General features: G+C 40.5%; 3 protein-coding genes and 2 long non-coding RNA genes across 9 annotated transcripts; 4 read left to right on the forward strand and 1 right to left on the reverse strand.

The window, feature by feature from the left end:
- Window positions 1-26,898: 26,898 nt before the first annotated feature.
- On the forward strand, window positions 26,899-53,895 carry NREP (neuronal regeneration related protein). 3 transcript variants are annotated; one of them, XM_073233000.1, is made up of 6 exons: window positions 26,900-27,148; window positions 27,341-27,382; window positions 28,423-28,498; window positions 28,706-28,768; window positions 49,031-49,105; window positions 52,157-53,895. In XM_073233000.1, exons 4-6 carry the CDS (start codon window positions 28,766-28,768, stop codon window positions 52,280-52,282), a joined length of 204 nt encoding a protein of 67 aa, XP_073089101.1. In that variant the 5' UTR covers window positions 26,900-27,148; window positions 27,341-27,382; window positions 28,423-28,498; window positions 28,706-28,765; the 3' UTR covers window positions 52,283-53,895. The 3 variants fall into 3 exon arrangements, with proteins under 3 accessions (XP_073089100.1, XP_073089101.1, XP_073089097.1); XM_073232999.1 differs by lacking the exon at window positions 28,423-28,498 and having other exon boundaries at window positions 26,899-26,985; XM_073232996.1 differs by lacking the exon at window positions 28,423-28,498 and having other exon boundaries at window positions 26,901-27,148.
- A 91,526-nt stretch (window positions 53,896-145,421) lies between these two features.
- On the forward strand, window positions 145,422-151,846 carry LOC140848792 (uncharacterized). Its single transcript, XR_012129923.1, has 3 exons — window positions 145,422-145,556; window positions 149,443-149,658; window positions 151,448-151,846. It is a non-coding gene; the product is annotated as an uncharacterized lncRNA (long non-coding RNA).
- A 29,295-nt stretch (window positions 151,847-181,141) lies between these two features.
- On the forward strand, window positions 181,142-199,980 carry STARD4 (StAR related lipid transfer domain containing 4). Its single transcript, XM_017649922.3, has 6 exons — window positions 181,142-181,294; window positions 188,630-188,744; window positions 189,704-189,753; window positions 193,602-193,728; window positions 194,592-194,706; window positions 195,580-199,980. Exons 2-6 carry the CDS (start codon window positions 188,640-188,642, stop codon window positions 195,807-195,809), a joined length of 627 nt encoding a protein of 208 aa, XP_017505411.1. The 5' UTR covers window positions 181,142-181,294; window positions 188,630-188,639; the 3' UTR covers window positions 195,810-199,980.
- A 2,554-nt stretch (window positions 199,981-202,534) lies between these two features.
- On the reverse strand, window positions 202,535-426,515 carry CAMK4 (calcium/calmodulin dependent protein kinase IV). Of its 3 annotated transcripts, none has more exons than XM_036995069.2 (11): window positions 426,054-426,489; window positions 322,710-322,788; window positions 296,358-296,420; window positions 294,298-294,380; window positions 281,803-281,875; window positions 239,522-239,612; window positions 237,434-237,508; window positions 222,252-222,327; window positions 218,025-218,151; window positions 214,056-214,208; window positions 202,535-213,045 (listed from the first exon to the last, which is right to left on the reverse strand). In XM_036995069.2, exons 1-11 carry the CDS (start codon window positions 426,338-426,340, stop codon window positions 212,605-212,607), a joined length of 1,548 nt encoding a protein of 515 aa, XP_036850964.1. In that variant the 5' UTR covers window positions 426,341-426,489; the 3' UTR covers window positions 202,535-212,604. The 3 variants fall into 3 exon arrangements, with proteins under 3 accessions (XP_036850964.1, XP_073089119.1, XP_073089108.1); XM_073233018.1 differs by lacking the exon at window positions 426,054-426,489 and adding an exon at window positions 425,088-425,525; XM_073233007.1 differs by lacking the exon at window positions 237,434-237,508 and having other exon boundaries at window positions 426,054-426,515.
- Window positions 426,516-449,230: 22,715 nt separating this feature from the next.
- Window positions 449,231-470,539, forward strand: LOC140848314 (uncharacterized). Its single transcript, XR_012128951.1, has 3 exons — window positions 449,231-449,370; window positions 468,391-468,534; window positions 470,427-470,539. It is a non-coding gene; the product is annotated as an uncharacterized lncRNA (long non-coding RNA).
- The last annotated feature ends 106,177 nt before the right edge of the window (window positions 470,540-576,716 follow it).

Here is a 576,716-nt window from a genome sequence, read left to right on the forward strand (position 1 = left end):
GATTTTTATTTCATTAATTTACTTACTACTTTCTGGGCATATAAGCTATAAGTCATGAAGAATGAATTTCAATAGAGTTTCAATAAAGGATGTCTTATGTTCCTCCCTGATATTTTAGGACCATTAAAAGGGTAAAACATACTTGAAATACTGAACAAAATGTCACTGTAAACTTATCTTACGTAATCAAAGAACTTTATCAAGAAATGGTATGATATTGAAGAATCTTTTAAGGTATGTTGCATGTGTTAACCCTGAAATAGTTTATATTATTTAAGAGGGCTCCATACTAGGGCTTTGCAAGATGCTGAAGAATATGCTGCTTGTCAATATTTTAAAGAAATCTCTGTCTGCTTCTTAGAGTGAATGTCACAGCAAAACAAATACACAAATAAAAACAAAAATGTAAAGCATTTCTTAAGCCAGGTGGAGAGAGACAAGTACCAAATGATTTCACTCATATGTGGAGTATAAGAACAAAGAAAAACTGAAGGAACAAAACAGCAGCACAATCACAGAAGCCATGAATGGACTAACAGTTACCAAAGGGAAAGGGACTGTGGAGGATGGGTGGGAAGGGAGGGATAAGGGTGGGGAAAAAGAAAGGCATTACGATTAGCATCTATAATGTGGGGGAAAGGGGAGGGCTGTACAACACAGAGACAGTAGTGATTCTACAGCATCTTTTACTCTGCTGATGGACAGTGACTGTAATGGGGTGTAGGGGGGGACTTGGTGAAGGGGGGAGCCTAGTAAACATAATGTTCTGCATGTAATTATAGATTAATGATACCAAAATTAAAAAAAATGTAAAACATTTCTGAGAAATGTGTGCCCTTTTCAAGAAATGGGGTCAAATGCATAAGCAAATGAAGAAACGTAATGGATTGTGGGAAAAGCCTAAATCACAATTAAATAACCTCTGTGTGAAGTTGGACTCTGTGTGAAGTTGTACGTGTAATTCTTTACTTAAGGAATTCCTACCAGTGACTGACAATGGGCTGTGTGACGTCCAAACAGGACAAGGCACAGAGGACAGGAAGTGGGCCCCCTAGTCACTATCAAGCAAGCTACTTAAATTTATTGAGCCTGTGTCCTCATTTATATAACATGAGGATAAGACCATGTTTTACTGCAGTGGGGGTTGTAAGGGTTTAACAACACAGTGCACACAACACATTGCCCTTGTGTTGATGTGCTCAATAAATCTCACAGCACTGGTTGTCTAGTAGTTGTTATATTCACTACTACAAATGTATCTGGAATTTCTGGTGCAATCTTCCCGATATATGAAGAGCCTGATGTACTGGCTAGAGACTGGCATGTAATTTGCATCTGCTCACCAAGACCAGCCCCATTTCTGCAGTCTGTTTGCTGCCATGTGCGTGCGTGTGTTACACTGGTCTGTGCTGGATTCTGCGGTCACTGCCATCAGGCCTCAGTTTCTTTGGCTTTCTTTAGCTTTACTCACCTTTACTCACTGGCAAGACAGGAAGCTGTTGTGCCATTTTGCTGTCTAACCTTTAGAATTCCAGTGAAACAATCAGATTCCCAGACCTTCCCTCCCCTGTTTATCTTCATCATTAACCTATTTCACGTGAGCCAACACACAGGCAAGCAGCTGACAGTTGGACTAGGTGGGGAAAAGTGACCCGACCTGCTAGTAAAATATTATTGGAACCTTGCCATGCTTATGCCCCTGACTAATTACCTTTTCCTCCTCACATACAACTTCTGGAACTTTGACAGTATTAAATCATGTACCTTTGCCCTCAAAAATTGTGTTTTGTCTTTCTTAGATTACTCAGAGTAGTATAAACATCATTTTGGACTTAAAAATTGAGCTCAGAACATTTTTCTTGCTAGATACCACTAGCATATGTATCTTGGCTAACATGCAACCCATACTGAAGCATCGCTGCCTTTAGTCCCAAGTGTCTCACCTCTCTTACACTCCCACCTTAACTCCTAAGTGTCACTCCCACCATCTCAGTGACAAATTTGTGCATATTTACATGTACATAGTACACAATTCAAATTGTACAATTGGTCATACAGTTAAAAGTGAGCTACCCAGGTCCCTCTCCAAAGACAACCACTGTTAGTTTCTTATAATAAATACATATTTTTAAAAACAACACAAAATGTAGCCTACATAAACATTCTCAGATAGGGTTCCTTGAGAGAATTAAACTCCCATAACCTAAGGCATCCATGGTATATAACCAAGGAACTTCTCTTTTAGGCATCAGAAATGGTATTATGTATCATCCTTGGGAGATTTGAGGAAATAGTTGAGAATAATTGTGTGTTGTGGGTCAGATGAGGAACTCTAGTTGAGAAATGCTTTCACTTGCAGATTATATACAAGGGTACATATATATTCTTTCTCCTGCTCCTCACCCTTTTCTTTGTTCTTCCTCTTTTACTTCTTTATTGAGGTGTAACAGAAATGAGAAAATATGTAAGTGCATCAATCTTAAGAGCATAGCATGAGAAATTATATATCAGTATATACCCATGTGACTGCCATTCAGATCATGACCTAGAACATTTCCTTCACTTAAAAGGGCCCCTTGTGCTCCCAGAGGAAATCTGTAATCTAACTTCTATCGCTGTAATTACTTTTGCCTGTTTTGAAACTTCATAGAAATGAAACTATGTTTGTATCTCTCTTCTTACCGTCAATATACAAGAGATTTTCCATGTTTGTATTGATACATACACTATATGAACAGATCACTATTTACTTATCATTCTCCTGTTGATGGATATCTGGATTGTTTCCAGGTGGGGGGCTATTTTGAATAAAGCCACTATGGAAAGATTTGTACATGTCTTTTAGTAAATACAGGGACTCACTACTCTCTGGTATATACTTAGGAACAGACTGGGTCATGAGATAGGCATATATTTAGCTTTAATAAACATTTCCAAACAATTTTCCAAAATGGTTGTTCCCATTTTGCTCATCCTTTTTAACATCCTTTTTAGTATTATATGGATTTTTCCATGATTTATTTAAACTGGCCCACTATTATTAGAATGTAAGTTGTTTCCAAACTTTTGGTATTATAAAATATGTTCCAAATACTATACTTTTATGTGAATCATTGCACAAATACAAGTATAAGAATGGATTTGCTGGACCCAAGGATATGTGCACTTTTTATTTTAATGAACAAATTATTTCTCCAAAGTGTTTCAACTAGCACATACACCTTCTCGCAATATTAAACACTTTTTACTTCGTACTCATTTCCACAGTAAGTCATCAAAATCTTTTGAACTGGTCTGTCCAGCAAGTATAAGTCATGTTTCTTTGTAGTTTTAATTAAAAGTCTATTAAAAATGATGTTGAGTATCTTTTCCTAAGTTTGAAAGAATTTCTATTTCCTTTTTGTGCCTTCTCTTTTAATAAACTTTACCCATTATCTATTGAGTTGTTCATCCTTTATTTGCTTAGTAGAGCTCTTTTTATAGTAAAGAAATTAGTCCTTTCTCTGTAGTATAAGTTACAAATAATTTCCTCCAGACTGTTGCTTTTCTTCTGTGTCTCTTAATAACTGAGAGAATAATTTGAAATATTTCCTTCACATGAGGTTTCCAATGCATATTTTACAAAGCCCAAGCCTACCCTTTCTTCTACCACCCACAAGATGTGTCTTGATCACTATTAATGAAAAAAAAATTTATGCTCTAAGCACACTCTCTGGATTATAAAAAATCTTGCCCCAATGCATACTCCAGAAAATTGAAAGGAAGCCTGAAAATAAAAAAGACACACAGAAAATGAGAGTAGGCGCTATTGCAACAATTCAAGACAGCAAAAGGCAAGTTGCGTTCTTAGTAAGATTCTGTGATAGTAAGATTCAAACAGCTTTGAAAAGCATATGTGGTAATCGGATGCCTCCCATTACCCTGCGGCAGCTCACAAGTCACAGAGAGATTGGCAGTTGCTACACCCTTCTCCCAAATACGTGCTCAGCTTAGAGGCTCTCATCTAATGCCCTCAAACTGAGGACTGGTATAGAGAAGGACCTCAGGCATATTCTAATTGGTGATGTCTCTGAGAGACTTAAAACTGTTAGTCTCATTCTTCAGGAAAACTTCTCCTTACCCACTAACGACTCCCATTAAAATCAGTGTTACACCCTGACATTCACTTGCTTCTCCTCCATTAGATTCTTCTCAGCTAGAGACCATTTATACGGGTATCAGTTGCTGTCATAACAAATTTAGCAGTTAAAACAGCACCCATTTTTCATCTCATAGTGCTACAGGTTAGAGGTCAGGTCACCAGGCCTAGCTGGGTCCTCTGCCTAGAGTCTCTCAAGTCGGAAATCAGGGTGTCAGGCTCCTTTCAGGAGTCTCTGGGGGGGATCCATCTCCAAGTTCATTCAGCTTGTTGGCAGAATTCAGTTCCTTGAGACTGTAGAACCGAGGTCCCCCTTTCCTTGCCGCCTGTCGGCCAGGTGCATCTCAGCCTCTTAAGGCCACTGCATTCCTGCCTTTGTGTCGCTTCCACCTTCACACTCCCAACAGAGCCCTGACTCGGCCTCACATTTTGAATCTCTCCGATTCCCCCTTCTGTGGCATCTCTCCTTATTGCAGCCAGAAGAGGTTCTCTGCATGTAAAGGCCCATATGATTAGGTGGGCACAACTGAACAAACCAGGGTATCTTCCTCCTCTAGGGTCTGTAGCTTTAATTATGTCTGCCAAGTCCCTTTTACTGTGTGAGGTCACAGACTCAGAGCTTGTGAGGACAGGATGCAGATATCTTGGGAGGGCTATTCATCTGCCTCTCATGTTTTTCCTTTCCTTCCCCCTTCCCCGCTCTCTTTATCTGCAGCATCTAGCACAATGCTGGGCAAGTAATGAAAAGTGAACTATGAATACTGGTTAATTGAATGATATTTTTAGGGTTCTTCTCTTAAGGCCTCAGTCTAAATTTGGGGACTATATATTGAGTCAAAAATATGTCAGATGGTTCATAAACTCCCAGCATATCAGAGAAGTAAAACTACAGGGGCTTTCTGTCTCCTTCCCCTACAGCCTGTGGTGAAGGGTCTGCCTGGCCCAGGAATGTGGTCTGTGTCTCTCAGTTTAAGCCCACCTTTCCGGTTGCCCTAGGTGCCTTGAGGCTGCTGTGCCGTGCAGGGCTCTGGCCCCGGAACAGATAGCCTCTGTAATGACACAAGCCAACTTTGGACTTGCCAGAATTTTTAGAAAAGCAGAAAAGAATATTAGGCACTCTACAAAAAGCAAAATATTTCTGAACAAAGAAATAACTACCCCATTGTGGTAGAGGAAGAGCATTAGATCATTTGAAACCTTATCTTTGGTTCTGGGTTGTCTTGGTAGGAGCAAAAAGCCATCTTTGCATGAGAATTGTGATCACAGTCTACTCAGATGCAAATTCTTATTGATCTTTGTTGGACAATTGAAAAAGACAGATTCTCACTCTTTCCCAACAAGTTTCACTAAAGGTAAATCCTCATTGTTAAATAGTTTCAGCAGGAAAAATAATCTCCAAATTTCTTGAGCAAAGAGATTTTGCTAATACTTTAACTCCCACTTCTTGATTTTAGTAAAATAAAAGCACTTCATCATTACTATTTTGTTTTTTTGCAATGGTCAAGGAGTAATTAGCAACCTCCAAATACTGTTTATTATATTTCTTTTTTGAGAATTAGATATTTACTGCAGTTTTTATGTGTGTTTATAATTCTGTCTCAACCTTATACTGCACCTTCCTTGAGCAAAGGATTTTCTTCATGTTTAAGTCAAGAACATAATACAGTACTGGGTATATAGTAACTCCTTAAAAATATTTTTTAAATAAATAAAGGCTAACAGAATCAAATGAAAGTTATATGTACTGTAACTCGCACTCTCCTGTCTTTGTAACCTGCACTCAGAGACATATAGATGATGTATGAGCATACTTAATAATTAAAAGTGTGTTTGTATAGAGTGAGATTCTGGAATTATCAATACCACATTGACTTCAGTTTAATACAGCTGAATGTGGAACCTAAAATACATCATTTGAATATCATCGTTCTGCTGTTTAAGAGAAACTAAGAAGCAGTAACCATTAGTAACAAGAGAACATTACCTAATCCAAAACTATCATGCTATGAAACTCAGCACCATTTACATTAAGTCTCTGTGATTAATAATATGTAATAAGGAAGATTTCAGGAAAATAAAACTTTCAGGTACTGAGTCTAAAGCGATTCCAATTATGTTCTTCTTGGGAAACAGACAGCCTCCTTGGTCAGAGGCTCTGATTATCGTTCCCATAAAGAGCCAAAGGCACCCATGACAATGTGTTTGGTGAGAAGCTGCGGGAGATGATGTGACTGTGCGGCTCTGAGGCTGTACACCTTTCCCTCTATTTGGGGCTGGACTACATATGCTCACCAAGTGTAGAAAGAAGTTCGACCAGATCAAATGGTGATTTGGTTATTGCAGCTGAACTTCCAGACTTTCAGATACCAGAATATTTCTTAGGTAGAAATGTAATTGCCCTTTTAAAAAAGCTTTGCATATGAATGGTGGAAACTTTAATCGTTTCCAAGATTTAGTGAAACAAGCATTAACAAAAATGACAAAGGAATTATATTTCAAAACTACCAAGGGTGTTTTTTTTTTAAATATCCTGTCACCTCTGAATGTTTATCAAAAGTACAAAAGAGAGACCCTTGACCAAGTGGAGTGTGATTGAGATAATTCTGTAAGTCATTGGAGTTTGACAGCAGTTGAAGAAATGCATTTAAGCAGTAGGCCCCACTTGTAAATTTTCCTATAAAGAATCCTGTTCCAAGCTTTAAAGTCACAGGATCTTAGAATGTTAAAACTGAAAGGGAGTTGGAGAATCTTCTAGTCCAATTCCCTGTCTGTAGACTATGGAATTCTTAATAATTCTACTTCCTCTAAAAGTTTTCCTAATGACAGTATTTTACAGTGGCATTTATAACAACCTGTCAGCTAAGCTATTTTAACAGCAGATATATTTTTTAAACCATTCTTTAATCACAGTTTTTTCCCCTTCAATTTTTTTTAGCTAAAACTGAAGTCATGCAGAATATTCTTAGAGACTTTGGTACAATTTTTGATTGGCATTGGAGAGACAGGGAAATACTAAATTTTAACAGCACAATAAAATCCTGCCTCTAAAATTTTCATTGGCATGTATATACATATATACATGATATAGAAAGAACATGTATATTTAATTGTTTTACATACAGAAATATGTATATATATTTTACATACACATGTAAAAGCATATGAAGCCTCTGGTCAGACAGTCCTTTCAAATCTTGTGTGTGTGTGTGTGTGTGTGTGTGTGTGTGTGTGTGTGTGTGTGTGTGTGTGTGTGTGTGATCTTAGGCAAATTATTTACTCAATAATCCCAGATCTGTTAAAATGAGTTAAAAATGTCTAACTCAAAGAGTTCTAAGAGATCTAAGGGAGATTACACAGGCAAATATGCTTAATACAGTGCCTCTCAAAGCATATCAGCTCAATAACTGTTCTTCTTATTCCTTTCTTCTACACTCATGTGTGTTTACCTGCTGCTTAAATGCATTCTGCATCATTGCACTGTTTCTAAGTGAAGTACTAATGCTATTCTCCTAACAGCTATAGGACAAGTATTTAAAAACACTAAAATGGATGAGAAAAATAACTGAACACTTTTGTTCTTCATGTAAAACCAAAATTTTCTATATTCAATGTTTCTCACCTGGGAGAAAGAAAGGTTGCGTACATGAGCTTTGGAAAATACTTTTAATGAATTCATTCAAATCAAGCTAGGGTGCTTTGTTCTCTTGCTTGCCCAAGGAGAGGGGATGGGAATAACTCATTATCTTTTCTTCCTGACGTCTTGTTGAATGGCATCAACTTAATTTCAACTTTGGTACTAAATCAAATTTGAGCTTGGTTGGTTAAGGATTAAGAAAAGTAATTCTAATAACATCTTGAATGAATTCTGAAGTTGAGAACTGCCTTCACAGCCTAAAGAAAGTATAGTGTGCTTTTATAATTCTCCACAAATTCTGTGCATCTTTAAAATCAAATATTGATGACGTACTAAACATTTACTGAAACTTCATTATCTTGAACAGATTAGACACTTTGAACTCTGTTTAGAGGAAAAACATGCGTTCTACATGTATTTATACACTAAACAGGGATTATTTTACCTACTCAATGCCAGGTTCTGTATCAGACATAGGGATCTAAAAATCGAAAGTAACAATAGCCCAAAGTTTGGTGATAAGACAAACATATACAATGAAAGCCTTAATAAAACAATATGACATGTGCTAAACTAGAAGAGTGCCTACTTTTCTGATTTCATCTTCATTACTCTTTTCTCTGGCCCACTACACTCTGGTCACATTGTCTCAATCATACTCTTCCCATCTCTTGGACTCTTACATATTGATTCATGCCTCAGTACCTTTGCACTCACTTTTCTCACCTCTGATAATAATGCTCATCTCCCATATTTTTTTTCATGACTTTTTAAAAATTAAAGTATCATTATTATACAATCTTATATATTCACATGTACATCTTACACACCTTATTTATTTTTATGTAATATATACATATTATATATTATGTATCTTACATATATATATACATATATATTTCAAATGTACATCACAGTGGCTCAACAGTCCCCATTATCATCTTATATTGTGATTGCCAATTAATGTTTCGCTTTATCCTCCTTCCCATCCCTCCCACACCTGCCCCAACCCCTCTCCCTTGGTAACCATTAGTCACTTCTTAGTGTCTGAGTTACTGCTATTGTGTTCCTTCTGTTTTGCTTTGTTTTTATATTCCACAAATAATTGAAATTATATGGTAATTGTCTTTCTCCACCTGGCTTATTTTACTGAGCCTAATACACTTTAGATCTATCCATGTTGTTGCAAATGGCAGAATTTCTTTTCTTTTTGTGACTGAATAATATTCATCTATTGATGGACCCTTAGGTTACTTCCATATCTTGACTATTGCAAATAATGTGGTGATGATATAGGGGTGCATCTATCTTTTCAAATCAGGGATTTTGTTTTCTTTGGGAAAATTCCTAGGAGTGAAATTACTGGGTCAAATGGTATTCTTATTTTTAGTTTTTGAGGGCTCTTCATACTGCTTTCCACAGTGATTGCAACAATTTACATTTCCACCAACAATGTAGGAGGGTTCCTATTTCTTTCCATCCTTGGCCGCATTTGTTGTTTCTTGTCTTTTGGGTAGTGGCCATTCTAACTGGTGTAAGGTGATATCTCATTTTGATTTTAATTTTCATTTCCCTGATGATTAGTGATGTGGAGCATCTTTTCATGTGCCTATTGGTAATTTGTATTTCTTCATTGGAGAAGTGTCTGTTCAGGACCTCTGTCTATTTTTTAATAGGGTTATTTGCATTTTGGGTGTTGAGGCGTTTGAGTTCTTTATATTAACCCCTTATCAGATGAATCATTTATGAATATATTCTCCAATATTGTAGGATGCCTTTTTGTTCTGCTAATGGTATCCTTTGCTGTATAGAAGCTTTTTAGTTTGATGTAGTCCCACTTGTTCATTTCTTATTTTGTTTCCCTTGCGCAAGGAAATCTGTCCAGGAAAAAATTGCTCATGCTTATATTCAAGAGATTTTTTGCCTATGTTTTTTTCTAAGAGTTTCATGGTTTCATGACTTACATTCAGGTCTTTGATCCATCTTGAGTTTAGTTTTGTGTATGGAGTTAGACAATAACCCAATTTCATTCTCTTCCATGTGGCTGTCCAGTTTTGCCAACACCTATTGTTGATGAGGCTATCTTTTCCCCATTGTATATTCATAGCTCCTTTATCAGATATTAATTGACCATATGTGCTTGGGTTTATATCTGGGCTCTCTATCTGTTCCATTGATCTATGGGTCTGTTCTTGTGCCAGTACCCGATTGTCTTGATTACTGAGGCTTTGTAGTAAAGCTTGAAGTCAGGGAGCATAATCCCCCAGCTTTGTTCTTCTTTCTCAGGATTGCTTTAGCTATTGGGGTCTTTTGTGGTTCCATGTGAATTTTAGAACTATTTGTTCTAGTTCACTAAGAATGCTGTTGGTGTTTTGATAGGAATTGCATTGAAACTGTAAATTGTTTTGGGCAGGATGGCCATTTTGACAATATTAATTTTTCCTATCATGAACATAGGATAGATTTCCATTTATTGGTGTCTTTTTAAATTTCTCTCATGAATGTCTTATAGTTTTCATAGTATAGGTCTTTTACCTCCTTGGTTAGATTATTCCTAGGTACTTCTTTCTTTTTGATGCAATTCTAACTGGCGTTGTTTTCCTCATTTCTCTTTCTGCTAGTTCATTTTAGTGTATAAGAGTACAACAGATTTCTGTGTATTAGTTTTGTATCCTGCAATTTTGATGAATTCAGTTACTAGTTCTAATAGCTTTTTGGTGGATTCTTTAGGGTTTCCATGTATAATATCATGTCATATGCAAATACTGACAGTTTAACTTCTTTGTTACCAATTTGGATGTCTTCTATCTCTTTGTGTTGTCTGATGGCTGTGGCTAGGATGTCCAGTACTATGTTAAATAAAAGGGGTAAGAATGAGCATCCTTGTGATGAACCCACAGACAACATCATACTTAACAGTGAGAAGCTCAAAGCTTTTCCTTTAAGATCAGGAATAAGACAAGCATGCCCACTCTACCCACTTTTATTCAACATAGTTCTGGAGGTCCTAGTCACAGCAATCAGACAACACAAAGAATAAAAGACATCCAGATTGGCAAGGAATAAGTTAAACTGCCCCTGTTTACAGATGACATGATATTGTACATAAAAACCATAAAGGATCCACTCCAAAACTACTAGATCTAATATCTGAATTCAGCAAAGTTGCAAGATAAAAAATTGATACACAGAAATCTGTGGCATTCCTATACACTAATGATGAACTAGCAGAAAGAGAAATCAGGAAAACAGTTTCAGTACAATTGCATCAGAAAGAATAAAATACCTAGAAGTAAACCTAATCAAGGAAGTGAAAGACCTATACCCTGAAAACTACAAGACACTCATGAGAGAAATTAAAGAAGATATCAATAAATGGAAACACATTCTGTGCTCATGGATAGGAAGAATTAATATTGTCAAAATGGCCATCTTGCCCAAAGCAATCTACAGATTCAATGCAATCCCTATCAAAATACCAACAGCATTCTTCAACAAACTAGAGAAAATTGTTCTAAAATTCATGTGGAAACAGAAAAGAACACGAATACCCAAAGCAATCTAGAGAAGGAAGAATAAAATGGGGGCATTATGCTCCCCGACTTCAAGCTCCAACACAAAGCCATGGTAATCAAGACAATTTGGTACTGGCACAAGAACAGACCCATAAGACCAATGGAACAGACTCGAGAGCCCTGATATAAACCCAAGCATATATGGTTAATTAATATATGGTAAAGGAGCCATGGATCTACAATGGGGAAATGACAGCCTCCTCAACAACTGGTATTGGCAAAACTGGACAGCTACATGTAAGAGAATTAAACTGGATTATTGTCTAACCCCATGCACAAAAGTAAACCCAAAATGGATTAAAGACCTGAATGTAAGTCACAAAACCATAAAACTGTTAGAATAAAACATATGCAAAAATCCCTTGAATATAAACATGAGCAACTTTTTTCTGAACGCATCTCCTCAGGCAAGGGAAACAAAATAAAAAATTAACAAATGGGACTACATCATGCTAAAAAGCTTCTGTACAGCAAAGGACACCATCAGCAGAACAAAAAGGCATTCTACAGTATGGGAGAATATATTTGAAAATGACATATACGACAAGGGGTTAACATCCAAAATATATAAAGAACTCACACACCTCAACACCCAAAGAACAAATAACCCTATTAAAAAATGTGCAGAGGATATGAACAGAGACTTCTCCAAAGAAGTAATTCACATGGCCAACAGGCACATGAAAAGATGCTTCACATCACTAATTATCAGGGAAATACAAATTAAAACCACAAAGAGATATCACCTCAGACCACTTAGGATGGCCAGCATTGAAAAGACTAGGAACAACAAATGGTGGCGAAGATGCGTTGAAAAGGGAACCCTCCTACACTGCTGGTGGGAATGTAAACTAGTTCAGCCATTGAGGAAAACAATATGAAGGTTCCTCAAAAAACTAAAAATAGAAATACCATTTGACCCATGAATTACACTCCTAGGAATTTACCCAAAGAAAGCAACTTCTCAGATTCAAAAGACATATGCAACCCTATGTTTATCGCAGCACTATTTACAATAGCCAAGATATGGAAGCAACCTAAGTGTCCATCAGTAGATGAATGGATAAAGAACAGGTGGTACATATACCCAATGGAATACTATTCAGCCATAAGAAATAAACAAATCTTACCATTTGCAATAATATGGATGGAGCTAGAGGGTATTATGCTCAGTGAAATAAGTCAGGCAGAGAAAGACAAATACCAAATGATTTTCCTCATTTGTTGAATATAACAATGAAGCAAAACTGAAGGAACAAAATAGCAGCAGACTCACAGACTTCAAGGGACTAGTGGTTACCAAAGGGGAAGGGAGGGGAGGGGGAGGGTGGGTGGGGAGGGAGGGAGAAAGGGATTGTGGGGTATTGTGATTGGTGCACATGGTGTATGGGGGGTCATGGGAAATACAGTGTAGCTCAGAGAAGACAAAAAGGGACTCTGTGGCATCTTACTACACTGGTGGACAGTGACTGCAATGGCATATGGGGGGAAACTCGATAATAAGGGTGAATGTAATAACCATATTTTTTTTCTTGTGAAACCTTCATAAGAGTGTATATCAATGATACCTTAATAATAATTTTTAAAAAAAGAATAGGCATCCTTGTCTTGTTCCTGATCTTAGAAGGAAAGCTTTCAGCTTTTCACTATTAAGTATGATGTTGGCTGTGGTTTTGTCATCTATGGCCTTTATTATGTTGGGGTACTTGCCCTCTATACCCATTTTGTTGAGAGTTTTTATCATGAATGGGTGTTGAATTTTGTCAAATACTTTTTCAGCATCTATTTGAGATGATCATGTGGTTTTTGTCCTTTTTGTTGATTTGGTGGATGATGTTGATGGATTTATGAATATTGTACCACCCTTGCTTCCCTGGTATAAATCCACTTGGTCATGGTGGATTATCTTCTTGATTACTTTTTAATTCAGTTTGCTAATACTTTGTTGAGGATTTCTGCATCTGTGTTCCTCAGGGATGTTCATCTATAATTTTCTTTTTTTGTGGTGTCAATATCTGGTTTTGTATTAGAATGATTTTGGCCTCAAAATGAGTTTGGAAGTATTCCCTCCTCTGCTACTTTTTGGAATTCTTTAAACAGGATGGGTATTATCTCTTCTTTAAATGTTTGGTATATTTGCCTGTGAAGCTATCTGGACATGCACTTTTGTTTGCTGGGAGTTTTTTGATTACCAGTTTGATTTCATTGCAGGTAATTGGTCTGTTCAGATTTTCTGTTTCTTCCTGGGTCAGTCTTGGAAGGTTATATTTTTCTAAGAAGTTTTCCATTTCTTCTATGTTGTCCAATTTATTGACATGATTTTCCATATTATTCTCTAATAATTATTTGTATTTCTGTGGAATCTGTTGTGGTTATTCCTTCTTCATTTCTGATTCTGCTTATGTGTGTACTTTCTCCTTTTTTCTTGATATGTCTGGCAAGGGGTTTATCTATTTTGTTTATTTTCTCAAAGAACAAGCTCCTGGTTTCATTGATTTTTTTCCTATTGTTTTATTCTTCTTTTTTTTTAATCCTCTGTTCTTTTTTATGTCTCTCCTTCTACTACCTTTGGGCTTCATTTATTCTTCTTTTTCTTTTCTTTAATTGTGATTTTAGATTGCTTATTTAGGATTGTTCTTGTTTCTTGACATAAGCCTGTATTGCTGTGTACTTTCTTCTTATAACTGCTTTTGCCATGTCCCACACATTTTGGGCTACTGTGTTTTTGTTTTCATTTGTCTCCATGTATTGCTTGATTTCTGTTTTAATTTGTTGACTGAGCCATTGATAATTTAAAAGCATGTTGTTTAGCCTCCATGTGTTTGCAAGCTTTTTTGTATTCTTTGTGTAATTTATTTCTAGTTTCATATGATACAATTTCAATCTTTTTGAATTTATTGAAGCTGTTCTTGTGACCTAGTATGTGATCTATTCTGGAGAACATTCAAATACACTTGAGAAAAATGTGTACCTGTTGTTTTGGGGTGGAGTGTTCTGTAGATATCTGTTAAGTCCATTTGATCTAATATATTGTTCAGTGCCTCTGTTTCCTTATTTATTTTCTGTCTGGTTAATCTCTCTATTGATGTGAGTGGTTAAAGTCTCCTGCAATGAACATGTAGCAATCTGTTTCCCCTTTTAATTCTGTTAGTATTTGTTTTACATATTTAGGTGCTCCTCTGTTGGGAGCATAGACATTTATAATGGTTATATCCTCTTGTTGGACTGACTCCTTTATCATTATGTAATGTCCTTCTTTGTCTTATATTACTTTCTTTGTTCAGAAATCAATTTTGTTTTATATAAGTACTGCTAATCCTGCTTTTTTTGTCTCTATTTTGCATGGAATGTCTTTTTTATCCCTCCACTTTTACTCTGTGTATGTCTTTGGGTCTGAATTAGTCTCTTCTAGGCATCATATAGATGGGTCTTGTTTCTTCATGCATTTCGCCAGTCTGTCTTTTGACTGGTGCACTCAGTCCATGTACATTTAAGGTGATTATTGATATACAGTGATGCCATTTTATTAATTGTTTTCTGGCTGTTTCTTATAGCTCCTCTCCATTCCTTTCTTTCTCTCTTACATTCTTCTCTTGTTATTGATGGTTTTCTTTAGTGCTGTAATTGGACTTCTTATTTATTTGTTTATTGTTTGTTTGTTGGTTGGTTGGTGTGTATTTATTTCTTGTAGGCTTTAGTTTTACCAAAGGTGCAAGGCTGGCTTCCTTGCTATATAATAGTCTGTCTTAAATTGCTGATTACTTTATTTCAAACACAATCTATAAGTACTTTTTTTCCTCCTTCTTTGTCCTCAACATTTTTCATATTAGATGTCATAATCTGCACTATTTGTGTATCTGTTGAATGATTTTGTGTACAGTGGGTTTTGCTTCTTTTGTTTTAATTTCACACTTGCTTGATAATTACTACCTTTTCTATGGGTTTATTTTCACTGGTGCAAACTATTTAGCCTTATTTCCATATACATCTGTTTCTTTAATGTATCCTGTAAGGCTGGCTGGCTTAGTAGTGGTGAACTTCTTCTACTTTTGTTTATTTGGAAATTGTTTAATGCCTGCTTCAAATTTAAGTGATGATATTGCCAGGTAGAAGATTCTTGGTTGAAGGTCCTTCTGTTTCAGTACATTGAATATATCATGCCACTCCATTCTGGCCTGTAGAGTTTCTGCTTAGAAGTCTGTTAATAGCCTGATCAGATTTCCTTTATACTTAGTTTTTTTTTGTCTCTCTGTCTCCTTTCAGTACTCTCTCCTTATCCTTGCTCTTTGCCATTTTAGTTATTATACATCTTGTTCTTGTCTTCCTTGGCTTCCTTTTGTTGGGGGATTTCTGTGCTTCCATGAGCTGGGTACCTGTTTCCTTCTGCAGATTGGGGAAGTTCTCAACAATTATTTCCTTAAAGAGACTTTCTATCCCATTGTCTTTCTCGTCTCCTTCTGGTATTCCTACTATGTGAGCATTGTTTTGTTTGGATTGGTCACATAGCTCTTTTATTATTCTTTCATTTCTAGAGATCCTTTCTCTCTGTTCCTCAACTTCTTGTTTTCCTGTTCTCTAATTTCCATCTATTTACTGTCTCCTCTACCTGCACTAATCTACTCTTAAATCAATCCATTGTGTGTTTCTTCAGCTCTGAGTGGCTCTTTTTCAGGTCTTTTCTCTCTTTGTTGTAGTGTTCCCTCAGATCTTGAATACTTTTCTGTAAATCTGTGAGCATGTTTATGACTTTTACTTTGAAATTTTTATCAAGAAGATTGGTGGTGTCTTTCATTTAGCCCTCTTTCTGGGGTCCTGTCTTGTAGTTTTGTTTGCATCATATTCCTCTGCCTCCTCATTTTGTCAGGGTTTCTGTGTTTCTTCCTTTGTATTAGATGGCTCTGCTATGCTTCCTGGCCCATTGAGCTTTATGAAGAAGGCATCCTATGGTGCTCAAAAGCTCAAGATTCTTTACTCTCTGATGTTTGGTTCTATTTTGCAGGGGCCTCAGTGGGTGGGGCATCTTTCTGTCTGTGCTGGCAGTTTGCTTTGGCAGCTGCCTTTGTGATCAGCTCAGGAGTCTCTGTTGAGCTCGCTGTGGGTAGGCCACTTTCTGCCTGGCTTGCAGCAATGGTGGGGCTGCAGGAATAATGGAGTGGGTAGGCTAATGTGCAGCCCTGCCCAGGCCAGATGAGCAGCTTTGAGTTTTGACACCCATGGGAAGGAAGGAGCTCTTGGGGCTGGCTTCTGCAGACACCTGCCTGCCCAGGAGGGCAGAAAGAGAGCCAAGGAAGCTGGGAGAGTCTTCCTCTGCCTGACAGGCAGCAAAGTCTGATGCTGCTGCTCGGCCAAGTGGGTTGGGTCCCAGCAGCACACACAAGGAGGAGCCTCAGGGTTACATTCTCAGCAAGGTGGGTGGACCGTGTGGGGCTCCCAAGAGTTTCCAATATGTTGGGCTGTAGAAGGTCTGGGGAGGTATCCTCCACCTGCCCTTTCTCCTGAGGAGAGAGTTCCATCCAACCCTTACCCCTCTGGCAACACTTCCATTGCTGGCAAGTCTTTAAAACTGCTGCCTCTGCTTTGGGTCTCAGGACTGGTGGAGTGCACTTGTCCTCCACAATGGCTAGAGTCTCAGCCTCCCAGAGTGCTCCACTTGTCCCTCGTGTCCAGCCCTGCTAATCACCAGAATCCAATGTAATGAGGCTTATGTTCCCAGAACAGATCTCCAGGGCAAGGTGTGCAGTGCTCCTGGGCTCCTACCGCCTCCTCACTTCAGTCCTCTTCCTCCCACCTGTAGGCTGGGGTGGAGGGAGGGCTTGGTCCCACTTGATCTTGGCTCTGCTACTTTACCCCTTTCTGTGGGGTCTTCTTCCTCAGGAGTAGGTGATCTATTCTGCAGTCTTCAGGTGGTTTTCAGGTTTGGTTGTATTTGCTGTATTTTCTTCTTTAATGTGTTTTCTGGAGGTTTCTGCCTTGCCTTTCTGCTCCACCATCTTCTTCCAGAAGTTAATCTCCCATATTTTTCAATTCTTGGCTCCATCTTATCATTTATGTCTTAGCTCAGGTGTCAACTCAAAGAAGCTTTCCCTGGATACCCCTTCCCTTAACCTGCCTTCACCATTCTTTGCCACATCTTTTTTAAAAACAGTTTTTGATTATCTGAAAATGCCTTGTTTATTAATTTGTTTACTTGTCTCTAGAATTTGTGATTGTAATAGTAGAATTGAATTCCACTAGGACAGTGCACAGTCTATCTTGTTCACTCTTCACTGTTCTATCTCCAGTGCCTAGCACTTTGCCTTGCACATAGTAAGTAGATGCTCAATAAATATTTACTGAGTAGAATGAACAGTGACATTAGGAGTAACTGGCCATCAGGGAAGCATCACACAGGAGAGTGCTTGACCTGTGGCTTAAAGGACCCTGTTTGAGGTAGAGAATTAACACCAACTGGGGACAGACTAGAAGAGGGAGTTGAAGAAGGTTTCCACCTGATGTGTTTCCACATGTGTGGAAGTGTGGCCATTTGAATAAACAGAAGCAGAAGATATTCCTAGACTTCCAAGGAGATAATTCAGTTTGGGATAGGGTGATTTTTAAGATGCCTGTGGGCCATTTAGGTAGGGATATGCCATAGACAGTTAGAGGGAAATATCTCTGTGTTGAAGACAAGAGATTTGTGCTACTTTTTACTTTGTAAAGCCACTAGGAAAGTTGGCAGTCCTAAGCATGGGTTCTGTAGGGACTCCTTTAATAAATAAGGTTTTTTTTGTTTTTTTTGTTTTTGTAATTTGTAGCACATTGTGAAATTGTGTTAAAGCTAGACTTTAAAACATAAAGTAGACTTTTTAAAACCTAAATCTTGCTTATCTTACTAATTTGTCTCATAAAAGCTTCTCTCATATATGTTGCAAAAATACAGTTCCAACTAACCTCAAGTTAGCCTAACTCAAGTTGCAGTAACAAAATTCTTGACTGCTTGGATTCCCAAGAAGTGATTTATATATCACCAATTGAGGCTTTGTTCACATGTGTCCTTAAATCCCTGTGGTGGCAGTATTAAAATAAATTGCAACTTATGAGAAGTAGACAAAGAGGACTCAGGACGTTCAAAACTGCAAAACTGTAAATTTGTTGACAGAGGAATGAAGAAGTTTCTGAGCTTATCAACCATTAAAGAATCACCACTCATAGGATTTATGACAGATTTTCTCCCCTTGTCAGGCTCCTCCATCTCTTCCTGGGCCCTTGGCCCTTCTGTAGCACCAGAACTGGAAGGACACCCAACTCAATGGAGGAGAAATCAATGCACTGCTAATCTGAACTTGAGTTCATGAGAAATCAATGCACTGCTAATCTGAACTTGAGTTCATGAGGTGGAAACAACAGAACTCTGGGGAGATGAAAGAAGGAAGAGAGGAAAAAGTAAAGGGCTGAAAAGGCCACCAGGCAGTGGGGAGGGGACCCGAGAAAAGAGGTTTTCCGATGTCCATCCCGGGTGGACTCCGTATGTGATGCAGGATGCAGCTTGAGTTCAGTGACAGTGAACTACTTTATGCCACTTGTGTTCTTGATTGTCTAATCCAACTACTCTAATGAGCAGTTTAGGTGTTTTACACTTTCAGCTCTTCAGAGCAAAGTAAAGGGATTACAGTTGGATGTTTAAGCATCGACCTTTTGGTGCAAAATGATGCAAATCCATGCAAATTAAAATCGGGCAATTTTTCTTGGAACTGTCCTGATTTCAGCTTCCTAAAGTGCATTTTCTCAGAATCTCAGGGAAATCCCATGGGTCTTCCCAATCACAGACTCAAATTCTCACTGTTTTATTATTGATACCTTTGAGGATCAACAAAAATAAAACTTTACCCTGTTTTTAAAAAATGATCAGGACACATTTTTCAACTCCAGCAAGGTGTTTAATTTAGAATGAAAGGGCTACCTACAACCAGAACCAAAATGAACCTGAAATTATGAAATCTATGTCCTTCTAGAAGAAACTGGAATGATGGATATGTAAATGAGTATGTGCATGTGGAGTCGGGGAGAGAACCTTGGTTTTGTTTTCTAACAATATGTCATTACCAGGTTTTGGTGGGGTAACTGGCACATGGTGTCACTCAAAACCATTTGTGAAATAAATTAATCATCTCAAAGAATCACATGCTGTTTTAGGGACAGTTTAGGTGCCATTTTCACAAATTGTGCTGCCTGCAGAACTATCTCATTTCCATAAATTGCCAGAATTATGGGTAGAAGAAGGAAGAGGAGTATCTGAAAAAGTCAAAGAAGAAGTCAGAGAATAAGGCCAAGAGGTTAAGGGGAAGCCAAAGAGTGAAGACCTATCCAGTGTCCCAAGGAGCTGAGCATTTCTAGGTCCCAGGGCACAGCAGGGGAGGAACAGAGCGTGATGGTTAAGAGGCCTCATTCTGGAGTCTGACTTCCTGGGTTTAAGCTCTACCTCCACTGTGTGCATTGTGTTAGGTGACGGCCTGCTCAGACTCTCTCCACTGCAGTGTTTCATCTGTGAGGTGAAGATGCTGATGTCACAGAATTAATCTAAGGATTGTGTGAACTAACTGCCTGCACACAGGGAATGCTTGTTTCCAATGCTGTTTTCTGGTAAACTGAGGGCTTTGGGTGAAAAGTAATGAAATCTGGTCATGAGGTAGGTAGTCCAGTCAGTACTGTTAAAAAGGGCTGTGATCCTGTGTGCGTCGCTTCATTTTTTGTTTGTTTGTTTCCTTATCTGTTAAATAGGAATAATAAAATCTGTTTCTTATGGCCTATGAGACATAAACTGAAAGATTTCTGCAAATTAAAACAGAAAGTACAGCAAACATGTGAAATTATTATTGTTAAACCCAAACACCTTCATTATTATTTACATGTATATTTACTTGGATTCCAGGGACCACACCATGTGATGTTAAGTTTCTGGTAAGGGCTTACTTCTTGGTATGTCCACAAAGAGAAGAGGTAAATTACCCCAACTTTTGAAAAGAAGAACCTCATTCTAAGGCAAAGAGTCTTGTGTCTCACAGTGAGCTGTTTCTCTCTGTGGTCAGCCTCCTTCTCCCATCTCCACTCTCCACTGAGTGGTCAGGTGAGAAAGGTGGTCAGATGGGGAAGGTGCGTAAATGAAGGTCCCCAAATTATACTCCCAGATATCTTAGGCTCTGTTGAATTCTAGAGTCTGAGGATGGCAAAACCTACTGCAGGGAGACAGAACCTTGCTAACTGTCAAAGTGCTTGAGTTAATTTCAAGGTGAGATTTAGTATGTATGGAATTTTGTTTTAACAACAGCATAGTATGAAAGAATGTTTAAATCTAGGGACACTTTTTGTGATTCCACGTCTTAAACAGTAAGACAAGCACTACCTCCATATAATGTAACAGTATATGTTTTGTCAGCTTAGAGCACATTTCTGCATCTCCCAAGTGTTACGGAGAATAGCCATTGATTACTTTAATCATATTTGAAATTCAGAATATCCCATGGGCAAAAACATTGTTCTTTGTTAAAGTTAATTAGCTCTCTCTCACACACACACATGTACACATGCACACATGCACACACACACACTGGGATTTTAAAATAATTTCCTTTTACTTGTTTTGGAACAGCATTAGCCACCAGTATTATTTTTAAAGTTTTGCACCACCATTCAGATAAAAGTTTTAAGGCAAGCAGAAGGCTAATTTTTAAATGTGTTTCATATGGTCTGTTGTGCGTGGTAGGATAATCTGAATAAATCTTCCTTTGAGACATTCCTTCCATTTATCTCTTTGTTTCTGCAACAGCCAGCTTGTCCTTTACCTCCAGGAGGGGTGACTTGACTTTTCCAGGGATTTTCAGTTATTTCCAGATGTTGGACAAAATACAAGATTGAGGGCACATGATTTTCAAAAGTTCCTCACCTCTTACATTTGTTCCTTATCTTTGAAATGTTATGTTCATCATTACACTTTATAGCGTAACATAGGTTATGAATCATCTCATACTCACTTTTGCATTCAGATTTCACATTTTGCTAAATTTACCTATTTTTCCAACTTTCGTTGCCCACATCCCCAAAGTCAATGGCTCAGTTCTTAATGCTTTGTGTTCCTTCCTGAGATTTACTGAATTCTCAGATATGAAGGTACTTTTCTGGACTCATTCTCAGTGTCAGTTTCTTAATGGTAAAGTGGAGAATCTTTCTCATCTGTGCTGCCCTCAGCAGCTGTGCAAATACAGCTGGAAACTTGCAAGTGGACGGGGTCGATTGTGAACAGCCTTCCGTGTGTGTTTTGGCATGCTCTCTGAGAACCATGAGCCCTGAATTTCAGATGCGCCTCTGTGACTGCAGCTTTCGTATGCATATTTAATGCAATTTTCTGGGTTTGGACAAAGACTTGTCCCTGATGGACATATTTCCTCTTTAGCTCTAGCCTCTTTCTTGGACTTTCCTTATTCCAGTATCCTAAAACTCGTAACAAAAAGAAGTATTACAAATTCTTTACTCCCCTGAATGTTTGGTGCAAGGAAAGTGTATTCAATAGTTCGCTAAGGCTGCCATAACAACATACCACAACTGAGTGGCTTAAACAACAGAAATTAATTTTCTCCCAATTCTGGAGATCAAAGAGTCAGCAGAGCTGGTTTCTTCTGAGGCCTGTCTCCTTGAATAGTAGATGGCCATCTTCTCCGGGTATCTTCACATCATCTTCCCTCTGTATATGTCTGTGTCCCTCCTCTTCTTACATGACACCAGTCACATTGGATTGGGAGCCACCCTCATGACTTCAGTTTACCTTAAATACCTCTTCAAAGACCCAACTCCAAATACAGTCATCTTCTAAGGTACTGGGGGTTAGGGCTTCAACGTATGAATTTTGGGAAGGGACACAATTCAGCCCATTATAAGAAGGATGCAGGAGGAAAAGACAGATGGTGATAAGAAAAAATTCAACGTTTGCTGTTGGAACATTGATTATGTGGATTCTATACTCAAAAGGTATAAAAATGAACTCCTTGTCAGTCACTTCTCCCACATCCACTCTTCCTCCTGTATTTTGCTTTAGGAAGGCCCATCATCATCTAAACAACCACAGAGCCAGAAACCTGGGATCATCTAAGACTCTTCTCTAGCTACCCTCCAATACTCTCTCCAGTCTTAGTAGTACTGAAACTCTACCCCCATAATGCAACTTGACTGTTTCTCTCTCATCCTTTCCCATGGTCTCCACCTTAATTTGAGCCATTCATAGTTAATCACCTGCATTACTATAATAGTCTCTTAATCGATCTTTCTTTTTCAATTCTTCCCCTTTTCCCTACTCTAATCCATCCTTCAAATTACTTCAAATTAGAGTAATCTTCCTAGGAAGAAAAATCTGTTCATGTCACTTTTAGATTAAATTTTGTCAGGAGTTAGTTCTCTATTCCTTTAAGCATGGAATTCAGATTTCTTAGCTCAAGCATGCAATAGAATTATTTATCTTTCAGTCTGATTGGTGGAACATAGGTCACATGCTCATCTCTAGCCCATTACCAGATCCAAAGGATTCAATACACTGATTGGCCAAAATAATTAGGATCTACTCCTCAGTACCACCTTTCCTGGAACTTGTGGGCTGTAGGGGGAAGGACAGAGACCAGGACACAATCCAGGTATCATTAAGAAAGAGGAGGAGGAAAGAGGCAATGGGTATTAGGCACGTAACCAATAATGTTTGCTATAGTCTGTTCCTTTATGGAATTCACAGTCTAATGGCGAAGACAGAAAAATAAAGCCAAAGTTACACTGCAGTGTGATAAGGACATTTGTAGAGCTATGCCCCAAGTGCACTGTGAGCCCAAAGACACCTTTCTAAGTCAGACCAGGGGTTCAAAGGAAGCTTCCTAAAATGGATGATATACACCCTGGGTTTAAGAAGAATGAGCAGGAGCTAATACATTGAAGATGGCGGAAAGGGATATTCTGGTGGCAGGAACAGTGGGTAGAAAGGCCCAGGGGTCGTGCAACAGAGCACCTCACTGGGGAGTTGTTCCTCATTCAGACTGACCAAAGAGGAACAGGAGATGAGGCCAGAAGGAGAGGCAGGGGCAGATCATGATTTAGTGTCATATAAGTTTTATTCTATAAAGCTACCTATAATATCTGTTGCTACCATATATGTGACACTAACTAAATAACAAACACTGTCTGCAGTTTCACGTAACATAGCACCTGAGTATTAACAGGGTACAAACCCTGATGGAAAGATGAGGAAATGGAGACTAAAAGGATAAATAACTTCTCTGGGGTCCCACAGAGCTTGCTCTAACCATGTTTATACACAGCCCTTTGCCTGGAACACAAATTCATGGAACTTGTCACCCCAAGCAATAACACAGACTAAAAATAAAATTGCAGGAACATATGTTTAAGATACATTTGAATATATGAACATACATTTGAGAATGAAATACCTAAGGGAGACTGAAGGAAAACCTAGTATCTAAAGTACATCCTCCTTTTGACCAAATCCTCTGAGGGACTATTCTTTGACATACATGTCAGGGACAGAACACAAGGGTCAGATTCTACCCAGGGTTCTTCTTTTCTTTTATTACCTGGCTGTCACCGGTCATTGATCAAATTTCTTAGCTCATGATCTGCCCCCTGCCTCTACCCAAATGTCCCTTTCCCCTTCTTCCATTTGCTTTTATTTATTCTTCACAATTTCAGTTAAAGCATCGCCTCCTTTAGAAAACTTCCTTTGAACCCCTGGTTTGATGTAAAAAGGAGGCTTTGTGCCCCAGCGCACCCTGGGCAGAGCCCTCCAGGTGGCCTTATCCCACAGCACTGTAACTTCGGCTTTGACTGTCTCTCCACCCCTTCAGCCCAGACAGTAAAGTCCATGAAGATAAGAACATTGCCTACTTCTTTTTTCCTCTTTCCTAAGAATGCTTTGCTTTTGTTTAGGTCTGTCCCTCCTGCATACAGTCCACATGACTGACTCAGGGAAAGCCACCTCTTTCCCAGTGGATCTGATTGTTTAAGCCAGTGGTTCTCAACCAGAGGCAAGTTTGCCCCTCCAAGGAATATTTGGCAAAGTCCAGACACATATTTGGTTGTCAGAACCAGGGTTTACTGCTGGCATCCCACTGGTAGAAGCCAGAGACATGCTAAACCTCCTGCAGTGAAAAGGCCAGCTCCCTCTCCTTCTCCCCACCCCTCGGCTCCATCAAGGCATTATTCAGCCCCAACGGTCAGTAGTGCTGAGGTGAGACGCTCTGGTTTAACTCAGAGTTTGTGTGACTTTTCTTCCTGTACAGTCTAGGGATAAATATATGCCCTAAGTAACCCGACTGAAGTGAAGGACTGATATTCCATGACTGGGAAAGAGATGGATGATAAAGTTAGAAAGTTAGATTGTGGGCACATTGTGGTGAGTTTTGAGTGGAAGGCTAAGTATGGTCTTTATCCTTACATGGAGCAGGGAGGTACCATGATTAGAAAGGTATTTCAGGAGAATGGGTCTATCATGCAACCTACAGGATAGATGGGAGGGGGCACAAAATAATAGCCAGGAGCACTGAGACAGCTGTCACTGCATTTCCTGAGTGAGACGGGTGGTATGAGTTCCCCTAGGTCCCTAGTGGGTAGCATAGTCTCCTGCACCCAGAAGGACTTACAGTTTCTTAGATAGTTGTATCATAATCGTTTTCTGGAACACAGTAAACAGATTATGATTCTGACCCAGTGTTCTTATGTCTTAAAACCTCTATGTCATCTGTATGTTTATGGTTACAATGAAGAAAAATTAATAAATAAATCCCAAATTTCCCTGTGTTTTAGGACATCCTAAGTAAGTTTTACATAAACACTGAAGTCAGTGTGCATGTATGTGTGTGTGTGTTTTTTCTTTTAGAAGTAACTTTGAACATACCATCTTGGGATGGATTTTTGGTGGGTGTGGCAGTGTCCTCTTGGATTTCTTTTTGAGCCTGACCCTGAGGTGAATGCCAAAGATCTCAGTGCTGAGGTGCCCTTGCCCAGTAGGCTGGGGCTTGGGATGAGCAGAAGCAGCGGCCCCCACCCTACCCCAGGCCTCTGCCCCCTCTTACCCTCCTGCTTACTCCCCAAACCTTCCTTCCTGTCATTTCCTTGGCAAGTGAGCACGGGCCTTGAAGGCGTTAGGGAAGTTTGTTGAGTTTTGTTTTTTCCCTTTGTTCCCAGAGATGGCTGCAAGCTAAGTTTTTTTAGGGAAAATGACGGCTGTGCTTTAGATTAATTCAGAGAAGCTCCTAGCAGGACCCTTAAACATCACACCCACTGGCAGCCTCCTAAGTGTTTACTGCTGCAGTGGCTTTTGGAGTGTGAAAGGCCATCTATAGTCCTGACAACAAGCTTATAGAGAATTTACTGCTTACAATTAAGAGAGGGTAAAATATTGCTTTATAAGGTGTGCTATTTCTGTACCAAAAATACTTAAATGTAAAAAATAAAATATTCTATAAACATGTTTTTGCATATTCTCCCTCCTCCCCCGCACACCCCTCTCTCTTTTATCTGTTGTAATGGAAAACATTGCTTCCAGTGAATAGAAGTAAAATGTGGATGGCAAATGTAGAAGCCATTATGATCCCTTATATCTTTTTTTCTCTTGGCAAAGCAATTTAATTAGGAAATAATTTTCCCGCTAACATCTGACACCATAAAAGATAATCCTTTTGTTGGCAACAAAAGCTGTTTGTAGCAAATTTTCAGCTATTACATTACTATGAAGAGAGGTTTTATATACGAAATACAAATTTTTAAAAAAATCAGAAATGCATAGCTTTTTTTTAAAAAAAAAAAGCATCTCCAATTTTAAAAAGTACAATTTCAGTGGGGCAGGGAGCGGGGAACACGCTAAACCCTTCAGGGGAGGAGAAAGGAGCACGAGGGGAGTGTGTCTTGGGCGGATCACACCAGGTCGCAGCTCCTGCTGTCACTGCACGCCTGCCTGTGTGTGCACGCGTGTGTGCCCGGGTTCCGCGCGTGCGCGCGCAGCACGGGGCTCAGCCCTCGGGGAGCCGGGGCCCCGGGCTTCCTCGCGGCGCCCTTTCCCGGCGGGGACGGGGGGGCAGACCCTGATCGCTTGCAAGCGTTCGCGGTGCTGGCTGAGCGCGCGCGCGCGTCTGTGTGTGTGTGTGTGTGTGTGTGTGCGCGCGCGCGCGCCCGTGCAGCGGGCACCATTTTCTGCTGCGCTCGGGACAGGCACATAAAAGGGAAGGCGGCTGCCGCCCGCCGCCGTCCTCTTTCCCTCAGATGCCCTCTGCCGCAGGTTTATTATTACAGTACGGGCCGCGCCGCCTCTGTCCGGCCCTGGCGGCCCGCCGGGCTGTGCAGCTCCCTGGCCGCCTTCGCGCCTGGCGCGCCCCCAAACCGCCTCCTCCGCCTCCTTATTTGTCTGAAAAGCGGCGCACGTCGAGGCGGAGAAGCCCGCCGGGGGCGGGAGGGGCAGGGCCGCGGTGTGCGCGCCGGGCTCCGGGGGCGGGGCCGGGGCGGCGCGGCGCGCTGCGGGCCCTTTGTCCCCCGGGCTCGACGGGCGCGGTGGGGGCGGCGGGGCGCGGGGCGCGCGCTGGCCGCCGGCCGCTGGGCCCCGAGTCGCGGATTCCTGCCGAGTAAGCAGTCTGGCCCCGGCGCGGCCGCACCGAGGCAGCGAGGCTGGGCGCTGGCGCCGCGCCAGCCCCGTCAGAATTAGCTCATTGTTCACCAGCACACTAGCGGCCGCGGGAGAGGGAGACTCTTAGAGAAAGACACACACACTCCTGGAGAGAGCGCGAGGCAGGGAGACCTTCCCCTCCTTCTTTCTAAAGGCTGCACTTCTTGGAAGTGGAGCCGGTTTGGGTTTTGTTTCCCCTCCCCCTCCCTCCTCTTCCTCCACCCCTGTCTCCTCCCCCTCCCCCTCTCCCCTCACCCCCTCCCCCAGCTGTCTTTCTAGCATGATGCCCTTTTTCATCCACATTTGTGTTTCAGGTGTAGAGAGGAGAGAGTGAGCAGGGAGCGGGGCTTTTGTCTGTAAGTATATGCTATTCCCATCCGCGGCCGGGAGCGCCGCTTTCTCTTTTGTGTCGATTTCTTGCCTTTGCTCTTAACTGGACCCTTCAACCCTGCAGAGTTCATGCTTCTTCCCTCTAAATTTTGAAGAGCTGAAAGCATGTACCTTGGAGAAATTCTGGCATTTTGGTCCTGCTGCATTAAGGCTGGAATTGAACTTGGGCTTTTTTTAATGCACAAGTTAAGAGGTAGAATTCTTTGGGGAAGGGGTGGGGTTTTTTTTTTTTTTTTTTTTGCTTGTTGGTGTGGTTAATTTTTGTTTTTCTTGCTCATAAAGCATTGTTAGGAACTGTTTGTTTTGTTTCTTTGCATTAGATGCACTTTGGTGCATGCGACCGCCACCCCCACCCCCCCATCCCTTTTACTAAATGATTTTGTGCCCTTCCATCCTTACACTTTATTACTTCTTCAACGCTGTTGAGGCTGCCAAGGATCTTTTCGGACATTCGATCTTGCAGCACTTTTTTCTGCATTTTCTTATGAAGCAGTTTAACTTTGGGGGAGGGAGGGCTTAAAAACAAATGACTGATTTTTGACTTGATGATGATGATAATCTGATTTGCATTTTTCTGTGTCTATAATAACATTACAGGAAAACTCTTAAGAGCTTATGATACCCTGTTGGAGAACTTTTAGTTTCTCCATTCATCTTAATTTTTGCCATAACTTATGTTAACAAAAGAACTGTGTTCTGATGACAGAAAGGTTGAGAGGAAAATCACTGCAGCATGTAGATTAATGTTTATTTTGGTTTAGGGAGAAGGGCATAATGGTGTGTATTTCTGACTTTTTTCCCCCAGTGTAGTTTTTTTTTTTAAACATGGAAGGTTATGTAATGCAGTGCCATTTCCAAAAATATCTGCTCTGAGGCATTACACTCCACCGTGGAAGGCTGATTCCTATTCTGCTGTCTTGATTGCAAATATACTGCCAGTAGTATGTCTGGGAACAAAGAGCAGCCAGAAAACAATCTATTTTTATCACTTGGTTTTACTTTTAAGTTGCTAAACCATTTGAACTCCTGCAATTTAAAGATGAACCAAACACTAAGAATAGCCCAGGACTCTGCAAAGCCAGGTATGAGGAATTCCTTTGTCCCCTATTTAAGCCCGTACACTGGGACAGCTTGGAAAGCTCTTTCAGAAGCACCAGTGGTTACAGTAATTTGCTATGTAACTTATCTTAACCACAAAAAATGGTTGTCCATAACCTCTAAACAGGCATTATTCATTTGCTAACCTGTGGTGAGGTGATTTGTCTACTGTATTTAAACATATTTTGCAGGTTGGTCTCCCTGGACTGAGGAGAAGGAGGTGCAAGGCCAAGACTGTTAAGACTCTCAAAATGGTAAGAATTGGTCATCAGAGAAGATTCTCAGTAGCTTCTTATCATTCTTTATTCTGTGTAAATGTCAACCACCCACCTTCATCCCAGCCTCAACCCCTCATTGTTCCTACCCCATCTGACCTTTAAAAGGGTCCCTCTCTAGCGTGTGGGAGCTTTCCAGTACAGCGATTTATATGAATTGGATCTGGTGAATGAGATCTTTTGATTTTTCAATCATTTTGAATAGAAAACTGAAATTCCTCTTTCAGAAGTACAGATTTATTTAACTTGAACAACAGAAACTGTTCTGTTTGTTCTTTAGGAAGAGTGATGTGTTGTGACATGCATGGAAGAGGTAGCACCAGTAGGGCTCAGACAAAGCAATGGATCTTAATTAGAGAAAGCCAGAACTTACCTGCAAAGTAGGCACCTATGTCCAGCTTATCAAACAGCTACAGTTTCTACTGTCTTTAAGAGCAGTATATTTGAAGAGCATGGACTTTTAATGTACTCTATTGTGCTCAAATATAATGTTATTTTCTATTGATTTATAACTTCACTTATGAGAGACATCTGCTCAGTTTTAGCATAAAGCCAGTTATCTGACAAATGAAAGTTAACAATTTCTGATGAGTATGATCCACAGAGAAGGCAGTTTAATATTTGAGGACTGATTAAAGAACAAGATGGAATACACATTAAGCAGATAAGTATATTATTAGTCTTCGATGAAAAACTTCCTCTTTGGAAATAAGGTTGAACTGAAAAAAATTGTAGAGATGTCATGAAAACTTTTCAGTCAAGCACAGCATGGCCTCTTGCAGATGTTTATGCTCTTTAAAACACCTCTTTGCCCTTAGAATGTGTGATTTCCAAATTTAGTTTTAATTTTTTCTTTTAAACTGAGGGTGGAATTTAATGAATCAAAATAGAATCTGATACACTTAATGTTTTCTTTGAGAACAACCCAAGCATAAGCTTCCAAGGAGAAAAATGAATCAGAAGCAATTAAATGAATTCAGTTTGAATCCTATTAACACAAGTAAGCTCTTTATTTTTTGTGTATGCCTCACCTGTTATCTCAACAGGTGGGTGTCAAAGCACCAAATAAAATAGCTCTTGCTACATCTTAGACTGATAACGACCAAATTAGGGAACTCAAGATAGAAGGGCCAAAGAGGTGAACAGAAAACTAAGCTAATCATTGGGTTTTGTGCAAATGATTCCTAACTTGATACTAAATTCCTAATTTGCCATTGTGATAGAGTACTAGGGTGGTAATAAAATGAACTACTGCCAGGTATTTTTGTTCATTTAATTAACTTTTACTGTGACTTGTCTCACCTTGTCTTCTAGCTCTTTATCCCAGACCCTTACCCTCTATGTCACCGTAGGTAGACCCTGAAGGTTCATGTATGTTGTAATAAGTCAGGTGACCAGTTTGGTTAAACATAAATTTGACCACTGACCCTGCCAAAACTAGCCCTATAGATCACGCTCAAAGAGAAAATATCATGTTTCTGTAGTAGTGAATGGAATGAGCTTTGTGGAAGGCAAGCATGTGTGCCAAATCCGAGAGTGAAAGTTGGAACGATTTGAATGCAGAAGAACAAATTCAAATTATTATTCCATGTTGTGAATTTCTTACAGTTGTTGTGTATGTGGGGTGGCAGCATGAGAATTCACAATTTGCTGCTCTTGGAAGGATTTTTGCTCAAGGAAAAATTCTCACAACTTTTTGGTGATCCTTTCATCAAGATGTCAGTCCCTTTTGGCACAAGCCCATTGCCTGAAATGAAACCACCGACAGTTATTGTCTGTGGGTGATTCCAAGTAACTTTCTAGCAATTCTCTTATTCCCAGAGGTCTGAGTTCTTAAAAGTCTTTGCACAAATTAATGTAAAAAATGTTTCCATTATGTTTTTTTCAAAAACTGGTATTAGAGATGTCTTGCACCATCTTTTCTCCTTTTTGGCAAAATGGAGTTATTTTCTTTCCTTGATTAAAACTGGAATTACTTTGCTGCTCTCTGTAACTGTCTTACTTAGAGTAAATCTTAGTCCACATACAGTGGAAGGTATTGCTAGGGAAGCAGTAGATTTATCACCTGGGCACCTCTAGGAAATACATAAACATGACTTTTATGTTAATCATGTATTTTTATTTATATAATTCAAAACACTAAAGAGGATCTAATTCCATTGTTCTTAGTCTGTTTAGTAAAGGGTTTATTCCAAGAAACAAATTTATAATAAGCTCATTCCAGTGTTACAAATTAACTGTAGACTCCAGAATTCAAAACAGATTCATTATTTAGACATCTTACATATCCTAAAATGATAATGTTGCACAATGATAATTTGAAGACACTCAAGAATCCTAGAGTGCCTTTTGCTAGTTGTTATTATCAAAAAAATAACAACCACTTTGTTGATTCTGTGAGCCACTAATCTCATTCTATTTTGTGTATGGGACCCCTTGTGCACAACTCCAGGGGGCGCCATTTACATATATTACAGTGCACTTGAGGTTGTGCAACTCAGAGGAGTACTGTTAAAAGTTTTAATTTTGAGTGTAGTTTCCTATATCTTAGTTAACCAGAATATTCTTTTCAAAACCTTATTCCCCAACTTTTAAAGTGTTCGAGTAAACATGTCCTTCTCCAGTTGCCTTTTTTATTTTTATTTTTTATTTTATTTTATTTTTTTGCAATTAAGATATTGTGTCTGAAGAGATCTTCAGTATTTTTTAAATTCATATTTGGCTTTTTGCTAAATTTTAATTTCAAGGATTATATTTTATATGGGTCCTTTATATTTACTTCAGTGTTTTATTTTAAAGGTACTTGCTTCAGATACATCAATAAGAAGATACTTAAGAGTGAGCAGATGGTCTTATTAAATAGTCCGAAAAAATAAATTATTTAATCCAAAGTCAATGTTCAGTCCTGAGTTTCAACATGACTGCCCTCCACGCAGTAAACCTGCCTCTGAGCATGTGTGGGCCAGGGGCTCACAGTGGCATACCCATGGGCTCATTATGTTTTAACAGAAACCTAGGAATTGGGATAATTTAAGTTCTCTCTAAGGCTGATGCTGAGCTTTTCAACAAGATGAGTTGACTCCATTGTACTGTTCATAGAGCTCTGCTTTCTGAATAGTTAGTGAAGTGGCATTCATAGGCTACAAGGAGACTCTTTCAATAATCTCTTCATTAACAGAAGGTTTTCTTGTTTAAAGAAAAAGACAAAAATTGAAGAGGGATGAGGTCCTATCGGTAACTGTGCCCACTGGGCTTTTGGATGTAAATTTGCAAATTGCTCAGTGACTCTTGATTGGGAGATAGCACAGCCTGTCTAGGAGGGGAACTGTGAGTGGTACTGTCTTCTCTTGCCCAAGGCCTTCCAGCACAACTGGAGGGGAGGAGTGGGGAATTGTTTGGGGAACTAGGACAGCAGGGATGATCCCCCTGGGTTTAGCCCGTGGTCCAGCCTCCTCTTGAGCTGTATAAATATTGCAGGCAGGATATGGTATTTGGGCAGTCTTGGAATAAGCAGCCATTTAAACTATCATTCTATTTTAACCTGATAAAAAATTTCTTAAAAACTTGTATGCAAATTTGATCATCATAAATACACTAAAAGAATTCACTGTAAGTCCTAAGATGACTGCTTCTAAAATAGGAAAATACACTTTTAAAATACGAATACTCTACTACTAAACCAAATGAGTAACCTCCAGATTAAAGTTTTATTCATTAAGTATTCCTCTATAGTGGGCTGACCAGGAGCCTTACAGTGAATTTCCGTGGCTTCCTTGGTCTTGCACATACTTTTGCTAGTGCTGTTCCTGGCTGGAAAGCCTTTTAAGGCCTTATCCTCACAGCCAAAGTGAAATGGAAGGTTTAGAAAATTATCTGAATAATTATGGTTAAAACAAAATCAAAAACAAATGTTTATGCCAACTGATTCACCTTGTTTATTCAAAGTGTTGGTGGAATAATGTAGGAGTAGAAACCATTTGCCTGAATTATCTGTATTAATTCCTTTGTTATTCAGGTTAAGACTAAGATTAAGGAAATCTTATCAGCAAATCCAATCTGAATACATCAGAGGAAAATGCACCAAATGTCCCTGGACTATGGCATCTTGGTTGATCAAGATACATTAAAAGACTCCAATTTCAAATTGCTCCTTTGCTTTGAATTGGAAAACTAGTTAACATAAATCTCAGCCCACATCTGTAGAAATTATAGTTGCTAAAAGTATCATTTTTTGGGTCTAAATTTATCTGAAATGGATATTTCTAAACATATTTTACACCTTCAAGAATTTCTCATCTCAGTAGTTTAAAGAATAGCAGTGATCCTGAAATTGATCCACTAGTGCATGAGGAGTATTAGCAGCTCTAATTGTTTGGGATCCAAACCTTAGCATGACTCTTGACTAAATTCGAAATAGCAATTCAGTTACTGTAGCAACGGCATAGTATTAACCCAGTAGAGCAGTAGATTAATCTCTTGCATTATTCGTTTGTTGGATCATATGCATTTCTTTCATTAACCAACTAAATTATCAGTTTCCAGAAGGTTATAAACTTCATATACAGTGTTTAATAAAGTATTAAATATATGTTAGAAGCTCAATAAATATTTGATCTATGCATGCTAATATCTGTTAAGTTGAACTTTAAAAAAAATTAATCCTTAATGACTTAATCATCTTTAGTTTTGGTGAGCTGGAAGACATTTGTATTCTTACCTTCTAAAAGGCTAGGAAGTTGAAATGAATGTAATTTTAGTTTTCACAGCATATTATTTTCCATTATTTATTAAAAGAAGAAAAAAAAGTTGTGGTTAAGCCGAAAGCCACTTGCCAAGAAGAGTGGCTTGCAATTGCTCGCTCTTATCAGCTTTTAGACTCCAACTCTGAGCAACATGATGAGCTGCTAGCTCTGTAAGTCTGATCCAGCTGTGGTACTCAAGGCACACAGCAACTTTTCCTGCAGCTGTATAAGTGCCCTCCAGGATCTAGAAGGAATTTTACTCTCAGTATTGGAACTTTAAAGCCCCTGCATATTTCCAGTATAATCTGATTCTGTGATACTATGAAAGTAAACCCCAAACACAAAGGTGCCATGTCTGAAAAGTATTGAAGACAATGGGAAGAGTTAGGAGGGTTATGCATCAATTCCCATGTCTATTGAACAAGTTTTTCTTGAGCATTTTATTCGTGCTCAGTTCTTTGCATTATGGAACATGCACACTAGGCTTATGCCCTCAGTGGGTTTATATTTTAGTGGTGAAAGGGAGACCTACATGCATGGCAAATTTAACATTGTAAAGCAATGTAATCTAGTGCTAAATTGTAAGATGCCAAAGAGCGATAAGTTATTGAGGACTGGGGACTGGGAATTGTAGGGGAAAACTTTTCTTAAGGAGGTAGAAATTAAGCTAGGTACAGAGATGGCAAATATATAGCATGCATGCCACCACTAACTCCTGCTACCCCTGTGGCAGACATTGCTAATCAACCTTGACACTTATTATTATTCGTCCTGAATATGATTTCAAAATTCTCTATATAGTGTTCCATTAATAATTGGTTGGAGTTGGCACAAAATTTGAAACCTAGAAGTGGACTGTTTGTTCCTTTAGAGCAGGTACTCTGCCTTCTGAAGCCTTTTTTCCCTTGGGCTTAGCACCAGTACTTAGTAAATATTGAGTGAATAAAGAATTAAGAATATTTGGGTAGGTTTAGATAAGAGAGAAGCATATTTCAGATAAAAGGAATACATTAGAAAGGTATGCCTGCAAGAGTGAGCATAATGCATTTTACTACAGGCACTAAGGTCCTCCTGCCTGTTTGGGGCCTCTGTGCTGTCTAGGACAAACCTCACAAAACCTGTCAAGGACTTGAGGTGCCAAGCCATAGGAGCCACTGAGCAGGCGTCTTACAAGGCAGCTGGAGGCTCTCACTCAGGTTCCGTGCCTGGTGACTGCACCACGGCAGAGCGCGCACACACTCACCCACATAGCCCTCCGGGTTAGCTGTAAGCTTACTTTCTTGCTGCCTCTCTCCTGGGGCTGAGGTGCAGTGGAGAGAAGGAAGGTCCCTAGTTAGAAGGAATTGGGAAGGACGAAGGGATCATGCTTTACCTCTTTTTCCTGAGAAACTGGAAAAAGGCAGCACTTCCCCTGGCATATTCCAGCAGGTTCATCAGTGTCCACTTGGCCAGAGAGGGCGTGGCTGCTGTGCCGCTGCCCAAAAGGAGGCACCACGCTTCCCTCTGTGAGGCCAACTGGGTGTAGCCATTTGCTAATCAGTTGCATCCACATGCACCCAGCTGGTTCTCACTCCCCAGTGCCTCCTGATGAGCCAGACATACTTACTGAAAACTCAAGCCAACACTTACATCATCATCATAAAATTGTTTACAGTTTGAGGCCTACCGGCTGTTACCAATTTAATCAATAATCCAGTGACCATCTAAAGAAAATCTCATCACGTACACAAGTTGGGGAAAGCCAAAGCCAAGAAGGAGTTTTCTGGAATTTCTTCTGGATACAGCACAGACTCCTTCCAACCTTAGAATACAATAGCTGCAAGATTTTCAGCATGAAGTGATCTCACTTCCTCTTTTAGCCTCTTCAGATGAGGTTGGACTTGCCTCTGATTCTCTCAATGAAAGTGACATAGGTAAGCATTGATCCTGAATCCTTCATGCTTACTCCCAACTCCTACTTTCAAATCATGTTTATTTCAGCTTCGGCATTTACACCTTCAGAAATTTAATTTCTGTGGCTTGGCAGCCACTCCAAGAACTATGGGTACTAATCTTTTGTTTATAGCCTTGATGGAGTATTTTTTCTTAGAAGGGTCAGGCCATTGTTATCTAAAGCGGCTCTAGGACTCCCTCCTGTGCCTTTCTTTACTCACTCAGTCCTAGGAAGGATGCTTCTCCTGACAAGATAAAGCCGTTCTTCTGGACTGAATTTAAATACCAACTCCTATAGAACTCACCCCAGCACAGCCAGCAGGAATAATCTCATGCCCTGTACATTTAGCACACAACATTCTATTTCTAGCTGGCTTATTTCTTAGTTTTTCTACCCCAACAATTGTAAACTTGAAACAAGAGCATTGACCCCTAGTAAGTGAGTATCATTCCTTTCCTTTTGCTAGAAATTGAGGCTGTAATGCCTCATTGTTTTCCTTTTCCTCTATCAGCAGGACGGTGAAATCAGATGTGAAAAAAATTTATCATTGAGAGGGAACTGTAGAAGATCTAGTGAGTTGATTGGCATTCTCTTTCCACAAAGTGGGATACCCTAACCTTCATTGACATGCTGTAATGGGGACTTGCACACGCCCCACATCTGTGAACCAGTCTGATGGCTGCTCCAATACCTATCCAGGATCTGGCATATCCTTAGTGATCAATAAATGTCTGCAGAGTACATGCATGGGTCAGTGGTCATGGATTCGTGGAGATCTGTTATTTCTGGGCAGAACCAGGTGGCTTTCCTTGAGATTGACAACTAGCAACAGCCCAACACTTTGCAGAGCTGTGATAGCTCAGATTATGAGATTTATGGCCCAGGAAATGAGATGACCACACACAGATTATGAATTTACTATGGAAGAGCCCCTCTCACTGAACATTGAAGAAGGCTTAATGCTAGGGTGGTAAGAAGGGAAAGTTAAGTGAAATAAAAGCACATTACAAAGACAACTCCTAAATTCTATGCTCCCTTCTTTCACACTTTGGATCAAGGAGGTTGTGAGAGAGTTCAGAAAGTTAGTTTAGAATAGTCAGCTGAAAGAGGACCCTTTCAGAGTAGAGACACACACCTCATCCAGAATGTTGGCTGCGGGCGCAGTGCACACAGGTGGTTAGTGGTGTTTTTCCAGCACTGGTGCGGTTTGTCCCTGCATCGGATTGAGGCTGCTGTGATGGTGGAGTATAACCTGCTTTGGTGTCACAAGGTAATGAAACCTTCCTAAATAGAATTATTGCCTGTTATTATCTGAGAATGGTTTCCATTCTAAGCTTTCTGCCTTAAAGTGTTATGATTATCTAGCTGGAGATATTTTTAAACCCTTGATTTGAGACTGTGCTCATTCAGTGTTCATTCTTATAGTTTTGTAAGGTACAAATATAACTCATGTTGGAAAAGGAAAAGGTGCATAAGAGAATGTGGCCAATGAAAGGAAAGTCTGTTTGCCCTTTTTCAGTTGAAGTTGGGAACCCAGAGCCGTTGATTGGAAAGAAAGAATAGCCGAAGTCATTGCCAGTAAAAATACAAGGCTAAGACCTGTACCAATAAGTAGTTAAAACAAGAGGCAGATTCACAGGGTGCACACGGGCTTTGGCACGGCTGCCCAGCCCCAGCTCTCCTTCCTTCTCCACCCCAGCTTGCGCTCAGATCACCATCACACACCACTGTCCTTTGATTACTGGGGCAGGTAACAGCCTTCCTGTCTGAATTGTGTTTGATACAATTCCAGTAGGGAAAAGTACTTCAGTTCAGTGGCTGAACAGGGAGAAATGCCCAAAAGTAGTTGTGTTTCAAATGGGTCCAGGCCTCCTGAGGACACTTTTATTGGGTAAAGTCAGTGTCAGTTATAGAACCTGTTTTGGGGCTGGAAAGTGTAGAAATTAGAAGATATAGCATCTTTGGCAGCCAGTATTGCGAACTGTCAAGGAAAACCTAGAGTCTGTAGTTAGATGGATAAAACTTAACTAAGATACTTATAAACATGACCCAAGTAGGGGATTGTTATTAAAGATTTTTCCAAGAAGTACTGTTTCATGGCCTTCGTTAAGTCACTGTAGTGAAAGTCACCCCAAAGGCTCACTGGTACCATGGGCTGGAAGTCTGTTCTTGTGCACATTTGCTGGGTACTGGCCGAATCTCAGTGTTTCAGTACCTGTGGGCTTGGCAGCACGTGGTGGGTATTTAGCCCAGTGCCTGTTGCACTGTGGGGACTCAGTTAATACCAGCTGAAAAGAATGAAGTGTGCAGGGAATGGACCCAATCTGAAACGTGCAACAGTGGGCCTTCCAGTTGTTTGTTGTACAGTTAAGAGAATTAGAATTTCGAAAGACAGATTAATTAACTGGCCCACTCCTTCCCTGGATAGATGTCTCAGAAATTGGTGACTTAGTGCTAAAAACTTTGTGAAAAAGGTGTTTGCTACTTTGGCACGTTTAGCCAAAACTAATGGGACGTACTCTTTGATAAGATGTAGGATTGAAAGCTATCTACTGAATATGCAGTACTTCACAGAAAGTAAGTACTTGGTAAATACCTCTTGATTAATTGATTGGGTAATTGAAATTACATACCCAACCTACTTCTGACAATACAGCACCAACTATTCTGCCCATGTCTTCTCTGTGTCCTTCTCATCTTCATAATCTTGATCCTCAGTTACCCGGGTTTGACTGTTTCCGGAGCCCTGCTGCTCTGGACTGTAACCGAGTCTCCGTTTCATGCTGCCCTGTGGACTGCTGGATATTTGGCTCACTTCTTGATAATAGAATCTTAAGCTGTTCTGATCTTGTCATCAAGGTCTGGAAGCCAGGTCTCCACATATTTTCATTTCATCTTCATTAAGCCTATTCTTTCTCTTTTTTTTTTTTTTATGGGGACTACTTTTTAAACTTTATCATATGAGGCTGATCTCTGAACACTGGACACAATCAGTTTAATCAGAAATTCAATTAAATTTGATTTTTGGCATACAAACAATTCATCTGATAATTAATGTGAATTTTTACTAAATTGATCAGCTGTTCTTACACTGTTTAGACAAAGCCAGAGGGACACCATATTTGTGTGATTGAGTATATACTCTACATGTAATCTGAGGATCTAATACTACTTACCCTGTTATTTGTTATTTGGTTCCTTCATGATGGTAACAGCTAACAATCAGCTTGCTACCCCATTTCCATTTTACCATTTTTCTGTCTTTAGAACTGTCTGCATTTCTACTACATTAAAATGTCCAAGTGGAGTCAGGTTAAATTTGTTTTTCTTTCTGAATTACCATCCCTGTTACTTTTTGCATTGCCTTTCTGGTCTAATAAGTGTTTATTTTCTTCCTCCTCAATTAGGATCACTTTATATTTTCATGTAGCATAAGGTTTGTATATCTACGGATAATTGACAAAGATAAGATTTTAATTCCCCTGTAGCTAAGCAGTTTGTTTTTAAATTGACTGAAATGCTGAAAAGCAAAGTTAGAGTGAACATGACTGCAACTGCATTAGGTGAAAGAAAGCTGTTCTGAAGTAGATTGTTCATTCCTAGGCCGTCTTGAGTTGTTCGAGATCTTTTACTGAGGCCATGTCAAAATGATTTGGTTTCTCAGCAAATGCCCTTTGTACTTAGCTGTAGTGATTGCTAGATATTTGTATTGTGCTGATCATTTCCTCCCAGGAAAAACTGAAAAATGGCAAGACTGTGATGATCAGTGTTGCTTGGGTTTAATTAGATCCCGTCTAAAGGCAGCCAAGCCAGAATTGCTGCTCTAGGAGGAGTCTTTCCTCAGCGACTGCACAACACATGGACTTTACAACACTGGCGAACAAACCCTTTGTGCTCTCAAGCAGTGCTAACTGGCTTCTAGGTAAGTTATTTTTGAAGGACAACTATTTATTAGAAACACAGATGCCAGAGCAACAGATGTTTTAAGAAAATTTTTTCTATTAGTAGGTGTCAAATCCATCTAATTTCATCCTAAGGGCACTAAGTGCAACGGTCCGTTCCTACTTGGGGAATTCAAAGTGGACCCCAGCTGTCAGGGGGCCTCGTGGTGGCACTCCAGGTGGCTCTGGGGAAACGGCAGAGAGGATGGATGCTGGCCGCCTGCGTTCTCTGAAAGGCGGAGCTGGACTGGCATCCTGCCTTCTCCATGCTTGGTCCTGTGACTTTGGGCAGCCTCCCTGACTGCTGTCCCTCAGCGTTCTCGGAGTACGGTGGTGAGGATGAGGACAATGGCGGCCAACCTAGGGCCACTTATGAGCCCGACCCTGTTGCCAGCGCCACACACATTGATGCATTTCATCCTTGCAACAGCAACAACTGAAGAGTAAATGAGAGCACTTGGAAAGCGCACCCCAAATTAAAAAGCTAAAAGTTACAATGAACCCTAGCATGCATTTCCACAGAAAACTGTGGGTCCCTGCACTTACATCCTCTGCCTGGAAGCTTCCCACAACTCCCTTGTATTGCTCGTAGTTCTCTTCCTTTGGAGAAGTGTAGTTTTAATAATTGGCTTACAACAGAAGACTGAGGGCGAGGAAGACCAAAAAGGTGTGGTGGAAGTACACTCTTCTTGGCGAATGAAGGTCTGAGTTTCCAACACTGTCTTTTTCATGTCTATCAGAATGTAAGTGATCCCATTTCCAGGGAACGTAGCCTCCGCACCTGCATCCCTTTCACAGTTATCTTCACAACCCTTGAGGTATTTGTCTCCACGCTGACTCCCAGCCCCGAAACACCTCATCAGTCTGGGTTGGCGGCTGTTTTCAGGTCTTCTCTGCTCCCACAGTTTGCCTGACGGACCCTCACCAGCCATCTCCTGAATTGGACCATGTGCTACCTAGAGGGGTTGAAACTCCAGGCGGGTGTACAAGGGCGCATCTGTCTTCATCTTACTCTGTTCTTGTACTTGCAGTTTTTTGCCTGTTTTCATGAAGGACATGTTGTTGGAAACACCTTTGTGACCTGAGAACTTGTAACATGTGGGTACAGATCTGTCTGTATTTTTCCATTTTTTTTTTTTAAAGTCAAACTTCTTACAGGATCATCAACTAGCCTCTGACTTAAACTGATTTTTAATTACATCCACTTTCCCTCCAAATTTGGTGATCTGTTATAATGCTCTTTGCTGTTGAAGAGATATCAGTCTTTAAATGGCCAAGGCAGTGCCAGACAAGCACTGAAATGCGAAATGACTTTTGCTAAATGCTGAGAGGTTTGCAGCTGTCAGCAGAAGAGGTTGCATTGATGGAAAGAGTGACTAGTTTCTTTGGAATGAGCACTTTGGGAGAAAATGCACATTTTCTGGAAAGCTCAAGCTTGCACATGTCAGTAAGAGGAATGCTTTGAAATGTCCACAAACCTCAATAGCAACTGGCTATCTCATTATCCACCCTGACCAAGAAAAATCCAAAATCCTTCTGTCTGGATAAATAAATACTTCTCTCACAAGCCTTTGACTGAGGGCTTTAACAAAAGAAATGGGATTGTTGAGGACTTACTCATCCATGTTGCTGAAAATTTTCGTATGATTTTAATGGATAGCACAGTAATTTTAGGACAAGTGGAAAGAAAAAGCATTCTTGGTGAGTAGAAATCAGACTTCTTATAGTTACTTGAAGGTGAGACCCAGCATACCTAAAATTATTTAAACCAGCTAATAAAAGTAAGTCTAGATGTTTCGTATTAATCTTAGAATGTGCTTGGAAAAAGCCCTGCTAACTCCAGATGTCTGGTATTGGAAAGCTTATCAACAGCATTACTTTCATTTGTGGCAGATAATACTGTTCAAAAATGCACAAGTACAGTTCAGTATATGGGGCGACAGTAGTTTTCTTTTTTTTTTTCTGTCTCTGTCCCTCCTTCCCTTCCTTCCCTTTTTCCTTTCCTTTCTTTGCCCTTAAGAGTAGAAGAAGCATCGCAAGATGAAGTGTTTCTAATGTCTTGATTACAAATGAAAACTAATTTATATAATGGAATAAGGTGGTCCAGACTTAGAACTCAGATGTGTTAAGTAAATATTTACTCTGGTTCCACTCCAGGGAGGTAAAAGATTTTATAACATATTTGTAGGGGTCATGGGGGCAAGGAAAAGCTTATGCTGTGCTTAAAAGCCTGAGGAGCCTTTTTTGCTGCCAGTTAACAAAGTCCAGTATTTTTTCCTGCTGAAAAGAGCAAACACCTTGTTTTGTGGCCTTTACTTTCTTATTGTTCATTCACAGAGTGCTTCATCTCAACCAGAGCTTTAAAAAGCTCCTTTATTTTTTCTCCTTAGTTTGGAAAATCTCTTCTTAGATACCCCAAAGGAGATTTACTTCCAAGCTTTATTCTTGTACCCTTCCTCCTGGATTGCTTTGGGCTGTTATCAGCAGTTTGTACTTTATTTTGTCTTCATCACTGAAAAGAAAAATCACCCATTAAAAGTCAATATTTGAAGTGTTGAACTTAATTCCTTGAGTCTAGTGCACAGTTTGGCTCTGATTACTGTACCAGGCTGACCTCCAGCCCGGGGGAGGGTGCCTTGGCAGAAATCTGAGAATTCCTCGATCAGTAACTCCCTTTTTTGGATTTATGGAGTCTTTACGTGAACTGCGTTGTGTTGAGCATGTTCTTGCTGGAAAGGAATGAGGCTGAGATGAGAGGAGGAGTTCTCACAAAGTAAACGTTTAGAGCTGACCTTAATGTTCACCACGCTCCAAGCAGCCAGCTGCTGCTCCCTGCAGTGAGCCACGCCATCCAGGCCCCAAAAATGCCACAAACAGTTTGAAACAGTGGTGAAAGAGCAAAGCTGTATAATGCTGTTAACGTTTTGTGCCTGGCTCCTGACTTGATTCGTTGCTCCTCTTGAAAATCTTTGCTATTATTCTTAGAAATCAAACTTTAAAAGACTCAGCAGCTAAACAAGCAGAGCAGTGTATTTGGGGCAGAGCTACTGTGAAAGCTCTTTGTGCCGACGATTAATTTCACATGTAAACACTTTCATTTTGTTGCCAGTGAGGGGGTTTCCTTTTCCTTTCTCTGTCTAGTTGAAATCTAGAAATAAAATCCCACAGCTGTCAGGTTCCCACATATTCATCAGCGGCTTCTCAAGACGGCTCTGCAACAGGCAGAGTGAATTCAGAGGATTCCACTGTTGAAATCTACAGAGCTTATTTCAGACACCCGAGCTCACAAAGTAAAGAATTATAAATCTTTTGCCTGCCTGACATGTAACATAATCTGCTGCATAGAATGTTAAGGAAACGTGGGCATTTTCTGTGCCCATAGTGGAGACGTATGCATTCCAAGCGAGCTAATGCCAATGAGCTTAACCAGTTTCTGAGTTCTCATCCTCTTCCCCATTGAACCACAGTGGCCTCCCTCACCCCCGTTTCTGTAAGGTAAGAACTTGTCAGTCCACGGGAGAGCCAAGAGTGTCAGCAGATGTTGTAATACAGCAGTGTCCTAAAAGGCCATCCTTTCCTTTCTAGCAGGCGAGTGTTTATGGCTGAGTGTAATGGTCTGGTGTTTGTAATGCTTTCCCGGTAATTATCCATTGTTCCCCACAGCGTGTGTGTGTGTGTGTGTGTGTGTGTGTGTGTGTGTGTGTGTGTGTGTGTGTGTGTGTGTGTGTGTGTGTGTGTATTTAAGTCAGGTCGTTGCATGTTTCTCTTAGTTCCCACACCAGAATGTTTGCCAACTCGGGCGCTGACACTTTGATTCCACTTTCCGGAATGTGCAGAAGTTACATATATTAGCTGAAGGGCCCAGTGTGCTGCACGCTGGGTTTTTTGTCCTGGGTTGCGTACATTTCCTCCACTGTGTGCCTCATCTCCAGGCGGCAGCATCAGAAGCGTTAGGCAGAGCTCTAAGACAAGGTCTCTGGAGAGACAGCTCAGTGCATCATCTTTTGGCACCATCTAATCTTTGATGTAATGTTGTTCAGAGAAAATGATCCTTGTAACTCATTTATGGTTTCAGTTTACATTCTGCCCTCTCACATGACTACAACACCTGGGAGCAGAACGGTTTTTGAGGGAGATTCTTTATAGCGTCACTTCAAAGAGTGTTCACAGAAATAAAGTACATGTATTTGCACATAAATTCTCCTTGTGTTAAAGTAGTCAGTTTCAGCACTTCCCAGCCAATTAGGCAGAATAGAACATATACACATGCAGACATACACACACATGCAGGCACACACACTGTTTAATTGGCAGAGAGATTATGAAATATACTCCTTTGCTGCTCCAAGAATTAATTATGCAGGTTGGACACCTGCTGCCCTAGTCAGCTTTCCTAATTGCAAGGGGTGGGCACCTATCTTTGTTAAATCATAAAAGAGCCATGTGTGTGCATTCTTTAAGCACACAGAATTCCACCAAGGATGAAAATAATATAATTATGGTCATTAACAACCAAGCCATACAACATCTCCATAGCAGATTTCTGATGTTAACCAATTAAGTAAGCAGCATATAATGTATATGGTATATTTAGGCTCTCAATAAAGTCAGGACTCTGCCTTTGAAGATCATTCCCATATAAGAGTCTCCCTCAAGAAATATTGCTAAAGGCAGCAAGTATACAGAGGAACATACAAATTTGGAAACAGGCAATAAGTAGATATAATTCAAATTTTACATGCAGTGTAGTAGAAGTGATGAGAAACGTAGTGATTAGACTGGTTCTATGTGTGGGCTATGCTATTGGAAAAGAAATAACAAGTTTTGAAATGAAAAGCTTAAAAGAGGTTAAAAAAGATTTGAAGTGATAATGTAGTTTGCATTTTTTTTAGGACCTTGCAGGAAGGGTCTCTGATGTTCCTACATTTCATTTTTCCAATTTGATTACCAAGTAATAGTCACTGGCAGTCTAATTACCCTACAGACTTAAAAAATGAAGTTACTTTTCATGATGCATTATCCAGAGGGTAAAGTGAGCCTTGAAAGAAAGACTAGGAGGATTTAAAAAGGCAAAAACCATGAACATTTTATTTTCAACTCATATGCCATGATAGACAATTGAAACTTAAATACCCAACAACCAAATACATTTAAGAGAATCAGTAAAAATAGTATGCTTTCATTATTATTCTGTATTTAAATATATAATGGGTTTAAATATAGTAAATATACTTAAAACAAGAAATTGGTTGTACCTAAGAGTTGCTTATGGATACCTAAGTACACATCTATCATGAGGAGTGTATTTAAACCAGTGTAGTTCTTCATGTCTGTTTTGTTGTTTTTAAACCTAGTCATCAGTGAGATAAAGAAGCATTAATATATTCACTGACAAGTGTAAATACTTACCTTTTCCAGAATTCAAGCACATTCTCCAATTTAAAACAATGAAATTTTCCTTCCCTTCGGTATTTTCACAAACACAATTCACAGAATGTTTTCTTAACTGTTGAGGGTGTAGCTGGCTCCTCAGATTCCTGACTTCTGAAAGAACAGTGTTCTAGAGGGTTTTGAGGATTTTATTTGAGCAAGAAAAGCAGTTGTTTATTTTAAATATGAAAGACAGTTGTTTAAAAACCATATACTTCTCTTGTGAAGATTAAGGCAAACTTGGGTGTACTTTAATAAAAGAATACTTTTGAGGTATCCTCACGTGTAGTAGCTAGAATGCTTCAATTCCAGAGATGTCCTCCACCACCACCAAGAGAGCAAGAACTCAGTGAAAGTTAAAAAAGAAAAAAATGTAACTGGTCTTCACGTAAAACACAAACTTAAATCCTGAAAACTGAATGAATGTGCCCACTTTTGGCACATCAGTTGACTGGTACCAAGAAGGGTGAACAGATTTAGGGTCCAGAAAAACAGAGGGACTCCAGAAGCACAGATCAACTAGTCAGTTCTCTGACCTGCTTATTAGCAGCACTCAGCAGCCTCAGTCACAGGCCACTGTCACTTGGTAATATTCTGAACTAAGTAAAACTTGAGGACACAGCAGCCTGCAGGGGTTGAATTTGTGTCTTTACTGCTGTGGCCCTGTGAGCTGCAGCTGGTGGGCACTTTCCCACATGCCCACTACACCCACCCCCTTGCCCTTCTGTCTCCTTGGCTTGCATCTGGCACATCAGATGCCCTCAGTTCTGCTCACTGCACTGCACTGCCCCTGTTGGCAACACTATTGGATGTTTTGCCAAATGGTGGTTTTGTTTGACAGTTTTTTAGTCTGTTGATATGTTCCAACAGCTGTTACATTTGACATAACCTATGCATTTTTTTTTATTGCACTTCAAGCACACTGTAGTAGTTTGCTAGGGCTGTCAAAACCAAGTACCACAGGCAAGATGGCTTAAACAAAAGAAATGTATTTTCTCACAATTCTGGAGTCTAGAAATCTGAGGTCAGGTGGCAGCAGGGTTAGTTTCTGCTGCGGCCCATCTCCTTAGCTTGTAGGTGGTCTTCTCTCTGTGTCTTCACATGGTGGACCCTCTCTGTGCTTCGGTGTTCCACCTTCCTCCTCTTATAAGAACACCAGTCATCCTGGATTCGGGCCCGTCCTGATGACCTCATTTTAGCTTAACTACCTTTTTAAAGACCCTATCTCTTTTTGAGTCACGGTCTGAGGTACTGGTTAGGATTTCAACATAGGAATTGGGGGGATGGGGAGGTTGGGGAGTTTGGGGTACAGTTCAACCCATAGCACACACTTGTAAATTGATTTTTTAGGAGGTCTGTTACCCTGCTGGCCCCCTCCCTAAATTTGAGCTCCTAGAAGGCAGGAACTCTATGTCTTTTCTTGCAATGCCCAGAACGTCAACAGAGTCCAGCACATTGCAGGGCTCTCACAAACTCATGGTGAATGAATGCGTGGACAAAGGTATTCTGAGTTATTTGAGAGCAAGATGATGATTGTCATGCATCTTTTCTCCTGAGTCCTTCATTTTGGAGTCTCAACACACCACAGGCATAAGAGAAAATAGAGCTGTAATGTAGGTAGCATATATTTCCAGAACTTCTACCACCTTTTTCCAAAGCCAAAAATAAGTTTAAATAACCCCTTTAGATTCTACGTCCAGGAATATGCTGTGTTCTTAGAGACCAGCAGAAGAGGTTTTAAGAATGCAACAGAGTCCTCTATCCCTGTCATTTTTGGCTTAATGACTCTGAAGGAGAAGGGAAGACTTTACCACAAGGGAAAGTGACATTTATTTTTCCTAAAGTATACAGTAATCACTTCATGATTCAAGCACTAAAAAATGCTAAACATTAGAAATGTCCTTGGTCAATTTGTGGCTAAATTAATATGTTTCAAAAGAATGAATTTGAGGCAGGGGAGGAAGTTTCCTTAGGTGTGGGCTTTGCTGTCAGTTACTCATGTTCTTGCGGTCTTTTGCAAAAAAAAAAAAATCATTGATTCTTTTTCTTAAAAAAAAGAGAAGTTCTTGGAAAAACAAATTGTAAAAATAATAATTGCTGAAGCAAGCTAATTTTCCCTACTAATTAGATTTGGGTGGCTGTATTGATGCTTTGAACCTAAAAGTTAAATACTAAAGCAGTGTCATTTTCTTAAGGTAGAACATCACAGAAAAGTACAAGAACACAGACATACATTATTTGACTTTGCATTTCATTGCATCCCTGTGCCCATTAAGTTTTTGCATGTACTTTTATCATTTTTGGTGTATAATGGAACTTATTTCTCACTAATGTGTATTATTTTTAGTTGTACTGAAAGCATGCTTTTAAAATAGTAATGTAGAAATGTAGTCATTTTATATAAATGTATATATTAAGTGAACTTACAGTTTGATCCCATTTTGGGGTCTCCAAAATGAAGCCCAAATTGGGATTTTGTGTGCTGTGACTGTTTTAAGCCTTATGAAAGCTTGCATATTTTATATCACAATTTTGTGTTCTTCACCCATTCCTTGTTAAAGGAAATGTCGGGGTGGCTTGGTGTCCCCAGCTAGGCAGATGGTTGAATTCTCTCCATGGGAGCCAGGGAAAGCTGGGCAAGAAGAAAGAGTTTGGGACTGTGGGAACCACTTGGCCCAGAAAGCAGGCACAGTCCAAAACCAGAAAATAGGTCCAGGTCTTGCAGGAGGAGCTTGCATTTAAAACCTGAATGTGTGTGGTGACTGTGGACTGGTGTAATCTTTAAAGAGAGATGGTGGGCAGTTTGCTTTCTAGGATAAGTGAGGGTGTCAGGATAGTAGGAAGAAGTTTAGAATCTGGAAGCCTGATCTTACCTTACACTGACTGGACTTCGGGCAAGTCAGGTGATGCCTTTGAGTCTCTCTTTGTTCGTATCTGTGATGATAAGGCCTATTCACAATCTTGTCAGGATAAATTAGGTAATAATTTATGATGTGCCATTAATGTCACTGGAGTCAAGGAAAGGTAGTGACTATTAGACTGTCCCAAAGAATCAACACAGCTGTCCACATGTTCTACCTCAGACCCCTCAACCGAGTGGACTGATTGGGACATTGAAAACATGAGCACAGGGAGGAGGCTACAACACCTAGTGCTTCCAAAAACAAGAGCACCATGTAATCTGTTGCTAGCCTATTAATGTGGTGTGATTCTTAATATTATTTATTAAATGTGAGGCTTATTTACAGCATTTGGAGAATCAGAGCTGGAGGGAATTTTATCTAATTTCCTCCCCTCGCTTTAAGCAGGGCAATATCAAATGAGAATTAGCCTGAGCAGATGGTTATTAGATTCTGTTTCTAAATCTCTCAAAGAAGGTATCACTGTTTTCCTCTCTAAATTCTTTTAGTATTTTGACACTTCTTTTGCCAAGTTTTCCTTATAGCTGACCCAAACCTGCAGTTACAAGTTAAGCCCTAACCCCTACTTCTGTCCTTCCAGAGATGGAGTACAGCTGGTCAGCAACTTTCTTGTGATTATAACCCTTTGTATATTTAAGGAAAAGTTACTCTGTTCCACTCACTGGCTCCGCCTCTTCCCACCCCGCTTTCTCTGAATCATTCACAGCGATGCTGCTCCCATCTCTCTGCCCTCCCATCAGCCGCTTTACTACTTCCAGGCAGCTGGGCAGCTGTCAGTGACCAAATGAGCCTGAGGAGAATGCCAGCTGCCTCTTGCCTTCCTCTGTATACTTTGTGCATCCCAAGCCTTCTAATAAACAATCAAGATAATCTCTAACAGCGTTTGACGTGTGCGTGGCACATTTCTCTCATACGTGTGGACTTTGCCAGGATACTTACCATAGGTTGCCCTGAAAGTTAGGCCCCCTTGGTGCTTGCTTTGCTCAGCCAGTTGTGCCATGAGGCTGCCACTTTGTTTGCTAGAGATTGCTTTGATTGATATCTGACCCCTATTGGACTTCATCTTGGAAGACATTGAGCAGAAACCCTCCTGAGTGCAGTGTACAGTCAGAAGCACACCAGGCTAACGGACGTGATGGGCTTCCCCTGCACGCCAAGCCACAGTCAGGAAGTCAGTGAGGCTGAGGGGAATTGAGCTCGTTAAGTTCATCCCATGTGGTTTCAGAGTGGAGCCTGTTTTTAATCTGAATGTGTGTGCTTTTATGTCTCTGTAGGTTTATTACCCAGAGCTCTCTGTCTGGGTCAGTCAACCATTTCCAAACAAGGAAATGGAGGGAAGACTTCCCAAGGTAAGATTTCTAGCTGTGATTTTGTGAATTTTGTTTCAATTTAGTAGCCTTTTTTTACAAATTAGTTATTTATTTTTCATGTTAATATCCATTATAGTTTAATAAGCCATTAACCCAATACTATTATGACTTATATCCTAAGTCCCATGACTCTTAAAATTCACATTATCTTCCTTTTGACAAGCTCAAAGTCCAAAGTAAATTTTCTTTTAAGATGGAATCAATTTATCAGATGCATATTTTACAGATTTTTAATTTGTTCTATTCCTGAATGAATAAACTAAAATATGATGATCAATCTTAAACATATAAGATGATGACCATTTTGCCTGGTAATAGGGCCTGACTGTCTAATAAGGTTACCCATGAAATGAAACAGAAAGAACATAAAAAATTGTTATAGTTCATTCTTCTAATTTTTAGGCCTCTAGATATTTTCTATAAGCATGCTTTCATTGTTCTGACATTGTTGGTGTAACAATGCTCTGCCTTAAGAAAACTCATAAAATTTTAGATTTTGGCACCATTTTAGAAGAAATAACCCAACAAAAGCATTTACCAGTTTTTACTGTAGATACCTTTGGACTTTGCCTGTTAGGGTAAATATCAGTTTGACCTTAAGCAAGAGGACTGTACTTTTTACCACTGACCTTCTGATTTTGCAATTAATAAAGAAAAATAGAGTTCATGGAAGAAAGAATTTCCGTTTAAAAGTTTCCTAAGTGTAATTGGCCAGTGATGAGGCCTTCCCAGGTATAACCAATATTTCAGCAATTCCCTGTTTTACAGACAGGCAGAATTTGAAGAGATTGTATCAACTGGCAGTTGGCACCAAAAGGAAACAGTTCTAAATCATTCTTAATCTTTCAGAGAATTTCTGAAGGTCAGGGTTGAAATCTTTGGCAGGAAAGTAGGTGAACAAAATGATTTTTACCCTTCCTGAGCTCGACTTGTGCTGATCTTGTGGAGTTGGAGTGGAAGTGAGCTAAAATGCTGGAGCTTCGCTTAAACATACCCATGCCGCACCCCCACCCCGCACACCATCCCCCTGGCAGTGGCACTATGACTAGACCTTCTGCACCGGGCCAGCTCGGGGCATGATTCCCCTGAGCAGTTGAGGGTGAGGTGTGATAAGGGAAGGGGCAACAGAGAGTAGAGTGTTTTAATTAATCCTGGCCCCCTTCAGGAATCTGCGGTCTTCTCTTTGATGATGGTGACATCAGCTAGAGGGGCAAGACTAGGCAAGTTCCTCACAGAGGACAACAGGGCCGCCCTTCCCTCTTGGAAGGCTAGTCCAGGTCTTGCCTACACTGAGACATGCTCCAGAGGGTTGGCACAATGGGTCCTGAGATTCAGGGCTTTTGTTATTTTAAGTTCTTCCTCTCCAAATATGTGAATAATATTTTAAGTGTAATATATTTGTCCTTTTTCCAACAGCTTCCTTCTGGAAAAGCACATCTTTGTATAATCATAAGAAAGATAGCACTGACTTATTTGGTCCAAGACACATGACTGAGTAACTGGGGGATTCTTATACTTAGTCTTCAGCAGAGGGAGTTGTCCAGCTGGTGGGGGATCAGTTCTGGGGGCACCCGGGAGAACCAATCTCTGGGAGCCACTGGTCTCACCTGTCCCCCTCCTCCTCTAGCCTTTAGTTATGCACATTCCTCAGTCCTGTAGGGACTGTTGTGTATTAGATGATGGAGGGAGATATAATTATTTTTGCCTGAATTCTCCTAAGGCCTGACTTGTGGAGAAGTAAGACATCATTGTGTCCCCTCTTCCAAATACCTCCTCTGTGAGCTGTAGAAGCCTGACATTCCTTCTGTGCCAGTAGAAAGACTGTTCTTTTTCATGGGCATTTGGGCCTCAAAAGAGAAAAAATAGTAAAAATGGTAAACTCAAATCTGAAATAATCTCCTCACACTTTTTTTCTGGAAACACCTCTCTCCAAATCACCCAGATCCCACCCAGCAGTTCATTTCATTTTGTTGTGTATTTACCATGAAGGTGTAAAAGATAAGTAAGACTGAGAGTTATATAGAGACAGACTAATGTTCTATATACTCACTTCTCAACAGAGTCAGTCTAAACTGAAGTAAGCAATTTTAAGGGCAGCCATATACAAAATAGAGTTGTTGAGTGAAATGATGTTTATGTTTTCCTTCCTGGCCTGTGACAATTAGCAGCCACTGAATTCTTCGTTTGTCCAAAACCTAAGCTTGTGCTAAAACAGGTTGATGGGGGAGGAGGAATGAGCCTTATTTTAAAGGCACCAGGGTTACAGTGGATTTCTTTTTTTAAGTTTTCTTCCCAAGGGCATCAGTTACCTTGTGGCTGGATTACTGTAGTCAGAAGCCTGAAACCTCACTCGGGACTGTAAGGAGAGACTTAGACTAGCCCCCATCAGTCCAAATGAGCTGAATCTGGCATGTGGCCTTGGTTTGGCTCTGACCCCACCCCCACCCCCAACCAACTCCACACCATTTCCGTCCCAGACATGCCCACCTTTGTTACCACTTCTGGATTCTCATCCTAAGGCCTGCATGGACTGTGCAAGTTACTTACAGAGTAAGCCATACATAAGTTACATTTGTGATATGCTTTTAAATATTTGTATTACATATTAGAAAACAGGCAGGTGCCCTCCTTCAACCAAAGCCACTGAGCCCTTAAAAAATACGTCTCTTAACACTGCCACAAGCACTTCCTATGCAGCCTCATGTCAGGCCCTCTTGATACTAGAAACTCCTCAGAAACCCAGCTCTGGGGAATGCTACCTCCCACGTGGCCGGGTGTAGCCATCAGAGAAGCACTTGATGCTACTGTGGCCAAGGAGGCTAGTGTTTAATTACCTCATGCCCCCACAGACCTAATATTTACATTCAGGTGAACTGTGTTTAATATGTAAACTCTGTTTGCAAAACTTTGGAGTTCAAGGATAAAAGGCAGGAGGGAGAAACAAAAATGGTCAAATGGTTTCAGAAGCATGACTAAGTATGTCTTGTTTTTGTGTCTGTCTGCCTGTCTGTGGGCCCTTCTGCTTTTCAGGGAAGACTTCCTGTCCCGAAGGAAGTGAACCGCAAGAAGAATGAGGAGACTGAGGCTGCCTCCCTGACTCCGCTTGGCAGCAAAGAACTCCACTCCCCAAGAATCAGTTACCTCCACTCTTTTTAATCGTTAACACCTCCATTTGTATTACATATGGTGTATGGGTATTGATGAGGTCATGGTATCATATATGGGATTTTTTTCTGTGTAAATCATCAACTATAAGAAGAAACTATGGGACTCTGAGCCTTGCTTTAGAGAACTTCCAGTGGACAAATAGGTGTCATCAAACCAGTTTTTAATCATTCTGACTCAAGTGAAAACGCTCAGAATTTCACACTGTGAATCCACGTTTACAACCTTTACAGGTGGGCCTTCAGGCCTGGTTCGCTACGACAATGTCTTCCACAACTCAAACTCTCACAGCTCTCACACAACCGGTCCACTCCTGCCTTTTCACTCACATAGCTCCCGACTGCTTCTTGCAGAGGCTGAGAGTCCCCATTTTTTTTTTCATTTAGATGTAACAAGCCTAGTAGTTTATGTTCATCAATTGTCTGTATATCTCTATATTTTATCCATGTACTCTTTTGATGTATAGAAGTAGTTCGAAACTCATTGTTTCCTTGTGGTAAGTGACCGAGATGCTGCCACAGGACCTGAGACACTGATGAATGGTGCTATTTTGGACTTTCAACATGCTCCTTGGCGAGGTAGCTCTGATGGAGTTATTTTTTATTTCCATGTTCTAAGAAGGTGTTGGTACTCTGTTTCCCTGAATGTCGTTCTCTAGACTGGATTGACCTGTTTTCCTCGTGTCTTCCGTGTGGCTTTCTTCTTAAGCGTTGCAGGTTGAGCGAATGCTACCAGAGAGCGCGAGGGGCCCACATGTCATTGGCTGGCCCTCGCGGACGCAAGTCGCTAGGGCGGGAGCAATCACAAAACTGTAATTTACTTACCAAATCTCTTCCTTTTGGTAGCCTCGCCTGCCTGACTTAGAGAAAGAAAAGCAATAATTTGACAGGTGTTCTTAGGTGTCTTTTGGTTCTTTCTGTTGGAAGGGGGTATTTGGGGAAGAGAGGGCAAACTCTTTTTTAATGTGCCCTCTGAAAAAAATCCAAAAATCAGGCACCTGAGTAGAAATCTGAAAATGACACCCTCCCCAAAAATTACGTAGGAAAACAATGTTTTTACAAAATAAGAAAATAGAAAAAGGCAGAGCACTCTTTTTCGGCAGTTGTAACAAGCAAGGTGTAGATTTTACATTTTTGTCCTTGCTCCCAGTGAAATGGATAAACAAAAAAAATCAGACAATACCATCTACTCATGGAATGTCGTTGTTAGCCAGTCTGAAAGCCCGCCTTAATTTTTATATAACCGTCTTTCAGCTCTTCCTTTGGCAGGGCAGGCGCTGTTCTGAGCTCTTCTGCTTCTGACTGTTGAACACCGACGACGCATGCGCTGCATTTCTTCATTCTCTTCTCACTCCCCCATTGGCCTGAGTTGCTCGTGCATCCCTTCCCTCCCTCCTTTGTTAGAGTAGGTATACCAGCTGTGTAAATAGAGCAAGAAAACAGTATTCTGCATCTGTGGCATTTCTGTAGAGTTGCAGTTGTGTACTGCTGAAAACGCAGGCTTTTGTAACAATGTGATCTTTACTGATGCACTCAAGACAAGTACCCAACGTATTTTAGCTATTTTAGTAGTATTTGTTCAATAAATATGCAAGCTGTAAGGTACCTGGCTTGGCTCGTCATTGGAAAGGCCTGCTTCTGAATGCTCTCACCGGCTCGTGTTCATTCATGTGTTCTCAGGGCCCCGGAAGTAGACCCAGGGGCAAATGTCAAGAGAGAGAAGCAGCTCTGCCTTGCAGGCCTTTTCCCTTTTGAAGGTCTTGGAGATCAGGGCCAGGCAGGGGCTCATTAGGATGGCATTTGCAGAGCTGCCTCTGGACACAGAGGAGAGTTGAACCAAGCCTTTTCATTTCTACAGTTTTTCCCCTTTCAGGGCACTCCCTCACACCTCAAAACTTCCTTTTTAATTCTTACCATCAAGACCTGTGGTATTCTCCATCCATGCTGAAAGACACCTCACCTCACTTCTTCACAGAACATTTGCATTTAACACACAGATGAAAGGCCTACACTTGTTAGAGGATAAAAATTTGAGATAGATGTTAAGTCATTAATTCATATGTACACAGCTACCTGAAATCTAGCAGGTGGTAAGATGGCATCACCAGAATCTTCCGTGGCCTCCTGTGATCCTGAAACCCAGCAAGTCGGGATTCGTGCTCTCCGGTGCCTGCTGCTCTCTTCTCATCCATTATGAGAGTGAAATGTCAGCTGGCCTGACACACAAACTGCTAAATGGCTGGTTGGGTTCAGATATTTGAGTCTCACCCGAACAGAGGCTGAGGAACAGACCCCTAAGAGCCAGAGAGAGAAGGGATGGGAGCAAAAGATAGCGAAGCCCCAAGCTGGGAGCTCATGCTCTGAAGAGGGGATCAGCTGTTCTCCGAGAAATGTTGGGTCTTGACATGTGTGCCAGGAGGGACTTCTAGATTGAAGAGTTGCTTTTGAAATCTGCAATCTTAGATTCTGGTTACGTTTCCTATTTACCCTCAATTTTCAGTCTTATTGAGAGAAAGGAGGAGTAGTAGGGGAGAACTAAATCCCAACTGCCTACCAGATAACCTGAGTTTGTTCAGTCTGAAAGAAAATTCTTAAAATGGAGCCACCACCTCTTTTGGAATCCCATCCAGAGGTTCATACTTGTGAATGTAAGAGAAGTCCTCCTTACACTGAATCACCTTTTGTCTTATAAACAATTGCCGCCTTCCTCATCCACCAGACTCCCATCGCCGGTTTGCTGTCCCTTGTGTGGAGGGACCCGTTTTGCCTTCTTCCTCTTGCTGAGTGAAGATCAGAGAAAGGCGGTGAGGTCGGGCCACACTGGTGATGTGGCCTGGCTGCTTCACTCCCACCTGTATTAGTTACCTATTGCCGTATAACACATCAAAGCCATAATTTGCATCTTGAAGAAAGAAGCTTTTCTTACCTCACAGATTCTGTTGGTCAGGATTTTAGGGGCCATTCAGCTGGTGGTTCTGACTCAGCACCTCTCAGGAGTCTGCAGTCAGACATCTAAAGGCTTGACCAGGGCTGAGAACCTGCTCCCAGTGTGGGTGGCTCACATGGCAGTTGGCAGGAGAACTCCGTTTTCCCACTCTTGGTCTTCTCCCTAGGGCTACTTAAGTGTCCTCGTGACCTCTGGCTTCCCTCAGAGCAAGTAATTCAAGAGGGAGTTGGGAGCCAGCCACAGTGTCTGTGACGTATTCTCAGAAGTCACATCATCCGTCATATTCTGCTCATTAGAAGCAGCTCACTAAGTAGACCCCACACTCACAGGGAGGGAATTAAGCTCCACCTCCTGCAGGGAGGGGTGTCAAAGAATTGATGGACCCTTTTTAAAACCAGCTCATCTGAAGTGAAAGCACACAGGCAATTGCAGGCCAAGGGCTGGAAGTCAGGAGGGCTGGAACCAGACTTCTAGCTGCTGCTTTCATTGAGGTTTTCACAGTCCTTGGAACTCCAGAGATAGAAGGCATAGGAGGAGGGCATCCAGGAACTATGACCTTGGGGCTGCGTAGCCTCCATTTACTAATCCAAGTGTTATTAGCCCTGAAGGGAATATTTACAGAAAGTTGTTGGGAGCTGTAAAAAATGATGTCTAAAGCTCCGTCCAAGTGAATGGACCTTGGTTTGCTAATGAGACCCTTGGCTTCCAGGAAGCTTGAAATATCAGATGACTGACCCTGCACTTCACTCTAAACGGCAGGACCCGCATGTGAGGACCAGCTATGGACTTGTGAAAGATGAATAACTGCTGGGGCAGAGCTAAGAAATTGGAGGCTAGCTGGAGTCAGAGCAGAGACCCAGACTATGACTAGAGACTATTCTCTCTCTGGAGGCAAAAAATGCCACCATGCTGCCTCTGGGCAGAGATGGTTAATCAACAACTGTGGGTCAGCTCTGACCTGTAGATTTGTTTTATTTGCCTGTTATGTGTTTTATAAAAACATTGATACAATCGCCAACATGTACAAATTGTAAGATTTCACATGCAAATGCAGGTTTGTGGCTTCCCTTAAAAAATAGAAGCTTTAGCAATAGTTGGGTTGTTGCTGAGCAACCTCGGCCACCTTTGGTGAGGCACGCCCCCTCCAAGATCCAATCTTTTCCCCTCTGGTTTCCTTACACCCTGTCTGGATCATTCATTTATATCACTGGCCTGCCTCTGTTGGCCTGTGAGCTTGCAACACTAATCTAATCCTCTGGTTTCAGGGCATGGTGATATCAGCGCTTATTTACCAACAATGGGCCAGGGACCTCCTCAAATCTTTTTTGTCTGATAGCTGGAACACATGCAGGTCTTGAAACACCAGACTGGAAACAAGGCTCCTCATCTCTGTTCCCGAAATGTTCTGCGGCAGTTCCATCTGCACCTCTGGGCCCTCTTTTAAACTCTTCAATTACCCTCCCTGAGCAACTGAGATCCCCAGCGTCAGGTTAGGCTATACCGGGTCTGATAGCCTCATGATTTTCAAACTAGGGTATGTGCACCTCAAGGTGTGTCCAAGGAGGACATGTTCATGGATAGGTTTAAGGGAGTTTCCAGATCCTCTAGACATACTGTACTCTTTCCTAAAACTGATCTGCTGAGAATGAGTCATATTTATAATTATCTTTTCCCCATAAAAGAAGGATATAGGTAGGTCTCACTGATTCCCAATCTTAATATGACACATTGCCCTTATGTGACACAAAAACCCAAGATGTGACAAAGAAAAAGTTTCCTTTAACAATTAACCATAAATCCATAGAACTTTGGGCTTTCCTTTCTTATACACACATTAAGAGTGATATGAGGTATTTGGACTCATGGATATTCAGAATTCAGATAAGTAATAAAGTATAATGATGGAAATAATGACAACTTCTTTTTAATGGCTTTTCCTCTTCTACTTCCTGGCTCTTGTCAGAAAAGGCCTTGCTCTTAAGGAAAAGTCCTGAGATGGTAAAGCGAAAAGAAAATCAGCACATACAGAATACCAAAAATTAGCTTCTTTGTAATTGTAAGCATTTATTTTCCATAATTCTCCATACTTATCCCTGGGATATATCTTATCTGGAAAGAAAAGTAACTTATAACAGCTCAAGCAATATAGGTTTGCAATGCTGATTATTTTAAATGTAATTAGAATGCCTTTTGGGAAATACCACATTTTTAGGAGATGAAGTGCATAAAGCCCAAGGATAAACTTTCATGTGGGTTTTTTCAACTGTGATGTTCATTAGTTAATGAAGTTGTTAAAACCTGGTGTATCAAACAATAGCAAAATGTACTTTTTTCAATTGTAGTCAATTCTCATCACATTCTCTTTTACAAAATGTTTAATATCTTTTTCCTAATTACAGCAACAAAAAATAATGTGCTCCTAGACTGATTAGAAGCCTAGAACCTGTTTATTCTTGGTGATGTTTCTGATTTGTGTACTAGTTCTTATTTATTCTCCAAAGCCAATAGCCTCACACAGTTTTACCAGAGATACAAATGCCTTTTATCATTCTTACTCCATATGAGAAAGTGTGTATCAGTCATCTTGTTCTTACTACTTACTTAAACATAGAATAATTAATTAAATATATATCATCTTAATTTTGGTTGTTTTTAGTGATCCAGTTTCACAGGTTGTTCATTTAATTCTCACATTTTAGTGATCAATTTCACAAGATAAGCTGTTAATTCTCATTGAGCTTTATATTAATTCTCAAAATAGCTATTTGACTTGAAAAATGAAGTAAAGTTTTTTTTCAGACATAAAGTCTATTTAATTTGGTTAATTTATTTGACAATGAAGATTGGCTCTGCCAATGATGTTTGTGATAGACATTTTCCATAAGTGAGCTACATTTGAAGCTCCAAAGTAATGGTAATATATTTAAAGGAAGAAATAAGGTCAAAACAATTTATCAAAAAGCATCATTTTGCCAAAAGTGTAATGAAATTAATAATATATCTGGTTTTCCTATCATTTCTGAAGACACAGGATTTTAAGAGGTGAGTGTAAGTGGAAGTGTTACAGCATAATTAACAGCAGTTCAGTGAATCTCAGGGGAGCTCTTCCGGTATACTTCCCAGAAATTGAGAAAGTGAATTATTCTAGTGGCAAGAGCAAATCTCTTTGCCAGTGATATGCTTTCCAATTCACTGTTTTACAAGAAAAATGAAGAAGCACCCAATCAAGTTGTCAGGTGACAGGAGATTAAAAATTTTTTTTGATAATAGATTTTTATATGAATATTGGCATATGACATAGAAAGTTCAAAGAAGTGGATTACATGACTATACTAAAACACTTTCAATTCCTACAGTTTACATCTAGAAACAAAAATTAGAATGCCTGCCAATCCCTGTCTCATTCTAATAATATTCATGTGCAGATATATGAACAACTGAAAATATTCATCGCCTCATTAAGAGATGCACATGCAGTACAATGTCACTTCTCATATGTAATGAGCAGTATGATAGATTCGTGTTGTTTTAATAATCTATTGTTAATGATAGTGTGTTAATTAGTGTATTGTTAATAATGATAATTCAATCAATCACAGTTTTTTTTAATGCTTAGAGTTTATGGTCACAGAAAATGAAAGTTTAAAAATATAGATATATTTTTCTTAGAGATAAATGTGATAAGGTAAGTGAAGTCTTTTCAAGCAAAAATTATATTACATTAAGGTAAAATTCTTTGGGGAAAATAGAATGAAATTTTAAGTTCAAAGAGAAAAAGGAAAAAAGCTAAATTTCTGCAAATTAAAAAAGTGTTGGTTTTTAAAAATGGAATTGTGGACTATCAATTGCCATTGTATTTAGATTTGATTGTTCACATTTACAAAAGAAATTCAACTGTCATTTTAAAATGGAAATATTTACAATATGCTCCAAATTACACCCTTTGAGAGTATTTAAACATACAATGAAAAACTTTATTAACTTAAAAATCGCATGATAATATGTATTTTATCAGGATTCTTTTAACGGGTGTAAGAACCAAAAAGTGTGAAAATGAGTTGGAAAGACTCCTGTGCAGTGTGTTTTGGTGAACTCATTCGACCAGAAATACTTCCCACTCTGCCACAATGCCTGAATTTCTCCCATTATTTCTCTGACTGAAGCCTTGAAGGTTGCTAGCTGTAGTCTTATGGCTCAGCAGGGGATGAGACCCTGAGGAAACAGCACCAGTGAATTCTGATGGGAAGCAAACAAAAGATGCAGATGACCTGAAGAGGATGGTCTACTGAGGCGCAGACCTCTGAGACCTCTGCGGCACAACGGGAGGAAAATCCCCGAGATGGGCCTTCCTGGGCTGCAAATTCAGGGAGTCTGTCAAACATGGGCAAGTCTTCTTGGAAGCTTTATTTCATCCCCTTACAAGGTCAAATCTCTTTAGTGCTAATATCCTTTCCTCCAGGTTCTTCCAAACACTTTATTATCTCATCCAGTATATCCAAAAGGGCAGGGTTGGCGGTCCCAGGAGAAGGCGTCCTGGGTCAGGTCGGTGAGAGAAGTGGGCTTATGCAGCAGGCTCCCAATCCTCAGTCCTGGAGCCCCTGGGGAAAAGCCCCTAGAGCAGCAAGCAGCTGGAGAATCAGGGCAGAAAAGGGGGGTCATCTTTTCTTCCCTTGCATGTGTCTGTTAGGCTTACTCTGAGCCTAACTCCATGGAAGCAATATGAAATCAATCTAGTCCCCCCAATGCACAGCGCTATTAACACACAGTTTAGCTGTTTCACTGAGAGACCCATGTGGCTCTGTGAAAGCCTCTTGGAATAGAGAATTTTAAGAATGCATGAAATTGCTGATTCTTCAAGCTAGTCAGCTTTAATTTTAGTTGGAACCTTTCTGAGCCCAGGACTTCTATTACTTTCCACCCACCCTGGTCCTATATGAGTTCTGAGAGCTGCACAGACAGCGGGCTCTTTCTTTCAGACAACAGCCTTTCACATCCTGCTTGCCTTGCCTTTTTCTCCCCCCGGCCGAACTGCCTCGTCTCCTTTAGCCTGTTTCCCTGTGACCTGTTTTCTGGAGCTTTGACCATCCCTATTGCCCTTTTACACGAACCCTGGTTTGTGGCTGACTCAGCTACTTTTCAAAAATCATAGCTGAGGTCTGGAAAGGATTCACAGCAGAGGCTTCCACGAGGGACACGCTGTATGGTTTGTGAGCTATGAGGGTGTCCAACAAAGTTGATTAGGTGTTACTGTCTAAACAGCTACTGAGAGCCACATGCCCTCTGCTCCCCCTGACCCTTTGGCCACCCCCAGTCTCCAGTGAAGTCCCCACTCTGCTCCTCATCATAGCGCTGCTCCCATGGCCCCTAGGAAGGAGGGCAACAGTCACTGCTTTTCTCAGAGGCCCTGGATCTCCTGTTCTCTCCTTTTCCTGGGATGTTTATGCCAAAGGTGCCAGATATGTGGGAGAGGGGAATGAGCAAGGTTTGCCTCCTGAGGCCTCTTCAGGGACCATCTCCCTGCTGGCTCACTGCTCAAAATCCCAAGGCTAGTTTCAGAAAAGCAAATGTCCCCTGCACTGCTTTCTAGGAGAGAGGGGTGACTGGAAGGCTCTAATTTGTCCTTAATAGCCAGGCTCTGCTCTGTCAGATGTGATAATGAGAGAGTGTTTGATGTGAGTCCTTGTGGAAGAGGAGGATTAGCTCAGAGAGACATGAAGTATGGTAGCAGGCCCTCAGAAGGGTGTGAAAAATAGCTGCTTGCTTGCTTCTTTATGTGTAGGACACTTGAGGGGTTGTCACATATCACTTCGCATATGGTCCCTGTGCAACACTGTGTGTTCAGAATCATTAGTTCAGCTGAGGGATAATGAACTGCCCCGAGTGAAATACCTTGTCTAAGATGGCAGAGACCTTTCCTTAAAGCCTTTCCTGTACACACATTGCTGGTTGGAATGTAAAGTGGTCAACAGCTTGGGAAAACAGTTTGGGAGTTCCATAGAAAATTAAACATAAAGTTAGCATGTGAATCGGCAATTCCACTCCTAGGTACACACCCAAAGGATTGAATATAGGTGCACCAAAAAACTTGTATACAAATGTACCTAGCAGCGGTATTAAAACTGGCCCCAAACTAGAGACTATGCAAATGTTCATCAGATGATGATGAACAAAATGCTGTCTGTCCACACAATGTGATCTTCTGCAGCCATGAAAAGGAATCAAGCACTGCCACATGCTACAATATGGATGAATCTTGAAAGCATTATGCCAAGTAAAAGAAGTGAGCCACAAAAGGCTACATATTGTATGACTTCATGTATATGCAATGTCCAGGATTGGCAAATCTATAGAAACAGAAGTTGCCAGGGGCTAAGGAGAGATTGGAGAATGATTAGTAATGGATATGGGCTTTCCTTTGGGGGTGCTTAACACGGTCTGGAATTATGTAAAAGGTGATAGTTTCACAACTTTTGAATAAACTAAAAACTATGGAATTGTACCCCTTAAAAGGATGAATTTTATCTTATATCAATATCTCAATTTTTACAAATTCAACAGTAAACAATCCAACTAGAAAATGGCAGTACATGAGAAGAGACTTGTCAATGTAGAGAGCGTAGAAGTGACAGACAGACATTCAACACCATTAGCCACTAGGGAAATGCAAATGAAAACCACATGAGCTGTCACTACACACTTATCCAAATAACTGAAAAAAAAAATAGTGACAACACTAAGCACTGCTGAAGATGTGGGAAAACTGGATCACTCATAGATTGCTGGGAATGTAAAAAGGTACAACCCATCTAGAATACAGAAAAAATGAAGGGTGCAGCCGACAGATGACCGAGCAATTGCATTCCTGGTGTTTATTCCAGAGAGACAGAGTTATGTTCACATAAAAGCCTGTGTGAATGTTTATGGCAGCTTGATTCATAATAAACCCAAACTGAAAACAACTTAGATGTCTTTCAAAGGGCTGTCTAAACAAACTGTGTCCCTCCATATCATGAAATACTATCCAGCAATAAAAAGTAATAAATTGCTGATACATGCAACCCACTAGATGGAACTCCAGAGAATTATGCAGAGTGAAAAACAGCCAATTTGAAAAGCTTGCATACTGTATGATTCCATTCACATACTTTTTTTGAAATGACAGACATGTACACATAGAGAACAAATAAGTGGTGGTCGGGGCAGGACGGAGTGTCTACGAGCACAACACACAAAGGATTCTCGTAGTGATAGAAATGTGCTGCACCCTGACTGTATCAACGTCAATATCCTGGTTGTGATATTGTGCTGCAGTTTTACAAGATGTCATTGCTGGAAAAACAGGGCAAAGAGTAAATGGGATCCCTCTGTATTATTTCTTAGAATGGCATGTGAATCTGCAATTATCTCAAAATGAGAGTTTAATTTAAAAAATAAAGAAAAAAACATACTGAATGCCTGCAAACTATTCTATTGTAGCGAATGTTCTGATCTATACTTAAATTGAACATTTGTTTCTTATTGTTTACAAGCTAAATAATGCCGTGATGAATCTCTATGACTTGAAAGCTTTGTATGTAACTGTCATGTTTCCTTTTATATTTTGCCAAACTGCCATCCCAACAGTTTGCACCAAGTTAACGCCCTTATCCGCAGGGTAGGCACGGATGCCTGTCTGTCCTAGGGCACCCTCACCAGGCTTGCAGTGCACACCTGGTTTCCCATCTCTGCTAATTTTATAGGGGAAAAATAGTACCTCCTTGCTCTCTGCATTTTTGTGTTAGTGAGGTGAACATTTAAAAATGTTTGTAAATCATTTATATCATTTTATGATTAGTCTATTCATTAAGGACCAAGGGATTCCTCTGACTTGTCATGCATGAAGCAATGGACACAGGAAAACTTGTGAGCCAGTTAAAATTTTATTATTTGTTAAACGTTACAGTAAAAGTAACAGACAAGTTTGGGTGTAGGGGAACCCTGAGATGAAATATAACCAAGAAATGCAGAGGATGAGCAATCATAAGTAGATGAGGTCAGAGGTAGAGTTTAGATAGGACATGATTTCAGTCTGGGGGAAGTCAGGAAAGGATTTCTGCTCAGACAGCGATATTACAGCAGAGACCTCATGAATAAGAGCTGGGTATAGCCCTTCCCTGATGGAAAAAGGAGCTGGATGGCAGGTAAAGATGTATACACAAACTGTACAAGAAACAAATAAACTCTATTTGTTTAAAAATACAAATGGCAGAAAGCTGCAAGGTAGCCCAGGGCACAATTTTAGTCCCAGAAAAGAGGTCCTATTGCTTCAGGAAGAGACTAATCCTTTAAAACAAATAAGGGGCCAGACTGTTGGGAGACGTATGTGACTGTAGCTGTAGGTCAAGGGGTGGGAAATGATGGGTCGGTGAAGGTGCGCACAGCTGGGAGCCGTGTGAAAGCAGGTAGTTCCACACAGAGCCTGGGACACGCATAGGATGCCGCAGAAGAGCTTTTGACTGTTTTTTAGGAAAACAGCATAGAGTTAGAGATGAAGGAAACGTGATCTCTGTAGACCCACATTCCCAATGTGTAAAGCTACTTAGAGAACCTTCCTGTGACTACACGCAGATAATCACATCCACATTATACCTACGAGGGGCGAAGGTGGGCAAGATGACAGAGCCTGTGTGCTGGAGAAAAGTAGAGAGACCTCTCCACACCTAACCTACCCTCAGCATGAATCTCCTCTGAAACCTTAGAAAAATCGCTGGTAAGACCTTAGACAGTTTCTTCTTGGATTCTGCCCTTGACAGGAATTTATTTCAACAAAGATCATCTATTTTTATAAAACTGAAGTTGCCAGAAAATTCTTTCTTTGAAATGACTCACTATTTTCCTATTTCTGATTCTTATCCACAAGTCCTAGCGCCCCCTCTGGAACCACACAAAACAATGACGATCATAGTTTACATTCACTGAGTGCTGACAGCTGGACACTATGTATATTATATGCATTACTTCTTTTAGTTCCCACAACCTTAGAAACATGTTGTTTCTATTATCCTGCCTTACGGATGAAGAAATGGAAGGCAAAAGAGATTATGTAACATTTCCAAGTATGGGGACAGCCAATATTTGAACCCAGGTGTGTCTGTGTCTCAGGCTTTTTTCTCTTAAGTACTTTTTTAGGTTCTTCTAAGCTGCCTGGCAAGTCTAAGCCTGTGCCCTCGTGAGAGTCCTGTAGGGTTGGAAGCCAGTTCCTCTGCAGATTTCTGCCCCTAAACTATTATCACATCTGCCTTTAGCGACTTCTCCATGAAAAGTATGGTCAGATTACGTAAAAGGACAGAGAGCTGACATTTCAAATTGTATGAATGATTTTGTGTCTACTTATTAATAGACATTTGTTCAATAAACATCTGGTAGATGTATGGCAGGCTTTGGTTAGAGACATACTTCCACCCTAACTTGGTAGCGATTTTGTGGGGAGGTCAGTAATCCCACCATTTCGGATTGTCATCTACCAAAATATCTTGACTTTCTCCACTGAACAAACAAACACACTGGGAACTGTAGAGTCAGTGAAGGATCAAACTGGCCCAGGAAAGTTAGCAGTTCAATAACAAAGAGGCATTTTCCCTCAGTCCTCACCCTGGGAATTTTGGGAGACTGCCCTAAGTTCATTGTGAAGTTACAGAAGCACCTGAAGAGTCAGGTATAGACAGTAGTGGAACCTTGACATCCTAATTGAGAAACATTCTTATGAGACTGCTGTCATTTTCCTTGGAAAAGAAACTAAATGTAAAGCAATTGATTTCAATAAGGTTGCCTTTCAGTTTCCTGTGAAAGAAGAATGTCCTGTCTTTTGGCCCCTTACCAAATACCTATTATTGACCTCTTTTGTTTCTAGATTTCACATGGCATCTGTTGCTATTTTTCAGAAATAGATTTCTTTCCTTTTCCAACTGTAAAAGCACAACATAGCTGTAAAATCAGGTTCAAATGTTCAAAGGAGGTTTAAAGGTTCCAAAATCACATACCTGAGAGAACATCTTTATTATCCAGATCTTTCCACTTATATATATAACTTATTATACATATATTATGATTTTATTTCCAAGAGCCAAATTGGGTTAGATGTACTGTGTGCAACTTGATTTTTTTTTAACTTAACAACATGTTGTGAACATTTCCCATGCCAGTTTCATGCATCTCTGTCTTGTTTTGAATGTCTGCTTAGTATTCTGTTCTTTTTAACTAAGGCATAATTTAAAAACTAGTACTGTATTGGCAGTTTTAAGCTGCTTCTAGTTATTATTACTATAGACATTTCTGGAATGAACATACTTGGGAAATTATCTCTGTGCCGATGTGTGGGCATTGCAGTGGGGGAGGGAGGCTAGAATATTCCTAGAAAGGAAATTGTGAGAAAAAGGACATGAGTAATTATGGTTTTCAAATCTTTGGTTGAACTAACCTCTGGAAAAATTGCACTAATTTATATACCTACCAACAGCAAATATGAGGATTCAGGTATATTTCATTAGGTTTCCTACAAGTAGCTGCATTGTGTTAAGCCATTGATTATGGTAAGAGACTATGTCACGGCTATACAATCCCATATGGAGCCATCTCCTGGCCCCACAGAGTTCACACGGCTTCAAGTACAGCCTGGCTGTTCTGAACACAAGTTGACTGGCTGCAAAGAAGGCAAATATTTCCATGGTCTGGCTTTCAAGTCAGTGAGGTGCTTCTCAGTAGTAGGACTTTACTGGCTGAGCTAGGGGTTTTGACTCACAGCCTCTGGGCCCATTTAGAAGGTGCTAATGAAATCCAAAGCCTGAATCTAAGGAAGCAGTTGTTCCTATGGTGGAAGGAGGCCAGGATGGAAAAGGATGTTTGCCTAGGTAAACCAGAAGCTTGTATTCGAGTCCTAGTCCCTTCGTTGGTGAGCCTTACTGAGGAGGAACAAAGACGCGATATATCCTCATTAGCTTGCCAACTTCAAACACTTTGATTTACACACACGTCTCACACACACATACACAGGCACACATGGACTATGAAGCACACTCATTCATTCGCTAATTCCCATGCATCTGGCAAACGCTCTCTAAGCTGCTGTGTGTGGCTAGATGAAGCAGGGTGGGGATGGGGGACACTGGGAAGAAGGCTTGTGGCCACACTGCCTGCAGTGAGCCCATCTCTCATGCTGACCAAGCTTGTGGATTACCCAGAACCGTTTTTCTCCACCTACTCCTTTTACATGTCTGTCTGAAGGGTATATAACCTCCCAGAATCATCTCTGAAGATGTAGGATGAGGCAGAGAAAATTCCTGTTAGTAATTCAGCAATCATAGATGGAAATTGCTTCGTTCAAGGTGTTAGGCTTAATATTGTAGGAATATAAGGCCAAGTAAGATCCTGTCTGTGCTCTCAAAGAATTTACTCAGCCTGTAGAGCAGCATACAGGTTCAGGACAGTGTCTGATGAACCCTGAATTATAGATTCTCAAACACAATGTTATGAGGTAAGAGAAATGAAAGAGATATATTCTTTATTAGGGGAAGTCTGCAAACCTGTGAATATATCACTTTACGTGGTAAAAGGAACTTTGCAAATGTGATGAAGTAAAGGATCTTGAGGTGCATGGGAGAGTTTCATGGCATATCTGCGTGGGCCCAGTGTAATCACAGGAGTCTTTATAAGAGGAAGGCAGGGGGCTCAGAGAGAAGGCAATGACAGAAGCAGAGAGATTTAAAGATGCTACACTGCTGGCTTTAAAGGTGGGAGAAGCCAAGGAATGCAGGCAGCCTCTAGGAGATGGAAAAGGAATGTAAATGAATTCTCCTCTAGAGCCTCCAGAAGAAGCCCAAACCTGTGATACTCTGACCACAGCCCAGTGAAAGCCGTTTCAGGCATCCAGAATCATGATATAACATGCCTGGGTTGTTTTAAGCTATGCAGTTTGTGGTAATTTGTTACAGCATCATCAGGATACAGAGGACCAGAGAAAGTGCAAAGGAGGGTAGTATTTGAGCTGCACTGTGATGCATGGGTGGGATCTTAAAAGGCCAAAATGAGAACTGGAATTCCAAGCAAGAGAACAGCATGGGCAAAGGCACAGAGGTGAGAAAGTGCAGGTGAGATAGTAAAAGCATGGGAGTCCTTTGGAAAGGAGAAACCTGAACACGTGCACAGAAGGGAAGACCAGACAGTACGTCCTCGGTGTACAGGCAGAGCTCAGAGGACTTCAGAAAGGAGGTGGGGGATCCCTCCTGAGCAAGGCCTTGGGAAAATAATTTGGGTCTTTGAGGGGCTAAAACAGGGTAAGAAAGAGGGCAGGAGGGGCACTTTGGCCAAGGGGAAGGGGGTCCTGGGGGGTGAGGATATGACAATGGTGAGGACAGACAGGTAAGGGCAGCTGGGGAGAAAGAAGCGGAGAGGTTCAGGGCAGCCTAAGGCATGCCCCTAATACTGAGCTGAGGAACGAACTTCTGTAGGGAAACACTGAAGGAATTTGAGGAGGCTGATAGTATGATTTGTTATTTGTGTTCCTCTGTTCTCCAGAAAGAGTGTGCAAAGCCCCCATTGTTCCATTTAGCTGCTTCAGGGGCAGGCTGGTGAGGGAAATGGACAATTCTTGAGGTGGGGAGAGGGGAGTCCCCTCAGGCTTTTGGCTGCACAGCTCATGTACTCAGGCCTGTTATTTTTTTTGGCATGCAGAGAGCTGACTTGTATGGTTTTGAGGCTAGGGTGACATTTGTGGGATGGGTGGCATGGTGAAGAAGCCCCTGAGAGCCACACAGTATAAGGTCATGAACCCTGAGGTGGAATCAGGGGACCGGAGTTACAGGCACAACTTTCTAGCAATGAGCCCCATGACCTCGGGCAAAAAACCATATGTCTCTGGGACTCAGTTTCCTCACGCATGACATAAGGTTCTGAGCTGGGCTGTGCGTGACAGTGGTGAAAGCTGCGGCTCAACTAGGCCGATGACTCCTGATGTCTTTCCACTTTGACTCTTTGCCCAGAAGCCCAGAGCTTTTAACATGCCACACTGTACAGCCCAAGTCCTTCCTTGGCCACTTGTCACTAAGGAACCATGTGCCTGGATTTCTTTTCAGCCAACAGCAGGTCACTGGGCAAATCTCACTTCCTATTTGGCCAATAGCATGAGCCGGGAGTCCAGAGCAGGGACTGTCTGAGACCGTTGCTGAGTTGCCAGATGGGAGGCAGAGGGCACTGTTGGGCGGGTGGCGGATCTTTGGCTCAAGCCTGAAAGAAAGCAGAATGGGAGGCCACAGAAAAAGAGGGAATACAGCAAAGTACACTTTGCTCATCTATGCAGAGGCACAGCAAAGTGATAAGCAAATAGCCTGCAAGAAACAACCAGCCAGATTTCTGACATATTATAAGAAAAATAACTGGGCTTCAAAAACATTACAGAGTGTTCCCTCTGAAAATTCACGTTTATGACCAGCATTAATCTCCAGATTTCAAGGGGTTGAGCATATGAGTCATCCATCCAGTAAGCAAGACTTTTTGAATCAGTCATAGGCTAAGGGCTCTTCAAACCGTGTCTGTTACTAATACTGGAAACCAAGATGCTAAGGGTCACCCAGGGTCACTGTGTTGAGCTCAGTTTTTGTATTTTGTTGGAAAATGTTGGACTACCAGGCCTTTTCCTGAGACTGGACATTAGGCAGAGGATTTAGTAAGATTTCAAGTTAATTCAAGTTCAGACACCAGCAGGGCAGTGACTTTGACATAGGAAAGCCTTTCTGACAGCAAAATACGCAGGAAACACTGCCTTTCTGTCCTGGGAAACTTGGATGATTTTGTTGCATTGACGTTTTCCTAGATTTTGCTGAACAATTTCTTGTGGTCCTGTCTAGCTTCATGACTTGATGAATCAAACAGGTCTCCTTCAATGTCATCTTCAGTCATGGAAACTAAAGAGAACCCGGGGCACTTCCCAGTAATGTTGGTGCAGGCGCACCATGGCTGAGAGATATAACTCAGGACCTGTTCCTTTTCACACTTTGTGGTGGCTGTTGTCACTGTTGAATCGTGAATTGGAGAAAAACGTCTGTGCCCACTAAACTCATTACTCCACTGTGGCCATTTATTGTTAATTGCTAAAAGACAGATTGCTTCTGACCTGAAAATCCAGAGCTTGTTTACAATACCATTAAAAATAACTGCAAGGGCATATTCGTTGCTTAGGCAGTAATGCTTGTTCTAGAAAACAAAATTCAGAAACTCTGATGGGACTTTGAAGTAAACTTTGGGGCAAGGAGCACACCTATATCTGGATACTTGTGTAACTTTCTTTGTCACCAGAAACAAGAATGAAGTCCTGGAAACCTGCCAGAGACATGTTCAGCATGCGCTCGAAGGATCGGATGCCCCAGAGGTAGCTGGGAAGGCGAGCAAGCGCAGAAAGCAGATCTTCATGCCGCACAATTTGCTGTCTCCTAGCCAAGCTCTTACAGCTCAGCCTGCTTTTTGGGATTTTAGCCTTGCAGTCCCTTCCATCTCACCTTTCCACTGAGGCCTGATGGAGATCTCCCTGCTAAAACCATCTAGAAAGTTAGCAGCTAGAAGACTGTCTAGAGTTCTCAGAAAGGCAATCAGTTAAAAATAATGCCGTTGGGCAGATGAGAGGATCAAAATAAAGAGGAAAACACCTCTCACTCTAACATTGATGTCACCTGCATCTCCTTTTATTTTTCTAGACTCTAGGGCCTAGATTTTCCTGCATTTTGACATCTGTATTAACCCTTGAATTGCGTCCCTCCCAAATTTGTAAGTTGAAAACCTAGCTCCCAGTACCTCAGAATGTGAACATATTTGAAGGATAAGGCCCTCAAAGAGGTGATTATAAAGTCATTACATTGGTCATTAGTCGTAATCCAATAGGTCTGGTGTGCTTATAAGAAGAAGGAGAGACACCAAGGATGTGGGTGCACAGAGAAAAGGCCCTATGAGGACACGGGGAGAAGGTGGCCGTCTGCCAGAGGGGAAGAGGCTTCCTGGGAAACCAGTCCTGCCTACCCCTTGATCTCAGATTTCCAGCCTCCAGACCAGGAAAAAATAAGTTTCTGTTGTTTAAGCCACCCAGCCTGTTGTATTTTGCTGCGGCAGCGCTAGCACACTAATACAGCCCCAATATTGACAAACTCCTGAGCTTAGGTGAAATTCTTCCTTTTAATCCAAACAATAGTGTAAACAAGCGTGCACACTAGCCCAGAATCCTATTCGCTGCCATGTAGAGATCTGGTCTTACCAGTTTCTTCGCTAACCTCCCCCCACCCCCAGTAAAGTTGTGAGAATCCACGTGGGAATGCCTTCATGCACCACCTGCAGCCTTCACTGGCTTTCCTGCTCTGCTTGCTACTCCTCGTTTACCAGACATTCATCTTTGTGCATCTTATAACTTGCTTCCTCCCTAAGAGTGGGCATTGGGCTCTCTCATATGGACAGTGGGAATCCCTCCAAGTGCCCGCTGAGACTATGCAGCAATGTGGAACAAAGGATTATTGAAGCATTGGGTGTAATAATAATACAAAAAGAAAAAACTGGGGTCTAAATAGGATGTCTCCTAGAATCTCCTCCCAGGGGCATCCATGGGGCTTTTCCACAGGCTGTCTCGGTCCTTAGCCCCCACACGCTGCCTTATTTCTGTGAACAGGAGGACTGACCTTGTTCTCCTTTAGCCAGAATTGAGGCCTCCAATCTCATCTCAGTCCCAAGAAAAGGGAAGAGTCCTCCTTTATGAAGATGGGATCAAGGTGTAGCTTATTTTCTGTCCCAGATGTGTGGTTGACAGAGGGAAATCCCCCTCTCCAGAGGGCATCCCACACCCACTCCCAGGGTGTGGACTCACCCACAGAAGGGCAATCCCACAATTTCATGTTGCATTTCTCCATGGTGGGTACACAGTCATGTAGCTGAGGGAAATAGTTACACAGGAGATTGTTCATTAGATTCATTAATTAAAATTAATTTTTAAAAATGACAAAATGTCTTTGGTATGCAAAAGACTCCACTCCTTGATTTAGTAGAGACTGCCTCAAGTGATTACTTTCCCAAAGATGGCCTTCATGTCATTGGGAGTTGTGAACTACTAATAAAAAGCCTTTCCCCATGAAAGAACATTTAAGCATAAAGAGATACATTACTCAAGGGTACATGCTTTTCTCATATTCTTTCCCAGCTGAAATCTTCTAACACCCCCCTACAGTGATGACAGCTATACAATAGATTTCCAGACCTAGGTCGATAGCTGTGCTTCACTGTAAAAATAGCAACAGGAACAATAATAACACATAGATACGATCTATTTGGGTCTTAAAAAACAAGCATTAGCTTCACTAGTCTGCATTGTGACCTACTCTGAAGTGGGTACTATGACTCCTACTTTCTAGATTAGAAAGTGAAGCAATTTCCCCATTACTCTCACTTCTCAGAAAACTTTCTCTTTTTTTAAGTTTGCTCTTGCTTTTTTCTTCCTAAGTTGATTCTAGGGATATCCTTTTGCCTAAGAGAATATTATGTTTATGGTATTTTATTTAGTTGGATGCTAGCATTCCTCTTCACCAGTGTCATAAATAATGAGTTTGCTTTTCCCAGGAAAACCTAATATTCTGAATTGGGTTTGGAAGCATCAGGTGGTTTTAGAGTCAGCTTCTTTTACATTGGTAACTTAATTCATTTGGACTAGGATTCAGTGAGAGGCAAAGAAGGCCACTCTGTACACACTGGCCATGGGGACACCGAGTTGAACAAGACACTGTCCCGTCAAGGATACTGCATTAGTATTGTCACCTACAGCCTCTTCTTCAGGGACAGCTTCCATGGTACCTGCTTTCCATAAAATGTTTCAGGGATGATGCTCTGAAGTGCTAAGATTATCCTTTGTGCATTGAGACTAGGAATTGGATTCAGCAATGTGATTCATTTAAAATTCATCTGGAAACAAATAATTAAGGACCAGCAATCCTGGGAATAGGTGGCCAAATGTTTGTGGAGAAGAAAACCCAGTCTTTTCTAACCACAAATGAAAATACAGTAATCATTAGCCTGATTCCTTAAATGGTCTTTCAGGGAAGGGTCCAAGTGGCAATCTACTCAGGTCATCAGGTAGTTGGGAGGCATATACCCCGTGGCAGTCACTGGCCTAAGTAATACCCAACTTGCCAGCAAAACAGAGAAAAGGGGTTAGCAGATTGCGCAGTGATCAATCGTCAACAGCCAAAAGTTGAAGCTACTAAGATTTCTTTGGTTAGAAAACAATGTGAAAGACTTTGGTATTGTACAGCAGCATCTTATTTGAAAAGAAAAAAAATTGTCTTACACCATTCAGAGAAACTAATAAATCCTAGTGGATACTTCTGTGGGCAGTATCTGTATGGTGGGCACAACACTATTATTTCTGTGTATTTTTCTTAATGTTCATAACCCTATGAGGCCTCTTTCAAGGTACAGGTACAGAGACAGTAGAATACTAGGTGGCATCATTCCAGGTCAGAGTCCTGTGGGATCATTCCAATCAGGGCTGCACTACAATTATCATCATCCTTGGCTGCTTTTGCCTGTGTGGACCCCTCTCCATTTAGAAAAAAAATTGTATTTTTTAACTGCATTGATGTAGAGACAAATGCAATTCAGACTGGAATCATTATTATATACTAATATTCATTACTATATATATTTTTTTCTTCTGATTTTTAAAAAAAGTAAAATTTAGACATTTTCATAGGCTCCTGAAAGTATAGTGGGCTTTAAAGGAAGAGTTGGCCATGTGCCCAGCTAAAAATCCTCTTTACCAGACTCTCTTGCAGCTAAGAGTAGCCTTGTGACATTGGGTCAAGTTTCATAGAAATCCTGGAAAAGGTGATGCTTCCTTCTTCCTTTTTCTTTCTGCGTAGAATTAAGGCCACAAAATACATAGATGCAGCAGCCATCTTGCAACAGTGAAGCACTGTCTTCTTAATAAAGACAATAGAGCAGAAAATAGGAGAAGCCTCGCTCCCAATGGTGTCTTGAGTTGCAGCATTAGCCAAAAGCCTTGTTAGATGAGGGCAAATAAACCCCACTGGTCTAAGCCAATGAGAACTGGGTCCCCATCATGAGCAGCTGGCTCTTGTCCTAATTCCTGTGTTGCTGCAGGGCCTCAGAACGGTTCTTTGGATTATGCTCAATGTTAGGACTTTCCCCAAACCTGCTCTAAAACACCTGCAAGCAGCCTAGGGACCTGGAAACTTAGGTAGTACCTACCAAACCAGAGACTGATTGTAAGACTTTCTAGCACTCTAAGAATAAATGCAGTGTGAAGAAACTCTCCTTTTCAGATGTGACTGTGAGGCCATTGGACTGTATGAAACCATGCTCATGTCACAAACCCCCAGGAGAGGTCACGATCGTGAGACACAGGACCTTGAGGTCTGGCCTTCAGCTGCCTGTACTCGGCTGATTCCACTACTTTTGCTGCTCCTGAGAGTCTGGAAGGGAAGAGTTAGACAGGAAAGAGAACTGATCCTCTCTTCTCAGACGTATTTGGCGCCTGGGTAGGGCCCCTCCACGACCGGTGAAAGGCCACCTGTAATGCTCCAGGTGCTGTGCAGGGGAAGGCCAGAGCTCCTTGGGGGAGAGGGTCCACTCACAAGCTTGGGGTGGCCCCTGCTCCTGCTTCTCTGAAAATTCAGAAGCCAGCAAACATGTGTCCATGGATCCCAGGGTTGAGCTGGATTCCTTAATAAGCCCAAAGCAGCAAGTGAAAAATCTCCTGAGTGAAATAGAACCTGTATCAGAGAAGCTTTCTGACAGAATTCAAATGGAAAAAGGTTCAGAAATTTTCACATGTGAAGAGCAGTAGTTTCTATAAGTTTATTATAAGAAAGACAAATTATTTTAGCTCAAGGCCTTTTTGGGAGACCCTACTTTACTGGGGGCAGGTGACCTGGGGGCAGGTGACCTGAGTAATACCTTGTACAAATTCATTTCCATTTTTATTTTTGTCATTTGTTTATTTATTCAACAAATACTTATTGACCACGAGAGTGTGTGAAATAACCACAAATGTGTGAGGAAAACAAAGACCCCATTCCTGCCTCCAGGGGGTTAGTGACTTGGAGGGCAGATCAGACAAAAGCAAAGACAGATAAGCAACGAACTGCTAACAGCCCCAATGAAAATAGAGTATAAGCAGGGGAGGTGCCTTGAGCATTCAGAGCAATGGTTCCAAAACCTGCTTGTGCATTAGACTCACTGGGGGATCTTCTAAGCCTCAAAGCCCAGCCAGGACCTCACATCATCCACAGTCTCTGGGATGGGACACAGGCTCCCGAGATTTGACGCTCCCCAGGTGATTCCAATGTGCACTCGAGTTTGGGAACCACTGCTGTGGGGCAGGGGTGGGGGTGGGGAGTGGGGGGTGAGGTTTTCCCTCCAAAAAAAATTAGGGGTATTCTGAGTTGAGCTTTACAATCATGCTTCTCAAGGTGGGGTCCTCAAGAGCTTGTTAGAAAAGCAAAACCTGGGGATCCACCCCAGACCTACTGAATCAGGCTGTGCATTTGACAAGATCCTTGGGTGGCTGTAGACAGCAAATTCTGGGAAGTACCACAGAGAGTCATTCTCAAAGTGTGATTCCCAGGTAAGTGTCACTTGTGAATGTGTTAGTAATGTAAATTCTCATTCTCACTCCAGACCTATGGAACCAGAAACTCTGGGGGTGGGGCTCTGCCATCTGTGGCTTAACAAATCAGAGTCCAGGTGCACACTGATGTTTGACAACCACTGGCTCAAACTGTGATTAGGTTTTCTACAGATGAGGAGGAACGGTACATCAAGGGCACAAATTCAGGAAAACTCACGCAGCTGTAGGGAACTCGAAATGACAAGAGTGTGCAGTACATGTAGGCAGCAGGTGGGGAAAAGGATGGGAGATGTGCTCTGGGCAGCAAATTGAAGGCCTTCCACACTCTTCCAGAATGTCCCTCGAAGATGACTTGATTATAATAATGTTTCCAGATCGAACACTTACGATCCCTCTCTATATGCTATACTTCAAAGACAGTCAAAGAACCAAACTTGTCCTTTTTCAGCCTGGATTCTGGGACCCCACACAGGTCATTCCCCTTATCCAATTTGCTTGCTGGATATTTAACCATTTTCAGAATTCTATGCACTCCTAAAGAGCAGAGATTTACTGCAACTAGAAATATTCAGAGAAATGTACTGAGGGCTTTAAACAATCTGAAAGATATTTTCAGCAGTATTGGAATTTATAGTCTCACTTGGTAATTATTAGGAAATGGATAGCATTCACCTGTATATCAAGACACCGGGATGTGTAATCAAAAGCCAGCTTAAATAGGTGACCTTGTCCCTTAGCCAAGACAAATTTTGCCACTTCCTGGTGAAAGGATGCATTCCAGTTCAATATGGTTAATTGTTCTGAAAGGAATTATTTAAAAAGGGCTTTGGTCTTTGTATATTATGCAAATATAAGTGTGAATATGCATGTTTTTATGTGCACATGTATGTCAACAATTCAGAAACATGAACATGTTAGTCTTCTCTGGTTGGTAGATAAAAATTTAGATAACTTTTCCTTTTATTCAAGCATGTCTATATTTTCTACAATAAGCATGTATAACTTTCATAACCAAAAAATTTTTTTGAAGAAGAAAAAGATGCTGAGAAAAACAGAATAAAATTCTGTTCTACATGATGAAAACAATACCTACAGAGGCCCTGAGCAAGAAGCTACCAGCACTGGAGGAGCTCTAGTGGCCCCCACCCTACCGCAGGGCTGCCAGTCTCATCAAAGTTCACTCCTTTCATATCTACTTTATATATTGAGATTCTTTATAAGTGTAAAAAAGAAAAATAAACTTGATAAATCGTTTGAAAACCTCTGACCTGAGCAATGGGTAGATGAGTCCCTGAACTACCCTGAAATGTCAGTTTTCTGAACTGCCAGAAGGTCAGGACAGGGTGAGCTGCTGTGCAATGAAGCCATGCTGGGTTTTGGAGTGAGGTGAGACCATTTGTTATCCTTGTCACATCGAGAGGCAGTGATGTGGACATTTAGGAAAATCCTGTGGACATCCGCTGTTTTAGTTAGGGTTCTCCAGATAAATAGAATTAATAGGATGTATACACATATAGGTAGAACGAGTTACAGTATAGGGAATTGGCTCATGCGACTGTGGAGGCTGATAAGAACCAAGATCTGCAGGCAGCAAGCTGGAGATGCAGCTGGGCTGATGGTGTCATTCCAGTGCAAAGGCCACGTGCAGGAAAAGTCTTACTCAGTGTTTCACATTGAGTCTGAAGGCAGAAAAAAATGGATTTTCCAGCTTGAAGGCTCTGAGGCAGGAGGAAGCCCCTCTCTCTTAGGGCAGCATCAGCCTTTTGCTCCGTTCAGTCTTCATCTGATTGGCTGAAGACCACCCACCTTAGGGAAGCCAATTTGCTTTACTCAGTCTGTTGATTTAAATATTACTCTCATCCAAAACACCTCCCAGATATACCCAGAAGAATGTTTGGCCCCTGGGAACCCCGTGGCCCAGTCAGGCTGACGCATGAAACTAACCATCATCTCCACGCAGAAAAATCTGACCTAGAAGGAGGCTAGACCACCTCGTAGGACCTGAGCCTGTCCGGGATTACTTTTTGTTCCTAACACCTTGTCTTCCGTGTTGTTCACCTGAGCCCATCTGACTCAGAGTCTGAGGAACTTGAGGCCAATCTGAAGACACTTGGGGGATCATCACCATCTACTGCTGTCTGGGGCTCTGGTATCTGGCACCATGCAGGGGCCAAGAAAGGCAGGCATTCACTTCCACCTGGCAGCACCCTCCCTGGGCTCCCCCTCCATGGCTGGCCTGTTGCCTTGAGAAACAGGTACCGCAGCGTGCAGACAGAAGATGAGTGAGTCTGGAATAAAGGGGGTTAAACTCTACTTCTGCCCCTTATTCCATTTGTTTCTTTAGACAAGTAACTTTTTAGCTTATTTTTTCCATCTGTGAAATGGAAATACCCACAGCCCTCATAAGATTTTGTCACTCTTAAATTAGCACAAATCAAGTACTATACAAATGGCAATTTCTTTTATTAGTTTTTAGTAACGAGAAAAAAAGCATGTAAGAGAATCATCAACTTATCACTATTATTAAATTAATAAAGACTGTTTGGGACTGTAAACTTCTGCAGGGCAGAAACCAGACCATATAGTTTATAGCAGCTAATCAGGCATTCACAGATATGTGCTTAGTATAAACTTAACTGATGATAAAAGAATGGTTTTCTAATTTTTTCCATTTGGCTTAAATTTGATTTATTGTATACTAAATATATCTTCCAGAAATAGGGTTGCCAAATAAAACTTAAGATGCCCAGTTAAATTTGAATTTTAGATAAACAATGAATACTTTTTTAATATAAGTATGCCCCATGCAAATCATTTGCTATTTATCTGAAATTCAAATTTAACTATGCATTCTGTATTTTTATTTGTTAAATCTGGCAACCCTATCCAGAAAGAAAGTTGGCAAAATTTTATGTTAAAATTGAACATTAAAATTTTCTTAGATGATGAATATTTAAAATATACCATGCAAAAGAAAATCATATTTGAGAGCTTCTAATGGTTCATACAGTTGTTTGGCATTTAAAAAAGATTTACTTAAAAAGCCAATGGACCTAAGTATATGTTTTAGCCTTATTAGTTTCATCTGCAAGAAGAAGCTGATATTTAATGTACAGGGCTGTTAGAAGTTTCCCTGAGATTACAGGTGAGAAACCTCTTTGCAAATAGACCCAAAAAGAAGAGTCTTAGTGGAGTGTGGACTCTGCTGTCTGACCCCTCTCCAGGGGAGCCCCAGTGTTGCCATTTACTGCTGTGTGGTCTTAGAGAAGTGACTTAACCTCTCCATGCCTCATTTTCTCATCTGTAATATGAGGCTAATAATAAAACTGATCCCATAGGATTTTTGTGAGAAGGAGAAGATAAAAATGCATATATAATGTGTAGCTCATAATAAACTACTTCATAAATGTCAGGTTTTAGTGTCCCTTTCTAGAAAACCACTAATGTATGCTAATAGGAAAGTATGGGCCTAACTCTAAGTATAAACTCTTCCTCCATCTGAATGTCCCTTAAATGAGGACTATTTTGCGTCTGTGCCATCAGGTGCTCATCCGTGTGGTAGAAGGAACAGACAGAGGGGCGAGACTCTTACGACCAGGCCTCTTCCTAAATATGAATATTCCAAATCCGTTATTACAGGCTTTCATACAAATGCAACAAGCTCTGATGGTTTCAGTCAGTTCAGATCATTCTTGTTTTAACTTCATAAAGAACATTAACGTCATCAGGAAAAATACAGCAAGTTTTAAAATTGCTTTCGTCTTAGAAATCAACCTGGTGGAGCAGTAACGGCGGATATGCAGCCATGCTCCTCCTGACCCGGGTCTGTGGTGTGCTCCTTCTGCAGGAGGCAATCTCAGGCAATCATTATGCATGACAAGTTCAACTATTAGGTCAGGGTCTCAGGCCAATAGGCTGAGCTCAGTGAGGCATTAGGGACTTTAATAGGCTTGCCCATCTCCAAGCGGGTTGAAGGATCAGATTTAAGAGCAAAGGCTACAAGGTGAAAGACCCATCCTTTTTCGCTGGAGCAGAACAGCCTATTTTGTTGCTCTTACTGTGTTGTAAGGTTCTAGGTTCCTCAGTGGCTGATAAGTATTTATATTAAAGGCACGGCCAATGAACATATGCTCTCCAATATTCTCTGGAATTATTCAGGTTTTCCTGGTGCTTCATGAGGACAGGGAGTGACTGGATCACAGTCCACCTATTTTTAACCCAAGGTTCAAGTTTATTTGATTAACTAGATGATCAGTGGCCATTTGTCCCCAGTAATTGTGATGTCTCTTGTTAACCCTGTAATCTTAAATCTCTTTAAATAATTTTGAAAAGCAAATTTCAGTAGTTAGGTATACAGGCATACTTTATTGGCTGACTTGCCAAGTTTTTTAAATGGACCTTTTTCAAACAAACAAAAAAGATTAAATTGATAGAGTTAAGACAAAAAATGGAATTCTACTCTCTAACTCCTATATGGCCAGCTCTGCTGAGGATGGCAAGGTGCCTTTTCACACCCCATCATCCCTGCCCACTCACATTTCTCTGGACAGCTGTGCCAAGACTTTGTACAGGGAAGGCTTTATGCCACACAGCCCTTACAGACGTCACATGTAAATCATCTTGGTTAGCCTCGAAAACTTGGATCCCCAGCAGGGCTCCTGGCATCCCCGTCAGTGGAAGCCCTGTGTGTGAGCTTGGGGCCCAGAGCCACAGAAGCAGCCGCACCCTCCTGTTGAAATGCGTTTTCAGCAGCTTGTGCACCACTGAGCTGCTGCTTCTCTACTGCTTTTAGCAAAAGGAAACTTCAAAATATTTTGGGCATATGAGATTTGCAATGTATGTTAAACAGAGGGAATTATGCATCATTTAAAAGTTTTCTTGGGCTTTTAGAGACACATGGTGGTGTAGCTCCAGGGGTGGGTGGTTTGCAGGGGAGGTGGGGGGTATTCCTGGCCTGGGGTGAATCCTCTATGAAACAGGTGAAACTGAAATAAGTCAAGGAAAAGGGTAAGTTGGGAGAGAATGTTTTTGTTGCTCACAGCTTGCTCAAATTCGCTAGCTTCTCCCGGCTCTGTTCATCTCCCCCGGCCACCACTAAGGTGCCTCTCTTCTTCCTGCCTGTGCCTTCTGGGAAGAACTCCATTGGTGGGTCCTTGGTGACTGGCAGACACCAGACCGATTATGTACCAGGAATGGAGGGGAGGAGAGAATGGCCATTATCTCTTCACCCTCCTCCCGGAGGCTGTAGTGGTCAACACCTATTGATATGTAAATAGATGAAGGCCAGGTGGGAGATTCTGGAAATTCTGCATTTGCCCTACAGGTGGTCATGTTTTCTAATGTAAATATCTGAACTTTTGACTGTATTTATTGTCATAAAGGGACAGAGTATTAGAAATCAGGATTATCTCAGAAAAGCCTCTACATATGGCCAGCATGGCTTTTAGGAGTTAGTAGACCAATGATCTTTTTTGCTTCTGGATCAGCTAGGAAGTCAGTCTTCTCTGGTCTTCCCCAGGACTCTCAGTTTTTCTAGTCTCTCTTTGGTGTTTTATTTTGATAGAGTTTCTTTTTTTCCTGAAATATCTGACAATCACCCAGGTCTCATGAAGAAACATCAAGATATCAGCATCCTTCATGCTACTAGGTACCCCACTAGTTGACATGAGTGTACACACATGTCAGATTTCATCAAACTGTACACTAAGATTTATGTATTTTATTGTATGTACCTCAATAAATTTTTTTTAAAAAGCTCGTTTCCTAAACATAAATCTGGCTAATTTAAGCAGACTCCATAGTCCATGAGAAGCGCTGTCTAGCTCTAGAACCAGCTATCTGCTCCTCACTCAGTGCTGATTCCACTTGAATCCTAAATGTGATCCTTCTTCACAGTGACAACAATTGTAATAATAACAACAACTGACATTTAGCCAGGGCTTTGGGACTTATTAACTCATTTAAATCTTCACATAGCTTCCTTTACACTCTTCTTTGGAGTTTTAAGAGCTTCCCTGAAGATAAGACTAAAAAATTTAGAGTAAAACTTCATTTTATTATTAGAAACAATACTTAGGATAACAGGAGAAAAAAATCATAAACTATGGATAACCAACACAAAAAGAAGTTAACCAGCCCACAGTCTTTTGCTCAGCAGTGTTCACTGGAAGGGCCCGCCGGGAAGGAGGGTTCCTCTAGGGCGGAAGTTATGAGGAGGCACCCTCCCCACCCCCAAAGCCCTGCAGTGGGACCGATCAGCTCTCTGCTTCCCAGGCTTGCTCACTGAAGCCTGGAATCCTAATCCTTGAGCTTAAACCTCTGTCCCTTGCTCTCCTCCTGCCCCCAGAAATATCTGGAAAAGTGAGAGGGGGGTGGGGTCCAAGATGTCTCCATAGGAGGATTTGAGCAGGTCAGGCTGAACTGTGGCACAGTGGGCTGCTGGGGACTGTGTCTTGAAGGTATGTTTGCATAGCAGGCAGATGCGTTTACTCAGCAGGCTTAAGAAATGCACATAACTGACGTAGGATGCTGACAGACACTGGTGGGGCAAAAATTCTCTTACGATAACTCTTGACATTGGCTTGGGGTTGACCCCACACAAGAGAGTTATTTTACTGCCCATTGTGCCCTAGTGCCCTGAGCCAGAGAAAAAGGGCAGCGTTGGGGGGCAGGAAAGGGGCCTGAGACAATGGCTCTTATGTCACCTGCTGGCCCAGGGCTGGTTCCCTCAGGACCCAAGCAGCAGTAAACTCAGCTTGCTTTCTTTGTCCTCATTGAATTAGAAGGAAGTTAAGGAAGTCAAGGAAGCCTGGAAGTCAGGAAAATGGGAGTGACTTTAAAAAACTTGCAGCATCAAACTTTCCCATTGGAGTGGAGCCAACCCAGGGCAGTTGTATTAAAACGTCTGCTTTCGGCTGCCTTGCCCCCTCACTCCAGGAAGGGGAGAGCATGGAGGGGGTGCAGGAAGATGAGAGCATAGTCAGGAATGTTTCCTTCAGGCCCAGGATGGGAGACCTACAGGTAAATGGATCCCCCGTATGGCCATAACAGTCTAGGAAAACAAAAGCAAAAACAGAAACCAACAGCTCTCTGCATAGGGATGAGAAAGGAAGGAGGGGAACTTAGTGGAAAGTCAGGGCTGCCGAGAGGCAGAACAAATAACCACAGGCTGGAAAAGTACAGTGGAGGGGGAATGTGGGCCAGGCAGATTCCTCCCAGGGCAGAGGGCCATTTTCCTTGGCATTCTATCAATTATGTTACTGTGGCCTCTTTGAATTTCATCATCTCATGCTCTAAGTAAGCACACTCTCCATCTTTTCACAAACCTGGAGTGGGAAGAACCTTCTAAGGCTAACAGGAGGCCCAGAAACCATAAAGGAAAATGTTGACAGATTGGAATGATTAAGAAGTCAAAACTTCTACTTGGCAAAATCTACCCTCATGAACAAATTTAAAAGTCAAATGAGGGCTGTGGGAAAATATTTGCAACACACAAAGACAAAGAGTTAACATCCATCATAGCTAAATGCTCCTACAAAACAATATAAAAAAGATCAAAGGGGGAAAAAAAGGGCAAATAAATGATAAGAAGAGGATTTTAGAGAAGAAAATTACAAATGGTCATTAGCACTTGAAAACTGTTCAAGCTCACAGTGATAGTAATTCAAATTAAAACAAAATAATTCATTTCTTTGGGTTAAGTTGGCAAAATTTAATGCAATTTTGCTGACAAATAGTGTTTATAAGAGGATAAGAAGATAAACTACTTTAAATTCTGTTAATGGGTGTGTAAATTGGTATGATGTTTTTGAAAAAAAATTTGGCAGAATTTATCAAGTTTAAATAAAACACATTTTCCAACCAAGCAGTCCCACTTATAAGATTCTATTTCAGGAAAGCTCTGACTCTAGAGGGAAAGCTGTATTGTGCATGTGTGTGTGTGTGTATACTGTAACATTATTATAACAACAAAGACAGTAAAAAAGACTACTCGCATACCATTAATAGGGAAGTAGAAAATAAATCATACAACATAGATAGCAAGGTATATTACGGGGCCACCAAAAGTTGCAATGCATCTACAACATACCGACATAGTAATATGTTAAAGGAAAAATGACTCACAAACATACACATACACTCATATAGTATATATATATATATGTGCATATATAATACAATCCCTTTTCCAGGAAAAGAAGGCAAATATCTATTTATCTATGTTTGCATATACACTAAAAAAAGCATGTACATAGAAAACACACATATACACTCCAAATAGATAAAAGTGGTTAAATATAAGTGGCTGAGGCACTTAACAGAAAATTGGTTTTCCTTTGTTATATTTCAGTGTTGTTCAAATTTGTTGCTACAATATCTATTACTCTTATAGTTAAAAAGCACAATGAGAAGATGTAAACAGATACACACATTCATTCATATTACTCTCCTATCATAAGTACCAAGGTAATCATAGCAAAAGAGTGTGGTGTACAGAACAAAACCCTGTCCTGCTCTGTCAAGATAACTGACTGGCGGTAATGGGTGATTTTAGAGACAGCTCTAAACTGAGAACAAAAGGAATTGGACGCCCTCCCTTCCCGGGGATTTTCAGACAAGGCATTTTAGCAGTATCTGTGAAGCAGACCACATTCTCACCTCAACGTCTATAAAGAACAACAAAGTCACCTTCTTTAGAATCTCTACCTCACTAGAGTGTTTGTGAGGATGCAGTGAGGTAATATGTAGAGTGTTAGAAAAGTGGCTGGCTCACAGTAGGGAATATGTATGTTTTACTAGGATTGAAGCAGAAAGTATCCCTTTCTATCTCACCTCCCAAAGAGGAAGGAGGTGTAATTCCACTGTGGCTGCTTTCCCAAACACGGAGGTCTGAGACTTTCTAGTGAAATGTGGGCAGGTGGCATAAAGGGGAGACAGGCATCTCCTTCCCCCACTGGTTGCAGGTGGTGTTTCTAGATGATGGAGAAGAGGGAAAGCACCTTGATGTAAGAGCATTCTTAGGTTGAAATTATAAACTAGAATTTTTATAACTGAATTGGACTGAAAAAATGCCACTGTATGGACTAAATTTCAACTGGAATGAGAAGACAAGGAATTTGTTCCAGGCAGATTTTACAATGTGTGTCTCTGCTTGGTAAGAGGAGGGCTCAAAGAAAAGAATGGTCCGAGGTTTGAGACTAAGAAAGGTATATGTAGTTAGGAGAATAAGGCAGGCATTATGCTAGTACAAAATTCCCTTCTTATCTGTCACACTCTTTATTCTGTTTCTTGGCTCCTGAGGAAGCATTTCCCTCCCCCTTTCATGGAGTCATAAAGATTGATGAGGCCCGGGAGAAAGAAATCAGCTCATCTTCATGGTAGAAAGAATCAGGAAGGTTTTTTGTTATTGCTGTTGGTTTGTTTAAAAATACTATACTTTTGAAACAATATACTGGAAAGGGCACTGAAAATGGAATTCAGGAGGTCTAAGAGATGTGGAACAAATACCTTAACCTCTTTTGAGCTGAGTTTCCTCATCCATAAAGTCTGGCATTTGGTAGCATTAGATGGCCTCTAAGATCTCCTCCTGTACTTATTATGATTTCTGCTTTACTTCATAGACTAAAAGGTCCTTGGCTGGCATCTAGTCCCAAACCCCCACCCTGTGTAAGAATGTTCTATGGGACAACCCAAGAGATGTATTGAGCTTTATGAATGAATGTTTTTATGCCTTAGTATTCATTGGTAATTTACTTGAAATATAAATTATCTAGATCAAAACAGTGGTTTCCTCCACCCATGCTCCCTAAAATTCATGTTACCCATCCTTTTTGTGTGTAACTACAGCATTTATCCAACAAAGGATTCTGAGCTGGGGCCACAGGCTGTGTTTCCTGAAAGTTCCCTGAGAAAGAGTTTAATCGGTGTGGAGCAGGGACACACCTTTGCAGAGCCTGAAGATGCTCAAGGATAAATACTACTAGGGTTAAGTTACACCGGTGGTAGCAACAGACTCATCCCCAAGTCTCAGAGGCTCAACAGCCACAAGAGGTTACTCCTTGCTCATGTGAAGTCTGTGGGCCAGCAGGGCTCGCGGCCATCCAGTGACTCAGGTCCAGGATCTCTCTGCCTTGAGCTGCCAGCCTCCCAACACACGACTCCAAGCTGGCCCTTCGTGGGCAGGGATGCGTGGGGAAGCCACACCAACAGGAAGAACCCAGGACCGGAAGGCAGCGTCCCTGCTGCTCTCATTTCCATCTGCCAGAACTCAGTCATGAGGCCCCTACCCAACTGAAAGGGCTCGGGGACATGTGGGAGAGCACGTGACCACTCAGCGTGCCCTCGCCATCCCTGGATGAGGGGACAACACCATCAGGAACGGAAAGTCACCAAGCAAGGCCCTGTCCCTGTCTAGCGTGTTTGCAGTGGGTCACCAAAAGCCCTGGTATTTAATCTGTGGCTTCTTTTAACGACTATTCTTCTCAAAAACTAATTTTAGCTTGGGAAAGCTGAGGAAACCTGCTGGAAAGTAGGTCTTTCTCAAATCTACTGCATCTCATCCAGAGATGAGGTTGCCTCTAAGTGGCTACATCTCACTGTTGATTCATAGTGACTCGAGCCAGCTAAAATCCTCATATGAATGCTCAGAGGAGCTGCTGCCAAGCCAGGCCTTCACATCCTCCAGTTGTGCTCTTCGCTTTAGACCTAAATGCAAGACTTCATATTTGGTCTCTTAAGCGTCATCCTGTTATTTTCAGACATTTGCTTCAGCATTCTGAATTTTCTTATTCTGTCATTTCTTGTAATAGCTGTTTCTTCAGAATTTGCATCCTACACCAATTTGATGAGTATGCCTTCTGTGTCTCCATCCAAGTTCTTGAAAAAATAGGCCAAGGGTAGAGCCCTCCTGAGGAGCACCAGAGGCCTCCCTGGAGAGGCATCACGACTCATTTATAAACTCAGTGGCTTCATTTGTTCCACTAGCTTCAGATCCTCCCTAACACACTGTCAAACAGTCCGCATTGCTCCAGTGTCTCAAGAATTTCTTAATATTTCATAACATGTCTGGATGAAAAATGAACTAATTTTCTTTCTTCTTCAACCCACTCCTCTTCCTCAACAGTCTACTACTGAAGTTGATGGCTCAGCCATGCAGCCCACTGCACCAGAATCCCCTCCGTCACCTCCGGCAGGAGCAAACTGGACTAAAGGTCTAATTGGTGCAAAGCCATCAGGTGCCGCCATCGCGACCTGGGCCCTCCTCTTCTGGGCCTGCACAACTGCCTGGAAGCCTCTCTCCAGGTCTCTGGACTTTTCTCTTCCAGTGTGTCCTCTTCATCCGCACTGGAGGCCTTTCAAAACTGCAGGTCACATCATGTGACACTCCTGAATAAAACCCACCCCAACTCTCCAGTGTGAGAGCAGGCCAGTAGGGTGACTCTAGACAGGAAGCAAGGCCCCCTGGGTTCTCAGGTCCCGCATATGTGCTCAGGAGGCACCACCCCACACCCTTCATCCCTGTGCAGGGGGGCCAGTAGCCCCACAGGAGCATCCCACCAGTGGTCTTCTCTCCATCTTTTCAAAGCTCCTTCTCCAGCTCAGAAAAGGCCTGTCTCCTCTGTGGCAGGAAAGCTGCTCCCCACCCCCATGCGTGCTGCAACCCTCCCTGGTGTCTGGGCGAAACTGGGTAGTCTTGCAGGCTTTACTGAGTCGGAGGCAAAGTTTTAAAATACAAAAATAAATAAATAAATACAGCAAATGCTAGCCCCCAACTTTTCCCCTATCCCAGATGCCAGGCTCTCAGAAATAAGAGTTTTTAAAGCTTTCTTTTTATATTCTCAGCCAGAAACTGGACTCTGCTCTGGCTGCAATCTTCTGCATCTTTCCGTCACTGGGGCAATCAGCTTCAGTCCCTCCATCTGGTCAAATGGAGAAAGAGCCACCACCCAGGAAGAAAGATTTTCTGAGAAAGAAAAGAACCTCTCATAGTAGTATTGCAAAATGTTACCCCAGTTCTTCATTGATCCATCCACCAACCCTACTAAATTCAGTGCCATGTGGGCAGGGACTAATGTTTGATTAACCTCTGTTTTCGCAGTGCCCGGAAATATTAGATGCTCATTAAATGCTGATTGACTGAATAATTAAGCCAATGAACAAAGACAGACCATGTCAGTGGCATTTTGCTAACCCACTACTATGCTAATTTTATAAAGGAAATGGAATGATTTGACTTAGTTCTTCTGTTGTTGCTTGGCTCAAATTGCCAGAGTAGGAAAATGTATTGCTTCCTTTGAACAGGATTTCAGAAACCGCAGGAATTTCAAGACCACATCTGTGGCAATCAATTTTTGTAGGGACTAAAAGGATGTGTGCATAAAGAAAGAGAAAATTTAATGACATATTTGCAGATAATGGCTAATTCCTGTATGCTGGGGATGCATAATTCTTCAAATAGAAAAGACCCATCTTGTTTTCATCTCACCTTGATGGATGTTTTCTCCCTTTATCATTTATTTAATGCAACTTTATAAAAATAAATCAATGGTTTTGTCTGGATCCTTCTTTTCAAAGCCTGTCCAGCTTATTGGACTCCCCACCCTAAAACTGGGCCTCAGTAATGGGTATTTAACATAAGAAAAAGTGGAATTACTTTTCCCAGTGCTAAGTATTAGACCCTCTTCATTGTTTGTTCCTAAAAGGACTTTTTCTCCTTCATGTGATCCTGTTCTTCCTGTGGGACATTTCAAAGTCAGTTATCATTGACCTTGTGTGGTGGTTAGCAGCTTTTAGTAGTGCCACCGGTGAGTGTCCGCGGCTGGGGCCCCATCTGAGGGGTGCAGGAGAAAGTGGTCATTGTGACCATAGAGGCAGTATAAGGAAGAGGAGGCGGGTAGGTGAGCTCTGGGTCCGGGGAACCTGGGTGGCTTGCTGCTTTACAGCTTACTCTCAGGGAATTACTTAACGCTCAGAATATGACTGGAATGTCTTATAATATCAATGAAGATTATACCAATTCTACTGATTAAGCCAGTGAGCACTACCTGGCTCCCTTTGATCTCACTGAAACGAGCTGAGTGAGAAAGCAGATGTGAGATTAGCCCAGGGCACACTCGCTGTCGTGATGGCCAGGGCCGACCCAGCCCACCCGGCCTGCCTGGCCAGCGTCCTCCACCCTCCCTTCACTCTGTGTGCCATTCTCAAGAAGGCACAACCTTTGCAGGCAAGTCCCTGAGTGGGCATGCTTCCCACTGAGATGGGCGCATAGGCTCTTAAGATTTGTCCGTGGGTCCTGAAGCTTTTTGTGCCCCAGGCTCCAGGTACTGATTCATCACAAACCAGACACATTATGAAAGTACAGGAGGAGGAGATTTTCTTAATGCATCACATGGCTACTATATTAACTGTGTGCGTGTGTGTGTGTGAACAACTAAATATAGTGGGTTTTCTTTATCTCCTGATTCCACTTTTATACCCAGTTCTTGAAAAGACATTTTACTCATTCTTAGTTCAGAAAAAATTAGGCCCACTTTGCAGTTCAGCTGTTTTCAGTCATGTCACTCCACCCACTCCACGCTTTTCTGGGCACTCACTCACCCACTGGAGGATCTACAAGGCAGCCGCCTGGCCTTCCTCAGCCGCTGCGGTCACTGCCTCCACACACCTGATCTGTTCCCCAGCGAGCTTGCTGGTTCTGAATCAGAGACTGTGCCACGTAGAATTTGAGAGTCCCTCTTCCTTCCCGCCTCCAGTCCCCAAACATTTGTGGGCCCATCAATATCAGCCCACGGATGCTATGTTGCAAGAATCATTACCGTTCTTCCTATCTTTAAGTCAACTTAAATCTGCCCTGAGTGCCCCTCCCTCCAGCCGAGAGGGAATTTCAGTCGTTACTGGGACTCCCACCCTGGGGTCTGTGCAGAGGAAAGCACACTTTGCCAGAGCAACAGGTAGGCCTCCTGCGGCACAGGCTGTGGGCCTTGCTGGTTCCTGCTGAGCTGCCTGCTGTCGCCCCATCGGCCCCAGCAGCTGTCCTCAGGGCTCCAGATTGCAGGCGAGGCTGTGCCCCCCGTATCGAGGGCCAGCTTTCCCAGGTGCCCCCGTGGCTGCCCTTGGAGTCCCTCTTCTTCCTCAGCTTCTCTCAGGGAGCCGTGTGTGAGCCCTGATATCAGAGGGCCTCTCTGACCGGCATCTCTTTACACCATCTCTGGAAATCTCTCCCCCTCTTCTAAGTCACCACCTTATTCTCTCTTTCCTCTCTGTGACGTCCCACATAATTTCTCTAGAGGGTTTAAGCTTTCATGAAAGGCAGAAAAAGCCCTTGACATCAAGTTTTCTGTTATGCAAAATTCCTGAATGCTTGAAATGAGAGGATGGAAAAATGCCAAGAGTAAATTATTCAGTCAACTATTATCCTTTGCTTTTTTAAATGAGTAAATTTTAGTTAAGAGAAGCCCTTGGGGAGGTCTGGAAGGGAGAAGAAAGACAGGTGGGACAGGAAGCCGGCTGGAGAGGGGCCTGAGGGAGAAGGGTGGCAGAGCAGCGGACCGAGAAGGTAGTTGCTGTAGTGTGTGTGTGACTGCCCATAGTTCTCCCTTAGGGAATGCCCCCTATGGGCTATTTGGACCCTAATTCTATTCTGCTTCACTAGCATTTCTTCATTTGTAACTTTCCTGTCATGTCTCGTTTTTAGTCATTGTATTTTTTTTTTCTTTTTCTTTCCTCAACATAATTTCAGGTTGTGCTCATGGGTCCAACATGACTACCACAGAGTTTGATATGCTTTGTCAAGGTACCCAGATACCATGAAGGCCTGGTTGCTGGGTGGTTAGTCACCCGGCCAGCTTAATAAGGAAAATAGCCCACAATCCAGCCATTGTAATATTCGGATGACCGGATCAGATCGACTGGGATTGGAAGGTTGAGCAATCCCCTCGCGAATGTTGAAGCCGGTTTAATGCATGCCTGTCTCTAGTATGGAGTCGAAAGCAACATTAGCTTCTTCCTACAACCCCAGCTGCTCATACTTTTTGCATGATTGCCATCTTGTTGCCTTCTTTCAACTTGCAGCAAATATGAACTTCTGGACCACTATTTCCCATTTCACTTATTTTACATATTTATGTCTGTTAAATATTTATACATATTTAAGCTTGTGAAAGCTGTTTATTGTATTTCTATTACCCACCTTTGTTATAGAACATCTGCTTTCCTTCATATACTCAATAGAAAACAAGTTTTTGAGTTAAACAAATGTATCATAAGCTTATACAATTTTGCAGTACATGATTTCCTGCATCCTTTTTCCCTCCCAAATTGCCTTTCACTTCTTCTTTCTACATATGTTTATTCCATAGAGCTGAGCTCAGCACACTACTTCCCATGGGCCAAATCCAGGCCACTGCTGTGTTTTGTAAACGGTGTTGTGTTGGAACACAGCCATGCCCGTTCTGGTAAGTATTGTCCATGGCTGCTTTCACACTCCCACGTCAGACTGAGTAGTTACGATGAAGACGGAATGACATGCAAAGCCTAAAATACTACTACCTCGACCTTTACAGAAAATATTTCCTGCCCCTAGCCGTGGAACAACCAAAACTCCTTACTGTCACAGAATCCTAGAGTTTCAGAGCTGGAAAGGCTGTTAGTCCCAGAATTTCACTTCACAGAGGGTAAAACAGTCCCATGCACGAGTCAGCCTTTACCCATGCTCAGTATGTGCCAAGTGCTGTGAGCAAGCATTACCATGTTTAGTGCCCACAACAAGCGCCATTATTTCTGTTTCTTACAGACAAGTAAATCAGGGTGCAAAAGCTTAAATATCTCTCCCAAGATCACATAGCTATTATAATAAGTGGAGATGGTGGGACTGGACTCAGAGAGTGGGAATTCAGAGTCTAAGAATGGGATCATTGCACCATTCAGCCTCTAAGTGCTAGAATTGTCTGTAAGATCTATACACAGTAAGTGTCAGAATTAGGGCTAGTGCCTGGTCTCCTATTCTCCTATGACATTTATTAAAGTAAAGATTTTTTTCTAGGACCAGAATATGGACCTTTGCATGCCTTTCTGGGGTCTTCACTGAAAATATGCTGGCCACTGCTGTGGGGTGGGACAGCTGCCTGGCACCAGGTCTTTACTGGACGAGTCGCACAGCTATGGCTCTGTTTCCTGGGAACTTGCTTGGGGCTTGACTTAACTCCTTAAAAGTCTGTGTAACATGGAAGCGGCCCCCCGTTAGAGGTTCTTCTGTTCCAAAGAGGAAATGGGACACTCCCCCTCAGATCAAGCCGTTGTGGCTTAGCCTTCCCTGTGTTCCCAGAGTAGAACAGAAACTAGTATTTGAAGTCACAAAATTCTTAACTAACATTTCCAATAGGAACAACCTGGGCCAATAGGCTCTAAGAATTACTGGTTCAGCATAAAATCCAGCTTTTGTTGATCACACTAATATTTTCAGTTTCATGATTGTTGGGGCTCCATCTGGTCAGGGACCCCAGGGTCTCAACACCTATGACCTGGCCCCCACTGCCTTAGAAACATACACTTTTTACTTTCAGTCAATCTTCATGTTTTAACTTCTTCATCTTTCATAATTTGGTTCTATCCTTAAATTTCTGATATTGTCCTTCTGAAATATTTTCTCCTGAAATGTAGGCCTTCTCAGTGTCTGAGCCCAGGCTAGGACACCACTGCAGGGAATCCCATGACTGGCCAGACTGCTGTCCTCGTAAAAGCAGGGCCGTCACCTTCAGCTGGGGCCTTGAGATGGAACAGCCTGGCAATCTGCTGTTTCCCTAGTCACTTCATATTTCCATTTCCACCCCAAAGTTCCCCCCAAACTTCTGACTCCCTCACTTACTTCATCAAACTGGACTCTCCAAATCTCTACACCAACCCGCCGGCACGCCCCTGTCCTGCTTCACTCCTTCCTCTGGACAAGGAGCCCTTCTTCCTGTGAGAGGGCAGATTTTCACAATTTTTCACACCCATAATCTGTCAGCATCCCAGGAACTTGCACTGATGATTTCCCCATCTTCAGATCTGGTTGCCTGAGCAGCTGCTTAGCATGTCAAATCGTAAGAGGTGAGAAAGACGTTCCTGGAATAAGTTACTACACAACCAGTTAATATAGCTCTTCATATATAACCATAAAATATGAAATGGTCCCCCTCCTACTGAGTAGACATTAAAATCAAACAAAATCAAACACTGACAGGCAAATTCCAGCCAATCTGATGTATCACAAATGAGCTTCATGTGCTCCCACGTTGTGAGATGTGACTCCAGCGTCCCCAGTAACTCTGAAGTTGGCCAGTAGTAGACAATTGCTAGAAATCAGCTGAAATCCTCAAACCCAATACAGTGGATAAGTATAAATGCACATTTGACTTATATGAAATCAATGACAGGTAAGCCACTAGAGAGAGAGCAAGAACAAAAGAGATAGTTCAGCAAATAACAATTTAAATATTATGAACAGTTCAGTCTGCCAGTCTCCTCACTGCTCATATGACCTGCAATAGTGCTATCAGGGAGGAGGAAAACGTATCTCTGGAGTGTGCGCAACGCCCATCTTCGCTATCTGATTCTCCATCACACAGACACGGAGCTCATCGTCACTGGCAGCATCAGTCATCACGGTGAGTCACCATTACCACCATCAGAGCCAGGCAAAAATATCCGGGATGCATGGTGAGTATTTAGCATCATTGTTTTTCTTTGCTTTTTTTTTTTGATGCTTTTATTCTCCTTATCTTGCTTTCTAATAATGACAAATATGAAAATAATGAAAAAATGTAGTTATATCTGCATGCATACTTTATTATGTCCTCTATATTACTATATATATTTTTTACACATGTGTATACATATTGCCATAGAGAAGCTTATATACCAAACCACGTCTATGCTATATTCAATTTAAGGTCTTCTAAAGGATCACTTTGACACATGGTCATGCCTTTGCTCTCTGACCTTACAATCCAACCTCTACATAAGCTACAACCAACTACAACATGGAGAATAATGCTGTTTTCTTGGAGAGAGTGACTTATTTTATTACCTAATGAATGCACTTAAAGATGTTCTCTGATTTAAAAAGTCAGAGTAGAAAGCAAGAACAAGAGAATAACTGGGAAACTTGTTGCCAACGTAAAATCCAGGAAAAAGCCCTTAAAATGTATTTTGAACAAAACCTGTGTTTAAGTTACTTCCATCCTTAGTTAGAATGACCAAATAAGTAGTTTTGAGTAAGAGAATTCTGAAATGTCAGACAATTTCAAATAAGTTGAATGCTATATAATGTTTAGTGCCTAAAATAGGTCCCTTATTTTGAACTAGACTTTTATGAAAATGAAGTATGCCATTTCTTTTTCATTAAAGGTCAGTTTTCCTCTGTCCCCACTAAGTAAATATTCTCCACATATTTACAGAATATCACCTCGTTGGGAATTCAAATTATTAGCCTAAATCAATTTGGGTTTGTCTCTTCCTTTCATGTATCTTCAGGCATTTATTCTTAATTAGTTGTTGCCATCATTCCCAAGCCTTTCTTGTGGTCAAACCAAACACTAATAAAAAACCTCTTTTGGCCCCATGTCCTCTCCAGACAGTGTCATATCATCTTACTTTTCTAGCCAAACTTCTTAAAGTTGTTTGCAATTCTAAAGGTTGACTTAACTCAGCCTTCTAAACGGTCTCCTTGATTTCACTCTTATTCCAATCCATTCTCCAAACCATAAGGAGAATAACTTTCCTAAAATACAGATCTTACATGACCCTTTCAATCTTGAAATCCTTGTATTGCTCTCTATTCCTCTTAGGACACCTCAGTACCCGCAGCACGGTTTGTGTGGTTCTCTTCACCTGGCGGACCTGCCTCCCCACTCCCAGCTGCGCTCACTTAGCGCTGAGAGTCTAGCTCAGCAACCTTTCCCTGTTCAATTCCTCGGTCGTCCCCTGCTTTCTCTCACCTTGAAGTAACCCAGGATGTTTCCTGTCTGGAAGGCTCTTCTTCCCTGATTTCTCAAGGCTAACTCTTACCCTTCATCGTTCACCTTAGATGTCTCTTCTGTGTGGTGGTCTTTATTGCATAGCCCTCTCACAATAACTGATTTAATACCTGTACCTAAATTTCAGGAAGGTGAAGACCATGTCTGCCTGTCTTCACTACCCCTTTAAATCCAGGACCTAGTACAGTGCCTGGCGGGTGGAATGCACTAAATAAATATTTGTGAAACAAAGACATAATATTATGATCTAATAATATAAAGATTCCCTTTTGGAATCTTACAGGTAAACATTACAAGTTCTTGATCACTCCTTTACTCCAGGATTATTTCAGTTGTCTTAATCTTTCTAGAGGAAAAATGTTTTATAATCCTAGCACGTGGAATGTTTATAACAAAGTCAGACTCTGCTGTGAATGGAGAATGTATGTTCAATAGTCAATCAACAACAAGAATCAGTGTTCCTCCTAATTTTAAAGATAGAGGTATAGGAAAAAAAGATTTTGAGGTTAACTTTGTTATATATATATATACATATACCCTAAATGATGTATTAAAAATTTAGCTCAAAAAATAAAATACTAAAAATATAAAAAATCATTTGAGACTTTACATACTGCCTAAGTGTTAGAAGGACATTTATATACCTTTTGCCATATCTAAAAGCCATGAAAGAAAACATAGATAAATTTGATTATACAAACATTTTAAATCCTGCATGGAAAGAGGTACCATAAATAAACAACATGGAAGTCATGGTCTTTTGTAATCTAATCACAGAAGTAACATTCATCACTTTTGCTTTAGAAGCAAGTCACTAGGTCTAACTGTGGGTAAAATTGCAGTATTTCCAGAATCTCTCACCTGGCCTTAGTGCATCTCCATATGAATAGGTGTTTCCAAGGGATGGAGAAAAGTAGGCCATCTCCATATCAGTAAGTAATGATAAGGGCAAGGGAGGGCATATCTGGACCAGACAGGTTGGGTGGGGCCTCTTCTTCTGCAGCCAGGTCATAGAGGACACGGACGACCATTTGTAAGAAATAAATGGGTTTCTCCTACTTTATTTCTCCCTTTGACTGATTGCGGTTTCAAAGGTACTTTACTCCAGGATTTCCCCCCCCCTCCGAGTTACACTGACCCACACTCAGAGGAGGGGATTACCCAAGGGCATGACTACCAGGATGTGAGGTCACTGGGGACCATCTTGTAAGGCTTCCTCCCACAGTAATAGACAAATTGCTTTACAAATGGGTTAGAGAAAGATAACCCAATATAAATTGAGCAAAGGATAGGAGGGCAATTCACCTAAGAGCAAATCTAAATGATCACTTTACAGATGGAGATATTCTCATCCTCTACAGTAGTCATGGAAATGCAAACTCAAGTGGCAAAGAGAGGGTCATCTTAGCTCTCAGATAAGACTCAGATTCACTTATAAAGATGAGGAGACAGCACTCTCTACGTCTATTGTTAATAGGAGAATGAATTCTACGCCCTTTTTCCTAAAGCAATTTGTTAATGTCAATTAAAATTAGAAATACATTCCCTTTGACTAAGAAACCTAACCCATCAAATTAAAATCAAGAATTCACACACATTTATACACACATCTTACCATAGAAATCTCTGTGCAAAATAACTTCGAAACCAAATGGATAATCATCAACAGGTGTAATATGCAGCCATTAAAAAGCATGAATGAATTAGTGGAAGAGAATGCAGGCCAAAAAAAAAGGAAGAGGTAAAAAGAAGAAAGAAAAGGGGTAAAAGAAAAGTTACAAAAAGGTGTAACTGAGAACAAACATGCATTTATATGAAATTATATTTATTTGTTATTTATATATTATTTATTATGTATATTTATAAACTATATATCATATATAATTTATTTTATTATTATGATTATATTTATGTGAACAAAAAATAGATTAAATAATGTTTAATGATGGGTTAACTTGATATTAAATGGCTTGGAAGAATTTCCATAATATACTTATAATATGATCTATTTTGAAAATCAATCAATAACATAAAGTATACACATGATTATGTGTGCATTAAGGAAGATATGGGAAAAAATGCAGCAAGTTTTGCACATTGATTACCTGGGATGAGTTTGTTAGGGATAATGGTAGGAGAGGATGAGGGGGGAGCTCTACAATAAAAAAAACAAAACCCAAACTTTTATTTGTACTTGTATGTAAAACTGAATATGATAAAAAAAAGAAGATGTAATTGTAGCCCATTTATATAACAAAATAAATATATATGTATATTCACACATAGAGAAGTACAACAGACACCAAAATGTTCATAGTGGTTGTCTCAAGATTGGGAGTCCAAGGAATTTTTATGTTTTTCTTACAGTTTTATATATGGAGTTAATTTTTAAAATACAGTATATAACTATATACTATATTTTTAATATGGTATATAACTATATACTGTTTATATATATTAATGCATATCCATATATTGACATACATATGGGTACATACAACATAAATGTTACATATAAATGTGTGTGCATACAATCTATTATAAGCTATGACTGCCGAATGGCTTGAAACGGTAGGCAAGATTTCTCTTAGGCAAGAGAGGAGAAAGGCATTTTATGGAAAGACACAGTATAAAGAGAGATGCTGAGTCAGAAAAGTAACACGTCACATGGAGGAAAAACATGATGCCTGACTGGTTGGCTCATAGGGAATGAATAAGAGAGCAGTAATATTCTAAATGTAGAGCAGAACCAGATTGTGAAGGACTTTAAAAACAGCTCAGAATTTATCTTGTAAGCAGTGGGGAAACAACGTTTGCGTTTAAGATGACGTAATACGAAACTGTTGGAATGAGTCTGGTCCTGGCGTTCTGGACAGAATGGTGAAGAGGAGCCCGGACACAGGCAGAGCAGTACTGAGGCTAATTATACAGACCAGGTGTGAGGCGGTCGGGCTGGAAGTGGGTGGTGTGGCGGGTGGGGGGAATGGGGAAGAAAGGCGCACACTGAGTATTGCAAAAGAGTAAGTAAGTAAGGCTTACTGATGGGGTTCCTGGCATGGAGATTCTGAGGAATAAAGCACCTACTAACACCAGTCACACCAACACACCGCCTTTGTCCTCATGAGTGTGTAACAGAAGATGTGCTAACGTATTTGAAATAACTAAGAGCAGCACATTGTGTATATATAGACCTTTACCGTTTATCTAGCACTGATGCATTTATCATCTAGCTCTTATCTTTACAACAATCTGGTGAGAGGTAGAAGTGGTGTGTCCCTTTTTCAGATGAGGATGAAAGCTTCAAAGAGTTAAAACTTTCTAACATAATACAACCAAACGTCAACCTGAACATTTGACCAAAATCTGCACTAAGCTGGGCTTCAGCCTTAGCCTTTGGAAGGCCTTCATGTTTTTTAGCATTGCTGAAAATATTTATGACCAATGAGCATATGAACCACCAGGGCATGATCAGATCTAATCAGTGTCATGACAGTAAAACAAGGCAGACTGGTTGAGTTTATTATTAGTAACTGAATATTCACTTTCAACTATAGGGAAGCATTGCAGACATAAAGTACAAATCTACTTATGTGTTTTGCATGTTGAAATTCCAACAATTAGTAAAATTCTGCAGTACCTCATGAGGATTGTGGAAACTTAATTTTATGTGGAGCAACTTAAAGTCAGTTTCTAAAAATACTCAGAAAGCATTTTCTTAAAGCAGTGCACAAAGCTGGTTTGTGGCATTGTTTCAATAAAATTATGACTTCTAGTTGGTGATAAGAGAAGATAAGTCTTTACCTTAATAAATGACAAGAGAGAAAAGAACATTGCACATCTGGATGACAACATCACTCTCAGCAGTATGAAACAGAGCCGAGCAGAGCTGTCCCCCCCAAAATGTGTTGTCCCTCAAATTAACTTAAATAGAAAGGGAGTGACTATTTGATGTTGCAAATTTACAGTGTCATGATCACAGAAGCATTCCAGTTGCCCACAACACCAAGCAATGACTGTTCCTGTTAAGATACTGTCACATTTTTAAAACTTTGTCAACTAAAAACTTTAATAACAAAATAATCATAATAATTAAATTGTTGGACTAGAAATTCATTCTGTGATGAACTGAAATTTAGATTGGCCTTGGCTTTGTTGAAATTTATATGAACACTTGTCCACTGAACACTTTGTGTCCCACTGAACTATCTAATATAATTAGCCAGTAATTGTGAGAGCCAGGTTTGAACCCAGTCACTGGCTTCCAGCCTTGTTCTTTAACTCTAACATACCTGTTTCCATCAGCCAGGAAAGAGAGGGACACAGAGAAACCCTTAACTTTACAAATTATTTGCATAGTACTGTTTCTTTTATATATCAACCAGAGTCTTCTTGAAGCCTCTGAATTAGAAGTGAGATCATGGCCAGTTCAAGTCACCCAGAAATACAGTTTGCATTTCCACCTAGAACCTCAGTAGCCTTCCTTCCCCTAGCAAAAAAAGCCCATGTGTTTTGTCAGCATTAATTGACTTGGGTCTGGAAGGGGAGCTGATCCTGACTTAGATTCTTACACAATAATAAACACGGTACTATCCAGAATAAACTTGGACAGATCTAAACTAATTTCTTGGAAAGTGTTCTAGGTATTTTCCAAAAAAGACTAGAGAAATATAGGAAGTTAGCCAGCTTGGCATTGTTTATCCGAAAAACCTGCCAAAAGTCTGGTCCTATTTGCCAGTGTCAATACTCTGGAGTGCAAATATATTCCTGTGCAAAGGACTTTGTGTAAGCTAGAAATTAATCTTAATTAGTCAGTCATTGTCCAAGCACGGATACTGCAGAAGAAAGCCCAAGTGGTTTCAGAATCTATGTACTTCGGTCTCTCGTGCAGCTACCCTTAACTGCCTTTTCAGTAAGGGAGGAAGCTCTTGGAGAGCTTGTCTGCAGCTGTTCAGGGTGGGTGGGGTGGGGGTCTGCTGGTGGAACCAAGTGGGGTCCCACTGCCTTCTTCATATCTTTTTCCAAAGCTCTAGAACTAAGGATGTGATCAAAAACCTTTTGCATCAGCCAGTGTGGGTTTTATTTTGGTTACCCTCTTTGAATATCCTTTGGTTACCTGCTGCATTGCAGCAGCCATGGCTAGAGTGTAAGTCAACCTGAAAAACTTTATTAAGCAAAAAAAAACTTCTTCATCTCTAGGACCTGATAATTTGAAATGTTTTACGGTTCACAAGTAGCAGTATGGATGTAAGGACAACACTCTCTTATTAAGTCATGTCAGGACTTTTAACATGACACATTTAACATGATGTCAATCATGACATATCAATGTGTTAATGTGACAAGTTTAGGGATCATAATTTCTCAGTACTGTCAGTTATGGAACAGTAGAATTGAATCTTCCATTTTCAGTGGGAATTTAGGCAAGTCACTCTGACATTGGCTCTGCTGACCAACCATCAGGTCAAGGTGGGTGGGTGGGGGCAGTCACAAACCCTAAGGTTTTGTGTGGATCGCTGAACAAGAGTTTATCTAGCTAGCTTCCTTTGTTGAAAAAGGCCCTTACAGTGCTAATCAATGCTGCATCTGCCCCTTCCTAACCACTGCCTTCCTTCAGGGATTAAACTAAATTTATTCCATCTCTCTTTATAGCTCACACTCAAAACTCGGAGACCAGAGAAGAGAAATGAGAAAAGATGGGAAAATATCTTCCTAAGGTCATGGCCTCATTTACTGCTGGCCTGGCTCCTTGCCTTTGAGTTCCAAAGAATGTGAGCAAATGTTTATGTTTGTGATTGATTAATAGGAATAAAAAAGAAGGGGAGGTTCAGGTTCCTTTTGTCAGTTCAGAGATCAGTCTCCAATTCTGTGTCTCTACATTCTCCAACATACTTGGCCTGCCCACAAGAGAAGAGAGCAGAGAAACCTGAATGGGAGATCACATCCTCTGTTAAGCCAAGACCACCCAGTGGGCTAATGGAAGAACAGGCCAGGCAGAGCCACAGGATATGTTTTGAAAAGAATATCTACTTAGACATAAGAAGTGCTGCTGCCAGCGTCTCGTTTCTCCAAATGCTCTTCTCTCTCATGTAACCAGAAACTCTCTTCCCTCTATTTGTTCTTCTGAAACTGATCACTTGTTCCTTTTCAGTTTTACATCTTGTTATGGGTTATTTTTCTAACACTATAGATGCTAAAACTTACAGAATCTGCCAGAAACTGATCCATAAATTTCATTAGTATTAAAAGTGTAAAACCTCATGGAATTTGGGCAAAACACAAAACTACTTGTCAGGATGTTTGAAATCCTATGAAAATGAAGATAAAGACTTTAAATAGATAGCATAGTGACTAAAATAAATCAGTTATAGTAGTAACTGGCATTTATTGAGTACCTACTATGTACTTAAAGGCACAGATGACCAACTTTCATTAGAACAGCAACTATTAAAAGATAAGAGGTATTCTTCAAAGTAAAAGGCTGACTCTTTTCACAGTGGCTTCTAGAAGATATCTAAGGAACTTGGGAGCTTGTTTTCTCTGTGACCTCTGACCCTGGCACTAGAGATGGAATCGTGGGGGCTTTAAATCTTTCAAAAAGTGGTGGTGGGGGCTGGCTGAGAGGAAGCCATGGTGACCATCGCCAAATAGCAGTGTGAAGGGGCTGAGAGAGGGAAGAGTCGGCCCAGTTCTGCCACTATGACCCTGTGGGTTTTCATGGCCCTTAACTCTACAGTGGGAGTTGGACTCAAGAGTCCAGAGTCAGCTCAGACAGGCAATAGGTGATTGTACAATAACAGGCTTGAGCTCCAAAGAGGGCTGGCAAGGTGCCTACACAATTGCCATTTTCCCTCCCAACACTTCTGGAACAATTTTAAATAATACCTAGCATATATCCAGTGTTTGTTCTGTTTCAAGCTTCATTTTAAATAATTCACATGTAATATGTCACTTAATGAAATAACTTACGAGATAGCTAATATTATCATTTTCTGTTTACAGATATGAAAACTGATGTTCAGACTGGTTTCGGAACTTGCCCAAAGTTACAGAGCTAGTCAGTGGTGAATCTTCAAGATCTGACTGCTCGTCACTTTGATATATCCCTTCTAGAACAATTCCTTTCTTGCACTACCACCTTTCAAACTGTTTTTCCTACATGCAGCACTATTTCTTGTGCAATTTCCTACTCTCTCAAATTACCAAGTACTATTACAATTTTTGGAGATTGTATCCCATTCAGGAAGACCAGACAGATCACTTGAATCTGTTCAAGTGGAGATGCCCCTCCTCTCAGGGTGAGGGCACAGAAAGTGTAAACTCTTTCCTATGATCAGGCCAATCCACAATATTTGTGAGAGCAAGAAACCTAAGTTACCCACAATCAACTAGAGAGCTCAGCTGTAATAAGCACACTGACACACACGACAGGCTATAACTATGGCAAGAGGTACTGAGAGATCCAAAACTACTTCCTAAATGATCAGTCTTGCTATTTATCTGGGCACAAATAATATACATGTTTTTAATATAGTTCTGGTTCCAGCCACATGGTACACTGAGCTAACTAATGTATGATGTTCTCCTAACTCAATTACACAGAAATGCTGAACACAGTACAAAACCATTTAAATTTAAATCATATCAGAACTCAGAAAAGGAAAATGGCCATGTGCCAGAGATGCAGAGTGAAGCCACAGTCGGAGCTCTGAGCCGCTGACTGGCAGGCTGCAACTCCCCAGACCTCGAGGCGGGGGCCCAGCCTCTCTCTGCCTTCCGGCTCCACTATCTCCATTATGCTATTCCCAGGGTCACTGTCCTTCTTTCCATCAAGCTGATGAAGAACAAGACAGCACATAAGATGGCCTTTTGGAAAGTTTTATGGGTCAGCCTAGAAATGGCCTGTACTACTTCCACTAATACTGTTCAGCGTCCTCTACAGCATCTCAGAATGCAGCCCAGCACGGTGCCGGGAGGAGAAGGAACCGTGTTTGGAGATGGGATGTCTGCTTTAGTGTGAGCAAAATGACCTTGCCTCCAAACCTTCTAGATAAATGGGGGCTGCAGAGAGAGGTAGGAACTCTTCAAGTGTCCAGTGGGTACATTTTCAGGAAGAGTAGATTAGGAACTTTTAAGTGGATTAGTTGTTAAGTCTTTGTCTGTGGGTACATTCTCTTTTCACCTTACTCTCATACGGGTAGGTAGATTCCATGTCTCCATAGTTCCCGTTCATCAGGGTGAAAATCTAATTTTATAGTGAAGGAGGAAGCTTTCCTATTCCACTAATGAGTTTTTATATGCCTAATATAGTTATAATAATATTAATTATAATATTGATATAATAATATCATTATTTATATGCCTAATATAATTATTTTTTAATCCAGGGAAACATATTTTCCTATGTGCTCTCTTGTTCTTCGTCATCTTGAAGAAAAGAAGGACAGTGGCCCTGGGAATAACATAACGGAGATGGTGGGGTCGGAACAGAGAGACTGGGCCCCCGCCTCCAGGCCTGGGAGGAGCAGCCTGCCAGCGGCTCAGAGCTCCGACTGCGGCTTCATGCTGCGTCTCTCGCTAGAGATGTCAGATCAGAAGCTAAGGAGACAAGAAGAGGGTATGCGTTTAGTTTTCTTCCCCCTATCTGCACGCTTCTGTAAACCTCTCTTTATCCACGGTATGTGGAAGTCCTCAAGGTGACAGCCCTGCCAGCCCCCTCAGTCTCCCTTAGGGTGGCTCCCTGATGCTGCGCTCCAGAATCCCTGTTTCCTCTTCCCTCCTCCCCTCCTTCCTTTCTGCTTTCTTTCAAGTTGAGATAGAATTGACATACCTTATGTATTAACTTCAGGTACAGCATAAGGATTTGATAGATGCATATATTGAGAAATAATTACCACAATATGTTTAGTTAATAACCATTGCCACACTGTTAAAATTTTTTTTCTTGTGATGAGAACTTTTAAGATTTACTCTCTTAGCACTTTCAAATATACAATAAAATACTGTTAACTGTAGTCACACGCTATACATTTGATCCCCAGGCCCAACTTATCTTATTACTGGAAGTTTGTACCTTTTTACCCCCCTCACCCATTTCACCCACCCCTACTCCCAGCATCTGGCAACCACTAGTCTGTTCTCTGTATCTATGAGTTTGCTTTTTTAAAGATTACACCTATAAGTGAGATCATATGCTATTTGTATCTGTCTGACTTACTTTACTTAACATAATGCCCTTGAGGTCCATTGATGTCGTCACAAATGGCAAGATTTCCTTCTTTTTGATGGCTGAATAATCTTCCACTGCATACAGATACTGCATTTTTCTTATCACTAATTCCTTCCTCTTCCTTGGCACCATCCCCATGCTTTTCTCTCCTCAGGAACACCATATCTGTTAAGTAATTCCCATTTAACCTTCAGATATTAACTTAAACTTCATTTCACAACCACACAACCACAGGGAAATCTTTTCTGAAATATATAGGCTGGCTCAGTGCCCTTATAATATACTCTATAAAACCGGGTACTTCATTATAGCAATTTAGCACACCTGCAATTAAATAATTACTTATAATTTGATTGCTTAAAATTTGTTTCCCACATAATAATGTGCGCTCTATGATGGGAGAGACCCTTATCTTGCTCACCAGGTATCCCTAGTGGCTAGTTTAGTGCCTGGTTAAGATGGGCATCAGTAAGTGTTAATTGAATAAATGAATGTTATGATTACCCATGAACAGTCTGAAGACCCTTGCCTGTCTCCCTTTTATGGATCTCTGTGGCTTTTCACTGAGTAGAAGGATAGAAGAATAAACCTTCACAGACCTTCATGGCTGAGAACATCCCTGTTCACTCATCTCTCTGTTGGAGCTTTCTGGTGGCTCCCATCTACTTGTAAGTGTTTCAAGCACAGCATGGTGGAATATGAAGGAGAAATAAGAACATGGGAAGATACTGTCTTTGACCAGCCACATAGAGGCAGTTTAAAATATGTGGTACATTCAGCTTCTTTAATTGTGCTTGGCCATAGTATTAGATGAAAACAAAGCCTATGAAACCAGAAACTTTTTTGAACAGGTCTGAAATCTGGAGGTAGAGTTGGGGGTTCTGCTTCCTGTAATACTGTTAATAATATACCTGGTCCAAACTTCAAGAATGTTTACTTTGTACAAAGGGGAGCAGTGCTGCTGGGTTAGACCCCAGGTGGCTCAGCTGTGAGGACAGGTGCTGACTACTCATTCTCCCCATCTGGCTTCCACCCGGCCATCTGAGGGGATTTTGGCATCTCAGACCAGGGAACTTTCCTGATTCTTTCATGATTCCATTTCTGTCCTCACCAGAGGGCTTATAGAGGATTTTCTCAAGGCCACAGCTGCTAGGGGTTGTCTCAGGTCAGTGAGAAAGACTAATCCATCCCTTGGAGTGAGACTAAATAAAACTGTAAAGTCAATGGGTTATACTTTTCACAGGGATCTCTGAGAAGACGCAGGTCATCCAGGGCCACAGGGCCACAGTCAGCCGTGGTATAGACCTGACCTGGGGCTCCTCACAGCTGGAGTAGAGAACAGCAGACCCCCAAAAGCATGTTATTTCTGCGATCTGCTAGTGGCTGTCTGTGTTTCTGTTTAAAATGTCATTATTTGGCTTTTATGGGCTGATAGGCATGACTTTAATCCTTGCTTTAACTATTTTTGGAGCAACGGGTGAATAAATTGCACATTTGTTTTTCTTCCAAAACCTGAGAGACATTTGAAACCAACCTGTGAGGAGAGAAGGAACTGGCAGCCCCTCAGCCGGCAGAAATCCTCCTCTTGGCTTTTTGCTGGAATCTCCCCACTAGACCCTTATACTCCACTTCACAGGTCTTTCCTCTTGAATCCTACCTTCACCTATGCTTCTACTTGCACCTCTTTAGCATTCATTGCATCACTTTTATCATAATATTCTGCACAGTTGCTTTTTGCAGGTGTTTTTCTAAGTATAAGCTTTCTGTCAAGCCATTTAGGAAATAAGTTTTTTTCATCAACTAAGCATCAGTTATAGAATCATCTATTTTGTTGTGATAATGAGGATGGGTCTCCCTACCATCTATGTTCACCTTTTCCTTGCACAAACACTGGCCATTTGTTTGTAGAGGAACGTGAATGTGGTTGTATGGCACAATGCCCCCAGTATCAGGGCATGTAACTTTCTGAGTGTCAGCGACGGCTGGTCTGGAAAGAGTAAGAAATCTAACATCCTGACTTAATTTTCTTATGTCCTTTACCTTTTGTGATGTAAGTTTTTTTAAGTCCTGCATTATTCATACACAAATTTTATATAACTGATTAACCTGCTAACCATATACTACATGTATTGCATTGCCTGCAGAAACAGGATCATCAAAGGTTAGGCATTATTTCACAGAATCTTTTCAACTTTACCAAAGGCCTCCCAAGTGAGTCTACTGCAGTAGTCCATGCCCAGCGCTAGCTGTTCCCCAATATTGATGTTCTGCTTTTGGGCCATAGGAAACCAAATTTTTATCTTAGTACATTATTGCCTAGCTACAGGCACATCTCTCAGCCTTTTCTGCAGCCAGCTTTGGCTACATCCTTAAGTTTTAGCCAATGAGATGTAAATGGAATTGTTTGATGGAGTCCGGGGAAGAAATTCTTTGAAAGAGAGCCTCTTTCATTTGCTGTCAGGCCCATAGATGTAATTAGAAAAATTGTTGGGGTTTTGAAGGACCACAGTCTAGGGATGACGATACAGGCACCTGGAAGGATCATGGGCTCCTGAGGACTCTGTAGAGTCACCTTTCCAGCCCTGGACTGCCTGTGTACTCCTTTCATGTGAGAGAGAGTAAGACACATCTACCTTGTTTAAACCTCTGTCATTTTGAGTTTTTCGGTTATATGTTGCTGATTCTAATACTAACTCATGCAACCACCTCCATCCACTTAATACCATTGACTCAGAGATCCATGGATGAATATAATAAGTATTTTCAATCTGTGGCTTTAAGGATAAAATGGCAAAAGTGAGTGTAATGACTCCAATTTCAAGAACTAAAGTAATTGCTAAAATTCAGGAAGAAATAGAGCTCAGAATCATCAACCTTATTTTCTTTCTTGCCCTTTCTGTCAAGTGTAAGATTATTAAAGTCATTACCCCATTATGCATGAAAAAAGTCCACTGCTGTATAAAGTCTATAGCTTCACGTCCCTCATGTCCACCCTTCACTCTCCCACTTCTCTTCTTAGTACACACAAAATGAAATCGTTTGCTGCACAGTCAAGATCAGAGCTCTTTTGCAAATGAAGCTTGGTTCTTGGGCTAGAACTAAAGAAATGAATTAGAGTTTATGTGCATAATTACTAGTTTCTAGAAAAGAATGTTGATTCAAATAAAAAATCAGTTCGGGAAACAAAATGCCAAAGGTGATGATTATTATACGCATGACATCAGAGCCCTTCATTTTTTTCCAACCAGACACAACAAATATTAAACTTTGTTTTTAATGGTGGTGGTCTGAATAGTGAATACTAAAGTCATCAAGATGTCAGAAAGGAAAAGGCAGAGAACAGAGGCTAGTTCACCTTTAGAGAAAGAGGTGAGTGAATAAAGAAGGAGGCATATGTTCTGTAAGTATGCTATGCTACTTTAACATTCCCAACTCAGTTCTCCTTTTCTACTCACATAGAGTTGAAATAATAAATATTCATAGATCAGTAGATCTATTTCAAAAACATAAAGAGAAAATACTGGGGAAGGGATGTCTGACTCCCTCTTGGTAATATTGATAGGCATTGAAACATGTTAATTCTCTTGAATCGTTTTGTCCCCAAATGGTGTTTCTCTCATTTTATGGATATGATGGTGCTATATGATTGGCAAAGATGATCTTCTTAGATTCAGAAATCTATAAAGAACTAAGCAAGTATGGAAGGAGCTTGGAATATCTTTTTTCTAGAGTGAACTGTATCTGTGAATTACAATAGCATCTAGTTTCACAACCATTTACTTATAATCCAATTCCCAATACCTCTGAAAGAATCAGCAGAACACATCACCTTTACATCCCAGCTGCTTAATTGATCTTTATAAAATTAAACTCAGTCAACTCCTTTCGAGATGACTTAACTGTGGTTAAGGACTTTCCCACCCAAGCTGTGATCTTTTTAGTCCAGCCAATGTCAAGAGTCATCATTGCTCAGCCAGTGACCAGTCATGACCCCTAGTCAGATACCTACTTCTCACCCCTACTAGGGCTCACAAGTTATTCTATACTAACATTATGTAACAATGGCAGCCATTATCCTAGGTAACACAGAGTGATGATACTTAATAGTACCTAATAGTAACACTCAGTAGGCATTCGCTCAAAGTATATATGTGTATTAGCTCATTCATTCTTTACAACAACTCCCTGAGATTCTACTATAGCTCTGTTTTAGAGATAAATTAACTGAGACAAGAGATTAAATAATTTGCTCAACATCATCCAGCTGCTAAATGATCCATCACAGCCAGTCTGACTTCAGATCTCGTCATCCTAACCACTCACACACTGTCTCTCCAGTAGAGCAAATGTACCAGGGAAAGGATGTTGGAGAATCTCTGAATAAAACTCAGTCTCCTCCTGCATGGAGCCTGTCTCTTCTCAATGTGCAGAGATGTTAGCATCTGATTAACTGTTGCCTTCAGGCGATAATTCTAAAAAGAATACTAACAACCTCTTTGGCCATATAGTCGCCTAAGGAACTTTGCATTAAGGAAACAAATATGAGTCATGCATTTAGGATTCTGTCATCCTCAGATGAGTCTCTCTCTCTCCCCTCAACTCCAAGTTCAGCCTTCTGAAAGACTGCTAGAATCTAGCATTCTCTGGAAACACTCTAGTGCTCTCCGAGTATTGCTGTGTGGACGTGCCAAATGCATTTGTTTGGTCTTTAAATGCATTCCCCATACACTGTACACTAACTCAAAGAAATAGTCTATCATCTTTCTCAAATAAAAAAAAGTTTTTGCCTTTAGTATTTTCAATTCCTTGTTCTTTCTTATTTTGACATCCTTATAAATTATTAAAATCCAACCTTTTCCCCAGGTAGGCTAAATTAATAAAATTTGGCATGTTTGGTTTTGTACGGATCAGAACCTGAAGCTAGCCTGACTTGAGTGTCATACATTAAACACAGTTTCTGAAAACCCTGTCTCTGAAGAAACAAAACACTTTATAAATGTTGCATCTAATTCTTTCCTTTGCTTCATAGATTGTTCAGGGACCTTCCATGACACAAAATCTATGTTAATCTTTTCATTTCCAAATGAATATTGTAGAGCCCAAGAAGATTGAGTGACTTGTCTAAGGTCATACACTTGCTGGCAAAGCCAGAACTCAGCCTCTGTCCTTTAGCTTTCTTCCTGTGATCTTGCCATTTCAGTATGTTGTCCCTTGGGATTGGTCTGGGGACATAGATGAGGCCTTTTGAAATTTGCAAGGGGTGTTTAGGGTGAGATGAAGGATAAGAAAATGTCATGTGCTCTGGCTCAGGGATCTCAAGCCCAATTTTCAGGAGCTAAGACAGGCATTTACTATCATTCTCCAAAGAACAGCTGTAGGGTCTAATATTTGTACCTTTTCTAGAATTCCAGGAAGAAAGGTTATAGGGGCGGAGGAATGCAAAGCACGCTACTATGCACCACGGCTCCACCGCAGAGACACAGTGTTTAAAGATGTTACCTTTTCTCTGCAAGTCTGTTGTTCTACCTTTTCATTTGCTGTTTTTGTTCTAGCTCAACTGTAGTTCCTCTCAAAGCATCCTAGCTCCTGACCCTTAGAATTCCCCCAGATCCTCAGACTCATCCTCCTTCTTACCATTGCATATTGTAAGCCCTAAGGCCCACAACCATCCCTCACGTTGTAAGTCCTTTATCCTGAATTCTGTCTTCAGTCTTTATAGCTACTCTATTTATTAACATCATTCCTTCCAAACCAATAGCTAGCTCTCTGAACAAGGCCTAAGAAGCCCTTTTTATTCGTACAGTCCCTGACATCCTCCAACAGACCTCTCTAGACCCTTACGGACTTCAGGCTGTGGGTGAAACCCCAACCTCTCTAATAAAAGAAAATTAGAAATTCCTCCGTGTTCGTAGAAGTCAGGCTCAAACTCCCTTTCGTCTCCTTCTCCATTTCTCTCTCCTTAGTAGAGCAGAGGGAAAACACTGCATTTGGAATCAAAACTGGGTCATGGTTCCAATGCTGTGACCTAGGAGCCTTGAGTCCTGGATGAAAGTATTTACTCTTTCTGAGACTCGATTTCCTCATTTATGAAATGAGAATGGATGACAAAAGCCCTAAATACTTCCGTGAAATGACAGATTTCTTTGTTCATCACAAATTCAACAAATATCCAGGGCCAGGATGTGACTGTGGCTGACCAGAGTCACACCGTCTCAGACGTGGAAACAGTCTGTAAGCTGGCAAGCACCGCACTGTTATTACTCTACACAAATTCCACCTTCTGGAGTTTGCTTGCCGCTTCAATCTTATTGATTAAAATCCCAGGTTCCAAAGCAGGCTTAACTGAAACACTCCAGTACACCCCTCAGGTCCCAAGACATGTTTTGGCAGAGGAATGAAGATACAGGAACCCTGAAGAAGAGAACTTACAGAGGGTGCCATCCCTAAATCTACTCTGGGAACCCTGAGACTTCCCAAAAGTGCTTGCAAATGTTAATGGAGTGGGGCGGGCTGACGTAGACATGCAAGCAGCCATCTGCCTTCGCACCTCAACCAGCCCGGTCTAGGCTTTGTACCCTGTTCCTTGGATTTTACCTTGCTTCATGTTTCAGCTAGGATTCGGGGGTGAGGGAGGCTGCAGCAGCCATCCAAACTACCTCAGTCTGTTTTCCAGATATGCCTTTTTCTTTTATTGGTTTATCTTAGAATACATCAGAGAGTGTCTCTCTCTCTCAATTTCCAGCACTTCCAGAAAGATTTTGATTTGGAAGTATGAGCATAAGAGTAGAGCTCTCATCTACCAGACCCCAAACAGCAAACAACAGACAGAAACAACTCAGCAGTCTGTCTACACCTCGTGTTCTCCTAGATTTTTAAAAAATCAATGCCAATTTTCTTGCTGGTAATATGTTCTCTATAAATGTAGACATTGTACGTTGAAGATTCTTCCAAATATAATATTAAAGATTTTCACTGATTTTCTTTAGCCCCATTCACAGTGAACCAAACTATGTCAGCAATTCTGGGGACTGACAGTAAGAACTCAGACTTTGAGAGACATCTTAGCATGAGACTCATTATACATGAGTCCAGAACATGTTAAATTGACTAAGTATTCTTTCCTCATCCTCCCAGTTTTCTTTAGTGCCAGGAGATTCTGGAATAAGCACTTAACTTGCAGCTGAATTTGAAGAGGAGACATCATGCATTCAGGGTTTTGCCATGAGGAAATCTTTATTGTTCCTTCTTACCAATAAATCCTATACTTACATAATCATCTGAGGTCATTCTTGGAGCCCATGCAGACAGCAGTGACAACTGCTGGTGAAAAAAAGCCTTCTTAAAAAGTGGGGGGGAAAATGTGAGAGTTGTATCAAAAGTCCTTGTGTGTTATAGACTGGTAGTGAAGAATCTGGTAGCACAAAATGTCAGTAAATGCAGGCACATTTCATGTCTCAAGAAATCCAGGATCTTTCTGAGTCTTAAAAAAAAAGAGGGGAATTGTCACTGTGCACCCCGGCAGTGGCCTTGCATTGTCTGTCACATTCTCCAACAGAATGTACCACCTGTGCCAAGAACGAAATTCATCTTGTTGACAGATTGTCAGTAAACCTAAGGATGTGGGACAGGGACCTCCAGACATGGGATAGATTCTGGATGAAATCTGAAGTATTCTTTTCAAAATGTTGCTGGCCTTTAGCCACCATAACTCAGGTGTGGAACCTTAGGAAAAAGAAGCAGACAACATTTAAATGACAAAGCCATATGTTGTGTCCATCCATCATGCAACCTCGTGGGGGCTGTGTCTCAATATGTGGCAGTATTTTGAGGATGGCACAAGGTAGCAGCATCCACGCTGTGACACATGTTTTTGTAGCAGGGAAGATTATCCAAATTCTTCATATTCAGAGTCAGTAAGATATGTCAGAGAAAGGCAAATTGTTTATTGACCTTACTTAAGCATTTCATACCAGTGTGTCTGGCAGCTTTGGGAGCTATTGTGTAAGTGGGGTTGCCCAGAAGTGATTGCCAACATTCTGAGAATATTTTATGATCAAGGCATTTTTGGCAAATTCAGTGTGAGTGGCATTGCCTCAGCCCCTCCTTTTTTAAACCCAGATTTCAGCTCTGAAACAGACTTGGGATAATTATCTCTTTTGAAAATGTAGCCCTGCTTGGTAACCCAAGCAATGTACGTCAATCCGAGGACTCCTTTCCAGTCCTCTGATCAGCTCAACCTTCCCACAAACTGCCAACTCTCACTGATACCTTTGAGAAGAGTAAATCTGGGCTGCTGACAGAACATTCTTTGCATACAAAGGAAAAACTGCACAATCAACTAGCTGTATGGGCTTAGGAAAGTGTCACAGGTTGAAAATTAGGCTGAAGAGTGAGTATCAAGTCTCAAACCCTTTTGGGAAAACCCTAGACCTAGCCAAGATCCCTCCGCAAGAGCTCAAGGCAGAGAGCCTGGGGCTTGGGCTGCTGAGAGGCTGATTGATGCTTAATTCTTTGAATAGACAAAGAATTCAAATCCAATCAACAGACACGTCTGCAGACAGACAGAGAGCAAGTTAATGTCTAGCAAGGCAGGCTGACTCACGGCAGGTTTTAGGCAGGGTACTTAGAAGATTGTGACCGAAATCATCTGAAACAGGATTGCTGGCCTCCACCACCATGGAAGAGATTTGGGCTTCAGAGGACAGGAGGACAGACTCTGGCATCTTGGCCTTGGCACAAACTAGCTGGGTGACCTTGGGCAAGTTACTTAGCCTCTGAACCACCTGGGTATACCAGTAAGAATGCCATCATAGGGTTATTATGAGAATAGTAAAGATTGTTTGTTAAACATCAACAGAGCCTCAAACATAGGATAGGACAGGCTCGAAAAAGGGGAGCTAGAATAATCAGAGGCCTAAATTAATGAACTTCAAAGTGTCTCTTTAAGGCAGGATAAGTAAAATTCAAGGTCTAGAGACAGATAGTTGATTTATGCAGTGCAATAGGTGTAGGCTTTTTCATAAATGCTTCTAAGACAACTGAGTATCCAAATAGAAAAACAAAATGTTGAATCTGTGCTTCATCCCATGCACAAGAATTTGTTCAGGGCTCATTATAAACTGGAAAGTAAAAGGAAAAATTATGAAGCTTTTAGAAGGATCTAAGAGATCTTCCTGAGCTTGGGAAAGGGAGTGTGGTGGTGAGGAGGCAGACCACTGAGGGGTCGTCTAGGTGCCCGTCAGGTTCAGCTCTTTGCTCTGAGAGGTAGCTTTGTGTCATGCATTTTATAATTATTCTTTAAGGTATACATTCATGCATACATACTCCTCTATATACAGTCTCCATATTGCCCTATATGCCTTTTCAGTTCATCCCATGGTCAGGCCATTTGGAGGACTATTTTTAATAGAAAAAGAAATAAAGTATAATAAATATTCAAATACAGCAAAATACAAATATTGTATTTATATGGTAGCATAGAAGACAAGTTACAAATACACAGTGACATTGACACAGTTCACAGTTTGATATAGTCAAGTACACAGAAGATGTTAGCACTCTCTCTCTCTCTCTGTATATATATATATATATATATATATATATTTTTTTTTTTAATTTCTTCAGCTACTTGTGCTCACATTCCGCCCAAACCATCTATCCTGCTACAGTTCTCAGGCCTCTGCTGCTTGTGCTGTTTCCCCTAAATCACTAATTCTTTCCTGCTTTGAGTCTTTCTAGCTAAGTTGCAACTTCCAGTTGGCAGATAAATTTCTAACCACTCTGCTTTATGATGCAGTCTCTCAATATGCTTCCTCTTCTTTCTTCAAGTTTGGCCCTTTTTCTAGGTTATAGCGCAAAATATTGATCTAGGGACTACATTCCCATCTTGGGGCCTTTTCTTTTCCTCATATACCTATCCAGTTTAAAGCAGCAGATCTAAAATCCATATTTGCCTATTTACCAGAGTACTGTTGGGTCTACATTAAGAAAGATTAAAATTGAATTCCCAGAAAAACTGGTAAAAGGATAGCTCATTATATTATCAATGTTAAACACAAAGCATATGCTTAAGAAACACTTAAAATAAGAATTTAGGAAATTCAATATTAGATTAAGCATTTAAAGCAAGTTAATGTTCAAACAGAGAAAGATATTACCAGCTGGGACCTAGGAGTACTAAATTGGTCTGCCTATTACACTCATTGGAAACAGTGTTTTGTATGAAAGTTCTTATTTTAAACAAAGTGTTTATTTTCTAATGGAAACATTTAAGTTATTGGATAGACTTTCTATTCTCTTTGTTACTTCTCCCCTGACTTGGGTAAACCTCAGTTACCAGTCCCACCACACCCATACTACTATCCATTTTGTAGGAAAAATTCTAGAAGGAAATCATCTCTCGGCACCTAAAAGACAGTGAAGGGACAGGAGGTGGCACCTCGGCCCTTGTGACTCCCCCCCATATGACATCTGCAGCACGTCTGTCCTGACATTCTTCCTCCCACATCAGCGTCCGATCTTCTCTGCAGTTCTGCCCCTACCCACAGTCACCTGCTCTTGGCTCCTCCATGGTCAGATTTTCAACCTACTCTTGTCCCCGTCTCCTTCTTCAGGGGGTGCCGGCACTGGATTCACCCTGAAGGGGTGGGCGAGCATGGTCCCCAAGATGCCCTGCTTCCCCTACCCTGGGCCAGGAAGCAGGCAGGGACAAGGTGAGGGACAAAACCAAATGTGTTCACAGGGGTGAGCTCAGGCAGTGCAGAGAGGTCTGGCAGAAGGAATGAGGTCATTTACCACGGAAGTCAGCATTGTGATCATCATAATTCAGGCAATATGATTGCCCTTGTGGTTTTTTCTAATCCCTACAGTTTAGCTGCTATGTGTCTTTTTTTAGAAAAACGTATCCGGATAAGGTAGCATTCCAAAGGGAAGAGTAGATCCCAGAGCCATTCAGTCACTCACTTATTCATTCACTTATCCACTCAGCATCTACTGTGCTCATATTAGACAAAGAGTATAAAAGGAGTGTAAACTGTGGTCTAATAACATGAGAACCACAAGAACTACCACAGACATTTAAAACAAGAAGCAGTTTAGAGGGCCAGAATGGTCCAAAAATGCCTTGTGTAGAGGTGGAACCTAAACTGGAATTTAAAACTAAAGATTATTGAGGAAAGAAGAGAAGAAAAGGCATTTCAGACATAGGAAAACACATAAGCAAAACTTGGATGCAGGGATGTGACTTGAATGTCTGGGAACAGTAAAGAGACCAAGCAAGTTCATGATCATAGAAGGAGCAAAACAGGAAGTAAAGCTGGGTTTGGAGGTGGTCTGCCAGGTAGAGGCGTGTGGGACTTTTTCTGTGGGTAAGTGGAATCTTGGAAAGTTTGATCAGACAGTACAGCACAGCCAGATTCAAGAGGGGAGACAGAGAGAGTGGTGAGAATGCTGTGCAGAGTCCAGGAGAAAGAAGGCGCAGAGGAACGGAGAGGGCTCTGGGAGAACGGTATCACCCATTGCCTATCCATAACATTTTAGACTAGAAAGTCTAAATGGATACCAGAGGCAGTGGTAGTGAAACAGGAGGAGCAGGCCCTGCCTTGTGAGGTGGCAGCACTTTGCAGGACTGCACAGATAAACCCTTCGGGTCCTGCTTGGTGCCAGAGGGCAGCTTGCTCTCCTTTTGACCACAGGTGGCTCTGCAGAGTCACTGTTTTCCTCAAATGCAAGTGCCCAGGTAACTGCCTCACTCTAAGATAAGTCATACGTATATCATTAACGAAAATCCTCGCGTTTAGTATATATTGTCTTTTGATGGCTTTGTGATATCATTTTAAGATGGATGATATCATGAAGCTATTCAAAATTAGTAAGAAATTTTCAAATAGTATTTATTTTACCTTTTTCTCTTATTTTTATTTCAATTTTATGTTTTATCATGTATGAAACATATTAGAACATTGGTTTGCAAGGGTGCAATTTTATGAATATGTAAGTATGTATTTGTTGCAGTCAGGAACAGCGAAAATGAGAAACCGAGTCAGAATGACGTTTTTTTTAAGCAGAGGGCTTAGACTTTCTCGGGAGACTAAGCGCCAAGTCAGCGCTCCCCTGAGCTTTTATTAAGTTACAGCAAGCAAAAGACAGGCATGGATTAATGATTATAGGATGAGTTTTTTCATCAAGCTAAACAGTTGCAAGCTAATCACCTCTTAAAGTTTCTCTTATGTTTCGTCAAGTCACCCGGCCACGTGAGTGAGTCTCACGGTGTGCTCCTTATGTGGGTTTGCCTCAGAAAGGATCCGAGAACTGTCTGCAGTCCTGTCACCCTGCTCGTAACTCACACCAGATTCCAAGATGCAGCAGCACCTATTGTTCTTTTCTCTTAGATTAGTTTTGGCTATAGATTAAGCTTAAGCAGGAACTAAATTACAGCAAGGTTAACTGCTGGGGTATCTACACGTATTGTATCTGGAATGCTCACTCATATTTTTTTTAACTTATAAGGGTGTGTGATTAAAAAGCTTGGAGACAGCTAATGTGAAACAACCCTTAGTTCACACCCGCATGAGTTATAACCCATATCTAAAATGTAGAGAACATGAGAAGGCGAGTCTCGTCCCTGAAAAGAACAGAGCCGGGAAGGATTCCCTCCTGAGCTCGGGACAGAGGATTGCCGAGGAGCCTCCAGGCTGAAGCGGGGCCCTCACCAACGGCAACGCCAGGGCCAAAGAGAATGCAGGCCCATCCTCGACCAGGGAGGCACCAGTCTGGGACCAACTGTGACAATCTCTGGTGGGGGAAACATTAGTTTCCACTTGATACAAGTCATTTTTTAAATATGCTTTTCACTTTTCTTGGGAAATTTTTATGAGACACTTAACATTTTTTTTATGATGAAATTGTTCATACATATATCTCATAGTAGAGAGTTTAATGAATCCCTATTTACCCATTGCCTGGATTCAATGAATATCAACAATGTGCTATACTTGCATCATTGAGCTCTTCTTCTTTACCTTTTTGTTTTCATAAATTGCTCACGTAAAGCAAATCCTTGACACCATGTTACCTTGTGCAAATTTTTCCAGATGGGAATAAAATAAAGACAAAGACATTTCTTATATAATAGGATGCATTACCCAAAGAAAATTATCAATAATTCTTTATCATCTGTGTCTGTCTTTTAATATTTCTCTGATTGTCTAAAAAATGTTTTTTTATGACCAGATTTTGTTTTGTATTAGGATCTAAATAGGGACCACACATCTGGTGATAATATATTTTACTCTCCAAATCCCCTCTTTTAAATTGAGGCATAATTTATACATAAGGAAAAGCACAACTCTTAAGTGTACAGTTCAATTAATCTTTGACAAATGTATACCCTTGTGTGACTCATACCCTTATCAAGATATAGAACATTGCTGTTACTCCAGAGAGTTTTCTTAAGTCCCTTCCCAGTCACTTCCTATTCCCTAGAGGCAGGCACTATTCATAGTTTGCCTTTGACTGGCTGTTCTAGCTCATATGAATGTTACTATAGAATATATATATATATATCCCTTTTGTCTCTGGTTTTTCCTTGCTAGGCTTAATGTTTTGGGGACTCATCCATGTTTTTGCTTCCACTGGTTATATACTACTTATTGTGAAGCATTATTCTATTGTATGGAAAGAACATGATTTGTTTATCTATTCACCTATTGATTAGGTTTCCAGTTTGAGGCTATTATGAATTAAGGTGCTATCAGCATGTTCTTTTAAGTCTTTTTGTGGATGTAAGCTTTCATTTTTCTAGGGCAAATACCTGGAATTGAAGTTGCTGGTTCATAATATGGCAAAATGTATGTAAACATGTATTATAGGAAACTACTGAAGACTTTTCCCAAGTGGTTGTACCAAGTGGGTTTATACTCCCACCAGCAGTGTATGAGAGTTTTGGTTGAATCATATCCTTACCACCATTTTGCATTTTCAGTGTTTTTAACTTTAGCTATTCAAGTGGCTATATAGAGGTTGTCTCTCTTTTAATCGAGGTCAGTTCACATTCTAGTTCTTTTAAAAAAAATTTTGTTTGCTTTGTTTCTTAAATAAATTAAATGAGGAGGTCTGAAAAATGTCCCTGTATTCTGCATTTGGCTGATTCTTTCTTCATGGTATAGTTTAACTTGTTCCTCTATCCCCTGTATTTCCTATAAACTTTTCTGGTGCTTTTTATTCCTTCATGTAGGTCTATTGTTTTATCTTTTAACTTCTGCACAGAAGAGACTCATTTGTCTATTTCTTATAGGGAAGATCTATTGGTGATTAATTAATTCAGCTTTTGCATGCATGAAAGTCTGTATTTTGCTTTTTCCTTTGTCTTTCTTTCAGTACTTTAAAGATGTTTCTCCAGTATCTTCTAGCTTGTATGGTTTCAAACGAGAAATCTGCTATCACCTTTGTCGTTGTTCCTCAGTGTGCATCTATGGGCCTGTTTGCTCTGGTTGCATTTCTTTATCACTGGTTTTAAGAAACTTGATTGTGACTTGCCATAGTGTAGTTTTCTTTGTGTTTCTTGTGCTTGAATTATTGAAGTTCTCAGATCTGTGGGTTACATTTTCATCAAATTTTAGAAATTCTCAGCCATTATTACTTCAACTTTTTTTCTGTCCCCTTCCCTACTTTCTCCTTCAGAGATTCCAGTTATACTTATCCTTGGCTACTTCAAGTTGTCCCTCAGTTCACTGATGATCTGTTTGTTTTTAAGTCATTTTCCTTTGTTTCATTTTAGTTTATATTGCTCTATCTGTAAACTCATTAGCCTTTTCTTCTGCAATGGTAAATGTAACCGATCCCATTTAGTATACTTTTCACATTAGACATGATTTTCATCTCTAGAAATTTATTTTTATGTCTACTACATTTCTCTTGCATGATCAATCTTTCCTCTAGTTGGTTGAGCATATGGAATAGTGTTATAGTAACTCTTTTAATGTTCTTAACTACTAATTCCATCATTTGTATCATTTCTGAGTTAGTTTCCATGGACTTATTTTTCTCCTCATTATGGGTTGTGTTTCCTGACCATCAAGATGACTGGTAACATTGGATTGGATGCCAGATATTATTAATTTTACCTTAGGTGGAGGATATTTGTGTGTTCCTAAAAATACTCATGAGCTTTTGTTCTAGGACACAATTACATTACCTGGTAACAGTTTGATTGTTTAAATCTTGCCTTCAAGCTCTTTCAGTGGAACCAGAGCAGCTTCTGGTCAAGGGCTAATTAAGCCTCACTGCTGGGATAAGACCCTCACTACTTGTGTATCCAATGCTCCATGAACCATGTGGTTTTCCATTCTGGCTGAAGGCAGTGAACACTATTGCCAGCCCTGTATGAGCCTTGGACATTGGAGTGGTTCTGATCCTTTTAGTGTTTTTTTCCCTGGTCTCAGTAGTTTTCTCACATAGGTGCTTTGATCAGTACTCAACTGAATACTCAAGGGGGCCTCTCAAGATCTTCCAGGTTCTTTCTCTGTACCTCTTGGTCGTTTTTGACACTCCACCTTGTGAACTCCAGCTTCACTGGCTTCTTCAACACACAGATCCAACCTCTCAACTCAGGGAGGCCTCTGATCTCTGTCTGGGTTCACCCTGCCTGAACTGCAGCTGGTGGCCTTCACCAGGCAGCAATCTGGGCAGTTGTAGAGCTTACTTCATTTGTTTTCATTTCTCAGTGATCACTGATTTTATTGCCTGATAGTTAATGTCCTAAGGCTCATTTTTTCCACATATCTTATCTATTTAAAAAATTTTTCAGACAGGAAGATAAATCTATACCTTATTATACCATATTAGTCAGAAGCATAAGCCTCTGTACAAATTTGTCCTAAGTCAGCTTTATGGGGGAAGCTGCTGAGGCACAGAGAGGTCAAAGGGCAAACCTAAAACCCACTGATGGGGAAAACTGTAAGACAGGACTCCTAACCAGAAAAATGGCCTCGTACACTTTCTCCTGGACATTGTGGACTTGGGAATATTTTCACATAGTTCACTCAAGTCTTCTGTCAGGAGAATCTAAAGAAGACATGGAAATAAGGATGTAATGGATGGATGGAACACTAAGGAAGAGAAAGGACAAGAGTAAGTCAAAGGCATAGGCCTCCGGCCTTGGGTCATGCAATTTGTATCGTCTTCCTGTCCTTCCTACTTCCACAGCCTCTGGAAACTTACCTTGACTTCTTTACCTGCTAGCAACACAGTGCCTTAGACCATCTTGGTGTGATCTTTCTATAAAGTCAGTGTTCGACCTGCAGCACAGAACACACGTACAGGAGCCCGTAAAGGTGTGGTTCTCAGACCAGGTTGTGGAATGACTTGCAGGTTGCACTGAGAGGCAAACAGCAATTGCTGAATTAATACTTCATCACCTGAGCCATCTGTTTTCAGCACTGACTGCAAAAATCTTCTTCATATAAATGTTACATGAACAAATCTTGTTCATATGAATCTTCCTAAAACATCTTTTGGATCAAGTCACTCTCTAGTTCAAGATTTTACAGTGGTTCTTGTGCTTATCAAGTAAAGGCTAAGTCATTCTTCTTCACTTTTAAAGTCTGGTTTTCATAGACTAATTTCATAGAAATTAATTTCATAGAAATTAGTAGTTCATATTTTTCACTATGCCCCAAGAGAAGGAAAACAGCAAATTTTATTGAAAACCTACTATATGCAAAACATTGTTTGACATTTACAAGCAAGTTTTAATCTAATTATCCTCATTTTAAAGATTTATAAATTCAGATGAAGCCTCAGAAAGCCTGAGTGACTGGCCTACAGTCACAGGGCCAGCAAGAAAAAGCAAGGATTACAGGAGCCAAGTTCGCTTGATTCCAAAGCTCAGGCTCTTTAATTGTATCTCACAGTTTATGCTCCATACTTTTTTCTTTTAACATATAAATAATAAATAAGTACAGCTCATTATAAAATGTTCAAGAAATTGATTATTAGGTACAGAAACATGCGGAAGTCCCCACTCACCCAGATCCAGCTCTCAGATGCCTCCCACATGCAAACATTGCTAACAAAAATTTGGTGTGAGTCTTTCTAGTTTTATCTTCTCATTTATAAATATGTATGTATAAATACACCTGGGATATTTTTATGTAAATGAAAATGTTCTCAAACTTACTTCTTTTACCTTCTATCTTTTTGTGGTAATATTTCTCTGAAGCATTTATAAATATAACCCAATATATTAAATGCTATGTAGTATTTCATAGTTTGGATGTTTAACCTCTATTTAGCCACCGAGGGGCATTGAGGAATTCCAAATAAGCATGTTCGTAAACATGTTTGGATGTTTTAGGACAGACAGAGGTAAAATGCTGGCAAAAGGTACGTACATTTTCGTGTCTTCAGCAGCACCTGCTAGTACTAGTTAGCCTGTGGTCTGGTTTCACCTTGCTGATTATTAGTGAAGCTGGTTATCTTCTTAAATTTATTCATCGTTTGTACTTGTGCTGGGAGTTGCTTGTTGCTAAGTTAGGCTCATTGGAAAGGGGGGCCGACTTCTTGTCATGTTCTTGTTGGTCTGTAAATCCTCCCTTCTGATTATGGACATCATTCTTTGTCATGTGGGCTCCAGATATCTTATGTTGTTTCCTGTCTCTTAATATTATTTTGATGTCCTTTGTCAAGTGACTTTAAAATTGTAATTGTAAATGTGTAATGAGTTTCATTTAAATTTAAATAAATGTATATTCAAATGTGGTCAAGCTTCTTAATCTTTTTTCTTTATAACATCTAGGTTTTGTGCTTTGCTTGAAAAAAATCCTCCTTCTTTCATCTTAACCACCACCTTTTGCCAAGGTCATGACGTAAAATTTCTTCATTTTTTTCCCTTAATTCTATGTCTCATTAGAATTTATGTTTATGTATGATATTTCAAGGCACTGACTTATTTTTTCCCAAAAATTGAGGGTTCCAGAGCCTCTATTTCTAGGAATGGCAGACTACATAACTTAGACCTACCTTTCTAAGCCATTTGAGGATAACAAAAAGCTCATGGAAAAGGTAAAAAAGAGTCTTCAAAGCACCAAACAACTAACTAATGGATAGAGGAGAATATAATCTCCTAAGTGACTTGCTTACAGAGGAAGGGAAACGGAGTGATAACGTGACATGAGTTACCATTCATTATACACTCTTGAAATTGATTTATTAATACCTTACTTAGGAGTTTTGCATCTTTGTTCAAAGGTGAGATTGGCTTACATCTTCCTTTTTCCAGGCCAGTATTTCCTGCTTTGGGTAGAAGAGTTATGTTAGCCTTAGCCTGAGTTTGGAAACCTTCCTTTTTTTCCCTATCTTTGCAATAGTTTATGAAACAGAAATTTGTGTTTTTGAAAAGTTTGGCAGCTATATTCTTAGAGGATCAGGAACTGTTACCTTTATGATAAAGACCTTCGGGTGTCTTTTTTATTCTTCTATCGGTTTGTACATTTCTTCCTACTCTTCTTTAACCAGTTTGGGTACTGATTTCCTACAAAATTTTCATTTCATATAAATTTTTTCATTTAACATTCTCTCATAATTTAAAAAATTTTATCCACAACTAGAATAATGTCTTCTTTCTCATAGCAGCTTTGATATTCTAGTATCCAATGTGTCAGTGGACCATCTTATGCTGAGTTGATTCTCCTTCCTTTGAGGTAACTCTAGCTCTAACACCAAGAAACTTTTAAGGTTTTCCTCACACTTTTAAGATTGTCTATTTTTAGTATTTTACATTTTGCCAAAATGTATAAAAGCAAGAGACTCTCCCCATTCATCCTGCTCACACTTTAATATAAAGATCCTTTTTTTTCCCGTTAAGTTATCTGTGGCTCCCATCCCCACCTTGACTTTAATATTCTCTCTTTTGGGATAGATACAGGAACTTTTAGTCTATCCTTTACACCATTGAAATTTTCTCTCATACTTCCCAAATTTTTGCCATTTGAAGAGTTTTCAGGGAGAATCTTTACTCATTCTCTTTACCTACGTGCATTCATCTCTTTTTTTATGATCACATTTTTTAAAATTTCCATGCTTCCTTGAGGTAATAAGTTCTTGTTTTCTGGATGAAATACCATCTCTTAAACTTTTGAAGATGTTAATTATACTTATTGTGAGGTATTCTTGCTCTGGTAACTCTCTGTCTATGGGTTATTTCCTCTTCTACATATCCTTATTTTTTGTACTTAATTTACTTCAAATGGTTTGTGATTATTTGATTATTAGTAACATTTTCATCTTTCTGTTTGAGACCATTGTTCTATGGAAGCTGCTTCTGTTTGCTGTAACTTGTGTTTGGTGAGAGAGGAGAATGTGGCGACGGGAGGGTATGCCATGGTTTCATTTTTGGTTCTAGGTCTGGGACTCCTTTCCTTCTCAGAGCTAAATAAGTTTCTAGACCAAAAAGTTGGTTGGCAAACATTTTCTGTGCAAGGGCAGATAGTAAATATGTCAGCTTTGTGGGCCGCAAGGACTCTGTCTCCACCATATATCTCTGGGGTTGTAACACAAAAGCAAGTGCGGACACTGTAAACCAGTGAGCATGACTATGTGCCAATAAAACTTTATTTACAAAACTAGGAAGGCTGCTTACATGTTTGTCAGCCCCTGACTTTGACCATTACTTCAAAGGTGGCAGTGATGGGGCTTCTCTTATCCAGGCCTGAATGTGATAGTTGCTGAGAAGCAGTGGCAGGCAATTTTAGCTAGAGAAGCTCCAGCATGGTTGGGCATTGCTTCGAGCTGTGTAACCTACATTTAACTCTACCCTTCTTTCTCCATTTAAGGTAATGTTCCTTAATAAATTTCTTTTCTGCTTACACTACACAGAGTGAATTCTGTTATTCAAAACTTAAAAGTCTTATTTATATACCCTCCTGCTTACATTATAGTAACTCCTCTAAATTTTTGTTCAATAAGGGTGCTTGTTTTCTTATACCAGTATAAATTACTTGGAGCTTTAAAATTGTTTTCTGTCATCTTCTCCAATGTACTTAGTCTGTCTACTTGCTTCACTGTATCTCAGTTGGTTTGGGAGGAGTTTTGAACAGTGAGTGTTCACTTGCTTCACCTGTTGCCTGAGCTTGCAGCTTTGGCTCTTGTAGAATGTGCTCCTCAGCCTCCTCCTAATGCGCAACGTCAAACTCATTCATGTCTGTGATGTGGCTGGTGTTAGTCCCTCACCTGTAAAGTCCAAGCTGTGTACAAAACTCAGCTCAAGTTGTCACTAACTTCATGAAGCCAACTTTGATTTCTCCAGCCTTTATCAATATGCCTATGTTCTAGGTTCTCAACATGGATGATATTATATTAATTAGTCCTGAATTAACCTAATTGTTTAAGGTAGTTAATATAATAACAAGATCTAGCATTTACTGAGCCCTTACTATAGCCTATACATTGCTCAAAACACCTCAAAATATTAGTTCATTTAACCCTTATGACTCCCTGAGTCAGACACCACTATTATCATCCTAATTTTACAGATGAGATAACGGAAGTATCTTCGTTAAGAAAATTAAGAAAATTGTCCATGGTCTTTTAGCTCGTAAGAACCATAATCAGGATTCAAATCCAGAAGGTCTGGCTCCAGAGCCTTAGCTTTATTCTCTATACTGTCCCACCTGCTATGTTTTAGTTTTCTTTTCTTATTAAATCATAAATCTTCTTGTTTTTCTCTAGGAACCAACTGAGGGTGATAGATCAGAATGGGTATAATTTGGTTCTTGCCGATTAATTATATCACCATGTGATGGACATGTAGTCACAATGATATTATATCAAAGTTACTTTGACCTACCTGGTTTCTCCAAGCCTAAGAACAAAAAATAGTCACTATCTTCCAGGGAAGTTCCTAAGGTTTACGTGGGGTCCACAGGCATCCAGCAGTTGGTTATTGGTCCCAGGTGAGAGACACACAGTTCAGCTTTGACAATTTCATGTTCTAACTAGTTAGGTCACAATAATCATCAGATTACCCTGTGTCTGCTCATTTTCAAAAGACCAAGACTATGAGTAACTTGAAGCCAGAGAATGTAGCATTCATTTGTATTTCTTTCAACTTGTCATTTTCTCCTGAAAAAATAACACATAGTAAGTATTCAATAAATATTGAAAGAATTGAAAATAATCTCACTTTACCTCAATGACAACAGGAAGATGCCTAGCAGATGGCTTGAAGAACCAGCAAATGCCGTGTGTGGCAGGGTGGCAGCTGCAGACCAGAGGGTTTTGATTCCTGGGGTTGCTGGATGTAATAGGCATCATCTCTAAGCAAACAAATACAGACAGAGGGATTTCTGTCAGGAAACAGGATTGCTCCCATTTGCAGCCATTTCATGCAAGGTTGTTTGACACCTTGTGAATCATAAATACTAGAAACAAAGGACCAGCTCTTCCTTTGCCTTATTTGGGAAGTGATTAAATTCTTTGCTGCTACTCATCACCAGACTGCATTTGTTGGCAAGTTGAGGGGTGTGTGGGGAATAGTGGGGGCCAGGGAGGAGGCTGGGGAAAGGAGTGCACTAGGGAAGGGAGCAGAGCAGAGATTTCTGACAGATTTTGTATTGTCTCTTTCTAAACTGTCTTTTACATTTCTAAATTTGCCTCTTTTTTGTAAATATTTCACTTTAAAGCCACCATGATGTTTCTCCTTTAATTTCTTTTTATCTTGCATTTACTTGGTACATGTTTATTCCTCTTTCTAGTTTTTTCTGTCTCCATTGATTCCTCTTTGCTTTCCCTGAGGTTTTAGAAGGGAAGGACCTGGTGATGGGGCAGCGGTCCAACAGCGTGGAGTCAGCATAGACACTTCTGGCCTGAGGAACGGAGGACGATGTGTGATTCTTAGCCATTGAGGCCAAGCCTAGACCTTAAGAAGAGTGATTCTTCCAGGCTGCAAAATTAGAAGTTTCATAGGTGCGATTCTGAGCATGGGTTTCTAATAAACATAACTTTGGAATTATCTTCCACATTCAAGAAAAAACATCCACCTTTTTGTCTCATCTAAAGGGAGGTCTTCAGAAGGAGCACAAGCTACCTCATAAAGGCCCAGGTGTGTGCACACATCAGTGAGTCCAGCTGCCCTGAAATCCATAGGGGTGGAATGTTTGCATTGTTTTCAAGATGGAAAACTGCTGTTAATCTTGAACTCTGAGTGAAAAAGAGAAACAGGAAGCCATCGGGAACAAAAAATAACATGCTGAACTCAGAAACTCATACAGGAAAACTCACTGCCTGACTTGCCCTCTGAAAGAAGTTTTCATAGTTACTTGAAGAAAACAAATAGAATCTATTTGTGAAAGATTTACTAAGTCATATATGTTTCCTCACAATGTTTATTGAAAGTCTGAATTTATAGAAGTTCACTCAGGTCAGAGGGTTTGGTAACAAAAAGACATTTCAAATGTCACTTCTTGCTTTCCCTTCTCTTCCATGTTCTTTGTACTCTTTCATTCCAAGATCTATGGTAATGTCTTCTAACATCTCATTTAAGTGTTCCCATAACTAAGAAACACGACATTAACTCATGTCATGTCTGTCAGTTCCAGGGGCTTCTCAGACCTTTTCCATTAGCACAGTGTGGTAGAAAGAACACTGGAGTCTAATACTTAGCCTTCATTTTAGCTCTACCAGGACTGATTTTGAACAAGTCAAGTAATCCTTCTGTTCTACAGCTTTGTTTGTTTTTTTAAAAGACAGGGGTGGACTTCAGAAAATATAAAGTCCCTTTCAAATGATCTTGACCCCAAAGCTCAAGCTTGTTTATTCTTAAATTGTATAACCTTTAGAATATAAACCATGACTGTGGGGTCTCAGTCTTTTTGCTCCCTTGTCCCCAGAACCCAGAACAGTGCCTGGCCCTCAATAACTATTTGTTGAATGAGTGATGAATGAACAGAAGGCACTGGTTCATAAAGAGCTGTGATCCAAGAAGAATTACTATTGAACATGGAGCAGGAAGATTCAGTTTCCTCATCCCCACGGGAAGGGAGCTGAGAATTTAAGACAAGGTTCAGTGGTGAGGGCGAGGAAAGGGCCCTTCACCTAGCCACTAAAAAATATGTGTGGGTGCTGTGGAGACAGAATGAAGAAATAAGTAAGAGGCAAGGTAGGCAAGAAAGAATGCCTCAATTTCTGGGGCCAGATGAGCATCAGATCCAAGCATTGGCATGTACAGTGACATGTATAAATATTGAAAACTGCAGACAGAGGAGAGGCATCAAGCCAATTTACACAAATATGACAGAAAAAGACCTGAGGGTCAAAGTGACTAAGAAAGCAATATGTGTTGTTACTATAAAAGCAATCTTTATGTAGTTACTGGCATTGGTGAGATCTTTTTTAGGGTGATGGATTTTGATTTCTGTATTTTAAATGAAGAAGGAGTCCAAAGGAGTATGAGAAAAGTAGAAAAAGAAATTATTTAGATGAAAGAATATAGCTAAAGAATTCACTATTGCTTTATTTGGAGGAAACTAAGGGATAATGCTTTCAGCATTACTTCCAAATACGGAAAATACGTCTTTTGATTCATCATGAAGAAAAACTTCCTGGTCAGGGAGATAACTTAGGAAATGTGCAAACAGGGAGCAGGGTAAAATATTTTGTATTGTGCATATACTATTTTCAAAAGTAGATAGTCATATGGAAAACAGTCTGGCAGTTCCTCAAATAATTACTGTATGATCCAGCAATTCCACTCCTAGGTATGTACCCAAGAGAAATAGCATATTTGTGGAATATATGCCCACAAAAACTTGTATATGTATGTTCATAGCAGCAATATTCATAATAGTTAAGAAGTAGAAATCAAAGAAACAACCTAAATATCTATCAACTGATGAATGGATCAACAAAACATGGTATATCCACACAACAGAATATACTTCATCAATAAGAAGAAATGAAGTGCCAACACATGTTACAACACGGATCAACCTTGAAAATGTTGTGCAGAGTGAAAAAAGCTAGTCACCTACGGTCACAAATTTTATGATTGAATTTTTATAAAATGTACAGACTAAGCAGATTATGAAAACAGAAAGTAGGTTAGTGGTTGCCTAGTTGGGGGGGCATGGTAAGGGGAATGGAGAGTGACTGCTAATGGGTACTTGATTCTTATTAGAATAGTGAAAAATACTCTAAAATTAGATGGTGGTAATGGTTGCACAACTCTGAATATACCAAAAATCACTGACTTCTATACTTTGAACAGATAAGTTTTGTGGGATATAAATTACATCTCAATAAATGTGTTAAAACTTTTTAAAAGAGCAAATGTTCCTCTGAACTGAGAAGGCCTTAGTGAGCCAGGCAGAGGCAAAGAAGAAACCATATGACCTTCTAACCATCTGTATAATACTGTTATTCTGTGACTTGGATTCGTAAAGATACCAGACTTAAACGTGATCCAAAACTAAATAGATCGGATGTTTAAAAAGGGCGACCAAAACCTCTTCATATAGACCATGAGGGAAGGCGCTGTGCCCTGAATGCATGTGCACACCGGTGCTGCTGAAAACCAGTTAAGACTTCACTTTACTGTCCAGCAGTGGAAAGTCCTATATGTAGAGGCTAAGCCGCATACTTTCTTTCCTAAGTGATTGGCTTTTACTCCAATCAAAGTTCTTCCTACTGCCATGCTTGCAGTCCTCTCCTTAAAGCAGACAAGGTGATCTTTTAAAATGTAAATGAAAACATGCCTTTCTTCCTACTGTGCCCAACATGAAATCCAAATACTCCCCCTCTCCTACAAGTCTCCTGTGAGCTGACCCGTGCTTCCCTCCTCACTCTCACTTCTGTCCACAGGCTCCAGCCACACTGGCCTTTTTCTGGTTTCCTGGGGTACAAAACCTGCTTCCACCTTAGAGTCTCAGCATTCATTAGCTGTGCCCTCGGCCTGGAAGGCTCTCCCTGGTAATCTTATGGGGCTGGATGCCTCCTTCTCCTTACTCAAGTCTCAGCTTCTCATTAGCATATCAACTGCATAAGAACATACTGCTTTATCCTTGGTGCTTATCATATAATGGACATTCGATAGTGTTTGTGGAAAGAATGAATCACTGACCTCTTCCTTTTTAGGATCTATGATATTTACCTCCTGTAACAACCCTACAGGGGCCCCATTTTATAAATGAGGAACTAGAGACATGGCTTGTAAGAAGCTACATGCTATGTAGAGGTGGATTTTGTTCTGGGGAGGATGATTTATTGGGAGGGAGCCTAGTGGTTCTCCTTGTATTTTCTCCTCTCCAAGTAGGTTGGCAGGCTCTGCATTTCCTCATCTCAGGGATTGCTGCTGGGTCATTTGAGGGCAGTGGCTCTTCCTGTATTTGTGTATCTTTCCTGTATTTCTTTCAGTTGAAGAGCTGATGCTAGCATCCTGGAGGGGTAAGGGAGGAGGGGAATGCCTTTGAAAGGAACCAGTCTGAAAAGGAAAATTCCAGCAGACTGAGGGTTCCAGCTCCAGAGACCTGGAGCCACAAAGAAGCGGGTCCAGTTCACTGCAATGACCCAGTAGAAAAGCATGTCCCTTCAAAGGGTCCTGGACCTCAGTATGACTCAGATGGCCGCTGCATCCCTGCCCCAGCAGTTTCGGATTACAGGGGTAGAAAGCTGGATATTTAGGGATTACTAAGTTTAGACCATGATGACATCAGTGTGACTGTGATGTATGGTGATAAGAAAGCCATAACCCTTAGCCCTACACTAGGTCCCCTCCCCTATGAGGTAGTAAAAATGAAAATCCTGTTTCCTTGAAAAAGCATCAGAAACCTGGGTAAATATTTGCCCAGGCCAGTATGTCCATTCGGAATCTATTCATACCACCCAAGGCAAGGTAAACTCCTGCTCCAGGCCTGAAGGAGAAAAAGAGGGCTGAGGGGCCAGGGCCACCTACGGCGCCGCGCCCTGAGGGAGGACAGACAGCTGGGTATTTTAAATAGGAGGGTAATTTGGTCTTCCTTGCTATTGGGTCAGAGGTGCTAAAGATACATTGTTGCCACTTTCAAAAGTATACCTGGAGGGAGTGGGCAAGTAAGTCGCCCCCGTCCAGTGCAGAGCAGCCCTGGGAGTGCAGTCCGTTTGGCGAGGTTCACTGGGTAACCGACAGGCTTGCCTCAACGGTTTTGTCCTCCTCTGGCGTCTGAGGACGGCCTAGGGAGGCAGCTCCTTCCCCTCGGTCACTAAAGCAGGGGCCATGCTGGCCTCACCCAGGAACGGAGAGAAGTTTTCTACTCACACCACCTGCTCTCTGGAGGAGGCAACTAATCTCCTTCACCATATGGTGGGAAAACAGGACTCTGCCAATATTTAACTGGTGAAACTGCCTAAGTGAAATCCTAACTAGGGCTCCATGAAAGCGGTAAGTGTTTAAGCAAGGTTTATGAGGCAGCACATTCCTGAGCCGTCAGGGTCGCCACCACAGTCCAGTTATCAGGGGACTTAAAGCTACAGTCTGCCTCAATCCCTCGACCCATGAAACTGGAATTTCTATAAAACAGTGTTTTCTTGTCATCAGAAATCCTAATAAATCCCAAACTTTCTGACCAACATCCACTTCCTTTGCTGGGTTGATCACCTCTGCGCTCCCACTCAGCTCCTCCCGGGACCCCCACCTCAGATGTCGCCCAGCACACCCAGCCCCAAAGGGGCTGCCTCTCAGGTGGAACGCCCACCTGACCCCTTCCTGAAGCAAGCTGGACACCCAGCCTGCCTGAGCATTAGACTGCAGTAATAAGCAAGCGGGCGCACGAGACTCCTGCCCGTCCGGCAAGCCCGCTTCACAGGCTTCTGCCAGGAGCCTGCAAAAAGAGGCAGCCCCTCTCTGCCATTTCTCCTGAAACCCCCAGATGGATGTTTGGTAGACATGCCAAATGGACTCTTGCCAAAAACTGGGTGCCTGTTCTTCTCCAAAAGTGTCCCCTGTACTGGCACCCACTTTTTTTTTTAGCACTCACATTTCAATTTCCTATCTAAAAACTGTCAAGTCACCTAACTCTTCTTTAACTTTCATTTCCAAAATTAATTCTACTGTATCTTAGAGGTTCCCATTTGTGGCCTTCTTTCAAACTGTCACTCTGTCCTCATACTCCCCTATCCAAGTGCCTAGGCTTCTACTGCAGTCTCTTGGGTGGGTCTTTTGCCTACAGAATCTACCACCTTCCTGCCAAGCCCATTACTATCTTTTCCTCATCTATTTACTGTTGTTTATTCATTCACACAACAAATATGTATTAAGTTCCTACTATGTGCTGGGTACTATTCTAGGCACTGAATATAAATACCCCCCCACCCAAATAAATGACTTAGTCACTACCACAACCATAATCACTGCCATTTTGGAGCTTACATTTCTAGGGGAGGGAGCACAAAAAAACCCAAATAAGTATATAACAAATCAGATGGTGGAGAATGCTGTAGGGGAAAAGAAAGTCTTTAGTAAGAGGAATAGAGACTGCTGGGAGGAAGTACTATCTTATAATGGGTCATTAGGAATGCCCTGCTGGGAGGGAGATGATTCTAGCAGAGACCTGCAGGAAATGAATGAGTGTGTGTGAGTCCTGGGACCTTCTGGGAAAAGAGCAGTCTGTGTAGAGAGAACTGTGCAGTGCTGAAGTCCTGAGGCAGAGGCAGGCTTAGTGTGATTAAGGACCAGTGAGGAGGCTGGCTCCGCTGGAACAGAGCATGCATGTGAAAGAGCAGTAGGAATGAGAAAAGGGAGGGAGCAGAGGGCCAAGGCCAGGCGGTGCAGGGGCTCATGGGCTGTGTAAGGACTCCAACTTTTATTGAGTGAGATTCAGAGTTACTGGGGTATTTTAAGCAGAAGTCTCATTAGAATATTAAAAGGACCACATCCTAGCTCCTTTACTGAGAATAAGGGGCAAATGGTGAAATGAGGGAGCCCAGTCAGGAACCTATGAGACTAATCCTGGTTGAGAGATGATGGCGTCCTGAACTCAGGCTCAGTGAGAGGGGTAGAAGTAGTTGGATTCTGGAAATACCTTGAAGTTACAGCGCTAGGATTTGCCAGTGGGTTGGTTGTAGGGTGTGAGAGAAAGCGGGGTCCAAGCTCTTTATTTAATCCAAGCAATTGGAAGGCTGGATATTCTTTTATTGAGATCAGGAAGACTGGAGAAAGAGGAGGTCGGTTGCGGGGGAGAGTGAAGACCAGGAGTTCGATCCGGGACATGTGAAGTTCGAGACGCTCTTTAGATACCTGGGTGGCAAAGTCAAGTCGGCAGTTGGGTTGCGGTGTGGCAGTCCAAGAGGTGGGGTCTGCTATGTGCATTTGCCAGTTACCAGCACACTGTTGGCGCTGATGGGACTGGATGAATCACCAAGAGAGTGCAGGCGCATCATGTAGGGTGTGCAAAAGCCCTAGGGACTTCCACTGTCTCTGGAGAACACAAGCCCTTTGCTCTTTAGATTGCTCTCCAAGGCTGGCTGTGACCCAGACTGACCCTGGCCATTCAAAAGCCCAGTGTTCCCTTTTGTGAACCCTCTAGATGAGTAATTACTGTCATCTGCTCCTCACGGAGCCCCAGGCATACATTGTACTTTTTTTTTAAAATTCTCAGCCTTAAATGCTACCTATCTTAAAAGATCCAAACCCTACTTTCATTCACTCATTCACTCCCCAAATACTTCTTGAAAATCAGCAGTGTTGGGTCCCAGAGATACAGCAATAACACAGTCTCTTTCTAGAAAGCCTTTCCTGACACCCTGCCTTACTGCGCTTCTCTGATCTATAGCAAACAAACCTAGAAATTCTAATTAGCATTGACTATGGGACAAGCTCCATGGTAGGCACTGAGACAAAATTAGAAATAAGACTGCTCACAGTCTACTGAAAGCAGGCAAGTAAATGCAAAATTACAAAAAAGCATGTCCCTTGCCATGGTAGGAGAATGTACTGTGGCAGGCAGAAAAATGCCTTTCCCCCACCAAAGATGTCCATGTCCTAATGCCTAGAACCTGTGAATATGTGACTTTGTGAAGATGGCAAAAGGGGAATTAAAATTGCAGATGAAATTAAGTTTGCTAATCCCCTGGCCTTAAGGAAGGGAGATCATCATGGGCTATCCAAGTGGGCCCAGTGTAATAGCCGAGGTTCTTAAAAGTAGAAGAAGGCTGCAGAAGAGAGGAGCCAGGGAGACATATGTGACAGAGCAAGTAATGTTGGCTTTGAAGATGGAGAAGGGGAGCCACAAACCCCAAAGGTGAATCACCTCTAGAAGCTGGAAAAGGTGAGGGAATGGAGCCCCCTATGAAGCCTCCAGGAGGAATGCAGCCCCGCAACATCCTGACTGCAGCCCCGTGAGTCCCGGGCCGGACCTCCAACCTCAGAGCTGTCACAATAAATTTGTCTTGTTTTAGCCATTGAGGTCACAGTAACCTGTTACGGCAGCAGTAGAAAGCTAACACAGCCCTCTGTGGTCACTTAACTCTTCCCTAGGGGCATGTGCTCTCCCCAGTATAAATGACCAGTTTCTAAAGATCAGAGACAATGAAAAAATGTCTTTTAAAATTCCCTCTGTTAATGTTCAGATTAGTCAGGGTTCTTTTGATTACAAGTAACAGAAAATTTAGCGACATTTTTCTTAAGCTAGAAAACTGGCTTGATAAATGAAAAGCTGTGGGATAGTTCTGTCAAGTGCAGCAGAAGAGAGATGCTCAAGTGACTTTGATGACGTCAGAAATCCATCTCTCCTCTGTGCTTTCCCCTCTGCTCACTTTATCCCCAGGTGGGCTGTTCTTACAAGGTGGCAAAGAGGTCCACTGACAGCTCCAGGCTTATATTCCACAGCTGTAGCAGCTCCAGAAGAAAGAGGGTACATTTTCCTCAACTCTAGGGATTGATATTCATGGGATTTCTCTTGTCATCTGGCTGCCTTGATTGAATCACGGTGGCCAAAGGGGTACCCCAGTGTCATGGCCAGGCCTGGGTCACGTGTCCATCCCTGCAGATGGAAAGCATGGTCAGCACACTTTACCCCCAATGTGTGGACAGAGAGAGGGAGAGTCCAAAGTGATCTCCCTGTCCCTGAATGCCAGAGCAGGGAGAGCTGCCAGCAGCAGGTCATCAGCAAAGTGAATGGACTTTAAAGTCAGATAGAAGCAGGGTTAAATTCTATCTCTGTCCTTTACTGACTGGATGTCTTATCAGGAATCCTATAACCTTTCTGATCCTGTTTCCTCATAAGCCAAGTTATGTGATAGTGTCTGTCTCATCGAGTGGTTCTTACAGCAGAGCATCTGCCTAAGAAGTGCCTCCCACTATGCGGGGAACGGACAAGGTACTCAGGAACGTGGGTCCCCTTCCCTCCTCCCACGCAGTGAAAGCGAGTGCCCTGCGGCCGGGCAGCCTTCTGTGGGGCACCTCTACGCTGGCTCATCCACTCATCCCAGAAAGCCTTATTCTTCCCTACCTCATGCCAGTGTGAGTTTACCAGCTGCTCAGGGGAGTCCTGGGCCTCTCAGAATCTTTGGCGCTTCTCTGGCTGAAAGAGATGCCCTTCAGTTACTTTTTTAGAAGCAGTGACTCCCTGCACACCCACAAGATGCACCCTGCACAGGATACCCCTGCCGGGGCCTTAACCTGCAGTGAAAGGCAAATGCAAGAGCTAATGGGCACATGTTGCTGCTCTCACTTCCCCCCAACTGAAAGCTTCCCCTTGCCCTGGAGACAGAGGCTGCTGTGTGTACTCCACAGTGCAGCAATCAAAGCAGAGGGTGGCTACAGAATTTTCTAAATGTTCAGAAAATCAAGAGCAATGCTGGAAGTGGATATTTAGAACTAAATGGAAACAAATTCGGGTGGTTCTCAAAGTTATCAGCTGAGGGAAAAACAAATCTCTCTGGCACCGTATCCAGAAACCATACCCATTCATTGTCTCACATCTACCTCAAGGTATCACTGCCCACGTCAAGTGCTCAAACAGGGTTGGCAGCACCCTGCACAGAATTTCACCCAGTGCTGGCTCTTTTCTGTGATGACTCAATACAGAAAACTAGGAAGAGGTAAAGTAATTATCTCTCAAGTCCTGAGACCATCATTATTAGTTCCATACTTCCTCGGTGCTTTTTTGTCTGGCCTTATTTTATATACTGGCTTAGGCGCCCTTAACTCCAGACCTCAACCATTCCTGTAAGTATATAGTACTCTCTGAGCCTTGGCGGAGAGAGTTTCCCTCATCACCCACATGCCGCCAGAAGACAGAAAAACTTCTAAAAATTCCATTCCACTAGAACCCAAGTGGAAAATCACATTGCAGTCCTGTTTCCAAGCCAATAAAGATGAACAGCCCAATCATGAGGAGGACAGGATATGAGCCGGGCAAGTCTGAGAGAGAATGAATAGAGGGAAAATGAAAAGAAAACCCTAAAGCTATCTTCAAATGTCAGGGGACAAAATGAGATTAAGTTGCCCAGATGCGCAGATTGTAAGCATTTAGTCATTCCTCAAAATCTTGAAGCATAAATAATAAGCTCCACATTAGCCTAACCAAACTAGGTACAAATCCCACTGGCAATTCTATATTTAAAAAACAACAACAGAATCCTTGCAAACATCATTAACTCACCTTAAATCATTAAGCCATTGGAAAATGTCACGTAATTAAATGATATCAATAGGAAGGCGTGGGTCACAAACCAGGGAAAGCTGTAGTGTTGATAGCATCCCTGGGGTCTGCAAGGCTTTACAGGAGACTATGAAAATGGCTGATTTTGCTCTTACAGAGATGAATACTCAGTTTGCTTACTATGCCAGTCTTCATTTTCTGCATTTTCCTCCTGAGGCGGCAGGAGAATTTGTGACGTCTTATTTTGCATACTTATCTTCACAGAAGGAAAGCAATATGGTGTACTATTGGAAGGAAAAATGATAGTAGTTTAAACATTTAAGGCAAAAATCAAATCAAAGTATTGCCAGGCTAAACTTCCTTCAAAAACTGAGTGAGATTCACATTCAGACTGGGTGATAGTTTGGCAGGGAGGGTCACAGACTCATTTCCTTCTTTCTGAGCCAAGGAAGATTTCACGGCAGCTCTTGGAACAACCTCCTTCAGGGACATTCTTTTCTCTGGGCTTTGCAAAACCACACTGTCCTGGTGTTTTCCCTTGTACCTCTTTAGATGTGTCTTCTTGATCTCATATGAGGATGACTCTTCTTCTTGCTGCTCCCCCAGGGTTCGGTTCAGGCTGCTCCTCCTTACAGTGCTCACCCTCCTGGGTGTTCTGCTCTGCTCTCGTAGCCTCAGTTGCCCCCTGTGCTCAGGGCTGTCTTCCCTTCTGAGCTCCAGATCTATGGAACAGCTGCTTCATTGGACATCTCCACTTTGGCTCCTCAATGCAGTGTCCTTCAAATTTTATAACATACCTTCCAAAACTGCTGTGTTCTAATACTCCTGCCTAAGTGAATGGCCCAACTGTACTAACAAAAAACACCTTCTGGTCCATTCCCTACTTTCACTCAATCCTCAGGTCCTATCTAGCCTACCTTCTAAATATTTATTGAACCAATTCACCTCACCATATCCATTCTGCCTCTACCCTCACCTCAGCTATGATGTTAGGAGGCAGTGTAGAGCAGCGGTTAAGAGAATTGTCCCTAGAGCCAGGCTGTGAATTCCAGCTTGACCTCATACTACCCTTGGACAAGTCATTTAATCTGTTTTTGCTTCAGTTTTCTCACCTGTAAACAGGGACCATAATACAAACCATAGAATTGTTGTAAAAATTAAGGACAATACATGAGAAAGGCTTAGAAGGCTGCCTGGATCATCGTTAGCTCAAGAAAGTGTTAGTTGTGGTTACGGTGATTAGTATTACCCTTGTGACTGTTACTATTGCCCATGTTAATAATGGAATCTCTCACCGATGTAATCCACTAATACTTCTGCCCAGTTCTTTCTGCACATCACAGCAAGAGTGATGGCCCTAAAGGGAAATCCTGTGATGGCACCACCTTGCTTATTCAGTTTCCCTCAGGATAAGGTCTAAATCCCTTAACAAAACTTAAGAGGCTCTTCAGTACCTGGCCCTTCCTTGCCTCTCTTGCAACTAGTCCTTTCTGATGTCTCTGGCCCTTTTCCTGGCACACCCTTCCCCTTCTTCACACAGATAACCTCTGTTCTCCCATGAATTCTTCACTGCGTACCCCTTGTCTGTGTTGGGGAAATGGAACTGGAAACAAAATATCCTAGTCCACAAAACCTCCCCACAAAGGTAGTAGAGACAGGAAACAGTTTTGTTATTGAATAAGCATTAAACCAGAATATGATGCACATCACAGGCAATCTACTAAAAGGCTGCAAAGACAGAAAGAAATCTCACCTTTTATACAGTCCAACAGACATAACCCAACAATAACTAGTCCTCAAATAAGAGAACTTGACAGTGACATGTGTCACACATAGTCCATCCTAAATGCACCTGGTAATTGGGGTGATTGTCTGGTCAGCCTACTGACTTTATTCAGAAGAAAGGCTAATTTCTCATACCTCTATGACAGGAGGCAGTTTTGCAACTAGGAATAAAGTGCCCACCAAAGTTAGGCCACTGTCCCCCCCCCAGATGCTGGGAAGTAAGGGTTCTATCTCTCTTGATGTTTACCTTTCAAAGAGATGGCTCCCAGGTCCTTGAGAAAGACATTCCTGGTCATAAAGTTGACAAAAGGCCTATTTGGTTTTCAAAAGGATATGTATACATTCAAAGAGAGGAGGCAGAACTTAGAATAACAAGTTTTCTGAAGTAAATGCTATTAGAAAAAAAATCAGAAATCTCTTTCCTATTTCAACAGGGAGAATTAAGTCCCTTAGTTTTGATTTGTATTTGTCCTTATACTTGCACCCAAATAGGTCATGAGCCTACCATGTCTGCCTGAAGTGTACTCTTTTTTTCCCCTATATTACACTTCTCAGAAATGGCTCAGAAAGAAGCAGCCATTTAATGTTTCATTTATTCAATACTTAATGAGTACCTATGAGGTGCTGGATGTACTGTGCTTAACAGACTGACATGGTCTTATCTGAATGAAGCTCAAGGTGAATGAGGGAGATAGACATGTAATTAAACAAATAAATAACTGTATAATTAAAAATGTGGTATGTATAAAACAAACCTGCTTTTAAGAGAGAAAAATTTTGCTCAAGAGCCAATTAATTATTGAATAAATACCTTTCCAGAGCTCTGTAATTTAGAGAAGAGATATTTCTTGGACAAATAAAAAGAAAAAATTAAGAATGGAATTGGTCTCTAGCCCACACAGTGGTCTCTAGCCTTTCGTGTGGGCACAATGGGTTGAGAGTAAGGAAATCAGTCATGCTACTCGTTCTTATGAAGATGAAATATCAATATGATGCAAGTCGAGGCGGTCAAGTTGTTTGGCTCCAAAGCCAGTGTTCTCGTTCCTAGGTCATTAATTCAGAGAAATATTCAACTCCATGTATGTTGGCTAACTGGTAACCTCAACTTAGACTATATATTTCTCTTAGGCTTTTGAGAAAGGGTTGGAAATCAGAGATTTATATGAGAGAAAGAAAGAGGCAACCCCATTGCCAATTCCAGGGCAGCCTACCTCCAAGGGCCCTACCCACAGGGCCAATATCTATGTCTGATTTCACCCCGCCCTACATCCCAGCAGGAGGAACACCCACTGCTATCCAAGGGAAAGTCCATATTACATTCTGTGCCCTAACCTAATATTTTTTTAAAGTGTTAACTCGGACCCAGCCAACAAGGCTTCCTCCTTGGAAGATGTAGGAATGGCATACATACTTCTTTGAAGCTGATGTTTATTGTCTGGGGGAACATCTGTAAAGATGAACACCAGGGGTATCGTGCTCTGAAACCACAGTAGTGACCTCTAGTTCCTCTTTGGTAGGCTTGCACGGAAGAATTCAAGGAGAGGCACTCATTTAGTGGGGGTCAGAATCATCTCTAGGCACTAGAGGTTCTAATTCAGCAGGAGCCTGCAAATTTGCATTTCTAACAATTTCCCCAATGATGCTGATGCTACCAATCTAGAGATCAAACTTTGACCTAGAGACCAAACTTTGGAAGCAGCTATTTGATGTTAATAGTTGCTAATCTTGACTACACATTCGAATTATCTGGAGTGCTTTTGAAGAGTACTGATACTGGAGTAACTGCATCAGACTAATAAAATCAGCCACGTGTATCCTGTAAAGTGCCAAAGAGAAACCAGGGTTGGAAACAACTAGTTTAGAGAAAGCTCTGGAGAAGGAAAGCAAAGGAATGAGCGGAGGCGAGAAAGAGAAGTTTGTGGACATCAGTGAACACCCTCTCTAAACATGTGGGAAAGGATAGGGTGAAACCATAGCATGATGGATGATGGTTTGATGGATGACGGTTACATGGTCTGAGCCTCTCCTATTAAGGACGGACCAGAGAAGGGGAGTGATTTGTCCAAGATTTCACAGCAGATAAGTAGCTAATTTATACTTGACCCCAAGTTCTCATGATTTATGGTCCAGTGATTTTTTTCTCCCCAACTAAAAACTTAGATTTCAATTCTGATGGTCCTCAAAACACTTATAAGAAATTCATCCTTGGGCACAGGCAATAAATAGACATAAGAATACAGTGTGATACATTCCATGATGTGGGGATATGAACACAAAGGTAGGTCATTTAGTTCAGTCTGTAGGGTTAAGTAATGAGTCAGCACTAGCCAGTGAAGCGCCAAAGGCAGTTTAGAGAAAGAGGATAAAGTACAAACCAAGTCACAGAGTTTGGGTTCTGAAGGATTTGCAAACCTTTCAGAAGAGCTGCAGCATAAAGGGGTTGGGAGGAAGGTAGGGCTCAGATCTTAAAGGATCAAAATCTTACAGGTAATGTGGGAGACACTGATGCATCTTAAGAAGTGGGGTGTGGAATAACAGAATAAGATTTGCATGTTAGGTAGATCACTTTGTCAGTGGTGAAGTTTGATTTGAGGAAAGCTAGTCTGAGGGCAGGGGGACACTTAGGGGGCTGTTGAAACAGTTCAGGGGGATATATTAGGGGTTCAACTTAGGGCAAAGGTATAGGGGTTCAGAGGGAGCAATGGATTTGTGGATGATGGTTATATGGTAACCACAGACTTGGTGATTGACTTGAATTGGCGAATGGGAGAGGGGGGTGGATCAAGGATAATGCCCATTGCTCACTGGCCTGAGCAACGGGGAGCAGCTGCAATAGGAACACTGGAGGAAAAGCATGTGTGGACGTGTGAGCACCATCTGGAGACCACTGAGTACTGAGGTGGTCAGCGTGGAGATGTTTAATACATGTTGGGCAAGAGAAAAGCTTGTTCATGATTTCCATTCAGAGAGAGAGTTTAAACCACAGGAGTAGCTGATAAAAACCAGCAGGCAGTGCAATCATGGTGTGGATAAAATGAGAGTTCCTGTGGCCAGGATTCTCACCTGGCCCTGACTGACTAGCTCACTGCACACCTGTGGGCAATACATGGCTGTTGACTCTATATAAAGAGCTCTGCCCAGTGTTCTGGGCGCAACACTGTGGCAGGGCTGCAAGGCTGCAGGAGAGCAGAGCAGAGACAGAAGTGGTGGCAGTGCCGAGGACAGAGGCCCAGAGGATGGGTGTGTGGGACGGCTGTGCGGACAGAGGGTCCCAGAGGCAGAGAGTGGCTTGCTGCATGCAGACTCACTCTGAGTCAACGGGATTTTAGTGACTGACCTGCCACCTGGAAATAAAGTTGGGTATAACCCTTTCACCCCAAGAACGTTTTGCTGTCAATTTGTTTGGTCACACTGAATCCATAGCGAACTTGCCCGGGGCTGAAACCCATCGGCAAGACACATGGAAACCTGGGGGAGATGCCAACATTACAGGGGAAGGCAAAGCCAGAGGGGCCAATTACAGAGAATGAGCCTCTAGTGGAAAAAAAAGCATTTTACGTGTGAGTCATCACCCTGCCATGTCGGTCTCCCTCCACTCCTCCCCCATGCTTTGAAAGAAACCTGTATGTGGCCCCTCAAGCAAAAGGCAGGTCTATCTACACACTAAGGAGATGGATGGAAGAAGAGTGGGGAGAAGGAAGAAAAGGGGGCTCACAGCTGGAGCCTAGGAGAGAACTCGGAGATGGTGGTGTGAGAGGCTCTGGCCCAGCTGCGGGGCTTTAAGAAAGCTTGTGAGCGTTACAGGAGTCGTTGGTAAGTGTGGATGAATTAGACTCCCTTTAATATTCTTTGAGGAATATGAGGCTAACTTGCTTATAGCTGTTGCTCTAGACATCTTTGAGAACGTCTCTGAGTAGAGGCTGAGCAACGTGACGCGACAGACTTACCAGGGTCGCAAGAAGCCATCATCGGGGAGATGAGAAGCGCCGCGAAGGAAGTGGGGACGGGAGGGGGACGCCCAGGGCGCGGCTCTGCTGAGACGCCAGGGAAGCTAAGTCCCCGTTTGCCGGTGCAGTTTCAGAAGACGTGGAAGTCAGAAGTCAATGGGCAGAGAATAAACGGGAGGTTAGGAAGTGGGACAGCCAGTTCGACCGCCTCTAACAAAAAGCTTGACCGATAAAGGGAAGAATCAGGAGCAGCTAATGGGAAGTAAGGCTCTTTGAAGCGAGACACCAGTTCATGCACGCGCGAGGTGCCGGAGCTGGGCAGGCCTTTTCGGCTCCAACACTGATTCTCGCTCACTCACCGGCCAAAGGCCAGCTCCTCTCCCCTGATGAAATGATCGCAGGTCACCTACCTCATCTGTGTCGGGCGACTGCTCATCACTCTCACGGAGCACCGCTGAGGACGGGGTAGCAAATAAAAAGGAGTTTGGCTGTTATCGGAGGTTATGTGGGAGAGGACGTCCTGTCCTTTCCTGTGTGCTTAGTAGACCTATTCCTTTGTTTGATTTTTGTCTTTTTTAGTTTAGAAAGTTCCCTCACAAAAAATTATTATCAAAAAATGTTAAAAAATGAAATCATCTGAGTTCAATTCTCTTTTAATTAAAACATTTTTAGTATCATATATTTTTAACTGTAAAAATGGCATCTTTCCACAGGTAGCCTTTGTATACACTGAAAACGAAATGTCTCACAACTTGCTCTGAATGGAGCAGTAGACTCTTCAGAGAGAAAGATTTACTTAGTAGGAGGAAAGTTAAGCCCATGACCGTCTTACATTCTTACTTGCAAATTCAAAACTCTCTTCTTTGATGATTTCTAGTCAAGATCAGACTGCCTCGATATCAGGCTTGGCAACAGTGGACTAAGCAAGTTGAAAATATATGTTTAAATTATTGTAATAGAGCTGATACTCTGCTATAAGACATCCATTCCTTGGGGCTTAGTATTGGACCAGCACTACACAAAGTGTGAGCTGTAGAGTGAGTAGAGGTAACACTAGTAATGTGTTAGAAATGCTCGTTTCCTACCTCAGTCTAGATCTACTGAATCAGAATTGCTGGGGAGTAGAGCCCAGGAATCTATCCTGTGGAGCCTGATTGACAGAAGGCACTAAAGGAGGTGGACGTGAGAAGAGTGGGGTGGAGATACTTATTTCTTCCCAGTGCCCTTCCTGCAAGGCACCAAGGGCTGATACTTCCTTCATGATGGTTGCAGCTTTCAGCTGGCCCCCTCCACCCAGCTCTCCCTGACTCAGTTCCACCCCTCTCAGCCCTTCTTGTTTAGTGGTGGTAATGCCTCCCCACCACTGCTGTTAATAGCGACAGGAAATTGCATTAACCCTTGTCCTTTCCCTGTGATTGAGCTCCACTCAACTGATAAATTAGTAAATAGTCACTTTCTGATACTGTCTTTAAATCCCCTTACTTAAGTATGGCATCCATTTCCTTTTAGGACTATAAAAACCCATGCATTCTTACTACCTAACATAATGGTTAATAAATATTTACAGAAGGAATACATGAAGGAAAATAAATATGGAAAGCAGTAACCCTCCTCATGGGTATCAGTCAGTAGTAGTTAGAGACGTTTAAGCATTTTGAAATACCATCCAATAGGCTATTTGAAAATAGGATATGGATTTTGACATGCATGAAGTCCAGAGCACTGGCTTTGAGAAGTACCAGCCCAAACAACTCTAGTGCATTGGTGGGAGGTGACTGATCCCCAGATCCATCAAAATTAACTGACCTCATCTTTTTTAGCTTCAGTAGTAAAATAGGCGAACACCATTACGCTGGAGGTCAAGACATGGTAGACAGTTCAAAACAATGAAGAAACCTTCAGGAATTAGCAAGAATGTTTGATGGAAAAGACAACCTTACACCTATAAATTAAATCCTGGTTCTTATAGGTGGCAAAGCATATTCAACTGGCTAGTGCTTGAGATGGTGACAATATTAAAAGGACAAAGTTCTAGTGCTTGGAATGGTGCCATGACTGTATTATTGCTTAGCAGGCATTTTAAAGAATGACTATTTCCTTTCATCACAGAGGAGATCTACAAATATCAGTGTCACATATCTTAACAGAATCTGCTCATTACTCTTATGAAAGGACCTGTGGTGTACTCTGTAGCCTCCGCTAGCATTGGAAACCACGATGACTATGAATCAAAAGGACTTGGAAGAGTTGGCAATTTGGAACCTGGTACACAACCCCACCCCACACTCCATCATCTTATTTTATTTCCCCCTACTCAAGCTTCCAGGGCCATCTGTAAGCACTTACCACTGTGTCAAAATGCACAAAGAGATGGACAATGCACACTGTTTGTTTGGAGTTATGGTACCTGGCTGTATGTCCTACATATTTTGAAAATTATTTTCTATGAGCAACTGAATTAACCAATCAACTTCTCAAAACCGGCAATCCTATGAATTTGTTTTTCAAAAGTTTCCATCTGTAGCATAACATTGTATATTCAGGCCTGTTCTTTTCATCACTTCTTTCTCCCAAAGTTCCCTCAACACATCTCCAGTCAACTCTTCAGATTTCTATTCTGGCTCACCACATGTCAAATCTTGCTAAGCAAATGGAAAAACAACACTCAGCATATCTCTCCCTGTCAACGGCAACATCTGTGTTCGAGTCATTGAAGACTGGAACCTGCATTTCATCTCCCTATTACTCTCCTATCAAACTCTGCAAGGAATGCATATAAGAACTTCCCTTTGCTATTATGCTTTGAGGTATGCAACGGCTCAGAATCAGTGCTCTTATGTTTAATATCCTGTGTCTTGATTACTAATTAAAGTAGCTAATTTCCAATGAATTCTTCAATCACATGATATAGGTCTTGCCTGAGAGAATGCAAACTTAGCTACTGGGCCAGACACAGTATTCCTTCTATTGAAGATGGGGAAATCATAATCACCAGCATGAAATGTCATCTGGTTAACTCATTTTAACCCCAGAATAGTAGTTTCTGTACCTAAGTTTTTGTCCTTGAGTCTTTGCAAGGATTATTTCTACTTGAGGACACTGAATGCTAGTAGATCTTAAATTTTCAAAGCAGAAGACACTTACTGAAGCCAAAATATTCATTCACTGTGTCCAGGAACTGACACCTAATCCAGGAAGAAATGAAAATGTTTGGGTAGCTAATAATTTGTAATATTTTAAAAACTTATCTGAATAAATTGTGAATGAGGGCATCATTCACCTAATCGTTCACCCTATCCATCTAAAGAGTTTGGTAGAACAGCTGCTTTATATATGTTTGAAAGTAATCCAGTGGGTTTTAAAAATTCAGTAAGGTCGAAATATTGGCAATAATTAATTGTGATGTTCATCTACCCCTACTCACAGTACACTAAGTGACGGTTATGTCAGTTTGTCAATCTCACATCATGTGTCTCCTGTGGAAATCCCATGGTCACTGCAAACTCAGCAAGTCAAAAACGGATCCGATCACTCTTCTCCTGACTTGGTTATCTCAGTGAACGGTAACTTAATTACCCAGATGTCCAGAGCAAACCTCTAGGTGACATTCCTATCTACAACCAATCACCAAGTGTGCTTTGTTCTATTTATATGAGGTATCTCAAATCCTTCCCTTTTTATTCTTCTTAACTGTCAATATCTTTCTTAACTGTCAATTTTTTCCTCAAAATTTCTTTCCTGAATGAGTGAAATTTCCTTCTAATTAGTCTCTCTGACTTGAGACTATTTGCCTTTTAATTAATTCTCCATAGATAAGCCAAACTGGTTTTCTGAAAATGCAAATATGGTCTTTGGCTTAAGTATCTTTCAGTAGCTCCTCAGACCTTCAAATTTTTTTAAAAATCCAGACTTCTTATTATGTCACACAAACTGCTTCATAATCTGGCCCCAGCCTATACCATCAGCCTATTTCTTACTACTGTTCATCTTTCACTTATTCTCAAACTGTAACAAAACACTTGTAGCTTTTCAGAAGAAGGCCTGGTCTCTATAGCCTTCACACACTAGCTTGGATCTCAAGTGGGATGTGTGTGTCCCCCAAAACAGAGTTGGCAATGTCTGCAGATATTTTTAATGGTCCAGACAAAGACGGGTGCTACCAAAATAGACAGGACAGTCTCTCACAACAATTATCCAGCCCAAAATGTCAATAATTCCAAGGGTTGAGAACCCTCACCCTGGTCCCTCTTCTCTTGTGTGGCAGAGACTAAATTTGAATCTATCTGGATATGCGTATTATTGAATTATTGTTAATGTTTAGGTGTGATCATGGTATTATGATTGTAGTTTTTCATGTAATTATTCATGATCTCCATTCTTCATCTTTGTTTAATGATCATACTTCCCAAGTATTAGCTGGGCACACAGTCACTTAGCTGGACTACATACCCCAGCTTCCATTGCAGCCAAAGGTAGGTATTTGTGCAGTAAAAGAGCATAGCAGGCCTGAGACTGCTGTCCTCAGAAAGGCCTGCCTGCAGTGCTGGCCCTTGGTTAACATCTGGGAACTCGGATCTCAGGAGGGTTCCCACAGTCTCTGATAAGAATGGATCATGCCCAAATTGTGTAAAAATACATACTTTATACTGAACACTTGTTTTACCTGTAATAAACCTTGGTCATGAACAAGACTGCCTGTTGGGCCCTGTGACTACTTCTAGTGAATCACTGAAACTGGGAGAAGTCTGGGGACTCCTGACAAAACCTGTAAGTAAGTTCTGGCCAGTGAGAAATGAACGGAAGTCAACCTCTGGGTCACTTCTTTTAAACAAATGGTTTGGCTCTTCTTGTTCTCCCCTCCTCCTCCAGGTCAGATGGTGGTGCTCACCAGTCATCTTCAGTCAGGCGGGGGAAGGCCGTACCCTACAGCAGAAGCCGAGGAACCTTTTCTGTAAAGAAACCATACAACCTCTGTTAACAACTCATCTCTGCCACTGTAACACTAGAGCAGCCATAGGCATTACAGAAATGAATGCAGCTGTGTGCTGATAACGCTTTATTCACAAAAACAAAAGGTGGGTCAGATTTTGCCTGTGGGTCATACTTGCCAGTGCCTGCACTGGAGCACAGAGGTAGAAGACCATGTCTTTTTCTGGGGCAAAAGTCAGGTGGGCTTCCTATTGTTTATAAAAGATTTGGTTTCCTAAGTATGGTGCTCCTCTCTTGTAAAGTAACCCTGTGCGGGGGCAGGTGTCCCCAGCCCCTCTCGGCGTGCCCTGCAAGGTATGGGGCTCGGGTAATCAGAGCAAATGCCGAGACTCTAGCTGCTGCTATTGCCGTGAGGAATACAGTCTTTGGTCTGTGGCTCAGGAGCCTTGTATCTGCTTCCACCCATGAAACTATGCATGTTAAATTGGTATCTTACAAGTAGAATAGAATCTCGAGCTTTTCATCGCCCTTCACATAGGACCCTGGGACCCTGGGTGACCTAATGGGGTACTGCTACTTGCACTGCTGTACTGCCTTCCTATGCTGGGGTTTTCACATCAAAAAAATAAATTTGTAAATTGCTTGAGGCACTGGAGAGCAGTTTAGCCCTATACCTTAATACCCCTCAACTAATTCCAAATCATCCTTCACTTCCCAAGTTAGGAGTCATTCCTACCAAGTAGGAAATCTCTTAGGGTGTGATGTGGCCACCCCCACACACCATCCATACAAATTCCAGGACAGCCCCTGCCTAGGGTTTCCATTTCACCACGTGCATCTCTATGAAAACATGCACTTCTCTGAGTTGCTGTCTATCTCCTCCATTAATCTGTAAGCACTTGAGAGCAAGGATCATTCATTCTCATATCTTTAATACCGACCACTGTGCCTACAACTAGTAGGACTCAAAACAAATGTGTTGATGTGGTTAATAACTTTGCTTATACTCATTTCATGGTGCCCTTGGCAGTCATGAATGACGGCAGTGTTACGTATCCAGTCAGAACTCTACACTGGAACATTCTCCCAAAGCCTCCCAATCTCTAAGCCATATCTCAGTGGGAGACTCATTTTAGGAATACATGTCTCACATTAAGAATGCATTTGTTCTAGACCTTATATAACATTTAATGCACTAGAAAAGGATATACACTGAGAGGATGTTTAAATCTGCCATCCACAGTTCAAGCCTTCATGACATGTATTATTAAATATTCCTTTATAAGAATTATTTTTATCATTTCCCCTTGGTGATAAGCTTCTTGAGGTTAGAAGCCTTCACTGAAGCAGTTAGTGTAGCACAGCTGTGTGGGAGTTACTCAGTAAACTGTTGATTGTAAAAGTAAAGAAAAACAAAAACAATGAACACCATGACACAACAGACATGAAGAGTGTAAAAACCAACCGTTTGTGTGGTAGTCAAGGCCCACCCCCCGGGGAGTTTCAGTCCTCCTCAAGAAGGTCCCGGGATGCAGGCCTGGAGAGCCCCAGGACAGGAATTCTCTGGTTTGTTCTTTCATTGTGTTCTGAAGTCCGGTATAAAGTCATATTCAAAGGCCCCAAATTCACTGTCCAGAAAGAAAATCCCAATTTGTACTCTTTGACAGGTCACCTTAGAGGGCAGGCCCGACAGATGTCTTTGGTGACCCAAGCTGGGGTAGGATATTTCCCGGGAGTTCCTGGGTCCCAGCATAAGGCCACGCAGGGTGAGTCACGTGGGACCTGAGAAAAACAGATGCTCGGGAAAGAAAGGGAGATACTGAAATACTGTACGGTCTAGACTGAATGCTTCAGCGGCCTCGAGATAAACAAAGTAGGCCAAGGGTGAAGTGGGTGAGCTCGGTCAGCTTTACCCACAAGAATTCCAGCTCCTATCTTCAGGAAACAGCTAAGGCTTGCCTGTGTGACCACAGCAAACTGTGGCATGAACTTGACTCACTTTCTTTCAGCTAGATTGGTGTACTTCATTTTATAGGACAGCACATTCCCATTGCAACAATTCCCCAGATTCTAGAGCCTGATCTTAGGATGTATGGAAAGGAACTCCCCGCAGGTGTTTCCTTCCTGCAGAAGGTGGAAACTGAGGTGCCCCCCAATGCCTAGGAAGGACACACTGGCATGCGTTGTTTGCTCTCCTGAGATATTACCTGGGGCAGAGCAGTGCTGATGCTGCTCAGCACACTGGACAGGGACAGATTTGCAAAGGTTGAGGGAGGACTGGCAGGTTCCAGGAGAGGCATGGGCCTCGTGCTCTGCATGCTTATCCAGGTGGTATCGGTGAATGTCACCATTCACGCAGACATGAGAGGCCATGAGCACAAATGTCTCATGTGACCAACTAGCAAAACAGTGCTCCAAAACTGATGCTTGCAAAATTGTCTCTCAATACTCTTCCCTTCCCATCAGAGTATGAGGATCCACCAGGCTCTGGTTCTGTCACGACAAGAGTTCTGTCCGGCTGGCTCCCCAACCCACGCAGAAGACACTGCCAGAGAGGGCCCTGTCTCTGCATCCCCAGGGCGAGTGCCTGAGTTGGTCTGGCTTCTGATCATCCTGCTTCTGACCCTCACTTTGATCCTTTGGCTCATGTCCCATGGAGCTCCTCCAGCCTGATGAACTTTTTTGATTTATTATTCTTACGAGTTGACTTTACTGGCCTTTTAATTATCTGCCTTCCTCCTGATAGGCCTATGCAAGCCCCTGTGGGCACGCTCCCAGGACCACCTCCCACACTTGCAGACTCCTTGCCAGGACAGCCCTGATCAGACATGTGCTAACTCCCCGGGCCCACGCTCATCACGGCTTTGCCTGGGAAGCCTGCAGGAAGCAGCTTGGCAGAAGCGGATGTCTAATCAAGTTACGTTAGAGAGCCAGAGTCTTAATACTTAAAAGACCCCAATTCTCTGTCAGTAGTTAGACTATCATGAAATTTAATAGTCTGGAAAGTCAAATGAATGAGGAAACCACCAAACCATTTGACGACCACAGGTAGCAAGTTTCAAAAAAGGCACCTACAACTGACCTCAAAAGGAAGTGAACTTTTAACTCCCTGAAGAATATCCAGGCTTGAGATTCCAGGCTTATAAATGGAATTCAAAATCAAGTTGTGATCTATTAACATGGTGGTAGCATACAGAAGTAATTTTAAAAATGAAGAAATTCAAGTCTTCTGAGGAAAATTGGGAGAAAGTATATCCACATGAGCATAATTTAAGTAAATACTCTGAGCACTAATGCAATGCTTTTCAGATTGTCAGCTTTCCAGGCAGCCTTATTCAAACACCTGAGTCTGCATTCCCAAGATAAATTCAGTTCTTCATGTCTCTCAGCCCTAATATGGGAAGTTAAGGACTGTAAGTAGCAGTGAGGTTTTTCTTTTGTTTTGAGTTAATATTTATTGGTTGATTCTGCCCAGCATTGCCTCTGTAATACCTCAGTCTGCTCAATGAAGAATGAAGAATGAAGCACCTTACAATTTCCTCCTGTGGATTTATGGTTCCATTGTGCCTTCTGTCCAGAAGTTTCCTCTCCATCTGTTTTTCCAAATTCAGCCACCCTTTGAAGGACAGTTAAGTCCTGACTCTTCCTTGAAGCCTCCATGACTGTACAAGCCAACCATGTTTTGTTTTATCTTTTGAACTCCTAAGGCTCACTGTCCTTCCCATTCTTCTAGCATTACTTGATTATATGAACGAAATGCTGAGGCTCACAAAAATTTACCTGGGGATACAGATTAACACACACCTCATCTAGCATTGCTTTCTATCAAAACATAGTTCTTAGTAATTTGGATTTATTTTAATATCTTAGTTCTAGGATTAACGATGACTTCCTTTAAAATGGGTTGCAAACTGGAAGCTGGTGGATCACATTCAAGTGTCTTTTTTTGCCTTACACAGTGTTGGGTATGCTCCATATTTTTAAATTGGGAAATATCATAAAAAAATATATGTATTTCTAATGTTTCTTCAGCTGTCTGAAGATTTGGCAGTACTGGAACCTCCTGGTCACCTGTAGAAGAAAGCACCCACTTTAGATAAGGGTCGACACTCCAGATCGCTCTGCTGTCACTCATGTTTCTACACCACTGACACGGAGTGTCCACTGCCTTCTTCCATGATCTTCCAGTCATCTCGACTCATTCATTTGCCTCATCTGTCTTGTCCTGAAAGCATCTGAATTTGCAAGGTACCTCCTGACTAAATTGTTTTCAACTGCAGTTTAACTCTTTCTTGCTTTCTTCCAACAAATTTAGTAGCAATTTTAAATTTTCTCTTGTTTTCACTTTAGGTATCAGCATTCTTCTACTTATGTCACACTGGCTGCTGAGAATCTTCAGAACTTCCAATCAACTTAATTTCAAAAGCTCTTAGCCACATACAGTTAGTTGACTCTTAAACAACACAGGTTTTAACTGCACAGGTGCACTTATACATGGATTGTTTTCAATAAATACACTGGAAAAATTTTTAGGGATTTGCTAAAATTTGAAAAGATATTTTCTTTTCCCTGGCCTACTTTATTGCAGTAATAAAGTATGTGATACATATAACATACAAAATGTGTGTTAATTGACTGTTTATATTATTGTCTAGTTTCTATTATTGACCTAGTTAACAGTAGGTTAGTAATAGTTAAGTCTTTGGGGAGTCAAAAGCTATACATGGATTTTCTAATGTGCAGGTAACTGGAGTCCCTAACCCCCACATTGGTCAAAGGTCAACTGTATTTTAAAATAATCTGTCTTCTTAACCCTCTTAATTATTGAAACACTTCTAACTCATCATTCTCTCACTAACTTTTTGAAGAGAAACTGACTTCTGATCGGTATTGTCTGCTCCATGCAGTCAGCATAAGACAGAGCAAGATGGCAGCATCGGCCGCAGCCAGGTCCCTAAGTTTTCAGTAAAAGTGAGAGGAGTCTTCCACAAGTCTGGGAGTCACACTGGCATTATGCTAAGTCAGCTCTAGGAAGCAACAATTGATCCCTACATGGACTAGACAATTGTCATGATCTTCTCTTTGAATGAGACCCAAGGAACCAGCCTGGCACTCATGCAAGCTAAGCCTGGAGACAGACTGTGCAGCTCAGCTCCCCGATTGGGTCCGTAAATATGCAGTCAAATCTCGTGACACTACGAGCTAATGGAGTTCAGCTACTAGAAGGTCTTTGGAGGGCAATCAGGTGCTATTAAAAATATGCTAATAGTAGCTTGTGATCTAGCAGCAGGACCCCAGGATTTGGGGTTGGCATGGCAACTGCCAGCAGATAGTTCATGCAGAACAGGAACAACGGAAAGAATTAGAATGAGCTGCTTAAATGCAAGTGTTAATGAAAAATGTGGAACACAATTGAGGATCAGAGAGAATGTTAGGAACCTCAGCGGGAAAAACAAAAACATGCACACAAAACCCAAAGCCTGGAAGGGAAATTAATGCTTCCCATTCTGCTCTGGCAGTAGAAGAAAAGCCAGCCATTGGGAAGAATTTAGTATTTAGTCTGATGATTTTATAGGGGGCCTATGATTCTGTTGAAATCTGTGTTTCATATGTGGATGACAGAAGTGTCATGTGTATGTGTCTCCCTGCCAAGGCTGAAAGAAGAGGTCTGACAGGGAACAGCTTTTAGCAATCTACTGTATCAAAGGCAGTACAGATGGCTGTTTTTGCTTTTAGCTAACTTAATGTCAAAGAAGAAAAGAGCTCCCTCACAAGTACATATTAAACATGTTAGAAAGAGGTTAAAACTGGGGCTTGAACCCAGGTGCATATCAATTTCTGGGCCAACCTAATGTATGTAGAAGTGCACATATGAGTAAACACATGTGCACATATATTCCTTCCTGTATTTTAGATCTTTGCCCTAAACACCTCTTTCCCCTCTTGGCCCGAAGTGTGAAGCTTCATCGAAAATCAGGCTGACACTGTGGACTTGTGACCACAAAGAACATGATACTTTCCTGCTTTTCCATTGCAGAGAGTAAATGCCACTGGAAATGATTTCTCATGGCAGGGATGGACAAGAAAGCCTGCTAAGTTCACTGTCTCCATTAGCCTTGCTAGCTGATGTGGCTGAGTGGAATGACACAGAATAAAAGAATGTGGACCCGAGCTGTCTGAGACAGGTGTGGTGGCAACGACTCCAGGACAGCAGAGGTAATGGATCTGCATCCAGCACGGACTCTCATATGCTAAAGATGGAGATGAAGCCAGTAGTGCAGAAAGCAACATTCACATCTCTGGGAGCTGAGGAAAAGGGAAACAGAGAGGCAGATGGACTGTGAATTAAGTGAGCTTGGGAATGTATTTTTACTGGGAAACTTTCACTAGGAAAAATTGTGAAAGCTCAAAGAGCAACGTGTATGAGAAGAAGACAGGCAGAGCGAGGGAGGAATTCAACCCCTCGAGGATGTGTGTTTCAATCCACACTGTCCTTAGCCTTGCCTGAAAGCCCTACTTTGGGAAAAAGTCTGTCCCTTGAAAAATACACTTTTAAAATGACTTAGGCATAACTTCCTTTTCTTAGTCACTTCCTTCCTTCTCTTTGATACAATAGTCCTTAAAGAAAAACCAGGGGAGAAAAGCTGGTGGAAATGCGCACAATTTGAAACAATTGCTATTGTCCTAGACACGTTCAATCTAGCAGGGGCTGACAGGTGTTCTGCTGCTGAAGGAGGGACCTCAAAATGGCTTTAAATAAATAATATTGGGGAATCAAGGTTTTTGGGGACAGCTTGAAGTTTGGATTTGGGAATCCTCATTTAAGAAAAAAATACAGAATTACAATACAAAATTGGTAGGACCTTTCTAGAATCTTGGAAAGGGCCTGGGCAAGTGAGGGTCCATTTTAGGTAAAACTGATTATCTACCACATGCTACTATGTCAACACCTGTGGGGTTCAGGGGAGCATCTTTCCAATAAGAGGTCCTCAGGCAAGGAAAAATAGGGCCCATTTATTCTTTTTAATTTAAGCAGTTGTCCAGACATAGCCTGGGGTTAAAACACCCACAACTGTTGTCTGCTCATTAGACTAAATTCTGCATCCTGTACTGCTAATAGCACTTCCTGAGGAAATGGGCTGAAATTCCAAGATAGATATCACTAAGAAACCAAGTGACTTGAAGGAGCCAGGCATAGTTCCAGGGAGGCCTGAATGACTGTAGTATTTCTCCTAAAATAACACACAGTCTTTGGCCTTGTAGCAGATCTAAGGGTGGCACATCTGGTGTAGAAATGGAAGAACCCAAAGGGTTCACCTGAATCCTTCTAGATGCCAAAGACAGGCAGCTCATGCTTGCAAGATAAGTACAAATTTAATCAGAGCTATTGTAACAGTGTAAGGCTCCTAAAGAATATGACATGAGAAAAGAGAGTGCTAAGGTTATAAAAGAAGTCTTTTGTTTTGGAATCATAAGAACACCACGATTCAGTTCCATAGGAACTTAGGTGGGCCACTGCTCCTACTGTCATCATCAGGGGATGTCTTCCTGCTGGGGCTGCTCTGGGGGCCCCCGATTACTCTGAGGTTGCTCCCATTGGGCCCAAAGACTGTGAAGGATGAGTGCGGACTTTCTTCTGCAAGGGTGCACCCTCATGAGTACCTCATTAATTACCTTGCAAGGGAAAGGGCCACACACTCACCCTGTTGTCTTGCACAAGGCACGGTTGTGAAGATTCACAATGTTTCCCAAAGAGCTGCAACCACTGGTTTCATCCAGACATGATTTCTCCTCTCTGTTCACTTTTCAACTGGCTTATTTCTTGATTCTATTATTTCCTTCTGTAACTGGTCACCCCACACATCCCTGTCAGGCAAAGAGTGTCCAGAGCACAGACTGCTGACACTCTGCTCGGACTTTCCCACGAGTCCTCCTAAATGCACAAGGCCCTGGATTCATCTGTCCCTTACCTGCCACTTCCCTTTCCTTCAGCCTTCATTCCCTCAAAGTTTCTCAACTCCCTTCAATCTCCAGGATCTCTCAATTTTCTTCAGCTGAACCATGCTTTCTCATAAGCCTCTCCAAACTCGGCCATCCTTCTGGTCTCACTCAGCCTAAGGATCTGTGGAGGCCTGCTTTCCTCCAAGCATGGAGTTGGTGCATCTCCTACATGCTACAGCCCTCTTTTGTCCCGTAACATAGCTCTTAGTGGTCACAAAGAAAAATTCTGAGATGTCCTACAAGTAAGAGATATAAGGCCAGAAAAGGGGGAGAGAGACAGGGAAGGTCATCACTCAATAGCCATGGGCCATAGCTAACCAGACTCCACATTCTTGAATGAAGTCATTTCAACAATTAGCTAGAAGGCCACCAGAACCTGCATCCCTCATTCAAGCGAGCAGCCCCTGAGCATCATCCAATAAGCAATCCACAAGCCTTCTCTACGGATTAACCACCTATCCCAGACTTTCCCCCTTTCATGTTAGGAAGTGGCAGGTAAGGGACTGTCTTGCCTGAGGGTTTCATCCTTGGGCATATTCACTATGAATCAGTGAGACCAAGAAATGACAATGGAATGTTCTTGGGTAAAAGAGTTTATACCCACCTTTATTCTCATGGGGGGGAGGGGAGTAGGTTGAGCACTAGAATCATGTCTACATCCAGCAGTCTGCAGGTCTGTAAGCCACCTCTATCTCTGCCTCTGCCCAGAGCACTGGGCAGAGCTCTTTATACAGGGACTCAGTCAATAACAGCTGATTGCCTAGGGGTGTGGAAGCAGTAGCCTTGCAGTAGGCCAATTACATCATCAAGTAGTTTAGGGTCAGGTGAGGATCTTGGCCATAGAACTTCCATTTTCCCCACATCTGCCTTCCTTATCTATAGCCAAGGTCAATTTAATGAATTTGCTTTCTTTGAGACCCCTTCTAAATGTTCCCTGTTTTTTAGTATGGAGGGCAAGTTGTTTCTGTTATCTGGCCTTGCTGCTAGTGAAGCAGAAATTTCCTGTCTCAGGACTTTGTCATTTTTCTGGCTAGCATCTGTAACAGTTCAATAAACCCTTTTATTTCAGAGACCTCTCCATTTCTAGAGTTTTTGATTTGTCAGTGGGCTCTATTTCGATTACCTTTTTACTTATCAGCATTTCCCACTAGAACAGCCTCCTCCGAGGCAGAAATTCTGTTTCTTCCTATTTTGTTCTTGGTTGTGAGGTCTGTGCCCAGTCTGCTGTCTGTCACTTAATAGGAGATAAATAGGTTTGGGTGATGAATAAAGGAGAGTGTACATAACCAGACACTGTTCTCCAACACTGCATACAACCTTAACCATGAACGCATGCAAACACAGTACATTTCCTAGGAAGAATTTGATCACCACCAGTTTGTTTATAAACAATTACCCAGCACCTACTATGTGTCAAACACAGAACTTGGCACAGAAATTAAAAATCAACAGAGAAATTAGAGAGGGAGGACAATAAAACAGAAAATAATGGGATCTACAATGCCCAAGGGAGGAGAGGTTTCCCACAGGAGAGGACTCAGGGGCTTAAAGCTTCACCTGCTGAGAGGCAAAGTTCTCAAAGGCTTACCACTTAGGCGGTCACTGTGAGAAGCATTATTACAAGCAATTTCAGTTAAGTGGTGAAAAGGACTGGCTTGCTACTTTTAATCACATTTCAAGGTTTCCATGAAGCCTAAGGAAGAAGTAGGCACTTCTGTGTCTATTGCAAGAAAGGTCTCTAAGCAGGTGTTAGTTTCCATTGAATCTTGGCCTTTGCGTGGCCCCAGGAGAGGCTTGGATTTGGCCAGCCCTCCAGTCAGACGCCCTGTGGAGCGTCACCTCCCCCACTTTCCCCTCCTCCTTCCAGAATATTTCATTTAGTCTCTTTGGCTTCGGCTTTCTCATCGGCTGGAGGAATCATCTAAGCTGGTGAGTGTGCACTTTGGAGAAGGGTAATTGCTGTGAATAACTAAAGAAAGCCTCCCAGCACTAAAGTGTTACCATGAGCTCTAAAACCTGCAAATCATATGATAATTATTCCTGAAGCGCCTTGGCAGCCCTTAAGTATAATTATCATGTAATCGGCAAGGCATGTAATGTTTTCAAAACAAGCATGAATGGAAAAGAAAGCTAATGAGCCCCTCCTCTTATTAACTCAGCCCTGCTCCTAAATGAAAGGGACTGAGGAATAGGCAGCAACAGATATGCTGGAGAGCGCCTCCTTCTGGTGGGAGGCCCTGCCACCTTGTGATCTATGGAGGCAGCCTGGTTTGCTGGTTGGCTCCCAACAATGATTCTGTGCTGTTTCCTCTTTCAGACACTGCAGGTAGTGGCCTCCATTTCCTATGTGAAATATTCAAGTGAGTCCTAAGGATTATAAGATGAACTCAGAGCAAATTAACTTTGTCAGGCATGGTGGATAGAGGATTTTCAGTTTTGCTTAGATCACCATACAGGAAGGTGGAAATCGGGATAAGTAAGTCCATAAAGCCTGTCCGTTCTGCTTGTGATCCACGAGGAGGACTTCATCTGTCCTCCTGGAGAACCTATGGTAATTACCTCTCCTCTGGTACCATCAGTGCCCTGGTGTGAAATAGAGCAACTCTGTTTAGGAAACAAAGCACAACACAATTTTACAGCTCAGGGCAGGAGACCAAGAAAGGCGAATCATGTGGCTATTTGGGGAGAAATTAAGTGAAAGGTGATTTTGAAAACTGCAGCCCATTTCCAGCAGAGAGAAGCTTATTTAGCTACAGCAGTGACAAGTGACTTGCCTGTGTTGGATGGTGGATGGAATCATCGCCTTGTGAGGAACCTGCAGGTAGGTCCTCTATCCTGTGTCCTAGTACAGAGGCTGTGCATTAGTCCTCTTGCTGCTACAGGACATAGATTCTGACAAACAGAGCAACCTTAATGGTGACAATGAATATGATTCATACAAAGAGCCAGACCGATTCCAGAGTTTTGGGCTTGTAGCAAATTAAGGCAGTGGATAGGAAAGAGAAATAAGAATAGAGTTTCTAAGTGTACAGGCTGCAATCACTGTCCCCATGTGTCACTAAATGCACTCTGCTCTCAGCATCCCCCCACCTTACGTAGCCCCAGCTCTGGGGCAACTCCATCAGGGCAGGAGGATCTTTCTCTTCAAACTTCTATCCCCGGGAGCTGGCCAACCCTCCAGGAGAGCAGTCAGATTCAGTACAGGGCAGTGCTTGGTCTTATACCAGACACGAAGTGTTGACAGCGGATTTTTAAAAATAAAATTTAGCTTGGTTTTAGTTTATTTCATAAACCTATTAAAAGAAAATCAGGGAAATATAAAAGAGCAGAAAGAATTGGAAAGTTATACCCAGAAACACTATAGTTTACTTTGCTAACACTTTTAGCATATTTCCTTCTTCTCTCTTTTCTAAGCAGTGTTTTTTTTTTTCTGTAATTGTAGGTATATGGCAAATATCATTTGTATCTTACTTTAACTTAAGTCACAGTTGTATCCTTGTGATATTATATACTGCTCATAAATATTTTTAATGGCCATAGAATGACAGGGTCATAATTTATGTACCCATTGCTCTATGGTGACATCATGATACTATCTCCAGATTTTCACCATTCATCAATAGTACCATGAAGAATGTCCTCATGCACACAGCATTTTTTTTCTTGAAAATTATTTTCTTAGGGAAAATTTTCATGACCTAGGTTAAGCAAAGAGTTCTTAAGAATGACACCAAAATAGTATCTGTGAGGGAGGAAAAAGGTACTTTGGACCTCATCAAATAAAAAACTTGGCTCTGCTTAAGAAACTGCCAAGAGAATGAAGAGACAAGCTATAGACTTGGAGAAAATATTTGCAAATCATGTATCTGACAAAGGCTATGTATCAAGAATACAGTTTTTTAAATCTACCAAAACTAGACAATAAGAAAATAAGCAATCCAATTTTAAAATGGGCAAAAGCATTGAACAGAATCTTTACCAAAGAGGTTATAGAGATCTTGTTCAGCATCATTAGCCATTAGACAAATGCAAATATAAAATCACAATTAGATATTACTACACACCTATCAGAATGGCTAAAATAAAAAATACTAATAATCCCAAGTGCTGATAGGAACTGAAACTGTCATATATTGCTGGTAGGAGTGCAAACTAGGATAGACATTCTGGAAAACAGTTCTGTAGTTTTGTACAAAGTTAAGCATGTCCTTTCTACTGACCCTGCGACCTCACTCCTGGGTATTTACCCTAAAGAAATGAAACTTACGCTCACACAAAAGCCTGTACATGTGTGTTCATAGATTTGTTTGTAATAGCTAATCCCTGGAAATTACCCAGTGTCTTTCAATAAGCAAAGGCATAAACAAACTGTGGTTTATCCATACAAAGAATCAGTACTAACTAGTAAAAAGGAACATACAATTGATATACTAAACAACTTGGATAAATTTCAAAAGCGCTATGCTAAGTAAGAAGCCAATCTCAAAAGGTTATAGATTTTATGATTCCACTTTTTTGACACTCTTGAAAAGATAAAATCATAGTGATAGGAAGCAGATCAGCGGTTGCCCAGTGCTGGGAGAAAGGAGTGTGACGCAGAGGGACAACTCAAGGAAGTTTTTTCAATGAAGGGACAGTATAGTTTCCTGATTGTGATGGTTCCAAGAATCTATACATGTGTTAAATTTCATAGAATTCTACTTCAGAAGAAAAAAAGTCAAGTTTGCTGTATAACCATTTTTGGAAATTACATTGTAAAATAAGGTTTCTGTTTGTTTGTTTTCTTAGGGCAAATCATCAAAATTTGAGTAAATGGGGCAGTCAGTCACAGGATGAAGGGACCATGAGGAGCTTCATTAACTATTCAGCTCAATCATGTAGAAACTGAGCTGGGAGATTTGCCCAAGGTCATTGGCAAGCCTGGGATAAGAGGGAAAAGTTACACCCACCTCCTTCAGCGCTGTTTCAGTGAGTGACTGAGTCTCTTCAACTGAAAGATGTGCTGTGCAGAATTATGGGGTAATTTTCTTCTCACAAGTCCAGTCCAGAGAGGGTGTGGTAGGGCTAGGGGCACAGGGAAATTCTGTCACTACACCTTGGAAAATTAGCCTCATTCTCAGAAAATTTTGTTCTAATCAGTCTGTGACCCTGTGTTCTCCTGACCAGGGAGTAAACAGCTACCGCTACAGGATTTCGGATCCTATCTCTGTGTCAGAAGGAAAAGAAATTTAGAAAGCTGGTCTTTGGTTAGCTGATGAAGGCGTTCAGATATAGAGGGAAAACTAACAAATTGTAACAAAAAAGGTAAGACCTGAAAACCTCTGATAATTGTGTGATTGTTCTCCAAGTGAAGATAACAGAAGAAATTCAGTTTTCCATAAAAGTGAATTATTTGGTTATGTGAAAATTCATACACTTAAATATAGAGATTCTTAAGGGAAATTTATTTTTTACCCCCTGGTATGTTATATCATGACTGTTAAGTGTTCCATTCAAGACTAGAGAATGTGTAATATACTTTTCCATCTGTTTTTTTAACAATGATAAATTACCATAATTGATAAGATGTAAAGTTTTAATTCAACTATCACGTATATTTACAAGTGTTTGTTTCATTTCTTATGTTTTCTCTAGCTTTACTTATAGTCTTAAGTCAGACTTCAGGCTAATAAAACAGGTAGATAAGGTAGTAAATAAAACAATGACAATTCTAACTAAATCAACAGAGAAATAAATTTGTGAATGCATTACCAATTTCTTGTAAATTGCAATAATGAATCATGCAGAAAAAATTGAAATATTAATAATAAAATGACTACATATCTGTTGGTTTGTAAACTGACCCTTGTACAAGAAGGCAAGGAGAGATGGGAGAGGCAGGCCCCTCCAGATTGGTGGGTGGCAGGTTTAATAAGCAAGGGAATTTACAAGGTTTGTGCAAGAGCTGTAGGACGAGTAAATCTCTGCACCCTTTGGCTGAAATCTTAAAGTTTATACGGAGGCCTTACCTGGGTACAGTCAGAATGGTTTCAACACCAACTTACTCTCTCAAGTCTGCATCCTTGAAAATGGCTCCCGCGGTGGGAATGGTGGACGGAAGGTACATGCCAGGTCAGGGGAGGCGGAGCGAGGAGCCTCTGATTGCCCGGATCCAGCTCCGATTGCCCAAGTCAACCAGCCGTCGTGTCCTCACCATGATCTTCTCCAACAATATCTAGTTTGAATCTGTGTTAAGATATCTGTTCTAAGACACTAGCAATCTAAAAAGGCCTTAATAAGCTTTGTCATGCCTTGGAATATTGAAATTACTCTGTATTTTTTCTAACTGTATTTGACTTTATTCAAATAAAGAGTTGAAACTATAGAGTTTTAAAGCTTCGAGGGATTTGAAAGATCTTTATTACCACCCTCACAGATGAGGCCATCGAGGCAGAAAGAATCCCACAGCTTGTGCAGTATTGGTGTCTGTCAGTCACTGTCTCCCATCTCTTCCCTCTGCTCCTGAGTGGTTCGCTTCCCCAGACCCTTAAAAGTGTAGAATTTTTCCTGACAGGTGGGGGGAACTTCTGATCAGAGAGTCTTCTGGTAACACTGCCTGAAAACAGACAGGGCATATGCTTGTTAAATTTCCAGAGCGCTGAGTTTTGGGGGGCAAGTAAAATTATAACAATTTTGTTCATTTTACTTTTTATTGTGTGTATACCGAGCTAGAGAAAATCTCTAAGGGAAAGGATAGGAATTGTTTTGTTTGACTACAATCCTCTGGATATGCCTATATTAACTCAGTTTTTTGCTTGGGGAAATAACAGGAAAATGTGATGATAACTCAATTGCAAAATCAGCTTGGAAGTTTTTCGGGAAAGGCAATTAGACCTGGTGTAGGCAAAGAGGTTTTCCTACAAAGATGAGGATGAGGGTCTTGTTTTGGAAGAAAACAATTAGAGTTGAGTTGTGTGTATCTCAAACTTGGCTTGTGAGTGGGGTCTACTTGTATGAATTTCAGCTGGTAACTGGCAATAAATGTTCAATGAATGAATGAATGACACTCCTGCCCCATAAAACATTGCCTATGTCTACAAAAATTTAAGGAAATATTTATATATTTCCTTAATATGAAAAATAGTTTTTTCAAATTAATTTGCTCAAAAAGAAGAGAGAACTTATTTTTTTAAAAAACATAAAGAATGGATTACTTTGTAGAATATTTACTTTCCTATCCCATGTACAAGCAGAGGCCAGAAAACTGCTGATAAAAATCTAGTAGAAGGCACAAATGTACAAAATCTAAGAGTCTTACCAATGCTCGGATTTTTGTGGTAAATATGTTACCCCACATTCAAAATTATTTAGTGTTATTCTCTTATCCACATCTTTTCTTACTTCAATTTCTGTCTTACATCAAAAGATTTAGTACAAATATTGGTGAAATTTTATATATTTATGCTATATGAATATATTCTATCTATCTATATCTGTATCTATCTTTCTATATATATCCACACTAAGGCATATTTCATATACATAGCACATATAGTCATATATTCCTATAGAGTAAATGATTAAAAAATTCCAAGACCTTAGTTATATAATTGATTTATTTGGATATCACTTAATTTCTTCTATCAGTCATGAATGTCAAGCACCAAAGAGTGATAGCTGGTCATTTAAGATCAGCAAAATGTCCTAATTGACTATTTCTATTCTATTTACCACCAAAATAGATTATTTATCTGACAATTCTATCTACAACTTGGTGATTCCATATACCATGCAAATATGCATCTATAAGTCTCAAGTGGGAGTTCATATATGAAATTTTTCTCACATTAATCTTTTTCTCAATGAAATAATAATGATATATGATAAATATTTATTCAGGAGTTTATAGTTTGTAAAGCAATTCCACATATTCATTTGATATAGTGCTTTTTACATCTTATTATAGCTTCACAACAATCCTGCTATTATTACCATTTTATCAGTAAGAACACTTAAGCTCAAAGCAGTTGAGTAACCTGTCCAAAGTTACCCAAATAGCAAGTGATTGAGTTGAGACTGAAAATCCAGTTTTCCAGTTCCTGATCCCACATTCCTTCCCCATTATACTAATAATTGATAAATGTTCTCAGCAGTTTCTTCAAAAAGGTAATTGAGTTAATAATAGAGTTCTTTGATTTCTACTTGAATGCTCTTCAGTGTAAAATGTAAGAATGTGGTAAATATAAATACTAGAGAAATAAGCCCTACAGAAACAGACTGACTTATAGAATTTTTTCAAAGTCCCTTTAAGAATTATAATAATGACATATGACTTTTTAATCGATATAATTAGGACCCAAAGGTTTGCAAGATTTGCTACTATATAATGAAATGACAAATCAAACTGTAGTACAATCCCAAATAGGAATATAGTATGACTGTACATATATGACTTCAAAATAGCTGTTTTTCATTCTTAATTTGCTATTACAGAATGTAATTATTTAATAAATCTTTCCAATTTTAGTCATATTTTTTACATAGCAGAGGTAAGTCCTCTATCTAAAGAAATGTAAATACCCAAATGAAAATTGAAGAATCCAGTCCAATTTATCTGGTTTTACTTATATGAATCTTTTGCCAGTAAATTTTTATATTTGACTTCTGGCTCTACTTTTAGATCTTAAGCTGCCTGAGGATTGAAACTATATCTAGGTTTTATTTTTCCCCAATACACTATTAGGAACAGAGGAGAGGTCTAATAAATGTGTTGAATTGATGGGAACATCAAACAGATGAGTTTCCACAATGTCCTACTCTATGATCTTTGGTAATTTTCCACAGCGGTTTAAGTTACTCAACAAAACGAGAACCATTCCTTTCAAACTGGATGACTACCCGTTCTTTCCTACAATCACCCCCGCCCCTCGTAAGGCGTGAGAACACTTCTCTCCCGGTTCCCAGCTCCCCGTCTTGCTCTGCTTTTCCCTTTAATGTGAGTAGTTCCCAGGGTCCTCTTTTCTACTTCTTATGTCCCTTCCACATGATCCCTGGGTGTCTTCATATACTCATCTTCCCCAAATCTGTACCTGCGGCCTCTGGCTTCCCGCTGAGCTCCACTCCTACATGTCTAGCTGCCCACCGGTAACTTCACGTCTTCACTGAAATATGACGCGAACACCTCACATCGAACTCACTCTCTTTCAACCGGCTCCTGTTAGGTCCATCCCTCACTCAGTCTTCCCAGCCAGAAACCCGCGTCCTTGACTCCCTCTGTCCCCCTTTTCCCACTTCCTGTGAGCCCCTGTAACCTGGTGAATCTGCCTTCTTAATATCTCCCCATATTGGTCTCGTTTCTCCAACCCTATCACAACAGCTTTTACAGAGGCTCTTATAATTTTTCCCAAGTGATCTGACCTCCTAAACTATTCTCAGTGCTCTAACCTGACTCTTACTATACAGTGGAAATATGATCAGATCCCTCCTGACTTAAATGGTGTATCACTGGCTCATCCTTGTCCTCAGGATGAAATCCAGCCTCCTAGCAGCACCTTACGGCCTCCCATGATCTGAAGCCTTCTCCTCCTCTACCTGCTCTGGCTCCAGCACCGGCCATATTAATGTACTTTCATTTCCTACCTCTGCTGTGCATGCTTACACTTATATACCACTGCAGATATCTCATACTTTCAGGCATAAATGAAGGAGACAGATGGGGGGTCCATAACCTCACCCTAGCAGATTGGAAAGAACAAGACGTGAGGGACAACATGGGTAGTGTGGTCACCAAGAGGAGAGGAAAGCAGGCTGGGACCTAGAGCTCTGTGGCTGATAAGGAAGGAAGGGTGGGTTTGAGAAATTGGAACACCTTTATGGGTCTCCACAAGAAGAGGAAAAGCAAGGGAAATGTCTGGAGAAGAAAGAGGAAATGTCATTACCTAGAGTCAACCTGAGAAAGAGAACCATGAATCCTTCTTGATTTCCTAATTCCCATAGTTCTCCAGTAGGCATTGGGTAGTGACATTTTGCCTATCTTCTCATGCCCTCTTCTTCCCTAATTAATAATGAAAGTAATAATGGATATTTACGGAGGATTTAATGTGCACCAATCATTTTTCTTGTGCTTTATATGATGTCTTAATTAAATCCACAAAGAGATATCACCTCATGCCAGTTAGGATGGCCAATATAGAAAAGAATAGGAACAACAAATGCTGGCAAGGATGCGGAGAAAGGGGAACCCTCCTACGCTGCTGGTGGGAATGTAAACTAGTTCAACCATTGTAGAAAGCAGTATGGAGGTTCCTGAAAAAACTTAAAATAGAAATACCATTTGACCCAGGAATTCCATTCCTAGAAATTTACCCAGAGAAAACAAGTTTCCAGATTCAAAAAGACATGTGCACCCCTATGCTTATCACAGCACTACTTACAATAGTCAAGATATGGAAGCAACCTAGGTGTCCATCAGTAGATGAATGGATAAAGAAGATGTGGTACATATACACAATGGAGTATTACTCAGCCTGAAGAAGAAAATAAATCCTACCATTTGCAACAACATGGATGGAGCTAAAGGGTATTATGCTCAGTGAAATAAGCCAGGCAGAGAAAGACAAGTAACAAATGATTTCACTCATCTGTGGAGTATAAGAACAAAGCAAAAACTGAAGTAACAAAACAGCAGCAGACTCACAGATCCCATGAATGGACTAACAGTTGCTAAAGGGAAAGGGACTGGGGTGGGGAGGGTGAGAAGGGAGGGAGAAGGCGAATAAGGGGCATTATGATCAGCACACATAATGTAGGGGGGGCATAGGGAAGACAGTGCAGCACAGAGAAGACAAGTAGTGACTCTATAGCATCTTACTAAGCTGATGGACAGTGACTGTATTGGGGTATATGGTGGGGAGTTGATAATGAGAGGAATCTAGTAACCACCATGTTGCTCATGTAATTGTATATTAATGATACCAAAAAAATTTATATGATGTCTTATTAAAGTCTCACAACAACCTTATAAGGTAGGTGGTTTATTCCCATTTTGCCTATGAGGACACTGATGAACATGGATCAAAGAACCTGAAATAAATCTTCCTTAATATTACAACTAGAAAGATGCATGGTGTGTGCATGTATCTGTCCGGAATTAGACTTGAAAAAAATTGACATCTCTTATCCAGCCTAGCCTCTCTTATCTGTGGGTAAGGGCTTTGTTTTATTTTTTACCATAAAACAATTATTTTATGATTGATACTCAATGTATTAAATTTTGTCTCTTTAATGATCACCATGTGCATACCATGAATATCCTCCTTGAAAAAAATGAGTGTGACGATCATCTTTCTTAATTATTCTTTTCTCCTTTACAGCAGCAGATACATGGATTGAGAAATGGTTAATGGTGGTGATTTGAGCTCTCTTAACTGGATTGAATGTAATGCAAAGCTAATTCAATCCATTGATTCAATGGTCTGGTAGAGACATGACCTCGGTCATGACAGAACTGGAGATACAATTTATTAATGACATCATTCCAAACCTCTATGTGTATAAATAGGAGTCTTAAACGTGAAAGACACCCAAAGATATGTGACACCATGAACTAGACTTAGTGGAATGTATTAGCGGCAATGCTTTACTGTTATCAGAGCCCAGTGTGACACCAAATTAATACGATGTCAGCTGCATAAGAACAGAGGGGTTTTTAGCATCTAAACACATACCTTTCTGTCTTTTCCTATACCAAAGATGTTTAGGAGGAAATATTTTTAAAACCAATGTAAACAACAAGTCTCTCATGAACATGACACCAGAGTCTCAGATTTAAAAGTGCTGAATATTCTTCCCTTGAGAGTCCATCTTCTCATATATTTCTCACACAACTGACTTTTAATCTATCATAAATATAACACCAATTTCCCTGTGAACAAGTCATATTGTTACATCAAAAATACACTGTACTTGAAAGAAATGAGGCAGTGGAGGAATGGAAGGATAGGAGGGAGAGATATTTGCAAAACTGTGGCCCATATTTTATGAAATATGGTTTATTTTGAAAGTCTCATCCTTTGTGTTTTCCAAAATAATTCATATGCTTCACCCAGATTTGGATGCAGTTTATCATTCAACTTGTATACGTGATGTTATTTCTTTGTCATCTGGTGATCTGGGTGGAAATGACTTCCTGAGAATTGGCAACTAAGAATTTTTACAAACACATTAAGTCTTTCATGTGAATGGGATCCGTATAGTCACCTACTGGTGCTGTGTACAGCATGCTATTCTAGTGATCAGCACGAACTGTTAGTCCGCAAATGCCTAAATTAAGTCTCAGGAGTAGGATAAAGCCTTTGGCTGGTGTAAAAACAACAGCCATATAATGTTCTCTATTTTTGTGTGTGTGTGTGAGCCAACTGAAATCCAAGATCATAGTCAGGCTGTGTCTATACCACAATAACAAAAAGGGCATTGACATGGCATTTTTAGCCATCTGGATGGCTAAATAGAATTACTGCTGAGAGCTGTCTGGAACTGTCTAGTGGGTTTAATCAAAACAGACACTAGTCCTGGATGATTCAGACCAAAGAATGATGTTTTCTCCTAGAGGGTCATTTGAAGAGGCAATTTGTGATCAATGCAAACCATGTCTTCAAGGCTTCCCTTCCCTGTGTGAAGACAAAGTCTTGGTCTGTGCATAAATCACTGATGGAACTATTTGAGGGGCACTGTCCACTCAGTCTCTTCCATCTGCTTGATGAGAGAGTCCTAAAAGGGCTCCTTGTGTAGTTCTACCACTTATAAAAGGAAACAAAGGCTCAGAGAACTTCAGCACAAACCTAAATGTGTGGAGCTGGGCTGTTACAGTCTGGATTAGAGCCCATAGCTCCTGCGTGTCTTATTTCGTGCTCACCCCCTCTGAACTGCACCCTGAGGGTCTATGGGCAACTGCCTAGATAACCCTAGGTTTCAGATTCCTTATTTGCAAACTGGAGTGACAGTAACTACTTCCGAGGGCTATTGTGAAGAGAAATAATATGCATAAGCCCTTGATGCAGTCGACAGTTTGCATTTTATACACACTGGATTCCAGCCAGTTCTCTTCTTTCCTTTCTCTGCCATAGCATTTATCACACTATCCTGTTACCATTTATTTATGTCCTTGGAAATGGTTTAAAAGTAACCCCCTGAGGTTACTTTTATGGTAATGGGGAGGTTTGGTTTATTGTATATACATTTTCTGTTTGAGATGATGAAAACTTACGGAAACAGGTGGTGATGGCGGCACAATTTGCAAATATACTTAATGCCACTGACTTGTGTACTTGAAAATGGTAAAAATGGTAGACTTTATGTTTTGTATGCTTTACTACAATAATAGTAATAATGTAGTCCTCCTGAGAGCAGTCTAGGGTGTTGACAAAGGTTGGAGGCCATGTTTAGATGTGTTGGAGGCCCGACCTCAGTCTGCAAGTTACTCTTCCTTCCCTAACTCTAACAAAAGGAGATGGAATGGGGTGCTCCCCGCAGCTCCACACCTGTGACAGGCAGAGGCAGCAGAAGGAGCCACAGAGAGAGGCTGTTCCTCAGCAAGAAATCACCGGTGGCAGTCATTGTGGGGAGAATATATTCAAGAACTTTAGATACAGTGGACAACCCCGTATTTTAAATTAAATGTTGAGGACCTACAGATATGAACATTTTGTATTTACAAATTAGAGCACTGACCCCCTAGGTACTCAGGGCTGACCTTGAACTTGCACAGGCTGCTCAGGTGAGTGGCTGATAACCTTGCCACTATTAAACCTCACCTCTGCCTCCACCTTCCTGTGGGCTGCCTGTGCCCTATCACGTCAGAGTCCAGCGCTGCTGTTACCCACGGAACAGTTAGCTGGAGGGAGGCTGGAGTTAAAGAGCTTTTCCTTATTGTTAGGTAGCAATGGTGTGGCAAAATCTAGATTCTCCACACCCGGGTTAGGCAAGTAGAGCCTCTGACAGAACACAGCCTTAGCCAGGCTTCTTGTCTGGGTGTGCAGCCCCACTAGGGAGGCCCCTGAAATACTGCCTCCTCTGACCAGGACCCTCCCTGAATAGAAAGAGTTCTGACTCTCGGTTCCCTTTCTCTCCTTACATCTTATATGAGGAGGGAGACATTAGAAATTATGCAAGTAAATGTGAAATATATGAAACATTGTTTTTGTATTAGGAAAGTTTCTGGGAGATTTTTTAAAAAGAGTTAGTGTTTTATCGCCACCTCGTGGCAGAATGTGAGTATTGCAGTTAGAAATTTTCAAGCATTAGCTCTAAATTCTAACTCTATTTGCTGTCTACTGCTTAGAGAGAGATAGCATATAAGAAATTTTAGATTAACTAAGAAGACTAACTATGGGAAATACGAGAGTTGTTTCAAGATGTTTTCTAAACCCTTAAATTTCTGGGTTTACCAAAGGACACCTATGACTGAGACTTGGTTCTGAGGCTGTAGGGATAATAATGATCATTATAATAATATTGCTAGCACTATTGGGTGCTTACTATGTTTCAGACAATATTCTGGTGCTTTTAACTTCTCCTCATTCTGCAATAATTCCATGTGGTAAGTTCTCTGGTGCCCAATTTTTAAAAAAGAAAAATGAGATAAGGAGTAGTGAACAATTTGCCCCAAGACCAACCACCTATTAACTGGCTAAGTCAAGATTTAAAACCCAACAGTTAGCTCCAGAACCTTAGGTCTATTTAGCATTTGATAAAAATGTTCATTAGGACAATGGAATCAAAAACTCTCCCCAAATCTAAAGTTTGTTAATCCTTTAACTGGAATGCGGTTAAGTTTCAAACGTATGGGAAATACTGAAGCGCCATAGGAACTCTTGATCAAGACATTTCTCAGAGAAATTTCAGAGACAGCAGCAACTTGACTTCAAATGTTGGTGTGAAGCGGAAAGGTCCAACAGGGAAATATGGCCCTAGTAAGAAAGGACAGCTAGATGAGAGGCAGTGATGCAGTGGAGGAAGTCAGGGAGGGTGGGGGCAGCGAGCAGAGCCATGTGCATGAAATGAGTATCAGGGGAGTCAGAAAGCTCAGTTTGGGCCACACTGTTCATCTCACCCTCAGAGGATGCTAAAGTCAGAAGTTCGATCTTTGGTCAGGTAGTTACAGAGAATTACCGAAAGTTTAAAAAAAAAAAATAACACTTACTGCTTTTGTAGTGCATCAAAAGCAAGATTTGCCCAATATGGAAAATTTGGAAACCCATTAAGACAAAAGCTAAGAAATTATTTGGAACTCTACTTCGCTTTGTAATATCTGGAATATACCACCCAGTATTTATACTACACGCACACACATTTTTTCCAAAAAGTAATATTATTGAACTTTATGTAATAATTATACAGTATTTCAACATTTTGGTTTTGTCCTTTATTACAGTATATGTCTATTATAAATAAATAAAAGCATAGACATTAAAAGCAAAATTTAAATTATAAGTAATTCCAGGCTCCTACTATTAATAATCATTTTTATTGCATATGTTTGTCTGTAAGTATATGTATGTGTATCCCTTTGAAAAAAACATAGATCCCATTCAAAAACAGAATAACTTATAAATTGTTTTTGACCCTGAAGTTTTCTCTTGATATATCATGAATACCTTGCTATATCAACACATATATTTTTACAGCAAAATTTAATGGCTGCACCCTTTACCAAAGAATTTACCTGATTAATCTCATGTTTTTTGAAATGCCTTTGCATCTTTGTTGAAAATCAATTAACCATATATATGTGGTTATACTGCTAGACCCTATTCTGTTCTATTGATCTATTTATATTTCTTAATTCTGATATCACAATCTTGATCAATGTAACTTTATACTAAGACAAACTCAGGTGATAAGTTGGTCAACTTGGTTGTTTTTCAGAATTGTTTTGGCTTTTCTGTGTGCTCTGCATTTCCACATGCTTTTCAGAATTAGTTGTCAATGTCTACAAATAAACCTGCTGGGATTGTGTTACATCTATAGATCAAACTGGGGAGAGTTGATATTTTATCCATGTTTACACACAAACATGGCATTTATCGCTATTTAGTTTCTTACTTTTTCCAGTATATTTTGCAGTTGCTGTGTACCAGGCCATACACATTTTTTTCTTCATATTTACCTCCAGGAAATTTATATTTTTATGCTGTCACAAATGGAATTATAATTTTAATCTCATTTGCCAATTGTTTATTGCTAGTATATTGATCTCACATCCTCCACCCTTGCTAACCTGACTTGCTAGCTCTAGCAAACACATAGTTAGATAGATTCTATAGGATTTTCTATATAGATGATCTTGCCATCTGTGAATAAAGACAACTTTTCTTCTTCATCTCCAGTCTGGGTGTCTTTTATTTTTCTTTCTTTCTTGGATGGATCTGCAAAACCCTCCAGTACAATGTTGAAGAGAGGCAGTGAGAGCCGTCCTCCTGGCCTGTTCCCTCCCATTAGGGGAAAGAATTTCGTGGCTCATCATTAAGGAAGATGTTCAGTGCCGGATCGGGAGTTGCCCTTCATTGGGTTGAGGATATTCCTTCTATTCCAAGTTTGCTCAGTGTTTTTTTAGGATTGCATGTTGGGTATTTGTCAAATGCTTTTTCTTCATCTATTAATATGATGGCATCGTTTTTCAGTCCATTAATACAGTGAATTCCAGTGACTGGTTTTTGAGTATTAAAGTAACTTTGCATTCCTGAGATAAACCCCACTCAGTCATGATGTATTATCCTTTTAATATAGTGTTAGATTTGGTTTGTTAAAATTTGGTAAGAAGGTGTTGTTTATTTGTTCAAGAGAGAGAGTGTTATGTACTTTTCTTATATCTGTTTCTGGTTTTAGTATCAGAGTAATGTTGGCCTTGTAGAATGAGATAGGAAGTCTTCAATTTTCTGGAAGAATTTGTGTTGAAATATTATTTCTTCTTAAATGTTTGGTAGGATTTACCAGTGAGGGCGTCTGACAATGGAATTTTCCTTGTGAGAAGGGTTAAAACTCCAAATTCAATGTCATTAATAGATATAGGGCTCTTGGCATTATCTATTTCTTCTTGAATAAATCTGGTGGTTTGTTTCTTTAGAGGAATTTGAAACTTTTCTTGTTTCTTAAGGTGGAAGCTAATGTCATTGAGTAGAGATCTGTTTTTAATGTAGGTGTTTAGAGCAAAAAGCATTCCTTCTAATTACTGCTTTAGCTTACACCATAAATTTCATACGCTATGTTGTCATTTTTATTCAGTTAAAACTTTTCTTAATTTCCCTTTCAATTTTGTTTTTTGACCTATGGGTCATTTAAAAGTATGTAATTTAATTTCCAGATATTTGGGGTTTGTCCAGATAAATTTGTTACTGATTTCTAATTTAGATCCACTGTGGTCAGAGAACGTATCTTGTATGTCTTTCATTACTCCATCTTGCTCGCAAACAGAAATTCAATCCCACATTCTTGGACTTGCAAGGTGTTTCTATCTTTTGTGCTATGAAAAACAGTACTGGGGTAAAGATGAACTTGGAATCTTGGTACCCATTCTTCAGTATTTTCTTAGACAAATTCCTATAAGCAAAAACTTTGAGTCAAAGAGCATTCATTTCCTTTTATAGAATTTGTACATACTGCTAAGTGGCTATTACACCCTACTCTTTATACTAAATAGTATGGCACTATTGTCTTCCGATTAATAATTGTGTTCTATAACATGTACTCAATGACTGAGTAATATTTTATTGATACACCAAATTATATTTTATAATCCTTATTGTTGGACCTCTAAGTTCTTTCTAATTTGGGACAAACTTCTATAGTGCTTTAATAAATCACACTGTGGATCATTAGTTTGTGGAAGAGGACTGGCCTCATAAAAGCAGTGATTTAGGAAAATTATTCAAGAGCTAGTACAGAAGAAAATTTTGGGCTGAAAGGTCTGAAAGTAGGGAAATGTGCTCCATACTAATAGCACTCTAACGTAACACCACAGATAAAGGCTGTGGTGGTGACAGAGGACATGTCAGATGGCTGGGAGGAATACAGAAAAAAAAAAATCTGTCACACATAGTGGCTGATTGTGTGGGAATTAAAATCAGTCTCTTTAAAGCAGTGGCATTCTTAGACAAAACTGTATGTTCACATTTATCTTTAAAATATCTCTTTACTTAGCATTTATTCTTACTTGTCAAGCAGTAATGTTTTCTAATTATTCAGTAAGGGTTTCTTCATAGGTGACAGAAGGAAACCAGGGAAATGCTTTCTGAAGCAATTATATCTGAGGAAGAACAGGATTCATGCACGTCTACATTACTTTATAAAGAATTCTCTAGTCTCAGAATGTTTTGCTCTTTTGAATACGTCCTTTCCATATAAAGAAATAGTGAATTAGAGCACTATCTTCAGTGTTGTTTTACTTTTATGTTATCTTGCAGTGTTTAAAAGCAAAACCTATTTGGTCACTTGACATGGAGAAGGGGAACTTTCCTGCCAGTAACTCCCTGAGGAGACAGCCCATCCCTGGCTCCTGCAGAGGCTCTAAGTGTCTGAGCGAGGCAGGGGCCTGGTGGCCTGTTCAGTGAATAGATGGGGCATATGTCTAAACCTTCCAGTCACTTATTTGTTCATCTTCAACTTTTCCTGTTTTCCTCTGTACTTCTCTTTCCTACCTCTCTCATCTCATGATTTTTGAATGCTGAGATATGTGAAATGTTCCTCCTTGTGGGCACTGGCAAAATTCATCTCTTATTTTAGCAGATTATTTAGCTCTTGGCCCAAAATTCTAAAAATAAGGCCTGTCATCTCATTATAAAGTACCTTCTGAGCACTTCCCTAAAGGCTTTGCCCTGGCTACGTCCGGACACCCACAGGAAGAGAAGCATAAATGCCTGGCTGTCTTATTCTCAGGAGGCGGTGAAATAGCCAGGTCCAGCTCATTAGACGAAGCACCAAATATCCTCACAAACCCCCAGAAAAATAGAAGGCACACTATCAGTTTCTTTATGTGAAAAAGGTCATTTAATGTAAAAAAGCAAAACTATGGTAATCTAAAGTATCTTGAAGAAAGGCAGTTTCCCTTCATTTTTTGGTCTTTGGTTATTTTTTGGGTCCACTGCATACTACCTCAACCACAAACTCAATTCCATAGGGGTCAAGAAGCAGCAACTTTTAATTTATCAATTTATAAATCATTTCCCTCACTCCTTAAGTCCCACGCACAACTTCGAAGGTCTGAAGCTGTTTAAATCCCTATTACGCCATGTGCATATAATGATATTGGTAATGATCCCCCATTCAAATCCTAGCTAAAGCTTTAAAAATACTATCAACTTCTCCAGTACTGTCTTAGCACTAATAACTAAGTCTCTGAAGTGAAGGCATTGAAGGCATTTATACCTTGTATCATAAATTTCTGTTTACTGTTTTGTTGGCAGCCCAAAACTCTTCATAAAGTATAATGGTTTTTCAGGCAGAATAAATATTCTCTTTTCAATCTTTTTATTGAATTATTACTCACTTGGTACCTTGGGAAAGTTACTTAAATTCTCTAAGCAGTGGTGTGTAGAAGCAGGAGCCAGCTTGGGAGAGTCAACCGTTAAATTTTCAGGAGTTTTGCCTACAAGTTTTTAAACCTTTGGAGACTTGTAATCAGCCATGGTAGGAGTATTTACCATTGATAGTGGCAAATGCTACAAGTGCAGGCAATTTTCCTCACAGAAAGCTGATTTACCAGCTCACTACTGTCTCTAAACCTAGTTTCTTCATCCATAAAATGAGAAAAAATTAGTAAACAGAATCTCTCTGCTAGTTTAAATACAAAAGGAATTTGCTAGAGTTTTAAATGCCCTATAGGATTGTAGGGAAGACTGATAAGACAGATTATCATTTGAGTTTCTCAAAAACAAATCTGAGAGTCACATGGTAAAACTGGGCCACCAAGGGACTTACAGCCTCGGCTGTGTTCAGGAAGCTTCCTGCTCACTTGGGAAGCTGCTGCTACAGTTACTAGTTCTAAAACTACTTTGCCTCCACCAAGATCGGAAAGCCTCCTTGATCAAGAAGACACTACAGGGAAACCTCTTCAGGCCCCCACACTGCCTCTACCTGCCTTTCACTTTTTGAGTATTTCAGGAGAGCATCTGATCGGCAGAAACTCACTCATAACCAGAACTATAGCTGTGTGGCAGGCTCAGAAAGATAGTCTTTATTTGGAGTGGTCTCTGTGTCTAAATTAAAAAAAAAATTCAGACGGTCAATGAACAGTTATTTGTGGACATCTTGTGACCTGCCATGGACAAGCCATTTCCATCTCTGAGATCTCTGAGTGAGCACTTTTTTTTTTCCTCAAACAGAGAACAATTCATACCCTACCTAAGAAAATTATATCCAAAAAGCAATTCCTGACCTCCAAGCCCCATGCAGACTCAGCCCACCTCAAAAACCAGGATATCTGAGTGACACAAAGTCTTCTCCATCAAGTCCAGACGTGGCTACCTGTAGACAGGTGATTCAGGAAGTCACAGGTAATTTTTTTTTTGGTCTCATTAATATACAATTACATGAGCAACATTGTGGTTACTAGATTCCCCCCATTATCAAGTCCCCACCACATATCCCATGCCCAACACACACACACACACACACAAGTCAATGGTGGAGTAGGAACAAGATAACTCTAATAGTTTTCTTTGTAAAACATGTTGTGCTGGCCAGGACTTTCAGGGAGCTCTGCCCTGACAGTAGATGGCTATAATTTTCTGGGCCAGCACATCTGACAGCCTCCGGGTCCTTTCTCACCTCCAGGATTGCTGGCTTTGTTTCCTCGGAGGACCCTCCTTGGCCACCAGCCTGCTTGGCCACAGCTGAATGGGGCTTCGGAGAGCCTGCCCTTCCAGGGGCTGCAGACCTTTCCTGATCTGCTTTTTGCTGGTGCAGATTTGGGAAGGTAAGTGTACCTTGTGCCCAGAAGGTGAGCCATTGGCAGGCCAGGTTCATGGTTTCTCTGGTAATGAATTTCTTTGTAAATTTCTTAGGCATCTAATCTTTCTTCTGGTTCCAGTGTGAGAAGAGTACCCAAAGAACTCAGAGACAGTATATATATATATATATTTAAGTCTGAATATCTGGTGTGAATTATTAGGGGCTAGGCTCTGCATTACCTCTTTTCAACCCTAATGGTGATATTTATGGGTTGACTTTTGTCCCTCCCACCCTAAAATGTGTATCTGATTCTCAACCTCCAGTACTTCTCAGTGACCTTATTTGGCACACATCTTCATAGAGGTGATCAAGTTAAAATGAGGGCCTTAGGGTGGGCCCTAATCCAGGATGACTGGTGTCCTTACAAAAAGGGGAAGTTTAGACACAGACATGCCCATGTGGAGAACACCAGAGGTGGTGCATCCACAAGCCAAGGCTTGCCAAAGGTTGCCAGGAAGCCACCTGAGAGCCGTGCAACAGATTTCCCCTCCGAGCCCTCAGGAGAACCAATGCTGATGACACCTTGATCTCAAACTTCTAGCCTCCAGGACTATACGATGATAAATTTCTGTGGTTTAAACCACCCAGTTTGAGGTACTTTGTCACAGCAGCCCTAGCAGACTACTGGAGGCGGCTGCCATGAGGCCCTAAAGCGAGGTCTTGAACAGTAGGGCAACGCCTTTCATCTGATCTGTGCTGCCGGGCTGACTCTCTGGCCCAGAAAGCTTTGGAGACATGCTTGCCGACAGTTCTCCTTCATAGCAAACTCAGTGTTGCTTCAGTGTGGAAGTACAAGCACAACTGACTTTTTCAACACTGTGAGAAACCAAATTATTAGTTCCACAAATACTTCAGAGTCTCTGCCGCAGGCTGAGATTCTCTGCTATAGCTTCCATTCTCAGTCTCTTTCCTAGCAGAGATATACTCCTCTCACATCCCATACAGACTGGAGAGATCTAGCACTGAATTTATCTTTCTCCTGCAAAACTTTACTGAAACAGCAGAAGTGACCAACCTTCACTAATACGAATTTTCCCCACGATTTAACCTACAGCTACAGGCATGATCAGCATGTGATCTCCCTTTCTAGGTATTTGAGGCAACCGTTTATCCAATATTTTGCCACTGGAGCCACCGATGCAGATGTTCCTATAGCAACTGGGGAGCCACTAAGATCATCATATGCACTGGAACGAGGGCAGAGGGGCTTGAAACAGGAACCTGTGTCAGCACTGCAGAGGCAGGAAGAGCGTGACTTCCACCAGGAACCCTCTCATGAGCATGTCTCATTAGCAGGACCGAAGTCAGTTCAGAGCTCCAGCAATCAGGGGTCTGGGAAATGTTTGTTGTTTGGGACTATGATGTGCCAGCTAGAAATCAAGGGCTCTATTTCTCTTTGAGAAAAGGAGAAAGGAGATAAGAACTTGAAGTAGTCCAATTGTGAATGTTAACGTTTTAGGATTATTTCTGACACAGAGCAGGCCCTTAATAACTGACAAGCTTACAGAAACATAATACAAGCTCCCTCTTTGAGAGAGAAAAAGTAAAATCAGAAATACGAGGTCAGTTTTGTAAGAGGCAAAGTTTCACAATCACCTTGCATTTTTGCTGATTCAAGTGCAATATTCAAGTGTTCTCTGAGCTGGAATATTTACAAATTCAAGTGTTCTCCGAGTTGGAATATTTACAAATGTAACCTGGTTAACAAAATTTTTTTCTCTGGTGGAGTAAGTGACCTGATAAGTCAAAAGTCCGGGTCCAGCTGAGTCTGTTATGCTTCGTCCTTTGCCAAGTGGTTTCATCTCCCCACATCTTCTGATACATGAGATGCAAGGAAAAAAGGGCTCTCAGATGTTTATTGAGGCTGATTTGATCTCTTTAAAACTTTACATCTTAAACCTAGATTTATGAAATATGTTTCAGAGATCAGCAAAATTTTTCTAGAAAGGGTCAGAGAATAATATTTTTGGCTCTGAGGGTCCTGGAGTGCCTGCTGCAGTTTCTCAATCAAGACATTGCCATGTGAAAGCAGTCAGAGGAAGGACACAGATTAACTAGTGTGCCTCCATTCCAACAAAACTTTATTTACAAAGAGGTGGGGGAACCTAATTTGGCTCATGGGCTGTCATTGGCTGACCCTTATGTTAGATAATTGCATGAATCATTATTATGTTTTAATTCATCAGAGCTAGCTTGCTGGTCACCTTTGAGCTGTGGGCTCAAGATGGCCCATCTCTTCTCCCTGCCTGTGCAGAGTCTTCTTTCTCACACTGCAAACTCTGAACCTAATTTCCAGAGTTTCAGAGAGCAGTTCCTTCTGCTTGGTTTCACTGTATGGTCACGTATTAATGTTCTTCTGCCCTTTGGGAACTTAAACATGGCATGGAATTGCTTTAACTTCAATGACCACCTTCATCACAGAGACAGCTAGTTGCAGCCACGCCTGAAGCAGCCTGCGTGTTTTTCCGTCAGCCTCAACTGCGGGCTGGCTGCACCTACAGGCTTTTTAGATGCCACGAGCCCTGTGACCTCACCTGGCTTCCCACACTCAGACGGAAATCCTTTTTCTGTCCTGCCTGGCAGGGCATCAGCGTTTGTGCTGAAAGGACATTAGAACAGTAATTAAGAGCACTGGGTTCACCTCTGACCTCTGCCACTCACTAGCTGTGAAGCCTTAGGATTACTACCTAACCTTTCCGAGCGTCAGGTTCCTCATATGCAAGATGCAGATCATGATAATACCTACTTAGAGCAGTGGCTGGACTGTATCAAATGTCCCATAGATACTTCCTGCAGTGGAGAATCTGGTACCTGCTATTTATATACTTTACAATGATTATAATACTTTAACTGGCCTTCATTCTCATCTGAATATTTTATGTATGAATCACAGGTAAAATGAGTTTTGTTTGCTTGTTTTCATTTGTTTTACTTATGGTTTCCCAACACTAATATTTTTTATACCTTGGTGAAGTTTGTTCACTATTCAGTTGCCCTAAATTTTCGTAAAAGTGCAGTTATTTTTTTGAAAAACAAATGAACATAAGCTTTAAACAATACAGCAGACAGCACAAAAGAATAAAGCATAAAAACTAAGTAACAAATGAAAACTATGGACAGTTCAGTACTTTGCCCACTGATTCTTAGCAGCTACCTGTTGCTCTGGCCTGCTTTCTCTTCAAAGATGAGCCTCGCTTTCTATTCTTTTCTGGTTGTTCTTAAACATAAGTCAGACTGGTCTTAGATTAGCCCTGTGACATCATCCGGCAGGGGTTTTTAGAGATCATGCTCCTAGATCCTGATTGAGTAGTTTCAGGATAGGGTTTGAAATCGGTACTTTTAATATGCCTCCTGTGATACAGATGCACAGGATATTTGGGGGACCTCTGGTCATGCTCTCACCCCCATGTTCCTCCCAGATCCTGCTACCATTTTCCATGCGTGTCCACACAGTGCCAAAAAACATGCCAGCCTCTGCAGCCCCCTCACGAACATTTATAAAAGCCCTAAAAGAAGATATTCTTAATCACATATTACAGGCGAGGAAACTAAGGGTTAGTTACGTTTAGTAATTTGTCCAGTCTTCTGCCACTTTCCTTGACAAGAGCATATAGTTAACACCAGAGTCGATACTAGTTTATTTGTTCAGGCGTGTAAAAAATCCCATGGAGAGGATGGGCCAAGTGTTGTCCTTCTGTGAGAGTCCGGGATTAATTACAAGGGACAGAAACCCATTTGAAAGATGGGAAGAAGGGTTATAGAAAGGATATGGAAGAACTTGAATGTAGAAAAATGGAATCTGAATGTAGAAAAAACAACTTGGTCTTAAGAAAACTGGGTTAAACACAACATTAGATATTTGAGTACTTGTAACAACACAGAAAATAGATAATTCTCATATATGTATCCTCCTGACATATGTATAAATGGCTTACACCACAACAGTTGCTCTAGCCAGTGCAGGAGCTGCCCAGGAAGGCAGGAACTACCCTTTGTTTCCCTACAGCCATAGGTGAAAATTTTCAGGTCCCTCCTCCCTGTATAACTGCCACCAGAAGGTTCCTCCCAACACCCCACCTCCTCCCTATTTCAAGCCTGGCTCCTGGCCATAGCTGGATGAAACCGGCATAAAGTGTTGCAAGGGCAAGGGGGCCCTCTGTTCCCTTGAGGCTCTTTCATCCTAAGTGAAAGTCAACCCAAATTGACTTAAGAAGAAAAAGAAGAGAAGAGGAGAGGAGAGGAAAGGAAAAGAATAGAAAAGAAAAGAAATCTATTGTACTATATAAATAAAATGTTCAGAATTAAATTCAGCTCTAAAATTGGCTGAGGGTCACTTATAAACTGCTCTAGCTTCAGTAGGTTTCCTATGCACTTAATAAATATTTGTTGAATTGAATTAAGGCTGAGTTTTCCTGAGTCAAATTCTTTAAGTATAGAATTTGTTGTATTCCCCGGTTTTGATATAGAGGGATTTTATTTTTATTTATGTTAACATTTTTTCATATTAATACTTTAAATATTTTTATTAATGTTCTTCAGTATGTCATATTTGATTTTCTTTTTGATCTAAGAGTTTGGGAAATCCAATCTTCTTTTAAATTTTCAATTAGTTGGAGATATTTGTGTATGTGCATTTTAATTTTGTTTTTTATTTCTAGATTTATTGTCTCCTGGTTAGAAGTTGTGGATACATTGTTTTTGTGTTTTGGATTTTTTTTCTGTTTTTCTTCTTGGAAATTCTTTATGTATATTAATACATTCAGTTTGATTATAGTCAGGGCATGGGAGGGAATGTGTTTTTGTCTCTTTAGGCTGACTTTCTGTATAGATGGTGAAATACATTATGTCTCCTTTATTCTTGAACTCTAGACAGAAAGTTTATTTTCGTTTTCAAACTTATTGGAGGGGGTACTTGTTTGTGGCCCTATATACTACAGTTCCCTCATGAGTACAATAACAGTGCGTACCTTATGGGTACTAACAGGATTAAATGAGTTAACACATGTAAAATGCTACCTCTGTGCTTGGTCCATAGTAAACTCTAAATAATAGCTCCAGATGATATTATTTTCTTTTTTCTGAATTGGCACTTATTTTTTTAGTAGTAGCATTCCACTTTGATAGACATAGGGTGGTTTTAATCACCCCAACTTCCTTCTAATCAAGAGAAACATGGCAACAGATAAAGAACAAAGTCAAAGAAACAAAAACCTCCTTACTGGGTATGAGTGTGATGTAATGAGCTTATGTAGCATCCCTTCTGAAAAGAAAAAAAGCCGAATTAATTTTGTTTTAAGCATGCTTTAGCAGGTTCTGTGAGAGAATATGCAGAGCTGCTGAACAATATACTGAAACCTGAAACCTAATAAGGACAGACACGAATTCTCTACTTCTCTGAAATGGTTCTGAGGACTTGTTCCTCTGAGATCTTCCATTTCTGGTCTCCCCTGCTGTGCACAGGGGCCTGACAGCTGAGAAACACATTGCAAGTTTTGTTGGAGTTAAGAGCCCCAGTTTTAATGTCCCAGACCTCTATCAAATTCCAGTTCAGCTACTCAGTAATGGTAATCTGCTTTAAGATCTATGCCTGGGGCTAAATTCATTTATTATTGTCACCCTTGTTTGTAGATAGATAGATAGATAGATAGATAGATAGATAGATAGATAGATAGATAGATAGATAAATTTGAGATGGTTGTGAAAAAGTGCTTTGTATAAACTTTTACATTATATCTCATAGAATCCACTTAGCTGCTCCTCCGATGTAGGTGTGTTTTATAGATGATTACCTGTGATATGTAATGGAAAAGTAATCACCAAACAAAAAACTCTTCCTTTTATGTGTATACACTGAGGTAGGATTTTAAAATTTTGCCCAAAATAACTAGCAAGTGGTGTTTGGTGATTCTTTTAGTGACGTTAATTTAAAATGTTTTCAAATATTTTTTTTGCAAACATGACTAATGGTGTAGCACTGCATTCCTTCTTACTCTTAGTTTTACAAACTATACACCCTAATAAATAAGAGTTTGTAAACACTTTATTTTTAGTATTCCAATTTGTCAACATCCTATCAGATGGGGGACTTCACAGCCACTGGAAGAAAAGTTACTTAAACATCAGAACACTTTACGAAGCTAGAAAACCAACGGCCACACCCCTTTTCTTTGTTTTCAAGGGAGGAGAAAGATCAGTTCACACTGTGGCAATAACTTTGTAAATATGCGTTCTCATATAACGCTCCAACTTTTAAGTCAGGGAGGAGGATGGTTGAAGGCCCCGTCATCCTCCGCATGGGCGCATTTTGGCTTTAGGTCCTGGGACCGGCAGTGCAGCTGCGAGATACTAGGTCTTCACAGCAGTAGACAATTTAGACCACCCTTACTGCTCACTGTCATCCCTCGCTTCCTTGATGTGTCCGTGTTTCTCCCAGTTGGATTTACTGCCTTGCAAAACCCTTTCATCATGAATTGGCTACGGCGAAATCCCGCGTGGAGCTGAACCCACCCGCAACCCCACAAATACCGGGAAACCTGGCCGGCTCGGGCAGCCCACACTCACGTGGAATCGGTCCATTTCCCGGCGACCAATCAGCGCTCCACACGCCGCCGCGCCAGCCAATCCAAGCAAACACACACTGCTCGGGCCAACTTCTGCTGCTTGCTTTCCGAGGCCCTCGGGTGGGTTCCCCGGACACGCCAGGAAGGTTCGGCCCGCCTTCCCTAAGAGCTTGATGTCTTCCAATTGGCTGCGATCCCCAGTGGCTTGACGCTGATTGGTTGGTGTCGCCCGCGGCCGCAGGCAGAGAAACTGAGCGCTCCAACACGGCAGTGTCGCGGAGAGCGGCGAGTCTGTGGCTCCCGGCGCACCCGAGCTCCGCAGGCTGCTCGCTGCGTCTCAGGTAGCCGAGGGTAGAGGCCCGGAGTCGCGGTGAAGCGAGGCGGCTGGAGGGAGGGCGGCGGCGGCGTCCGGGGCGTTTTCCCGGAGCCGATCCGGGAGAGGGGTGCGGGAGGTCTCGGGGCAAGTTCGGGAAGGCGGACCCCGGCGTCCGGGAGGGTGTGGACCTCACAGGTACGAGACACTGAGGCCCGGGGCCGCACCGTACCGATCCCAGGGCTCGCACCGAGCCTCCCTACACTGCTCGCCATCCTAAGGTCTCGGACGCGGCTTAGGCTTCCGTTTTTTATCTGTGAATGGGGAAGGGGCGGTACTAACCTCGCTTCTAAGGCGTGGTGAAGGTCCATTGAGGTAACTGAGAAAAATTACCTGAGCTATTTTGGGATCAGGAACCAAGACAGAATATGACACATTCATGTATGATGTCACACGTTTTATGTAAATTCTCATCCAGCCACTGATCAGCTTCCAGCGTTTTACAGAACAGGCCTTTAGGCTCCGTAGGCAGAAGCCTTCGATTGGAATTCTGGTCCCATCACATATTAGCGGTGTAGTCGCGATAAGTGACTTAATTTCCCGGTTTCTGTTTCAACTTTACGTAAAGTAGGGATACTAGCATCGGCTCTTAAGATTGTTTATGCGGATTAAATGAAAGAATACAATTTAAAATGGCCAGAAAGACTGATCCCATAGTAAATGATCAATAAATGTTAGGTGTTATTATTATTTTAAAAAGATTAGGCTCTTGAACATTAACCTGGACTCAGACTTAACGCTATGATATCATTAGAATTATTGTGTTGTAAAAAGTCTCAACACTGTACTCACACTAAAGCCAGTGTGCACTGAAAACAGCAGCGTTAATCACATTTGCAGAAGTAGGTTTCCCTGTTGCGTTTCTGCTACAGCCAGTTTCAACAACAAAAAAACCCACTGTACCCGAGTTGGAAAAGCGAAATTACCAATTCAAGATTCATTGGGAATCAAGCATATGCTGAAATTTTTATGTTAGGTAGAAAATATAATTTATAAGGACTTGGTTTGCACATCTTGGGGAAAATCTATGGCATGTTAAATTGGAGCTGTTCACATAAGTGAAACATATCAATCAGGTAATGTAAGGTTGAATAGTTCTGATATGAGCTTCTTTAATAAGTGAGTTCTGACTTAATCATACTATGTAAGTACAGACAGACATTTGTGGCACTTTTTATTAGAGGTTAAAATGTCTTAATAGTTAAAATAGAACTTCTATGGCCACTTCACTGTTAAATATTTGTTAGAAATTGGAGTTGTATTGGTCAGTGACTGTGGTGCTGATAAGTGGTCTCAAAATTTTTAACTTGGGAGGGCTGCCCACTCTATGATGGCAGCCACTGTCTACATTAGTGATGGCTTCAAAAACGTGGGCATAGAAAATGAACAAAAAAGTGAAAGTAAGGGGAAAAATGAATTTGAGTAACTGCCAAAACACATACTACATTTTACAGGGAGCTGTTAGATTCTGATACAGTTAAATGGTATTTGTCCTCTCTGATATGTGATGGAGAGGTTCTTGATATAAGGAAAAGCCGTAAAAGAAAATTAATAAGAGGGAGTTCAGAGTGGTATTTAAAACAATTCCCTGACAGTCTCCACAGACGGAGATTGCAGAGGGCGTCCTGTGTACTCCTTTCAGTTGCTGTGAGTGCCCTGCTGTGTGAGGAGAGTGCCAAGACCTTGCTAACCCTCATACCGCCCCCACCCACCTTCTGGAATATATTTGAAAGATGCTCTTATGCCTGCCCACAGACATACAGTTTAGACAGTAATCATTATTCCCTTTTGGACTCAATGTTGATGAAGAAAAATTCACGTAAGAATTAACTGCCTGGTTAAACACCATGTTGGGCTAAAAGCTGTCTGAGTTTTATGTTTTGTTCTCTTCCTTTCCTACCTCCTATGCCACCACCCATAAAGAGGCTCATTAGTAGGAATTTTTAATGCTTTAGATTTTGTTGTTTGTGGTTGCAGATCAAAGTTTATTTAAAGGTGGAAAAAGTCAGTTTGAGCAAAAACTGGATTACATCCATTTCTGTAGTTTTAGGACCTGCTGTGTACTAACTAGATGGTAAATAGTAGACCACCTTGAGAAACTGTGCTTCATTATGGCAGTGAATGTTGTGGTCATTCAGAAGCTCAAGGATGCTTGGTATAAACGGGTCAGCCTTAGATGTCGTGACATCTTTCATACTAGTAGCGTATTGTCTACCCGTTGTCCCCTTTTTTATTCACTGTGTTCTACTGTATGCTAGACATAAGGAATATAACATTGAACAGGCCACATATCCTGCCTCAGAAGATTTACAGTTAAATGGGAGAAGATGACAAATGAATAATTACAGTACACAGTTGCTCTGAGAGAACACTGGAGGGGGTGCTAATCTAGTCTTTCAGGAAGTCCAGGGAAGAAGAGGAGAAATTAGGCAGTGATCTGCCAGATCATAAAAAGGCCCATAAGCCATATTAAGGAGTTTGGAATTTTTACTGCTCAGTAGGAGTGAATAGTTCCTAAGGTAAGCACCTTAAACATTCAGATTCTAATCTTTATAGGTAGTTTTATTGCTTACTTTTTGTGTGCTGGATTTGCACAAAGATAATGTCTATGATAGTAGTAGCTTTCCATTTCATCTTTGATTTCCATCAAAAAGTTTTGAAAAGCATTCTTACCAGCTAACCATAACTGCAAGCTTTTGAGTTTAAAAAATATTGTGTAATCATAATAATCCCAGTTATAGGTAAATGAAGTTTTTTTTTTCAAGTCCTCTCTAAGAATTTGGGCTTGTATAACATACCCTTGAATAGGTCATTGTACTGGCTATCAAGTTGGCAGTCTTTTGAGGGGAAATGGGGTACATTCCTGACTGGCAGAGCTAATCCACTTTTAGTCTGTGTGTAGGATCTATACTTATTATATAGTTTGCATGACTTAAACAGATCCTAAATTCTCTATTAATTGAATTTTCTATATATGCTTTCCCTTGTTTCTGAAGGGATATGTCACCCCAAAATATGCCACTCTTGGCTAGGAATTATTTTGAGCTAAAGGCAATTAAAAAGGAGCAAATGTAGAAAGCAACCCCTTCCACTACCTGCCTAACAGGACATGAATTTCCTTTTGTGGAGTTCTTCCCTCCCTCCTCTCCTGTATCAGGAGAACAACTCTTCTTACTGGAGACATTTGGTGCAGAGATGGTCTGCACAAATAAGCTTTATTAAAATAACACTTATCTTTCATTAGTTTCCTCCCATATCTTTACCTTCCCATAATTTACCACCTCTACAAGTCTAAACCCCTTTTCCTATTTCTTGTCATTTTTACACAATTTATGATTCTTTGTTTAACTGGTGTATAAACTCCTGGGTCTAAGTGCTTCTTTGGGTCTCCACTTCTTTTCTATGAAGGCCTCTGTATATATAAAAACTAAAATATTAACACCAAATAAAATTTGTATGCCTTTCCTCTTGTTAATCTGTCTTTTGTCCATTTCATTTACAGGTCCAGAGACAGCAATTACTAGACTAGAGGGAAGGCTTTTTCCCTCTCATACAGTTCTGTATTATTTTAGTGTTTATTATTTTTCATGGTGTCTATGTGGTGTTCTGTGCTATTTAAATCCTGATCACAATGTCGTCTTGGTTCTGTCATCTTTAGTTTTTAGATCAGTGGTTCTTAACCCTGGCCAGAAAGCAGAATGATCAGTGAGACTTTTTAAAGGACCTAGATTTCTGGAGACTACCCCAGAACAGACCCACTGAAACAGACTATCTGGCAGTGGGCCCTGAAATCTAACATCTAATAACAGTGTCAGAGACAGACAGAAGTTACAGCAGCAAATCTTGTTCAAGAACTATTGCAATAGGGGGAAAGAAACCTCAGTATCATTCTGGGCTCCTTTCTCAATACAAGGACAGGTGGGGGGATTCAAAGCCAAGAGACTCAGAAGTGTCAGTGGGTAGGAAATTACTAAGAGGAAACATTAGGTGTGAGGAGGATTCTGGCTAAACTGACTTGATAAGATTCTTGCTGAAGGCAGGCTAGGTGATAAGATCCTGGGTGGGATGAGGAATTTTTGAGGGTGGGAGATTTTCACTAAGCTGACTCAGCAGGATTCTTTATAAAAGTGGACTAAGGAGGCCGAAGACAAACCCAAGAGTTAGGGCTTATCAGACAGAGGACTCTGAGGAGCAGGGGGAGCAGTCTTTGTCCTGTCAGCGGCAATAATCACTACAAGACGCAACAAGCGTGATTCCGATGTATGTATGTGCAGTTGGGAACTACAGCCTTATTCTCATAGAGGTTTGAGGCTTGATATTTCATTTAAATCTTCCTTGATGTCTTTTTTATTAGAAATGTTGTCAGGCAGCTGTGTCCGGGGGGTGAGGGGTCTCTCCTTGCACACTAGGTGAAACCTCAGTTTGGGCAGGGGAGGATTCTTGACTCTAATTAAGAAAGAATTGGTTAATTAATTCTTCCTGGTAAAGAAAGAATTCATTAAGGCAAGAGTCATCGTGACTGGCAGCAGCCATGCAGGGAGCAGAGAACAAGGACAGAGGGAGGAAAGGAAAGTTCATTAGACTCCTGATCAGCACAGGGCAAACCCCTTGCCAACTCGTAGAGCCAGGGTCACCTGGCATCCAGTGTCCGCTTGAATCTGCACAGCATGGGAACTAAGCCCCTACCACCCCAGGATTTGGGGGAGCCGGAGAGCATTGGATAGAGTGAGATTATATTCTGGAACTTCCCCAAAGCAAAGAAAGAATATTTTGGGGCAGGCTACTAAAGATCATGATTGTGCGGTTGAAGTCCCTTCTGGCTCACCCAGGCAACAAGAACATGAAGCCCAAATCAGAGATCTCGGCAGCCCTTCCCTACTTGTCTGAAGTAGAACAGTCAGAGTGAAGACTTGTGCTTAAGTCTAGACAACTGAATGAAATAGCAAAATAAGAAAGATGCTTACCACTGGGAAAAAGGGTCTCTTACTAAAAGGGGTCCCAACAGGCTTGGAAGAGCATGGAGACAAAACTCCATCGTAAGCTGAGCAGCAAGAAGGCTTTAAGGCATAGTACACACTTGAAGAAAGGGGAGTGCAGACAGCCTCAGAGAGGTGTGCTTAAAGGCTTAGGATTCATGTCTTTTAAGGATTTCAAGAATGGGGTAAAGGGCCAAGGGAGTGTCGGCTTGACTTGTGTGCTCATCGTGTCTGTCTCTGGTGATAGTCATTATGTCGTCATTCATTTTCAGTCCTCCAAATACTCTGTAAGATAAACTTAGCACAAGGAATTTATTGATCCTGTTCTCCAAAATAGTTGTTACCCTCAACCAGTGGGAACATGTGACTTAGGACTGCCCACCCTGCCGTAAGATAGGGCTGCTTGTTGGCTGGTAACTCTTACCTCTTTACTCCCTGGTTTTTGAATTGGAATCTTAGCCTGAAGATGGGGTCCCTCCTGAACTTACTGTACTATTTATATCTTAGCATTTTTCATCATAGGCAGGAAAAATTAATCATGATGCTTGTCCTATGTCCCTGGTCTACCTCAATAACTTGATGGTTCTGTAAATGGGCAGTTTTTCCCCAAAAGCCTTTTCTCCTTTAGCCTTTTACTGGAGTGTAGCATGGCACCAAAAGGAGATAAAGTTAAGACCAAATAATTTCTGTTTTGAAACAAACACGCTTCGACAAATATTAAGGGCCTTTTGTGTTCCAGGCAATGTTCTAGTTGGTGTGGATATAGTGGTAAATAAGGCAGGGAAGGGCCCTTGCACTATTAGTCAGAGATGTGTTGGTCAAAGAACAGAATACAGTACTCCAATAAATAAAGTTGATTTTAGATAGTGATAAGCACTATGAAAGAAAGTAAAAGGAGAATATAATAGTCACTTGAAGAAGGCTTTATTAAAGAGGACAGGAGGCTTAAGCCAAACTTTTCATTATGAGTTGTTATTAGTCGTGCTCAGATTTGTGATCTAGTAATCCAGGCAGAGAAATGGCAGGTACAAAGGCCTGAAGTCAGTAATAATCTTGGCCTATTTGAGGGACAGAAAGAAAACCATTAGGGTAAGACCACTGTAGGCAGTGTGATGTGGTGGTGGGACTAGGAATCCCTTAATACCTATTAAGGATAATTCCAAGGCTTTGACTTTCACAGGCTCAATTACCATTTTAATAGTAATTTGCTAAAATTGGGAAGACTGGCAAATTGAGGGAAGCCCAGGGAAGCAACAGACGCCTATTAGGGATAAAACTATCTAAGTAGGCTTCTTCTGATTTGGGACTTGGGAGCTGTGTCTCTCTCTCCTTCTTCCCCTGGTTCTTTCCATGTGTCAGCGATAGCCAGATTTTTTGTGTGCTTGCATGTTGATCGAAGGTTTCCAGAGCAGTTACTCTAAAATAAACCTGCAGAATCTGCATGGACTTTTCTAACCCAGCCTAGGAAGTCATGCAGAATCACAGATGGGAAGTGTGTCAAAGAATTTACAGCAGTATTTTAAAACCGTCACATTACAGAATCCCTCATTATATGAAGTTTATTAGCTTTCAAGGTTAGTAATCATTTCCCATTAAAAATATTGTTGAGCAGTAGTTTATCTTGAAATTATTAGTGAGTGCTTTTCTTCTTCATGTAAACTTATAGCCTTAAAATTATAAACCATTTATTTATTGCAATAGTGGTTCTAAAAGCCTTCACATGACCTTCTTCCTTACACAGATACCTGAATCCTATAACACTTCATCAAATGAAATAAAATATTGAAAATACAGCTTTTCAAAATAATGAAATTGTTCAGTTCTGTAGCCCTATCCTTAAAGGATATGAGAAGATGTTTCCAGTTGCAGTTGTCATTTGTCTTCTAGAATGAGTCCTAAATCTATTGGAATGTAAAGTAAACCATTTCAGTGGTTGAAGCCCTAAAGACTTTTTAGAGTTTTGCCTTGTCTATTACTCTTGTGTTTTGGAAACAGCAATATTTTTTTCTTTAAGTTATTTGGGATTTTATAGTTTATTCCTTTTTATTAGGTTCTATTAGAAAGGGAAAATAGGATTATATTTATAATTTACAATGCATGATTCTTATCCCTGACTTTGTGTTATTCACTTGGGAACTTTCTGAAAAATCCTATGCCCAGGTCCTCCTCTTCCAGATTCTGATCAGTTGATTTGAAGTGGGGTTAGGATAAGGCATCTTGTAGCTCCCCATCTTGTAGTGATTCTATTATGAAGCTAGATTTGAGAACCACTGTGTATTGAATCGAACTGTGATATTTGCTGATGCTAACTTTTATCTCTGTAACAGGAAAACAGAAATGGAAGGCCTGCCTGATACTGCTGCTTTTGCAACTAGACTTAAAAACACTCTCATCCAGTACCATAGCATTGAAGATGATAAGTGGCGAGTTGCAAAGAAAATGGTAAATTGGCTAAATTATTTTTATTTGGGGGTATATCTTCTATGTAATCAATTTGTTGATGACTTTCAAATGGTATGGAAAAATATGGAGCCTACTTGGATATGCAGGATGGATGATTATGCTAGTAAAGCCAGTGGTTTAACATCTCACAAAGGAAGCAACAGTGATCTTGCACAGCTTTCATTCGTTCTTTAGATATTGGACATGAGAGGAGACTTAGGGCAACAAAAGCCTAAAGAATAGCCTCTGAAGTTAACAAATCAAATATATTATCGTCAGTTTAAGGAAGGAGAGTAATTGATCGTTTGGCATAGTTTCAGATATTTCAACAAGCCTGTGAGGGTTTTTTCACCAGTGTGACTTGCCCAGACTATTACATGGTTGAGTGTGGCAGAGCCCACCCTAGGGCCTCCTCCAGTCGGTGGCCTAGCTTTTCTGATAGTCAAAATTTCCTAGGAAATGAGCAGGGGGAAAAAAAGGGAGAGGTTAATTAAGGATTGTGCTATCAGAATAGGTGTGGATTGTTTAATTTTTTAACAAAAGATATGAGCAATTACAGAATGAAATACTCAGCATTTCTAATATCTTAGTGTAAATGTATCATTAATAGTAAATAGGTAAGATTGGAATGAGGCAGATAATCTTGACCAGTGTGATAGTGCCATTACTGAGTCTTAACAGTATTTGGGTCTCATTAAGCTGCTGAAAAAAATCTTTTCTAGTGGTCTGTAATTTAAGTAAAATGTGAAGAACTTAACATTTTACTTCCTTAAATTTGAACAAAAGAAGTTCAAATATGGATCATTTGGTGGTATCAGTGACTTTTATATATCTCTTTGAATAGTCCCTTGAGTTTTATTTTACTACAAAGATAGTGCTCCAGACTAACGACATTGTCAGTTTTATGTCCAGGGTTCCACCTATGTAATTATCACCATATACTGTTTTTAATTTTTTAGAAAGATGTAACAATTTGGAGAAAACCTTCAGAAGAATTTAATGGTTACCTGTAAGTAAATTTTTATAGTTTTATATAGCTCTTAAGGCATTGCTGACCTTCATATACATGTGTGTATATATATATATATACACACACACATATATATATATATATATAAATAAAATAATCACTAAATGATCATTGTCAATAAAATTTAGCTTTTGCTTCTAAGATTTTAAACTTTCTGAGAAGCAAATAACCTTATGAATTCAAAGCCTTTAAAGTATCCATATCCCTTGCAGATTGAACTGGTGGTAAGGGAATCATAAATAATGATATCAAATGGCTGGTAAGATCTGAATTTCTTATTCTTAGCATGGTATATATGACCCTTCTAATATTATTCTGATGTATTCAGTGCTGTAGCATACTTTATTTTAAGAATTTATCTTGAAGAAAATCATAATTAGATAATGGTTAAGTACTTATCTCTTCCATCACAGCATTACTTATAATATTAAAAACTTAATAAATAACTTAAAAATCAAGTTGTTGATTTGCAGTGAATGATCCATTTATAAATGGCAGATAATGATTAAATTATAAAATGTATTTTAAGCAAAATAGCAGTAGACTCATAGACACTGAGAAGTGACTCCTGATTACCATGGGGGAGGGCTTGGGGTGGGTGGGCGGATGGGATGAGGGGGATAAAGAGACACAAAAATTCTCAATCATAATATAGGTTGGTCACAGGGATGGTAGTACAGCATGGAGAACATAGCCATTGATTCTGTAACATCTTTCTGTGTTGACAGATAGTAACTGCACTAGTGGGAGTGAGGATTGAATATGGGCAAATGTTGAGCCACTGTGTTACATATTTGAAACCAATGAAAGACTGTATATCAACAATACTTCAGTTAAAAGTTGATATTTTGTGGTCTTAAAAAAACTACCTTTCCAAATACTATTTAAAAACCTAAGAAAATGCTCATATAATGTAAAGTGAATAAAGAAGAATACTAAATTGCATGTAGCACAATCATGTATTGACTTTGTATATTTTTATATGTTATATTTTCATTTAGCACCAAATATACACCTCTAGATGGTGATTTTATGGCTGATTTTTATTTTCATTTTTTGGTATTTGCATATAGTTGAATATGACTTAGGCTTTAACCAGAAAAACATTACTGTTTTTTAAAGCCAGTGGGGACAATTGCTATGTGTAATTGGAGTGAAATGTTCATATCCTTGGGTCTCAGCCCTTTCTAAAATGAAACTGCTGGCCCCTCTGACTGTTGCACAGTGTTTTGAAGTGTCATACCAAGGATAGCATTTCCAGAAAGATGAATTGTACATTACTTATGACAAGGACAAGGGACACTGGAGTTGGAATAAGCATTGTAAGCAAGCATGGAAGTCAATCCTTTTAGATCAGTAATTCCCAATGGGGATTGAAAAGTGTAAAAAGTGCCAAGGGAGCAATTATACTTGGCAATTTGAAAGGACTTCACAAAGAAGCTAATACTTGAACTGAGCCTTTCAGGAGAGTAGTTACATCTTAGAGAATGAAGGACTAGTTTCAGGCAGAGGGAATTGCATCTACTATATAAACACAGTTGGGAAACACTTTAAGGAGTTTGTTTAGGGAAGCAGAGTTTGTGTTTGTATGGTTGAAACATGAAGTATGGGGTAGGGAGAGCATCTGTCTGAAAGATTTTTGAATTCTAAACTAAGGAATTCAGTATCCCACTTACCCTCTGCTTAACTCTCATCCCCACCTCCTAGGTCCTCAAAGGATTTTGAATATACTGTAATAACACTGTGACAGATGGAAATGAACATGGAGAGTTTAGAGAATAGGTTTTACCCTGGAAGTACATGATTAGATTCTTGAAGTTCTCCTAGGACTTTGTTCAAATTTTTGAGAAAAAGTCAATATATATATTCTTGAGATCTGTGATGAGAAGAGCTAGAAACTGAGATGAAGTTGAGCTGGACACAGAGTACCCAAACTAAGGATGTATGTGGGGGTTGAGAAGGGCAAATGAACATGAAAAAGATTTAATGATAGTAGTTGTGGTGGTGGTGGTGGTGATAGTTATTTTGGTGATGATAACTAACATGTTGAGAACCAGATACTGTTCTAAGCACTTTACATTTACTAAATCATCTTGATAAAACATGAGACTTGTTTGTTCTGATTATTGGAATGGGTTTAAGAGAAAAAGAAGAGTCAAAGCTGAATCCTAGATTTCTAATTTGGGCAACTGGATTAATTTGTGTCACCCTCCTCCCCAAGTTAGAAAACACAGGGCAGAAGAACAGATTTAGGATGGGGGAGATAATGTAAGTTTGAACTTGAGATATTTACAAAATGATAAAACAGCTTCAAATGATTCAAAAAGACAAAGAACCCAAAAATGTTACCGACAGAGTTAAAGCCAATCTCTCATTTCTTCTCTCCTCAGAAGTAACTACTGTCGAGATGTGTGTATTATTCCTGTCTCATATTTGGACTATGTGTGTATATGTGTGTGTGTGTGTGTATGTTTCCTTTAGTAATTTGCTTTTAACTTTTTCCATTCAATATTATGTTTTCAAGATATAGCCATGTTTCTTTCACTTTTATGTGAATATACCACACTGTGTTTATCTGTGCTTGCAAATTTGCCCACTGATAAATTTTTTCGGCTGCTGTCAGTTCTTCCCTGTGAAGTACAGTGCTGTAGTAGACATCTTGGTACATGTCTCCTTCTACACACATGTGTGATTATCTCTGGGTGTGTACCTGGGTCGTAGGAATGTACATCATCTAACTTTGCTAGATATTGCCAGACTGCTCTCTAAAGTGAAGGTAGCAGTTTGAGAGTTCTCTTTCTCTTCCATTCAATACTTGTCATTAGGTTTTTAATCTCTGCCAGTCTTTGGCGTATGAGATGGTATTTTGTTTACTTGATTACTACTGAAGTTCAGCATCTTCTCCAAGTTTACTGATATTTCAGACCAGTCTTAACATGTCCTTGGCCCACCTTTTCTTTGGATTGTCTGTCTTTTCTCATTGGTTTATAGGAATTATATCTTCTATAATATCTGTATGTCTGTTTTATATGTGTTGCACATATATTCTTCTAGTCTGTGGCTGGTTTTTAAAGAAATTATTTGTTTTGTCATTTGCGATATGCAAGTTTTTAACTTCAGCCATCTAATTTGTGTTCTTGTGTGTTTGTGTATTCAAGAAATCCCTCTGTATCCTGAGGTCTCAAAGATGGTCACTTGCTTTCCTTAAAGTTTTAAATTTTATATAGTAGTCTTTAAGACGTCTTCTGAAATTGTTTTGAATGGTGTGAAGTAGGGATTCATTTTTTATTTTCTCCATTAGAATAACTATTGAATGCAGTCACCAATTACAGAATAGTACATCCTTCCCACACTGATAGGCAAGGCCACCTTTGAAATAGGTTGAGTTCTGATATTATTCATGAGTCAGACCTGTTCTATTCCTGGGTGACCTATTTTTCTATTCCTAGTGGAAAGTCTTTGAGTAGGAAAAATATGTGTATACTAATAACATATTAAAGCGTAGCAGAGAAAAGAATAGCGTACAAAACAAATGGAAGCATGACAGTGTGTTCTATAGACTATTTTTGGCTATGCTACAGCATGAAGGTACTTTTCTGTGTTCATGGTAATGCATAATAGAGCCTTCAGAACTCTCACCAGATTTGAGGACAAAGTACATTCTGATACAGTAATTGGTAGAACTTAATTTATTGGAAAAGTTGTTGAGATTTCTCTGTCTTGAAAAAGTCTACATTAACTTTTACTTGTTTGAAGTTAGCTCTGAACCATGAGGGCATGCTGAAATTTTTCATTCTCATAGCATTCGACTTTAATATTTTCTCCAGCTTCAAAGCCCAAGGTGTTATAGATGACATTGTCAACAGTGTAATAGACCATATACGCCCAGGTCCCTGTCGCTTGGATTGGGACAGCTTAATGACTTCAATGGATATTGTGGAGCACCTTGAAGAGGTATTTGTTTAGAAACATAACTTCAGATTTGGTGTTTGTGTGTGTGTGTGTGAAAGAAGGAGAGAGCAAGTGAACATGTGAGCTTGGGCGTGTGTACACACTTGCATTCATTGTATTCACTGCTTTGAGGATAAGCAGTCATGGCAAAGATCTCACAGGGGAGTCCTTGCTGCCTTTTTTAAAAGCTTGAGTTTCCTCATATTGACTAATGAGTGTTCATCAGAACTGAGTGTTTTCCACAGTAGCTCTACCCTTGGTGCTTAAGGACACTGTCGGCATGTTTCACTGTAAAACTTCAGTTGAGATTCTGAAATTTAAAATGATGAAAACACCACTATCATATTCTGGTCTCTAGGTAATTATATGTAGGTTTTCTATTAATATTAAACCAAAATCAAAAACTGAAGATAAAAATGCTACCATAGGCATTAAAGAATTATATAATCAATGTGGCTTGCTTTCTTTTTCCATTTTTACTAATTGATTTCCTGCCATGTTTTAATTTCATTGCTGAAACATTTGGTGTTTTAGTCAAAGTGTTTGGATTTTATGTTAAACACCTACAGTCAACACCACTGACTTCCATGTCCAGTGTCATGTAGGATACAGAGCTACTGTGTTAAATTAGAAATTGGATACTGGGTAATTTAACTCTATTTTGATTATATATCTTCTTCATGTCCATACGTTGCAGTGAGATTTAGCATAGAAATCTAAGCCTGTCAGAATCACTGTAAGAATTGTTATTAATAATAATTATAGCACATTTTAAATAAGTATTTGTTTTTTTACTGAAGATTAGCTTATTGTATGAGTCTCTTTGTTTCTTACAGTAGTAGCACCTGTTACCTGTTCTCTTTCAGAACTGCTGTGTGATGCGTTACACCACTGCTGGTCAGCTTTGGAATATAATCTCCCCAAGAGAGTTTGTTGATTTCTCCTACACTGTGCGCTATAAAGATGGGCTTTTATCGTGTGGTACTGTTCAAAACCTTATACTTTCTTCTAATTTGTTCAAATATTTGCATTTCCTAGGTTAGATATTTCTCTTTGACAGATATATTTTCAACCTTCATACTTATTTTATAATTTCTAAGCTTTGTTTACAAATGCTAAACCCTAGGAATTATAATAACAACATTAAGAGGGGTTTTGAAATCTTTCTGGTAAGTTTTTATTCCTGGCTACATGGCATTGTCCAGGTCCTAGCTGACAAATGTGGATCATATGACCGCCTCTAAGAAAGGGATTCAGCAAATAGATTTCCTCTTATGTCACTGTCAGGAGACAGCTTGGTATGTGTTAGAATATTTTTTTTTCCTCGAGCTGTGTAATATTTTTCTTTTTGAAATTAAAAATACTTCTGTTAGAAGATTCCTGCTTTCTAAAATAATATCTATAGGTAAATTCTTATTTTTTTTTTTTTGGTATAGTACATGCTTGAGATGGTGGTGGTAGGTAAACCTGTACTTATTTATTCTTAACCAGCCAGTACAAACGCTGGATAGGGTCTTGCCCGTGGGGAGTCGTGGTGGTACCGTAGGTTTGGCTACTGGCACCTTGAGGCCTGGATGCTGCCGCTGAGAGCTGTAGTTTCCAAGGAGTTACCAAGATACATGATGTCATCCATTCTCAAGGGATTAGGACTTTCCCCGTTACCTGCCTGCCAGTGTACTGTCAGAACTCCACCTGGGAATTACCTTTTTCATTCCTCTATGGGCACTCCTGGGGCTTAATTTTCATCTATATGAATAAGAGGAAAAATAAATAAGAAATCCTGTAACTTCTTAAATGACTTTTTGACTACTCAGTCATTGCCATTAATAGTGCTATTTTTAAATTGCCTTGTAGGGCTAAGTCTTGACTGGAATGAAAAGAGACCAGAATTTGTTCGTGGATATAACCATCCCTGTGGTTGGTTTTGTGTTCCACTTAAAGACAATCCAAACCAGAGTCTTTTGACTGGCTATATTCAGACGGATCTTCGTGGGATGATTCCTCAGTCTGCAGTAGATACAGCCATGGCAAGCACTTTAATCAACTTCTACGGTGATTTACGAAAAGCCTTACAAAACGCATGATATGCAAAACTTGCAGTACTGTGGTTCCCTGAATCAACTCTCTTTTTCAGCTGCATGGCCTCTAAAAACCATTCTTTTCTCTCTTCTGCGTGCCTGTAGAAAATTTGAGATGTTTTTGATTTATTTTATTCCTAAGGTAAATGGCTATATAAGAGAACATTTTAGTCTTCTCAGTTATTTGCACATTGTCTGGTATGGCAGTGTATCTAGGAATGGAGAATATGACAGAAATCCACCAAAAAGTAGATACAGTTCTTTGATCCAGACTCTTAAGAAATTGAACAGTGCCTCAGTATGAATATTTTGGCTGCTTGGAAGTTAGAGAAAGCACAAGCTTTATGCTTTTTAGGTTAAAATAATCTTATTTTAGAGCTTTATGAACATATTGTAAAAGTTGTAATGATTTTGGAAGTTAAATATTAGTGCTTTTCTTTTGATATGCTCTGTGAGTTTGCCAGTATCTTGACCTAAAGAAAAAGCTCTTTATATTTTATAAAGATGAACTTCATTGTCAACTTGTACTACTTTAAGTATTAGAAAGATCAGAAGAAAAAAATAGATATAGTAACTGTAGGTATAATACAAATGCAATTCAATTTTGATACCTACATAATATTATTTTGTGGGTCTATTAAGAATATATTTGTATCTTTATGTACATTTATTATGGTAGTATTAAAAAGCATTGATGTATCAATAAGACAGTACAAAAAACTGCCCAGTATGTGCTGGGGACACCCCATGTATTGGGCAGTAGTCTGGGTTGAGTGAAATAACTAATGGTATTCTGTATTCACCCCTATTAATCATCATCTCCCTAGAAAGTCAAATTCAGTGTTCTATACATGTTTCAGTTTTAAATGTATCCCTCACCTCATAAAGTATTGCTGACTAAATCATCAACATTCACAATTGTGATGTAACTTCAGTCGGGAACTATAACAAATGCACTCATAGAGTTATCCAAATGCTGAGATGAGTCATTTTTATAACTAGAACGGACTATATAATAGGTTCCTTGATTCTATGGCTGCCTTAAATGAACATTCCTAAGTGATGTTAACATTCCAGATGATTCTTTAGCTCTTGAACTATCCTTTAACTTTACTTCTTAAATGAGAACTTGAGGCAACTCAGTGTGTCTGTGCAGACTTTTGTATGTGTTTATGTTTGTGTACATGCACACATCTTGAAGCCTTTTTCAGTGTTCGGTGTGATTCAGCCTGAGTCCTTGATGTGTTCCTGTTCCTACTGTTTCATTTCTTCTTTCTCTTCTTCTTGGTTACCCTGGGGTTAAGTGAGCTCTGGAAACACTGACGTTGTACACAGGCCACACAGCACCAAAGCATATAATTGTTCAAGTGCAGAGAATGCTTATGTTTTATTGCAGTGTGCTTTCCTGAGTGCAGAGAAAGTGTAAGTCACAGTTCTTCAGACTTATTTTGATAGAATGAAAAAAGTAGAGCTGATCTTGTTCTTATTTTTTTTGTTTTGCTCTTGGAGGTAATGAGGTTCAAAAAATACCAAAGGTGGCACCACAATATCCATAGCGAGTAACACAGTTTTTTCGGTTGAAAATAATTCGTTTCAGGATTTGACAAGAAGCAATGCACAAAAGGTGCTATATTCTTAACTTCAAGTTTATTAGTCACCAACATCCTTTTCTAAATGACTCTAACTGCTGAGTTGCTGGATTTCTCTCCTCCTGTTTTTCTTCTTGCAATAGAGAAAGAAAACTCAGCAGTTCAGCTTCTTTCAGTTTCCCATAGACATGTTAAATGTTAATTTTTACTTCATCTGTTCTTTCATTTGGATTTGCTAGTGTAGAGTAGGAGATTTCTTACATTCCAGTGGTCTGTCTAGGATGGCAAAATACCAGCAGATGTCCAGTCACAAGGGCCAGTTTGGGGAAGGGGTTTGTGACAAGATTGTATATTCCCATAAGGGCTATTATTGCCAGAGCTGGGACCTCTAAAGGCAAGTAAACTGTCCACTTTCCGCTACTGTAATGTTCCCTTTCTCCTTTTCAACTTATACTTTCAGCTGGTGATTATGTAATCCACTGCTGAATGTGGACCCACTGCAGGTAAAGGGACCCTCATGGGAAGTTTTCATTACAATAATGAGTCATATGATGGATTGAAAAATTGTATTTGAATTACCTGAAATTTATATGCAGCTCCTAGATGGATGGCACATTGGATCTGCTGGGGTCTAGCTATGTACTTCAAAGAAAAAAAAAAGCTATGAAATTTCCATTCTATACAATTACCAGCTGTAGGTATACAGTGCAGTGGTTTTTGAGCTGTGCAGCCATCATCACAATCCAATTTGAGAACATTTCAATCATGCGAAAAGGTCCCTTTTGCCCGTTTGCAGATTCTTACCTAACCAAAGTTCAGCACAATTGACAATATACTGAAGATAATGAAAAGGATTAGAATAGGTTGTGTTTGTGTTTATTTTTAAGAGCAGAGGTATGTTTGAGTCCAAGCTCAGGAATCTTGTGATAATGTATTAAATATGTTATCCACATATCATTACAAAAATTCAATGACATGGGCTGGGATCGGTGTTGTCATATGACTGAGTCTGCTGTTTCAGCAGTGTTGTAGGATAGAAAAAATGATGGGGGCCATAGAGGTAGTTTTCAATTTTCTAGCAATACAGTAAAAAAAACAAAAACAGCTGAAGATAATGTTAATAATATAGTTCATTTAATTCAATAGATCCAAAGTATTAGCATTTAAACAAGTAAAAAAAAATCGTTAAGATAGCTTACATTCTTCTTTTGCACTAATTATTTGAAATCTGTATGCATTTCACTAATTTGTGCTAACTGCATCTTAAGGGCTCATTATTCACTTGAGGCCAGTGGCCTGTCCTGAATAGCACAGTCCTGTAGTAAATGTATTAATTTATCTTTTTATAATATAAAGGACAGAATTTCATAGAATTACTCTCTTAAATATTGTCCTGATCTCTGGAACCTGCAGCATTTGCTAAATGGGGACCTCTGAATGTAGAAATAAATCAGTTAGTAGGTGTCAATAAAATAAAATTATAGCTAAAGAGTTCTTTAAAGGTAACTAACTTTTCAAATGACAGTTATTGAAATGAAAAATAAAATCTGCTTTGATGTTACGTGGTTGATTATTTTCTCTAACTTATAGCTAGTTTGTATTAGAAATGTGTGTATATGCAGGAAATACTTGGCACAGTACTGCCTTCATAAGTACCTATTTTTTTAAGGTCATTAGTTTCATACAAGAAAAAATTTATCATAACTGACATGTTTGCATGAAATATTAGTTTGTCTTGATAATTCTTGGTTAAATTTAACATAATACTCAGCAAAATAATTATGGGAATTTAGTGTTCTGCAGTTATGTTTGATATAAGCTGCTAGAGCATTAAAGAGAGATTGTAAATGTTAAAAATCTCTTAATTTCACTCTTCACTGAGGTTGGATGTATTTGAAATTGTAGATTTTTATGTGTAAAATTTTCTCTGAGTTAAAAAACTTTTTCTCTCTTCCTCTTTCACATTTTATCACTCAGGTTGAATTAAATTAACATCTCAAGCTAAAAATCATGTAATCGAGGTTGCCTCTGGAGAAGAGAAAAAAATACTGCACAGTTTAGATCCTTAATTGTCTATTAAGCTTTTAGATATGAATAATTCTCTTTGATGTAGATAAAAGCTTTATCTGTTACTGAGGAGCACACTAGCATCCTTCGAATCAGTTGTTAAAAAAATCCAATTTTTAAAAATTAAGTGAATACTGTTGCTATTCCAACTCCATGGGTATATCAGTGTAATTCAGAGAAGTTAAGGGACTTGACTAGTTTTCCATTAGAAGGTGTCTCATGTAATTATTTGTCTGATGTATCTCCTATGCCTTTCAGCTTCCAGAATTAGGGTATTGTAGGATCTGAGCATAGAAACATTTGATTAATCCCAGAGCACAGGAATTTGGGATTATAATTTTTCATTATTTTATTGTTTCCAAAGATTTTACATGTATAGGTAAATAAAAATTCATCTGCAATTCAATAAAAGGTCTACTAAATATGGATTTTATTTTTAAGAAGTTTATAATTCTTTTATGGGCCAGTATGTAAAACCAGAACCTTTATTAAACTAAGAGCATGTATTAATATAAATAAAATGTCTATTTATTTTTAAATTGTTGTGACATCAGAATAAAGTTTCTAGACACTCTTAGAATTGATCATTTATACTGTTTGTGTAATTGGCTTTAGTATTGTTTTGACAAATACTTTCAGTTATCTGAACTTAAAAGATGTAATTTAACTTCCTGTACTCTTACAGAAGAAAAATATAAACTGGAAAATAAAGATGCACATGCTAATCTCCCACTAATACAATATTAGCCACAATACTGCTGAATATTGATTTTCTATTATATAACCAGGTTGATGATGAATATATTCTGCTCCTATTACAATAACATGGACAGGGTTTATTGTATACAGGTATAAATAATTGTGTTAACTTCATTAGTAGTTGTAATAATTTCATTTGGTGTTGAAAAAAGCTGGGAGTGATTACAAAGAAACCCTTGGTGTGTGTGTAAGGAAGCAGTATGGATGCTGTGAGAAGTATGCAATAGGAAATATGACAAATGGTTTAAACAAACAGGGATTTATCTTCCACATTTACTAAAAAATCTGGATATAGGTAATTGCTAGTGTTTCCAGCTCCAGGATGTCAGGGTCAATGTTTTTCCAGTTCTCATCTTTCCCTCATAGTGATAAGGTGACTGACTAGCCCTGGAAATTACAGGTCTGTTCAAGTCAAAAGAAGCAGGGGAAGGCAAGGGGCCACTCATCAGTCTGTTTTATCAGGAAAGCAAAAGCTGTCCCAGAGGCCTACAGTAACTTTTCTTTCCAATAGTCTGGGTCACATGACTATCCCTAGCTGTAGGGGTGCCTGGGAAGTCAAGCATGAGGATTTCCAGTCTCTTGGAAAGAGGGTTGGTTGCTGACTCTTTGGATAGCCAACTGTAGCATCTCTCAGTGGATGAGCTCTGGGAAGTAAGGCTCCTTCAGACATCAGTAGGAAAGTGGTAGACTTCCAAAACAGAAATGAAAGTGGCAAAGTAGTCACTCCTTCATGATAAATGTGTATTGGGCCCCTTCTACATGGCAAACACTGGGTAGCTATCCTTAACTGAGTTAATAAGATGATGGAGCTTTCTCTGTAGGCTGTTAATTAATGGTTGATGTCGCATGGCATCCAACATGAATGACCTGTGTTTATATTACACTGTGTTTCTATTCCTCTGAGGCAAAGGGTCTACTATGAACGAAGGCCTCTGTGGTCAAGAGATGACAAAATTGCTGGAAAATGTGCACTGCAGATGTATCCCAGGACATAAGAACTTCAATCTACTTGTGTTATTAGCTGGACAGGTGATTAGTAGGGTGTAGTATTCTGCTGATAAAAATAAAAGAGGAAGCATACTGTGAAAGTAAAAATTGGCTTTTACTCAGTATTTTGCAGGAACTGTACATTCCTACTTAAGTTTTGCTTTACTGGCATCCCTGAAGTACAAGGCAGCTGATTCATTTTATTGAAGGAAGTAGACCATAGATTGTGCAAAACCAGGTTGAAATAAAAAAAAAGGATATGTCTCTTATAGTAAAAAATGTGGTAGTAGTTTTTGTTTGTCTTTAGCATTTCCCTCAGTTCCCTCAAATGGGAAGTCATTGTTTAGGGTAAGTGTGTCTTAGCAAAGCAAGGACTTTGGACCTGATGGTAGCAGCAAGCTGCAGTTATGGAAGGGGGTATGCCCCACTGTCATATCATCCCCTTCCCCTCAAATACCTCACACAAGTGTTTGCCAATGATTGAGTAGCCAAGCTCAAGAAAGACTTTCAGATCTGTTTACAACTCATGTGGCTGATAGTCAGCTTCTTAAGAGCGAACACGCAGGGTTTTCCCTCATTCTCAAGTCCTTGAAAGCTCATCGTGAAGTGACCACTGAATAACATTTGGCCCCACAATTCTATATTAAATGGATGACTTCCTTGGGACAGATTTCTTGCACAGAAAAGGCTTTATGTAGTGTTACTGAGGAAGAAAGAATTGAGACTGGATTACTATGCAGGTACCATAAATGTGAAGATTATGCAAAAATGTTTTTGCTGTAGTGATAGGTTGATACAAAAAAGTTCCAGTATGATTACAAGTCTAAGAAAAAAACTCATGCTAGAAAAAAACTTAATGCTGTCTTTGGAAGGTGTTACTTGGATAATTTTCTACTTTTCTGCATTTTCAAATTTTTATACTGAAACTCAATCTTTATTTGAATAGCTGCATCTCTCTTGTATACATTGTCTGACTTCCCAGTGGTGAAAGCTCTGGGCAAGGAGATGGGCAACCCAGACCTATTCTTTTCTTAGCCACTAACCGTGACCTTAGATAAGTCATTACCTCTCTGTATGTCACTTCTCTTTAATAGAGTTTGGTGGATTAAATGATTCCTAAGGTACCCTTTTAACTTTAATGATATTATGTGTATTATAACATCACTATAGCATTTAGAATGCTATGAAAGTCAAAGTATAATTATATCTGCAAGAATGGGAAAACATTCAAAAGATGATTCAACTCCATAGTTGAGATGTAAGGAAAAATGTCCATGTGTCGTTTTTGATTTGTCGTAACGTTTCAAATCACAGAATGCAAAGTGTTGGTGGGCTCTTGGATGATTTATTATACTGTACATGCAAATAGCTTTACACATTTCCCAGCAGTAAGGTGTATGCTGCTTCTGGCATGCTCTCACACATCGGGGCAGACTTACACAGCGCAACTGGCCCTTGCTGAGGTCTGTTACAGCAGTCTACCAACATCCATTTTGCCTCATGTCACACCTTCTAACTTTCTGTTCCTGGGAGACACCAAAAAGTGAGCATGTTTAGTCATTTAATTGGCTTATCCAACCCGAGTCCAAGAAGAAGCCACAGTTGTCTGTGGCTCTCCTGTTGTCTGCCCCAGGCTCTGGGCAGCTGAGAGCCAGTGACCGTTGTGTCCCATCTGTAGGAAGTAGGGATTTGTTACCAGTTACCGCTGTTGGAAGAATATGGTAGCTCAATCAAAAGTGAATGGGCATGACTTTGATGAATTCTCTACAAACATTTTCTGTATTTATATTTATAGCCAGATCAGACTTAACATGTTTACCTAAAAAACACTAATATATCTTCATATTAAGGAAAGTAAATAGCACCATTTTGATAGGTTTTAAAAATGAAATATTCACAGCTCCTTTTTCAACACTTTTCAATCAGGAGTTGGGAAGGTAGCCTATGATCTTGGCTGTGTAAACTGAAATATTTATACTTTGTCTTCCAAATCCTACATGCACTTGTTTTTGGCTAATGACTTACAGTCTGAACTCCTAGGGCTTAGGTTTCCTGGATGCAGTGGTAGCCCTTCCATCTAACCCTCTGCTGCAACTTGTTGCTTAATTGATCTGCAGATTCTTTCCATCCTTCAAACCCAGCCTGTGTTCCCGTGAAGCTTTCCTTGATCATTCCAGCTGGAAGGGAGCTTTTCCTGCTTTCCATCCCTAGAGGACTCAGTACCTGCCTAGATTTAGCACAGGCTCTGTACATGTATACTTGTTCTCTCCAACGACAAAGCTCACTCCCAGACAGTGGCACTGGATTTAGCTCACCTCTTACTCCTTCACTGCACATAACATTCAACAGTCCAAGAATACAAATTTCTCCTCTAGGAAAAACTAGAACAAATATGCCAAATACCATCACAAGCCTGGAAAACCTTAGTGGGAAGCATTCCTTTGGCAAAGCCTGCTCACTTGTGTTTTCTGTACCTTCACAGGCTCTGTCTTTAGCCTCTCTTACATCACTCATGATAGTCAGCCTTTGTCCCCCTTCATTTCATTTGCCCTGAGGAGTAATGCAGCTATTCACTAATCACATACTTTATCTGAAAGAAACAAAGTGGCAAGACAACTAAAAGCAGATATACTGCAATCTGATCTTAGTGTTTTTAAAAAACACGTTTCTTGAAGATGGATGTAAAATACTGCCTGCAATGAGTGATATAAAAAAGGACTTTATAGAAGGAAATGTAAAAGGGCAAAAGGGAGGGATGTAGAAGAAAGGACTTGACAGGACCAGCTTGATGTTTGGGGAAAACAACTCTGAAAATTCTAAATTTTGTTGTCTGAGACTTAGCTTTTTTGTACAGGTTACCTTTTGAAATCTAAGCTTTCAGCTATAATTCCATCTCAATCCCTGCAGGATTGTCCTTTCAGGTCAGATAATTTAAAGGGTTAAAGTAACTGTGACGGAAGTAACCTTGGCATGAGCCTCCACTGGCAAAATTTTAGCAAGTAAGGTGATTTTCTAGAGTCATAGGGACTTAACTCAGATATTGGAGTTTTGCAAAACTTACTCAGATAGTCACTAACATTGTTGATGTACTTTGTCAGCAGAGACCTGACTAATGCATTTTTACTGACTGAGGCTTGCTTCAGTTAGTGATTTGCAAAATTGTCTTTCCGTGATGGGTGAGTTTTACTCTGCTTTGGGATGCCCCAAATTAGCCAAGGATGTAGGAGATCAGAGAGGTCTAGATGCTCTGAGGAAATGCTGCACGTCTACCCACAGTAAGAAAGCAGCAAGGTGGTCTCATTCACCTTTGCACAAGATTTGAAATTCTTCTGCAGACTGAGCAACACCTCCCTGTAGACTGTAGCTTTTCACACCCAGTGTGTTCCTTCACTTTGTCTTGCATTTCTCCACTCTATAGATGCTCTGTGGATTTCCCAGCCAGACAGCACATGCCCCCTTCCTCCTCCCTACCTGCAGATTCTCCCCATCCTTCAAACCCGGCCTGTGTTCCAGTGAAGCTTTCCCTGAGCATTCCAGGTGAAGGGGAGCTTTTCCTTCTTTCCTTCCCTAGAGGACTTACTATCTGCCTAGATTTAATACAGGCTATTTATATGTATCCTTGTTTTTTCTCCCTAACTACAAAGCTCACTTCTAGAGAGTAGCACTGGATTTAACTCATCTCTGACTCCTTTATTGCACCTGTTTCTCTGTGAAAGTTTGCTGAGAAAATGGGTTCCTGGGATGGGCTACCCCTGGGAAGCTTCAAAATTAATAAGTCATTTCCTTAAAGTGTGCTTGTGATGTAGGCTTACTATCCCCTAAGCTACACTGTTTAATTTTGGTCTGAGAGGAAAATTAGCTATTGACTTTGGTCTATTCACTTCTAAGGGAAGCAGGTGACCCAGATATTGAGAGAAACGAAGAAATGTTAATTTAAGCCCTTTAACAACTGCCTTCAAACTTTGAGCAATCAAAAATGGATAGGAGGGCATGATCCTCATATAACTTTTCCCTGTCCCATTCCAGAGTCTTCCTACACACAGCAACCATGAGGAGCTGGCAGACTATTCATTTCTTCCCCAAGCTCATAGTGTATCCCAGTAGCTACACCATACTAATTTTTGCTACAGTTTAAGGAAAATAGTATATTATTTAATTAGAATCATGATGTCATTTTAGGTATAACTAGTAAGCTGATAAGAGCTCTTCCTTTCAATATCTCATTTGTAACCTCTTGGCTATAGATGTTCAAAAACACAAAGGTCATACATGCCTACATTTCTCAATATCTGGGTCACCTGTTTCCCTTAAGGCAGATATTGTGGAATAAGTAATTTCTCTGTGACAGAAATAGACTAAAAGAAGGACTCTTCTTGGGTTTCTAAATATGTAAGAAAAGTAAAGGAAAGCATTTACTCAAGGCCCTCTCTTTGCAAAGAATACTCAGAGAAACATGGGGATTGGAAAGTACCTTATTCCATAATAGAATTGGCTATTTGCCTGTTCCCTGAGCTATTTGATGAGCACGTCATTGTCACAGAATGCCACATAATAAAGCATGTTATTTCCTAAAATGATTAAGTGAAAATCCAATTGCTGTAAATTACTTGAGAATATACTGAAGGATTCAGAACCAAAGGGCTTTCTTATTTCTTAGCTTAATAAGTAACAGCTGCAGAATGACTTAAATGTAAGCAAATACCAATGTAAGAAGTCATTTACATAATTTTAAATATAAGGGTCAAATTTCTAAAACATGCTCAAAGTGCTAGGAATCTTTTTAATTCTTCTCTCTTAGCCAAGTTAATTCATACTCAATTTCTTTTTTCAGAAATGATGCAATTTTGAATTTTCGGTTTTGTAGAGAAATTTTACTAACTTTTATACATGTCCAGCACAATGACTAGTGTGAGATCATTTGCAGCAGAAACAAAGCTCTCCTAACTTCCTAAGAAGCAAATGGAAATAAGAACCTTAACCTAAAGAAATTTGAAGTATGGGAATCTGTATTCCTAGATGTCACCAAAAAGGCATGGGATGCCATGAAAAACTAGGCTCATCAATTTTTTTCTGTAAGGGCCAGATAGACATTTTAGGCTTTGCTGGGCCATACAGTCTCGGATGAAACTCAGCTCTGCCTAGAAGCATGAAAACAACCAGCCAATAAGTAAATAAATGAGCATGGTTGTGTTCTAATAAAGCTTTATTTATAAAAACAGGTAGAGGCCTAGTGGATTTGGTCTGTGAACCATAGTTTGCCTGACTCCTGAAAACTGGTCTTTGGAGATTTAAATTTATTTCCTTGGGTAATTATATGGAAATTACTTTTTAAAAATGCACATATAAGTTTTATGCATATATCACAAAGACTGTAAGTAAAAAGAATGGTTGGCATTCAAATAAGAAAGAGTATAAACATTAGTCGTAACTTGCTTACTAATAATCCCTTTTTCCTCATACCCTTAGTTCATTGGGCATAAGGAATTACTTAAACCTCTGTTTGCTGTTTGCATTCAGTGAACCCAGGAAGTTTAAACATTTCAAGGGAAACACAGCAACACCTGTTGGACGTGAAATACAGTACTATTCTGTAGTTTGGACCTACTTATAAATGGGCAAGTTACTTAATTCTTTTGGCTGCAGAGGGCACTATGAAAATATTAGCAAGACTAAGGGTACGCAAATAGAAACACCTTGGGGACTTCTAACATAAGTCATAACCTTGACGAAAATGTAAACAAAATCATAGCTCATGAATTTACTGTCTGTACTCTATGCTACTGTATATTGGCTGCATGACAGACTATAAAATAGGTCAGGTTAAAAGGAGGCAGTTAAGAGAGAACAGTTTTCAATTTTCAGGCATACTTAACTTCTATCCCTTACAAACTAGGTACACTAATGTACAGGTATCAAGGAAAGGACAGAGAACGGACAAACCTAGTAAGATTTTATCATCCACAACTGGTTGACAGAATGAAAGCACTTCAAAAACAACAGCTTTCAAATATTCTAATGTGAAACTCTTATACTTGAATAGCCCGAAATAATCTTTTAAATGGAAAATAAATATTTAATCTGGCTGAAGATTAAATATCTGTCATTTTCAAACAATGAATCACAGCAAGAGTACATAGACATAACTATTCCATATCCATGGGTTTTCCAGGTCAATCTTCAAAATGTGCTGAAAACAACTTAAGAATAGTTTGATTTTGCAGTCTCAGCATCCCTGTTCAGAGTTTCAGCCAAATCCTGGGCAACGGCCCCATGTTTCTCCAACCAGCCTGGGATGTTCCTTCCAGGGTTTTAGGGGATCTCACAGTCCTTGAGGTGGCCTGATGGGCAGAACAACAAACAGAATACTGATCTGGGACAAGTGGTAGCAAACCAAGATGCTGGGAACAGCTAATGATTGGTGGAATCCCATTTTTCCATTACTGAATAATAGCAATACATCATAATTCAAACAGTATCTCTTTCGATCAGAGTGGAGGAAGAGGTCTTCTTTTACTCGACTCCTGCGAAGGAGTCAGACGGTCCACCCTCCTGGCAAGGCTTCCATCTTGCCCTAGTGGACCTCTGGGCCCCAAGGCATGCAAAGGGCTGAGTCTTGACCGAAATCAGGCTATCCAGTCCTCTAGAGTACATCACAAATGTTTATGAAAATAGGAATTTCAAACAAGCACACATAAATTAGTCAAATTTGTTATTGCTCTCCAAGATAAGTATACAAATGTTTGGGGTTTATGGGCTGAGATTATATTATCTGATCTCAGGTGATATCTGAAAGGAGTAATAATGACAAAAATGAGCCTTAGGAGATCAGAATATAGAAGAGGAAATACTGAATTTGGTTACCAAAAGTGAGTAGCTGATCTCTCCCCAGTGGTGTTTTTTTCTTCTATTTTTGTCAAAGACCCAGAAATTCACCCTGAGTTGCCAGGGGAATAAAAAAACTTTGAAAAAAAATTATGGAAAATTATTAGGTACATTTCTGCTTATCATGTAGTTAGGAATATTAAAACACCAATATCGAGATTCCATGTGCATAAATGTCTTTTTAAAAAAACATTAAAGATACAGAGAGAGTCTAACCATTAAGCAGCATTTAGCTAGTAAATGCTCAAATGTTAGCAGTGACCTTGTTCAGGAACATATCAGAGATGAATATTAAGGAAATTGGAATATGACCTAATAAGCAGTAATTACAAGGATGTTACAAATCCTATTATGTAGTAAATGTCTGGAAACTTTGCAAGATCTAAAGTAGACCTACAGAACCAGACCAATACTCTGCAATGACAAGTAAATTACATAATGGCATTGTAGTTATGTAACTGGCTCTGCTCAGCATATTTATGTCAATGACATGTGGCGTCAGCCATCAAGAAAAACCTAGTGCTGATTCACTTCATTGACTTTTTTTTTTCATTTCCTTTGCAATAACAATCCTAAAATGGAATAAATGGTTTACTAATTTTATTCTTTGCCTTTTCTGGCCTTTACTTCTGTTTTTTCCAATTTAAAATGCAACCAGATGCTTCTGTGAAATAAAAATTGAATTACGCAAAGAAATACCTTCAAATCTTCAGGCTGTAGGCTACCCACCAGCAGTTACCATGCATGTGAAACTGGAAATAGGGGTTGCTAGACATTCTAAATTACAAAATATATTTAAAATACCGTGTAACTGAGGTCACAGTAAAAGGCAAACTGTTTCTTTTTTTAAAAGTTTGCCATTAAAAACGGCTATAGAACCTTGAGGACTATTCTAAAATAGCAGTGTGTAAGAAAATTCCAAAAGTCTTTTGAATCCACGTGGAATGGCAGTGTTGATTAAACCTTTCTAAGGAAATCTAAAAAATGCCAGCTGATAGTCATACTCCCATTTTTGAGGTTAATGGGATGCTGTCATCATCATCATCATATAACTTCATCATGCAAATTTGGTATGTCTCAGTATGTTTCTAGAAAGAAATACTTGCTGCAGCACAAGGATGATGTCCAGCCTTGTCCAGGACTACAAAGTCGTATTGAGATTCTGTGTGCAGTCCTTTCTGTGTCGGGACAGGACACACGGTTCACCCACAGCAAATTCTGGTGTGTGAGAATGCTCCTGGCTTCATGGCAGTACTCAGGAGGTCAAGCTTGCAGTCAAGATTCCCCGGGCCCAAAGAAGGATTAGAGGGACTGTGGCCGACAGTTTAGCAATGCCCGGGAAAGTCCTCTTCTCTACAAGTCATGCTGGGAAATGCTCCTTCTCTGAAGCACATGAATGAGCAGAAGTGGCCAACAGAGTGTTTAGTTATTTCTGTCTGTGACATTTCTGAAACATTTTCTTTTGGCCTTCTACCAACTCATCAGTGTGGAAAACTGAGGCAGCTCAAATCTAAGCATAGTTATTCATGTGTCACTTTGCTTAAAAAGTACTCTAGGACACATGTGATTATGAGCGCTTGATGTACTGTAGGGAAAACTTGTACTCCCCATTTTGAAAACTTCGTATAAAAATTAAAAATACATCATTCATTTTTCACATTGATCATATATTGGAATAATAGTTTAGATATATTGGATTAAATATATAGTTAATTTCACCTTTTACTTTTTAAAATAGGGCTAAGAGAAAATTTGAAGTTACATATATGGCTTGCATTAAATTTATATTAGATAGTACTTGTCCTAGACTGTAACTTCCATAACCGTATTATTCTAATTTCTACCTTATTTATGTATTTGTGGCATGAGTGAGCTCTTCAAGTGTGAGAAAAACCACTAGAATTCTAATTAGACTTTCTAAATGGGGGAAATAATTCAAGATGGTCCGTCTGTCAAGTTAAGGTTCTATCTGCAATAGTCTACTGTTATTTAGCTAGTTTTTGAGATAGATAATATATTCCATTTTAGCAAACAATATAAATGTTTGCTGTTCTTTCAAAATGTTAACCTAATTATTCAGAAGCTGCATTTCAATGAAATCTGAGATTGACTCGTTTAGTTGAAAAGACCAGTTCTTGTGAAAGTTGGACTTGTTTTCCACTGAAATAACTAAATTAGTCACTAGGACTTAATCTTTAATATACAAGTCAAAATTTAAACCTCCCATTGATTTTTAGGAAGTACAATTTACACATTAAAAAAAACAAACAGGAAATTATCCCTACACCAAGTACTCACCACGAGATAGGCATGTGTACTCATTTAATGGGTACTTTCTTAGACACACATGGGCCCTGGCACTTGCAAAGCTGTTCCTATCGTCCATGAGGCTGACCAGTGCAGTCAGCATGTGCGTCGGGATGACAAAACACCCTTGGAACAATGTGGGCTTGGCTGGGAGGGAAGATATGTTCTGATCTTTCACCTAATTGCCACTTTCTAATAAGGTCCCTGAACCCCTCTTCCCTTTTCCAATATATGGGACACTTACCACATATACCTGTTAATTCTCCTTGGGAAAAATACACCAGGAAATTGGTCTTTTTTTAATGTAAATCTGAAGCTTGGTGAAAAAGGCATTTTTAAAGGTTAAAAATAGTGAGCTTTTTATAATAGCTCAAAGAGGAATTCTGAGAGAGAATAAAGGAGGAGGGAAAGAAACAGGGAAGGAGAGGATAAGTACTCTGCTAGTTAATGAGAATAAAACAAAAAATGATCATCCTCTGAGTCCAGGTGAGGCCTTGCTTTCTTCTCAGGAGTGGTGGGAAAGGAAGTTTATGTCAGAGAAGCAGAACACCTAACGAACAACAAACAGCCTCCAGAGATCAGAGATTTAATTTAATTTTCCAATGGAAGAGTTTGGAGGCAGAGTCAAAAGAATTTCTCTTTTTTTTTATGAGGATTTTTATGGGCTACTTTTATCATTTATCATTTTGGTCTTTGAAAATAATCTTTTTTTAAAATTAAGAAATCCGAGTAAATGTGATGCATAAGTAATTTGATAAAAAATGTGCATTTCAACTAAAACTAGAAATACATCTTAGGTACTTGGAATTTAAGTGTGATTTCTGTAAGAGAAAAGTTCATATGAAAATCAAATTAAAACATATTGGGAAAAATAGTAAAGTTTTAGGTCTAATGTAACAGCTTCTCAGGAGTTTGACTTGAAATCAGCATTTTTTTTCTTTGTTTCTTTTTTCGTTTTTTAAGGTAAATAAAAAAATTCCACTGTTCTGAATTACTTGATATGGAAACTTATAAAAATTACATTGTAAAATGTGGTCACTTCCATTTTAAGCATGAGAAAAAGTTATACTAGCTTTTCAGAAATATCTTTAGTTCGTAAGTAGTATATCTAGACAACCATAAATGGAAGGAAAAAGGACTTTTATAAATAAAAGTGCCTTCTTACTCTAGTAAAGTCAATAATGAATAATCTTGTAATGGAATAGTATTGCCACTCTATTTAGATTTAAGATATTTCAGCAACAGCCTGTGGGGGTGGATTTCGGTAGATGATTGAAACTTGGTAACTATAGAGTTTATCCAGAAAATGTTCCTGTCTTTAAAGTTTTACAAACTCATGAGTAAATACAGTTTCATCTATAAATGACAAGGAGTCAGCCTTGCTAGTGTAAGGCCCAGTCTTCTCTCCTTTTCTTCCCTAACTTCCTTTGTCTTAAGTGTTGTCCCAACAGGACATTTTATTAGAGAGCATGTGAGGGAAGGGTGACATTCCTCAGCATGACTTTGTAAAATACTTTCTCCAGAATTTCTTGATAGAATGTTTTTGGTTATTAGCAACTTATGTGCATAAATAAGGACAAAATAAAAAAGCATTCTCCACACAAGCTTTAGGGGCATATGGATTCATAGCCCTTAAAGTGTGCTTCAATTTCTTATTATTATAAGTGGACTTTTTTTTGCACATACCATACAACCGCAACCTATACAACCTGTACCCATCTCTTGTAAACAGTTTGAACAGATTAATGAAAAGTAAAATGCTGCGCATGTCATGGGCACATGTCTTAGAGCGCTGCCTCATATTAGCTGAGCAGTCATAGTCCAAAGGAGTTACTGCCTTGAGAAGAAATCCATAGGATGTAGGACAGCTAGGTTTTCAAAGAAAAAACAATTTGTAACTAGTTACTTTAAATGTGTGCTACTGGTCCCTGAAGATGTTATGTTTTTAAATGTTATGTTGCATTTACTTGCAATTTCAAATTAAACTCATCAGTATTAGGTATCCATTACATACCACAGAAGACACTGTTTTTTTCATAAAGCAGTCACATGCATTGAAGTTAGGATTACCAACTGATATATATATGTATTTTTTTTTGCACCTCAAAAACAGAATCACTAGAGTGCACATCATGCTTCCACACCTTCCTTGCTGAAGGACAAAATGCATACAGTGCCAGGCTTTGGCTTCCCGATGGAAGGAAGCCAGCTTAGTACTCTGGCAGGATAACATCATTCTGCTGAGCTCCAAATCCCAGAGCAGGGTTTTCTTGCCCTTCTTTGGGGGATGCTGCTTGCTCCACAGTCTTCAGCTGCTCCTCCACGAGGCCCTCCTCTATTTCCAGGCTGGGCACCTTTCTCCCATCCTCCAGTACCTCGGGCACCAGCCTGGGGGCCTCAGCAGCATTTCTATCAGCGCCTTCCGCTGCCTCGGTGGCCTGCACCTTCATCGGCTCAACCTCTGTCCCCATAACTGCCACTTGGGCCCCATCTCCTTGAACTTCTTCTCCTCTTGGAATGGCGTTAACATCCTCATTGCCCTCCTGGGTTGGAGATGGCTCTCTGCTGGCCTTCTGGCTCTCCTGGATGCTTCCATGGCTGCTGCTGGCACTGCCCAACCGGGAAGAGGCCACCACGGCCTTTACTGCTGCCTGATCGGGAACAGAGAAGTCGGGGGTTACCTCCTCTTCAAACCCAAACCAGAGCTCAGCCTCAGCTGTGCCCCTTAGAGACTGTTTTACATGTTAGTTTCAGTCTCATGAAGTATAGTCTTCCAAAACTGTCGAATAAAAACTTGTTTGGAGAATGAACAGAAAGTCTCTTTAATCTCAAACTAGTGTGTTTCATCCTCTGAACAACTGCAAGCCTGAGTGTTTGCCCATGAATTACTAGTTTTCAGAAATTTTAGACTGTGTTTCCCACACTATGTGCTTCATGGAACACCAGTTCCATGGATGTTAATAGGTGTCATGTGGATAAAAGAATTTCATGGTCAAATTTGGCTGAGAAATCCTAGGTTAAACAAGGTCATTTAATCCAGGATTTTCAAATTAATTTGGCTTTGTAAGCAATGGAGAAATAGAACATTGTTTTTGACCCTCAGCTGTTCTCTGAGATTCCCTGCATATACAGCTGGTCCTAAACACCATTATTAAGAGAAAAGCATCTAATCTCTATGTATGCTCTATAAAAAGAGATATTTTGGTGGATAATTTTCTTTATCATTTAAATTATTTCAGTATTGACCAAGTATAGTAATAACTATTTATCTATATTACAAAATATAGTTTTAAAAAATTGTTTCCCAAAGTTCCCATATGCAGAAAGAAGACAACTTTCTGACTGTGTATCAGTTCCCTCACCAATGCTGTTCACTCAGTTCAGCCTTAATTAAATGAGAAGGAATGGTGATGTGCTTGCTTGGTGAGTAAACCTCAGCACAGCACACAATTCCCTTTACTAACAGTGAATTCTTAAGAGAGGAAAACATTAAGACGGTAAGTGGCTTTATGCCAGCACTGTTGGGATTTCAAAGCAGGATTTTTCCTGGTACCACAGGCTCTGAATAATAGGATTAGATGAAGGATGGTGGAATTGTCTTTGATAGCTGAAGAGAGAATTAGAAAAAAAATAAAACAAAACAAAGCATGGGTCATTTTACCTTAAGCTTGCGCCGGGCATTGAATTCTTGGAGCTTCTTTTGAGCCGTGTCCATGTGTACAAAATTGGCTGCTTTACCTGTGACCCACGGGTGCTGGAGAGCTTGGAAGGTAGTCAGCCGTTTCTTAGGATCCAAAACAATTAATTTTCTGACCTGAAATGATAATGAGCCATAAACTTCTTAGGGAGACCTGGGATTACCCCTCAGCATGGGACCTTCTTGGTCTTATTCTATTTTCTTAGCAGTACCACTAAGTATATATTTAAAAATATTTTTTAAGCCCTCAGAGGTCTCTGGGGCTAAAGCTGGCTTCAACTCCATGCTGGTGCAGTTTTCTAACATAGGTCAAAGAAACAGGTCCTGGCTTGCCTGTGGCCTGGAAGTTCTTTGAAGGAGAACCAGCATCTGAATAACTCTAGGCTGCATTTTGCATCACTTAGAATTCAGAACTTCAAATCCATCTCAGTGGAGATGGAATCACTCCAGTATCCATCATTCTTTCTGGGGGGATTAAATTAAATGACAACAAAAAGGAAGGTATTGTTGCTTTTTAGGATTATCCCATGATTCTATCACAAGTTTATAGTTCTCATAGTTCTCTCTAATCCCTTAATGGTACTTGAAGAAATAAGCCAAATGCTGGAGTAAAAGCCTATGTAGAATCAAAGTAAAGGTGTCAGTGACTTAGGGGCATGATTTGCTTAAAGGACCGAATTCAACCAATGGCAGACCATTCTGGGAAGTTCACCCCTACTTGTGATGATGAGCAGACGATAAATCTCCAGGAGGGTCAATAACCACAATAATCCCTGGCCCTGGACTCAGAAGGGGTGACCTGGAATGAGGCAGAGACTATTTGCAGTCAAGAGGCATGTTCAAGCCCTACTTACATCTCTATTTTTATGACCCCAAAGACCTGAATAGGGACTGAGTGCCAAGGACATGCTCCTGGGCCCTTTTTTTACATGATCTTATTTCCACCTTCATTCCTTTGTAAATACACTTTTATATGCATATAACACTTTCTAAAAATTTATGAATCCTTTCCATAACCATCTCAACTGGGAGTTATTAACTCCATAATGAGGGATGGAAGGAGGGTCAGAAAGATACAGTGAGTCTAAAGTCAAACAACTTATACTCGGCTGAGGCTGTATTCAAACTCACATGTCTGCTCACATGTAAAATGAGGGGCTTTGAGGATTTAAGGCCTAAGTTCTTTTTTAATTCTAATATTAGATACAGGATAACAAAAGCAGGCAGCAGGCAGCAAGTCAGAAGAAGAATAAATATCTGGTTTCCTTTTAATTCTTTTGCAAAGAATTCCATGTTTGGGGTAGAGATACTGAATTGTTGAGGGCAGAGATGTGAGGCTGCTTAGGCTTAAAATCTGACAGGAGGTGGAGGGCGGTACAGATGACTAACAAAACAAATGCACAGGCATAAAGAAAAATTTTGATAGTCATAGCTATCATCTGTTGAACACATGTACTAATAATTAAATACTAGTAATTTGATTATGTAAATGATACCTAATCCTTAACAATATCCTGGACAATTAGATATCTCCCTCCCATTTTTCAGTCATCCTTTTCTTCTTGCTCATCATACCTTCCTCATGAAAATACAAAGAATTTGTTGAAAGCCAGTATGTACCAAAAATTTACATATGTCAGTATCAATCTTTGCATTTGAAGGTAATGAATGATGCACTGAATTGTTAAGAAACATGCTGAAGGTCAAGAGAGATTCAGTTATCTTGTCAGGATTCAAACCCAAAGCTTTGTCGTCATGGCCACCCTTACCACTCAACTCCTCACTCACCAGCATTGTTGCCTAGGTGACGACAGAGCAAATAGGGTTCTGCTAGTATGTACACACTTATGGGGCTCAAGGATTCCTTTAGTTTATATGTTATAGAAATTTATTAATCAATGGAATTTAGCTGAATGAAAGTACATCACACCTAACCTTCTTATCCATTTAATTTGTATTAGGGATGAAAAGAAATGAAAGGAGGGCTCAATAAAGGAACTATTACTTGGCTGGTGGTAGTTACTAAACATGCTTTATATGCCATAAGTCTCTTAACAGCCTAGAGATAGCTACCAGTATCATCCCAGATAAAAAAGCTAAAACGTAGAGAGGTCAGAAAACAAGCCCTAGGTCATCTCTATGTTACAAGGAAAGGGGCACTTGAGTCCAGTAGTGTCACATTACAAATCCATGATCTATTTTCTGATTCACTCTTTCATCCAATAAACATTTACTGAGTCTGTACTCTACGACCATATGGTACTAAGAGTGTCCCTCCCAGAGCTTACATCTAATTAAGGAAGACCTTTGCACAAGTAAATATAAGTGACAACTATCATGAAAGAGGAAGTCCAGAGGGCATAAAAACACCGTGGCAGAATGAACCAACCAGCTGTGGGAAGGAGAGACAGGCAAAGCAGGGGCAGACCAACCCTCCTGCAGGGTGCCAAATGGCAGCTCAGGCTTAAAGATGAGTTACCCATGGCAAAGAGGTAGGGTGTGTGTGTGTGTGTGTGTGTGTGTGTGTGTGTGTGTGTGTGTGTGTGTGTGTGTGTGTGTGTGTGTGTGTGTGTGTGTGTGTGTGTGTGTGTGTGTGTGTGTGTGTGTGTGTGTGTGTGTGTGTGTGTACATACAGTGGGGGCATGTGATGAAGAGAGTTCAAAAGAAGGTGATATGGAATGAGGGCTGTGGGAGAGGGTGACAGGCTCCAGACCAGGCCAGTGTTGTATGGATCTTGTTACAGATTTTTTATTTTATCCGAGGAGCCTGAGAGCAGAAGAGTGCTGTGATGTGACTTACTTATAAGACCATTGGTCTGGATCCCACGTGGCGAGGGTACCTGAGAAGGGCGTGGAAAGAGGCAGGCACACAGGCGGGAAGTGTGTGGCAGTGCAGTGGGGGAGGGGGACCCGGCTAGGGCTGTGGGCGTGGGGGCGGCGGAGAGACCCAGGACCTGACCTGAGAAGGCGCTGGGAGGATGCGCCCACATGCCATGCACACTGCCCCTTCCAGGTCTCACCGCAAAGCCACGGCCGACAGGGACCTGTTTCATGAAGGAGCGTGGACAGTAAGGAGGAAATGTCTGAAGGAAGAAGCGCACGAGATAAGGAGCCTGGAAATCTGGACTGCTGGTTCCTAACACTGTCTTTCCGGGGTAAGCTGCGTGACCTCGGACAGCCCATTTCACTTGTCCGGGCTTCAGCACCCTCATTGTTACAGTGCGGCAAGACCAGATAACTCCTAGGATCCCTTGGAGTGCTAACCTTTGTGATGCAAAAGTCAGTTTTCAGTTATTTCTGTGGTTTTTCCCCTAGATTGATGGCAAATGTTTTAATCCCACGCTACCGTCCTCTTTACTGTGGGACAGGCGGCCTGCTCCCCAGAGGGTGTGTCTTCTGAATGCGAACAAACTTCAGTATTAGCTTAAGTGAGAAGCCAAGTGAAACAAAACAACCCAGACAAAACCAGAAAAACTCTGAGTACAGTGTGCTTGAGCATAATGCCGGTGATGGGACTTGCTGCTATCAGAATAGTTTGAGAAGTCTGAACATTTCAAGAGGCAATGTTGTTTTATTGGAAGTGTAACTAAATCTAAGTAAAAGCAAAGCCTCCTTAAAATAGAATTCTCCTGTGTAAATCATGTCTAGATTCACCCAGCACAACTGTCTTCATAAGCAAGGCTCTACATTGATTAGGTAGTAAAAACTAATACTGCAATAATTCGTAATTTGTGATAATTCAGCTAGTAATGTGTCAAACACCTGTTTTTCATTATAAGGAAAATGCATCCGTGTGCATTGTTTTATTAAAATACTTTATAATTATAAAGAAATAAGATATTCAGAGAAGCAAATTTTAAAAATGATAATGTGCATTAATTAGTTTAAGATGAATGTGAGGGATTTTGTTTCATTTTGTTTTGGTCACACTTACCAAGTCCTTGGCATTTAGAGATACTTCATCCCACCAGGGGGAGATAAAGTAATATTCACAATTCAGAATCCTCCTGAACATGAACTGATCGCCTCTTTCATCATAGAATGGTTCAAATCCACAAAGTCTAGAGGGACAAAAGATAAGGAATAAAATGTCTTTAAAAGTGTGTCTATTTCATCAAAATTTTGCAGAAGTTCAAGACTGTCCTTTTTCACAGCTTCCTGTTAGGAATGCAAGTCTATGCAGCACAAGTATGTAGTTGCCCTGTTATAATTCACTTTTCATTATGTAAACATACAATCATGTCTTCAGAAAGTACAAACAGATACAAAACCAATTTACGATTTCTACAAAAAGTTTAAATAATAGTAATTGTGAAACAAAACAATGGCAATAATAGCTAACACTATGATAGTCACTATGCGAACAACTTTCCACGATTTTCACTCACCAGGAACTGAGAAGACAGAGATTGATTAGAGTTTTAATTTATAAGAAAGTGGAAGAATTAGGATTTTGAAAATAAAAAAACTAAAAGAAGGAAAGAAAAAAAACCTTTCTGTCATTCTTATTCAGTCCTTTTCACTGAACGCCTCCATGGAAATGAGTATTAGATTTCCATCCCGTTCCAGTTTGGATTTCAGAGCGAACAAAGTAGGAGCTGAAACTACCGTCAGGGACTGGCCTTGTGAAACTTAAAACAGTGAACAGATGCAGCCAGCAGAGAAGAGCAGGCTACAGTCACCTACCCTTGAATATAACCCCCACTTTTGCACATCTTAAACATCCTTCACTATGTCCACCTTCATTTTCCACTGTGGGGTCAGCATAAAAACGAATAGGAAAAGTGGGAGAGAAGAAACCGAGAACCACCTCTGGCATCCCGAAGGGACAGAAGGAAAGTGTCCTGCCGGTCTGGGGTCAGCAGCCTCCACTGCTTAGGGATGTGCAGAGGTTCTGAGATCACTAGGGACCAAAAAAAAGTTTAAAAAGGAAGTCTCTGCCAGGGCCTATGTTGCATTTGACAAAGAATGGCGAGAAGGAATGACTAGGTCAAAAAACAGTTTCTCAAGTCTTCCTTCTAACTAGCCAGGATGGTGCAGAGCATGAACACTCAGGTGCACGTTGACACAGTGGGTTTCTAGAAGAAGCGATTTCTCACATCCTTTTGCTCAGGGAATGTCGTGTCAGGAGAGTATTGTCTCTTTCAAGTACTCCGGAGCCAGCCAGGAGAAGGCCAGGCTCAGGAGCGCTGAGGTACGGCTCGCATCCTCACCCCACACTGCAGGGGTGCCACAGACCGTCCTGCTCCAGCCTAAGGAGAGAAGGGGCGCACGGCCACACCTGGGTGGGGAGGCAGCTCAGCCCTCCCTGGCCCCCCTGTGCTGTCCACAACACTAGAAATTAGAGCCTGTTGTTGGAGAGAGTAGCCAATTTTCCAGGCCTAGTTTGAGGAACTCATGTTTTCCCTTTGGAAGTCTAGAGAGAATGACAGTTTGGAAGGTGTAGCACTCAAACGGGTTTCTTTCATCTCAATCATGTCAGCAAATGTGTGCACTGGTAACAGAGGTAAAAAATGTCATGTCAGCCTGAAATGCCAAAAATGGAAGAAATGTGACATAATGCAACACACACACACACACACACACACACACAGTGCAGAAACCCTTCAGAAATGGAAATATTTGAGTGCTGACCATGACAGTTTAGGAGGATATTAGGATTACACAGACCTGAAGTCTGAGTGTATAATTAATACAGAGCAGCTCCAAACCACTGGGTGGAAACACAGTGTTCCAAGTGAAGGAGAGAGTTTGAGTCTCGGAGGTTTCTCATTCTAATTCTGACCTGAGCTGTGCAGTTGTGGCTTTTGTCTGTGGGGACAAAGGGCTTAGGTGTAAAAGGTAGGGGGACCAGAATTTCTTCCTTTCCAGTCTACTGTCACCTTAAAAATAGTGAGGTCATAGCACAAAACAACCTGGTGGAACTTTTAATAATAACAAAGGAGATATTAAGTCCAGTGGCACCATCAGCTGGAGAGAATGTTTCAGTGACCCTTGCCTGGTGGACTTGGTCCATTACTAATGAACCACAGGTAAAACCAAAAGTCCCCAGGCTCAAGGCTGACAGAGTTAGGCCAAAACTAAAGGATATTGGTTGTAAGCAGCATGTCATGTCATTTGGGGATGACTGCTTATTTCCAACCAAGCTATTAACTGAGGGCCCTAAGTGACCAAGGGAGAGGCCCTTGACAGAGTTAAAATCATTTTAAGGACTATACTAAGATGTTTCTCAGTCACATTTCTTTCTCTTCATTTTCTCATGTCAGTGACAATATCATGGGTCTTACTCAATCCATATTTCAATTTTTTCAGGAGGGCTATAACTTAATTTCCTACCTCCATCTCTTCCGAGTTCTTCCACACCCTCAATGCTTCAACTCCTCCCATCACATTTCAACAAGAAATTATAATTGAACAGGCATGCTTACATTTTTGGGGCAAATCCTAATTGTTATTTGTGTGGATCAGTTTCTCACTTAATGTCACTAAGTATGATATGTCACCTACACAATTCAGGAGACAACATTCCTTCTCTGGTATAAAAGTGATCTCAAATATAAGATGAAGGAAATCTGTGATCTGACCTTAGGGATTTGTTTTATTAAATTAAGCACTTAGTGCGGCACATAGAAATTACCAACAGTTTGCACTTTCATAAGAAAAAACATGGTTCTCTCCCTCTCCAAATTCTTCTCAAGCTTTGATACAATCTAGATACACAGGGAATTGAATACTGGAAATATCTTTTGACACTACGTGATAGCAAATGGCTATGTTATGGGCTGCCTGTTAAACCTTTTTGTCTTGGCTACTGACCAATGAATATACCCAGGTGAACTTAGAATTGACTAATTTTCTTGGGTTCCTACACCAGTAACCCCCTTCCTAGCCCACAGTACTTAGACACCACACTTCCTAAGATCACTATGAAATTAAAAGCAAAAAAACAAAAAACAAAACCTCTTTCTGCTACGAACTGAATTGTGTCCCCCCAAATTCATATGTTGAAGCCCTAACCCCCAATAGGATGGTGTTTGGAGAAGGCATTTGGGGAGGTAATTAGGGTTAGATGAGGTCATGAGGGTGAGACCTCCTCATGGGATCAGTGCCCTTATGAGAAGAACCACCAGTGCCTGCTTCCTCTCTGTGTGCTCCCACACAGAGACCGTCTGCACCCTACGAAGGGAACTCTCACCAGAAACCCACTTACTCTCACCCTCATGTGGGACTTCCAGACTTCAGAACCATAAGAAATAAATTTCTTTTGTCTGTGGTTATGTTATGGCAGCCTGAGCCAACTAATACACTTTCTTTCACACCCAAAATTTCTTTACAGATTTGAATGTTACAGGTTCCAACAATGAACTCCCGCAGTAACCTCTAAATGGCAAAAAAATCTTCTTGTTCTGAATTAAACTCTGGAACTCATTGATACCTTGCCTTTGTAGCTGTTCCACAGCAACCTTCCTCCCCAGACACAGTTCCACCATTCTTGCTTACTTCCCTTGAATTAGTCTGCAATTCCATAATCTCTTTGGAAAACTTCCTGAGACCTCTTATTTATTAGGAGGCAGGAACTCAGGAATGGAGTTGAAGGTACCATAAGAGTGAATTAGCCCTTTTTTTTTTCTACCAGAGAAAAGGTTTCTCTGAGTTTAGAGTATTGAATTCAAGTTCTTTGAGAACCTTACAGAGATAGGAAACTAAACTGATAGCCAAAATGCATTTAAAACATTCCTGATAAGAAATGTACCAGTTTAGGATTGCTTAAGAGATTAAAGGGCCATTTGCACTTTAAAAGGGACTAATGCTCCATTTTGATGAGAGACAGATAAGTAAAATGACAGCAAGTTTAATAGCTGGGCTTAGTTTCACATGAATTACTATTGTCAAATTATGAATTGTTCCCCAAGTCTGTTACACACTGTATAGCAGAATAAAACTCAGACAAGCACCGGGCAGAAAGTCTGGACCCAAGAGAATTACAAAATAAAAAGTAATGCTCATTTTCGGAAAATTCTATCACTAATTACATTTAGTATATCATAGAACATCACAAAGCATCAAAAAAGTAATCTTGCTTTTTATGAGGACAATGAGTACCCGGACAATAGCACAGGAAGGCAAAAAGCAGGCATAAAGATTGCTTTCCTTCACTTACAAGATGTAGGTGATTATTCCTACAGACCACATGTCCACCTCGGGTCCATAGGCACAGCCTCTAAGAATTTCAGGTGCTGCAGAAAAAGTGGAAATTGTGTTAAGCTGCTGTTTACATTCAACATTTATGTTTAAATTCAACATTTTAATTACAAGCAATGAGGAAGGAAGGAATTTATCAACAGAAACTTCAGGACAGTTTTATAACCAATCTTCTTTCCCCAAAGCAAAGCATGAGGCTAAAAGTTCTTCTATCTTTTAGTGGGAGAGATTGTAGTTTCTGTGTTTGGGGTGCATAAAACTAAAGCTAATGTAACTTTAATATTCTGTCTTGGAGCATCCTGATACCGCTCAAGTCAGATTGAGCTCTATCTCTGTTACAAAAGGTCCCTTACTTCAAAGGGAGCTTTGTACATAGAAAAGAAAGAAATGACAATTTAGTATAGTAAGGGAAAAAAGGCACAGTTATGCTACCCTGAGCTCTAGATGAGCTGAAAGCAAGCACAGGGCATCCAGGTGAGTGTGCAGGGCGTGACCAGGGCAGCCAGTGGAAAGACTGGGAAGTCTCTAGTGCTGGGAGCTTGGAACAGGAGCTGGGAGGGGGTCTGGCACCTCAAGTTTGTCCAAGGACTAAGAACTCCTTGTAGGGCCCTGGCGAGCAGCTGTCCTGGTCAGCTTGGACTATGAACTGAGAAAGGGCAACTTCTCTGGGTACAATAGGGCCGCTCTTAATAGCCTTGCCCACCACTGTGAACACAGAAGGTCTCCTCAGCCAAGAAGCTGCCCAGTAGTATAGAAGAATGAGGCCTTTCATGTGCTCACTACCTTAGAGCTGTGAAAATGCAGTTACTGAGTCCAGCTGTTCGCCTTGAGGATGGGAGGTAGAGTTTGCCCAGCTAAGGAAGGCAGACGGGGGGAAGTGAGAGCCTCCATGCTGAAGTTGGGCTCAGGCCTAGAGCCCAGAGCAGCCTCTGTTTTCAACAGAAGTGCTGCAGGTGTCAGGGGGGTCCTTGGAGGAGGAGCCGACCGGTAGCTGCTGAGGGCTGGCAATGCTAGGGACAGAAGACCAGGTGAATGGGGCCCCTGTCTGTGCAGGCTGGAAAGGTCACATCCAGGGTGGTTTGTCAGTGAGTGCTGGAAGGACGCTGTCCCCATGGGACTCTGAATTTAATTTACAGGATGGCACACAGTGGATTTTCCACTGACATCTCCCTGTACTATCCCCTCTCTCCATTCTTTTCCAATCAGAATAGTCTCTCCCCTTAGAAACTGTGTTACATAAAAGACAGGAGACGAGGAGCCTGTACAGTGAAATGAGAGTGTATATTATAGCCCTCTTAGCCCCAATTCAGCAAGATGCACCCTTTAAGCAGTGGTATCTGGGACCAAGAAATTTTTCTCATCTATAGGTGAATTATTCCTTGAAATTTCTCCTTTAATGATTTAATTGACATAATTAATAAAAATGCATGCTCGATGCTGACCATTCACTCTCAGGGTTGCTTTTATGTCCCAGGGTAATCTGCACCCCCAGATGGCTCACCCCAACATGGAACTCCACTTGCAAACGCTTTGCTCATTACAATGCGAAGCTACCCCAGGTGAGGCGGATGTTTCCAGGAGGGCTGCTCCCACCTGCTTCCTCTGAGAGCTGGATGCATGCACAGTTAGGACCATGAGCCCTTCCCACTCGGTCTTAACATCCGTAAGGTGCTACCAACCCACACTGACACTTAATCACAAAGACAGGAACATGGTAGGGAGAGTCTTTTCATGTTCTGGGTCTTAGTTTTCACCTCTAAATTCTAAATGAATTGGACAAACTAATTTCCAAGTTTGCTTGGAGTTTTAACTGGCTATGATCCTGGTGACAGGATCACTGCTGATCGTTCAAGCAAGAGAGGCCAAGCACTCTGCCTACAGAACCTGCTGTGTTCCCATTCCTCCTGCCAGGGCCCCTACTGCCTGCGCTGCCCTGTGGGCATCTAGCCTGTTGGCTGTAGTGAAATCAGTCCTCTCACCGCAGTGTGCTATTCAGAGATCAGCATGCTGTTGAAAGGTCAGATGCTTCCTCTGGCCATTCTTCATAGCTTCTAGGCCAAGGGCCCCATATGAACAAAACTCTTTTTGCATCCCCTGTATAGGGCATCTAGGTCTCTTACCAACCATGGTAACATCTCATCTCCCTTCAGTGCACTGGGCGCAATACCCCTCCACAGAGGCAGTGTATTTCCTTGGAAGGCATCATGCTGCAATGCTAGTGAACTTGTGGAGTGAAAAGCTAACCTTTCCACAGTGAGGCTGAGACAAAGGAATATAGAATGATTTTGCCCTCCATTAAAGTTCTCTTTAAAAGAATTAATACTATTAGCATGGAGAAGACAAGTAGTGACTCTATAGAATCTTACTATGCTGATGGACAGTGACTGCAATGGGGTTGGGGTGGGGTGACTTGATAATATGGGTGAATGTTGAAACCACAATGTTGCTCGTGTGAAGCCTTCATAAGATAGTATATCAATGACACCTTAATTAAAAAAAAGAATTAATACTGTTTACTAGTCATAATATAAAATTTGGGTGAAACAAACTCTAAATACCTAGACAGAATTCAATTCCATTCAGAGTGAACTTTCAATATTTTCAGTTACTAGTAAATATGACCATGACTTCAGCAAAACACACTCTCGTAATTGATGTGAGTGCTTTCCAAGAGCCAAAAGCTTTTCCAGAACAAATTTCAGGCTCCAGCATGCCCGCACCACAGGTCTTCCAGGTATCAATGTCCCTGCAGGTGACTACAGATCTGTGATTTTCTTGGAATGAAAAATAGTTGTCAACTCCCAATTTAGCACAACAAAAGACATCAACTAGACCATCTTTCAATGCTATAAGCACTTTCGGCTGTCCTTCATATCTCTTCTCACCTCATCGCCAAAACAAACAAAAGGGGGAGATCATTCTAAGGTGTGATGCAGTTTTAAAAAATTATTTAAAATAATTTAGAATCATTTATTCTGAAATATTCCTGGTTGTCTTCTAAGTAGGCCCAAGTGTTCTGTCATTTCCTAAAATTACCTTATTGTTCATTAAACCTATATGACACAGAGCTCCTAGGACCCTCATATTTGGAGATTCCAATCTCCAAATCAGTATAACTTTAGAAAACGGTACAGAAATAGCCAAGACATCAGACTTCTCCTTTTGAAAAGCAATTTCAAACTAAATATAAAAATTATATGAAAAATTCCAACCTAAGTTATGATATTTCTTCACCAAACATGCCCCTTAGATCTCAGAGTGCTGATTTTTTTACAAGATCATGGTACCATGAAAACATCTAGAGGTTGAGGGTCCAGCTGGAGATCGGGATGAATTCCATTTTATCACATGAAATCACTGTAACTAGTCTGGAAATGCTTCTAAAATAAAAAAGTATCAGGTATGATCTATGACACACTGATAGGGAACATTGGTGCTAGATTTCCCCTCTTTTCCTAAAGCCCTAGGAGAAAAATAGATGGTTTTGGCTATTAGTTGTACTTTCATCTTGTCATTTTTGATCCCTGCCTACCACTGAGTCACAACTACAGATTGATGCTCTTTATCAGAAGACTTTCCCAAACTACTGCCATCTGTTTTGAGAAAGACAAATCCAAGGGAGGTTGAGGGAATGAAATCAATAGGTTCATTCATTCACTTATTAAACCAGGAAGTATTTATTAAGCACTTGCTGAGTGATAGGCACTCTTAAGTGGTGCTGGGAGAATAGGAGAGTTAAAGAGAACAAGTCTCTGCCATCACATAGCATGTAGTTTGCTGGGCAGGTAGATGTTGATCAAGAAAACCACATGACGAAATGCAAAGCGGTAACTGGGAGTGCTCGGAGGGAGTGTGTCTCCAACAGGGGGTTGGTTGAAAAGATCGGAAGAGACTGGAGAAAATAAAGAAAACAAAACTGGAATGTGAAGGACTTAGAGAAGATCACCAGGCAAAGGGAAGAGGGTGGTGGTTGAGGAAAGAGAAGAAGGTTCTGTAGGAGAAAGTCCGTGGTTAAGAGACCTTGTGGTAGGAAGAGGCAATGGGCCCCCCAGGAGCTGGAAGTCAGTGTGGCCGGAGCACAGTTGGGTGCAGTGAAGCCCACCTGTGATGAGCACATGGGGGGGCAGGTCAAGGTCAGACTGCAGAATCCAGTAGGTCCGGGCTTTTGTATGTTTGTTTGTTTTAAAATTATTTCCAGGACTTTCATTTTAGTGATTCAAACATAATGGGGGAAAAAATCTGTTTTCATCTTCAAGCTGGAATCTGACTTTACAGAATGACTTCCCCTCCTACAGCTGAGGCAGAACCACTATGGGTCTTTCCACTCCAGATGCTTGTCTTGAATTCAGCATTCCCTTGGAGCCACAGAAATCCGTAGCATCATCAGCACGGCATCTAGAAGTCTCTCTAAACAATACCTTTGGGGAGTGAGCAGCATGGAAGGAGGAGGGAGAGGAGTTTATCTGCCAGAATCAGAAGAGCAGTGTTTGAAAAGTCTCTGCCCCTTCCCTGTTCTGACCTTGGTGGAGAAAGGCAGAGGCATAGAATGCTCTCAGGACCACCTCCTGTAGGCAGAGCAGAGCCCACAGTTCGGCAGACTCCCACCTTCAGCTTTTCTTAGCCCCTGTACCATGTGTGCTCCTTTGTTATGTTGCATACATTTGGCAAGAATGGGGCACAGCCATTTTAACTTCGTCAAGTGCAGTTTATGCACGGACAACAGAGAAGACAGGCAACATCCCAGTGCAGTGTGGTAAGTGTTAGAGCAAAGATGTCGGCCAGACTGGGGTACGGATGAGGTGCTTCCAGAGTGCGAGGGACCTCTGGCCAGGAGCAGCCTTATCAGTTTACCACATGTATCAGAGTATTACCAGTTCTACGCACACCATGCTGCGAAAGGTTGTGAGGAACTGAGAAGGCATTTGAGGCCTCTGTCGCTTTGGTTATCTATGACCTGTTAGTGTAAAGCAAGAAAAAGTTTGAAGGAACTTTTCAAATGCAAGTGATTTGCTCTATGTTCTAATTCATCCTTTTCATTTTCCTGGAGCCTTGATTGTTGACACTACAAATATCAGTCGGTCCAACTCTCACTTAATATTTTTCCTATAGGCTGTTAAAAACGTCTTTCTCACCACCCAAACTGTATGATTTATTTTTACATAAATCCTTTCAATGGGTGAAAAAAGATAGCCTGTTTATTGTCCTCACCTTACTTTCTCTTTTTTTAATAACACCCTGAAGAGAAAATAAAATATTTGAGAACACCTAGTGCCTTCAGAAGAGGAAAAAATAAACACAATTTATTTTTATTACCCTGTGAACATTTAATTCCTATGAAATTCACTTTCCTACTATTCCACTGAGCCCTCCTAACTTGGAGCATCACCATTTGTTCCACATCTTAATCAGACTGAGTCTCCTGGTCACTTTCAAGTCGTGACAGATGCTGGTGCCGAAACAGCAAAAGAGAGAGCTGACTGTTAAAAAGCTGCCTTTTCACTTTTGTGGGATAAGGGAGAGTAGGAATAAATAAGCCCAACTCATCCTATTACTAACATTATATAAGAATCTCTATTGCATATGGAGATGCACATATAAAGTGACACTCTCAGAATTCAAACTCTGTCTCTTGTGTTCAGGATGGCAAATACTGTGTTTTTCTCTAAATGAGCTATAAATCTTGGTAATTATCAATAATAATTCCTGAGAAAATGCATTTTTATTTTATGCATATCTTTTCTGTAAAAACAGTCTGAAATGGAACAGTTTGTGGGTGTTCGTGGCCCAAAGAGAACATTTTAAGCAAGTCTTCTACCCACTTGCCATCAATCACCTCCTGCTTTGACCTCTTTTCCCTCAGCATCCCACCCTCACATAAGTATTAATAGAGCTGAATCCTCTGCTCAGTGAATTCTCAGGCACAGTCGGTTCTGTTCTTGAAGTCCCTCACAGCTGTACAGAAGTGGGCACAGGAAAAGATTTATGGTACAGACGCCCAGAAGTGAAGGATTACCCGCACATGAAAAGACTATCTCTAAACCAAAGAGGAGGTGAGACACGGAGGGACACTGTTGGTGACAGTCTCTTGAGACTCAGTTTTATCAGCCACCTCAGGCCAAATTATAGTCGATTAACTGTGATTTAACTAAGTGGTTACCATAATCCTCAACTTAGCTTAAGTATTTTAAAGATATAGACACTTCTGTGGCAGTATTGTTTAATACCATATAACATACTTCTGCCAGGCAATAAAAAAATTACACTCTTCCTCTGCTGCCCTATTGACAGACCTGAATCCAGAGAGATGAGTCGGTCAGCCTTAGCCACCATTTCCCAGGCCAGAGAGGCAGTCCCTTTTAGTGATGACAGCTTTACACGTTTTGCATATTGAGCCCCAAATCTGTGCCTACAGCATGCATTCCTAATTCTTACTAATTCTCAGGCTGTGGAGCTTCCTCTACTATCTGATGGTCTGTGAATGATATACGTGCTTCCTCTCTTCTCTCTGGCCTCTTAATGGTGATGTTGCCCAGGATCAGTCTGCATTAGTTCCTTTTCTGCTGTGGTAATGCTGGAGTCTCATGGCTTTAAAATGCATCTATATGCTGATAATTCCCACATTTGTATTAACCCCCATGCCTTTGCTCCTGGACTTCAGACTTAACACCCTTCTGGCCATGTCACCTCCACTTGGATATCTAACAAGCATCTTAAAACCAACATGCCTCAAACCTGTTGCTCCATCTCCGTAAACAGGAACTATCCTTCCAGCCGGACTTCTCTCATGCCCTCTCTGTCCCTGCTCTCCCACCACCCAGCCTCCTTGCTGGACCTTAAAGACACCCAGGCGTGTTGCCACCTCAGGGATGGTGTCCTCTGTCCCCTCAGTCCAGAATGTTCTTTCTCTAGAGATCCAGGTGGCTTGCTCATTCCCTTACCTCTTTCAAGTCTTTGCCCTATGTTGTCTTCTGACGTGCAGCCTTCCCTGACCCCCGCTCACCCTGTTTTAGCAGTTACTCAGGCTCCCAGCACTTCCTGTCCTCTTCTCAACTCTACATTCTTCTGTAGAAATTATCACTTTTTTATTAAGGTATTATTGATATATGCTCTTATGAATGTTTCATATGAAAAACAATGTGATTACTACATTCACCCATATTGTCGAGTCCCTCCCCATACCCCATTGCAGTCACTGTCCATCAGTGTAGTAAGATGGCACAGATTCGCTTTTTGCCTTCTCTGTGCTACACTGTCTTCCCTGTGACTCCCCACACCACGTGTACTAAACATAATGCCCCTCATCCCCTTCTCCCTCCCTCCCCACCCACCCTCCCACACCCCTTCCCTTTGGTAACAACTACGCGTCCCTTCTTGGAGTCTGTGAGCCTGCTGCTGTTTAGTTCCTTCAGTTTTGCTTCGTTGTTTTATTCCACAAATGAGGGAAATCATTTGGCACTTGTCTTTATCCACCTGGCTTATTTCACTGAGCATAATATCCTCCAGCTCCATCCATGTTGTTGCAAATGGTAGGATTTGTTTGTTTCTTATGGCCGAATACTATTCCATTGTGTATATGTACACTTAGGTTGCTTCCATATCTTGGATATTATTGTAAATAGTGCTGCAATATACATAGGGGTGCATATGTCTTTTTGAATCTGAGAACTTGTATTCTTTGGGTAAATTCCTAGGAGTGGGATTCCTGGGTCAAATGATATTTCTATTTTTAGTTTTTTGAGGAACCTCCAGATTGTTTTTCACAATGGTTGAACTAGCTTACATTCTCCCCAATGGTGTAGGAGGGTTCCCTGTTCTCTGCATCCTCGCCAGCATTTGTTGTTCTTAGCCTTTTCGATGCTGGCCATCCTAACTGGTGTGAGGTGATATCTCATTGTGGTTTTAATTTGCATTTCCCTGATGATTAGCGATGTGGAGCATCTTTTCATGTGTCTGTTGGCCGTCTGAATTTCTTCTTTGGGAATTGTCTCTTCATATCCTCCACCCATTTTTTAATTGGGCTATTTGCTTTTTGGGTGTTGAGACATGTGAGTTCTTTATATATTTTGTATGTTAACCCCTTGTCAGATACGTTGTTTACAAATATATTCTCCCATACTGTAGGATGCCTTTTTGTTCTGCTGATGGTATCCTTTGCCGTACAGAAGCTTTTTAGTTTGATGTAGTACCATGTGCTCATTTCTGCTTTTGTTTCCCTTGCTTGAGGACATGCATTCAGGAAAAAGTTGCTCATGTTTATATTCAGGAGACTTTTGCCTATGTTGTCTTCTAAGAGTTTTATGGTTTCATATGTTACATTCAAGTCTTTGATCCATTTCGAGTTTACTTTTGTGTATGGGGTTAGACAATAATCCAGTTTCATTCTCTTGCATGTAGCTGTCCAGTTTTGCCAACACCAGTTGTTGAAAAGGCTGTTATTTCCCCATTGTATGTCCATAGTTTCTTTGTCATATATTAATTGACCATATATGGTTGGGTTTATATCTGGGTTCTCTAGTCTGTTCCACTGGTCTATTGTTCTGTTTTTGAGCCAGTACCAATTTGTCTTGATTACTGTGGCTTTGTAGTAGAGTTTGAAGTTGGGGAGCATAATCCCCCCAGCTTTATTCTTCCTTCTCAGGATTGCTTTGGCTATTCAGAGAATTTGTAGTTCCATATGAATTTTAGAACCATTTGCTCTAGTTCACTGAAGAATGTTGTTGGTACTTTGATAGGAATTGAATTGAATCTTTAGATTGCTTTAGGCAGGATGGCCATTTTGACAATATTAATTCTTCCTATCCATGAGCATGGAATGTGTTTCCATTTATTGGTATCTTCTTTAATTTCTCTCCTGAGTGTCTTGTAGTTCTTCAGAGTCCAGGTCTTTCACTTCCTTGGTTAGGTTTATTCCTAGGTATTTTATTTTTTATGCAATTGTGAATAGAATTGTTTTTCTAATTTCTCTTTCTGCTAGTTCATCATTATTGTATAAGAATGCAACAGATTTCTGTGTATTAATTTTGTATCCTGCAAGTTTGCTGAATTCAGATATTGAGATCTAGTATTTCTGGAGTGGATTCTTTAGGGTCACTTCTTTTTATATAATTTACACACTTATTTTATTATTTGTCTTCTCCAAAATGTGCCATGCTTAAAGAAGAGGTTTTGGTGATGTTTTCTTCTCTGCTAAAACTTTAGCATGTAGAACAGTGCCTGGTGCATAGTAGGAGCTCTGTAAATATTTCTTCAATGAACAAAAGACTGAATAGCTACACAAGATTTCCTCTAGATTTAAAACTTGCAAGACAGCTTAAAACATGCCTGCCCTCCCCCTGCAGGGTCCCCGTCCTCTTCAAGGTCAAGAAACAAGATGTGCTATAACCCTTCCTCACCATTCCTGTGTCTGTCCCTTGCCCCACTTTTTCCTTTACCTGGCACTTTGGATCAGGTACTGCCTGGGACAGCCAGATGAAGCCTTGGGAACACCTATCTCAGGGAGCAAGGAGGGCTGCTGCATCTGGGCACCCTCCACCCATCTGCCCCGCACTCTTTGCTCTCTTCCTCTCACACTTCAGTTCCCTTCCTATTGTTATCAAGTCCCACAGGAGCCTCACGTACACACACCAGCCTTCAGCATTTCTAAAGGACTAACCTAGGTAAGGTGAAATGATAACAGTATAAAATTACGCTGGTAATCTAATCACTTAAGGGATGGTTTCACTTGAGAATTGCATACCCACAATGATGATTTCCCTTTTACAATGAACTTTTAAAAAACTAGGAGAGTTAAATACTTAGTGAAATGTCAGCTGCACCACCTGTCGCTTTCTGCTTCTTGGATCCTGCTTCTCCATTGGAGAGAGAGCCCCTGAGCCTGGAGACCCAGAAGGCCTCCACGCGACGTGCCACCAAGCCAGGTCACAAGCTCCATGAGGACAGAAGCTCTGTTATTTGGGACCTTGCCCTGTGTATTTCTTCATCTGGCTGTTAACTTATATCCTTTACAGTATCCTTTTTAAACAGGGTAAATGTGTTTTCCTGAGTTCTGGGAGCCATTGTAGCAATTTAATCAACCCTAAGGGGGAGGTCATGGGAATCTCCAATCTGTAGCTGGTAAGTCGAAAGCACAGGTAACTGCCTGGGGCTTGTGAACAGCACCTGGAGTGGGGGGGTGGACGGAAGTCCTATAGGATGGAGCCCTTAACTTGGGGAATCTGGTACTGTCTCCAGGCAGATAGCACCAGAATTGAGTTGAGTTCTCCAACACTCTGTTGGTGTTCAAGAATTGCTTGGTGTTATGTGGGGGAAGATCCCCTCCCACATACCCACCCACATTGGAATCAGGTCTGAGAACCTGAATGGAGTTATACTATGACTGCTGTGTATTCCTATATATGTAGGAAAACACACTCTTGCACACATATTTTATGAAACTATTCTGAAAGCTTGAATTTTAGATTATTACATTTGCTTGTTAATTTCATTTAAATTTTCCTGTTTTTCACATATTAGTATGTGTTCGTGTAGACAGAAATTTCTTCCATCTGACTGTAGGTTGTTGAAAATTGTCTTTAATTTTGGTTTAGTGAATATGCTAGGTTGTTTCTTTAAAATATAGCAATGTAGTGATAATGTAGGATTCTTTTATCTAACCCATTATGGTATTGGTTTCTTTTCTCCTTTAATGATTAGTACTTCTTTTCTGTTATTGGCATGGGTAGGTTTGGATACTCACAGGCAACAAGCCTTAAATATCTAAACCATAAAGGCATTTTTGTGGGAATATTGCACAGTTACTTTGCAACACTTTCCTCAGAGCCATGGACCAGTAACTATTGATAATCTCTTCAGTGTTGAACTCTTCCTGGCCTATTTCAGAGCCCCAGTCATTGATTTCACTTATTTGGATCACAAATTTTCATTTTCTGGCCTGGAGTTTAGTTTTGACTGGGCACATTTCCCAGGAATAATGAGTATTTGCTTTAACACACAGCATCTGTGATATTTCTTTTGCAATTCACTTATAGGAGAACCCTCTGTTATTAATAGCCTGGAGCAATAGTTCTGTGAATGAGACCGAATGGGTGGCTTTTCCTCTTTTGATTTCCTGACACGACAGATGGTATAACATAAACACCCACTTCCTCAAAAGATGTAACTGAAAATGCCTTCCATTGGAGGTGGAAACCAGACCACGTACAGAAGGGTTACTGATCTAGCGTGTAAGCGTGCTTACAACAAGCAAGGAAGCAAGCAAGCAACCTCACATCTCTCTCTCTCATTGATGAGGGGCCTCAGACCCTTTTTCAAGTTAATTATAGTTTCTGTAAAGTCAAGTTTTTGTAGTGTGACAGTGATTTCCACAAGCCTGGCTCTTGGATTCCATTTCCAGCTCATTCTATAAATGGGCAGACTCCTCCCCACCTACGTATTCTTAGAAGGCTACGCCCAGACTGATGACAGTACTTAAATGAGGCGAGGGGAGAAAGGGCTAGAGCCGAGGGTGGTCCTCACAGGGGGCTCTCAACGTGCCTATAAAAGTCTCATTGTTTGTAAGACAGATGAATAGCAATATTCATTATTACAATACATTTTTTAAGTTCAAAACCCTCCACCTTCCCTGCTCCTGGTCATCCACTTCCTGTGCCCTGGTGTTAATACTGCAACTTATCTTGTTCCCCAACTTAGCTTTTCCAGCATTTTCTGTTACTCTACAGAAGTGTATCCTGTCACGGAAATGGAAGTACAGCAGAGAGAATATAACCAATAATATTGTAGTATCTTGGTATGGTAGCAGAAGGTTACTGCACTTACCATGTGAGCATTTAGTAATGTACATCATTATTGAATCGCTATGTTGTACATCTGAAGCAAATATAATATTGTATATCAGCTACACTGCAATTAAAAAAATAGAAGTGTATCCTAAAATCCTGTCCCTCCCCTACTCCCATTTTTAGGTAATATTTTAATGTATTTCCTCTGGATCAGAGTATGGATGAATAAATATGTTTATTTATATATAGTTTGGATGGTGCTCCTTAATTAAATACATGGAACGTACATGTCTTCCCAGTGTGCCTCAGCCTTTGTCATAGTAACTCCATACATGTGTTTAATACAGCAGAGTCCACAAAATAACCCCCTTCCCTCCCCTCCTTCCTGCTGCTTTCTCCTCTTATTAAACTATGGTAAACACTCCTGGGTGAGCCTCTACCTATAACAGAATGGAAGGATTATCTTAATCATGTTCAACCACTCAATTCCCTCTTTCCCCATTACACAGTCTCCAGGGTGATATGGATATCTGCAAGGAAATAGTAAATGGAAAAGAAGCCTCCATTACAAGACGGCATTATCTGTAATGCCTGTTTATGGCAAGGGCAAGAGCCCAAAATAGTACTTTTACAATTGTTTTTTATATAAAAAATGATTGGATTTAGGAGTAGATTGAATACATTATCCTCTGAGAAGCTGTTTATGGAGTGACAGCACCTGTGTGTAGATTTCTGCCATCAGAAGGACAGGAAAAAGCAATTACAATCACTAATTGGTCTTCTTTTGATCTCTTTTATCCCTCAACTCCATCTGTCATAATATCATCATCAAAGTATTTCTAAAAATATAGATTTGATTTTAAAATATAATTTTCCTGAGTAAGAACCTTTCCTGGATCACTATTATCTCCCAAAGCAGGTCATCTGAATTCCTCAGCCTGATGTACAGATTCTTTTAAAATATGGTCCGTCCTCCCTTTCCAGGCCTATGCATATCCTCTGTGTCACAGACTCTGCGTTCCGGGTATGCAAAGTGACAGAGTAACTAACAGTCTCTGAACTTGCCAGATGCTACCACTCTTCTGTGACTTTACTGTGCCTGCTGGCAAAGTATACCTTGTGGCCACCTCTTCACTGGTTGAGCTCCTACTCATCTCTCAGCATCCAGCTCAAATGCCCCTCCCTTGTTAAGACCTCCCTAGACATGATTAATTGTTGCCTCCCCTCTGTATCCTTGAGCCTTTGACTTGGATAAATACAGAACTTATTATAACAAACTCTGTTTTACTGTGTGCAGGTATTTCTTCTTTTATATTCCATGAAAGTCTTGAAAAGCAAGACTATATACTGTGTTCACTCTTGTAATGTCAGTGCCCAACCTGGGGTCTATTAGACATTCAATGTTCATTTTACAAGAGAATGAATCACTCATTCATAGAATGACCATTCAGTAATGCTGCAAGAAAGATCTGCTCTTATCACTATCATTGAAACCCTTAAAAAAACATGGCTGTCTCTCAGTCACAGAAGGGACTCTGGGAGATGACTAGTGTGATCTCTTCCTGATCTTCCCATTTCAGGGCTGCTCAGTTCTCAGAGACTTTCTCCAAACCACTCACCTCCTTGGAATCCTTAGTGTTTGGTATTAGGTGACTATAAAACTGCCCACCAGCTTTCTTTTCGTAAGAAATATTACTTCTTTTTATCATTTTTTTTCTCAGTTCTCTTCTAATGTTCCTATCAACACAGTTAATGATCACAAATGGGCAATTCTATTTGGCCCATGGTGCTAAGTTCAGGGTTTTTCCTGCCATGTTGTTAGAGAACTTGAGGCACAAAAGAAATGCAGGAGGACAACCAAAGACACATGGATTAGAAAAAGGGAAAGTGCAGATGGCATAATTAGAAGGGAAGGGTCGTGGACAGGTTGTCAGTCACTCCCATCTAAGAAACAGACCCATAAGAACTACATAACTAACTCAGCTTAACAATTTTTGAATTTATGAATTTCAGACTGGAGAAGTGCAGTAAGATATCCACTGAAGCAACTGTATGATTAAATTTGCAGAATTTTAGTGTTAGAAGAAACTTTACAATTCATTTAACTAACATCCTCATTTTACTAAGATAACAAAGCATATGACTTCTTCAAGATCCCACAGTTCTAAGAAAATAAAGTATATAAAACAAAACAAGAGGATGCCTAGAGAGAACATGGTGTAGTGCACTGGTTTTTACATTTTTTTTTCCCTAGGAATGGGAATCCGATTCATTAAGCTTATGGTAGAGACAGTGAGCTGTCTAATGCAATGCTCATTCTTAGTAACAGAACCCTGACTTCACCTAGGGCAGCAACATGACCAGCTTCACTGGCAGTGTAGAGGCCAAACTAAGTACTAGCCAGTAAAAATGTAAGTGAAACACTCTTTCTTAGTCTTTTTTCCCTTCTGTTTTATAGAATGCAAATGTCACTCTGATTTCCAGCAGCCACTTTGGATGATGAGGATGCACACACTGAGGAATGATAAAGTAAGACAGAGAGAACCTGGGTCCCTGGCACTGAGGTCAACCACACATGCAGGGCCACAGCTATGGGACTCCCCGGACTGCCTACCTCTAGACTTTCACATGAGATAATCAAATTCCATCTTCTTTAAGACACAGTTATTTTGAGTTTCCTGAATTTACTCCTCATCGATTAACTACTCTTGCTATCAAGGAGTTTAAGACCCAGAGTAAGAATATTTGGCACACTATAAAGATTTACTAGAAAGATAAGTACACTGAATTCTTTGTAATTATTAGATTTGTGAATAATTGAGCTACAAGGAAGTAGAATTTTAGATTCATCAGGGAAATGAAAAATGACAAAATGTTTATAGGAACATGGTAAACATGGAGAATGGTGTGGATGAATACATGAGACCACTGATATTATAGGGGCCAAGTAATATTTTTGAGGTTTAAAAAATTAAAAAAGAAAACATTTTAAACTAAAAGCAATAACTGATGAATATTTCTATGAAGGAAAACTTTATTGATTTACCTATATTGCTTTTTAAAAGAGAATATGTCTGTCTTTTAGGTCTTTTCTACTGGGATTCTCATCCCTGATCACTAATGACCAGAAGTGGAATTCTGGGAAGTCATACACACTCAGTCCCCCCTCCCCCTGCTGTTCTAGCAGGAGTGCCTGAAAAGCAGCACCACGGACCCCGTCATGCAGAACATGTCGTGGGGACACATATCATGGCAATTGTAAGCATTTTAAGTAGAAATATTAAGAGTTTAAAAATTCAAATCATTAAATGAAAACAGAGTTCAAATAACAATAATAGTGAAGTATCAGTATTGAAGAGCATACCACAGTACCCTGGGGTCCCACACACTGTCTTCATAAGCACTTGATGTTCCACAATTTTAGAGAGTCCAAAATCCGCTAACAACACAAGAAAAAAAGTTAATGTAGCAAGTCTTCTCAGCTTTACAACAGAATACTTCTGTCATTCAAAACAAATCTAACTTATGTATTGGTTTGTCTGGTACTTGACGATGGGCTAGATGTAGGGGGAATATTGTCACCTGGAAGAGGAAACTGAAAAAAAAAATTTTTTAGTCTTGCTTTAAATTGGAGAAAAATAGGACTCCCAAGTACATTTTATGCTCTTTTCTATAATTTCTAGCTTTTAGCAAATAACCTATCTCTTCTTAAAGTAATAGTTACAATAGATAAATTTTGTGTAATATTGATTCTGAGATTTACAAAACAGTAACTCTAAAAGACAACAAAGAATTAGTGATATAGTTGAGACCTTTCAATCCATTGGAAGAAATCAAAACAAAAATGAAGGCTTTCCTAAATACCAAAGAAATGAGCAGAAATATCAAAAGGTTTATTCTGTTTCTAAATAAATAATGTCATTTCCTAGTGTATTTGATGGGTAAGACTTTACTCTCATATGAGAAATACAAGTTTTTTGGGGGCAAAAATCCCTTTTATTCATTCCTCAGAATATTATCTAGGTGAAATATTATCAAAAGTCTCCCTCATTATGGTCTCTTTGCTGGACTACATCTCCGTCACTCAGGAGACCTCAGGAAACCATTCAAGGCCATTCTTGAAGAGAGGCAGGCACCAAACGCACACAGTTTTAGACTTCAAAGATAAACCCACATTTCCACGGACGTGCTGATGCTTATCAGAAAAAGCAGCAGGAAGTCCTTCAGAAAGAAAGGCTCCCCTGTCTAAATTTGTATCTATCTATCCATTTAAAGAAATTTCTTCAAGGATAAAATCTTTTAAAGTGTTGTCAAAGGAAATGGGAGCCTCCCTGCTGCCCGCTGCCTTTCAGGAGTGATTATAGGAACCAGCCGGCTGCCCAGCAGGGGGGCTCCTGTACTTTTTCTTTAGAATCTTGCATTCACACAGCACATTATGTTGTCTGAGCTCTTCCATGATATGCATAACTTAATTTTATTAACACCTATGAATACAGCGAACTCATCGGATTAGCACTGTAAAGGCAGGGCAAAAACAGCAATGGCCAGCAGGGAATTTAATGGAGGTTTTAATAAGAAGAATTCATCTAAAATGAATCATGTATATATTTTTTACAAAGGAAGCTATGCTTTGGAAGGGACATGGAAAGTACCATTTAATTCTTCTAAAATCTAAATGCTGATTTAATGATCTCTTTGGGTAGACGAGACTTGCTCAAAAAATTTCTCTTTCGAATTCTTCAGAATACTTATTGGGAAAAAAAAATCAGGTTTCCAGAGGCTTGAGAAAAGCCTCACAGTACACTAATTTACAGATCAGCATTTTTAAGGTTTGGGGAGGTCCTGTGGAAATAAAAATCCTGTTTAAGTTGGCATTTCCAAACTTATTTGATTGACCTTAGCACCTCCGCAAACCACTCCCACCTCCCCCCAGAAGGGAATCATTCACCTTTGTTCACTCAGCTGAGGAACCTGTGTTCTGTGGAGTGCACTTTGGGAATACAGATCTCAATTTAGCTCTGTTCCTATAAACAAGTGACTCAGAGCCTAAATTCACTGATATGTGTACCAAGCACTTTGTGTCAAAGCTCTTGATTATCTAAAATTAAGCTCTAGCTAATTTGTGGAACAAAAATTAATAACCAAAAAAGAAGTGCTATGTTGTCTGTGATTTTTTTTCTATATAAACTTATGTACAAAATACAAGGTCACCTCCTGAAGTCCCTTTCATTTCTAAGAGCTGTGTTTCCTTTGTGTGTCCAGCAATTGAGCACCAACTTCTAGGCACCAATTCCTGATTAATATACCAGGAAAGAGCACAGATTTCCAATACAATGCATTATGCCTTTACTGATACCAAATATTCAAAGATTGAGCAATATTTTTAAATTCCACGGAATAAATTTATTCTGTTCTGGAAAAGGAATCATAAGACATCAGGAAATGTCCTCACCGATTTTGAGTGGGGCATCTGGAGCTGGAGTTGCATAGAGAAGATTCTCTGGTTTGAGATCACGATGGACAATCCCATTTTCATGTAGGTACTAAGTAGGAAAAATAATAAAGTAATAACACTCATGAAATTATATTTATGGTTCCAACATTTATATTTAATTTTTTCAGAATTATATCCTTACTAAGTTATGTGATTCAACAACACATAGTATGATTTAAAAGTAAACATAAAGGAAAATGTTTTTAACTATAAGTCATTTAAAAATAGCTTATATATAGTCACCTAAAAGTAAGATGCAATTTAAATTGTATAGAACCAATTGCCAGAAATAAATAAGTACTCCTCAGATACTATTAGCTGAAGTTTTCTCTTTATGCATATTACTATATCAGCTCAAATTGGCTAATTATTATAATAAAGTCAAGGTTCTGTATATTGAAATTTGGTTTACAATCTGAAAAGCATAATTGTATGTGTCATCTTAGAAATTCACAACCATAGCAAAGACTTCATAATTATTGTTTGAATAGACATTTAGATGTAAGTAATTATTATAGAGAACTGTCCTTAACATGATAACTATTGTTTAATGACAATGGACGCTCTCAGGCTCTTCTCAGGATTAGTAATTCTGACTGTCAATGTAAGCTGCTATTTTAGAGATGATCTTAAATATCACCTCTAGCAACTCCACTCATTTTATTATATTTGAAATTATTTTGTAAATTACACATAGTCACACATGTAACATACTCTCATTGTGAATGCTGACCCTGACTCTCCTTCCCCCAGGCTCAGACCTCTCTCCGAAATTAATCACATAGCAGTCCAAAATGGTATGGACTTGTTTCTAGGCATTTGTAAACAGGAATACATATATACAAGGATATATCCCTCATTTTCTTGCAAAAATGTATCATTAATATGAATTTTTTATACTTTTTTCACTTAACAATATGTCTTTGAAACCTTTCCCACATATCACTACAGCTTATTCTATTTAACTTTTGCATCCATATTGTTGTATGTATCATAATTTATTTTGCTATTCCCTTTTTGATGGACATTTACATTTTTAAAAATTACAAATAATGTAGTAATAAACTTTCTAACACTTGGATACTTGGATATTTTTGTCAGTGTTTCTCTAGGACAGATACCTGGGAGCAGGTCTGGTGGGGTCACAAGGTAGATTTTTATTTTAATATATACTGGAAGATCACTCTCCTAAAAGACTCCACCAGAATTTACTCATACAAACTGTGTAAGTATATATGTTTTCCTAATCTCTTCACCCAATGCATATTGTTAACTTTTGTTGAGGTGGAGTGTTAAGGTTGAATCTTAACTTTGGTTTAATTTATCTTTCTCTATTTACTGGTATACTGGAGCTCATCTTATGAATTGCTTGTTCATTTCTGTTGCCCATTTTTCTGTTGGATCAAGAGAAAAGTTGCCAGGATGCCCTAGTTTTTCCCCTTTTCTATCTCATAGGGGATGGGAGAGAATCCTTTCTTTCTATTTAAGTCAAGAAAGAGGATGTAGATAGCTTCAAGGTCACAATTTGTAGCTCTTGATGTGTGTTACTTAGTGATTTGGGGAAACAGGGAGTGTTATTTGGCTCAGTCAGGAAAAACTGGAAGATGGTTGGGCAGGTGAGTGAGGAAAGACAGCCTCAGTGAGATTCAGCTGCCCTCATATAACAGCTGGACAAGACTGCACATTTCTTACGGATCCAGTGTGGACTGTACAGAAGGGAACCAGACTCGACTCTTCCTGAAGACGTCCCTTTGCAAGAGTGTTTCCTCCTGGGCGTGATGCCATCTCATTTCAGCATCACAGGAAGCAGAACATGAGGGAGGTGACTGTAGGCATTTGAGGTGCCACCAACTTCTCAGAGCATCTGGCTGAGAAAACTACCCTGCAATGGGTCTCTGCAGAGCCGTCGATGGTGTCCCACAGGGAAAGAACGATAGGCATTTGTAACCTGCTACACTGCCGGAGACCAAAGAGCCCCCACCCACAAAATGGCGAACTCCCTGCTTCTCTTCCGGGTTCTCTGCTCCCGCCAGCGCCAACCAAAGCCCAATCACCCCTTTACACCTTCCTGCCAGTGTCACCTAAGGTCCAATTGCCTTTTGACCCACCCCTTCCTTGCTGACCTGTATAAATTAAGCCTACAAACAATAAGCTGTGCCAGCTTGATCAGACATCCTGTCTTGCTGGTCGTTCTTTGTGTCCCTTGCTTGTTTCATTTCTGCAGGCGTCTCCGGCACACTCCACGTTCATCCCGCGGGCTGGGACAACTGGCGCCCAACGTGGGGCCCTGGGACTCCTGCTGAAATGTCTGCTCGGAAGCCCTGGCCAGGCATTCTTTTGAGTCATCACATGGGTATTCACCTGATGTTGACTCTGCGTTGAGGATCACTGCGGATCACCCGTCCGTAATACAGATCCCGGAGAGGTGAGTAGACGCATCACCCAAGCAAGCATCTTAAATACCTCTTGTGAGTTCTCACTGATCCCCTCCCTCTAGTTTGCTGCCGCGATTTATTCCTTGTTTTGTCCTCTGGTTGTTCCTCTCTGAAAACCTTGTGCTTACTTTGGGCTAATAGTCGTTCACCTCTAGGGCCTGCACAAGGGACTCTGACTACAGAGTCCCTGCCTTAGAGGGTCCGAGCAAGTGGATTATACTTGCCGACTGTCCTACGTAAGCAAGGGCTCGCCTGAGCTGATGAGAGTGCCTCCAGTAGTTCAGAACATTGGCGTGGTTGCGGCTGCATTAGTATAATTCCAAGTTACATAGAGTTGAAATCCCAGCCATCCTAATGGTCAACTCACTGAACTCCCACAAGGTATTTCTTAGCGGACTCAAGGAGTCCCTCAGGACACGAGGAGTAAGGGTTAAAAGAAAAGATCTTAGACAATTTTTTTCCTTTATTCATGATACTTGCCCCTGGTTTCCCCTTGAAGGCACTATCAATCATAAATGTTGGAAAAGAGTTGGTGATGCCCTCCAAGACTTTTATCAGACCTTTGGCCCTGAAAAAGTCCCTGTTTCACCATTTTCTTACTGGAACCTTATTCACGACATACTTGAGGTTCATTCTCAAGATCCTGACATTAAAGATATAATTAAAACAGGAGAAATAGCCCTTAAAGAAAACTCCCGACCACCCTCTGCCTGTCCTTCAGTATCCGTAGATATCCCTGAAGACCCCACCGCTCCTATTAAAGAATCTCCTAAACCTCAACCTAATATAAAATCTCCAGACACTCACGATAAACCTGATCCTCCTAAAATCCCAAATATCTATCCTTCACTCACGTCTTTAAAACACCAAACAAATCATTTAAGCCTAAACAATGAAGAGTCCTTAGAAGAACAAGCCGTCCATTATCATGCAAATGAAGACCCCTGGCGCCTTACGGCGCCAGCCCTTTATAGTGCCTCTAATAAAAGCTTCAGACCCCCTCCATATAAACCTATTTCCCCTCAATGTGCCCCTATATTTCAAATCCCTGATCTAGAGTCATCTCACAAATTCCCTTTCAATTGACCGCATCGGACAAGCAAAAATTTCTCTAACCAAAGAAGTTTCTTCACTTAAAGACATTTTGCAACAAAAACGTGAACATGTTCAGCTCATTAAAGAGATTAAAGCCCTTGATGCCGAACTAACATCATTAAACCCCATGCAGACTCCCTCACTCCCCAAAAAACCCATAAAGAAAGTGAAACCTAAAAGCCCAATCCTAGCCTTCCCAATCACTCGTGGTCGCCCGCTCACCCGTGGTCGCCGCCCAGAAACCCCCCCCCACCGAAGTCAGAGAGGAGAGCGAGGACGAGAACGCCCCAGACTCCCAAGACCCAGATATTCCAAACCAAGAGCAGAGTTCTGAGGGAGAGCCCTCAGACAATGAAGAGTCTGGTGATCGTATAGAAAAACCAGCTAAAACCCAGAAATACCGCCGCCTTAACCTTAAACACTTAAAAGACTTAAAAACAGCTGTTACCAATTATGGCCCCACAGCTCCTTTTACATTAGCCTTAATTGAAAGCCTGAGTGACCGTTGGTGGTTGACTCCTAATGACTGGCTTTCCCTAGCTCGAGCCGCCTTGTCAGGAGGAGAGTATGTTTTATGGTGCACTGACTTTGTAGAAAATTGCCGTGAGATTGCGCAGCGCAATAGTGAAAGTAAAACTTCACGTGCATGGACAAGAGATAAACTGCTTGGGCGAAGCCCCGATGAAACAAATGAAGCCCAAGCAGCCTTCCCCCCCAGGCCTTTTAGCTCAAGTCCAAAACGCAGCCCTTAAAGCCTGGCAGCGCCTCCCTCCTAAAGGCTCTGCTACTACCTCCCTAGCAAAAATCCACCAAGGTCCTGACGAGCCTTACAGTGACTTCATTAGTCGCCTGACAGACGCTGCTGAGCGACTAGTCGGGGGAGGAGAAACAGAAAGTGCCTTTGTTAAACACTTAGCTTATGAAAATGCTAACCCGACCTGTCAAGCAACCATAAGACCTCACCGTTCAGGCAGTCTCTCTGATTATATTAAACTTTGCTCAGGCATAGGTACCTCTCATGCAATTGGATTAGCCATAGGAATGGCACTAAAAGACATTAAAATAGATAACAATAAACAAAAAACTTGCTTTAATTGCAAGCAACCAGGACACTTTGCCCGCCAGTGTCCGACAGGGATCCAGTCTCACCTACCTAGCGCCCCCCCAAAACTGTTTGCCCTCGATGCCGGCGTGGTTTACATTGGGCTAAAGAATGCCGTTCTAAGACAACTATTGAAGGCACACCCTTCCCACCTCTCCAGGGAAACTCCCAGAGGGGCCAGCCTCTGGCCCCATCACCGAGCACGAACCAAGGGGCTATCAGGTTCATTCCCCAAGCCCAACAACAGCGAGTCCTCCCTGTGCAGACATCAGTTCTCCCTCCTGTGTCACCCCAAGAAGCACAAGATTGGACCTCTGTTCCGCCACCAACACAATATTAATACCCGACCAAGGTATCCAGCTGCTCCCTACAGAAACCTATGGGCCCTTACCCTCCAGCACCTTTGGTCTAACTCTAGGACGAAAAAGCCCTACATTAGTTGGCCTCCATATTATACCAGGAGTTGTTGATAATGATTATGCAGGACAAATCACCCTCCTAGCCTCTGCTCCAATGGGCCCAATATCCATATCTAAAGGAGAGCGAATAGCCCAACTCTTGCTACTCCCGTTAGAGTCAACATAAAAAAGTTGTAATACGAGCTCCAAACCAAATGCTGCTTTTGGCTCTTCTGATGCCTATTGGGTACAACAAATCACCGCCGACAGGCCGTTGTTAACCCTACAATTAGATGGCAAATCCTTTGAAGGATTAGTTGATACAGGAGCAGACGCTACAGTGATATCAGCCCAACAGTGGCCTCCTAGTTGGCCCTGCAGTACGTCTGTAACCCATCTCAAAGGTATTGGTCAATCCACTAACCCCAAACAAAGTTCTAAGATTTTAATCTGGAAAGATAAAGAAGGAAACTCAGGACAAGTCCAACCTTATATAGTAGCTGGATTACCCATCAACTTATGGGGACGTGACATTTTATCACAGTTAAAACTTATCATGGCTAGCCCGAATGATATAATCACCTGACAAATGCTTAACCAAGGCTATCTGCCTGGCCAGGGCCTAGGAAAAAATAGCCAAGGTATAAAAGAACCTCTTACTGTCATACCCAAGAATGACCGTTTAGGAGTAGGGAATAAAAATTTTCCATGATGGCCATTGACGTTCCTGTACCCCATGCAGACAAAATAAAATGGAAATCAGACTCTCCTGTCTGGGTAGATCAATGGCCTTTGACTCAAGAAAAACTTACAGCAGCCAACAAGTTAGTACAGGAACAATTAGCTGCTGGACATTTAGAACCCACCACCTCTCCTTGGAACACTCCTATATTTGTAATTAAAAAGAAATTAGGAACATGGAGGCTCCTCCAAGACCTCAGAGAAATCAACAAAACCATGTTCTCGATGGGAGCCCTTCAACCCGGTCTCCCCTCTCCAATAGCCATCCCAGCTAATTACTTCAAGATCATTATCAATCTTAAAGATTGTTTCTTTACTATTCCACTCCATCCCCAAGATAGAGAACGCTTCGCGTTTAGTATTCCCGTCACCAATTTTAAAGGGCCAATGCATCGCTACCAGTGGAAAGTACTCCCCCAAGGTATGGCAAATAGCCCCACACTGTGTCAAAAATTTGTAGCCCAAGCCATAGATCCCCTCAGACCCCAGTGGCCTTCCATCTATATCATTCATTATATGGATGATATCCTCCTGGCTGGAGCATCCAACTCTGAAGTCTTAAAATGTAGCCAAGAATTGACCACCCGTCTCACTTTTCTCGGTCTCCAAATTGCTCCAAATAAAATTCAATTAACAGATCCCTATTATTATCTTGGCTTTGAATTAACCTCAAACAAAATCACTACCCAGAAGATCCAATTAAAAACATCACACTTACAAACATTGAATGATTTCCAAAAGTTCTTGGGAGACACTAATTGGCTCAGACCCTATCTTAAACTAACCACTGGAGAGTTAAAACCTCTTTTTGATATACTACAAGGAGACCCCAATCCCTCATCCCCTCGGAAACTGTCCACCCAGGCAAAAGAAACTTTAAACATTGTTGAAACAGCTATACAACAACAACAAACTACGTTCCTATCCTATGACAGACCCTTCGCTCTCATCATCTGTAATATGCCACACACCCCTACTGGAGTTTTATGGCAAAACAATCCTTTGTTATGGATCCATTTGCCCTCCTCCCCACCTAAAGTTCTTATCACATACCCCTCACTAGTTGCAAAGATTATAAAAATAGGCAGAGAAAAAAGCCGCCAGCATTTTGGCAGAGTCCCTGATCAGCTTATCATTCCCTATACAAAAGAACAAACAGATTGGCTGTCCCAGAATGTAGATGACTGGATTATATCCCTTGCCTCTTTCCAAGGTAAAACCAATAATCACTATCCCTCACATAAACTCCTTCAATTCTCACGACTACATCCCTTTATTTTTCCAAAAATAACCTCACCCACTCCTTTAGAAAATGCCTCTCTAGTTTTTTCTGATGGCTCCTCCTCTGGTATTGCTGCCTATGTTATACACTCACAAAGTTACAGTATTCAGTCACCCTTTAAATCAGCCCAACTTGTAGAACTATTTGCTATCTTACAAGTTTTTAAAATGTTGAGCCAAATCCCTTTTAATCTGTATACTGACAGTGCCTACATAGCATACTCAGTTCCTATTCTAGAAACAGTCCCTTATATTAAACCCTGTACCAATGCTGTTTCCCTCTTCCAACAACTCCAAACCTTTATATTACTCAGACAAGCCCCTTTCTATATTGGACATCTGCGAGCCCACACCGACCTTCCTAGTTCCCTCTCCCAAGGCAATGCCCTCGCAGACAAAAATACCCGCTTCACATATTCCATTACAACCGATGCAGTCACCAAAGCTAGTCAATACCATGCTCTTCACCACGTGAATGCTCACACTCTCCGACTTTTATTTAAACTCACCAGAGAACAAGCTAGGCAAATTGTTAAAGACTGCCCAGGGTGTGTAACCTTACTGCCCCTCCCTCATTTAGGAGTTAATCCGAGAGGCCTACTCCCTAATGAAATCTGGCAAATAGATGTCACCCATATCCCTGAATTTGGAACTCTTAAATACACTCATGTAACTATTGATACCTACAGTGGTTTTATATTTGCCACCCTCCATAGTGGTGAAGCCACCAAAAATGTCATAGCCCATGTTCTCCAATGCATTACTGTTATTGGTAAACCTCAAACTATTAAAACAGATAATGGGCCTGGATACACTTCACAAGCATTTCAAAATTTCTGCCATCAATTCCAAATCAAGCATATCACAGGTATTCCTTACAACCCCCAATGGCAAGGAATAATCGAACGAGCCCATCAGACACTAAAGAATACAATTAATAAGCTTAAGACCAACACTGTTTACCCTATAAAAGGCTCCCCAAAAAACCTCCTCAATCATGCACTATTCACACTTAACTTTTTACAAATAGACAACCACAACAGGTCTGCTGCCGACAGGTTGTGGCACCAAGAGACAAAAAACCAATTTGCAGAAGTCTTATGGAAAGATCCTCTAACCTTTAAATGGCATGGTCCCGACCCAGTTCTTATCTGGGGTAGAGGCCACGCCTGTGTATATGATACACAGGGAAATGGACCTCAATGGTTACCTGAGTGCCTTGTCAAACCCATTAATACCCCTTCAAAACACATTAATAATAACCCAATACATTCCAGGGAGGAGAATCCTCCCTGAGAACAGTTTTTCCTTGCCTTTCAGGGAGAAGATAAATATCCATCATCATTGGACAAGGTAAGCCCACCTGACCTTTGTTAGCACAGTTGTAGGCCCACTACCAGTGATCTTGCCTATTTTCATTGAACCCTAAAAAGTCATCATGTCTACTATCCATTCTCTTATCGCTACTGTAATAGTCACTGTTGTCCTAGGAGGATTTGGACCCCCTCCAAATAAGGAAGAACTCCTCATTCAGTTGTATGGAAGCCCTTATGATTGTAAGGGAGGAGTGATGGATTTAGAACCTAGCCTGAGAGGACATACACAAATAACATCTCAAGGGGAAAAACCAATAGCTGGACCTCAGCTTACTACCAGAGGACCTGTAGACTGCCAAGACAAAATAGCATACCTCACAGCAGATATCTCTGCAGGCGGATTTTCATCCGGAAGAGGTTGGCAGCCCCAGTCTTGGAAATGTGTAAGAAAGCCCAAAATTATACCTACAATTAATGGCAAACCGGGGCCTTGTCCCAACCCCTGCCAAAAAGCCACTGAATTACACTCTACCTGTTACCGCACTGTCCAACAGTGCACTGGTGCGGATGGCAAAAAATATCTAACAGCCATCTTACAAAATGGTTATACTGGTTCCTTTGGAGGCGAGTATGATTATAGCAATCCCCGAGGACATTCTAAATATGCACAAGCCTCCTGTCATGGCCAAATTGGCAAGGCGATTTGCTGGCCACCGCAAGCCCCGATCCACATATCTGATGGCGGTGGACCAACAGACAAAGTGAGAGAAGCCCAAGTTCAAAAGAAAATTGAAGAAATTATCAAAGAAATATACCCTCCCTTAGAGTATCACCCTCTAGCCTTGCCCAAGTCTCGTGGCATAGATCTTGACACCCAGACTGCTGATATCCTAAAAGCCACCCATAGTGCACTAAACGCTACTAACCCCAGCCTTGCTGAAAATTGCTGGCTATGCATGACCCTTGGTACACCTATGCCCCTCACAATTCCCACTAACGCTACTAATACACTGCCAGAACAGAACTGTACTCTTAACTCACCCTTTAGAGTACAGCCTATAGGATTTAACTCATCCGTATGCATACAAAAGCAGCCCCAGAATAATAGTAATGACGTAAACGTAGGATTTGCTTCTTTCACAGATTGCTCCCAAGTTTTCAATTATTCCTCATCTCTTTGCCCCACTATTGGACAAGTCTTTGTCTGTGGAGGAAACCTTGCCTTTACTGCCCTTCCCACAAATTGGACTGGGTTATGTGTGCAGGCCAGTCTTCTCCCAAATATTAATATTATCCCAGGAGAAGAACCTATCCCCATACCCAACCTTGAGTATATAGCAGGGCATCCATGCTCTAAAAGAGCCATCCAGCTTATCCCACTCCTAGTAGGCCTCGGGATTACTACCGCAGTAGCCACAGGAACGGCAGGAGCAGGAATAGCCGTACATTCCTACCATAAGTTGTCCCATCAACTAATCAATGACGTCCAAGCCCTCTCAGGAACAATTAATGATCTCCAAGACCAAATAGACTCTCTAGCAGAAGTAGTTTTGCAAAACCGTAGAGGCTTAGACCTCCTCACAGCAGAACAGGGAGGCATCTGTTTAGCTTTACAGGAAAGGTGCTGTTTCTACACCAACAAGTCAGGTGTCGTCCGAGACAAGATAAAGACCCTTCAAGATGATCTCGAAAGAAGACGGAAAGAACTCCGTGACAACCCTCTCTGGATGGGACTAAATGGGCTCCTCCCCTACCTTCTCCCCATCTTAGGCCCGTTCCTGGGATTAATACTAGTACTTTCCTTTGGCCCCTGGGCTTTTAAAAGACTCACCCAGTTAATTAAAAAACAGATCGACTCCCTCATAGCGAAGCCCATCCAAGTTCATTATCATCACCTTGCATTAGCTGATCAAAGTGTAGATCCTTACATAGAGCCTTGCGCCAAGAGAGACCCAGCAGTAACTTGGGAATAAAAAGAGCCACGTCAAGGTTTTCTCATCATGTTCCTTGACAATGTTCCTGGGCAACTAAGACGGGTAGTCAATGACGGGTAATTAAGAGGATATACCTGCAAGAACAGATATAAGACCTCTAGTTAAAAGGGGCCGATCTAATACTGGGGCAAGCTCCTATATGTATAGGCCGATCCAGTATTGGGGCAAGCTCCCCTGAATATGCCAGGCCGACTCCGAAAGGAGGCAAGCTCCTGGAAACAGAGGCCAGGTATAAGACCTCTAAACCTAAGACAGGTACCGTCTACCCAGAAGATAAGTGGCTCAAAGCACCCTAAGTAGTGCTCCAACCCCTCCTAAAAGAACAGAAAGGGAGGAGATGCCGGAGACCAAAGAGCCCCCACCCACAAAATGGCGAACTCCCTGCTTCTCTTCCGGGTTCTCTGCTCCCGCCGGTGCCAACCAAAGCCCAATCACCCCTTTACACCTTCCTGCCAGTGTCACCTAAGGTCCAATTGCCTTTTGACCCACCCCTTCCTTGCTGACCTGTATAAATTAAGCCTACAAACAATAAACTGTGCCAGCTTGATCAGACATCCTGTCTTGCTGGTCGTTCTTTGTGTCCCTTGCTTGTTCATTTCTGCAGGCGTCTCCGGCACACTCCACGTTCGTCCCACAGGCCGGGACACTACACCTAGAGATCACGGAGGGCAGACCACCACTGTACCAATCTGGTAAGAATTTTCTTAATGCTCCATCTCCTCTCCCCTCCTTATCGCTGTCCTCTTATCCCAACCCTAGAAGGACCACAATCAGCATCAAGATGGTTGTAAAAGAGCAAGAAGCTAACGAGCACCAGATTCAAGCTGGGGGAGGGAGGAAGTTTAAAATTGGATGAATCTAAAATTTTTGCCTTTTCCTTACCCAAGAATGACTGGAAAAGCTATGGCAAAGGCCTGAAATTTTATTCATGGAGGGAAATAATGGATTCACAGAGTTGATTTGTGATGATGACAGAAAAAATAAGGGTGCTTTTGCTCATGTCTCACCAGATCTAACTCACTCTGTACAGTATATAATTGTCACCTGTAGATAATAATACCACATCCTTAGCACCTACTGTACCCCCACACTATGATAAACACCTCCTACCTATTAACTGGTTTGATCTCCACAACTGCTCTATGAGATAAATCATATAATGCTTGTTCTGCAAATGAGAAAACTGAGGCATAAAGAGGCCAAGAGGTTTGCACAATGTCACAACTAGACATGGTGAACTCAGGAATCAGATTCGGACCTTGGGCAGTAGAGTCCACACCCTTGCCCACTACATGTTTCCCAAGCAGACACTCAAGAAATACTTTTTATGTGGCTGTATAGGTGGGGATGAGAGCAGAGTAACACTGAATGGAAGGAGGGGAGAATGCAGATGGTGAGGGGAGGCAATAGGCATATAAGAACTGAGAGAACACAGAGGACTATGCTCAGCCTTGAATGATACCCAGGGAAACCCTGATCCCTGAGGAGGAAGATACTATATCTTGTATAAGCTGAGTTAAAAGGCAGAGATGCAAATATATCACACACAGTAGCTTTGGAACATATATAAGAAATGGCATGGTTTGGGAGCAATAGAAATATTATGTCTCCTCCTTCCCCCACCATCTAACCCAGTTTAGAAGCTCCACTGCTTTGGGAAGAAAATGACACTGAAAATACCAATGCAACAACAAATGAGATGAAATGACAAGGGTTGGTTTAGTAAAGTACTAATCACATAAAGGTTCTTGGCTTTCTTGAATAGAAATCGTGGTTATGTGTTCTAAATCCAAATTAAAAACAACTAGAACCATTGTCAATGTTTGCAGATGACATGATATTATACATAAAAAACCCTAAAGAATCTACCCCAAAACTACTAAAACTAATAACTGAAATCAGCAAAGTGTCACCATACAAAATTAATACACAGAAATCTGTGACATTCCTATATACTAATGAAGAACTAGCAGAAAGAGAAATGAGGAAAACAATTGCATTCACAGTTGCATCAAAAAGAATAAAATACCTAGGAATAAACCTAACCAAGGAAGTGAAAGACCTATACTCTGAAAACTACAAGACACTCATGAGAGAAATTAAAGAAGATACAAATAAATGAAAATACACCCTGCTCATAGACAGGAAAAATTGATAATGTCAAAATGGCCATCCTGCCTAAAGCAGTCTACAGATTTAATTCAATCCCTATCAAAATACCAAGAGCATTCTTCAGTGAACTGGAACAAATAATTCTAAAATTCATATGGAACCACAAAAGACCCTGAAGAACAGCCAAAGCAATCCTGAGAAGGAAGAATAAAGCTGGGGGAATTACAAAGCCACAGTAATCAAGACAATTTGGTACTGGCACAAGAACAGACCCATAGACCAGTGGAACAGAATAGAGAGCCCAGATATAAAACCAAGCATATATGGTCAATTAAGATATGATAAAGGAGCCACAGACATATAGTGGGGAAATGACAGCCTCTTCAACAACTGCTGTTGGCAAAACTGGACAGCTACATGCAAGAGAATGAAATTGGATTATTGTCTAACCCCATACACAAAAGCAAACTCAAAATGGATCAAAGACCTGAATGTAAGTCATGAAATCATAAAACTCTCAGAAGAACACATAGGCAAAAATCTTTTGAATATAAATATGAGCAACTTTTTTCTGCACAGATCTGCTTGGGCGAGGGAACAAAATGAACAAATGGGCCTACATCAAGCTAAAAAGCTTCTGGACAGCAAAGGACACCATCAGCAGGACAAAAAAGCATCCTATAGTAAGGGGTTAACATTCAAAATATATCAAAAACTCACATGCTTCAACACCCAAAAAGCAAACAACCTGATTAAAAAATGGGTGGAGGATCTGAACAGACACTTTTCCAAAGAAGAAAGATTCAGATGGCCAACAGACACATGGAAAGATGCTCCACATTGCTAATTATCAGGGAAATGCAAATTAAAACCACAATGAGATATCAGCTCATACCAGTTAGGATGGTCAACATTCAAAAGACAACGAATGCTGTCAAGGATGTGGAGAAAGGGGAACCCTACTACACGGCTGGGGGGAATGAAAATTTGTTCAACCATTGTGGAAAGCAATATGGAGGTTCTTCAAAAAACTAACAATAGAAATGCCATTTGACCCAGAAATTCCACTCCTAGAAATTTACCCCAAGAAAATAAGATCCCAGATTCAAAAAGACATATGCACCCCTATGTTTATTGCGGCACTATTTATAATAGCCAAGATACGGAAACAACCTAAGTGTCCATCAGTAGATTAATGGATAAAGAAGATTTGGTACATATACACAATGGAATACTATTAAGTCATAAGAAACAAATCCTATCATTTGCAACAACATGGGTGGAGCTAGAGGGTATTATGCTCAGTGAAATAAGTCAGGTGGAGAAAGACAAGTACCAAATGATTTTACTCATTTGTGGAGTATAAGAACAAAGCAAAAACTGAAGGAACAAAACAGTAGCAGATGCTCAGACTCCAAGAGGGACTAGTGGTTACCAAAGGGGAGGGGTGGGAGAGGGTGGGAGACGGGTATTGAGGGTCATTATGATTGGCACACATGATGTGTGTGTGTGGGGGCATCATGGGGAAGACAGTGCAGCACAGAGAAGACAAGTATTGACTCTGTGGCATCTTACTACACTGATGGACAGTGTCTGCAATGGGGTATGGCTGTGGGGGGGACTCGATAATATGGACAAATGAAGTAACCACAATGTTGCTCATATGAAACCTTCATAAGAGTGTATATCAGTATCTTAATTTAAAAAAAACAATTAGAACCATGACAACAGAAATACCATTGGGCATTCCATAAAGGAGAGCTCAACCAGGTAACAAGAGAAAATAATAGATTTAGTAGCTATACACTACCAGAGGGACAAACTTAAAAACAAAATAGAGCAATGAAATGCTAAAAGTCATGATCCTGGCTTTTAAAAATACAGGCAAGGATTATTTTCTATAAATTACTTGGTATAGAAAGATGATTAAAAGTCATGATATATTCATGCACATATGTGGGAGGAGGCATTTAAATGTATTTGACTGAAAAAATGGCAAGAGTCATTATTTTATTTTTGCTTAGACCCACTGATTGCCTTTGACCAATAGTATTTTTAACTTTTACATTATCTCAGGTCAGGAAGCCAGGAAGAAGGAAAATGTGGAGTATGATCTTTTGTCTTCTCCCAAGCAGATGTAATCATCAGAAGCAGCAACATTTTTAGAGAGTCAGGTCTCAAACTTTTTGGTTTTCAGGTCCCCTTTATAGTAAAACAAAAGTATTGAGAACCTCAAAGAGCTTTTGCTTATGTGAGTTACAGCTAATATTAGTTACTGTGTTAGCAGTTAAAACTGAGAAATAAAGCAGTTACCTATTCATTTATTTAAAAAAATAAACTCACAACATGTTAAAACTTCTAAATAACAGACACTTTTCCAAAGAAGAAAGATTCAGATGGCCAACAGACACATGGAAAGATGCTCCACATTGCTAATTATCAGGGAAATGCAAATTAAAACCACAATGAGATATCAGCTCATACCAGTTAGGATGGTCAACATTCAAAAGACAACAAATGCTGTCAAGGATGTGGAGAAAGGGGAACCCTACTACACGGCTGGGGGGAATGAAAATTTGTTCAACCATTGTGGAAAGCAATATGGAGGTTCTTCAAAAAACTAACAATAGAAATGCAATAACATATTTTCTAAAAAAAAATGATGGATACCATACCTTTGCTTTAAAGTTTTATAAATTTCTTTAATTTTTGGTTTAATAGAGGACACCTGGATTCTCATATCTGCTCCTGTGTTTTCTATTACAAAATCACACACTGTGCACACTCTGGAAATGCCTTCATACTATGATGAAATAGTTTTGACCTAACAGACCCTGTGAAAGGGGTCTCAGGGATCCTGCAGGAATCCCTAGACTATACTGTGAAAACTTCTTTCTGAGAGCAACTAAAGACATAAAAAGAGCAGTTTAAAAGCTGAGTAATAGGCATGTTTCCTTTATTTTCAAAAGGGGTTTTAAATAAAGTACATACTTCTAATCTCATCAAGCACTAATCTCATCTCAACACATCAAAAACAATGTATATAGAGAAGTGGAGAAAAAGAAATAAAGGGGAAAAAATGCTCCTCAAAACTGTGTAGTCATGAGAATATATGGAAAGACCTTTTATAATATATTAATATACAACTGCTTAAGAAATAATCAAGTTATGGAGAAACAGATATTATTGATCTTAGCTACAGATTTTCTAAATAATGGAGATTCAACATAAATCAACAAAAGGATTAGAAAAATTAAGAAACAAGATAACTGGATATTTGAGAATAAACCAAGTGTTAAAAGCCATCCTAAGTTCCTTGCCACAAGGCATCTCCTATATAGCAGCTTCATTAAAATGAGCAAGTGAGAAGGCTGAGGGTGGTTTCTGGTCAATAGCCAGCAAGGAGCTAAAAGCCCTCAGTCCAACTGCTGCAAGGAACTTAGTTCTGCCAATGACATGAGCAAAATTGAAAGTAGATCCATCCACAATCAAGACTTCAGGTGAGACTGCAGCTTAGGCTAACACTTTGATTGCAGCCTTTTAATTCCAACCAAGGACCCAGCTCAACTGCACCTGGATTCCTGACTCCCAGAAATTGTGAAATAATAAATGTGTTTTATTAAAAAAAAATAAGCCATCCTAATTAAAGTAAACCAAAGACAAGCAAAGAAAAATATTAAAAACCCAAACAACACTTTGGGAGAAGATCTATAAAATCTTCTCTAGGAGTCTAACAATTTAGTGGGGAACAAACAATAACTGACAACAACTGTAGCACCTAACTACTGAAGGTGCTAAGTGCCTGCTTGCCTCACCTCTAATTCTCATGACAGTCTGCAAGGGGGGCACTGCAGATGAACAAACACATTTAGAGGGGAGACAAACTACTGAAGGTTGTCTTGACTAATAAAGAAACTGGAAGAGCAAATAACCAGGTGTGTGAGAATTTACTTAAAACTTTAAGGAATAAAAAGAAGGAAAGGAGGAGGAAAAGGAGGAGGCAAAGGCAGAGAAGCACAATTAATTTACTGGCTCAATTTTTTAAGTGTATTATCTTTTCAGGAAAAAAAAGCATAAAATGACAGTGTAATTTTGTTGCAGAGTAACCAAGATGGGAAACAAATTCATTTTAATTAGATACATATTTAATTTGCCATAGCTCCTCTTCCCCAATATACTTAATGTTTTGCTGCCACCAGCGTATCTTTGTTGAGTTCTATTTCAATATTATGCCCTTGCTTTTGATAAAAAAATAAGAGCAATGAGATTATTGTAGCGTTGTTTTGGAAACAATTACTAAAGAACAACATCCTGAGACACACTCTGGAGCAATATACCCCAAGTATACCATTTATTAGCTATGGGACCTTAAACAATTTGTCTACCCTTGAAATCTGTTTGCCCATCCGTAATGCCTGCGTGGCAGAGTGGGGTGAGAATCCGAGGTGAGGCATGGAAGTGCGGAGCCTGTGGTAGACAGTCTACTCCATGAACAGTAGCTATTAGGACTCTTATCTTCTTGTTCCATGTCTCAAATAAATAAATGAGAATTCCCTTGAGATTTGGAAAACTTGCTCTTTTGCAGGACACTTAGATCAGAAAATACTTGTTTTGTATTCCATCACTATTTCCTCTTCTGTTTTGGCTGCCATAAAGCTCAGTGAAAAAGAGTTTTTAATTATAATAATTAGCCTAGTTTGCATATATTTACTTCTCTCTCTGCTTTTCTTAATTCCTTTTTCCACTGTAATAGCTTCATTTTGTATGCATTTTTTAATTTAATTTGCCACGGCTCCTCTTCTCTTCCCGAAAAGATGCAATATAAATTATAGAAGGCTTTTTCACCCTTGAAATAGGTCTAAATGAAATATGGATGGACATTCCCAGATATGTGGTCATAGTTTATGGTACAAATATTTACAAGTTAGAAAAGGAATAAAGTATATGGCAATTAGGATTTGAAATATGCTTACTATATTTTCCACAAATGAAAAATCTATAAATTATGATAAATAGTATCTGTTGTTGATAATAGCTGCATTTCAAAGCCTGTTGTTTGCTTACAGGAGACCCTCCTGGTCGATCTGTGTCTCAAGAGCCACTCCCCCTGTGCTGGGTTCTGTCCCATGTCCCCTTCCTACTCGAGGCACTGCCCCATCACTCCTGCCCTTTTCTTCCACCTCTCTCTTGCTGTTTCCTCTTTCTTCCTTTTCATTATATAAATAACTCTAGACTGGGTGGTACCCTCATCAAAAAAAAAAAAAAAAAAAGAAAGAAAAGAGAAGAGAAGAAAAGCCAAAGAAAACCACCACCTCTGTGTTCTCTCCATCTACATATTCCCATTCTGCTCTAGTGCTACTCAGTTATTTCCTACTCTGATCAGCCAATCTCCCTGAAAATGTAGTCTCCACTCACAGTTTGCATATTCTTCCCTCTCATTTCTTTTTTTCAACGTGCTCTAGTCTTATTTCTGACCTCATTGAACCAACACACACTTTGTGACTCATCTTTGAACTGCGTGGCACCTGCAACCCCGGCCTGGTTCCTCATTTGGGCTCCTGTCTCCTGGTGCTCTGGCCACACAAGCTGCCTGCTTTCCTCAGTTCTCTGTTCTCTTCTCAGTCTTCTCACCAGACCCCATGTCTTTAACTTGCTCAGAATCTTCCACTTGTCCTCTGTTTCCAGAGTGAGTTCATCCAAAGCCAAGGATTGAGGTACCACCTATCCTACTATGTCCCAAATCTCTATTGCTTTCCCAAACATCTCTGTAGCTCTGGACTCCACGGAACTTCCTGCTTTACATTCCATTTGGATGTCTCATAGGTATGCCAAGCTCAACATTTGCAAAACTAAACTCATTATTTACCCTAAATCTACTCCTTCTGTACTTGTATTTCCAAACCAAACAAGTGCCTCCATCCAACTGACCAAGCCAGAAACATGAATGTCTCCTACACCTCCATGCCCTTACCTGACTGACACATGCAGTCCATGACTGTATATTCTCCCTCCTCGGTGCCTCATGTGTCCACCCACCCTGTTCCTACCTGCTGCCCTTGCCTTCAGTCAGGCTGTAGATACCTCTTTCCCCTTAATCACTCTGATGACTAGCTTAACTGCAGCTTTCCAATTTCCAGCAAGGCTCCCCTCCAGCTCATGTCCACAGTGCCATGAACGTCAGCTTTTAAAAGTGCATTCTTGGCCACATCATGGCCCTGCTTAAAATTGTCAGCATCAATGAACAGTGACTGTAATGGAATATGTGGTGGGGACTTGATAATAGGGGAGAATGTAGTAACCACAATGTTGCTCATGTGAAACCTTCATAAGATTGTATATCAATGATAACTTAATTTTTAAAAATCTTCAGCATCTCTCCATTGTTTTGAGCATGCTAGACAGAAGCAATGTTTATTTGATTTTGCATCTCTGAGGAGGGTTTACAAACTTTCCAGGGACCAGGAAGATAACCCTAAAAGAACGAAGGAAGTTGGCAGAGTGTAAAATAAAAGGGAGACACCTGGACATCCTAGGGACTGTGTCTGTTCCCAGAGAGAGCATGTCCCCTGAAGAGGCATGTCCCCTGACTCAGATTCAGCCAATTGTTGTCGGGCAGTAATGTGGCCCCGTGTTGCCAACAATTCTGATTTTTCAATTCAAGATAGAAATTCCTATTTTTAATGTAAAATATGACAAATTTTAAGTGTTGGCAATGAAGCTGGAAAATTTAAAACCCTATACAGACCAAACAAAACACCCTGCCGTCTGTGATTCTTGCTTTGGAATTTATGACAGGCCTTGGCACTCAGTAGATGCTCAACAAACATTTGTTAAGTACATGAATAAGTAAATGACTTCTTTTTCCAACTCTGCTTCCTTAATTAGAGCTTTACTGAGATGGTGCTCTCAGCTCTGTCTTTTGCTGTGAACTTCTTTGAGCACATTTGTCTACTCCCTTCCCTTCAGCTACTCTTACAGTCCCCCAAAAGTACACATGTGTAAAGAAAATTGTGTGGGGCTTATAATTTTAATTTTTTCTTACATAAAATCTAGCTATAAAATTATATAATTACTTGCATTTCAAAAAAAAATTTTTGTATAACTGGTAGGCGTTTCATGTTTGCTTATCCCACATACCATGCATCTGCTATAAATGATGTGCTCCGAGTATGAATAATATACTTAACTGGTAACTATGTCTGCTCTCATATTAACTAAACCAGCTATGTACTTGCACAGCTAGAATTTTAAGATTATAAAGACCATTCCATGACACTACCCTAAAAGGATGTTCTATTTCAAAACTGCTTCTTAAGCTCCAGGACCATTTATCCACCTGCCTATGTCTCATTTCCAGCTGCATGGCTCACACACACCTGAAATTCACCATGGCCAAACCTGAAGTCTTGACCTTCTCCCAGCTCTGTTATTCAATTTCCCCATCTCAAAATGTAGTATCTCAGCCAACTCAAGTGTTTAAGCCAGAAACTGCTTCCTCTCGTCCCCATCGCCTCCGTCCAGTTCACAGCAGAGTGATGTCGCTTCCAACTCCACAGTGTCTCCAGAATCGCCCCGTCTCTCTCCATGTCATCGCCATGATTGTAGCCAGATCACCACAGTAGTCCCCTAACTACTCTCATGGATTTCCAATGTGGGGGCCTTCAATCTATTCTCCACACAGCGGCACAGAAAGCCATTTCTTCTTTTTGGGAAACGCTCTGATGACTTCCATTACTTTCTCCTGGTTTCCAAGGCCTTGGTCATCTGGCTCCCGCCTCCCCCTCCAGCCTCATATTCTGCTGCTTGCCCCTCTCCTGCTCTGTTCTACCCATGCTGACTTGCTTTCAGTTCCCCCAAAGTCCTAATGTCTTTCACCTCAGCATCCTTGTTGAGCTGTCTCCTCTTCTTGGAATGCGTTTTTACCTGGCTAGCCCTCCTCAGCCTCAAGACTCAACTCAAGGCTGTACCCATCCCTCGAGACTAACATATGTACGCATGCTCCTATGCTTTCATTGTTGCCTCCTATTTTTCCTTACAGCTTGTCTGTTCCTTTGCAAGCTTTCTTTTCAGGAGAGAACTTCTTATAACTTTTCTGCCCAAATACCGCTTGATATCTGTGAGCCCAAAGTAGCCTCCCACAAGCATGAAATACTTCTGAAATCTCATGTTTGATGGACAAAAATGTCCCCAAGTTTTGCGTTCCACTCCGTTATGTAATCATGATTCTTTTGATACATAAACTAATGCTTTAGTCTCCCTCACCAAAGTAAGAACCCTATGAAGATGAGGAAATTTTTATATAGTTCCCTAGATACTTACTTTCTAACAAAGGGCCTGGCACTAAGTATGTATTCAATAAATACTTTTGGACAATTAATAAATAACTCAATCTTCTTATAGAGATGTATGTTGTTTTACTTTTTAATCATGAATTGTACATATTCAAAACAGGTGGTAGCACCTTTCATTCACTTGCCATTATTAATTTGTACTAGACGTTAAAATTTTTGTGCTTACAACATAGCAGTATATCTTCTTAGCAAGACCACTTTGATACATTTAGCTGAAATAAGACACACAGTATCTGTGTGCTTATGAAACACTTACTTTTTCGATAATAATACTTAGTCACTTCAAAGGTGCTCACTGAGTATCAGACAAATGGGATTTACAACATCATTTTCAGAAAAGCCAAAACCCAGTAAGAACATTTTAACTGTAAGAATGGGCAAAAGGGTTTCATCTGCAAAATGGCATTTTGAATAGTTATATAATTAGTTTTTGTTCTTCTGTAGTAGGATTAAATTGATAGTATGGCTGAATTAATTGCTTCATACCCTTTGCAGTTGATCTGAACATCCAATACAACATATGCCTTGGGGTTTTGGGGAAAGACAGCAGAAAACTCATCTGTTATTTTTCTTTTCAGTTTCTTCCATGTCTGAAAACATTCATATATTGTACTTGCTGGTGTTAACAAAATGGAACTGAGTTGTGATTTGACAACCTAGTGAACAGGGGGCAAGCCAAAGGCCTCTATTTGTAAATGAAGGTGCCCTGCTGGGCTCCAGCACCAGCCTGAAGAGGACTGGGCCTATGGCTGTCCCTGCAGAAAGGTTCCCAAGTCAGCATCACTGCTCCTGGTTCTGGGTGTCACCTAGAAGTGTTGGGCTAAAGCAAAGTCTCTGCTGGAAATGCTTGTTGGAGTAGCACTGTTGTGGGCAAAGGGAGCAGAATGTGAACAGAGGATAATTATGAATGCCACCAAGTAGGGAAGCATGGGGCGTCAGGTTAGAGTAGTGATAGGCCAAGAGCTCATGAAGAGCATTGAGACTCCAATTCTTGTTTCTGATTTTGGTCAGACTCCTGGTGTACAAAGTCAGAATGGATACTTCAGTAGGTTGAAAATTCATTGTCCTGTCTATTTATGCACATGTCATGAAAGTCCATTAAGTCTAAGAATGATGTGTATAGTCCTGGTAGAAAATATCATTTTACCTATACTATTTTACCTGGATTAACTCAAAATCTAAAACATTCACCCAATTAAGACTTCAAAGAAACATTTATTATTGCTTTCCATAGCACTTATTATTAAGTGAATGGTTATTTTAAATAATGTATTATGCAAAAAGTCACGTGTCCTGATTTAAACAGAAATGAAAACAGAATACAAAAATATCAAGAAAATGGAAGTAAAGTACATGTTATCAACAAATAAGTCTATCTATTTATCTTTCTATGTCTTTGTATCTATCTGTGTATCTATGTACTTATCTATCTATCTATCTATCTATCTATCTATCTATCTATCTATCTATCTATCTATCTGTGTATTTGTAAACAAGACCAAGGCAAATGCATGTTGTGAGGAAAATTCCTGAGGGGCTCTTGAGAATGTTTAGAGAAGAGAAGCATGTGATAATCTCATCCTCTTCTTTCCAATGTATGTGGTCAGATTTCAGGAAAGATGAGATTTTAGGAATGGAGGCTATGGAAAAAGTTGGACCTATTAAATGGAAGAGGTGTTCAGGATATAATGCACAGCTTGAGTAAAGGTCCAAAACTGATCTGTAGCATGGAAGGATGCAGCAAACAGGTGTTTGTGCTGAGAAAGAGGCAGCAGCACAAAAGGAAAGGAGCTCCTGACTGTGTGCTTGGGCCTGGCAGAGTTGACCCAAGGCTGAACTCTCTGCACTGTCTGGAGAAGCTGAGCAGGGCCAGCTCAGACAAAGAGATGAGCTTCTTTACAAGGATGAGGAAACTGGAAATAATATTATGAGAGATGACTGAGCTTCAGACTACCGTCCATGCTTTCTATATTAATAAGGTAAGAGTGGATATCGGGGCTTTTTTAGAGAAAGAAAATTTTTGGATGCAAGTGAAATGTATATCAAATATGACAAAGAATGAAAATCTACATTTTCCTTGGAAAACACTTTAGATGCACAGATGTGTAAATGCTTCCTAAATCAATATGCATTAAAGCTGAATGTGAAATTAAAAGAAAAAAGAACAAAACCCAAACATATCTTACCATTTGGTCTTTCAAAAAATGCAATCACCGAAAGCTCAAACTCCCTTTTAAACAGACAAGATAATACTGCTGCTCTGGATTCAGGGGGTGTCTAGACATGTAATTAAACTCTCTCTATGGTCCTAACAAAAACTGTGTCATTGTGTAATGAAAGCCACTGCACAGCAATTTAGTTTAATTACAGCTGTGCTGTGTTCGATGGGCTGTGCGTAGTTAATTGATAATGTCTCAGGAGTTGGTAGGAGGAAGTTTGAATCTCTTTAAAAATCTAACAGGACAAAGAAGAAGCAGTCATTAAAAAAAGAAAACAGTATTCTAACTACAGTTCTCTTATTGGGAAGAAAAGCTAAACTGAATGAATTTGCTCTTCTCTACTCCTTGGAAAATTTAGAACCAATATACAAAAGTTTAAGAACTTCAAAGTGAATACTCTACTTCTGTGTGGTATCTGCTTTGGAGACCTGCCACTACTGATGTCTTTATGCTCTCTCTCTCCTCTGTGATGCCTCCAACAGTGTCAACAGAATATACAGGAAAAGCAGTGGGTGACTACCTCCCATAACCAGATCAACAAGCATGGGCAGGACGGCCTGGCTATGAGCTCCCTGGCAAACTGGATGTGCAGAGCACCCCGAGGCTGGATGAATCCACGTTAAGTAAAGCAGCCACGTTCTGGGTCTTCTTAGGCATTCTCATTTATTCCAGAGTCATTTTTGATGTTTCCTTCCCTCTCACTAGCCTTGGCCAATCAGTCATAATTCCACCTCCCAAATATATCTCATGTCTACTCGCTCTTTTTATTTACATTGTCACCTCTCAGTACAGTCCTTCTTATTCTTTACATTTGCCTTCTAACCATTCCTTGATCATCCCTGGGTCATCTTTCTAAAACACAAATTAACTCAGGCCAATCCTGTACTTTAAAAACAAAAACAATTCACTTTTAAGGCCTTCTTAAGTTAAAGCCTAATATCCTCAGTATGAAAGTAAAAAGCCCTTCAAAATGTGCTTCCACTTTCTGGCTATGCATCACCCTGGGGCAATTCTTCCCGTGCACTAGCCACATAGCCTTACTTACCATTCCTAAGTCATGCCATTCACATTCCCACTTTGTCCCTGGATAATCATCATCTCTCATGTGACAAATTATATTTTTTAAGGACTCTTGGAATAATATTACTCATTCCAAATGCTATTCCAAAAATCTTGACAGTCTCCATCTCATGGTGAGGTCTGATTCTCCTCCCCTTAAATCTGGTCTATGATTTGCTGATACCCAATAGCATGTAGTGGAAGTGACAGTGTGTGACTTCTGAGGTTAGATCATAAACATCAATGCAGCTTCTACCTTATTTTCTAGAAACATATTTTTAGCTCCCTGACTGCCAGGTAAAAAGTAAGACTATCCTAACACCATGACACAATAAGAAAATTGGGCAACATGGAGAAGCCAAGTATAGTTGTTTCAGTTGACAGCCTCTGCTGACATCCCATGTGACAGACATCAACTCTTGAACATGTGAGTGAAAACATCTCTAAATGGTTCCTGCCTCCAGCCATCAAGTCCCAAACCTTTGGGCCTTCCCAGCTAAGACTCCAGACATCACGGAGCAGAGATAACCATCATTCCCAGCGAATCCTATCTGAATTCATGACCCAGAGAATATGTGGGCATAATAAAATGGTTGTTTTAAGCTGTTAGGTTGGGGGATAATTTGTTAACTCAGCAACAGTACCTGGGGTACTTCATAACCCAGACTAATACCACATTCTCTGTGAAATTTTCCTCTAATTCCACAGCAAAATGAGTATTTTCTCTGCCCCCTCCATAGCATTTTCTCTAAATCCTTTTAATACTGATATAATACTCTGATATTATTATGGTTAATTGTGTACTTGTCTATCAAAGTAAGAGATAAATTCCTTGAGAGTAAGGATTATATTATTCCCCTTTGTACCCATGGACTCTAGGCAAAGACCCTGGTAAGTTTTTGATAAACATTTGTGAAAATAATGTATGAAAGGAGAGTGAATGAATAAATGATCAGAATTATGGGGCAAATGAGGTTCTATGGCAGACATCAACAAATAGACACAAAAGCCTAGGAACAGCTAGAACTCCACTCTGGCATCTAGCACATAATGGCACTTAATAACTTCATTAAATAAATAAAATAGTGAAACTACTTGAGCTGGGACAGGAACCAGCTCCCGATATCTTAGAATTGGAAAGCCCTATGTACATCCCACTTGATAACCTTGTGTGGCTTTGTGTTCAAGAAACTTAGTGAACTCAACTCATCGTGTTCTTTGTTTAAGGCAGTATCAATAGCTGCCCTTGGACAGCAGGCTGAGAAGTAAAATACAACATAAATTGATCAGTTCCATTTTGCTGCACACAACCAAATTTACTCTAATACTGTAGATCTGCTAGTGATGAATTCTTTTAGGTTGTGTATGTCTAATGGAGCTTTTATTTTGCCTTCATTTTTGAAAGTTATTTATCACTGAGTTTAGAATATCAGGTTGCTGCATTTTTTTTCCTTGCAATACTTTGATGATGTTATTTCAGTCTCTTACTTGCATTACTTCTGATGAAGAATTTAATGTAACCTTTGTTTTTTTTTGATATAGTGTGTCTTTTTTCCTCTGACTGCTTTTATAGCATGTTATTTATCTTTAGTTTTAAGAAAAATGAATATGATGCCCCTTGGTGTAATTTTTTTTCATGTTCCTTTTGTGTGAGATTTGTTAAGATCTTTGGATGTGTGGCTTTATAAGTTTCATCAAACTTTGGAAAATTGTGCATATTATTTCTTCAAATATAACTATCTCCCATGGTTCTTTAACTTCAATTTTTTACATATATACATGATATATTTATAATAATATATATATTTATCCACTTGAAGTTGTTTGATAGCTTATTGATGTTCTGTTCATTTTGTTTTCAGTCTTTTTTCTCTATGTTCTACCTTGGATGTTTTTTAATGTTTCAGAAATGTCTAACCTGCTGTTAATTCTATCCAGTATGTTTTTATTTCAGATGTTTGATTTCAACTTTTGCCTTTCCTAGAATGTCAGATAGTTGAAATAATACAGTATGCAACCTTTCAGACTAGTTTCTTTACTTAGTAATATATGCATTTAAGTAATAAATGCACTTAAGGTTTCTCCCTGCATTTTGATGGCTGGATAGGTTTTATTTCACTTCAGTGCTTAATAATATATCATTGTCTGAATGTATCACAGTTTATTTATCCATTCACCTACTGAAGGATATCTTGGCTGCTTCCAAGTTTTGGCACTTAAGGATAAAGCTGCTATAAACATCTATTTGCAGGTTTTTGTGTGGACATAAGTTTTCACCTCCTTTGGGTAAATATCAGGGATTGCTGGATCATATGGTACAAGTATGCTGAGTTTGTAAGAAACTGCCAACCTATCTTCCAAAGTGGCTGAACCATTCTGTATTCCTTGCGGCAATGAGTGAGAGTTCCTGTGGCTTCATGTTCCTGTATTTGATGTTGTCAGTTTTCTGGATTTTGGCCATTCTAATAGTTGTGCAGTAGTATCTCAGTATTTTAATTTGCATTTCCCTGATAACCTATGATGTGGAACATCTTTTCACACCCTTATTTGCCATCTGTACATGTTCTTTGGTGAGGTGTCTGTTAAAGTCTTTGACCCATTTTAAATCAGGTTGTTTACTTATTGTTGCATTTTAAGTCTTTGTATGTCTTGGATAACACTCCTTTATCAGATGTGTCTTTTGAAACATTTTTTACCAGTCTGTGGCCTGTAATATAATTCTCTCAACATTGCCTTTCATAGAACCAAAGCTGCAAGCTTTAATGAAGTCCAATTTATCAATTATTCCTTTCATGGATCATGTTTTTGGTGTTGTATCTAAAAAGTCATCACCATACTCAAAGTCATCTACGTTTTCTTCTTATAGTTTTGTGCTTTACATTTAGATCTGGACCTATTTTGAGTTATTATATGTGAAGGGTAAGGTCTGTTTCTAGATTCTTTTATTTATTTATTTTTTTTGCATATGGATTTCCAGTTGTTCTAGCACCGTTTGTTGAAAGGACAGTGTTTGTTCTGCTGTATTGCTTTTGCTTCTTTGTCAATGATCATTTGACTATATTTTTGTGGGTCCATTTCTGTACTCTTCTATTCCATTGATCTATTTGTATATTCTTTCACCAATACCTCACTGTTTTGATTACTGTATCTTTATAGTAAGTCTTGAAGTCAGATAGTGATTGTCTCAGTTCTCCAACTTTATTATTCTCTGTCAATTATTGTGGTGTCTATTCTGGGACTTTTGCCTCTCCATATAAACTTTAGGATCAGTTTGCTGATATCCACAAAGTAACCAGAAATTTTGATTGGAATTGCATAGAGTCTGTATATCAACTTGGGAATAACTAACATCTTGACAATATTGAATCTTCCTATCCATGAACATAGACTGTCTCTCCACTTACTACTTATTGTTTGATTTTTGCCATCAAGAGTTTCGTAGTCTTCCTCATATAGATTTTAAAAGTTAGATTTATACCTAAATATTTCATCTGGGAGGGGGATGCTAATGTAAATAGTATTTTTAAAATCTCAAATTCCATTTGTTTATTGCTGGTATATAAGAAAGAGATTGACCCTTGTAGCATGCAGTCTTGCTATAATCACTTATTCCCAAAAGCATTTTTGTTGATTCTTTCATATTTTCTACATAAACAATCATGTCATCTGTGAACAAAGGCAGTTTTATTTCTTCCTTCCCAATCTATATACCTTTTGTTTCCCTTTCTTGTCTTATTGCATAAACTAGAACTTCTAGTATGATGTTGAAAAGTGGTGGTGAGACAGGACAACCTTGCCTTGACCCTGATCTTAAAGGGAAAGCTTTGAGTTTCTCACCACTAAGTGTGATGGTAGATGTGGGTTTATATCTGTAGATACTTTTTATTAAGTTGAGGAAGTTCCTTTCTATCCAAAGCTTACTAGGGTTTTTTTTTTTCATAACTCAGTGTTGGATTTTGTGAAATGCTTTTTCTGTTATCTATTGATGTGATCATATGATTTTTCTTTTTTAGCCTCTTGATGGGATGGATTACATTAATATTCAAATGTTGAATCAGCCTTGCATACCTGGGATAAATGCCACTTTTTCATGTATATAATTCTTTTATACATTGGATGTAATTTTCTTATATTTTGTTGAGGAGTTTTGCATCTGTGTTCATGAAAGAGATTGGTCTGCAGTTTGATTTTTCTTATAAGCTCTTTGGTTTTGGTATTAGGGTAATGCTGGTTTCACAGAATGAGTTAGGAAGTATTCCCTCTGCTTCTATCCTCTGAAAGAGATTGTACAGAAATGGTAAAATTTCTTCCTTAAATGTTTGGTGAAATTCACCAGTGAGCCCGTGTAGGCCTAGTGCTTTCTGTTTTAGAAAGTTAGTATTTATTAAATTTCTTTAATAGATATGGACTTATTTAGATTGTGTGTTTCTTCTTGCATGAATTTTGGCAAATAGTGTCTTTCAAAGACTGGTCCATGTCATTTAGGTTACCAGCTTTGCTGGCACAGAGTTATTCATAGTATTCCTTTATTAAACTTTTAGTGTTCATAGGATCTGTAATGATATCCCCTCTTTCATTTCTATTATTAGTAATTTGTGCCCTCTCTCTTTTATTATTATTTTCTTTTTGTTAGCCTGGCTAGGGGCTATTGATTTTTTCAAAAACCAGCTTTTGGTTTCATTTATTTCTCTACTTCCTGTTTTCAATTTAATTGATTTCTGCTCTAATTCTTTTTATTTCTTTTCTTCTGTTTTCTTTGGATAGAAGTACTTTAAAAAAATAATCTGTGATGGAATGTCAGGGACTTTACACATGAATGTAAGATTTTTTTTTGTAATTTCAGAGATTCAGGGATTAAAAATACAAAAATATTATCATTCCATTAAACAGCACATTATTCTTTAAATTGCTGGTATTGTCAATTCAGGTAAAACAACATTGTAAAAAAAATATTTTCCTTTAGAACTCATACGGTGAGGCTCAGGATTCAAATTCCTGAGGTGATATTAAGGTAGAAATCTAGTATCAAGACCAAAATCAACTTAATACATCTCTATACATTGCCCATCCCATGATAAATGTTCCATGTGAATACAAATGTGTTTTCTGTCGCTTTTAAGGAATAAGGCTTTAATTATATGCAAACTAATTAATTATTTAACAAACTCTACAATGAAAAAGAATTATATTTATACTGTATTGGTTAAACTATCATAACAAATCATTCCTTTCAGCCTATCTTTCTCAACATTCCCGATACTTAAAAAAAGTTGGATGAGTGAATGAAGAAAGTACTGAATTTTGCCAAGCTGAGCTCTCTTAGACTCTCTGTCAACTTCAAGGAATAAAAGAGGATCCATTTTACAAAAATGTTGAAAGAGGACTGGTAGATGGTTGCATTTTGAAAGCAGAGGGAGCTGCTGTTTGAGTCAGCCTGGTTCTTAGCAAGCTCTGGAGCAACGCATGCCCCAAAGACCAGCCTGAATGATCAGCGCATGAGTAGTGTACTACATGTATGACCCCCTCAAAATAGGCATATAAGGGCAACCACTTATGAAGAAATATAATGACTGAATAGAAGTTGAATTTGGCTACAAAGAACTGAATAAGTCTCCTATCCAGTTTCTATTGACTCACTTGATGCTACTGTCATTCTGGATATTGACAAAGTTGAGTGTACCTGCAAGAGTTACATCTGTGGAGCTATTAATATTCCCACCTACTCTTGTCCTAAAAAGAAGGAAATGTGCATTTGCATATATTCTTAATTTACTTGAGTCATATTTAATTTTTTAATTATAGCCTGTGAAGTGATTCTCTCTCGTTAAGTCAAATAGCAGTTTTCAAGAACTGAATCCAAGAGTAAAAAAGTAGAGGCAAACATAAACAGACACACCTGCTGCAGTGCACCTGTGACTTTGAAACAAGTGTGACATTTTTCCTGCTATGTGATCTTTAAAACGGGTGAATCTCGCTTGTCCTGTTTTAGTGTTAGCCCTTGAATTCCTGCCAGGCATAGGCCGCTATCTGCTCATCGGTGTCTCTGGCTTTGAGTCCAACATGGTCTATAGCAGGGTATGGTAGAGGAAGGCAGACAGCAGAGGGATTAAGGGCATTAGCTCCGAAGACATCTTTTATTTTCCATCCTAATTCTGCTATGAATCAGGATGGTGTGATCATGGAAGTTACCTACCCTTTCCAAGTTATAATAAAACTGATTAAAATAAAAAACAAAGAGAATTTCAAAAGCAGCCAGAAAAAGTTTGTAACATATATATATATATATATATATATATATAAAGTTTCCTCACTTGTGTAATGGGACTGATAGCCTTATAGGTATGAAAATTAAGTGAAGCGATATGTACATAAAATTTTAGCTAAAGCTTGGTTCACAGTAAATCCTTAATAACATATGTTGTGATGGTTGAGATTATTATTATTGAGATAGTTATTATTAGGTCTTAATCACATTTGTTCCAATTATGTATTCCTCTCAAGATTTTTTCTTTCTGTTTTCTAGCAGAATATAGCATAAGCATTTAGCCTCTTTACTATATGACCCATTATATGGATAAACAGAAGGTATGAATGCTCTGTGGATCAGTAACAAGGCTCTTTCTCAGTGACATTCAACTTTCAATCCGATGTGGTTTCTGGAATTCTGCAGCAACCAGAGCCATTAAGCCTTGAGTGTGGCTAAATTTGTGTAACAGTAATTTCACAGGCAAAAGTTAGGAAGGTAATTTAAAAGTTAGATACTGTGGTTTTGCAAAGGTTCCAACAACCGAGGGAGCATTTTATAGATGGTCAGAACCTATGGGACGTTCAACATATTATTCATAGAAATGTGTTTCAAGGTTAAATTTTGAGAAGTAAAAACCAAGACTAGAATGCAAAGTGTATGTTTGAGAAATTATGTTTTTCAATGTGGCTTTTCTCCTGTATCTATCATGTCAAATTCTATGTAATTAGGTATCTTTTCAAAAACTTAGAGAAATAGGTCATGTATATTTAGTTAGAATATAATAAAAATACATTATATTCCAAGAAAAGTGCTGTCCTGCAGGACTAGATTAGCATTATCATTTTTGGAAGTAATGTAATTTTTTAAAGTAATGTGATTTAGCAGTTTCTTAATTATTAAACATATTTGGAGTCCTATTGTCTTTATATATATATAGTCTGTTCTAAAACATTCCCAGCCCTCAAAATGCTGGGATCCTAAACAAGTTCTTGTAAATAGTTGGATTCAAGTCAATGAATATGCATTGTGTCTGCTATGTGCTATGAATACAAAGAGGTATATGGGAATTGTGTGTGTATGTGTATGTGTTTAGGGGAGTAGAGGGAAAAGGAAAAGGATGGCAGATATAGATAAATAAGTCATTATTCCTAATCTAGAGATATCCTGCCTGTTTTAGGAGACAGGCTCATGTACAACTAACCAAAATAGAGTGTGGTTAGTGCTACACAGCAGTGATAGGAAATGCCATACAAGTGCAGGAAAGAAAGTAGATTTATTGAAACCTGAACTTACATCTCTCAGGAAGAGAAAAATTTGGAAATGAAAGCAATATATGCATTTAGTTTCAGCTTTTCTTATAGGTGAGTGAGATCAGGGTACAGAAGTTCTCTAAGAAAAGAGCCAAGGAGTCATTGAAACCAAAGTAGCCCACATGTTGCATCTGCTTAGGCCTGTAGGCCAAAGGGAGCAGATCACCTTTAAGAAGGGACGTGTAGCATCGGTGTCAGACTTCCACAAGGCAATTTTCAATGCAAGGAGGCTACAGAGGAATGTGTACAGACTGCTAAGTGAGGACCAAGTGTCCCACAAATACTATAGGATGTCCTGCAAATATAAAGTGGCCGTAAAAGTCGTGAAAGAACACAAGGAATATATTGCTTCTATGTCCTTCTGGGAACAGTAAAAATAAACAAGCAAAGAAAAAGCCCCAACTATTCTGATGAATAAATCCAGTCAACTAGGAAATATAAAGAAAAACTGTGGTAAAGGGCTGGTGATGGACATCACGCCCATTTAAATGTAGAACACAAATGAAAGATGCAGAATATAAATGATACCAATGTATGCCAGAGATATGGCAAGACAGAACTTGAAGATGGAGGTCAATGAAAAGCAGCGTATTATGTGTTAATTTCCTTCTTGTTCTCAATAGAGAGAGAATATATACTGGTTCAGTTTAATGAGATATTAAAAAGAGGTTGAAGGATATTGTTTAAAGTCATAAAAGGAACCACCAGAAGAACTAAGAATATAAATGTACACATAGCTCACTAAAATAAAATAATAATAATATTTCCATGTAGATTAAAGAGCTATGTAACAAACAAATGTGGATTAAACTAACAGGAGGATCAAACTAAGAAGTATGGATTAAAGAGATATTAAAATAAGAAAAGGACAAGAACAAAACAAAAAACTACAAAGTATTTTAAGAGTAAATATATGAGACTTTAATTGCATATATATATAGAGTGAGAGAGAATATAGTAGGACTTGCTAAAAAATTTATGAAAGATATAAAATCTTAAAATTTATTTAAAAACCCTTACAAATTTTGCCTTCTGAAAGAAATTATACAACATAAACAAATCAAAACTAGAGAAACACTGACTTGATTGTCTGATTATATGATATATATTACATATAAAGATGTATAAGAAAAACTAAAGTGTAAATATATAAAAATAATATATATCCCACCTCATAACAAGAGATAAAAACTAAAATGATTGAAAAAAAAGTGAAGAATAGAGGAAGTTAAAGAATATGATGACCAATTCAGAGAAGATTGAAAATGGTCTATAAACCCAAGAAATACTCATAATATCTTTAGTGTTATAAACAGAAAATGTAAATCAAAACAATGAATTATTTTTAGCACTTACATTACCTTCCTTCCCTGCCCCCAAAATACCCCGATATCGTCTAGGATTGGTCAGATGCATATACGGGTAAAGAGGCAGACTCCAACTAGTGGCACAACTGTAGACTGATAAAGCCTTGCAATTTAGTAGCATTCATAACAAATGTATAATGAATATTTTTTATGCATAGAAGCCACTTCTTAGAATGTATCTTAAATGTTTTCACTAGGCATAAATATGCCTAAAAGGATATTTACTAGAATATAATTTATAGTCTTTAAAATTAGAAAAACCTAAATAATCATCTAGAATCTAGATAAATTTAGACCCCATAGTGTGCAAAACCATGCAGCAATTAAAAGAATGAAAAAGATCTATATGCACTAAAATGTGGTAGATAGACTCATGGTCCCCAAGAAGCGTCCATGCTCTAACCTCCTGCACTGTAAACATGCTATATGACATGGCAAAAGGGACTTCACAAATGCAGTTAAAATTACTAACCACTTTGGTCTAAAAAAATCGAGATTATCCTGGGTTATCCAGAAGAGCCCAATGTAACTGAATAAGCCTTTAAAGGCAGAGGAGCATCGAAGAGATTTGGAGCATGAGGAGGATTTGAGGTATCATCCCAATCCTGAAGATGCAAGAGGTGGAATGTCCAGGCAACTACAAAGAACTGAGTTCTGCCAACAAACTGAATAAGCTTGGAAATGGATCCTTTCCCAGAATCCCCAGCAAGAAACGGAGCCCAGCGGGGGCTGATTTTACAACTGTGAGAATGTGGGATAATAAATGGTGTAAACTTTAAAGTTTGTGGTAATTTGTTATGCAGCAATAAAAAACTAATACAAATATGGGAAGATTACCAAGGCATATTGTTAGGGGAAAAAAGTCAGAGAGCAACATGAAAAAAAGAGTTTACAAATCTATTGCAGATGTATATTTGTATATACATGGCATGAGGATGCACGCACAGCCTCAGCCACAGTCAGCATTCCTTGTTTTTGGTCACTCATCTGTGCTTGGGCTTCTTTTCAAAGATATGGCACGTAGTTTTGAAAATATTTGAAAATACATGCTGTGGTTAATGCTGTAAAGTAGCAGAATTAACTTCCTAACATATAAAAAAAAGGAAGAAAAACAAGAAAAAAGGATAGAAAGAGTGTGAGAATATAGAATAAGTGCTACACATTTAAAAGCAAGCCAAACAAAATACTTGTCAGTAAATGAGTCTCTGAAAGACCTGAAAACCAAGGACTTTCAAGTTTATCTTTGTGTGCAGATCAACCTTTGGGCTCCTCATCTACTTTCCTACTGAAACCATGTTTTGGGTTGATTAGATACATTACATTAGAAAACTGGTGCATCATACCTTGATTTTTAGGAGTAGGTTGGTCTGGGAAAAATAGGCAGAATTCTAAGAATGACCCCTCTATGAAATGAGCCCTTAAACCAAGTGGAATATATGCATGTGAGGGGGCAGCATGTCTATGATTATATGAACTTAAATGACAAAAGGGAGACTATTCAGCTAGGCTTAGTCAATCACATGGTATTGTGTTACAGCTGCCTAAACAGGTTAAGACAGCCAGGAATGTTCAATACCTACAAAGAGCTGTTCTTCCCAAATGAAACTAGTGTTCCTGTGGTCCCCACTGAGAAGCTCTGCTTCATGGTTAAAGTGAGAAACTGGATCTTTGTGAGCATTCCTTACTCAGCTGAAAGCTCTCCTTCTGACCCAGAAATAAAAAAAATATTCTACCTATTTCAGATAATTGTTCACTTTTTCAACACTACTTCTGAACTAGCCATTCCCAAATAAAAATTCATTTTCTATGGGTCAAAGAGATCATAAGTAATAGATTCACATGGCTCCATATAATACAAAACGAGACTGCATTCCCTCAAGACAGGGACTACTTCAGTTTTGGGGCAGACAGACAACCATTCCCAGAGAGCAAGGAAGTAAATTCCATGATTCCACCCCCATATCCCAATAAACAATCAATGAAAGAACAGCACAGAAAGAGCTAACTGGGGTCTAACTGTAGCCCATCTACCATCCTTGAAGTGAAGTACACGTACAAAGAAAGAATTACTGTTCATCTTCAAGGCACAATACTTTGGTATTTCCCACACAATCATTCCTTTCTTAAAGGGGATGACTGCCAATAGAAGCAACGCTGTGAAGAGTCCTGCCCTTGGTGCCTGCAGGGAGAGGCCGCCACACATAAACTGTATCAGTGTAAAGAGCAGTCCCTCCTAAAGACCCCTTTGTGGGTGACAGAATTCTTTGCTCAGCTTTTTCTGAATTTTAACATTTCAGAGCATTTAGTAGGAACAGACTATGCACCTGTGCAAGATGGTGTCAGGAATGGAAAACAGACCAAATAATTAGTTAGAGTAAGGTTTGTTTAAAACAAAAAAGGTATTGTGATAATATGATAATATACTTCCTCTTATGCTCTGTACACACCTGCTTGAAATAAGCATTTTTAAACATAATTAAAACATGTTACCTTAAAATCATATTCCTTTACAGCATGAATCCCCATCTTTTTTCTTTCTCCTTATTGACATCAATCTTTGCAGATCTACAGAAATAGAAACAATACATGCCTTTCCTGACCTCACTGGGACACTGTGGGTGCTCTTCTGTTACTACATTTTATTTCCTTTTTTGTGCTTCTCTTTCATACTGCCACCATTAATGAGATGGTATTTCCCTCCCTTACTTGAGGTTGCCCAATTTTCCTGCTCCAAAGTCAGTGATTCTGTGAATCTCTCGCCCTAATCAACTGAAACCCGACAGAATAGCTCTGAATGAGCTTCTAAAGGAGACTAAACAAGAACTGGGTCACATGTACTCAGGAACCTCATGTCAGTGACACTTCAGTGGGTTTTTGCAATGATAAAGGCTCTCATCTCAATCCTGAGGCATCTCTTTCTAAGAAAGATAACTTGGATGTTACTTTTTATCCCCTTTTTCTTGTTAAATCCTTCCAGGCAGGGACTGTGCCTCAAGTTACTTTCTATGACTCTTCTGGGGACCTACAGTGCATGCTGTGTGCAGTAAACACAGTCATCCTGGACTACAGGCTTTGACAGGTCTCTTAAAATGTTTGATACTCTTGCTGTTGTTGTTTTATTCATCACTAATTTCCAGCTAGAGGGGAGAGAAATGCATAAGAAGAGCATAAGAGAGAAAATAACATAGGAGAAGGAGACAGGAATGGAAGTAAAAGAGGTCATGAGGAGGAACTGTGGGACTGGAAGGAAGAGAATGGAATGAATCCCAGAGAGAGCGAGTGGGAAGAGAGGTGAGGAAAAGAGAATACAGTATGAAGTGTTAATAAAGGTGAGAAAGTTTGATGAGAAGTTCTTGTCACTCTTCTGCATCCTCCTTATCTGCATGTTTCCTACTCTAGATTATTTTTCATAACCTCCAGCCTTCCTATGTATAACATCCATAAATAATGAGAGTGAAGAGCCAAGAGCAATTCTGGGCTTAGCTGGTGAACACATTCCATTCATAACATCACTAACCATGTCCCTCAGATGCTTTTCACCTCTTGACTGGACATTTTCATATCCTCTTAACTGGCCTCACTGTCTTTGAACTCTACGCTGCCATCAGGACCTTCCATGCAGACCCTCAGGGTCTCTTCACCTGCAGAATCGTATGAGCCTTTCACAAGTCCTGGAAGCCCCTCGAGACAGGCTGCCTGCCTCTCACTCAAGCCCCACTTCACTCACCATAAAATCCACAGACCTGCAGTTCATGTCTTTACACTGTTATTATGTTCCATACAGATTTGTGGGAGTAAAAGAATGTCCCTGGAATTCCCTTTCTTGGCTGCCTATTCAGCAATTTTTCTTTTAAAACCCAACTCAGATATAACTTCCTCTGAGAAGATTTTTCTGACTCAGTCTCTCTAGATATATTGCATACTTTTCACCTTCTCCAATTCCTCTGAATCTGCAAAATGCATCAATTGGTGTACATATTTCTTCTTGTAGCCAATGTGCTTATGTATCTCTCTGCCCTATAAACTGGTGAGCTTCTTCATCTTTAACCAAGATTTTGGCACACAACAGAGAATCAGTTAATGGTTGAACTAAACTGTTCAATCATCCATCAGTTACAGAACCCTGAAATAAGAGTCATTTAGAATGTAATCATTGACATGATATTCATGTACACTAATGAAAATTCCTAGATAGATGTTCCAGAATTTATTGTGATTTTCCTGTGAATCAAAAGAGGGAAGGCTGCTTAGACAGATTTTGATAAAATTTTGATATTATCATGGCCAATAATGATGTACAGAAACATTTAATGAGAAAGACACCCCCTCCCAGGAATTATTTTTAGATGTCCAGTTTCCTAATATTGAGCTATAAATTTCAGAACATAGATTAGATTTTGTTTCAATTTTTTTTCTGATAAAATATCTATACTCTGACTGAGACATGAGTCTACTTTATTCTATGTTTATAAATCAAAACATTAGGACATTAATACAACTGTGTTATTTCTTCTCCGGTAACTGTCAATTCTTAGTAAGAATACAAAACCACTTTTATTTTATACTGGTACAATTATAATTATTGTGTTTCACTGCTTTGAGCTTTGCATTAAAATCCATCCTCCAGAAATCAGTGTTCAAATGTGAGTGAAAACAGATAAAATTCCCCAGAAAGAAATGCAGATAGCATAGGATCTGACAACTTTAAAATAAAACTCCCCGCATTTTCTATTCTAGTCTCTTATTACTTAACTGAACTCTCAGAATGTTTTACTGGCAATAAGTGGAACAAAGCAGGAACAATAGCCACAAAAACAAAAAACAAGTGTCCAAAGCAAGCTTATTCTTTATAACCTTAAGCCTCATTGTCCCTTCAAATGACACTTAATTCTGACTTATTAATGTGTGGGTATTTGTTTGCTATTCAGTGAAATTCAGTTTTTAGAAATCTGTGGGACCAGAATCTTTTTATTTGGGAGTATGCCCTTTGTGTTATGTTTAGATGGGTGCAAAATTATACAATTTTCTCTGACCACAGACCACAGGATCATTATTAGCATATACTCAAATGTTTATTCAAGAAGAAGTCCAGTATGTTATTGCCTCAAGTAACAGAATATATAATTTAAGTGTCAGAAAGATTGAGAAACTTATCCTAGCAGGCAGGAGGGGAATTTCAGTGCTGTTTACTTTTTTCTCTGCCTTCTTCAGCACAGCTGTGTTTCTCTTCATAATTATAAAATAGCAAAAACGTTCCCAGCAACATATGCAGACCTGGCCATTCCAATGCCAAAGAGAAATAACCTTTCCTTCTTTGGGTCTCCTTTTATTAAGGGGTAACTTCCCCAAACCCACTGCAAACTGCCATCAGAACTCACTGGTGAGGATTCGGTCATATGCCCTTGCCTAGCTGTAAGGGAGGCCAGGAAAAGAAGTTAAGGCATTTTTCATCTTTACAAAGGTACTTTGGTTCTGCCAACAAGGAATAAGAGGTTAGATGGAAGATGGTTTAAATGTGTCAAATAATGTAAGGTTGAACAATGTATATAATTGCCCGTTAAAGCAATGAATGTTATCAAGCATAGTACTCTGTCCTAAATGTAGACAGTAATTTATTTTAATGCTGCTGTACTTGTTTTGATTTCACTGGCCTTTAGGACAATTTCATGCATATTAGCAAAGACTATGAACGTTTTAGAAGACTCCAGGAAGAGAAACAGAAACTTTGAGAATTTACTGTTGTTTTCAAATAACTTCCTGTACCATTTATAAAGCTATTGTCTCTCAACCTTAAACCCATCTAATAGTCCCTGGTTGTCTTCATAAGCAAATAGGGAAGGAGGGCTTTAAAGTTTGACATTGTGCTTTATGACAGAGGAGGATATGGCGACCCTCTCAGGAAGTCCAGATTAACCTAGACCGTTTAATTTGGGACTACCTGAAATTCATCGCTAGAAGATGGAATACTCAACAACGCTGAAGGATCTACCCTCAAAGACTGAATGAACTCAAAGCTCAAAGGGGGAAACATCTTTCAAAATCACTTTAAAAGCTTTTAAAAATATATTTAAAGCTAAAAAGCAGAAGGAGCAAGATTACAGCCAAATACTGTGAAACATTTGGAGCAAGAATTGGAATGAAGTGGGGAGGAAGAGAAGGATTGCAAGTTTGTTACCTAAGAGGCATAATTATACCTGAAACATATTTCCTGAGAACTTTTCAATCTTTTAAGTTTTCGGCTTCTGTGCTTTCAAAAACTGGCCTAGATACAGTCTTGCAAGTGTGTGATGCAGAGGAAATGTGAGACGTATCACTGATTACTCTGAGTCCCCAACTGTCCCATTTTTTATAGCTATCTATAGCTATGTAGTTGACAATAAACTATTTCATAAATGTCAGCCACTGCTCACAGTCTTAAATTGCTTCCTTTCCACCTGTGAAACATGTAGGGAGATGACTTTAGTTTTTTTCCTCTAAGTTCATTCTTAGTTACAGCAATCAGAGAAAATTTGATTTTTATAAAATTTCTTTCCAAGAATGTTTGACTTGAATGTGGCAATCTACTTCCTAAATGGTAGCTTTGCAGATCTCTGCGAGTAGATATAAAAAAAACAAATTTTTTGTTTTAAATTTAGGATTAGTGGTAGGCTTATCGATCCATTTTTGCAGACATGGAATAGAGTTCCAGGAACTCTAGTCCTCTGTTGCTTATGGGGCACCCCTTCTGAGCAGCCCTGTTGGAGACCCTTTTATTTTTATTGACATAACTCCAACAGGTAGAAAAGTCTGATGGTGAAGCATCCATTTCTCATTCACTGAATGAGAACAGAGTTCTCCCAGTCAGCTACCTAAGGTTTCAATAAATTGAAGCCTGCCCACTGTGGTAAACCAAAAGAATCAAGAGCTGACCTAAGTGGATGGAGGCAACCAGAAAGAACATACTGCAGAATGAGTTTTGAATGACAGGACAGGAATTAAATGATAATAAGGGAACAGAAAGATGTCCCATGAGTGCAAGCAAGTAATATGGCTTTGTTTTCTAAGAGTAGAAAAATGAGAGTGTGTATTTGTGTCATAATTTAGAAAGACAAGATACAGAATACTGCCTATTTCTGGATATTATGATAAATTTTCATTTCTTTGTTCAGTAAATATTTATTGAATACCTACTATTGTCCATTTTTGATTTTAGTACTTAGTTGGGGAGGAGGTATATGTATTTAAATTTACCACATCTAATACATCTTTCAATGAATACGCTGAGTCTGCAGCTGTTTATCTTCTTTTCCCGCTCTTTTGAACATTGCTGACCTACACCTTATCTCATTTAGTCTTTGCCACAACTCTTTGAGGCTGAATGCTATGCCTATTTTATATGAGGAAACTGAGGCTTACAGACGGTTAGTAATATTAGGACCCAAGCTCGCATTATCTTGAAATTGAACCCAGCTCTGTGTGATTCCCAAAGTATTCTTAACTCCTATACCTGTTGCCTGCCTGATTTGGGTGGAGTGATAGTGGGCAGTTACTAGTAAGTTTACTTGCATAGGTGTAATGAGAAATGAAGCTTTTAAATGGGTACTGAAGAAAGGCATAAAACTGCCATTATTGAACCCAGAAGTGACAAAGTGAAAGCAATTATTGCAAAAGAGGATTTTAGGTTTACATACTTATGGATAGGAATTGGAAGCAACTAGAAGCATTAAAAAAAAAAGTGTGCCAGAAACAATCATAACATGACAGGGAGCAGGATTAGGTTCATGGATATTTGAAGGAAGATTCAATCCAAGTTGGGAAGGTGGATGTAAGGAGAGAGGTCATGGAAGAGTTAAAAATAATATAGGATCAGTTCCCAAGTTGGCAAGTTTAAGAAACCAGGGATGGCAAATAGACTGTGTTTGATGAAAAATCCGGAATGGAGTGGTTGTTTTGGGTATGATGAGCAGATGAATTTGATATTCAATAATCATATAATGAGGAGTTGCACTGTGTATTTCAAGCAAAATTCCATGGCATCCTCTGCACCTTTTATCCAATTCAAACTTGCACCACAGCAAAAAGGCCAAACACTTTTGTAGGATGGATTAATTTGGAAAGACTGGGTGATAATGCCAATTGAACATGGTGTTGGTAACTCCATAATGGATTTGGTTAGAGGGCAGATCTGCTACTTCCAGCAGTCCTATGCAAAGACTGAAGGCTGTTTTTTCCTCTTCATCTTTGATACATAAGCTATAAATCAGGGTCCTTTCTTCCTTCCTCCTTCCCTCTTTCCCTCCCTCTCTGCCTCCCTGCCTCCTTTCTTTCCTTCCTTCCTGTTTTGGTTGTGGGTAAAATTCACAGGATGCGCTTTTTGTGTCTCTGTGCTTGATTTCTCAAGATACTGAGTAATAATTTTAGTGAGGTAACTAACTTTGAATAATAGAAAATATCTTCATTCTGGGCATGTTTTATAGATTTGTCTCCTTAGCTGATCTTAATAAATATCTCCATTTAGGTCCCAAACTGTTTGCTCAGAGAATAATTTGTTCTGGCTTTACATTCAATAAATGAATCATCAAAGTGTCCCAGCACATATTAGATGCCATTAAATATATGGGAAAGTTTTCACTAGTGGGCTTTTGTCTAGGCAAATATTTCCTATTAATTTAGTCCAAACAAGCTTCTCAAAATTATACTTCTTTGTATGTGTCTGTGCATGTTTCTGTCATCAACTTACAAAACTTTATTCCAGTTTAAAATATTAACTCATAGTTCTTCCTTTAAAAAAATAAAATTGTCAGAATTTTTCCTTCTAATTCACTCATTTCTTGTCTTGAAAGAAAAATAAAAAATCTCTATGCTCCAAGGTCTCTATGCTCCAAGGTCTCCAGCCTTCCTCTACTGCCCTTTGCAACAATAAAAACAATATACAACGCAAGCTCTGTAGAGAAAGAGAAAAGAACAACTATAGGCACCCAGTCAGGTTTGATTTCATGATGCAGAATGGACAATATTTTAACAAACTGATGGCATCACACAGGTGGCCTGCAGCTTTCCGAGTTGGCGTAGTTAATAGGAAATCTGTTTCCCCAGCATATTTTCTGATTAATACTTCATACTGGTTTGCTGTTAATGTTACAGCTTGTTGCAGATACAGCATTTCTTAAATGAGATTCTGTAAAAGGAAGAAATGACCAAGAGTGACACTAGTACCATCACTTCATACTTACAGCAACTGCCTCCAGGATTTGTTTCACGGCATCTGCGGCATCTCGTTCACTGTAATATCCCTTCTCCACGATCCTAAAAAATCATGAAATCCTTCTTAGACACATGATTTTTGCTGAGCAGATGTTAAAAAAAGTGAGTTAACATTAAGGAAAATGCATGTAAACACTTGCAACAGGCTACCTTAGCACCAAGGGAAAGATTTCCACAAATGGAGCCCCAGAAATATTTTGGTTTATTTAGGAAAGTGAACATTTCTTTTGCCTACACTTGAACTGTCCATCCTATTTGAGAATAAAATATTCTTTCTTTTTAAACTTTGTATTGCAAGTCACTTTGAAACATACACCAAGTAGATGATATACCATAAACTTCCCATGTAATTGTCACACAGCTTCAATAATTATTCATTCATGGCCAATGTTGTCTTACTAGCCAATTAGCTGCTTCCCTTCTTTATTATTTTGAAGCAAATATCAGACATCATACAATCTTTTTTGTCAATATTAAAGGAAGTATCTCTAAAAGATAAAGGATCTTTCAAAAATCATAACTACAATGTCATTATCATACTTATCATGTACAATTCCTTAATATCATCAAGTATACACTGTCTCTAATTTTCAGTTCTCTTGAACATCTTAAAGTTTGTTTGTTTGAGTCAGTATCCAAATAAGGTCCACACAGTTTGATGGGTTGATGTGTCTCTTACTCTTTTTTCACTCCTTTCTCTCTGTCTTCCTTCATTTGCTTTTCTTTTCCAAATAAATGACCTGCTCTTTTTGCATGGAGGTGGGAAAGGAATTTTTCTTTCAAGTTAAAGGCTTTTTTTTTTTTTAATTTCAGGAAGGTTTTCCTGAATAAAAATGCTTTGTGTTTGTTTCCTTTCATTGCTCTGGATTTCTTCTTGGGGTGTGCCATTACACACAAATGAGTTTTTCTACTTTTGCTTTTTAGTATTCTTTTATGATTTTCTTAATTTTGTTTTGCCATATCAAGAGATTCACCTATTTTGTGGGCATATCGTCCTGGCATGCTTTCACTGCCTGAAGGAACCTTACTCTGCTCTTTATTTTCTGTGCCCTATAATCATTTTGTATTGGGATTAAATGAGACACTACCCTGTTGCTGTTTGTTTTTAAGCCAAATTGATTTTGTAGACCTTTTGACAGAGTGATGGGTCAGGATATCTTCTCCAGTTTCATGGCTTTTGACTTTCTGGTTATTTTCATGATGCATTAAAAAATATGAACTTGTACTTTCTGAGATTTCTTCTCCTCTATCTGGAACTTCATTCCCTTGAATCTATGCATCTCTACTATGATTACTGGAGTCTCTTCCTAGGAGGTTCTCCTAAACATGGGGTATTATCCTGAAAGGGCTTCGGATATTAGCTTCAGGAGCTCACAGGCCCTTGACTGCAGGAGTCCCTCAGACCTCACTGTGGGTGCAGCCCTTGCACTTCTCAGAAGTTTGGATGGCAAAAAGCTCTCCTGGTTTCGCCTGTTCTTGTACTGACCCATCCTACTTGCCAGTGGTGTGAAGGCTTTGGAGATATGAGGGTTCTCCTATTCCAAAGTCTAGCCCAGGTCCTCCCACTTCCTTTGTGTCCTTTCACCAGGTGCTAACACCACAGGGCTCTTGCAATTGCCATTCATTTGTCTCCAGTCGCTAGTATTCTAGGCTTCGAGGAGACACCCTGTTACCTGGTTTTGTTCTAGATGCTGTCTGTGAGCTTCTGGGTTTTCTATCCTAGTTTCTCAGTCTACTCTTATGGTGATATTTGGGAAGGCTCAAAAACTACTTTGTTGCCATGTCTATCTTCCCTGAATTTCAAGAGAAAACACATTTTTTATAACACTGTAGACTACCAACTTGAAGAAGATGTTTTTAGCAGACAAAAAGTTTGTGGTAAAGGCATGTCTGAAAAAGATCAATTCAAAACATAAAAGAGACAAAACTTTAACAGTTTTTGTAATTTTGTGTTGAAATTTTTCTTAAGCTGTTAATACCTTAGTAGCACAGTCATCTTTCAGAAAGTATCTTCCATTTTTTTTAATGTTGTGGCAAGAAGTTGTAAGTTCTCAAAATAGCTGGTGTTAAAAGTTGTATTTAAAATCTATAAAATATTTCCAAAATAAGGGATGGGAGATGAGGAAAAGTGGAACAGAGCAGATATGACAAAAATAAAAATAGGTATTAGAGGAAAATATCTCAATGAGCATAATTATCAAGATGCCAAAAAACAATATTGATACAGAAATTTCAATTATTTTCTTCATTCAGTTATTTAAAACATTGTCAAGAAACACAAATTCATCAACTTTTCAGACTGCAAAAGATAGAATATCCCTCCTCACTTCTTTATTTATTGGATACCAGTTATGCTCCAGGGCCATATAAAATGTGAAAATAGATTACAGCATTTAGGGTATTATTACTAATTGGCTCTTGAAACTCAACTTTCACATGATATTTCCTTAACAGAGCACACATTTTCCTAGTTCATGATTCAGTTACACAGTCTACTTACAAAAATTTTAATTGAAATAATTTCTTGAACCATTCTTTCTGAGCATTTTAATATTAGGTATGAGAGAAGGGGAAAAGAAAGAATACTGTGTCACAGTAAGTTGGGAACTTTGGCTACATTACATCATCCTCTGCATTTCACTCTAAATATGGATTTTGTGGTATATGCATCAGCCTAAACAAATGTAATTAGTGTCTCTGTTTGACACCTGCAGCTTGAGCATCTTGGCTTTCTATGGTCCTGTTAAAGAAGAGGAGTTATTACAAAGATGATGGGAAAGAATGGTTGATATTTTCTTTCCATCCCCCATTGTCCCTGGAGGAGGATAAAATCAATTATCTCCTGGCCTGCAAAAAGCAGGACAGATTTTCTCCACAGTCATTCACCAAGGCTAGAGCTTTAATGCAACTGCTCTGTGGTCTCCCTTAAGGGGGTGCTACTCATAGCACAGCCTTTGCAAGCAGTACTCCTTGGGGTTACATAGAGCCAACTTGTGCAACCATGTGCAGAGTCCCTGATGAGAAATCCTCTTTGTTTGTTAAATGCACATGAATTCTTAGGGGCACCCCCACCCCATGGAGAGGCAATTCCTCTCTATATTTTGGTTCATTATAAAGTCTCAAGCTTTGGTCTAAATTTGATGTTTATGCATTTTCACTTGGGTATAATTTAGGGTTAAGTGCCTGTGTTCAGAATTCGTCCCTGTGTGAATGTCTAGGGACTCGCCTGGATAGAAGTAGGTTTTCTTGTGAGCTGTGTTCAGGTAGCATGGAAGGAAGGGAAGTAGGTATAAGAAGAACAGTTCATGGACATTTCAGTGATTGTCCACAATATATGTTAAATTAATAAAATATTTCATCTAATTAATGGAGAGAATGCATTCTAACAGATATCTCCATTCATTCATTTATTCAATAAATATTATGGAGTGACTATAATGTGATGGGCACTCAGTAGTGACCAGACATGGCCTGTGCACCCAGGGAGTTTCTCTTGGTATAAACAGACACAATCAACGTAGTATGCTAAACACGGTGACAGAGTCATTAGAGAATGACTTGAGATCTCCTAGAAGGGCAGGTAAGCTATTCTGGAGGCTGTGCAGGGTGGGAGAAGGATCACCACAGGCAGCTGTGTCTCAGCTCAGACCTGAAGGGTGTCTGGAAGCTGCAGGGAGGGTGACAGCTGGGGGCGGGACAGGTGTAGGGGAGAGCACCGGACTGGGGAATAGTGAGACTGTTCTAAATAGAAGGACTGTGACTATAGAAAGACTTAAGAGTATGAGCATGGGTTAGTGGTATTTAACCAGTGTTTTCTAATTGTGTGATGAGAGCCAGGCATTTGCTGGATATGTAAATAACAAGATTTGAGTCCTGCCTCAGGATGACCGCAGATAATAGAGAACTTATTAACCAGAATATCACCATAGATGTCATACATGTTATACTCAGACGTGTACAGCCAAGAGATTCATTGATTCTGTTGTCAGAAGTCTCTGGAGTAGACATGTTGCAGGGGAGCACAAATGCAGGCACCTCCCCACCTTATCTCAGCGTGAATGCAGCACACCATAGTTTGACCTTCCCGTCAGAGCTCAACCGCTTCTCTTTCACACTCCTTCTGCTAAAGGGAATTTTGCTCCCAGTTGATTTGTTCATCAGAGTGTCACAGAGTTAGGTTTCTGAAACCCAGACACTGAATTTTAAATATTTTATGAGTTGAACTACCACCCAGACCACCCATGGCTGACTAGAAATATCAATAGCAGTGAACTTCTCAAGTTGCAAATGCAGGTTTACAACTTAAAACTAAGATCGTAAGCTAAGACATTAGTGACCAAACAAAGGAAAATGAAGTCTTAACAACCTTTTTTCCTCCATTTAGGTAGCATGACTACACTTGATATGTTTGTCCAGCACCTTCTGCAGGGTATTGTGGCAAAATTCTCAGTCTTCTCACTAGATTGTTGCTTTGATCACTCACAGAACTGAGCTCCAAGCCTTGCTCATCACAGGCAGTCAATAAAATATTTGTGGAATCAATACTAATTGCCAAGTGAAGGGATGCCAGAAAAATTTCAGATAATGGACATTTGGATGCCTCCTTTGCTTATGTTCTTGCACATGGTGAATAAAAGCACCAGACTGGGAAGTGATGCTCTTCACAAATACATCGGCCCTGGGTGCAGAGGGAGAACAGCTACACAGATGCTTCCCAGAGCAAAATGCAAGTGGTGGAAAGGTTATTTCTGGTCTTAGGAACCTCAGGGTTACATAGTTTCTACATGTTATTTTAATAACATGAATCTTTCTAGGAACTTATTTTGAAAGTGATTCAATTCAGCAAATAGAGTACTTGTTTCATGAAGCAACACGTAACAATTCCTACCTAAAATATAGCAAGAATTCAGATAAAAAATTGCCAATGAAATTGGTCATGCATGTACAGTTATACTTTATGCAAAATATACTAATGACTTCAACTTTTAGAAGCAATGAAATATTCAATCATTATAGAGGTTTTACCACTGTAAAAATAGGCTAATTTGGGTTGATATTTTTGGGTTTTATATTTAAACATACTTATTTTCTGTATTTCTCTTCAGATTTAGTAAACTAATTTCCTCTTCATGTGAAATAGGAAATAGTAAGAAGACAGTGAAGATGCTACCAGCATCTTAAAATCATTTTTAAAGGGCCAGAGCCATGTGTAGTTTGCCATGCCACACAACTTTCCATCGTTTCACTGTGGGCTGGGCTAGACTCAGTGCTAGAAAGAAAATCTCTCTTAGGATTTAATCACAACACTGACCCACAAGGCTACCCTACAGGTACCAAGTCACTGGTGTGCCTAGCAAACATCTGGAGATCTGGGAAGGAAGCACAGTGGGGTGTATTTCCTTGGGTTCTCAGGCCTCAACAGGCCTTCTTACTCCAAGGCTATGGCTTTTATTTCCACTTTTGCTGTGTTGGCTCACATGCTCCTCTTCCCCACAGTTGGGACTATTTTCCTTTTCATCATTTTAAAATTGTAGGATGAGAAAGCACAGGCGATGCCTATTTCTCTCCCTGGGTCTGCTTTCAAATATGACTTTTGTTCATTTGCTTCTGTCACCTTAATTGCTGCAAACTGAATTAAGAACGTCTCTAGCTTGGCAGTTAGCACAGGCAATGCAGTTAAAGAGCCCTGTTCTGACCACACCCTGAGGCCCTCAGACTTCCTGGCGCATAAATCAGGAGCCCTACTGCTCTCCACATCAATGACAGCTTTTTCTCAAATGCAGGTGTTATCAGACGACTGTAGGTTTATGTGAGAAAGACACTGGTCTGATGAGACTGTGGACTGAAGGATCAATGACATACGGTAAACACCCCAGATAATAGGAGTTTCAGGATCCAAACCTTAAGGGCTCCCAATACATCATGCTGTTACATACCACCTTACAATAAAATGAATTCTGTTGTTACCTGTATAAATCTACTACCCCTTTATAAGCTTCATTCATTGCCTTTTCTCATTTCATTGATGGCATCCTAGTCTGTACAGGTGCTTTTTCTAAGAATTCTCCCAAAGTATATTAAATTTGTATGCTTGAAAAAATAAAATTGATTTATTTAGCTGGTGAATCAGCTCACAGAGGAAGGGAGGAGAAGTAAGATTGAAAGTGGAGGGAAGGATGCTGGGTTCATTTGAGGACATATTTAGAAGAGTCTGACGAGATGTGTAGGTGAAAATGTCCAGCGGATTCTTGAAAATAGTTTTAATCTCTACTAAGACTAATAGTCACCAATGTGGATGAAACCACAGGAGAGTCCAGTTTACCTACAGAGAATGAGGGACGAAAGGTGGACAGCGAAGGGATGGAAGGAGGAAGAGGGACTTGGGAAAGAGATCCAGGAGGAAAAAACTAAGAAGTAGGATAAAAAATCAAGGGAATGTTCTCAAAAACTACACAGAAGATATGGAGAAGTTTAGACAATAGTATAAAACCCCACAGACCAGACTCTCCAAAATACATAGGCCCTGGCCTCAGCAGACCCTCCGTGCCCCATACAGTTCCCATCCTTGCCCTTGTCTGTTCTCGCATTCCACCTTCCAACTTCACCACTTCTTTCCCCAAGTGCCCTATTCCATTCTGTCCCAGCCATAGTTAGGAGATGAATTTTTCTTCCACATCAATCCTGGAAAACTAGAGTCTATCAAGTCTGAACTAATTAAATCTTTTACACTCTCCCCTCCTCCAACATACTCCCATTCCCAGCCCTAGACAACCTCTGCTTTGCTTTTTGTCTTGACAGATTTGCTCCTTCTGGAAATTCCATGTAAATGGAATCATAAAATATGTTATCCTTCCTGTCTGGCTCTTTTCCTGAGCATAATGTTGTTGAGGTTCACCCACACTGTAGTGGCTATCAAAGGAACATTCCTTGCCATTGGTGAATGATATTCCACTGTGCATTTTGTTTATTCATTTGACACTTTATGGACATTTATGTTCTCTCCTGGGATATACCCCACTCCATGTGTGGGCATCCACGTGAGGCTGCCTTGCTGTCCCCATGGAACTTGAAGAGCAAGGGGAAATGGCATGGACTTGCCGATGCCCATGATGTCTGCTGTGCCATGAGTAGTAAATTCCCTTGTCTATGACCCAGGAGTCTCATATCTTTTTCCAACATCTATGGATGTGTAACAGGCTATTAGTTTGCAGGCAGGATGGATTTGTAAACCAGCCCCAACAGTAAGTCCTTTAAGTTTGTTCTTTTTCAAAATTGCGGTGACTACTCTAGGTCCTTTGATCCTTCTGTATCTTGACTCTGCTTCTGAGAAAGAGAGAAATCTTTCTGTATTAAATAAATCCTTTTATCTGACTCTAGATTTTATTCCCTTTGTCTTCTCTGGGATGTTGTCCCAAATATAAGCTTTCCTGCTTCTCCATCTTGTGGGTTCCTTCCCATCAGCAAATTAATATATAAGCAAATAACAAATAAGCTTCCATTTTCCCTGTGTTCCCGCCCTCTCCTCCCCTAGCCAGGCTTCCAGGAAAAGCAGACTGTAAGTGTGGTCCAAATCAACATGCATATTTTCTTCACATGCAGCCAGATAAAATGGCAGAGAGAAGATCTATTTAAAATATATATGGTCGAAAAACAACTATATACATATTGATGGTTAAGTTAAGATGACATTCAAGCAAGATAAAATATTACATTACTAATTTGAAGTTTTATTTTTAAGTATTAAGATTGTTGGCATTTGCTTACACAGGAGCAGCATGTCATGATAAAAATAATAATATGCTTTGGACTCTGATGTACTTGATTCCAATCTCATTTAATTACTATTGTTGTCATTATTATTAAATTTGATAAAAGCTGAGTGACCTAATGGTAGTTAATGGACCTCTCTAATTCAGTTATTTGGTCTATATAATGTATATATCAAGACTGATCCTGTAAATGTGTTGCTATGAGGATTAAATGAGATCATGGTTAGTAAATGTTCTGCCACTGCCAGAACTCCAAAAGATACTAAAAAATGTCTCATTATAGGGACTATTTATCCTTTTTAGATAATCAGATCTCATAGATCTTCACTTTTTACAATTATATTAATGATTAATTTTTGACATGGTCTTCACAAATTCAGACATATTCTGAGTTTTGGTTAACCAGAATACCAGCCATGATGCAGCTCTATGGAGTGAGGCAAGAAAAACCTTAAGTTCTATTTCTGGAATCTTTTCCTGATGACAATGTCCTGAAAACTGCATTTATTTCCACCAAGAGTAGGAGACCAAGAAATGCTGAAGTAGAGATGGTGATTAGAATCGATATAGTGGACTTCTGTCAGGTAACTGACAGACTAAATGCATAGTCCCCAAATGTAACCACTACTTCTCTTGCGCATTGATGACTTGTAATTAAAAAAAAAATATTTTCAGTTTTGGGAAATGAAAAAACAGATGTTTATAGTCAGATGGACATGATTTGCAAGCCTGACTTTGTGACTTACCAATTTTTTTCAGTTTATACTCTTGAGAAAATGGAGATAATACCTCAAAAACTCAAAAAGTGATTGAGTTAAATACATACATAGCTTTGCACAGGACCAACCAATACATCACAGATTCTCCGTAAATACAATAGTCTATTCTCTTGGGAGTGACCTGAAAGAGATCAACTGGATTTAATAAGAAAGACAGTAAGCCATATGAGAAGGAAGAGTTGGACCAGAGTTGGACAGTCCAGTTGCCTAATTGGGAAGATCATTTACATTCATTCTCAGTTTCCACATCTGTATAGTGGGGGCAAAGATTTTCATACTGTTGCCCCAAAGAGTTGACATTAAAATGGAAAACATACTAGTGTCTGTGAAAGAACTTTTAAAATCATATGTATTGAATTTTTTGCTCTCTGCAGCAGTGGGGTAGACAAGCCTCCAGTCAAGAACAATGAAAACAAGTTAAATCAAATCTTCTTTAAAAATATATTTGAAGACATCAGAGAGTTATCAGGAAGTAAAGGCTTCAGGAGCCAAGATCCAGTAGAGAAGAAAATCCCAGCAAAGCAAACTTAACATCTGATCCCTCTAATTTCCCTTTAAAGGCATTTCCTGGTTGTAACTAAGCAGCTGATTTAGCAGGCTGATGAGAAGAACAAAGCTTCTGGCCATCTCCAGGGTGGAAAGAACAGAAGTTGACATTTAGGGTCTGTCAAGGAAAGGGGCCCTGCCAAAATCCTCTGGCTTAAATTGGAATCCTTAAAGAGCAAAACTCCATGAGTAAGAGTGGACAAGAAATAGATCCGCCCTCAGGAAGTTCAGCTTTGAATCGCCCAAAACCTGACTGGATTAAAGTGATCTGTTCCTTACCTTAATTGCCTGCCAGAACAAAAGAAAATATGCTCTTCTAGAAGTAGTATCATTTCAAGTCTCAGATTCTAAAACCTTTTGTGCATAATGTATGGCACTTGAACAAGCCAAGACAAAAGAAGAAAACAGAAAAAGAAAAAAAGACAATTTGAGAATCCACAAGATAGTTTGATACTGGAGTTAGACAAAGATTAGGAAAAAAAAATCTTAAAAAAAATTTAATTAGGCAACTATAATACTGCTAAAATTTGTTGCCTTTAAATGTAATTCTCTCCAAAAAGACCTTGAAAATTTACTCTTAAGGCAAACAACCCCATACCTTGTCCACTTAAAGAGTTCAATAAATTTCTATTAGTTAGACTAGATTGAGAAGGATGGAACAGGAAACCTTGCGAGCTTTCTTTTTCCCATGATAAACATAATATTGTACAGGGTTTTTTGGGGGGATTTTCTTGGACACAACACTGATTTTTATTCCAAAAATTTAAATCCACTGTCCTTTGCAATTTACTATTTGTATTCTACATGAAACAGCAGTTCCACTTGGATTTTTACTTTAATTTTTTAGAAGTGCCATAGAAGAGATCTTTTCCCAATAGAATACAACTATTCGATTATAATGGACTAACATGATTTTCTCTTCATCAACTGCTCCATTATTTATTCATTATAAACTATTAGAGCTATCATCAGACCAGGAATGAATTTTTATCATCACAATTATATGAATTTCATTTTTGACCTATGGAAAAAAGAAACTATATTGTGATTTTAACTCTCAAGAAAGCAAGCAATACATGGGTGCTATTTTCAGCAGGATATGCTTATTTTCAGCTTGATACAATTTTAAAGATAACTGTAGAACTAAGTAACTAATGGAGAAACCAAGTTCATCTCAGATACGGCAACAGATAGATGGACAACATTCGGGGTGGGGGTTGGGGGAAGTGTATCATCTGAGACCACATGAGTTACCATGAGGGTTGAGTGCTTTACTGGCTATCTGCCATTCTTTAGATGTCTTCTTTTAAGTCTGACTATTTCATCCACTTATCTCTGTAAATGAAATTTATCAACATTTAGTTTTTCATTTTTATCTAGAGCTGAATAACCTCTATCATCAAAATCAACTAGACTACAAGATGAGAGAACCAGAATTCTTTCACGAAGAAAGGTTGGGAAGGAGGAAAAGGGACCCCTGATTCCAAAATAAAAAGAACAAATAGAGGTAGATAGGTAAGTGCTATTGGTAGATGACAGCTTTAGTGTGACAATCCTGTTCAGCAACTATTTACAACTAAAGAACATGAGATTTCCCTCTGATAGACCATAATTAGCACAGAAATATGTAAATTCTTCTTAGAGAGACCTCATGACTCTACAGCCAGCTGAACCCAACTTTACTCTATTATGTACATAAAGAAGGTATATCCATGAAAGAGTCAGCCAAATACATGTTGAAAAAGGACCCATTATTGGCAATTTCGGCAACATTCTAATAAATTAGTCTAAAAAAGTCTTCACTAAGCATGTGGGAACATGATGGCTTTAGAACAAGACAGTCCTTATGGTGGATCAGAGCGTCTCCTCAGCAGCTCCCTTAGTAGCACAGAACCACTTCGGGTCTGTTCTGAGGTTCGGAGAGGTTAAGCGAATCACTGAAGGTGAGTCATCTGTCCTTTGATCAGGATTTAGAACCGTGAGCCTATCAGCAAGTTGCCACAAGTAGCATATATTTAGGCTACTGATGCTTACTTCCAAGTTGATTCACTTATTTGTAAACAGTGAGCGTAGTTAAAATATATGACTTTTAAATTCTGATAATTCACATAACTTGTTCTAAGAAAACTTCAACATATATATGAACAATATTGTGTATCTGTTAAAAATAAATATGCCACTCCAGTTGAGCTGAGTCACTTCTTTCCTTCCTACTTGATTATCCAAATCTGCAGTGGGTCATATCAAAAACAGACAGGAGCTTTGCAAACCAATATGAACACTTTTGGAAGCTCTTGAAGAGGCAGCAAACTTAACTGGGTGGAACTGGGGTAGAAGTTCTTTTCTCCCAACATATTCTAAACCTCTCTCCTTTAGATATTGTTCTGAGTCCACTCATTGCAGCTATTGTTCACCCATTCATTCATTCATTCAGCAAATATTTATTGAGAATTTACTGTGCTATAGATACTCTGCTATATTGGCAGTGCCCTCCATCTCTCTTCTGTCTCCTGTCTGCAGCCCACTTCTCTCTTAACTCATTCTTTAACCAACAGGAACTGGACGTCAGTGCATACCATTCCTAATGTATACCTACTTAGTCTCTCCGTCTTCTTTCAATTTCATTCTTTTTTGATCACCCTGATGAGCAGAGCAAAGGGCTCCCAGGAGCCCATCAGGCTACACAGGCAGGCAGTTCTCCTGAGAAGATGGGGAATGTGGGAAAGCTACAGAAAATTAAAGCCGTGTCTCTTGTACAAATGGTTTGAGTGTATTATGCTCTACCCGATTTCCAGGCAGACTTCCTGCCATCCTCAAACCTCTGCCTTGAGTGATGAACATATGAACAGAGGACTAAAATTGGCTACAATTGAATTTAGCAGAATATGTTTTACGCTGCAACTTTGAACTCTTACTCAGCCTAATAGAGAAAGTAGGCCTAAAAATAATTATTTGGGAGTATTGATTTTTATGAGCTTTTGGATCATAATAGAGAATACATGTTTATCTTTTCAATAATCTCATCAAATACTTTCTAACAAAAATATTCTTATAAATCTTACTATTTAGCTTGGATTTAATATGACTTTAGAAATTCTGTTTTTTATTGGGGAAGTAAATGCCTGCAAAAGTAAATAGATTTTATAGTACTTTTCTTTATACTCACTATAATCCTAGATTTTCATCCACCCAACATCATATCAAGTATCACTCTCCTTTCTTCCTACACTCCTCTTAAGATTTATTTTAGTGGAATTTATTAACTGGTATGATACACCATGATGAAAAATTTCAGGAAAAGTTTCCTTTGATATTTTTTGGTGACTGGAGGCAAAACTTTACTGTGGTGAGATTTCTAGGGCCAACTCACCTGTCAAACAGTTCTCCTCCTGTGACGAGTTCTAGGACCAGACTGATTTCTGTAGGGGTTTCGAATATCTCTTTGAGTTTTATCTGGGGAAAGATATAAAAAAATAAATAACAAATTCCTTATTTTAATCTTTCTAGGAAATAGCTAAAACTGTAGCTAAAACAACCCTATTATTATTACTGTATTACTAGTATTCTGTAATAGTAATATGTTGGATTATTGTTAATAAAGGGAACTCTTTCTAACAACAGGCAGCCATTTGTTACTCTTTGGTTTGTTTTAATCAGTAATCTCATTTCTTCAGTGGTCCTTTTGAGCTTTTGTATTTTTCCTTTTGACATTTGAAAAGTCCCTGCCTTAAAAACACTTCCTAAATTTTGCCAAAACAGTCCAACTTCTGAGTTGCTCCAGAGCTTGAAAAAAAGGAAACCAAACGTCCTAAACCACTTTAATCGCCATGGTTGCTAGAGATGAAAATGCCTCTTTCTCCTGGGAAAGAACTTGGTATTAGGGGTCTGAGGCAGAACAGGACCAGGTTAAAGTCTGTTTGTACGGAAAGAACATCCCTCAACAGCTAAAAGGTTGCTGGTGGAGGGAGGGATCCTCAGAAATGTAGGTGGCAGCGATCTGACTGACCATCACAGCGTGTTTGTCACATTCAGACAATCCATCCAGTTTGGGGTATTGTGTCCCCAATACACCTAAGAATCTAGGGACCAGGACTGAACACGTTTGAGGGAAATTCCACACTGACTTCTCCTCAGAAGAAAAAAGATGGCAGTGGTGATTGTATGTGGCAAATTTCATTAAATGCTTACCTAAAGCCCTTCGCCCCCTACTTTATTGCAAATAGAACTCTAACTTTGTTTAGAAAAGCAAGAAGCCTGTCCTCAAATTATAGATCATGATTGGTCTAAGCCAGTTATGAAAATGATAAAAACCTTGTTCCCTAATTTCCCAGTCTCTGTGCAGTTAAGGGTGATCTTATGATGAGCTCCGACCAATAAAAACTGAAAAGAATTCTGCTGCAGCTGGAAATTCTGGAGAAGCTTTCACTTTTCTAATCAGACACTGCTGGTGAGGCCTTTTCACTTCTCTCTGTCTTGAATACAGACCTGAAGACTTGGGAAGACGGCGGTGGAGCAGTCAGTGTAGGGCCACAAGGGGAAAACATACTGGTGAAAGCCGATATACTGAGGATGGTAGAAGCAACAGGTGGAAGACATCTGGGTCCTGGATGGGGTTCACCAAGGAGCTGAATTAATGCTAGAAGGTGGCTGCCGTCTAATTCCTTGTGACATAAGGAAAATCTTCGTAGACCACCAAATTGAGGTTTTCTGTTATGTATAGCTGAAAGCTTTGCTAACCTCTATATTAAGTTTCAGGCAATTTGCCTTGCTTCTAAATCAGTTCAGGTCATCCTCCTGGACACCACAACTTTCTCGGAGAAATGGGTAAAATATGTTCTTTCAGTAGCTGGCTCAATTCATAAAAACAAGTTATGGCCTGGAAAATAATTTTGTTCTTTTCACTTCATTAGCTCAAGAAAGCTTCTTGCCAGACCTTTCTCTCAGTGCCTTTGTCTGGGCATACCCTAGAGCAGAGCTTCCAAGGACATTTTATTTCTCCCATTCAAGGACATCATTTATTTGGATCTTCCCATTGTTTCTGAAGAAGATAGTCTCTCAAAGGAAACTGAAATGACTTTGGAAAGCAATGCATTTTCTTCACATGCTTTTTCAGCAATGGTATATTAATAGGATAGGCACACAAAAGGAAAAAGCCAGTGTTTTATTAGAGTGAAAACAAAACTCTCCAGTTTTTAGCTATCCTTCTATGCACAAAATTAAAGATGGTATATACTGCTGATCTGTCCACTTTGAAACTCTTTCAAAGGGTGTTATCTTTAAGATTACTGAAAAATGTGATCAGATGAGGACAAGAGCTGGGCCATGGTAGTGGAAGAATCCCCTTCTCATTATCAGCATGGACAGTAAAGAACAAAAATCTCATTCGTAACTTTGTAGACTATTTGAAATAGTAGGTTAAAAACTACTTACAATGTTTGGGTGTGAGAGGCGAAGAAGAACTCCTATCTCAGTTCTGACAATTTTTTTGTCCACCTAAAAAGCAAAAATGACAGAAACTGAAAAAAAACGCCCATCTTAGAAATGTCTTAGTTGAAGCAATCAGAAATAGCAGTAAATACCTGGATGAATCAGATAATTGGCAGAGGCTTATTAGTAAGCTTTTCCCCTTGTATCTCCTTCCTCTTTTTTCTTTTTTTCAGACACATGTTTTTTATCTCTGCTTGGGACACAAAGTAGACCTAAATACAAATATGGGTCACAGCTTGTTAGACCCTTTGCATGGCCTTTTTCCTGTTGAAAGTCATTATGATCACCAGTAAGGCATAAATTCATCTTTTCCTTTTCTTCCTTTCTTTCTTTGTTTTATGGATCTCTGTCCCAAACCCTTTGGAGCGATCCATCACTGCACCTTCCTGTCACCACAGAGATGGGTGCATAACCCAGCCTAACTGATCAGAGTACCCTGGTCATCAGAACTGGGTCAAGGATATCCACCAGACCCAAATCATGCTAATCAAGTCCTCTCCAGAGATTTTGCTCAAATAATCGAAGAATTCTCTTTTTCTCTGAAATTATGCAAGCCAAAGAATACAGTCTTCAACTACCAGTGACCGTTTCTGATTCCATACAGAGACCATGTTACTGAAAATGTAACTAATACAGGAAAAAAATTATGAGATAAAGAATGAGTACTGTTGACATAATGCAATCCACTGGATTCAGCCATGCATAAGCCAGTTTGCCCTTTGAACTTTCTTATTATGTGAGCCACTAAATTTCCATTTCTACTGAAGTTATCCAGAGTTAGTTTCTGTTGTTTGTCATTAAGGAATCTTAGTTGGTCCACCACTTAATCTCTATGTTTGAGACAACAGCCATTTGCTTTAGGATATTCCAAAATTAGGAGTGCTTCTTTCTATGCCAGTGATTGATTCTTTTAATCACAATGAGTTGGGGTTTAAGATCTCTAACAGTCAGAAAGGTGCTCCCCTCCTCCAACAAAATCCATCAAAGCAATACATAGATAATACCTGTGCTTGTACTATGGTCTCTGCCCTCTATGAGTTGTCCAGAACTCTTAGAATGGCCGAGTTCATATGATTTTAGAAATGGACATGCAGGGTTTTATGTGCAATTCACAGCCACGCTCTGGGCATAACCAAGAGATTTAAGTGGAGAGAATGAATTTTATCCTTTAAGTTACATGTCCTGAGGAAGGAAGGATGGACTGAGGGAAAATCCAGTCCTGCTTCAGTGATGATAACCAACCACAACTTTCAAGTTGATGACAACATTCATTCATTTAATTTTTATTCTCTAATGAAAACATTAAACAGCAAGGATATATTCTTTGAAAATAAAGGGGGAATAGTCAAGGGAATTTTATGAACTTTATATGTTCTTTTGCTTGATTGCTACATTTAAATATACTTTATATATTTTTTCCTGGCAAATATAATTTTATCTGAGCCTAGAGTACCTTATATAAACAGAACAATCATCATTTATAAATGTCTGGGAAAGCGTTTATAAGAAATTGTAAAAGAGTTCCGATTTTTGAGTCTCCTTCTCACCACTGAATCAAATAAAAAATTAAATAACTATAGGTCATACTAAGGACTCTTAAACTGTAAAAAAAGTTTTGATCATTCATGTGGTCAATTAGAAGGCTCATGGTATTTTTAAACATTTTTGCCATAGAAAATTAACTATCAAAATCACTTCACAGTACTGGGAAACAAAAATGGATTCTGCATGGCAGTCTGTGCAACTCAGCATACTTCCTAAAAATTCATAAACATACCATATAAAAGTGCAGCATCAGTTATAAATTTTGATTAAGAAGAGGGTCTGAAGATATGATGTATGCATTTTATACCTGAAACCTAATATGAGGTGGTGGCATAAGAGGGAGGATTCACTGTAAATAGAGAAAAACAAGCTGGTAAGAAATAACCAGGTGGCTGTACGTCAAATTGATAGGCTCTGGGACTTTTACAGTAAAGGCATAAAGGAAAACACAAATCTCAACAGACCCAATTCTCTGACTCAAGAACTTTGGAAGCTGCTTTACCAGCCTGTCCCACTAAACCACAGCTGAACCAGAGCACGAATTCAAACCAGGTATTGCTTAAAACTTTTTCAGTCACAGGTAACACTCAGCTCAAACTTCTTAAGGCATAAGGTAATTTATTTGCACATATGACTGGGAAGTCAGAGTGAATCTATCATCATAGTTAAATCCAGGGGTTCAAATTCAAACAATATAGTTTTTCTCTCTCTCTTTCTCTCAATCTCTGCCATCTCTGTCTCTTTCCCCCTCTGCCTCTCTGTCTCTCCCTCTCTCTTTCCCAAATGGCAGAAAGATGCCAGCAGGAGCTCCAAGCCTATATTCTTCAGTCTGATCTTTCAAAGGGAAAACAGAAGAGAGAGGGTCTCTCTCCACATGTACACACCTAACCTAGAGGCAGTGTTCTCCATGGCCTTGTGGTTTCCTGTGCCCGTACAGGAGACTCCTGTATCCAGGAGGCGTACTACCGGGACAGAGCCAAGCAGGAGCTGTGGGCCATCTCCTCGGAGCAGGGATGAGAGAAAGGGGGAGACTAGGCTCTCCCGAAGAACGAATGTTGGCAGACACTGGAGACTCCCGCGCTAACTGCTTCCTTCCTTTTTACTGTTGCACAAGGTCCTGAAGTATTTCTTTCTCCCCTTCTTGATGTCCCAAACTGATCAATATAAATCATTAATTGACAACTATTAATTTGCAGTAAGCCCCTGTCTTCAGTAGACTTAACATTCAAAATTGGCCTGTACCCCAAATGAATCCTACCTACAAAGCAATTCAGAATTTTTCCTAGAAACTCTTTTGAATCCCATACTGGAAAGGTGATGCCAGGCAGTCACTTAGCTAGTGAATGAGCCTAGCAGACTAACCTAGCATTTGAACCTCCATCCTGCTATGTGTACATGTGGAGAGAAACTCTCTCTTCTGTTTTCTCTTTGAAAGATCAGACTGAAGAATACAGGTTTGGAGCTCCTGCTGGCATCTTTCTGCCATTTGGGAAAGAGAGAGGGAGAGACAGAGAGGCAGAGGGGAAAAGAGACAGAGATGGCAGAGATTGAGAGAAAGAGAGAGAGAGAAACTATATTGTTTGAGTTTGAACCCCTGGATTTAACTATGATGATAGATTCACTCTGACTTCCCAGTCATATGTGCAAATAAATTACCTTTATGCCTTAAGAGGTTTGAGGTGAGTGTTACTTGTGACTGAAAAAGTTGTCCAGTTCTGGGCAGTAATCTTGTTAGTTGTTCTGATGTTAAACAGTTACATAAGTTGAAGGCAATGATGGCTCTAGTCAAAATGAAAGTTGGAGTAGAGATTTAGGAAAAAGTCCCACAGATCTATGTGCTTTTTGGGAGGGAAGACAATCCATAGCATTCATCATATTATTCATATATGAAGCAGAAAAAAGCTAAAAATCTGATCTATTTAAAAACAAGAACATTTGATGTCTTGATATCTTTGACATCTTGATCCAGGTGATGGTCACATGTGTATACATATATCAAAATGTATTGAACTGTATGTACACTGAGATTTGTGCATTTTAGTATATGTACCCCACTATACATGCACCTAAATTTATTTTTGAAGTTTTTAATCAAAAGGGGAAAGAAAGGAAAACAAGAAAACATGTTCCACAGTACTGGGGAATCAAGGATCTCTGAATATATTCTTGGTTGTATATGTAATGAATGGATTATATAGTGAGTTAGACCCCATAATAAAGATCTAATATAGTCTTTATGTGCTCAGCCTCATATTAAATAATGTGAAACAAAAAAAGTGACCCTTACCAAAGGAATATTACAGTCTAATTTTGAGCATAATACTCCTCTATATAAAGTTATCAGAAAATAAAAGAATATAAGTTGCAAAAAGTTTTGTTCCAGTGGAAGATCATTTTCTGTGAATCAAAATACCGCTAACATTCAAACAGTGAGTTTACACTGAAAGACTTGGAAGTTACTAGCCATTAAAATACACACTATCATTAATATAAAATGAAGAATGATTTGTTAGAGTGTGCACGGGTGTGACAATGTGATATACAGGCTGCCGATGCCACTCAGTGGTGAAGACACCCCAGTCCATGGGACATCGACAGCATGGTCTGAGGGAAAGGAGTAATAGAAGAACATTATATAAAGTTCTTTTACCTAGTGAAAACAGCCATAAGTTTCATGAAAGTATTGGGCAAGAGATACTTTACTTCTTTCAAATGGGAAATATTTGAAAAAGAGGCATTGCTAGAACAGGCAGATGACTCAAATAATCTCTTTTAAAGAGCTCTCCCTCACCCTTCATTTCAGTTTCTGCAGATGCTGTTGAAGAAAATTTGGATAAAGATTATTTATATTTTTAATTATTTTTAAATTACTTTTTCCAGCTTTATAGAGGTATAATTGGTATGAAAACACACACATAATTAATGTATACAATTTGGTGAGTTTGGACATGTTTGGGTTCATGTTACCATCACCATAGGGTAATAAACTTCTATCACCTCCAAAAGCTTCTGGTGCTGTTTGTTTTATGCATGGTTAAGTGCACAATACCTTACTGTTAACTATAGGCATTATGTTGTACATCAGAGCTCTGGAACTTAAATTACCATGTATAACTGTAACTTTATATCCATTGAACAATGCTCCATCTCCCCTTTACCCACCCCTGGTAACCACAATTCTATTGTCTATTTCTATGAGTTTGACTATTTTTGATGCTTCATATAAGAGGAATCACACAGTAGCTACGGTTATTTTTATCCAATTTTCTCTTCAGGTCAGCAAGGATTTCCTCCCTAATACAAAATAAATATTTCTTCATTAATGCATGTTGTGTCACCATGAGATGTAAAGACACAGCGGGTCATACAGGCAGTTAGCTGCATCCAGTTGGCACACAGTACTGTTCCATGGTTACTGTATCAGGCCATCATGCCTTGAAGTCCGTGGGAAGGAGGAAGGAGGGGGAATCCACCTCCCAGGAACGTCCTGCTTCCCACTGGTGAAACTGGACCCTGTAGTGTTAACTTCTCCATGCTCCTGGGTGGCATATCCAATCTCTTTGGTAGTCACTTGTGATGCCATATCCTTCCTCATGAGGTGTCATTTCCCACTCTAATCTAGGAGTGTCTGGAAGGGCCAGAAATTTCAGACATGTTTCTGACTGGCCTAGTTGCATGAAAGGGTCGTGGGCAAGCCAGCTCTTCCCGGTCGAGAAGACTGGCAGGTGGAAGAACTCTGAAGAAGCCAGAATGAATTCTGTGCATCACAGGGCATCCTTGAGTGTTTGTCTGGTAAACCAGATGAACTAGACTGCAAGCAGTAGATTCACAGTCCCGCTTCTCCAATTTACTGTATTTTACTGCATATGAGAAAGAGCTGCCTCCCATGGATATTCTGTTTCATTGCTCTCGTTGACCATATGAAGTGGATCATCATCAAATGGCCTGGGCACATGAAGTTTCTCTCTAGAACCTTAATTTAGCTCTTCTATTTAAACCACCTTAAATATTCAAAGAAATATTTTCTTTCATCTTCATAAAGTCATTTATGAAGCATCCAATTTTAATAGCTTCTGATACACTTTCAATATAAAACATACTTTAAATATACTTTTTAAAGGTTATACATAAAAATTAGTGAAATGGTTTGATAAAAGTGGCTATACAGTTGTGTAGAGTTTCAAAACTACAGAATTCAAGATTCCTTAATAGTAAACAAAATCTCAATTCTGCTCTCTCCTCCGTCGGGGGAGAAAAAGGAAAGGATAAGAAGTATAATTCCAGACTAATACCAGGAAAAAATGGCTCCACCCCTGCAACAGGGTTGACTGAATATGGACCCTTCATTAAGGCACACAGAAAATATGCTCCTGTGCTGGGCTCAGAGGATTGAGGAAAAGGAGGCAGGAAGAGTTGAAAAATATGTGAGAAAAAAGTTATAAGGACTTCAGGAAAGAAAAGGAAAGCCAGTTTCTGCACTGTGGGAATGAGGAAGAGAGACAGAAGAGGTGACGAACTGGCATGAAGGAGAGGGGCCATCCACCAGATTTCTGGCAGACTTGGGCCACCTGGTTATCTTAGATGTGGCCTTGATCCAGACGAGCCACGCAGACCTCTGTGAGCAGAGACTACCGCTCTGCTTCTGTGAGTCAGTCAAGTACAACAGCATTTCCACAGAAAATGCTTAGTCTCATCTCATTTTCTTTGCAGAGACTGAGACCATAATCTCCTGTTGTGTCTCTCTATTCTTCTCTGGCTTCTTTGGTTTTTGTGGTTTGAACAATGACCAGACAATATGATGAAAAATACAGAAGTGTGCTCCTCAAATCCTTTGTGGAAAAAGGCAAAATATAAATCATTAATGGATAAAGAAAGAAAGAAATGCCCTGAACATTTCACATTTCTCCTCTGCATAGCTTCTGCTTAAATTAGCATCCTGTGTTCTGACATGTCAACAAGTACATGTTGACACTAACATGCTTGGTGAAAAGACTTTACAACTGGAACTTAGTTAAATTCAAGAATGACAGTTTTAGCCTAAAAGGACTGGAAAGCTAAGAATGGTTGTTTGAATAATGAAAATCAAATGTGGGACACAGATAAAAATATAAGGCTTTCTACAAGATGCTGTTAACTTCAATAACTACAAAATTTTAACCAAACCTAATTTTAACCAGCCTTTTCTCTTCTTGACCTAAAAGAAACTTGGGGATCTCATGATTGCCTTACTATTTTCACAGTCTGCTCAAGTGGTGACTTGTTTTTGTCCCAGGTGGAAATGTCCAACAGGGCCTGGAAGGAGGGTCTCTCTTGCTCATTGCTGGGTCCGAACCACATCTCCTCCTTTGTCCCTCTAAAAGCCCAGCTGCTCTGAAATGTCTGCCGTCAGCCAATACAACCTGCAACCTCTCCTTGTTACAGTCACCTTCTCATCTCCTTGTTACCCATCCTATGCTGAAGGTTTAGCAACTTTATCTCAACCACTGTCATCATTCTTAACTTCTGCTTTCACTTGGATGATCCAGTCAGCATCCTTGTCTCTCAGTTTCTTTACCATTTCCTCAATTTCAGCAATCTCTTCCTCTACCTGCCCCCTCCATGCCCCCTTAGTAACCCATTGCCCCGGTCATACCCCAGGCCTTATCATTATCACCAGTTGTACCACTTCAAAAATACTGATTCCAAGTATCACACTGTCTGCTTTCTACCTCCTGTCTTTTTAGCTCCTCCTTAGCTTACATTCCATGGTCCTTTCTGATAAGCACTGACATGCACATTCTCTCAGCTCCTCTGCTCTTACCTTCCTCTGTTGGACTTGCCAAGGAAAACCCTTTATTTTAGTTAAACTGCTCCTCTTTTACTCTGTTTCTGCATCTGAACTGAATTGTCAGAAAGAAAATGTATGACCATGTTGACTGGTCCCATTTTTAGCTTATGACCCCAGATCTCAAGGGGCTCACAGCTCCCTCACTGTGCCATAGAACATTTTACATTTTCTCTCCTCTAACTTTCAATACAGCCTCTTTCCTTCCCCTCCCTAGTTCACTGAGAAGGTATAAACAATTCAAAGACAGTACTATTTTCTCATTATCCAGTCTATCAATCTATATACATCAGTACCCAATTAATTTCATCCATTTACTCCACAAATATTTTTAGCACCTCCTATGTGCAGATGCTATTCTGGGCAAGAGGGCAGCAGTGAACAAAACAGATAATCTGCCTAAGAAGTTTATGTTCTAGTGAAGACAGAAAATGAACAAATAAATAAGTAAAAGGTCCAGAGTGGTGAGAACTAAGGAAGAAGAAAACAAGCTTAGGTAAGGGAGACAGGGTGCTGTTTGAGATGGATGGCTAGGAAGGTCTCTCTGAGAGGTGACATGAGCTACAACCGCTGGGATCTGAGGGAGAAGTGTTCCGGATGGGGAAACAGCAAACAGGAAGGCCTGCAGCTATGAGTAAGGTTGGAGCAATCAAGCAACAGTGAGGAGGCCAGTTTAGCCAGAGCAAATTGCCAGAGGAGCAAAGCAGTGGTGGTAACAGGCTCCTTGCGACTGGAAGCCAGGCCGTGAAGTGCCATGCCGATCATGGTAGGGACTTGGCTTGTTAATATGAGGGAGGTCAGACATAGCTGGAGGATTAGGAGAGGAATGACATGATCCTAGTTACATTTTAAAAAGATACTCTGACCCTGGTAGGGAGGAGGTCGGTGAGAAGGGCGAAAGCAGGGAGACTCAATACAAGGTTATGGCAGTTACCCAGGCAGAGACAATGGAGGTCTGCACCCAGGAGGTAGTGATGAAGGGGGTTGAGGAGGGGATGGATATTTTAAGGAAGAGCCACTGGTATTTGAAGATGGACCAGCACTGGGGTGTAAGAGAAAGACAAGTGTACAGGGTGACCACAAGTTTTTCAGCCTGAGAAATGTAAAGAATAAAATTGTCATTTACTGAGATGGAGAAACTGGGGAAGAACAGTTTCAATAAGATGTTAATAGTATCTTGGCCCTGTCCATTGTACTGAACTCACCCAGTTGTCCCCTTTCACTCCAGCTCACTAATCACTCAGTTGATCTCTGAAGAAGCCAAGATCATTCCCATTTCTGGGCCTTAACACATTGTAGTTGATACTCTTTGTCTTGAATGTTCTTCACCCAGATCTTTCAGTGTGAGTTTGGACCCAGTGGAGAGGCGAATGGAAGGGGTAGCTCACAGAGGAGGTGAAGGTTCAGAGGTAGAGGTGATGGCAAGCATGGGACACGGTGGGGTGGCATGGGAAGGAGATGTCAGTGGTAGAGGAACCAAACTCCTACTGGACATTTAATACTCATTAGCACAATGTCAATCTTGTTCTATCAGTATGGGAAGATGAACTCTGACAAAGCATTTCAACCAAATAAGCTTAGTTTTGAAAAGTGTGGAACTCATTGTTTAATAGTTCTGCTAATAGCGACCTTGTACTCCTGCAGACTCTAAACAGCAGGAAGGTAAAAAGGAGAAAAACAGAGCTTTCCAATGGTGGAGACAGCCACAGATTGGAGTAGAGTTTAGGCAAGACAAGAATGACTCTGAGAAGCTCAGTCCAGAAAGAAAGACACATACGAAGGCACCTGAAACCTCTGCAGGTCGGGCAGATCCAGAACAGGGCAGCTTCTCCAAGGGAGGTTACCTCCGCTCCTTCAGTCTCAGATTCTAAAATCTAAGCTTTCCTGCTCGAAGATGCCAGAAATTCTTTCACAGGAATAGTCCTTTATTTTACAGTGAATGAAACAGGCTTAAAATATTTCTGGGAGAAATAACAAGCTCAACAAAGTTTACACAAAAGACGGCTGATGCCAGACTCTCAACAGAAAGAGGTTTGGCTTAACAGAGGGAGAGAAAAGAGGAAAGAGAACATGGCATATAAAGTAGAAAGGACTTGATATCTTCATACAGCTCTACCTCGTGTTTCTTTCATCTCTGTATCTCTCCTTGGAATTAAGAATATGTGGGGATAATCCTGATTTAATACAACTTATCCTTAAAGAGATCTCACCCCTCAATTCTTCACCCCTATTCCTGCTTCCAAACTGTATCTCTGCTCCTGTCCACAGAAAACCCTTCCAGTGGTCTCTGCATTCTTTCTCCCACCCTCCCCGCTCCTTCCTGTATCTGTCGGTGCAATCCAACCTGGCTTCATCCCGGAACTCCTCCAAAACTGCTCCGGTAGAAGAAATCAGTGGTTTCCTTGGAGGAGCCACTGAGGGTCAAGCTACCAGCTGCCTTTTTGACCTCATCCTATCCTGTCAGCAGCATTTGGTATGATATTCGATCACTTCCTTCTTCAAACAAAATTGATTATTCCATATCGTCATTCTGGTCTGACTTTTCTTTTACTTTAGAGGCTGCAAAAGTATTGTAATACTTCCTAACTAGTCTCCCCACTTTGATTTGTACCCTTTATAATCATTCCCTCTGCATACAGCAGTCAGGGCGGTAACTTCAAAATGTAAATCTGATCATGTCACTCTCACCTTAAATGTCTCGTTTGGCAGCCCACTCTGCCTGGAATAAATGCAAACCCTACACCATGGACCATAAAACTGAGAATGGCTTGGCCTCGCCCTTTCGATTCAATGTCGTTTTTCTCTCTACACAGGCATTTAACTACTAGACCAGGCTCCAAGGCCTTCGCCCTTGCCACTTCCTCTTCCACTAGGCCTTCTCACTTCAGGGTAACTGAGAAGCCCTCCCTGAACACACCCTCCCTGGATACACCATCAGAAGTAACTACACACACACACACACACACACACACACACACCATGAATCCTATCACTCTATCCCCTTATAACATGCAAAAATCGATGTTATCGTTTAATTAATAATGCATTATTTGCTTGTTTCACCAGGACATAAGATCTGTAACAGCAAGTGTTTTTGTCCATTTTCTGTACTTCAGTATCCCCAGCATTATTTAGCAATGCCTGGTATGTAATAATTTGTTGAATGAATGAATGAGGGATGGAGCTAGTATTTGAGTATAAAAGACTAGGTACTCAAAGTCATAAACCCTGGCTTAACAACATTGGTTAGGCAGTTCTCCTCTGGCCATTCAAGTCTATATGACATTTTTGTCATGTTACTGATACCAACGGAGTGGAGAATGACTCTCATTGGCAGAACTAAGTCCCCAGATCTTCTAAAGTCTGCACAGATAGTAGCTTATGATTTCCAAACTGTGAGCCACAAAGGGTTACTACCACTTACGATTGCATTCTCTCAAGGTAAATGAGGAATATTCCAAGAAATATAATTAATAAAAGCTCAGGTGGAATGACTGACTTTCTAAATCCACTGCAGCAGGGACTGATATTCCATGTCTGGCAGTCAACCCCATCATAGCATACAAACTTCTATAGCTGCCAACAAGGAGAAAAGGTGTCTCCTTCAAACAACACCCCTTGCCTTTAATTGGTGTGATCAATGCATGTATCAAACATAACCAGAGAAGAGATTAAATGCAAATGAAATGATGAAAATTAGAAAATAATGACAGTGAGAACTGGAGTGTACTACGCATTCCCAAAGAAGGAGTTGTGAGACCTTTGGTAAGCAGGGGATTCCAGGGATGTGACCGTGAGCGCTCTGTCTGTGTGCCCACCAGAAGGAAGCCCAAGAGAAAAGCCTTGCTGGATCCCTACTCCCACAGTCCCCAGTGAGGGGACTTCAGTGGTCAGATCTTTGCAAAAAAGAAATGAATATCCTGGGGTAGGAAGTGAACATACTGTTAGCCTTCCAAATTCTCTGTTCAGGTTCATGTTGCCCGGGATAGAAGAAAATAAACAAATATTTTACATTTTTATTGAAGTATCAAAGCCACATTTTTAAAAAATGTGAAATATAAAAAGAAGAGTAAGGACCACACCCACCATTGTAGCACAGCTATCATTAGCATTTTTGTTCATTCCCATTCAGCTTTTAAACTGTGCATATTTCTTCACATATTTCAAATATGGAAATACAATGTCATGTCTTACAATTTTTTAACTAACAACACCATAAAATTTTATGGATGTCCAATATTTCTAAGAAGAATGTAAAACAGCTTCCTAATGGCTAGTGTCGTCCATGGCTAGCCTTATGGTAAGACTACCTTCATTTCTTGCAATTTGTTGCTAATATAAATCATTCTGTAGTGAACATCCTTGCTTGTACATTAAAAAAAATGCAATTTGAATCCTGGCTTTGCCATTCAGAGTCTTTCATAAAGTCACTTCTCTGGTTCAGGATTACTTCGATTTCTTCATGGATAGAATGGGGATAATAAATGCCCCAGAGCATTATCATTGTAAGGATTAAATGAGAATATATGTGAAATCTCCTGGCCCATGGTAGATGATCAGTGTCTTTCCTAAAAGGATTTGTAAAAGTAAACATTTCCTAGTCTTCCATTTCCAATTTTCTAGGTCTTCCCATAAAAACTACTACAACTGAAACAAAATAAATTTAGAAAAAATGGGATTTATGAGTGCACTCCAGAACTGCAGAGGAAAAAAATGTCTAATGAACACGAAATTTTTTTTGTAAAAGTAGAAAACAACTTTATCAAAACCCTAAACTATGTCCAATATATAGTTTATTGCTTCTTGCTTGATGGTAATCAGAGGGGAATCTGCATTTACATTTACATTTAAACACCTTCCGTCACCTTTTTTGAAGACTAGGATAGGAGCTGCATTACTTGGGTAAAGCTCCAAGAAGGTTTTAAGACCATTTCTTAAGTTAAGTAATTACTGTTGGCCACAGTTCACACCTGATTACTACAGACCTGGGTATCAGCCATGCCCTGAAGATGGTTAGGTTCTACTAGAAATGTGACAAACTGCAAGATTTAAGTGTTTTTTAGTAACTTTCACGTGTCAAAGCTGTACTTTTCAAAATGCTGTCAAAATTTCAAAGAAAGCATGAAAACAAACAACAAAATTTAGTTTTCATTTTATCTCTCTTTCAGGTGGATGGCGATGTGTCAGCTGTACAGTCCCCAAACCATCGGAAGTGAGGGGCAGAATGCTGCATTTTCTCAGAGGCCCTGAGGTATCCCTTTGATCATAAAACTAAGTGATCCTCTATTAGTGCTAAAGTTGAGTAAGTGCTATTCAACAAGCTCATGGTTTTGTAAACTGTCTAATAACAAAACAAAAATTACTCCTGGAAATATTGGCATTGAAAGCCTCCTCAGTCACATCCTGGAGTTGAGTTCCTTACTGAGGATAGCTTTGCACAGAGGAAAACCTGGACACTCTTTGAAGTATTAGCTCCTTGGCTGTTCTTTCTAAGATAATCAAGACCTTCAAATATCCTGGTTAATATTGTTTAAAGGATGCTAAAAATTCCTTTAAAAAAAAAGGGAACAAGCTACAGACAAAAAACAAACAAAAAGTCTTTTAAATGATCCCCAAAGTAATATAATCGTATTTTGGGGCTGGAATTGGAAAGAAAGGCATACTGGAGATCTTAATGTTTGAAAAAAACTCCACGATTGCTGTTGCTCCAGAGCAGTAGTCTTCCTCAGTGTGGTGGTCTGGATTTGCCTCTGCTGCCGAGGAAGCGTCTTAATATGAGTGAACTCCAGAAGGGACCAGATGCTTCCAGTAATCAGAAACTAAAGTATATGTCAACTCACTTCTCAACATCTTTTTCTCCACCGTGATGCACACATGCTCAATGCACTCTCCTCACATGTCATTAGGTCTCTTTTGGGTTAAATGGCTCAGAGTTTAAAAGTTCCATGTATGTGTAACTGGGAAGATAATGCACACATTCCATTCTAATGCCCTAGCATTACTCCCTCTTCGATGCTTTCCAGGACTGTCAAATTTCAGAGAAGGCAGTGAAAAAGGGGCCTGTGACCTGTGCACTGGGCTGGTCTGTGCTTTGGTGCTGCTGGGCTGTGGGAGTCTCATTCCTGAACATCTGGCCATTATTCAACCTCGTGCGCCTCCAGCTGTCCATAGCCGCCAGTGCTCTCAGCTACTGGGATCTTTTGTGCTGTCAGCATTGGGCCCTGGCTGTGCCACATGGCCACTGAGTCCTTACTGTAGAGACGAGGCTCCCAAGCATTGAATACAGAGGCTAATAGGGGAGAAACAGCTCTAAAAGGGGGCTTAACTTACACTGAATATTTACCTTAAAGAAACTCTTGTAACCTTAAAAGAGACTTCTAAACTGGAAAAAAAAACTGAGATATCTTTGACCAGAGATTTGAAATATTTTCCCCCTAGATATCCAGGGTACCAGTCTCAGGAAGAATTGTAACTATCATAAAAAAGAGGATACTTAAAAAATTTTTTGGCAGATACAAATGTGGTGGGTAAATTCCCCTTCATAAAAATGTGTCAGAATTTAAAATATGAGGGTAATAGCCTTGGATCTGCTTTGACTTAATAATAAAAGAAATCAATTACAGTTTATAGCATTTTATTTTGTAGGTCACACCTTGAAAGTGATCAGGCCATCCAAATGTGTCCTGATGCTGTAATGGAAAAACTGTTCTAGCTTATTTTAATTTCAAAATCTCAAAGAAAAATTCTCCCAGTGACAGCTTGGTACGTTGTGGGAAAAAAAGCCCTGTAGTATAACTATTCATTTTATACATTTTTCAGACGTCTGGGGTAGAGATAAGTATGAATAGCTTTAACTGAATTTATCCCATGATACTGACATTTGCAGCAGAGAGGAAATTGGAGCTCTGTATACCCAGCCACTCCTGGGGCCATCGCTGCCTCTCACCATCAAGACAAAGAGCAAAAAAGATTCACACCGAGCAATGTGTGTAGTTTGTATGTTGCACACTCCCATTATTCTTTCCTTATTGACTATTGTAAGCTGAGACTCACTGAACTAAGGTTTCAACTAAACGAAAACAAAGGTTTTAACAACATTTAATGTTGCTAGTATTCTCTGAACATAGGGAATATTATTTACCCTTGTTTCACAATGTGACTGAAAACTGCACTCAAGCTTCTCTGTGTCTTTGTGTCAACAAAAGCTTTTTTATTCTTTATCAGCTTAGCAAGGAGCAACACCTAATTTCAGTCCTAGATCTGAGCCATGATCATTCTTGACTTTTTTTGGTGTGGAGTCTTTTTCTCTATCAGGACCTAGTTTGTATAAATAGAAAGGGCCCAGACTTGGGACTCAAAAGCCCTGGGTTCAAATTCTATATGCTATCATGTACTTCGCACAAGTTGCTTCTCTAAAACTCTGATAAGTAAAACCCTCCACAGGGTGCTTCACATTAACATGTGAAGGGACCACTGCATAGTGTTTAATAATTAAATATGGTCTCCATTCTTAGTAGTATTATGTTCCTTCACTGTTAAAACTACTGAAGTGGCATGATGATTTGAGAGTGCTTACTTTGAAAGAAAATAGTTGAAATCTAATTCAATACTGAAAATTATTTGGATTTCTTCTAATTAATATCCTCTGAACATACTCATTTCCTCTCCTTTAGCAAATTAATGCTTTGGGAGTTCCATGACTTTATCTTTTTGTTAGCTTCTTTCTCTCCTCTGTTCTCTTACATCGTCTGGATGGATGCAGCTTTGACTGCCATTCAGCTGTGTACCATACAGAATTATCAAAATCAAATGCATTGAAATATTTTTTCCTGTTAATACTATACATAGCTTTTCCCCTTCTTACTAAGATACAAAAGCTAAGTTTGCTTTGAGGCTGGTAGGCTGTGATCCTCTGGCTCCTCAGCTCTCCTGGTGCGGCCCATGGGGCACCACTTGCCAGTTCTCATCTCCTGACCTTATGCGCCTTCTGACTTCCTGCTGCCCAGCACAGCTTTGCTGACAAGGCCTTTCCTACTTAGCTCTCTGAGAAGGTTCTAGTCTCTTTCTTTTTAGAGTGTGGTAACTTAAGCTTTCCCTCTAAGATTTCCTCTGTTTTAAATGGTTATACATCTCCTTTTTCTGTCCCATGGACTCCATAATAAAGGGTGACAGTCACTTTAGATCCAACCACCCACTACTTGTAAAAATACTAGAGGATTCAATGTGATAACCTGAGTTGATAGAGTAATTGCAAGATGTTTCCTTTTGGGTAACAGCATTCCAGCTTGTGCCTGTACTCCCCACTCCCCACCTTTCCCTGCTTCCCCAACCCTTTACATCAGCCAGCCTCTGAATAATGGTGTTTACTTTTTAAAAGGCAACAAATTACCTATGAGAGGTCATTATAATGATGGGATAGATAAGCAAGCTGAATTGTGACAGATTCCAGCAGCATTTCTATCAAAAAAGAAAACAAATCAAACAGTAACAACTGATTCTCTACAAGAATGTTCAGACTTCTGAATAGATCTTTGAGTGGTAAAGTATACAAATCAGGCCAAGATTTTTACATTCCATCCGCTACCTTTTTTCTTTTGTAGACAGATACTTGTCACAAACTGAATAGAAATATCCCTGTTCCTATTCCAGGAATCCTGGTTTAATAATCCTTATGAAAATCGATAGGTTCCAACTGACAGAATGCTTGAAAAAGTTTCAGTTCACTTGACACGGCTTGTTATCTGCAAGCTGCTTCCTTAATGTGTTCTGAGACTTCAATTGGGCCCAAAAAGTCTATTTGAGCTAGTGATTTATTACTCTCCTCTCCATCACTGACCAAAGGCAACCTGAACTGCACTTTCAGAGCATACCCATGAGTGGTTAAAAGCGGCTACAGCAGTGTTTAATAGATGCATATCTTTAACCCAGATTGACCCAGACATATCTCTGACGTAAATTATAGCAATTGGAAAATGAATGGCCTGTGTTTGGTTTTCTACGTTTCCAAAGGTTAGGTAGGAAAATACAAGAGCAGATAATTCTGTTTATCCAGGGGTATAAATGGTATTATCTCTGTTTTAGAAGATTTACCATCTTCTGAAAATCTCCTCTATTGGAGATGTCCTGGAGATTCACTTACCAAAATTTGGGAGGAGGCCTGGATACATTCTGTAATTTAATCTAGAGCAACCTTTCAAATTCTCCTGCAACATCATAGTTATGTACTCAAATAGCTAATTCATAAGAATATAAGGAATAATGATTATCCCTTATATAACTAACTTATAGAATGATTAGCAAATCAGAATGTGTGGTTCTTCATTAACTGGAAAGAGGGTAAAAGGCCTCTTTCATCCTTTATGGGAATTTTGCAAAATTCATGGAAACTAAATTATTCAAGAAAAATATTTTCAGAAATTTATGGGTAACTATATTACAATAACTAAAATATGACAAAATTTGGGGTTTGAACAGCTTTTACACTGTTCTAGTCACACTGCTCTAAGAGTAAGAATCAGGATGGAGTTGCAAGGTTGAAAGTATTCCAAGTCTAAGAATCACAGACACCCAAGATTTATGTAAGTAGGATGTCATATGATCAGATACCATTACTTAGTGCCACATTAAATTTTAAAAGCACTCCAAAAACAAAATAAACAGGAATGCACAATATGTCTGGTGCTCCTCACTCAGTTTTAAATCAAGCTAATGCAAATATTAGAATTGCACAGAATAAACTGGTACTATTATTATATGAAATATCTGTGTGGACCCATTACAATTAATGAGAAGACTAATGGTCACCATTTACTACATGCTTCCTGGGTGCTGATAAATCTATTAGATAAATCTCATTTTGATCTTCACTAGCATGCCATAAACTAGAATGTTCATAAACCCATTCTACTGAAGAAGAAACTGAGATTGAGAGATTTATATAATTTGTTGGAAAATCACACAGGTGCTAAGTAGCAGAAGTGATCCTGAACTCAGTTTGCCTGGCTGCAGAGCCCATGATCTCACCCAACAACTGAACAGCCATTCTTAAGGAGGGTCAGAATACCTATACATTCTGAATTTACACTGAGATTAATTCTTAGATTTAATGCTGGGTATTTCATGAGAGGGCATGGATTTTACAGTAAGATGAAATGCAATCTTTTCCAAGAGTTGAACCCCAACAGACAGAAATTCTATCTGAATTCTAGAATCTAAATATTTGTCTCAAAGTTCCAGGGACACTATAAATGATTGGTAAGCATAATTTTCTTAAATCTCATTCAATTCTTGAAAACGAGCCATACTCATAGGGCTAAAGTGTGACTACTTACATACACCCTGAAGTATGTACTCCTGAGGAATAATATAGCATGTGAATCACTCCTGAAATAGTGGTTCCATTTTCACATCATTCTTCAAAAGTTTTTAATCCATTTAACTCAGCAAATTCAGTCCAGCTGAAGGTTCCATCTGTTTAATCTGTTCAAATTTTGACACTTTCTTGAGTATATTTTTTTCCTTTTGTGTAGTTTTAAGTTAAAAGGTCATGCAGCATCAGTAAAAAGGTTCCATCTTGTAAATCACTGGTTGTCCAACCAATTATGTCTGTCAAAACCATTAATGCCCCAAAGAATGTTAAGCTGAGGAAGTAATTTAGTAAATCTTTCAATTATACTTCAATTTCTTCTGAATATCACCTAAAATGGAGATGATGAAGGGCTTATGCATGAAGGAAAAAATTAGCCTTGCTTCCTTCAGCCCTGACTCATGTTTTATGAAGTTCACAGTAAAAAAGTTCCTTTTGATATCTACAAGTCAATTAGTTCTATGTGCCAGGTAGTATTTATGGGCACCAAAAATGATATTGCCCGTGAATCTGTAACTGTTTTAAAATAAAAAGTTACAAAATAGGTCATCTTTTCTAGGAGGAGTGCCCCCTCGGTGCCCTCAGAAGGAATCAACTGTGTTCACACTTGGATTTCAGACTTCTTTCTTCAGAATTGTAAAAGAATAACTTTAGGTAATTTGAGGACTTGATGAGTACAAGCATCACTAATACCAAGTGGATAAAAATTAAACAAATAAGCAACTGAAAAAGCCCTTGAGACAAATGGGTACTGTTTTGGGAAATATCCAGGATTTTAGTAGAGCATAAAAGTAGTTCAATGATCATTTCCTATTTTCTGGCACTTCAATATATCTATAATAGTCACTAATGTTTACCATAACATTTAGAAACCGTAAGATCTTGAAATGTTTTCTGAATGGAAAGAAGAAATGCTGAGATATGTTAAACAGGATCTCAATATTGAATCATGCTTTACCCCAATTTTTTGCTATGAGAATTTTTATATATACTTAGGTGTTGAAATACTGGAATGGACACCACTGTTGTCTTAAACTCAATAATGGTCAATTTTTGCCATATATTTTCTTTCTCTCTTTCTCCCCATATGTGCACATACCACTTTTTTGTTGGGTAACTTTTTGAAGGTACGTTGCAGATATTATGACCTTGGCTGACATGTACTAAAAGTATTCTAATTCCATGAAATATAATTATCTATATATGAAGTACATGGTAGTATACCTGTATATAAAATATATAATAGTTTAAATATTTTTATTATAATGACCTGTTAATCTCCTCCAAGAATACTTTGTTAGCCGAAATACCTAATTGTCTGAACATGACAATTTACTTTATGCTTATTATCAGTATCAACTCTCTCATGGGCCTGACCACCAGTGAGATATGGATTTCTCCCTAGAAGATGATGCTTTAGTCTGTCTCCTTATGGATAAATTGATCTTTGTCTATTACACAGACATCTGAGCGCCTAATGGATTCTCAATGATAGGGTGTTTTATGAGGGAAATTAGTCTCTTACTGCCAATGCAAACTGAATCCTTCCTAAAATAATAAGCTAAGAAAAAGGTACATAATTTTGCCATAAAATGAAATTTGGACAAACTATTCTGAAAAAGTATTTAAACAGATCCTGAGGAAAAGGATTATTGTTATTAAATAATTAACCATAAAAGAGATAGGAAACTTTTTTAGACTTAAAAATGTTTATATATTAATTTACACCTATAAACAAACTGGATGTTTTCTTATGTTTATTAACTTTCTTTTTTTTTTTTTCACAGAAAGAACATTATGTTTACTAGGTTCCCCCCTTCACCAAGTCGCCCCCACATACCCCTTCACAGTCACTGTCCATCTGCGTAGTAAGATGCTATAAAATCTCTACTTGTCTTCTCTGTGTTGCGCAGCCCTCCCCGTGACCCCCACGCACTATACATGCTAATAGTAATACCCTCTTTCTTTTTCCCCACCCTTATCCCTCCCTTCCCACCCATTGTCCCCAGTCCCTTTCCCTTTGGTAACTACTAGTCCATTCTTGGGTTCTGTAATTCTGCTACTGTTTTGTTCCTTCAGTTTTCCTTTGTTCTTATACTCCACATATGAGTGAAATCATTTGGTACTTGTCCTTCTCCGCTTGGCTTATTTCACTGAGCATAATACCCTCTAGCTCCATCTATGTTGTTGCGAATGGTAGGATCTGTTTTTTTCTTATGGGTGCATAATATTCCATTGTGTATATGTACCACATCTTCTTTATCCATTCATCTACTGATGGACATTTAGGTTGCTTCCATATCTTGGCTGCTGTAAATAGTGCAGCGATAAACATAGGGGTGCATCTGTCTTTTTCAAACTGGAGTGCTGCATTCTTAGGGTAAATTCCTAGAAGTGGAATTCCTGGGTCAAATGGTATTTCTATTTTGAGCATTCTGAGGAACCTCCATACTGCTTTCCACAATGGTTGAACTGGTTTACATTCCCACCAGCAGTGTAGGAGGGTTCCCCTTTCTCCACAACCTTGCCAACATTTGTTGTTGTTTGTCTTTTCGATGATGGCAATCCTTACTGGTGTGAGGTGATATCTCATTGTGGTTTTAATGTGCATTTCTCTGATGATTAGCAATGTGGAGCATCTTTTCATGTGCCTGTTGGCCATCTGGATTTCTTCTTTAGACAACTGTCTATTCAGCTCCTCTGCCCATTTTTAAATTGGATTCTTTGCTTTTTGTTTGTTGAGGCATGTGAGCTCTTTATATATTTTGGATGTCAATCCTTTATCGGATCTGTCATTTATGAATATGTTCTCCCATACTGTAGGATACCTTTTTGTTCTATTGATGGTGTCCTTTGCTGTACAGAAGCTTTTTAGCTTGATATAGTCCCACTTGTTCATTTTTGCCTTTGTTTCCCTTGTCCAGGGAGATATGTTCATGAAGAAGTCACTCATGTTTAAGTCCATGAGATTTTTGCCTATGTTTTTTTCTAAGAGTTTTATAGTTTCATGATTTACATTCAGGTCTTTGATCCATTTCAAATTTACTTTTGTGTATGGGGTTAGACAGTGATCCAGTTTCATTCTCTTACATGTAGCTTTCCAGTTTTGCCAGCACCATCTGTTGAAGAGACTGTCATTTCCCCATTGTATGTCCATGGCTCCTTTATCAAATATTAATTGGCCATATATGTTTGGGTTAATGTCTGGAGTCTCTATTCTGTTCCACTGGTCTGTGGCTCTGTTCTTGTGCCAGTACCAAATTGTCTTGATTACTGTGGCTTTGTAGTAGAGCTTGAAGTTGGGGTGCGAGATCCCCCCCACTTTATTCTTCCTTCTCAGGATTGCATTGGCTATTCGGGGTCTTTGACGGTTCCATATGAATTTTTGAACTATTTGTTCCAGTTCATTGAAGAATGCTGTTGATAATTTGATAGGGATTGCATCAAATCTGTATATTGCTTTGGGCAGGATGGCTATTTTGACGATATTAATTCTTCCTAGCCAGGAGCATGGGATGAGTTTCCATTTGTTAGTGACCTCTTTAATTTCTCTTAAGAGTATCTTGTAGTTTTCAGGGTATAGGTCTTTCACTTCCTTGGTTAGGTTTATTCCTAGGTATTTTTTTCTTTTTGATGCTATTGTGAATGGAATTGTTTTCCTGATTTCTCTTTCTATTAGTTCATAGTTAGTTTATAGGAAAGCTACAGATTTATGTGTGTTAATTTTGTATCCTGCAACTTTGCTGAATTCCAATATTAGTTCTAGTAGTTTTGCAGTGGAGTATTTATGGTTTTTTATGTACAATATCTTGTCATCTGCAAATAGTGACAGTTTGACTTCTTCTTTACCAATCTGGATTCCTTGTATTTCTTTGTTTTGTCTGATTGCCATGGCTAGGACCTCCAGTACCACGTTGAATAACAGTGGGGATAGTGGGCATCCCTGTCTTGTTCCTGATCTCAGAGGAAAAGCTTTCAGCCTCTCGCTGTTCAGTACGATGTTAGCTGTGGGTTTATCATATATGGCCTTTATTATGTTGAGGTACTTGCCCTCTATGCCCATTTTGTTGAGAGTTTTTATCATGAATGGAAGTTGAATTTTGTCTAATGCTTTTTCAGCATCTATGGAGATGATCATGTGGTTTTTGTCCTTTTTGTTGATGTGATGGATGATGTTGATGGATTTTCGAATGTTGTACCATCCTTGCATCCCTGGGATGAATCCCACTTGGTCATGGTGTATGATCCTCTTGATGTATTTTTGAATTCGGTTTGCTAATATTTTGTTGAGTATTTTTACATCTTCGTTCATCAGGGATATTGGTCTGTAGTTTTCTTTCTTGGTGGGGTCTTTACCTGGTTTTGGTATTAGGGTGATGTTGGCTTCATAGAATGAGTTTGGGAGTATTTCCTCCTCTTCTATTTTTTGGAAAACTTCAAGGAGAATGGGTGTTATATCTTCTCTGTATGTCTGATAAAATTTCGAGGTAAATCCATCTGCCCTGGGGGTTTTGTTCTTGGGTAGTTTTTTGATTACTGCTTCAATTTCGTTGTTGGTAATTGGTCTGTTTAGATTTTCTGTTTCTTTCTGGGTCAGTCTTGGAAGGTTGTATTTTTCTAAGAAGTTGTCCATTTCTCCTAGGTTTTCCAGCTTGTTAGCATATAGGTTTTCATAGTATTCTCTAATAATTCTTTGTATTTCTGTGGAGTCCGTCGTGATTTTTCCTTTCTTGTTTCTAATTCTGTTGATGTGTGTTGACTCTCATTTTCTCTTAATAAGTCTGGCTAGAGGCTTATCTATTTTGTTTATTTTCTCAAAGAACCAGCTCTTGGTTTCATTGATTTTTTTCTATTGTTTTATTCTTCTCAGTTTCATTTATTTCTTCTCTGATCTTTATTATGTCCATCCTTCTGCTGACTTTGGGCCTCATTTGTTCTTCTTTTTCCAATTTCAATAATTGTGACATTAGACTGTTCATTTGGGATTGTTCTTCCTTCTTTAAATATGCCTGGATTGCTATATACTTTCCTCTTAAGACTGCTTTTGCTGTGTCCCACAGAAGTTGTGGCTTTGTGTTATTGTTGTCATTTGTTTCCATATATTGCTGGATCTCCATTTTAATTTGGTCATTGATCCATTGATTATTTAGGAGTATGTTGTTAAGCTTCCATGTGTTTGTGGACCTTTTTGCTTTCTTTGTACAATTTATTTCTAGTTTTATACCTTTGTGGTCTGAAAAGTTGGTTGGTAGGATTTCAATCTTTTGGAATTTACTGAGGTTCTTTTTGCAGCCTAGTGTTTATTAACTTTCTTGAATGTGATTAAATTTTACACATTTTCAATGAAATACTGAGTGGAATATTTTGAAATTCACCCCAGAAGTCCTCTCTAATAGATAGTAAAATGTGTGGAATTACATACCCCTGTATCTTCTAGTTAGAACTGATGTTCTAACACCCAGTACTTCAGAAAGACACCTTATTTGAAAATCAGGTTGCCATAGATACAAGTAGTTAATTGAAGATGAGGTCACACCAGAGTAGGGTGAGCCCCTAATCCAACAGGACTGGTGTCCTTATGAGAAGAGAGATATTGGATACAGAGAGGCACAGAGGGAGGATGACATGAAGACATGCAGAGAAGATGGCCGTGTGATGAGGGAGGCAGAGATCAGAGTGGGGCATCTACAAGTCAAGGAACGCCAAGCTGCTGGCTGTCACCGAAAACTAGAACAGGTGCCTTCTCAGTGCCCTCAGAAGGAATCAATCCAGTTCACACGTGGATTTCAGACTTCTAGCCTTCAGAATCGTAAAAGAATAAATTTCTGATGTTGTTTAAGCCACCAGTTTATGTAGCTTATTACACTAGCCCTAGGAAATTCTCACAGTTGGTTGATGATAGATAGATGGGTAGATAGATAGATGATAGATAGACAGTTTGTCTTTCAGACCTCTTTGGTGTAGGCCTAATCATAAAATGAGGACCTAAGGAACTATCCAGTGAAGTAGTATAGTGGTCCCAAAGTTGTAACTTGAACCACATAAAATTGTCATTTTTTAAGTTAAAAATGGCTTAATATAGACAATTTTATGTGGCTTAATCTAATAAATAGATTACATAGATGATTTCAGTTTTCTGAAACCCCTTTTCCCTTAAAGAGCAGATCTTTAACTGAATTCCCTAGGAATATGTTTTATTTTTCTCCATATCACTTTTTCTCTATAAATAGGTTCCTAGGCTTCCATTCATTTCATTTAGATAAGGAAGTTCAGTCTTCATGACCTATATGGTATTAAACACTGGAGGCAATTGGTCTTTGAGGTTGTACCTGCTATTTCTCTTGTTTACACATCTCTGTGCATGGTTTATTCTAGGAGACAATGCTGAGGATTCCATCTAAAGCCGAGGTTTCTTCAGGGGATTTTCTCTCTTTCCACTTGGCATAGCAGTAACTGTGACTGACAACATCTGCCTTAGAGTACCACTCCACGGCTCCATCTGACACTTGGCTCCCATCCACATTTTCTTTCGCCTGCCTTCTGAGGAAGATGTTTCCACAACAGAGGAGAAAAGAATACAGCAAGGCCAAACAAGAGCTTTACTTTACCAATGAATAAGAGTCACAAAGCCACCAAATGTCTTTACCTGTCTCTCATTCTGACTCATCCAAAGATTTCTGACATAAACCAATATTCTCTAAACAAGTCCGTTTCCTCTGGTATTATGAGCGCTCAAAAATCATTTTTAAATGTTTATCTTCCTAGGTGTTCATACAGCTAGTCCCTTTCAAAATTTCCTCAACTATGAAAGTAAAATGGCCACTCACAAATTTTAATGAATTTTTTTTAACCAGTGAGAAAGAATAGAACAAATATGCTAAAGTATGCTAATTAATTTTCATAAAAAGTATATATTTAACAGGAAATTCTATTTCATAAAAATTTAATAATTCTTGATTCAAATACATTTTATGACTATAAGAACTTGATTTAAGAGAAAATTCCAAACCTTGCTGTGGAGAAACTGGAAATTACTATAGGATCCTCACCTGACCCTAAACTGCTTGATGATGTAATTGGTCTACTGCTAGGCCACTGCTTCCACACCTGTAGGCAATGAGCTAGTATTGACTGAGTCACTATATAAAGAGGTCCGCCCAGTGCTCTGGCTGGAAACAGAGACAGAGGTGGATTATGGACCCGCAGACTGCTGGATGCAGACCTAATTCTACTGCTGGACCTATCGCGGGGAAAACAAAGCTGGGTGTAAACCCTTTTACCCCAAGAACATTCCATTGTCATTCCTCGGTTTCACTGAATTCATAGTGAACTTGCCCAGGGCTGAAACCCTCAGGCAAGCCACTTGCGAATCAGGAGATCCCTCTACATTCTGAAATAACTTAAATCATTACCTACACCAAATAGGAAAGCCAGAATACAGTTTTAGAAGCAATTGACATTTAAATTATTACTTTCTTCAATTAAACTGTCTTTGTTAGTTTAGTATGGCTTTAAATTCTAATGGACTGTTTCAAAATGTCATTCTACTTCTACTCGGCTGAAAACCCTGTGCCATTATGCAAGATTCTAAAATTTCCCTGTGCTAGACAATACATAAACAGCTGGTGCTATTAAGCTTCCTTTAGGAAGAAAAAAAATCCCTTGGCCTAAAAGGGGTATTATTTGACTTCAAAATGTATAATACTTTTCTCCTCAGCATACTTTTTACAGCTAGGTTTTTAGAAGTATATATATATATATATATATATATAATATATATATATATATATATTGCACGTATGTGTTCACATAAAATTTGAGAAAGGAAGAATGCACTATAAAAGAATATGTTGTGTTCTTGTGGTTTTATAAGGGAAACTACATAAGGACAGAAAGGGCAAGTAGGACATTACAATGCCAAACACTCTTTGGGGCACAGGGAACTGGCATTTGTAGTCTGAACTCTCACCTGCTGCACTGCTTATTTATTGGAGATGAGCCTAAGTAGCATTTGCCCTCTCAGCCCACTTACGATAGGGTGAAAAAAAAAAAGCAATCTGAAAACAAAATCCTTCCTTCTTGTTCAAATACAAATTTCTTAAATGAACAGGTTCAGTCCCAGAAGCATTAGCATTTGTCCAGCTGTACTTTACTGAAGCAAACCCAACATCTGAAAATCAATTGGAAGTTGATGACTCCTTATACAAATGCCTCCGTTTGTGTTGCATTTAGGTGTTTTTAAACAGCAAGCTTTTCTAGTGTGTACACATATGTATCTAAAACCATGACTGGTATACAAAGCAAGTTTACCTGCCCGTCTAAATACTTTCCTTGCCACACTTCTACCCACAGCCACATTCCATCGGAGACCCAGTTGCTTTCAGAGTCTCACAGTTTCCATCAAAACACAACCCATTTGGCTGCACTTTCATAATCAAGACTCGAATGAGTTAGCTGCATGTAGCAGCTCTCTGGTCCTTTTGTCCTTTGAACTGGGACTCCTGGCTTCTTCAGGTCACAGCTCCCTTAGAGATGTTATTATATAATGAAATAAACTTACTGTTTTCTTTAACACTTTGAGAGCATAAGGCTTCTGGGTCCCCTTCTGTTTGCATCTGTACACAATGGATGTAGCACCCCTTGAGCGGGAAAAAGACAAAAAGAAAATGTTATGCTTTGGTAATGAAATCAAGGCGAATGCTTGAAAATAAGTATCTCTTGAAAATAAGTTATCCTCATAACTGACAAGTTCTATAGGACCTGCCCAACAGTTGAAAAGTGATTTTTCCTCACAACTGAATATAGTTTGCTTAGAACAATCCAGTCATCTTTTCCTCCTGGTCCATCCCCTACAAGTAACATGCTTAGGGCTGCAGCATTCAGTAGGCTCTGGAATAAAACAGGTCCTCAGGTGAACATAGCTTTTGGAGGACATCCACCCAATTTCAGGGTCCCTGAGCTTTCCTAAAGATATGTGTCTGGAGTAAAATAAACCATATGGCTTCAGGAGTGGGCTGAAGTTCAGCAGTTAGCTGTAAGGGTCAGGACAGTTTCCACTACTCGGCAAGGAAACTGGGGACCCTTGAGAACTTACACCACTTCATTGGGTGGTGCCCTGGCATTCTTCCAGAGCCAATGTCAGCCCTATCGAGATTCTGGCTCCTTCAGCTCGGTGAATACAGCTACAACTTATTTTCACATGCCTAACAAAAATAATTGTGTGAAATATCCAGGAGAAAATACTGTAAAAATGGTTAAAGATACATGGAAAAAAAGTAGGCTCATCTCTGTACAAAACAACTTGGAGAAGTACAGAATATAAGGGACTCAATAACCATCTTCATATATGTGTGAGGTCACTAAAAACAGAGCATTAAAAAGCAGGCCAGCATGGTCCTGATGCTCCCTTCCCACACGTGAGAGCGAAAGAATGAGAGACCAAGCGAGGCCACTGCCCATGAAGGCTTGAGTCACAGCCTCAGAAAGGGAACTTCAGATAGGTCTTAAAATAAGATCGGTTGAAGTAAATCTGTCAGACTTTAAAGATTAGGCCAAAGGACTTATTGTGATATATTCAGTCCTTTGGTTCTGAAATTCTAAGCAAGCACAAAAGAATTATAAAAATCAAACATTCCCAGCTACCCAGGCACAACAAAATTTTACCAGCACCAAGAGGAGTCCAGAACTCAGCAGTGAATGCTAACATATAAGAAAAACTTCCACACACTTTAGAAAACCTTTGGTAAGATATAACACATACATACAAAGAAATAAGGAGTTGTAGAAATGGAATAAATGGAGATGAATGTAAAATTTAACTTTATTTTTAATTACTCTAAAAATTGCTATCTAAAGCAAAAAAATTAACAATGTACTATGCTTATAGCATATATAAAAGTCAAATGTGTGACAACAACAGCACAGAGTAGGGGGAAGAAATTCTGAAAATACTGTTAAGTCCTTCTATTACATGTTAAGTAGTATGTTATTATTTAGGTAGGCTCTGATTGCAATTAAAGGTGTATAATATGTAATTTAGGACAATCAATAAAATAAGTATTAAAAGAAAAAATAAATCAATAGTGAAGCTAAAATGGAATAAAATGAAAAGCAAAATAAAATAAAACTTAAATGCAAGGGAGGAAAAAACAGTAAAATATAAAACAGCTAACTACATAGGTTATTTTAATCCAACCATATTAATTATTACACTAAGTGTAAACTTTATAAAGGCGTCAGGTAGAAATAAAGAACATTAGATTGGATTGAAAAATCAAGACCATACAAAAAATGTTTTTTTGTCATTTGGTCACAAATAAATTGACAGAAAGGAGATACTATGCAAACACACATCAAAAGAAAGCAGGAAAAGCTTTCTTAATTAATAATCATCTCAACCAGACTTGAGAATAAGGATAAAGATGGACATTACTTAATTTCAAAGGAATCAAGTCCATAAAATGACATATCTAATGTAAATGTGTATGCACCTAACAATAGAACTTCAAAATCCATGAAGCAAATGGATCGAACTGAAAGGACAGACAAATCCACAAATACATTTGAAGACTTCAACACATCCTCTCAGTAACTGGTAGAAAAAGCAGACACATTACCACCAAAGACATGAACAGTACTCTCAACCAAATTAACCTAATTGACGTTTAGAGAAAACCATACAGAAATAGCAGAATGTACATTCTCTTCAAAGTTAGAAGATTCACATACTTCATTTCCAGACTTAGTATAAAGCTACAGTAATCAAGACAGTGGTACTGAAGAAAGAATTAAAATGTGGACAAATGGCACGGAGAAAAAGATCGAGAAGTAGTCGTACACATACATGGCCATTTAGTTTCTAACAAAACTTCTTAGTTTCTGAAAAAGGCAATTCAGAGAGAAAGGATAGTCTTTCCAACTACAAATAGTACTGCAACAATTGGATACCCATATGCAAAGCAAAGACAAAAACAAACCACTTTGTCCAAATTCACACTCTACCAAAAAATTACTCAAAATATACCACAGATAAAAATGTAAAACCTAGAGCTCTAAAACCTTTTTTAAAAAACATAGAAGAAAATTTTGTAACTCTCAGTTAAGCAATGATTTCTTCCATAAAAAGTCAAAAGCACAATGCATCAAAGGATAAAAAAAATAAACAGGACTTCATTTAAATTAAGAACGTCATTTGAAAGTCACTGACAGGGAGAAAATTTTTACAAATCACTTATCTGATAAAGATTTGTATCTAGAATTACAAAGAAACTCAAGGCCCAATAATAAGAAAATAATGTATTTTAAAAATGGGCCAAAGATTTAACATATATTTCACCAAAGAAAATGTATCAATAACAAAAGGCACAAAGAAAGATGCTCATAATTAGTTATCAGGGAAATGCAAACTAAAACTAAAATGAGATACAACTACGTTATTTTTAGAATGCCTTTTTAAGAAGAGAGAGGGACAATACCATGGGTTGCCAAGGATGCAGAGCAACCAAAATTCATACACTGCTGAAGGAAAAGCAAAATGGTGCAGCCCCTTTGGAAAACAGCCTGGCAATTTCTTATAAAATTAAGAATGACATACAGTCTAACCATCTCACTCCTAGGTATTTGCACAAGTTAGATGAAAGCTATGCCCACTCATGAATTGCTGTAACAGTTTATTAGTAACCATCAAACACTCCATATAACTCCACTATCCCTCACCTGCAAAATGGACTATCAATCTATGAGACAACCATTCAGTGGAATAGTATGCAGAAATAAAGGGGAATGAACAAGGGTGCACACAACTTGGATAATTCTCTAATGTAATATCCAAAGTGAAAGAAACTAGGTTCGAAATGCTGTATATTATATGACTCTTATGTAATATTCTTACAAAGATAAAACTATAAGGAACTGTAAGAATAGAAAATAGACCAGTGGCTCAGAGGTGGGGAAGGGACTGACTATAATGAGCATGGGAAAATTTTTTAGCATGATGGAACCATTCTATATCTGGACTGTGGAAATGTTTACACACTATATACATTTGTCAAAATAGGTAGAACTGTACAATAAAGTAGGTAAAATTCATTACCCATAATTACACTATAATAAAAATTAAAAAACCTTTCTAAGAAAATCATATTTTTTAAAGGTGAGATTAAAAACTGCATTACCAAAATGTAGCCTATAACATTCAACTTATTTTACTTTGGTTTAATGGCTACTGTGAAATAAAAATTGTAAAAATTAGAGAGAAAAGAAATGAGGGAAAGTGATTTGCAAACACTGAAGAAAAAATCTAATTTTAATTTTAACACCAATAGAAAAATTAATATTACTAAGATTTCATATAAAAGAAAATATATTAAATAGCATCCATTACTTAACTTCCTTGCCACATTAAATTAACCTATCAATAATTTCAATATTTAAATCATTGTCTTGGCAAATCTTTCAAAACATTTTTAACAAAATACATTCTTGACTGCTCAATCTCAGGACACAAGCATACCAGAAATACCTTCATTTTTTTTAATTTTTAATTTTAATTTTTTGTATAAAAGAAATCCATTAAGAAAGCCCAGTTTTATTTTGCTAAGTAATAGGCTTGTTAATATGAACAGACTTCTCATTTTTTTCCAGTTTTATTGGGATATAATTGATATATAATACTGTACTAGTTTAAGGTATACGACATAATGATTTGATATATGTATGTAAGACAAAGTGATTACCACAATAAGATTAGTTAACATGTCCATCACCTCACATAGTTACAATTTTAGAAATAACTTTTTAAAGAATGGAAAGATGAAATTAAAAGAATAGAACAGTCCAAATAAGTGTATATGAAAATAACACCAGTAATTTCTCAAAAAATGTAATCTATATTCTTTGTGAAATTAAACAATTGGCTTAAAATGTGTAAATATAAGTTTAGAAAGAAAGCATATTTTCAGGATGTTTATGTAAAAATCAAAATTATTTTACACACACAACAGCAAATTTTTAATACAGGCCTACATCATTTTTATCACCATTTACTTTAATGCAATTCACAGATACTGCATTTTTTAATAAATTGAAGGTTTGTGGCAACCCTGCATTGAGCAAGTCTATTAGTACCATTTTCTAACAGCATTTTGCTCACTTTGTGTCTCTGTGTCATGTCTTAGTAATTCTCACAGTATTTCAAACATTTCCAATATTATCATACTTGTTTTGGTGATTGGGGATCAGTGATTATGACTCATTGAAAGCTCAGATGATGGTTAGCGTTATTTGGCAATGAAGTATTTTTTAATTAAGGTATGTCCAGTGTTTTTAGACATAATTGTATTGTACACGGTACAGTGTATAAACATAACTTGTGTGTATATAAAGAACATTTTGTTACAGTGTTGTATCTACATTTCAAAATAGACTACATAGAGAATCACCATAAAATTTCCTGAGATACATAGGAAGCAAGGAGATTATAGTAGAGGATATTATATTCATGGAGTTATTCAACTAAAAAAAGTCTTCACTACTCATGTCTATTCATTTATAATATATCCTTTAACAAAAAGGCCAAAGAATATAGAAATAGTTCCAATTAGATTTTTTTTTCTGCTAAGATTTTGATGAGAAGGAAACCAATACTCTTGGAGTCTGAGCCTGACTTCTGCTTTCACATTGGTTTTCTTCTATAGAAATTTTGGAAAAAAATCATTTTTAACTCTAGCCTTGCCTAATATGGCTAGTTTATTTTTAAGTTAAATACAAAAAGCCAAAAATGTAGACAACCATGTTTCATTGCAGAGAAAAAAGAGAAAAGCAGTCAAACCTATAATGTGTTTGTAAAAAATGTGTACATGATAACCATAGTACATATATGCTACTATGTATATAATACACATACACTCTGTATATTATACATTCACACACACATTATTGCCCCTGTAAATCTGTTAAGAAGCTCTTGATGTTAGTGCTTGGCACTGTTTACCAAATTTATGGATATGGGGAAAAAGCTCCAGATTTATTGCCTGAAGACATTTTAAGTATAGAGTATCATGTTTAGGGCTCTTCATATAGAAAAGGGGACTTTTATCCTATAGTTCATCTTTCATGCTCCTCATGACCAACACTTAAGGAACAACTATCAAAATTTTTTCATCTCTCGGTTTTTTTTCCTTGTCTGTTCATACTATCATCCCTGTACTCTCCCCTTTTCTTTCCTTTCTTGTTTTAAAGAGAGATTGGTTTAACTTCATTTTTTCCTCCAAAAGAAATCTGAGGGCACTGGCAGAACGGTCCATCTGCAGCTGAGATAGACATCCAAACACATTCAAAGGGCAGGTAGAGACCAAATCTGATTTGAAATGGAAGCAGGAAATCAGAAGTCTGGATTCACATCAGTATTTTAGGGAATTAGGATAGGACTGCACAATGTTAACAGAATTTAAAATCACAGGCATTCTCCCATTAAGGGAAGTTATAAATCAGAGACTTGCTTTCTGGGGGAGGCCTTAATGTGACATTTGTGATTGCTTGGGTTGAAGCAGTACAGCTTGGCTTCCCTTGCGATCGAGCCTACAACTTGCTCTTTGGAAATGCATGAGAACTTCAGAAACAAATTTCTTAAAACATAAAAGTCTGGAGGGTCTGTTGTCTACTCCGTTGTTTGGCTCCATCTGAGTCTCTGAAATGATATGCTTCATAGTCACATAAAATTGTTTTTAAGGGTATTAGGCCTCTTTAGTTATTAAAAAGTTTTATTTTTAATGGGAGGGGTCTTGAAATGGAACCAAAGAATCTTGCAGTCTTTTTCTAATACTGAAGGTGCTTGGTTAAAGAATATAAGTTATGTCAAGATAGTAATCATTTAAAAATATTTCAATGCATCTATTTCTTGTTCTTTTGTTCGTGTGTGTATTTTATTTTTGAATTTTTTATTTCAGTGTGTCTATGTGCTTGCAGGAAAGATACTCCTAATGTTCATTAGGAAAAGGTTTAAGAGCGACGCTGTGATTAATAAGAACTGTCAATCATGTTGAAAACATAACATGTGCAACTCTGTATGTCATCATATTTCTTCTACATGATTAACTTGCTATTATTTACAAACCTATCCTGATCATCGATTTTTTTGATTAGATGAATTATTTAAAAATGACTATAACCTCAAAATTGATTATCTCTGTCAGCTGCAATTCCTCAATGCTCTTCAATACTTGTGTTTCACGATGTTCTTTGGTTACCAAACACAAAAAAAAAAAATAAATTCCGAACCTTAAACCAACAAAGAACAAGAAGAAAATTTGCTGAAATGATTTAATTACTGATTTGGTATTTTCAATTTACAACTTGAAGAAGGCTAACCCTAGGATTTAGAAAGTTGTTATTGGACCTGGAAGTTTTCCAAGTCAGTTAAATCTTAAAGTCCTAAAGTAATCCTCAAAAATACCATGTCAAGAAATGATATTGAACCCCAGATCTTGAGAAGTGCTCAAGGCCCTAGGTTTTAATAAGCTCGGGTTAAGAGTCTGTTCATGTAACACTCTCCATTTTCTGCTTCATTTATGTGCTAAATCCTACAAGGAGCAAGGTCAAGCTTGCATTTCACTGCAGGGGTTTTACCACATCCTCCTACTTGGGTCCTCATATGGGTACTTGTAGCTGGCTCCCTGGCAGATTCTCATTTGCTATTTCACTCTGATTTCAGCTTACTCTATAGCCACTGTGTTTTATGTCTACTTCTTGTCTTATATTCTCCCCCTCAAGACCTACACTGGCAACTGTCTAACTCTTCAACTCTGACCACCAGCTTAAACCATGAACGATTCTATCCTCTACATGGTGTGCCTCCAGTTCTTCATAACCCTGCTTGCCTGGTTACCAGTTCCTTTCCATTGTTGCCTGACAGCACCGAGCTGTGACTTCGTTCCTTTTCCTGGATCTCTGCAAGGACTGCTTTAAAATATGACCCCGTTCGTTTCAAAATTTTAAATTCATAACAAAACACCTGTCCTGAGATAAAGTAAGAGCTTAAGAACCTTGGGAATCCAAATGCTGAATTTTTGCTACCACAAAATAAACAAAAAACAGTATCAAATTCTGAGCTTGCTCTAAGTATCTGTTCTCAATCACAAATGAACAATAAAAGCTGTGGATATAGAGGGCCTTTCAGTCTTTCCCTTTGTTTGCTTCAAAATATTTAATACCTGGTATGCTAGCTATTAGTACCAATCAAACTTTCTGTGAAGATGTAATTTTTCTTTTCTCTTTGAGTGGGTGTGTGCACATGCATGCAGCGCACACAGAATTCAATTTCCAGTCAACCACCTAATGCCACAATATGTGATGAGGACAGCTATGGCTCTTTCCTTTTTCAGCTTTATGCTCCACTCCCCACCCTGTTCCTTTCTGTTCCACACCATCTATGGAATATGTTTAATATGTATCAGTCTAATTCAATTTCCATACCTTCACTTAAACTTATTAGTATCAACATGCAATATGTATTACTGTTTTTGTATGCTATTATATTTTTTCCAGCCTTATTGAGATATAATTGACATATAACATGAAAGTGTACAATGTGTTGATTTGATATACTTATATGTTGTGAATGATTACCACAATAAGGTTAGCTAACACCTCAATCACCTCACATAATTATCATTTCTTTTCCGTGGTGAGAACTTTTAAGATCTAAACTCTCAGCAATTTTCAAATATATAATACAGTACTGTTAACTATAATCACCATACTGTACATGAGATCCTCAGAACTTATTCATCTTATAAGTAAAAGTTTGTGCCCTTTGACCAATGTCTCCCCATGTTCTCACCACCCAGTCCCTGGTAACTACCATTCTACTCTTTTTCTATGAGATGAGCTTTTTTAGATTCCACAGATGAGATCATACAGTATTTGTCTTTCTCTGTCTTAGTTTACTTATTTAGCATATTACATTAATCAACTAATTACATTAATTAGCATAATGCCCTCAAGGTCCATCCATGTTGTTACAAGTGGCAGGATGTCCTTTCTCATGGTTGAATAATATTCCACTGTGTGTATGCATGTATTTGTATGTACACACACACACACACACACACATATATATATATATTTGCATACCACATCTTCTTTATCCATTCATCTGTTGACAGGTTGTTGACACATATTGACTATTGTGAGTAATGCCACAATGAGCATGGGAGGGCAGATACCTCTTTGAAATATTCCTTTGGATATATACCCAGAAATGGGATTGTTAGATTATACAGTATTTTTTTTAATTTTTTGAGGAACTTCCATACTGTTTTCTATAGCAGCTGCACCAGTTTCACATTCCCACTAACAGTGTACAAGGATTCCCTTTTCTTCACATCCTCTCCAACACTTATCTCATCTTCTTGGCGATAGTCATTTTAATAGGTGTGAGGTGATATCTCACTGTGGTTTTGATTTTCATTTACCTGATGATTAATGATGTTGAACATCTTTCCATGTACCTATCAGCCATCTGGATGTCTTCTTTGAAAACATGTTTGTTCAGTTCCTCTGCTCATTCTAAAAATTGTATTGTTTTTGCCTATTAGTTGGAATATTTAGTTCATTTATGTTTAACATTATTAATGATATGGTTGGGTTTAAGTCACCCATATTGCTGTTTGTTTTTTGTTAGTTTCATTTGTAGTTTGTTCCTTTTTTCATACTTCCCTGCTATCCTTTGGATTGGGTATTTTAGTATTTTCAGTATTTTATCAACTCTCTTGGCCTTTAAGGCATATACCTCATTGTTTTACTAATGGTTGCTCTTAGGATTACAGTATATATCCTTAACTTACCCTAGTCTGATAATTGTAAAAAACTCTAATACTGTAAAACATAAGAACTTCAAATACTGTAAAATATTTGAACCTTAAAACAGTAATTCTATTTACCACCTTCTCTTCCTTCCCTATCCTTTGGGGGTATTGTCATATATTTTACTTCTACAGTGATTTTATCTTGTCTAAAATGGTAGTTGTTTTAAACGATATTAAGAGAAGAATGAAAAATTACCTCTTCTGTTTCCAGTGGTCTTCATTCCTTCTACAAATCTAAATTTCTATCTTGTATTATTTTCCTTTAGCACAGAGAATTTCTTTCAGCATTGGTTGTGGTTCACGTGCACTGACAATAGATTTGCTCACTGCTTATTTATTTTGAAATGCTTTTATTTTACTCTCATTTTTGAGTGATATTTTCACTAGATACAGAATTCTGGGCTGACAGGTGTTATTTTTTTTCCCTAGAACTTCAAAGGTGTTGTTCTATGATTTTTTTACCTCCATTTCTTTCTGATGAAGTATTAGCCATAATTCACATCATTATTCCCTGTATATATTATGTCTTCTTTGTTTGCTTTAAACATTTTCTCTTTATCTTTGGTTTCTGGCTTTTGACTATATGCCTAGGTTTGTTTTTCTTTTCATTTATGATGCTTGCTGCTTAATGAGCTTCTTAAATTTGCAATATTCTTTGTCAAATTTCAAAAATGTTTGGCAATTATTTCAGGAATTTTTTTCTGTCCAATTCTTTCTGTCCTCTCCCTCTGGGACATATATTATACATACAGTAGGCTTCTTGATATTTTCCTTCAAGATACTCCTTTTACCAATTGTTTTTCTCTCTATTCTTCAAATTGGATAATTTCTACTGGTTTGTGTTCAAGTTCACTGACCCTTTTTTCTGCAGCCTCTAATCCACTCTTAAGCCTATGAATTTTAAATTTCATATGATGTACTTTTCTATTCTAATTTTTCCATTAGGCTCTTTCTCATAGTTTTCATTTCTGTGCTAAGATATCTCATATATTTACTCATTATGTCTCCATTTTGTTTCACATTCCTGAATGTACATACCATAGTTGCTTTGCACTCCTTATCTGCTTATTCTAACATCTGGGTCATCTCCAAGTCTATTTTATTGACTGAGTTTTTGTCCCCTTTGATTATGAGTCCAATTTCCTGCCTTTTTCAATATCTAGTATTTTTTTTTGATAGTGTGATGGACATTTTTAAATGATACACACCAGGGAGTCTGAATTATGTTATCTTTTCTAAAAAGAGTTGTGTTTTTTAGTGTAGGCAGTTAAATTGTAGACAGATCTTTTTCATCCTGTCAAATTTGGTTTCATTTGTTGTTAGAGCAGACTTATTTGGGTTTTGTTCTTGAGCCAATGTCACAGCCCTTGCCCTAGCATGTGGTCTTTACTCCTAAAATGTGACCTTTTTGAGCTTTCAACCAAATATCTGAGGTACTTAGTGAATCTTGCTGCCCTGGGCTTGGCCAGAGATCCAATGCCTTCTCCCAGTACACGCCTATCTTACCTCTGGTGTCTCTGTTAGCTCTCAGAGCTCCGACTTAGCCCCATAAAGTCTCACTATACACTGTTCCCAGTTAGAGAACCAAGGTGAATGTGGTAACCACCTCGTGTTTCCCTTCACTCAGGGACCAAAGCCTTGTACTGTCCACTGTTGTGCAGTGCCTTAAAACAATTGTCTCACGCATTATGTCCACGTTATTTATGGAAGTGTAAGTGTAGGACCTGTTACTCCATCATTGCCAGAGCACAACTCCTTCCTTACAGTCTTAATTTTTATTGCCATATTGGGTTTGAATCAAACATTATTGTTGCTAAAGACAAAAACAGTATATTTATTCTTCATGTATTTTTAATAGTACATTACAAATGTTGACAAAGCTTGTGATTGAAGGAGATTAGCAAATGATAAATCTATAAATGCAGAATTAAGAAATTGCCTTCGGCATCCAAGGCAGTTGTTTAAAACATCAACAGCTTCTGTTATTGTTTCTACACAAGAAAGGAATTTCAAGGCATAAGATATAATTTTATTATGTCTAAACACTGTGGCCAAGACTTTTTCCTGTTGAATAGATGATCAAACAGACATATTTAAACTAAAATAACCAACCCATTTTAGATCACAGGCCTGAGACTACCCCCGTTGCTGCTTCTAAAGAATTTCAGTGGCAGAGAGCTGTAACAGATGGTCCACACAGACAAGGAAGGCATTGCATCTCTTGCAACTGTGACTTTGTCTTGTCACTGGCATTTTGCAACATCTAGCATTTAATATTGTGAAACTGTAAGGATTAGAAATCAGTACAACTGTTCCTTCAACAAGAAGCTTAACAGAGGCAAGGCTGGTAGCTTATTTAGCACACTGATTTGTTTTGTTTGTCCCACAAAGGGCTTTTTAAAATGTTGGATGTATTGCCAACATTTAAATATTGAGATATTTCGCACAAAAAAATTCAGATTTCCAGCTTCTCTTGAATCTGGCAACAGTAATTTTTAATTTGTATCCTGCAGCAGTTGGTATGACCTGAGCAGTTGGTATGACCTGTCTTTTTAAAGGGCCTGTGGTCGGTCCCCTTACCAGCTTTATGCCCAGCTCTTATGGCATACACAATTGTCTCCCCTGATCTAATTAACATTCAGAAAGTGGGAATTGCTGGTAACCAAAGCAGATAAATGTTTGATCAGCAGAGATATAGGAGGGATTATCAATTCTGAGAACTTACTTTACTTCTCTGCTTTAAAGTTCAGTTTAGTGATTAGAATTCCATGATTATTATTACATTTCCCTGTATAACAGACACCATTAATTTAAGAGGCATCATTACGGTATGATCACTAAAAAAAAGAAAATATGCTACCATTTAACTATGACATCTGTTGGACTGAAAGATGCATCTTGATTGCAGGGATGTTAAAATGTGGAAGATTGTGCATTTTAATATCAATAAAGACAATATCATATATGATCATATCACACATTAATAGAATGTTTTCTAGTTTACAAATCAGTTTCCTTCCCTTCATAATTTCAATCACCATTGCCATAGCCTCTTAAATAGGCTCCAGCCTCTAGTATCACATCCCTTCAGTCCTCTTCTGTTCTACTAGAAGAATAAGTTTCCTAGAATAGAAATATGACCACACCTCCCTTTGCTCACTATCCCTATGACAGTGAAAGGGATCCCATTTCCTGGTCATGGTGTGTGGTCTACCTCCTTCTGCCCTCCCTTTTTTATCTGCATTGCCGAACTCCCTGAGTTGAGCATGCTGCCTTTTTTGTTCGAGTCATCTACATTTTCTGGTTAACCAGATTTTAGTCATTCTTTAATTCAGCACAGTCACCACCTCTTATGGGATGCCTCCCATGGACACATACCGTGTCCTTTTTATTCCATTCTGGAGTCATTTGAAGCTAGCTTGGTCTGCATCTATACCTCATATTTTGCCTTGTGGTTTATTACATGCATTCCTGTCTAGATTAGAGCTAGCAAATGACCATCTGATAAATTGGTTCCACCTTTCAGAGATATGCTTTGCCTACAAAGTGTTAAGACAATTTTTATAATTAGATGGCTACACTAAAAATAAGGACATCTCATATTTAAAAAAAACAAACATAGAAACGTGGGACTAGCATTCCTGTATAAACACAACTAGCTGTAGCTGGCAATGGCTACAAGACTAGACATGCTTTCTACAGTGTGGCAGGAAGTCCATCAGTCCTCTTGTTTTTTATATGTCTTTTCAGTCATTGTCAATATTGGATTGGCCTCTGGAAGCATCAGAGTTTGCAACTTTTGGAATAAACTATGAAATCAAGGGAGTATCTTATTGATTTATGTCATCTAGTGTCTTGTCCAGATCATGGCATATAGAGTTGGGGTTCAAGAAATACTTTATATTTTGACTTGAATAATCTGATATGATAATCCCAATAGTCTAACAGAGAAAGAAGGTACACGTTATGATTCACAGTTGATAAAGAAACTACACTTTGGGAAGTGAATCTCTCGCTCAAAAATATATAATTCATAAGAAGCAAAGCTGAGACCAAACTCAAATCTCTGCTCTGCCTCACGATTCCTCACTAGAATAGTCTCTGCTGGCTGCTTATCTGCAGAGGTCATGAAACCTCAATACTTTTTCAGTTGATAAATTCATTGCTATGGCCTCAATATCCTCACCATTGAAGAGCTTACAGCACATTGCTTTATATTATAGTAAACTGTGTGCCTGTGTCCCCCTGGTGTGACCAGTTAGTGCCTTTCATAGAGTAGACCTGCAATACTAGCTTGGAGAATTTAAAGGAATTGAATGAATAACTCTATTCTTTATTATTTCTATCACAGCAACGTCTTAAATCCTACATGAAAGGAGGGAAGGAAACAAAGAAGGAAGGGAGGAAGGAAGAATGTTGGTATAAAAGAGAAAAAATTAAAATGCATCCAAGAGTCCTCTTATACCCAGTTACTGCTTTCCATCTTTGTAACAGTATTTGTCATGATAAAACTGATGAATTCATATTGTTGCTAATCTATTTCAGATTTAAAAGTGCTATCTGCCTCATTCACTCTTTCAGGTATCTGTGTTTGTCCCCTCAGGTCATGGCTACCTCTCTCTCTGTGAAGGTATCATGTGTTTCCTTCACTAATGCCAGATTATTTGTGCCATTAGTAACATTTCAAGGCAGTTTAAGAGTCAATCTTACAATTAGAAGAGACCTGGCTCTTCTGGACAGTGTCGTCTGAGTTGAGTTTGACTGACTGATAGCAGAGCTTCATGTGTCCAGTTTGTTGGGGTTTTTCTTCCTAAAAAACAAAATGTCTTCTTCCCCCTCCTCCTTAGTTAATATAATTCATATGGAAATGAAATAACCATAATTAACAGTTATGTTAAGGCAATCAACCCTCAAAGAGTATTGTGCTCCATCAATAGTATTCAATGGGCCTCATACTTAACTCACCCCAGAAAACAGGAACTATATTTGAGTTTTACTATTTAACAACTGCTGGGTCTGGCACAGAGATACTGTCCAACCATGGGGGTCATAGGAATCGGGAATTCGGTTAGGCATAGATGTTGCCAACTTTAAATAAAAATGTAGAAAGTTGGTCACTTTTGTGGGACTATAACTTAGTAAGCCATTTTGTGTCATACATAAATAACATACTCTTGATGCATTTACCAAATTAAGTAATATACTTACATTAACCAACCATTACTATTTATAATTACCTTCTTCCCATAAATGCAAAGCTAGGAAGGGATTAAGTAACTTGGGTAAACTGAACTAAGTACTTCAGTTCTCTCTGCATGTAGTACAAATCTGCCCTTCTTTCTCAGCAAACTGTCATCACTCTACTAAAAGATATCCTTTCAATATTTTTATGCCTCTTTACATATTACTCCACCAGTTTTAGGGTTGTGGATTTCTTCGAAAAGAAAACGTAATTTTCCAGACAATAAAGGGCACTTTGCGCCAAGTGCAGAGTTCTCCTGAATGCACAAACCCAGTGACTGTGCAGCTCACCTGCCTGTGAAACTGGTCCTGACAAGAGGCGAATCATTTGGCCCCCAGACCCTCAGATTGCTCATCTACAACAGTGGCTAATCAGATTTGCCTTATCCCTCTCAAGGTCATTGCAAGGATCACATGAGATAAGTTCTAATGCTCTGTATACTCCAAAACACATGTTTGTTTTACAGAGTTATTGGTTGATGCACATTTTTTTTTTCATTGATTTAACAAATATTCTAAACTACTTCCTCCAGGGCCAAGCTTAAAACAAGCAATTGTACTGCTTATTCCCCTATGCAAACCCAAACTCTTTTTTAAAACTATAGTCTTTACAATGATTTTATACCAACTGTGTATTTCTAGGAAGTTACAATAACATTCTTTGTGAAACAAGCACCTACTAAACAGACTACTTACCCACCAATGGGTGCCTTGAAACTAACTGAAACTGTTTCAAGTCAATATGTAATCTGAAATTTTACATTTGTTTTCTGGCACATGCAGTCCTGGATTAGCATGCCCCAATTCACAAACCCCCCTAGTTTCTGGGTGGAAATTCTCCTAGCATGTTATCTTATTAATTGCATTAATAGGCTCTGTTTATTCCTTCTTGCTGATATCAGAATTTATGAAGAGGGAAGCCTGCAGTCTCCTCAATTCTGAGCTCTCGTGTCTTTCTGGCAGGATTTCCTATCCTGAGGAAAGAGGTTGGGTTTTTTTGTTTGTTTGCTTGTTTTGTTTTTGTTTTAATGTTTCTTCAGTAACTTTCCTACAATTTGTGTTTGGATTAAAAGCAAAGGAGACAAACTTGAACCAGCTAGAAATATAAAAATGAATTTCTGTATGTTCTTGATCCTCAAAGTACAATACAATACACATTGGGATCTAATTACAAAAACAACTCAGTTTTCAGCATAGAGGTAAAATGTCTTCACTTTTTGTTCTGCTCTTTGTTCTCACTCAGCATTCCAGGAAATACTTAATAGCTGTGAAACAGATTAGAATATTGCCATTCCTATCCCTGAAAATCTAATACTAATTGAAATGACAGATTCCTTGTTCCCAGTGATGTATCAATGCCAGTGAAGCAATGAGACACTCCAGGCTCTGAACCCTTTTTTCCTGTAATAATAGAACCATAATGTAACCTAAGAAAACTACTTTTTTTAAACAAGTAATTTAAACAAACAATGGTGTTCTCCAGCTGAATATGACCCTTTATATGACTGCAGAAGAGCCTTCTCATTGCCTCTTCACTCTCTTACCTCAGCATCCATTTAAAGCTAAGGACCTATCCCTCAGGGCTGGAGGAAGATCAATCACTCAGTTTCTATGAGAAGCTCAGAGTTGAAAGAAAAAGCCACCTCCAGTGTCCTAATCTTCAAAGCAAAAGTAAAGGAAAAGGAGGTTACAACTCAACGTGTGTTTCCAAATGTCAGATTGGGCCTCCTGGGCAAATGTCCATGGGGTGGACTAAATATTGAGAACAGTTAAGTGGGACAGTGGTGATCACAAAGTACCCCACTGAAGCTGCAAAGGCTGGCCACAGAAAATGAACCGAGCAGATGCTTTATCTTCCCTAGGGGACTGGTGACATCTCCTGCCCCATTCCGGTGGAGTGGGAATGGCCACGGGTGGTTGAGAAAAAGGGATTAGAGTATTAGGCCACATGCCAGGGCATTGATGCAATTAAAAATGATCGGAAGTCCCTTAGGAGAATGTCAATTTCCTCTTTATTACTGGTAATGTTTGCTTAGGGTCATGAAACAATTTGGATTGGCCTAAAATGCAACCTTTAATAGCTAAAATGTAGTGGTCTGTTCTGCTCCCTGCATTAATTAGAAATGGCATCTAATTATTGCGTAATGAGCCAAACAAACTGATAAGCTTTGTGCCATCTTTAACTTTAATCCTTGTCCACTGAGCTGCTTCTGGAAGGAAGCGGTAAAGCGTGTGGAATCTACCCACACAAATAGGATTCAGGTGATGGCCTTTCAATAGTCCAGGTGGCAATCAAAATTATTAGCAGAAGAGGCTGTCACTGGGAAAAACAGAGAATGAGCCTTTTCAACAAAACATGGTAGAAACTGTATAACCATAGACAAACAGAAAAAATTTTTTTTTCCAAGCTAACATTTATTTAGCTCCTCTGAGAACCTTGGGGGAAAAGGATTAGGGAGTTTAAGAATTAGAGGAAAAGAGGTAAGAATGAGGTTTTCTATGTGTTAAAGAATGGAGATCATAGTCCTCAACAACTAAGGTTGTCATGAGGATTAAATTAGATATTTTATGTGAAAGGCCCTAGTACAGTGTCAGGCACAGAAATGGAGCTAAAGGAATTTTAATTCCTTATTTTATCCTTATTGTATCTGACTTCAGAATCCAACTCAAAGACTAACCTGAGCAGATCAACACAGACTCATTAATAAACGAGAGTCACTGTTCTGTTCACTATCCACAATCTTAATATTTCACATTAATCTGAATGAATCAATAGTCACTAAATTACATGAAGCAAATAGTACATACAATTAAAATAGCTATTTCTCTCCCTAATCAATTGAAAAGCTAATGCTAGCAAAAGTTTCTAATTATCTGGCAAACAGTAATCTTCACTTTTGACTACTAATTTTGAGGAAGAAACAAAACTTTACAGTTAACAGTTTTCTTCTTAAATAACTTCAGCCAAAAGCTCAAAATGAATATGAAATGCATATTCATTTCGAATAAAGTATGGAAGAACTTCCCACTTGATCCAGCAATAAACAACATAACAAATGTTCACCAGGAAACTAAGTGTCTTGAACACAGTGTCATGTGGAGCCATACATGTTATCCATCTGTCTTATTATTCTGCTATTGATTTCTTTTATCGTTGATAAAATACTTTTTTGATATCAAATCCATGTATTTCACAAACGGCATCTGATCATCTAAACTGATATCACTTCATCAAAAAATAAAGATTGAGAAAGCTCTCTCAGTTGTTTGTAGATGTCTTTGTTTCATTTTAAACACAATAAAATCTCCCATATTAGTAAATGGCAACTTTCTCCATTTGTATATTGTTCCCTATGAGGATGGAAATAGTAATTTCAATATATTAACAAGACACGTATTTGATGATCTTAATGGTTTTCAGTCATATTCTAGAATAAAAATCAAACACAAAATTATACTAGAGTGCATCATAATATTGACAAAAACTAGTTAATTCACTCATTAGCTTCTGTAGATTTTCAACTACCACTTTTTTGTTATTATTTATATGAAGTATTGTTGATACACAATCTTATATTGGTTTCAAGTATACAACACAGTAGTTCAACATATTATTAAGTCCTCACCCCCACTAGTGCAGTTACTATCTGTCAACATAGGAAGATGTTACAGAATCATTGGCTATATTCTCTATGCTGTACTATACAAAATCTCTGATTCAAAAAGACACATGCACCTCTATATTTATACCAGTATTATTTACAATAGCCAAGATATGGAAGCAACTACCAGCTTTTTAAAGTTCTCCAAATATGAAAATATTCTGGAAAGATGATGGAACATGTTTGTTCCTCTTGTGAATTAAAGGCACTATTAAACTTATTGGCCAATTATAAGGCACATTTTTGCAATGTAAAATGTGTATTATGGGACAAATGAGCAATACTTTATATTTGTCAGAAGAATATAAAGCAATTTACATTTTTGTAATTATATTCTCATAAATACATTGAAGAAGAGCAATACTTTATATTCACTAATAGGCTTCACTGTTAAAGTTGGATTATGATATGCTGTTTACTAATAAATGGATTTTCAGATTCATGACTGCAAAAGCATTAGAACAGTACTAAACATGACTTTCCATTATATGGATTTTTATGTACTACTGGTAAAATCTTACCTTTATTTAGACAAAGGTAGTGAAGTTGAGTCCTCATGAGTAGTTTCAAAAGCAACTAAAAAGGTCACTAACTATTCCTCAAAATCACATAGCTTATAACTAAGCAAATCCTACATTTAAAAGAAATTTCACTTTAAGTACTAACCACATTTTATAAATTAAGTAGATGCATTCCCCAAAATATCACAACTATTTATTTAATATTGGGTTATTTCTTTCATTAATTTCTATTACCTTCTTGAGGAGTGGCTTCTATAGAAAAAAAATTCCTAATGGGTAGAAAAGACACACATTTAAGAATTCTAATGTTCACTACAAAGAAGATTCTCCTATTATTTTATATGCCCATACAATTACTCCAAGAAATTACTTAAAAATACAATCAACTCACATAACCTTACATATCATTTCAAAGAACATACATTAAAAAGTTAGATCCCATTTCATTGGCCTCCCTTCTGACTACACAATAGTAAAATATCTAAGTAGCACATTCCTATGTCTGTATTCTGGGTATTTTGTAAAAATTCTTATAGAAATAATTCTCTTAAAGAGGGTATCCGGGATAGTTCAGGTGGTAAAGTACAAATATTTAACATGTATGGAGCCCTACATTCTAGGCATTTTGTACACATCATTTCATGGCAATAACCTATTCAAGGAGATGAAATAATTGATACTCAGAGAAGTAAAGTAATGTAACCACAGTCACAAAGCTAACACATATGGGGAGGGAGGATTTGATGACTTGCACTATTGATATTTTTAAGAAAAGTTGTGTGGTTATTCATGTTTCTTAATATAATAACAGATAAGTTGATAACAAGTGCTTCTAACAGATTTTTCAGTAGAAAGAAAAAACATTTCAAGTTTAGATTCTATTAATGAAGAGATCCTATCTCTTTTCATTCACTAGTTTACTCAAAAAATCCTTCCTGAGCCTCTAATTGTGCATGATGCTAGAAGACCAAGTAACACAAGGAAGGAACTCAGATAAAGGGCAATGGTAGCTGAAAGAAAACTGAGGGAATCAGAGAAAGCATCATAGAGGAAGTTATCATTTGACTATCCTTAAGGATAGGAAGAATTTACCAGGAAGAGATGTGAGCAAAGGCCATTCTGGGAAAAGGAAGTAAGCAATGGCTGGGAAACTAGGAGCCACTGCTCACAAAGAACAGTGAGAACCCTTATGTTGGCTATTCCATTGGGTGGATGAGGGGGTGGTTAGTCTACTGTGAAATAAGATGAGGCAAGAGTATGGACCACTGGAAATGCCAGGATGGGAATCTGTTATCAATCCTTGAGGCAGAGACAAATTATTGAGGTTTCTGAGCATGGAGGTAATATGATCAGTGCTTTAAGAGGATAAGGGATAAGGGATGTACTGGAGAGAGGGGACCAAAACCCAGGAGACTGTTGGAGAAGCCCCTGCATGAGTAGAGTCATGGAGAGACATGGAGGAGGACAGTGGTGATGGGAAAGGAGAGGAGGAGAAGTTGTAAAAGAGATTTCAAAAGTTGTCTTAGTGAATGATTAGAGGTGGGAGGAGACAAAGACAGAAAAGTCAGAGGTAATTAGATTTGAGCCTGAGCTACTGGAAGAATGGTAGGACAAAGAACTTGGAGAAGGAGGTTTTGAATCAAGTTCTGATATACCCAGTTAGACTAAAAAATCCAGTGCATATATTCATATTGAAAAGATTTGGACATCATGTGGCTAGAGGTGATGGCTGATGCCACAGAACAGAGTAAGAATAAAGAGAGAAGAGCTATAATTAATACCTCCAAACAGAGGACAGAATGATTGAGGAGGAAAGTAAACTTTCCCACAGCAGCAGTGTTGAAGTCGCACAGCTGCACCTGTATTAAGATTATCTATGCTAAGTAGCTGCACTCAAGTAGTGGCTCTCAACGGGAGGTGATGCTGCTCCCTCCCCAGGTGACATTTATCAATCTCTGCAGACTTTTTTGTTGTCATAACTGAGTGGGGTGGGGTTTGCTACTGGCATCTGGTAGAAGTTAAGGACAGGAATGTTGCCAAAAAACATCTTACAATGCTCAGGGTGACACCCCTACTCCCCATGCCCAACAAAAAGAATTGTTAGCCAAAGGGTCAGTGCTGAATTTGAGGAGCCCTGGCTTAAAGTGAGACTTACCCAATTTAGAATTGTAAATTGTTTGGAAGACTCTATGCCCAGAATAGAAGAGACATCCATACAGTAAAAGTTCTCAAATTCTTCACATTTAGCATAAGTTAAAGTTAATTTTTAAGTTTACAAAGAAGTTAGTTTTAGTCATATTTGTCCAATGATGGAAAAACAGGGTCCCATTACAAATTGAAGTCTCCAAAAAATACAATGAAACTAATGTTTCAAAGGTTGGCCCACTGAAGCTACAAGATGCATTTCAGGGACCCTTTACCAACAAATTCCATGAACCAATAGGTGGTTGGCCCTCAGCTCATTCCCTCACTGTGTTTTAAGCTCAAAGACATCTCTGAGAATTTCTTGGACTGTTCTAGAAGATTCATAAAGCATAGTCTGAGTAATCAGTTTAAGTAACATCCATTTGGATCATGAAATTTCTGCGTACCATTAGAAATTCCAGAATATCTCATAAGGATAAGTCAAGGAAGCCTCTGGATTTTGTGACTGAGCCTGATGGAATCATGAAAAATATGAACAAATCCAGATCTCTCAGAACACAATGATAAGTAACATTTAACAAGCAGTTACTGTGTATCAGGCATTGTGCTCTGCTATTTAGATGCATAATCTCTTCTTATTCTCAGAACAACTCTATGAGCTAGCTTTTTATGCCGGTTTTACAAATGAAAAGATTAAAGCCTAGAGAGGTTGCTTACTTGCAGAAGAACATACAATTAGTAAGAGGTAAAGTTGGAACTTGAAGCCTGTTCTCTCTAGTGTTAGAGCCACTGCCTAGAGCTACTATGACATTTGCCTTTTTTGGCAATCCTTCCATCCCACATCCTCCAGATGTCTATGAAGACTCCTTCACTTTGGTCTTAAGGTTCTGGCACCCAGCTTCACGAGAAGCATTTGTGCCATGTTTCAGAGTGCATCACCTTGCAGTGAAATTAAAATATTTCCCACAGTGAAAGAGTTCTTTGCACCAAAACTCAGTATTAGAAAACCAAGGAATCTGCTTTGCTTTAAAGGGAAAAGGATTAACATTTCTAGGATAGAAATCCATTTCAGATTTTTAGTTCTGTGACTTTTCTAAAAAGCAATATTATCTTTTAATCTGGCTTTCTACTTATACCAAGAGAAAAATAGCCAACAAAACAAAACAGCAGCCACAGACACCACCCACTGCTGCTGGAGACAGAAAGACTCATGAGTCGCCCACACGGATTCTCTGCGGGGTGGGCCACGACAGCACACACAGCTGTTTATATAACATTTACAGTCGGCTCTGAGAAACTTCCCAAGAGAACCGGGCAATTCCCCAACTCCCTTTTGAATGACAGCCCTGCCACATGAACAGAGTGGGTGATGAACACCCTAGATTCCCCTCCACATTCTGTGGGGTCACAGATCATCTGGAACAAACCGGCCTCTGACCCATTATGTAGCCTTTCTAGCCTCTCCTGTACCTTTTTCCTTCCAAAGAGAGGATAGGCTAACATATCACCTGTTTAGAGTTTTTCCACACTGAGTTCAATTATTCTTCAAACAGAAACCACAGAGCAAGCTGAATGGTCTGCTAATACCAGCAGGCTCAGCAAGTCTTCTCCAAAGCCAGCAGGCAGCCCCCTCCACAGGCCAATTTTAGAAAATGTGAGGAAGAGGAATTGGAGTAATTTTTTTTGGTCTTTCTGCCTTGTACCCAATTACAACCTTATGCCAGCTAAATGGATGCAATAATGGAGGGTGGTCAGGGGAAAGTGTGGAAAGAGGGATTTGAATTTTTCACATCCACCCAGGAAATGCTCTGATTATAGGAAGACTGATGACTGTCAGATTCTTCATAATCTTCTCTCTGCTCGTAAACTCCATTATTTATATTGAACTGTATCTTACTGGGATTCCTAGAGGAGGTGTGTGTGACACCTGTCATATGCCTGTGAGAACAGCGCTTACCATTGTTGTCACATGAACGCAGCCGAAAGTACTCATCATACCCACAGCCCAGAACAATAGACAAAGCTTCCCAAACAAACAAAAAACAATTGTTTTACAAGCTAGAAAAGGTAATATGTTTACAGTGATTTATTATAGTTCAGCTAGTATAAAAAGAGACCACTACTTTTGTTTTTGTAATTTACTATAACCTTCTTAAGCAAATGTGTCAGAAAATACTCTTAATCTTAAAGCTATACTGAGTACGGCAGTACGTGGATTACCAGAGCATGTAAAGTAATACTAGCTATCTTAAAGAAATTCCAATATACTAAGTGCCAGGCTTGGCATACATATATACACCCTCCAAGCCACCTTCTGCACTGTTGTCAAAGTGACCTTAAGCCTCAGCTGATTTTGTCATCTCCATTTTGAAACCTTTTGGTAACCTCCTCTTCTTGACAGATAACAATCCAAATTCCTCAGCATGACATAGAAGGCCATCCACCAACTGGTTTCTGCCTACCTTTTTTTGCTACCAGCACCTGTAACAACTTCAAACCTTATTGAACTTCTGCAACCCCCAGGCATCTTATTCACTATGTAGCACAATGCCATTTATGTATATTAAATGCATATTTATATATAAAACACTGTATTTTATAGTGAGACATTCATTTCCAAAGACATAGACCAAACATATGAGAATGGACACCTGACGGATGCAGTGGGGAGGTGGGACAGCTGGTGGAGAGGAAATGAAGCACTAACATCAAAGACACCTTGCACAGACTAAATATAGGATGGCTTGAGTGAGGAGCATGGGTAACTCATTCTGCACCAAAAACAATGAAGTTGAGTATGCCTCCTTAGGCTAAGTAACATGTTTGTGCCAGGGAGAAATACTCAATAAGGTGTCAGTAAACACTCATCAGCTGGCGGACAGCAGCACACAAAAGACTGAACTTAGCTCTGTATTCATATCCTTAATCTGAGAAAGTATTTGTCTGCTTATTTCTAAGCATTTGAAAGACTGCACATTTATATTTTCCTGTACGCCAAGGTACCAGCCCAGTATACAACCCTTGATGAATCTCTGCCCTCATCTCCAGATGACACTGAAATCACTGCTGGCCCCAGAGTTGGAACAGATCCCAAGCCTTGAGCCCCATATCCAGCTTATATTTATTTCAAACTCATTTTTTTTAATGAGCAAAGTTATACGGAAGAGACATTTTAACAAGATGATAGAGGCAAAAGAGTGGTGACTGAGGGACACTCAGAGCACAGCCCACCAACAGTGAGAAGCATCCAGGACTCGGCCCCCTGGGGGAAGAACTACCACAACTAAGCAGGCAGGGGGGCAGTGAGAACCAGGGTCAGTACTAGGGGCAGGTGGGGTGCGGACGGGGGCGCCCAGGTCAAAGCTCACGCCTCCGTAGCTTTAGCTTAAGGAGCTTCAGCTTCAGGAGTCTTTATAAAAAAGGATGGTAAAATGCAGCAAAAAATGGACACACATTCCTTTTCACCAGAGAGGAAGTGGGGTGTTGGCCCCAGGCCTGGAGGAAGTCCACATGAATGCATGTCTTTCACGGCGCAGGCCTCTGAGCCTTTCACCAGGGAATTCAACAGACCACTCAGGTGGCAACTGATTTGGTGCGGATGCTTACTGACACTAGAATATTCTTAGGTTGCAAAGCACTGGAATCATTAACCTATGTACTCCCATGATGCCCGGAGCCAACAGCTGTCATAGCCTTGCAGTCCCACATTACTCTGTGTGTGCTTGTTTGTCTGAACCCACAAGACTCTAAGATCCTCAAGGCCAGGATCAAGCCTCATTCATTCATGTCTCCAGCAGGGATCATAGTCCCCAGCACCTACTGAGAAAGACCAAGTATGTGTTTATTGTAATCAGTCAATAAAGTTGACACAACACAGATAAATCTCACGTGGCAGGTGGGAAGTTAACTACATCTCAATTATTATATTTTTCATCTACAATTAAACAAATGTTGCTTTCAAATTACTAGATATTTAACTTTCCTTTTCCTTTCAAATAACTAACCAGGTTTCATTTTGAGACTATAGAAGACATTTTTAATGAGTTCAATATCTAGGGCTAAAGCCCAGTTAATCAGCTACTATTTCCCATTGCATAAATGGTTCAAGGAGTATTTTATATAATTGACTTTTTCTAAAACCTGAGTCAATCAAAACTGAACATCTCTAAATCACATCATGTTTCAATTCACTATATTTCAATTCCAGAGATGCTTTCTTGTTATTTTGGATTGATCTTCAAAGAAAATGGCTTCCAAAATTAAGTTCTAAATTTATCTGTAAACTTCGTGACCTGTACATAAACATCCGTAAATAAATAAAAAGTACAGTAAAAGAAACATCAATTATTTCACAAAGCAAAAATATGCTTCTGTAATCCTTATTATCACCTATGTTATAATGCTATTTTGGGCTTTTAATAACTAAAGTACATCTGTATTTCATTGGTAAGTCACATTTAAAACAATAACTGATTTTGATATATTTATAAGGTAGCTTTGGGATCCTGCAAACTTTCATCTTGTTTACAAAAATGTTAGTTCACAATCAAGTAGTAGGTTGGACACTGAGAAAATATGGCCTATAAATATAAAATTCTTTAAGGTTTCCTTTCAGTCCAAAGTCAATGGTAGCTAAAATTTTAAGATTCCAAGGCTTTACAATTTAAGAATATTCACTCTCTAGTAAGCATCCTCAAATGCCAGTTAAAATTCAAATGCCAGTTGAAAATTATATCAAAAGCTCTTCAAAATAAATGATCCTTAATTAAACAGAGACTTCTCTCTTTCCTATATTAAAACATTCCTTTTTTAATATAACATTGGTTTTTAATATAGTCAGTTAAACATTAAAAACATTGGTTTTTAATTTAGTCAGTTCAGTTTGAAAATTTGAAAACTGCAATCTTTCCCAATGGTAAATAGAAGTTCTTGTCTAAAATTATGGCCACTGCAAAGAAGGATATTATATAATCTTTCTGCAAGTGAACTGAAGAATGAACAACTAAGTGATAGAAGAATGGATATGCAAAAACAACTCCACTGGCTTGTACTTCAGTCCAGTCCTAAAAATGAATGGAATTCCATAAATGGAACCAAGGCAAGTACAGCAGAGTCTAGTTAAAATGTGGTCCATTCTCCAAATGTAGTGGGAAGAGGGCATAGGGAAGTGAACAGAATGAAACTAAATCTCTTGAACTGGGAGAATCCAATTTATTTGCATATTTTATGCTCTCCAAACACAGGTATCACTATAAAGGCTAAATTTTTCAAGAAAATTTAATTTTCTCACTTAAATCCTTTCCCATATTCCCTTCAAAAGAAAATAATGATTTTTCCTTATGGGCATTCTAATCCCAGGTATGGTTGGAAAACAATCAGGCCTCATAGTTCCTTTAGCCAGTCCAGTGAGAGTCACCAATACCCAAGTGGGAACAGATGGACAGTTACCAGTAGAATAACTGTTTGTTAATTCCTAACATTTGAAGTTAGTTAAATATACACACTTATATTCATTTTGACTCAAGTATGTGAACATGTATGCAAATCATTCTATAGAATGAGACAAGTTATTCTCAAAAGAGTCTTTCACTGCCATTCTCCAGTAAATAACTTTTTTCCACTATTACTAGAAAGAGATCTTGCCTGAGATACATAGAAGCAAATCACATTTACAGTTCAGATGACCAACTGGGTAAAGGAGGCAAGCCATCTCTCTTACAAATGGCACCTGAACAGGGCTGGTTAAAAACATAATTAGCCATGAAGCCTAATGGCTTCATGTATGTGGATTTTCCAGTATGTGGATTTTGATTATGGGTCAGTTCAGTTTGAAAATTTGAAAACTGCAATCTTTCCCAATGATAAATAGAAGTTCTTGTCTAAAATTATGGCCACTGCAAAGAAGGATATTACATAATGATAGAGGGGTCAGTCCAACAAGAGGATATAACCATTATAAATAACTATGCACCCAACACAGGAGCACCTACATATGTGAAACAAATACTAACAGAATTAAAGGGGGAAATAGAATGCAATGCATTCATTTTAGGAGACCTCAAGATACCACTCACTCCAAAGGAGAAATCAACCAGACAGAAAATAAGTAGAAGACAGGGGCACTGAACAACACATTAGAACAGATGTACCTAATGGACATCTACAGAACACTCCATCTAAAAGCAACAGGATACGCATTTTTCTCAAGAGCACATGGAACATTTTCAAGAACAGATCATATACAAGGCCACAAAAAGAGCTTCAGTAAATCCAAAGACTGAAATTGATCCAAAGAGCTTCAAAGACCACAAAGGTATGAAACTAGAAATACATTGCACAAAGAAAAGAAAAAAGCCAACAAACACATGGAGAGTTCACAACATGCTCCTAAATAATCAATGGATCAATGACCAAATAAAAGCAGAGGTCAAGCAATATATGGAGACAAATGATAACAATAATTCAACACCACAAACGCTGTGCAATGCAGCAAAGGCCGTGCTAAGAGGGAAGTATACTGCAATAAACTGCTAACTTAGCAAAGAAGAACAATCCCATATTAACAGTACAAAATCACAACTAAGGAAACTAGAAAAAGAACAAATGAGGCTCAAAGTCAGCAGAAGGAGGGACATAATAAAGATGAAAGCAGAAATAAATAAAATTGAGTAGAATAAAACAATAGAAAGAATCAATGAAAGCAGGAGCTTGTTCTTCGAGAAAATAAAAAAATAGATAAACCCCTAGCCAGACTTAGCAAGAAAAAAAGAGAGTCTACACACATAAACAGAATCAGAAATGAGAAAGAAAAAATCACTATGGACACCACAAAAATAAAACCTAGAAGAAATGGACAACTTTCTAGAAAAATACAACCTTCCAAGGCTGACCCAGGAATAAACAGAAAATCTGAATAGACCAGGTACCGGCAATGAAATTAAATCAGTAATCAAAAAACTACCTAAGAACAAAACCCCTGGATCAGATGGTTTCACTGCTGAATTTTATTGAACATTTAGTGAAGACCTAATACCCATCCTCCTTAAACTTTTCCAAAAACTAGACGAGGAAGAAATTCTCCCAAACTCAGTTCATGAGACCAGCATCACTTTAAGACCAAAACCAGGCAAAACACCACAAAAAAACAGAAAAAGAAAACTAAGAAAACTAGAGACCAATATCCCTGATGAACATAGACACAAAAATACTCAATAAAATATTAGCAAACCAAATAAAAAATACATCAAAAAGATTATACATCATGATAAACTAGAATTTATTCTGGGGATGCAAGGATGGTACAATATTTGAAAATCCATCAACATCATTCACCACACCAACAAAAACAAGGACAAATACCACATGATCATCTCCATAGATGCTAAAAAAACATTTGACAAAATTCAACATCCATTCATAATAAAAACTCTTCAACAAAATGGGTATACAGGGCAAGTACCTCAACATAAAGGCCACATATGACAAACCCACAGCCAACATCATACCTAATGGAGAGAAACTGAAAGCCTTTTGTTTAAGATCGGGAACAAGACAAGGATGCCCACTTTCCCCACTTCTATTCAACATAGTTCTGGAGGACCCCACTATGGCAATCGGACAACACAAAGAAATAAAAGGCATCCAGATTGGCAAGGAAGAAGTCAAACTGTCCCTGTTTGCAGATGACATGAGATTGTATATAAAAAACCTTAAAGAATCCACTCCAAAACTTCTAGATCTAGTATCTGAATTCAGCAAAGTGGCAGGATACAAAATTAATACACACAAATCTGTTGCATTCCTATACACTAACAATGAACTAGCAGAAAGAGAAATCAGGAAAACAATTCCATTCACAATTGCATCAAAAAGAATAAAATACCTAGGAATAAACCTAACTAAGGAAGTGAAAGACCTATACTCTGAAAACTACAACACAGGAGAGAAATTAAAGAAGATACCAATAAATGGAAACCCATCCCGTGCTCATGGATAGGAAGAATAAATATTGTCAAAATGGCCATCCTGCCTAAAGTAATCTACAGATTCAATGCAATCCCTATCAAAATAGCAACAACATTCTTCAACAAACTGGAGCAAATCATTCTAAAATTCATATGGAACCACAAAAGACCCCGAGTAGCCAAAGTAATCCTGAGAAGGAAGAAGAAAGCTGGAGGGATTTCGCTCCCCAACTTCAAGCTCTACTGCAAAGCCACAGTAATCAAGACAATTTGGTACTGGCACAAGAACAGACAAGAGTGCAGATATGAACCGAAGCATTTATGGTCAATTAATATATGATAAAGGAGCCATGGACATATGATGGGGAAATGACAGCCCCTTAAACAACTGGTGTTGGCAAAACTGGACAGCTACATGTAAGAGAATGAAACTGGATTACTGTCTAACTCCATATACAAAAGCAAACTCAAAATGGATGAAAGACCTGAATGTAAGTCATGAAACCATAAAATTCTTAGAAGAAAACACAGGCAAAAATCTCCTGAATATAAACATAAGCAACTTTTTCCTGAACAAATCTCCTCAGGCAAGGGAAACAAAAGCAAAAATGACCAAATGGGACTACATCAAGCTAAAAAGCTTCTGTACAGCATAGGACACCATCAGCAGAACAAAAAGGCCTCCTACAGTATGGGAGAATATATTTGTAAATGACGTATCTGACAAGGGGTTCGAAAACTCACACACCTCAACAACCAGAAGGCAAATAACCCTGTTAAAAAATGAGTGGAGGATATGAAGAGACAGTTCTCCAAAGCAGAATTTCAGATGGCCAACAGGCCCATGAAAAGATGCTCAACATTGCTAATTATCAGGAAAATGCAAACAAAAACCACAATGAGTTATCAGCTCATACCAGTTAGGTCAGCCAACATCCAAAAGACAAGGAACAAAAAATGCTGTAATGGATGTGAAGAAAGGGGAACCCCCCTACACTGTTCGGGGGGGATGAAAATTAGTTCAACCATTGTGGAAAGCAATATGGAGGTTCCTCAAAAAACTAAAAACAGAAATACCATTTGACCCGGGAATTCCACTCTTAGGAATTTACCCAAAGAAACAACTTTTCAGATTCAAAAAGACTTATGCACCCCTATGTTTATCACAGCACTATTTACAATAGCCAAGATATGGAAGCAACTAAGTGTCCATCAGTAGATGAATGGATAAAGAAGATGTGGTACATATATCCAATGGAATACTATTCAGTCATCAGAAAGAAACAATCCTACCATTTGCAACAACATGGATGGAGGTGGAGGACATTATGCTCAGTGACATAAGTCAGGCAGAGAAAGACAAATACCAAATGATTTCCATCATTTGCGGAGTATAACAACGAAGCAAAACTGAAGGAACAAAATAGCAGCAGACTCACAGACTCCAAGAAGGGACTAGTGGTTACCAAAGGGGAGGGGTCGGGGAGGGCGGGTGGTGAGGGAGGGAGAAGGGGATTGTTGGTTATCCTGATTAGTGCACATGGTGTGTGTGGGATCACAGAGAAGTCAGTATAATACAGAGAAGACAAGTAGGGACTCTGTGGCATCTTACTACACTCATCAACAGTGACTACAATGGGGTATGCAGACGGGACTTGACAATAAGGGTGAATGTAGTAACCACATTGTTTTTCTTGTGAAACTTTCATTAAGAGTGCATATCAATGATACCTTAATATAAATAAATAGATAAATAAGTAAGTAAATAAATAAATAAACAGAATTATGGTCTACAGTATAATGAGCACAGGGACAAAGATTTTTTTGCACTTTAGCTCTCCAGGGTTTTAGTTTTTCCTCAAAATTAACTGGTAATTTTGATGCATATATATTCAACTAAATTTAAGTATGCCATTTAAATTTTTATCAGGAGAATTCTTTAGGACATATTAAAAAGTTATGTCAAAATAACCTCATTTGCTTTTGACTCCAACATTTATAATCCTGTATTTTTTCATAACATCTCATTCAAGCTAATTTATTTATTTATTTTTAATTTTTTTATTAAAGTATTATTGATGTACACTCTTTTGAAGGATTCACATGAAAAAACAATGTGGTTACTAGATTCACCCATGTTATTGTGTCCCCCCATACCACCTCATTACAATAATACCCCTGAATCCCCCTCTACATTCCTCCCCACCTACCCTCCCCGACCTCTCCCCTTTGGTAACCACTAGTCCTTTCTTAGAGTCTGTGAAGCTGTTGCTGTTTTGTTCCTTCAGTTTTGCTTCATTGTTATATTTCATAAATGAGGGAAATCATTTGATACTTGTCTTTCTTTGCCTGGCTTATTTCACTGAGCATTATACCCTCTAACTCCATTCATGTTGTTGCAAATTGTAGGATTTGTTTCTTTCTTTTGGCTGACTAACATTCCATTGTGTATATGTACCAACCACATCTTCTTTATCCATTCATCTAGTGACGGACACTTAGGATGCTTCCATATCTTGGCTATTGTAAATAGTGCTGCAATAAAAATAGGGTTTGCATATGTCTTTTTGATACTGAGGAATTATGTTCTTTGGGTAAATTCCTAGGAGTGGGATTCCTGGGTCAAATGGTATTTCAAGTTTTCGTTTTTTTGAGGAACCTCCAAATTCCTTTCCACAATGGTTGAACTACCTTACATTCCCACCAGCAGTGTAAGAGGGTTCCCCTTTCTCTGCATCCTCACCAGCATTTGTTGTTCTTAGTCTTTGCAATGCTGGCCATCCTTACTGTTTTGAGGTGAAATCTCATTGTGGTTTTAATTTGCATTTCCCTGATAATTAGTGATGTGGAGCATCTTTTCATGTGTCTGTCAGCCATCGGAATTTCTTCTTTGGAGAACTGTCTCTTCATATCCTCTACCCATTTTTTAATTGGGTTATTTGCTTTTTGAGTGTTGAGGCATATGAGTTCTTTATATATTTTGGAAGTTAACCCCTTGTCAGATGTGTCATTTACAAATATATTCTCCCATACTGTAGGATGCCTTTTTGTTCTGCTGATGGTGTACTTAGCTGTACAGAAGCTTTTTAGTTTGATATAGTCCCATGCATTCATTTTTGCTTTTGTCTTCCTTGACTGAGGAAATGCATTCAGAAAAAAGTTGCTCATGTTTATATTCAGGAGATTTTTGCCTAGGTTATCTTCTAAGATTTTTATGGTTTCATGACTTACATTCAGGTCTTTTATCCATTTCAAGTTTTCTTTTGTGTATGGGGATAGATGATAATCCAGTTCTATTGTCTTGCATGTAGCTATCCAGTTTTGCCAACACCAGTTGTTGAAGAGACTGTCATTTCCCCATTATATGTCCATGGCTCCTTTATTGTATATTAACTGACCATATATGCTTTGGTTTATATCTGGGCTCTTTAGTCTGTTCCATTGACCTATGGGTCTGTTCTTGTGCCAGTACCAAATTGTCTTGATTACTGTGGCTTTGCAGTAGAGCTTGAAGTTGGGGAGCGAAATCCCTCCAGCTTTCTTCTTCCTTCTCAGGATTGCTTTGGCTACTTGGGGTCTTTTGTGGTTCCATATGAATTTTAGAATGATTTGCTCCAGTTTGTTGAAGAATGTCTTTGCTATTTTGATAGGGATTGCATTGAATCTGTAGATTACTTTAGGCAGGATGGCCATTTTGACAATATTTATTCTTCCTATCCATGAGCACGGGATGGGTTTCTATTTATTGGTATCTTCTTTAATTTCTCTCCTGAGTGTCTTGTAGTTTTCAGAGTATAGGTCTTTCACTTCCTTGGTTAGGTTTATTCCTAGGTATTTTATTCTTTTTGATGCAATTGTGAATGGAATTGTTTTCCTGATTTCTCTTTCTGCTAGTTCATTGTTAGTGTATAGGAATGCAACAGATTTGTGTGTATTAATTTTGTATCCTGCCACTTTGCTGAATTCAGATATTAGATCTAGAAGTTTTGGAGTGGATTCTTTAAGGTTTTTTATATACAATCTCATGTCATCTGCAAACAGGGACAGTTTGACTTCTTCCTTGCCAATCTGGATGCCTTTTATTTCTTTGTGTTGTCCGATTGCCATAGTGGGGTCCTCCAGAACTATGTTGAATAGAAGTGGGGAAAGTGGGCATCCTTGTCTTGTTCCCGATCTTAAACAAAAGGCTTTCAGTTTCTCTCCATTAGGTATGATGTTGGCTGTGGGTTTGTTATATGTGGCCTTTATTATGTTGAGGTACTTGCCCTGTATACCCATTTTGTTGAAGAGTTTTTATTATGAATGGATGTTGAATTTTGTCAAATGTTTTTTCAGCATCTATGGAGATGATCATGTGGTATTTGTCCTTCTTCTTGTTGATGTGGTGGATGATGTTGATGGATTTTCTAATGTTGTACCATCCTTGCATCCCCGGAATAAATCCTATGTGATCATGATGTATAATCTTTTTGATGTATTTTTTAATTTGGCTTGCTAATATTTTATTGAGTATTTTTGTGTCTATGTTCATCAGGGATATTGGTCTCTAATTTTCTTTTTTTGTGTTGTCTTTTCCTGATTTTGTTATTAGAGTGATGCTGGCCTCGTAGAATGAGTTTGGCCTCCTCTTCTAATTCTGGAAAACTTTAAGGAGGATGGGTATTAGGGTCACTAAATGTTTGATAAAATTCAGCAGTGAAGCATCTGGTCCATGGGTTTTGTTCTTAGGTAGTTTTTTGATTACCAATTCAATTTTGTTGCTGGTAATTGTTCTGTTCAGATTTTCTGTTTCTTTCTGCATCAGCCATCGAAGGTTGTATTTTTCTAGAATGTTGTCCATTTCTTCTAGGTTATCCAGTTTGTTAGCATATAATTTTTCATAGTATTCTCTAATAATTCTTTGTATTTCTGAGGTATCCACAGTGATTTTTCCTTTCTTATTTCTGATTCTGTTTCTTTGTTTACTCTCTCTTTTTCTTGATAATCTAGCTAGGGGGTTATCTATTTTGTTTATTTTGTCAAAGAACAAGCTCCTGCTTTCATTGATTTTTTCTATTGTTTTATTCTTCTTGATTTTATTTATTTCTTCTCTAATCTTTATTATGTCTCTCCTTCTATTGACTTTGGACCCCGTTTGTTCTTCTTTTTCTAGTCTCATTAATTGTGAGTTTAGATTGATCATATGGGATTGTTCTCCTTTCCTGAGGTAGGCCTATATTGCAATATACTTCCCTTTTAGCACGGCCTTTGCTGCGTCCCTCAAATTTTGTGGTGTTGAATTATTGTTGTCATTTGTCTCCATATATTGCTTGATCTGTGTTTTCATTTGATCATTGATCCATTGGTTATTTAGGAGCATGATAATCCTCCATGTTTTTGTGGGCTTTTTCATTTTCTTTGCATAATTTATTTCTAGTTCATATCTTTGTGGTCTGAGAAGCTGGTTGGATCAATTTCAGTGTTTTTTATTTTACTGAGGCTTTTTTTGTGGCCTAGTATATGACCTATTCTTGAAAATGTTCCATGTGCCCTTGAGGAGAATGTGTATCCTGCTGCTTTTGGGTGCAGAGTTCTGTAGATGTCTGTTAGGTCCATCTGTTCTAATGTGTTGTTCAATGCCTCTGTCTCTTTATTCTCAGTCTTGGTGATCTGTACTTTGGAGTGTGTGGTGTGGTGAAGTGTCCTAGAATGTATCCATTGCATTAGGTGCTCCTGTGTTGGGTGCATAGATATTTATAATGGTTATATCCTCTTGTTGGACTGACCCCTCTATCATTATGTAATGTCCTTCTTTGTCTTGTTACTTTCTTTGTTTTGAAGTGTATTTTGTTGATGCAAGTACTGTAACACCTGATTTTTTCTCCCTATTAGTTGCATGAAATACCTTTTTCCATCTCTTTACTTTAGTCTGTGTATGTCTTTGGGTTTGAAGTGAGTCTCAGGTAGAGAGCATATAGATGGGCTTTGTTTTTTTATCCATTCAGTGACTCTTATATCTTTTTTGGGGGGGTGGTTTATGTACAATATCATGTCATCTGCAGACAGTGACAGTCTCTCTATGTCTTTTGATTGGTGCATTCAGACCATTTACATTTAGGTTGATTATTGATAGGTATGTACTTATCGCCATTGCAGGCTTTAGATTCATGGTTACCAAAGGTCTGAGGTAACCTCTTTTCTGTCTAAGAGTCTAACTTAACTCACTTAGTATGCTATTACAAACACAATCTAAAGGTTTCTCTTGTTTCCCTCCTTTTTTTCTTCCTCCATTCTCTATATATTAGGTATCATATTCTGTAGTCTTTGTCTATCCCTGTTTATTACATCTGGTGACATCTATTTAACCTTAGGAACACTTCCATCTATAGCAGTCCCTCCAAAATACAATGTAGAGATGACTTGTGGGAGGTAAATTCTCTCAGCTTCGGCTTATCTGAGAATTGTTTAATCCCTCCTTCAAATTTAAATGATAATCTTGCCAGGTAGAGTACTCTTGGTTCCAGGCCCTTCTGCCTCATTGCATTAAATATATCATGCCACTTCTTTCTGGCCTGTAAGATTTCTGCTGAGAAGTCTGATGATAGCCTGATGGGTTTTCCTTTGTATGTGATCTTTTTTCTCTCTCTCGCTTCTTTTAATAGTCTGTCCTTACCCTTGATCTTTACCATTTTAATTATTATATGTCTTGCTGTTGTCCTCCTTGGGTCCTTGTGTTTGGAGATCTGTGCACCTCCATGGCCTGAGAGACTATCTCCTTCCCCAGTAATTTTTCAGCAATTATTTTCTCAAAGACACTTTCTATCCCTTTTTCTCTCTGTTCTTCTTCGGGTACCCCTATAATACGAATATTGTGCCATTTGGATTGGTCACACATTCTCTCAATATTCTTTCATTCTTAGAGATCCTTTTTCCTCTCTGTGCCTCAGCTTCTTTGTATTCCTCTTCCCTAATTTCTATTTAATTTATCTCCTCCATCATCTCTAATCTGCTTTTAATACTCTCCATTGTGTTCCTCAACAATTGGATCTCTGTCCTAAATTCGTTCCTCAGTTCTTGAATATTTTGCTGTACCTCCAGGAGCATATTAATGATTTTTATTTTGAAATCTCTTTCAGGAAGATTTATTAATTCAGTCTCACTCGATCCTTTTTCTGGTGTTGAGATTTTGCTTTGAACCAGGTTCCTTTGACGTTTCATATTTGCATGTGGCACCCTCTGGGGCCCAGAAGCTCTACTCTCTGGAGTTGCTCAGACCCTGGAGCGATGTTGAAGGTCGCAGGGGAGTGGTGCTGGTGCCCTGTTCCATGAGGTCTGCTCTTTTCTCCCGGTATATGCAGTCTGGAGCAGCTTTCTTTCCTGTTGCTCTTTCAGGATTAGTTGTATTAATTGTATTTTCATATTATATATGGTTTTAGGAGGAGGTTTCTTTCTCACCTCTCATGCTGCCATCTTTAATCCTCTCTTCCTCTTTCAAGGTAATTTAAAATAGGTTATAAAAGTTTAAATGGGTCAGCTCCTTAAGGTGATGTATTGAAGTTTGGCAGTTTGTATGAAATACTCAAAAACAAACCCCTCATTTAGTCAGCAAAAAAATTATATTATTTTCAATTATATTATATTTTAAATTATATTATAGTCCATTATATTATTTCCTAAGTAATTTATCTATGGTATCTACCACTGTTGTATCAATGGCCAAGATGCAGACATTGGATTAAACATTTTAACAAAAAAGGGGAAAATAATGAATTTTTCAACTTTTTTTTTCTTTGAGGAAGAAGCTTGGAAATAACTGTGATTACAAGAATCATCTACACTTTCCATCAATGACTTCATTTTTACTGAAATGGCATATATACCACTAGACATGTCATATATATCAATAAGACAGTCCTAGAATTTCAAAATAACTTAGAACAAATAGAGGAAGAAGCATATTAATATTCTCAAACACGGCAAGGTTTTAGGTTACCAAGAAGGAAAAATGGAAGTATCTTAACCTGCAGCCAACCCAGATCTGCCCTTTTGCTTTATCAATGGCAGCAATTCTATCTTGTTTGACAAATCTTAAGAGCAATGCAGTCCCATGATTCAGACATTAGCACACAGTTGGTCTATCATTTCTGTGATTTCGGCTACCTTCATCACCTCATGCTTTGTCGCATGCTGCTCTCAGTTTCTTTAGCCTATAGCTGAAATGATGGCTGAGAATGACAATAAAGGCAGGAAGGGTGAACAGCAAGGGCCTGAGTGAGAGCCCACCACTAGCCATCTCCTGGCTGGAACAGGGGGGCTGCAGGCAGCTTCCTTTGCATAGACCCCATGAGAAGTCAGCATAGGTACAATTTCAAAATATTGTCTAACAAGTAAACTTGGCACCCAAAGAGAAATACCTTCACTATATCAAATTTGAGGCATATGACTAGGAGCAATAGAGGGCTTTTTAAGAAATGTGTAAATGGGAGGGAATCACCTTGGAGATGTCATTTGGTTCTAGACTTTCCTGTTTTATAGTAATTAGAACAGCACTATCCAAGAGAAACAAAACGTAGATATGAATGCTGGACATTTATGTGATTTAAAATTCCTACTAGCCACGTTTTACAAAGTAAAACAAAACAGGTGAGGTTAATGTTAATATATTTAGTATGATCCATATATCCTATGTGAATTGAGAATATGCAAAATATTGTCATTTCAACATGAAGCCAACATAAAGTTATTAAAGAGATACTTTACATTGTTTTTGTCCTTGTACAAAAAGGTTTTTAAAATCTAGTATGTATTTTAACTTCAGAACAGCATGTCTCAAATTAGACTAGCCAAATTTCAGTTGTTCAGTAACCACATGTGGCACGTGGCGGCTGCTTTATTGGACAGCAAAGGTCTAGAACATTAGGAGGAACTCAATACTCTACTACTGTCACTAAATGTTTTGCTCTTTACAATGAATTTCTTTAATTTCTCTAATTATAAAATCAGGCATTGCCACCATACCTGGAAGACATGTTCATGTCTTTACTTACACTGCTGCTCAGAATACCCTCTCATTTCCTCTCACCTTCTGAAGCTACACGCATCCTCAGAGTCACTCGTCACAGTCCCACCTCTCCTTGCAGCTTCCCACAAACACTCCAGTTTCAGTCTTTCCCCTTCTCCCAAAGCATGTGCTTCCCTTCTGCTCTCTTGGGCCCTAGTACTTCTTACCACCTAACACAGTTGCTTGCGTCCATTAGGCACTCGGTGATTGCATATTAAATAAATGAAAAAGTCATTTGCACAGTTTACTTTAGTGTTGAATTCTGGACAGCCTTGCACTGTAAATTTAAATAGGCATTTCCCATTTCTAAACTAAATGTTATTTCTCATAAAGCAAAGTCTATATCTAAATTTCTTATAATTACTGTAATCTTCTGCCCTCTCCCAAGAAATAAGACATTTCCTAATAAATAAAGTATTTAATAGAGACTATAGTATCCTTTAAGCAGAACAGAGCCATATTTGGAACTCTTCCCCAAATGTACCCTAAATACACCATTTGTCCTTGTCAGGCATCACTCATTTTCTTCTTCTGTTACATTCCTTTTCTTCAGTGCCCTCTTTTTTCCTCCTTGAAACTATTACACAAACCTGGCGCTTTCTTTGACCTATGTGAAAATATTGCATAGGTCAACAAAAATATAGGAGTTGCACAAAATGAACAATAGCAGCCAAACACGCCACGATTGCTGTTCCATTTCTGCTAACAGCTCTGGCCTGAACTTGGAGAACTATAGGTAAGAAAGAAGGTAGTAAAGGGATGAGGAGCAAATGGAGGCCAAAAAAAGTGGAGACAAAGTACCAAGTATGGTTTTGAAAAAGTTCGTTGTTAAGGCTTCCTTTGGCCACTGCCCTTCTAGGAGGATGGCGCGGTGTCGGGGGCAGCGTCTACATCATCTTGCTCTTTGCTTCGCTCCAGACTGCATGCTGAAACCGTTTCTTCCCACTCACTCCACCTGGCTCCCACTTTGAGATTCATGTTCCCATTATCATCCTTGCCTCATCTTTTAGATTTCTCTCTTGGCAGCATTTTCTTAGCTAGGGGTTGACTCTGACAATATTTTATGCTTTTTAACCTGTTTAGGCTAATTGAGATACCTCAGTTGAATTCTGTTTCCATCCAGTATGGCCTTGGGGACCCCTGTCTGACCCCTACCCCGCTCTTCTTCCACGGGCAACACCCCACTTGCGTGACTAGGACTGTGGGTGTAACAAGACAGACGGAAGGAGGAAGAGAGGCAAGGTAATCCTCTCACTGGATAGAGATGGTCGCAGCGGAGTCCCTAGCTATTCACAGAACTCTGCAAAGAGATCACTCAAAGAAATCTAAATTAGGTCTATTGTGCATTGATTCTATTTCAGTGAAAATTGCGCTGGTCTTACAGCAAATTATTTCCTTTTACTATTCTTGGTTATCTATGAATCCCAATTTGATAATGCACATTTATAGTCTTTATTTATTTAGAACTTATACATGTGCCTTTTAAATGGACAATAAGAACTTTAAAACTAAAAGCCTATTGAAATATATACCATTTCCCAATTGGAAAATGTTCTTAGTATAGAGCTTAGAATAATATTAAGTGGCATTCTTAGTTCTTGGTACACAGAAGCTTAAAATAAAATTAAGAAATATATCTACCTTAGATGCTGTAGACAGCACTGTGCTTCATCAATTCAGAAGCGCCACCAATTGTAAGACACACCAGAAAGAAAAAAAAAGGCTGCCAGTTATAAATGTAAGATGCCATTTATTGTAAAATATAGCCCAACTTCATAGCTGTTAAAATATGTAAATCCTCTGTGTCTAATTATTGCTGAATTACAGTATTTCTTAATGGAGCTCACAGAGGTAGAGATAAGAGGCACCAATCTATTCAGCAATGTATGCCTGTTGATGAAGATGACTGCTCCAAGCTGAAAGGGATTAGCAATGGTGGAATGGGGTTGGCACAAGTGAAAAAATGGTATCTGCATCTCAGCTCTATTTATCAGGACCACCAGGGCCAAGGCCAGGGGGAAGAAGGAAGTGAGACCCTCATCTCGGATGCAAAATGTAAAGTGGCAACAAAACTTAATAATCAAGATGAGTACTATTTTAATGCAGAACTTAGAGTCAATGCAAAAGCTCCATGTGGAACAAAAATATTAGAATTTTAAATAAAGAGATAATCAGTATAGCTGAGTTTTCTTTTGCCTCAGACTCCACTATGGCTCAGCAGGGTACTGACAGCCACTCATGTATCAGCTGGAGATGGATTAAAATTTTCAAATGAGTTGGACAGAGTACACTGACCTGTTTTTCCACATTTTAATTTGACTTTAGAATGCTACACTGCCCTGAGGGGTGGGGATGGGGGTTTAAATTATGAATGAGTTTTTAAGTCATCTACACAATCGAGTACTGAAAATTAATTCATGGTGTTGAATATTTCTGAGGAAAAAAAGAATGTTTCACTGGTTTCAGTTGGAGTCCAAGGTTTTTTTTTTTTTAATTCAATTTTTAAGTGTTATCAAAAATAACTTGTTTTTACAATGGGATTCTAACTGAACAAATTTTCAAGAAATTTGAAATTCTGGTGTGTCATAAAAGTGTCTGAATATTTTGTGCCCTAAAGAAGATTATAAGGAAGTTGTGAACTCCATCAGCCAAAGCAACAAAATGTAGTTTTCTGCCAGTCCTAAATAAATAGAAGTTCCCATTAGGGTTTTCTCTTTTAGAAATTCATAAAGGTTCTAACCAATTTCACTGCATATAACCATTTTCTATATTTATACCATATCTGTGTCTAAAATGAATTGGTTCAGAACTGAATGACTGATAATGTATTCAGTATTGTGCACAGAACCAGAGTTGCTGGTATTGAATCAGAAATGTCTAGCTGTGCAGGATTTGGGCCCAATATCCAACAGAATTTCCCAAGTGTTTGTAACAGTATCACAACCCAGTCAATTTCCTGAAGGTTTTATTGTTTTTTTGTTTAAATTCCTACTCAGTAGGTTATTGATAGTTTTTCACCCTAGCCCGATTTTTTCAAGCCATAGGTTAGTCACCTACTTATGCTAATTTATGGAGTTTTTTAATGTGTATATTGAATAAATTTTTGGAAGATACCTACTTGATAAAACAATCACAGAATGCAAATTTAAGTAAATGGGGAATAAAGCGTTTGACAGAAAAGATTGGAACTAGTTATCTTTCTTTTTAAAAGATTTGCTGAACCAGGAATTCTTAATTAGGATTTCTATGTATAAAGGCCATCCATGGAAACTTTCCTGTTTTCCTAAGAGATGGAGTGTAAGGACAGCATTAACAGAACTATCTTCACTGGACTTACACACTCCCTTAACATTTCCTAAAGGGAAGCTTGACTTTTTGTAAAGGAAGCTTATGTTGAACTGCCAGATGCTTCTTTCTCCAGCACAGCCAATGAACACATACTGATATTTGCCAGACCCACAGGAGTAGAGGTAGAATGATGGGTGGGAGCCAAAGAAGCTGCTAATTTGCTGGAGGAAGATGTGGGCTGTCACTAGTTTTTGTTCCTGGCAGATGAATTTCCTAAAAGAATATATAAGTTTTAACTTTCCATATAAAAACAGCTTTGAGGCCACACACAATAATTATCTAGTTTTATTATATCATTAATTTGTGAAATCATAAAAAGTGAAATAAGCCAGACTGAAAAAGTCAATTATTGTATGGTTCCACTTACATGTGGAAACTTTAAAAAAAAAAAAAAGGTCATAGAAACAGAGAATGGAAAAGTGGTTGCCAGGGGCTGGTGGTGGGGGAAATAGGGCAAGATTGGTTAACGTGTATAAAAAGATACATAAGGTCAGAGAAGCTAATGTACAACATGGTGACTATAATTGATAAACACTATTATATAAACTTAAATGTTCTCACGTACACATAAAAATAAGATAAATATGTGAGATGAAAAGTGTGTTTATTAACTAGATGGGAGAATCCTTTCCAATATGTACAATAAAAATACAATAAATGAGACACTTTTAAGAGAAATTAAAGAGGACACTAACAAATGGAAACTCATCCCATGCTCCTGGCTAGGAAGAATTAATATCGTCAAAATGGCCATCCTGCTCAAAGCAATATACAGATTTGATGCAATCCCTATCAAATTACCAACAGCATTCTTCAATGAACTGGAACAAATAGTTCAAAAATTCATATGGAACCACCAAAGACCCCCAACAGCCAAAGCAATCCTAGGAAGGAAGAATAAAGTAGGGGGGGGGTGGATCTCACTCCCCAACTTCAAGCTCTACTACAAAGCCACAGTAATCAAGACAATTTAGTACTGGCACAAGAACAGAGCCACAGACCAGTGGAACAGAATAGAGACTCCAAACATTAACCCATTAACCCAAACATATATGTTCAATTAATATACGATAAAGGAGCCATGATCATACAATGGGGAAATGACAGTCTCTTCAACAGATGGTGCTGGAAAAACTGGACAGCTACATGTAAGAGAATGAAACTGGATCACTGTCTAACCCCATACACAAAAGTAAATTCGAAATGGATCAAAGACCTGAATGTAAGTCATGAAACCATAAAACTCTTAAGGGAAAAACATAGGCAAAAATCTCATGGACATAAACATGAGTGACTTCTTCATGAACATATCTCCCCGGGCAAGGGAAACAAAAGCAAAAATGAAGAGGTGGTACTATATCAAGCTGAAAAGCTTCTGTACAGAAAAGGACACCATCAATAGAACAAATAGGTATCCTACAGTATGGGAGAATATATTCATAAATGACAGATCCAATAAAGGTTGACATCCAAAATATATAAAGAGCTCACACACCTCAAAAAATAAAAAACAAATAATCCAATTTAAAAATGGGCAGAGGAGCTGAATAGACAGTTGTCTAAAGAAGAAATTCAGATGGCCAACAGACACATGAAAAGATGCTCCACATCGCTTGTCATCAGAGAAATGCAAATTAAAACCACAATGAGATATCACCTCACACCAGTAAGGATCGCCACCATCCAAAAGACAAACAACCACAAGTGTTGGCGAGGTTGTGGAGAAAGGGAACCCTCCTACACTGCTGGTGGGAATGTAAATTAGTTCAACCATTGTGGAAAGAAATATGGAGGTTCCTCAAAATGCTTAAAATAGAAATACCATTTGACCCAGGAATTCCACTTCTAGGAATTTACCCTAAGAACACAGCACTCCAGTTTGAAAAAGACAGATGCACCCCTATGTTTATTGCAGCACTATTTACAATAGCCAAGAAATGGAAGCAACCTAAATGTCCATCAGTAGATGAATGGAGAAAGATGATGTGGTACATATACACAATGGAATATTATTCAGCCATAAGAAGAAAACAAATCTTACCATTTGCAACAACATGGATGGAGCTAGAGGATATTATGCTCAGTGAAATAAGTCAGGCGGAGAAAGACATTACCAAATGATTTCACTCATATGTGGAGTATAAGAGCAAAGAAAAACTGAAGGAACAAAACAGCAGCACAATCACAGAACCCATGAATGGACTAACAGTTACCAAAGGGAAAGGGACTGGGGAGGATGGGTGGGAAGGGAGGGATAAGGGCATGAAAAAGAAAGGGGGCATTACAGTTAGCATGTATAATGTGGAGGGGGTATGGGGTGGGCTCTACAACATAGAGAAGACAAGTAGTGATTTTACAGCATCTTACTACACTGATGGACAGTGACTGTGAAGAGGTATGTGGGGGGGACTTGGTGAAGGGGGGAGCCTAGTAAACATAATGTTCTTCATGTAATTGTAGATTAATGATACCAAAAAAAAAAAACTGAAGCAACAAAATAGCAGTAGACACATAGACACTGAGAAGGGACTAGTGGTTATCAAAGGGGAGGGGTTGGGAAGGGTAGGTAGGGAGGGATTAAGAGGCAGTATAATTAGCGATCACAATATAGGAGGTCACGCACAGGGCAATACAGCATGGAGAAGACAAGTAATGATTCCATAGCATCTTACTACACTGACAGACAGTGACTGCAATGGGGGGGTTGTGAGGACTTGATAATATGGGTGAATGTTGAAACCACAGTATTGTTTATGTGAAACCATCATAAGATTGTATATCAATGATACTTTAATAAAAAAAATTGAATGGCAGGTAAAAAAAAATACAATAAATGATTTCTATTTGAGTCACTACTGTCAACTACTCAGTAAAGGGACACTGGTAACAGATCAGAATTCATAGATAATCCCAGATCCCTGAGTTTAGCTGTATGCTTTACCTCACTTTTTAAAACCATATGACAAAAACAGAAACAAAAACCCTGTTGGTTTGAGATGCCCTTGCTTTTCCTGTTCCCCTAAGAACCAGACAACAGTTAGGAAAAGAAAGAACAGCCCAGCATCTGAATATTTTAGAATATTGTAGATTTCCCCCAGCAAGTAATTTTCAAGATATACTTTAGAATTAAAGAGCTAGTAAAGACTGTACTTTTTCCTATGTGTTCCATAATTCCTTGGTAGTTTAATAAGTACTTTCCAAAAATTCATTTGTCTCATGGGGAGCTTTTACAGATACAGATCTGCAATGATCTCATCTTGCACACCACCATTAATAAGGGTCTTTATTGACACCAAGCTGGAGTCTAAAGGACAAACTGTTATAATTCATAGCAATCATTTTAGTTCTAGAGTTTTTTAACTTGAGTCAGAATTCCCTATGCTTTGCTTTTGGTTTTATAGTGGTAGAATATTGACAATAATTTTCGACTGGGAAGTGTTGAATATGGAGGGAGCTGGAAAACAGCCATGCATTTAAAGACATATATTGCCGGACCTCCCTAATGCGACAGTCTCCCTTTCACACAGTTCTGCTCATCTGCAGATATTCTGGCTTCTTTTCTACTTTAAAGTCAAAAAAGAGGATATAGGGGAAAAGCCAATTTGAAAGCGACAGAACAACTGCAAACAAGCCCTACCAAACCATAGCAGCTGGCACTACATTGTTAAAATTTGAAATTTAAAATCCACACACACTTTAAAGTCACAAATTTCTAAAATGAAATTTGCTTCTTAATGTTTTAGATGAAGAATCACTTTCCTGTACTGATTTCAGAGCAGTTTGACAATCAGCTTTTACCACTTTGTATTTAAAGTGAAAAATTAAAAGTTTCATGCACTGAACATAGCTTAGTAGCATCTGCAGCAACTTCATTATTAATTATAATAATTATAGGTGGACTTCTACAACTTTTCTCATGAAGAATGTAACCTGTTTGGGAAAAAGGAGGAAAACCCCCTTAGGTTGGGGATCTGAAACTCAAGGACCAATGGACTCTGCCACAAAGTAAAATCCATGTCCTCAGATGCATACTCTGCTGAGCCCCTGTTGGATTCTCTCCAGAACTCTGGGAATTAGCAACTTTTGTGGCAAAATACACAACAATGTACATCAGGTTTCATGTTTCTATAGCTTAAATAGTGCTACTATTCAAAAGCTACTATCTTGCTTTTGAAGCTGAATAATAAATATTTCAATCATGACTCTAGAAACCCTAGGGTGAAAATAAAACAGGGAAAATATTTGTGGCATCCTAAACCTTTTAAACTGTTCCTTATAATTTAGTAGTTCACATTAATGTTAATTTAAAAGAGAATACAAGAAAAGCATAGGCCCTAATGCAGCTATTTAAAATATTCATATATATGCATACACAAAATAACTAAAAGGTATTGTGAAAATCTGAATGTGACACAATTTGGGCGATTTTTTCCTCCAGCTTTAGTGATAAATAAAATATTTAACATCATGAGATCTGTAGTTTTAAAAGCCCATTAGTCAATTTACATGAAGAAAACAAAATGACTAATTCTAAACAATATGTGCACACCTATATTTTCTATGGCATTGTTTACAATAGCCAAGATACAGAAGCAACCCAAGTGCCCATTGATAGATGAATGGGTAAAGAAGATGTGGTACATACACAATGGAATATTAAACAGCCATAAGAAAGAAGGAAATCTTGCCGTTTGTGACAACATGGATGGACCTAGAGGGTATCATACTAACTGAAATAAGTCTGACAGAGGAAGACAAATACCACATGATTTCACTTACATGTGGAACCTAAAAAACAGAACAAAACAAACAAAAAGAAATAGACCCATAAAGACTAACAACAGACTGTTGGTTACCATAGGGGAGAGGGTTGGGGGGATGGGTGAAATAGTGAAGGAGATAAAGAGGTGCAAACTTCAAATTATAAAATAGATTAGTGATAGGAATGGAAGTACAGCATAGAACATAACCAATAATGCTGTAGTATCTTCATGTCATGGCAGGGGGTAGCTGTACTTGCTGGGGTGAGTGCTTAGTAACGTATGTAATTGTCAAATCACTGTGTTTATATATCTGAAGCCAATATTATATATCAACTATGTTTCAATAAAAAAGGAAAAGTCCATGAGACATCTATGTAGTCTTAACTTTCCTACTAGCATGTAAAGGGCAACTATTTCTATTTCACTTATGGCATCCAGACAACTGTGAGCACTCTATATGTACTTGTTTGGATACATGAGTGAACGAATAAGTGAGAGAATAAGTGCATAAATACAAACCAGTGAAGAAACATTCCAGCGTTCTTCAAGAAAGCAAATCATTTTAAAAATTAGAACAATAAGGATATTGAACACAACCTAATCTTCTATAAGCATGGTATTTTCCTTAAGGAACTTAAATTTACATACAATTTTAAGTTAAAAAGTCTAAAAACTTTGAAATGAGTGTTTTCCTGGGGAAGTCCACTCAACAACGAACTGAAGATGTTGTGTCAATACTCAAGAATTGGCATCTTAGTCCTCTGAGTAACTCAGAGTCCAGAACAGTGTGTAGGAAATGTCACTTCTCCATACTGTTTGGGTCAGAAAAGACTAAATGTGGGTAGCAATAATGTCTCTTTTACTGCCTTTCAAATATCACTGGTCATATTCTTCTGAATACCAGTTGTGACTTTCACAAAATCAAACCCTTGCTCTGTCAGCTCTTCTAATCTAAAATGGTTACAAACAGAAAGCCTGTAGGTCATTAATGCCTGACTTTAAAGGCAGATGCATTGCTGCATCTAAGCATTAAGTTCCACAAAAAATCAATTAAAAGAGATGAAATATACTTTCATGTTCAAATTCATGATTATCGAAAGGCTAAGGAAGGACATAGACTTTTCATAATATGCTATTAAGAAGAGAAAAATACGTATTTTTCTGAAGTTATAGTCTTATTTATATCATTAAAAGAAGGTAAGCTCATACTACATGTCTTCATTTGTACACACCATATACACATAAGTTTTTCAGCAGTATTTCATTTATTTAATAATCTGTGGCTGATATTGTATAGTTTGAAAACACAAATTTTAAAGGAACTTAAATTCAAACATGATATGAATATAGAAGGTTACTGAAAGTCAACCTGTTTCAGACACACTATAACCTCTGAGGGTGACACCGTGGAGATAATTATGAGGTGACACTGTCCCTGGTGCTATTGTTAAGACTGGCTACACCCACCCACTCTAGCATGACCTATGGCTTGATGGAAATAGAACTCACTGCAAACGTTTCTATTTCTTTGTTTTCCTGCCAATTATAGATTTTGGTTCAGGATGTTTGAAATACAAGTATATACTCATCATGATTTTATTTTCTTAAGCATCTACAAGTTATTGTAACACATGTTCTGTGTAATGCTTAAACATTATTCTTTATAAAATAGCATGTTTCCAAGAGAAATCCAAGATCTCAAACACTTCAAAAATATCAAAGGTTAAAAAGCCCCAAAAGCTCTATGTACAGGTTTAAAAATACAGATTCCCTAAAATCTTAATAGAGACTTCAGATACTATAAGGCACCAAGGGACAGGTACCATAAAGACATATAAGTGAGAAGAATTTTCCACTTGTTTTGGTTAAATTTAAAGAAAAGTACTGCACTATGTCTACAGATATCAAGAAAGAAACTGATTTTATATGAAAAGAAAAGTCAACAGTCATTTCTCATCTTTTTGCCATTATTTTATTTTTTAAAATACTTTTTTTCTGATCACAAATATAATATATTTCCTATTGAACATTCGAAGAATATATAAAATATACACAAAGAAGAAAATTTACTCTCTGGAGATAATCACCGTTAACATTGAGATGTTCAAACTGTCCTTACTTTTTGACCACATAATGAACACAGCTCCTATATTCAATCATTAAATACAATATCTGTTAGATAATTCGACATGAACATGAGTGATTCTTTAGAAGTTTTAAACTTATTTCACTTATAATTTTCAATCTCATCTATATACAAACCACAGAAACATTCATTCTGAGGTTCTTCCCTTAGAATTCCCTGTGATAACATAAGCAGCCACGTGGCATTTTCTTGATTTAAATGACATTTGAACCATCAGCCCAAGTTTCATGATGGAATCCAAATCTACATATGTGGTTCCTCAAGTTTTACATACTCAACTTTTATATAAATTTCTGTGAGAAGAGCGATTCCAGACCCTAGGGATGACGGCAGGGCCTGTGGCGCCTCACTGTGCCTGCAGAGTGTATCCTCCGTCTCCGCCCATGGAGTTCCCAGAGTTCCCCTGCTGGTTCTGCCACTGGACCCCCCGGCACACACATATGAGCAACCCAGAAATGTGGGTAAGGTGTTGTTCCTTAATGCTTGTCTGTGACCTACTCAAGAGCTAGTGAACAAATTCTTCCCTGTTGCTTCCCCTCATTCCTGCCTCTGACGGATAATCCTGAGAAGCTGTGGATAAGCCTTCCCAGGGGGTAGGCCCGTGGGTTGGAGGAAACAGCTACATTCAGCGTTTGCCAGCGCAATAACGCACCTTCACACTGGCTCTCCTTCATCCTCTGGTTCCTTTCTCTTGTCCCTCACTTCTATTACCAGAGATTTAATTCCCTAATTAAGTGATAGATCATAAGAATTTTGTGTCTGGTTCTGATTTCTGGCTAGGGACGATTTTATGGCCAGAGATATGTAAATGTTTGCATGATTATGAGAATCACTGGTCTTATTTCTAAGATTAGAAGCAGGTAGCCTAATACAATGAAATGACCAGTTATAGGGTCATCTTAGGTACCAGCTCACAGGAAATTCTATAGGATTGGGGGTGAGGGTGGAAGGTTTACTCTCCAAAACAAGATTCACTGAACCAATGGCACATATACGGTGCAGCACAGGTCCGGATTGCACAGGTCTGCAAACCTAGGGATAAGGGTAGGACTGGCCCTTCTCACCAATATATTCCCATTGAGCCACTTGGGAATTTGTGCTTCCTGCCCCCACAACCTTAGACTTCTATAGACTTAATAACATATGCTTTGTATTTTGGTCACATATTAATATGGGCTGTGGCAGATTCTGGCTAATGTTCCACTTATCCCAAGCTAGGTTGATGGCCACATCACAGCAACACAGGGAGTCTGAGAGTGAAGCGTCCCCTCCTCAGACATTTGAAACTCTTTTATCATGGACTTTACTTTATTAGAAAAGGGATGTTCACATGTAAATGCCAATGGAAATTCCCCTGAAAACTGCCCTGCTATCACAGAGGCGCCTACACAATGATAGAGCAGAGATTACCTGTTGATGAAAAACACTAATCCTGTCATTTGACTGTAATAGCTTGACAAGGGATATAAACAACCCACCATTAAGGAGACTACCATAAAAATAAATGAATATGACAATTTATTCTAAGAGCACAGCAGAGTCTGAATTGCATTCATTAAAGAAGAGAAAAGATATGAAGAATTATCTACATGGAATAGCATGAATTTTGAATGTATTAAGAAATTGCATCCATTGGCACCATGCTTACATTACAGCACAGCAGGTCACATCAGTATGCAGGGAACCTCAATTCTGGCAGCACTTTTAAGTGTGTTTATAGAAGATGTTTTAGAAAAGCTAATAGGTGTCATCTTGCTAACAGCACATAACACATTATGTTATTGAACAATTAAGTTAGCAAAGTACCAGGGCATTCTGATTTTCATGAAAATCACATTGGCAACCTGTGAATTGTGTAAGCTGATCAGAGACTGGGAAAAGTACAAATTCAGTGGGAGTCACTATAATGCACATAGAGAGACAAGTATATGTATGTGTGCATATGTATGTATTTCAGTTCTCAAATTGTATATAAGCTGTTCATTAGTATATTTCTTTCTGCATATTCTATAAAAATGGCACTTTATTCTCTTCCAACATACCTTGATCATTTCAAGACAATTTTCATTTGTTTCAATGCCTTAGAGTATGGTTTTATTTTTCTGCTGCAGCCAAAAGAACAGTAGGTGATAGAGCTCTTATTTTAGTGACAGATATTCCATATGTACCATGCATAAAATGTTAAAAAATTATAAATCACCCAATATTTCTAGGCTGTGTAACATATGACATAGTTACAGATTCTATGATATATATACAATTAGGTTCCATACACAATTGTGTGAGAAAGTGAGTTTGTCTTTTTTTTTTGGAGAGGGGTGAGATAAAATAAAAATTTCTTTTTTGTGGCTTAAAATAAAAGTAATGAAATCAGGAATAAAAGAAAAATGTAAATTAGGCAATGAAAATCTGATTACACTCTTGTTTATTTCCCACAGGGATCACTAGTACTTTTAACTTCCAAATTAGCAAAAATGACATCAGGAAGAAGAGGCAATAACTCCCTCAGTGTCTCTTCCTACCTTGGAACCCTTGTGCCTGTTAAGAGCCTTTAAGCCTAAACAGTTCTTCAGTGTTCCAGGCAAGAAGCACTTGCAGCTCTAAACTAAGTGTCCTCATGGAATGGAGGTGGGGCATAGAGCAGGAGGCACTCTCTGAGGCTGGGAGTCTGCCCAGATCTAGGAGGGGCTCATGTGTATGCCTGGTATGGAGTCTGCACACGTAGGTTCTCAAAGCTGGGAGAACTCAAATCTAAAGTGACAAGTCAGAAATATGCAAAGATTCTGAACATGGGCCCTGTGGGAGAGACTAGATAACTTTTTAGTTTCTCATTAGTTCATCTTTATATTCCTCATATTATCCAGTCAATGCCTTGAGATATCAGACTACCAGTAAGGATCTTTTGAATGAACATACTGATTAATGGTTATTTGACAAATCCACATTTATATATATATATATATATATATATATATATATATATATATATATATATATATGTTAAATAAAAATCAAAGCCAAATATGAAATGTTGTTGCCCACAATCAAGTAATGTAAATATTGAAACTCTTCTGTCTTACAGAGTTACAAGTGAAATATAAAGTGTATCATTTAAATAACTGATTGTGAAAAGAACAGGTTTAAAGAAGAAAGGCTACAATTCTCATTTGACAGTTACCTTGTTAATTAAATTATTTAATTACATATTGAAGTTTAACCACATTTGAAATGTTGTATCTATTTTATGAAAGCCTCACAAACTACCTACTTTAAACATGACATAATTCAGAGTAATAAAAAGATTTTTCAAGTGAAATAGAATAGCAAATGAAAACAAGACAACCTAAATGCTCAGGAATATAGGACAGATAATTAAAGTATGTTAAATATTTTTAATGGAATTCTATCTAGCAGTTAAAATGAATGAACTATATTTCACCAATTCCAAGATGTATTTGTTCCACATTTTACTATATGAAATGGGGTCACTTCTTACCATTGATTGCATCTAAAATTTCTCTTGTTTAGACAGTATTCATGTTTCTGTTGCCACTGATTAAGCCTGTAAAAAATAGATTGTTATTCCCAATGGCACACCTAGACAGTTACAAACTTGTAGCATCGCACTTAACAAACCATTTAAGAATTATTTGAGGAATGAATGTGAATCCTGATTGTTATCAGAAAACCTTCTATTCACCTTCTGGGCAGATAATAAAACATGCCAACACCAAAACTAACATAATGGGTATCAGTGGCTTGGAAGAAAATATTGGAGATAATAGTAGAGCATTCCTAAAGAAGTGATCTTTCATCTTGGCACATAGAATGATACCATTTAGAAACACAAGCATCAGTAACTGAGTCAAGCAGTGATTCAAGAATTTAACTCTGAATGTGAAGTGGTTTTAGGTACATTTATTTTTTCTTATATCTTCCTTTCTATACAGACAGACTAGTAAGCGATTAAAATTACATCTATATAAGTTTAAAAGGGCTCTTTCATCAAAGTGTTAGTTTAATATTTTTTTCTATCTTAGTGACACAAAAATGTTGATTAATCAATATGTAACTATAAGGATAGATCTCAAAAGCATATTGTTGAAGAAAAAAGTATGTTAAAAATATACATACAGTATGGTCCTATTCATATTAAAAGAACTCACATAAAAGTATAACATTTTTTGCAACTAATCTGCATGCAAATCAAAATATAAAAAGGGAACTTTTATATGAAAGGAAACGCTTAAAGCTTATTATAGAAATTAATTTGGGCCAGGTTGAGGTAAGAGAATCAGAATTAGGGGTCACAGAGAAATGTGATTTAACTTAGTCATTCATAAAGTTCTATTTCTAAAGTGGAAAATACACTCTTTTATTACTGATGTTTTCAAGCACTGTATCTAGAAAAATGGACCAAAAGCAAAAAAATATAAATATTAGCCAATGGTTAATTACCAGTGGTATCAATCTTCTTTATATTCTAGTTGGAACTTTTCCAACTTCCACATTAGCCCCTAAATTTTCAAAAGTAAAATAACATTAGGGAATTAAAAATATACTTGTCTTTTAAATAGAAATAATAATCAAGCATGAACTTAATTATTTTTGCATGCATCTTTATATCAGAACCATCCAGTAGTATGAGCCAAACAGTCCATATTTGCCAGCATTTGCAAGGAAGATGAAATGCAATAAAAGGTTTAGATAATAGCTCTTTCATCTTCTGTTTTGATGTACTTGTTATAAAAGTACTTTAAACCCATATGAACGTCTCAAAGTGTTTTATTCTTATCTCTCTTAATTTTTTTATGTTCCAAAATGATCTGAGTTATCTAATGAAAAAGCTTAACCCCTTTCTCATGAAATGTTATTCCCTTCTTCATTCTAGAGAAAGATGAATGAGGTAATGATGTGTGCTATACAATTCAGCATGGAAACAAGGCTTATGAAAAACCACAGATTGGGAGTTGGGGGAGGCAGCAGGAAACAGGTATATTTTATTATATGTACTGTATCAGTTAGGTTTTTGGGTTGCAGGAAAAACAAATTATTCTAGCCTTTTAAGCTATAAAGCTAACACAGGAAACTAGGACTTTGCAAAAATCATTGGCAAGACTGGAGTAGCAGGCTTTAAGTAGACTACCAGGAGTGAATCCCAGAAAAGACCACAGAACTCTCCCCTGTGTCATCATCAGGAATTTTTGGATTACCAGTTCCATGGATCTGGAATCCATCGATATCTCTCTCTGCCTTCCTTCTTGACATCCACCAAACTAATGCCTTGGCTATAGAAGCTGCTATGGAAACAAAACAAAACAAAACGAAACGAAACGAAAGTTCTCTACTACTTTACTTGCCAACATCAACAACAAAGCAGAAACACATCCCCCACTTTACTTCCTCCTTCCAGATCTTATTTGAGTGTATATAAATGGCAGGGCCAAATCACATCCAGAAACTTTTGGAAAAGTTTAAAGAAGAGTCCAAAATCTCCCCAGCCTTCCAACTGTCAGTATCATAGCAACAGTACAACCAATACCGGCATTCAATTAATATTCTGAAGAAGTATATTCAAGCACTCTGCATTTTGTTCTGTATTTCAATTAAAATTCCCAGAGGTCCACAGTGAAATAATGTTTCCTCTCTAGCTTGCCTCCTTCCTGATTTTGGTCTCTGCCAATTTGCATGTAGAGCTCTCTGTGTCACAGTTACCATCTGTTTAAATAACCCACATCTCAGAGATTTACATGGCTGCACGTGTCTCAGCAGACCTTTCAGTTTGGAGATCTAGGTCAGTCAGCCTAGATTTTTAACAGAACAGTTGGCTTTCCCATAGAAGTAACTGCATTTAGAATTGTGGAGTGCTCATTTTCTTTGCCAAGCTCTTGATCATCTGCATATATTTTACTTATAATTAGGCAGTATGATAGAGGGAAAGAAGCATGGTTTTGAAAGACAAGACCTTAGGTACGTGTTTTTAAACTTGGTTAATAACTAAGTCATATAACTGACAGACAAAGTTTGGGTCTCAAAAAATTTGTAAAAGATTTTGAACTAGTGAATTCTTTTTCTGCCTTTTAAGGTACATTAATAGTTGTCCAGTGACTTTAGAATGCTTCTTCATATCAAGCCTGTAATTTGCTGAAGTGAATTTTTAAAACTAAGAAGTTAACACTATTACCTGATAAACTATCAGATGAATCATTTAAAAGCCTGTTCTGTTTCAAAATGGGCCCCCTGAATGTGATGTCTGGGGAATGTTCTTATCCAGTAAACCACAATGAGATGTATGAAAACATGCATTTGAGAGAGTTCTTTTGTCCTACGAAAATTGCCTTCTAATATTTTTGTTTATAAGCTGCACACATAAAATGAAAAATTCTGTTTCAATACTGTCTGACCTCGATAATACTTGCCCTGTAGCACTCCCTTCTTCTGTATGACCACCTCCAATACACTCACCAATTAAATATAGTCAGGAGTGATTCTATCATTAAACTTAGTCATTCCTAATTCACTCAACAATTCAAATACCATGTATGGTCCCAGAGTCTAAGTGTCAGACATAGTGGAAGGCACAAAGGACACAGGATAAATACCATACAATTCCCCTTCAGAGTGCTCAAAATCTACTAAAGAACACACAAACATACAATATACATACATGTTTGCACATGTTCTGTAAACAAAAATACAATCATAATGAGTGTCATACTTGCACTATAAAAAACAAGCAATTAATTAGCAATGGGAGTTAGGATTTGCTGAATTAACTCTCTTTTGACATAGAATAGTTGTTTTCTATTACCATTAATTATTTCTATTGTGTGATGTAAAAAAATCACTTTCAGAGAAAATTTTACTTCCTCTCTCCCTCTGGCTCCTTTATGCTTAGTTTGTGCATCCTTCAGGATGTAACATCTGGCTTTATCGTAAATGGATTTGATGGCTCAGGGTCGGAGCTGATTGGCAGAGACAGCTAAGATTTGCAGAAGTGGTCCCAGTGTTGCTATGGTGACAGAGCTCATGCTTCCAAGTGGCTTAGTCAGGGCATTTCATACTGAACCTCAGTCACTGGGCCAGGAACCCAGGTCTCTCTGAACTCCAGCCAGGCCTCACTCCTTTTTTCCCAGTAGTATCCATAATGCTACCTTGATTTTTCAGGCCAAGATACATAATCAACTCAAACATACAACTAAATTTGCTTCAGACAAAGGGAATTTAGGTTGCAAACTGGACTTATTTCAAGTAAATGACATAAACTCATCTTTCTGAGCAAGTCCCCATGTTGCAAAACTCCAAGGGGTGCCATTTATACTGTGCTGTGCTCCAGGGGACACCATGCATCAGAATATTCTCCAGGGGTTGTCCCCAGAGGCTGTATTGAGGTACTCTACTGCTACTGAGTTAATATCTTTAGACACTTCACTATCCTTGCTAGATTTGAATCACTTTGAAACCATCTTTTTTTCTCCCTCTCATTTCTTTGCAAAGGAAAAAACTAAGTGTTTTCTCGAGGGAGGCATAACACCCAGTCTAATTAAGATGCCCAGTAAGCCTTGCTAAGAAAATGAATTATTACTAGTGCATAGCCCTTAATAAATACTTGTATGTTTAGTTCTCTTAACTACACATTTACATTAACCTAACAGGATCTCTGTTTATGACATTATAATGCAATTAATGTATAAGTTGTATATGTATTGAATGCTACAAAAACACATTTCTTTAAAACTTTTTATTAAAGTTTTATTTTATTAAAGATTTCAGTAATTGTGAATGGCCCTCTCAAATTATTCTTAACTGTTTAAGCTTCTTCTATAAAAAAAAAACAAAAAAGCCCAATTCTCCAAATTCCATAGTGAAACTCATCACATAAATCTTTAAAATGCAATGATTACATGGGTTTTAGTATATATCCTTTTCCCACACAAAGATAGGCATCCCCGAGTGTCCAGGGGTATGCAAGTGACTCCAAAGCTCCCAAGTGCTTTACTACCGATCAGTGTGTAAAGCATCGTCATTGTCCAAACATGAACCAAAAGCAAAACTGCTGCTCCCCTGGGCATTATCACCTCAGTGGGGAGAAATAAAGTATCCAGAGGAATGACTGAAAAACATTATTAGAGCTACTGAAACACAAAGTAACAAAATAAGTTGATTCTTTAAGTTCTAGGACAACAGTTTCATCACATATTAGCTTTTCCCACTTTTTTCTGAATTATACCACATTCTACAATTATTAAGAAATTGTTACTATTGATGATCAAATATTACCTCTGGCAGTACTGAATTAAATTTTCTTCTGGGTTCAAAGTTTTATATGTATATACAAACTTATCCTTATAACACACTCTAAATTCTCACCACTAAGAAGCAGTTAAAATCATTTGATCCTCTGAGCATCGATAAACATAGTGAGGCTATAAAATGTATGAAATGGTACATGCCATGTAGAATCTAGAATCGAGAGATGCAAAAAGTTGTGTAATATAAACTTACAGAAGAAAAATGTGACTTAGTTTTATGACCAATATTTAAAAATTCATTATTTGTGTGTGTGTGTGTGTGTTTTAAACATCTAAAAACTATGTTGATTTCAAGTTAATGCTGACTCCTTACCCTTTTGGAGCTGATGAAACTTATGATTCCTTATCAAATTTGAAGTAACTGAAAATCTTATTATGGGAAACTTTGAGAGGGAGACAAAGAGGAAATAAAATTAAAATGGCTTTCGGTTTGTTGAAATTGCAACAAGCAACTGGCTGAGTAAAACATTACTTCCAATGCCAGAAAATCAGTGGTAGGGAGTCCCTGTGATGTATTACGCTCCTAATGCTTTAGGACATAGTACCCCCACATACCACTAGTTAATTCAATGGATATTTTCCAGCCAGGTGCTGCAAGAACAAGCCAAGGACTTATTCCAGCTTCTACTAGATTCCAGTTTAAGTGGTTGAAAGCCTATGGCCTTCAAAACCACAACAACATCTCTAGGATTCAAATGCCTCATTACTCATGGAGCTTCATGTGTTGTCTCTGTAGTTATATTTCTCAAAGTTTATCAGCCATAATGAGAATTAAATAGATAAGAGATAACATTCCAATAGTATATTTTGGGCTATGTGAACACATCACCTGGGAAATGGCAATTTAGTCAGCAGATTTTTCATTTAAAATAGCTCATTTCTCAGTAGCAAACTATCTTCTATGGCAAAGGCATAGAGACATGCATGTTTAATTTTAAGATCAAATCGCTTATAGCCTTTGAAGGTTAAAAGGGGCCAAACTCCTGTGAGTAGGAAGGACCACAAGATGATAACAGAAAAATGGTCAAGAATCATAGTGTTAAAAAATTTCAGTAAGGATTCTTCAGTCTTTAGATCTCTACTGTTTAACTATGTTTATGATGGAGAAGTTCTAACTCATTAAGGATGGCATCAAGAAGGCAGAATATGAACTCACTGAAGCCTCACATCCCACTCCAAATCCATACAAATGGCACAAACATATTTGAAAAATGCAAAATTCACAAAGCTGGTGGAAAACAAGGCATGAATAAGTGAATAAGAAACACTGAAGTGACAAAACTCAGGTTGCTAAAAGATAAATGGAGGTCGGCTCCAAGAGAGCTACAAGCTGGCAGGAGGGGTGGTGGGATGGGGCAGGGAGGTTACACTGCCCTTTAAAGGAGTAGAGGTGGCCCAGAGAGCTAAGGGTGTTGGATGCAGCACTAATCACGTGCCTGTCCCAAACCCCCAAGCCTCACCTGTGCCCAGAAGGAAGAACCCAGAGAACCTGACTCCAGGGTGACTTGAGCAGGCATGGCCAGGCAGAGTCCCCAGAGCTGATCCCCACAGCCTAAAAATGGGGATACCTCAGTCCCAAGCATTTCCTGCCACTTTCTCACAATCACTGGTGGGGAAGAACAAGCTACTGTAAACGTCTCCACCACTCACAAATATGAAAACACAACGTAGAATTATCAGGTTACTTTATAGGAGACCCATATAAACACACAAAAGAAGTAATCCAGCACAAAGAAGAGAAAATAGAACAAAAAGAAGTAACTCATTTAGTATAACACATTACCCTCCATGTGACTAGAAGTGTACTAAATCACATACACACACACACACACACAAATGAACAAGAGATCTCAGAAATAAAATATATATATATATATTTAAAATTAAAAACTGAATAGATGTAACTAAAGAGTGAATTCGTTCCAAGAAAAATAAATGCATACAGTTGACTTTAACCAACATGGTTTTGAATTACATGGGTCCACCCATATGAAGATATTTTTCAATAAATATATTGGAAAATTTTTTGGAGATTTGCAACAATCTGAAAAAACTTATAAAGCAAGCAGCCTAGATATGTCAAAAAAATTAAATGTTGCATGATGCCTAAAGTATATGTAGATACTAGTCTGCTTAATTATTTACTGCCATAAAATCAAGAGTAGGCTATTAGTTAAGTTTTTGGGGAGTCAAATTACATGGATTTTTAACTATGTAGGGGGGCCAGTGACCCTAACTCCTGTGTTGTTCCAGGATCAACTGTATGTCCATAATATATTTATACAAGAATGTTCATAGTAGCTTTTGTCATAATAGTTCAAATGTCCATCAACATGAGTCTGGATAAACAAATTGTACTATACTCATGTAATGGTATACTTCTCAGAAGGGAATAAACTATTAAGACAGCATCATAAAAAAAAGTCTCACAGACATAGAGTGAAAAAAACCAGATACAGAATAGTATAAGCTATATAATTTCATTGATATAAAGTCCAGAAAAGGGGAAAACTATTTTATGGTGATAGAGCTCTCAAAACAATTGTTGTCGCTGGCTGAGACTGGAGGTTGACTGCAGAGGGGACCAAGAGGACTCCCTGGGGTCTTGGAATTGTTCTACATATTGATTAGTATTAGACACTTGGGATCTGTGCCTTCTAAAGTATACAAATTATATCTCAATAAAAAAAGAGTGATGAAGTGAGCTAGAAAATTGAGCAAAGAATAGTAGAGTGTATCAAAAAAGGAAAAGAAAGTGAGCGCTAGAAAGAAAAACATGGAGTCCTAGAGGATAGATATAAACCTTTAAACACTTATAAAAGAGTAGTTTCAGAAACAGAATAGATACAAAAGACTGGAGGAAATGCTTCAGTAAATCAGAACATTTCTCAAACTTAAATAAAGATGTTAGCCCTCAGAACCAAAGGGATGACAGAGTTCAGAGGATAAGCAGACACAGATCACAGTCAGTGGGAACATTACAAATAAAGAAAAAATATTCTAAGCTTCCAGTATAAACATTGAAGCAAACAAAATTAATATTAGCTTTAAGCAGAATTCTCAATAATACTTGATATAAGAGGACATTAGGGACCAGGAACTTTAAAGTTATGAAATATATTACTTTGAACTCAAAATTCTATACTCCTAAACTATAATTCATATGTGAGAGCAAACTAAAGCCATTTTCAGGTATGCAAAACTCAAGGTTTAATCACTCTTGGACACTATCTGAAAGAATTACTACTACAGGAGATATTAAAGTTAGCTGAACAATAAATAGAAGCAGAAAACTAAACTTAGAAGTAATAACAAAGAAAACAGTAAAATGTATAGTTAATTACAAATAAGTGTGAACTGTAAATTTTTTAAATTTAACAATTTGGAATAAAATCCCAGGTGCCATCAACATGAGACGTGTCAAAGAAAGGAAGGAAGAAGAAAACTGAAGTGCCCTTGAATTCTGGTCTTGTTCTGGAGAGAAGATAGCTACTGAATGACTATTATCACATTAACCGAAAGTTAAATGTGAGTTTAAATGCTTAACAATGAAAGTGTTGCACTTCATGGATAGAAAAAGGGACTAGAAAGAGGTATAGAAAGAAGGAATATAATTTTCAGTCATTATTAGTTCAAGTTTGATCAGTGCCAGTGTTTTGCCTGGACAATACAGTATTTTCTTAAAATCAAATTAATTACCAACATGTAAAAATTGGACTATTTACTGAAAATCAGATGGTTTTGGCATGTCTATTTTTAAAAGATGGGGGACAGGAGAGAAGAAGTAAATAAGGAATAAAATGGGAGACATTAAAAATATTTAAGTTTTTTTAAATGATAGAAGAACACTATAAGGTTCCCACAATAAACTTGAAAGCCTAGGCAAATCACTTCTTTAGGGAAATATATTATAAAAGTTGGCACAAAATAAATCAGAAAGATTAAAAGTTCAAAAACAATAGAAGAGATGGAAAATATCTACTCCCAAAAAATAGTTAAAATAACTTAATGAGTAAATTTCTATACCCCTTCAAAGCAAAGATAATGCCCAATTTATAACAACTGTTCTGTGATGTGGAAAAAAATGAAAAAGCTATTGTAATCATTTTATAATGCTATAATAACTCCTATACTAAAACCAGACAGGGAGATAGAAAAACAAAAAGTTAACCTTACAAACATGTAGTAAAAATTCTAAATAAGAATAGTGAAATCGATTCCATCATGTCCAAGTAGGTCACTTATTCCAGGGAAGCAATGGTGTTTCAACATTAAAAATATATGGGTGCAATGTACTGCAATAATGGACAAAATGAGGGAAAAGACCCACAGGACAACCTCAAGCAATAAAATCCAACAACCATGATTAAAACAAAAACAAAATTGATCGCAAACTAGGGATACAGAGCAAACTGAGAAACAATCTTGACTTACCATGGAAGCTACCAGAAAACAAGAGCAGTCATCGTATTTACTGGTGAAAACTAAACCCAGGAATAAGAGGAGGACACCCCTATCTCTTCTACTATTCAATAATGCACTGCTCTTTTCATTAAATTGGTTTATAAATCATGAAAAAGTACAGAAGTCATGTAACATTTAAGAAGAAATGACTAGATTTTAAGGCAAATCTGATAGCTGCCTATTCGATCATATTTTTTCTTCCTTAGTAAAAATTCCAGTTTTGCCTAACAGAAAGATAAACATTTAAGAAGTTACTTCACATGTATTGTGATACATGTCTGTATTATCGTGAAATGTTGGCAAGGGTATGAGGAAATAGGTACTCCCATATTGCAGGGTATGAAATGGTATGACATTTTTGGAGGGTTATTTTTCCTGGTCTATTAAAATGTTGAGTGTGCATACATAATGACCCAAGGCTTTTTCTTATGATAATCCACTCTAGCTAGACACATCCTTACATATATGCATAGAGACACACAAGAGAATTTTCACTGTGCTGTTGTCTGTCACAGTGTATCCTTGGAACCAACCTAAATGTGAATCAGAAAGGGAACACTTAAATAAAATAAGTAAATTCCATTCTAGTCATTTATTCAATCATAAATATTTATTGAACACCAATGATATGCAAGCCATGTTTTAGGTACTGGAGATATAATAGCATCCAAACTCTGAAAGTAAGTTCTACATTTTAATGGAGGAAGGCAGACAATGAATAAATAAACCTATTACATTTAGGTAATAACAATGATAAGTGTTATGAAGAAAAATGAAGCAAGTTAAGGGAAGACAGTGTGATAGAGCTAAGAGATAGAGGGAGACAGAGGAGAGGAAGAGAGGCTGAATGGGAGAGTGCAGATGGAGAGGAACGGCAGGGGGTTTCTGATGAGACCATATTTGGGTGGAGCCCTGAATGAAGTTAGGAAACAAGACAAGAAAATATCTATCAACGGAGCTCTTCAGGCAGGAGACATAGGTGAGACTGTATTCGGTGTGTTCTAGAAACATCAAGGCACAGTCAGCGTGGCTGGTAAGGAGCAAGCACGAAGAATGAGATGAGGTGGCCATACCCCATACGTCCAGTAAGGACTTTGGATATTATTCTAAGTTGACTGGATACCATGCAGCTATTATAGATAATGATTTAAGTGTATCCATGCCTTGGTATAGTCTGTAGGACTCAGAGACTAACAAGTTGCAGAATAATACTTCCCTGTAACATCTTTTATATTAAAAACACACTTAAACAAAGCTAAAATGTCCTGTGTGTGTATATATATATATATATATATATATATATATATATATATATATATATATATATGTGTGGCCAAACAGGGTTTTGGTAAACCTATCTATATACTTATTAATTTCTTTATGATGAGAATGAATAAATGTGCTATTTGTTAGATTCAAAATTAGATAAAGAAAAATAAAGATAATGTTTAATAACCATCAAGGAAGCTTTATATCCCTAACAAATGAGTATTGTTCTATACTCTTCTCCAGGTGAACTCTGAAATTTTATAAGCAGATTTCTATATATATAGTACATGAGTATGATAATTACCCATAAAAATTACCTTTTTCTGGACATCTTTATCTGTCTTTGCATCTGTGTGTGTGAAATTACATATACATTATTATGTGTGTGTATATAACATATAATATTCTATGACAAGTATTTGTGGTTGGGCCATCAGCATGAGATGGTAAGAAATATGAAGTGATGAATGAAAGATCATAATACAAATCTTAAGTGAGTACTGATGCAGAGATAACAGTCATGTAATCTATTCACACAGAAATATATCCAACATGACAAAACTCCCAGGCTTACAGAAAAGGTGAGTCACAGGGAGGCAGCCCTTTCCAAGGACTCCTGACTCAGGGAAGCACAGACTCAGACATGGGACTTATGTACCTTCCTGGAAAGCCAATCCTTTAGATGGATACTGATGATTAAATTGAGACAATGGTCCCAAATTATACCCGAGTGCATTTGAGCAAGGAAATAAATGTGTGTACATAAGCTAATGATTGGGTGGGTTTGGCCCTAGAAAATTAATTTTCTAATTGCAAGAATTTCATACACACTGTACATAGAGACAGAGACAAGGACTATATAGAAAAATGACTTAAAACCTCTTTAAAACCATGGCTTCTTAGAAAATTTTCTATAGACTCTGTATATATACCCATGACTCCCCCTTCATAACAAAGCCACCTTTCCCATTAGAGGAATTTATTTTAATTCCTTTAACCTGTCATTCAGACATTTTGCAACTTTGTTGAAATATTTGGATCATTTTATTTACAATACTTCCAAATAATTATCTTAATTACAAAATGTCAAATATGTAACATCAGCTAATTTCTAATTTGCAATCACTGGCATAGTGCATGACATGAATATGTTAAATCAAGTGTAAGTTTTATGTGAATTTTTATAAGTTGTAGGCTCTCAAGATTATGGTCTCAAAAAATATATATATCCAAATCCACCCCACTGGCCCCTAGTAGGAAATCATACCTAGTAGATTGTATGTGTTACAGAGACTACCCAGATCTGATTTTTAAGAGAATCCTAAAGACCTGAACATGTTTTAATTCTGAAAAAAATATATATATATATATTCAAATCTAGGTTCCTGCCCCTTATCAACTGTATATCCTTGGAAAATTTATTTAATGTATTTGCACTTCAGTTTTCTCACCTGCAAATTAGGGAAATAAAATCTACTTCATGAGTTATTATTGTGAGAATCAAAACTTTTTGTGGGAATCACAAAATATTAAATTATTACTTGAAATTTATGAAAATGCTTGGCCATTATTGGCATTTATATATTGGTCCCCTTCCTCACAGCAAAACACAGATGAAACCTCAAGGAAGGGAAGGAGGGAGAACTGGAGGAAGAAAGCAACAGTAGTACATCAAATACTTTTAAAAACACCCAGTGAAGAATTTGGCTAGCAAATTCTTTTGGAGAATTAAAGCAAAGAAATCCAGAAAGCATCTGTTGGAACAAAAATTTCCATCACACCTTTCTGGATAGCTCACCTTCACAGCAAATTACTCATGTTCTAAGTTTATTCAGTAACACACGCACACACACACACACACACACACTCACCTAAGGCTGTCTTTGGGCCAAACACAATGCGACTAGAACCACAGGGCAAAAAATATATATCCCATGTCCTCTAAGGGTTTGTGGGTTGGGGGTTACTCAGAGGAGATTTCCCAGGATATCCACAAAGTCTATTGAAGACTGGGAGGAGAGAAATGATGTTTCATTAAACGGGCAGTCAGGAAACCCCAGTCACATGTGGATGATAGTGTCCAATTTGTTCTGTATCTTTGCTGAAATGAAACCTTAGACATAGAGCATAGATGAACTTTAATGGCATAGTCAGAGAACCAGCATCCTGTTAAGTAAACCTGGGAACTAAGCAAGAGAAGAGAGAATGGTGCTTAATATCTGGCAGGTTGTGGGAGCAGAAGAGAGACACAGGCAGGAAGGAAGGTCAGATGCATGCGTCCTTTACTCCCCCGTTGTGGGGAAGGGCAGGGCATTATGCAGACATCCAGGTAGGTATGGGGAACTCTAAAACACTGAACAGTGGAGTTAGGGGCACACTTCTGTGTGTGTAGTCTGAGGAAGCACTTCATATGGCCATGCCCAGCTCTGTGCAATATACACATTATTTATGAAAATATGAAATGGAAGAAAATGGCTCAATGGGTGAGCTGAGTTAGAGCCCCAAGTCCCCCATGCTCTCTATTCAGGCAAGCAGGAAATCTAGAAGTTTCCACAATCCCCAGGGAGAAAATGAGCACGTGCTAATAGGGCTGGATGTGGGACAAAATAAGCACAGACTGCAGGGACTTGCTGAGCAAAGGCAAACAGCTGGGACCAGGGGCACCATCAGCTATGAGTGCTTGTACTGAAGTTGTGGCCAGACAGACTTCAGCAGCCACAGTCTCAAGAGCTAACCAAAGCAGCCACAGATTGGTTATGTGACCCCCATTTGTCCCACTAAGAGATCATGTGAGCCCCATCTCCCATACAACCAGATGTCACTTTGGAAAGGAAAAGGAGGAGAGGAAGAAATATGAAAGACTGAAATTGAATATTTACTTAAAAAAGACTGAGTTATCCAGAACAGGTTACTTAAATCAGCAGATAATGTGATTCAATAAACTGTCAAGTACTCTGTTTGCCTTCACAGTTCTCCCCAATCAAACCCTTCACAAACCCCACTACTCAACGCAGATCAGCTCACACTGAGTGATCACAGAAGAGGTACCTCCATTTTCTTGGCAAATCTGCGAGGAACATGCAATGTTACAGTTTCAGTGCATACAAACACAAGAAAGTATTTCTTTCAAATGATCATTATTGGTTAAGTATGAAAATATTTTAAATTTCCCATACCTTAATTTTATTTTATCCCTTCTAGTCCTATACCCTTACATCTTCAAACAAATATCCCCTGCTTTTAGATTTATCTTTGCTGCTGTTCATTATTCACAGGTTACATCATTTCTTAAACTGATGTGATTCAAATTGCATGCATTTAGCTTCCATAATATTTCCTTTTAAATGAATCCACAAGGTTTTTAGTCCTATTTTTTTCCTGCTGTACCTGTAATTTTTTTTAAATACCTTTGAGGTTCAGAGGTAGCTGGGGGAATTCATGGTTAATGATGTTTCATTAAAAGCAGAAATTACCCTCCACATGTCACACACCACACATCAGCCTTCTCAGTTATTTAAATCATATCACAAAGGTATGTAATATAAGTTCCACTATCAAATCTCTTTCTTTCCCTGCAATGTTTTCAGAGTTATATTTGAGTTCAGCTGCCCCAAACCTGCTGCACAAAAGCTCAAAAGACCTTACCTTATTTCCCATTAATTTCCTGTGAATGTTAAGATTTCTTTGTAGACAATAACACTTTACACAGTAAAATTAAGTGGGGTATATATGGTAAATCTCTGCACCTTCCTCTCAATTTTGCTTTAAACCTAAAGCTGCTCTAAAAAAAAAGTCTTAAAAAAAAACAAACCTGAGTAGGGATCATTCACAGGCTGGAAGCTCAAGGAACACTGCCAGCATGAAAACTCAAGCTTGTCATTATTCCCATTGAAACCTGTTTCAGTTTCATTTTTCCTCCAAAAGGATAAATGCTTATATGGGTTCTTCCAAAATAAATCCATTAAACTTTTTCTACACTAGACTTATTACAAACAGACCTCCATCCTTATTTGAACAACAATAAAGATCCTCTCAAAGTGGCTTTCAAGGGATTAGCCATTAAAATATATCTTAGCAGGAAACAGAAAACCAGTGCTATATTGATTGGAAGTAAACATATAAAAGGAATATTTCTGATCCCCAATGGATCTAATATTTTCGTAAGTCTGAAAGTTCCCTTTACAGCAAGAGGGATAATAATTATGAGTGGCAGAAGGCCTACATCTAACCCCCACCAGGCAGGCATCTCTTCACATTGAGATACACTGAGCCTAATTATACCAATAAGCCTGTTAAGTGAGGAATTCCCATTAGGCTTTTCTTGGAAACCAGTGGTAGCCTCAAGTATAGAGAAGGGAATACTGAGGAAAAATGATTCCTACAAACCTGTACCATTTGTTATATTGACAAATAAATAACATAGATGTTGGTAATTTTCTCAATTAGAATATGCATACAACATATTCATCAGCATTCTCACTAACATTTCCTAAATGAAAAGAAGCATACAAATCACAGTGGTGATAGTGTTAGAACTGTTATTCTGAGGCTGTTGTGTTAATAATGTGGGATGTTCTAATTCTATCATTCTCTGTGTCCTTCAGAACCAAGATTATCAATGCAAGAAAGGAAACACAGATGAAATATATAAGAGTGGAATAAGAACCACATACTCCTAAATTTGAATAAGAAGTAGTGTTGATTTATGTATATATACTAGGAAAGCCTAGAAACAATGGCAAATCCTCTTACAATAAGCACCTTCAAGGCCCAAACTGTGGTGTTAAAATACCTTTTCCACTAAAAAGAAGTGTAGACTTCTTGGAGAAATGGCTGATCCCAGGTCTAGGGCAGGAAGTATGTAAGAAGAGTGTCTAACACACTTCTGGAATATCTTTATAAACTAGATAACAAGGAAGCTATCAGAAACTAGTATGGTAAGGTCAGAAGGATTCAGGAGCCAACTTGAAAAGGATGCCACTGTCCAAAGATGTGGGAATGAAGATAACAGTTGGAAGAGCATGCAGAATTGGAGGAGAAAAGGATGTAGGCTCTGAGAAATGTCATTATTTAACAGCCAAGTAGAGCGTAGTCCAGTAGAAAAGACATAGACTAAGGAGCAAGGAAAAAAGAAAACAAAGAGGATGTTATATCATGTAAACCAATGGAAAACAGTATTTCAAGGACAGAATGATCATCAGAATCAAACAGTCTAATAATTTTAAAAAGGTGAAGTTTGAAACACATCCAATGGATTTAGCACTTTGGCATCCCTAGCAGAGCTATGGCATATGGCCCAACCAAAATAAATATAAGAATGAGATACATAAGCAAAATGTCATAGGGCTAGATGTGTTATTTGCATGGCAAGACATCTCTGAAACAAGTATGATTCAATCTGCTGTGTGTTGGTGGAGGTGGGTAGGAGTGAGAGAGAAAATTAGGCCAACTATGTTAATCTGTTAAGAAAGCCTAATAAATAGCAAGAATAAAGAATAAAAATAAAGACCATTGGTGGCCAAACTCAAATCTGGATATTTCAACCATGCCAGAAATGTGGGCTATTTTAAGGATTCATAGAGATCTTAGATGCTTATAGATCCCCAAGAATAGTAAAGTAGACCAAAAGATCTATTCCAGAAAATGTAATCCTCAGTAGGAGATAGCTCATGAGTGTGAAGACGAAAGAGCCTGGGTTTGAGGTTGGAGTAACAATTCAGGATGAAAGTAGTAAGAGAAAAGCTCCTTGTGGACACAGAGCTTTGTCTCTCTCTCTCTCTCTCTCTGTGTGTGTGTGTGTGTGTGTGTGTGTGTGTGTGTGTGTGTGTGTGTGTGTGTGTGTCTTGAAATATTTCCTTAAGAAAACTACTATGCTACTTTTCAAACCCTTATTCTGTCAGTCTCTGGACTCCCCTATACCCAAAGATTGCTAATTGTTGGGGCCCTTGTCTCCAGTTTGTCTTCACTCCAATCCATTCTGCCAAATCATTTCTAATTTACTCTTGCTAAGCACTCTGTACTAGAGTCTGTCCTGCTAACAAACTTCCAGTGGCTCCCAGCACCTACCAGCAACAGTCCAAAGCCCTCCAGCATAAAGATACACTCCAGAGCCTCATGCTGGGGCCACCCCTCACTTAAAAAACTCCTTATTCTTGCCTTGCCATTTCCTCCAGCTATTGAAATCTTAATGATATTAAAAACCAAGATGAAGCTAATCTAACTAATGAAGCATTCCTGTTTGTCTCCTCTCCGTGTGATCTTTCCCTCTTCTAAATTCTTCTATTCTGCCTTTTCTATGGAATTTACAATATAATAACTTTATTTCATGTTTATCAGAATACAGTTTATCTCCCTTTACTAAATTTCATATTCCTTGAAAACAGGATGAACTTCTTACCCTCATGTGTATAAATCATAAGTGATTAAAAAGCCTTGAGTCTGCTACCTGCTGGAAAAAGCCTTATTAAAATGAATAAATATGTGTATAATGAGAGAAGCTAAATTATTAGAGGTTCATAGGAAGTAGATGTAGAATATACTTGGAGAACCTAAACTATCTGTGAATATTATCAACCATCTCAATTCCTCCAAACAAAAGTTACATATAAATCCTAAAAGATGGTCTAGTAACTGCTCAGATAAAGACAACAGCCATCCGGGAAGCTACATGAGGTCCAGAGACACAGCATTCGGCACAGATTCCCAAGGAAATGTTGGCAGACAGCAGCACACTAATAAATGGTATTTATTTAGTAAATTAATTAATTCACTCAACTGTTTACTGAGCATATCAATGTTCCAGGAGTTTCTGGTGCTTGGGTTATACCAGGATATGCGATAGGCAAAATCCTTGCTTTCATGTGGTTTATATACTCACAGCAGTGAGCAAGCAAAACAAAGGAACAAACAAGAAAACCGCAGGTAATTTAATTATTCAAATGGAAAGAAAACCAGAAGATGGTGATAGGGGGTGACTGGGGAAAGGGGACTGATACGGATCAGGAATACTCACTGTGAGGGGACATCTGTGCTGAGAGGCGAATGACAGGACAGCCTGCCAACAATCCAGGGGCAAATCCAGGGAGGGAAAGCAGTCAGGGTAAAAACGCCATGGCAGAAACAAGCATGGCAGTTTGCAGAAACAGAAAGGACAGTGTGCCTGTGGGATGGTGAGCCAGGGGAGAGTGGTAAGAGGTTAGAAGATGAGTAGGCAGGTCCTAGAGTCTATTGGGTTTTGAGGGCCATGGTTGGGAGTTGGGAATTTATTCTGAGTACACTGGGAAGCAAATGGGAGAGTTTTATAGGTATGATACCTATAAATTAAGTCAAACCGTTAGGTCTGGTTTACATTTTCTAAAGTTTACTGTGTATAAAAAATAGATTGTGGAAAGGTGGCAAAAACTGGAGTATCAATAAAGATATTATTGCAGTGGTCCAGCTGAGATGTGAGAAGCTGGATGGATTAGGGTAGAGGTAAAAATAGAGATGGCAATGGTGATACAGGGTTTGGAGAAGTGGGCTAGTGTGGGAACAGTACAGCAGGAAAGGAATGGAGTAGTGAGAAGATGTGGCAAATAGTGGAGGAATAAATAAAAGTATTTCCTAAAGAGATCATGTTATTGATTGTGCCCTGACAGCCTTCACTGACCACTCATTCCCTGCCCTGACCCAGCTCCTATCTTTCCTTTATTTTCCCCATTCCATGCAGCTTCATCTAAAAGGCTGGGTCACCATGGTAATTATGAGGTATATACTATAATTTAAAAATCAGTACTGCCTTGTATAACACAGAGAAGACAAGTAGTGACTCTATAGCATCTTACTATGCTGATGGACAGTGACTGTAATGGGGTATGTGGTGAGGACTTGATAATAGGGGGAGTCCAGTAACCATAATATTGCTCATGTAACTGTTCATTAATAATAGCAAAATTAAAAAAATAAGTAAATTAAATAAATTAATTAAAAGGAAAAAAATTTCAGTACTGCCTTGGGATGGCTAGCTGTATTTATGAAATCTATTTCACATAATAGGCACGGAAAACTATGTGAAACACCATTTCCACCAAATGAAAAGAGAAACTCACCTAATGCAGTCAATACCACCCTTGAAAGTCAACCCTTTAGAAAGATGGTGACACTGAACTATGATCTCTTTTTGTTGTCTTACTAGCTACTTTACTGCTTTCCTTTCACTTTAACTTATCTGCCCTCTGGCCTACTATGATCCACTTACATTAAAAACAGCCCAGCTAGGGCACAAAATGCCTATTTTCTATGTTGCAGAAATATTTACCCTAATGGGTACTTCTATAGTAAAGAGAAGAAAAAGCAAGAATACAAATTAATCAAACCGCAAGTGCTTGCCTGTGTGATAAATAGTATGTCAGAAGGAAGAAAACAGTGACAATTTCAAAGCAATTATTTTGATTTTTAAAAATCTCTTTTCAGAAGGACATAACCTAAGAGGGAAATCATTCACAATCACATTATTAGAATAAAGTATATAAAAATCATTAATAATGTGTTAATAAGGATCTTTAGGGTTGGGAAATGATGGAATGAACTGGGAAATAAGGAGTAAAAAGACCAAAAGAAGAGATGAGACTACCTACTTGGCAGCATGGTGTCGAAGAACAAGTATATAGGGTGAGTAGCAGGGGGGTGGTTTTTGAAGAAGATAAAATATTCAGATTGGAAAATCAGGCCTATTGTTGAGAAGAGAGTAAAGGGCTATAGATACTTGAGACGTGCTGTCTCAAGTTTGAGACGAGACTAGTGAGTGGTAATTTAAAATGTTGGCACTTACAAGATCACTGTAGAGGAAGCAGGGGAGGTGCAGGTGGAGTCTGGAGGAACTACCCACATCCACACTCCGGGAGTAGACCAGGAAGAGCCGGTGAAGAAGGCAGAGAGGGACTGGTAAGGTATGGAGTGGATTTTACCAGGAGACATGGTTAGTGGAGCCAAAGGAATGTGTTTCCAAAGGTTTTTTATGAACAAGACTATCAGACGCCCTGAAGTCAACCAATATGAGGACTAAAATTATTCCTGCTGAATTTGGTTAATAAAAGGAGGCCTTAGTGTTTAAGCTTTAATGACCTGATGGGACAGAATCAAGACTGGCCTGTATAGAGATTAGAACAGGAGACCATGATGAGGAGAAAGCAAGACGACTGACTTGTGCTTCAAGAACACAGCCACCTGGGGGAGATGTACAGGTCTGCCTTTCAAAAATCTTTTCAGCTATTATTTATGATGATATTAAAAAAATTTATAGACCGTGTACAAGTGTATGCAATTGATACGTTGCTGTAAAATGGCTTACAAATTGAGTTATTTTCTGCTTAATTCATCTAAAGTTTTCAGGAATATTTTCTGTCACTTTTGATTGATTTTCAGTTGGTCTTGCTTCCTAACACAATGGTTTTATATTTTTCTACTCCCAGAACCTGTCAGGTTAATGATCTATAAAATCCACCCTCATATCCTGTAAAAGTTCCCTCTTGAATGAATGTCACAGGGAATCTTTTGTTAGTATGAAGTTCTTTTGAAACACTTTCAAATACAGTGGAAATTTTGGAAATCACATTTTCCTAATGCAAACAAGAACAATTAAGAGATCATACAAAGGGCTATGGTATTTTTTTAAATTTCACTATCTTGTAATCACTTGGAATCAATGCACGTGGGTCACCGTTAAGACCTGATAAACAGAATTCAGGGCAAGGCACCTTTACCTACATCCCATCCTCTAAAGACAGCAGATCCCTGTCACTTCCAATAGATTACTGCAAACTTGCCTGTATCCCCTTCCAGTATTCTCCCATGGATGTCATGAATTCTGCAAGAAAATCCTTTATGGTGCTTGGGTTAAAATCACTTTTTTCTATACTTTGAGTCAAATTACACTAAGAGAATCCATTAGTTTTGTATACTGTTACAACTTTTCCCTGGACTGTACTCGGTTTTTAAAGAGTAATTCAGTTTCCATTTATTTGGGGACTACTAAAGGTGTTAGTAATTAAACATTAAACTATGGCAAATACCCAGATGTGACAGTACAGAGAGTAAGATAAAATCTATTACCCTCTGAGAAGTATATATTCTGTATATCGAAGGAACTCAGTAAGGACACACTCTTTCTGCTTCTTTCTATGAGTTCTTGTTCTATGATTGTGTCTTCTTTTACTTCCTAGGAGAATCGGAAAATATACAAATAGCATATTCCTAAAATGTCTTGCCATTTGACAAATGAGAAAAACCACTAATATACGAATGCCTTCTCTTTCTTCTCTAGATTCGGGGCTGACAGTTTTACATAAATACTACCACACCCAAAAAGTCCTTATGGGTTTTTCCTAGGTTCTCCTTGCCATAGTCTGAGATGCTTACTTTTCTTTAACAGCTTAAAACCTAGATATGGATTTTTGGAATTTTTTAAAGCATTGCTTAGAGAGTAAGTTCCACAGCATTAACAAAACTTCAAAACAAAAAGGCTAGGACTGCCTCATTATTCTGGCATTTGCATGAGAATACTATATAGTCTTTTCCAGCTCTAAGAGTCAATTACTACATTTATTACCAACATCAGTAAGGAAAGTTTTGTTTTCCTTCCAGCTCCTTGCAACTACTGGCTCATTTGAAAAAAAAAAAAAAAAGTTTAAATAACTATAGGTTCATAGAAAGTTGCAAAAATATTGAAAGGTCCTGCATACCCTTTACCCTGTTTCCCCCAATGGTTACATTTTACATAATTATGCACAAAATCAAAACCAGAAAATTGACATTGTAGTAGTACAAGGTGTGTGTGTGTGTGTGTGTGTGTGTGCGCGCACACACGTGTATGGTTCTATGCCATTTTGTCCTATATTTTATCATATGTTGATTGATCTAACTGCCACCATCAAGATACAAAACCATTCCATCACCACAAAGATCTCACTCAGGTTCTCCTTTATGGTTACATCCAACATCACTCTTTCCCAACACCTCTATGCCAAACCCATGGTGAACAACTAATCTGTTCTTTATTTCTGCAATTTTGTCATTTCAAGACTGTCATATAAATGGAATCAAATTGTATACAACCTTTTGAGATTGGCTTTTTTAGCATATGCCCCTTAAGTTTCATGTATCAATAGTTATCTTTATTGCTGAGTAGTATCCATTGTATGGATACAAAACTGGCTCATTTTTGTAAGACCTGTGGTTAGATTTTGTAATTAATTAGTCAATACCAAAATACATACAGCTATATATGAGGTGTGTACGCTTGTGTGTGCTCTAAAGATGGGGGGACTGACCTTGGGGAAATGTTTTTCATCTTAATACCATTACCCTTAAAATCTTTTATCTTCTGCAATCCTGATGATTCCAACCCATTACCCACATGCCCAAAAATACACTGGGGAAGGTTGGTATTTGAAGCAGTGTAGAACAGTGTTGTGGCAACTAGGAAATGAGCATTTAATTAGAACACCATCAGAGACTCTTATGATCATAAGACAATGGTACAACAAACACATAAATGCAAAGCTTCTGAGACTACGAAGATTTTTTTAAAAAAAGGAGACTTTTCAAGAACAGTCTGGGATCTTGGGGGTGCAAGCACACAACTCAGCTCCTGTCCCCATTCCCAATTGTCACTCTAGAAGTGGGCAATAAAGATCCTAAGTAACTTTAGATACTGACTTCTTTAAGGCTCCACTGCATTTCCTCAAACCTCGACTTAGCTGAAGTGGTCAGCAAAGAAAAACAATTTGGTAAACTCCACCAAGAAATGCACAGAAAAATAGAAAAGCAGCCAAGTCCACACAAAAATAAACTTGCTGGGCATGAGTCCAAAAAAACCCACTCATACAATAAAGCTGCTGCAAACACTTTCTGCTTGTAAGGAGAAATATATTTGCTTGATACTTGGAAAGAAGTTTTCCCCTCATGGCTGATAAAAGCAAGCAGATTCAATGGGGGATGATGATGGCAGACCGCAGGGCTCCGTGCCTATCATTAACAGTGCAGATAATACTCAATTGACAGAAGACCTTCAGTAAAGCCAGTCAGAAGTGCACTTCAGTCAAACCAGGGGGTTCCAGTAATCTGCCCCAGCTTAAAAGACACATAAAATCACTGTTCATTGGGAGAAAAAGAAAAGTTCTAAGTAGAGCTTGAGCAATGTTCAACTCCAGGAACGCTGGGATTTTGTTGGATTCTTTTGCAGTTGCTGAGCTCACTTGCAATGCCATTTCCACATCATGCTTCTCCCCAGCATCTGATGTGGGCCCCATCAGGGTCAGTACAAGTAATTGCATGAGGTGTGCAAAGAGCAGCTAAGAACCACAGCAACCCTCAGAGAAATCCCAGAGAACCAAGAATAGTACCTTCATTACCCAAAGGGCCACATACTTGGTTAGTTTCATTTTATCACCATCACCCAAAGAAAGGTAGGTACCAATACAGATACAGTGGTGAGAGATTAGTAGAGACAGCCCCTTGCCCTGTAGATGTTGGCAACTGTAAGTGAGAAAATCTGTGCACTCATGAGTTGATGAGATGAACAGATGTATTTAGATGAGCAGCTTTCTGGGAATCCTGAGAGAAAATGACCTCGTGGTTCTTCAGTATCTTTCTCAACATGTTAATTTCTTAACATCTCACATGGACATCTCTCTAGAGTGCTTTAATTTTTCTATTACACTTATATTTTACTGAAGTCTAGCTGATATACAGTATTATACTGGTTTTAAGTGTACAACATAATGATTTGACAGTTAACTACATTATTAAATGCTCACCCCAACTATGTAATTACTGCCACCATAGAATGATGCTATAGAATTATCGACTATATTCTCTATGCTGTTCTTTCATCCCCATGACTAATTTATATTATGACTGAGATTCTGCCACACTTAAAATTTGTATTTTGATTTTTAACATCAGTTCATGTCATCACTGAGTGAGAAGGAATTAAATGAGGGTAACAGGTCTGTTCCCTGTGTTTCATCAAGGGTGTCAACCTGGCTCAGAATCTGGAAAAGGATTCTGAGCACAGATCTGAGATCACTTCACAATCTACAATGGCCTAGTTGCAACAATCTTGGTCAGTCTCCCAAAGTTCTGTCCACAGTAACCTCCCTTTGGGCCTCATATGCCCCCAACCCTAACCCCACTTCCTGTCAGCTTCTCTCTGTATCAAACTCACAGAATGTTACTTTGAAGTTACTATGAAGCAGCAATATGGCTACTTATATTCTGGGAGGCAGAATTAAGGCCCTTGCCCTCAACTTCCAAAACAGACCTGGCCTATATGTGGACCAAAATCTGAGTAATTGCAACCTCCATGTGCAGCAATAATCTACAGGAAGAAAATTTATACTGGGCTTCTAGTTTTCATAGGCCAGACTCAATGCTCAGATCTTCACCTATGATATTTACCACAGTTCTGTAACTGAGCACCATAAGACTTCTTAAAGGCACTCTAGGTGAAAAAAAAATATTTACATATGGCATAACAAACAACTTATTAAATAACTGAAATTTATTTGGAAATTATTTAAATAATGAACTGACCTGTCATTATGTAGATAAATGGAGCTGTTAATGACAAAAATCTCCTCTGAGGTGAAGAAATACCAGTGTGCATATGAATATCCAATTAGAAAATTAAAATGAAAATTCCTGCACACATTTTTTTTTGAAAAAATGAAAAAAAAATGCATGTATAAAATCCATTCAATAGCTTCTCAGTAGATAGATCTTTGGAACTTTCCATAAAATAGAATAAATGAAATCAAGACCATAGAATTGTCTGAAGCATTTTAGCAAATGTGTCATGTTCATTCTGTTCTTTTTCTTCTTCTTTTTAATATTGTGTTTTACTCTTGTCAACCCTGAAGCTGTTGCCTATTTTGAAATGGCATTGTACCCTCCTTTTCTGCTTCTTTTTAATGAAAAGTAAACAACAAAACATGAAACATGATTGGACTTCCCCAGTGACAGGACTGAGAAAAGCAACTGATGACGATTTGTTGAAGCAGAACAGCCTGACTCTGTCCGGAATTGGAACTGTCTCTCCTCTCCGGTCCAGGGGCAAGCAAGGTGGCCAGCACCTGCTGTTGGTTTGAGAGGTCTGCTCAGAAGAGAAGCATCAGGACATGGCTCTGAGGCTTCTCCACATGCGGCTGCCACAACCCAAAGGTGCTTTTGGAAGAAGATGAAAGGCAGGGCAGGAGGCACGCTGAAGCATCACCTGTGCAGAAATCAGTGTCCACCTCCTCATCAGGGACAGGCATTACCAGTGCTAATGTGAGTGTGTGCGTGTGGGTCTGTGCTGCCCCTCACTAGTTATTTAATCAGCAGAGACGAAAAGTCCTAAAATAGTGCATCTCTGTAGACAAGAAATCAGGCTCAACAAAAAAAAGAAAGCTAATACAAATGCAAATACAATTTACAGCTTGAGCCTTATAGCTCTTCATGCATTATCCATGCAGAGCTGTCACTAATGTAAAAGTAGCATCATATGCTATTGCTAAGTAATTGTCAGGTTAGTGAAAATGTGTAGACTACTGGAATTATTTTTCTAGTCCAGGCAGTGCTACATCAATAACTATCACTACATTAGGGAGAAATTCTAGGACTTTCTGAAATCAGCATGATCAGAGATGAAAGAATTTCTCCAGAAAACAAGTATGTAAGAAGTCACTGTCTTGCCACTGGGTTTCAGCCCAGGGCAAGATCGCAATGGATTTAGTGTGACCAAAGAAATTGACAGCAAAACATTCTTTGGGGTGAAAGGGCTATACCCAACATTATTTCCAGGTGGCAGGTCAGTCACTAGAATTCCATTCACTCAGAGCAAGTCTGTATGTATGCAGCAAGCCAGTCTCTGCTTCTGGGCCCCTCTGTCTGCACAGCTGTCCTCTGGGCCCCTCTGTCCACACAGCCGTCCTCTGGGCCTCTGTCCTCGGCACTGCCACCACTCCAGCCTCTGCTCTGCTCTCCTGCAGCCTTGCAGCCTTGCCACTATGTCACGCCCAGAGCACTGGGCAGAGCTCTTTTTATAGAGTCAACAGCCATGTATTGCACATAGGTGTGCAGTGAGCTAGTCAACCACAGCCAGGTGAGAATCCTGGCCAGAGGAACTCTCATTTTATCCACACTCCACCCCTCCAGGATTCTCTCCTCTCAATCTCTGCGCCCTTAGTCCTCTGCAATGGTCCCTGTGCAAGGAAGCTCAAACACTGTTCTCCAGCCTCTCCAGCAAAAAGTCTTGCAGACACACAGGCCGGACTCGTGGCTCTCTCTCTGACCTCTGCCTCTTTGGTCTTTATGGCTGGAACTGCTGCTCTGGTTTTAGTTGTTGCCATAGCTCCAGTAAGATCCTATTTGGCTTCCCATCTAATTTCCTTCCATCTACTCCTGCCCTTATCAAATCAACCCACATCTGGGTCCTGCTAACCCTTACAGGGCACCTCAAATTCCTCCTGTGAGTAATAGGTCTTATTTCTTTCCAGGTTCCAGTTGCTTCAGCTACTGTACGTGTCACCTCGCATTTTGTAATCGCTGCCTCAAGGCGGGCTGCACTGCCAGGGAAGACAGCTTTCCCCATCTCTGATCCCAACAGAACAATTCCATCTACCCCTAAATCCCACAGCCACCAGCTCAGCCTGAGTATAGGGGCGGACCATAGAGTGCTCCACGACCTGGGGAGGGGGCTGCTCCTCTCCTTGGGGAACTTTCAGCTGCTGGGTCTTTATTTTCTTTACAACCACTGGGCATGCTTTCAATACAGAAGGGGCCAGTGCCTCCGGCACCACTCCTTCATCCTTCCCCAGCCCCTCCATTTCTGGGGCTGATGGCACCTTTCTCTCCACTCCCCCAAGTGCTTCCTCAGCTACAGTGCCTCGCAACAATGCCAGCTCAGTCTTCAGAAGCTCTCTTACCTTCAGCTCAGTGCTTCGCAGCTGACGTTCTTGTGCCATCTCCACCTGTGCTTCCTTCAGGAGTGCATCTTTTTCCTTGATGGCCTCTTCCTCCTTCAGAACACCTGACAGTGCTGCTGTCTCATCTTCAATGGCACTTTGCTGCTGGTGCTCTCGTGCCACCTCCTCCCGCATCAATGCCATCTCCTTCCTCAGGGATTCCACAGAGGTTTGCAGCTTGCATTCTTGTGCCACCATTTCTTGGGTCTCCTTTGTAGACTTAATACTGTGAGAAGCAGCCAACCCACAGTCTCTGCTGCCTCATGGGCACTCTGCTTCTCAAAGGATCTACTTATTATACCAAGGGCCACCCCTACAGCCTCAGGTGTCACCTTCACTTGCCTCCAGTCCTGGGGTGGGGCCCAGTCCTCTAGGAGGCAAGCCACCTCAGACCACATACCTACTGGGGGTGATCCACTGTCTCCCCATTCACAGGGGCAGCCTGCTGAAGCACCCCTCCCATAAGGGCAGCCTGTCTTTTTCCTTAGTCAACAATGAACCCTGCCAACTTTTGCCAATTGTCTTGCCAATGGGTTTCAGCTCAGACAAGTTTGCTATGGATTCAATGTGACCAAAGAAATTGACAGCAAAATGTTCTTTGGGGCGAAAGGGCTATACCCAACTTTATTTCCAGGTGGCAGGTCAGTCACTAAAATCCTGTTCACTCAGAGCGAGTCTGCATGCAGCAAGCTGGTCTCTGCCTCTGGGACCCTCTATCTGCACAGCCATCCTCTGGGCCTCTGTCCTTGGCGCTGCCACCACTCCAGCCTCTGCTCTGCTCTCCTGCAGCCTTGCAGCCCTGCCACTATGTCACTCCCAGAGCACTGGGTGGACCTCTTTTTATATAGAGTCAACAGCCATGTATTGCCCACAGGTGTGCAGTGAGCTAGTCAATCATGGCCAGGTAAGAATCCTGGCCACAGGAACTCTCATTTTATCCACAGTCACAAAAGATTGTCAGTTTTTCTAACATGTTCTTTTTGTTAACTTTACATGACAATTAACTTACTACTGCAACATCATTATTACCATATTATTTATTAGCCTATTGATAAGAATAACCATTGTAGACTTTTTAAATTAAGTATTATGCATAGGTCCTTACCGGGACCCATAAGTAAGGCACAGGACTCTGTTAAACTAACCCCACTAATAATCACCAGCTCCCCAGGTGTTTTTCATTTTAAAGTTGGTTAAATAGAGAGATCCAGTGAAAATACATAAGAAAATGCTCATCTTAAATATATCATGAGGATCCAAATAAAGAAGCAGTTTTATTTGTGTTCTCCCACACTTCTGCATACTAAATAAAAATATATAAGAAAACACCCACTGTTTCATGGCTTACAGTATGCCATAAAATTTACAGCATGAGCCCTATATTTCTATGTACAGATTGCCCTTCAGCAGCCAACGATCAGAGTCCCCATGTAAACCAACTGAGAAAGCCAAGACATATAACTTTGACAAGGTTTAAATACATCTCCAAAGAAATAATTTCTTGGAAAGTGTATAACTGCGAATTTGGGGAGTAATTCCCAGAGTCACCATGAGTATATGCTGATGCCTGAGCACCCTATAATTATGTCTGTGTCTTGGCATCCCATGACACAGATGCCTTCTGTTGCGCTAACACAACTCTGAGAAGTAACGCAGTCACAGAGAAAAAGGAAATGTACATAGTGAGTTTGAACTTGTAATTATTTCCTGCCCTCTCCCATCCAATCTGAGTTCATTAGTGGCAAGGAGACACAAACACTGAAGATGGGGTAAGAAACAAGCCAGTGAACCACAAACTCCAAACCGCAGAGTCACACACTTACACCCTGCAACATGAAGTGGAAAAGTACAAGCTTCCTCAATAGTGTTATGTGCCAGGAAACCTCCATTAGTTTTTTGAAAAGCATACTGAAATTTCCTTTCCATCACAGCTGTGTGTCATATTCCTACTTATGATATTTAGAAGCACTTAAAGGGAGGGGAAGACTAAGCAGAAAATAGAGGGAGAGAGTTAAAGAAAAGCACAGACAGCAGAAAGAAGTAAAGTCGACTCCTCATAGTTTTTTTTTTATTTCAAAAAGAAGCGAAAGGAAGAAAAGGATGGAATTAACCCAGCCTTGCCTTCCTTCCAGCCTTGGGCAGGGCAAACACACTGAGTGGGCCTTTTTAGGTACCTGTCTTTCCTTACTGTCTTGCAGTTTATTACTACCAGTGCATATTTCCAATATCAACTTGGACACGCATGTAGATAAGACTTCTGCTAGACTGAATGACCCTAAAGGAAGAATTCAAAATAGACACCTGTTCCTCTGGAATGGAGTAGCATGGTCAGTGCAGAATGAACTGGATGTCAGTCTTGGTCAAAGGCCTTGTGCAGAGTCAACAGACTGTGGAAGAGTAAGATGTAATTAGACCATTCACAAGGCAAGAGCCTTTCCAACGGTAATCACTTCATGGAAGTGCAGCTAAAAGGAGCAGAAAATATTAAATGCAACTACCCACTCTACATTTCTTAAAGACATGGAATGCCCTCCACTCTTGAAACTGAAATTATATCTAAATATAGCAAGAAACAGCAAAGAATGTCCAAGAAGTTACAAAGTCAGGCAGTCTTCTAAGAAAAGTCACACTTCATTAAGGGTCTGAGAAGTGGTAGATAAAGAGCATAAAAAATATGAGGAAACTCAAGGATAGGGTTCAGAATTGGGTATTAGCTGGCAGGAACTAAAGGTCAGAGTGTAAGGTAAAATGAAGTCAGGACAGAAGTCAATGGTATGACAAACAATGGAAAACTGACAGAGAAAAGGAAGGAGAAAATGATGGTAAAATGGGATCCAGATAAGAATAGAAAGGATGAAGAATGAAGCAGATCTAAGGAAGAAAAATCACACTGTAGGAATGGAGATACTATACAGAGAGAAGCATTTACTGAGAAATGGGGTTGAACCTTCAGTATGTGAGCATTCTTCTAGAAACACAAAGCAGGCATGTAATGAGCCCGTAGAAATAGATAACAGATAACAAAATATAATGTGCTATCAGATAACCTCCAAGTCACCAATTTGGATCCTCTGATGCTACTTTGAGGCCTTTTTCAGAAACAAACCAGAAGTCCTGAATATCAAAGTTGTGTGCATGGCCAGTTTGCTCATAATTTCATTTCATTATATCCTAGCTATTTTGTCTGGGACCTAGTAAACACGACATGGATCATTTACAGAATTTAAGCTTTGGAGTCAGATAACCAGACAGTGCTGGGCCATGGCACTTACTGCCTGTGTGACTTGGACATTACTGTTCTTGCCAGGCCTCTGTTTCATTGGGTTAACACTGCCTACCTAGCAGGGCATTATGGAAGTTGAGAACATTAAGATAATATGCCCTGCTCATGGTACACAGCTGCTAAAGTTCAACTGCTATTACCATATGTAATTTTGGATACTCAATGAAAGAACACATTATATATATTTTGTAGGTCATATGAATTATATAAAAATGTATTAAACATTAATCAATGATAAATATATTCTTAAACATATAAAACACTAACCTTAAGGTCCTAAAAAGATTGGGGAAATAATTAGCTGAAAGCAATTATATACATATATACACAAATAGAAAAAGAATGAGCATAACTGAATAGTTATCATGTTTGGGTTATAGGATTAAAAGCAAGTTTTATTGTCTGCCTTTTGTTTATCATTTCCAAAATTTCACACTCAATACAAAATTTATTTATAATTATTTAGATATTTAATATATTTAAATATATTTATTTATAATAAATGTAAGTATATATTGTATTATCTATAAAACAAAAACATTTAGATTATTCATTCTATAATCTGGTGAAAAAATTTTAAGGCTAGTTCTTCTCAGTTTTCAGGCTATTATCCCAAGCAAAGCAGACAATTTCAGGATGGTCTCTGTCCTTGGGAGGAAGAAACATTTTAATTTTTACATGGTTGGACTTCATTCCAACTCCTTGACAGAGGAGAGCCTTAAAGCCTCCTTTTCTTTTACACAGTGAGGAAAGGAACAGGAAACTAACATGTCCCACTTTTTCATGCCTACACACAAACTGGCTTTTGAGTGATGTGGTTGAATTCAGTCAAACTGGTCATTATAAAACAATAATCTCTTCAGATTCAACTAGTACCTTTCTAATTAAGTTAGACTTTAAAATTTTGTTTGTTTTCAAAAAACATTTTTACTTGTTCACAACATCCATGCAGACAGATTAGGGTGGACCCTGTACAGGGGATTTGGCAGGGATCCGAGACACAGCTCACATGTTCGGGACATGCCGGTGATGATATCTGTGTCTCATGCTCCACTTCCTTCCAGGCAAATGGATCTACCCACAACGTGATTACTGGCCATAGTCTTTGGCCAGATTGAGCCACACGACACTCTAGAGCATCTCTAGACCACATGACATTTCTGATAGGTCACAGGGGAGCAAATCTCAGCTGTTTGATTTGATAATATGTGTCCATGATAAGAAGGGATTTAAGCAGTTAAGAGGAGACATTTGTCTCCTCCAAGAATTGGGCACAACACGTGCCAAGCAGCCCTGAGAGTGAGGCCATGTGCTGGGGATTGTGAGACGAGAGTAAAACCAAACCAAACACACAAGGCCAGACTCACTCTCAGGACCTTAACTTGTCCTGTTCTTCTCTTTTCTTTCACATGTTTCTATGGATTTAAATAATCTATCCTAAGTGGAACAAAGTGAGAGCCTGTCACGTTAAAAAGTAAAAGTTATAACATGAGGCCTCGTATGCTTAGGACATAGAGGCCAGTTGGTCTCACTGGCTGGTCCCACAGTGAGAAGATCTTCAAAGGAGAGCAAACATTTTAAAGCTATTACATTTTAACGTCTCCAAGGGAGGTGATATCTCTGAGCAAATATACGGATAATTAACCCAAGACTTAATAACCACTCATTTATCAAAGACTATTTCTCAGTCAACATCACTGAATTTCCACTTTGTGAAGACACAAAATTTGATCCCAAAGGGGCTTACAATTTAACAGAGGAAGAATACCATTCATACATTTAAGAGCACAAACAACAGAAACACACACAAAATCAAACATGATCATAATAAAATCTATCTTTTTAGTCATAGTTTAACCCAGTTTTCTCCAAAATGTATTCTGTGAAACACAATTACACAGGGGAACAACAACAAAAAGATCCTTGATCAAATAAGCTTGAGAAATAATTCAAACCCACAATGTATTCCAGCACATGAGAATGAAAAATCCTAGAGCAATGTTTAATACAACATTTCTCAAATTTATGCAACCACAGAACCCTTTTTTGGCCTTACAGTCAACAACATCTGTGACTATTAGTTTTGTTTGTCAACTTGACTAGGCTGCAGTATCCACTATTCCATATAACACTAGACTTGATGTTGCTGTAAAGGTAATTTTGTATATCTTGTTAACATCCACAACTGCAGGACATTGAGCAGAGGAGATTACCCTCGGTAACAGGCATGGGCTTCATCCCATCAGTTGAAAGGCCTTAAGAACAAAACTGAGGTTTCCTAAGGAAGAACAAATCTGCCTCAAGACTACAGCATCAGCTCCACATCATCACATATGCCAATTCCTTGAAATAAATAAAGAATCTTCATTTAATATTAACAATATTTAAATAAATAAATATACATGTGTTTGTATATATATTAATTACTAGGTCTGTTTCTCTGGCAGAAGAAGTCTGATGGAACATCCCAAGGAACTAATGTTTCATGTAACTTTAGGGAACACAATAAATTCCCATCTCCTACAGAAGTAAAAATTCTATCTCCACAGCATGATCAGATACCAAGAGCTGTATGCCAGCACCCCACTTAATTTAAGGGCTATAATAAATATGGTTAGCTGATGCTCAGTGTCTTTCCTGCTGCCACACACACCCACATGAGCTAGAATTGCCCAAGTCCTAAAAGTAGACCCTCACTGGCATAAACCAAACATTGTCATCTCTTCCCCATTGTCTTCATGACTTACTCAGGTATGGTGGTGATACAGGCCTAAGTCAATTAGTGCACAGATAACCCCTGGCCCAACTGGCTCTGATTTACTAAATGACAGAAAGAAGTAAAGGCGTCTACCATCCTGGATGATGATGGCTGATTGCCATCATCCAGGACTCAAACTGCTGCATTTAGCTACCATGAGGGAAGCTGGCATGAGGACAAAGCCAACACACTTAGGGGGGTGAAGATGAAAGAAATACAGAGAAATAAATCTGTGGTACCAATCAACCCTGAGCAACCTCTGACATTAGTTACTTGAGCCCATAAATCCACTCTACTGTTTAAGACACTCTACGTTGGGTTTCTTTAGGTGCTGCGATATACATTTGTTGAATTATACTTGCATATTACATCATCCTAACTAATAAAGGAACATAGAAGAGGGAATGTAAGAATACAGAAAGCCCTGTTTGGGGATAGATGGACTGGGCAGGGCAGCGAAAGAGGGATAAAAGACGTCTGCTCGATGGTTAAGTCAACACAAGCCTTGTGCTGTCCAACAGCTCTGACTGTATGGAGGAATGCATGTGTGTGTGGAAGAACCTGAAACAACCGGGCTCCTTAAAAATCTTCGAAAATTTGATGAAAGCTGTGGCCACTTTTCTCAGAAAAATGTTTACACACATAAAATTCAGCTGTCAATTTCAGGAGCATCATGTAGTCCTAAAAGAGGCAGAGAGATCTATGAATCTAAGTTGGGAATCCTGCTGTACATAGTGGCAAGAGAAACTGCCAACATTGACACTCTTTATAAATAGATGTAGAAGAGTAAAACTAAAACTCTGGTTTAGCTGGACACAGGTTATACAAGCTACAGTTACTTATGAGAACCATTTACTCCTGGGTTTGATAACATTGCTCACATGCTTATGATAACACCCAATAGAGTTTGGTGGTAAGTTTCACGTACAGTAAACTTTGTCTATGAATACTCAGCATTTCATGGCACACAGAGCATGGTCACCTTACTGCTTTAAAAAAATAAGGAAAAATTTGTCATCAATGGACTCACTGGCAGTAAAGAGGTTTAAAAAGCAAGATCAGAGAATCACTTTGGGAGGGTAAGTCAAGTGGAACCCAACTGTCACCAACTGATGGAATTATGAGCTTAAAAACCAGGTTGAAGGGGCCAAAGTAGAAGTGGTTTGAGAGAAATAAGGAAATGGCAGTGTTGACTCATGTCAGAGAATGCAGGCCAAGAAAGGAAGAAGAAATACAGCACTGTTACCAGTATAAGCATTCTTCAGAGGCACGTGAACAAAAGAAATGTCTGTTCCATATTATTTTCCATGTTATTTATAATAAAAACACCTGCTATTTCTATCAAAAATAAATATTTTTTATCAATTAAAGGGATTTAAGACCTAACTTGCCACCTATCACTGTAGTCAGCAGAATTATTGGTTTAAGGAAGAAAAGACAAGAACATTTATTTAACACAAAGCAGGGGCTGGTAGCATTCATTGAAACTAAGAATATCCAATATACTTCTCTTAAATTTTGGAATCAATAGTGTCCCCAACTATAAGAAAATAGGCTTTGTCTCAACACATGTTCAGGCACCATAAAACATATCAATGTAATTTTCCAGTTCAAAAGTGCTGCTAAATATTGGAATAATATAATCAGTTCTTCTGCTCAAACTTTACATTTTCCTGGAGTGAGGAAGAACAAATAAAGGTGATATATTCTATACTATTTTTTCTTTTTTCTTTTCAGTTGAAGTATAATTGACATACAATAGCCTATTAGCTTCAGGTGTATAGTCTTAGTGATTTGATATTTTTATGCATTACAAAATGGTCCCTACAGTAAGTCTAGTTACCATCTATATCACCATAGAAAGTTAGTACAATATTATTGACTATATTCCCTATGCTGCACATTACATCCCCATGACTTATTTGTTTTATAACTGGAAGTTTGTACCTCTGAATCCCCTTCACCTATTTGCCCACACCCCAACCCTTCCCATCTCTGGTAACCAAAAGTTTGTTTCCTGATTCTATGAGTCTGTTTCTGTTTTTATTTTGTTTGTTCATTAATTTTGTTTTTTAAATTTCACATTTAAGTGAAATCTTACAATATTTGTCTTTCTCTGTCACTTAGCATAATATGCTCTAGGTCCATCCATGTTGTCACAAATGGCAAGATTTCATTCTTTTTTATGTGAGCCATATTCCATTTTATATATATATATATATATATATATATATATATATATATATATCACATCTTCTTGGACTCTTAGGTTGCATTCATATTTTGGCTATTGTAATATTGCAATAAACATACAGTGCATATATCTCTCCTAATTGGTGGGTATTTTGAGTAATATTTTAATATAGGTAGCCTTTTTACAGTGGGTGGGACATCTCCATGTTTGACTGGTTACTTCAGTCAATTGCATAAGGCTTAGAATCAAAGCACCCAAATCACAGAAATGCATTCTGACATGTATGCTAGGGTCTTAAATGTGATTTCAATACATTTAGGGACAGAACTTTATTACAAGGTAAATGAACACTATCCAAAATATGAAAGAAATCAAGTGTAAAATATTATTAGTGTTTAATAGTTTTTGCTGCATTCTAATTTTTAGCACTGCATCCTCTAGGGGAAAAAAAAGTAAACACAACATACACAGTAGAAAATAGTATAATTTAAAAATCATAATCTGTGACCGCTTCCTGGAGATAAGAAATTCTGTATTCTGAAATAACTCAGGAAAGCTGTAGAGGAAGAGCCAAGTGGGGTTTAAGCCCAGGTTCCTGCAAGTGGCACCTGTGAGGAGTGGAACTGGGTCATGGGGTCAAAGTGCAGAAAACCGAGGTTCTGGCCCTACTTCTACCACCTGCTAGCTTTGGAGTGCTGGGAAAGATACGTGCCCTTTCTGTGCTTCAGGTACTTCACCTGTACAAAGAAACACCACCTGGCTGGTTTCTAAGGTGCTATCCACTCTGTGTTCCTGAATATCGAAGTCAGAATCTTAAGAATCATGTAGATGTATGCACATTTTAGTCATGCAGATACAGGCACAAGATAAAATCACAATATCTCAGTGTTTTTACAATTTGAAGCTTGACATACTTGCAGCAGTGTCCCATTTTGAACACAGATGAGAACCATTACCTACGCATCTCTACTCATCTCCAGTTTGCTCCATTGTATAAGCACCTGATTCCAAGGAGAGCTTCTTCTACCAGATTCAGTTTCTCCCTGTCAGGTACATTCCCAACTGCATGATTTATGGTGGCAGTATATTTTTTACAGGAATTTTGGGAAATGACTTAAGATGTTAAATCATTTTATATACATATAAGAATTTATTAGTGATAAAATAATGCCTCACAAATCTTCCCTACAGAACTATAAATAATACAGGTATAAACTCTTCCCTCCAGGAGGTGGAGCTTTCACCCTCTCTCTCAAGAGTGGGTTAGATTAAGCAACCCAGTTCCAGTTCCAAAGATTCGATAGAGTAGGGCAAGGGATAAACAGCTGTGTAGGGGAAAAACCTGGCGAACACCACATTGGCCGAGTAATTGAGGTTACTATCACCAGTGATATCATGTCTCCCTGATACGAAGTGACAAGAGGGCACCCCACCTCTGTGGCATTCTTCCTCCAAGCCCCGTTTAATCATGTGGAAAACTGGGGGTCATTCTATAGGGTATTTGGCCAGTATTCCTCAAGACTGTCAAAATCATGAAAGACAAGTAAAGACTGAGACCCCGTCATACATCAAAGAAGGCAGCGAAACCATGACAACCACATGCAACGTCATTGCCTAGATTGAATTCTGGAGGAGAAAAAAAGACATTAATGGAAAAGCTGATGAAATCCAAATGAAGTCTAGAGTTAATAGAAAAAGAATAATTACTGTTATTCAAATTTTTAAAAATGTCATGCACTATGTGTACAGCTTTTTGGCTGAATATAGCCATATAACTTATCTCTTTAAAATCTTTGCAGTAATTCTGTGAAAAAGGCACTAGCATTTTCATTCTAGAGATGTGGAAAGTGAAGTTCATTACAGTTTGAAAGACTCATTACAATAGGTCAATTAATAGGTACCAGACAATTAATTGCAGCTACTAAAGAAATGTATGAAGAAACCAGAAGACAATATTTACTATAGCACTTAGGTACCAAGTTAGGGAAAATACATTTTTAGGTATGGCTAAAAGTGACATCATTTAAATATAATAAGTTTCTTCTACATGATAGGTTTTTCTTTATCAGTTCACACAGACCATAGACCGCTTTAAAATACTCCTTACTAGAATCATGGTCAAGTTGCAGTAATTCTGGGTTTGGTTACTTAACTTTCTAGCAAAGGATGAATTATTCTGAATAAAAAATTAATGACTGACAAAAAGTACAAATAAGATTTCAAAGCTTCACAATGATTAATATCTTCTAATTTTAATGCCCTTCTTATAAAATAAACTACAAAAATTATACTGAAAAACCCACCTTCAGCAGTTATTTTAAACTACCCCAATGTCCTTTTGTTTGCAGATGTTGAAAACCTAAGGTTGAACCACACATACTCTTCAGTATGTGAAATACAAAGAACAGTAGTCAGATGTGTATAAATATTAAGATCTCTTTTCTGGGATTGTCTCGTCCTCATGTGAAGTCATGTAGTAACCATCTATGTTGCAGTGTTGTGTATTAGCTCCTTGTTACCTTAGAAACATGAACCTTATTCCAGAGAATTTACAATATAAAGTATGAAACTGACACCAACTATCAGAGAAGCAACTTAGTGCTAAAGAAATACTGAATAGGGTAATGAACTCAGTAAGACCAAGTAAGATGATGGTTAACTGGCCCTCAACTAATCATAAGCACCACAGGTTTTTCAAGGCTGTAAATTGCATGTGGAATAAGCAGGTAAAATGTGGTCCAAGACCCAGAAGAACATAGGGTTCTCCATCCTGAGAAAGGTGCACAAGTGATCATGTGAGTTGTGCCAGGATGCAGATCCAAGTCTTGATGGAAATATGATACTCAAGATAGGCCAAGTTTTATTTTTTTAATAGCGGAGCTTCTAGTTGGCAACCAAAAAATCCTGTGCCAGCTGCTGAGGAAATAATGTGCTGGGAGCTGGCAGGCACTGGCACTTGGAAAGCCAACAGGTATGGATGCACAGTGGGTACCCAGGTGCTGGTGCCGAGAAGGCAGAGGAGAGGGAGAGCGAGTGTGACCACAGAAGAGCTATCCCAGCCTAGGGTCCAGCAAGGTGGCAGGGTGCAAGGGAGCCCTCTTGTTATTTATGAATAAATAAATAAACAAGCAAGCAGTAAGAGCAACTGAGAGTCAGCTCTGGCCATCCTATACAAACCCAACGTGGGGGTTCTACTCCCTGTGAAGCTGTTCTCTGTAGTACATCCCCCAACACCTAGCAGAATAATGCAGTCATCTGGAAAAGGAAAGGCGTTATTTCCCTCAGACTCTGCTTGCTCCAGCAGGTTAATTCAGCTTAGTTTCTGAGGGATAGCAGCACATTCTGAGGTTCTGACCAGATATTAGGGTGGGAAAGGAGAGCTGAGGAGTGTCACAGCTCAGGCAGCAATAATAAAATATTGTAGCGGAGAGGCTTAAACAACAGAAATGTATTTTCTCACAGTTCTGGAGGCTGGAAGTCCAAGACAAGGGGCCCATCATGGTCAGTTCTGCAGAGAACTGTGCTCCTGGCTTGTACACATCAGTCTTTCTGATGTTCCGTCACATGGCAGAGAGAGAGAGAAACAGTATGTTCTCTATTGTCTTTTATAAGGGCCTGGATCCCATCAGGAGGACCCCACCCTCAGACCTCATCTAACCTAATCACCTTCCAAAGGCCCCATCTTCAAATGCCATCCCACTGGGGTAGAGCTTGAATACAAGAATTTGGTTGGGGGTGGGGGAGGAACCACTAATATTAAGTTTTTAACAAGAGGAGATACAAGGAAAGTAAGAGGGAACCGGGGTTCTGGTGGGACAAAGGGAAGAGGGAGGAATCAGGCAGGGACAGAGAGGTGCTTGTCAGCTGACGTGTAACTGGACTCAGAAAACAGACCTGGGTGAAGAATGGCCCTCCTTCACCCTGCAGCCCTGTCTCTGCCTTCTTCCTACACTGCTTTTCTTTCATCATACTTCTTTCTCTAACCTCTGTTGTCAAAGCAGAGATGGGACATACACATTTCCCCAAATAATTATTTTAACAGTTCATAAAAATGATGGACATAAAGCTAATGACCCTACTCAGAAGTTAAGCCCATACATGATTAATTTTTTTGATCAAAGAATTAGACATCTCAATAGATGGCTTTTAAATAATATCCTCAAATAAAGATAGACACAGAACAGACTATTTATGTTCTTTTCTCCTTCTTGATCCTCTCCTAAGCTCTCTCCCGTCCCTTGGTCAGCTGGGGCCAATGCTTCAGGACTATGGTATAGGACATTGCTAAGTGATTACACACCCACAAACAGGTCATAAGCCAAGCTTTTTAAAGGAACAATTCCTCCAAAAGCAAAACTAGAGGTGGTGGGGGAGCTAGGAAACATCCCTTCTTCCTAAATCCTATCCTATGTGTCAATCACAACTAATGCCAACATTTGCATGGTCCACTAAAAGAATTATAAGTGAGCAAATATAACAATGAGCATGTTTCTAAAAAGAGGTGAGGCATTTAAAATGCACAAACTAAAAATAAAAATTATTCAAGAGTCTTCCAACACATTTCAAAGCTTGTGGAGCTTAGAGCCCCCTTACTCCAAAAGCTGCTCTGTCTCCCGAACACACAGAAGAGAACTAAGGCAAATCATCCAGGGAGTTTCATCGGAAGAAAACACAGATGCTTGTGGCTAGAAGGGACCCTAGAGGTAATGATCTAATCACTCAAGATTACACTATTCCCAGTCACAGAAGGCAGAGAAGACTGATAAAAACACCAGAGGCTCCTGGGTTCAAAAGGACTTTCAATTGCAGAAGCCCTGCTGGTACAACTGACTCACTGACCCAACAAATATTTACTGAGTGCTCATTACATGCCAGGTACTGCACTAGGTGCTGGAGACTGAGCAGTGAGCACGAGGGCAGAGGCCCGGCCTGCAGCAGCTTACATTCTTAGGGAGGGACACAGGTGCTGAATACGTGATTTCACTGGGTGCCAGTTTGGCAGAGGGCTGCACAGGGAAAACACCCCGAAGAAGGACAGATTAAGTCCTGCTCATTTTTCTGAAGCTCTTCACTTAACTTTCCTAACATTTATTCATTCACTCGCTATTCCACAGCATTTATTAAGCACTTGTAAGGGTCAGGAAGTAGGCTGAAGAATGGACTCAGTAGTGGGGATAAATGTGGGTAACATACAGGGCTCCTCTGCCCAAGGGGCAGATGCTCTGGTGAAGACCAAGCATTTACCTATAAGACAATAAACATACGAAATAATAAGAGAGCAGGGAGGTGGGAGAAACCGTCCACCTAAGGATGACTGCCCTGGAGGAGTTAGAAGGACAAGGGCATTTCAGGCGAAGATGGTTTCATGCACAGCATCAGAGACACATGAAGAGTCCTTGAGGTCAAGGCAGGTGTAGTGGAAAGAGAACAAGATGAACCTGGGCTTGCATCCTCTCTCCAGATATGTGAGCTTGAACAAGCTGCTCGACCATTCTGAGCCTCGGGTTCCTCATCTAAAAAATGGTGCTGGTGACGATCACTGAAATGATTAGCAATGTACATAAAAGAGTAACTGCAAACACCAAGCTCCTAGTAAATGCTCCCTGCTGGCAGTTAGGAGAAGTAGGGGAACTGAGGCTGGCAGGCAAGTTGGGGTTGGAGTGGTAAAAAGGCTATGTAAACTGGAGTACGGTTTTTCCCCTATGGATACCCAAATCAGAATCATTATCCCCTGGCTTCCACCGTGTGTCCCATCTAGAGAAAGATATTAAGCATACAGGCCAGCTCTGCAGCTAAATGTTTTTATACACCTGATCTCATTGCATTGTCATAGCAACCTTGGGAAGGATAAACTACCAGGATCTTCATTTCATGAATGAGGCTAAGTGAAATTCAGTGTTCTGCCTAAAGGGGACATGGCTATCAAGCAGCAATTTTATCCTGCCTGTCTTCCTCCCCACACCCCTCACTTGTCTTAGCCCCTGCCTTACTCAGCAGTCCTCCTTCATCCCCACCCACTCAACTGTCCAGAATGGCTGGCTTGCTGCCGCAGCCTTGAAGCCATCTGAGTAGTAGCCTTGCCCACATCTCCCGTTGCACTGAAGGTCCCTGAGGATCAGTCCCTCCAACACCTGACGGCTCCAGCCAGGACCAGCAAGCACTCGGTTGCCCCCTCCTGGCCTGGGCCAGAACCTCAACTGCTCCCCACGTCCTCAGCCCAGTCCTGACTTCCGTTTCCTCAGTGGCTCAAAATGTGAAAGAACTATATTGGTTTGCTGTGGATTACCCGTTAACTTCCTCAGGTTTCCATTTCACTAACGTGTCATACATACACAAGACAAGCTCTATTCATTATGTTCTTAGCTTCTAATTACAGGCTACACTCAGGAGTTTCTCAAGAGTTTACCCTGTTGAATATTTTTATTAGCTGATGTGAGCACATTGACAGAAAAAGAAGGACCCAGAGTCCCATAGGAGCCACTAAAAATGCTTCCACTCACACAAGAAATCTGCAGAGCCCTATTCTAATGAACACCATAGGTCAGTCTGACTTACTGAATTACATATTTTGCATTTGGTCACATTTAATAATATACTTTATTTTTTCAGTGGTTGTCCTGACAGGGAGCTTTGAAAAAATATGTAAGATTCACTTGAATGAATAGGTAGCAGCATATTTACATCCTGTCAAAGATTAAACTTGGACTGTGACGTTATCCCAACTAAAGAACAACTTTGTATGTCTGTTAGAGTCCCAAATCACTAAGTTAAGGTAATCACTAACTAGCTGTCCATTTGAGACAGAACAACAGACAAGGCAGACCAAGATAAAAAGGTCAGTGAAGGGCAAAGTACAAACCAAGGTCCCACTAAACAGTCTATAAGGGCTTATAGTAGAGAGAGATTTTCTAATACTGCAGTGGAGGGAACAATAAATATGTAAACATAATTATGGATTTGCTACCCCCAACTCTACTTTGTTCTGGTTTATAATATTAGTCAAGTTCCATCTATAATCAGGACACAAATCAAAGCAAGTACACTTTTAACAAAGAATGCTACTATAAACAAGTAGAGAAAACAGGTAAGAATATACCATATCCATTACCTTTTTAGTAAACCATTCTGATTAGGGGGTTTTGTCTAACCTTTTTTATTTGTTAAGACATAATATTTTTTGAACCTGGTGAATTTTTCAACAATATCACCCTGAAGCATGACTGAAGAAGAAATTAATGACAATGCATTTTTTAACAGTTAAATTCAACATCCTGGCGCTAATGTCCACAACTCTTCGAGCCCTACCCACCAAAAGAGCAACTGGCAAAATTTACTATGAACTAAGTTAAGTATATGAAAATTGAAGTTCTTGCAAATAATATGAATTTGGGGTTCAATCACAAAGAAAAACAAATCACTTAACACTCTGCTTGAAGGACAAGCTGTATTCCTTTTCTCTTTTTCTCTTTGATACTATGTGACTTTTTTGGTTACAATGGCAGTAAGTTCTTATCAAAACTTTTCATCAAGTAGTTTTAAAATGCATAACAAGTGCACATATGTACCCACTTCCCTTTTCTGCACAAAGACATACCTTGCAATATGATGTTTTTGTTTCCATTTTGATCTATATATCTACTTTAAAATCATTTTTTTTAAGTAAAATGTTATTTAAATATAAGTAAAGAAGCTTATTCAGTATCTACTTATAACTGCTATTCTTTGATCCAATAATGTTTTTGAACACATGCTCCCAAGTTACATATACTATATACCTACAAATACTGTATCTGTGCTACTTTAAAAACATGCAATATGATTTTTTACATATTAAGAGCCAAAATTAAAAGCAAAAATTAGAAGAAAAAATTTTTAAAGGATTCTCTAATGCTTTCTTCCAGTGCCCTTTGTATTTCACATCCCACCATGGAGATCTCTGCTTTAGTCAAAACGTGAGTGAATGGTTTAGCTTAGCATTGCAGTCTATTCAAAATAAAGAAAGGAATAACTCTTATTTTTTCAAAAGATTGTTATTTTAAACAGAGTCCCAATTTAAAGGACCTTAATAGTCTGAGATAACGTGCATGGCATAGAGGATTATTTAACATGCAGATAATAAACTGACAAACAGGAAAATTAAGTGATAAAACCTTACTTGAGGTAAATCTTTTAGCAATAGTTTGTTTGGCATATTATTTTGTAACTGTCACTTCAAATATAATAGAAGATGATCAATCTGAAACCTATTTAATTATTATACACAAAGTAAATTATCCCTTGGGTAATTTGAATGTGAACACTGATCATGATACAGAAATTTAACTGAAACACACTTCAAGTAAAGTTTCCCCATTTTCAAAAAGATGAATGACAAAGGGAGCTAGTCAACATGCTGTGCAGAGAAGAACTGCAACTGTTACAGTTTCAGTAGCTATGGATGAAGGATGAGTATGCATTTAAAGCTTGTGTCCATCTGAAAAAACTAGTATCAGGCTGACATTTTCAAAGCGAAAAGGAGATTCAATGGAGCTCCTTGAATAAATAAAGTCTTGCTATCATTTTAACCTGAAATTTTCATGTAACTGAGGAGGAATATAATTTTAGCTTGACTGATCTAGGTCAGGGTTCAGCAAACACAGGTCAAGGGCCTAATAAGGGCCCTACTTGTTTTTATAGTCTGCAACCTAAGAATGGTTTTACACTTTTAAATGGTATTTAAAAATCAAAAGAAGAAGAATATTTTGTGAGGTGAAAATTATATGAAATTCAAATTTCACTGTCAGAAAGTTTTATGGGAACACAGCCATGTGCATTGTTTCTATGTTACTTATGGCTGTTTCCACTCAGCCATCACAGAGTTGAGTTGCCGCAGGGACCTCATGGCCCACAAAGCCTGAAATATTAACAGGCTGTGCCTTTAGGGCCTCTTTACCAAGTCTAGGTAACTGATCTCAAGCCCCTCAATCCCACACTTCCCCTTCCTTATCACATCACAGGCTGTGGAAGATGTTTTATCTTTGTTTGTTTTTTTTTCAGACAAACATTGTAAGTTCTCTCTTACCCACCCCCTACTTTATGGGTTAGTGACAAGTTCTGAGTCCCACAATTTCAGCCCATGATGCAGCTGATTCTACAGTCTTTTTTCTCTTTGGTCTGACATCGATTTATCTTCCCAACCTTATCTGCCTTGACAATATTTGTGTTTTGCAAAGTTTGCAAAATCATATGCATTCCCTTAATTTTCCTGCCAGCTTTTGCCTTTCCTTAAGAAGGTACTTCCACCTGGTACACCCTTCACCAAAGCTCTATCTGTTAAAATCCTGTTAAATTTCAAGGTCTGCTTTTCCCTCAGGTGAAGACACCTCATCCTCCCACTTGGAATTATCACTGTTGTGAAGATTGTGGTGGTTCTCATGTTTCTACCTCATATTAGTTTTTTTATTTATCTCATATTAAATTTACTGTTAATGCCCTATTATCAGTAAATTATGCATTTGGAGGCCAAACAGTGTTTTATTCACCATAGTCATTCATTCTCTAGCCAATTTGGCCCACCACACACATACTACCAACATACAATGCCCAGTTCATAGTGATTCAAAAAGTGAGACCTGAAAAAGAGAGGACTTCAGGTCACACAAAGGCATGCAATTCAGTAATAAGGAATCACAAAACGAGAACGTCATTCTCTTTTCAATTATTTTTCAGTCATTCTGATTACATCAAGAAGAAAACCTCAATTTGTGCTCCTATGGTTTTAACCCTGCTAATCTTTGATGATCTCCCTTTTTAACAGAGAGATCAATCTTCAGGCTTGGAACTTTCTGCAGGCAAACATTTCTAGCTACAATTTAATAAGAATGCTCTGCTTTTATTGCAATTTATTTTTATAATTTGTTTCTATTTATGGCATGAATATTAGTTGCCATGCTATCCAAAAAAGTATTCTTGATAATGAAATTTAGGTTAACAAAAATGAGGTAATTTACCCAAAACTATTAAGCAAGTTGTAGCAAATGTGGTATGCACACATGACAGAAGTCTTAATGGTATTACATAGAAATGGCAGAAGCATTCAGTTGTAGCAGATACTCAATAAAGCCACATGATTTTAATCCCTTAACCACCTACTTACCTAAAAGAGAACCATGCAAACACTAGCTTCAAGCCTCTCAGACAGTGGTTCTCAACAGGAAGAGGGCTGACATTTGACAATGTCTAGAGACATTTTTGGTTGTCACACTTGGGGATGGGAGAGACTGCTACTATCATCTAGTGTGTAGAGGCCAGGGGCATTGCTAAACAGCCTAGAAAGTACAGGAGAACCCCCCCCACACACACAACAAAGAATTATCTGGCCCCAAATGTCTATGGTGCCAAGATTAAGTAACCGCCCTTTAGAAGAAAAGAGAAAGCTCTCCATGTGCTACCATTTGCCATTATTATAAATCACTCTCTGTCCAGCAATGACCCTTTCCTAATTTGATCTTTGCCCCTGATGAGATTACTGAGGAACATCTCACAGCCAAACCTTTTTTTACATCACCCACACAACTACTGTGCTCCACTAGCAATTAGAACTTTAAAAATGGACTGTATTAAAGAGTGCGCAAATACTATTAATATTTAGATCTAACTTCCTAAATAGAAAAACCCTGAAATTTTCAGATGATCCTGCAATATCAACCATAGAAAAAGATTAAGGTAAAGATTCATATAATTTGAGTGAAACCTTAATTCTAGCTGCTAATGACATGGTTCACAGACTCAATTAAATATATTTTGCAAAATAAACCTGACTTTGAAATTTTAAAATTCAGTATTTTTTTTAATTGGATGTTAGCTTCCCCAAAAGGGAGTCTAAAGAGAACCACTTTTTAAGCTATCAAGAAAAAGAATCATTAACATATAAAAAATAACAACTAGTAGTTGAAATAGTTCACTTGGCTACCACTCAATACTTTATTGTCAAATACATTACTATAAACACATAATCCATATATGTATATATATATATATATATATATATATATATATATATATATATATGTCTGAGGGTAAGGTGTTTACAAGAAAGGTCTTTGAAGATATTTTTGTGGTTAGTGTTTTTTTCTCTTTCTTTTTTTTCAAGTAAAGTTCTTCAGAACAGTTTAGAAGAAAATAGCACCTGTGTCTTTTTTTTTTTCCAAATTAGGAGTTATTTTTACCCTTATAACAGTATTTAAACATGGAGAAAGGGTGAGTTCTTAAAGTAATGATCCTATCATAGTCTTTATAGCCCTTAACAATGAATGTATTTCCAAATTTAGCATTTACTATGTTTTTTAACTTCAATGGTTGGTATAGCTTAGAGGAAATTCATGCTTTTAAGTTCAAATTGACTTAACTCCTAATTCTGACATGCCTGTGATAAAATGATAGTGAAGGTGAAACTGAATCCCTTTCATTTTAGAGCTACAAAGCCCTCTGCCCCCTCTGCCAACAGAAGAGCAGCAGCACCTACAAGCTACGAGGCGGCAGTGATCAGTACTCCTGCTGCACAGAAAGGCAACCCACGCTGAGTGGGAGCAAGTTCATGGTCACACAAGTTTTAGGGAGAAGATAAACATGGTCCCCAGATTTCCCTTTCCCTGGGGTCACTAGAACCGACATCTCATCAGGACAAACAGAGACCTCGTCTGAAAGAACAGCAAGGGCGCCTGCCCACCATGCCTGGCCTATTTCATTGTCATTCATTCACTCTCTTTAAAATCATGTGTCGAGCTCTGGCTGCGTAGCGAGCGCTGTGCTCAGGGACAAGCACACATTAGGGAACCAGCCCAACCCACTGCCTGCCTGCCAGGCGCCTACCATCAGTGCTCCTGCAAAGAGCCTGCACAGCCCCAGCTTCTGTTCTCCCACTCACTCACACTCTGCTCCTGAGTCAAGTGCCTGAGAAAAGAACTGGATAAATAGAGAACAAGAGAGGGATGGAACAGTGATATTTTTAATTCCTAGTCAAATAAAAAACATACCATCCCACAAAGTGCTGACAAGACTAAGTGGAGTGTGGGTGGTAGGAGATCCTTAGCCGGCAGACACCCCTGGAGAGGCTGTGGGGCTAAAGGACAGTGTGGGGGCAAAGGCGAGGCAGGGGAAGTACTTGCTCAGAATGGGTCTGGAAGGGACTTGAACAAAGAGAAGCCAGGGGGAAGGGGAGAGGGTAAAGAGATGACCACTCATCAGCCAAGAGCACAGTTGGAGCTTTTCTGTTTGAAACTGCACATTTTTTCATGTTTCCTTAGAGGAAGCAATTGCTGGCCATCACCTGCAGCCAGGGTTATGTTACTGAGTAGAAGACCCCACTGCTCAGGCCTCTGAATTCCTCCCCTCTACAGTGAAGGGGCTCCTGGCCCAGCCTCCTGCTCCCCGTGGTCATTCCACAATACTGATAGTACACCCAGCAGATCTTGGGGAAATACCAGGGTTTATCCTAAATGCTTGGAAGGGGAAACCCAATAATGACTCAGAGGCAAAGACAAGTGAACTTTTCTCTGTGGAGCAGTTCAAATGGAGAGATCACTCAATGTTGCTAACTGGTCTGTAGGACGTTTTGCAAAACAACTCTGCTTCATTTTTTAATCTGGCATACACAGATTTATGGACTAAAATGGTACTTTTCAACCCGTTAGTGGGTTGTGAAATCACATAAATTTAGCCAATATTTTTTAATGAAACAGGATAACTCAAACAGCATAAAATAGAAAACGTTAGAGTACACTGTTGGTAATAAAAATAAATATTTTATGAAGGTTGTTTCCATTTTATACACACATATGCCTCACTAATCTCCTTGGTTCCTGAGAAATAATACATATAGCAAGGATCCTATATAAATACGCTTCAACTGGGTTGCCATATAAATGTATTTTTTTAAATTGTGTATCAGGTTGGCAGGGAGGTAGAGATTGAAAGTCATTAGCCTAAAGAAACTATAGTTAGGTGGAATGGAATTTTTTAAAAAACTGATTCCAATTAATGGAACACACTTTTCTTTTGTCCTAATTATCTTTCATTTGGTTTCCCTTAACTTGGTTGTGGGGGAATACGTCTAGTTTTGCTACAAATATTCTTTCAGTCAGGTACACAGACAGAAACAAAAGATGGGAAATAATAGAAAAGCAGAACATGCGTTTGGATGTGCAGGGCTCCACAGAGCAGGCCAGGCCAAATTCTGTCCCTCTATGTGGCAAACCACAAGGCAGAATCTGACCAGAGGCAGGCTCGCTTCTCCCTGGGAAAAGCCTTTAAAATGCCAGCATCTCAAGTTACTGAGCAAAGGACCACCAGCTCTGTAGGATATGAAGCCCTGAATGGGATCAGGGCCAATTCATATTTTTAAGTAGATGAATTTGTTGGTGTAGCATGACTTTTGCAAACTTTTTGACAAACTCAATAAACAAAGCAATATTTTCATGTGATGTGATGTTTAAAAACTTACTTTCCCTGATATTCTTAAGTAATCCCTGTCACTCCCACTCCCATTCCTCACCCCCATCCAGCAAAAACAGAAAAACAAAAATAGATCACATCTGTCCTGGTCCGAAAGGCACCATGCACATCAGTACTGTCAGCGTCATCCAATGGCTTTAAGTGTTCTCAGCTGTGGGAATTCAGCTCCCTGAAATTCCCAGACACCTCCTCTGGTGTGTTGCCCTGATGGTCACATGTCCAATCTTCTCTAATTCAGACATCACTAGTTAACAGTCGATAATTGTAAAAGAGGAACACTTCTCACAAATTATCTTCATCAAGTGAGGATTGTCTACACCCTGGAACTAACCACAATGGCACCTCACAGCCCCAAAGGCATTGTTTCTTAGCACCTTAATGACAACTAATGACTTAAATTTTTGGTCTTAGGAGTCACCAGTGGTGGGCAAAAGAGAGCAAAGACTTGAAACTCAGGGACTGAGTTTGTGCAGGAAGGAAGAGGACTTTTGTCAGTCAGTACATACAATTTTGTTACATTCTTTGACTTTATACATTCTTAGTAATTGCATCTGTAACACTAATTGTTCTGTTTTATGTTTATTTGGTTGAAAAAAAATAACTTTGATCATGAAGTCATAATATTTCTCATAGTCCCAACCAAATGGTATTAGCATGGAACTCACCAATACTGCCATCTACAGAGAGTTTACTTAATACATATGACTACTGAAAACTAGCAAAGGTAAGGATTTTTACCTTTTTTCTCAAAATATTTTAAATCTGTGATTTTCAAGGTAATCAAATTTTACTGCAAAATATAACACCAAGCTTTAAAAAAATAATTTCAAATTCCTTAGGTTTTTTCTATGAAACCTACAATCCCATATATATGTACAATTACCAGTTTATTTTTTTCTAACCACTTTCCCATTCCTCAAATTAAAGAAATTTCTTGAGTTTCCCGATGGCAAAGCTTATTCATAAAGATAATGTGTGCTGATAAGTCAGAGCCAAGTAGAGGCATCTGGGGTAAGTATTACTCAGAAAGCAGTTAGATTTGGTGGTGGGACAGTCCCTGCAGTGCCATCAGGCACTTCCTCTACTAGGTGGCAGTTTTAAAACACCAAGTAAACAATTTTAAGTAGATTATCTCTTTAATCAGAAGTTTACAGCGGTAGGCATTTCATTTTCAACATACTAGTGATGCATATAACAGCAGATCTTTAGATGAACATTGAACACTTGATCAAAACAGGATATTTATGTGTACATTATTCAATGCTGAAATATTCTGGAATATTTTTGAACACTGATAAGCGACTAAATTTTCATTCAGAAGTTTTGCCTTTCTTACAAACCTTCTGTACTCCCAGAGCCACTAAAAGTAGTGGCAAATTGGAGGGGTGGTGACCTTCCACCTTCCACCTACCTACCAACATCCAGCACCCTGCACTGTGGTCTCCAGAGGCATAAAAAAGAAATTGGCTGTTAGCTAAACTCTTTCCAGCAAAAAAGAAAAAGAATGGAAAATGAAATGGCAAATAAGTATTAAGTACAGAATAGTCAATTTGTTGGCAGTTGAAATTACATTTTCAGATCCCCTGTCATAACGGTCCTAGATCAAAATTTTTTGGAAAGAAGCCCCCTTACCACTGGGTAACAGAAACGAAAAAAGGAAATGGAAAGGAAGGGAAAGAAAACATAATTTTCAATGGATGAAAAGCTGAGAACCTACGACATTACCCACATGGCAAAACCACTACCTGTCTGACTCTTCAGAGGAGGGATGAGGGACATTTCTGCCACCTGGGATGGCTTTTTGCATAGATAATTTAAATAAATCACTCCAGCATTAAAGAAGAGCAGCTTCTAATTACCACTGCCTGGACCCCATGTGCTGTTTTCTTAAAGCTACACTAGTTCATTATTCTGCCTTTAACTCTCTTAAATGATTCATCCCCACTCCCACCCCCACTTCATTCCTGTGCAGACTCTGCAGGGAAGCTAGTATTTAAGTTTGATTTCTAGTGCCACTTGCTCTGGAGAGCATAGTGAGGGGAAGGAGGAAGAATCTAATTTAATAATTCTGTCATGATTTGGAGGAGCACCCTCCACCCCGACCCCCCAAAACTAGACTGGAACCTCTGGCAAGCTATAAGCGTGAGCAAAGACACCAACTGGGAAGCAGGGCCCACGTGCGGTGGGCGCTGCACCCCAGGAAAGCGGCGGCCGGCGAGGAGAGGGGAGCGCACCGGAGCAGCGGCCCGGCCTGGGCGCTCCGCGGAGACCCCGCTCTCACTTGAATAGTGCTTAGCTCTCTCCCGGACACCAGGCTGGGGGAGGTCCAGGGGCCAGAGGCCGGCGCCCGCCTCTCGGGAGCTGTCCCCGTGAGAGGGGCAGCCCGCCGTACCGCCGAAGGCTTCCCCGGGAGCCCGAGCCCGCGCGCAGGGCGCCGGCGTCACCAGGTCCGGGGCACCCCGTGTGCCCCGGCCGCCGTCCCCGCCTTACCGTCCCAGCTCCGACTCCACTTCGAAGAAATCGTTCAAGGCATCCCTGTTGGAGCCGTCGATCCAGTAATCCGGGACGAGGTTCCCGGCCCCCGGGGCCACAGTGGCGGTGCCCGAAGAGCAGGACGAGGCGGAGCACGAGGGCGCCGTGACTTTGAGCATCTTCGCGGCGGGACCCCGGAAGCCGCCGCCGCTGCCGCCGCCGCTGCCGGAGCGAGGAGCCCGGCCGCCAGCCGCCGCCTGCGAACGCAGGAGCGAGCGGCGGCGTCCTTCACACCCGCGCGCACGCCCACCGCCGCCGCCGCCGCCGCGCCCGCCGCCGCCCTCCGGCTGCGGCGCCCTCCCTGCGCGCTCGCCCGCGGAGGGGCGCGGAGCAGGGGCCGCGGGGCCGGGAGGCTGTGGGGGGAGCCCCTGAGTCGCAGCCGCCGGGGTGAGGAGAGGCGGAGGAGCTGCGAAGGAAAGAGACTCCCTCCCCCTGCGCTCCTTCCCTCCCCACCTCCCCTCCTCCCCCCGCCGAGCCTTCCCAGCGCCCCCTCCCTTTCTCCCGGTCTCCCTCCCAGGCGGTGGCTGCGGCGGAGCCGGCTAGGGCGGCTCCGGAGGCAGGAGCTCGGGGAAGGCACGGGGACCAGAGCATCGTCCCACGCGCCTTCCCGCGGGAGCCGGAGCCTGGAAGGGACGGCGCGCGGTGGGACGCCCTTCTCCGGCAGTGGCGGGCGCCCGGCGCGCTCTGGGAGCACACGGGCCAGGGGACCAAGCAGGCTGGTGAAGAGGAACCTGGCTGTTGGCGCAACTCATCCCTCCTTAGGCGCCTTGGAATCAGCCACCCGTTGTTCGTTCCTCTGTCAAAGCTTATATTGGCGGCAGGAGAGGGTGTCCTGTGGTCGCCAATCCCCCAAGGCTCCTGTGCTGGGACTCAGTGAACGCCGCAGGGAAGGGAAGCGCCAGGGTGGACGCCGACCTCACTCACCTTTGAGTGAAGGCTTCAGGTGGAATAGGTGCTGTCCTGTGCTGCTGGCATTGTCTGCTTTGACACTGTTGGAGCTCCGGGAAGGGCAGGTGTTTGCTGTGCCTAGTTCGCTCCCAGCTCTGAAGGGTAGCAACAGAAGTCACCCACAGAAGTGACCTAGAGAATTGCAGGTCTGGGAGGGCCCTTGGGGAAGCCTTAAACCAGGACCTGTCACCACTCATGTCAGAGAAAATTGCTACATTTAAAGCTCTTTCCTCCTCCCAAGAAATGTGCCTCATCACAAGCATTCTGATGTCTGTCACCAACCTTCAGGCTATTCTTTTAAGCACTGCTTAAGTGTATATCGTCTGTCTATACTTCTACCCTCAAACTTTTTTCTTTTCAAATTTCAGCAGAGATGAAGAACAAGCATTAGTCACTATATTCTGTAATAATCTTTAAATATAAAGACATTTATTACATTATGGTCATTACATTTCTGGCTAAATAATTCTAAGTCCTCTATTTAATCTTATTTCACAGATATTACTTTTAATCTTTTTATTCCCCTGAGTATCTCCAACATGCACTAAAACTCTTCTCAGTGTGTCTCATTCCTGATAACACCAGTAAATATGGTCAATGTTCTCCTCTAATTTATTGATTTATTTCCTAGTCTTGAGAGCTTTTATGCAATATTGGTGAACTATGAAAAAAAAAAACCCAAAATCTAATCAATTAGTGATAGGAATGTGATCCTTACTTGTTTGGAAATGAAAAAATAAATACAAAAATTATTTTTCACAGGTAATATCATGAAGATTAGCACATGCTCAATTTATAAATGGCCTTAAAAAGAGCAAATATATATATATATTCATACAAATTTGGTTAAAAATACTGAATTACTTGTTGAAAGATAGAAAATGCTCACATGACTTGCTATTTTTCAGAGAACAAATTCGCTCGTTTTCATGTTAGAAAATCAAGTTCTTAAGCACGGCAAGCTAACTCTCCGAAGTAAGTTCTGGTTCCCACTACGTAGGGATGAGCATGAAGTAGTTATTAGGCCATTTTTTATTCACACCTGTTTGAGGCAAGTCCTAGAGTGGCAGTACTGCATGTAGATACTTGTCTGTTGTGAACAATTCTTTTACAACATAAGTCCAAAGCAAGCATATTACACTGAAAAAGATGGTAAACCTTTTTTCTCCTGCCATTTTAGGGAACAATAGGAACACCATTTCATGGTACAGAGGTGATTGTAGAAATAATATTTACATTCAACATTATTTTAGTCATCTGGCACCTATGCTTTTCATAACTGACTTTTCTAAAAGTACTATTAACTGAAATTGATAAAGAGGGTATTAGGTTTACTGAATGAGGTTTATTTTTTATTTAAAAACAGAAAATGAAAATTAAGTTATTTTTAAAACAGATGATTGGAATTGAATTCATGTAATTTATTTTTATTCATTGTGAAATATCATCTAAAATCACCAGAAAAGGAAAAAAGACATATATCAACAAAAAGAAAGGGAGAAATAATATCAGCTAGATCTTAGAATCTAGGATCAGATGGACAAATGGATGATCACTCAGATGAAAATTCAGATATACAGAAAGGCATGAAGACAGCAGAAGTGGGATAGATGTGTAAATAGAAAAGACTATATTTCTTATTCCTCTTTCCTTTAAAATACAACTATGATTTAAATTAAAAACTATAACATTGAATTTTGTGATTTATAATATGTAGAGAGGTAAAATATACAAAATACTTCATATAATGCCCTCTATATAATATTCAGGAAAGGCAAAATTGGTAGAATGCAAATCAGTGGTTCTCAGGAGCCAAGGGAGGATAAAGGATTGACTGAGAATGGGTTTGGGGAGATTTTGGGTGTGACTGAAAGTTTCATATTATTATTTTGATGGTGGTTACATGGCTTTATGCATTTGTCAACTAGTTACACTTTTAAAATTGATTAATTTTATTGTGTACAAATTATATTTCAACAAAGCTCATTAAAAACTCTAATAGCAGCACAGGCAATTCTTTAACATAGGAAAAACTAGAAGCCCAATATTGAAAAGGAAAAAGTTAAACTGTTGCCATTTATAAATGACTTGATATTTACATAGATAATCCTAGGATTTGACTTAGACTCCTCAAATTAATAAGTGAATTTGGGAAGATCACAGGGCACAAGGCCAAAATAAAATAATCAATTGTACCTCCACATACTAGCAGGAAACAATTGGAAATGCAATAAAAATATTCTACTTACAATAAAATACAAAAGTATAAAGTACTTTGGAATCAATTCAATGGAATATGTTCAAACTTTCTACAGCAAAAACTACCAAATACTGGTAAGAGAAATTGACTAAGCTCCAAATAAATGGAAATATATACCATGTTCATTGATTGGAAGAGTCAGTGTTATTAACATGTCATTTTCCCCCTAATTGATATATATGCTAACTCTAGTAATCTTTGTAGAAACTGAAAAGTTTATTCTAAAATGTGAAGGAATACTAAATATCTGAAATGCAAAAACAAGGCTGAAAAAGAATAAAGTTGTAGGGGGTCACTCCATCTGATTTCAAGCCTACAGTAGAGCTACAGGAAGGAAAACTTACAGAAATGAAGGCAGTGTGATACTGGTATTAGGACAGAAAGAAAATGTCAGTGGAACAGAATAGGGAGTTCAGAAATAGAACAATATGAATGTGGTTAAAAAGGTGTCAATGAAATTTAATAGGCAAAGGAAAGACTTTAATAAATGGTACTGGAACAACTGAATAAATACATAGGGAAAAATGAACCTCAATCTTTTCCTTGAACCACAAACAAAAATTAATTTAAGATGGATCATAATCCTATACATATTAGCTAAAACTATAGTAGCACTTCTAAAAGACAACATTGAAGAATGTCTTCAGGAATTCACAGTAGATAAAAATATCTTAAGACATAGCAAGCTCTAAACATAAAACAAAAAAATAAAAACTGGAATTTATCACATTAAGACTTGTATACAGCAAGAGGCACGATTAAGGAAGTATAAAACACAAGCCACAATCTGGGAGTAAATATTCTCAATACAAATATTTGATAAAGAATATGTATCTAGAATATATAAAGATTTATTGCAAATCAATAAGAAGACCAAGAAAAAAAGAAAAATAATTAAGACTTCTGGTTTCTGCTCAGCATGTAGAGAACTGCAAAGAGCATTGTTGCAGCCCTTACAATACAACAAAAAGCAAAAATGCAAGGTCAAGATTTTCTTGAATTCTTTAGAGAACTGAGGTCACAAGACAACCAAGTAGTCTAAAACCTAAGTAAGGAAAGACAGGGGTACAAGGGAAGATGGGAGCTACTTGTGGCAAACATAACTACACATCAATAAGAATTCAATATGAAGAGTTAATGAATTGGGGAATGTTGGGTGTGGGCTTGCAAGAAAAGGTGAAACCTCTGGGAGCCACATACAGAGGGGAAGTCCACATCTTGCAGGTTTTTCTCCACAGACTCTACTGGGCCCACAAGAAAAGACAGGTGAGACCCCTAAAAAAAAGCATACCTCATGGTGCAGACCTGGAGGAGAACAGCGGCTATGGAGAGGGAGGCAGAAAACCAGCCTGGACCTTCCTTTTATCTCCCCTATGGAGCAAAAGCTTTAATCTGCAGGTTGGGGAAGGCAACAGACATTGGCACCTTTAGGTACTGGTACAAACTCTTAGCAGCTTGGGGATGGAAACAGGAAAAATCCCTCTCTCCTGAGGGGAGAGGCAGGAGTATGTCATAAACACAGAACTACAATGGTAGCTACAAAAGGCAAGAGCTCTAGGAATGTCACACCTCCAAGACCCATGGACACAAGGCATACCTGAGACTAAAGTTTAATCAGAACAACAGAAAATGTCCCCTCTGTCTCCCACCACGAAGCTAACAAGCATCAGGTAACACATAACCGTGGAATACTGGTAGGACAGCTACAGAACATGGAGAGAGACCCTGTCTGTGGTATAGTGAAAATTGAAGTCCTAAAGCTGAGGGTAGAACAGACAAAGAGGAATATGTCCAGTAAGTGCTCAGCCCTGACTCTAAGCGAAAAATATTGGTAGAAAAATATGCAGCACATTGTGCAATAAGAATGAGCATAGCATGAATAAACTGCAAATCCAACCGTATGCCTCACTAAATTAACTCAAAGTCCCATACCAAATGCCCAGCAGAAGGGAAGGCATGCCAACTTACAGGCATAAAATCTATTTACCTCAGTTTCCACTGACAAACACAAGATGTGTAGCTTTCAACACAAAATTATGGGGCAGAAAAAAAAGAGGCAAGAAATAAACAACGTATTGCTCAGAAACTAAGCTATAAACTGAACCAGGCTCAGATATGATGGGGATGTTAAGAGTTACCTGTCAGAGATATAAAAAAAAACTATGATTATTATGCTAGTAACTCTAACAGAAAAGGTGAAAACATATAAGATCAGTGGAAAATTTCAGCAAAGAGATGAAAACTAAGAGAAAGAATTAGATAGGATTTCAAAAAACAAAAAAACCCACAGTAACATAAATAAAGGATGTCTTCAACATACTCATCAGTAGATGTATCAGTAGTATATCAGAGCCTAGGAAAAAAAGAAGTGAACTTGAAGGCAAATCAGTAGAAATTACCCAGATTGAACCACAGAATATGGCATCCAAGAGCTATGGCACAATCTTAAATAGTCTAACATATGCCTAATGGAATTCCAGAAGGAATAGAAAGAGAATAGGGGAAAATTTTTGGAAAAAATAAAAAGTTGTGTATTTCCAAAACTAGTAATAAATATCAAACCACAGATCCAAGAAACTTAGAAAACAACAAAGATAAATATCAAATATTATATACACGTATGTGTTATATATATATGTATAAACATACATACCACATATGTATATTATATTATGTATATATTAGTTTGCTGAAAACTAAAGACAGAGAAACCTGGAGGTAGAGAAAAAGACACATTACAGGGAAAATATGGTAAAATTAAACTAAACTTCTTGCTAGACAGGAAGATGACAAAGCAATGACATTTCCCCCTATTTTTCTATAATGTTTTATAAACAGTTTAATTGAAGTATAGATGACATAAAATTAACTGCAAATATTTAAAATTCATGACCTTAATAAGTTTTGATATATGTATATACCTGCAACACCATCACTGCAATCAAGAGAATGAACATGTCCAGCACCTCCAATTCTTGTGTCCCTTTTGTAATCTCTCCTTCCTGCTTCTCTTCACCATCCCCCAACCCAAGCAACCATTGATCTGTTTTCTGATACTATAAGTAAGTTTGCATTTTCTAGGGTTTTATATAAATAGAATTACAGTATATATATTTTTTTATCCAGCTTAATTTTTAAAAGAAACTCGTGTATTGCAGACTGTCAACCAGCAAATGTAGAAGCAGCAAAGACCACCTTGACTTTGCAAGAAATACTGACACACACCACAAATGTGGTGCCCACCAGAGGAAGCAAAACCCAGGTGGCAGGCAGTCACGGGGCACACCACCTCCAGCTTCTTCATACAGGCCCACTCCGCTCTACTACACTTTGCAGATACTACACTGTTGACAGACTGAAGCAGTCTATCAGCAACATTTTTCCAACAGCATTTGCTCACTTTGTGTCTCTGTGTCAGTTTGGTAATTCTATGTTTCCAGCTTTTTCATCATAATTGTATTTGTTATGGTGACTGTGGCCAGTGATTATGACTCACTGACAGCGCAGATGAGGGTCAGCATATTTTAGCAATAAAATATTTTTTAATTGAAGCATATACATTGTATTTTTAAACAATGCTACTGCACACTTAATAGGCAACAGTCGAGTGTAAACATCTTATATTTACTGTGAAACCAAAAAATTCATGTGACTTGTTCTGTTGCCCCGTTCACTTTATTATAGTGGTCTGGAACTAAACCCACAATATCTCTGAGGTTCATGAAAAGGAAATAAAAATCTATGTGCCAGGGAGATCTGATGGCCATTCCTTAACCATGTGGTCAAACTTAACATTGCTAACTCTCAGACACCCTGGCACTGTGGGCCCCGAGGGAGGTGGCATGTGGCCCATGGACCACCAATGAAGTGTTCCTGCCAAAAAGGTTTATTAACCTAAATTGGATTAAACCTTGAGACCATATTTCTAGTTACAGGAAATACAGGAGATAGAGGAATAAGTTAACTGACACCACAAAGGAACACACTAATCTAAATTGGGAGCTGTTCAACAAACCTGGCTTTGCCTCTTCAAAAAAGTCAACACCATAGGGAAAATAAAAGTAAAGACTGTTGTAGATTAGAAGCCTGAAAAGAACAGTGGAGTCTTAGCCTTTAAAAAGAAGGAAATCCTGACACAGGCTATAACATGGGTGAACCTTGAGGCCACCATGCTCAGTGAAATGAGCCAGTCACATTTCAAATGTGTGTGACAAATACTGTGTGATTCCACTTAGATGAGACCCCAGAGCCAACACCACGGGGAGAGGTTGCTGCAGAGGCTGGGGGCTGGGGCGTAGGGAACGGGAGCTGTTCAATGGGCATAGTTTCCATTTCCCAAGATCAGAAACTGTAGATCCGTTACACAGCAGTGTGATTACAGTTAACACTACTGAACTGCACACAGAAATACTCAGATGGCAAAGTTTGTTTTTTTACCACTATTAAAAATGAACAAAACAAATCAACCCCAAGACAACACAGCATGCAACTCTAACACATGAACCTTGACTGGATTAGGGTTTAAAATAAAGAGCTAAAAAGGCCATAGTGAGACAAATAGGGAAATTGGAATATGAACTAGAAAATTGATGATAAGAAAGTACTGCTAACTTTTTAGGTATTCAAGCTACGTAGGAAAACATCCATATATTTTAGGAGTTGCACGCAGAATAGAGAAGTGTCGTGATGTGTGCGGCATGTTTTCTAATGGCTCAACAATGAAGTATGTGCCTGTTTGCACTCACAGATGCCCTGTAGGCAAAGTAGCAAATACAGCAAAATAATAACCTGGAATCTATGTGGTGAGCAAGTAAGTGTCTCATTTGACTCCTCTGTGTATTAGAAAATTTTTGAATATTGCTATTTAAGAAGTGTTTATGAAGATTATTTCATGAGGGAACCCCACCTTTGGTTTACAGTAACCCCCTTGTCCACAGGAGCATACAGTAGCACCCCCATCTGTGGGGGAGGCGCTCCAAAACCCGCAGGGGTTACCAGAAGCCAGTACTGAACCATCTTTGACAGTTTTTCCTATGCTAAAGTTTAACTTAAGAATGGAGCAGAAGAGAGTAACAATAAAACAGCAGTTATAAGAATGTCTGTAATGGAAAAAATAAAATAAACTACTATACAGATGTTTTTAAAAATTACATAGTGTGCAAAGCTTAGTCCTCTGCCTTGTTTCTATTTTCAATTTCTACTTTTGAGAAGACAGCCTGGTTCCTGAATTTTCTAAATTATCATGTAAATTTTCCATATTCCCAAAGAATTGCAGAGCTCTTTTCTTTAGCTAGATGATCTGGCTTCTCTGCCTTGTTCATCTTTCCTAATATTTTCTGGCTTTGAAATGCAATGATCTAAGTACCCATCTCAAGAAATTAGGAAAAAACAGAAATTACATGCAAAAAAGGGAAATAAACTAAAAAGACAGGAGGGGGTTTAATGAAATACAAAACAAATATACCATAGAGATACTCAGAAAGCCCAAATTCATTTCTTTAAAAGGATCAATGAAGTTGATGAACTCCTGGACAATCAATAGAGGGAGCAAAAACCTACACATACACACACACACACACACACACACACACACACAAACTCCAGATCCAGATGGCTTCACTGGTAAATTCTACATTTTAAGAAATAAAGAAAATAAAAAAAAAAAAGAATTCTTACCTTGCCTTTTGAAGCCAGAATAAGTTAGTCATAACAAAGACATTATAAGGAAAAATGTTTCAGGCCAATATTACTCATGTACTAAATTTTCAGAAATTAAGCAATATATTAAAATTATACTGTATCATGACCCATTTGGGTTTATTACAGGAATTCAAGGTTGGCTTAACTTCTAAAATCAACCATATACTCCACCTACATTAGCATATAGAGAAAGAAAAATCATATGATCATCTCAATAGATGCAAAAAAATTATAAAAGTGAAGTCCATTAACTATAAAATCCAAAGACACTTAAGGAACTAGGTACAGAACCTAGCAAAAATCCCACTTAATGGTGAAATACTGAGAAATTTATCTCTAAGATTAGAAATGCTTAAACCTGCTTTCTACCCACCACTTCTGCTTTACTCAGTATTATACAGGAGGTCTTAGCCAATCCTGTAAGGCAAGATTTGTTTAAAAACTGAAAGGAATATATATTGAAATGAAATAAAGGGTTTGTCACTATTTATAGATTAAAGAATTTCTCATGTTGAAAATCCAAAAGAATCTATAAATGAATTATTAGAATTAATTAGAATTATTACAATTAGAGTTTGTTGTCACTGAATACAAAGCCAATATGCAAAATTCCATATAAAAATTATACTTCAACATATTAACAACAAACAACCAGAAAAGAAAAAAATACCATTCAGCAATAAAAAGAATAAACTCCTGTAAGGTAAATGAAACGAGACCAGGCAAGAGGCAACAAAGGAACCAGAAAAAATTTATTAGTGCAATCCCGGGCGAGGTTCACTGGTCCGCGTATCCACAGGCCAGGGAAGTCATGCCCAGCAGGAGGGGTGGCAGACTTACCAAGGGAGCTGGGAGAGCCCTGAGGGTATTGTGAACAGAGCTAATTGGCTGGTGTGGGTGTCACAATCACCGATGATTGGTCATGCTGGGTTGCTAGGGAGAGAGTACTGCAATGCATATTCTAGGAGGGACCTGCAGCTAAGGACCTTCCAGTTGAATCATTTGAGTGACATTCGCCATTTTCTTCCTTATTTGGCTCGAGTCGGGTTCCTCCAGAGAGACCCGTCCCTTCCTCCGGTACCTCCAGTCTTACAACTACTAATACACACAGAAACATGGGTGAGTTTCAAAACCATTTAACTGAATGAAAGAAGTCAGACTCAAAAGAGTATGTATTATATAACTCCATTTATTTTAAATTCTAGGAAAAAAAAGTGAATGTAAAACAACCCACATGGATATATATCCTGATGCTATTTAAGAACACTGAAGTTTCTGGAAAGCATTACTAGGTTACCTACAAAGAAACAATAGTCAGAATTTCATCGCACTTATCAGTAATACTGGATGCTGAAAGACAATGAGGCAATCACCTCAAAGTTCAAAGGGCAAACTGATTTTGAACCTATATGTTATGCCCAAGCTAACTAGCATTTCAAGTGAAGCAAAATAATAGCCATTTTCAAATATTCAGGGAGTTAGAAAATGTATCATCCATTCATCCTCAGAAATAATCACTATAGGGTGAGCTGTGATTTAAAAAAAATGCTTTCATGTGTGCAAGAAAGTGAGTGACATAGAATACAAGGAAAGGTGCTAGATGTTTTAAATATTAAAGCTTTAAAAATTGTTAATACATAATAAAATAATGTGGATTTACATAATATATCAGTCTAGAAGTATAAGAAGCAGCAAAGGAGAGAGGTTAGGAGCAGAAAAACACATAAAAGTAGATGACAAATCCCATCCTTCCAGACAAAGAAGAGATATTCTGATTAAATACAGATATTGATAGAAAGTTATCAGGTTAAATACACATTCAAAAATATAAAAATGAGAAGAACAAAGGCATTTATAGCTTTCAAACAACAAGGTGGGGGGAGGAAATAGGACAAAGAAAGTTTGATAGACAAAAGGCAGAGGGGTTAAAAGAAAACAAAACAGCATTATAAAATATTTAAAATGAATACTGCAGTGCACATACAAGGTTGCTTCACTCAAAGTTTGCCCCTTCCAGAGAGCAGGTTGCTTACAATTCCTCATCCCAGACTCCTTGCCTTACTTAATTTAGGACACTGCTGAAGGTCAATCCCATCTCCAGAGCTCTCTGTAGGACTGACTGAGATCTCTGACACAAATGTGTCACAGTTCAACCTCTCCTGCCCAATCTTTCCCTTACTGCCTCACAAGGCATTGCTCTAGATTGCTCCCCAATAAAATTTGTGCATCTATATTTCTGTCTTCTCTGTCTCAACAAATGTTTCTAAAGAGACCTGATTTCAGACAGCTGGTACCAAGTGGTCCAAGGAAGCAGACTTTAAGGATGAAATTTTGGAGCCAAATCACTCACCACCTGGCTAACAATGAAGATCCCACTCCTGGTAGTGAATAGAGCATGGTAGCTCCTGGCATACTGTGTCAACATATTCTGATTACATATTATTGCATAACAAATAATGCCAAAGCTTAGTGGCTTAAAAATAACAACTTCATTATTTCTCACAATTCTGTGGGCTCAGCTGGGCAGTTCTCCAGCTTCAATGAGGTCGGCTGAGGTTGCAGTCATCTGGAAGCTTAACTGGAGTCATTCACATGAATGAGTTGCTGGCTTCAACTGTGAGATCACCTGGGACTGGTGACCAGAGTGCCTACAAGTGGGCTTTTCACAGCACGGCAGCTGGATTCCATGAGGAAGTATCAAAGAACAAGTGTTCCAAAAGAGAGGATGTGGGAACTGCCAGGTCAATTAAGGGCTAGGCCAAGAGTGTCACTTATACCACACTCTATTGGTCAAACAATCAGTTATAGGCCAGATTCCAGGGGAGAGGAAATATGGTGTGTAACATATACATGTAGGGTTCAGTAAAATTAGGGCCATCCTAGGAGACTGGCTTCTGTACTAGTACTGTACAAGCTACTGTAATGATCGTTAGCATTTCACTAGGGTAAATAGATGGGGTCATAGTACAAGGAAAACCCTTGGTAAATACATGGTCTCAAATCTTTGAAAGGTTTGGGGAAAGTCAGAATTATCAGAGTGGAATCAGATGGATTTTGTTGAGTGCAATCAGGCATTGGAGAAAGAAAACAAAAGGCCAAAGTTGATTAACCACCAATATAAGGCAAAGTAAGAAAGCTAGAGGGAATCCTTGGCAGCTTCTGAAGAAACTCATCTGCAGCTGGACAGGAGAAAAAGCTATGAATCACATACTACAGGACTTAATTATATTAAGATAGCGAGTTGCAGTAAAAGATGAATTCTCAGTCCTGGAAAGTCTGTTACACCAAGGTCAGAGCCTTCATCAGAAAGAGTGGGACCCTGAGTCTTGGGATAGAACCATCTTGGTTTGATGCACTGGGGAAACTTGACACCCCAGATTTCCCTGAACCATCTGAGCCTGTAGAAGTGGCCTGACTCTCCCTAGAAAAGGATGTTACACCTCCCTTGCTTGGGGATGATTCAGAGACCTCTGTCCCGCATGACAGTATGCATCCACTTAACATCTGTACCCCCACCATCCCTACTGGTCTCCAGGCCATTAACTAGGGTCACATCACAACATAACATGACACATCAGGGAAGTGGGGACCTGCTGTGAGGAAAGGGACTATACTCTGCAGGAGCTGCAGGAACTAAGCAACATGTATTGGCATGAATTTCGATCCCGAGGTTTGTGAAAAAAGGGAGTCAAGACATAAAATTGCATAATGGAGATTTTATGGGCATTGGAACTTCTCCCTTGATACTGGATTTAAGCCCCTGGATAGAAATCTCTATATGTGAGCCACAAAAATATCACCCATTATTTAAAAATAGAAATCATAAAGGACAACTTTTCTTACCAAATAGCAGTAAAATTAGAAACTAACAAAAAATAGCAAAGAAATCACGCACTTGGAAATTTTTTACATGCCCTTCAGATGGAATTAAAATTGAAATTATAAACGGTAATTTATATCCTTTCTACATATGAAAATGAAAACACTAATTATAATCTGTGGAATGTAGTCAAAATAGTACTCAGAGAAATATTTGTAATTTTAAATTCAAGTATTAGTAAACACCAAAGATGGAAAATAAAGGAGTTATAGTTATATAACTGGCATACTGAATTAGCAGAGGATATGAACATAATGTAAGCTTATCTTTTACTACCTTTTAAATCCATTCTACAGTCTCATTCTTCTCCTCTTCTTAAATACAATATTGAGAAAAGGTCATAGCTTTTCTGATTACTCTTAAACAGGAAAAAAAATCCTCTAGTCACTTGTAGTAACAGTTATGATCTTTTTAGACCATTAAAATTTCCATTTTAATGAAATAGTCTACACTGATATTGTATTTAATGTTTCACTTCTCCCCTCCTCAGATCAAATTCATTGCAGGCTGGGACTCGGAGGGAGCAGGGAGAGTCTGTGTGGGGACCTCTGTCCTTGCTGTGTCAGCTCACCTACACCCACAGTTTCAGCTGTGACAATGGGACCCTGCAAGGTGGGAGTTGTGCAGAGTCAGAGATGGGTAAGGGGTAAGGGGAAAGAAAAGTCGGATTTGATTGGTGGCAGTGAGGGGGTGCAGTGTTGTGATGAACAATAGCGTTCTCAGGTCGCTGAACCTTCATTGCTGACATCATGGGGCATTTTTGTGGGTTTTGTAGAGATTTCTTCACTAACAACATCCAATTAATCGTAGCTCCCTTGATGTTGGCAGTGCTTTGTCTCTGGCCTGGCACTTAAGATTTTTGTCCTCAGATCCAGTATCTAATGCTTGCCTCCAGCCTCTTCTAGTAGTTCAAGGCCAGATGGCTCCCCTCTTTCTGACTTACATCTGGTCTAGAGAAAATATGCTTCTGCTCAGCCAGCAGTGGAAGCATGAGGCAGCTTGCTTTGTTCTTCTCTAGGCAGACAACACTAGCCACACACTGTCTGCCTTTCATTTTCTACAGTGCAGACTGAAAAATGTACCTTTGCTCCATCTAACACCAAGGGCAAAGGGGGAAGGTGAGAATTTGAAATTCTACAAGAGTACTTCTTCAAGTCCCTCTAACTTGTCCAGAGGTCAGAAGGGACATCCTCCCATCACCCACTCACTCCACACATGGAGTATGCAGGGGAAGTGTGGATGGAAAGTACCACCAGGTGACAAGACTTCCTTAGTGTATCTTCTTTTTCCTGAGCTCTCCAACCTCTATCTTTGTATCCCCTCAGGTTGGGTGTAGGGCCAAGGGTCACAAAACTGCATCTCAGCTACCTCTTTTGTCAGTTGTTCACAGATGAACTAGCCCTTCATTTTGAAATCTAAGGGGCCTTGTCACCTATTATTTTGCTTTTGGCCTTTGGATTTCAGACAAAACCAAGATAGAAAATACGTGACTTATTCGTCCTATCACATACATAATTTAAGAAACCAGCAAACAGTGACAAAGCAGACTAAAAGTAAATTAAGGAAAAGAATTAATAAATATAAAAGCAGAAATTGATTAAATAAAATGAAAACATTAAGCACAACCAGTAAAATCAAACATTTGTTCCTGAAAAATCCCATTAAACTGAACATCTGACCATTAAACTTTGTTGAAAAGAAAATTAGAAAAGACACAGGTAAACATTATAAGTGGGATGGGAATATAAAATTATATTCAACAGGTTAAGAATTTCAAGAAAATATTATGGCTACCCTTATGCCACAAATTTAGAAAACTAGCTGAAATGTATCACTGCATAGAAAAGTATATTATATTATTTTGATTAATTCAAAAAGTATAAAAATAGGGGTAGAAGTGTCATTAGTGAAGAAATGAACAAGACAATTAAAATGTACTCTTTAAAAAAGACATTTAGGTCCAGGTAATTTCATAGAAGAATTCTATCAAACATCAAAAGATACTTCCCACATTATAAATGAACTGTTCCAGTGCAGGGAAAAATAAAACATGAAAAGTTTGGTATATCATCCTATGAAAATAATAAAAGCTATTATTAACAAAGGACAAAAAATATTCAAAAAGGAGAAATATAATCCAGTCTCTTCTATTAAACATGAACATTGTAATCCTAGCATAAATATTAACATTATAAACCCAGCAGAAAATTAAAGAATACATCATAATCAAGTAGAAGTTATCTCTCTCCGATATTTACAACAATCAGAGAAAACTTGCTTCTCTGGGGGGAGAAACATATCACATATATATATATGATAAAGAAGCAGAAGTTTTAGTACATTAAGAGATTTAGGAAATAGAGTATTATTCCAACAACCACTTATTCTGCAGCCAATACCAGAGGACATAAATATTGTTACATTGGTTTCAGCCTTTTGCTTAAGAGATGCTGTTTCTTTTTGTCACATGTCTGAACTAATATTGACCTCTTTCTTCTCCGCTTTATGTGAGGTGGATGGATCTCTGTCTACCCTCTTCTGGTATAGCTGTGATTGACAGTGATCTTAACCAGTTACTACACCATTACCTTATTCACACTGCTTAAATGACAAAGTTCTCTGTTCTTTGGTAGGAAAGGGAGGTTAAATATTTTAAATGTACACTTATAAAGAAGAGTCTAACCAACGGTTTCCCAGAACACCTGGTTAAATATTAAAAAGTAAAAATATGTATCATTATTAACAGACTAGGGAAAGATCCATTTGACTATATTCAACACTTTTTATTGATTCAAAAAATTAGCAAGAAGAAACTAAAAGGAAATATCACCTATCTAATATAGGGTGTGTTTATGAAATCTACAGAAATTATCATAGTTCATAGCAAAATAAGGGAAGCATTCTGACTGAAGATAAAAGAAAAGGTAGCTGCTATGGCAATACTCAGCATAATGAAGGCATAGGATAAAGAAATGAGAGGCATCAGTATGAGAAACAAGAGATAAAGATAGTCCATTTTTATAAACAATATCCAGTGAGAAAAAAATCTAATTTAAAAAAATATAAATACTTCGGAAATAAATTCCAGAAGACTGTATCTATACCTATGTATCTATCCAATCTTCACATAAAAGAGAAGATGTTCCAGAAGAGCGAAAACATCTGAAAAAGACTATCAATGAGCAAGACTTTTAAGTAAATACAAATACATTAAACCTGACAATGAGATATCACCTCACACCTGTTAGGATGGCTAACATCCAAAAGACAAGGAACAACAAATGCTGAGGATGCAGAGAAAGGAGAACCCTCCTACACTGTTGGTGAGAATGTAAATTAGTTCAACCATTGTGGAAAGCAATATGGAGGTTCCTCAAAAAACTGAAAATAGAAATACCATTTGACCCAGGAATTCCACTCCTAGGAATTTACCCTAAGAAAACAAGATGCCAGATTCAAAAAGACATATGTACCCCTATGTTTATTGCAGCACTATTTACAATAGCCAAGATATGAAAACAACCTAAGTGTCCATCAGTAGATGAATGGATAAAGAAGATGTGGTACATATACACAATAGAATAGTATTTGGCCATAAGAGAAAAACAAATTCTACCATTTGCAACAACATAGACGGAGCTAGAGGGTATTATGCTCACTGAAATAAGTCAGGCGGAGAAAGATAAATGCCAAATGATTTCCCTCATTTGTAGAGTATAACAACAAAGCAAAACTGAAGGAACAAAACAGCAGCAGACTCACAGACTCCAAGAAGGGACTAGTGGTTACCAAAGGGAAAGGGGGTAGGGAGGGTGGGTGATAAGGGAGGGGGAAGGCAATTAAGGGGTATTATGGTTAGCACACATAATGTAAGGGGTGCACAGGGAAGGCAGTATAGCACAGAGAAGACAAGTAGTGACTCTATAGCATCTTACTATGCTGATGGACAGTGACTGCAATGGGGCGGAGGGGGACTTGATAATATGGGTGAATGTAATAACCAAAATGTTGCTCATGTGAAACCTTTATAAGACTGTATATCTATGACACCTTACTAAAAAAAAGAAATAGCTGGGAAAGTTCATGATTCAGATGCTTAAAAAGTATATATATGTTTTTTTATCAAACTGGTGGATGGGTGGATAAATAAATTCAATTATTCTATACTAATTAAATCTGAAGAGTTCAGGAATGGAGAAATAAGTCAACAAAATTTAATAGGATTCATAAGCAGACTCATGTATAAGTAAGACTTTAATATCTGATTAACTTGTCCTTTTAATCTGTGAGGAAAGACTACATATTTATTAAATTGTAAGAAAGCAGCTATCATATGAAAAAAAAGATGCTATCTATGCCTCATATTATTTACAAAAACAAATTCCAGATGGTTTAAAGCACTAATATTGAGCAAAAATATTAATGCATTAGAAGAAAATGCAGAATGCTTTTTCTAAGCTTTGAGGTAGCAAAGGTCCTCTCAGCTGAGAACTCCCCAACTCCAACCCAGAAGCCATCAAGTATAATGACAAATTTCTCCAAAATAACTGTAAAATTTCTGTATAATTGGGGAGGTGGGAAACACAAAAAGATAAAATACATGTGTTAGAGATAAATTACCACTACACACTTAGCAGACAAGGTATTAATAATCAGAATGTATAAAGACTACTATAAATAATTTAGGAAAAGGCAAACAACTCAACATTAAAATGAGTCAAGGATACCAGATGGCAATTCTAGAAAAAAAAGAAACACAATGGCCAGTAAGCACGGTGGATAGTCATTCTCAATATACGGGGAAACTGACACATTCACATGGAGGAAATCAAAGTCTTTTTGAAATCTTTTGAGGAAGCAATCAGGAAATATATATATTTTAAATCTTAAATTCCTTTGAGCTAGCAGTTCTGCTTCTAGCAACACATTTTCAAGAAATTCTTCCTTAAGTGCCCAATGATATATTTAAGGCTATTCATAACTTTATTGTATGTATTAGTTAAAACTGGATAAACTGAAATGCCCATCAATAGGGAAGCTGTGGATGGAGTAAGATGTATAGTACATAAAAAGAATGACATATCCATATATTTCCATAATATATATATGTACATAATATGAAAAGTGTTCCAACTATATTATTTTTTACCAGTTCAAGTAGTAGAGTACAATCCCTTTTGTGTTAAAAATTAGGAAGTAAATATACAAACACACACACACCCGTAAATGCAGGGGAAGGAGCAGTAGAATGCAGATCAGACTTGACAGTGGTACTAACTGGGAAGGAAAGCAGAAGAAGCGTGCTACAGGGGCCATTTCAGGATGTAATTTAGAAAACAAAATAATTAGAGCAGCGAAGTAACTAAGAATTTTCCCTTTTGGTCCCTAGTCCCATCTATTTGTAAAGGACAAACTGGCCCTTGGTGGACCACTCCATTCATTTTGGCCATTTATTGAGAGAGGGCCAACTTTTCTATGATTGTAGAAGAAGAGAAGCAGCATATTTCTCAAAGCAATCATCTCAGAAACTTTCCCTTCAGCTACATAGTTACCTACCTTCCACAAGTTTCCCCACTGGAATTTAGAATCTTCCTTCCTGAAACTTTTAGTTGCTAAGCAACATTTCCCTCTTCTCTGTGGAGCCTGGTTGCCATACTGACTTCTCACCAGCTTGATCTTTCTCTTCTTTCCCTCCTTATCATCACATACACAGAATTTTCTAGAACTTTATTCATCCATTTGCTCCATAAGAAATTAAAGTCTGTGTTTTTTCCTTATTCCAAAATCATAACCAAAAAATGAAGAGAGGATTTCCTTTCCCTCCTCAAAAAAAAAGCTAATTCAAAGATGGCTTTCCAAACACTGAGAAAACAATTGGTCTGGGAGTTAGAGTTTGGGAAAAGAGTCTTAGGTCTTGCAAAATTACTTTAGGGTCATGTCTTTCAGATGACACATCTATTATAATTTTATTCAGTAAATACTCATTGAGATACTACTATGCTCTCTATATTGTACTGGATATTGAGAATGCAATGGTCAATAGAAACAGTCACCACCCTCAAGTAGGTTACAATCAGAGGACAGTACAATATGAATGCATATCCCTGCCTCCAGCCTAGTCAAACTCTGCCTCAGCTTCCATTTCTACCTTCTGCTGAGCTGCAGGTGGCTGTCAGGAAAGGAGGCTTTGTAGGAGTGTGTTTGCCATGCTTCCTCCCTACCTGGGTTCAGACGGAATGATGGGTTACAGGACCTTTTCCCCCTTTGGCCAACAGAGCCTGAAGACTAGCATTAGCAAGGCCTTAAAGCAAGATCTGAGCCCTGGGATTCCTGGTAAGATTTTGGCCTCTGGGAGCTTTGGTCCCTCTGGAGAAGTCTTCTTGGCTCTGAGACACCTACTAGGGATACACACACAAGAAATGCTCAGCTGGGCAGAAATAGCATTCCCTTGCTATAGACAAAGGATTTAAGCCCTGGCTTCATTGCTTCCTAGTAGTGAAAACTTGAACAAGTTTCTTAACTCCTTTTTCATAAAATGGAGATAAGATGTATATAGGTCCAAGAGTTGTTATAGAGGAACCTTTAATTTCTATAAATTGCATAACCAGGACCTGAAACATAATATAGTAAAAAAATGTTCACCTTCTATTTCTTCAGGCTGATACTATTTCTGAGGCAGAGTGGAAAGGAAATAGGCTTCCTCAGGAAGGAGCCATGCTTGTCTATCATCAACTCACAAGAGAATATAATGCCACGTCTCCCACTTTTTTCTTGGTTATGTTGCTGTTTGTAGTGCCCAACCAAGTCAACCTGAGCCCTGAAAGTGATAAAAGCCAGCACCAAAAGGGACCCATCACCGCAGGGAGGAAGAGCAAGCAGAACTGTGGCTACCAGTAAAAAGTAGCTCCTAGGAATAAGAACTTCTGTTGCGGACAGGCCACACATTTAACATCATCAACAACAAAATAATCAGAACATTTAAGGACATTTAGTCACAGCATTAAAATAAACTTTTCAGAAATGAAAGACATGGTTTTTAATTTTTAAGAAATGTAATGGATTAGATGAAACGAGGAACACGTTGAGCAGTGCAGAGAATTGAATTACTGTCATGGGAAATAAAAGAAGAGAAATGCTTCAGATAAGGAGCAAAAATTAAGAGAGGGAAATTCTGAGGGAAGAAAGAAGTGATTTGGAGAATACATGAGAGCCCAACTAAGCAAATGAAAGGTGATTCAGAAGAGAAAGAAACAAGGGAAGAGAGGCAATAAATAAATAGTATCAAACAATTCCCTCTCTTCAAGGAAGATTTGATTTTGCAGGTTAAAAGTGATCACTGAATTTCAGAAGGGTTGACTTGTAAAAGACATTTATGCATATTATGATTAGATGCTTGAATTCCAAAGATGAAAAACAAAACAAAAAAGAATGTAATAAGCTTCTAGACAGAAAGAACTTGTTACAAAGGAAGAAAGAACAGACTGACATCGGATTTCTTGTCTGAGACCTGGAGGCTATATGGCACTTCAATAATACCCACAGGCTAGTGAGAGAAAAACCTGAACCAATCAGCAAGAATTCACAGAAGATATGAATACACAGTTCATCTGAGGAGAAAACTCAGAAAAGAATTGGAGCCACATGAGAGAATTAGAACAGACATGTGAAGAAGAAAGAAAATTGCGATGAGAAATGAACTTTGCAATATATGGGAAAGTGACTTGGAATAAGGGCTTTGAAATAAAATGGCCTTCTCTAAAACAAAACAAAAGAATAGTTTAGAATTAAAGCGCAAAATAATTTAAACAAAACTTCTGTGTTGAGAATGAGAAGACAGGGGAAGAAGTAACAGAATTCTGATCATAACTTGGGGAGAGTAGGGAATTAGAGCATTCATCTAATCCATCCACTGTGAGGGGAGCAGCTGGGGATTAGATGTTCCCTGGTCAAGGGGCAGTCTCCATTTGGATTGCATTCAGATACAGAAAACAAGAAATCTGGCTGAACAAGGGCTTGTGTTTCTCACACAGAAGCAGTGGGAAGCAGGCGTTCCAGCACAAGTCCACGTGCCAACAAACGCCACATTGCCTGCATTCCCGCTCAGTCCCTTCTTGTAGCTTTTTCATCATGGCCACAAAGTGGCTGCTACATCTCTAGGTGTGATACCTGCATTTTAGGCAGGAAGACAATGAGGGCAAACGGCAAAAATACATGTCAGCTGAGTATATATATTTTATTATTAATCTCTCTAAAATCCCACTCAATAAATTTCTGCTTGTATATCATTATCCAGACAGTTGTCCCCCAACCACTCCCGCTCAAAAAAAAAAAAGCATGGGAAATCAAGTTCGCAACACCTCTCTCCCCCAAAGAAATCTGCATTCTGATTAGTACAGAAGGAGACAATGTTATCAGGTAGGTTAACTAGTAGTGTCTACACTGGAACAAGGTAATATTTTGCTTTTATATCACAAGTCTTTGAAATGTGAAGGTAAGCCCTAGGGCAATGAAATCATAAAGATGATCTTCTACACTAGCAAGTCAAAAAAAGAAAAATAAGTGAGGTTTAGGCATATCAAGAGAAAAAAGGAAAAGAAGGAAACAAAATAAAATAGTAAACATTAATATGACAGGAAGTATGTACATTCTTATTTCAAATATGACAGAGCCAAATTACTCCTATTTTGTTTAAAAAAATCCCAACTTGAGGACATTAAGCTAAGTAAAGTAAGTCAGACAAAGTCAGATACTTAAAATCTAATTTATGTATGAAATCTAAACCCCACCCTTACCCCCAAAACAGAACTCATAAATACAGAGAACAGACTGATGGAACTGATAGTTACCAGAGGCGGGGGTGAAGAGTGGGCAAAAAGGGTGAAGTTTGTCAAAAGGTATAAACTTCCAGTTATAAAATAAAAAAGTCTTGTGGATATAATATACAGCATGGTGACTATAGTTGATAATACCATACTGTATATTTGAAAGTTTCTAAGATAGTACATCTTGAAAGTTCTCATCCAAGAAACAAAATTTTAACTATATATAATAATGGATAATTAGTCTTATTGTGGTAATTATTTCATAATATAAATAAAATATTGAAACATCATGTTATACACCTGAAACTGACATGTTAAATGTCAATTATAGCTCAATAAAAAAAGAAACAAAGAAAATCAAAATTCAACTATATGTTACATATAAGAAATATACCTAAAGTGATAAATTTAAAACTGACAGTAAAAAGAGAAATAATTACTAAGCAAATGTCAACAGAGTCAGAGTGAAATATGTATACTGAACAAGGTATAATTTTAAAATATCACTACTCAGCCAGAGGGCTACAATATAAAGGGAAAAGACACAATGTTGAAGATGCTATAGTAGGTATATACTTGTATGCATCAAACAACATAGTGACTAAAAAGCTACATAGTTAGTGATACCTGTAATAACTACAAAATTGAAAAAGTTATAGAGGGAGATTTTAATATGTCACTTTAGGAATTAGGCCAATCTAGTAGAAAAGAAGCTTTTTTTCTAGTAAAGTTACTGGGAATGAGGGGATGGAACAGGCAAGCAGACAGGCATTTATAACATAGGGAAATAATTGCTACAATAGAAATGAATACAGGGTGTCTCTTAACCCATTTTTTTTTTTCTGGTAGATGCTACACACACAAAATAGGTTAAACAAGGATGGTTTCTGCTTCCTAGGAATTTATGATTGGGGCAGGTAATTCCATTCTGGGACATCATTTAAGGTCAACTCTGTTTCTAAGGTTTTTCCTGGCTTCAAAGTGAAGACTTACGTCCATCATCAAAATAACCTGCAGTAAATACATATGATTTTACTAAATAGAAAATTTTTCTCCAAAAAAGAAAATGTGAGTAATACCACTCATTAAGTATTTTTAATGAAGTAAGTGTCTAGGAAAAATACTCATGTTTTCCCATGTATGTGAGTGTATAAGAACGAGGATTCACTGGCCCTTCTAAACACTCATTGTTCCAGGGCAAGACTGCTCATAAGATACATTTGCTGCTGCAGTGACGATGTGCTCGACTGACAGAGGTTCTGAGTGACTCCCAATTGTAATTTCATCACTTAGGTCACCCACTGCTCCTTTCTCCTTTCAAGAAAGTTGACAACTTCCCTACTGTGTACTTCTAATGCTCCTTTCCTCCTCCACATGTAGCCACTTTCAGTTTTTTTATGAACTTATTCTGATATATTTACTGTTATAGTTTTGAAGTGTCCCCAATTGTAGTTCAAATATGTAATGTTCATAGAGCATATTGAGAACTTGAATTTTACAGAAAACACACCTATGAATTCTGTAACCCAGGTGTTTTTGAAACAGTGTCTTGGTAAAATGCCAACAGAGATATACATACTATATATATAACCGATTACTTTAAAAACCTATGAGTACAGCAATTAGATATAAACTTGAAAATTTTCCGATTTTGTGTTTATTTCCTCCAAATTGCCTCACTTCTTGCAGCTCAGTGAATACTGAGTATTAAAAATCATTTAGCCATCTTTCAAACCACTGCTAAAAGTTTTCATTTTTTGAGTCTGACCTGCCTAGCTGATAATTAAGAACTACAAGAGTGATTTTCAGTGAGGTTGTACCCTATCTTAGGGAGAATTCTGTAGATCTGGGGGGCTGTGTTGGGTCACCACAGTGACTGGGAAGTGCTAATTGGTTTAGTGGACTGGGCAAGAGATGACAGGGCTTCTGCCCCACCAGGAGCATTCACACACATTCAAGAGCTGTCTCACACAAGCAAAACTCTCCAATATCTTACCAGATGTTTATGCAATGGAAAAATCAATTAGTAGTTAGCTGAGCTTAATCAACATATGAACACACTTAAAATCTTTAAAATATAAGCACAAAGCATTTTCTCATGGTTTCAATATGTTTAAAGAATGCAACTAACTAAAATGCTGCTCATCATTTCAGGAAATCACTTTATGGAGAGCAATGCTGTTTGTGGTTTGAAGTTAGTAACACAATATACCACCATTGGCCCCTGTATTCTTATTCTTAATTCACCTGCAATGATGAAACAGAGGAGATCGAGATTCCTTCTAACAGAGTCAAATACGTTTAAATTACCAAAGACATGTGACATGTAGGAATCTTCCTGAATGTATTAATAAAAGGGTTTAAAATGTTTCATATTAATATCTTCTATGTGATTTTTAATTGTAGCACAGGATAAATCTAGGTTATAAAACTACATATTAAAATTATTTCTTTTGGGGTCACCTATGACTCTTACTTTCTGTCAGTCCCCAGGGTCTAGCACACAAGCTATCTGGTGGCCCTTGGGGTTTCTGTCGGCTGCAGTCCATCCTCCATCAGCAGCCTCCTAGTGTCAGAGACTGAAGGTGATTGCCTGTAGTTGCCTGATACGTTATCTCCACACCAGCTGAGGTTAGTTCACTTTTATTGTATACCAGAAAGCCTTGTCTTTTATTACTGATGTCAATGCTAGGTTTTCTTTTAATGTCCCCTGCACCTCTGATTTTCCTGTTCTTGTACTGAAGGTATCAGATCAACTTCTCTTATATCCAAATTTATTCATTATGATCAAGTGCAAGTAGTTTGGCTTATTCATTGTGTTTTCTGCTGTATCTCATTCAGTATTTACATAATGAAATGCATATATTGTTTTAACTCTTTTTCCATTTTAAAATGGTTATGGCATATTGATTTTTTTGAAAGTATAAATTTCTAGGTTTTTAATAGCTAAATTTAATCAAAGGACAGGGAATTGAGCACCCAGTGTGATAGAATTGAGGGTCACAGATCTATATGACTTCCTAAAGATTTAGTGGATAGAAGTATGACTGTTATTGTGATTGTGGTTATGGTTCTGGGTAAGAGCTATGGCAATGGTTATGATTACCATAGGGTTATGTTCCAAAGTTAAGCCAGAATAGCAGCTAAATACTAATCCACAATGATTAAAAATTTGAGCAGAAAATTTTGTGAATTTGCTTTCCATTTCACTTTCTCCATCTTCCTTTAACCATTCCTGCCAACATATCTTCTCCCTTGTCCCTTCTAAAATGTTCATACTTTCCAATCTCATCACATGCCTTCACTCAAGTGCTATGTATCCTGCCTGGGATGGGTTTCTCCCATAGTCAGTATTCCAGGATTAAGTCAAATACCATACTAACAGACAGGCTTCCCTCATCACCATCCTTGGAAGTCAATAAACTTTAGCCTCTGAGTTTCCAAAGCACTGTTTTAAAGCCAATGTATTTCTCTTTGTCATAATCTTTCTACTTTGTATGGTGGCTATTTACATTGTTTGATTTAATTTGTCATGGGAGTTCATAAGCTCTTTGAAAGCAGGGTGATTGCTTTAATTTGTTAGCCCTCCATTATGTGCTTTGCTGACCAAATGAATAAATAATATATAATTCATCAGAAACCTGAATTATTGGGAATTTTAGACATTAAATAATTGTTATTTTTAATATTGCAATTAGCTATTTAGTGTTAAATTTAATTGGGCTTAAACTTGACATATATAATACACATATACTATTTAAAACCCCTCATGTAAAATAATTTAATTAAAACTGAAAAAGAAAAATACTAGTGTTTCATGTACACACAATGAGGCTTTTCTGATAGCATTTCTGCTGAAACTTAACTATGGTTCAAATTTGTGAAGGATGCTTCCAATAACAAAAAAAGGGAATGGTTCTATTTATATCACTCTGGAAAGATCACATGGTTTAACAGACAGAATGGGTAGTTCACAAAGGAAGATGTTATTGGAATTAATGGGTAGGTGGAAATAGCTAATGTAGTTCTTTTCTTTAGCAGAATGCTGTACAAAGTGTACTTGAATGTGGAGGCATCTATTAGAGCAAATTCTCTTTGCAGAATGTCAATGATTTTGCGTACTTCTAATTCTCTGGCTTGAATTTCTGAGCCTTATAAAATAAAAATGACTTACTAGGAGAAAAAGCAAGTAAAATCAGATGCAAAGGTTATACCTCACAATTTTGTAGTGGATCAGTGCATGAGGAGCCTCCAGGAGTAACCACTTCAATGACAGGCTGGAGCCTTGCAAAAATCACTCTGAAGTAGGTAAGCACAGATGCTGTAGGATAAGGAATAATCCATACTAACAATCAAGAGGATTTTCTGAGAACCTTATTTGGAGAACATGTACACCTTGCCAAAAAGGATAAAAAATGAGCAAAATGTTTCAATAATTAGGTCTCTACATTTTAAAATAAAAGTTAATCATACAAAGCTTTTTAGAAAAAAACATGGGAAATATCTTTAAGGCTCTGAAGTAAGAAAATATTTCTTCAAGTGGGGCAAAAAGCCAGAAAAATGGTTATATTGGGCTATCTGAAAATAACTTATTGATGACTTCCATACTTCAAGATACTATTAAGAGACTAAAAAAGTAAGCAATGGAGTGGAGACAACATATATCTATACAACAACTCATATCAAGAATACAAACAACTCCTAAAACTCAATAAGAAAAATGCACTTAGCCAAATAGAATTATGGACAAAAGACAAACATACATGTCCCAAAAAAGAGTATCTAAATGGACAATAAACATATAAAAATGGGCTCAACTTCTTTAAATAATCAGGGGTTTGCAACTTGAAACCACAGTGCAACACCACTGTACACAGACTAGACTGGCTAAAATGAAAAAGACTGAAGACAGCAGATGTCAATGAGGATGCTGGAAATCAAATCACTCAAGCATTGCTGGTGGGAGTGAAATGCTGCACAGCCATACTGTAAAACTGTTCAACTGTGTCTCTTAAAGCTGAACACATGCATATTCTACATGACCCATATTTAACTCTTAGATTAACATGATGTGTACATACCTTCACCAAAGACATAACAGAAGAGTGTTTATAGAAGCTATGTTCATAAGAGTCCAAAATTATCCAAACACCTTAATTACTTAAAAGAAAAACAAATCAAGTGTGATAATCACATGAAGTTGAATAGTACATGAAATGAGAATAAATTATTTACAACCACATTCAACAATATAAAAATATTTCATAAGTATAATATTGAGTAAGGAGGTTGGGACAGAAAATAATACATACTACATAGTTCTATTTATACAAGTATGAAAGGAACAGTATCAATGCAGCTAGAAATGAAGCAGGTGGGTTTTCCTTGTGGGAATCGTGACCTTTTGGAAGCATGAGGGGGAATTTCTGAAGTGCTACCAAACTTCTGTTCTCTGAATTCAGTGCCACTACACAGGTGTGTAGAGTTTGTGAAAATTCAGTGATCTGTACATTTATGATGTTTTCATATTTTTGCTATTATGTTATACTTTAATTAAAAAAATACACATACCCTTAAATATGACAACTCCTTAATTCCACAGAAATCAAGTGACTAGTAAGTAGAATAAATGACACCATAGAATAAATGACAATTTAAAAAATTATTATTGGATTTCCACCAGCTAATTCAGAGGAATTTGCAATGTACATTATTAAGTGAGTATATCTATAGAGAAGAATATAAACTATAATTTCATGTGTATAAAATTATCTCTGTGTGTGTGTGTTTTGTGCATGTGAGCATGTGTTGATAACAGCATGTTGATAATATTGGTTACTTGGGATGGGTGGGAACCATATAGTGCAGAAAACAAGAGAAGAGGAGAGCTTCCTGCAAATACACACATATTCAGAAGACTACATGTTGAAAAAGAGGTCCAGTATTTAAAAAGAAAAAAGCCATATATGCTCTATTTTCATGCATATGCAGTTGCACATGGGCATAAAGATATAAATAAAAGACTGGTATTTTAAATGTTAATGGGTTTCTCTCAGGATTATGGGATTTCATGTGAATTTTTAAACTTTATTTCATATACATTATGCATTATTTGAAATTTTACAGTGTATATTTGCTTATGTGTATTATAGGACCGAATCTCCAATAAAACTCTTGTTATTATAAAAATATATCAGTGCTGGTTGAAGAAATTGGTGCTAATGGGAAATTTTAAATAAAATTTGATTAAAAGACAACTGAGTAATTTGGGAAAGTATTTAAAAACAAGATGTTACTAAAATATGGGAGCATGTAAACAAGGAATATGATAGAGGAAAGATTAGAACTTAAAATTCTAAGTTTTGTATTGATAAGAAGTGGAGGGAATTGTTACCATAATCCTAACCCTCAGCCTAACCCTAAATGTCAAACCTAAATCTAACAGTAACCATAAGTTCACCCTCACCTGAAGCCTAAGCCCAATGCTAAGGCTAACCACAACCCCTGACTCTCACACTCACCCACACCTCACTGTTAGCACAAAGCAAAACCTAATGCTCACCTTAATGCTACCACCAAGCCCTAACTGAAACCATAACTTCACCCCAACCCTATCTGTAACCCTAAACCAACCCTCAACCTTAACATTCACATTCACCCTCAAACACACCCACCTCTAACCATTACCCTAAACCAAAACCTCACACTAACCCTGAATGCTAAACCTAACTCTAAGTGGAACCATAAGCTCACCTGCACCTGAATACTAAGCCTAACCCTAATCCTAACCATAGCCCCTGACCATCATACACACCTATACCTCCATATTAGCCCAAAGCTAAATGTAACTCTCTCCTGAACCCTAACTCAAAACCTAACCAGAACATCACCCTAACCCAAATCCTTTCACTATCCCTAACCCTAAACCATCCCTCATCCATAACCTTCACCCTCACACTCACCCTCACCCACCTCTAACCATTAACCTAAACCTAAAACTCACCCTAATCCTAAACACTAAACCAACTCTAAGCATAATAAACTCACCCAAATCCAAACCCTAAGCCTAAGCCGAACTCTTAAGCATAAACCCAGATCCTCACCCTCACCCACAACTCACTGTTAGCTGACAGCTAAACTTAACCCTCACCCAATCCCTAACCCTGAACCATTAATCAAAACCTAATCATAACAACACCCTAACCCAAACTGTATCCCTAACCATAATCTTAATACTAAACCTCACCACTGCCCTTGACCATCACTCTCAGTGACCTTTAACCATTACCAAAAACCTAAAACTAACCTTCACCCTAACCTTAACCACTAAACCTAACTGATCCATAGCCATAAACTCACCCTGAAGGGAATGCTAAGACTAAACCTAATCTTAACCTTAAGCCTCAACCCTAACCTTCACTCTCACATGCTTGGGCCTCTAACTGTTACCCTAACCTAAACCAAACCCTCAACATAACTATAAATGAAAAATCTAACTCTGAGAGTAACCATAAGTTCTCCCTCACAAGAACCGTAAGAACCATACCTCTAACCATAATCCATGACACTCAGACACACCCACACCTCACTGTTAGCTGAAAGCTAAACTTACCAATGACCCTACCCCTAATCACAAACCCTAACTGAAAAAATAATCATAACTTCGGCCTAACCCCAACCATAATGCTAACCCTGAACTTAAATCAAAACCTCACCCCTAACCTTCATCCTCATGCTCACCCTCTCCAAAATATAACTGTTACTGTAAATCTAAATTTAACCCTCAGCCTAACACTGAACACTGAACCTAACTCTAAGGGAAACCATAAAATCACCATCAACTGAATCCTAAGCCTAACCATAACCCTAACCATAAACACTGACCCACACACTCACCAATACCTCACCGTCAGTCAAAACCTAAACTTAATCCTCACCCTAACCCCAACTGTGAATCCTAACTCAAACTCTAATACTAACTTCATGCTAAACCCAAACCTATCCATAACCCTAATCCTAACCCAAACCTTCACCCTTAATATTCACCCTTAAGCTCACCCTCAACCAATTCTGTTACGCTAAACCTAAAACAAACCCTCAGCCTAACGCTTACTGCTAAGCCTAATTCTAAATGTATCAATAAGAGCTCCCTCACCTGAACCCAAAACCTAATCCTAACCCAAATCCTCACTCCTAATCTTAATCCTTACCCTCAACCACACTCACCTCTAGACGTTACCCTAAATCTAAACCTAACCTGCAACCTAACCCTGAACTCTAACCTAACACTAAGTGTAATCGTAAATTCACCCAAACCCGAGCCCTGATCCTAACACTACCCTAATTATAACCCCTGACACACAAGCACACCCACACCTCATTGTTAGTCTAAAGCTAAATTTAACCCTCACCCTAACTCTAACACCAAACCCTACCTCACATGCTAATCATAACTCCACCCTAACTCCAAACCAATATGAACCCTAACACTAACCCAAACACATACCATTAGCCTTCACCCTCAAACTCACCCTCACCGACCTCTAAGTATTATACAAAACCTGTGCCTAACCCTCAGTCTAACACTGCACAGTAATGGTAACTCTAAGTGTGAACATAAGCTCACCCTCTCCCAAAACCTAAGCCTGACCCTAACCCTGACCCTAACCCTGACCCTGACCCTGAACCTGACCCTAACCCTGACCCTGACCCTAACCCTAACCCTGACCCTGACCCTGACCCTGACCCTGACCCTAACCCTAACCCTAACCCTAACCCTGACCCAGACCCTGACCCTGACCCTGACCCTAACTCTAACCCTGAACCTGACCCTAACCCTAATCCTAAGCCTAACCCTGACCCTGACCCTGACCCTAACCCTGACCCTGACCCTGACTCTGACCCTGACCCTGACCCTGACCCTGACCCTGACCCTGACCCTGACCCTGACCCTGACCCTGACCCTGACCCTGACCCTGACCCTGACCCTGACCCTGACCCTGACCCTGACCCTGACCCTGACCCTGACCCTGACCCTGACCCTGACCCTGACCCTGACCCTGACCCTAACCCTAACCCTGACCCTGACCCTACCTAACCCTGACCCTGACCCTGACCCTGACCCTGACCCTGACCCTGACCCTGACCCTGACCCTGACCCTGACCCTGACCCTGACCCTGACCCTGACCCTGACCCTGACCCTGACCCTGACCCTGACCCTGACCCTGACCCTGACCCTGACCCTGACCCTGACCCTGACCCTGACCCTGACCCTGACCCTAACCCTGACCCTAACCTTAACCCTACCCTGACTCCTGATCCTCACACCGACCTCTCCTCACAGCCAGCCAAAAACAAAACTTAACACTCACACTAACCTTAACTCCAAACCCTAACTCAAAACTAAACCATAATTTTACCCTGAACCCAACCCTAACCCAGACCAAACTCAAACAAAAACAATAACTTCATCATAACTGCAACCCATTCCCTAACCTTACGTAATTCAAACACTCATTCATAATATTCAACCCAATCATGACCCTCACCCACCTCTAACCATTACCGTAAACCAAAATCTAACCCTCAGCATAACCCTGAATGCTAAACCTAATTTTAAGTGTAAACAAAAGCTTATCCTCGCCTGAACCCTAAGTATAACAGTAAGATTACCTTAACTCCTGATTATGACCCTCACTAAAACCTTGCTGTTAGTCAAAAACTAAATTTAACACTCACCCTAATCTACTATCTCACCCTAACACAAACTATAACTGTAGCTTCACCCTAAACCAAACCCACTCCTAAACCTTACCCTAACAGAAAACCTTACCCCTCAAACAAACCTTCACCCTCACCATCACCAGCCTCTAACCAGTAACATAAACATATACGTAATCATCAGTCTAATGCTGAATACTAAACTTAACTTTAAGTGTACCCATAAGCTCACCCAAACCTGAACCCTAAGCCTAAGCCTCATCCTAACCCCCATACACCTCACGCTCACCCAATCTCACTATTTCCCTAAAGCAAACCCTTACCCTCACCCTACCTCTAACCCTAAGCCCTATATCATACTCAGACCATAACATCACTCTAACTGCACCCCTAAGCCCAACCCTAACCCTAACCATCACCCTGACGCTGATGCTCACCTGAACCTAACTGTTGTCCAAAAGCTACATTTGACCTTCACCCTATATAACACTTCACCCAAATAACACTGAACCTCTAACTCAACCCTATCCTTAACTTCACCCTAACCCCAACCCTATACCTAATCCTAACCTAAAACTCAACCCTTAACCATAAACTTTACCCTCACTATCACCCACCTCTAACCATTACCTTAAACCTAAACCAAACCCTAGCTTAACATTGTTCACTAAAACTAACTCTAAACATACCCATAATCTCACAATCATTCAAATTCTAAGTGTAACCCTAACCCTAATCTTAACCTCCCCTCATCCACATCTGACTGTTAGCTGAAAGTTAAACTTAACTGTCACCTCACCCTAACATCACATCACACCCTAAATAAAACTCTAACCATAACTTCAGCATAACCCAATGCTATCTGTAACCTTAACCATAACCCAAACCCTTCCACCAAATCAACATCCTCAGCCACACCCTCACCCACCTCTAACCATTACTCTAAACCTAAACCTAACCCTCAGCCTAACCCTGAAATCTACACCAAACTGTAAAAGTAAACAAAATGTCATCCAAACCCTTTGCCAAACCTTAATTGTAAAAACAAAACTATACTAAGAAAAAATACTACTAGATGTTCTATAAGAGTTTAGTAAAACACTAAATACAATATCAGTATACTGACAGTAACATTCTTTTTCATATACTATATCTTTTTGAAAATGAGAAAATAATTCAAATTCACAATAGCAGGAAAAACTATAAAACACGTAGGAAAGAAAGCCTCTAAACATACACACACACAACCGCCACATATTAAATAAATGTCTGAGGTCCTCTAACTATTACTACATTGCATGCAAGACTCACATGAGGCAGAGCTGACAACATTCCCAGGAAAGGATAATCAGCATCATGCAGCCAACCTTTGAAATCAATAACTAGATTCAAAGCTATTTAGATTCAAGATTCAAGCTCTACCTCTAAAAGTGCAGGGTAGGACCTCAGTTTATTCTTAAACCATGTTCATGTGTAGTTAGAGTGTCTCTAAAATTTTTTAAGATATTAATACTCATATGTCTTAAATACTTTGTTTCAACAATGGGATTCCATTTCTAATCTTCATCAAGTCAATGAACAAGTAACAATTTTCAACAGAAAAATCTTTTTTAGAAAAGAAAACAAATTTCTGACATTCAATATGCTGATTAGAAAGGCATGCTTAATGGTGAGGAGTACAGCCAAAGAGCTTGTCGTGGCTTCTGGGGAGTGCTGGCTTTCTGATCTAACATAGCTGACCTGCCTCATAGCTCAACCTAAGAATACCCATATTACCACAGTATAAATGCTAAAGAATTTTCAAAGTAAATTATAGACATTGGTACAGTTGGAGTCATATGTTACTCTTTACACCAAAATATATCCCAGGCAGAGATGTCTTTGAATGTTCAATAAGGTAGATGAGGGTCCTGAAAGAAAATATGAGGAACACTGAATCCTCTATTAATATCTCTCTTTCTCTCCCAGCATCAAAAAGCAGAAGCAATTAAAATACGATAGATTTTTAACTCTCAAATAATAAAAAAAAGCTCATATAAACAAGTTTAATGATAAACTAGGAAAAAACATTAGCAACACAAAAGAGGACAAGAATTAATGCCATTAATGTAGTAAACATGTATAAATCAACCACCCAATAGAAAAATGGGCAAATAAAATGAAAAGACAAATAAATCATAGAAAGTAAAATTTGTATGATGCATGAAAAGATACTGAACCTCATTTGTGATAAAGATAAATGCAAAATAAAAGTAAATGAGATTCCAGTCTTCAATCAGATTGGAAAATATTTAAAAATTTTATAACACATGAAGTGGGGAGACACCAGAGTATCTGTACATTGCCAGTGGGACCATCAACTGACAAACTGGAAATGTCTATCAAAATAGTAAGTATACATATTTTAGGTACCAGCTGGTACACACTGGGGAATTTATTCTACAGATATTTCTTATGTACAAAGAATTATGCACTAGGATATACATTACCACACTATAGTAATATAAAAGTGAAAATCATGTAAACTTTCAGTAACAGAGTATATGTTAAATGTTGAAATAGCTATACAGTGGCTTTCACAGCTGTTACATAGTGTGAGTATTCCTAAATATGGACTGTCCTATGTACATTAAGTGAAAAGAAAGGTTCAAAAGACATATGATATTAGAACATTTGAGAAAAATTAAAAATTTTAAGTCTGCTTATACACACTGGAATGATTCATAAAAATGGCTATGCCCCAGTAGTTGTCTATGGAAAGAGGAGGAAGAGGTTGGTGAGGAGCATAGAGTTAAGTTTTACTGTGCACCTTTGTACTTTTTTTTTCAACATATTAAGTATTACCACTTCAAAGGAGTGAGGGAAGGGAGCAAGAAAGGAAGGACAGGGGGATGGAAGGAGTGTTGATTTTAAAGGTTTGTCATGAGTTAGGATTTCTTTATTTTTCTGACTATTGGTATATTCACTCTTCAGGCCATCTCTCATGGTATCATTTTTGAATTGAGTGGTAAAATGAAAATATGGTCAGCTCTTTTGATGTCAAAGTCAAATGGGACTCTCTCCTATGAATCAATAAATGTGAGCATAAATATATATAAGAAGGCTCTGTTTATGATCAGTTTCATTCTCTAGTTTTCTATGTTGGACTGAGACCAATGTACAGCACATTGCAATGGATCAATGTAGAACTTCTGTATAGAAAGTGCATCAATCCAGTGGTTGTGAGGACAGATAAAGCTAAATGGCTCAGGAACAACATTTTGTGAGTAGAGAAGAGTGACTAGAATAGAATGTTTACTTTTTTTCCTGGAAAACAGGCACTGAGAGTGCTGGGGATTTATTATATAGTGTGTCACAAATCATCATGGAATGAGATTTATTTTCCTTGACATAAAATGATAGCAATTTGCTCTGTTGCCATGTTCTGCCTTTTTTTTTCTAGGTAAGATTTAATCTTATTTCAAATATAAGCAAGTTGTTTATACTGAAAGCAAGCAGATTAAAATGGATAATGAGAACTGAATATAAAAACTGGCAACTCCTGTCAGATCCAAACAACTCTATTAGAGCACAACATAGTACGATGGAAAATATCAATGCAGCCGTTAAAGAGTGCCTTCTCTCAGTTGTGTCTATATTTTGTGATACACAAATTAGTTAAAATAATAATGATCTAGTTAGAACCTGTGATGGTTTGTCATAGGCCAGTGCTCTGACTATACAAAAATGAATAAGTCATAGGTATTCTTTCAGAGTATAGATGAATAAAATAATATATACAATACTATGGGAAGGTTTCTAGTTGAAGGAGTCTGAATATGTGCGTTTATCTTCATTCCCAATTAAACCCCATTAAAATGACAGTAAAGGATAAAATGAAATTTAAAGAATTTTTAAGTATAAACCTACATGGAAAAAAAGAAGAAAGAAGAAATTATCGCAATAAAATTTATTAAGATGAAACCCAGATGAATAATTTCAAAAACCTGAAATACCATAAACAGGATGACTCCAAAAGTTCTAGTGTTGTTCAACAGTGTCAGAAGTCCCTGTTCAGTCTGTCAGGACTACAATGCTGAACAACTTACAAGAAACAGTCAACTCTATGTCCCTTTAGAGATACTTCTTTTGACATACAGCTTGATTTTTTTTTTCAAGTAAGAAGTATTGATTTCATTAAAATATTTTAATGATTGAATATACCTCTTCAGGTGGGGTATGTACATATTGATGTATGAAGACTAGAGTAACAATTGGCAGCAAGAGATATTTCCATGACTCATTTGTAGATTTGTAATATCTTTGTTATATGTAATATCGCAGTTCTACCATGGCTCATCTGAGAATGAAATCTCCCTCACAAAATGTCCACCAATAGACATATGAGACCTCTGCTTATATAAAATGATAGGCCTTTTTGGAATTAGCACATGTCATGTAGAGTGAGTAGAAAATTGAACAGAGAAGAAGAGCTCCTACATTCAAAGTTTGACTCTTTCTTGCCCATAGTATGAGCTGTAAGTAAGTGACCACAAAAATGTTTTTAAACAAGCTGCAGTCAATCAATCAATCAATCCACTGATCACAGTTCTGATTCAGTATTCCCACTCAGATCAGTCAGTCCCTAAGCCCCATGATAAACATAGGCCAGTCCTTAATTTCTCACTTCTGAAAATCAGCCAATCTGTGTCCTTCATATTTCCCCAAACTCTACAAGTCTAGCTCTTTATCTTGCTCAGAAAGACCATGTCCTAAAAATGTATTCCTATTTTCCTTAACACATAATACATCTAACTTAGCTACAGATATAGCAGCAGCAATCTCTTACTCCTTCCCACTTCTACTCTGTTGAAAGAACAGGACTGAAAGTCCAGAAATAGTGCTAAATTCACACTTAAGTTTAATATGTCATAAAGGTATGTCAGAAAACCAAAAAAGTTGGAATTTTTAATACATGGTGTTTGGTAATTGGGAGCCATATAGAAAAAGATAAAATCAGATTCATACTTCCAACTGAACACCACAGTAAATTCCAAGTGAGTCAAATTATAAATGTAAAATATAAAAATAAAAGCACATGGGAGAATTCCTATATAGCCTTGACTTGGACAAGCCTTTCTAGGACTCAACAGTCAGAATCCATAAAAGAATAACTGAATTAAAGGGAACCAATCTCCTGACTGGCAAATATATACCATAAATAAAACCTGAAACAAATGCTGGGAAAAAAGATTAGCAGTTTTTATCACAAAAGCCAATCTCTCTGTACAAATATTTCTGAGATATAAAAAAGAAGAAGTAAGCAAATTTATAGAAAAATAAATAAGAAGGAAACAAAAGAGAGTTCACAGAAAAATAAATACAAAGGATTATTATAAATATCAAATTGTTAACCTGATGCATGAAAAGAAAAATGTGAATTGAAACTGCACTAAAATATAATTTCTCATCTATCTGACGACACATTTGGGTGGCAAAGCTATGGACAAATCACTCTATTATTTAGGAGTAAGGAACTATACAATCTGTCTTGAAAGAACTCTGATAATATTTTCAAAGTTACAAATGCATTGACCTTTGATTTAGTAATCGCACTCCAGGGAATTAATCCTGCTGCTAAAGGAGTATATATACAAAATAAAGTAAGTGTAAGGTTCTTCTTTGCAACATTGTTATAATAACGAATAATAGGAAGCAACTCAAGTGTTTATCAAGAACAGACTGGTGAAATAAACTATGATACATTCATATAGAAAAATACTATTCAATACGATGTCAATGTTCAGGTGAAAAGATCTAAAACTTATTATTAGTAGGCTTAAAGAAAAAGCAAAAATCAGAGCACTTGACATAGAATGTAAACATTTCTATTAAAAAGGGGGGAGCAAAAATACATGTATTTGTTTGTGTTTGCATTTTTAAAAAACATTGGTAAGATAACACAAGAAACTAGTAAGGTGGAGGAAAAGGGAAGGGTGAAAGTGAATGGGGCTGGGAAAAAAGGAATAATTTTCAATACACACCTGTTTGTAGTGTTTCACTTTTTGAACCATGTGAATATTCAAAATTATCCAATGTTTAAAAAACACAGAAAACTATGGGCTTATACCTAGTGCTGTTAATATACCTTTTTCTATTGGTGATCCAGACAGTAATAAAGAGGTAACAATACATTCTTTGGGCTGTCAAAAATATGCAAAATGCTTATACTGTAACTAAGGACATATGTCTCAGAAGGCTGACCCAAAAAACTATCATACAATAGCCCACACCTGAGAAAGTACTTGGAAAAGTTGGAGGCTCTTGCTGTGTAAGCCACACTTTATTGATTATTTCCCATTTCACATCAGTTGTACAATTATGTAGGTATCTCTCTCCTTTTAAAACTGATGTACTTGGATTACTGCTCTTTGCCAACAATGGCACCATTTTCCTAGAATAACCAATTGTAGCTATGTCTTAGTCCATGCTACAATGGTGATCTTTTAGATTCCAATGCCACTTTCATTCTAGGGAAACTTGCAATTTTAGAGAAGAAAAGATGACACTCTCAAAGACATTAATTTTATTTGCAGAAACCTGCTTCCTATGAATGCCATGAGAATGGTTTGACTTGTGCTGCATAAATTATCTTGCCCCTATTTATTGTCATCTTCCCTGAATGGAAATTCTGCCATATTTGTAATAAAGCCCATTAATATGGGAGATGCAATGACCCCTTCATAAAAGATTGGGAGCTCTGAGACAGATACAGAATCTCAATCTTTTAGAACTTGACTGTTCTCAAACCTGCTCAAAGCTGAGATGGTGCCATTAGAACTAGGCTCCTAATAAGTTACATGGGAATTTCCATTTTCCGGCAAGAATTTACATTTTCAGCAGCAAAAGCTGACAAGCTTATGTACCTGAAAAATCAGAATTTATCCTTGATTTAGCAAGCTACATACATAAGGAGATAAAATATTGCCTAATTATATGAATGTGAGAACTGAGACCTATTTGCATAGACTGATAGCCTTTTAGGAATAAAAGGCTTTATTTCATGCTAAAGACCATTTCCAATGTGCCATTCAGAGAGGGATACTCCAAAGAGAACTAAGCAGTCTTGCTAAGTTGAGGAGATAGAGCTGCAAATTCAAAGGCTAAGGCAGCTAGAATTTGGGGTGTGGGTGCAGGGAAAACATATACAGATGAGCTTCATAGAGACCTCTAAGGCCTACAAGGGGTTCACCTCGAGTCTTTGGCTGATCTATGCATTATGTGAGGTAACTACCCAAGTTTGGGATGACAACCATGGGAACAGAGGAGGCAAAGCAATTTTCATAGATAAAATGGGCTGGAATTAGTGCTTGTTCCCACCAACTGGAATGGAAAAACTTCCTAATACATGGGTCACTGTGTAGAGTCATCACAAATGCATTGTTTTAGTATTGAGGCCAAATTAGTCCTAGAGTAATCCTGCTCTTGGCCCAGTCTAACAAAGCTTTAAAATGAGCCTTGAAAGAAGCCAAGTAACTTAACTGTAACTTAACCATGCCCCAGATCAAACCTCCAAAATATTTAAAGAAATAATTTTTTGAAACACCATCAGGCAACAATGTAAAATAAAAAATATCTATCATCCAACCTAAAAGCATCAGTCATGAAGAGAGAGAAGAAAATACGTCCCCTAATAAGGAATGAGCTTAATCTATAGGAACAGGCACAGAAATGTCAAAAATAATAAAGTTCGAAAAATACACTAAAACATATATATATATATATTCTATATATTTAGAAGATATAAGAAAACATGAAAATGATGAGAAGTGGAAGATATTTTAAAAGTCCCAAACTGAACTACTAAGTGGTGAAAAAGAAAATATCTGAAGGGAAAATTATACTGGATACAATTAATGATACTGAAGAATTAAAGAATAGTTAAAATGCTTCAATTTATCAGAGGACCATAATGAATTGAAATGTGTATGCACCTAACAACAGAGATTCTAAATACAAGATGCAAAAACAGATGGAACTGAAAAGGGAAACAAACACACAATAAGAGATTTTGATGCCCTCCCCTCAATAATTTATAGAATCAGAAGAAAACATCAGTAAGGATATAGAATATTTGAAAACATTATCAAGAATAACAATTAATTGAAACAACACAACATGTTACATTAAGAGTGGAATAAAGACATTTTCAGACTTTCAAAGTCTCACATGTATATTTCCATACTCTCCCTTTCTTAGGAAGCTTCTGAAAGGAGATGTTCCATTAAAAGACAATAACTAAGAAAGAGAAAACATGGGATATATAATATAGATAATCCAATACAATGAGAGGCAAAGAGAATCCACAGAATGATGGCGAACCCACAATGACAGCTGAGCTGCAGGCTTAGAGAGAAATCATTTCAGATTTTGTAAGAGAATAGTGGGCTCCAGGAGAAGGAATAAAAGGGATGAAATTCAGATATCTAGTAAGTTTGAATTGCTGACAGAAATTTTTATTTAAGTCAAAGAGTATGCAGATTAGTTAGTCATAGCTACATGGAAAACTAAGAGGGCAAGAAAATAAGATATTTATTCTTCTTTCCAAAGAAGACAAAATGTTATATAAGAAAATAAACATAATCATAATAAATTAAATATTATGAGAAATATAAGAGAATATTAAATTAAATATTTAATAAATTATTATAAAAATATAAATAAATTAAATATTATGAGAATATAAGAAAATAAACATAATCATAATAAGTTAAACTGTTCAGCTATGAGCCACTGTGTTATATCTATGTTAGGATTGTAGAAGATGTGTGTGTCTGTGTGTGTGTGTGGTGTCTTTATTTGGTGGGTTGTGGAAGGAATGGGAAAAAAGAATTAAATTCTTATTTTCCACAGAAAGAAGACTGAAAATTTAGGAAAAAGCAGTATAAGCAGTAAAAGCTTGTCATTTGAAAATGAAGAGTTAGAAGTAAAAGAGAACACTAATAGAGTTGAAAGTTGAATTTGGACAAGAGGACATTATTTTTCATCATAAAATTTGTAAAGTTGTTTAAATCATATGAATGTATACACTTGATGAAATTTAAAAAATTTTAGATAATAAATAAATATGTAGTTTGTGAGAAGTTCCACAAAAAAGAGATAAACATACGATTCTTTAGGAGACATGGCTATTGGAACCTTAAACCCAAATGACATTTTCTAAGGAGAGTATGTAGAGTGCTAAGAATTCCTAGGAAAGAACCCTAAAGCTCATCAACATTTAGTTGGGGGCTTCAGAGAAAAGAGACCAACACTAACTGAGAAGGAATGACCAGACAGGTCAGGAAAAACTGGAAAGGGACATGTTCCAGAAATCAAGAGGGTATTTTCATGACCATGGCACACGTCACAGAAAATAAGACAAGGACAAAACAAGTGTTTCTTGGATTTGACAGTAAAAAAATAAAAGACGACTTTAGTGAGATGGGCAGCTACCTTGCCATAGTGGGGTGAACTGGCAGGAGGACGTAGGAAGAGCAAGGGTGCCCAGCACAGGGGGGATGTAGGTCGGGAGAGAGCTGGGCTATTCCGACACTTTCAGCAATTGATTTTGAAGTAGGATTAGTATATAGTCATTTTTTTCTCTTAATACTCAAAGATTAAAGTTGGAAAGAGGATTAAGGTTGCCCAAGGACTGTGCTGGGATTTAAATCAGGCCAACTAGAGCTGAGGTCCCAACTATGACATTTTCTAGACACTGTATGGTTACTGCATTCATTTCTGTATGGCCTATGTCTCCTCAAATCAGACATGTAGGGAATCTCAAGGAATGCCTGAAATCATTCAGTTGGGTGATGTTCGAGCTGAAGAGAACTAATTCAACTTGGTCCTGGTGTGGATGCCCAGCTGAACCAGGGAGGTTAGGTGGACTGCCCACTTGAGTGAGTTACCAAGCCCGAGCAGGAGAGGATAAGCCCTATTCCCTGCCGCCTACTGAAATCAAAACACGATACTCAAAAGCTCTTCTTGTGTGAATGAGCCAGATGGTTCTGATTAACCAGCTATTATTACCTAAAACTGTCCAGACAATATACATCCAAAAGTTCAGAAATAAAATTACTTTAATCTGGAATAAATGTTTGGACTACCGGTCTCCAAATGAGGCTCTCTTAGGAGGGATGACAGAGACCCTGAAGTATTGTGCGAATTTTTCCCTTTCTTGCATAAAGCCAAAAAGGCAAACTGAAATTATATCAAGGAGGCCAGTTCCATCCATTCTGGAGATTGTGCGAGGCAGCCTAGGCTAATGGGAAGATAAATCTGTGCCCAGAACTGTGTCAGAATACAGCCCTCATCTCCTGGCATTTTTTCCTTCCTTCTGTGCCCACCTCTCCTCTCCCTTCTTTTCTCCTTGTTCCCCTTTCCTTCTCAGTGCCTTTCCTCTCCTCAGCCTCCCTCCCTCTCCTTCACCTTTTCCTTCTTTGTATTTCTCCTTCTATTCTCAATTCTTATTAAAAGTAATTATCCTGTACGGTGCTTTAACAATACTGAATCATGCTCCTGAATGTCACCAGTGACCCATAAGCAATGACCCAATCAAGACCCAAAACACGGACTATCAGCATTATCTCACGCTTCTAGCACTGAGGCAGAAGAAAAGCATGAAGTCCTTGTTGGCATCAAATTATTTCCCCATATTATACATTTGTATATCAGTCTTTAAAGAAGTTTGCATTATTGCAAGATTTTTTTTTGCCTGCTGTGTGGTAAGTTTTACAGAGTTTATGCTTTGACTTTACCAGTAAATTTATTACATAAACTTAATAAGGTCTTTAACAGGATGGAAACAAATTGCTGGGAGCCTATTTCTCTTTTCAAAAACCCTTTCCAACTGTCTTTAGATAATGAAAATCAGCATTAGAAGTAACTGGGAAGCCAGTGGAGTTTTAAGGATAGCGGGAGAAGAAACAGTTTTTCAGTAAAGACACAAATGTTTAGGCAAAGAAAAGAACTGAAGTGTGGACTGGAGAGAATCAAAACAGCAGTATAGTTCTAGGCACCACCCCTGAAGAGTGGCACATGTTCAGACTCCATCCCAAGGTTTAGAAAACAAAGCTAATGGGGTGGGGTGGGGTGGAGTGGGGAGCATCAAAAGCTGAGTGACAGATACACACAAGAACTCTCTCCAAGGTAGTCCTGGGGACTGAAGCCCCAACCTCACTTCACTGATAGGACAGGAAGCAGCCTAAATTATAATAATGTGTATGAATTCAGCCCCCTGGGCATGAGCCTAGCTCTACTCAAAGCATTCTGTCCTAAAAAAATAATATCTTCATTTACATATAAGAGAAGGAGTGATTGGGTAAATTTCAGCCCAGAAATTCATAGACACAGAGTAGCAATGGCTGGAACTAACATTTTTTTTGATTCTCCCTAGTTCGAGGAGAGTACCTAGCTGGTTCTCATCCATGTCCTATAGTTGCAAGTTGATTCAATCATTCATTCATTCATTCAAAATCTTCTTAAGGATTCCTATTATCCCAGCTATGACTGCCTTGTTGAGTAGATAAGAATATACATGAAACTCCAAAATTCTTCTATTTCTTTAAGTTAAGAAAAATGAGGAGAATGGTTGACTAATATAGAAAGGACCAATGATGGCAATGAGAAATAGAGCAGCTGGTGTCTATTTGGATGTTCTTGGTAAAAGAAGGTGGAAAAGAGAGTTAGAAGAAGGCAAGGAGTGGGGAACATAAAGAATGCACTTTTTTATAATCATAATGCCACAATAGTGCTGTAAGACATCTGTTTTTGATGAAATAATCAGCTATCTTCTACCTCTATTTAAATCTGTATCCTTCTAATCAGAAAAAAAATTGAACAGCTAAGCCCAGAGATGGATAAAGCAACACTAAATCTGAAGTTATAAAATATATTACTTATTCCCATAGAAATAGGTTAACTTAAGGAACCATCAACTGGCTGGGAAAACAAATTTTAAATCGTGGTTGAAGTCTGCATCAGTAGCAGCCATTTGCACCATTAGCAGCTCAGCATTTCTTCTGCATTTTCTGTTACTCAACCACTAATGAAAGGTACGTGCCCAGCTCCTCTCGTGATCTAAATCAGCATTTGCAAAACTGCCAACAGGTGTTACTAAAATCAAAACCCAGAACATTTTCTAAATCATTATGAATTCTGAATTTGCTACCTGAATACGTTAAAGGTTTTTGTAATCAACTACAACCTATATCACATGACCTACATAATGCTCATGCATACTTTTCTAGAGAAGTTGAGAACCTGGGTTGAAAATGCCTTCCATTTTAGAAAATATTCTGGAACACATTCGCCAGTCTTTAACAAGGAAAGGGCAAACAACAAATTTGCATTTTAAGAAGATTGTATAGCCACAACTCTTCATTGTAAGCAAAAGAGATTCTGTTTTTTAAGAAAAAAAGGGATTTATTGTAGTGACATTGCACTGGATCTAAGACTCTGAGAAGGAGATGAAGAAGGTGGCTCAGAGGCTATGTAGACAGGAGCAATACTTAAAATAATCCATCAGAAGTAACCTGCTTGAGACATCACTGCCATTACTATTGTCACAAACACCAAGGATTTCACCTTGCAGGGCTGACACCAGCAACACCGGCCACTGCTGGCTACCACCCAGACCACTGCCTGGCTGCCTCTGACACTCCAACCCCTGCAGGCACCACTGCTGCAGAGGTTCCCCAAGTTTTCCAAGCTCTGTCTTACTAGCTCATGACTTGGATTGGTTGGACACATCTGTTGGCGGAGCTAGGTTATGGGCTCACACTTGATACCAGGAAGGCTGGGAAAGAAGGAACCTGGCACCTTCAACCTCTATGGTTCTCCTCCTACCAAAATTCATAAATTGAGAAATTCCTCAAAAACAGAAAGAATATTTTGATTCTGGGCAGGATAAAAGAATGATAAATGTCTACCTAAAAAGATATGGATGCATTTGTGCATCTGTGTCCAGTCCTTCTTGATCCCTTTCATGGGCTCCTCTTCTCCTATTTCAAATGTTGGTGTTTCTTTCTTTGCATTATTTCCTCATCTGCACACACTCTCTTGAGATCTTATCCACTCTCACAAGTTAGTGGCTCCTAAACATGTATCTTTAGTCACCTTCACAGCCTTACTGTAGCAAAGACTGCTCACTGTCCACTGTGCACCAAAATCCACTAACCCTTTTCTCCCATAGCAGTGGAATTTTAGCTTGGCATGGAGCTTCCCACACATACAGAATTTCCCAGTCTTTTTTGAAGTTCCTTGTGACTATATTGCTAATTTCTCTTCAAAGGGATGTGAGCCAAGGTGATTTGTGCCACTTCTCTAGCTCTGACACTTAAGTTGTCCAGATCTGTTCCCTCCATATTTCATTGTCTTTCCCCTTTGCATCAGCCGGAACCTCAGACAATCCCACCTCAATCATGCAGATGATGATGAGACTCTGAGGAATGGAGAGGCAACCTAGGAACGTGGGTCATTGAGAAACTGAGTTACCCACCAACCTAGAATGCTGATCCTGGACTGATATATGGGAGAGAAATAACAGCCTGTCTTTTGTAAGCCATAAAATTATTATTCTCTTTTTCCTATAGCTTCTTAGCCTTATGCTAACACATACACACATGCTTACATGTATGTGCACAGCACACACACACACTTAACAATTTACCAAGTCTCTTAATGAAGTCAATATCTATAATGAACCACTATTATAAATCTCCATGTTGGCCTAAACTCACTCCTCCTTCTCCCTGATTCCACAGACTCAACAGACCACTCAATCCTGTCACTTATACTTCATTAATTGCTCTCTTTCTTTAAACTCAAAGCCAACACCTCAGTCAGGGTTCTTGGTTTCTCTCCCCAGATTGGAGTCGATTGCTGCATTAGTCAGCTCGGGCTGCCATAGACTGAGTGGCTGAACAACAAATGTACTTTCTTACAGTTCTAGAGGCTGGAATTCCCACTTGCTCCATCCCATCACTTCTTGGCCTAAACCTCTTCAATGGAAGACCACACCAGTTTCACTAGCAACCATGACTTTGAAATCAGAACAGCTTCATTTCCTTGAGGAGTGTTGCCTGAAGCTGAAGCCAGTTCCTCAAGAAAACGTTAATGGGAAGATCATTATGGAATCCTGAAGCATTAGGCTTCATGTCCTGATTATAAGCCATTTGTGGGCTTTTGATGAGACAGCGATTCCTGAAAATGGGCCTGTAACTGGGAAAAAAGGCAAGAGGAAAATAAAATTCAGATAATTTCCCCTGGTTTCTCTGTGTTTCCCCTTATTTTAAATTTATTACATGTCCAGTTGAAGTAAGACTTACGAGTGCTGCTCTAAGATTCACTGTTTCTTTGCTTTTGGTACAGAAGTTTAAAAGCCCTGACCTAGCACACAGCAACAACAGAAAATTCCCATACTGTGCTCTTGCAGGTGGAGTGAGCCGTCCTATGTGATGCAGCCCCCAGGGGACCATGTGGCTGCTCTGATCTTTCAGGGTCATCGTCACTGGTCATGGTTGAACTTTTTCATGGAGGTCATAGTGGTTTTCAAATTATAATTATGGAAAGTAATAGACAGTGATGTGCCATGGGGTCCTACTGATCAGTTTCATTTTACTTAAATTATTGCCCTCTGATCTTTTTTATGTACAAAAATAACAACTTCACAGACTTCAACGTAATATAAATAGAAAACTAAAGTCTCTTGTGATTGAGAAACTTCCCCAAGGTCACCCTATCTAGTTGGGGAGTGGCAGGGCTGTTACTAGCATCTAGTCTTCACTTGTCAACCTCTGATTCCCTTTAGACTCCACTTCATCAAATGATTAACCAGTTTTAATGAGCTTAGGTGGAAAAAGCAGAATATTTGAAGCTCAGGATAAGTTCAGAATACAGAATTCCCAACCACTTAGCCCAGCACTCCATTGACTCCTTACCTATACAGTGGGAATAATAAATAGGAACTCTTACAGAACTGTGTATAATGCACCTAGCTTATATTAGGAATTAAATATGAATCATATTTACAGAAACTAAAAGACTATATTTCCTATTTGCCAACAATGTAACAACTAATTTTTAATAAAATATTTTCAAAGTAATGGATAAAAAGCTTCAAAAATTGTCCTTTTCTTTCTACTCCCTCTCTCCCAAAATGAACACACACACACATACACAAACCAACACATATTCCTTCCCCTGAACAACTTATGAATCAACTCTATGCTCACTCTTCTGACACAGATATGATTATTCATGCAGAGCCTATGGGGGAGGGAGGCTGCTACAGATGTAGGGCACTCTTTGGGATCCCAAGAGGAATGCCCTGAAAACACCATTAAGTATCATCCTCCACCCCACACCGTCTAGCTCTCCATCCTGGGAAGCCCTTGCTTGGTTACTTTTGGGGATATGAAGCATTATACATTGAGGACTCTTACTTGTTAAAACAACCTCCCCCAGGGGTGCTGCTTTTGTCCCTTTATTTAGTTTATGGGATCTGCAGGCTATTGTCTCATCAGAAAGGTGGTTCAATTCCACCAGAATATTGAAGGGAAAATAAGACATCTATATACACACAGTTACTGTAAGTTATTAGTGCCATCAGTCATCAAGTTCCAGTCACAGAGAAATTAAGTACAATGGAGATATCAAGGATGGTTTCATGGGAAAAAATATATATGTGAACAAAATCTTAGAAGATAGCAGCAGGCCATGCAAATATACAAATAACAAAACAAGGTAAAATGTACTAGGACTCCACAGTTGCATGAGGAAAAGCTTCTCACTTAAGATTCTTGGTTTGCAAGTAACTCAAAACTGGTCATCAAAGTAAAAAAGGAATGTATTAAAGGCATAACAAGTAGCATATGGAACAGATAAGATGCTGGAGAACCAAGTTTGGATACAAGGCAGGAATCAGGACAAGTTCAAGGGCAGTTCTGGCTGTGTGGACAGCATTTATTTTTTCCCATCTGCATGTCTTTTTGTAAGCCTAAGGGAAACTTAACTGGCTTAGCTTGGGTCAAGTGCTCAAGAATAAAGCTCCTGATTTATGGCTCCACCATAAATTATTCTGTCGAGGATAGATTATTCCTCAAAAGGAAGTCAAGTGGCTCTCAGGAAGAAGAAAGGACATTGAACAGCCATACAAACCAGTAAGTGTCCACTCTAAAACACACAGGGAACAGGATAAGTTAGATTCGGTTGGAAGGGAAGGAAACAATTTATGGAAGACTTCTCTGTGCCAGGTACTGTGCTATTCTATACTTTGTGCCACTTAATTCTCCCAACAACACTATAAATCAAATATTACCCTCCCCGTTTCTATATGAGAAAACTGGGGCCAGGTTAAGGAAGCTGCTCAAGACCATACAGTCAATAAACATCTGTGCTGGCACTTGAGTTCAAGTCTGAAGGCTCTACATTTGTGCAGTTTTGGAAGAAAAGACAGGCAAGTCAGGAATGCTCTCAGTCCAGGAAGAGTGGGCCTATTTAGCCACCATCTCAGGAGGCCTGGCAGAGGATCCCCCAAAAGGATACTGGAAGAGAGGCAACCATGGAAAAGGCAGCAAACAGGCACCCAGACAGAAGAGGCTGCCTCACTGGGATCCCTTTCAGGGCATCACAGAAGGGGGGTCTCTAGGGTCTCTAGGATTCTGATGGCCCAGTGATCAGTCTTTAAAAATAAGTAAATAAGAATAGGAATTCCTGACCTGCAGCTTGGCAGGATAAGGAAAGGTCAAGGGGCAGAAATAAAGTGTAACAGGGGCTCAGAGCATGAATACAGCTGAGTATCTGAGTTGGCCCAGCGTCCAGGTGTCAATAATGTCTATAGATGGGCAGATACTTTGTTTTTCCACTAATTTATCACTGAAATTTGCTTATTGAGCACTACAGCAATAAAGAAGTGCCTGGGGTAAGTGGAGGTTAGAGAAATAGGCAGGGCATCAGGTTTGCCTGGGAGGCATGGAAAGGCGATCTGCTGTAATTAACTGTCCATGCAGTGGGAAGCTGTGGAAGGACTTCAGTCAGGGAGTGACATGATCCACTTACAACTCCTTCAGAATTACCCTGGTTGCTGGATAGCAAACAGACTGAATGGAAAAGACTGACAGCAGTATATCTAGTAATTCATATGTAGTCTTGTCCTGAGTGAAAGAGAGAGGCTGCCATATGGGCCTTTGTCCCTGAGAGATCAGCCTCTGCTGGTGCTCAGGGCAGAGGTGGTCAGTGGCCCTGTACCACAGCCCTCGCCTGCACTCTCTTTGTTAGTGTCCTTCCTCTCTCTGCAGTCCCCATGTGTATCTATAAATCAGGGGCCTTCGGCTGTCTTCCTGCCTCCCACTTAGTCACCTGATGATGAAGACACTGCTAACCCAACATGATGCCTGCCAGCATTTCAGTAGGTGAGCCTCCCACGCTAGGAGGACGTTCACATTTTAATAGGTGCTGTTACCTGAACCAACAAGTGTTAATGGCGAGCTCTCAGGCTTCAGTAACTGAGTGGGATTATGAAGATATTTGGGTTGGGGAATCGTTGTAACACAGCTCAAATTCATCCCCAAGTATGAAACCTCTATGCCTACATCTAGCCTCTGATGAAAAGTCACTTTTAACATTGAAAAGCATGTCTTCATGAAGTAGTCAAACCAGCAGGGTGAAGGTGAGCTCACGGGCCAGTCTGTGTGAGTGGGCTGCACGACAGACAAAGCAAGTGGCCGGCCTGCACCACATTAGTCCTACAGCTGAGTTTGGCACCCATCTCAAACTCGCCATGAGGAACCTCAGGTCTAGATTAGTCATAGGCGGTAGTCATCCCATCCCACCTCAGACCCTGGCCTCTCTGGGTCAGGGCAGGAGCAATCCACTGCTCAAGCTGCGGGGGTTACAGTGCCGAGGGCTCCTTTTCGACATTTTTCAAATGTGGGTATGAAGGGATGGATGTAACTGAAATAAAGATATCAAATCATGATTCACACGGTTTTGATACACACTTGTTGGAGGGTTCTGAAAATGAGACGTGCATCTCTGAAGGCTCATGTCCTCCAGGAAGCTCACACAGACCCTCCCAGACTGACTCAGATGCATCTGTTCAGGTTCTAGAGTCAGATGGTCTGAGTCCAGATCCTTGTTCTTTCCTTTACTAGCTGAGAGGCTGTGGGGAAGTTACATTATTGTCCTGTGCCTTAGTTTCCTCACCTATACAGGGACATGTTCCTAACACCTGCTTCAGCAGGATTTAGGAGGATTAGTTTAAAACCATAGAACACTGAGCACAATGCTCAGCATAGTAAGTGCTCCCTAAACCTGGTCATTATGAGTTAATATCAGTACATAAGAGAATTTATTGTTTGATGCCACTATTACACAATCATGATGCCCTTGTTTGTCAAGCTCCCAGATTATAAATTCCTTGGAGGTACAATTCATGGTTCACTTCCCCAGCCTCTCCAGCAGAAAGTCTTACAGACAAACAGGCTGCTCTTGTTGCTTTATCTCTGCCTTCTGCTTCGTCCTCAGAAGGAACCTTAAGAGAAATGGCAGGCACATGGTAGGTGTTTAGCAAATGTTTGCTCAATGACTGACTGACTGACTTTTTTTTTACTTTGCAATAATACTTGTCTCTGCATAAACTATCATATGATTTCAGTGGTTTAAAAGAATTGGAGGATTCATGAGACTAGAGAGTCAGCAATGCCTAAGTGTCAGAATGATCATTAGATGATGTTCTATTCTGGGGTCTACAAAGTGCAAGCTTTCAGGCTGTGTTCCAGGCTTCTAAGGGCTTCACATACATTGTATCTTGTATTTCACATTACAGCCCTGACAGGAACACTAATACTTCCAGATAATAAGCAAAGAAATAGGGGCAGAACCAACTAATTTGTTTGAAGGCATTTTGCTCATAAGGGGAACAGTCATAAATGAGAGAGGTAAAGGACAATAGTTGGAACTGCAAATGATCTGGTTCCACAGCAAAGAGCTGGCTGGCGTTGGGTTAGTTACTGAGATGCTCTGGCTTTTCAGATGCTGTCTTGCCAATGGGTTTCAGCCCCAGGCAATTTCACTATGGATTCAATGAGACCAAAGAAATGACAATGGAATGTTCTTGGAGTGAAAGGCTTTATATCCAACTTCATTCCCATTGTGGCAGGTCAATCACTAGAATCCCTTCCACTCAGAGCCGGTCTCTGCTTCTGGGCCTCTCTATCCCTGCAGCCATTTCAGTCTCTGTCCCTGGAGCTCTCACCACTCCAGCCTCTCCTCTCCTGCAGGCTTGCAGCTGTGCCTCCGTGTCACCCAGAGCACTGGGCGAAGCTCTTTATGTAGAGTCAATAACGATGTATTGTCCACACGTGTGTAGTGAGCCAGCCAACCTGGGCCAGGTGAGAATCCTGGCCACAGGAACCTTCATTTTATCCACAGTTGCCTCATGTGCAGAAATAATAACCAGAGTATTCTCTCAAAGGGCTGCTTTAAGAATTCGCTGAAGAAGAGATTACATTCAGACACTCCCTGTCTCCTGTAAGTCATCTGTTGCTACTGAGCTCCCACCCCTGTACTTTGGGCCCCACGGGACCTGTCGTCTGGGAGTCAGGCCCAGAGCCTCCCTGCTCACTCCCTCCTTGACATGGTCAAACTCCAAAACTGTCTTCCCCATTTCCCTTTCACACAGAGAATATCCACTGGAACAGCTAACAAAACAAAATTAACGGCAGTGTTGAATAAAACCTAGAATGTGACTTTTGTGATTTTGCTTTTAGACTTTTCCCACTGCAGTGAGGTGATGAATCCTTGATGGTGGGCGTGCAGACACCGCGGCCGTTCTGTAGGGAAAAGGAAGAGGCCCTCTGGTCCCACAGGTCACACACCCCGACAGTGACCACCGGCTCTGGATTTGGTGGGCCCTTCTGAGCAGTCGACGGCCAAGTGTGATGGACGCCCTAGGTCAAAGTCAAGTGTTCCAGCTTGGGCTTCACAGTAAAACCATCTGGGAAAGTTGAAACATTGGGTGCTCAGGCACACCCAGACCAATTAGATCAGAACCTCTTGGGATAAGGTCAGGGTTCAGTAATTTTTTTAACTGCACAGGTGATTACAATGTGCAGCCAACATTGAAAAACCTCTGCTCGAAGTTTGTGCGGCTACAGCAATTAAAGTCACCTAATCAGTTTTCTGCTTGTTTCTCCACAAGATAGTTTGCTCATCTGGAACGTTTTGCTCACCTAGAATAAATCAATGTCATTGCCTGAATATTTTCGTATACCACCAATTATCACTAATTAAAAGGTGTATATACAACCGGGTTCTGGTATTTAATGTTACTCTCCAAACATGTATATCTCATTCTTCATCAATTTGACCAGTAAAAAGTCAAATTAACATAACTGATGACAGAGAACGATTCCTTATTTGATGCCTAACAAGGGATTTCTAGTCAGGAATCTTCATATGTTAAATGCTGTCGCCATCTACTGGCAAGATGTGTTATAGCAGTTCCTTCTTATCTGGAGGAGACTCGCTCTTCCGCGGAGAAGCCGCCCAGAGAAAGAACGTGTCCTCCCTGAAGGGGTCTGTGATTTGAGGGAAGATATGCTTTTCGGGCCCCAATCTGTAGATTCAGCCATCTGCAATAGTCTTGGTTCTATTAGGTAGGGACAAATGCTGGCAACTAAAATCTGATGCTGGACCTGAGCATGAAGTTGGTGGTGGATCCAATTGTGCTTTAGTACAGAAAAAATATTTATGAAGAAAAATATAGAAAAAACACTTATGAGAATACTTACAAAGAAAACATTAAATAAAATCTTTCTGTGGGTTAAATCAAAATATCAGAGTTATAGGCCCAGAGTATATTATATTAGGAGTCCGCCTGATTTTTTTTTAATTTTTTTACTGAATTATGCTTTAGGTGTTATCTGCCCATTTGGAGGGATACTGTAACAAACACTGAGAACTGCCTTCTCTATATCCATTCACCCCTTCTTCCTCACTAACAGAATTCCAAATGCCAACTTTTCCCCAAGCAAAATTGTCCCAAGTTACAAAATTTAACGTCTAGCACAACACCTTCCCAGTTAGAGGTCTCCCTGTGACAGTTTCCACCAATGGGGTGTAAATAACAGTTTGCTGGGAATTCCTGGGGGAAAAATTTGCTTCCTGGTAAACATACAACCCTACTTCATCCTTCTGCCAACAGAGTGAGCTGATATGAAGCAGGCATCTTGGGACTATTGGAACAGAAGCCATAAGCTAGGAACAGCACGATAGGGAGACAGACCCTGAGATACTGGTAACAACACAGAGCTGCCATACCAGTCCCAAACTCCTTCCTCCAGGGTTTTTAAAATTAAGCTATCATTGATATGCACTCTTATGAAGGTTTCACATGATCAACATTGTGGTTACTACATTCACCCATATTATGAAGTCCCCACCAAACCCCGTTGCAGTCACTGTCCATCAGCATAGTAAGATGACACAGAGCCACTACTTGTCTTCTCCATGCTATACTGTCTTCCCTGTGACACTCCATACACCCGTGTGCCAATCATAAAGCCCTTCAATCCCTTTCTCCCTCCCTCCCCACCCACCCTCCCCAAACCCTCCCCTTTGGTAACCGCCTGTCCCTACTTGAAGTCTGTGAGTCTACTGCTGTTTTTTTCCTTCAGTTTTGCTTTGTTGTTATGCTCCACAAATGAGGGAAATCATTTGGTACTTGTCTTTCTCTGCCTGGCTTATTTCACTGAGCATAATACCCTCTAGCTCCATCCATGTTGTTGCAAATGGTAGGATTTGTTTTCTTCTTACAGCTGAATAATATTCCATTGTGTATATGTACCATATCTTCTTTATCCATTCATCTAGTGATGGACACTTAGGTTGCTTCCATATCTTGGCTATTGCAAATAGTGCTGTGATAAACATAGGGGTGCATATGTCTTTTTGAATTTGTGATCTTGTTTTTTAGGGTAAATTCCTAGGAGTGGAATTCCTGGGTCAAATTGTATTTTTATTTTTAGTTTCTTGAGGATCCTAATTGATCATAATGGATGATCTTTTTGATATATTTTTGAATTTGGTTTGTTAATGTTTTGTTGAGTATTTTTGCATCTATGTTCATCACAGATATTGGTCTGTAATTTTCTTTTTTGTGTGTGTGGTGTCTTTGCCTGGTTTTGGAATTAGAGTGATGCTGGCCTCATAGAATGAGTTTCAGAGTAAACCTTCCTATTCTACTATTTGAATAATTTTAAGTAGGATGGGTTTTAGGTCTTCACTAAATGTTTGATAAAATTCAGTGGTGAAGGCATCTAGTACAGAGATTTGTTCTTAGGTAGTTTTTTGATTACCAATTCAATTTCATTGCTGGTAATTGGTCTGTTCAGATTTTCTATTTCTTACTGGATCTGCCTTGGAAGGTTGTATTTTTCTAGAAAGTTGTCCGTTTCTTCTAGGTTATCTAATTTGTTAGCATATAATTTTTCATAGTATTTTCTCATAACTCTTTGTATTTCTGTGGTGTCCATAGTGATTTTTTCTTTCTCATTTGTGATTCTATTTATGTGTGTAGACTCTTTTATTTTTTATAAGTCTGGCTAGAGGTTTATCTATTTTGTTAATTTTCTTGAAGAAGGAGCTCCTGCTTTCATTGATTCCTTCTATTGTTTTATTCTTCTCAATTTTATTTATTTCTGCTCTCATCTTTATTATGTCCCTCCTTCTACTAACTTTGGGCCTCATTTGTTCTTTTTCTTGTTTCATTAGTTGTGAGTTTAGACTGTTCATACGGGACTGTTCTTCTTCCTTGAGGTAGGCCTGTATTGCAATATACTTCCCTCTTAGCACAGCCTTTGCTGTGTCCCACAGATTTTGTGGTGTTGAGTTACTGTTTTCATTTGTTTCCATATATTACTTGATATCTGTTTTTATTTGGTCATTGAGTCATTGATTATTTAGGAGCATGTTGTTAAACCACCATGTGCTTGTGGACTTCTTTGTTTTCTTTGTATAATTTATTTCTAGTTTCATAACTTTGTGGTCTAAGAAGCTGGTTGGTATAATTTCAACCCTTGTGAATTTACTGAGGCTCTCTTTGTGGCCTAGTATATGATCTATTCTTGATAATGTTCCATGTGCACTTGAGAAGAATGTGTATCCTGCTGCTTTTGGGTGGAGTGTTCTGTAGATGTCTGTTAGTTCCATCTATTCCAATGTGTTCTTCAGTCTCTGTCTCCTTACTTATTTTCTGTCTGGTTGATCTGTCCTTTGGAGTGAGTGGTGTCTTGAAATCTCCTAAAATGAATGCATTGCATTGTATTTCCCCTTTCAATTCTGTTAGTATTTGTCTCACATATGTAGTTGCTCCCATGTTGGGTGCATAGATATTTATATTGGTTATATCTTCTTGTTGGATTGACCCCTTTATCATTATGTAATGTCCTTCTTTGTCTCTTGTTACTTTCTTTGTTTTGAAGTTTATTTTGTCTGATATAAGTACTGTGACTCTTGCTTTTTTCTCCTATTAGTTGTATGAAATGCTTTTTCCATCCCTTCACTTTTAGTTTGTGTATGTCTTTGGGTTTGAAGTGAGTCTCTTGTAGACAGCATATAGACAAGTCTTGTTTTTTTTATCTCCTCAGTGACTCTATGTCTTTTGATTGGTGCATTCAGACCATTTACATTTAGGGTGATTATCGATGGGTATGTGCTAATTGCTATTGTAGGCTTTAGATTCGTGGTTACCAAAGGTTCAAGGGTAGCTTCTTTACTAACCACCAGTCTCACTTAACTCATTTAGTACATTATTACAAACACAATCTAAAGGTTCTTTTCTTTCCCCCCCTCCTTTTTCTTCCTTCTCCATTCTTTATATGTTAGATGTCATATTCGGTACTCTTTGTGTATCCCTTAACTGAATTTTGGTGTAGTTGATATAATTTTGCATTTGCTTAGTAATTAATTGGTCAACTTCCTTTACTGTGGTTTTATTTTCTCTGTTGACAGCTATTTAGCCTTAGAAACACTTCCATCTATAGCAGTCCCTCCAAAATACACTGTAGAGATGGTTTGTGGGAGTTAAATTCCCTGAACTTTTCCTTATCTGAAAATTGTTTAATCCCTCCTTCAAATTTAAATGATAATCTTGCCAGTTAGAGTGTTCTTGGATCAAGGCCCTTCTGCTTCATTGCATTAAATGTATCATGCCACTCCCTTCTGGCCTGTAAGGTTTCTGTAGAGAAGTCTGACGATAGCCTGATGGATTTTCCTTTGTATATGACCTTTTTCCTCTCTCTGACTTGTTTTAATACTCTGTCCTTATCTTTTATCTTTGCCATTTTAATTATTATATGTCTTGGTGTTGTCTTCCTAGGGTCCCCTTGTGTTGGGAGATCTGTGTACCTCCATGGCCTGAGAGAGTATCTCTTTCCCCAGACTGGGGAAGTTTCCAGCAATTACCTCCTCAAAGAGACTTTCTATCCCTTTTTCTCTCTTCTTCTTCTTCTTCTGGTACCCCTATGATGTGAATATTGTTCCTTTTGTATTGGTCATACAGTTCTCTCAATATTCTTTCATTCTTAGAGACCCTTTTTTCTCTCTGTGCCTCAGCTTCTTTGTGTTTGTGTTCTCTTTTTCTATTTCATTTACTGTCTTTTCTAACTCACCTAATCTGCTTTTAAATCCCTCTGTTGTATGTTTCATTTCAGATACTGTGTTTTTCACAGTTTCTATCTCTCTCTTGAATTCCTCCCTCTTGAATCTTTCTGTGGCTCTGTGAGCATATTTATGATTTTTATTTTGAAATATTTTTCAGGAAGGTTTGTGAGTTCAGTTTCACTTGTCCCTCTTTCTGGTATTTGTGGGATTTTGGTTTGAACCAGGTTCTTTTGACATTTCAATATTTGTAAAAATAACTTTGTGTAGGGGTGGCCCTCTAGTGCCCAGAAACTCTAGTCTCTGTAACTGCTCAGCCCCTGGAATGACAGTGGGGTTGCAGGCAAGCAGCACTGGTGCCTGCCAGAAGAAAAGTGCTCTTTCCTGCTTCCCAGCTGCAATGCCTGCCTCCACTGCCAGGGCCAGTGGGCCAAGTGCACAGGGAGCAACCTCTGTTGTATGCCCCTGTATCTGCCATAGGTGGGGTCATCCTTTGGCTGTCAAGGTGCAATGGTGGGTGCAGCAATTTGGTGAGTTGGTGCTACCCTGGAGGAAAGAGTGGCAGGCTGTGTATCACAGTTGTGGGGAGGGGAGCCTCAAGGCTTCATTGTCAGTCAGGGCAATGGCATGCCTGAAGCTCCTGAAAGTTCCCAACCTGCTGGGCAGAGTGCCTGGACAATTTTGTCCACCTAGTCTTTCTCCTGAGCAGCAAGCTCTGTGGAATCCTTGTGCCTTCAGCAGCCCTCTCATTGTTGGAAAGTCTCTCAGGTGCCCACCTTTCTTTTTTTCCAGAGAAGCCAGTGTGGGTACCTGTTCTCCACAAGTGGCTGGAATCTCAGTCTCTCCAGATATTCCACCTGTCTTAGCTTTCCAACCCCACTAATCTCCAGAGCACCTTTTAATGTAGGTTTTTGCTCCCAGAGCTGATCTCCAGGGCTGGGTGTTCAGCAGTCTTAGGCCTTCACCCTCTCCCCACTCCATTTCTCTTCCTCCTGCCAGTGAGCTGGAGTGCAGGAAGGGCTTGTGTCCCACCAGATCACAGCTTTGCTACTTTACCATTTTCTGTGAGATCTTCTTTTTTTCCCAGATGTAAGCAGTCTGTCATAGTTTTCTTTCCTGTCACTCTTTCAGGGTTAGTTGCATTTGCTATATTTTCATATTATAAGTGATTTTGGGAGGAGGTTTCTGTATCACTTCTCATGCTGCCATCTTTATCTCCCCTCCTGTAGTATTTTATATGGGGAGAAAAAAAGAACCTAGCTATTGCCTGGACTGTGTCCCTACCACATTCATATGTTGTAGCCCTAATCCTCAATGTGACCATATTTGGAGATGGCGCCTTTAGGAGGTACTTACCATTAATGGGTGGAGCCCTAAGCATTGGGATTAGTGACTTGTAAGGAGAGGATGTGCATGACATCAAATGTTTCATTAGATTTAGAGAAACAGAAATATATTTCTCTCTTGGTCTGCATCTCTGCATCTCTCTTTCCTTCTCTCTTTCTCTCCCTCCTCCCTCCATGTGAGGACATAGGGAGAAAGCAGCCAATTGAAAAGCCAGGAAGATAACTCTCACATGAAACCTAATTGGCCAGCACCTTGACCAGCCTCAAGAACTATGAAAAATAAATTTCTGCTGTTTGAGCCACTCAGTCCATAATATTTTGTTATGGCAGACTGAACCAGACTAATACAAACCCCTATCTGATTAAGGCAGTGTAATATATTTTCTGTCACTGGTGTATGCATTCTTCACTGATGCAAAATGTACACCTAATAGTGTAGTGTCATGGCTTATCTCTAACAAGAAGACTCTGCAGAGTACAGTATTGCTAGTTTCACCTTATATCTCCACCCCAGATTACCACTTTTCTTTTTCACCTATTTTTATATATACTATTTTGTAGTACTTACTTATCCCATTCAAACATCTTTAAACATTTCTAAAATAAACTATGTAGAAGTAGCAGCAAGGAGGATTAAAAGAAATAGAGAAAGAGAGAGGGTAAATAGAGGAAAACAGAAAGAGAGAGGGAGGAAAAGAGAAAGGAAGAAAAAAGGGAGGGAGGCAGAAACAAGGGAGGAAGGAAGGAAACAGAGGCAGGGAGAAGAAAAGAAAGGAAGAAGGGACAGAGAGCCGAACAGGAGAAGACATAAAACACAGTCACGTGAAAGAGAACCTTACAGACCCAAGCTTAGGAAGGGTCATAAATGCCATGACCACCAATGATTTGTGGAGCAATTAGCCATGTGGTTATAAAGTCTGATAATAAATGAGAGAAACAGTAAGGGGTTACAAATATAATACTAATTGCCTGAGGCATCTGATTATAGTTCCAAGCTTTTGAAGTATCCTTTTTCTCAATTCTTGGTGTTGTATAGGAAATTCCCAATGCAATGGTTGCCTGTAAGCTCTATCAGCCAAGCTATTTTGGGGGAAGTGCCTGTGTCCGTGGTGTAGCTCACCAGTTAGTCTGATAAGCAGCTGTGGGTTTTAATCTGTCAGAGAATAGGTGGGGTGAGAAGAGGTGTCACTAGTGGGTGGCTGGTTTAAGACTCACGAACACTGAGCACCTCTTCTCCTGTTAGTATGTGATACTTGGCATCCACTTCCACAGCTTTCGATCTATGTGCACACATATAGTCTCTACTTCCTCTATTTGTCTGACATATCTCATGGGTTACCAGTGTATTATGTATTCCTAACAAAGGTATGTTTTCTCTATCCATTAATTTTTTATCTCACTCTATTGGCAAAATTTAAAATAAGGAGAGAACCTCACACCACACCCGGCAGCCTTCACTTTACCAGCGCTCCTCTCCACGGTTTCATGCAAGAAGGGAAACATGTCTATCTTGGAATTTGGCTTAAAGTATCTCACTAAAATAAGCATATAAAACAACTAACAATATGGAAAAATTCTATTTCCAAAGGGAAACATAAAATTGTTTTTTTGGTATTTCCTCATAAACTTGTACCAATTTGATACACAATACACTGTAATCCAACTTTATCAACTGAATATTCTATGAAAGGTACAAGATCTTGAACAAAATATCATATTGTGAATTTTTATAATCTAGCAAATTGTTAAGAATTATTTAAGTCTTTATTCACTGTTTTGAAGCATAATGTGATTTCTGATCATATTCCTATCTATGAATTCCTGATACCATAAAAACAAACACTCAAAGAACCAAGCTATTTCATATGTATTTACAGAAATACATATGAAATGTATTTCTTCTTCCAGGCTATTACTGCCCCCTCCAAATCTTTTTCCTAAAAATAATTGTGATTCCCTAATGTACTAGGAATAGGCAGCTGACAAATTCCATTACAAAAAAGAATGGCATAAAATAGTTTTGTGTCCTAATTTCACTCATCTTTAGTCAAAATAACTACATACGATTTTAGATGAACCAGCTCCATGGCTTCCAGCCATGGCCAAGAGGTTGACAAATGCTCTGTTCCATGTTTATGGCATAGAAACTAGGTGAGGTTGCAAGAAGAAACAGAAACCTTCTGGTCAGTTGTTGGAAGAGCTAAATATTAATGATTTACAATAAAACCATGGTTCATACCAGTTAGTCCTTTGTATTCATGTGGCATTAAAAGTAGAGACTAATACCTACATAAGCAAGCTATGGTCCAGACAGTAAATAACTATTAAATAGGTCAACTGATGTTGCAATCTGAAGGCACACTGTGCAACTTACTTATCTGGAAGGTAAAGATTACTGTCTAAAACCAGTTACTATATGGAAGCTATTGAATCGATTTGGGCTACTATACCAGAATACCATAGCTGGGTGGCTTAATTAACAAGACATTTATTTTTCACTGTTCTGGAGGCTAGGAAGTCCAAGGCCAAGGCACTAGAGGATCTGGTATCTGGTGAAGGCTTTCCTCCTGTTTCTGGATGGCTGTCTTCTCCTTGTATCCTCAGAGCAGAGAGCAGAGACTCATTTCTCTTCTTATAAGGACACTAATCCAATTGTGAGGGCTCTATTCTGGTGACCTAGTCAACGTCTAAAGACTCCACCTTCTAATACCATAACATCAGGTGGCTAGGATTTCAACATATGAATTTTGTGTGAACACAAAAGTTCAATCCATAACATGCTGTTAAGTATGGATCAGTCTAAGGGATGTTGTTTGGGGCAGTTAAGGTGTCTGGTCAATGACAACTGCTTTCAGTTGGCCATATTCCATCTGTTCTCTTATCTTCTTTATTAAGTGAGTGCTTAACTTTTAGAACTGTTGGTGTCCTGATAGAGAAAAACTACTGAGAAAAAGTATTCAGACTTGGAAATAAGGTGAAAAAAGTACCTCATCCTTTTTAAAAGCCGTATTAGAGCATTGTTTAGGAAGCCACATTGTCTAACAAGGGTCATCTGATGTAAGCGACTTTGACTTATTATTTACTTTTGATTAAGTTCTTTACTCCACACTTATTTGTTTATGTGGAGATTGTTAAGTTGTGATTTTTTTTGTCAAATAGAAGTGTAAGTAATTCCTTTACATAACAGAAGATATCTCAGCATTTGAAGTTCATATTCTGTAGAAAATTAGCTACTTTTATATCGAATTTAGGAATTGATTTTAGGAGGCTTTCTTTTACTTTCTTTCAATTGCTTATATTATCTTTAAATTAGCTTTACTTTCCTGGTAGTTCCATCATTAATGAGTAAAATATCTTTCACATGTGCTTATCATATATTTGTATGAGAGCTATATATTTTACTTTTTTTAAATTATATTCCATCACATTCCACTTTCCCACCCTAGGGCAAATTAAATTAGGAAAAAGGTAAGTTTAGGAAAGATGATAAAAATAAAGATAATATATCCAAAATACCTACTGAATTTACTGGAAAATTTAACTAGAGAACAAGGCATTAGAGCCAACACTCCACTCTTTAATTAAACTCCCCTGCTCACCCAGTTCCTAGCAGAAGTGAACACCTTCAGCCCTCTCACTTCAGTCTCCTCTCTCCGGAGTCATGCCACTTGTACCATGTGGCAAACTGCCAACAGTAACACTCTCTAAAGGTGGAGGAGTGAAAAAGGTGCTGAGTTGAGCTTACTCAATTCCTTCCTGGAAATTCATCAATCAGTTAAGTCATTCATCTCTCCCTGGGGAGTAGATAATGAGGAAAATAGAGGCCAGAAATGAAAACTAAATGTTAAATCACTGCTGTCATTGCTGTCACTGGTCAGCAGATCTGATTATCCTACCCTTGTGTGGAAATTGAGTGACCATTCAGTCTGGAGAAAAGCACAAGCCGAGATTTTACCATAATAAATGTGATGCTTTCTACTTACATGCTTAGCATCTTAAGTACATACCAAGCAATCACGTGAAATACGTTATATTGGGCTCTTACAAGGGGCCTCAATCAGTTCATATAATGTCAAAAGACGTTAAGTTTAATTCAATTTTAATCTGGCAAAGCTAAGAGTTTGTACTCAAGCATGTGTTAAATGAATGATAACTGAATGAACACATGAATGAGACAGAGGATATGGTTTCAGCATGTATGGGGATGCTGAAGTTTTTCCTGTGAGCAAAACAGAGTCTAATCAGATAGCATACACATCGCTGCCCCATGGCAGCTAATGAATGGGTTTCCTTAAAGAATGATGGCCATATCAGCTTAGGACTAAAAATAATATCTGGAATATACTGATTTGGTCCTTCCTTCTGCTTCTGAATTTAATCCAAATGATCCCAAGTCAATCAAAATGAATATCATTAAGGTCATTCTATAAAGGAGATGGGACACATTCCCTTGGAAGAGATTTCCATGTTTCTCACAAATTATAGTTGAAAATTTCTGAAGTCCATTTGAAATCCTCTCTCCTCCAAAACAAACTCAATCCTGTTCTCTCTTCAGAAGAGGAAGGAACCTTTGTTAAAGAAGCCTCCTCACTGCAAAATATATACTCTCCTTTCACAATTTTGCATGAAGTCTAAATAATCTAAATAATCTAAATCCTGTTAAAAGGGATACTTAACCCCAAAACAGGAACAACCAAATGTCTATAAATGGAAAAACAAACAAACAAATAAATAAATAATGGATTTATACAAAGGAATACTAAATTGCAATAAAAAGGAACAACTGCTGGTATACATATAAACATGGATGAATTTCAAGGTATTATGTTGAGTGAAAGAAGCTAGATGGAGGCAAGTGCATATTGTATGATTCTATGTATATGGAATCAAAGACTAGGAAACACTAATCTGTGGTTATAGAAATTAAAACAGTAGTTGTTTCTGGGGCATGTGTGTGGAGGAGGGGTACAGACTGGAGAGGGACAAGAGGTAATGTTCTGGGTAATGGAAATGTTCTATATCTTTTTTTGCCTGTTAGATTTATGAATATGCACAATTGTGAAAATTTGTTGAACTGAGCACTTACTCTCTATGCATTTAAATACATGTAAATTAAATTCCAAGAAGAAAACTTAGGAAAGAAAATAAAGGGTTGTAAGAGACCTTGCTGACAGCTCTCTGCTAGCACCCTCTAAAAGTCAAGGACTTTTCAAGTTTCAATTGCTTTCTTGGAAGCTGAGTAGATTGTTTATAACTAAACAATCAATTTCTGGCTGGCTGCAATAATTCTGCTCTAGATGTGGTGAGGTTCACCAGAAGAATAGTAAGTCAAAAAGTCATCCTCCAGATAATTCCTACTCCTAAATATGCTGAGCTCTGAAAGGGATCAAGGCCAATAACTAGTAGACCTGTCCTTTACTAGCCAAGTTGTTTTTCCCATGTACTTCCCAAACAAATGGATCTAGAAGGCAGTTGGGTATTTAACAGCTATTCCCATCTAGGCACCAGATCAGAAAAAGGGTTCTGCAGTTGATGAGAAAATTAACAGGTCTTTTTTAAAAATCTGTAGAGATCTTCCCTCAAGGTGAAGAAGAGGAACTTGTCAGTACTAATTAATCCCAGCCAGGACACCCCAGAATTTATGGAATATACAAAAATATTCTTGTTCAGTATAATAACACTGTGCCTGTTTCCTTATGTGGAATAGGCTTTGGAGATAGACTGTCTACTACTAACTAGAGTGATCTTGGTCAAAACCACTTCAAAGCACTTCACTTCTGAGAAGAAATGGGAAGAGTAAGTAAATGAATTTATTTGGAGTGATCAAGTGGTCAATAAATGTGAATCCTGCAAGGAAATTCTTTCTCAACTTTTAACTCAGGAATCTGCATGCACAGCACATATATGGAAGGATGCCTTCAATTTTCTTTTGAGGAAAACACTTCCTCAGAAACATAATTGAGTCTTCAGTTAGAAATTTCACCATTCTGTCAGCCTACTTGCTTCTGTAGTATCATAATTACTGTAGAAGATATCAAAACCTTTGTAAATATTAGGGAAGAATAAGGGAGCCAATAATTTGGATGTTTCTTAATTACTACCAAGATGTTTTTCCCTTCCCTTCAATTCTAGAACCATATGAGTCTTGATAGAACAGCAGTGTGGGGATATGATCCTTTTGAAGCATGGGAGGGGAGAAGGGTTGGATTGGGGTGTGAGGGGTTGCTTACTAATGGGTCTGGTGCAACTGCAAGGGCAGAGAAATACATCATCACATCATGTGACTGTCAGAAGAGAAAGTGGGACATGTTAGCAGATTTGAGATATCTTTAAAATGATAGATTTCTAGACTTCATTAGTCACTAGCTCCTGTCAAGGCTTTTGCGCATATGAGAGGTTGAGGTCTCTGATAGAATACGATGATCATAGCTTCTTCCACTCTGGTATCAATCCATAAAAGCCATGAATGTTATGTATGCATCAATGGGCATCAATGAAATAGCTAAAGTAATGCTCGGGGGCTACTGTATCTACATCCAGACAAGAAGGCCCCAGGCTTAATTCACCTGTCTAATCAGTATGCCAGACATTTTATACAGGCAACATTTGTGAATGTTGATTAGTTGCACAGCTTGAGAGCAATGACTTGGAATGGATAAAGGTGAAGGTATTTGTGTCTCATGTGAATATCACCACTACAGGGCATCAATTGCTGAGGAAGCTTTTAGTAATCAAGTGTACAAAAAGAGGCAGTCTATGGACACCAGTCAGCCTCTTTCTCCAGCCACCCTGGTGCTCGTTTCAAGTGCCCATTTACAGAATGGCCACTGCAGCAGAGATGGAGACAATGCATAGCTTCAAGAAATGAAGAAGCTGTTCTGGCTCTTACAGCTGCCAAGTGCTTTGTTGTGCACAACGGAGACCAATGCTGAGCCCCTGATATCCCAATACTTCCTGGGAGAGCCAGCCAGCCACCTGGTATAGGTTGATTACATTGGACCTCTTCCATCATGGAGGGGACAGCAACTTGACCTCACTAAAATAGACTCATGCATTTGTGTTCCTAGCCTTTGAGACTCCTGCCAACACCACTATGTATGATTTATGGAGTGCCTTATTCACCTGCATGGTATTCCCACAATATAATTTCAGATCAAGAAACTCATATCATGGCAAAAAAAATTAAAAGGCTTAAGCTTATGGAATTCACTGGTCTTACCAAGACACTGGAACTACAGGAGCGACCTGGTAGACTGGTGGTCAGTAAGGTGGTATATCTTCCTGACAACTCATTCATGATGGTAGCTGGGATAAAGTTTCCTGAAAGTCAGGATATTATCTTACAGAAGGCGGCATATGTTTTGACTCAGTACCCAGTATCTGGTGCTATTTCTCCTGAAATTAAAATGACTGAATCCTAGAATTAAATGTAGACATGGAAGTGACTGGTTGTTACATTTACCAACCCTCTCTCAGAGTTGTTGCTTCCTTCCCCTCAAGTTTGAGCTCTTCTGGTTTGGAGATCTTGTTCCTAAGTGGGGAATGCTCCCACCAGGGAACCAATCAAAGGTTCTATTGAATTGGAAGTTGCGACTCCTTTTAGGTTTACCTTTAGGCAAAAGGAGGGTGATTTCTCCTGATCACCCTGGGGAAACTGTATTATTTCCCTGAGGGTAGGGAAGACTGACATTCTCTCCAGCGCCCTGTCAGGTTCCACTTACAAGAGGTGGCTGAAGGGAGATGGCAAGGCTAGAGAAGGAAGAAGAGACATTGTTTTTCTTTTTTGTTTCCTGTTCTAGTAAACACAACCCCCAACCCACAGCTCCCAGCCCCCCAGCAACACTTCTTCTATCCAGACCAGTAACTCATTCCACAAGCAACAGTTGATTTCAGTTTGCAGATTTCCTGGACTGCTAGAGCCTCATAGCCCCACAGCCCTCATTCAGAGGTGCCAGCTCTAGTGAGCCAATGCCGGCCCTTAGAGGTCTGGTCCTGTCTCTCTGTGGCATCTCTTCTGAGTTCCTGAGGCCCAAGTCCCAGCCAGTCCTCAGAGTTCTGAATGTCAGATCCATGGGGCACCACTAGCATTTGGACAAGATGCTTGCCTCAGAGATCTTCTAAGTGCTGACATGCTTGCTGCACCCTCATGTATGGTGGCAGATCTCCTTAAGGCTGGAGGTGACCTGCCCAGGAGTGTCAACACAAACCTGGGACCCATTCCCCGAACTACCAATGGGTTTTGGCACGCATTGATTGGAAAGCTATGCATTATTTTTTTTACACAAAAACGAACATATATATTATGAAGTTTAAAAGAGACAAGTTCCCAAAAGGTAGTGAGACAGGGACCGTGGGTGTAGTCATGGTAGGGTGAAGGCCTCCAGCAAAAGCAGGGCAGAATCTTTACAGTCAGAGAAATTTAACAATGGGCAAAGAAGTCCCTACTGAAACTCTGTACTAAGCTTTATGCAAAGTCAAGGTCACACTAATTCTCTAGGGTAAAGATATAGAGGTCTTCAGTAAGATCAGTTAAAGGTCAAAAGGCCAGGAGCAACTTGGCCTGGAATGTTTGAGTGTTCTGCAAGGGTATCAGCATAACCGTGACTCCACTGTCAGCCCTGGCAATCAGACTATGGCCCAACCCACCTTGAGGACAGGGCAGGTGGTACAAATCCACACCCCTAAGCCTTTTTTTTTATGTTCTTGAAAAATCCTCAATTGCCTATAAAACCACTAGACAATGCACCATCACAGGCTCTCATGTCCCCTCCTGGCATGAGCCAGGAGCTCTCTCCTCTCACTTTATTTCTAAATAAAAGCCTGTACCTTGCTCTCCTACCTGGAGTGTTTGTGAAGCTCATTTTTTGGCTTCATGAACAAGAACTCTGGCATCATCTTTAGGGGCTCGTGTGGGATAACTTCGGAGGTGAATACCAGAATCCAAGCCTGCCTTTTCCTTTGCTGTCCTTATAGAAGGAAGCCATCTATTAAGTGGTGCTCATCTGCCACTTAAATGGGACTAGCCCGGCTGCCATTCCCCTGAGTCTCCCTCAGTGGATCCCCCATCTCCCTTGGGAGCTGGGAATGTCACCTGAGTGGAGGCCAGGATTTCCTTTTAGAGGCATCTCCTTGGATGCGAGGGACTGAGGGAAGCTGTGGGCACCTGTGAGAGTCTAGGCTGAGGCTACACTTCAGTGGATTCTGAAAGGTCTGCGTGTCTGGAATCAGACCCCGACAGCCCGACTGGGTATCCATGAGGAGTGTCTCTCCCTCTCTGTCTCTGACTTCCAGCCTGCTTCTTCAGGCTGCCCTGACCTCTCAGTGAGGCAGGGGCTGTTCCTCTCTCCTAACTTCATCAATTTCACAGAACCCGATGCTTACCACTGCAAGGTAGGAGATCTACACTTCACTCTTATTCCTCACTTAATGTTATGCTCTTTATCTCATAAAATGTGTCTGGGCACCTGTTAGCCACTTAAAAGACGATTAGCATTGGCTATCAGTCTTAAGTCTTGGGTGAAAGGTTTCCCGGTGTCTGCCAGTACTTGATCCCCCACCTCCGGAGAGGAATGTCGAGGAGTGGCTGAGATGATTTCCTACTTTCCTCTCCTAATCTGTGGACTCTGAGGGCAGACAGGACTAATAGTGGTCCTCGGATCTTGGCTCCAGCCGATTGAGCCAATGGTACTGAGTGAACCTCCAGCTAGGCTGCCGCCTATGCGAGAGTCACAGGTGACACCTGACCTCTTGTCTCACAGGCCAGATTTTTTAGTGACTAGCAGGATAATTACCATGCAGTGGCAGAAACTGGTGTTTAAGAGTATAGATCCCCCCCCCCCCATAAATGTCCATGGCAGCCTCTGAATTTTATCTCTGGCCTTGGAAAAAGTTCCCCTGCTCCCCATTCAAAGCAGTCCTCTTAGGCCTGTGCCACTTTCTCCTGTGTAATGTAAATGAACTCTTTGAAGTAATCAAACTGAATCCTGAGCCCAACAGGTAAATGGCTCTATTCTGTTGACCTCCTTTCCTTAGAGGCAGTCATCCTGGGGCTAGGCATATCCTTTCTGCAGCCCCAGGAAAGTGAAACAGGCTTGTGACTCTGACCAAGGCTCAAGCAGTGAGAGGTCACACAGTCCCTGCACTTATTGGACAGACAGGGGCTCTCAAAGAATGACTAAAGCTTGTGCAGAGAAAACTAACAAAACTCCCAAAAGGTGTAAAGTAGGAGCACACTGATAAAGTCCCATTAAATCCAGAGCTCCAAGGTGACTCTTGCTTAGTGGGAAGGCAAGAGGGGAATCAAGGCAAGGTGCAGGCCACGTTGGTAAGGAGTGGTTAAGTACAGTAGACCCGGCAGAGGAGGTGATTGACCACTGTCACCCAGGCTCCAAGGAGAGGGGATGCCCTCATACAGAGAGAAAAGGCCAACCAGGTGTCACACACCTGTCTTTATCTCTCCCAGGTGGGAGCTTCCTCTTCAAGTTAAAGCAAGACATGCCTCTGGCTTTCATTCTAAAGAACTGGGAGCAATTTTGATCCCTAGACCTTGAAAAAAAAGAAGTGTCTTATCTTCTGCACACAAGCCTGGCCTCAATACAAACTCTAATGGAGAGGCTTGGCCCCTGAGAGAAGTATAAAATATAATAAGGTTATGCAGCCAATTTTATCTTAATGCAAGGAAGGAAATAGTCAAAAGTCCTGTGAACTACTACAATATGGGGCTAGTTTTTGTAAATTTTTTCATGAAAATCTATCCTACTTATTGAGTTCATTATCTTCAAAAATTGGGAGGTCTTTTAAAACTAGACTCCCTGAAACAGAAGAAATTTATCTTCTGCAATACAGCCTGGCTTTAAATGACTGGTGCTAGAATTGTACTTGCATTTTATTTCCAGCCCCCTGGACACACACAATCTCTATAATTTCAGAGCCTTCATCATCCCTGTTAGTCTGGGGCCATCTAAACCTTAACCCAGTTATGTAAGCTGCTCACCTTTAGGGTGTATTCTTGAAAACTGAGATACTTTTAGTCAAATAAGCTAAAAGGAAAGAAGGCAATTGGTTGTTAGTAACTCAAATATTTGTATCAGTTTATCTGTGTATATGTTCTTTTATGAAAAGTATTGCTAACTGTAGTCATTACATCTCAATCTGTATGTTTGTAAAAGTGTATAAATGAGAAATATTTTTCTACCTCCAGATGGTATTAATAATATTGATTTAAAGGCAAGTGCTTGTGAAAATTGGGCATTCTAAAACTTCCAGAAAATCCAATAAAAGATATTAATCATTAATACTAATTTAAGTTGAACTGAAATGGACATGTCCTTATGATTATCAGCTGCCTAAGTTTACATACAGTCATTTAAGTTGATGTTATCTGCTAAATCTTTTAAGAATAAAATGCTTAGAGGCTTGACTTTGTCTAAGATTCAGTAAAGGTTTTGTAAGTAGTCTATCATAATTAAGAATGAGTAAACTAAGTGTAGCAAGTGAACATCTTAATAATAATTGTGTGTTATAGTGTGTATACCTACCATATATACAGATAAACTGATACAAATTTTTGTAGTAACCTAAAATCTTAAAGTTTTGCTAAGTTTAGACATATTTTGTGCTTAGTGAGATTGTGCTGTAAAGCACACAATTCCAGAAATCATAAAATATGCTCATAAATTTGTCAATCTAAAGAATACTAGTGTAACAGTTTACAATAGCCTACTACGCAGTGTTCACTGAAAATTAAGGTACCTAATGATTTTAAATTTAAATTAAAACTACTTGAAGCAGTAAGGAAAACATTTGTGAATGCTAAAATATGTGTCTTTTGATAATAGAAAGTAACTTTGTTCTAAAGTACAGATGTTTATTTAAAGAGGAAGAACACTGATGTGTAAGGAAAGTTGTAGAAAGCTTGTGGAAAAATTGATATAGTCATGCTATGGGAAATTAAAACAAATGAGTCTCAATATCAAGTACACAGCAAAATTAGAATTTTGTTTTCAGTTAAAAAGACAGTTTTCTTACTCAACCTAAGACAGGCACAGTTGCAGGGGGCGATCAGGTGAGAAATTGGGGATCAATAGAGGTGAGGCTTAGAACCTCACCCCCCCTGTTTTGAGAGAAATCTTCTGCATCTGTGGATGTTTTGTTGCCCTTGTCTATCTTGGATTAATACTTAGTATATAGGCACAGACCTGATCATCTACATTTGCCCTCTTACAGCACTAAATTATGTTTTCTACCTTTATCTTGCATCTACCTACCACTTCAGCATTTCATTAAGAAAAAGGGAGAAATGTGGGATTCACATATAAATCAAGTATAAAAATCAAATGAATAATCATATCTGACTTGATTGTTTATAGTTCATAATGCGTGATCAAAACTGAAAGTTTCTGTGAAATGACTGCCATTGCACTGTCTACCATGTAAGAACTTATTCACTATGTAAGAACTTGTTCACCATGTAAGAACTTGTTCGTTATGCTTCAGAAGATTGGAGACTGTTGAGAATTAGGCTTGGGGTTGATTAATGATTGTGCATTGAGTTCCCTATACTGAATTTTATTGTTGTTAACAACCATTTGATCAATAAATATGAGAGATGCCCTCTAAAAATAAAAAAAGACAGTTTTCTTAAACTGTTAGTCTGCTCTTAATGTTAAAAGATTACAAAAGGTTTTCTAATTGTTTTATCAAAGCAGTTTCTCATGCTTAAAGTCTCAATGAGTTGTCTGAGTAATTAAGAAAATGAGATCTCAATATTAAAAGGACTAAAAGCTAAACTTTGCTAATGACTAACCCTCTGTATTTGCCTTTGAGGTATTTTGTTGCCATTCTGGTTAAATGGGTAAGTATTGCTTCGTGGCAACCTATAATCTTATTTAAGCAAGTGCCAAAGAAACTTTCTTCTGACAGCATCCCAGAATCAAATTCAAAAAGGTACTATTACCTCTACTTAAGTCTGATATTTTCCAGAGGGCCCCTGGAACATGTCAGAGGAATTTTTTCTCATCGGGGAAATATTTGGCTAATTTGGCTTATTTATCTGATATATATTAACCTGCATCGCCTTCATATCAGAGGCAGCTCCTCACTCCAATCATAACTCTATCTTCCGTGTACACCTTACAGAAAACCTAACCCTAACCTTAGTCTGAAAACCTGGACCTGACCCCTCACCTTCACCATCGATGTCACCCATAACTCACCGTAACCCTGAACCTAAATCTCGCCCTTGTACACACATCAGAACTGGATCCTAACTCTAACCATAATCCTATCCACCTCATACACCTTCCCGAACACTTAACCTTAACCATACACCTGGCATCTGGACATGAACCTTCATCATTACCACCGACATCACCCGCAACTCACCGCCACCTGAGGCACAATCTTGCCTTCGCACTCACATCAGAGTTGGTCCCTTACTACAATCCTAACCGTACCCACCCCCCACACCACACCAAATACCTAAACCTAACCCAAGCCTAACCCCTAGCCTGACCCCTAAATATCACCATCAACATCCCCTATGCTTCCCCATAAACCTGAACTTCAATCTCCTCCTTGCCCTCATTTCGTAGACGGACCATAACTCTAACTGTAAAACTTTCTTCCCTGTACAGGTTACAGAAAACAAAATCCGAAACCTAGCACAGCCCCTGGCCTCATGCCTCACTGTCATTATCTACATGCCCTATGCCTTACCATCAGCCTGAATATCAATCTCACCCTCTCCCTCACATCAGAGATAGAGCCCAACTCTAACCACAACCCTATCTTCCATGTACACCTTACCAAACACCAAACCCTAACCCTAGTCCAGCACTCTGGACCTGAACCCTCACCTTCACCTTCTATGTCACCCATGACACACCATAACCCTGAACCTAAATCTCGCCATCCCACACACATGAGAACCATACCCTAACTCTAACCATAATCCTATCCTCCCCGTACACCTTACCAAACACCTAAACCTACCCCGTACACCTGGCCTGTGGATATGAACCTTCACCATGCCCATCAACATCACCCACATTTCACCATAACCCTGAAGCTCTATCTTGCCCTTGCCCTCACATTAGAGGCAGACCCTAACTCTAACCATCACACTATCTTCTGTGTACAACTTACTAAACACCCTAGTCCAGGACCCTTGACCTAACCCCTCACCATCAGCATTGACGTCACTGATGTCCCACATAACCCTGAACCTCAATCTGCACTCGCCCTCACATCAGAGCAAACACTAACTCTAACCATTATACTATCTTCCCCATACACCATATAGAACATTAAACCCTAACCTTAGCCTTAGGCTGTTGACATGACCCCTCAACGTCACCGTCGTTGCCATCCAATCCTCACAACGACACCGAAGAACAATCTCGCCATTGCTCTCACATCAGGACCAGACTGCAAATTTAACCATAACAGATTCCTCCCCATACACCTTTCCAAACACCTAACCATAACACTTGTGCTGACCCATGGGCCTGAACCCTCACCATCACCGTCGACATCACCCATGACTCACCTCCACCCTTAAGTGCAATCAAGCCTACGGACCCACATTAGAGACGAACCGTAACCCTAACCGTAACCCTTTCCTTAAAGTACACCTTACCCAACACCTAACCCTAACCCAAGCCCTGGCCCCTGGGACTGACACCTCACGGTCAACATCGACAACCCCCACAGCTCACCGTACACCTGTCACTCAATCTCGCACTCACCCTCACATCACAGCCAGATTCTCACTGTAATCATTGTGCTATCCCGCCCATATGCATTACCAAATATTTAGTCCTAACCCTAGCCCTGGATTATGCACCCAACACATCAGAATACCTTTATTTTCAGCCCCACAAAATAGTAAACGTGAGAACCAATCTTGCTCTCAAATGCACATCAGAGACAGAATCTCACTGTAGCTGAAGCACGATCCTGACTTTACACGTTACTGAACACAGAAACCTAACCCTAGCCCTGGTGCATGGACTTGACTGACATGGTGACATTGACATCACCCAGAGCTCACCATAAACCTGTCACTCAACCTTGCCTTAACCCTCATATTAGAGGTAGATCCACACTGTAACTGTAGCGTTATCCTGCCCGTAAGCATTACAAACACTTAAACCTATCTCTAGCCCAGGACTCGGTACCGGGTTCCTCAGAATTCCTTTAAGGTAAGCCCACGAAAGTGTAAACCTGAGATCCAATTTTTCACTCACCCTCACATCAGGGACCTCTCCTAATTCTAACCAAAACCATATCTCCCATGGACACATTCCCACATACCGAACCCTAACACTAGCCATGAATGCTGGACCTGAACACTAACATGAATATCGAAGTCATCTATGTCTCAAGGTAGCACTGTCATTCAATCTCACTGTCGCCCTCACATCACAGCCAACACTGAAATGTACTCATAACCCTATCCTATCCAGACACTTTACTGAACCCCTAACCCTAAACCTTGCACTGGCTGCTGGAACTGAACCTCACGGTCAAAATCGACATAACCCACACATTACCATAAAAGTGTTGCTCAATCTTGCACTCACCCTCACATTAAACCTGGACACTAACGCGAATCAAATCCTATCACGCTTGTACAACTTTCACAAACACCGAACAATAACCCTAGCCCTGAATCTTGGAAAAGACTCCTACCATGATTACCGACGTCACCCTGGTGTCACTGTAATGCTGTCATTCAATCATGCTGTCTCCCTCACATCAGAACTGAGTCCTAAATGGAAACATAACCCTATCATGCCTGCACATCTTACCGAACACTTAACCCTAATCCTAGCTCTGGCCCCTGGAACTGTCATGTCAGGGTCAACAATGACAAACCCCACTGTTCAGCATAGACCTGACACTCAATCTTGCCCTCACCACTATACCAGAGACAGACACTCACTGTAAAAGTAGCACTATCCAGCCCATACCAATTACCGAACATCTAACCCTAACCCTAGACTTGGACTGTGCATGGGACCCATCAGAATGCTCTAAGGGTCAGCCCCACAAAATCGTAATCCTAAGACCCAATCTCACACTCACCCTCACATTACACTCGAAACCTAAATTGAACTGAAACCCTATCACCAAAGTACACCTTCCCAAACACAGAACACTAACCCTCGCCCTGACTCTTGGAACAGACACCTACCATGAATATCAACATCACCCATATCTCACTGTAACACTGTCATTCAATCAAGCTGTCTCCCTCACATCCGAGTCAGAGTCCTAAACGTAAACATAACCCTATCCGGCCCGTACACCTTACTGAACCCCTTATCCTGACGCTAGCTGGCCCCTGGGACTGATATCTCACAGTCAACATCGACAAACCCCACAGCTCACAGTACACCTGTCACTCAATGTCACCCTCACCCTCACATCAGATCCAGATTCTCACTGGAATTGCACAGCTATCTTGCACATATGCATTAGCAAACACTTATCCCTAACCCTAGCCCTGTATTCTGAACCTGACCCATCAGAATACCTTTCATGTCAGCCACACAAAATAGTAAATGTGACACCGAATCACACCCTCAAACTCACATCAGAGTCAGAACCTCATTGTAGCTGAAGCACGATCCTGAACTTACTCATCACCAAATGCAGAAACCTAACCCTAGCACTGGCACATAGACTTGACCGTCATGGTGAACATCGACATCACCCACAGCTCACTATAAACCTGTCTCTCATTCTCGCCTTAACCCATACATTGAACACAGATCCACACTCTAACTGTAGAGGTCTCCTGCCTGTAAGCATCCAAACACATAAAACTATCCATAGCACAAGACTCTACACCGGGTAGTTCAGAATTCTTCTGGGGTCAGCCCAACAAAGTCGTAAACCTGAGAACAAATTTCGCACTCACCCTCCCAGCAAAGACCTATCCTAACTCGAAACAAAACCGTATCACCCACGGACACATTCCCAAATATCGAACCCTAACCCGAGCTGTGAAAGTTGGAACAGACCCCTACCATGAATAACGAAGTCACCCGTGTCTCAATGTAATAGTATCATTCGATCTCACTGTTGCCCTCATTTCATAGCCGACCCCTAAATATACTGATAACCCTATCCTGTCCATACACATTACTGAACCCTGAACCCTAACCCTTGCACTGTGTCCTGGATTGGAACCTCATGGTCAGCATCGACATAACCTACACCTCACTATGATGCATTCACTCAAACTCGCCCTTACACTCATTTCAGATAAAGCACCTCACTGTAAAAATAGCACTATCATGCCCATAAACATAACCGAACATTTAAGTCGAACCCTGGACTTCAACTGTGCACGGGCCCAACAGAATGCTTTAAGGGTCAGCGCCACAAAATTGTAAACCTGAGACCCAATCTTGCACTCACCCTCACATTACAGACGGACCCTAACTCGAACTGAAACCCTATCACCAAGGTACACCTTCTCAAACACCGAACCCTAACCCTAGCCCTGACTATGGGACCAGACCCCTACCATGAATATCGTCATCACGCATATCTCACTGTAACACTGTCATTCAATCACACTGTCTCCCTCACATCAGAGCGGAATCCTAAATGTAAACTTAACCTTATCCTGCCAATACACCTTACTGAACCCCTAACACTAACCTAACCTGTCCCCAGGGACTGATAACTCATGGTCAACATCGAAAAACCCAACAACTCACAGTACACCTGTCACTCAATGTCGCACTCACCCTCACATCAGACCCAGATTCTCACTGTAATCGTAGTGCTCTCCTGCCCATATACACTAACAAATCCTTAACGCTAACCCTCACCCTGTATTCTGTACCTCACCCATCAGAATACCTTTCTTGTCATCCCCACAATATAGTAAATGTGAGACCGAATCTTGCCCTCAATCTCACATCACAGTCAGAACCTCACTGTAACCGAAGCACAATCCTGACCTTACCTCTTTCCAAACACAGAAATGTAAGCCTAGACCTGGCACACGGTCTTGACCGTCATGGTGAACTCCGACATCACCCAGAGCTCACAATAAACATGTCAGTCATTGTCGAATTAACCCTCACATTGGAGGCAGGTTCAGATTGTAATTGTACTGGTATCCTGCCCATAAGCATTGCAGAACACTTACACTTAACTCTAGCCCAGGACTCGGCACCATTTTCCTCAGAATTCCTTTTAGGTAAGCCCCACCAAAGCAGAATACTGACATCCAATTTTGCACTCACCCTCACTTCAAGGACCTCTCCTAACTGTAAGCGGCACTGAATCTCCTATGAACACATTCCCACATACTGAACCCTAACCCTAGCCCTGAATGATGTACCTGACCATAACGTGAATATCAAAGTCACCTGTGTCTCAAGGTAGCACTGTCATTCAATCTCACTGTCGCCCTCACATCACAGCTGACACCAAAATGTACTCATAATCCATTCTAATCCGGACACCTTACTGAACCCCTAGCCCTAAATATTGCCCTGGCTGCTGGATCTGAACCTCACTGTCAAAATCGACATAACACACACATCACCGTAAGAGTGTCGCGCATCTCGCAGTCACCCTCACATCACACCTGGACGCTAACTCGAATCAAATACTATCACCCACGTACATCGTTCCAATCACCGTACAATAACCCTAGCCCTGAACATTGGAAAAGACTAATACCATGAACATCGACGTCACCTTGGTGTCACTGTAACACTGTCATTCAATCATGCTGTGTACCTCACATCACAACCGAGTCCTAAATGGAAACATAACCGTATCATGCCTGCACGTCTCACTGAACACTTAACCCTAACCCTAGCTCTGGTCCCTGGATCTGACATGTCAAGGTCAACATTGACAAACCCCACCGCTCAACATATACATGACAGTCAATCTATCCCTCCCACTCAAACCAGAGACAGAACCTCACTGTAAAAGTAGCACTACCCTGCCCATACCAATTACCGAACATGTAACCCTAACCCTAGACTTGGAGTGTAAATGGGAACCATCAGAATGCTTTAAGGGTCAGCCCCACAAAATCTTAAACCTAAAACCCAATCTCACACTCACCCTCACATTACAGTCAAAACCTACCTCGAACTGAAACCCTATCAACAAAGTACACCTTCCCAAACAGTGAACACTAACCCTCGCCCTGACTCTTGGAACAGATGCCTACCATGAATATCAAGGTCACCCGTGACTCAACGTAATACTGTCATTCAATCTCACTTATGCCCTCATCTCCCAGCCGACCCCTAAATGTACTGATCACATCATCCTGTCCGTACACTTTACTGAACCCTGAACCCTAACCCTTGCACTGCTTCCTGGATCGGAACCTCATGGTCAGCATTGACATAACTGACATCTCACCGCAATTAGGTCATTCAATCTCTCCCTAACCCTCATATCAGAGAAAGCACCTCACTGCAAAAATAACACTATCCTGCCCGTACCCCTTACCGAACATGTAACCCTAACCCTAGGCTTGGACTGTGCATGAGACCCATCAGTATGTGTTAAAGGTCAGCCCCAAATAATCGTACACCCGAGACTCATTCTCGCACTCACCCTCACATTACAGATGGACCCTAACTCGAAACGAAACCCTATCACCAAGGTACACCTTCTCAAACACCGAACACTAACCCTAGCCCTGACTCTGGGACCAGACCCCTACCATGAATATCGTCGTCACACATATCTCACTGTAACACTGTCATTCAGTCACACTGTCTGCTACACATCAGAGCGGAGTCCTAAATATAAACATAACCTTATCCTGCCCATACACCTTACAGAACCCCTAACCCAAACCCTACCCTGGCCAGTGAGACTGATACCTCACAGTCAACATCGACAACACCCACAGCTCACCCTACACCTGTCACTCAATAATGCCCTTAACCTCATATCAGAGCTGGATTCTCACTGAAATCATATTGCTCTCCTGTCCAAATGCATTAACAAACACTTAACCCTAAACCTAGCCCTGTATTCTTTTCCTCACCCATCAGAATACCCTTCTTGTCAGCCCCACAAAATAGTGAATGTGAGAATGAATCTCGCCCTCGATCTCACATCACAGTCAGAACCTCACTGTACTCGAAGCACAATCCTCACCTTACCTGTTTCCAAACACTGAAACGTAAGCCCAGCCCTGGCACATGGACTTTAACGTCATGGTGAACCCCGACATCACCCAGAGATCACAATAAACATGTCACTCAATGTAGACTTAACCCTCACATTGGAGGCAGATTCAGATTGTAACTGTAGCGGTATCCTGCCCGTAAGCATTGCAAAGCACTTACACCTAACTCTAGCCCAGGACTCGGACCCATTTTCCTCAGAATTCCTTTAAGGTAAGCCCCACCAAAGCAGAAACCTGAGATCCAATTTTGCACTCACCCTCACATCAGGGACCTATCCTGACTCTAAGCGGAACAGTATCTCCCATGAACACATTCCCACATACCGAACCCTAACGTTAGCCCTGAATGATGTACCTGACCCTAACATGAATATCAAAGTCACCTGTGTCTCAAGGTAGCACTGTCATTCAATTTCACTGTCACCCTCACATCACAGCTGACACCGAAATGTACTCATAAACCTATCCTATCCGGACACCTTACTGAACCCCTAACCCTAAACCTTGTCCTGGCTGCTAGATCTGAACCTCATGGACAAAATCGACATAACCCACACATCACCGTAAAAGTGTCACTCAATCTCGCTGCACCATCACATCACACCTGCATGCTAACACGAATCAAATCCTATCACCCACGTACAACTTTCTAAACACCGAACAATAATCCTATCCCTGAATCTTGGAAAAGGCTCCTACCATGAACATCGATGTCACCCTGGTGTCACTGTAACACTGTCATTCAATCAAACTGTCTCCCTCACATAAGAGCGGAGTCCGAAATGTAAACAAAGCCTTATCCTGCCCATACACATAACAGAACCCCTAACCCTAACCCTACCCTGGCCCCTGGGATTGATACCTCACAGTCAACATCGACAACACCCTCAGCTCACTATACACCTGTCATTCAATGTCACCCTCACGCTCACATCACAGCAATATTCTCACTGTAATCATATTGCTCTCCTGCCCATATGCATTAACAAACACTTAACCCTAACTCTAGCCCTTTATTCTGTCCCTCACCCATCAGAATACCTTTCTTGTCAGCCCCACACAATAGTGAATGTGAGACCGAATTCGCCCTCAATCTCACGTCATAGTCAGAACCTCACTGTAGCCGAAGCACAGTCCTGACCTTACCTGTTTCCAAACACAGAAACGTAAGCCTGGCCCTGGCATATGGACTTGACTGTCATGGTGAACACTGATATCACCCAGAGCAAGCAAGAAATATGTCACTCAGTATTGACTTAACCCTCACATAGGAGGCAGATTCAGATTGTAATTGTAGCGGTATTCTGCCCGTAAGCATTGACAAACACTTACACCTAACTGTAGCCCAGGACTCAGCACCGTATTCCTCAGAATTCCTTTAAGGTAAGCCCCACCAAAGCAGAAACCTGAGATCCAATTTTTTACTCAACCTCACATCAGGGACCTCTCCTGACTCTAAGCGGAACAGTATCTCCCATGAACACATTCCCACATACCAAACCCTATCCCTAGCGATGAATGATGTACCTGACCCTAACATGAATATCAAAGTCACCTGTGTCTCAAGGTAGCACTGTCATTCAATCTCACTGTCGCCCTCACATCACAGCTGACACTGAAATGTACTCATAATCCTATCCTATCTGGACACTTTACTGAACCACTAGCCCTAAACCTTGACCTGGGTGCTGGATCTGAACTTCACAGTCAAAATCGACATAACACACACATCACGGTAAAAGTGCAGCGCAACCTCTCCATCACCCTCACAACACACACGGATGATACCACGAATCAAATCCAATCACCCACATACAACTTTCCAAACTCCGAACAATTACCCTGGCCCTGCATCTTGGAAAAGACTCTGACCATGAACGTCGATGTCACCCTGGTGTCACTGTAACACTGTCATTAAATCATGCTGTCTACCTCACATCAGAACCGAGTCCTAAATGTAAGCATAAACGTATCATGCCTGCACGTCTTACTGAACACTTAACCCTAACCTTAGCTCTGGCCCATGGATTTGACATGTCAGGGTTAACATTGACATACCCCACTGCTCAACATATACCTGACACTCAATCTAGCCCTCAACCTCATATCAGAGACAGAACCTCACTGTAAAAGTAGCACTATAATGACCATACCGATTACCAAACATCCAACACTAACCCTAGACTCGGAGTGTGCATGGGACACATCAGAAGGCTTTAAGTGTCAGCCCCACAAAATCGTAAACCTAAGACCCAATCTCACACTCACCCTCACATTACAGTCGAAACCTAACTCGAACTGAAACCCTATCACCAACGTACACCTTGCCAAACACCGAACCCTAAACCTAGCTTTGATTTTTGGAACAAACGCCTACCATGAATATCAACGTCACCCGTGTCTCAACATAATACTGTCATTCAATCTCACTGTTGCCCTCATATCCCCGCCGACCACTAAATATACTGATAACGCCATCCTGTCTGTACACATTACTGAACCCTGAACCCTAACCTTTGCACTGCATCCTGCATCGGATCCTCACGGTCAGCATCAACATAACCTACACCTCACCGCGATGCTGTCACTCAATCTCTCCCTCACTCTCATATCAGAGAAAGCACCTCACTGCAAAAATAGCACTATCCTGCCCATACACATTACCGAACATGTAACCCTAACCCTAGGCTTGGACTGTGCAAGGGGCCCATCAGAATGCTTTAAGGGTCAGCCCCACAAAATCGTAAACCCGAGACCCAATCTCGCACCCACACTCACATTACTGATGGAACCAAATTCGAAATGAAACCCTATCACAAAGGCACAACTTCTCAAACACCGTACCCTAACCCTAGCCCTGACTCTGGGACCAGACCCCTACCATGAATATCGTCGTCACACATATCTCACTGTAGCACTGTCATTCAATCACACGGTGTCCCTCACATCAGAGCGGAGTCCTAAATGTAAACATAACATTATCCTGCCCATACACCTTAATGAACCCCTAACAATAACCCTACCCTTGCCCCTGGGACTGATACCTCACAGTCATCTTCGACAACACCCACTGCTCACCCTACACCTGTCACACAATGTCGACCTCACCCTCACATCGGATCCAGATTCTCACTGCAATCATATTGCTCTCCTGCCCATATGCATTAACAAACACTTAACCCTAACCTTAGCCCTGTATTCTGTTCCTCACTCAGAATACCTTTCTTGTCAGCCCAACAAAATAATGAATGTGAGACCGAATCTCGCCCTCAATCTCACATCACAGTCAGAACCTCACTGTAGCCGAAGCACAATCCTGACGTTACCTGTTTACACACACAGGATCGTAAGCCTAGCCCTGGCACATGGACTTGACCGTCATGGTGAAAACCGAGATCACCCCGAGTTCACAATAAACGTGTCACTCAATGTCGACTTAACCTCACATTGGAGGCAGATTCAGATTGTAATTGTGGCGGCATCCTGCCTATAAGCATTGCAAAACACTTACGCCTAATTCTAGCCCAGGACTTGGCACCATTTTCCTCAGAATTCCTTTAAGGTAAGCCCCACCAAAGGAGAAACCTGAGATAGAATTTTGCACTCAGCCTAACATCAGGGATCTCTCGTGACTCTAAGTGGAACCGTATCTCCCATGAACCCATTCCCACATACCGAACCCTAACCCTAGCCCTGAATGATGTACCTGACCCTAACATGAATATCAAAGTCACCTGGGTCTCAAGGTAGCACTGTCATTCAATCTCACTGTGGCCCTCACATCACAGCTGACACCGAAGTGTGCTCATAAACCTATCCTATCTGGACACTTTACTGAACCCCTAACCTTAAACCTTGCCCTGGCTCATGGAACTGAACCTCACGGTCAAAATCGACATAACACACATATCACCGTAAAAGTGTCGCGCAACCTCGCCGTCACCCTCACATCAGACATGGACGCTAACACGAGTCAAATCCTATCACCCACGTACAACTTTCCAAACAACGAACAATAACCCTAGCCCTGAATCTTGAAAAAGACCCTTACCGTGAGCATCAATGTCACCCTGGTGTCACTGTAACACTGTCATTCAATCATGCTATCTACCTCACATAAGAACCGAGTCCTGAATGGAAGCATAACCATATCATACCTGCACGTCTAACTGAACACTTAAACCTAACCCTAGCTCTGGCCCCTGAATATGACACGTCAGGGTCAACATTGTAAAACTCCACCGGTCAACATATACCTGACACTCAATCTCGCCCTCACCCACAAACCAGAGACAGAACCTCCCTGTAAAAGTACCACTATCCGGCCCATACCGATTACCGAACATCTAACCCTAACCCTAGACTTGGAGTGTCCATGGGACCCATCAGAATGCTTTAAGGGACAGCACCACAAAATCGTAAACCTAAGACACAATCTCACACTCATCCTCTCATTAAGGTCGAAACCTAACTCGAACTGAAACCCTCTCAGCAACGTACACCTTCCCAAACACTGAACCCTAACCATAGCCCTGACTCTTTGAACAGATGCCTACCATGAAGATCAACGTCACCCATGTCTCAACGTAATACTGTCATTCAATCGCACTGTTGCCCTCATATGTCAGACGACCCCTAAATGTACTGATAACCCCATCCTGTCCGTACACATTGCTGAACCCTGAACCCTAACCCGTGCACTGCATCCTGGATAGGAGCCTCACGGACAGCATCGACATAACCGACACCTCACCGCGATGCTGTCACTCAATCTCTCCCTCACCCTCATATAAGAGAAAGCATCTCACCACAAAAATAACACTATCCTGCACATACCCATTACCGAACATGTAAAGCTAACCCTAGACTTGGACTGTGCACGGGATCCATCAAAATGCTTTAAGGGTCAGCACCACAAAATTGTAAACCCGAGACCAAATAAATTTCGCACTCACCCTCATATTACAGAGCGAACTTAACTCGAAACAAAACCCTATCACCAACGTAAACGTTCTCAAACACTGAACCCTAACGCTAACCCTAACTCTGGGACCACAGCCCCAGCATGAATATAGTCGCCACATATCTCACTGTAACACTGTCATTCAATCACACTGTCTCCCTCATATCAGAGTGGAGTCCTAAATATAAACATAACCTTATCCAGCTCATAAACCTTACTGAGACATTACCCTAACCCTACCCCTGCCCCTGGGACTGATACCTCACAGTCAACATCGACAACACCCACAGCTCACCCTACACCTGTCACTCAATGTCGCCCTCACCCTCACATCAGAGCCAGATTCTCACTGTAATCATATTGCTCTCCTGCCCATATGCATTAACAAACACTTAACCCTAACCCTAGCCCTTTATTCTGTTCCTCACCCATCAGAATACCTTTCTTGTCAGCCCCACAAAATAGTGAATGTGAGACCGAATCTCGCCCTCGATCTCACTTCACAGTCAGAACCTCACTGTAGCAGAAGCACAATCGTGACCTTACCTGTTTCCAAACACAGAAACGTAAGCACAGCCCTGGCACATGGAATTGACCCTCATGGTGAACACCGACATCACCCCGAGTTCACAATAAAAGTGTCACTCAATGTCGACTGAACCCTCACATTGGAGGCAGATTCAGATTGTAATTGTGGCTGTATCCTACCCATAAGCATTGCAAACCACTTACACCTAATTCTAGCCCAGGACTTGGCACAGTTTCCTCAGAATTCCTTTAAGGTAAGCCCCACCAAAGCAGAAACCTGAGATCCAATTTTGGCCTCACCCTCACATCAGGGACCTCTCCTGACTCTAAGCGGAACCGTATCTCCCATGAACACATTCCCACATATCGAAATCTAACCCTAGCCCTGAATGATGTACCTGACCCTAACATGAATATCAAAGTCACCTGTGTCTCAAGGTAGCACTGTCATTCAATCTCACAGTCGCCCTCACATCACAGCACACAACGAAGTGTGCTCATTAACCAATCCTATACGGACACCTTACTGATACCCTGGACCTAAAAATGCCATGGCTGCTGGATCAACCTCACGGTCAAAATCGACATAACGCACACATCACCGAAAAAGTGCACGCAATCTCGCCGTCACACTCAAATCACAGCCGGACGCTAACATGAATCAAATACTATCACCCATGTAAAACTTTCCAAACACCGAACAATAAATCTAGCACTGAATCTTGGTAAAGACTCCTACCATGAAGATCGACGTCACCCTGGTTTCACTGTAACACTGTCATTCAATCATGCTGTGTACCTCACATCAGAACCGAGTCCTAAGTGGAAACATAACCGTATCATGCCTACACATCTCACTGAACACTTAACCCTAACCCTAGCTCTGCCCCCTGTACCTGACACGTCAGCGACAACATTGACAAACCCCACCGCTCCACATATACCTGACACTCAATCTCGCCCTCACCCTCAGACCAGAGACAGAACCTCACTGTAAAGGTAGCATTATCCTCCACATACCGATTATCGAACATCGACCCCTAACCGTAGACTTGGAGTGTGCATGGGAACCATCAGAATGCTTTAAGGGTCAGCAACACAAAATCATAAACCTAAGACCCAATCTCACACTCACCCTCACATTACAGTCGAAATGTAACTTGAAGTGAAACACTATCACCAACGTACACCTTCCCAAACACCGAACACTAACCCTAGCCCTGACTCTTGGAACAGACGCCTACCATGAATATCAAAGTCACCTGTGTCTCAAGGTAGCACTGTCATTCAATCTCACTGTAGCCCTCACATCACAGCTGACACCGAAGTGTGCTCTGAAACCTATCCTATCCGGGCACCTTACTGAAACCCTAGACGTAAACCTTGACATGGCTGCTGGATCAGAACGTCACGGTCAAAATATACATAACGCACACATCACTGAAAAAGTGCACGCAATCTCGCCGTCACCCTCACATCACAGCCGGACGCTAACACGAAACAAATTCTATCACCCACGTACAATTTTCAAAACACCGAACAATAACCCTGGCACTGAATCTTGGTAAAGACTCCTACCATGAATATCGACGTCACCCTGGTTTCACTGTAACACTGCCATTCAATCATGCTGTGTACCTCACATCAGAACCGAGTCCTAAATGGAAACAGAACCGTATCATGCCTACACATCTCACTGAACACTTAACCCTAACCCTAGCTATGGCCCCTATACCTGACACATCAGGGACAACTTTGACAAACCCCAGCGCTCCACATATACCTGACACTCAATCTCGCCCTCACCCTCAGACCACAGACAGAACCTCACTGTAAAAGTAGCACTCTCCTACCCATACCGATTACCGAACACCTAACCCTAACCGTAGACTTGGAGTGTGCATGGGAACCATTAGAATGCTTTAAGGGTCAGCCCCACAAAATCATAAACCTAAGACCCAATCTCACACTCACCCTCCCATTACAGTGGAAACGTAACTCGAACTGAAATACTATCACCAACGTACACATTACCAAACACCGAACACTAACTCTAGCCCTGACTCTTGGAACAGACGCCTACCATGAATATCAACGTCACCCGTGTCTCAACGTAATACTGTCATTCAATCTCACTGTTGCCCTCATTTCTCAGCCGACCCCTAAATGTACTGATAACCCCATTCTGTCAGTACACATTACTGAACCCTGAACCCTAACCCTTGCACTGTTGACAGGATCGGAACCTCACAGTCAGCATCGACACAACCGACACCTCAAAGTGATGCTGTCACTCAATCTCTCCCTCACCCTAATATCAGAAAAAGCACCTCACTGCAGAAATAACACTATCCTGCCCATACCCTTTACAGAACATGTAACCCTAAAACTAGGCTTGGACTGTGCACGGGACCCATCAGAATCCTTTAATCGTCAGCTCCACAAAATCGTACACCCGAGACCCAATATCGCACTCACCCTAACATTACAGAAGGACCCTAACTGGAAACGAAACCCTGTCACCAAGGTATACCTTGTCAAACACCGAACCCTAACCTTAGCCCTGACTATGGGACCAGACCCCTACCATGAATATCTTCGACGCACATATCTCAATGTAACACTGTTATTCAATCATACTCTCTCCCTCACATCAGAGCGGAGTCCTAAATGTAAACATAACCTCCTCCAGACCATACACCTTACTAAACCGATAACCCTAACCGTACGTACCCTTGCCCCTGGGACTGATACCTCACAGTCAACATCGACAACACCCACCGCTCACCCTACACCTGTCACTCAATGTCGCCCTCACCCTCACATCAGAGCCAGATTCTCACTGTAATCATATTGCTCTCCTGCCCATATGCATTAACAAACACTTAACTCTAACCCTAGCCCTGTATTCTGCTCCTCACCCATCAGAATACCTTTCTTGTAGGCCCCACAAAATAGTGAATGTGAGACTGATTCTCGCCCTCGATCTCACATCACAGTTAGAACCTCACTGTAGCCGTAGCACAATCCTGACCTTACCTGTTTACAAACACAGAAACGTAATTGCAGCCTTGCACATGGACTTGACCGTCTTGGTGAACACTGAAATCACCCCGAGATCACAATATACGTGGCACTCAATGTCGACTTATCTCTCACATTGGAGGCACATTCAGATTGTAATTGTAGCGGTATCCTGAACATCAGCATTGTAAAACACTTACGCCTAATTCTAGCGCAGGACTCGGCACCGTTTTCCTCAGAATTCCTTTAAGGTAAGCCCCACCAAAGCAGAAACCTGAGATCCAATTTTGTATTCACCCTCACATCAGGGACCTCTCCTGACTCTAAGCGGAACCGTATCTCCCATGAACACATTCCCACATATCGAATCCTAACCCTAGCCCTGAATGATGTACCTGACCCTAACATGAATATCAAAGTCACCTGTGTCTCAAGGTAGCACTGTCATTCAATCTCACTGTCGCCATCACATCACAGCTGACACCGAAGTGTGCTCATTTACCTATCGTATCCGGACACCTTACTGAAACCCTAGACGTAAACCTTGCCATGGCTGCTGGGTCAGAACCTCACGGTCAAAATCGACATTACGCACATATCACCGAAAAAGTGCACGCAATCTCGCCGCCACCCTCAATCACAGCCGGAAGCTAACACGAATCAAATCCTTTCACCCACGTACAACTTGCCAAAAACAGAACAATAACCCTCGCACTGAATCTTGGTAAAGACTCCTACCATGAACATCGACGTCACCCTGGTATAACTGTAACACTGTCATTCAATCATGCTGTGTACCTCACATCAGAACCGAGTCCTAAATGGAAACAGAACCGTATCATGCCTACACATCTCACTGAACACTTAACCCTACCCCTAGCTCTGGCCCCTGTACCTGACACGTCAGGGACAACATTTACAAACCCCACCGCTCAACATATACCTCACACTCAATGTCGCCATCACACTCAGACCAGAGACAGAACCTCACTGTAAAAGTAGCACTCTCCTAACCATACCGATTGCTGAACATCTAACCCTAAACTTAGACTTGGAGTGTGCATTGGAACCATCAGAATGCTTTAAGGGTCAGCCCCACAAAATCATAAACCTAAGACCCAATCTCACACTCACCCTCCCATTACAGTCGAAACGTAACTCGAACTGAAACACTATCACCAACGTACACCATCCCAAACACCGAACACTAACCCTAGCCCTGACTCTTGGAACAGACGCCTACCGTGAATATCAACGTCACCCGTGTCTCAACGTAATACTGTCATTCAATCTCACTGTTGTCCTCATATCTCAGCCGATCCGTAAATGTACTGATAACCCCATCCTGTCAGTACACATTACTGAATCTTAAACCCTAACCCTTGCACGGTTGCCAGGATCGGAACCTCACGGTCAGCATCGACACAACCGACACCTCACCGCGATGCTGTCACTTAATCTCTCCCTCACCCTCATATCAGAAAAAGCACCTCACTGCAGAAATAACACTATCCTGCCCATACTCTTTACAGAACATGTAACCCTAACCCTAGGATTGGACTGTGCACAGGACCCATCAGAATGCTTTAATCGTCAGCTCCACAAAATGGTACACCCGAGAACCAATATCGCACGCAGCCTAACATTACAGACGGACCCTAACTCGAAATGAAACCCTACCACCAAGGTACACCTTCTCAAACAACGAACCTTAACCCTAGCCCTGACTATGGGACCAGACCCCTACCATGAATATAGTCGTAGCACATATCACACTGTAACACTGTCATTCAATCACACTGTCTCTCTCACATCAGAGTGGAGTCCTAAATGTAAACACAAACTTATCCAGCCCATACACCTTACTGAACCCATAACCCTAACCGTATGTAACCTTGCCCCGGGGACTGCTACATCACAGTCAACATCGACAACACCCAGAGCTCACCCTACACCTGTCACTCTATGTCGCCCTCACCCTCACATCAGAGTCAGATTCTCACTGTAATCATATTACTCTCCTGCCATTATGCATTAACAAACACTCAACTCTAACCCTACCACTGTATTCTGTACCTCACCCATCAGAATACCTTTCTTGTAGGCCCCATAAAATAGTGAATGTGAGACCGAATATCGCCCACGATCACACTTCAGAGTCAAAACCTCACTGTAGCCGAAGCCCAATCCTGACTTTACCTGTTTACAAACACAGAAACGTAAGCGTAGCCCTGGCACATGAACTTGACCGTCATGGTGAACACCGACATCACCGCGAGTTCCAAAATACGTGGCACTCAATGTCGACATATCCCTCACATTGGAGGCAGATTCAGATTGTAATTGTAGCGGTATCCTGAACGTAAGCATTGTAAAACACTTACACCTAATTCTAGCCCAGGACTCGGCACCGTTTTCCTCAGAATTCCTTTAAGGTAAGCCCCACCAAAGCAGAAACCTGAGATCCAATTTTGTATTCACCCTCACATCAGGGACCTTTCCTGACTCTAAGTGGAACCGTATCTCCCATGAACACATTCCCACATATTGAATCCTAATCCTCGCCCTGAATGATGTACCTGACCCTAACATGAATATCAAAGTCACCTGTGTCTCAAGGTAGCACTGTCATTCAATCTCACTGTCGCCCTCACATCACAGCTGACACCGAAGTGTGCTCATAAACCTATCCTATCCGGACACCTTACTGAAACCCTAGCCGTAAACCTTGCCATGGCTGCTGCGTCAGAACCTCACGGTCAAAATCGACATAACACACACATCACCGAAAAAGTGCGCGCAATCTCGCCGTCACCCTCACATCACAGCCGGACGCTAACACGAATCAAATCCTTTCACCCACGTACAACTTTCCAAACACCGAACAATAACCCTCGCACTGAATCTCGGTAAAGGCTCCTACCATGAACATCGACGTTACCCTGGTGTCACTGTAACACTGTCATTCAATCATGCTGTGTAGCTCACATCAGAACCGAGTCCTAAATGGGAACAGAACCGTATCATGCCTACACATCTCACTGAACACTTAACCCTACCCCTAGCTTTGGCCCCTGTACCTGACACGTCAGGGACAACATTGACAAACCCCACCGCTCCACATATACCTGACACTCAATCTCGCCCTCACCCTCAGACCAGAGACAGAATCTCACTGTAAAAGTAGCACTCTCCTACCCCTACCGATTACCGAACATCTAACCCTAACCGTAGACTTGGATTGTGCGTGGGAACCATCAGAATGCTTTAAGGGTCAGCCCCACAAAATCATAAACCTAAGACCCAATGTCACACTCACCCTCCCATTACAGTCGAAACGTAACTCGAACTGAAACACTATCACCAACGTACACCATCCCAAACACCGAACACTAACCCTAGCCCTGACTTTTGGAACAGACGCACACCATGAATATCAATGTCACCCGTGTCTCAACGTAATACTGTCATTCAATCTCACTGTTGCGCTCATATCTCAGCCGAACCCTAAATGTACTGATAACCCCATCCTGTCAGTACACATTGCTGAACCCTGAACCCTAACCCTTGCACGGTTGCCAGGATCGGAACCTCACGGTCAGCGTCGACACAACCGACACGTCACCGCGATGCTGTCACTCAATCTCTCCCTCACCCTCATATCAGAAAAAGCACCTTACTGCAGAAATAACACTATCCTGCCCATACCCTTTACAGAACATGTAACCCTAACCGTAGGCTTGGACTGTGCACAGGACCAATCAGAATGCTTTAATCGTCAGCTCCACAAAAATCGTACACCCGAGACCCAATATCGCACTAACCCTAACATTACAGACGGACCCTAACTCGAAACGAAACCCTATCACCAAGGTACACTTTCTCAAACACCGAACCCTAACCCTAGCCCTGACTATGGGACCGGACCCCTTCCATGAATATCGTCGTCGCACATATCTCACTGTAACACTGTCATTCAATCACACTGTCTCCCTCACATCAGAGCGGAGTCCTAAATGTAAACATAACCTTATCCAGCCCATACACCTTACTGAACCCATAACCCTAACCGTACGTACCCTTGCCCCTGGGACTGATACCTCACAGTCAACATCGACAACACCCACAGCTCACCCTACACCTGTCACTCAATGTCGCCCTCACCCTCACATCAGAGCCAGATTCTCACTGTAATCATACAGCTCTGCTGCCCATATGCATTAACAAACACTTAACTCTTACCCTAGCCCTGTATTCTGTTCCTCACCCATCAGAATACCTTTCTTGTAGGCCCCACAAAATAGTGAATGAGAGACCGACTCTCGCCCTCGATCTCACATCACAGTCAGAACCTCACTATAGCGAAGCACAATCCTGACGTTACCTGTTTACAAACACAGAAACGTGAGCGTAGCCCTGGCTCATGAACTTGACCGTCACGGTGAACACCGACATCACCCCGAGTTCACAATGTACGTGGCACTCAATGTCGACTTACCCCTCACATTGGAGGCAGATTCAGATTGTAATTGTAGCGGTATCCTGAACGTAAGCATTGCAAAACACTTACACCTGATTCTAGCCCAGGACTTGGCGCCGTTTTCCTCACAATTCCTTTAAGGTAAGCCCCACCAAAGCAGAAACCTGAGATCCAATTTTGTATTCACCCTCACATCAGGGACCTCTTCTGACTCTAAGCGGAACCGTATCTCCTATGAACACATTCCCACATATTGAATCCTAATCCTCGCCCTGAATGATGTACCTGACCCTAACATGAATATCAAAGTCACCTGTGTCTCAAGGTAGCACTGTCATTCAATCTCACTGTCGCCCTCACATCACAGCTGACACCGAAGTGTGCTCATAAACCTATCCTATCCGGACACCTTACTGAAACCCTAGCCGTAAACCTTGCCATGGCTGCTGCGTCAGAACCTCACGGTCAAAATCGACATAACGCACACATCACCGAAAAAGTGCGCGTAATCTCGCCGTCACCCTCACATCACAGCCGGACGCTAACACGAATCAAATCCTTTCACCCACGTACAACTTTCCAAACACCGAACAATAACCCTCGCACTGAATCTCGGTAAAGGCTCCTACCATGAACATCGACGTCACCCTGGTGTCACTGTAACACTGTCATTCAATCATGCTGTGTAGCTCACGTCAGAACCGAGTCCTAAATGGAAACAGAACCGTATCATGCCTACACATCTCACTGAACACTTAACCCTACCCCTAGCTCTGGCACCTGGACCTGACACGTCAGGGACAACATTGACAAACCCCACTGCTCCACATATACCTGACACTCAATCTCGCCCTCACCCTCAGACCAGAGAGAACCTCACTGTAAAAGTAGCAGTCTCCTACCCCTACCGATTACTGAACATCTAACCCTAACCGTAGACTTGGAGTGTGCATGGGAACCATCAGAATGCTTTAAGGGTCAGCCCCACAAAATCATAAACCTAAGACCCAATCTCCCACTCACCGTCCCATTACAGTCGAAACGTAACTCGAACTGAAACACTATCACCAACGTACACCATCCCAAACACCGAACACTAACCCTAGCCCTGACACTTGGAAGAGACGCCTACCATGAATATCAACGTCACACGTGTGTCAACGTAATACTGTCATTCAATCTCACTGTTGCCCTCATTTCTAAGCCGACCCCTAAATGTACTGATAACCCCATCCTGTCAGTACACATTGCTGAACCCTGAACCCTAACCCTTGCACGGTTGCCAGGATCGGAACCTCACGGTCAACATCGACACAACCGACACGTCACCGTGATGCTGTCACTCAATCTCTCCCTCACCCTCATATCAGAAAAAGCACCTCACTGCAGAAATAACACTATCCTGCCCATACCCTTTACAGAACATGTAACTCTAACCCTAGGCTTGGACTGGGCACGGGACCCATCAGAATGATTTAATCGTCAGCTCCACAAAAATCGTACACCCGAGACCCAATATCGCACTCACCCTAACATTACAGACGGACCCTAACTCGAAACGAAACCCTATCACCAAGGTACACCTTCTCAAACACCGAACCCTAACCCTAGCTCTGACTATGGGACCGGACCCCTTCCATGAATATCGTCGTCGCACATATCTCAGTGTAGCACTGTCATTCAATCACACTGTCTCCCTCACATCAGAGCGGAGTCCTAAATGTAAACATAACCTTATCCAGCCCATACTCCTTACTGAACACATAACCCTAACCGTACGTACCCTTGCCCCTGGGACTGATACCTCACAGTCAACATCGACAACACCCACAGCTCACCCTACACCTGTCACTCAATGTCGCCCTCACCCTCACATCAGAGCCAGATTCTCACTGTAATCATACTGTTCTCCTGCCCATATGCATTAACAAACACTTAACTCTAACCCTAGCCCTGTAATCTGTTCCTCACCCATCAGAATACCTTTCTTGTAGGCCCCACAAAATAGTGAATGAGAGACCGACTCTCGCCCTCGATCTCACATCACATTCTGAAACTCACTGTAGCCGAAGCACAATCCTGACGTTACCTGTTTACAAACACAGAAACGTAAGCGTAGCCCTGGCACATGAACTTGACCGTCACGGTGAACACCGACATCACCCCGAGTTCACAATGTACGTAGCACTCAATGTCGACTTACCCTTCACATTGGAGGCAGATTCAGATTGTAATTGTAGCGGTATCCTGAACGTAAGCATTGCAAAACACTTACACCTGATTCTAGCCCAGGACTCGGCGCCGTTTTCCTCAGAATTCCTTTAAGGTAAGCCCCACCAAAGCAGAAACCCTAGATCCAATTTTGTATTCACCCTCACATCAGGGACCTCTCCTGACTCTAAGCGGAACCGTATCTCCCATGAACACATTCCCACATATTGAATCCTATCCCTAGCCCCGAATGATGTACCTGACCCTAACATGAATATCAAAGTCACCTGTGTCTCAAGGTAGCACTGTCATTCAATCTCACTGTCGCCCTCACATCACAGCTGACACCGAAGTGTGCTCATAAACCTATCCTATCCGGACACCTTACTGAAACCCTAGCCGTAAACCTTGCCATGGCTGCTGGGTCAGAACCTCACGGTCAAAATCGATATAACGCACACATCAACAAAAATGTGCGCGTAATCTCACCGTCACCCTCACATCACAGCCGGACGCTAACACGAATCAAATCCTTTCTCCGGCGTCAACTTTCCAAACAAAGAACAATAACCCTCGCACTGAATCTCGGTAAAGACTCCTACCATGAACATCGACATCACCCTGGTGTCACTGTAACACTGTCATTCAATCATGCTGTGTAGCTCACATCAGAACCGAGTCCTAAATGGAAACAGAACCGTATCATGCCTACGCATCTCACTGAACACTTAACCCTACCCTTAGCTCTGGCCCCTGGACCTGACACGTCAGTGACAACATTGACAAACCCCACCGCTCCACATATACCTGACACTCAATCTCGCCCTCACCCTCAGACCAGAGACAGAACCTCACTGTAAAAGTAGCACTCTCCTACCCATACCGATTACCGAACATCTAACCCTAACCGTAGACTTGGAGTGTGCATGGGAACCATCAGAATGCTTTAAGGGTCAGCCCCACAAAATCATAAACCTAAGACCCAATCTCCCACTCACCCTCCCATTACAGTTGAAACGTAACTCGAACTGAAACACTATCACCAACGTACACCATCCCAAACACCGAACACTAACCCTAGCCCTGACTCTTGGAACAGACGCCTACCGTGAATATCAACGTCACCCGTGTCTCAACGTAACACTGTCATTCAATCTCACTGTTGCCCTCATTTCTCAGCCGACCCTTAAATGTACTGATAACCCCATCCTGTCAGTACACACTGCTAAACCCTGAACGCTAACCCATGCACGGTTGCCAGGATCGGAACCTCACGGTCAGCATCGACACAACCGACACGTCACCGCGATGCTGTCACTCAATCTCTCCCTCACCCTCATATCAGAAAAAGCACCTCACTGCAGAAATAACACTATCCTGCCCATACCCTTTACAGAACATGTAACCCTAACCCTAGGCTTGGACCTAGCACGGGACCCATCAGAATGCTTTAATCGTCAGCTCCACAAAAATCGTACACCCGAGACCCAATATCGCACTCACCCTAACATTACAGACGGACCCTAACTCGAAACGAAACCCTATCACCAATGTACACCTTCTCAAACACCGAACCCTAACCCTAGCCCTGACTATGGGACCGGACCCCTTCCATGAATATCGTCGTCGCACATATCTCACTGTAACACTGTCATTCAATCACACTGTCTCCCTCACATCAGAGCGGAGTCCTAAATGTAAACATAAACTTATCCAGCCCATACACCTTACTGAACCCATAACCCTAACCGTACGTACCCTTGCCCCTGGGACTGATACCTCACAGTCAACATCGACAACACCCACAGCTCAACCTACACCTGTCACTCAATGTCGCCCTCACCCTCACATCAGAGCCAGATTCTCACTGTAATCATACTGCTCTCCTGCCCATATGCATTAACAAACACTTAACTCTAACCCTAGCCCTGTATTCTGTTCCTCACCCATCAGAATACCTTTCTTGTAGGCCCCACAAAATAGTGAATTGGAGACCGACTCTCGCCCTCGATCTCACATCACAGTCAGAACCTCACTGTAGCCGAAGCACCATCCTGACGTTACCTGTTTACAAACACAGAAACGTAAGCGTAGCCCTGGCACATGAACTTGACCGTCACGGTGAACACCGACATCACCCCGAGTTCACAATGTACGTGGCACTCAATGTCGACTTACCCCTCACATTGGAGGCAGATTCAGATTGTAATTGTAGCGGTATCATGAACGTAAGCATTGCAAATCACTTACACCTAATTCTAGCCCAGGACTCGGCGCCGTTTTCCTCAGAATTCCTTTAAGGTAAGCCCCACCAAAGCAGAAACCTGAGATCCAATTTTGTATTCACCCTCACATCAGGGACCTCTCCTGACTCTAAGCGGAACCGTATCTCCCATGAACACATTCCCACATATTGAATCCTAACCCTAGCCCCGAATGATGTACCTGACCCTAACATGAATATCAAAGTCACCTGTGTCTCAAGGTAGCACTGTCATTCAATCTCACTGTCGCCCTCACATCACAGCTGACACCGAAGTGTGCTCATAAACCTATCCTATCCGGACACCTTACTGAAACCCTAGCCGTAAACCTTGCCATGGCTGTTGGGTCAGATCCTCACGGTCAAAATCGAAATAACGCACACATCACCGAAAAAGTGCGCGCAATCTCGCCGTCACCCTCACATCACAGCCGGACGCTAACACGAATCGAATCCTTTCACCCACGTACAACTTTCCAAACACCGAACAATAACCCACGCACTGAATCTCTGTAGAGGCTCCTACCATGACCACCGACGTCACCCTGGTGTCACTGTAACACTGTCATTCAATCATGCTGCGTAGCTCACATCAGAACCGAGTCCTAAATGGAAACAGAACCGTATCATGCCTACACATCTCACTGAACACTTAACCCTACCCCTAGCTCTGGCCCCTGGACATGACACGTCAGGGACAACATTGACAAACCCCACCGCTCCACATATACCTGACACTCAATCTCGCCCTCACCCTCAGACCAGAGACAGAACCTCACTGTAAAAGTAGCACTCTCCTACCCATACCGATTACCGAACATCTAACCCTAACCGTAGACTTGGAGTGTGCATGGGAACCATCAGAATGCTTTAAGGGTCAGCCCCACTAAATCATAAACCTAAGACCCAATCTCCCACTCACCCTCCCATTACAGTCGAAACGTAACTCGAACTGAAACACTATCACCAACGTACTCCATCCCAAATACCGAACACTAACCCTAGCCCTGACTCTTGGAACAGACCCCTACCGTGAATATCAACGTCACCCGAGTCTCAACGTAACACTGTCATTCAATCTCACTGTTGCCCTCATATCTCAGCCGACCCCTAAATGTACTGATAACCCCATCCTGTCAGTACACATTGCTGAACCCTGAACCCTAGCCCTTGCGCGATTGCCAGGATCGGAACCTCACGGTCAGCATCGACACAACCGACACGTCACTGCAATGCCGTCACTCAATCTCTCCCTCACCCTCATATCAGAAAAAGCACCTCACTGCAGAAATAACACTATCCTGCCCATACCCTTTACAGAACATGTAACCCTAACCCTAGGCTAGGACTGTGCACGGGACCCATCAGAATGCTTTAATCGTCAGATCCACAAAAATCGTACACCCGAGACCCAATATCGCACTCACCCTAACATTACAGACGGACCCTAACTCGAATCGAAACCCTATCACCAAGGTACACCTTCTCAAACACCGATTCCTAACCCTAGCCCTGACTATGGGACCGGACCCCTTCCATGAATATCGTCGTCGCACATATCTCACTGTAACACTGTCATTCAATCACACTGTCTCCCTCACATCAGAGCGGAGTCCTAAATGTAAACATAACCTTATCCAGCCCATACATCTTACTGAACCCATAACCCTAACCGTACGTACCCTTGCCCCTGGGACTGATACCTCACAGTCAACATCGACAACATCCACAGCTCACCCTACACCTGTCACTCAATGTCGCCCTCACCCTCACATCAGAGCCAGATTCTCACTGTAATCATACTGCTCTCCTGCCCATATGCATTAACAAACACTTAACTCTAACCCTAGCCCTGTATTCTGTTCCTCACCCATCAGAATACCTTTCTTGTAGGCCCCACAAAATAGTGAATGAGAGACCGACTCTCGCCCTCGATCTCACATCACAGTCAGAACCTCACTGTAGCCGAAGCACAATCCTGACGTTACCTGTTTACAAACACAGAAACGTAAGCGTAGCCCTGGCACATGAACTTGACCGTCACGGTGAACACCGACATCCCCCCGAGTTCACAATGTACGTGGCACTCAATGTCGAATTACCCCTCACATTGGAGGCAGATTCAGATTGTAATTGTAGCGGTATCCTGAACGTAAGCATTGCAAAACACTTACACCTGATTCTAGCCCAGGACTCGGCGCCGTTTTCCTCAGAATTCCTTTAAGGTAAGCCCCACCAAAGCAGAGACCTGAGATCCAATTTTGTATTCACCCTCACATCAGGGACCTCTCCTGACTCTAAGCGGAACCGTATCTCCCATGAACACATTCCCACATATTGAATCCTAACCCTAGCCCCGAATGATATACCTGACCCTAACATGAATATCAAAGTCACCTGTGTCTCAAGGTAGCACTGTCATTCAATCTCACTGTCGCCCTCACATCACAGCTGACACCGAAGTGTGCTCATAAACGTATCCTATCCGGACACCTTACTGAAACACTAGCCGTAAACCTTGCCATGGCTGCTGGGTCAGAACCTCACGGTCAAAATCGACATAACGCACACATCACCGAAAAAGTGCGCGCAATCTCGCCGTCACCCTCACATCACAGCCGGACGCTAACACGAATCAAATTCTTTCACCCGCGTACAACTTTCCAAACACCGAACAATAACCCTCGCACTGAATGTCGGTAAAGGCTCCTACCATGAACATCGACGTCACCCTGTTGTCACTGTAACACTGTCATTCAATCATGCTGTGTAGCGCACATCAGAACCGAGTCCTAAATGGGAACAGAACTGTATCATGCCTACACATCTCACTGAACACTTAACCCTACCCCTAGCTCTGGCCCCTGGACATGACACGTCAGGGAGAACATTGACAAACCCCACCGCTCCACATATACCTGACACTCAATCTCGCCCTCACCCTCAGACCAGACACAGAACCTCACTGTAAAAGTAGCACTCTCCTACCCATACCGATTACCGAATATCTAACCCTAACCGTAGACTTGGAGTGTGCATGGGAACCATCAGAATGCTTTAAGGGTCAGCCCCACAAAATCATAAACCGAAGACCCAATCTCCCACTCACCCTCCCATTACAGTCGAAACGTAACTCGAACTGAAACACTATCACCAACGTACACCATCCCAAACACCGAACACTAACCCTAGCCCTGACTCTTGGAACAGACGCCTACCATGAATATCAACGTCACCCGTGTCTCAACGTAATAGTGTCATTCAATCTCACTGTTGCCCTCATATCTCAGCCGACCCCTAAATGTACTGATAACCCCATCCTGTCAGTACACATTGCTGAACCCTGAACCCTAACCCTTGCACGGTTGCCAGGATCGGAACCCCACGGTCAGCATCGACACAACCCACACGTCACCGCGATGCTGTCACTCAATCTCTCCCTCACCCTCATATCAGAAAAAGCACCTCACTGCAGAAATAACACTATCCTGCCCATACCCTTTACAGAACATGTAACCCTAACCCTAGGCTTGGACTGTGCTCGGGACAAATCAGAATGCTTTAATCGTCAGCTCCACAAAAATCGTACACCCGAGACCCAATATCGCACTCACCCTAACATTACAGACGGACCCTAACTCGAAACGAAACCCTATCACCAAGGTACACCTTCTCAAACACCGAACCCTAACCCTAGCCCTGACTATGGGACGGGACCCCTTCCATGAATGTCGTCGTCGCACATATCTCACTGTAACACTGTCATTCAATAACACTGTCTCCCTCACATCAGATCGGAGTCCTAAATGTAAACATAACCTTATCCAGCCCATACACCTTACTGAACCCATAACCCTAACCGTACGTACCCTTGCCCCTGGGACTGATACCTCACAGTCAACATCGACAACACCCACAGCTCACCCTGCACCTGTAACTCAATGTCGCCCTCACCCTCACATCAGAGCCAAATTCCACTGTAATCATACTGCTCTCCTGCCCATATGCATTAACAAACACTTAACTCTAACCCTAGCCCTGTATTCTGTTCCTCACCCATCAGAATACCTTTCTTGTAGGCCCCACAAAATAGTGAATGAGAGACCGACTCTCGCCCTCGATCTCACATCACAGTCAGAACCTCACTGTAGCCGAAGCACAATCCTGACGTTACTTGTTTACACACACAGAAACGTGAGCGTAGCCCTGGCACACGAACTTGACCGTCACGGTGAACACCGACATCACCCCGAGTTCACAATGTACGTGGCACTCAATATCGACTTATCCCTCACATTGGAGGCAGATTCAGATTGTAATTGTAGCGGTATCCTGATCGTAAGCATTGCAAAGCCCTTACACCTCATTCTAGCCCAGGACTCGGCGCCGTTTTCCTCAGAATTCCTTTAAGGTAAGCCCCACCAAAGCAGAAACCTGAGATCCAATTTTGTATTCACCCTCACATCAGGGACCTCTCCTGACTCTAAGCGGAACCGTATCTCCCATGAACACATTCCCACATATTGTATCCTAACCCTAGCCCTGAACGATGTACCTGACCCTAACATGAATATCAAAGTCACCTGTGTCTCAAGGTAGCACTGTCATTCAATCTCACTGTCGCCCTCACATCACAGCTGACACCGAAGTGTGCTCATAAACCTATCCTATCCGGACACCTTACTGAAACCCTAGCCGTAAACCTTGCCATGGCTGCTGGGTCAGAACCTCACGATCAAAATCGACATAACGCACACATCACCGAAAAAGTGCGCGCAACCTCGCCGTCACCCTCACATCACAGCCGGACGCTAACACGAATCAAATCCTTTCACCCACGTACAAGTTTCCAAACACCGAACAATAACCCTCGCACTGAATCTCGGTAAAAGCTCCTACCATGAACATCGACGTCACCCTGGTGTCACTGTAACACTGTCATTCAATCATGCTGTGTAGCTCACATCGGAACCGAGTCCTAAATGGAAACAGTACCGTATCATGCCTACACATCTCACTGAACACTTAACCCTACCCCTAGCTCTGGCCCCTGGACCTGACACGTCAGGGACAACATTGACAAACCCCACCGCTCCACATATACCTGACACTCAATCTCGCCCTCACCCTCAGACCACAGACAGAACCTCACTGTAAAAGTAGCACTCTCCTACCCATACCGATTACCAAACATCTAACCCTAACCGTAGACTTGGAGTGTGCATGGGAACCATCAGAATGCTTTAAGGGTCAGCCCCACAAAATCATAAACCTAAGACCCTATCTCACACTCACCCTCCCATTACAGTCGAAACCTAACTCGAACTGAAACACTATCACCAACGTACACCATCCCAAACACCGAACACTAACCCTAGCCCTGACTCTTGGAACAGACGCCTACCATGTATATCAACGTCACCCGTGTCTCAACGTAATACTGTCATTCAATCTCACTGTTGCCCTCATATCACAGCCGACCCCTAAATATACTGATAACCCCATCCTGTCAGTACACATTGCAGAACCCTGATCTCTAACTCTTGCACGGTTGCCAGGAACGGATCCTCACGGTCAGCATCGACACAACCGACACGTCACCGCGATGCTGTCACTCAATGTCTCCCTCACCCTCATATCAGAAAAAGCACCTCACTGCAGAAATAACACCATCCTGCCCATACCCTTTACAGAACATCTAACCCTAACCCTAGGCTTGGACTGTGCACGGGACCCATCAGAATGCTTTAATCGTCAGCTCCACAAAAATCGTACACACGAGACCCAATTTCGCACTCACCCTAACATTACAGACGGACCCTAACTCGAAACGAAACCCTATCACCAAGGTACACCTTCTCAAACACCGAACCCTAACCCTAGCCCTGGCTATGGGACCGGACCCCTTCCATGAATATCGTCGTCGCACATATCTCACTGTAACACTGTCATTCAATCACACTGTCTCCCTCACATCAGAGCGGAGTCCTAAATGTAAACATAACCTTATCCAGCCCATACACCTTACTGAACCCATAACCCTAACCGTACGTACCCTTGCCCCTGGGACTGATACCTCACAGTCACCATTGACAACACCCACAGCTCACTCTACACCTGTCACTCAATGTCGCCCTCACCCTCACATCAGAGCCAGATTCTCACTGTAATCATACTGCTCTCCTGCCCATATGCATTAACAAACACTTAACTCTAACCCTAGCCCTGTATTCTGTTCCTCACCCATCAGAATACCTTTCTTGTAGGCCCCACAAAATAGTGAATGAGTGACCGACTCTCGCCCTCGATCTCACATCACAGTCAGAACCTCACTGTAGCCGAAGCACAATCCTGACGTTACCTGTTTACAAACACAGAAACGTAAGCGTAGCCCTGGCACATGAACTTGACCGTCACGGTGAACACCGACATCACCCCGAGTTCACAATGTACGTTCTACTCAATGTCGTCTTACCCCTAACATTGGAGGCAGATTCAGATTGTAATTGTAGCGGTATCATGAACGTAAGCATTGCAAAACACTTACACCTGATTCTAGCCCAGGACTCGGTGCCGTTTTCCTCAGAATTCCCTTAAGGTAAGCCCCACCAAAGCAGAAACCTGAGATCCAATTTTGTATTCACCCTCACATCAGGGACCTCTCCTGACTCTAAGCGGAACCGTATCTCCCATGAACACATTCCCACATATTGAATCCTAACCCTAGCCCCGAATGACGTACCTGACCCTAACATGAATATCAAAGTCACCTGTGTCTCAAGGTAGCACTGTCATTCAATCTCACTGTCGCCCTCACATCACAGCTGACACCGAAGAGTGCTCATAAACCTATCCTATCCGGACACCTTACTGAAACCCTAGCCGTAAACCTTGCCATGGCTGCTGGGTCAGAACCTCACGGTCAAAATCGACATAACGCACACATCACCGAAAAAGTGCGCGCAATCTCGCCGTCACCCTCACATCACAGCCGGACGCTAACACGAATCGAATCCTTTCACCCACGTACAACTTTCCAAACACCGAACGATAACCCTCGCACTGAATCTTGGTAAAGGCTCCTACCATGAACATCGACGTCACCCTGGTGTCACTGTAACACTGTCATTCAATCATGCTGTGTAGCTCACGTCAGAACCGAGTCCTAAATGGGAACAGAACCGTATCATGCCTACACATCTCACTGAACACTTAACGCTACCCCTAGCTCTGGCCCCTGGACCTGACACGTCAGGGACAACATTGACAAACCCCACCGCTCCACATATACCTGACACTCAATCTCGCCCTCACCCTCAGACCAGAGACAGAACCTCACTGCAAAAGTAGCACTCTCCTACCCATACCGATTACCGAACATCTAACCCTAACTGTAGACTTGGAGTGTGCATGGGAACCATCAGAATGCTTTAAGGGTCAGCCCCACAAAATCATAAACCTAAGACCCAATCTCACACTCACCCTCCCATTACAGTCGAAACGTAACTCGAACTGAAACACTATCACCAACGTACACCATCCCAAACACCGAACACTAACCCTAGCCCTGACTCTTGAACAGACGCCCACCATGAATATCAACGTCACCCGTGTCTCAACGTAATACTGTCATTCAATCTCACTGTTGCCCTCATATCTCAGCCGACCCCTAAATGTACTGATAACCCCATCCTGTCAGTACACATTGCTGAACCCTGAACCCTACCCTTGCACGGTTGCCAGGATCGGAACCTCACGGTCAGCATCGACACAACCGACACGTCACCGCGATGCTGTCACTCAATCTCTCCCTCACCCTCATATCAGAAAAAGCACCTCACTGCAGAAATAACACTATCCTGCCCATACCCTTTACAGAACATGTAACCCTAAACCTAGGCTTGGACTGTGCACGGGACCCATCAGAATGCTTTAATCGTCAGCTCCACAAAAATCGTACACCCGAGACCCAATATCGCACTCACCCTAACATTACAGACGGACCCTAACTCGAAACGAAACCCTATCACCAAGGTACACCTTCTCAAACACCGAACCCAAACCCTAGCCCTTACTATGGGACCGGACCCCTTCCATGAATATCGTCGTCGCACATATCTCACTGTAACACTGTCATTCAATCACACTGTCTCCCTCACATCAGAGCGGAGTCCTAAATGTAAACATAACCTTATCCAGCCCATACACCTTACTGAACCCATAACCCTAACCGTACGTACACTTGCCCCTGGGACTGATACCTCACAGTCAACATCGACAACACCCACAGCTCACCCTACACCTGTCACTCAATGTCGCCCTCACCCTCACATCAGAGCCAGATTCTCACTGTAATCATACTGCTCTCCTGCCCATATGCATTAACAAACACTTAACTCTAACCCTAGCCTGTATTCTGTTCCTCACCCATCAGAACACCATTCTTGTAGGCCCCACAAAATAGTGAATGAGAGACCGAATCTCGCCCTCGATCTCACATCACAGTCAGAACCTCACTGTAGCCGAAGCACAATCCTGACGTTACCTGTTTACAAACACAGAAACGTAAGCGTAGCCCTGGCACATGAACTTGACCGTCACGGTGAACACCGACATCACCCCGAGTTCACAATGTACGTGGCACTCAATGTCGACTTACCCCTCACATTGGAGGCAGATTCAGAGTGTAATTGTACTGGTATCCTGAACGTAAGCATTGAAAAACACTTACACCTCATTCTAGCCCAGGACTCGGCGCCGTTTTCCTCAGAATTCCTTTAAGGTAAGCCCCACCAAAGCAGAAACCTGAGATCCAATTTTGTATTCACCCTCACATCAGGGACCTCTCCTGACTCTAAGCGGAACCGTATCTCCCATGAACACATTCCCACATATTGAATCCTAACCCTAGCCCCGAATGATGTACCTGACCCTGACATGAATAGCAAAGTCACCTGTGTCTCAAGGTAGCACTGTCATTCAATCTCACTCTCGCCCTCACATCACAGCTGACACCGAAGAGTGCTCATAAACCTATCCTATCCGGACACCTTACTGAAACCCTAGCCGTAAACCTTGCCATGGCTGCTGGGTCAGAACTTCACGGTCAAAATCGACATAACGACACATCACCGAAAAAGTGCGCGCAATCTCGCCGTCACCCTCACATCACAGCTGGACGCTAACACGAATCGAATCCTTTCACCCACGTACAACTTTCCAAACACCGAACAATAACCCTCGCACTGAATCTCGGTAGAGGCTCCTACCATGAACATCGACGTCACCCTGGTGTCACTGTAACACTGTCATTCAATCATGCTGTGTAGCTCACATCAGAACCGAGTCCTAAATGGGAACAGAACCGTATCATGCCTACACATCTCACTGAACACTTAACCCTACCCTAGCTCTGGCCCCTGGACCTGACACGTCAGGAACAACATTGACAAACCCAACCGCTCAACATATACCTGACACTCAATCTCGCCCTCACCCTCAGACCACAGACAGAACCTCACTGTAAAAGTAGCACTCTCATACCCAGACCGATTTCCGAACATCTAACCCTAACCGTAGACTTGGAGTGTGCATGGGAACCATCAGAATGCTTTAAGGGTCAGCCCCACAAAATCATAAACCTAAGACCCAATCTCACACTCACGCTCCCATTACAGTCGAAACGTAACTCGAACTAAAACACTACCACCAACGAACACCATCCCAAACACCGAGCACTAACCCTAGCCCTGACACTTGGAACAGACGCCTACCATGAATATCAACGTCACCCGTGTCTCAACGTAATACTGTCATTCAATCTCACTGTTGCCCTCATATCTCAGCCGACCCCTAAATGTAGTGATAACCCCATCCTGTCAGTACACATTGCTGAACCCTGAACCCTAGCCCTTGCACGGTTGCCAGGATCGGAACCTCACGGTCAGCATCGACAGAACCTACACGTCACCGCGATGCTGTCACTCAATCTCTCCCTCACCCTCATATCAGAAAAAGCACCTCACTGCAGAAATAACACTATCCTGCCCATACCCTTTACAGAACACGTAACCCTAACCCTAGGCATGGACTGTGCACGGGACCCATCAGAATGCTTTAATCGTCAGCTCCACAAAATCGTACACCCGAAACCCAATATCGCACTCACCCTAACATTACAGACGGACCCTAACTCGAAACGAAACCCTATCACCAAGGTACACCTTCTCAAACACCGAACCCTAACCCTAGCCCTGACTATGGCACCGGACCCCTTCCATGAATATCGTCGTCGCACATATCTCAGTGTAGCACTGTCATTCAATCACACTGTCTCCCTCACATCAGAGCGGAGTCCTAAATGTAAACATAACCTTATCCAGCCCATACACCTTACTGAACCCATAACCCTAACCGTACGTACCCTTGCCCCTGGGACTGATACCTCACAGTCAACATCGACAACACCCACAGCTCACCCTACACCTGTCACTCAATGTCGCCCTCACCCTCACATCAGAGCCAGATTCTCACTGTAATCATACTGCTCTCCTGCCCATATGCATTAACAAACACTTAACTCTAAACCTAACCCTGTATTCTGTTCCTCACCCATCAGAATACCTTTCTTGTAGGCCCCACAAAATAGTGAATGAGAGACCGACTCTCGCCCTCGATCTCACATCACAGTCAGAACCTCACTGTAGCCGAAGCACAATCCTGACGTTACCTGTTTACAAACACAGAAACGTAAGCGTAGCCCTGGCACATGAACTTGACCGTCACGGTGAACACCGACATCACCCCGAGTTCACAATGTACGTTCTACTCAATGTCGTCTTACCCCTAACATTGGAGGCAGATTCAGATTGTAATTGTAGCGGTATCATGAACGTAAGCATTGCAAAACACTTACACCTGATTCTAGCCCAGGACTCGGTGCCGTTTTCCTCAGAATTCCCTTAAGGTAAGCCCCACCAAAGCAGAAACCTGAGATCCAATTTTGTATTCACCCTCACATCAGGGACCTCTCCTGACTCTAAGCGGAACCGTATCTCCCATGAACACATTCCCACATATTGAATCCTAACCCTAGCCCCGAATGACGTACCTGACCCTAACATGAATATCAAAGTCACCTGTGTCTCAAGGTAGCACTGTCATTCAATCTCACTGTCGCCCTCACATCACAGCTGACACCGAAGAGTGCTCATAAACCTATCCTATCCGGACACCTTACTGAAACCCTAGCCGTAAACCTTGCCATGGCTGCTGGGTCAGAACCTCACGGTCAAAATCGACATAACGCACACATCACCGAAAAAGTGCGCGCAATCTCGCCGTCACCCTCACATCACAGCCGGACGCTAACACGAATCGAATCCTTTCACCCACGTACAACTTTCCAAACACCGAACGATAACCCTCGCACTGAATCTTGGTAAAGGCTCCTACCATGAACATCGACGTCACCCTGGTGTCACTGTAACACTGTCATTCAATCATGCTGTGTAGCTCACGTCAGAACCGAGTCCTAAATGGGAACAGAACCGTATCATGCCTACACATCTCACTGAACACTTAACGCTACCCCTAGCTCTGGCCCCTGGACCTGACACGTCAGGGACAACATTGACAAACCCCACTGCTCCACATATACCTGACACTCAATCTCGCCCTCACCCTCAGACCAGAGACAGAACCTCACTGCAAAAGTAGCACTCTCCTACCCATACCGATTACCGAACATCTAACCCTAACTGTAGACTTGGAGTGTGCATGGGAACCATCAGAATGCTTTAAGGGTCAGCCCCACAAAATCATAAACCTAAGACCCAATCTCACACTCACCCTCCCATTACAGTCGAAACGTAACTCGAACTGAAACACTATCACCAACGTACACCATCCCAAACACCGAACACTAACCCTAGCCCTGACTCTTGAACAGACGCCCACCATGAATATCAACGTCACCCGTGTCTCAACGTAATACTGTCATTCAATCTCACTGTTGCCCTCATATCTCAGCCGACCCCTAAATGTACTGATAACCCCATCCTGTCAGTACACATTGCTGAACCCTGAACCCTACCCTTGCACGGTTGCCAGGATCGGAACCTCACGGTCAGCATCGACACAACCGACACGTCACCGCGATGCTGTCACTCAATCTCTCCCTCACCCTCATATCAGAAAAAGCACCTCACTGCAGAAATAACACTATCCTGCCCATACCCTTTACAGAACATGTAACCCTAAACCTAGGCTTGGACTGTGCACGGGACCCATCAGAATGCTTTAATCGTCAGCTCCACAAAAATCGTACACCCGAGACCCAATATCGCACTCACCCTAACATTACAGACGGACCCTAACTCGAAACGAAACCCTATCACCAAGGTACACCTTCTCAAACACCGAACCCAAACCCTAGCCCTTACTATGGGACCGGACCCCTTCCATGAATATCGTCGTCGCACATATCTCACTGTAACACTGTCATTCAATCACACTGTCTCCCTCACATCAGAGCGGAGTCCTAAATGTAAACATAACCTTATCCAGCCCATACACCTTACTGAACCCATAACCCTAACCGTACGTACACTTGCCCCTGGGACTGATACCTCACAGTCAACATCGACAACACCCACAGCTCACCCTACACCTGTCACTCAATGTCGCCCTCACCCTCACATCAGAGCCAGATTCTCACTGTAATCATACTGCTCTCCTGCCCATATGCATTAACAAACACTTAACTCTAACCCTAGCCTGTATTCTGTTCCTCACCCATCAGAACACCATTCTTGTAGGCCCCACAAAATAGTGAATGAGAGACCGAATCTCGCCCTCGATCTCACATCACAGTCAGAACCTCACTGTAGCCGAAGCACAATCCTGACGTTACCTGTTTACAAACACAGAAACGTAAGCGTAGCCCTGGCACATGAACTTGACCGTCACGGTGAACACCGACATCACCCCGAGTTCACAATGTACGTGGCACTCAATGTCGACTTACCCCTCACATTGGAGGCAGATTCAGAGTGTAATTGTACTGGTATCCTGAACGTAAGCATTGAAAAACACTTACACCTCATTCTAGCCCAGGACTCGGCGCCGTTTTCCTCAGAATTCCTTTAAGGTAAGCCCCACCAAAGCAGAAACCTGAGATCCAATTTTGTATTCACCCTCACATCAGGGACCTCTCCTGACTCTAAGCGGAACCGTATCTCCCATGAACACATTCCCACATATTGAATCCTAACCCTAGCCCCGAATGATGTACCTGACCCTGACATGAATAGCAAAGTCACCTGTGTCTCAAGGTAGCACTGTCATTCAATCTCACTCTCGCCCTCACATCACAGCTGACACCGAAGAGTGCTCATAAACCTATCCTATCCGGACACCTTACTGAAACCCTAGCCGTAAACCTTGCCATGGCTGCTGGGTCAGAACTTCACGGTCAAAATCGACATAACGACACATCACCGAAAAAGTGCGCGCAATCTCGCCGTCACCCTCACATCACAGCCGGACGCTAACACGAATCGAATCCTTTCACCCACGTACAACTTTCCAAACACCGAACAATAACCCTCGCACTGAATCTCGGTAGAGGCTCCTACCATGAACATCGACGTCACCCTGGTGTCACTGTAACACTGTCATTCAATCATGCTGTGTAGCTCACATCAGAACCGAGTCCTAAATGGGAACAGAACCGTATCATGCCTACACATCTCACTGAACACTTAACCCTACCCTAGCTCTGGCCCCTGGACCTGACACGTCAGGAACAACATTGACAAACCCAACCGCTCAACATATACCTGACACTCAATCTCGCCCTCACCCTCAGACCACAGACAGAACCTCACTGTAAAAGTAGCACTCTCATACCCAGACCGATTTCCGAACATCTAACCCTAACCGTAGACTTGGAGTGTGCATGGGAACCATCAGAATGCTTTAAGGGTCAGCCCCACAAAATCATAAACCTAAGACCCAATCTCACACTCACGCTCCCATTACAGTCGAAACGTAACTCGAACTAAAACACTACCACCAACGAACACCATCCCAAACACCGAGCACTAACCCTAGCCCTGACTCTTGGAACAGACGCCTACCATGAATATCAACGTCACCCGTGTCTCAACGTAATACTGTCATTCAATCTCACTGTTGCCCTCATATCTCAGCCGACCCCTAAATGTAGTGATAACCCCATCCTGTCAGTACACATTGCTGAACCCTGAACCCTAGCCCTTGCACGGTTGCCAGGATCGGAACCTCACGGTCAGCATCGACAGAACCTACACGTCACCGCGATGCTGTCACTCAATCTCTCCCTCACCCTCATATCAGAAAAAGCACCTCACTGCAGAAATAACACTATCCTGCCCATACCCTTTACAGAACACGTAACCCTAACCCTAGGCATGGACTGTGCACGGGACCCATCAGAATGCTTTAATCGTCAGCTCCACAAAATCGTACACCCGAAACCCAATATCGCACTCACCCTAACATTACAGACGGACCCTAACTCGAAACGAAACCCTATCACCAAGGTACACCTTCTCAAACACCGAACCCTAACCCTAGCCCTGACTATGGCACCGGACCCCTTCCATGAATATCGTCGTCGCACATATCTCAGTGTAGCACTGTCATTCAATCACACTGTCTCCCTCACATCAGAGCGGAGTCCTAAATGTAAACATAACCTTATCCAGCCCATACACCTTACTGAACCCATAACCCTAACCGTACGTACCCTTGCCCCTGGGACTGATACCTCACAGTCAACATCGACAACACCCACAGCTCACCCTACACCTGTCACTCAATGTCGCCCTCACCCTCACATCAGAGCCAGATTCTCACTGTAATCATACTGCTCTCCTGCCCATATGCATTAACAAACACTTAACTCTAAACCTAACCCTGTATTCTGTTCCTCACCCATCAGAATACCTTTCTTGTAGGCCCCACAAAATAGTGAATGAGAGACCGACTCTCGCCCTCGATCTCACATCACAGTCAGAACCTCACTGTAGCCGAAGCACAATCCTGACGTTACCTGTTTACAAACACAGAAACGTAAGCGTAGCCCTGGCACATGAACTTGACCGTCACGGTGAACACCGACATCACCCCGAGTTCACAATGTACGTGGCACTCAATGTCGACTTACCCCTCACATTGGAGACAGATTCAGATTGTAATTGTAGCGGTATCCTGAACGTAAGCATTGCAAAACACTTACACCTGATTCTAGCCCAGGACTCGGCGCCGTTTTCCTCCAAATTCCTTTAAGGTAAGCCCCACCAAAGCAGAAACCTGAGATCCAATTTTGTATTCACCCTCACATCAGGGACCTCTCCTGACTCTAAGCGGAACCGTATCTCCCATGAACACATTCCCACATATTGAATCCTAACCCTAGCCCCGAATGATGTACCTGACCCTAACATGAATATCAAAGTAACCTGTGTCTCAAGGTAGCACTGTCATTCAATCTCACTCTCGCCCTCACATCACAGCTGACACCGAAGTGTGCTCATAAATCTATCCTATCCGGACACCTTTCTGAAACCCTAGCCGTAAACCTTGCCATGGCTGCTGGGTCAGAACCTCACGGTCAAAATCGACATAACGCACACATCACCGAAAAAGTGCGCGCAATCTCGCCGTCACCCTCACATCACAGCCGGACGCTAACACGAATCGAATCCTTTCACCCACGTACAACTTTCCAAACACCGAACGATAACCCTCGTACTGAATCTTGGTAAAGGCTCCTACCATGAACATCGACGTCACCCTGGTGTCACTGTAACACTGTCATTCAATCATGCTGTGTAGCTCACATCAGAACCGAGTCCTAAATGGGAACAGAACCGTATCATGCCTACACATCTCACTGAACACTTAACGCTACCCCTAGCTCTGGCCCCTGGACCTGACACGTCAGGGACAACATTGACAAACCCCACCGCTCCACATATACCTGACACTCAATCTCGCCCTCACCCTCAGACCAGAGACAGAACCTCACTGTAAAAGTAGCACTCTCCTACCCATACCGATTACCGAACATCTAACCCTAACCGTAGACTTGGAGTGTGCATGGGAACCATCAGAATGCTTTAAGGGTCAGCCCCACATAATTATAAACATAACACCCAATCTCACACTAACCCTCCCATTGCAGTCGAAACGTAACTCGAACTAAAACACTATCACCAACGTACACCATCCCAAACACCGAGCACTAACCCTAGCCCTGACTCTTGGAACAGACGCCTACCATGAATATCAACGTCACCCGGGTCTCAACGTAATACTGTCATTCAATCTCACTGTTGCCCTCATATCTCAGCCGACCCCTAAATGTACTGATAACCCCATCCTGTCAGTACACATTGCTGAACCCTGAACCCTAGCCCTTGCACGGTTGCCAGGATCGGAACCTCACGGTCAGCATCGACAGAACCGACACGTCACCGCGATGCTGTCACTCAATCTCTCCCTCACCCTCATATCAGAAAAAGCACCTCACTGCCGAAATAACACTATCCTGCCCATACCCTCTACAGAACATCTAACCCTAACCCTAGGCTTGGACTGTGCACGGGACCCATCAGAATGCTTTAATCGTCAGCTCCACAAAAATCGTACACCCGAGACCCAATATCGCACTCACCCTAACATTACAGACGGACCCTAACTCGAAACGAAACCCTATCACCAAGGTACACCTTCTCAAACACCGAACCCTAACCCTAGCCCTGACTATGGGACCGGACCCCTTCCATGAATATCGTCGTCGCACATATCTCACTGTAACACTGTCATTCAATCACACTGTCTCCCTCACATCAGAGCGGAGTCCTAAATGTAAACATAACCTTATCCAGCCCATACACCTTACTGAACCCATAACCCTAACCGTACGTACCCTTGCCCCTGGGACTGATACCTCACAGTCAACTTCGACAACACCCACAGCTCACCCTACACCTGTCACTCAATGTCGCCCTCACCCTCACATCAGAGCCAGATTCTCACTGTAATCATACTGCTCTCCTGCCCATATGCATTAACAAACACTTAACTCTAACCCTAGCCCAGTATTCTGTTCCTCACCCATCAGAATACCTTTCTTGTAGGCCCCACAAAATAGTGAATGAGAGACCGACTCTCGCCCTCGATCTCACATCACAGTCAGAACCTCACTGTAGCCGAAGCACAATCCTGACGTTACCTGTTTACAAACACAGAAACGTAAGCGTAGCCCTGGCCCATGAACTTGACCGTCACGGTGAACACCGACATCACCCCGAGTTCACAATGTACGTGGCACTCAATGTCGACTTACCCCTCACATTGGAGGCAGATTCAGATTGTAATTGTAGCGGTATCATGAACGTAAGCATTGCAAAACACTTACACCTGATTCTAGCCCAGGACTCGGCGCCGTTTTCCTCAGAATTCCTTTAAGGTAAGCCCCACCAAAGCAGAAACCTGAGATCCAATTTTGTATTCACCCTCACATCAGGGACCTCTCCTGACTCTAAGCGGAACCGTATCTCCCATGAACACATTCCCACATATTGAATCCTAACCCTAGCCCCGAATGATGTACCTGACCCTAACATGAATATCAAAGTCACCTGTGTGTCAAGGTAGCACTGTCATTCAATCTCACTCTCGCCCTCACATCACAGCTGACACCGAAGTGTGCTCATAAACCTATCCTATCCGGACACCTTACTGAAACCCTAGCCGTAAACCTTGCCATGGCTGCTGGGTCAGAACCTCACGGTCAAAATCGACATAACGCACACATCACCGAAATAGTGCGCGCAATCTCGCCGTCACCCTCACATCACAGCCGGACGCTAACACGAATCGAATCCTTTCACCCACGTACAACTTTCCAAACACCGAACAATAACCCTCGCACTGAATCTCGGTAGAGGCTCCTACCATGAAGATCGACGTCACCCTGGTGTCACTGTAACACTGTCATTCAATCATGCTGTGTAGCTCACATCAGAACCGAGTCCTACATGGAAACAGAACCGTATCATGCCTACACATCTCACTGAACACTTAACCCTACCCCTAGCTCTGTCCCCTGGACCTGACACGTCAGGGACAACATTGACAAACCCCACCGCTCCACATATACCTGACACTCAATCTCGCCCTCACCCTCAGACCAGAGACAGAACCTCACTGTAAAAGTAGCACTCTCCTACCCATACCGATTACCGAACATCTAACCCTAACCGTAGACTTGGAGTGTGCATGGGAACCATCAGAATGCTTTAAGGTTCAGCCCCACAAAATTATAAACATAAGACCCAATCTCACACTAACCCTCCCATTACAGTCGAAACATAACTCGAACTGAAACACTATCACCAACGTACACCATCCCAAACACCGAACACTAACCCTAGCCCTGACTCTTGGAACAGACGCCCACCGTGAATATCAACGTCACCCGTGTCTCAACGTAATAGTGTCATTCAATCTCACTGTTGCCCTCATATCTCAGCGGACCCCTAAATGTACTGATAACCCCATCCTGTCAGTACACTTTGCTGAACCCTGAACCCTAACCCTTGCACGGTTGCCAGGATCGGAACCTCACGGTCAGCATCGACACAACCGACACGTCACCGCGATGCTGTCACTCAATCTCTCCCTCACCCTCATATCAGAAAAAGCACCTCACTGCCGAAATAACACTATCCTGCCCATACCCTTTACAGAACATGTAACCCTAACCCTAGGCTTGGACTGTGCACGGGACCCATCAGAATGCTTTAATCGTCAGCTCCACAAAAATCTTACACCCGAGACCCAATATCGCACTCACCCTAACATTACAGACGGACCCTAACTCGAAACGAAACCCTATCACCAAGGTACACCTTCTCAAACACCGAACCCTAACCCTAGCCCTGACTATGGGACCGACCCCTTCCATGAATATCGTCGTCGCACATATCTCACTGTAACACTGTCATTCAATCACACTGTCTCCCTCACATCAGATCGGAGTCCTAAATGTAAACATAACCTTATCCAGCCCATACACCTTACTGAACCCATAACCCTAACCGTACGTACCCTTGCCCCTGGGACTGATACCTCACAGTCAACATCGACAACACCCACAGCTCACCCTGCACCTGTAACTCAATGTCGCCCTCACCCTCACATCAGAGCCAAATTCCACTGTAATCATACTGCTCTCCTGCCCATATGCATTAACAAACACTTAACTCTAACCCTAGCCCAGTATTCTGTTCCTCACCCATCAGAATACCTTTCTTGTAGGCCCCACAAAATAGTGAATGAGAGACCGACTCTCGCCCTCGATCTCACATCACAGTCAGAACCTCACTGTAGCCGAAGCACAATCCTGACGTTACTTGTTTACACACACAGAAACGTGAGCGTAGCCCTGGCACACGAACTTGACCGTCACGGTGAACACCGACATCACCCCGAGTTCACAATGTACGTGGCACTCAATATCGACTTATCCCTCACATTGGAGGCAGATTCAGATTGTAATTGTAGCGGTATCCTGATCGTAAGCATTGCAAAGCCCTTACACCTCATTCTAGCCCAGGACTCGGCGCCGTTTTCCTCAGAATTCCTTTAAGGTAAGCCCCACCAAAGCAGAAACCTGAGATCCAATTTTGTATTCACCCTCACATCAGGGACCTCTCCTGACTCTAAGCGGAACCGTATCTCCCATGAACACATTCCCACATATTGTATCCTAACCCTAGCCCTGAACGATGTACCTGACCCTAACATGAATATCAAAGTCACCTGTGTCTCAAGGTAGCACTGTCATTCAATCTCACTGTCGCCCTCACATCACAGCTGACACCGAAGTGTGCTCATAAACCTATCCTATCCGGACACCTTACTGAAACCCTAGCCGTAAACCTTGCCATGGCTGCTGGGTCAGAACCTCACGGTCAAAATCGACATAACGCACACATCACCGAAAAAGTGCGCGTAACCTCGCCGTCACCCTCACATCACAGCCGGACGCTAACACGAATCAAATCCTTTCACCCACGTACAAGTTTCCAAACACCGAACAATAACCCTCGCACTGAATCTCTGTAAAAGCTCCTACCATGAACATCGACGTCACCCTGGTGTCACTGTAACACTGTCATTCAATCATGCTGTGTAGCTCACATCAGAACCGAGTATTAAATGGAAACAGTACCGTATCATGCCTACACATCTCACTGAACACTTAACCCTACCCCTAGCTCTGGCCCCTGGACCTGACACGTCAGGGACAACATTGACAAACCCCACCGCTCCACATATACCTGACACTCAATCTCGCCCTCACCCTCAGACCAGAGACAGAACCTCACTGTAAAAGTAGCACTCTCCTACCCATACCGATTACCAAACATCTAACCCTAACCGTAGACTTGGAGTGTGCATGGGAACCATCAGAATGCTTTAAGGGTCAGCCCCACAAAATCATAAACCTAAGACCCTATCTCACACTCACCCTCCCATTACAGTCGAAACCTAACTCGAACTGAAACACTATCACCAACGTACACCATCCCAAACACCGAACACTAACCCTAGCCCTGACTCTTGGAACAGACGCCTACCATGAATATCAACGTCACCCGTGTCTCAACGTAATACTGTCATTCAATCTCACTGTTGCCCTCATATCTCAGCCGACCCCTAAATGTACTGATAACCCCATCCTGTCAGTACACATTGCTGAACCCTGAACCCTAACCCTTGCACTGTTGCCAGGATCGGAACCTCACGGTCAGCATCGACACAACCGACACGTCACCGCGATGCTGTCACTCAATCTCTCCCTCACCCTCATATCTGAAAAAGCACCTCAGTGCAGAAATAACACTATCCTGCCCATACCCTTTACAGAACATGTAACCCTAACCCTAGGCTTGGACTGTGCACGGGACCCATCAGAATGCTTTAATCGTCAGCTCCACAAAAATCGTACACCCGAGACCCAATATCGCACTCACCCTAACATTACAGACGGACCCTAACTCGAAACGAAACCCTATCACCAAGGTACACCTTCTCAAACACCGAACCCTAACCCTAGCCCTGACTATGGGACCGGACCCCTTCCATGAATATCGTCGTCGCACATATCTCATTGTAACACTGTCATTCAATCACACTGTCTCCCTCACATCAGAGCGGAGTCCTAAAGGTAAACATAACCTTATCCAGCCCATACACCTTACTGAACCCATAACCCTAACCGTACGTACCCTTGCCCCTGGGACTGATACCTCACAGTCAACATCGACAACACCCACAGCTCACCCTACACCTGTCACTCAATGTCGCCCTCACCCTCACATCAGAGCCAGATTCTCACTGTAATCATACTGCTCTCCTGCCCATATGCATTAACAAACACTTAACTCTAACCCTAGCCCAGTATTCTGTTCCTCACCCATCAGAATACCTTTCTTGTAGGCCCCACAAAATAGTGAATGAGAGACCGACTCTCGCCCTCGATCTCACATCACAGTCAGAACCTCACTGTAGCCGAAGCACAATCCTGACGTTACCTGTTTACAAACACAGAAACGTAAGCGTAGCCCTGGCACATGAACTTGACCGTCACGGTGAACACCGACATCACCCCGAGTTCACAATGTACGTGGCACTCAATGTCGACTTACCCCTCACATTGGAGGCAGATTCAGATTGTAATTGTAGCGGTATCATGAACGTAAGCATTGCAAAACACTTACACCTGATTCTAGCCCAGGACTCGGCGCCGTTTTCCTCAGAATTCCTTTAAGGTAAGCCCCACCAAAGCAGAAACCTGAGATCCAATTTTGTATTCACCCTCACATCAGGGACCTCTCCTGACTCTAAGCGGAACCGTATCTCCCATGAACACATTCCCACATATTGAATCCTAACCCTAGCCCCGAATGATGTACCTGACCCTGACATGAATATCAAAGTCACCTGTGTGTCAAGGTAGCACTGTCATTCAATCTCACTCTCGCCCTCACATCACAGCTGACACCGAAGTGTGCTCATAAACCTATCCTATCCGGACACCTTACTGAAACCCTAGCCGTAAACCTTGCCATGGCTGCTGGGTCAGAACCTCACGGTCAAAATCGACATAACGCACACATCACCGAAATAGTGCGCGCAATCTCGCCGTCACCCTCACATCACAGCCGGACGCTGACACGAATCGAATCCTTTCACCCACGTACAACTTTCCAAACACCGAACAATAACCCTCGCACTGAATCTCGGTAGAGGCTCCTACCATGAAGATCGACGTCACCCTGGTGTCACTGTAACACTGTCATTCAATCATGCTGTGTAGCTCACATCACAACCGAGTCCTAAATGGAAACAGAACCGTATCATGCCTACACATCTCACTGAACACTTAACCCTACCCCTAGCTCTGTCCCCTGGACCTGACACGTCAGGGACAACATTGACAAACCCCACCGCTCCACATATACCTGACACTCAATCTCGACCTCACCCTCAGACCAGAGACAGAACCTCACTGTAAAAGTAGCACTCTCCTACCCATACCGATTACCGAACATCTAACCCTAACCGTAGACTTGGAGTGTGCATGGGAACCATCAGAATGCTTTAAGGGTCAGCCCCACAAAATCATAAACCTAAGACCCAATCTCCCACTCAACCTCCCATTACAGTCGAAACGAAACTCGAACTGAAAGACTATCACCAACGTACACCATCCCAAACACCGAGCACTAACCCTAGCCCTGACTCTTGGAACAGACGCCTACCATGAATATCAACGTCACCCGTGTCTCAACGTAATACTGTCATTCAATCTCACTGTTGCCCTCATATCTCAGCCGACCCCTAAATGTACTGATAACCCCATCCTGTCAGTACACATTGCTGAACCCTGAACCCTAGCCCTTGCACGGTTGCCAGGATCGGAACCTCACGGTCAGCATCGACAGAACCGACACGTCACCGCGATGCTGTCACTCAATCTCTCCCTCACCCTCATATCAGAAAAAGCACCTCACTGCAGAAATAACACTATCCTGCCCATACCCTTTACAGAACATGTAACCCTAACCCTAGGCTTGGACTGTGCACGGGACCCAACAGAATGCTTTAATCGTCAGCTCCACAAAAATCGTACACCCGAGACCCAATATCGCACTCACCCTAACATTACAGACGGACCCTAACTCGAAACGAAACGCTATCACCAAGGTACACCTTCTCAAACACCGAACCCTAACCCTAACCCTGACTATGGGACCGGACCCCTTCCATGAATATCGTCGTCGCACATATCTCACTGTAACACTGTCATTCAATCACACTGTCTCCCTCACATCAGAGCGGAGTCCTAAATGTAAACATAACCTTATCCAGCCCATACACCTTACTGAACCCATAACCCTAACCGTACGTACCCTTGCCCCTGGGACTGATACCTCACAGTCAACATCGACAACACCCACAGCTCACCCTACACCTGTCACTCAATGTCGCCCTCACCCTCACATCAGAGCCAGATTCTCACTGTAATCATACTGCTCTCCTGCCCATATGCATTAACAAACACTTAACTCTAAACCTAACCCTGTATTCTGTTCCTCACCCATCAGAATACCTTTCTTGTAGGCCCCACAAAATAGTGAATGAGAGACCGACTCTCGCCCTCGATCTCACATCACAGTCAGAACCTCACTGTAGCCGAAGCACAATCCTGACGTTACCTGTTTACAAACACAGAAACGTAAGCGTAGCCCTGGCACATGAACTTGACCGTCACGGTGAACACCGACATCACCCCGAGTTCACAATGTACGTGGCACTCAATGTCGACTTACCCCTCACATTGGAGACAGATTCAGATTGTAATTGTAGCGGTATCCTGAACGTAAGCATTGCAAAACACTTACACCTGATTCTAGCCCAGGACTCGGCGCCGTTTTCCTCCAAATTCCTTTAAGGTAAGCCCCACCAAAGCAGAAACCTGAGATCCAATTTTGTATTCACCCTCACATCAGGGACCTCTCCTGACTCTAAGCGGAACCGTATCTCCCATGAACACATTCCCACATATTGAATCCTAACCCTAGCCCCGAATGATGTACCTGACCCTAACATGAATATCAAAGTAACCTGTGTCTCAAGGTAGCACTGTCATTCAATCTCACTCTCGCCCTCACATCACAGCTGACACCGAAGTGTGCTCATAAATCTATCCTATCCGGACACCTTTCTGAAACCCTAGCCGTAAACCTTGCCATGGCTGCTGGGTCAGAACCTCACGGTCAAAATCGACATAACGCACACATCACCGAAAAAGTGCGCGCAATCTCGCCGTCACCCTCACATCACAGCCGGACGCTAACACGAATCGAATCCTTTCACCCACGTACAACTTTCCAAACACCGAACGATAACCCTCGTACTGAATCTTGGTAAAGGCTCCTACCATGAACATCGACGTCACCCTGGTGTCACTGTAACACTGTCATTCAATCATGCTGTGTAGCTCACGTCAGAACCGAGTCCTAAATGGGAACAGAACCGTATCATGCCTACACATCTCACTGAACACTTAACGCTACCCCTAGCTCTGGCCCCTGGACCTGACACGTCAGGGACAACATTGACAAACCCCACCGCTCCACATATACCTGACACTCAATCTCGCCCTCACCCTCAGACCAGAGACAGAACCTCACTGTAAAAGTAGCACTCTCCTACCCATACCGATTACCGAACATCTAACCCTAACCGTAGACTTGGAGTGTGCATGGGAACCATCAGAATGCTTTAAGGGTCAGCCCCACATAATTATAAACATAACACCCAATCTCACACTAACCCTCCCATTGCAGTCGAAACGTAACTCGAACTAAAACACTATCACCAACGTACACCATCCCAAACACCGAGCACTAACCCTAGCCCTGACTCTTGGAACAGACGCCTACCATGAATATCAACGTCACCCGGGTCTCAACGTAATACTGTCATTCAATCTCACTGTTGCCCTCATATCTCAGCCGACCCCTAAATGTACTGATAACCCCATCCTGTCAGTACACATTGCTGAACCCTGAACCCTAGCCCTTGCACGGTTGCCAGGATCGGAACCTCACGGTCAGCATCGACAGAACCGACACGTCACCGCGATGCTGTCACTCAATCTCTCCCTCACCCTCATATCAGAAAAAGCACCTCACTGCCGAAATAACACTATCCTGCCCATACCCTTTACAGAACATCTAACCCTAACCCTAGGCTTGGACTGTGCACGGGACCCATCAGAATGCTTTAATCGTCAGCTCCACAAAAATCGTACACCCGAGACCCAATATCGCACTCACCCTAACATTACAGACGGACCCTAACTCGAAACGAAACCCTATCACCAAGGTACACCTTCTCAAACACCGAACCCTAACCCTAGCCCTGACTATGGGACCGGACCCCTTCCATGAATATCGTCGTCGCACATATCTCACTGTAACACTGTCATTCAATCACACTGTCTCCCTCACATCAGAGCGGAGTCCTAAATGTAAACATAACCTTATCCAGCCCATACACCTTACTGAACCCATAACCCTAACCGTACGTACCCTTGCCCCTGGGACTGATACCTCACAGTCAACATCGACAACACCCACAGCTCACCCTACACCTGTCACTCAATGTCGCCCTCACCCTCACATCAGAGCCAGATTCTCACTGTAATCATACTGCTCTCCTGCCCATATGCATTAACAAACACTTAACTCTAACCCTAGCCCAGTATTCTGTTCCTCACCCATCAGAATACCTTTCTTGTAGGCCCCACAAAATAGTGAATGAGAGACCGACTCTCGCCCTCGATCTCACATCACAGTCAGAACCTCACTGTAGCCGAAGCACAATCCTGACGTTACCTGTTTACAAACACAGAAACGTAAGCGTAGCCCTGGCCCATGAACTTGACCGTCACGGTGAACACCGACATCACCCCGAGTTCACAATGTACGTGGCACTCAATGTCGACTTACCCCTCACATTGGAGGCAGATTCAGATTGTAATTGTAGCGGTATCATGAACGTAAGCATTGCAAAACACTTACACCTGATTCTAGCCCAGGACTCGGCGCCGTTTTCCTCAGAATTCCTTTAAGGTAAGCCCCACCAAAGCAGAAACCTGAGATCCAATTTTGTATTCACCCTCACATCAGGGACCTCTCCTGACTCTAAGCGGAACCGTATCTCCCATGAACACATTCCCACATATTGAATCCTAACCCTAGCCCCGAATGATGTACCTGACCCTAACATGAATATCAAAGTCACCTGTGTGTCAAGGTAGCACTGTCATTCAATCTCACTCTCGCCCTCACATCACAGCTGACACCGAAGTGTGCTCATAAACCTATCCTATCCGGACACCTTACTGAAACCCTAGCCGTAAACCTTGCCATGGCTGCTGGGTCAGAACCTCACGGTCAAAATCGACATAACGCACACATCACCGAAATAGTGCGCGCAATCTCGCCGTCACCCTCACATCACAGCCGGACGCTAACACGAATCGAATCCTTTCACCCACGTACAACTTTCCAAACACCGAACAATAACCCTCGCACTGAATCTCGGTAGAGGCTCCTACCATGAAGATCGACGTCACCCTGGTGTCACTGTAACACTGTCATTCAATCATGCTGTGTAGCTCACATCAGAACCGAGTCCTACATGGAAACAGAACCGTATCATGCCTACACATCTCACTGAACACTTAACCCTACCCCTAGCTCTGTCCCCTGGACCTGACACGTCAGGGACAACATTGACAAACCCCACCGCTCCACATATACCTGACACTCAATCTCGCCCTCACCCTCAGACCAGAGACAGAACCTCACTGTAAAAGTAGCACTCTCCTACCCATACCGATTACCGAACATCTAACCCTAACCGTAGACTTGGAGTGTGCATGGGAACCATCAGAATGCTTTAAGGTTCAGCCCCACAAAATTATAAACATAAGACCCAATCTCACACTAACCCTCCCATTACAGTCGAAACATAACTCGAACTGAAACACTATCACCAACGTACACCATCCCAAACACCGAACACTAACCCTAGCCCTGACTCTTGGAACAGACGCCCACCGTGAATATCAACGTCACCCGTGTCTCAACGTAATAGTGTCATTCAATCTCACTGTTGCCCTCATATCTCAGCGGACCCCTAAATGTACTGATAACCCCATCCTGTCAGTACACTTTGCTGAACCCTGAACCCTAACCCTTGCACGGTTGCCAGGATCGGAACCTCACGGTCAGCATCGACACAACCGACACGTCACCGCGATGCTGTCACTCAATCTCTCCCTCACCCTCATATCAGAAAAAGCACCTCACTGCCGAAATAACACTATCCTGCCCATACCCTTTACAGAACATGTAACCCTAACCCTAGGCTTGGACTGTGCACGGGACCCATCAGAATGCTTTAATCGTCAGCTCCACAAAAATCGTACACCCGAAACCCAATATCGCACTCACCCTAACATTACAGACGGACCCTAACTCGAAACGAAACCCTATCACCAAGGTACACCTTCTCAAACACCGAACCCTAACCCTAGCCCTGACTATGGGACCGACCCCTTCCATGAATATCGTCGTCGCACATATCTCACTGTAACACTGTCATTCAATCACACTGTCTCCCTCACATCAGATCGGAGTCCTAAATGTAAACATAACCTTATCCAGCCCATACACCTTACTGAACCCATAACCCTAACCGTACGTACCCTTGCCCCTGGGACTGATACCTCACAGTCAACATCGACAACACCCACAGCTCACCCTGCACCTGTAACTCAATGTCGCCCTCACCCTCACATCAGAGCCAAATTCCACTGTAATCATACTGCTCTCCTGCCCATATGCATTAACAAACACTTAACTCTAACCCTAGCCCTGTATTCTGTTCCTCACCCATCAGAATACCTTTCTTGTAGGCCCCACAAAATAGTGAATGAGAGACCGACTCTCGCCCTCGATCTCACATCACAGTCAGAACCTCACTGTAGCCGAAGCACAATCCTGACGTTACTTGTTTACACACACAGAAACGTGAGCGTAGCCCTGGCACACGAACTTGACCGTCACGGTGAACACCGACATCACCCCGAGTTCACAATGTACGTGGCACTCAATATCGACTTATCCCTCACATTGGAGGCAGATTCAGATTGTAATTGTAGCGGTATCCTGATCGTAAGCATTGCAAAGCCCTTACACCTCATTCTAGCCCAGGACTCGGCGCCGTTTTCCTCAGAATTCCTTTAAGGTAAGCCCCACCAAAGCAGAAACCTGAGATCCAATTTTGTATTCACCCTCACATCAGGGACCTCTCCTGACTCTAAGCGGAACCGTATCTCCCATGAACACATTCCCACATATTGTATCCTAACCCTAGCCCTGAACGATGTACCTGACCCTAACATGAATATCAAAGTCACCTGTGTCTCAAGGTAGCACTGTCATTCAATCTCACTGTCGCCCTCACATCACAGCTGACACCGAAGTGTGCTCATAAACCTATCCTATCCGGACACCTTACTGAAACCCTAGCCGTAAACCTTGCCATGGCTGCTGGGTCAGAACCTCACGGTCAAAATCGACATAACGCACACATCACCGAAAAAGTGCGCGTAACCTCGCCGTCACCCTCACATCACAGCCGGACGCTAACACGAATCAAATCCTTTCACCCACGTACAAGTTTCCAAACACCGAACAATAACCCTCGCACTGAATCTCTGTAAAAGCTCCTACCATGAACATCGACGTCACCCTGGTGTCACTGTAACACTGTCATTCAATCATGCTGTGTAGCTCACATCAGAACCGAGTATTAAATGGAAACAGTACCGTATCATGCCTACACATCTCACTGAACACTTAACCCTACCCCTAGCTCTGGCCCCTGGACCTGACACGTCAGGGACAACATTGACAAACCCCACCGCTCCACATATACCTGACACTCAATCTCGCCCTCACCCTCAGACCAGAGACAGAACCTCACTGTAAAAGTAGCACTCTCCTACCCATACCGATTACCAAACATCTAACCCTAACCGTAGACTTGGAGTGTGCATGGGAACCATCAGAATGCTTTAAGGGTCAGCCCCACAAAATCATAAACCTAAGACCCTATCTCACACTCACCCTCCCATTACAGTCGAAACCTAACTCGAACTGAAACACTATCACCAACGTACACCATCCCAAACACCGAACACTAACCCTAGCCCTGACTCTTGGAACAGACGCCTACCATGAATATCAACGTCACCCGTGTCTCAACGTAATACTGTCATTCAATCTCACTGTTGCCCTCATATCACAGCCGACCCCTAAATATACTGATAACCCCATCCTGTCAGTACACATTGCAGAACCCTGATCTCTAACTCTTGCACGGTTGCCAGGACCGGATCCTCACGGTCAGCATCGACACAACCGACACGTCACCGCGATGCTGTCACTCAATGTCTCCCTCACCCTCATATCAGAAAAAGCAAATCACTGCAGAAATAACACTATCCTGCCCATACCCTTTACAGAACATGTAACCCTAACCCTAGGCTTGGACTGTGCACGGGACCCATCAGAATGCTTTAATCGTCAGCTCCACAAAAATCGTACACACGAGACCCAATATCGCACTCACCCTAACATTACAGACGGACCCTAACTCGAAACGAAACCCTATCACCAAGGTACACCTTCTCAAACACCGAACCCTAACCCTAGCCCTGGCTATGGGACCGGACCCCTTCCATGAATATCGTCGTCGCACATATCTCACTGTAACACTGTCATTCAATCACACTGTCTCCCTCACATTAGAGCGGAGTCCTAAATGTAAACATAACCTTATCCAGCCCATACACCTTACTGAACCCATAACCCTAACTGTACGTACCCTTGCCCCTGGGACTGATACCTCACAGTCACCATTGACAACACCCACAGCTCACTCTACACCTGTCACTCAATGTCGCCCTCACCCTCACATCAGAGCCAGATTCTCACTGTAATCATACTGCTCTCCTGCCCATATGCATTAACAAACACTTAACTCTAACCCTAGCCCTGTATTCTGTTCCTCACCCATCAGAATACCTTTCTTGTAGGCCCCACAAAATATTGAATGAGTGACCGACTCTCGCCCTCGATCTCACATCACAGTCAGAACCTCACTGTAGCCGAAGCACAATCCTGACGTTACCTGTTTACAAACACAGAAACGTAAGCGTAGCCCTGGCACATCAACTTGACCGTCACGGTGAACACCGACATCACCCCGAGTTCACAATGTACGTTCTACTCAATGTCGTCTTACCCCTCACATTGGAGGCAGATTCAGATTGTAATTGTAGCGGTATCCTGAACGTAAGCATTGCAAAACACTTACACCTGATTCTAGCCCAGGACTCGGTGCCGTTTTCCTCAGAATTCCTTTAAGGTAAGCCCCACCAAAGCAGAAACCTGACATCCAATTTTGTATTCACCCTCACATCAGGGACCTCTCCTGACTCTAAGCGGAACCGTATCTCCCATGAACACATTCCCACATATTGAATCCTAACCCTAGCCCCGAATGATGTACCTGACCCTAACATGAATATCAAAGTAACCTGTGTCTCAAGGTAGCACTGTCATTCAATCTCACTCTCGCCCTCACATCACAGCTGACACCGAAGTGTGCTCATAAATCTATCCTATCCGGACACCTTTCTGAAACCCTAGCCTTAAACCTTGCCATGGCTGCTGGGTCAGAACCTCACGGTCAAAATCGACATAACGCACACATCACCGAAAAAGTGCACACAATCTCGCCGTCACCCTCACATCACAGCCGGACGCTAACACGAATCGAATCCTTTCACCCACGTACAACTTTCCAAACACCGAACGATAACCCTCGCACTGAATCTTGGTAAAGGCTCCTACCATGAACATCGACGTCACCCTGGTGTCACTGTAACACTGTCATTCAATCATGCTGTGTAGCTCACGTCAGAACCGAGTCCTAAATGGGAACAGAACCGTATCATGCCTACACATCTCACTGAACACTTAACGCTACCCCTAGCTCTGGCCCCTGGACCTGACACGTCAGGGACAACATTGACAAACCCCACCGCTCCACATATACCTGACACTCAATCTCGCCCTCACCCTCAGACCAGAGACAGAACCTCACTGTAAAAGTAGCACTCTCCTACCCATACCGATTACCGAACATCTAACCCTAACCGTAGACTTGGAGTGTGCATGGGAACCATCAGAATGCTTTAAGGGTCAGCCCCACAAAATTATAAACATAAGACCCAATCTCACACTAACCCTCCCATTGCAGTCGAAACGTAACTCGAACTAAAACACTATCACCAACGTACACCATCCCAAACACCGAGCACTAACCCTAGCCCTGACTCTTGGAACAGACGCCTACCATGAATATCAACGTCACCCGTGTCTCAACGTAATAGTGTCATTCAATCTCACTGTTGCCCTCATATCTCAGCCGACCCCTAAATGTACTGATAACCCCATCCTGTCAGTACACATTGCTGAACCCTGAGACCTAGCCCTTGCACGGTTGCCAGGATCGGAACCTCACGGTCAGCATCGACAGGACCGACACGTCACCGCGATGCTGTCACTCAATCTCTCCCTCACCCTCATATCAGAAAAAGCACCTCACTGCCGAAATAACACTATCCTGCCCATACCCTTTACAGAACATGTAACCCTAACCCTAGGCTTGGACTGTGCACGGGACCCATCAGAATGCTTTAATCGTCAGCTCCACAAAAATCGTACACCCGAGACCCAATATCGCACTCACCCTAACATTACAGACGGACCCTAACTCGAAACGAAACCCTATCACCAAGGTACACCTTCTCAAACACCGAACCCTAACCCTAGCCCTGACTATGGGACCGGACCCCTTCCATGAATATCGTCGTCGCACATATCTCACTGTAACACTGTCATTCAATCACACTGTCTCCCTCACATGAGAGCGGAGTCCTAAATGTAAACATAACCTTATCCAGCCCATACACCTTACTGAACCCATAACCCTAACCGTACGTACCCTTGCCCCTGGGACTGATACTTCACAGTCAACATCGACAACACCCACATCTCACCCTACACCTGTCACTCAATGTCGCCCTCACCCTCACATCAGAGCCAGATTCTCACTGTAATCATACTGCTCTCCTGCCCATATGCATTAACAAACACTTAACTCTAACCCTAGCCCTGTATTCTGTTCCTCACCCATCAGAATACCTTTCTTGTAGGCCCCACAAAATAGTGAATGAGAGACCGACTCTCGCCCTCGATCTCACATCACAGTCAGAACCTCACTGTAGCCGAAGCACAATCCTGACGTTACCTGTTTACAAACACAGAAACGTAAGCGTAGCCCTGGCACATGAACTTGACCGTCACGGTGAACACCGACATCACCCCGAGTTCACAATGTACGTGGCACTCAATGTCGACTTACCCCTCACATTGGAGGCAGATTCAGATTGTAATTGTAGCGGTATCATGAACGTAAGCATTGCATAACACTTACACCTGATTCTAGCCCAGGACTCGGCGCCGTTTTCCTCAGAATTCCTTTAAGGTAAGCCCCACCAAAGCAGAAACCTGAGATCCAATTTTGTATTCACCCTCACATCAGGGACCTCTCCTGACTCTAAGCGGAACCGTATCTCCCATGAACACATTCCCACATATTGAATCCTAACCCTAGCCCCGAATGATGTACCTGACCCTGACATGAATATCAAAGTCACCTGTGTGTCAAGGTAGCACTGTCATTCAATCTCACTCTCGCCCTCACATCACAGCTGACACCGAAGTGTGCTCATAAACCTATCCTATCCGGACAGCTTACTGAAACCCTAGCCGTAAACCTTGCCATGGCTGCTGGGTCAGAACCTCACGGTCAAAATCGACATAACGCACACATCACCGAAATAGTGCGCGCAATCTCGCCGTCACCCTCACATCACAGCCGGACGCTAACAGGAATCGAATCCTTTCACCCACGTACAACTTTCCAAACACCGAACAATAACCCTCGCACTGAATCTCGGTAGAGGCTCCTACCATGAAGATCGACGTCACCCTGGTGTCACTGTAACACTGTCATTCAATCATGCTGTGTAGCTCACATCAGAACCGAGTCCTAAATGGAAACAGAACCGTATCATGCCTACACATCTCACTGAACACTTAACCCTACCCCTAGCTCTGTCCCCTGGACCTGACACGTCAGGGACAACATTGACAAACCCCACCGCTCCACATATACCTGACACTCAATCTCGCCCTCACCCTCAGACCAGAGACAGAACCTCACTGTAAAAGTAGCACTCTCCTACCCATACCGATTACCGAACATCTAACCCGAACCGTAGACTTGGAGTGTGCATGGGAACCATCAGAATGCTTTAAGGGTCAGCCCCACAAAATTATAAACATAAGACCCAATCTCACACTAACCCTCCCATTACAGTCGAAACATAACTCGAACTGAAACACTATCACCAACGTACACCATCCCAAACACCGAACACTAACCCTAGCCCTGACTCTTGGAACAGACGCCCACCGTGAATATCAACGTCACCCGTGTCTCAACGTAATACTGTCATTCAATCTCACTGTTGCCCTCATATCTCAGCCGACCCCTAAATGTACTGATAACCCCATCCTGTCAGTACACATTGCTGAACCCTGAACCCTAACCCTTGCACTGTTGCCAGGATCGGAACCTCACGGTCAGCATCGACACAACCGACACGTCACCGCGATGCTGTCACTCAATCTCTCCCTCACCCTCATATCTGAAAAAGCACCTCAGTGCAGAAATAACACTATCCTGCCCATACCCTTTACAGAACATGTAACCCTAACCCTAGGCTTGGACTGTGCACGGGACCCATCAGAATGCTTTAATCGTCAGCTCCACAAAAATCGTACACCCGAGACCCAATATCGCACTCACCCTAACATTACAGACGGACCCTAACTCGAAACGAAACCCTATCACCAAGGTACACCTTCTCAAACACCGAACCCTAACCCTAGCCCTGACTATGGGACCGGACCCCTTCCATGAATATCATCGTCGCACATATCTCATTGTAACACTGTCATTCAATCACACTGTCTCCCTCACATCAGAGCGGAGTCCTAAAGGTAAACATAACCTTATCCAGCCCATACACCTTACTGAACCCATAACCCTAACCGTACGTACCCTTGCCCCTGGGACTGATACCTCACAGTCAACATCGACAACACCCACAGCTCACCCTACACCTGTCACTCAATGTCGCCCTCACCCTCACATCAGAGCCAGATTCTCACTGTAATCATACTGCTCTCCTGCCCATATGCATTAACAAACACTTAACTCTAACCCTAGCCCAGTATTCTGTTCCTCACCCATCAGAATACCTTTCTTGTAGGCCCCACAAAATAGTGAATGAGAGACCGACTCTCGCCCTCGATCTCACATCACAGTCAGAACCTCACTGTAGCCGAAGCACAATCCTGACGTTACCTGTTTACAAACACAGAAACGTAAGCGTAGCCCTGGCACATGAACTTGACCGTCACGGTGAACACCGACATCACCCCGAGTTCACAATGTACGTGGCACTCAATGTCGACTTACCCCTCACATTGGAGGCAGATTCAGATTGTAATTGTAGCGGTATCATGAACGTAAGCATTGCAAAACACTTACACCTGATTCTAGCCCAGGACTCGGCGCCGTTTTCCTCAGAATTCCTTTAAGGTAAGCCCCACCAAAGCAGAAACCTGAGATCCAATTTTGTATTCACCCTCACATCAGGGACCTCTCCTGACTCTAAGCGGAACCGTATCTCCCATGAACACATTCCCACATATTGAATCCTAACCCTAGCCCCGAATGATGTACCTGACCCTGACATGAATATCAAAGTCACCTGTGTGTCAAGGTAGCACTGTCATTCAATCTCACTCTCGCCCTCACATCACAGCTGACACCGAAGTGTGCTCATAAACCTATCCTATCCGGACACCTTACTGAAACCCTAGCCGTAAACCTTGCCATGGCTGCTGGGTCAGAACCTCACGGTCAAAATCGACATAACGCACACATCACCGAAATAGTGCGCGCAATCTCGCCGTCACCCTCACATCACAGCCGGACGCTGACACGAATCGAATCCTTTCACCCACGTACAACTTTCCAAACACCGAACAATAACCCTCGCACTGAATCTCGGTAGAGGCTCCTACCATGAAGATCGACGTCACCCTGGTGTCACTGTAACACTGTCATTCAATCATGCTGTGTAGCTCACATCACAACCGAGTCCTAAATGGAAACAGAACCGTATCATGCCTACACATCTCACTGAACACTTAACCCTACCCCTAGCTCTGTCCCCTGGACCTGACACGTCAGGGACAACATTGACAAACCCCACCGCTCCACATATACCTGACACTCAATCTCGACCTCACCCTCAGACCAGAGACAGAACCTCACTGTAAAAGTAGCACTCTCCTACCCATACCGATTACCGAACATCTAACCCTAACCGTAGACTTGGAGTGTGCATGGGAACCATCAGAATGCTTTAAGGGTCAGCCCCACAAAATCATAAACCTAAGACCCAATCTCCCACTCAACCTCCCATTACAGTCGAAACGAAACTCGAACTGAAAGACTATCACCAACGTACACCATCCCAAACACCGAGCACTAACCCTAGCCCTGACTCTTGGAACAGACGCCTACCATGAATATCAACGTCACCCGTGTCTCAACGTAATACTGTCATTCAATCTCACTGTTGCCCTCATATCTCAGCCGACCCCTAAATGTACTGATAACCCCATCCTGTCAGTACACATTACTGAACCCTGAACCCTAGCCCTTGCACGGTTGCCAGGATCGGAACCTCACGGTCAGCATCGACAGAACCGACACGTCACCGCGATGCTGTCACTCAATCTCTCCCTCACCCTCATATCAGACAAAGCACCTCACTGCAGAAATAACACTATCCTGCCCATACCCTTTACAGAACATGTAACCCTAACCCTAGGCTTGGACTGTGCACGGGACCCAACAGAATGCTTTAATCGTCAGCTCCACAAAAATCGTACACCCGAGACCCAATATCGCACTCACCCTAACATTACAGACGGACCCTAACTCGAAACGAAACGCTATCACCAAGGTACACCTTCTCAAACACCGAACCCTAACCCTAACCCTGACTATGGGACCGGACCCCTTCCATGAATATCGTCGTCGCACATATCTCACTGTAACACTGTCATTCAATCACACTGTCTCCCTCACATCAGAGCGGAGTCCTAAATGTAAACATAACCTTATCCAGCCCATACACCTTACTGAACCCATAACCCTAACCGTACGTACCCTTGCCCCTGGGACTGATACCTCACAGTCAACATCGACAACACCCACAGCTCACCCTACACCTGTCACTCAATGTCGCCCTCACCCTCACATCAGAGCCAGATTCTCACTGTAATCATACTGCTCTCCTGCCCATATGCATTAACAAACACCTAACTCTAACCCCAGCCCTGTATTCTGTTCCTCACCCATCAGAATACCTTTCTTGTAGGCCCCACAAAATAGTGAATGATAGACCGACTCTCGCCCTCGATCTCACATCACAGTCAGAACCTCACTGTAGCCGAAGCACAATCCTGACGTTACCTGTTTACAAACACAGAAACGTAAGCGTAGCCCTGGCACATGAACTTGACCGTCACGGTGAACACCGACATCACCCCGAGTTCACAATGTACGTGGCACTCAATGTCGACTTACCCCTCACATTGGAGGCAGATTCAGATTGTAATTGTAGCGGTATCCTGAACGTAAGCATTGCAAAACACTTACACCTGATTCTAGCCCAGGACTCGGTGCCGTTTTCCTCCGAATTCCTTTAAGGTAAGCCCCACCAAAGCAGAAACCTGAGACCCAATTTTGTATTCACCCTCACATCAGGGACCTCTCCTGACTCTAAGCGGAACCGTATCTCCCATGAACACATTCCCACATATTGAATGTTAACCCTAGCCCCGAATGATGTACCTGACCCTGACATGAATAGCAAAGACACCTGTGTCGCAAGGTAGCACTGTCATTCAATCTCACTCTCGCCCTCACATCACAGCTGACACCGAAGTGTGCTCATAAACCTATGCTATCCGGACACCTTACTGAAACCCTAGCCGTCAACCTTGCCATGGCTGCTGGGTCAGAACCTCACGGTCAAAATCGACATAACGCACACATCACCGAAAAAGTGCGCGTAACCTCGCCGTCACCCTCACATCACAGCCGGACGCTAACACGAATCAAATCCTTTCACCCACGTACAAGTTTCCAAACACCGAACAATAACCCTCGGACTGAATCTCTGTAAAAGCTCCTACCATGAACATCGACGTCACCCTGGTGTCACTGTAACACTGTCATTCAATCATGCTGTGTAGCTCACATCAGAACCGAGTCCTAAATGGAAACAGTACCGTATCATGCCTACACATCTCACTGAACACTTAACCCTACCCCTAGCTCTGGCCCCTGGACCTGACACGTCAGGGACAACATTGACAAACCCCACCGCTCCACATATACCTGACACTCAATCTCGCCCTCACCCTCAGACCAGAGACAGAACCTCACTGTAAAAGTAGCACTCTCCTACCCATACCGATTACCGAACATCTTACCCTAACCGTAGACTTGGAGTGTGCATGGGAACCATCAGAATGCTTGAAGGGTCAGCCCCACAAAATTATAAACATAAGACCCAATCTCACACTAACCCTCCCATTACAGTCGAAACATAACTCGAACTGAAACACTATCACCAACGTACACCATCCCAAACACCGAACACTAACCCTAGCCCTGACTCTTGGCACAGACGCCCACCGTGAATATCAACGTCACCCGTGTCTCAACGTAATACTGTCATTCAATCTCACTGTTGCCCTCATATCTCAGCCGACCCTAAATGTACTGATAACCCCATCCTGTCAGTACACATTGCTGGACCCTGAACCCTAACCCTTGCACGGTTGCCAGGATCGGAACCTCACGGTCAGCATCGACACAACCGACACGTCACCGCGATGCTGTCACTCAATCTCTCCCTCACCCTCATATCAGAAAAAGCACCTCAGTGCAGAAATAACACTATCCTGCCCATACCCTTTACAGAACATGTAACCCTAACCCTAGGCTTGGACTGTGCACGGGACCCAACAGAATGCTTTAATCGTCAGCTCCACAAAAATCGTACACCCGAGACCCAATATCGCACTCACCCTAACATTACAGACGGACCCTAACTCGAAACGAAACGCTATCACCAAGGTACACCTTCTCAAACACCGAACCCTAACCCTAACCCTGACTATGGGACCGGACCCCTTCCATGAATATCGTCGTCGCACATATCTCACTGTAACACTGTCATTCAATCACACTGTCTCCCTCACATCAGAGCGGAGTCCTAAATGTAAACATAACCTTATCCAGCCCATACACCTTACTGAACCCATAACCCTAACCGTACGTACCCTTGCCCCTGGGACTGATACCTCACAGTCAACATCGACAACACCCACAGCTCACCCTACACCTGTCACTCAATGTCGCCCTCACCCTCACATCAGAGCCAGATTCTCACTGTAATCATACTGCTCTCCTGCCCATATGCATTAACAAACACCTAACTCTAACCCCAGCCCTGTATTCTGTTCCTCACCCATCAGAATACCTTTCTTGTAGGCCCCACAAAATAGTGAATGATAGACCGACTCTCGCCCTCGATCTCACATCACAGTCAGAACCTCACTGTAGCCGAAGCACAATCCTGACGTTACCTGTTTACAAACACAGAAACGTAAGCGTAGCCCTGGCACATGAACTTGACCGTCACGGTGAACACCGACATCACCCCGAGTTCACAATGTACGTGGCACTCAATGTCGACTTACCCCTCACATTGGAGGCAGATTCAGATTGTAATTGTAGCGGTATCCTGAACGTAAGCATTGCAAAACACTTACACCTGATTCTAGCCCAGGACTCGGTGCCGTTTTCCTCCGAATTCCTTTAAGGTAAGCCCCACCAAAGCAGAAACCTGAGACCCAATTTTGTATTCACCCTCACATCAGGGACCTCTCCTGACTCTAAGCGGAACCGTATCTCCCATGAACACATTCCCACATATTGAATGTTAACCCTAGCCCCGAATGATGTACCTGACCCTGACATGAATAGCAAAGACACCTGTGTCGCAAGGTAGCACTGTCATTCAATCTCACTCTCGCCCTCACATCACAGCTGACACCGAAGTGTGCTCATAAACCTATGCTATCCGGACACCTTACTGAAACCCTAGCCGTCAACCTTGCCATGGCTGCTGGGTCAGAACCTCACGGTCAAAATCGACATAACGCACACATCACCGAAAAAGTGCGCGTAACCTCGCCGTCACCCTCACATCACAGCCGGACGCTAACACGAATCAAATCCTTTCACCCACGTACAAGTTTCCAAACACCGAACAATAACCCTCGGACTGAATCTCTGTAAAAGCTCCTACCATGAACATCGACGTCACCCTGGTGTCACTGTAACACTGTCATTCAATCATGCTGTGTAGCTCACATCAGAACCGAGTCCTAAATGGAAACAGTACCGTATCATGCCTACACATCTCACTGAACACTTAACCCTACCCCTAGCTCTGGCCCCTGGACCTGACACGTCAGGGACAACATTGACAAACCCCACCGCTCCACATATACCTGACACTCAATCTCGCCCTCACCCTCAGACCAGAGACAGAACCTCACTGTAAAAGTAGCACTCTCCTACCCATACCGATTACCGAACATCTTACCCTAACCGTAGACTTGGAGTGTGCATGGGAACCATCAGAATGCTTGAAGGGTCAGCCCCACAAAATTATAAACATAAGACCCAATCTCACACTAACCCTCCCATTACAGTCGAAACATAACTCGAACTGAAACACTATCACCAACGTACACCATCCCAAACACCGAACACTAACCCTAGCCCTGACTCTTGGCACAGACGCCCACCGTGAATATCAACGTCACCCGTGTCTCAACGTAATACTGTCATTCAATCTCACTGTTGCCCTCATATCTCAGCCGACCCTAAATGTACTGATAACCCCATCCTGTCAGTACACATTGCTGGACCCTGAACCCTAACCCTTGCACGGTTGCCAGGATCGGAACCTCACGGTCAGCATCGACACAACCGACACGTCACCGCGATGCTGTCACTCAATCTCTCCCTCACCCTCATATCAGAAAAAGCACCTCAGTGCAGAAATAACACTATCCTGCCCATACCCTTTACAGAACATGTAACCCTAACCCTAGGCTTGGACTGTGCACGGGACCCATCAGAATGCTTTAATCGTCAGCTCCACAAAAATCGTACACCCGAGACCCAATATCGCACTCACCCTAACATTACAGACGGACCCTAACTCGAAACGAAACCCTATCACCAAGGTACACCTTCTCAAACACCGAACCCTAACCCTAGCCCTGACTATGGGACCGGACCCCTTCCATGAATATCGTCGTCGCACATATCTCACTGTAACACTGTCATTCAATCACACTGTCTCCCTCACATCAGAGCGGAGTCCTAAATGTAAACATAACCTTATCCAGCCCATACACCTTACTGAAACCATAACCCTAACCGTACGTACCCTTGCCCCTGGGACTGATACCTCACAGTCAACATCGACAACACCCACAGCTCACCCTACACCTGTCACTCAATGTCGCCCTCACCCTCACATCAGAGCCAGATTCTCACTGTAATCATACTGCTCTCCTGCCCATATGCATTAACAAACACTTAACTCTAACCCTAGCCCAGTATTCTGTTCCTCACCCATCAGAATACCTTTCTTGTAGGCCCCACAAAATAGTGAATGAGAGACCGACTCTCGCCCTCGATCTCACATCACAGTCAGAACCTCACTGTAGCCGAAGCACAATCCTGACGTTACCTGTTTGCAAACACAGAAACGTAAGCGTAGCCCTGGCACATGAACTTGACCATCACGGTGAACACCGACATCACCCCGAGTTCACAATGTACGTGGCACTCAATGTCGACTTACCCCTCACATTGGAGGCAGATTCAGATTGTAATTGTAGCGGTATCCTGAACGTAAGCATTGCAAAACACTTACACCTGATTCTAGCCCAGGACTCGGTGCCGTTTTCCTCCGAATTCCTTTAAGGTAAGCCCCACCAAAGCAGAAACCTGAGACCCAATTTTGTATTCACCCTCACATCAGGGACCTCTCCTGACTCTAAGCGGAACCGTATCTCCCATGAACACATTCCCACATATTGAATCTTAACCCTAGCCCCGAATGATGTACCTGACCCTGACATGAATAGCAAAGTCACCTGTGTCGCAAGGTAGCACTGTCATTCAATCTCACTCTCGCCCTCACATCACAGCTGACACCGAAGTGTGCTCATAAACCTATCCTATCCGGACACCTTACTGAAACCCTAGCCGTAAACCTTGCCATGGCTGCTGGGTCAGAACCTCACGGTCAAAATCGACATAACGCACACATCACCGAAATAGTGCGCGCAATCTCGCCGTCACCCTCACATCACAGCCGGACGCTAACACGAATCGAATCCTTTCACCCACGTACAACTTTCCAAACACCGAACAATAACCCTCGCACTGTATCTCGGTAGAGTCTCCTACCATGAACATCGACGTCATCCTGGTGTCACTGTAACACTGTCATTCAATCATGCTGTGTAGCTCACATCACAACCGAGTCCTAAATGGAAACAGAACCGTATCATGCCTACACATCTCACTGAACACTTAACCCTACCCCTAGCTCTGTCCCCTGGACCTGACACGTCAGGGACAACATTGACAAACCCCACCGCTCCACATATACCTGACACTCAATCTCGCCCTCACCCTCAGACCAGAGACAGAACCTCACTGTAAAAGTAGCACTCTCCTACCCATACCGATTACCGAACATCTAACCCTAACCGTAGACTTGGAGTGTGCATGGGAACCATCAGAATGCTTTAAGGGTCAGCCCCACAAAATCATAAACCTAAGACCCAATCTCCCACTCACCCTCCCATTACAGTCGAAACGTAACTCGAACTGAAACACTATCACCAACGTACACCATCCCAAACACTGAGCACTAACCCTAGCCCTGACTCTTGGAACAGACGCCTACCATGAATATCAACGTCACCCGTGTCTCAACGTAATACTGTCATTCAATCTCACTGTTGCCCTCATATCTCAGCCGAACCCTAAATGTACTGATAACCCCATCCTGTCAGTACACATTGCTGAACCCTGAACCCTAGCCCTTGCACGGTTGCCAGGATCGGAACCTCACGGTCAGCATCGACAGAACCGACACGTCACCGCGATCATGTCACTCTATCTCTCCCTCACCCTCATATCAGAAAAAGCACCTCACTGCAGAAATAACACTATCCTGCCCATACCGTTTACAGAACATGTAACCCTAACCCTAGGCTTGGACTGTGCACGGGACCCATCATAATGCTTTAATCGTCAGCTCCACAAAAATCGTACACCCGAGACCCAATATCGCACTCACCCTAACATTACAGACGGACCCTAACTCGAAACGAAACCCTATCACCAAGGTACACCTTCTCAAACACCGAACCCTAACCCTAGCCCTGACTATGGGACCGGACCCCTTCCATGAATATCGTCGTCGCACATATCTCACTGTAACACTGTCATTCAATCACACTGTCTCCCTCACATCAGAGCGGAGTCCTAAATGTAAACATAACCTTATCCAGCCCATACACCTTACTGAACCCATAACCCTAACCGTACGTACCCTTGCCCCTGGGACTGATACCTCACAGTCAACATCGACAACACCCACAGCTCAGCCTACACCTGTCACTCAATGTCGCCCTCACCCTCACATCAGAGCCAGATTCTCACTGTAATCATACTGCTCTCCTGCCCATATGCATTAACAAACACTTAACTCTAACCCTAGCCCTGTGTTCTGTTCCTCACCCATCAGAATACCTTTCTTGTAGGCCCCACAAAATAGTGAATGAGAGACCGACTCTCGCCCTCGATCTCACATCACAGTCAGAACCTCACTGTAGCCGAAGCACAATCCTGACGTTACCTGTTTACAAACACAGAAACATAAGCGTAGCCCTGGCACATGAACTTGACCGTCACGGTGAACACCGACATCACCCCGAGTTCACAATGTACGTGGCACTCAATGTCGACTTACCCCTCACATTGGAGGCAGATTCAGATTGTAATTGTAGCGGTATCCTGATCGTAAGCATTGCAAAGCACTTACACCTAATTCTAGCCCAGGACTCGGCGCCGTTTTCCTCAGAATTCCTTTAAGATAAGCCCCACCAAAGCAGAAACCAGAGATACAATTTTGTATTCACCCTCACATCAGGGACCTCTCCTGACTCTAAGCGGAACCGTATCTCCCATGAACACATTCCCACATATTGAATCCTAACCCTAGCCCCGAATGATGTACCTGACCCTAACATGAATATCAAAGTCACCTGTGTCTCAAGGTAGCACTGTCATTCAATCTCATTGTCGCCATCACATCACAGCTGACACCGAAGTGTGCTCATAAACCTATCCTATCCGGACACCTTACTGAAACCCTAGCCGTAAACCTTGCCATGGCTGCTGGGTCAGAACCTCACGGTCAAAATCGACATAACGCACACATCACCGAGAGAGTGCGCGCAATCTCGCCGTCACCCTCACATCACAGCCGGACGCTAACACGAATCAAATCCTTTCACCCAAGTACAAGTTTCCAAACACCGAACAATAACCCTCGCACTGAATCTCGGTACAGGCTCCTACCATGAACATCGACGTCACCCTGGTGTCACTGTAACACTGTCATTCAATCATGCTGTGTAGCTCACGTCAGAACCGAGTCCTAAATGGAAACAGAACCGTATCATGCCTACACATCTCACTGAACACTTAACCCTACCCCTAGCTCTGTCCCCTGGACCTGACACGTCAGGGACAACATTGACAAACCCCACCGCTCCACATATACCTGACACTCAATCTCGCCCTCACCCTCAGACCAGAGACAGAACCTCACTGTAAAAGTAGCACTCTCCTACCCATACCGATTACCGAACATCTAACCCTAACCGTAGACTTGGAGTGTGCATGGGAACCATCAGAATGCTTTAAGGGTCAGCCCCACAAAATCATAAACCTAAGACCCAATCTCCCACTCACCCTCCCATTACAGTCGAAACGTAACTCGGACTGAAACACTATCAACAACGTACACCATCCAAAACACCGAACACTAACCCTAGCCCTGACTCTTGGAACAGATGCCTACCATGAATATCAACGTCACCCGTGTCTCAACGTAATACGGTCATTCAATCTCACTATTGCCCTCATATCTCAGCCGACCCCTAAATGTACTGATAACCCCATCCTGTCAGTACACATTGCTGAACCCTGAATCCTAACCCTTGCACGGTTGCCAGGATCGGAACCTCACGGTCAGCATCGACACAACCGACACGTCACCGCGATGCTGTCACTCAATCTCTCCCTCACCCTCATATCAGAAAAAGCACCTCAGTGCAGAAATAACACTATCCTGCCCATACCCTTTACAGAACATGTAACCCTAACCCTAGGCTTGGACTGTGCACGGGACCCATCAGAATGCTTTAATCGTCAGCTCCACAAAAATCGTACACCCGACACCCAATATCGCACTCACCCTAACATTACAGACGGACCCTAACTCGAAACGAAACCCTATCACCAAGGTACACCTTCTCAAACACCGAACCCTAACCCTAGCCCTGACTATGGGACCGGACCCCTTCCATGAATATCGTCGTCGCACATATCTGAGTGTAGCACTGTCATTCAATCACACTGTCTCCCTCACATCAGAGCGGAGTCCTAAATGTAAACATAACCTTATCCAGCACATACACCTTACTGAACCCATAACCCTAACCGTACGTACCCCTGCCTCTGGGACTGATACCTCACAGTCAACATCGACAACACCCACAGCTCACCCTACACCTGTCACTCAATGTCGCCCTCACCCTCACATCAGAGCCAGATTCTCACTGTAATCATACTGCTCTCCTGCCCATATGCATTAACAAACACTTAACTCTAACCCTAGCCCTGTATTCTGTTCCTCACCCATCAGAATACCTTTCTTGTAGGCCCCACAAAATAGTGAATGAGAGACCGCCTCTCGCCCTCGATCTCACATCACAGTCAGAACCTCACTGTAGCCGAAGCACAATCCTGACGTTACCTGTTTACAAACACAGAAACGTAAGCGTAGCCCTGGCACAATAACTTGACCGTCACGGTGAACACCGACATCACTCCGAGTTCACAATGTACGCGGCACTCAGTGTCGGCTTACCCCTCACATTGGAGGCAGATTCAGATTGTAATTGTAGCGGTATCCTGAACGTAAGCATTGCAAAACACTTACACCTAATTCTAGCCCAGGACTCGGCGCCGTTTTCCTCAGAATTCCTTTAAGGTAAGCCCCACCAAAGCAGAAACCTGAGATCCAATTTTGTATTCACCCTCACATCAGGGACCTCTCCTGACTCTAAGCGGACCCGTATCTCCCATGAACACATTCCCACATATTGAATCCTAACCCTAGCCCCGAATGATGTACCTGACCCAAACATGAATATCAAAGTCACCTGTGTCTCAAGGTAGCACTGTCATTCAATCTCACTGTCGCCCTCACATCACAGCTGACACCGAAGTGTGCTCATAAACCTATCCTATCCGGACACCTTACTGAAACCCTAGCCGTAAACCTTGCCATGGCTGCTGGGTCAGAACCTCACGGTCAAAATCGACATAACGCACACATCACCGAAAAACTGCGCGCAATCTCGCCGTCACCCTCACATCACAGCCGGACGCTAACACGAATCAAATCCTTTCAACCACGTACAGCTTTCCAAACACCGAACAATAACCCTCGCACTGAATCTCGGTAAAGGCTCCTACCATGAACATCGACGTCACCCTGGTGTCACTGTAACACTGTCATTCAATCATGCTGTGTAGCTCACATCAGAACCGAGTCCTAAATGGAAACAGAACCGTATCATGCCTACACATCTCACTGAACACTTAACCCTACCCCTAGCTCTGGCCCCTTGACCTGACACGTCAGGGACAACATTGACAAACCCCACCGCTCCACATATACCTGACACTCAATCTCGCCCTCACCCTCAGACCAGAGACAGAACCTCACTGTAAAAGTAGCACTCTCCTACCCATACCGATTACCGAACATCTAACCCTATCCGCAGACTTGGAGTGTGCATGGGAACCATCAGAATGCTTTAAGGGTCAGCCCCACAAAATCATAAACCTAAGACCCAAACTCCCACTCACCCTCCCATTACAGTCGAAACGTAACTCGAACTGAAACACTATCACCAATGTACACCATCCCAAACACCGAACACTAACAATAGCCCTGACTCTTGGAACAGACGCCTACCATGAATATCAACGTCACCCGTGTCTCAACGTAATAGTGTCATTCAATCTCACTGTTGCCCTCATATCTCAGCCGACCCCTAAATGTACTGATAACCCCATCCTGTCAGTACACATTGCTGAACCCTGTACCCTAACCCTTGCATGGTTGCCAGGATCGGAACCTCACGGTCAGCATCGACACAACCGACACGTCACCGCGATGCTGTCACTCAATCTCTCCCTCACCCTCATATCAGAAAAAGCACCTCACTGCAGAAATAACACTATCCTGCCCATACACTTTACAGAACATGTAACCCTAACCCTAGGCTTGGACTGTGCACGGGACCCATCAGAATGCTTTAATCGTCAGCTCCACAAAAATCGTACACCCGAGACCCAATATCGCACTCACCCTAACATTACAGACGGACCCTAACTCGAAACGAAACCCTATCACCAAGGTACACCTTCTCAAACACCGAACCCTAACCCTAGCCCTGACTATGGGACCGGACCCCTTCCATGAATATCGTCGTCGCACATATCTCACTGTAACACTGTCATTCAATCACACTGTCTCCCTCACATCAGAGCGGAGTCCTAAATGTAAACATAACCTTATCCAGCCCATACACCTTACTGAAACCATAACCCTAACCGTACGTACCCTTGCCCCTGGGACTGATACCTCACAGTCAACATCGACAACACCCACAGCTCACCCTACACCTGTCACTCAATGTCGCCCTCATCCTCTCATGAGAGCCTGATTCTCACTGTAATCATACTGCTCTCCGGCCCATATGCATTAACAAACACTTTACTCTAACCCTAGCCCTGTAATCTGTTCCTCACCCATCAGAATACCTTTCTTGTAGGCCCCACAAAATAGTGAATGAGAGACCGACTCTCGCCCTCGATCTCACATCACAGTCAGAACCTCACTGTAGCCGAAGCACAATCCTGACGTTACCTGTTTACAAACACAGAAACGTAAGCGTAGCCCTGGCACATGAACTTGACCGTCACGGTGAACACCGACATCACCCCGAGTTCACAATGTACGTGGCACTCAATGTCGACTTATCCCTCACATTGGAGGCAGATTCAGATTGTAATTGTAGCGGTATCCTGAACGTAAGCATTGCCAAACACTTACACCTAATTCTAGCCCAGGACTTGGCGCCGTTTTCCTCAGAATTCCTTTAAGGTAAGCCCCACCAAAGCAGAAACCTGAGATCCAATTTTGTATTCACCCTCACATCAGGGACCTCTCCTGACTCTAAGCGGAACCGTATCTCCCATGAACACATTCCCACATATTGAATCCTAACCCTAGCCCCGAATGATGTACCTGACCCTAACATGAATATCAAAGTCACCTGTGTCTCAAGGTAGCACTGTCATTCAATCTCACTGTCGCCCTCACATCACAGCTGACACCGAAGTGTGCTCATAAACCTATCCTATCCGGACACCTTACTGAAACCCTTGCCATGGCTGCTGGGACAGAACCTCACGGTCAAAATCGACATAACGCACACATCACCGAAACCTTACTGAAACCTTGCCATGGCTGCTGGGACAGAACCTCACGGTCAAAATCGACATAACGCACACATCACCGAAAAAGTGCGCGCAATCTCGCCGTCACCCTCACATCACAGCCGGACGCTAACACGAATCAAATCCTTTCCCCCACGTACAGCTTTCCAAACACCGAACAATAACCCTCGCACTGAATCTCGGTAAAGGCTCCTACCATGAACATCGACGTCACCCTGGTGTCACTGTAACACTGTCATTCAATCATGCTGTGTAGCTCACATCAGAACCGAGTCCTAAATGGAAACAGAACCGTATCATGCCTACACATCTCACTGAACACTTAAACCTACCCCTAGCTCTGGCCCCTGGACCTGACACGTCAGGGACAACATTGACAAACCCCACCGCTCCACATATACCTGACACTCAATCTCGCCCTCACCCTCAGACCAGAGACAGAACCTCACTGTAAAAGTAGCACTCTCCTACCCATACCGATTACCGTACATCTAACCCTAACCGTAGACTTGGAGTGTGCATGGGAACCATCAGAATGCTTTAAGGGTCAGCCCCACAAAATCATAAACCTAAGACCCAATCTCCCACTCACCCTCCCATTACAGTCGAAATGTAACTCGAACTGAAACACTATCACCAACGTACACCATCCCAAACACCGAACACTAACCCTAGCCCTGACTCTTGGAACAGACGCCTACCATGAATATCAACGTCACCCGTGTCTCAACATAATAGTGTCATTCAATCTCACTGTTGCCCTCATATCTCAGCCGACCCCTAAATGTACTGATAACCCCATCCTGTCAGTACACATTGCTGAACCCTGAACCCTAACCCTTGCACGGTTGCCAGGATCGGAACCTCACGATCAGCATCGACACAACCGACACGTCACCGCGATGCTGTCACTCAATCTCTCCCTCACCCTCATATCAGAAAAAGCACCTCAGTGCAGAAATAACACTATCCTGCCCATACCCTTTACAGAACATGTAACCCTAACCCTAGGCTTGGACTGTGCACGGGACCCATCAGAATGCTTTAATCGTCAGCTCCACAAAAATCGTACACCCGAGACCCAATATCGCACTCACCCTAACATTACAGACGGACCCTAACTCGAAACGAAACCCTATCACCAAGGTACACCTTCTCAAACACCGAACCCTAACCCTAGCCCTGACTATGGGACCGGACCCCTTCCATGAATATCGTCGTCGCACATATCTCACTGTAACACTGTCATTCAATCACACTGTCTCCCTCACATCAGAGCGGAGTCCTAAATGTAAACATAACCTTATCCAGCCCATACACCTTACTGAAACCATAACCCTAACCGTACGTACCCTTGCCCCTGGGACTGATACCTCACAGTCAACATTGACAACACCCACAGCTCACCGTACACCTGTCACTCAATGTCGCCCTCACCCTCACATCAGAGCCAGATTCTCACTGTAATCATAATGCTCTCCTGCCCATATGCATTAACAAACACTTAACTCTAACCCTAGCCCTGTATTCTGTTCCTCACCCATCAGAATACCTTTCTTGTAGGCCCCACAAAATAGTGAATGAGAGACCGACTCTCGCCCTCGATCTCACATCACAGTCAGAACCTCACTGTAGCCGAAGCACAATCCTGACGTTACCTGCTTACAAACACAGAAACGTAAGCATAGCCCTGGCACATGAACTTGACCGTCACGGTGAACACCGACATCACCCCGAGTTCACAATGTACGTGGCACTCAATGTCGACTTATCCCTCACATTGGAGGCAGATTCAGATTGTAATTGTAGCGGTATCCTGAACGTAAGCATTGCAAAACACACCTAATTCTAGCCCAGGACTCGGCGCCGTTTTCCTCAGAATTCCTATAAGGTAAGCCCCACCAAAGCAGAAACCTGAGATCCAATTTTGTATTCACCCTCACATCAGGGACCTCTCCTGACTCTAAGCGGAACCGTATCTCCCATGAGCACATTCCCACATATTGAATCCTAACCCTAGCCCCGAATGATGTACCTGACCCTAACATGAATATCAAAGTCACCTGTGTCTCAAGGTAGCACTGTCATTCAATCTCACTGTCGCCCTCACATCACAGCTGACACCGAAGTGTGCTCATAAACCTATCCTATCCGGACACCTTACTGAAACCCTAGCCGTAAACCTTGCCATGGCTGCTGGGTCAGAACCTCACGGTCAAAATCGACATAACGCACACATCACCGAAAAACTGCGCGTAATCTCGCCGTCACCCTCACATCACAGCCGGACGCTAACACGAATCAAATCCTTTCCCCCACGTACAGCTTTCCAAACACCGAACAATAACCCTCGCACTGAATCTCGGTAAAGGCTCCTACCATGAACATCGACGTCACCCTGGTGTCACTGTAACACTGTCATTCAATCATGCTGTGTAGCTCACATCAGAACCGAGTCCTAAATGGAAACAGAACCGTATCATGCCTACACATCTCACTGAACACTTAACCCTACCCCTAGCTCTGGCCCCTTGACCTGACACGTCAGGGACAACATTGACAAACCCCACCGCTCCACATATACCTGACACTCAATCTCGCCCTCACCATCAGACCAGAGACAGAACCTCACTGTAAAAGTAGCACTCTCCTACCCATACCGATTACCGAACATCTAACCCTATCCGTAGACTTGGAGTGTGCATGGGAACCATCAGAATGCTTTAAGGGTCAGCCCCACAGCATCATAAACCTAAGACCCAAACTCCCACTCACCCTCCCATTACAGTCGAAACGTAACTCGAACTGAAACACTATCACCAACGTACACCATCCCAAACACCGAACACTAACAATAGCCCTGACTCTTGGAACAGACGCCTACCATGAATATCAACGTCACCCGTGTCTCAACGTAATAGTGTCATTCAATCTCACTGTTACCCTCATATCTCAGCCGACCCCTAAATGTACTGATAACCCCATCCTGTCAGTACACATTGCTGAACCCTGAACCCTAACCCTTGCACGGTTGCCAGGATCGGAACCTCACGGTCAGCATCGACACAACCGACACGTCACCGCGATGCTGTCACTCAATCTCTCCCTCACCCTCATATCAGAAAAAGCACCTCACTGCAGAAATAACACTATCCTGCCCATACCCTTTACAGAACATGTAACCCTAACCCTAGGCTTGGACTGTGCACGGGACCCATCAGAATGCTTTAATCGTCAGCTCCACAAAGATCGTACACCCGAGACCCAATATCGCACTCACCCTAACATTACAGACGGACCCTAACTCGAAACGAAACCCTATCACCAAGGTACACCTTCTCAAACACCGAACCCTAACCCTAGCCCTGACTATGGGACCGGACCCCTTCCATGAATATCGTCGTCGCACATATCTCACTGTAACACTGTCATTCAATCACACTGTCTCCCTCACATCAGAGCGGAGTCCTAAATGTAAACATAACCTTATCCAGCCCATACACCTTACTGAAACCATAACCCTAACCGTACGTACCCTTCCCCCTGGGACTGATACCTCACAGTCAACATCGACAACACCCACAGCTCACCCTACACCTGTCACTCAATGTCGCCCTCATCCTCTCATGAGAGCCTGATTCTCACTGTAATCATACTGCTCTCCGGTCCATATGCATTAACAAACACTTTACTCTAACCCTAGCCCTGTAATCTGTTCCTCACCCATCAGAATACCTTTCTTGTAGGCCCCACAAAATAGTGAATGAGAGACCGACTCTCGCCCTCGATCTCACATCACAGTCAGAACCTCACTGTAGCCGAAGCACAATCCTGACGTTACCTGTTTACAAAAACAGAAACGTAAGCGTAGCCCTGGCACATGAACTTGACCGTCACGGTGAACACCGACATCACCCCGAGTTCACAATGTACGTGGCACTCAATGTCGACTTATCCCTCACATTGGAGGCAGATTCAGATTGTAATTGTAGCGGTATCCTGAACGTAAGCATTGCCAAACACTTACACCTAATTCTAGCCCAGGACTCGGCGTCGTTTTCCTCAGAATTCCTTTAAGGTAAGCCCCACCAAAGCAGAAACCTGAGATCCAATTTTGTATTCACCCTCACATCAGGGACCTCTCCTGACTCTAAGCGGAACCGTATCTCCCATGAACACATTCCCACATATTGAATCCTAACCCTAGCCCCGAATGATATACCTGACCCTAACATGAATATCAAAGTCACCTGTGTCTCAAGGTAGCACTGTCATTCAATCTCACTGTCGCCCTCACATCACAGCTGACACCGAAGTGTGCTCATAAACCTATCCTATCCGGACACCTTACTGAAACCCTTGCCATGGCTGCTGGGACAGAACCTCACGGTCAAAATCGACATAACGCACATATCACCGAAACCTTACTGAAACCTTGCCATGGCTGCTGGGACAGAACCTCACGGTCAAAATCGACATAACGCACACATCACCGAAAAAGTGCGCGCAATCTCGCCGTCACCCTCACATCACAGCCGGACGCTAACACGAATCAAATCCTTTCCCCCACGTACAGCTTTCCAAACACCGAACAATAACCCTCGCACTGAATCTCGGTAAAGGCTCCTACCATGAACATCGACGTCACCCTGGTGTCACTGTAACACTGTCATTCAATCATGCTGTGTAGCTCACATCAGAACCGAGTCCTAAATGGAAACAGAACCGTATCATGCCTACACATCTCACTGAACACTTAAACCTACCCCTAGCTCTGGCCCCTGGACCTGACACGTCAGGGACAACATTGACAAACCCCACCGCTCCACATATACCTGACACTCAATCTCGCCCTCACCCTCAGACCAGAGACAGAACCTCACTGTAAAAGTAGCACTCTCCTACCCATACCGATTACCGTACATCTAACCCTAACCGTAGACTTGGAGTGTGCATGGGAACCATCAGAATGCTTTAAGGGTCAGCCCCACAAAATCATAAACCTAAGACCCAATCTCCCACTCACCCTCCCATTACAGTCGAAATGTAACTCGAACTGAAACACTATCACCAACGTACACCATCCCAAACACCGAACACTAACCCTAGCCCTGACTCTTGGAACAGACGCCTACCATGAATATCAACGTCACCCGTGTCTCAACGTAATAGTGTCATTCAATCTCACTGTTGCCCTCATATCTCAGCCGACCCCTAAATGTACTGATAACCCCATCCTGTCAGTACACATTGCTGAACCCTGAACCCTAACCCTTGCACGGTTGCCAGGATCGGAACCTCACGATCAGCATCGACACAACCGACACGTCACCGCGATGCTGTCACTCAATCTCTCCCTCACCCTCATATCAGAAAAAGCACCTCACTGCAGAAATAACACTATCCTGCCCATACCCTTTACAGAACATGTAACCCTAACCCTAGGCTTGGACTGTGCACGGGACCCATCAGAATGCTTTAATCGTCAGCTCCACAAAAATCGTACACCCGAGACCCAATATCGCACTCACCCTAACATTACAGACGGACCCTAACTCGAAACGAAACCCTATCACCAAGGTACACCTTCTCAAACACCGAACCCTAACCCTAGCCCTGACTATTGGACCGGACCCCTTCCATGAATATCGTCGTCGCACATATCTCACTGTAACACTGTCATTCAATCACACTGTCTCCCTCACATCAGAGCAGAGTCCTAAATGTAAACATAACCTTATCCAGCCCATACACCTTACTGAACCCATAACCCTAACCGTACGTACCCATGCCCCTGGGACTGATACCTCACAGTCAACATCAACAACACCCACAGCTCACCGTACACCTGTCACTCAATGTCGCCCTCACCCTCACATCAGAGCCAGATTCTCACTGTAATCATACTGCTCTCCTGCCCATATGCATTAACAAACACTTAACTCTAACCCTAGCCCTGTATTCTGTTCCTCACCCATCAGAATACCTTTCTTGTAGGCCCCACAAAATAGTGAATGAGAGACCGACTCTCGCCCTCGATCTCACATCACAGTCAGAACCTCACTGTAGCCGAAGCACAATCCTGACGTTACCTGTTTACAAACACAGAAACGTAAGCGTAGCCCTGGCACATGAACTTGACCGTCACGGTGAACACCGACATCACCCCGAGTTCACAATGTACGTGGCACTCAATGTCGACTTATCCCTCACATTGGAGGCAGATTCAGATTGTAATTGTAGCGGTATCCTGAACGTAAGCATTGCAAAACACTTACACCTAATTCTAGCCCAGGACTCGGCGCCGTTTTCCTCAGAATTCCTTTAAGGTAAGCCCCACCAAAGCAGAAACCTGAGATCCAATTTTGTATTCACCCTCACATCAGGGACGTCTCCTGACTCTAAGCGGAACCGTATCTCCCATGAACACATTCCCACATATTGAATCCTAACCCTAGCCCCGAATGATGTACCTGACCCTAACATGAATATCAAAGTCACCTGTGTCTCAAGGTAGCACTGTCATTCAATCTCACTGTCGCCCTCACATCACAGCTGACACCGAAGTGTGCTCATAAACCTATCCTATCCGGACACCTTACTGAAACCCTAGCCGTAAACCTTGCCATGGCTGCTGGGTCAGAACCTCACGGTCAAAATCGACATAACGCACACATCACCGAAAAACTGCGCACAATCTCGCCGTCACCCTCACATCACAGCCGGACGCTAACACGAATCACATCCTTTCACCCACGTACAGCTTTCCAAACACCGAACAATAACCCTCGCACTGAATCTCGGAAAGGCTACTACCATGAACATCGACGTCACCGTGGTGTCACTGTAACACTGTCATTCAATCATGCTGTGTAGCTCACATCAGAACCAAGTCCTAAATGGAAACAGAACCGTATCATGCCTACACATCTCACTGAACACTTAACCCTACCCCGAGCTCTGGCCCCTGGACCTGACACGTCAGGGACAACATTGACAAACCCCACCGCTCCACATATACCTGACACTCAATCTCGCCCTCACCCTCAGACCAGAGACAGAACCTCACTGTAAAAGTAGCACTCTCCTACCCCTACCGATTACCGAACATCTAACCCTAACCGTAGACTTGGAGTGTGCATGGGAACCATCAGAATGCTTTAAGGGTCAGCCCCACAAAATCATAAACCTAAGACCCAATCTCCCACTCACCCTCCCATTACAGTCGAAACGTAACTCGAACTGAAACACTATCACCAATGTACACCATCCCAAACACCGAACACTAACCCTAGCCCTGACTCTTGGAATAGACGCCTACCATGAATATCAACGTCACCCGTGTCTCAACGTAATACTGTCATTCAATCTCACTGTTGCCCTCATATCTCAGCCGACCCCTAAATGTCCTGATAACCCCATCCTGTCAGTACACATTGCTGAACCCTGAACCCTAACCCTTGCACGGTTGCCAGGATCGGAACCTCACGGTCAGCATCGACACAACCGACACGTCACCGGGATGCTGTCACTCAATCTCTCCCACACCCTCATATCAGAAAAAGCACCTCACTGCAGAAATAACACTATCCTGCCCATACCCTTTACAGAACATGTAACCCTAACCCTGGGCTTGGACTGTGCACGGGACACATCAGAATGCTTTAATCGTCAGCTCCACAAAAATCGTACACCCGAGACCCAATATCGCACTCACCCTAACATTACAGACGGACCCTAACTCGAAACGAAACCCTATCACCAAGGTACACCTTCTCAAACACCGAACCCTAACCCTAGCCCTGACTATGGGACCGGACCCCTTCCATGAATATCGTCGTCGCACATATCTCACTGTAACACTGTCATTCAATCACACTGTCTCCCTCACATCAGAGCGGAGTCCTAAATGTAAACATAACCTTATCCAGCCCATACACCTTACTGAACCCATAACCCTAACCGTACGTACCCATGCCCCTGGGACTGATACCTCACAGTCAACATCAACAACACCCACAGCTCACCGTACACCTGTCACTCAATGTCGCCCTCACCCTCACATCAGAGCCAGATT

This window comes from Manis javanica, chromosome 1, assembly GCF_040802235.1.
Source record: "Manis javanica isolate MJ-LG chromosome 1, MJ_LKY, whole genome shotgun sequence".
Lineage (NCBI taxonomy): Eukaryota > Metazoa > Chordata > Mammalia > Pholidota > Manidae > Manis > Manis javanica.

Excerpts from the sequence above, each read along its gene's own strand:
- STARD4 (XM_017649922.3), top strand. The coding sequence starts at position 188,640 with ATGGAAGGCCTGCCTGATACTGCTGCTTTTGCAACTAGACTTAAAAAC. Across the intron at positions 189,754-193,601 it reads GAAGAATTTAATGGTTACCT|CTTCAAAGCCCAAGGTGTTA; the intron begins GTAAGTAAATTT and ends TATTTTCTCCAG. Across the intron at positions 193,729-194,591 it reads TTGTGGAGCACCTTGAAGAG|AACTGCTGTGTGATGCGTTA; the intron begins GTATTTGTTTAG and ends GTTCTCTTTCAG.
- CAMK4 (XM_036995069.2), bottom strand. The coding sequence starts at position 426,340 with ATGCTTGTGATGAGGCACATTTCTTGGGAGGAGGAAAGAGCTTTAAAT. Across the intron at positions 281,876-294,297 it reads GGAGGAGAACTGTTTGACAG|GATCGTGGAGAAGGGATATT; the intron begins GTGAGTTGGCCC and ends ATGATTTTTTAG. Across the intron at positions 239,613-281,802 it reads AAATCCTGGAGGCAGTTGCT|TACCTACATGAAAATGGGAT; the intron begins GTAAGTATGAAG and ends TTTCCTACTTAG.
- NREP (XM_073232999.1), top strand. Across the intron at positions 49,106-52,156 it reads TGGAGGGAAGACTTCCCAAG|GGAAGACTTCCTGTCCCGAA; the intron begins GTAAGATTTCTA and ends TCTGCTTTTCAG.